The following is a 487,587-nucleotide window of genomic DNA, read 5'->3' as shown; positions in this document are numbered from 1 at the left end:
TGGTGGAGCCCTTCATATTATTTTACTCTCACCCCCCCCCTTTTCTTTTTTTAAATCACTTAGATTTTTAAAAGACAAAAGGAAGGCACCATGTAAAAACATCACTATGGAAACATCACAGGCTCACTTGTCCTTGCCTGCCAAGCAACTACCTAACTGAAGTTTTACATCCTATTGGATCACTCTTGGCCATCTGCTCTCCTTCAAACTTCTCTGAATTCCATATTTCCCTGAAAAGTTCATTTTTAGAAAGGAGGGAGGAGGAGGCAAAGGGAGAATCCAGTATTCTTGGCTAGTGCAAAGCTATTGTGAAAAAGGAAGATGAACCCCTTTGGGGCAGTCCCTTAAAAAGACAAAGATCCATGTTTTGCAAAGTAATTTCATAGAAAATACCTTGTCTCTAGATGCACTTTAATGATAAGAGTACATATTGGCAGTCACAAAGCAAAACAAACAGCTGCTTCTAGTACTCTTGCACTAATTCTCTTCCTCTCCCCTTCTCTCATTTAGCCTCAAATGTATTTTCTTCTAAAATGTAACAGTCACTGCCTACACTGGAGTTGTTGGCTGCAGGCTCCCGAGCCTTGCTCCAAATAAAACACAGAAATAGATTTCCTGCCAAGCACCGAGAAAGTTTGAAGACTTTAGTTTTTAAAAATATAATCTTTTTATCAGTGCCCTAAGCCTGCCAAAGGTAATTATGGGCCATGGTGCATTTACATTAATGCATAGGACCTACAGACATTTCAAAAGCTTAATGGAGAAACTCCATAAATGTACATATCGAAAAATAAATTAATTAAATTAAACTGTCATGTAAAGAGATCACTTAATTTTGCAGAGCGGAAGGCGCTCTTAATGGGAATGGAATGGATCAGTGAGCATTTCAAAACCCAAAGCTATAATTTAAATTCAGGCTCTCCTCTAATGTGCAAGTCACAAGACGTATTTATTATAGCCTTAGATTGTCAATTGTAATCGGTTTAGCAGAGACAAAGACATGTTGTTTTGCTTCCTGCCCTCCTAGCTAGTTCAATATATTTTGATGTCAAGCTATTGACAAGCAAGCCGAAGGCTGAAATAAAATCATGTTTACCTGTGATGAACTGGTAAAAATGCAGTCCAAGGTAAATGTAACCCGGAAGCCTAAGCGTTTATTTATCAAGCAGCAAGGGAAAAATGGTGAAGAATTTAAACTTCTTTAAATAAACCAGTTGAATACTGCTGCTCTTGAGGCCCTGCTATGTGGCAACCTAGAAACAAATAGATAAAAATAGGTAAAAGCACTGTGAAATGAAAAGCGTTATTTATAAGCTGCTGCTCTGACTTTTCCAGGTGTCAGGAACAATTAAAGTTGTTGCTCTTGACACTCTTCCAGGGCTAGAGCCAAAACCTGACACTAGGTCCCCAGCAAACAGACAGCAACACTTCTTCCAGGCTGTGTAACCCAGTTTGCTGCAGGATTTTACTTGGTAGCAGCAGTTACAAACCAAGCCTATGTTTCCACAGCCATGAGCAAGCATCTTCTCACTGAATAAGCTTCCAAGAATGGTTCAGTTCTTTTTCAGACATTCTTCTTTCTGTATTCTCTAATTCTCTTGATTTTTAAGTTCATTTTCTGACCTGGAGCACTGAAACCAGTTGACTCATCCATCAGGTTATAATTGTTGTGGCTGCCTCCTGCCTTCTTCCAGTCCCTGCATTGAGCTTAGTCATGGAGAGGTTTCTCTGAGACTGAACTTAGAACATTCTACCCAGAATCTCTGTAAGTTCTTGTGGAACACTCAGGTTTTTCAATCTGACTGTAAAAAACACTGACAAACTCAAAACTCATGGTTAGGAAGAGCTGTGGCACATCAGACTGCACCACCTGCTTGAGGCACATGTCTGAGGGCAGTGGCACAAGACTAGCCTCCGTGGGCTCCTGCTGCCAGAGCTGCTGCTACCGTGGTGGGATGGCCATTTGCAGGCAGGAAGGAGAGCACTGACTGGGGGGAGCGAGGAGGAGACAGCTGCACCCCTGATGGTTGTCAAGACATCATGCCATGGCTCTGATGAGCAGCTTGTGTTCACAAGAAGAGTTGATTTATTTCTTTTATAAAAATATCTGCATTTGTTCTTACTCGCATACATAATAGGATTTTCAGGTGAATGGGTCACATTTTTGTTTTCAGGGTAATCTTTCAGCAGTTTGTTCCCTAAGCTAATTATTATACTCAACAAAAAAAACCCAACCAAACAACCCCCCCCAAAAACAAACCCACCAAACAACAAAGAAACCCCCCAACCAACCAAACCAAAAAAAAACAGTTCTATACATCCAAATTTGCCTCTTAATATTAGACCATTGTGGTTTTTTGCTTACACATTGCAGTAAACAGAAGTATCTTTTATAACCTTTCTGTAAAACAACAGCTTTTATCTTGCTATGCTATTCATGTCATGCCTCTGTTCCAAGACGCACATTATTGTCTTTGATCACTCTTAAGAGAAATTTTTATTTTTGTCCCCCTCTTCAGTCTCTTTTCATTTTGTGCAAGACTTGAACTGTTTTTTAAGTGACAGGTTACCACTGACTACTATTACAAAAAAATTCTGTTCCAATTTAAGGGTTGAAAAATTGGACACAGCTTTTAAAGTGTGTTTTGTCCTACTACCAGTAATCTTTCTACTTACTTACATGGCTCCTACTGTCACACTATCCAAATGCTAACAACATCCTTCTTTGAAAGAAGGCACTGGGAAAGAAAAGTGTTCTTAGTCCCTCTGAAGAAGAAAAAGTGTTGAGATTTAGGTCCTAGTCCAAAACAGTATGAAGGCTCCAATTCCTACTGTCACTAATGTCAGTAACAAGCCACAAGCCTAATGCCTTCCTTTAATTTGGACTTCAATGACTTGAAGGTATAAGAAAATTAGTCCGGTTGAGAACTGAATGCTATCTTCTATCACAGCCAAATACCACATACTGCAAGCACAGGCATGCCCATTTCTTTTCAATAAAGCCATCATAGTCATTAAAAATGGTCTTTTCCTAAATAGTTTTTCCAGCTTAGCTGTCTGGTTCATGAGGCCTTGGAGCTGTGAAGCAGATGAAACCTACAAACACAGTCATAACTTATTTTGTTTATGGAAAGGGAAAGACTCAAAAGAGTGCTGTAACTAATGGTCAGGAGAATAGGATAGGCCGCTGATGTCAGTTAAAGGGCTTAAGTTAAAGGAATATTATTTTTAAACTCTGAGAATAGCTATTATGGTAAAAACATTTCTTTCCCCATGTCACTTTGTAAACAATAAGTAAATACACAAAATACAAATTGTAAGTTATTAGGAATAATAATGTGACAAGGTAATGCTTTTAATATTTAAAAAAAAAAAACTTTTGGAAGTATTTATTTGAAATATCTAAAAGGTTTAATTGTATTCACTTCTTATAATAATAAAATTTTAGCCACTCTTTTGCATTCAAAATAAAAGCTAGGGCATTTCTCAAATTTCTGAATAACAGCCAAATAAACTACAGTTTCATGCTTAATATAATTATCCACTAAGAGGTACAAAATCAAGATTGAACCATACTTATATTCTTAATTCATTAGTGGAACTTGAAGGCCCTCTTCTGGATTATAAATTACTGCACTGCTAAGGAATGTACATGGAAATGACAAAGCCAACCAACACCACGAAAAGATAATCATCTTAAATATTTTTTATTCATGCTATTACCAATTTCCTGGTTTTCATTTGTATCTGCCTGTCTCAATTACTATAATTTAGTAGTGGACAACAGCTTCAACTTCTTAGTGGATTGTTAAAAATAAAGCATTTCTTAAACTAATATTCACAAGCAGAGTGGACAGTCTAAAGAGAGTTGTAGAGAGTTTCTCCACAACTTTGTATGAAGATGCTGTGGAGCCAAGTGATGTTTGCTCACCTTATTAAGCAACAGCACATACAGAGACATGTGATCGTCCATATGTACCTGTCTGCACAGGTATGTGACTTTCAGAAATCATGTCTGAAAATCTGGCTTGTGCTAGAGGGGGTGTAAAAAACAATGAAGAAACATTTACAATGGTCTTATCTCAAGTCTTCAAGGACTGTACAATTCCTTTATATGCCTTTTGATTCAATACGCACACATGGACTATAAAGGACTTACAAATGTAACCTTCCAAGAGATTTAAAGAGATTTACTTACTTGCCTAAGCAAACATGTGCAGTACAAAATGCCATCATTTTAACGGATCCATCTGTCTGTAAACAACTTGAACCACAAATTTTCCTCTTTCTAAAAAACAGCCATTTATTCTTTTTTTTGGTCATTATGATAGCAAGAAATCACATACATAGAAACACAGGAAGAAGTAGTAAGTATCCTATTAGTAAAAACTCCGTACAGAAAATCAGACATAGTTTGATTGAACTGTACATTTTAAACAAGGACGCTGAAGAAACCTTCACATATAATTTTTTGGTAAGTTTCTTTCTCCCTCCCGAGTGCGGCTACTTACGACAATCCTTTTTCCTTACTTTTGATTTTGGTGCTGCCAAGAAGAAACAGAAAGGGAGAAAAATTATCAGAAGTGAATTACAGTAATACCAGTGCCATCATTCTTTTAAATTAGGTAGGGATCAAAATGGATACAACATTAATGTAAAACCTACCATTGGGATTTTCTTGTCTGTAGAAAGCTCTTAACAACTCCACCGCTTCTTCGGCACGATAGCCAGAAGTGCACTGTTCAAATTAGAATGATGTTAGTGAGCATATCTGAGAATAACATATTCCATACTTCACAATAATGCCTCAAGTACACAATAATTTTAAGCAATTGTATCGCCAACTTACGGGTCAGAAAAATCTCCTTTTCAGGTTAAATACCTCATATGTTTGAAAAATATGAAGTTGAGGCTTAGTAGAGTAAATAATTTCCCTAAAACAAACTTTCTTAGTAACTTCTGTAAAATTTTTATGCAACCTACAATTTCTTTCTTATTAATGTATTTCAAACATATACTCCTCAGGCACTTGCAAGTAAGAGATATACAGCTAGGTATTTGTAAATGAGATTCCTGCCAGAAAACATTCATCCACACACCTATTCTTTACCAAACAGTCATCTCTCAGACCCTTTTGGTCCTGCCAAAATACTTTTCCAGGCCACGAACACTAATGACAAAGCATTTGGATGTCATTCACACTAAACGAATCTTCACCGGCACAGAAAGTAATTAGTTACTCCCATAGATTCCACTGCAGTTGCCTACAGAAACAAAGGAAGGATTTGTAGCAGCCAGAACCTTCTCCTTTCTTTCTTCTGAACATATAAAAAAATTAAATACCACATGCCAATGTTAGCAAATGAACACTCTTCCAGTACTGACTATACAAACTAATTCAGATGCTAGTCTCACTAACACCCCGACGGAAAGACGCCTAATACGTGTACACTGGAGTGCCAAACAGTATTGTCTTGCTGAATTAAATTCTTTTGAGCCTTGAGTTTTCAGTGCTTACTTAAAATGCTGAAATATATTACTTGTTTTTACATTCATTAAATCATAAATATGAAGTGTGGAAAAGAACTCCAAGAACCCTAATCGGTATCATTGTATAAGGCAGGATCATCAACAACTGTAATAAAGATAATGCTATAAATACTCTCTATATGTATGTGTGGGTATATAGGTATAGTAGTACAATGTTGTAAAGCATCTAGATTTATGTATACTATACGTCCACTGAATGCTTGTCCAGCCTTTCTTACATGACAAAGATGCCTCCTTCTTCCCAGACTGTTCCAGTCCTCCAGTATCCTTACTGTTCAGAAAGTTTCCTGATACCTAAACTAAATCTCCTCTGCTACTTGTGCAGTCCAGATTTATTTTGGGATTTAAACTATACAAAGTAAGTCTAAGCTAATGCATTTTACCTCATATACAGACAAACTGTAAGCAAAAACACAATCACTTCCAATGGCTCAGCTAAAAACAGTAACTTGGTAAGTTGCTGTTACTTGATCTTTATTGATTAGGTGTTTATACATTCTGCATTTTAAAACAATTTTCCCTCGTCTCTTCCTGCAGCCTACACTTACTGTTCTAAGTATTACACATATTTTAGATTATTTAATTCTTACCTTGTTCCACGAATATAATTCCCTTCCCCTTTGATACATTCTTTTTAATAATTTAAGACTGTCATCTGGCTTTTCTTTTATTTAGGAACCTAATGTTTTTTACATTATTTTCTTATTAAGTCAAGTTTACTTGACTTTGATCATCTTCCATCTGAGTCCTCTTAACATGACGCATAACATTCTCAAAGCCTGGTAACAAAGCCAGACACAGCACCCTAGCTGAAAAACAAAAGGAAACATTTCACAGCTTACTTCAAATGGGTCTCCTGTGTCCACCATATCATCAGATGAGATGCTCAAAACTGAGCCACAGCCTCCAAATCGCTCATTTCGACAACCATATACAACCCGTGGAATTTATGGGAATGAGTCAAGGTATTAAGTTAAAGTGAAAAGCAAGTAGGAAGTACAGTAGCCTGATTTAAGTAGTCATTAAATTTCACTAAGATGTGCTTGTACTTTTCAAACTAAATTAGTTTGAGCTGCAATTCTTCCCTCATAAAATCAGAACTTACTTCTGAATAATGTAAGATGTATTGCTGAAGGTGCACATCCAGCCTTCCCCGGAAAAGGAGAAGCATGAATCACAAAGCTGAGGAATAAAAATACAGTTTACCAATTGTTACATTAAAAACTGAACACTGAACTGAGCATCGCTCATTTTACCTACTAATAGATATCTCTAAAACATATTTTTAATCTCCAAGAGAAACAGCTGTTTGTCATAATTGCACCATTTCTCTTTCATTCTTGAGTCTCCCACTATTCACCATGCAGTAAATGGAGGTGGGTGCAGACCCTCAGACCACCCCTTTTGGCTTTCCCTGATAGCGTCAAGCCCTCCTCTGTGGGCTCACTGCCAAAAGAGTAATGCCTTGACATACGGTTTCCCAGTGTGAATAAGCATGAAAGGATACTCATCAAGCGCACAGCAGCTGCACACATGATACAGGGCTCTACAGTTACATACAATACCAATTGTGGAAACACTTCTGTATAATCTCTGTTGTGTTGCTTGCACCAGTCAAGGACCTGATCGATCGCTACCATTTCTGCATGTCGAGTAGCCTAGGAGATAAAAATAAATCTTTTCTGAAAGTCTGCATTTATTCACTTTTGTTACAGAAGTAATGTAATGCTCTTTGCTGGTTCAAGTTGCAAAAGAAATTTCACGCTGCCCAAACTGCAGAAGAAATACTCAGCCCAAGAAAGAACATATCCAACCTCAACCTCAGTCGCTAGTGTGCAGCACACAAGATCCACAAGTGCAAACCGGTTTTTAATTCTACCTGTTCCTAGGCAGAGTAACCTGCTCAGAAGTTCTCCTCTCCCAGTCATGTCAGCATAGTAAGCTGAAAGCTCTACTTGAAGCTTAAGGGACATACAAAGCCCACTAGAACACCTGATCTAGTCCATAGTCCACTGTGCTTCCAAGAGCAAGAATGCAGACTGGGTTACTTTCTCTGGAAATGTTAGAAAAGTGCTCCTAGCTGGTACCTTTTCCTCCCTCTGACAATGTTACTGTGCCCTCACGGATTGAATGCACTGTGAATATGCAATAACTTCAGTATGTTTCTGGAAAAGCTTGGCATGCTGTGTAGACACAGCATTTTCAGTTTGCATCAGGTTTACTGCTGCCTGGGAATACATACAAGAACAGTAAGTCCCTCAAGAGAGGGACTGAGCATATGCCCGATTACAAAAAGGCAGAATAATATTAATTTCTCTTTTTTTAATCCAAGATAACTGAATGATTAGTATCTCAGTACCTATGGCACAAAAACCTAAACAGAAGTGTCGACTTTAATTGCAGAGAGACAAAACCAAATAGTAATCTCCCAGTATCGCTCTGAAATGTCTGCAGCACTGTGTTAGGCCAATCAAACATCACAGCAAAAATACCACAAAGTACTAGTTATAAAGGGACTCTCCAGTTACAGAGCCTAATGCTTATTTGAATTAAGACTGCTAGTGTTTTCCTTCTTTTTTTCTATTCTGAAAAAAGGATGTTTTCGACACAGGCATTAGACTAATATTTAATCAATCCCAACTATACTTGTACCTCTGCTTCATGTGACCTTAGATAACTTTCCCTCAATACGTGAACTTGGGTTAACGTTTTAGCACTGTGAAGATCCGTAGTGATAACAGTGAGATGCTCTACAATAAATGGCAGAGGACTTGTAACTTATTGCTAAGTTTAATACTGTTTTAAAATGTTTTAAAACTTCTACAGAGATCTATGTTGCCTATGCCTACATTAACAAACAGTGCAGTGCCAAGAGGAGTGTATCTGTACAGCAAAACATTGCTGAGGACTCAGCACCAATTCAGGGATGTTCACAGTGGCCTACATCCAGTTTAGTCCCACGGACGGTGTATTTGTGGCAACAGCTGGAGTGCATTTGGGATGCTCCCCCAGTGCATCTTCTCAGCATAATTTCATCTGCCAGGAAGACAGCTTGCCATCTCCGAGACACAAAACAAAGCAGGAAGCACAAACGGTAAGCAGACACAATCAAGAAATTTATTCTGGGAGTGCACTTGTAATTTGAACTAACATAGTAATGAACCCTCTCAGAGTAAGAACACGGATCTGAATCAATATGCAGACATGATCTTTCCAGACCTACTAGTGAAATGTTGCCATGAAGGTTCCCTAGCTGAATAAATGAGATCGCATCAGCTGGAATCTCAGTGTACACACTTTATGGAGACACAAAGCACAATGCCCTTCAGAAGATACCTCAGAACTACCACTGCTACTGTAACTCAAACGTGTAAGTGGTGGTTATTCTATTTTTATGCCCCTCAGATTAAAATAGACATGAACACCACATTGGCTTTTCACCAGATTGGCTTTTCACCTCTGTAAGCAATAAGCCTTCTTTACTAGAGGAAAACATGCCTCTATCCTCAAGACACTGCTTTATACTGCATAAACCTAGCAGCTTTCAGGCCTCTGCTGATCTTGGGAGCACAAGTTAAGAAAAGCCATGCTGCAGGTCATATCAGCTTCTGCAGTAATACAAGACAGCTCCACAAAAGAGATTACTCTAATATGGAATATTATTACATCACACTGCACCCAGATTTTAAGTAATACACCCTGGTTTGGTCATCTCACATCATGAAGACATGGGAACACCAGGACAAATTCACCTCACAGTGAGAAAGGATTATCCAAGTTACAGAACAGTAAAGAGACTGTTCAGAGACTAATTAGACTATGGCTCTTAACTCACCAGATACAGTAATTAGTTTTCCAAGTTAAGAGGACTACAGTAGAGGTTTTTAAAAAAATCAAGAAAAATGTGGAAAATCACAGTTATAATTGTGATTTATTACTTCTCATAACAAGTGGGCACCCAATGAAATTATCAGGCAGCAGATATAAAACAAACAAAAGGAAGTACTCTTTCACAAAGCGCATAATTAAATTGTGAAACTCAGTGCCACAGGATGCTATGGAAGCCAAAAACATAAATGAGTTCAAGAAAGGTTTAGACAAATTCATGGAGGATATGTGCACAGACAGCTATCAGAAACAATGATCCAGATATAGTCTTGGGCTCTGGAAGTCCCTAACCTATTCACTTTCAGTAGTGGAAAGCATATGCAAGGGGAAGGTTTACACTACTCTCTTCTTGTTTCTTGAGCTCCTTCCTTACATGTCTGTTGAAGATACCCCTTAAAGACAAAATATGGGGGAAAACCACCTTCTAGGTCTGTCTTAAGATTTTATTTTGTATTAAGCTATGACTAGATAGCCTTTTTTATTGACTAAGGAACTAAGACAGAGAGCATTCTACTGGGAAGTGAATGATTGCATCACACATGGGAATAAAGATGCCAAAAAAATGTTTGTAGCTGGGAAGGGTCACATATGCTATAAAGAAGAAAATTTTCAGGATGGTCTGAGGCAAGATTGTGAACAAGCAAGTGTGGGAGCTGCCAGAGGGAACACAGTACTGGCACAAGCTTGTGAACGAATAGCCAGGCTGTTGAAAACCACTGTCTTACGCAGGCATTTGTTACACTATTGCCCAATGAAGACAAGTAATGGCATGCCTAACTATTTTGAAATGCTGATGCCACAGCCATGCTCTTTAAAAATAAAATAAAACAAACACAGCTGTATATAAACTCCCTTCTTCCAAAAGCAACTTTTCCCAGAAGAATGGGATGATCAATAATTTTGCAAATAACTTCCACGGAGTAAGCGGCAGTACCTCTGACATTAACATGTCCTACTATGGACGTACAGGGCAGAAAGAAACTATGCAGGGTGACAGGAGACAGCCTGAAAATAATGGAGAGTTTTCAGTAACTAAATCTTCTTACCAAAATGAGCAGTTTAGGAACAGAATGAAAGAGGGCATAAAGAAGATGCTATCTGCTCCTAACTTCAGTCTGTTAGATCTGAGGATGCAGGGACCTATTTAAGGAGAAGGCAGAATTTATTTGACACAAGGGCTAGAGGCAAGTTGATTCCTGAGCAAGGGCAGAATTGTAGGGAAGGACTGCAGATCTAACTGGATAAATGATCATTTTTTAAAATCAGGAAGAAAGTTTTCAATAAGTTAAAAAAGTCAATATATTATAAAGCTACATTTTGGAGGTCAGAAAGAAAAGGCTAAAGGAAAAATCACTCGAGAGAAGTAAAAATACCTTGAGAGAAAACATGTCAAAAAGGAGTTAGCACTACTACAGTGACCTTGAGATGAGGCTCAAATATAATTATAGTACTACTCCAAAACAAAATGAATAATTTGTGTTTTCAATAAAAATGATGCAGAGAATGTGATCAGAAGGCAGAATAAGAGTATGAAAGCACAAATTACAGTGTATGAGACACAGAATTAGGTATTTAAAATTAAGAAATTGCCTAGGGCATAGAAGAGGGATGAGAAGCAAACCCCCAAGTTGATAAAGCACTGCCATCAAAAAATGCTCATGAAGTTGTGCATGAGGCTGCCAGTATCATAGCAACATTTTAATACATCAAGGGAGAGTATTGCATGGCTGAAACCTGTCAAAGGAAACAGAGTCACTGTATTGAAAAATAAGAAGGATGCACAGTCCTGACACCTGGAGATCCATGAGAGACTCAATAGCAAAACAGGCAAGATAACAAGCTTTGAAAAACAAGCTAACAAACTAATCCTTATAAAAGGCAAATGAAACAAAAAGGTCAGTAAGATACCTGACACTAAACTGACCTAGTACTTTCTTTGACAAATGTTTTTTGTAGGCAAAAGAAACAGCAGTCTCACCTCTCTGGACTTCTACAATGCATCTGGTACAACCTGTGAAATTATTGTGAGTTTGGGGAAAACGGCCTAGTGCAAGAAAGGTAGGGTGAGCAAGAAGAGATGTTGCATTGACAGGGAAAATATTTGTCCAGAGGGAACCAATTAGCAAAGACACTCAAAGATCATTTTGCTTAAATGTTTTCAGTTGTGACATCAGCATTAACTGGAGAAACACCTACAGCTGACTATGTGATGTCTTTCATATGATGAGAGACTTCATGAGAAGTGACAGGGTCAGATGTCACTCAAGAGCTGAATGGTCTTCTGGATAGGAGTAAAAAAAGATTCAAGGTAACAAATGAAGAATAACAAAACAGCAACATAAAAGATCAAAGAAGCTCTGGAAAAGATCAGTGGACTTTCTTCCAGGGAGAATGGGAGGTATTATTGTCATCAAACAAAGCACAAGAGAAACTCCATCTGGAATAAAGTATAGAGTTCTGGTTAAGTGAATTCAAGAAAGATGAATCAAAGCTGGAATGGCTATATAAAAGCATTATTAAAATGAACACAGAAAGAAAGCCTGCCTTCTGAAAGGAAATTAAACAGTTGGCTTGGGAAAAGCAAAAGCCAAAGGGGAATAAGACTTTAAATACATCCAAGCTATGTAAAATAATGGATGATGCTGGCACAAGAACAGAGAGCTATAAACAGAACACAAAACGTTTAAAACTGGAAATCAGATGTTTTTTACCCATCTGAGGAATGATGTTCTGGAGAAGTCCTTCAATACAAGGTGGGACAAGAAATTAGTTTTAAAACAAACCTTGACATTTATGATGTCTGCTGGAACTGCCTCGATGGTTCAAGAGGGTTGTTTTTTCCCAAGGATTGTCCCTAAATAATGCCAGAAACCGTTAGAAGAAAACTGAAAACAATTTTCTGCATTCACATTTCCTAGCAAGTACTTCTTGCAAGCTTATATTTTCTTTTAGACTATATGGAGCAATTAAGTATCTGATAAAATATTTAGAAGCACTAAGTACCCAGCATTTCCATTCACTGTAATATAAACATTTATGAAAATGAAGCCACAAAAGAACTGAAACTTGAGCTAAACAGCAGTTCAATAAAGGCTTGGCTTTCAAAGATATTAGCAGATTACTGTTTCCAAAATGCAGCTGAATCTTTTAAAATCAGGCTACTTGCATTTTAGTATGTATTCAGTATGTATTCAGACAATCCTGATATCAAAAAAGCCTGAAAGTTTCCTGGTATTTTTAAATTGATTATGATTTTGTTAGCAGTGTTGTCAGTTATGTTCTATTAACATATGATTTTTACACAGTATTAATATCTCAGGTATGATTTTTCCCACAAAGTGTCTGCTTCCCACAGTGTTTACAACAGTGTAACATGAGATACCTAGCTTCTCAGTTATCTGGCTTTCTTAAGTAGTATTAGAATCATCTTAATACAACTGTCCTGTATCACAAATTAGTATAATGATTCATCTTTACTGTAACATTTTTGAGCTTAAAAGACTAATTTTCACTTTACATTATATTTTAAGATTTGAGACATCTAATATAAACTACAGCCAGATCCTGCAATCAGATTCATTTATACAAAACTTCCAGTTGTACAAAATCCCTGTTGGCTTTAATGGGTCTCTCAGCAGGTATAAGATCTAATTTGATGTTTAAAGTTGCAACATGTCTAAAATTTACAGGCAATATCTTTTAGAAAGCAGAATTTGGTCAAAAGGAAGAATTTTTGTAAACTAAATGTGACATGTGGTCACTCTACGTATTCTGTAAGTCTACACAACTTCTCAACTGCTTGTCTTCCTCTGCATCTTCATTACTTATTCCTTTATTTGTATGGAATTTTTCCTAGAAAAGCAAGAGAGTTGGGTTTCCAATTTAGAGTTCGGTACTTTTCAACAGCCACACCACATCACATGAAAACATCAGTCTACTAACAAAATGAACTGTTTCGGGAGCGCCTATGGAAAGAAGTTCAGCAGAAAAGGCTGCACGAGTCACGCTTTTCTCACTCTTAACCCCCAGGTGACTTTAAAGGCCTCCAGAGAGCACGTCTGAGACTCAGTAAAGGGACAAGAGCATGGCAGGGCAGGGCGGGACAGCAATGCCCCAGACACGGCGTCCCCGGGGGGACCCCAACTCACGTTCTTCGTCTCGTTGACTTCGTTCCTACCCCTGCCTATGACCTCGCCGTCGTACACCAGCAGGCAGCCCACGGGAACCTCCCCTTTCTCCAGCGCCTCTTTAGCCTGCGGGACAGACAGACAGACAGACACGAGGGGGGCACGGGATCGCGTTACCGCGGCGGGGGGGCACGGACGGGCTTTTGCCGGCCCCCGCTCTCCCGCCCCCTCCCCGCTGCCCGGACAGAGGGAGCCCCCGCCCGCACTGACCACGTCGAGCGCCTGGTCCATCCAGGCCAGCGCGGCCGCCTCCTCCTCTCCCTGTCCCGGCCCCAGTCCCTGCCCCAGTCCCTCCTCCGCCATGCCGGGCCCGGGCGGTGTTTCCGGGGCACCGCAGGCGGTGCCGCTGCCGCCACCGCCCCTTCCGCCGCCGCCGCGGGAGCCGACGGGCTGCCGGGCCGGGCGCGCAGGATGCTCCGGTCCCTCTGGAGTTTCCTGAAGCGGCACAAGAAGAAATGCCTCGTCCTCGGCACCTTCCTCGGCGGTGAGTGCCCGGCAGCCGGGCCGAGGGGAGGCGGGCGCGGGGCTGGCCTTGCGGACGTGGGGCCTCGCGGCTGAGCGCTCCTGGATCCCGCCGGGGAGGCCCACTCGGAGCCTGCGCTGGGCCCGGCGAGCCCCCCGTGGCCAAGCGGGTTCCACGCTGGCTGGAAAGGCTCTGTGTCCCCGGGCCACGGGAGCAGGGAGCTCCGGGGGGCGCTGTGACACAGAAACGCTCCCACCGACAGCCGTGGGGAGAGCCCGGGGGGGAGCAGGACTTTCCCCCCAGGTAGAGAGGGGAATCAGCACGTCATCACTTAAACCCCAAAAGACGGGGCTCGGGCTGCCTGGGCGCTCTTACGGCGGGTGATCGCGTTGCTTTGAAACAGCGATTAACCACGCAAAGCGTGGGTGACATTTGTGTTGCTTACTGTGTTACTTGTGCTTTTAGGATGGAGGCTGAAAGCCTCAACTTTCATATGTGACCTGTGCGTTGAGATGAATTGTTAAAATGTCACAGATTCACAGAATCGATTAGGTTGGAAAAGACCTCTTGACACCACCATGTCAACTAGACTATGGCACTCAGTGCCATATCCAGTCTTTCCTTAAACACCTCCAGTGACAGTGACTCCACCACCTCCCTGGGCAGGCCGTTCCAATGTCTAACCACTCTTTCTGTGGAGAAATTCCTCCTAGTGTCTAACCTAGACCTCCCCGGCACAGCTTATGACCATGTCCTCTTGTCTTATTGCTGGTTGCTTGGGAGAAGAGGCCGATTCCCATCTGGCTACAACCTCCTTTCAGGTAGTTGTAGAGAGTGATAAGGTCTTCCCTGAGCCTCCTCTTCTTAGGCTAAACAACCCCAGCTCCCTCAACTGCTCCTTGTAGAACATACACTCCAAACCCTTCATCAGCTTTGTTGCCCCTCTCTGGACAAATGTAGACTGGCTGCAGACACAAAACTTTCATGGAGAGGATTTGTGTTAATTTTTCAAGCAGTTTTTTCTCCCTTAAGGCTTTTGTCTAACCCATAGTGTCGTCCTGATCTAGTAAGCTTCACCTTTCCTTGGAGTTATTATGGGATTGGTTTTAGTTGGATTTAAAAGAGCACATTGGGTCTTTCTGTTAATGATAAAGTGCATAGCTGTACAGCTGGAGATTAGATGCTTCTCAAAAGGTACAGCCACGTCTTTGCACACTCAGTTATCAGATGTACTTCTATCTGACGTAAATGACACAGAATTACATTTTACAGAGATGCTAAGGAAAGTTTGTGTTTGTTTATACCCACTAGAACTTGCCTGAACAGTTAAATATTCTGAGAGCTGTGGGGTTTTTGTAATATGTTTTGTCATATATTCAGGTGATGTCTGGCTTGCCTTGGTTCTTGTGTCCTCTGCATCCTTTCATCATTAATTCCTTCTGTGTTTTTCCAAAGACTGCCGATTAATACATGATAATAGGTTAGATGATGGTTACTACAGTACTGGTCAGACTGCTTCTCCAGTTCACCTCATCACCTGCAGGTTTTGTGACTCCTCAAGTACAGCACAGTGTCATGTTTACCACTGCACTTACAGCCCACCATGTTAGTAAACAGATTTACTTAAATACACCCGGCTGTAACCCAAAACCTGTTCCCCCTGTCTTTAACTGTCTGCGTGAGAGTGGTGGGTGGACAAATGGGAGTAGTGAAAACATCAGTTGTCCCAGTTTCAATTAGTAAACATGGATCAATGTCCAAGGGGTAAAGCAGGTATTGGTGAGCTTGTGGCTCTTGATAGTCCTGAAAATAGTAGCCTGAAATCCTAAATTCCTCATGTATAAACAGCCTTCTGCCAGCCTGCAAAACAGCCTAAAATCCCTGAATTTGCAGCTTTTTCCTGATGTTTGGTGTTGTTTATGTACAGTTCAGTGTCACTTTCACTAAAGTGCTGCTGATTGGATGAAGTGCACTTAAAAAAATAATAATCATGGACTAAAATAAAGTCACTTAAAGAATGACCAATCCATAAACCCCCAAGATGCTCCTCCTCTAACAAGCATTTCAGCTTCTGACTGAAAATAATGAACTATGCTGTCATTTTCTGCAGCATGGATCAAGTACCTATTTCCTCAGGCCATGTAGTATATGAGAACTCTGTAGAGAATTACTTTTCTTGTATTTGAGACTGAAGTAAATCGAGGCTTCTGCAAGCAGGTGAACATCATTAGCTGCCAGCAGCTGCAACTTGCACCATGGTATATTAAGGCATCCTGGGAGATGGAGTGATGTCCTGTGGAGTGCTGCGTTACAGTTGCTCAGCAGCTGAATCTAGAGTGCTTTGGCCACCTACCTATTAGTTATGGATCAGACCTTAAAATAACTCCAGGAGCTATGGTAATGTCACCACCAATAGTCAGAAGTCTGAGATCTGCAGTGGACTCTCCTCCAGAAAATATTGCCAAATCTTGAAAGGTAGAATGCAACTTTACATGCTGCTTTGACTTGAGGACAGAATACTGGGAAGTGGCTCACTGGTTTAAGAAAAGCATCCAGATCTGCTGATTTAATACCAGAGCCTGGAATCTACAGCTGTCTGGTGTTTGGGTTTTTTTGAGAGCTGCAAGGTGCATTATCTGGGAAGGAGGATGTAACAAGGAAAATGGGACATCAGAAGATTTAATGATTTTAAGTCTTTAGCTGGCATATGGTCAGAGATTAATGTGAATATTTAATGATTCATTGGACACTACAGCAGAGTCTCTGTGTTATTACTGATACAGGGTTGTATCAGTGTTGTATTACTGAAGCATTGTTGCACCAAAGTCTGAGTTGGTTGGAAGCTTTTCCTCTTTTTACCGAGGTGAATTCCTTATGTGTTATCAGTGGTTGTCATTCTTAGTGTAATCCCAACACAACAACTACAACTGTCAATCCCAACAGTACAACAGATTTTTCTGCTTATGAAGATGCAAACCTCACAAAATAAGAGCTCAAACTGAGGGGGAAAAGCAACTGAAAAATAGGTGTAACTTTTCCTTAATCATAGAGTGGGGTTGAAAAGACCTCAACTTAGCAAAGACTCTGTACAAACCCTTTCTTCAGAAGTTGTTCTTTTAACAATATAAAATAACTTGCACACTAAAAAGACTTTTATCTCTTCAGTCAAGCGAAATCTAGTGGTCTGGGATCAAACCCACTAGAAATATGTAAAGTAGAGAGCGAGCAAGCTAGCATGATGGAGCTGCAAGGACACATTTGTTACAGTAGTTCTTGTTGGATGGGTAGGTTAAAGTAGTTTTTATCTTGGTGCTCAGAATTCAAGGTAGATTTCAGTGGATATTACAAAACGATTCACCATTGAAATTCTATTGCTGTAGTAGAAGAACAAGTTCAGGGTGTGTCTGCAATGTATGGTTCAGATTTCAGTGGTGAATTAATTATCGCTGAATTTCATGTGTTGCAACCTTTGGGTTGCAGAAAGAGCATTTCAGTTCAGAAGTCTGTCTGCTTAGCAGAGAAAGTTGGCTTGGTTTGTGAGTGAGTACAGGGGCATTAAATATGTTTTGGTGGGACTCAGTGCTGCCAAGGGAATAAGGCTTTAGTGTCTGCATATTTTAAAGATGGTTTTCAACCATAAGGGGACAGTTGTATGTCAGTTGATTCACAGCTTCCTTGAACATAAGGATAAACCACAACTTATGGAGCTGTCCGTGTCCTGGAAGGATGCAGGCTTACATGTATCAGCACAATTTCTACATAATAAATTTCTTAAAACTAAAAATTTCCCCCTTTTTTTTTTTTTCCTGAGGTAAATATGGCGGTGAGGGCAAAGGTTACATAGGGCTGTAAATAGGTTTCCTGAACATTCGATGCCTCTTAGTTACCTTCCCACCCTTCTGCTGTGAAGAAAGGAAAGGGCTGACGGGGAGGGAAGTCATAACTTAGGTGATGTGAGAAATATCTTTGAGGCTACTAGCAGAAACATGTAAGAGCCTGCAGATTTTGTAAACTACTTGTGTTACTTACATTTAGATGGGAAGAGACTATACAGTGCTACAGCCAAAGAGGGCTACAGAGACAAATTAGGCCACATTTATCTAAGTGTTGCTTCCACAGGGTATAGGTACTGTAGACCCCAGGGTACTCCCAGTGTTGTAGGACAGTGTTGTGGTTTAACCCCAGCTGGCAACTAAAGCAGCACAGAGCCACTTGCTCACCCCCTCCGCAACCTTCCCAGTGGGATGAGGGAGAGAATCAGAACTGACCGATGCCCAGCAGTCCCTGGGCAGTGCCTTCCCTCTTAGCCTTCCCCTTGTTTTATTGCTGAACAGGACATCCTGTGATGTAGGGTATCCCTTTGGTCTGCTAGGATCAGTTGTGTCCCTCCCAACTCCTTGTGCACCCCCAGCCTGCACCCTGGTGGGGTGGTGTGAGAGGCAGAAAAGGCCTTGACACTGTGGAAGTGCTACTCATCAATAACGGAAATGTTCTCTATTATCAACACTGTTCCCAGCACAAATCCAAAACACAGCCCTGTACCAGCTACTGTGGAGAAAATTAATTTCATCCTAATCAAATCCAACACAGACAGCCAGTACAAATGTAAATAAATTTCACTTTGTAGATCAGTTTTAAAGCAGTATAAATTGTAGTTTGAGATCCTTACTGAGGTTCCTGTACTTAACATCAGGTGATGTAATCCTAGTTTGTACCACTCATCTGTTTCTGAACTCTCCAAATCAGAAGCATTGGGACTATAGTCTTTTGTATAGTTCCCATTTTGATGAAGGTAGAAAACGGTTTACGGAGGAATGATCTTTGGGCGGTCTCATTATTTCTGAATTTTCTTAATTCCTGGGTTTGTATGAAACATGTGGGTAAGAGTCAATATGACATTCCATGTATACAGCAATTTAGCTAATTATAAATCTTGTTGCTGCCACTTTTTGCAGACCTCCTATCCCATACCAAGAGGTAAAACCGAGTTATATTAGCTGTTGTAAAAAGTTGGTGTTCGCTTTGCTTGTTTATAACAAGAGAGACTTTCAAAATGTCAGTTTAGTTTCTGACAGGTTTGTTAGCTGATTTGACATTATGGCAGTTCTTGGTATGGGGCTTTCCCTGGTCCTGCTTGCAACTCCAGGTGATGGTGTTTTCATGTGATGTGTTCATTCTGGACTTCTTAGAAGTCTGTGTTATTTTGTTATTTTCAAGTCTTCTAAATAATTGCTACATGTATGAACATAGATGCAAATGGTTGTTTTAAAGTAAATTGTGAACAAACATGAGACCAACGGCCAGGTTGGCAGCTTCTTGAAATATCCCGTAAGTCAGAGATTTGCAGAGGCTCCACTGCTGTTTTCAGGCATTAGTGACTAGTGGGCAGAAGGTCATTGTCATAACTGAGACTTGAATTTCCCAAGTGAGGTGCTGTGTCCTCCAGGCAACTTAGAGGCACCTACAAGCCATGCAGGTAACAGAGTCTGTCAGTCTGCTGCTGATGACCAAACTCCAAACTTATTATTGTTTGTTGGTTTTGCTTCAGCTGTGTGCATGGTGCAACTTTTACCTTGGTTAACCTCTAATGCATTGCATTCCCAACGATGAGGATGATACCAGATAAGCAACATCTGTTAGCAGTGGGTTAAAGTTATGGCTTAGTTCAGGGGAGGGAGGGAGAAATAAGATGCTTAGTAGCTGGTGTTGCATTGTTTTAGACAAGTGTTTTTTTCTTGAAACTCCTTTAAGCCTGGATGACTGTTACTGCAACTTTGTACCCTTACGAGTCACAGCAGTTCTTAGTACAGAGTAGTCACTCAGCTTTAACAATCAAGTATTAAGAAATTAGCTGTCTAAATCTTAAAGCTACTGCTCCAGCATATCACTCAAGGGTATGCATATGATTCTTCTTGAACTGTTTGCATGTCTACCTATGTCCTGTCTATATTCAGGAAGGGTCTTTTTTTATACTTCTGACTTTTCTGCCACAAAACCTGGAGGTAAAAGGATTTGTTTTGGGGTGGGGGAAAGTAAGCAAAAGTAGTCATTTAGACAGATGACTCTGTGTTAATGTAATGTGAAAAATGTGGTGGGGTAAAATGATTGGAAAAATCGTGTGTTCAAAAATCATTTGCTAATGCTAAAAAATTGTTTCTATTTCAGTATGTTAGCTGAAAAAAAATCAGTACCCTGGCAGTTGTGTTCTAAATAGATATTCTTGGCAGGAATTGGTAATTTTTTAGAGAAAAATAATCTGATTGTTATTTATGAAGTCTCATATTGGTTAACAATTTACTGGTCAAATAGCATTTTTTGCAAATGGACCCATAATATTAAAGTTTGCATCTGATGGAGTGAATATCCCACGTGATAAATGGTCAGTCTGCCTAAACACTGAAGCAAGAGAGAGACTTATCAATTTCTATTTTATGAGGCTTTTGGGAAATAAATGGAAATGACTGTGGTTGTTCTAAACTGGTCTGGCTTGTAATTTCCTATTAGGAAACATAATGCCAGTATGAGTAGCTGGATTTTTTTGCAACCATGAACATTGGAGGACAAAGTTGAAAAGCCTTTTGAAATACTGATGATAGTTTTGGAGAACATTTTGAAAGGTTTTGATGACCTAAAAAATGTAGCTGAATTCAAAATCTTGGGGAGTTTGGGCTTGTGGTTTTTTGTTTGTTTGTTTGTTTTTGTTTTTGCTTTTGTTTGTTTGTTTGTTTGTTTTATTATTATTTTTTTAGGTTTGGTAGATTTGGTTTATAAAATTAATTTTGAACCTTTTAGTATTCAACTGTTTGAATGTTCAAATATTAACTTCTAAATGTGAAAATTGAAGAAAACTTTGTGACTGTGTGTTTAGAAAGTACTTTGTGGAAAAAAATAAGTAAAGACTGGATTTGTTATTCAGGTTTCTTCTGTGTATCATTACTGACCTGACAGATCTGGAGCTGACTCTCTGTAGAGGAGTTTCAGTACTTAAGAGAATTGCTATAAAGCAGACAGAAGATGATCAACTTGTACAATAGTCTTTTCTGCTTGTGTTGGTTCCTCCCTAGTCTCTGTCCCCCCTCCACTTCTCTCATGAGAGACCATGGGAAGCGCTTTTTACACCTACATAGGTAACTGCTGCTGTCAGTGCATACAGGAGGCAGCAGATGAACTGAATACACAGAAAGTGTTGTAAGAAGCCCCAGGTGGAGGTCAGAAATCAATGCAAAGCAGCTTACAGTGGGCAAAGGTGCTGAGGATAAGCCTGGAAGATCTAGTTGTATCTTGAGAAATAACTTGGAAAGTGGGGCAAAGATGAGGAAGGATGAGAAGAGGGCTGTGGGCAGCCTGGACAGATCTCCGAACCTCTGGTGGTGTGGGACAAGTAGTTGGGGAAAACTTCAAGGGGATGTATGTTGGGAGAGGAGATAATGTAGAGTGAAAATTTTTAGTTGGTTTTTGTGGAAGTGGAGATTTATAGTGAAAGTGATAAGGGATGGTCAGGTCCTCAAGAGTGAAGTTGGAAACTAGGAACCTGGTAAAAAAGAAGAGCAACAGTCAGGCCCCGTTGGAGCTAAGGTGCTTCCTACAGAAGTTTCAGGACCAAATGAAGGAAGTGTTGGTCTGTAGCGTTTTTCTCCTATGTGATTCTTAAGAGTTGAGTTTTATCTCTCCCTCGTGATAATTTTTAATCTCCGGACCTATGCATTCTTGTTTTTTCCTCTATTCTTTTTTTGTTACCCTACATTTTTTTTTCTTTTTTGTTTCAGTCTCTTCAGTATAGTTGTTCACTTTGCAGTAGTACCAGAAACGTCTTATGTGAATGGCAAGATATCTCTTCTTGGCAAAGTTTCTTATACTGCTTCAAGTCATTACCCCTGAAATTTTAATTAATTTTGAAAACATTATTTCTGATATTACTTTGTCGATCATTATTAAAATACCCAAGACCCACATATCCAAAAAAACCCCACTATGCACTCTTATGGTTTAAAATCAAAGAAAAGGGCTGAAGGGACCTTTCTCACTTTTTTGAAGCACCTTTTAATATGAGTATTTTTCTGTAGGAGTCTATTTACTGGGAAAATATGGGCAGAAGAAAATCAGAGAAATCCAAGAACGAGAGGCAGCTGAATACATTGCCCAAGCACGAAGGCAATATCATTTTGAAAGTAATCAGAGGACATGCAATATGACAGGTAAGAAAAGGAAATAGCTGCTGTTCTTGATAGGTAGGATTACTTGGGGGTACATACTACATATTGTCAGGATAGAAGAAAAATAGAAATGTAGGTGAATTCAAAATCTTCAGTAGTGCTGCATAAATAGAGTTGTTTTGCATAATAAAAAGACTTTGAAGAACAGAGGATTGAAGGGGTTTTGGGGGACATCTGAACCCTTATCCATCTATAATCATACAAGTATACATGCAGGTTACAATTTTTTTTCATGTCAAGATCCTTTTTCCTTAAACTGCATGTGGTACTGAGGTATGAAGCAACATCCAGATTCAAACAATACTGAATTTACAGCAGGATGATTGTATTCATTATAGCACATTGTTATAGCATGTTATAGCTGCATGGAGAACTTGTGGGTAAATGTTATTTACAAATAAGAGGCACATCAGCCCATTAGTTTCCTACACAGTTAAAAGGTACCTGACTAGGTGGGGAGCAAAAAACAAAAGCATTTTTCTTACAGCACCAATCTTAGGATTTTTGGAGAGGAGATGGCAGAGTGGAGTTTAGCAAGGTCCTTGTCGTTCTTGTAAGTGCAGGCTATTTTTATAAAACAAATTGGACAGCATTTTCTTTTTCTGTTGAAATTTTTAATGGCTTCTCGGGTGGCTGTAAGTGCTTTCTGTGCACTTTGTTTACCCTGACCAGTTGGTATTCCATTTTCATCTTTTCTGATTTGTACTGCTGGGATTGATTTTGCTGCAAGAGCTAAGTTTTTCTATGCCCTTCTTTGTGCGAAGTATCTTCTCTCTGGCAGCATGCATTCCTGACGAGATGTTTCATACTTTGTTCTTAGTGTCTATTATGTTTTCTGTTTCCTGTTCCCATCATGTGACAGCAGATCGGACATTGTTCTGAAAGTAAAGGATTTTTTTCACATCAGGTTTCTTTCATTTGAAACATACCTTTCTCTGGTTCTCTTGTTGGAAAAAAACAAACCTCAGATACTTTTCTTCTTGCTTGGAGAAATGCAGCAATGTAGATTTTCACCAGATTTTCTTTTGGGGAGTTGGAGGCAGGATGATGTATATGTAGGATGTGAGTGGACATTTGCAGCTAGAGCCAATAGTGTGAGGTGGGGATAGGTTTATGATGTTTGGAGTTTTTTTATGTTGATGGGTTTTGTTTGTTTGCTTTTTTTTTTCTTTTAACAACAGTACTGTCAATGCTTCCAACATTGAGGGATGCCTTAATGCATCAGTTAAATTCTGAGAGTCTCACATCTCTTCTTAAAAACAGGTAAGACTATTTTAATTGTGTTAAACTGCATTTGTTTTGATCACAAGTTTTTGTCAAATTATATTATGTAGAGAGCATGCAGGATTTTGGTTCTCTGCCCCATGAAATCACTAGTCTTAAAGTCTTTCAAAATCACTGTGAATATTCTACGTCGTGTTAGATGTGTTTTGATAGGTATGGCTGGCGTTTTGCAAACATTACAAGAATTTATTCTTCCTTTAAGATGTTGCAGTGAGAGGCATGGTTTTTGTTGGAATGCTTTTAAGATACATAGATAAAAGTACTTAGAGGATCTAGTCTTCTCTTGAACAGGACAGGATATCTTGAGTGAGTTGTCGATGTTGTGTTTGTAAAGATGTTTTTGTAATCTTATCAAGTTCAGAAGTGAGTAGAAGTGGAAAGTATCCAAGATGAGATTGGAAATGGATGTAAGCAAAGAGAAGTAATTTTCTTCCCCCCTTTTTTTTTTTTTGAAGTAGAACAAATAGGGGCACGTCGTACATTAAGAGAAATGCTGCCCTGTCAGAAAAAAACCCCTGGATTTCCTTATTGCTGCAGGAATAAATTGTCTGTTTTTAAATACATAAAGGGCATAATAGCATACCTTAAACATAAACTGCTTGTCATCTGGCACAGAGTAAAAGTGTTATGTAGGCAGTTAACACAGGGCTTCTGACTCACTCGAGACTGTCTTTCTAGTTTACCTTCCACTAGTTTTTCTATGTAGCTATAACTTCAGCTGTCCAGCATTTAATAGGTTACCAATTCAATCACTTTTTTCAGTCAAAAAACTTCCACAACAGGGCAACAGAATGAGATATTTAAAGGGGGAATTGCAGCCTGAACAATGTTTTTATAATAAATTATCTGAGAATTTGGAACTGTAATTGAATATTATTTACCCCAAACAACAAGAAATTAGGAAAAATTAATTTTAATGGAATAAATGTGTTTATCATAATAAGAGTCTTACTCAAGAAAAAAAATAGACTGAATGAACAAAAGAGCTTGTGGATCACCAGATATGTCATCTGGACTGTGCAGCAAAATAGTCTACAACAGTTTGTAATCCTTTATTCAGTGGTGAAGAAATATAATGCCTTAGTTTGTTCTCTGTAGCAAGCATTCTTTTATCAAAATATACCTAGTTTCTCTAACTTGTTTGACTAGCTGAAGCAGTTTATGGGTACATTGACACACCTCTGAATTCCAACAATCCCAGTGAAAATAGATATTAGACTTTTTTGTTATTATGCATTTTTGAAAACAAATATTTTTTTAAATGGTGGTTACATGAAATATTCTGTAAGCATGGATGTTCATTTAGAGTGCATCTTAGAGTGGAGTTTGTGTCTCAGTGCTTCCAATTTTGACTTACACTTCTAGTTTTAACTAGATGCTTGAACTTACCCATGAAAACATAGGGAAGGGGTTGGGAAGGCACAGATGGTGGAATCAGCCAGCAAGGCTCACTCCACTTTGAAGTGATTCTTTGAAGAAGCTCTGCATTCTTATGCTATGCAGGGAGGTATAGATTTCTTCTTTCCACTTCCATTTGAGAAGCTCAATCAAATGGCTCCAGAGCTCTGAGTGCCTTTGTTGTTGAATATACAAAAGAGCAGATATGGAGATTTACCTGTCTTAATGTCCCTGAAGATGTGTTATTTTTCTCACTGTTGTGGTTTTACTCAGGCCTAATTTTTCAAACCCTCACAAAATTTGCATATAATAGCTTGCAAAAAGAGAAGCGTGTAAATTGTTTTTTTGTGCCATGGATCATTGTGTCTCTTCCAGCTATCGTTTATATAACCTGTCTTATTATTTGGAGTTGTAGACTTAATAGTTTATTATACCAGTTCACCTGCATTATTTGATAGCAGTGAAATTAAAAATACATTGTTTATGTAAGTGATATAAGGTTTGAACTGATGCCACAGTGCAGATGTTGTGCCTGTAAAGAGAAATGATTTCTGGTGAAAAGCATATTTTTCTTTTTGTAAACTAGGTTACTGTAAAGTCTAGGTTAATTTGAACTCTCAGTCCTAAATATTTAAATGTTAATTCTGATGCTAAGAAATTATCAAATGTTTCCCTAAGTGACTTTTACAATATATATCTTCCACGATAGATACACAGTAACCATTCTTTACTGACAGTGCTTAACAGGTGAGAATGGCTGATGAAAGTTTTGGATGATTAGCTGGCTCTTATCCCTGCTACTGCTGCTTGCTAAGATTACCTCTGGATAGTAGTTACAAATATGACATGTACCTTAGGCAGTTCAGGTGTGTCTGCACAATCTACAGTCTTGCTATTTTGACTGCAGAATATATAAAATTTTAGGTATTGGTCAGGTCAAAAAGTGAACCTTAACCAAAGAAAAGAGATTAGCATACGTTTGTGTGGGTGGCGCAAGATTTCTTTTCCACGGATGGTCATGATCTCTTTGTTTTTTGATGATCAAATATAAACTTTAAACCCATGCCAGGCAATGGTAAATCTTGCAAGAAATTAGGGTGATCCTGCACTTATTATGCACAGGCAGATAGAGGAAGCCCTGCTGAACTGAGTTTGCTTTAAATATATAGAGAATCAAGGCCCCAGAAAAGACCACTTTGTGCCATCAGTGGGCTTTTTCTGGTTGCTTTTTGTAGTAGTTCAGAATTGATCATATAAGTGCGTAATTGACATGACTAAATGCTACATTTATACATTACATTTGGGATATCTTTTTTTGTGTGTTGTTTATATAGTGCCTTCTTGAATGAGGCAAATGGATATAGACCTGAATTTGATCTGAATAACTGTGGTAGCTAAATGAGCTTGCCTTAGAGCACTGTTATTTCATTTAGCATATTTATTAATTTCCAAGGAAAATATACTTCTTAGTGTTTAATATTTCCATTTATTTTTCCCACAGGCCAGCAAACAAGTTAGAAATATGGGAGGATTTAAAGATAATAAGTAAGTGGAAATGAGAGATTACATCTGCATAATTATTTAGCTTAAATCTAAAATGTCTTTCACACCATTTAAAAGGCACACTTTAAACTGGGTTGTTGTTTCAGTAGGTATGAAAACAGTGTAACACACTACATGGCAAACCTCCTCCCTGCCCCTCCTCCCAAAGGCTTCTCATGATGGAACTTTTCTTAGCCCCAAGGGAAGTTAGAAGCTTGGACACCAAGGTGAAGAATGTTATTGCCCTTCATGTTACTCTGCTCAAGAAAACTTTGTGAGACTTTTCTGTGTCATCACAGAAAACTCAAACTAGTTTTTCTGAAATTCTACGCTGAACCTAATGGAAAATGTTAATCAGAAATGTAGGCCAGCCCTTACATGGTCAGTGGTTTCCTCTTCTTGAGCCTGTTGGAGAGAACCACCATACCAGTGATCATGAACCTTTTGGTTCATCTTTTTTTTTTATTGTCTGATGGAAGCAGTGGAAGGGAAGAAAAAATAGTGGAGTCAGATAATTATGCTGTGAAATACCACAGCTTTTGGTTTTGTTTCTCCTTTTCACAAGGCCTTTACAGATCCTACAGATCCTACTTTTGATCTGACTCCTTTCTTTCTGTGTCTTTGCACTCATCCATATTTATTCATGTCACTTCTTCTGCACATCCTCCTAGCCTTCTGGCTGGTAGCTGATGTTATTTTAATTTTCTTTCACTAGATCCTAGCTGCTCCTGCCTTAGGTAACTTTTTCTCAAGCTGCTGTTGTGCCTTCTGTGTCTTAATTGCGTGATGAGGGCTACCATAGACTGTGTATTTCTAATGAAGAAAAAGCATTTGACAGTAAATATTTTTCTTCTGAAGCAAGTTGTATAATTTTTATTTTTCTCAAAATAACTTGAGTAGTGTGCAAAATTATATTAATACAGGACTTCATATGGGATACTCTAGATGTAGCTCCAGCACATTAGACTCATGACCATATTGGGTATGTATTGTGAAAATATGTGTTATGACAACCAGTGAGAGAAATGTGACTGTGTATTTAAAAATCATCAGCACTTCTTGAGTCTTGGAGAGCACGCTCTCTCCTTGACTCGCCCTTATTTCTTTGACCTTGAAGTTGTTTTCTCTTTTCAAGGTTTCACAAGGAGCATTGTAGCTGTGTATAGTACCTGTATGCTGGTAGTTCTCTTGCGAGTCCAGTTGAATATTATTGGTGGTTACATCTACCTGGATAATGCTGCACTCTGTAAAAATGGCACAGTAAGTTTCTTGGTTTGTTTCAAAGGTATAACTTCTAGGAAGTGAAAGGATTATTTGGTGAGAGATAAAAAGGGCATAGCTTAGGAGTATCAGAATGAAACTGAGAGTTCTTACAAGAGTGGGAAATGTGGAAGCATTACTGCAAGTAAGATATATTGATGTCTTTTTAATACCCTCTAAATTTGGATGATTTGGTGATGCTGTTGCTTAACTGAATACTAGCCATATTGAAGAATGCTTTTTGTCTGCATTTCTCTTGCTTAATCATGTCTAAACACCAACATGACATGGTTTCTATGCTTTAATTTTTTTGTGGAACGGTAATACTGTTTGAATGATCCAAGATATGTATGCAAATTTATATAAATGCTTAGGTATTTCTAGCACAGACATTAATTCCCGCAGTTTAATAGATGTCTTTGAAATTTTGACTATTTTGTTTAACTCCAAAAGGCCATCTAAATGTCTGTTGGTGGGGGCAAGCAAGGTAGAAGACTTGTTTTTTGTTTATGTAGGATATCTATCACTGCTCAATAAAAACAGATCGATCCCACAGTAAGCAAGTACCCATTGCAGAGAGTGAGATCTGCAAATTGTTGGACGGCTTGTCTAAAAATAATGGATACAAACTTTGATTAGTTCTCATATGCCCCCCTGTGATAGCTCCTGCTGAGAGTCAAAGAACAGCATGTCAAGGCAGGTCTGAGAAAACCTTTAATTAGGGAGGCCAGGGTTGACTAAGGTCATGCTTCATTTTGTAAAACCTGAAAAATCTTTTTTAGAAGGGCAAGATGAGTTTGGACTGGAAACATGTTTCCTTTCTGTTATTTTTTTCAATACAGAAGTGGGTTGACAGGGCCAATCTGAGGCACTCCACTGGAGTAAATTGAGATCCTGTCTCTCAGTTACTGAAGGCTTCTTTTCTGTCAGATAAGCTTTTATTAGGTTTCAGCATAAATAACATACTCCACTAGTTTTGATTTCTGGGATGGTGGAGGGTCTATTTGCACGTACAATGCAGGTTTTTAAGAGACTGACCTGTATATAAATGAAAATGAAAGAGTTTTCTGTGCCACTGAAGATGGAAGAGAGATCTGTATGGGACTGAAGAAAATAATGCAAGAGGACTTATGAAAGATCCAGGGGTTGACAGCAGGAACAGTCAGAAGCTAGTTGCACCAGAATGGGGGAATCCATCTGCTGCAGGGTATTATAAAGATTAAGGAAATTGATGGCACCTGGTTTGAAATGATTTCTGCATTGTTCTCTATTGTTGACATGTTACAGAACTGTTGTTTTTTTCCCTGCAGACACCATTAGCTCCCCCTGAAGTTCAGCAGCAATATTTATCGAGCATTCAGCACCTTTTAGGAGATGGTATGGTGCTTATTGTGAGCTAACTACACTTACAAAATTCTACTTTTTTCTAGACTTGAACAAATCATTAGAATAACTTTGACACTTTCTTCCTTCTAGGACTGACTGAGTTAATAACTATTGTTAAACAAGCTGTGCATAAAGTTTTTGGAAGGTAAGAGCCCGTGTTTCTCTGTGGTTAGCTTTTAAGTTTTATTGTGATGACTGTTCCCAAAGCAATGAGTTTTATGAGAATAAATAAAAAAGGGGATATATCGACTTTTTCAAAACCATGTATTTATTATAGCAGGCTGTGTGTGCCAGTGCAAACCAAGGCAGTAGACTGGGGTCCTGTTACTTCTGAACGTTATTGGTAGGAAGAGAAAGAATCAATATTCATTTTGCAATCAACACTCTAGCCTTTTTCCTTTCCAGTATTTCCCTTAAGCACACCCTGTCTCTTCTGGACCTGGAACAGAAACTTAAAGATATCAGGAAAGTAGTGGAACATAAAGATTCAGATCAGATTGCATCTTACTCTCCCTTATGTCATTATCTGATGCCAGATGAAGAAAATCCCTTGGCTAGCCAGGTACTTGTTTCAGTTTCTTTCATCTACCTTTTTTCATTCTGCATTTTTGTTTCTTTTTGGGGGTGAGGGAAAGGTGCGTAATAGTCCTCTAGTGTGCCACGGTGTCTGTGTCTTGATTTATGATGGAAGAGGCTCCACCATTTATTAAAGTGTCCTTATCTCTTTAATTTAGGCAAAGTTACATTTTCTTCAGATTTGACTGAAAACAAGTGTCATCCTCAGAACATCAGCTTTGTGTTCAGAAACACTGCCCAGTTACTGCTTTTAGCCTGTGGCCGAAGTTGTGACACAGTGCAGCTTAACTCAGCCCTAAGCTACATTGTATAGCTTGCACTGCTGTACCAGCAAAGTTCATGGCGCATTGTAGCATCTTGGCTGAAGCACGGGTTGATGGTGTGCTGCGGTCCTTTGTTGCTTTGGGCTGGAAAATGAACAGGAAGCCAAGAGAAGGGTGTATCTAATCGCAACTGTAATATTAATTTCCTAAATTTTGTGAAGGTGTTTGTCTCCACCCTCACCACAGGTTGGAGAAAACTCACTCTTCACTTGCTTTTACACTCATGTAAAGATGAGACACGGGCTTCAGCGTTTGACTGCTGTACTTACCACTTTAGCTTAAGCTGATATGCTGGGTTTATTTCAATTTTGAAGGTCAAAAGTGGAAAAATGCCTTGCCCAATTAGTCTGGTACTTCCTGCTAGTATTGTTTTTAGTTAAAAAAAAAATCCTACAGTGACGATTTAAAACACAAATTATAAAGAATCTGATTTATGACAATATTTTCTTTTAGATTTGACTTGTACATCTTGACTTCATTCTGTGATACGCAACTTTTTTATTTCTACTCTTATCCTCATGGTTGCTGATTAAACTTACTAAACAGTGTCCATCTTTGCTTTTTCTAGGCTTGTGGACTCACAGAAAGAGATATTGCTACAATTAAATTACTGAATGAAACTAGAGATATGCTAGAAAGGTATAGAGAAATAACTTGTATTCACATTAAACTCCTCACAACTATTGTTTATGTAAGACAATTACTTTCATATAAAAAGCTGTCAACTTTTCATTTGTGAAATGTGAGTGTTCTGCATTAAATTTTTATGTTCAGTAATTGTAGGCTGGGATTTTCAAAAATCTGGGAACTCTGAAACTTATTTGTAAGAAATAATCCTGCCTTAATGAGATAAACCAGGATGTCCTTCCCACTCAGATCTCTTATCTGTTCCTCACCTGTTCTGTAGTTGTGCAGGAACAGAAGAGTACTTCTTTTCTGCCAAAGCAGGATAAATTGAGAGTAATTTTATTGGATTTACTTGATTTGATAAAGTGAACACCAGTATTGGCTTACTGGAATTTATTTTTAGTGCATGGTTTTGAGAGTGGTTGTATGTGTACTTTTACCAGAGAAAGCTATCAAAGTGAGGCTTCTAGAATAAACACAGGATATGAGGGAATTGAGACAAATGCTGAACTATTCTTACCATTTAGCTGCTAGGGATCTGGGGCATTTTAAGGGTAAGTCCCTTCTATGTTATTACTTAGTAAGAAATAGAAGTGAGAAATGCTTTAGACTTAACTCTGTTTTAGGGTAGAGTCTGGGTTGTTGAAGGAGCTGGTCTTTGGTGAGGTGGCAATACTAATGGCATTTATCTGGGTTGTACATGCCCCCTTAGGGGAGGCACATCTGAGGCACTGAACACTTGCAAGGTTTTTTAGTTGCAAAACATAAACCCCAGGAGTCAATCCTTTTATTATTATTATTGTTATTATTATTATTATCATCATAATTATTATTATTTATTTTCAGTCCAGACTTCAGTACGGTTTTGAGCACGTGTTTAAACAGAGGATTCAGTCGACTGCTGGACAATATGGCAGAGTTTTTTAGACCTACTGAAAAGGACCTCTCTCAGAATGGCTCTGTAAATAGGTAAATATTTCCTTCTGTTGTGGTTCTCATGTCACTAGTGTTTTGCGTTCATAGTGAATTCCAGAAAGCCTATTGATTTTCCTGCCTTCTTGAAGTTCTCATGCTGGAAGTATTATTCTGCTTCTTGCTCTTCAAGAATCACTGCATTCTCCTTGTTTTGTTCAGGTAGACAGCTAGGAGGATTTCATGGGTGGAAAGAAACATGCAAGAGTATAGGTGAGGTATCTTTCCCACCATTACTTGCAGATCTAGAAGTAGAAATCAGATGACCTGTACCTTCCACTGTTTGCCTGAACACTGTACTGGCAGACTGCCTTTTGGCCTAGGGAGGGTTTACCCCACTGGTGGTGATTACTGGCAGATGTGCTGCAGTACCTACCTCCCTGTGAGGCCATGAGGAAGAGCCTTCCCCTGCAGCTCGCGAGCCCTGTGCGCCCCAGTCTCTGGCACTCTGGTTTTCAAGGAAGCTGGGTGGGCATTGCTGTGATCCTCCAAATACAGGGAGCCAAAGCATCCACAGAGCTCTAGGTTCTTTCCTGGTGTGCTGATAAAATATAGTAACACTCAGGATTTTCTACATATTCCTAGAAGACAGCTTAAAAATAGCTTTTATTTCGAAGTTAGCTTTGGTTTTAAACAGTGAGGTGAGACTGTTACAAATTCAAAAGCTGCGTTCAAATCCTTGAAATATTATTTCTCAAGTATTAAAATTAAAACCTTGAATGTTTTATGTATGTTTATTTTAGTAACTAATGGCTTTCAGAGGGTCTTATTTTTATTTAAATATATACTATTTACATCACTTAAAATACCCCAAAGAGTGTAGTTTGGTTGTCTGTCTTAAGCCTGGTTTAGTTTGAAATAGTGTGAGACTGCAGACTGGCACTTCTATCACCTGTCTACATATGCACACATGTAAAGGTTCTGGCTAAACCATAATTCGCTCGCATGAGAAGCAAGTATGAAACGCTGTGTAATAGGAAGACCAACTGAAATTAGCTTTGGTACTCCTCTATATTAAATGAAAGGCTTGACAGGGAAAAAAAACCCCCTTCATCTGTACGTTTTAGTTTGCTGTCTTGCAATTCTTACTTTTTAAGTAGTAATTACTTAGAATTCTAATAATCACAGTTTAGTGGTTTTACCAATGTCAGAGCAGTTCTAGGTCAATATTTCTTGGTTTTTTCTAGTCTTTCCAGTGTCAGTCTTCCTTTAGCCAAGATAATTCCAATAATAAATGGGCAGATCCATTCAGTATGCAGTGAAACGCCCAGTCACTTTGTTCAGGTAAGAATCTTCCTTATTTACAATATTCCAAGTAAAATTTCAAAATTAATGTTGTATATTTCTTTTTAATAAATTCATTCTTTTTACTTTCACTGGCTTTTAAAAAATGGGAAACAATTGGCATAAAAAGCTTTTTGTATATTTATATCTTCCAAAAATATGCTGTTTTTCTAGAACCTCTTCCTTCTGTTGAACTGCGCAGATGCACAGACAGGTCTTTTAACTTGGTTCGACTTGCAGTTCTGCCCACAAACCTTTCTAAAGCAAGAAATTTGAGTAATGTGTCTGTGGAGGCACCAGGTGTTTTTCTCATGATGAATTGTGTACTGCAGCAAAACCAGAATGGTGTTGGATGTGTTCAACAATTAAGCAAATTTATTTTTTACATTTCTTCCAGGACCTGTTGATGATGGAACAAGTGAAAGATTTTGCTGCTAATGTTTATGAAGCTTTTAGTACCCCTCAGCAACTGGAGAAATGACTCGCACACTTTTAGGAATAGATGGTGTATTTATAACAAATCCCTTGCAACTACTGGTGAGACTTGGGTTAATTTTTTAGTGGTGTAGGAGTGGCAGACCAGCAGAAAGAACACTCTGAGAAAAGTGGGAGTGAGCCCATATTTTTTCTAATAGAATTATGTTTCAAGCACCCATTAAAAGTATTCTTGTTGAAAGAATCATTGTATGTAAAGACTTTTCTATTAAAAAAGTCGTTAAATTCCTCTGTATTTAATTTGATTATTTTTATTGCATCTAAAAGGCATCTGGTGGCAGTATTACAGCAGGTTACTAAAAAACCCATTTGTTTGCCCTGGAGTGTGTAAGTTTTGAAAAGAACTAATGATAGTGATCTAAGAATAGCACAGAGTAGTAGAATGAAGTAATGCTTTTTGCTTCTTCTCCCCTCAAATTTTGCTTTTTATAAAGGAAATGTATTTCACTTAACTTTACAAACATTATTCCAAAGTCTCTTGTTCTTCAGAAGGCCTTTGCCAACAGATGCACGTTCCTCTTGAATGAGCTGGGGGCATGCTCTCTGTTACTTAATACTAAAGGAATGTGGGTTTTTAGATGTTCTCTTGTTTATACTGTTCAAACAGCTACACTGTACACATTACCTTGTAAATATTTTATCTTAATTTGTATTAATTTTGAGCCCAATTGTCTGTATTGTAATAAAATATTTTAATGTAAAATTTGTGCGTGTATTAACATTACTAGCAGGAAAGGGAATAACCAAATTTGGCGCACCACTCAAAATTCTGACATAGTTGAAAGAATAAATTTAACTTACATAGTAATAATTTTGCACTCAGCAACATTAGTCAGGAAAAATAAACCTTAAATCTCTACACTGAAGCAGAAACAACTAATGCCTTTTGTTGTGCTTTATCTCCTCCTCTTTGCAAAATTCACATTGTGTGTCTATCCCTAGAAATGGTGACACATGATGAATTTGGAAATTTTTCAAGTTGGATGCAGTCTATCCTCTGCTTAAAATGTTGTCCTTGCCAAAGCTGAAGATCCCTAGCAACTCCTGATTATTTCTCTTTTTTCAAGAGTTAAGTTATTGAAGTATATGCTTTGTTTAATAGTCTGCAGAAGGCACCCTGGTAACTGTGTAAAAACAATGGCTGTAAACAAAAGTCAAGCTTTACCCATGTAAAATTATACAAAACAGAAAAAAAACCCTTCCCAGTTTACCTATGTCCCAATAATGGATAGAATTACTCAAGAGTAGGAACATGTGAAATGGATGACTTCCATGATGAGAAATGATGATGTACATATGCATTACCTCCATGCATTTGTGAGGAATTGCTAACCATTACAGGCCTGTTCTTCCCCATGTTACCCTACTCAGTTGAAACTGCTAGCTACCAGTTGTTGTACACACCTGGAAAAAGTTTATTCTTTTCTCCAAAACTCAGCTTTTACTGTGCAGTTTTGTGGAAATTGGAGTTCTTGCATTAAAGAGGGTGTACAACTGACTTACGTGCACCTGAACAGTGGCTTGAGCTTTGTTTTTTGAGCTTTGCCTGTTTCTCCCTACACCACCCCCTTCCCCCCTCCCCATTCTTCACATAACTGGGCCAGAAACGGACTAAAACGAGTAGAGAGGTCAAGGTAGCTGCTCAGTTTTTCGCACAAGTTCAGAGAAGCAAAAATATATGCAGAGGATCAACTATCTCATGGTAGACTTCCTGTGAAGTTTGTTCCATTCCTTTATAACAGCCTACCTTTCATAAAAAAAGTGAATTTATTGGTGTTTTTACAGGCAAGTAAGTTCAAAAACAGTGATGAGAAACAGCAAAACATCAGCATTTCCTGCTAGCCAGGGCTCCAGCAGAGTATGGCTCATTTTATGGCAGTCAGTTGTAAAGTCCAGCCCCACTGGCATGGCAATTGCTTAGGAGTTAATTGAGGTAGAGCTATAATCAGTCCCTTTTCTCCCAGTGCAACCCATTTCAGCAGTTCCTTGTAGCCAGCCAGCTTTACCTAAGATAGAAACATAGACTATAATTAGAACAATGCCTTTTCAAAGTGCATATAATTGCAATATGGACAAAATAAATATTGATCTATAGCTACCTTTCTAACCAATTATCCTTAAATGCCACTTACCAACCAAATGAGTGATAATTATTAAAGGTAATGGAAAAATACTTGCAATGTAGAAATGGAAGTACAAGTAATAAACCTAGTCATGTTGGGTCTTGAGAAGTACTTAGGGCTGTAGAAAGTAAACAAGCACCTTTCAGAAGTATTTGGGATGGGATTTAGGTCTAAGCAGGGATCTAGGTGCTACAGTACACCCGTATCACCTGTTTCTGAAATGCCTACTTCCCATGGTGGAACTTGTAGTCTTGAATGAGTATCACTGTTTCTTACAGAGTGCAGCCAGGTACCTCAAAAAAGCTGACCTGCATAACGCCCTCCCACTAAAAACACACAAATAGGTTTATGGTGACACTCCTTCTTAGGCAGCTGGTGGCATGCTGGAGCAGCTGAAGACCAGTCTCTACCACTGAGGAACAGTACTCTCTTGTGCACATGGAGTCTAGCTGCATCTCCAAAAGTCAAGATGCATCTCCATTACTTTTGAAATTACTCTTTCTTCCTTATCACAGAGCTATCTTGGCACCTATTAAGACTATTTTCATATGGAACTAGACCAGAAGCAGCTCTAATGCATTTCAGCAGCTAATGGACATGAAGTGCATGAGACCAGAACAGAGCTAAGCCAAAGTGAATTTCCCTCTTAAATGCATAGAGTTGATACCAACTTCTGCTTCCATTGGGACACACTTCTTTCTAGAGTAGGTGTGGCATCAGTGTCCTTAATTTCTGACCTCCACTTGGTGTAAGATGAACATCTAGGGTCACACTGACTTATTTTTAGCCTCCCTGGCCAACAGAAACCTCTGTGTGCATTCCCTCTGTGCAAGGCTTTAACTTGAAACAACTGCACCACTACAGCAACTCCAATATCACCAAAGTCACCAAAGTGAGGACAGCTACTTATAAAGCAAAGTCATGCCAAGTTAGAGTCTACACAGAAAACAGGAAAAGCAGCACAGTTTTTTCCCTGCGACTTGGCCTCTTCATGATTCTTAGTTTGCAAGCTAAAACATATCCCGGCAACATCTCAGTCTAACTTGGTTAGTTGGAGAAGAAACATCCCACTGGAACACTACAACAAGGAGGTCTGAGAACTAAAACAAATATTTTGCTGGATCTCTTCCAATGTACTCTGTCCTAAGAGCTATGCATTCCTAAAGATGCCAGAAACTTAAATAAACATGATGGAACATGACAAATCCTAGACGGAAGGGTACATGTATGTGTGTGTGTCTGTGCTGTCTTTTACCTGTGTTTCTCCAAGCTTAGCCTGTGGCTCACCAAGTTCCAGAATTCCAGAGACTGGCCAGTTAAGGAAGACAGCATTGACTGTCCCTTCTTTAGGGCTGAAAGTGTACCTGGTTGGAAATGGGGAACAGAAATGCATGTCAGTTTTTACATGTAAATTTTCTGAAGTGCTACATAAGAGTGTTTCAAGATTAGAAAAAGAGATTTGAAAAGTCAGCATTAGTTACATTTTCACACACATAACCATCTTTTCAGATGATTTATACCCTTTAATAAAGTACTGCTCCTTGAAAATGTGTTCCAACAAACTAGAGGTAATTAAAACTATTAACTGAATTCAGAGGTAAACATCTGTAGTTACTTTAGTACACATGTAACTCTCTGCTGCTCAGCCATATAGGAAGGAGATACTTGCAGAAGGGGAATCCTTAACAGAGAATTGTAGGTTATATTCAGAAAAACGTGCTAATTCACATCTATATACCAACATACAGACTAAAAAAAATTAACAAGTATGTGCAACAATAGACCTTCCACCTTGTATAGCTAGTTTTTGAAAATATTATTTTCAGCATATACTATCTGCACTATTGCCATTGGAAATCTTGTGGCATATCTCCGAAACATACCCCCCTCCTTCCTTCATTTAGTTACAACTTTTTATTGCTCTTGAAAGCCATTTTACTAAACAGTCAGCAGTTCACCATCTCCCGGCTAGAGCCAGATGGCCAAATTTTACTGGGAACAGGAGTAAAAAGGCCCACTGAGACAGAGAAGAGGGACAAGACCAAAACCCTGATGGATCATTAAGGCATTACAGCAGCTACAAGTCACAAAGGCTGAGGAGTCCAGAGACCGGCTGTATTTAGGGACCAAACAATTGCTGTTATTTTCCCATGCATTTTTACCTTAAAAAAATGCAGAATATGCTAGACTTGTTTCTAGTTTCTTCCTCTCCCTTTTTTCTCTTTAAACATCAAGTGACATCAAGTATTCCTTTCTACAGATAGACACTTCATAGCAATTTTATATTTACAGATTTGTATATTCTTTGTTTCTGTTGCCAACTACACTAAGAAGCACAAGATCACTAAGGAAATGTTTGCAGTCTTCCCTTCAGCCTCAGCATCATTCCCAAACTACAGTCTCTACCTACAGCTTTATACATACTTCTGTGTGCAGTTACTTAAACTGACAAAGGGATTAATTTCTTCACCACATACAAACTAAGACGGTGACTTCTGTAGCATCAAGTCATTAAGAATTTCAAAGTTTCACATACATTGGTGCTGCTTTACATTTTGATTCAGTAACCTTACCACACTTCTGGTGTGACCGAGTCGTTCTGTGCTCTCCATGGTTTTGTTCCATAGATGGCCTCTCCATTGACCTCCAGCCAAGCACCCATCTGCCTCAGGCGCTCCTCGAATATAACAGCGATGCGACCATCGTGAGTGGGCCCGATATTCATCAAGAGATTTCCCCCACAAGACACTGTTTCTACAAGTTGCTGAAATGTTTTTCAACACACAGAGCATATGATTACGACTAATGAAATCACACATCTGAAGTACTTTCTAAAGTCTGCCATGCTGCTTCAGAACTATGAACCAAATGAGTTATGTTACTGCTGCATGTTGAGACTTACGGGGGTCATCCCAACAGTCAAAATAAAATTTAAGCTCCAGTAAAACAAAGCTCTGATGACAAGCTTTACATCAGAAAAAAGCCCAAAATCTGTTCTTGCACTAATATATCTCACTGAATCTACATTAGAATCAGATCCTACACATTTTTAACATTTTGACTGCTGCAAGAATGTCATGAGGGTTTTACTGATAGAACAGACAGATGATTTCTTTGCACCAAAGTAGAGTAAGGTTAACAATTGCCACTTCATCTTTACTGAAGCTTAGAGAAGCAACTTCTTCTGTTCTTCCTCTGTTTGATGCTCTCCCTATTTTACAGACATATCTGTAAAACACCAGGAAGCCTTCTACAGAGTCTGTAAAATTTGTGTTCACATCCACACTGCCCTCCAGAGATCATGGACTGAGATGCACAAGTCAGAGAAACACAGCTGGAGACAAGCTGCTGAATGAATTCAAACCTTTTGCTTCTGAAAAGAGGTTACTTCAGTTTGTAATTGTCTTTTGCAAGGACAGTACTACAAGGTAAAATGCCTATGGAGTCATAAACTATCTGTAAAGGGGAAAAGATGTAGCCTTCAATCAGGAGAGTTCCTAACCAGGAGCTGTGAAACTGCAACTGTTTGCTTCTCATCAACTTAAAGGTGCAGTTACCAGAAAAACTTAATGGAAAAGGTAATTATGAGACTGTCCAGATCAATCCTCGGCCAGTTACTCATAGGGGACCTGGCTTCTAAGAAACTCACTGAATTTCTACTAGAAAAACCTTTCCCTTAGTAAGTTCTACAAAATTAGTAAGAATTACAAGGACATTCCATCCTGTCAGCGTTAGGCTGCAAATGAACAAAATGGTTTATTATTTCATCAACTCATTATTCAATTAAAAGAATACTTTTTAGATAGAGACAAGTACACGACAGAAATGTCACACTGCTTAATATAAAAACTAGGAGAGAGAATCGGAAGTTGCAGGCAACTCCTCTGCCCCACTGTACCTTCACCAAGTCCTCGATGGTGAGGTAGTCACTGAGCTGCGCATCCCTGCGGTACCCCCAGGACCTCCTGTCGATGGTCATACAGTTCTCCCACTTGTGAGGCAGGAGGTGACCGGGGTTGTACCGGTCACTGCAGGTGTAGTAGCCGCCGTGGGTGCAGATGCTGCCAACTCCCCAGCGGTCATTGGTTACAACTGTGTCTCGGACTGGGCTGGAAACAGAGAAATTTTATTATTTTTGTTCTGTAAAACACAGTCACAGCCAGCATAAACCCTTCCCACACACGCCCCTCCCAGACACTAACATTCTGGATGACTTCTGTACTACTCATTTACAGATTAAGTGCAATGTCAGGAATTCTATTCTCATCCTTTCCTAGTAAAAGGTCCAGATCGGTATTTCTTAAGAAATATGCTCCAGACTTTTGTAGGAGCTCTACCAGAAAACAACCTGCATTTCACATCCAGTGCCAGATGTTCAGTCTACAATGAAAACAATGTACCCATATTCTCAAATTGTCCTTCCATTCTGTTCCTGTGCAGCAGAAAATATTTAGGAAAGGCTGTGATTAGGCAGAGTAGCCAATACCACCTTAACTGATTAATTTGCAAATGTGTTTCAAAAATATGTAACAGTCTTTTTCTAAAGCAAGCTTTGATAATTCTAGGGAAGATCTGAATTCTGTATTTCAGGAAAACGAATATTTTGTTAAGTCCTCTAAAGTAGAGGTAACAGGTTCCATAAAATAAAGTGAAACAAACTAGACAGAGAGCAGAATTTTAGATAGGGTGCTAAGGCAGTATCATTTTGTACCTGTCATTATACAGCCAAGCCAAGAAACCAGTGCTGTTCCAGTAAGTATCTGGAGCATTTCCATTCCCATCAGACCAAATTATTTCTGGCTGGTACTTGGTCACAATTTCATAGAGTTCTGGTAATGATTTACTGGTTGGAAACTTTCTTGTCTTAAAGACATTAGTGGCATCCTCAAGGAAGAGAGGATTAAACCATTCAAACAGGGAATGGTATAACCCAAAATGCAAGTCAGTCCTGTTTCTAACAGATGCTGCTAGTTCAGCAACAAGATCCCGCTTCGGTCCCACATCAACAGCATTCCAGTTCCAAGAATATTTGGACCCCCACAAAGTAAAGCCTGAAAAGAGAAAAATCGAAGGATAAGAAAGAGAAGAAGAAGAGGGGAAGTTATAGTTCCTCTTTCTGGAAAGTGGTTTGGAAGTGTGTTGCAAAAAATAATAAAAATTATATTTGTAATAATATTGTTATTGTGGTATAAACTCTGCCTATCATTGTGCATAAACAGATTATAATAGTCATAACATCAGAATACCATGCCAGATATGTTTATGTATTTTTCTATACATACACATATCCTAAGCAGTTCTGTACTGCTTAGGATAATTATTCCCTCTCTTTAGTTATTCACTTCATTCATATGTCCCAATTAAATTAACTAGATGATCTTTAAGGCCCCTTCCAACACAAACTATTCTATAATTCTATTAAATTAACCAAAAATACAGCAGCTTTTGAGGCATATACGTTTTTGAAGAAAGTATCAATGTGAACTGTAAATACACAACTACTGGAAGATAAAACTCTCAGCTGCAGCAAGCACAAGCTATCATTTGCATTCAAAGACTCTTCTCTCCTCTGTTTCCCTCTTATGCAAATGTTCACTTTTCATTTGTCTTGGTATTTATAGCAGCTCAATCAACTACTCAGTACATGTATATAAGCAGAGTGCAAAAACTCCTGAAACAGATTTTAAAATATCAACATTAAATATCAGGAGTCAGGAGGGATTTGACATTTCAGACATCCAGCAATCCTAGCACAAGCACTTAAAATACTACTGCACTGCAGACTCAGACCACTGCCAGACAAGCTCTCATCTTCAAACTGCTTTAGACTCACAGCCTAATAAATCTTGTGACATTTTTGTGAACTGAATATACACAATTGTATCGACTAGACAAACAAGCTAAAAATTCATGCCCAAGGCTACAGGACAGACTAAACAAATCACTATTCTTTTGAAGATTCTTGTGAATTTCACCACAGGCATCATCAAAATCAAAATTTATGTGTATCAGAGCTGAGATAAAAATTTACAAGTCACAAGTTGCCAGTCTTGAACCCACATCTCCCCAAAGACCAAGAACATTCATTAGCTGTACTTGTCATATTGCATCCTATTATACTTTATTTGATACCAGATTTCCTTCCAGCCACTTTCTTTTTCTTTATTTTTCTCTGCAAAGCATCTTACAACTACAGTGCTAAAAATCAATTGTCCCTGTAAAGTTACAGACCCGGTTCAAGGTTTTGGCTTCTATGAGCTACATCAGGAAAAGCTATATGTTGTGAACCTTCCTAACTCTGAAGTTGACTCCCAGAACATACCCCTAAATTCCTTACAGAAACCTACAGAGCTCGTTAAGTGCCTGCATACAGCAGCTCTCCATATGTTAAAGAGTGCAGAATTCACTTTTATGGTTCTTTCAGCAATAAATTGCACTATGGCTACTGCAGGAAGCTCAGCTGCCACCACCACTTCAGGCTGTCTTACCTACAGCAAGAAAACAGTGGCACAATTTATTGTTCCTCCTATGCAAGCTCCATGACCTCAGCTTCCGTGTAAGAGTCCGGAAAACGACTGCACATTTCTTGGGTAGTTTTTTTTCCTTTTTGGCTGCAGTAGGACAGGTAAGCCTGCCTGACTTTCTCTATCTATCTTAGCAAGCAGGAAAGTCACCTGCTTTTTTCTTCTGTTGACAGAAATGCAACAATTACTAACATCCACAAAGCTTCCACTTACCTTCATGATGTTTTGAAGTTAAGACAACATATTTTGCACCTGAAGCCTTCAGAATATCTGCCCACTGGTTAGGATCAAAGAATTCTGCTGTAAACAGTGGCCCAAAATCTTCATAACGGAAGCCAGGTGGGTAATTGGCCTCCATAAATTTCACATAGGGCTCTCTCTTTTCCTTCTGCCAGTACCACCTACAAAATACAGAACAAAACATGTCTGCTAATGTATTTTTAGACAAAGAAAAGAAAGTTGAAATCATCAGCTGCTATTTGAGTTAACACTGAAAGGCAGAGGCATTGGAAGTACACGACACTAGCAATAGGACAAAATTGCTCCAGAACAGTATTAATTACCAAAGATTTGCTTTTCTCTATCCTATTTGTTCATGCTCTACATCTTCGAAGCACTCCACTTTGAAAAGGTCCCAGGATTTCATTTGAAGCAATGAAAAAAGCGGCTGCACTTTGAGAATGGAAAAATGACAGTCTTGATCAGTACCCAAATCCCAAAACCATACTAGAGAGCATGCACAGACAGACTGTGTAAACAGCCCATGTGGCATGAGAAATGCCCTTTTTCTGAAAAAATACGACTCATCCTCCTCAGGTCTCACACCTCAGCCATCAGGCACCTCTGCTCTGCCACCCACATTGCAATTCCTCCCACCTACAAACATGTGGACCAGCAGCTTTACCTTTCTGACAGTCCCATGTGGACCAGCAGCTTTACCTTTCTGACAGTCCCAAGTCCTCTAAACCAAATGCAGTTGATTGACCAGATGCCCACAGTCCCAGGGCAGGAGAGAGCTGTGACCAGTGTGCTACAGCCACTGCACAGGTGAGGCTCTGAACCAAAGGCACCCTACTAGAAGCCATGTCCTGCAACAAAAACCTGACACACACTTAAAAATGCACCTCTGTCACAGTCTCTGACATGCAGGCACACGTCCACCTACCAGGGCACTTGGATTTAGCAACTAGAAGGAAAAATAAGCTGATGATCTCTTTTTGCCTTCCATCTGGCAAAACCAGGGACAGTTTCTATCCTGTGCTTCCCCAAGACAGTGACTGGTATTGTCTCTATTCCAACAGGGCTAGTCCACAGCAGGGCTTGGAGCTCTGCTCTGTGTTCAAGGTTGGTCTCTTGCCCTCATCATGAGCAGAGACCATATATCACCAATAGAGCAATATTTATTTTCAACTTGCTCCCTTCCCTACTGAGCAATGAAAGAGGAGCTTCAGAAACACCACACAACAGTCCTTACTGCATAAACAGCCTTACTGCCTTCTAACAACAACATACCATGTGACTGCTAATACATACAGAGAAAAGGGTCTGGAACCATTCACCTTTCTGTGAATGAAGCCAAGCAGCAAAGATCCTGTTCTAGCCAGAACATACATGAAAACAGATAGTAAGTGAAGGAATAAAACAGGCCAGAATCTAAATGTTTGAAGTATGTTTCTCTCTCCTATCATGAGCTGGACTCTGACCTCAGTTCTTTAAGACATAGTAACTGTCTAGATATTGTTGTAACCTTCCCAGACTTCATCATAAACTGACACAACCCCTGACAGCCAACAGGGAAAAAAAAACTCAGAAGAAAGAGGCCAAGACAGCTTTTCTCACTGAAAGAATGGAGGGGTAAAGGCAGGGGAAGAGGGGAAGGAATACGAGGCAAAGGGAAAATAACCAAACAAAAACAAATGAACACCCCCCAAAAAAAAAAACCCAACTGACCTCTGATTTCAAAGTATGTAATTGCATAAATAAACGGTAACATCCTTGCTTCTCTTCCTTTGTCACGTGGTTTGCTAACATGAGCACTTCGATGCTGACATGATTAGATTCTAGAAACATCCTTACCAAGGCCATGCAGCTGCTAACAAAGGACCTCAGTCGTCTGACTGCACATGCTGCTAGAAGGCCTGAAGCAGCTCTACACCCACACGTGCCTAAGGATCAGAGACTCCGGGAATATAAAAAGCAACTTCATCAACTACATTAGAGAGTTCTGAGGTCTTTTTAGAACAACAACGAAGACCAAATGCTTGATCCTGAATCTGTGCACCACTATCAGATCACTGCACTCAGACTGAGGCTTGAACCCAAACCTGGCTCTATCACCCCCCCCAAAAAGTAATTTATTAGTAAATGGAGTCTACCTTAAAAAACTGCTGAAATCCTTGAATATAACTCTGAACAAACCAAATATTGTCAGAAAACAGTTGTTTGTTTAGATCTATATTGGTTTGTTTTGTGAATATTGCATTTAAGGTTCACCACAGCTCTGCCACAGAGCTGCTATCTTCATATTTTAAATGATAATGTGACTCACTTGAAGTCACACAGGAAGTACTTGGTAGAGCATGGAAAGATGAGAGCAGAAATATGCTTACAGCCAAAGGACCTGAACCAGTGAACACTCACAAAACAAAGGTTTTACTGAGCCTCTGAACTAAAATTACTTAAAGGATCAGAGCCTTGGACTCTTTTAAGTGGAAAGCAGTCCTGAACAATAGTAATAATAAAGGAGAAGAAAACCATCAACAGCACAAAATGTGCACAAGAAAACGGCAGGCTCCTTGCTAAGTAAGGGCAGCAATGGGCTCCTGCACTCCCTGCAGTGCTCCAGCAGCTGTACCAGGCTGTTCCAGGGGATGGGAGATCCTCAACGCCTGTTCCCACAGGGTAGAACCCCTTCATCCATCCCTTCAAGGTGGTCCTGGAGAGATCTCCTGCCACTTAACCAACCACCTCTTTCACCAACAGCAAATCACATCTCTCAGCTCTGTGAGATCTCTCCTTAATTCAGTTTCGTCAGTCAAAGTGTTCAAGTTTCAGGTCGGAGCAGGCAGATGGTCAGACACACCAGAAACACATCAAACTGTGCTTCCTTCGAAAAGGCGCCATGGAGTTCTTGGCCTTGGCCGGACACAAACCTCTTCCCACACACCTGAGCTCCAGGGTCAGCCTGCAGAGGGGCTCTAACCCAAACCTCCGCTGTACCGGGGTGGACACACCCATCCCCGCCTGCCCTAGGAGCTGCTTTCCAAGCAAACCCCTCGGACCGCTGGTACGACCCGTCCGCGGCAGCTGTTCCGGTGCGACCGGACACCGCTGGCCGCAGCTCACCAGAACCACTCGCTGCCGAAGCTGGGCACCGAGAACACGCCCCAGTGGATGAAGACGCCGAACTTCGCCTCGTCAAACCAGGCGGGCAGCGGCCGGGCGTCCAGCGAGCCCCAGGTGGGCTCGTAGCGGGGCCGCGCCGGCAGGAGCGCGGGCAGCCCCAGCAGCAGCAGCGGCGGCAGCAGCGCGGCGGGGCCGGGCTCCCGCGACATGGCGGAGGCGCGGCCGCGGGAAAAAGGCGGCTCCGCAGGGCGGGGGTCGCGGCGCTGCTCGGCCGGGCCGGGCCGGGCCGGTGGAAGGGGGACACGGGCGGGGCTAGGCGGGCTGTCCCCGCCCCAGCGTCCGCCCCGCCGGGCCCGTGGCCCGCCGGCCGGAGTGCAGCCGGTCCGCACGGCCCCGGGTGCCGGGCCCTGGTTGCGCCCCGCCCGGCGCTCAGCCGGCACCGCCGCCCCTGTGCGCCTCCCTCTCCCTGCCCGCCGCCCGGGGTCTTGTCCCCATCGGTGCCGCTTTATCTGCCTGCTCGATCACAGACTGCCCTCTGGATTTAATAGTTTTAAGCAAATGAAGTAACTGGCTTCTGCCTCGGCCGACATCCCGCCGTACTTCCCTCGGGCCCCCGCGGCTCCTCCCCTGGGAGCACCGGCCTCCCCGCAGCGCTCGCTCGAAAGCTCCTGCCGGGGCCTGTTGGATCTACAGCCGGATCCAGGGCTGAGCCTTGGATCTGCAGCCAGAGTCTGCTCCAAAGGCGGCCTCGGCAGCTTGCTGGTTTTGCCCTTCCCGCCTGCTTCCGTCCACAGGCTCAGCTTCCCTGCCCTTCCCAGGAAGGACAGCGTGTAGCGTTCATCGCTCTGCAGCTCCTTCCAGCCGACTTGTACATGGTGGCTTCCAGGGTAGAGAGGTGCCTCAAAGCCTCTCAAGGAGATATTTCTTTGATCATTAGAATGGCCTGTGCTGAAGTGGTCTCGATTCAGTAGATGAAATTTGGCGTTTGTGATGTGGATAACGGGTGGCAGGCATGTACGTTAAAATTTCCAGCAAATTTGTTGCCAGGGCTGGTGCTCGTCCAGTCTTTCCTCATGCCCGAATTCTGTATTTTTGCTTCAACCCCTAGACATCATGGGACAGCCTTTGTAAAATAATTTGGTTTAATCAGCAAATACAAATGGAAATGTCTTTGGCAATGTCATCAGAATAGTTGAAAATGAATGACGAGGCAACTGAATTAATCTCTCTCCAGCTGAGAAGAATGTATACTTTACTGCTGTTCTATGGAAACAGAGCTTCAGTTTCCAGAGCTATTAACCACAGTTGTTATATCTAATTCAAAAAATGTTTAAAGGGCTGTGAAAATAGGATGTGTATGATTTTGTAATATTTTCATTTATATACATTGATGAATATATTAAGTTACAGGCAAGTAAAAACCATTGTGACTTCCATGGTATTATTCTTTCTGACTGACTGTTCACATTTCTCTGATTTACAAAAGCACTTTGATATTACAATAGGAGCCTCTTCATATCTCTTTTACATTCAACGTTGACCGACTTTATGTCTTCTTTTGCCTTCACCCTTTTAGATGTCACTTTGCTCCTCGAATCTTTAGATGCCTTGACCACTTGCTAGGGTACCTTTTCTAGTTTATCTTTCTGTTTCTTCATGTTCTCCTTTTTGATCACACCAAGGGATTGCAGACACTGAGCACCTCCTTAATGTGGGAATTTTCAAACATACATTCTGAATAGCACAATAAAGTTACAGGTGCTCAAAATGTTTGGAAGGAAAAATTATTTAAAAAAAAGCTCAAGTGTCTGACCCAAAGCTCACTGACCTGCCATCAACTTCGATGAGGTTTGGAGCAGGAACTGTATATTTCAATAGTGAAGTTAATCACATCTTTTAAACTTAAAAAAAAAATAAATGTGGAAAACAGTAAATAGCAGCCGTGAGTACACTTCTAATTAAGGCTTAAACAGGTTCAGAAAATGTCATTAGCCCACACATGCCCAGCCACTGAAATCTCCAGTTGAGGGAAAGTCCTCAGTGTACAATCACATCTGTAATGATGCAAGCTGCACAGGGTAAATAATAAAAATAGCACATTGTAAGATTTCGTGAATAACACAAGACTGGTGTCAGCAGCTGCAAAAAGCTCTCTAAGCCTGGGTACAGTGTGCCTGCCTGTGTGACGCTGGAGCCTCTGGGCTCCCATGGGAGCGTCTGTAAGCAGGGAGCTCACTGCTGTGCCCTTCCAGGAGAAGCCCCTGCCTCTCCCTCTCATAGCACAGTCCTGCTGGGAAAGGTCTGTGGCTGAGGAAGGAGCAGGCTGGTCTGTCAGCAGAGGGAAGGAGAGGGAATAATGAAGGCAATTCTCTGGGAGATGCTGAGCAGAAGAGACCTTTTGACCTGACTAATGGCTGACATACGAGACTCCTGTACTGGATCGATTGCTTGGACAAAGGGAAGGGTGCCTGCATCGTGTGACTGCTGGGAAGACTGCAAACCACTGTGCCTGGGGAGCTGTGTGAGACTCGTCATTGAGAGGAAGGCACTTGCTTGCCTGGGTGGAAGCAGAAACCAGAAACTGAATTTCACATGGACACGTTTCAGACTTGATAGATTTTGATTCAGACTTGGGGAGTGGCAGTTGGTAGTTGTGGAAGTTTAATACAGCCTGAATGCAACTTTCATGTTAGATAGCTGGATGATGCAGCACTGGATGCGTTAAAAATATGGGGTGCAGTCCTGTCTGTCTTTGCCATTGTGGCTTCAGGACAGCAAGGATTTTATTCAAGGTAGAATATAATATGATTTACCTGTAAAAAGCAGTATAAACATTAAATATCCTTTTAAAGATGCATCTTGTTGTAAAAGTGTTTCTGTAAAATACCAGAAAATGAAAGCACAGAACTTGATTTTGCTTCTGCTTAAGTCTGTGTGACTGATTTGAAAGGCAGGAGAGTACCTTCCTCCATGAGTTAGTGGAGTAAAGCCTCTTGCGTGCAACCCAATCTTTAAGAAAGACGGGGGAGATATTTGACTCATCGCTCTCCTCGCTCTTTTGCAGGGGTGCGATGCCTTGTGCAACCTCCTGGTTTTGCGGGGGGAGGGGGGAGGGCACCCTATTACACAAAACAGAACTGGCAATGTGGTTTGCTTGGCTCTTTTTAACTGACTCTCTTTTTTTTTTTTTTCCCCGAGAGTTGGAAATGACGGGAGCGAGGAGCATGAAGACACCCCGGGGAATGGGGGCATCTGCGCACCTACGCCTCCACTTCGCTTTGCTCCTGTGCAAACACAAATTTTATGTTCCCAGAGACCCAAAAGGTCGACGGCGTCCCTGCGGGGCGGTCAGAGGAGGGAGGCGGCTCTTCCTCTACAAACTTTCCCTGTCCCCTCCCTCGCCGCCTCTCTCTCTCCTCTTCTCTCCTCCCTGCAACTCTCCGCTCCCGGTCGGCGATGGCTGACAGGCCGGGGAGCAACGGGGCAGCACTGCTGCCCGTCTGGTCCTTGCCCGGTCCCCGCGGCCGCTCCCAAAGCGACATCTCCTCCTTCTCCTCCTCCCGGAGAACCTGTCTGCTGCGGTCCATCGTGGGCGGCTCAGGTAAGGGGGAGGGAGGGAGGGAGAGACCTCCGAGCCGAGCTGAACTAAAGAATTTGGGAAAAAACATCCTCCTCCACACCCTGCCCAGCTCTCCCAGACCCAGGACACGGTGGCCAAAGTGTGCGACTCTGGTTTACGTGCTTAATCTACTCCTTAAGATGATGTTCGGAAAGTTCCTGGCTTATCATACCCGTGTTCTCACACCTAAATGAATCCTGGTAACGCCTTGGGTACCCACCTGTTTGACAAAGCATCTTTGACTGCAAGGGCAGAAAAGTTCCAGGAAAGCTTCTGGGTATATTGCCAAGACATCAAAACTTCTCATCCCGCTGCTTCACACATTACATTTCAGCTGCATGTTAGAATTTTACCCCATGCACTTTTATCTGTTTCTTGATTTTCATTAGTAGGTGAGGCAAAAAAAAATGTGTCAGTATTCCACCGTCTTCCTTTGGGAGGTAACCAAGTGCCCATGGGATGATATGGGGGTGGAAGCTGGACCTTTGGGACAGAGTAGGCTTCCTGCAGGATTCAGAGTAGCTTTGCTGTGTTAAATGAGAGGAATTGAGGACCCTAGTTTACAGTGCAGATATTGGAAAGTGGTCAAAGTCCCTGGGCTGTTTTTTACTCAGTCTGTTTCCTGAGGTAAGGCATTAAGGAAAATGAAATTCTGGTCTCCATAGGGCTGAGTACATTTTGAAAATGTGTGCTTGCCTGGTTGCAAATCAACCCTGTATTGACTGGAACGAGGATGTAGGCATATACATCCCTGGTGATGTAGGTACTTTGGATGCACTCTCACACTACTGCACAGAACTACACCACCATCAGGGAAGCTCCAGAATGCACTGAGAGACTTCTGCTGCTGCAGCACAAATAAGGCACTGCAGTGCATGTTTGAGTCTAAAATGGACCACAATGTCCTCTTATGTTTGCTCCTCAGGGACTCTTAAGATAAAGCAGACCATGTGCTTGGGGAGGCTCAAGTATACAGGCTATGCCTGCCTGATGAGGAGAGTGGGAGTGAAAACTTGCTTAGTCACATAGGAGCAAGTAGATTCAACTTGTGGGGCCAGAGGCTGCAAGCAAAAACAACTCTGTGTGCCAGTTTCTGTATAATTTTTTGCTCTACCTTTTTCTGTGTCTACTTAAAAGTTAGTCCAGTGAAGGACATTTGGGACACAGGGAGGAGGGAGGAGATTCCAGTGACTTGTCCAAATCAGAAAGGGCTACTTTTTGGTGTAAGGTGTATTTCAGCACTGCCTGGAATAATATTGCGTGAACAACGCCCTATGACTTGATGTGTACACCCCTGGATCCAGAGGGATTGACACAGAAGGATTGTCACAGAGGTTGACAGGATTGAGACCATATCAATGTTATACTATGTTTTTTGTTGGCTTAACTACAAAGACTGCTAACAATGAGCTGGGTTCATTATGAGAAACTGGCAAATCCAATGGAAGTAAAATGATGGTGTTTTCAAAGATGTGTTGTTATTTGTAGTTTCTTACACACAACATTTAGGCCTCCCTGTTGCCCTTCTTGGTTTTTGAGGATTTGTCACTTCCTGCCAGTAAGTGACAAATGCTGCTTTCTCTGGTTTTTATTTTTTTAACGTATTTTCTTTCATTCTGTATTTTCTCCATTGCTGCTTCCTGTATCTTTTTCCAGCTGCTCATTGGATGCAGCAAAAACATATTCTGCCACACAAGTGTTGATTCCCTCTTTAAAAAGGAAAGTATGCATTAAAGATGCAAAGCTGTTTAATTTTTAATGTGGTGGTTAGAGAATTGGTTTTATACTGAGGTGCCATTAAAATAACCTGCTTTTTCATTCCCCCAGTAACCTAGAGAACAACTGTAATGGGGATGGAAATGTGAAGCATTTAGAGAAACAAAAAGAGGCAGTATTTTTTTTCTTCTACTTTTTTCTCTAACCATACCATTTGATTAAAGCAGATCACTCATTTACATCAGATGTTACCTGTGCTCCAGCTGCTGCATTTATAGAACAATTTGCATTTTAAATAACCTGCAAAATGTTTGCTTGCCGCCTGTTCCTGGGCTGAATCACTTGCAACTGTTGAAGTCACAAGTTGCAGTTTCTGTTGCATATTTGTCTTCATTTTCTAGATCCTGACACCAGTTCTGCTGAGAAGACGTTGTTTCCTCTCACACCATCAGTGATAGGTTGCTACCCCATAGGTGGTTCACACTGTCATTTATTTTACCACCTCCTAATTCACCATTCTCAATGCAGGATCTGTGAAGAGGCAATATTTTTAGAGACTCTTCTAGCTAACAGAAATATAATAGATTTTTTAAAGCAACTTTGGCAGCAGCTCATAAAATTCATCTGTTTGTTATTCTAGGTCAGTACTATATGTATCTTGATAGTGCAGTGAGGCTGGTCAGGTGGTCCCCACGTTTATGCTGTCTGTGCTTTCTTACCACCAGTTCTTCTTCTGCTATTCTTACACATTGACACAAGCAACTTCCTGGTATCACTTTACAGCATCTCATTTCATTAGCTGCCATCAAGTATGTGAGGAAATATATTTTCAGGATTTTCTTCTTAAATCTGGCCTTTTCTTTTAGTGTTAGTCGTAGAAGATTACTTAATTTCTCTCTCTGGGCTCTCACCTTAGCCGTTATTTTGTGAGAGCTTTACCTTCCAACTCTTTTTATTTCTCGTAACCCCTAGGAAGAATAAGGTGAACCTCATCATGAGTAAAAGTGGCATGACCTGGAATTTTGATTTAGACCCTGAAAAAGTGCAATGTCAGCAAAGTTCAGAGGCAGCATACCTCTAGTTTGTTGTGGTGGGCATAGCCTGTGCATCACTTCGACGTCGTGGTACGCCCCACCTGACAACTGGCTGGTTTGCTAGAGCATCTAAAGGAGACTGGTGAAGAAAAACTTACTCTCCTAAATTTCAGAGCAACACCAGAGGCACTTGAAGAAAGCTGCTTGAATTACATACCTTTAAGCAGCCTTCCATGTTTAGTGACTAGATTTAAACCCACTTTAAAGGTGGATCAAGTTAGTCAATTTTCTTGATTTGCCCAGCATAGATGGGGACTGAACTGCAGTTGAAACAAAGACCTTGCTCAGATGCTTTCCCAGAGCTCTTCCAAACTCTAGATTGTGTGGTTATGGGGCTGAAGGTAGCTCTCAGCATGAGTGGTGAGTTCTGGGGTGCAGGGTGGAGGAGGTGTGCTGTTTCATATCAGCCACCTCTGTGCTCCAGTTGTGAAGCGGAGACAGCGGTTCTCTTTGTGACAGCCCTCAGGCACCAACCTCAGCTGCTGCGGTGCCCATTCTTTATCTTCATGTCCGCCTAGACAGTTTTGAGTTTGCTCTCTTTTTAGTGTTGTGGGTTTTGCTATACAGCCTTGCATTTTGTTCCGAAGGCAGTGAGGTCTGTGTTGAGGTACATCTTGGTGAAAAGGGAACTTTACTGCTCAGACCAGAAGTCAAAAAACCACCCATCTCTACTCTGGGATTGACATTGTCATATTGTTGCAGTTCCTCCTGAGGTCTTGCTCTTTAGCAAGAAGGAGAAGTTTCAGATAATTTGTTCCATTAGTAAGAAATGCACCTTTCAGATAGAGAGGTGAGCTCCTCACGTATCTTTCCATTCCTTTCACTGTTTTTTTTGAGCCTTTTAATGTCAGACAAAAAAAACCTACCTGAGAATTCAGACAGCAATTCATCAATACCTCAGGCTATACCCCAGATGTTGGGTTGCAGAAGAGAGTGAGAGCCAGAGTGCAAATGACAGTCCTGCCTCAAAACTTGTACATGCCAGGATTATTTTGGGAATTTTTGCGGGTTAATTTATTCAAAATGATAATGAGTAACAGCTACGAAGCCATCTGCTGCTGACTCCAGAATAGAGTGAGCAAAAAGATGGCTTAAAATCCCCCAATTAAGTGAAGAACTGGGGAAGCTTTCATGTAGTGATCAGGGCATCAAACTGGCTGATATTAGATGAGAAAAAAATTGAGGATTTTTGGACTTATTTTAGCTTTTCATTGTTAGAGTGCTCCACGTTGCAAACTTTAAAAATGTCAGATACTCTTCTTAATGGACAAACTTTCTGGTTGATGCAGAGGAAGCATTTTTGACAGCGGAGGGTAATTGACAATCTAGAAATGGTGAAATCCAAAATACTCCTAATCTAGACATTGGCCTGATTATCTGGGGGCATGGAATCTAGGGAAAAAAGTAAATTTTGCATGAGTAGGTAGGTAGCTGTTAACCTTTGCCTGTATTTCCCACTGTACTTGTACTCATATTTCCCCAAATGGCTACAGATTCCAGTTTCCTTATTCATCAAGTCCTACCAAGGTCTATGGGAGTTGAATTCAGCGTTTGTGAAGAAGACATCAGATGTGCGTTGTGAGGGCGGTGAGAAAGATAGTGTTTCTCAGTTCTAAGATGGAATTGATGAGGGAGAAGATTGATGCTGTAAGAGAATACCATTACTGAAGCAGCTGAAAAAAATAAATTTCTAAATGTGATGATAATCTTCATGGTTGGCTAAGTAGAAATTGAGCTGCAGACATTTCCAGCATAGGCTTTAATGTGTGTTTTGCAGCAGCTAATCAGTAGCTGAATGGGGGGATCTGTTCAGTGTTTTGCTGCTGTGTGTGTTTTAGTTTCTCAAGGCCCTTTGGCATTTAGCACTTCCTGCTGCTGTGTGGTTTCTAGTAAGTAACCATTTAATATCAGACCACATGTCAGGTATGAAGGCTGAAGAATTGATCTTAAGAGTAGCTGAAGAAAAATTTTGCTCCTTCTCTTACTGAATGTAAGCAACTTGTTAAAAAAAAAAGCATTTGTTTCGGTTTTAAAACCTAAACATATCATTAGTCAAATCCATAATTTGCATAAATAATTTATCTTTCTTCCCTACCCCATTCCTTATGTCCTTCTCTTTTTGCCATTATTTCCTGAAAAAGCAGACACAGTTTAAGGTCAAAAGACTGGGGACAGTTGGCAGCTTTTTAAAGGTTGATGAAGAATTTAAATTTTTATTTGTTATTGGTTTTGAAGTCAGAATCTTTTCCGTGCCAGAAATCCTGTAGGATTTCAGTTTTCAATAAACCTAGTATTAGTCTTGTTTCTGAATTTTTAGTAGTTCTTATAGAATATGCTTTATCATAAGGCAAACCTATCTTCAGTTATAAACTTTTCTTTTCCTTTCTTTTCTTTCTTTTCCTTTTCTTTCCCCTAGCATTTTACCTGGCACGTTGCAGGTAAAATTAGTTTTTCTTAGGTACAATCAATTGGCACAAAAGGAAAGATATATAGAAGAAAATAGAAAATCTTGACTTCAGTGTTCCAAGTTCAACCGCTTCTCACTTTATTTTTGAGATTGTCATTTTTAAATCCCACCACAACAAGGGTCACTCTTACTCTTCATTCATGCGGAAAGCACTGTGATCTTTCTGAAATACAAGCAGAGGTTTTAGGCAGTTAACACTTCCCTTGGTGGTGAGCTGAGAAAACTTGTTGCCCATCATGCAGTTTTGATGCAGAATTGGACTTTTAAGATGTTGTGTATAAATTCTGTAAGTGCCTTTGATGTTGTTACATTTTTTGAACTTGAGAGGCTGAAGCAGTGAAATATTAGTAAATTTTATCAGTATCAAGTAGTATAAAGGGCTCAGAGGTGTTTGCACTGCTTTAATACAGCCTGAAGCTTTAAAGCCACTGCGCTTTGCACGTTGGCTGTGCTATCAGGTGGAGGGAGAGCTTTGTAGAGAAGAGGAGCTAAAGAGCAACTTAAACCACTGCACACTTAGGTGGCGAGACACTTTTCTACCCGCTCTCATCCCTCTCATGTTATTTATATATATCTGGCACATTCTGCATTGCCCTTCTCCTTTCTCATGTTGTTGTTAAAACCACTTGGGTGTATTCGGAGAAATACAGGGCCAAACAATATGGGGCTGGGAAGGAGATGTGGAAGAGTAAGCATTCTACCAGAGATGGGCAACGTGGCGACACTTCACATGCTAAAATACTGTGTGTAAATGGCTTCCTTTTAAAATAATGATCATATTTTTACCAAATGTCTTAATTTCTTTTTAGGAAATGTAGCATTTATTAGTTATTTTTAATTAAATATGTATTTTACAGCTTGATCTAATTTTTTAAATTTTTATGTGATTTGCAGTATCCAGAAGAAAAACTTGTTTAGAGAGAGTGGCTTCCTATTAAAAGGAGCTGCTTTTTGATTCCTTTCAACTTCAGACATGATTTCAGTCTCACACACAAATTGTGTTGGCTACTGCTTGGGGAATTTGCCCAGTTGCACAATACCACACACTATTTCCATTAGCTGGATGCATCAGTTGGTAGCTCAGTTTTGGCATCTTCACCCAAGTTGTTCCTATTCAAGCTATATTGGAAATAAGAGGCACTCATCTATCGCTTTCTTCCTGTCACCTCCTTCGCAGCCTTTCACTCCCCTCTTCTCTGCTAGCTTCTTTTCTGTATTCTCCATAACTTCCAGTAAATGTCATTTATATTGTGTTGATAGCCTAGACGTTTGGTGATTCTCTGTGTAGGTCTGGTTGGGTATATGTCAGGTTTCATCCTGCCCATTCGAGTCTGATGCACTGAGATGTGAAGGGACTAGAAACCTACAATTAATAACATTAAGTTTATAAACTAATAATGCAATTATCTACAATTAATAACATCAAGTAAATAAACATTAAGTTTATTTTCTGATTGTCACATGGAGATAAAGGTCAGAATTTGTACAGTTTGAGCAGAGATTCATTCAATTTTACGAATTCATTGCAAAAGGCTCAAATATCTCCTAAAAATGTTAAAAGAAAGAGTTACTAAATATTAGGAATGAAGGAGAAATGCTTCAGAGCCTTGCTAAGATAAAGGCTAAGATAAAGCTTGACACAGTGGCAAGGATCAGGAAACAGATGAACTCTGGCACAATCCTTACTTTATTTAAAGTTATCAAGTTATCTTCAGTTTCTTAGAATACAAATTTTTCCTCATAAAAGTTTTGTGAAAATAATTTTTTTTGTAGAAACAGTCCTGATTTCGGCACACTTTTGCATTTTCAGGAGAAATATCTGACAAAATCTAAAAATGGTAAATTGTCACTTCAAAAAATTAATCTGATGTTTTTCTAATTTTTCATCATACAGAAATCTGGTATAGGAGGTTTTTTCGTCTAGGTTAGGGAGCAGGAACAGAAATAAAGGCAGCAAAGAAGTGTCAGAATTTCCTTGCCACAGAAATGTTATTATCCTAAGGGACCCTGTCCACCTATACAAGGCAAGTGTAACCACTGCCACTTTCCTTTCTTATGGCTAAATCAAAGGTTAAAATGCCTTCTTGAAAGAATAAGGGTGTTCAGTATAGAATAGAACCTGAGCACAAAGAGCACATTGAGCAAAGTTCTAACTTCAGAGCATGTGTATTTGCTTTTCCTGTTTCTGGGGGGAGAATCACAGCTTTTAAGTTATATCTGTGACTAACATACACAGTACTGAAGAAAACTATAGGCACCAAGTAGAATTAGTATGGAGGTATTGTTTTGTGTCATCTACAAGCACAGTAAAGAGGGGGTTGTGGTGCATTTGCAGTTGAATGTGTCCTAATTGCAGGCCTTCTTTGTGTTCAAACACAAGCAGCTATATTTAAACTTTATGAGTGAAAAGATAATTAGCAGTCATCTGCTTGCCACTTTTTAATTTAATTTCTCTGTTGCCCTGTGTCAGGGCTGCCAGTAAATGTTAGTGGTTTAAACCACCAATGAAACTGTGACCTTTTTATCTGCAAAAAAGGTGAGTGCTACCAAAGCGTAGCACAAAAAGACAGCATCTGCAAGACATATTTCTGAATGTTATTCTGATTTAAAGCAGTTTGGGCTATCTCAGAATGGTTGGATTTGAAATAAGCTATTTCACTTACACACAGAGCCAGTGTAATTCATCAGGGACCAGTGGGCATCCCAAGCCATGATATGAACTGCCCAAGGATGAAGCATGGCAATGCTGCCTTTATTAATTAGGCTTATAGCCATGTCTGCCTGTGTTTCTCTGAGTAGGCTATTGACTCTGTGTCCTTAGAAGTGAGCCAAGAAGGGAGAGTTACACCTCCCCAGGGGCATGGCATCTTTCTTCCAGCCATTTGACTTCTGAGCCCTTAACATTTAAAAAAAAATAATGGTATCTTCCTGTTATGCCTTCCTGCAAACAAAACTGAACGGCATATTTCACAACAATTTATTTTAGTGAATAGCAAATCCAAAAAAAATAGGCTGCAACCCAGCTGTTTAAGTATTTGGAGGCACATCTGCTATGAATTTTGCCTTATTTTTTGGAAGTTGAGATAAACAATGGCTTTTGATCTACAAATAGCAAAAATCATTTTGGGGAAAGATTTCCAAAGAATCAATGCAGTAATTTTCAGAGCTTTCTCATATTTAGAAAGTCATCTTGGGATTTGTCTAATGGGATCTTCCTATGGTAAGTGGTGAATATATATGTAATTTTGTAGACGATTGTGGCTCACAAGCCAAGAGCTGCTCTGTGGTACAGATGTTTATCACTGCACACGTGGTAAATGAGTGCATTGTACATGCTTGTGCATTTAGTGGTCTATCTGAAATAGCCTCTGAAAGCTAAACCCTTGCACTGCAGGACCTGCCAGAGTGGGAGGGAAACAGCAGAGCAAATGACTTTCTTTCAGCTACAGGGGTGAAAGACTTCAGGGAGAGCTTCAGATGTGCTGCCTGCCCCTTTTTTGGCTCTGTGTTAAATAGCTCTCCTGATGATCAGCAGACCGTGCAAGAAAGTTCCTCCCCTTGCAATTTCCATGGGGAAAAATAAAGCCTTTCACTCAGTGCCTGCTGTGGAGGCAGTGCCAGGAAGCTTCACGGGTTTGTCTGTCCTTGGGTGAGGAAAGGTGGCACACTGTCTCAAATAGCAAGGTAATTGCCCAACAGCAACTTAGGCATTACTCTGAAATCACTTTTAATTCAAGCTGGGTTACGTAAAATGAAAACAAAAGCACTTCTTTTTTATAATGTCTAAAATAACTCAGTTGCCAGTCTTTTAAAAAGAGAAAGAAAACATCACCGACAAAATGAGTGCTAGCAAGATATCTGTAAGCAATCTGCTGAATTCAGGCAGAGAAAGACCCATGAGACTTTGCCTTGGTGTCAGCAGTTTAAAGATTTTCTATGCTTCTATGCTTCTTTTCTTATGTCTTCTATGAAGTTTGTAATAATATTGTCTGTTTTGGATGGCTTTGCACTTCGATAGAGATATTGTAATTTATTAAAATTAGAAATTATGTATTTCAGACAACACAGAAGTTGTTATCACGTAAATTCCTGGTGAGTGGAAGTAACTCAGCGGAGCACACAGCTTTTCCAACTTTCTTGCATTATTATGTAAACTCTGTGGGGAAAAAGATATTTGTTCCATTCATTCTAGGCCAAGATTGGAAAAGTGCTGCAAGCATGTGTAAAAGAGGTTTCTTGGGAGTGGGATTTATTGGACTGGGGAATAATCTGCCAGGAGGAATAGCAAAAGCTTCTCTGCTTTAAGTGCTGGAAGCACTTAAAGCCAGATATGGAAGTGCACTAAAAATTGTGTCAAAAGAAACTCTTTTTTGCAGCAATGAGCAGGGTCTTTTGCAGATGTGGGGTTTTTTGTTTTGTTTTGGGTTTTTTTTTGTTTTAATTGCTCTGTGTTTAGGTCAAGTCAAGAATGACAGGAGGGGGACAGAGGACTGAGCATGCAAGCCATCCACGTGCACCAGACTCACTGGGCTAAGGAGATGAAGATGCATTTTGCTTTTTGACTGGTTGGAAGAGCCACATCTATGACCTTCTATCTGTGGCAGGGTGTCCTCTTTATGTCCTTCAAAAGTAGAGGGAAGCAAAAGAGATGAGAAGGAATTCTCCTAAGCAGCAAATAAATAACTGACAGTAGGATAAGTGAAATGAAAGGGCAAACCCAAATTCTCCCTTAGTATCTTGAAGATGAGTTCTGTTACATGCACTTTTATCCTGTGCTTAAGATAAGTATATATTTGGATGATTTTAGGTGAATATTTAGAATATTTAGATGAATTCTAATCAGCTGGGTTTTGACAGTGAGAAGTGCATCGAATAAGGAAGTTTTGTCTGCCTTCTAAGACAATTGCCCTTTTAAAAGAATTATATCAAGGAGATTTTAATTCAGGCACTAATTAGTGAAGTGAATTCTAATATTTATTGGAAGTCCATATTTCTGCTTCAGTGAATTTGTTTCAGTTATACATACCCCACAGAGAAAATAAATCCCAGAAAACTAAACTTCATGCATATCACATCTGAAGTAAATGAGAATTGTTCCAAATTGTTTTCATACAAACATTGATTAGCATAATAATGGAAGAGAGGGAAAAAAATCCAGAAAGACCTCTACAAATGCCTGTATGCATCTCTCTCAAATTTAGGATTAGATGCCTCAAATTATGCACATTTGTAAGAAGAGCCCAAGTTTTAAAAATACATTCAAATGATTTCTGATTCTCATCCTTTTACTGTCAATGAAAACTATCAAAATATGTGCACTTTTCAGTAGCCCTAATCTCCATCTGTTAATGTGAGCTTAATCTTTCAGAAACAGAGTTATAAGAGTGACTTTTTTGCAGCAATTTGGGATGACTGTGAAAGTGATTCAGCCAGTGTAATCATTATACCAAGGAAAAATCAGAAGCCAAGTTCAGTGGCATCTGATAGATGCCACATGTCTGTGGGATTCACCTGATGTTGAAGACTCCTATAGTAAAGGCTGGTGTTTTTCAAGGAACCAAAATTCCTTCTTTGCAATAATATTCTAATGCAATACTTTCTCTCTGTGATGCTCTGAGGGATGTAATGTCCCAAAGTGGATTGCTCTGAGCCCTGGAATTTCTGTAAGCGCTGAACGTTGGCTGAATTGTGTGGATAGTGGGCATTGAAATAAATACTGCCATAAAACTGCAGGGCAGTTTTTAGAAAGGGTGCGTATTTTTTCTCTGTAAAATTGCAGTATGAGTTCTTCTGTTGAGAATTCATGGAACACAGGGAATAAGATGTACATGTCAAGTATGCCATGTACATAGGCACTGAAGGGCTCTTGGGTACAATGATGTGGGTATATATGAAAAAATAACTATCCACCTTCAATTCAGTCCAGTTCATTTAAATGACATTTTTCTAAACCACTGAAATATAAGCATCTAGCTATCAGACTGGTGGAGCCTTGCTTTCTCTCCTAAAAAATACAGGTACACAGCCACAGGGAAGGAAGGAACCAGTTGGCAGCTATTGGGTATCTTCAAGAGAAATGCTGAAGGTTGAAGGCTGGGCATATGGATCCTTGCTCTGAACAGAGAAACATACTTCAGTCACTGCACTTTGAGGTTGCCATGGATGGAGAAAGAGCTGGGCACCCCATTTCTTTCCCCTTCTGTCTGTGCTGTCATTTTTCCTCCCAATTCAATGATTTGGGATAATACAGATGTTATGATCTCTCAGGAAATGCACTGGCTTTAAGAAAAGGGAGGAGACCTAGCACTTCCAGTAGGTCAAGCATTTTTCGATGGAACAGGACACTCAGGCTAAGCCAGTGTGGTCCAGCCAAGCCATTGCTGTGACTGCATCCCACCAAAGTTTTACCTTCAGCTGCTGTGCAGCCCCCTTCTTTGAAATGTAGCAGTGCACTGCCAATTAAGTCTACTGCAGTGTCTCTGGGATTATGATTTCATTGATCATGACTTTCCACTGCTTAACATTGTTTTGGTTTGGCTCTTACAGTCACATTCTCAGCTGTGTTTTTTTATTTTCAATGGCTGCTGGACTTTGGTGTTGAAAACTTTGGGAGAAGACACGATTTTTTTCAGTTCCAGCCTCTTAATAAAATCCTAATGTAAGCAGGCATGAGATGCATTAACACGTTTTGTGATTGCCCAGGGTCAATAATGATCAAAATTAATGTGAGATTGTTTTCCAAAGGAAATTAAACAACGAGGAAGTAGAAAGCATCTAGAACAATGCCATAGTAGGCATTATAGAGCAACTTCTACCTTTATGCTGTAAAAGCCCTGTGTCTCCAGGCAGCCTAACTTCATGGAAGGGAATCTCCTTCTGGGATGAAAGCCCTGCCTGGGCTCCGTGTTACTTGGGTGAGGACAGGAAGAGGTGGGGATTACCTATGAGTTCTTCCAACCTCTGCTGCCTATGAGTGGGAGTGAGGAGTGTGTTAGGTCTTCTTCTCTGATATTAGGGATATTATCTCCCTCCACTAGTCCTTTTATTATAGTATCAAAAAGAGCAGGAAGGGCCAGGGAGGAGGAAGAAAATACTGACTTAGATAGCAAAGGAAAATGGAAAAATTTTGAAATGTGAAAGATCGCTGTCAGGAACAAAAGAAATTACTTCATTCAAATTTCTGATACTTCTTTTTGGTTAGTCCAACCATTACGTTCACAAACAGAGCAAATGATTTTTTGTCTGTAAAAATCCATTGATTCTGCTCTGCTTCTTTCAGTTTACGTCCAGCAAACTATGTTTTGGCTCAGCACATTTTTGATTCCTGTTCAGTAGAAAATCTTTATTCTCCAGATCTTTTGTACTACGATGGACACCAAGTGTGGGAGAAGTGGGGATGCTCTCCATCTAGTATCAATTACTGTAGGAGTCCATCTGCCTGTGGTGGCCAACAGAGCTGATGTGCTGGACTCTTACTAGCTCCAGGTCTACTCTGCCATGGATATGAGGAGAATTGTCCACAGACCAAGATTTTCCAACAGGTCTGTGAAGGAGCCTAAAAACACTGACTATACAACAGAAAACAGCAAATGAGTAGGTTGGTGGCTTTAAACAATTTGTTTGCACTATAGTAATTGCTTGAAGAAAGCCTCACTCATATGAGCAATCTTTTTTATTTTTTCTCTATATAATGAATGTATAAGGTAATGGAGCTTTCTTTTGCTGTTCATGATATTGCCTGTTTACAAGGACAAACAGCTTCAATAATCTTCCTGCTGCAGGAGGAAGGAAATGGAAAAAAGTTGGAAAAGCAAAGATTTTTGGGTTTTGTGAGGGTGCTTAGGTTGAAATGGAAATATATTGCCCAGTCATAAAGTAGGATTAGCCCTCTTGTAGCTCCTGTTTTGTTACCTCTTCAGTTATTTTTCATAAGACTTCAGAGCTAAGAGCATCCTTACAATTAGAGTGGCATCTGGCCTTGTCACCACCAAAACAGCTTTCCCTAAGCCCAGCTGTACACCTTCTACGCCTCAACACCATATTCTCACACCTGCCTCCTCCATCTCCTGACCCATTTGCCATGCCTCCCATAATCTATCGACTCCATACCCTTATTTAGGTGTCTTAATCTCCCAGCTGCCCAGCTGGCTGCCAGGGGAGTGCTGGGGGAAATCTCGTGTGGGTGAGAGGTTCTGTGCCTCAGCGAGATGCTGCCGTGTGAGGCTGATACACTAGATGGGGCGGTTGTTATGCTGATCAGCAAGCACCGTTTCTCTGGCGCTGGATTTCTGCTCCTGCTTGCAGGACGAGAAGACGGGAAATACAGGCTTGTTTATAGGGAGTGATCAGCCCTCCTGCAGCAGAGTTGGTAGATTGCTCTGAGCTGGTTTCGCCCGGTTTCTTCTCCTTCCCAGGTGAAGTCACAGCAGGGTCGTCATTACTTTCTGTGCCTTAAATGCAAACTCAGCTGTGTTTAAAGGCACAAAGCTGCAGTGGGATGGGATGGTGTGTCAGCCTTTTAAATTTCTTGAAGGTCGCCCCACCCCTTTTTTTCTAATCCATAAAATGTATATTTAAACAACACAAAATGTTATTATCAGCCATTGCTCTTCCCTCAGCCAAGCTTGGCATTATTGGTTGTGCTAGTGAAATTGGATCTCCTTGTCATATTGATTCTGATGTACTTAGGTCGGGGCTTGTGGGTTTTGTATTGATCTGTCAAACTGCTGAGGAGTCAGTGAGCAAGATCTGTTGTCTGTGTTGTTTGGGAACTAACAGAAGCTCTTATTATTTGCCGGCAGCCTGTTGCACACTTGGACATTGATCTGTTATGAGAGAAGCTGGCTTTAATTAGTACCAGGTTTTCCAGTATTTGCTCAGAGTGCTTTGACCCTGGTCCACAGCAAGTTCACAAAGCAGACTCTCAGGTTGAGCTGTACATTTATTATGTAGTCTTTTGAGAAAGAAATCATTAAAATAATTGGACTAAAATTTTTGTATGTGCTGAACTTGAAGTAGTCTTTTCTAAAATAAAACTCAATTGGATCTATAAAATGTGTTCAGAAATACACATCTAGACCTTGATTGGCATTATGCACTTAAGTAGTTGTTGTTTACCCTGATGTTTTGCTGGCCTGCTAGAGATTTAGATTTGATGTATGTAGCTCTAATGGCAGATACAGAATCCCTTGACTAGTCTGAACAGGCCTGAAGACAGTAATTCCTTCTCCCAGCTTGATTACTTCAGCATGGAAAAGGCTTTCCCCAGAAGCCTGAAAGAGAGAAATCACTCATTCATTCCAACTTGTAAACAATTTTATGGCAGGAAAAAGCTTTTGTTTTCTTTTTTTTTTTTCTTTTATTCTTGGAGGAAGAGGGCCTGGCTGGATTATTGCTTTTAGACTGTATTTCATGAAATAAACTGACAGTGGCTCATACGCAATTGATAAGAAACAAAGATATCACCAAAGTGGTCACGTATGCCAGTACGTCTGCAACAGGAATTTTATTCTACATGAAATAGTAAAATTATAGACACTAGATATATGACTAAAAGTAAGTTAGAGCAGTTTTCCCATGACGTATCACCAAATAAAACATGAAAAGAACACTCTTACTAACTTATCAAAGTATTTCTCTATTGTTTATTCAATACTTGCTGAAATGATCATGAAAAGTGACTCAGTGAAAAATGACTGTGTCATTTTATAGAATGTAATCCATGTCCAGGAAATTATATCTGTAAGTTCTGGCCATCTCCCACATATATGTGCAGATGAATGGGGGATGAGGAGGAGAAACTAAAAAAAAAATGTCCAAGCAGCCATTGCAGCATCTGCAAGGATAAGGAGCCAAAGCTCCCTTACTCCACAGCACCCACAAGAAATGCTTGGTGTGTTTCAGCCCCTGTGGCTCAAGAATATCTAGGACTGTTGCTGCAGGCTTTCTGAAAGCTTTGGGTCAGGCTGTGTTGCTAGAGCAGGGTGGTAAAAGATCTTCATGTCCTGGATTCTGGGGGAGGAAGCATGGTGTGATTCCCTCCAGGTCTTGAAATGTGTGATTGGTAATATGTCAGGGTGAAAAGCACAGTTGGTTGGTTGTTTTTTGTTGTTATTGGTTGGCTGGTTGGTCTTGTTTTGGTTTCGCTTGTTTTTTATGAATTTGAAAATTATGCACTAACCTTTTGTATTCAGATACAACATTGACCTAAATATGCAATAAATAGGGTGGCTTACTTCATTGCTTATTGAAGCCTTAGGACAATATAGTATCTGAATGCTTCCTTTAGTTTAACTGTTTAGCTTTCTTCCAAAGAGATTTAATTTTTGATTTGGACTTAAAAACCTGTGAGAGATGTATAGCAGAGATTTTGCAAGTTCTGACTAAGCATACGAAAAAGTTTATCTATTGCACTTGACTTTCATAAAATAGAAATGTGATCATTAAACCTGTCGTAGGAGGGTCTTTGTGGACTGGTCTAGCTCAGAAATTGATGTAATTTGCTTAGTTATCTTTGAACATCATCTTTTTCCTAAAGAGGCATGGCAAAATGGATACAAAGTCACTAAAAATGTTAAATTACTAGAATGTTATAGGACTTGTATAACTGTGCAGACAATCAGTGGGTTGCATGGCTGATTTCTAACAAAGATAGGCATTGACAGGCTTGTTCCTTTAATTTAATTGGGCTCATTGAAATGTGGGGCCAGCACAATCTTCTTTTTAGATCAACTTCATCTCTTTCATCTCATCTTGTAAACCATGTGTCAGCAGCTTGAGAGCAAGTACCTCCTTAACTGATTTATATTTCTGCTCTTTACAAATATTTCAGTGACATTGTTTTCTCCCCCTCTATTTGTTGGGCCTCTCTATGCATTCTTGAGCTTAGTTTGTGGCACACCACCATCCCTGGCAGCCCTTGCTCAGCCGAGCAACTGTCTTGGTCTGGATTGTCCTTGCTACATGTGGAAGAAGTTTTTCCTTTTGGTGTAGCAACACAACACTTTGTTTGGAGGTCTCTCTCCCCAGGACTGGCTGGCAGGTGGCAAATGAATGAGTGTACCATGCTGTCTCTTCTGCCCCCATCCCTGAAAGCTGAACAGGAAAATTAATTACCTGGGTCTGTGTTACTATTTCCATGTATGGCTTCCCAGAGCAAGCCACAGTCAATGCTGTGTCTGTTATGCTGGCAGAGTTTCAGCGAAGCACCCTGCTACAGTCTGGAGCAGCATGGGAGCTGACCTTGGCTCTTTGAGAGAGGGCTTTGCAAGACACTGTTGCATGGCAGTGTCCTGGTGTGATGTTTTATAACAACAGCCAGGGACCAGTTAGATTAAAAGTCATGCTACGAAGGTTCCAGAATGAGCTACATTGAACAATTGGCAAGTACTTAGAAAATAATTGAGTCAATAACTAAATGAGAGAAAATGTGTGATAAATGCATTTGATTTTCTGCTTTGGAGAGCTAAGTTGCCTGGTGAAGGAAAACACTAGATGTGTCTTGATTTGGTACATCTCAACATCAAAAAGATTTTGAGTCTGTTCCACAGGACTGTGTTTTACACGTAAGCCATAGAAACACGACCTAGATGTAATCTCCATGAAGTGGGTGTACAACAGTGTGATAAATTGCTCTCAAAAATATTTATCAGCAGTTTTCTGTCAGTCTAAAAGGACATCTCATACAGGATCTTGCACAGGGCAATCCCTGGCCCAGTTGTACTCAATGGTTCAGTTTTGATTTGAATGTAGGATTACAGAATATCCTTGCAAATTTTGCAACTATTACCAAGCCAGGAAAGTTGCAAGCACTGGAGAGGACTGCACTGCGAATCAAAATGGTCTTCACAAATTCAAGCAAAGACGTAATACAGCTTTCTGTCAATTTGCATACATCTCCTTTGGTCTGTTTTTCATATAACTATGTGTCGTAGTTTGAGACCCCCAAAATCCAATTCCCGAGTCCAAGCCCTCCTCCCACAACTCAGCCCACTGTGAAAGGGGTTTTCCAGACAAAACACAAGACTCAATATGGGGGGAAGGGAATTATATTACAATCACTACACAAATATTATAATACATTATATACATAATCCTAACTATCTCTCCTATGATAAAGCAATATTTACAATGGATCAAATCTCTTCTCCCTCCAATAAAAATTCAGAAGGGAAGAAGGAAAGATCCTTTCCACTTTCAGAACAGCAGTCTCTCTTCTTCCACACAGCAGTCGTAGTTGTAGTTGTAGCTGGATCTCTTTCCATTACACACAAGGGGTCTTCTCTCACCCCTCTCGGCTCTTTGACTCCAATCTCCAAGTCTCTCTCTCTCCCGTGGACTGCGAAAGCAGGGACAGGCTCACTTCACTCACTTCATCATGAAGCGCAGGGGTCTTCATGACGGTCCCTTTCCTCAGGGCGTTTACCCCTGAGTCAGAACGTCTCGGGCAGCTTTCAGTTGAAAGTCTTTGCCTCAAGCTCTGTCTCAGGCTGCCAGCCAGGCAGCAGCAGTGGGGGGGCAAGGTCACCCCCTCTGCATTTCATCTGGCTGTCCCAGTCCAGCTTCCAGGATGTCTTGGGCTTCTCAGCTCCTCTCTCTGGTACTGCTGCATTCCAAGACTCCCCTCAAGTAGGGGTCCACTGCTTCCTCCTAGGAGGGGTCTCACAAGGGTTTAAGGGGTTTGATTCAGTTCTTACCCCAAAACTCTCTCTGTAGAGCTTAGTCCTGCTCTGTTGCTCTCTCTCTCTCTCCTTCAGATATCTCTCTGTCTCTCTGCTTAGCTGCATGCTTATTTCTTATCTCCTTGGCTTTCTGCCATAGTCTCTCCTTTCACTGCTGCTCCGCCGCCGCTTTCAGTATCTCCTGCTGCTGCTCACAGTGGAGAAACTTCCCCCAGCTCTTAGCTACAGTACCTGGCCCAGTTTAACACTGTTACAAGTTCCTGCAGCCCCCCAGCCGGGGGCTGGGGGAGCCTAGGCCCCCCGGCGGGGCTCCCGCCCCTTCTCCTCATGGCTTCAGAACATGGCCACTTCTCCTCCAGCTACCTCATCTCCCTTCTTTTCCGGTCTGGTGTGATATGTTTTAATTTTGCAGGGGTGCTGATTGGGTCAACACCAAGAGAGACACCCCCCCCCTCCTCAGGGGTTACCATTTTTTTTTTAAGGGAGAAAAACACTTTTTTTCCCCCACCACACTATGGCACACAAAGAAAACATTATCACAATCCAGGTAAAATTCCAAAGCACTTGAGAGGTTAATCACTGTGAAGTAATTTATGCTCAATGCTAAGGTTTTGTAAGAATTTAAAGATATTTGAAAAACTGCTTTAGATAAATGCTGAAACTACCACAAGAAACACACCATTTCAAGACTTCACCAAAATGCTTGGTGTTTGGGGGTTTGTTAGACTTGAAGAATGTGACCTGAGAGGACAAGTAGAGAGCAGAAGGGTTGGGAGGTTACGACTGCATATGATTGTGCCATTTACCCGCACTGGTAGACTGAAAACAAATTAGAGGAAGGAAATTATGAAAAGACAGCATACCTGTGTTTCAAAACCAAGATGGAAAATGGGAAATCCAGGAGGGAACAATCTTCATTGTAATCCCATTGTCCAGGCTGACCTCAATGACAAAAGAAAAAGATACCAGCAGTAAAATAATTAGCTATTTCAAATTCATCACATTTTAATAATTCAAACCTATTAATAATGCAAATAAAAAGAATATTTCAAATATATTTTTGTCAGGGTCTTTCTATAATATTCTTTTTCTCATTGAAGGAAAGAAGCTTATACTTCTCACCACCCTGCAATGTAAAGAGAAGAACAACATAGTTCTGAAATACCCAACCACCTTTTGTAATAGCTTTAATGAGGTTTTTAATATGGCTCTCAAGAGGGCACCATTCCCTGTGTATCTAAATATGCTCTCCAGGCAAATTCAAGCAGCATGTTCTTGGTGAAATGTAGTTATTTTTAGAAGTAAATGAAGCAGGATACATCATTTCCCCTCCTACACCTTTGTTGATGCTTTAATAGAAAGACTGTTCAGAAGTTAATTACAGCATCCTAGATTGTGCACCAAACAGGCACTGCAACTGCAAGTGATTGCTATTGTAAGGGCAAAAGAAAAGGAGCAATGCCATACAAATGTTGCTCTGGAGTTCTTTTTGCGCCTGATTACCACCCCAGGAAAAGAATGCTGACTTGTTTGCCACAAAAGGGATTAAACTGCCTTGCATGACACCCTGGGAATGGATGCCCAGGTGAAAGGCATGTTACAATAAACGGATTACTTTGAGTAAGAGCTAAGGAAGGAAAGAAATAGCACAAACCAATTTGCCATCCGCATTTGGCCGCTTTTTGAACTTCCACACAACCTGATGTGCTGTTTCACTTATGAGGAGAAATTGATAATAGAAGCAGAAATGTCTTCGATTTCTTCATCTGGTTGTACACTAAGTTCTGTTTCCCTGAAGACAGTGGGAGTCAAACAAAAGGGCATCATTTCACTGCTTGCAGCTCAGTCTTTTTCACCTGGCATTTGGTCTTACATTTTCCTTAGGATGTCTTTCCAGAGTGTCCCTGGCTACTTTGTTTCCTCTTCAGTCAAATTCTCTGGTCTTTCTACCCTTCTTCCCAAGATATGCATAATTCTGTGCAAAGCAACCAAGCAGTTTGTACCAGATTTATAACATGTTGCTGAGTTCATCATAATACACCACTTGGCACTGGAAGTTTTTATGTTATATTAACAGTAGTTCACCCTCTGGCTCCATGCTGGAGTGGAGCACTGTTGGAGTTCTGACTCAGAAGAAAAAGTTCGGGCTGCTGAATTATTGGCATTATTACCTGAAATTACTCTGGGGTTTCATTTTTCTTCTGCTATACTGGCCAGCTGTGGCCTCATGAAAGTATAGCCTATGGTGACACAGTTTCATCCTGAGATGAAAAATATTTACCTTGTCTATTCATTCAGCAAAAGCAAACTCTTTCTAATGCATTTTTCCCAACCTCTGCATATGGCACATCTCCAGCTTGCCAATTTATGTGGTGTACTTTGCTGATATCAGTTGGGCTCTGTGTTTGTCACAAGCATTTTACAGTAATTCCTGGCAAGCATATTAGCTACCAAATTAGAATAAAAATGACTGCTGTTGTTAACAAGCCTCTGCAGGGAAAACTTATATATTTTATAATAATTAAAATATACCTGTCCTTTCACTACCTTTGAGGTGCATTTGAACATCTGTTCTGTTGCTGTTGTTAGAATATTATCAAGCTGTGCAAGGTAAAGTGATGCTTTATGTGGTACTTAAAGCAGTTAGGGACAAGAGTTTAGCAGAAGTCAAAGTGAACACACATTTCTGTGACTCATGAGGGTACAAAGAGTCAAATTACTCATACACTAACAGACAGTCAATTCACCACACTTTCTGCACTTAAATAAGCGAAGTCAATCTTTGACTAATAGTCATTAAAAAGAAATATCCTTTTGTGGAAGTATGAAGCACACTGTGCTAACAGTATACGGAGCTGCGATTCTAGTGTCTAGCTGGATCCCTTGAGCAGGTGATCATGAAGAGAAAGTTCTCATTCATAAATATTTCATTTTGGGTCAGGAAAGAGCAGGTTAAGTAGATACAGGAAAAAAAGACGAGTGTTTAATTTCAGGGGTCTCTACTAGCACAACATAGACAGATCCTGTTTAGGCACATTGGACTGTTACACAGCCCATTCAACTTGATATCCTGCCCATGAAGGAGGAAAGTAATCCTTGCAACTCCAAAGAAACTCAGGGACTGAAGTAGTAATAACCCTGAGCTTGAAGAGGTGAGACATAATTCCATCAGACCTTGTACAGATACCAGTTTTTCATATGGATAAAATAACTTGGACTATAGGTGCGTAAAGCAAATCCCTTCTATGCGGAACAGAAACTGAATTAATTGAGAATTCAGTCCCAGTATGGTAAATTAGGGAATAAATTTATAGATAAATAGGTATTTTTAAAAGTCATTTGGGAGAACACACTCAAGCAGTGTCTTTAACTCTGCTTTAGTTAGTCTCTCCTGCCATTCTCTTTTACAAATATTGCAGCACCTGGCAGCACCTAGAAGCGCTCCTTTATTTGATAGTCACTTCTGGTTGATGGATTTTACTTTATTATGTGCACTATGGGGTTCAAAAGCAATACAGGTTAGTGGAAAGATCTATATGATGACAGTACCTAGCAGTACCTAAGGGGAAGAGACAGTAAGATAGCGAGATGAAGTTGTTCCTCTCTTTAGTGGATCTTGTAAAGTGTCTCCTCTGGTCGTTTCTAGTTTATGTCTGGTCAGATTTCTGTTTCACGAATCAAGTTGCAAAACAGTAACCTCTAACGAGGTGGCCAAGAATGTCTGGCTAAGTGTACAGTGCATCATGTATCAGGCATGACTTCACACTAGCAGTAATTTGTCAGCCTTCAAAGTTTGAAAAGCTGCTTTTGCTTTTTCAATATTTATTTAATCATTTTTCTAAGGGTGGCATTTGTCATTTAAGTGAACATTATCTAGCTCTCACTTGTCTAAATTTTACTTCAACTGAGAGAGGGTTAAGACAAATGCACACTCTTCTACTGCGTAGCTGAAGACTTTCTTCATATATTTTCACTCATAGTACTTAAAACAAACTGAAGCATCCAGAATCTCCCCTATCCTTAACATAAGCCTGCCCGCATGTTTTATGTCTAGAGATGAAGTCCTGGCCAGACTGAAGCAGAAGTTTTGCTGTTGGTTTCACCATAAATTGGGTATCGCCTCAGATCCTCAGACCAGGATATATTGTCTTTCCTTGTTTTTTCTTTACTGAATTATCTGTTTGCAGATTTTAAGGAAAAACAGAAAAAGACCTTTGTTTATGCCTCTCTTTTTCCTGTACATAAGACTGCAAGAGAGGAATCTGCAGAACACACAAAAGAGTGGTGGGCAGAAGGTAAGAATAAGATCCCAAGATAAGGAATAGGGTAAAACGTTCTATAAATCTATTATATGCAGTCATTTAGGCATGATAAAGGTCTGGCATTTCCCTTCAGTAAGGATAATGAAGACTGGCCTTTTTACACAGATTCATGGCACTAATGCCAAAGGGGTTCTTAGGTCTGACTTGTGTGATACAAGCCATTAAATGATGCTCATTTACCCTTTTATTGAGCTCAGTAACTTATGTTTTATTGTTGTCATCGAGAACGACATCCAGTCCTGATGTGATGACCTCCAGAGACAGAAAATTCACTGATAGCCTTGGTAGCTTAATCACATTTGGTGTTGCAATAGATATGTTTTTCCTTGAAAATGCCTATTCTCAGTTTTCAACTATTGTTTCTTATTGTAACTTTCACTGACAGAGTAAAAGGCCTTTTGTTTCTTCTTGGTGCCTTGGCCCCTATGACTTACAATGTGTGTTCACTGCTTATGTGGCAATAGAAGTCTGAAGCATTTTTGCTTGTATTAGCCATTCTGATGGAGTCAAATACTGAGTGTGGAGGTGTTGCTGCAGTACAACTGAGCCAGAGATAAACTGAGGATCCAAAACTGTCTGTCCTTGTATACAGAGCTTTGATTTGGCCTCTTTATAGAAAACTGTTCTAATACAAATACTGCATCTAGCCAAATATCATGATGGTTTCAGAACGTTCAAAGATGTTAATAGATTTTCAAAGCCAGAACATTTTATAACAGGCTCGATAACTGTCTAGCTCAGGTGTGGGAAACCTGCAGCTCATAAAATGGAGCTTGAGTCTGGAACTTTATTTCAGTGTACACATGGATGCAAACTTTCTATTCCTTGTTATTATCATATAATACTGAGGATTATAGGAGCCGGCTACCTTAAAATTACACTCAAAAGTCTTATTTTGAACTGATTTTCTCTATTTCCTATATCTGATTTAGCCTGATGCTCTGGGTAGCAAAGGCCATGCTCTGAGGTAAGATTTTGGTTGGAGCTCATCTGTTTCCACAGGAATAGTAACGTGTTTCAAAGCACTTGTTTGTGATATTTAAAGAGAAAAGGAGAGAGGTTATTTCAGTTTGCCTGACAAAATTCACTTATGTGAGCAATATGTTACATTAATGCAGGAACACCCACGCCAGGGATTGTAAATGGCTGTCCAGGTCTTGTAGCCTTTCTCCCAAAACATTTACCCAGTTTTCTGTGACAGAGAGGAAAATATATCTTCTGCTCTTTCCCAAATGATAGCCCTAATCCCTTTAGTAGCCATTTGCTTTTCCAAGTAATTTTCAATTTTGGGAGACTGCAAAGAGCAAACAGAAGGGCATGGTTTTTTTCTGACAGCAAATCCTTAGCAGTTCAGTGGAAGATGTGTGGCAATTTCTGATCTATACACCTTCCTCCTGTTGCAGCCCCACTTGGCTCTGTAGAAGCTGGTACATGACAGGGTCTAAGAGTTTGACTCCCAGTAATAGCCGAACACGGAGGACTAACCACAGCCTAGTTTGTGTCTGTACATGTCCTCATGCGAGAGCAAGAGGAGGGGAGAAATGGAAACAATACAGAAGTAAAGGCTGTCTAAGAGGGAGGATGGAGTGCAGACATTGAGACTTATGGCATTTTTACCAGCATGTCGATTAGACCTGACTCTGAGTAGATTTAATTGTTCTCTGAAGGCAGACAGCCTGCTAATAGTTCTGAGCTGGTTTAAACAGTAGTAAAAATCCTTAAAACCATTAGATGTCTTGTTTCTGAGGCTCCCATCACCAGCTGTGCAGCTGTGCTCATGGGGACACAAGGAGACTGTTAGTATATATTTACTTTTGGTCATGTCAGGGCATGGCACAATTCGTTCAAGCACATCCAAATCCAAGAAATCCTCTAAAGATTTCCAGGGCTACGTAAGCAGTTGGGCACATGCAAAACCTCCATAAAGGGATCAGTGGGAAAGCTAAAGATGAAAACTTTGTGTTTATTTTTCCAGATACTTCAAACCAAACACATATGATGCCTCTTTGTAGATATGAGTTCACTAAAAGCCGAGATTCAGAAAAAAAGGTACAATTTGCCTAAATAATCAAGCATTTAGAGATATTTTTCTTGCCAATGCTTTTGTTTCCTGCTGAGTGCCTCTCTTCATGATATGCTGAAACCTCTTTCTTGACCTCTCCCCATGTCCCTGCTCTCCTCTCCCACTTCCTCTGTCCCTCCTCTCACTCAGCCCTGCCACACTTTTCTGCACTGAACTCAACATATGCCCAGCCCCTTCCTACTCCTTCTGAAAACCCATCTGTGCTGTGAAACTCCCAACCTACAACGACCACATATTGCTGTCTGGATCCCACTCTCGTCTTGTTTTCTATCAGTTTAAATCTGTTGACTTCAGAGGTGTTGCTTCTCCCCTCACGGCTTTTGGCAAGAGTCAGATCCACTGCATCTGTCCAGGCTGTTCAAGGATAAAGTCTTCCTGGGGAACAAAAGGCTCTTGTTGTTTGCTTGGCAAAATAAAGTATCCTGTGCACTTGTAGCAGTGTATTAACAATATTTCCAGGTTGAACTCTAGCTTCTTCACAGGAAAAGTGTATCCTTGTTACTGTCCTGCTCTCAAACTCTTCTGCCTCTGTAAGATGAGGAAAAGATACTTGGCAAAACCTTCTCCCAGTGATGCTGAGATGATAGTTGCTGAAGTTTAGGGAAGGTGTCTGTTAGAGGTTGGTCTTGCATTGTGCTGAACCCTCTACCCTTACCCAGGGAAGCCTATCCATGCATACTACTGAGCACTTCCTCAAGAGGCTCTCTCTTTTGCCTAGCAATTTTCAAGTATGTGCCAGAGGAGAGATGGTTTTCACATACCTAAAGCCTGAAGAATGTGCATCTAACAACTCTGTATTTATAGAGATGTTACTAATCAAGGATTTTGGTGCAGTTTGTAAAGCATCCTTTTGCAGTGACAATCTTTGTTACCCACTGAAAGATTGGGATTTGTCTGTAGCAGAGCCCAGATATTTGCAGCCATTCCCATGCCTTCAGTGTGTCCTTCCTTCCCTCCCTGTGAAACCACCCCACCACTGGTGAATGGAAGTGTACTTCACAGAAGGAAATACCTTTTGGAGGGCTACAGATCACTTGACTCAGCGTGGTTGTTGCCCTGGGAATTGGTGGACACTTAGAAGAATTGCATGAAGCTGTATATTTAGAGTGTTGACGTTAACTATTCAAACCCACAGCATCTAAAAACAAGTATAGCTTCTCCCGGAGACACCTGCATGATGAGTTCTGTGTGGGAAGAAACAGATACAGTGAAAGGGAAGTGAAACATTTTGCCCGAAATGGCATCTTATGGAGTCAGATCTTTGCAGTGACAAATATGCACCAAGCAGAGCCAGATTTCACATTTTCTAAATGTGTTATTAGACATCTTTGTCATGATCAGAAACACCACAGCTGATGCTGTACATTGGTTCTGCATGTTTGTCAACTCAAAGTGTTTTCGATGGCTGGGTGCTGAGGTCTCTGTTTGCCTCGATTTCTCTATTTGCTTCTTACCTGGGCAGATTTCTGTGCCTCTGTGAATCCTCATTGATTTTTGTGAGAGTGAAGTGTCATTGCTGCAGCAGGCAGTGTACATCAGGTATATTGGAGAATAGGATCATTAGGGTTCTGTGTCATTAGCAGTGCTTCTATTGTACCCTGTAACACTTTCTTCTCTGAGAGGTGGTACTGGTTATCTGAGTTAGCTACTTCATCGCCTCTTAACATCGCACAGCTTCCAGGGTGTTTATCCTCATACAGCTGAGGTGTGGGAAGCAAGCATGGTACAGGTCGTTTCTAGGTCAGATGTTGGAGGAGCTTGTGCAAAATTGTTCAGGAAGTCTCTGGATGAACATGACACTGAGCCCAGGTCTTAAGTGCCTATGACCAAAATGGACTGTTAGACAGGATCACCTCAAAGCTGAAGAAAACTGGGATACAGTGTGATGGAGTATGAGATCTTCGAAAGGTGGACGGAGAGCTTTGGACCTGTGCAGATCTGGTCTTAGTCCTTACCCAAAATTGTCCTTAAAAAGACTGACGCATTTTGGTGTCATGCAACTATGGATTGTGATGGGGTTGCTCTGTACTCACAAATTAAGTAAGTTTATGCCAGAAATATATGTATATTTTACTTTTAAATAACAATCACAATCTGCTGTTGAACCCCATCTATTATCTGTATCTTTCTTTTCATACGTGTTCAGTCAGGGAGACATTGCTTTAATCCTGTTATAATGGCATCTGATCATGCACGTTTCTTAATTTCTATTAATTCTAATTACCTACAATTAAAAATAAAAACCCAAGTAATGTATTTTGTAAAGCTTTCTCTTTTTTGGAAGGTTCCTGGTGAGATACTTTCTGTTCAAATGGTAGAGATTCACATCACATACCATAAGAAATTTCCATTTATAGTTAGCTTTCAAGAGTTAATAAATGTTTACCTGTCACACAGCCCTGATGAAGCATCCAAACTCAATGCTTATCAAGCTGCTGTAATTGGGACTTTCCATACTCTAGTTAGCACCTTAAAATCCTGATCCTCAGCCAACTTGAAGCTGTGACTATATCTGAAGTGGATGTCATGGTGGGACGTGGGTACACATTACCATCTTCCAGGACATCTTTGGAAGAAAACTTTTACATGTGGGTGTGGACAGGAAGGGAGCTCTGTTACTCTCCGATAGGTCTTCTCATCTGTGTGACTGGGGGACCAGCACCCCAAAGTACACCATGAAGCCCATCTGCCCTGCAGTTGAGGTTCAGCCATGGCATGCACACTAGGACCACTCTGCCACACAGAAATAGTCACTGTCTGAAGCTTTTCACTTGCCTGAGGTCTAAGTAGGTGTAGCTTTGCACCTTTCTTGGGCTCTCTGGCACAACCTGTTGCCCACCTGTATTCCCCAGCCACAAGGGTTAGTACTGGTTCCCTATAGCTGCACCATTGCCTAGTGGCTTCTCAGGCACAGAGCTCCCCCTTTCCTGGCCCCCAGTGAAACTCAAAGCAAACAAATTGGATTCAAAACCAATCTCTCTTAGTTTTAATCAGCACAAGATATTTGCATACTTGCTAAGATTTAAAATATACTTATATCCTTCTGCCCTGTGGTGGCTTTGGCACCATCCCTAAGTGTTGTTTGAGCTCAGGCACCTGTAGGTTTTGCAGTTCTTCAGAGCCCCATCTCAAAAACCAGGGAATCTCTTCCTTTCACACAGGCAGCTTGCTGTCCCCATGGTTTGGCTCCATAGTAGAGTAATAGCATCTTAGCACAAAGGCACAGTCTCTGCCCTTCTCTTCCAAGCAGTCTGCCAGTGCAGCAGTACATCCCCCAGCTCTCTCCAGGACAGGCTTTAAAGACACGCCAAGGGCCTGTGCTTTCCTTCCTTTTCTGCAGGAATCTGGCAATCTCCAGGCAGCTATCTCCCAAAGAGAAGCTGAAGAAAAATGGTGACCTCTATCAGGTGGCCATCTCACAGCCTCCAGTTTAGTGCTCCTCTGCAGCTAGATTTCATCAAATGCCATTAACCAATTACCCAAACTGGCACATTAATCAATTGTCATTAAGTGATGCAGAATCTAGCAAATGAATAAGTTCCTTATTGGTCATATTTAACCCTTTGTATTAGTGTGGTTGTAGCTATCTGTGACATGTACTAATGCAACATGCTTATGCTAACTTCTATTTTTTTATAAGCTGTTCATAAGCCACTTATAAATAGAAGCTTAATATGAAGTGTGACAGATCTCTAATCTTTAGTCTTTCCTTAGCCCTCCAAGCGCTTCCTTTCTGGAAATACAGAATATATCCAGTATGCCCTAGATATTCTCCATTCTTGCTGATGACTTTAGCTCTCAGCTATTGACGCTTTCCACTTCTTAATCAGTGTAAATGGATCAGTGCTGCAACTGTCTTTTTATTTAACATTTTAAAAAGACAAATAAGATAAAAGGGGCAGTAAAGGGGTGATGAATAGAAAAAATATTTTTTTGCTCATGTGATGCTGTGAGGTGGAGGGGTTTTCGTGTCAATATAATATAGACATAAAAATCTGTATTTCTTTTCAATTGCCATAAAGAGGATTGGAGTAACTAAGTGAATTGTCTGATAGAAGGGAAAAATATTAAGAAAATACTCTGTGGCATTTATGTAGTGTCAGTACTATATGACATTCTTTTTTACCACAGGGCATGTGTGTAATGGTTATTCTGTCACCACTGGGCAAACACTGTAACAGAAAACGCCGGGTTTAGTGTTACACAGCAAATCAGTGCCAAAATGGTGGATGGAACCCTTATATCCTGGTACCAGGAAAGGTTTATTAGTCTATACTGGGTTTGTTTGTTTGCTTGTTTACTTCTATGGGGGAAAAGCCTGTGCGTCAGAGACTCAGGTAGTATGGAAAATTCAGAAGTAATACCTGTTTATTTCAGCACGTGTCATTCAGATTTTGTTGAGTCTAATCCCTCCAGCATCCAGTGTTTTTACTTTGACTTTAAAAGAAGTAAAGCCCTGTAGTTACTTTTCAGTCTTTCCTTACATTCAGCTACGAATAGTATAATAATGCCTGTACCCAGGCTGCTAATATATTGATATTCATTCACAGATAAGCACATCTACTGTGTTTCTCACAAACAGGAGAACATTTGATGTAGGGAACATCAGGTGCAGAACTTGTAGGATTTAAAGCACAGCCAGAGGTAATGGCTCCAAACTGTAACCTAACCTAACACTTTCTCAGCCATAGATTCCTCCCCTTTTTTTTCTCCTTAAAACTTTTGCTGCTGCGTCATTGATAAATAACAGCCCTTTGCTCTGTAATATATCCCTTTTTTATTTAAAGTTTTGCCTTCTTACCCATTAAACCTCTCCTCATCAGCATTACTTTTACTTTTCAGAAGTGTATATTCAATATTATAGGCAGGAGTTCTTTTGTTTTCTCCCCGAGGATGTAAAACCCTGGGGGATTTAAGTATCTACTTGATAGGCTCACACAGTCTTAATCAGCCTATAATGGAGCTAATGGCTGTTTGTCATCCTTGGAGATATAAATTTCCTGGTGATGTCTACTGCAGTCAGTACATGAAGTATGCTCTGACTGCCAGCAAGGTCTAATAACCAGGAGAAGGGCAGCCAGCTTCATTAGTGAGAGCGAGACTGAGAGCATACCGGCTGCTTTTCTGGGGAACTGTGCTTTTTTGAATACCGAGAGGGAATAATGGATAATACTGGTAAGTGAAATAAAACAGATCTTCATTCTTAGTGGAGCTCTGGGGTTCGTTTGATTCCTGTCTCACTTGCTGCAGGAGATGTGTTTCTTTAGCTTGTGTGGCTTCTTCCTTTTAAATGTCCTTTATTAAAGCAAATTTTTATGTGTGTGTGTAAAACGTGACACACTTAAGTTTTTAACCCTTTAATAGTCTGATTTTTTCTGGTTTAAGTCTGTTTCCTGGAATTGTGAACCTAAACTGTAATGTGGGATCTGCCTTTTTGAGGTTTTCAGTGTTATTTTGGAATCTATATGCAGGAAATGTGGCAGGAAGGGAAAATGCATGTACTTTAGTAGGGAAATATCTCTCACAGTTTGCAATAGGTGTGGATAGGTAATTAATAAAGCTAACAAAAAGTAGATAATGCTTAGCTCCCATCTGTCTTATTTCAAGCTGCTTCTATTTTCCCTATATAATGCCTTACTTTCTTTTATATTTAGCACATAAAATACTGCATATATTTGCACTTTTTATTTTCTTTGATGTTCCAACTTTAGATCATGCATTTTCATCCAAAATAATGCACTTCACAGTTTCTAAGGAGGCACACACATCATTGCATCCGCGATGAAATGCATTATTTGCATTTCCCTTTTGCATTACCTTGTATCACAAGGCAGAGCAAAAAGAGAGCTCTTTGGGATGGATATTTTGCATGCTGCTTTGACTGCTATGAAACTTGAACATGTCAGTGTCTCTCTGATTTATTAGTACTAGTGCAATACCTACTAGGACACATAATCTGCAGTAGATTCAGTGCCCTTTGAAACCTGCTCAAATCTTCAGATTTGTCTAATGTTGACCTTAAAAGTGATGATCACCTCTACAATGTGTGAAAAGATTATTCTACAGTAGATTTCAGTCATGATACTACATGTAGTTTAAATTTGTGGGATTTTTTGGGTGTTTTGGATTTTTAATAATAAAAGCAAAACTCTTGCTTACGTCTACTAAGCTGTCCAGGTCATTCTCATTTCACGTGTATTGTTATCAACTTCCATGACAAACAGATGGAAGAGTCTTGCTGCTTTTATTTCTATGAAGTCCAAGACAAAAAAAAAAAAAAAAAAAGAAGAAAGTTTTCCCAGAATTTAAAATGTAGGCATCATGGAAAATTACACTGTCAGCACTTATGAACTTAAAAACTGACATAGTCCTAGTATAATGTTCATTTTTAGAAATAATTAAGATTAACAATACTCTTTGCGCTTGGTGCTTTGGCTAGCTTTAAGAAGCCTTAACATAAAAAATGATAACAACTTGTGTTTGATATTGCATGACAAGGCAGAATTTTCTGCTGGAGAAGTATTCCTGCTCTCCAGCACAGAATGCCTGTGGGTAAGAGATACCCTGGCAGGCAGAGCTGCTAATTCCTCCAGGTTTTTACACTCTTCAGCATCAACAACTAATACTATTGAAGTCTTGACAGAGATACCACTTTAATCCAGCTATAAGAATCCATTCAGGAATGAGTCACATTTTTTTTTAAAGGCCAGGGGTTTTTTTTTGGGGGGGGGAGGGAGCGAAGGGGAAAGCTAGTATCTGAAAACCATAGAAACAGATTTTCCTGTGTGTGGCATTTGGGGTTTTGTGGGTTTTTTGTTTGTTTTGGTTTGTTTTTTTTTTTTGCCAAAGGAAGATTCCAGTTTGGTTCCTTTCTGCAAAATTTGAAAGTTAAAGTAAGTAAGGTTTGCTCTCTGCACAATTTACCAACTACTCTGAAAGCCTCTTATAACACCAGTTTGCTGAATAATTCCAGATATTTCTTTTTTTTGTGCAGAAACAGCGACTGATACTTTCCATTTTTTAGAAAACAAACTATATGCCATTGAAATCGGTTAAAATAATAGTTTTGATTGAGAAGTAAAAACTAGTTGTAGAAAAAAGCCCCAAATCAACCCAACAACAGATGGAACTAAGCCTTATTGAAGATGTCATGGCGGAGGGCATGGCTTTGATCCAGCTTCTGCTGTCATTACCAGCGATCTTCTCACTGCCTGTGTTCAGCTTGGTCGGTGAGCTTCAGCCCCACGTGTGGCATGGGCACACTCCCTCTCCTGGCAGCTCTTCTACGACTCCAGTCACTTCCATACTTTGAGCACGGTAGGGATTACATCCATTTCCAAAGAGCCTACAGGGTGCTGAGTAAACACAGCCAAGGTCTGTAGAGTTACTTTTAGGTCTCATGATCTCTAATTGCAACCAAATGGAGTTGGGTGCCAGTGTGGGGACTGTGCAGCTGAATACCTCTGTATATCTTGCCTGTGCCCTCTGACTTCTACAGAGATGTGAGTGCACCTTTGAAAGCCCATGTGGTGTAATCTGGGCACTTACAAGACCAAACAGACAGGGGGAGGACATTTCCAGCCATAAACATAACTGCCTGATTAATTTGTTCTTCAGCAGTTTGCCAACTGAAATGTAAACATGCTGATGTATACAGGCTGGATACCTGCCTGAATTCTTCCTAAAGAGATGCCATTTCTGGCAATAAAGAACTGCAGAATATTAGCAAAGCTGTGGGTTTGAGCCAGTGAGTGCTAGAAATAACAATTTGGTGTCAGTGTCAGTGAATCAGGCCTCTGTTATTAAACTCATCATGCTGTCGAAGAGACTTTCAAAGTCAGACCATGGATAATTGTTGGGCAAAACTCCATCTTCTGCTCTGCATAACAGAAATATCTCTGTAATTCATCACTCTTCTTCTCTGCCATCATTAAAATAATTTTCTGGCCATAACTGTAATTTAAAAAGATCAGTGTAGCTTATGTGCACTTTTTAGCTGTTATGGTCTGAGCTATTTTGTGGGTTTTAGAAACAATGGTTTTATTAAGAAAGTCCTTTAAATGTTAGATTGCTTATATTTTTAATCCATGTACCGAGACAGCTCTGCATAATTGTTGTCTCATGTGTTCTTTTAAAAGCCTTTCTTGGAATAACAATAAAATATTCATCTGTCTGTGTATGGCACATCAGGACAGTTCTAGTTGTATTTTTTGCCTATTTTGGCATCAGCTGTTTGTGATGGGCTGGCTGCAGGTATTCAGCTGCAAGGCTGCCTGATGCTCTGGGCAGGAGAGGGCAGCCAGCAGTCCCTGTCTTGCCTCCACTGGCAGGTCCTGGGATCCGGCTTTGCTGCATGAATCTACTTTGGGCCAGACAGATCATGCCTGGCAACAGCAATGATGTAATAAAACTCATTTTAAAAAACCCAGGAAGGTCTGGAAATAACTCATGGGGAAAAAAAGCGAATATGAAAGTAGCAAGAAAGTTGCAGTAGCAGGAAGAGCGAAGCTGCGGAAACAGATGTGCTCCAAAGTGATGCTTTTTGAGGGGGATTTCCTGTAAGGAGTGAGATCAGCAACATCCCTTCACCCAGAGCTCCTAGTCAGCTGTGTCCTGCTCAGAGAGGTGTCTCTCCTTAAAACAGACAAGTCTTACACACTCATTCTTATCCAAGGAACATGCCAATGTGATGTGCCAAAATCTTAGGGGAAGGATCTCATCAGGGTGAATGGCAGCATAACAAGGTGCTGTGTCATACCAGTCATGAACAAAACCAGGAGTCCTTGTTTCATGTTTCTTGGGGATTTATATGACTTCTTTGCACTTGGAATATTATTTTAGCAGTAATGAGCTAGCGGTGGTTAATTGTTACCCTGAATTATGTAGACTCTGCAGCTCTGGCTGCAGGCTATGCCTCCAAGTAAAAAATCTGTTCTAAAGGGACTGGAGGTCTTGTATATTGAATATCTTATCTCTGAAGAATATCCAGTACCAACATCAAACTTCATATTTTACCTGAAGTGAAACTTAGAGCTTTCCATTGAAGCAAGACTTTAACTTGAGGCCTGAAACACTGCGGGATGGGAGGATAGCAAGTGTCAATTTAGCCTTCTTTTGCATGATATCCTGTGTCACAGGAAGGGCAAGAGACACAGGAAACTGTCTGTGGATGGAAATTCTCTTGCTTTTGAAGTAACTGGTCATTTTTTTGTTTCTGTAACTCAATAGGATTTATTTAGCGTTCTTTAAATATAAGACTACTGAAATTGAGTGCTGGTTGAGGATTTGACCTTACAGATGCTTTTTAGTGTCTTACCTTGTTTCAAGACAAATAGGGTATATCTTTCTAAAACATAGGGGAGAAAAAAAATCAGGTAGTTAGATGAGCAAAACTGGGAGATGGACTTCAGATTATGATCCAGGTTTCTCATGAACTCATAGTGTTCAAAAGCCTCTAATATAGCCCCAGCTGATCTGTGTGCAGATTTAGGCTAGATAGCAATCTCAGTGTGTTGTAAGGTTCACTTGTTACCCATAAAGGGCTCTGAAATACTTTAAACATCTAAGGCTTAAGCTTGACTGAATTGTCCCTATTGATTTGGAAAGTCATTGAGACAAAAACCCTTGCAATGGAGACAGTGACAGTGTAACTGCAGGTTTGTCAGCCCTTGAGACTACTCCAAACTCCAGCAGCAAAATCAGTCATGTCCTGTTGGCAGCTTCTGGTTTGATCTTTGATGGTACTTTGCTCATATTCTCCTGAAGTGTGAAGATGCTTTTAGAAAAGACGACAGCACCTCCTTTCTCTCTGTCCCACTCATGTATATGTAAATGGTGCTATCCATGATGCCATGTTGACTTTTATTGGGTTCTTGTGCCGTGTTCTATTAGATCACAAAGTGGTTTGCACATGGACAATAAAATACAAAGCAATAATCAACTCTTTTATACTACATTGCTTATCTTAATTTATCTCCTCTTTGCACCTATGCCCTCAGTTGAAGTGAACACTCTAGTGTATCACAGGTGACTGTCTGCTAGAAAGTTGACTTTCTTGTTGTATTTTTAGAATAATATTTATGGCTTATGCCCCTTTACCCAGAACAGTGTGCTTATAAAGACATGATCTTGGAAAACATTTCTGTGAGGATTAAACTTCTTTGTGATGCTGCTGCTCCCAGTGTTATTTTCAAGTGTTTAAACACATGTTTAAACAAGTATTTAAACAACCATATAGGAACTTGCACTAGAAGTAACCAAATACTGTGTAGTACAAAATGTAGAGATATACCACCCACCCTACTTCCAATGGCTCTTGTTAGCTAGAAGTGCTGTGGTCCCACTGTGGTGACACACATTCATATTTTAAGCAACAATTCCTGTTGCTGCAGTACTTCTTATAAAGAAGCGCCATGAACTCTAGCTGGTTTGGAGAGATGGTATAACACTGATTTTATTTTCTAATAATTTCTGATTCTTTTTTTCTGATGAAAGCTAACAAGCATCAAACCACCAGGTGCTGAGCTCATGCCTTATGTTTACATCTGCTGATTGTGTGGCACTTTTTGGCCAGCTGCCCTCAGACCCCTGTTCTGAGCTCTGGATTATCACTGCCACCTGTGGTGAAGAAGCAAATGTTGTGTACAGAAGTAGTAATCCAAATTTGAGAGGCAGCACTTCCCCATAGACTTCTAGCAAGGGTGAGACCATAACTGCAGGAGCCAACCATTCTGAAAGTCCAAAGTAGTCCAGATGAGGAAAGGTTGTATTGAGAGGCACAGGCACAAATCGTTCCAAGAAAAACTGCCTGTGTTCCAGCAGCTTTGAATCCCCAAATGGAAGTGAACTGCGAGGAGGAAAGCAAAATTGTATGGCCAAAGAGCAGGTGGCTGATAATAAGGATGTAGTCTGCTGCTGTTTAGTCATCATTCATTGTCTCTAACTGAGTCCTTAGGAAATTTGATGCTTAATTATGGGGTGACTTGCAGGGGTATTGCTTTGGGCTCAAAAAGTAGACTGGATGGAATATTACCAAAAAAATCCTCCCTTTCTCTTTTTTTCCCCTCTGTCTCACTGTTTAACCATTTTTTATATTTTCACATAAAACATTTATGAGACTTCTTCCTAAAGTATAATTGGAAAATATAAGTAGCTTAGGACTATAAGAATCCTAGCAACCTTCTCCCCACAGACAGGAGTAAATCCTGAATAAAGCTGCTGAATTTGTCTCTAATCGCTCTTTCTGGCAAGTGAGGCCCAGCAGCCCCTGGGTGAGTGTGGGGGGCCCAGGGCCAACGTGAGTGTCCCCCAGCAGTGCTCTGTGGAGATGCAGGATGTTGGAGGAGATTCATCACCCGGATTTGTTATCCCACACCTAAGGAAGCCATTTGTGCCTGGCTCTGGGCACAGCTCAGCACTAGAAGGGATGTCCCATTTGCTGCTGGAGATGAAAGATTACAGAAGTAGCCATATTCATTTGAACAAAACTACCACTTTTTCTGCAGATACTGGGAGACTGAAGCTAATGTGGTTTGTACTGATACCTGTACAAAAGCATCCTCTCCAAGCACCTCGTGGGGGCAGTGGTAGCAGTGGAAGGACTTCTTGCAAGGAACAGAAGAAGGGATGATGTTTATGGCTGTCTGCTTTCCTCCCAGAGGAGACAAACTCGACCCAGACTTGTCAGCAATGAGGTATTGAGTTGCTGGGAACATAGGGCTCAAATAATGGACTTGAGTGAAGAATTAGGTCCCTGTTAATAATCAGTTTTCAAATAAAGCAAAAGACACAGAAGAATATAAACGGGCCAGGGACAAATATTTGCTTAATCTTGGTTCGCTCAGCAGCACCTTTCCTGTAATGTAACTATCGAAGATTACTTATTTCAGAACTTATGGTATGGGAAAATCCCCTTAAATGTATTTTGGATAGCAACAGGATATTTCATAATGGTAAAGGCAACCCTGTGTCTCTATAGAAAGGCAGACACAGTGGGAGATGATCCAGAAACAATCTTTTCGTCCACGGCTTGACCATTGCTAGGAGAAGCCTTGCACAATGTAATTCCAATACAAATATGACAGCAGCTGGTATTTCCACAGGAAACAAAGTTGTGATTGATTCATCCTAGCTCCAGCTCCTGCTGACTCACAAGTCCCTTCTGTCTTTCTCTCTGGGACTTGAGTCAGTCCAAAAAACGAGGGGTATTTCATTATGAAGGCTTGCATGGAAACCATGTGAAGAGATGAACTGAAAATATGGTGATCTCAGACTGGCATAAAATTTGTGCTGCTGTGAGCTGGTTATTTAGACCATAATCCAGCAATACTTTTCTATGGCCTTACTGTCAAGGGAAATGGTTTGCTAATGGAGGAAGACTACGGAGTTTGTCTATGTGATTGTATCAGAAAAAAAGGCTATATATTTTAGCTGCTTTGTTTGTAGCTGCAGTTGTTATATGTCTCCTTTTTCTTCTCCTTTCTGTTTCTGTTTTTATTGTTTAATATTAGTAAAGTAACTAACATGACGCATTACTCTGTTTTAATTTCAAGTGAAATTTGGCATCTTCTAGTGTTGAGATAAGGTTTAATTGCTCTTGGCATTTTAAAAAGAAATGCAAATGACAAAGATATTAAACTAACAAATTATGACAGCTCACGTAACGCTTTTTTCAATGGATTTTTCCATGCATTTTTAATACCCAGAATAGTCAGCCTTAATACTGCCATATTTACAATAAATCATTATTCTAATGGAAACATTTTGCTTTGTCAGGCAACACACAATCAGCAGTTTTCAATAAAGAAGCTGAAAACTGTTTAACATTTATTCTGTGACACAAACTTATAAAAGCCAGACAATTTATAATTGGGGCCAATATGCTGCCCTTAAATTGGGATATTAAGAAATAATTAGAGCACAGTAAGGGCAGGTTGCCAAACGTAACTTTTAAATTCCCTAGCTTGTATCACACAGCACAGTGATTGTAATACATTATATGGCTTCTGTAAGGCATAAACTTGCGTTTCCTACACAACAGCTTAAGGCTCTGAGCGGTGTCCGCAAAAGGTTGAAGTAGTTGTTTACTTTGGCATGAGTGGCTTCAAGAGCCATAAAATATCACAGAACTTAGGAACAAAGATGGCTTTTGGGTTAAAAATGGAAATGGGAAGCAGTGGTAGAGTCTGCTTTTCTCACTTTTCCCACAAAACCCAGCAATGGGGTTTTTTGTTTGTTTGTTTTCTCCTTTCTTAGCCCATGAATGCCTTGCCTGCTCTGTGTAACAAGGGCTGTGCCAGAAGTCCGTGAGTGAGCTCTGAGCATATTTATGTGGTATAGTGCCTTTTGCTCAGCAGACATTAATCTGAACCACTAAACAGCATAGTCACATCAGCACTGGTGGCAGCACCCAGACTGGTTAGTCAGCTGGGGTTAGATGTGATGCAGTGTCTTACATCTACATGGCATCCAGTTCAGGGCACGGCTGTTTCTAGTTCTAGCTGGAGGATCTTTGAACACTGTGATATTAATTGATGCAAACAGGCCTCAGAGCCTAACCCTGCCTATGGTTTTGGAGGTGCCACCCGCCCTGATGAATTACCTGTCTTATTTAGAACTAAAGGTTACATATCACCAGGTGAGAGCATCTTTGTAATTTCCAAAGTTAGGTAGTCTAGATAGTGGGGAAAAAAAACCTTTTTTTTTTTTTTTTTTTTTTTTTTTATCTACATGTGGGAGGTTCTGGGGCCCAATTAAATTATGAAGTCTTGATCAAGATTCTGAGGTCCTTCAAGGTGAACAATTTACTTTCAACATCTGAAAGTAATGAGCACTGCATTCTATTATTTTCTTGTCCTCAAAATAATGTAATATCTATTAATGATCATTATTTTAGGTTGTTGATTCTTCAACATGAATACTAGAGGGGATGGAGTAGCTCTACACATAGCTCTTCATTTTCACACGTTTCTGTCATGTCTGCAAAACCTCAAGTTCTGTAGGTGTTGGGTATATTCTTTAATACTGTAGTTCAGAAAACTTGACTGCAAAGAAGAGTGGAAAAGCATAATACTGGCAAAGTAGAAGTACTCCTCAGCACCATTTAGAATCTTATATTGAATTGCTGAAGGAGCAATAGTGTTATTTCCCAGAAATGTTCTCTTCTCCCAGGGAGGAATAAGGATGATTGTGGGATCCCTTTTCTCTCTCAGGTGGTAGCCTGCCTAACTATTATTCTGCACTGCAGATGAAGAAGCTCATGATATGTCACTTGAACAGGGGGCAGTTTGTACAGCTACAGTTTAAGAGCACTTTGAGAGTAGTGTTATCACTTACTCTGAGATAAGTTCCCTCATCGTTGCTTGCAATCACAGCTAGATTTCTTTGGGTTTTTTTACGCAAAATTTGAAATTCTGAGGGCAGATCCAACTCTTTCTTCTTTCAGAGCAGATGGCTCCCAAGTGCTAAAGGTTGTATACATCTTCAGATTCAGATAGGTTGTGCAGCCATTTTAGAGGACTACTGTCAGGGAGAAGGCAGAGTTAGCATCCTTCCTAGATCAGCATTTAGCCACACTTTTGTGGCATTGTTACCTCTTGTGGTGATCTCCTCTTCCTCTGCTCTGCCTTTAAGCTTTTCCTCCAGACCAGTAAGTGCTATCTCAAGCAGTAGATCAGATTGCTAATGGAAAAAAGGGTTGACACCATGCGAAAGGCAGCCAATATGTTCTTGCCCGAAAAATGACACAAATAAACTTCTCAGAACATTGCTGATGGAGTGTGACCTCAGACTTTCCTTTTCTCTGCTTCCGGCATACCACACTTGTCTTTTACACCTTTGTCTTTACCTTTAGCTTATCAGGAAGCACCTAAGCCTCCATAGGATGCAAAAGTGATGCTTCCCACAGCAAAACATCTATTGCCTGCTATCATGTTGGATTGGTCCTGATGACTCCTGTGACCCCCTTCATTTTCACATTCCCATGCTAGTCTGCACTCTCAGTGTGAAACTACATCACTGGGGTTTATTTTATTTTATTTTTTTCCTTCTGCCCATTTTCACAGTCACGGTGTACTATGGGCAGAATGAAAAAGAAAAATACGTATTTTGATGATATTAGTAGCTTGGCAACCATAAAGCTTTCCCATGGCTTTGCAGAGGAATTTGGAGTACTTATGTTCCATGCTTCCCTTGATCCTGCTATGCACTGTGCACCAGAGCTCCAGTTCTGCAACTGATGTCATGAAAGTAGGTTGCTGTTCTCATATACAGGTTTTATCTGAGTCTTCTCAGCACAGTTTTAGGCCTGATAAGACAGTGTATGCGTTTCTGGTTCAGACTGCTTCCACCATGGATCATCCATTAGCTGTCTCATACTATTTGGAGAGGGGAGTGGGTGAGATCTTGACAGCAGCTTTGTTTCTAGAAACAGAAACAAAATGATAAGAAAACGCTTACCTGTATCAAACTGGGCTTCCTCTCAGCTGAGAGAAAAAGCAAAGAAGATTCTCACATGCCTCATGATTTCCCTCCTTGCCAACTCCCTGGTGACACTGGCTAGACCCAAATGTCAGAAATTAGAGGTTCTTTAGAACTGGTATAAAAGGACTTCCTACAGATGAGAAGCAGTCCCTAAGTTATTTCAGCTTTTTCTCTGTCAAAGGTGACTAGTCCAAGATATTTACCATCTTTAAGCATATCGACACTTCCACTTTGCTCCCAATTTTTTCCTCCTATTTAATTACATTAAATCAAATTCCATTATGTGTTCATTCATAGAACAAGTTGTCTTCTCGTAATATTTATGGACAGCTGCGTCATGTACTTTATGCAGTTCATGAGACATTGCAAACACACAAGAGCAAAAATGTTTTCCAAGAACAAAAGCGCGCTCCTTGGCACATAGAGGACTGACTTACATTCAGTCGCTGCACAGGCCCTGTGGAAAGTCTGGGAGTGCTTAGGGACACTGCTGGAAATGGAGTGCTGGGCTAGGTGGACCTTTGCTATATGTGTAGTAGGGATGCAGGTAGGGTAGGGAGGCAGGGAGGTCCCACCCTGTTGCAACATGTGTCAGTATATGGTAGTGGTGGAGAGAGCACTACAAAAGAGCCACAAATAGTTGGCCACACAAAGGCACAGAGCTGCAGTTTGTTTTGTAGCCCAGAGATGGAACTGGCAGAGCTTTCTGGCCTTCTGTTTGTGGGCTGGGAAGGCAATGAGTTACCTGGGCTCAGAATCATTCCTCTTCTGAGGATAGGAAGGGCACAAAACGTACCCCCCCTGGTCTCCATTCTGAGAGAATGTCATGCTTTTGAAGGAATTAATCTGTGTTGCAACAATTTTTAAAGGGAGTAAATGAGGTAGACTCATAAGCATAGCTAGTGAATCTCATATCGGTCCCAGGCAAAAACGTGAAACAGATGATACAGTGACTGAGCCAGAAAGAATTAGGAGATTGAATACAAATAATTCCAATTAACATGGGTTGGAGAAAAACAGGTTTGAGGGAATTATTTCATCTATCTAGCTACATTAGAAGATGATTATTTCATCTGTCTATCTTTAGAAGATGCTTGGCTTGATTCTGGTGTGTAGAACCTAAAATGATACAAACCCAATATGTTAGGTATCAAATGGTTTAATTGGTGTCCAAACCCCAGGCTTCAAAATACAGGTGTATTTGGGGAATCGTTGTCACACATCAGGTGTGATTCAGGAGGTATATAGCAAGAACTGGTTCTTGCTCCAGGCTGACTGGCAAGAAAATATAAAACTATTTTTATGCAAGAAACCAATGTGTTCAGTATGGACAAAGGAAAGGCCCTATGATCAGGGGAAAACTAATTAGATCTTAGTTACAGATGGAGAGGCTCAGTATTGAGAAGCAGTCATTTTCAAAGATAGTTGCATAATAATAGCATTATTCTGGAAGTACATGTTCAACTGATGAGATCTGTCTCAGGGAGCTGATGTACTCTTTAAATGTATTTGCAACATGGAAAGATGTTGTCTTGTTCTAGTTGGAGCACTAGAGTGACTGCTCCTGGGATATTGAGTAATCTTTGGTGTACCATGTCTTCCTTGAAACACAAAAATCTGAGGAGGATTCAGGAAAGCCTTGTAACTATGCACTTTGAGCTACTGTAAAAGCAAATTTCCTAATATTCTGAACCTACTTTGCACCTCAACCTAAAATCCCTTTGCAGCTTTCTAACTATAATAATCCTACAAAGAAAACTGTGTTAATGTTTCTTACTGGAAAATACTAATTTGGACCTCTTTGTTCCCACCTGTGACTAAATATCACCAACATCTATCTGTAGAGGTACATTGTTGGGAACCATAATACATTTATATATTAAATTGTGTGTATATATATGTTATATTTAAATATTGGTAATGGGTGATTCTGAATATATTTCAGATTTGAAAAAAGAAGGTGACTATTAGCTAGCACAAGGGAAAAACAATACTGCACAACTTACAGCAGACAGACTGCTAAAAAGGCTGGAAATGAGGTGCTAGAAAGCCTCCAGCAGAAAGAATTTCTTCTTCCAGTTTTATTAAAGGCTTTTTTTCCACTGGAGCTAGCTGCATCTGCCTTAATTGTCACCTGTTGGACACAATGGAACGGCATTGCTGACACGTACAAGCCTTGGCTACCCTGACTTCTTGGTAGGAGAAAAGTGTGTTGAAATAATGCCCATTATACCATTTTTCAGTGCACATGTAGTTAAATGAAAAGTGTTTGGTTCTTTCTCATCACCCCAGAGTCAGCACCAGCCAGAGTTCCTGTACAAAACATTAACTCATGTTTCTTTTAGGTGGTAAAGTACTAGCGAGAGGGGCAGGTGGGAGTAAGCCAGAAGCAATTAAGTAATTTATATCCACTCAGACCAATTGAGGGCAGATTTTGGCATTATTCCAGCATCTCTGAAATTAGGCACCATTCTCATTCCTCAGTGTTGCTGTTAGCCTGACACTGTAGCTGGAACTCATACAGGGCTGCAGTGAAGACCACAGTTAAACACTGCCTTGGTATTATGCCTAATAGGAAGGTTTCACTGGCTAAATCTGGCTGTTTAGGAGGTAAAGTACTGCTGCTCTTCATACTGCAAGGCAATACTTTATACAATCTTATTACCATTGCTTTATGCAGGTGGAGTGGTTTTCTCCTCTGTGCTCCAGTGTTTTCCTAAATTTTATTTTTTAAAAAATTATCAAGTCCTTTAAGTCCTGTCCTTCAGTTTATGATGTCATTCTTTGTGCGGCACCTAAGAATTCTGCATTACAGGGCACCCCCTGCCAGAAGAGGCCTCCTGGGACAAAAAAGCTGGAGGCAACAGATCATGTTATGGTGAGGGTGAACGCTGTTGTTGGAGCATGCAGACGGTGTCTTCAAACTCCACTGTGTCTAAAATAACAAGTTCTTTAGACCTTAAATAGACTACGTATATGATAATACAGCCTAATGATTAAGGCGCTCACCTGTCCTACTCTATACCTACTTAAAATGCAGAAGTACTTTCTTTTTTATGGAAGGAGGACTAGGAGGACTAGAAACAACAGCCCAGCCCCATGCCAAAGTGCTGTAGAGAGGTGCTAAAGCTGCTTTATTCCCCATGCCAAAGAATCACCAGTGTTTCCCCCCCTGCAGCTGGCAGGACAAAAGTCCCCAAATACTGGTATTACACCAGCAAAGAGATCAGGTTAATTCCACTATTGGAAGGTCAGAGAAGCAGGAATTAATCCCTTCAGGCAGTAAAGAGTCAAGAACCCCCAAACTGTTCTGCATCCTGTTCAAGCTACCGTGTGAACGGACAGAAAGAGTCCTCTCCATCTAAATGCTGGTCCTGTGTGGGATTTGTTCTGGAAACAGAGCCCCTGTAACACAGATGACAGGCAATTTCACTACCCAGCACTGCCTTGTCTAAGCTCATCTCTTGAGAATGGGGACCCCGAGGAGAGAGGATAAGGTTTTTCTCCAAACATGCTGTCTTTTGACAGCCCAATATCACTTGAAAAGACTCCTCAAAAAGCACAGCCTTCACACTGCTCTCCAGAACTCTTTAAAAGGGACTGGGCACCATTTCTCCAACAGTGTAGGTGCTAATAGTGCACTGCTGTGGTGACCCTAAGTGGTAGTTTAGTTACCAAGGATGAAAGCTCAATGTATGGGTAATTGAGTGCCTGTGTGGCTGAGCAGCAATGAAGGAGGGTGTTCAGGACTGTGGAACTCAGAATTTGTGGATCCAAGCACATTTCAGTTAAAGGAAATAATTTCTCACAGAACTATCCTGTTACCCCCTAGATTATGCCCATAGCAGATCTGTTTGCTGGGTACTGTGGGGTGCTCAAATCTTGCAAAGATGAGGAGCCTAAGGTTTGCTTTATGGCATATCTGGTCACCTCCCATGGAACACATTGTTCCAGCTACTCAGTGTTTTCAGGATAAATGTGCTCCTGCTGTACCTTCTTCTCTCCTGGGGTGCAACAAAAGGCAGAAAAGACTGACCATGATGGAAATAGCTACCACACACATGTGCACTCTTCACAGCAAAGGGAATGGGGAGTCAAGGAGTCAGGTCTGGGTTCAGTCTGTCGTTGTAACCTTTTGTTCACATTCACAAACAATGCCCTATTGTGATGTTGATTCCTGCAGATTATACTAATAACCAGTGAGCAGTGAAGCATGAACATGTGTTCAGATTTCTTAGATTGAGTTCTAACGTAATAAAATGTGCCAGCATTTTAAGGGCCAATCAAAACTGCATAAGAAGAAGAATTGGATAAAATGGAGCACCTGGAATTTTGTTGTAACTCTCGAAACTTGGAATCTTCCAGGAAGAAATGAATTTTATACCTAAGGACACATGATGTTTGCTTTCTTTTCTGCTATTATATGACTTGGCAATTATACTGATACATTTAATCTCTAAAAATGCATAGTCTGATGTTGGTAGTACAGCTTTCATAAAGGCTTGATTGCAATTATAATGGGGGTAGGATTTTTCATGTGTGTGAAAAATATACAGCCCAAGGCTGTGGTATGTGAGACAATACAAACAGTGATCAAGTACCTTGCCAGGGAAAACAAGGAGTCTCGGAGCTCCTACACAGCCACTTTACTGCACACGTGCTGAAGTGTTACAGTCATTTACTGCACCAGCGCATTTGTAATATACTGAGTATAAAACTGATTGTCAGTGAAATATGTTTTAGTGACTTCCGTGAAACAGCACCAAAGAGGAGCTGAAAGATGACTCATTTTAGCAGTTCAATACCAGGCTATTAGCAGCAGACTAATGACGTATGAACGTAAATGTTCTGCCTATGAAGAAGGTCACACTCCTCATATACTGGGTTGTCTTTTGTCCTTTAGACTGGCTTTAGGGAGCTCAACCTGGGAGGTATGTAATGTCATGTCACTTGGAACAGCTTGCAGTCAGAAAGGCTCTTCCAGTCAGACCAATTATGTTTGATGTAAAAATTAACACACAGACAAGCCTAAAATAACTTCAGAAAAGGTATGGATTTTCCTTTAATAGAGCGTTAACCAATGTTGCTAGACAACTTATACAAACAAAAAATGCCTTGCATGAATTGTGGATCCACTTATCTCATATTAGTTTAGTCAATTTGATGGGGCAAATTATTTATAAAACCAACTAATATTTATCATGACATAAGGAAATGCCAGATGTGTATAGGTTGCTATGACCATAATTTTTCACTTACTAGTTTAATAACAAAATATCTTAAAATTCAGATAATTAATTTTCTTTCTATTAGATTGGTAAATAGACCTCTTCCTTTCCATAACTCTTACAGTCCATGGATTTGAATTGCAGGAAGTCTCTCTGCTGGTACTCCTATTCAGACTTCTAAAAATTTTGTAGGATTAATAGGATGGTTCAACGCAAACATCTATGCACAAAGAAAGTTTTCAGTGAGGCTGGCCACACAAGAAAATTTGTAGCTTTTCAACTGACTTGCATCAGTTTAGCATATCTATACATGGATATATGCATGATTATACATACATTCATTTATTAATGATTTTACTTAAACTGGTCCAGCCCTTGTCCATAGACATGACCTGCCTTGTGAGGCCAGGAGTTAGTACTGAGTGCTAAGCAAGGGTTAAGTCTCCATACCTTTAAAAAAAATTGACTTTGATTAGCTTGAGCTGTAAGGATCTGAACCCTGACAATGTCATGTGATTTTAACCACAGTTTGTCTTTAATTGAATGGAAGTCTCCCTGGATCCAGGTGTAATATCCCATGCTAGGACATTTGGCTTTTGTGGAATTCAGCTGCACAAAATTAAAGTGGTCTTATTTCATCCGTTAACCAAAAGGTGATCTCTCTTAAAGGCTACTCTGAAAAGGAAGAAGTATTTTCTCTGTGTACATTACAAAAAAAAAAAAAGCTGCTCTGTGCTTTCCTCAGAGTTTAATTCTACATACTGCACTCTGATTTATGTTCAGCATGTCAGGATAATGGGGATGGAAAGCACAGGACACCCTTAGCCACGTAAATATGTTGTAAAACATTCTGAAAGTTTTCAGTCTGTCTTCAGCAATGGATCATTAAATAAGAGGAATAAACAAAGAAAGGACCATCGACCTGACCTCCACATAATTTACTTAATGACTGCCAGCTACATTCATAAATTTACAGGCACTGGGTTTTATCACCATGTCTGAATCATGGTTGTGGTTCATAATTACTGTGCAGTTCATGGGAAAACTAAGACTCTGACATCTTGCGTTGTATTTTAGTATTTTAAGTGAGTAGGATCTGTGCTTGAGAATGCTTAGGAGTACCTCTCGTCCTGCAACATCACCTGAGTCGGTGAGACTTTATATAGACTTTTAATTACTGTTTTGGGGGAAAACAATTATTTACTGTGGCACATAGCTAATATAAATGGAAATGTCTCAGCTTTTCTAGAAAGGGTAACTGTTTAAAATGAGAAATGAAGTGGGTATGTCTCATGTAGGGTATCTTTTTTTTTTTTCTCACCAGATAGCACAGTTCTCTAAGTGACTTTACAGAAAATACTGAAGCATAATGCCAAGCTGGATTTTATGGTTCATACTCCACAACCAAAGGCATTTGCCTTTCATCCAGAGAACCCAGTGGATACTATTTGCAGTGCCCATGAAGGCACTCCTGCATGGCATGGGGCTGTGCTTTGCACCCACACAGGGTTTTAGAGGGAGCTTGACATTGCAGCCTGGCTCCCAGTGATGCCAGGGACTGTGAAGGAGGCAGTGAGGGTTCCCTAAGCAAGTCGTGGTTTCGGAAATGTATATTTTCTTTGTTTCACAATGGTTCTTCTTGGGTTAATGTTTTCTACAGTTAAATACTTACAAAAAGTACTGTAAAATTAAGACCTTTTTCTCCGAGTAATTGACATACCAGTAAAGGTCTTATTACTGGCTCTCCCACATGCTTCTATATGGGAATATAATTCAGTGAGCCACAGAACCATGAAAATATCTGAAGTACTATTTCTTTTAAATGGATTTTCCTTACAGAGAAGCTATCTTCCTGAGCATTTCTGTGAAAGCTTCTATTGACTCAATTTAATTTGATTGTAGCTGAAAACAATAATATTTCATTTACATTAGCTTTAAAATTATCTGCATTTTTCTCCCTGCAGCCCATCTGGCTTTAATGTTGCTGAATTGTAATTTAATGAAATTTGTACATTTGAACTAACTAAACGTGCTGCATTAATGATCTGCTGTATTAAACAGGTAGTTAGAAAAAAAGTGTAATATTGATATTTAGTCTTGGTAAAAGCACTTTTGGCATTCCTGTCTTACTTCATATAATTGTTTTAGTTTCCTTATGTGTGGGGTTTGCAACTGAATGAACCTGAGCTAAACATGATCTGGATCAGCACAAAAAAGACCTCCAGGACTAGTGTAGTTAAAGCATCCTGGTTTCTCTCATCACCAGCAAGTCAATGAATTAACACACAAGAATTTAAAAAGCAAAATGAGACTCACAGATTGACGCTTGATTTATACAGTCACCATATGAAGACCAAATGCCACGCATATAGGAGAAGCTGGAGGCAAAGCTGACCAGGTTTTCTGCCTCGTTAAAATGCTAGCAGGTTACTAGATCAGAATTCTGCTACAGCATGCTGGCAAGGGTGAAAAACCTGACCCTTTATAGCCCTCCCCATACACAGCCATGCACACTTGGACATATGGAAGTTAAAATGGGATGATGTGTTTCCCAGCATCAAGGATAGCTTTAGAAATTAATGGCGTGTAAAACCTGTTACAAAGACAACTACCTTCAGTTTGGAGAACGAAAGCAGCTGACTCTGAGGGTGCGGAACAAAACCCCAATCACTTGCTTGGGGGGTGGGGGAGTGGTGGTGTGCTTGAAGGATGAAATTGGATCTATGTCTTTGAACCAATCACACCTTTTTGACATTACCACTTAAAGCACTTTTTGACAGCAACACTTAAAGGGTCCAGCCACCAAAGTCAACACCCACAGAACACATCCCCATTCCTGAGGTGTTAATGAACCCCATGGCTGCCTGCTCTTCCTGGCAGAGTAGGCTGTGTGCTTTGCCAGTCCCCCTTGCTTGCCTGTGACTGCTGTCCGTGAGCCCTGCAGATCCCCCTCTGGACTGACCCACCAGCCTTGTGGGGAGCTTGGGCCAGACCACGCAGAGAAGAAGCAGCCTCAGTCAGTGCTCTGCTAGTGTTGGTGTGTCTCTGCAGCCAGCCAGACCCTGACAGAGCCAGCTGGGTGGGCTTTTCTGTTAAACTTCTGTGAACTTAAAAGTGGCAAAAGGGCACGCTCCACCAGCCTCACTCCCGGGAAAACTGTCAGTTGGTGTTTGGATGTTATTGTGAGGCAAGAAGTGTGAGCAAAAGCCTCAAATCTGTAGGAAAGACAGTCTGCACAAAAGCAGAAGATTCATTTTACATGTTCGACTAGGACACTTATAACTGGCTGTGGGCGTTCTTACGGATTAGCAAAGATGCAGGCCAAGCTGTAATTCTGGTAGAAGCAAAAAGAATCACAGAATAGCTTGGGTAGGAAGGGAACTATGAAAGGTTATTAGTCCAACTCCCCTGCAATGAGCAAGGCCATCTTCAAGTAGATCAGGTTGCTCAGAGATCTGTCCAGCCTTAAATATTTCCAGGGATGGGACACCTAACAACTTTTTGGGCTGCCTGTTCAGTATCTCACCACCCCTATAGTGAAGGATTTCTTCCTGATATGTAGTCTAAAGCTACTCTATTTCAGCTTAAAGCCATTCCCCCTTGTCCTATCTCCACATGGCCTTGGAAAAAGTCCCTCTCCAGCTCTCTTCTAGGCTCCCTTTAGGTACTGGAAGGTGCTATAAGGTCTCCCCTGAGCCTTCTCTTCTCTAGGCTGAACAACCCCAGCTCCCTTAGCATGTCTTCATAGGAGAAGTTCTCCATCCCTCTAATCATCTATATGGCCTTCCTCTGGACTCGCTCCAACAGGTCCGTGTCTTTTCATGTGCTGAGGACTCCAGAGTGAGTCATAGTATTGGAGACAGTTCTCCAGGTGGGGTCTCACCAGAGCAGAGTTTTCCATGATAGAAAACTGCTCAGGGCCAGGCCAACTGCATTGGAGCAGCTGGAAGAAGCAGACAAATGCAGAAGAAAGAGTCTGCCAAGGAGGAGTGCAGCTGAGCAGGATGTCCTCACACTTTTAGTAGCATGCTCTCTCCTCCCATCACTGCAAATGAAATGTGGAAATCATATCTTGGGGATAATAACCCTTCCCTAGGACCAGTGAGAGGTGCTCACGTGCTGTAATAATAGATGCTGTGTAAGTGCTGCAGATGGAAAGTGGATGTTGGCTCAATATTTGCAAAATGGGAATAATAAGCCCAGTCTTCCAGAAGACCATTCAGCGAGTGTGGTGCAGGTCTGCCACCAGCCCTTTATTCTGTTACTCTGCAGACACTGATGAATTAAGTGTATAGTGTCTTGCTGTGAAGAATAAGTGGAACAGGCACAGGGAGATGTCTGACATATATTTTGAGGTGTATTTAATATTGTAGTGCTTGCGGATTCCACTAGCATGGTAGGGGTTTTGGCTTGAAACCAATGTTTTCAGCAGTACCATGTGTCTCTGGAACAGCAGTTCTTACTTTAGAGCTGGCTATGAAAATAGTTTCCATTATAACCCCTTGTTTTTACATGCTTCTTTTATTTTATTTTGAAAATCCTCTTTTGAGTAAAAAATTTCCATCTGTATCTTTGCCAAAAGGTGAAGTTTTCCCCCCTTCTTTTTCTTAAGCTCGGAGGAAGAATCTCTCAGTTGTTTTTGAATCATGGGAGAGTGGAAAAAATGCATTTTCCCAGTAGAGCAAAAAAAGTCCACATTTTCATAATAACAGAAATATGGAGGCAAATTAAACTGAAGGCTGAAACTTGTATTTTGGTCTAGATACTTCTGTAGTAAGCCAGCTTCATAGGGAAGGACCTCGATTTGCCAGAGGCAGAGATTATTCTGATTTTTGGAAGTTAATCAGGCAGGGGTCCACGTTTGAAACTTTGCTGTCATTCAGGATATTGTTCAAGGTAGTGTCTTTACAGCTGCCCATTTAAAAAGGAAAGAGCTGGTCCCCTGTGGACTTCTGCCCTTCAGAGCTAATTATAGTCCAGCAATACATTTGAATTCATTCTAAAATCTGATTGAATGGAGAGGAACTAGATGAACAGTGGTGCCAAACATTTTCAAAACTTTTTCTCAAAAGTTTTGAGCAGAAGTCTCACTCTAGTCAGCAAGAGCAAATGGCTGTTGTTGAAGTTGTGAACAGGCTCACGTGCTTTGAAAGGGCCAAAGTGCATGGCAGGGGATGTACACACAACTGGCTTGAGCAACTGAGGAACTTCATTCAGTATGCCTGCTAAATTTTTTGTTGATGTCTTTTCCCCTTCACACGGGCTAGGAAGCATCAGTGTAAAAATCTGCTGTGCTGTGTGTAGTTACACTGAATCAGTTATTAAACAGAAAAGAAAAACAGAAGCAGAAACAAAGAAAAGGAGGAGAAAGGAGAGGGAAGGGAAAGGGAAAGAAAAAGAAAAAGAAAAAGAAAAAGAAAAAGAAAAAGAAAAAGAAAAAGAAAAAGAAAAAGAAAAAGAAAAAGAAAAAGAAAAAGAAAAAGAAAAAGAAAAAGGGAGAGGAAAAGGAAAGGGGAAGGCATCTAACCATCACACTGATGAGTGATCCTGCACCCCTATGCTGCTTTCTATTACTCCATGTGTTCCAAAAAATATACAAGATCTGAACAGTTTTGGGGGCTAATGATACTGTTGTGGTCTTCAGTTTCATATTTTCTGGCTCTTTTGCAGCTTTTAGCTACACAGCCTACACATTTCATTAAACCTTTCGCTTTCTATCATTCAAAACCTGCTCCAAGTGTACATATGTTTGGCAAAGGCATCCAAAATGATGTGTTTATTTTGCTTTGGTGCCAAAAAGCAGTGATTCATTAAGGAGCTTGGAAATGTAGAGGTAAGGCCACAGCCAGCAACCACCACACATGCCCTGAAGAGCAGAAAGCTGTGTTTTTCCAAGGAAAATGGTCAGTGCAGCTGGACCAGTGTCATGGCAGACTGCTCTGAAGCAAGGAAGCACTGCTGGACAGACTGGAGAGCGCAGAAGTTCTCCCAGATAATTGTGCTTTGATGCAGCAGCCAGAGGCTGCTGTTAAGCCCAGACATGAGAGAGAAAAAATGCCTAAGGGGAGCCACTCCAGCCAGTAGGAGACTTTCCTTAAAATGATGAAATAGGGAACTCCAGTACCGTTACCACTTCTGTGGTGAACAAAATGCAAGGTGCAACAGGCCTTGAGAGAAGAGGTGGAGGAGGAAAGGTGATGTCCTGCAGTAAGAACGGGCCTCCAGCTGCCTTTTGCTGCACTACTTCATTTTCTCTGCTGGGGACATGCCAGCTTGTACCAGTAAAGGGGCATGTTCACTCTGTTTACTGTAGCTAGTGATACAAACTTGAAGCAGCTAAAGCCTTTGAAAACCTGGCAAGAACCTGACTGTTGAGGAACTCTACACTCCGGCATGTCATTGTTACACGATTGCTTCCTTTGTCCCCAGTGGCTTGAACTAGGACAGGCAGAATACTATTTATAATTTTTAATGTAGTCCTTTTTGTCTTTCATCATAAATCTGTAACCCTGGACAAAATTGATATCTGGTGACAAACCCACTGTTGATTGGAAAATGTCTGATGGTTATTTTCTGCCTGGAAAGGAAATGCTGTCCTGTGCTTTCACAGAGCTGCCACTGCACAGTGAGACACCATGCAACAGGAGGTGCTCGGATCCAGGAGTCAGTATGAGGCACAAAGGAAATGATCATGTGTGAGCAACATTAGTATCGAGAGTTTTTGTTATTAACAATCAGAAACATGTAGAAGAGTTTTAGAAAATTTAAGGTTTAAATTTTAAACCAGGACTATGGCATTTAAATTATTAAGTATTAGGGTGAGATCTTACAGACTTTGGGGGTGTTCTTCATGTTGTTTTCAGGAATATATGGTCTAGGATTAGGGACACTGTGATCTGGTATGTCAGTTCTCCTTGGTGCTTTAAACAAAGACAGGAGGTAGATTTTTCCAGCATAAGCTGCATGATGCTTAGCCCTTCTTGAAAGAAGACAAGATCCTTGCCCCGAATAACACACATTTCTTATGACATATTAATTTTCAGTAAATTCAAATTAAAAACCCATAACACCTAGTGTCAGAAGGGTCTGATTAATCAGGGTCTGAATCTCTCATTTATTCCCTTTTCATAATATTGCACAAGATGTTCTCCAAAATCTGCATTACACTGCTTCTACTGTTTACATCGGAAGTCTTCAGGCAGCTGATAACTTTTGAAACAGTAGATTTCAAAATCTGTGAAATCAGACATTTCAGAGATTTTGAATCTCCAAATAATTAGTGAAAACTCCAAATAATTAGTGAAATACTCCAAATAATTAGTGAAATACTCTGGATCTGTGAGAAAACAAAGGTTCCTGTGTAGGCCAGGCTTGATGAAGCAAAGCAAGGGAACTGACTTCAGATCATTACAAGCAAAGTAAGCAAACATTAGCAACAACCGCAGGATGAAGGAAAAAGTCAAAAAACTCAGAAGGATATAAAGTTTTAGAATTTGCCTTTAAGGAACAACAGGGAAAGAAAACATGTTTGAAAGATATTGTGGAATAGAACTGGAATGGGGATAAAGCATGTAGAAATTGAAATGTATGAAGGAAGTGCAGAGGGGGTTTAGGGCAGCTTCTGAAGCTGAGGAGCACGCACAGGAGATGAGTAGATCTGCTCTCCATGACTCCCAAAATGTTTGTGTTGGGACCATTTTCCTTCTATTTTCTGCCTTTCAACCGCACACATTATGTAAATTACTTCAAAAGTTCAGTGCATACAGTACCACAAGAAACTGCAAAGTATTATTCAAATGAAGATTTTTCAACATACTTGCAATGTTCAAGTCTGTAGAAGTCTTTCCTACAAAAATTTTCCAGGCAGTTACTTAATATAGGCAAGAGCAACGTTAAATTAAAGGGTACAGCAGAAGAAAGTCACAGATCAGATGATAAAACCACACAAGTAGATCCATAAGCATTCATTACTAACCATTTAAAATCATTTTGATGTACTGTTGTGCAAGTTTCTTCTAGGTACAGGTAAAACTCCTGAGTCAGAGAGCACAAAGAAAGGCCCACAGCTGAGGGCATCTAGCACACACCTAGATAATAAATTATTGAACTGCTGTTGCCATGAATTGTTTACCTGCTTCTTAGTGTCTAAAACTGACTTGCAAACTGTTATGGTGAATAATTTAGAGCAGCAAACAGCTTTGCAAGTGCAGAACCTATTTGCAGATAATTTGTGAGCAGAAAAAAAACCTGTCTGTGCCAAATCACCAGGAATGAGTTTGTCCAGCTGTGCTGTCTTTCCTGTGTTTGACAGCTAACAGCTGGTAAGGATGAATAAGAACAGACATTGAAACAGGAGTCAAGATCACCTGAATACTAAAATGAGTCTGAGCCCTTCAGATCTTCCATAAGTAAGGGCCTTGCTACCTGTCACCCAATGCAATCTTAATGTGAACAAGCATATCTCATTCAAAAAATCTCTGTTACATATTTTAATCAGAATAGCCCTCATTTGCATATTAACACCTCTGATCCAAGGCTTTGAACCTCTAGCTTCCAAATTTAGAGACTGAACCACAGAAGCTCCTCTCAGTGCTGTACAGTTGCCTTCCATTCTGCTATGTAGATATTATGTACCACAGGTTTTTATGAGGAAGGAAGACTGGTGATGATCACTGACAAAGACAAGAGCCTCTTTTTAAAAGAAGATTTCAAGTTCATTTTTTTGCCTAATACATGGGCATTGAAAATGGGAGATGACACTGATGAGAACATAGCATTGCTAAATAAAAGTAAAAAAAGGACACAGAAAAATATTTTAAAATATTTTCAAATGAGAGAATAATGTAGGGTTATTAAAAAAGTCCCTGGTTATTAAAAGGAAATGGCCTGAATTCCCAATACAATGCCAGCATAATACATGAATATGGCCTGTGATTTTATTTTGACAGTGCCAAACTGCATTCAGTTTCACAGAAAACAGAACTAGATTTTTAGCTCAACTACAGCTTATGTTTCAGTCTTAAGCACACAAACTGATTTTGGTGATACCCTCCCCAAACTCTTCCCTTTTGTAAATGCAGGTTTTCTACAAGTAGGTACAAATTCAGTGTCATCATTATAAACCTTAGCGTGACCCATGACAAAAAAATTACCTGGCTTCTTGCTTGTGTTTGCTCATGCCATAACCTTTGCTTTGTTCAGTGAATCATACAGCTTTGCAGCCTACTGGATGGACACTGTGCTGCTCATCTTCCAGCAGTTCTGCACACTGACAGGAGTTGTGGGTGGGCAGGGTGGGAGGACCACCTGTCTGTTCATTTTTGTTCTAGACTCAATGCTAAAATTTTTTCCTGTTATAAGGCTGAATGTGTTTGCCAGTCCTGCATTATGAATCCTGGGATTGAATGTGATAGCCTGTCCTTGTAGCTTCTGTTATATTTAATGCTATAAATTAATCTCAATGACTGAAAGAATAGTTATACAAATTCACCTTTCTAAAATGCCTCTTTACTTTTGTACAAGCCTACAGAACTTTAAAGACTGGGCAACAGCATCCTACAAGTTGTAGGTCATCTATTGCTATCCATCATCCCAGTATAGTAAACACACTGAAATAGAGCTGTCTTTGAAACTTTATTGATGGGAAGGAATTTGGTCTTTGATATGTGAGACAGATTATTGTGTGTATTATTTCATTCTAACTTTGGAACAAATTGGAAGTTTCACATCACCTTCCATGAAGAGATCTCATATCAGTCATTTAGATAAGTGCAATATGCTTGTTTTACAGACACTTCTGAAATTCATGAAGAAGCTATTCTTCCTCTTTTGATGGAATATTTCAGTTCTTGAGGGTCAGCAGAGTGTCTATTTTATTTATCAGTACTCAACACAATAACTTGGGTCAAGAAGGGAAGGACTGTGTGTGTAGCATGAGGCAATCAGATAAATGCAGTATTGTTACTGGAGCTGAAATTTCAAATCTAACTGGGACACTGGGTCCAGGAACCCGATTGATGCTGATGTATCAGAACAGTCTGGCATGACTTACTGGCAACTGTTGTACCCATCATCTTCCCCACCTTCCTTGGGATGTTTCAGCATCTTGTTATAGTATTAGTACAAGACTAGCCCTGGATAAAAAGGTCCTGAAATTCTCACTTTCATCTGCCCTGCCCATTTTTGCTTTTGCTTGCAACTGTGGATTTCCAGGAACTCCAGAAGACTACAATAGCTAAAAAATGCTGGGCAGTCCATTTGTGTGTTTTATCCTTTTAGCTGTTTAAAGGAAAAGTGGAATATACATCTTAACACATCATAGATAAAGCCATCTAAATCCTAAAAAAAAAAAAGAAATTATAGCAAATAAAGGTGTATTTTATCTACATAATTGTAATCTCAAATCTCTGCTAGAATCAGTTGTTATCAAACACTATTGTACCCTTAAACTTTTAACTGTCCTAAACACCAACTGCCAACATGGCAAGAAATGTAATGCACAGATGAGAACACCTCTATCATACTGCAGAATAAAAGTCCACAGACAACTGAATGTTTATGTATTTTGTGTGGATGCTCAAACGGGAATGTCAGCAGGGCGATAAAATCCCTTCCGTGTGGAGGCAATTACATAAATGTAGCTCTGCATATGAGAAATGTCATATCTTGGCTTTCAACAGCCCAATTTCTCTTACAGGTCACATTGGTAGACACCTTTTTGTACAGTCTTGAGGATTCATGGTTCACTCCCTCCCATCAGTGAGTCACAAGCTGAATTCTTTAATCAAATGGCTTAAAAGGCAGGATTTAAGCAGAAAAGTGCTATTGTTTTTTCTAATTTGATCTGTAATGACTGCGAGTACCTGAGATGTATACATTGCTCCTTTGCATCTATAGGCAGGAAATAAAGCAGAAAGAGACATAACTGTGGTATGCACCTGTACCATTTTATATATTCAACTAGTATTCCCAATTCAGGATCAAAATAAAGTATTTATTTTTGCCCACTTTACGAAAGATGAATAAAGAATCTATGGTGCTGGTATTGGATGCTGGCACTTATCTCGTCCATCATGAATAAAAATCCCCTTAATAAGAACTTTAAATTTTCAAATGCAAGTAAATTGTTTCTAGTTTACTGGTTGCTCTTTTGGGTAAATTTTTATAAGCAGAAGCTACATTTTCTGATTCTGTACTGCATAATGCCTATAATCTGTTAGTGCTATAAATCAACACTGATGTTCCCTAATAGAGCTTCCATCCCCTACTTTCTAAAGTTGTAACCATGTCTGATTAGTTCTACAACATACCACTGAGCATTGCTGAGGTATGAAGACAGAACCCTTAAAAAGGAGGTGTCTGTAGGGAAAACATAGAAGAAAGTCACTACCTTCAATTAACTTAGGAAGAAACAAACCCCAAACAGACAGAGTAATCAAACCAAAAGAAATTGGCAACTAATTCAACTAATTCAACTAAACTCATTTTATCAGCTCATGAATCAACCTTGGGGACTTTATTACTTCATGTGAATCATAGCAGACAGATGATATATACTTTTGCATTGTAAACTGGGCTTTTACGCAGCAGGAGAACATAATTTCCTTTGATAAAATTAATGAGATTCACCAGAGGCAAACAGGAACACTTTTAGGTTCCTGTTTACAAGTGTCTCCAAAGAGGTAACTCGAGTTTCTCAAAACAAACTCTTTAAAAATAATTTTTCAAGGTAAGAAAAATAAATGTGCCAAATTGCATGCAAAAAAAAAAAAATCCCAAGAAATAAATGACAGAAGTTGTCTGTTCAACAAGCTGCCCTTCTGAAAGCCTTTCCTTGGGTTGGACAAAGGCACCACTAAATCATCTACCTTGCCCTTGGCTCCCACTGCATAATTTAGCCTCGTGTCTCTGTATGAGTACCACTTAGTTGTCTTCAACTCCATGCTTTGTACAGGGCCTGGAGTTGGAGGTGTCAGGCAAAGAGTCTTTCCTTCAGTGTTTGAACATCCAGGACTGTTGCAATGCTCTTTTCTCCTTGCGAAGACACTGTTAGATTAAAACACAGCACATCAGTCTTTCCTGAATGCATTGGCACTAACTTTCTTCACACCTTTTGTTCAAGAGTGCTTTCTGCAATTTTCATCTCGTGTCTTTCAAGCTGTCTCCCATCATCCAGTGGTATTTTAAGGGGCAGAAGACACTGAACATAGGACACCACTTTTTGTCTGATAAAAAGCACAACTATCTAATGGGAATTCTACCTGCCCCTTTCCTATTTGCACATATGTATGTGGATATCAGATCCCTTTTGTATCAGCACTAGTTCACTAGGAGCTCGTGTTGAATTTTGCCAAGCTCCTGCATGGAGAACTTTCTAAGATACTCTCCTTGGCCCTGTAGGTAGTGTTGCTCCATCCTGCAAGTCTGGTGTTTTTTTGACCCTATTAAAACTTACTTGTTTGAAAGAGCTGAATTTATTAAATAATCCAGATAACTCTGTGACTGCCTTGTCCTCATTATCACTCTGGTAATATTTATTCTGTCTAAAATTGCTGTTGGTGATGATTTATGTAGTCTTTTAAAGCTGTTTGAAATAACACTTTTCTAGATTGCTGGTGAAAACACTGACGAGCCTCCCCATAGCTCCCCAACAGAAACACCCTCATTAAATGGTACTGCTCCTTGAACAATTGATCTGCTTTTCATTTAGTCTTCATCTGTTTGTGCTTTATTAATTTTGTGTTGTCTTCACGTTTTTCTCTCTTACTAAATCAAGTACCTAGCAGAAGCCTATTCCACTCAAGCCTCTGGCAATTTAGCACATAATCATATAAAACAAGGAAATAAAAGGTCTGTTTACCATGACCTATTTTCTATAAAATACCCATAAAGACTAGCATTAGTTGTGTTCTTTTCTATTCACCATATATTAGCTGACAATCTAATATATTAGCTGACAGTCTTCTGCCTACTACACAAACCACAGCTACTTGTGGTGCTCCATTTGTCTCCTTACTGTGGGCCCCACACTAACACAATTCTCCATCTCCTGAAGCATCACCACAGTGCCAACACATGCAAAGAACAGCAGGTCAGACATCTCTTTAACCCCTCTAGGATTTCCCTCTAGGATTTCCAGACCACTGAGAAATATAGTAATTTCACCATATGGCTTGCTGATAGGTGTTCTTTGGATGAGCCTTGAGTGTCCTTCTGTGATGCATGTGCATCTCCCTGCTTGTTTCTAGATACTGCATAGTAATACCTATTAAGCACTCGAGTTTTTTTTTAGGGGGGGGGGTTACATTTTCTTTTTTTTTTTTTTTTTTTGTCACTGGTAACAGTTGCTAGCTCTAGCTCTAGCATTAAGCTTGGTCTAGTGAGCTTAGCATTAAGCTTGCATCACTGCTTATATTATACTTATGCATTAAAGAAAACAAACCATTATTCCTTTTGCCCTAGTGCTATAGGTATAATTGCTATTTCCCTCCCATCTTCCCTATAAATGTATCCCATTGATTCTGACGCTTCTTGTCACTTGTTATTGCAGAGTTCTGTCTGGATGTTGCTGTCTTTGACTATCTTCTTTCTTTCAAAATTAAAAGTAGTTCTGTCTTTGATTACTCACCTGTGGGTGAGGTGAGGGTCGGGCACTTTTTCAGACCTGCGCTACAGCCAGACTAGGGCTGGTAACGACTCCGTGCCCTGCCCAGCCACTCGTTTTCCACTCCTGGCGGTAGCACAGCCCTGAAAACTGCCCCCAGCAGTGAAGCACCTCCGAGCAGGGCAATGGGGATTCGCTCCCTGAGATTGCCTCAAGTTTCCCCTGTACTTTGGCGATAAGGAAGGGTGGGAATAACTGTGTGTCTGGACTAACCCTGTGGGCTTCGGAGAGGGGAGGGTGGTAGGCAGACACCGGGACACGCTAACAGCGCGGGAAGCCTCGCCAGTTACGCACCGTCTTTTCCGATCTCCGTGTAACTAAGGTGGTTTTCCTTTCCTTTTTTTTTTTTTAATTTTTTTTTAACTTATTAAAAACTTCTGCGCTCCCCCCCGCGGGCAGTGACCCGGGCTGGGAGCGGAGCGCAGCCCCGGCCGGGTGGGGCCGAGGCGCCCGGGGGCGGGGTGGAGCGGGGCGGGGGTGGAGGCGGAGGGTCCCGGGTCCGCGGCCGGCGGCTGGGCGGCGATGACAGGCAGCCGCCGGCCCGCAGCCGCCGCGGGAACAGCCGCCCCCCGCCCGCCGGCGGGGAGCGCGGCCCCGGCCAGCACTGGGATGGCCCCTCGGGAACAGCCGCGGCGGAGGCTGTGCGCCCGGCGGGCGGCGTGACCGCCTCCCGGCCCAGCCATGGGACAGACCTCGGTCTCCACGCTGCCCGAGCCGGCCGGCGGTGAGTACCGAGGAGCGCCCGGCGGGGAGGAACGGGGAGCGCGGCCGTGGCGGCGGCGGGGGCAGCCCACGGTCCTGGGAGAGCAGTGCCCGCGGTCCCCGGGTCGCCGCCGCTCGCCCGCCCCTTCGGACCGCAGCGGGGACGCGAGGGACGGCCGCTTTCCAGGCTGCCCCGTCCTGCTCGGCAGGAGCGGCTCCGCCGTGCCCCCCCCCCCCCCCCTCCCCTCCCTGGAGGTTCGAGGTTACTTTTTGCCCCCGTTATTAAATAAATAAGTACGAAGGCGAAAAAAAAGAAAGGGGAAGGAAAGGAGCTCTGGCACCGCGCCCAGTAGCGCGGCTAGTAACCCGCCCAGCTGGTTGCTTTTGGCTCCAGGACGTTTTTTGTGTAAGCAGACTGCTGAAAATAAATAAATAGCGTGTGAGTAGAACTGTTTTTTGTTTTGTTTAGTTTTTCATTTTTCTCTTCAATAAAATAGTCCTAACTGTTTGCAACTTTTTGAAGATAGTACAGACTACTTGGGAATGCTGTTTGGAGGCATGTTAGGATAACCCAGTGTGTTTTAGTTACTGAAAAACAGAGCGTGTCTCTTGCCACAATAATAGGATGTATAATCTAAATTAACTCCAGCGAGGTTTGAAGTTTCCTGCGAAAATGTCACTTGCATGCATGTTTTTCCTCAACGCTTGTTTCCTTTGCATCCAGTTAAAAAAATGAGAAAATCCTGTTGTGGAATTTAATTCTGGAGGCTGAACTTTATCCTTAATTTGCTTATTGCTGTTAATGTGGGACTGTTTTGTCAAACAGGAGACAGTGCAACAAAGTTTCTTTTTTCCTCTTGTTTTTCCTTCATGGGTGTTTCGAAGGATAGTTTTAGTAATAGCACATACATTTTCAGAAGAGCTCCATTATGTTCTTAGTCACACCATCCCAGTCAAAACCTTGGATTATTTCCTCACCTGTCAAACACTGCATGAAAGAGAAATTGGACCATTTCCAACTAATGTCACCATCCTGTTGAAGGTTTCACCTAGTAGCCAGCATGATAGGATTATTTCAAGGTAGGCACTGGGAAACAGATGGACTGGTTAAAAATCTTTGATCACTTTTTTGTACAGGAAGTTGAGGAAATGGTTATGTACAAAAATCTGCTGTGAGAGTATTTTGCCCTAGGGGAGCCCATATCTTGACCAAGGATAGCTGTGCTGTCTGTGTCCCCTTGGCTCAGTGCTAATGAACAATAAGTTTTACCTAAAAGGAAAAAAAGTCACCCTTGAATTCTTTCCTAACTGAAACCAAACTTTTCAACCAGGAGCAGTAAGAGACTGCTATCTGAAGATGTAAGTTACTATGATGCTACCTCAGTATTGCCAAGTAAATTCTGGTTACCTCAGTTTTAACAGCACTTCCCTTTATGATGAGACAGTGGCAGTGGTAGTGCCTCCAGGAGGTTCCACAGAAGAGTAATCTCACTGCACTTTGAGCCCCGTTGAAATTGTTGGGAGGGTATATCCTCAACAAGAAGCCATAGGGGCAGGTGGGTTTCTGGGTGGCATGGAGTCTTGGGGGTGCAATCATTTGTTTTCTCTAGTCTGTTTTGCTGGTATGGTCTGGATACTTGATACGTTGCAAAATTTAGGAAGCCCTGTCCAACTGTGATCAAGGCAGGAGAATGACTTCCATTGGTTCCTGTTTCATAGGTTGCCCCTTAGGCAAGCAGGCCTAAAATCTTCGTTGATTTTGGCATGCTAGCCAGCTACAAGCCATTTAAGTCTTTGACAGCTGCTAGAGATTAGAGTTGAAGGAGATATCTGTCTTGCACACACAGGGATTACAAATCTGTTTTAGTGCTAAGGAATCAATAGTACATTCAGATCCTCAGTGAGCCACACAAAAGCAGCTATGAGAAGTTGCTTGCCTGTTCACTCCCTTTTTTCCCCCAGCCACGCCAGCCTGCAAGGGCTCAAACCCTGCCCTGTGATCCCTGCAGACCTCAGCTGGATGCAGGGGAAGGCACCACTATTAAATCACTGTGGGGACTTTGGATGGACTGGTAAGGTGAACATGGTTTGATGTACAAAACTAAAGTAAAAGATTTTTCCTGAAAGCCATAATGTCTTAGAAAAGATAAAATATATGCATAATACAATATTCAGGATGGAACCCAGGCAGTGTCCTGCAGGGTTTTTATTAAGATTTCCTTTAAATGAAAGGTTTTAGTCTTGGAAAGGGAAATATATACTGAAGTAGTTAAACAGATCAAGGTCCTAGTGTCACTTTCCCATTGGGTTAAGGGCAGGACTGAGGCCTAACCGTAAAATTCAGAAGTCCTTCTCAACTGGAGAAACATAGACTCATACCAGATAGATTAGCATGCCTATAAAGAGAGGAAAAATCAGTTTTTTGTAGCCCATTGGAACTTCCTTTAGCAATGCTGTCTCACTAGAGTTTGCCATCAGTTGCGTGTGAGTGGGTGTTGAAATGTTTTGGACAGGAGGATAAGGGCTTTAATCATCTCCCATAACTGTGAGCGGTAGATGAGCAGCAAAGAAGGTCTTGGATGTCCACAGGCAGCTTTTGCTCCTTCTCTTCAGTTACAGCTTTTCAGTAATTTAGTTAAATTTTTTAAAGCTTGTTTGTTATTTGCCGTGGTTAAAAATGTGAACAAACAGCAATTGCAAGAGGAGCTTGCAAAGACAGTATAGATACGTTGATAAGGAAGAGCACGTATTGTCCTTGTTCCTTTTCCTTCCTCTTCTCTGATTTTCCCATGCCTGGCAGGACGTGATTACTGTGCTCTCTCTCCATTCACTGACTGGAGTTCAGTGCTTTTGGGGGTTATCAGCAATCATGTGCAAAAGCTATCACTTCTGTTTTCTCATCTACAGTTTATCAAAGGGCAGCAGAGCTATACGCTTTTTTCAGTCTTTTTTTTTCCTTTTGGATTTGTTCTTGGGTAGTTCAGAACCAGCCACAGTATGGAGAAACAGCAAAGTCATCAAGTGGAGGCATGACCAGTGTGTTGGGAAGGTAACATTTCAAAGCAGAACTAGTTAGGTGATGAAAGATTTTTGTTGTTTCTTGAATAGCAATGCCTTGTCAAGAAAGAAATTTCCAGTAAAAACAGACCTAGTAGTGTTCCTGAGAAGAGGTCAGGCAGCTCAGCATGAAGTGTGAAGCACAAGCAGAGGGAAAGGACAAGTTGCAAAGGGGAAGGTCTCAGGAAACTCTTGCACTGATGATCGAGATGCTCATCAGGGCCAGTTGAAGACTGGGGTCAGATCCCTGTGCTGACCTCCTGTGCCAAGAACATAATCTGTGGGTGGGAGTTCCTTCTGTCATATACATTTTGCAGAAACAGAGCACAAACTGTAATCCTTCTACAGACCCAAAGATTTTTCATGGGCATGAAAATGTACTTCAACAGCACAGAAAAACCATTTCCCGCTCAGCTCCCCCCTTGAGATGAAAGCAGTCAGTGGAAGGATCCTGTTGTTTGTTGACCTTGGCACTCGGTGAAATGATTCTCATAGGTCAGAAGTGAACATGTTTCTCAGACTGCTCCTTTTCATCTCTCTTGGCTTTGTGGGATTTCCTGCTCATGGACAAGGAAAATAGCAGCTTCACCTGTGTCTGTGCAGAGGAATTGTCATTTCCTTAACTAGGCAACTTTGTCCTAATCCTGTAATGAAATGGAAAACTAATATTTGTTTCAGCAGTTCTAGGTGTTGGTAAACAAACTAATTGGTTAGCAGTTCAGCAATTCCAGGACTTGTCTAGTAAGAGAAGTTATTCCAGTAGTATTCTTCATTACTACCTACTTGTGAGCCTTACTGAGGGTGCTGTTATGGGGCAAGCCCTTCTGTTCCTGAAGAGCTGGACATGGAGATATTCAGCCATAGATTTGAATCCTCATTCTAACTCAGTCTATGAATCTGAACACTATGAATCTGAATGTGCAGAAAAGCCCTTACAGTAATAATTCTAAAGAGTTTTTAAAAGGAAATTGATTTTTCTCCTCCAGCTACTTTTATTTTCAAAGGTGGAAGAACTTTGATATCATTGCACTTTACAGGAGGACATTTCAAAGTGTTTACAGGTGCAGCGAGCTACTCCCAACACACCTGTCAGCTGGTCATTTCAAGTTTTGATGCACTTGAAAGAATGGAAAGCAGAGCTGTTGAGCTGAAATGTCAAGTCCCATTTGATGTGAAGCCCTAAATGACTTGTCCACAGCCACAAAGGACATTCTGGGCAGAGTTTCATCTTCCGTATTTTGGTTGGGGCCTTTGAGGCTGAACCCTCATAATATTTCACGGGGAATCCTATTCCTTTTTTCTCCCCTTTTTTATGCTTTTGTAAGTTATGCAAGAGTTATAAGTATAATGTAAAGGTGTATTGTTTTCATTTACTACTAAATTTACATCCAAGGCTTTTCAGTTTTTGGGAAACACTTTCTTCACCCTACCAGTATCGTCAGATGGGGCTTCAATTGTGACAGCTCCAGAATTCGGGTTAAGTAAGTATACAGTTTGCCTCAGACTTCAGGCTGATAGAGTGGATATTTTGGATACCTAGTCAAAGGCATAAAAAGACCATGTTTTCAGACAGAATGGGTAGCTGTGGATTTACCTGCTACTAGTGGGAACTGCAAGAGCTCTTAAAAAGTAGGTGCTTGTGTTTCTTGAGAAGTTTCTGTTAAAAGTAATGGCAACTGCTGAAGGTGTAGGTTTCAGCTCCCCACACCATAAATCTGATTTGTGCTGTCGATGGGGGTCTGAGTGTGAACGTGTAGAATGAATCACTATTTATAGAGAAAAAAATGTGCACGCTTTTAAGTATTGCATGTTTATAAAATATAAAATGGGTGTGATCTGCCAGAGCAGAGCGGGGCCCCCCACGGCTGCAGCAGTTGCTGCTGGCCCAGCCAGAGCTCCTCAGCTGCGGCAACAGCTCACTACAGGGGAAGCTGCAACCTGAGCCTGCACCAGGCATGGCCCAGAACACAGGTCTCATAAGGACACAGGGGACTAGCTACAACACAGGGACTGCATGTGTGTGAAAATAAGGGTGTGGTGCTCAACAGGTTCCAGGTCAATGTCTCACCTCTTCTCACTCTGATGGCACTTCAAGGATGACCAGAAATTCTCCTCGTTTAGCTGCCAGGGGGTGTGACCTTTCATGTCAGGCATGCCAGCTGAGGTATCTTTATGTGCTGATGTTTGGTAGCTGTTAATCACCTGTTCACAGTGTTAATCATCAGCTTCCTCATCTGCCATGAGGAGAACCAGAGTTGGCTCCTGGGGAGTCATCATGGGCCGGGCGGCAGAGTCCTGCCAGCTGCCTGGGTTTGTGTGGGGGTTCTCTTCTCAGATGACCACCCCGATACTTCCCGCAGATGAAAAGCTCATGGAATATCTTGTTTCCTGCTGAGCCCCGTGTGCTAAGCCCCACTGACAACTGATCCCACTCCACTGGGTCTGAGCCACCCTTTGGATCAGTTGTCCTTCCTTTCCAGATCCTCTTTCTTGGCTTTCTTACTGCTCCTGAGTAATATGGCCTTGTTCTTAGGTGGTGTTTTCTGCTACATATTTCAAAATGCTTTCCAGTCCTCTTTATCTTATTCCTTGTTTTAAATGGGAAAACTTATCACAAGGAGGTGGGACAGCGCCTAAGACACAGCCAGGAGGAAATCAAAGAGCTCCCAAGTCCTCATCAGTGTTTTAGCCATATCACAGTCCAGCCTGTTAAAAATAGAAAAGACTTAGACATTTATATCTTTCTTTATATGTTTTTCCTTAAAGTTGTCCTTATTCATTTTGGACACTTATGCTTTTTGAGATTTAAAAAAATGTAACATTGCTGAAAAATACTTGTGAATCAGTGCTAATATGAATTTGGTTTTCACTTTAGTTTATTGTTTTAAAACAAAACAACAAGTGAACTTAATGTCTTGGGTCAATCATTGGTAGATTTTTAAAAATACTTCAGCAAATAGCCTGCTTCCAGAACTTATTTCTGCCCATTGCATTTAAATTGTAACAGTGGCTTGAAAGATATTTCTGATATACAGAAATACCCCAACCAGCTGCCGTTCAGTCCCATATGGAGAAGTAATTTCTGAAGTGTCCATTCATTGCCTTCTGTAGTTGGCATAAGGGGAATTCCTGATCCTGTTGTTCTTCTGATATGAAAGGATTTTCATTCTAGTAGGGCCAGTGCTAGGCATAGGAAAAAAAGAGAGGAGTTAGTTTGCTGGTGATGATAGAATGTCTCTAGTAACAGGCAACAGTGGCTCTGGTCTGTTTTGCCCCCAGCAGATCCCAGAGAGTGAGGCTGGTTGCTGGTGCTCCTGCTGAGACAGCAGCCAGGATGTAGGTGTGTGTCAGGGAAGGAGGCAGTTTGGTTTTGATTGTGTCCCTGAGCCGCCAGTATTCAGTTTCGCCAGGGCTGATGAGAAGCTTTCAGTCAGACCTGGGTTCAAGCCACATGAAGATATTGATGTATAAAATATGTGCAAAATTGAAAAAGAAACTGTGAGTACAAACCATGAGGAGGGAACATAGGCAGATAAGTGAGGGGGTTGGTTTGTTATTTTGTTTCATGCCCCCAAAATAAAATCTAAGGCAAAGCATGACATGGAGTAATTTATATTGCCTTGTATGTGAACTCTACAACCCCTAGACTGTCAAGTGTATTTTTGGGTAAGTGTAAAATCACAGTGGGGTCCAGAGTGTGCCATTTCCTACAGTGTCTTATGATCAAAATGGTTCAGTAGGAATGAGGTGGGAAGGTCACGGTGAACATCCAGGTGATGCAGGGTGTGAAGATGGACTGTTTTTTCTTCTCATGGTCTTTGACCAGAATCACATGGGTGACAGTGCTGCATATCCTCTCTTCTCGGTTTTGGGGTTTTTTTCCCCTTTTTTTCTGGATTTAAATATTACAATATGTGAATCAATTTAACCATGCCTGTTTGTAGTCCACAGAGTAGTTTGGACTACCAGTCAGCACAGACCATACAATTACCTCTGTTACTCTTATGGTGGCTCATTATTAGGAAGTTTGATTTAAGACTTGAGTTTCTTGCAAGGCTTGATACAAGGTTGCTGCATAGGAATATAAATTTCTTCTGTCTTTGACTTGGTTTTTGGGTCCTTGGAAAGAAAGTCTCTGTCCAAAGGGAAAGTCTTATTTATCTTTGTGTTCTCTCAGTGCTTTGTACAGCTGTGATGATCAGTGTAAGTGGGGAAAAGCTAGGGAGAAATGAGGATCTGTGGTTGATCCATCATTGTATGGAAGTCTAGGGTATGCTGTCAGATGGCGTGCAAGTAAAATGAGACTGTATAATAAAATATAATAATAATAATAATATAAAACTGTGATAACACTTGTTAATTGATGGATCAGAGTGTTAATATCACACCTATATCAATGGTATCTTTGTGAAAATGAAGTTTTATATGAAAAGATAAGGGCTATGTTGCCTTTTTCTTCTCTCATTCCCGCATTGGTTTCGTATGAATTGTAGTGATGTTTTGCCTAGTGGAGTTAGATTGTGATACAGCTGTCCTAACATTTGAAACCATGTGAGCAAAACCAGTTCTATTTCCAAATCAGCCTGCATTCCTCGCCCCTGAGAATGTGCTTTTTTTATTAGTGTTCCAAGATGTCTTCACTCTGACTATCTGCCCAAACTGTCAGCAAATCCTCGTCAGGTAGATGGACCATCATAATTTCAGTGTTATTTAATTCTTTTTGTATTTTCTAAATCTGAATTTTTTAATGTATTGCCCAGTAAAAATCCAAGAATGGTGCAGAGGCCTTAGGTGTTGATTGGGCTTTAAAGCCTGGGCTATTACTCCTCATGCAAACAAATCACATAGTTTATAGTCTAGAGATAATTCATGAAAAATAGCGACAATCTCTAATTGATTTAAGATAGCTAGGTGGTTTGCACTATAAGAATAACTGTGATACACCATGAAACTTGATGTTGTCACTGCTATAATATAATTTACATTTGCAGCTTAAAACGTTGCTGACAAGACTTAGAGACCCATGGGGACTGTTTTTCAAGCTTAAGAATTTTTCTTTATTGCTTGAAGCCTCAGGTCAGAAAGTTAACTCTCGACTGGGGATTTATCACCCCGGTTTTATTTCTGGGGTTTGCAACATGGTTGATGCCCACTAAAATTATTGTTGTTTTGCTTGACCCTTTCTGATGAGGAAGACAGGGCTCTTCATGCCTTCTGCCTCCGTGGCTGTAGAGCAAGGACAGGCAACAGAAAGTAACAACTTCTGTTTAGTAGTCAGATGAACTAAGTAAAATAGCATTGTCTTGAGCGAAATTTGGTCTGAATACCCAGGAAACTTCATGAGAGGACAGCCTGGCACTGGAGAGGATGGTGTGCTGAAGAAACAAACTACAGCAGGGGGAGCCTGGAAGCCAGAATGTGGAAGGTTTCTTGCCCATGGCAGAGGGGTTAGAACTAGATGATCTTTAAGGTCCCTTCCAAACCAAAACATTCTGTGATTGTAGGAGCCAGGCTTTGCAGTTCAGCACAGCCTGCCGCAGTCAGGTGCCTCAGTGATCTTCCTTCTCAAACCAGGAGCTAGGAAGCCAGCACCACGTGCCAGTGTCTGTGTCTTCATCCTCAGCAGACTGCAGCTTCTGCTGATGTATCCCAGTTACCAATATAAGTCAGTGTGTGTTGTTGCACAGATGCCTAAAGGAATAGCAGTTCGTGGAAGAGCCCAATGATGTAGCCCTAGGTTACATCTGTCTGTGCCCCAAGTCAGCTTTTACAAATACTGTAGGGAGTGTGATGCCCACATACTCCTAGCCAGTGTTTGCCTATGAGGCCCTCCTGAACCTCAGCATGGCTTGGAGATCTCTCATCTCTACTGTTGAAGGGGCACACAGAGATTCCTACTGCTTGGGCACCAAGCCAGTGAAGTTCAGTCACACAGCAGCATCCTGAGTTAAAAATGTGGTGTGACTGAATAGCAAGGGAGAGTCCCATTTGTGACTCTTCTCCCAATTGCTCTCCTTGCTTATAACCCCCAGAGATCAACTTACCTGAAGCATTTATGTCACAACAAGCAAGATAAAGTCACCCAGGCTGAAAACTAACCTTCTGTGGGCTTTCTTTTCTGTCTTTTTTTTCCCCAAGATCCTGGATGAGTCAGCAAAGAAATGACACTTTTATTGTGTGCTTATGGAACAGATTTAGTGGGATACAATCAATTAATTTGAGTCACATTACAACCTAAAGTCACTGCAAGCTGGTGGGAAATGATTTTTAGATACTAGCAGTCCTTATGAGAAGAAAAAAAAAACCCCAACAGTTAATTGCCAAGAAATTTGGCATGTTTAAATTACACATTTATAATGTTTTATAATTTATTTCATTCTTAATAATTCAAAACTGGCTGTGCATTTCCTTCCCTGTAAATTCATTCAATGTGTCTGAGAATTACTGGTTTGTTTCTTGGAGTTTTATAGATCTATTGCTTTTCTGAAGGGAAGGAAGTGTTGTTTTTGGCACAGATGCTAAGAATATTCTTGTTCTGAAAATGTGAAGCAGTGTTCTAGTGCACTGCTAATCTGACCTCTTTTATGTTGAAAGGGTGTAGTGGTTTTCCTGCCCTACACATTATACCACCGTGCATAATTCTCCTATTCTCATGAATTGTTCAAGTGCTTGATAGAAGGAAAATGTTAGTATTGATAATTAGTGTTAACAATCCATATGTGATTTAAAACAATTGCACTAATTGCAGACTAGTTCCTGTGCTTACATTCTTGAAGAAAAGTTTTAGAAGGCTAGTCTGACTCTTGTAAGAAGACACCTAATTTAATTTCTTGGAAAAATGATGCTGTTATTGATTCTTACTTAAATATTGCTGCTTTTGACACGTAAAAATAGGGTATGGAAGAAATATGTAAGGCCTGATGGTGAGACATGAATGAGACTGTGTCTGTGCAAGGGAGTAAACAATAAAGTAGACAACTAAGACTGTGGATAAAGCCAGCTTCCCGAGAGCCAGAACAAGGACCAAGCAGAAATAGTGTATACTTTAGTTGGAGGAGAAAGTAATGAGCCAGCGGGAAAAAGAAAGAGATGTTAACTACAAAGCATTGCAGAAATTATGTGACTATGACGCTCTGCTTTTAAAACCTTTTGTTGGACAATACTGTCATGTAACTGTGTTGTGTTACAGAGTGAACATGATTCTGAAGAGAGGAAGAAAGTTTTTGTTGGAAAAGCACAGGGGAATTCACATAAACCTGAAACTGAAAACACAAGTATCTTGGACACTTACAGCAACACCTCTCTCTTAACTTCCCCCTGCACTTCTCCTCCTGCTACCAGAGGCAAGGGAGGAGAAGAGGAGGAGGGTATATTTCAGCCAGATCCAGCAAGACAAATGGCATGTTTCTGAAACATTTAATGCACCTGGAAACTCTGTAGCTTAGTTTGAAATGTATAATAAAAAATGTGTTGAAGAAAAAAAATATTTAATGTCAGTATTGGATCTCTAGGAGTGTGTATTTTTGAAGGAGAAGAAGAGGAAAAAAGAGTGTACTTTTGTAGTTGACATCCGTGAATGATGAAAAAAAATGTGAGAATACAGGTTTAGGCCACTAGAAGGTATCCAAAAGCTGAATGTTATTTTCAATACATTTTAAAACATTAACAGAAATTTGGGACTTAGCAGGTTTCTCTAGTTATCAGGAGAAGCTGGACACAAAATTTGGTATCTAGCACTGCATGCTGTATCTATTGCATAGATCAATTATTAGTTTGGAAATTACTGCAGTGGCTGAAAATGCACACCTTCCCTTGGACAGAAGTTACCCCACCTCAGCTCAGCCCTGCTAAGGTGTGAGCCTTTCCCAGCCTTTCAGCACAAAATCGTCAAAATCTGTTGGCATGTAAGAATAAAGGCCACAGATAATCACTCTGGCATGTTCTGGAAGGGGCTTGTGTCTCCCAACTCTGAATTATTCCATGAGCATTAATCAGCCCTGAAGATGGGTCTTGTGTGATAATTAAATATTGTTATTCCCCCACCTTGCTACAGATGGAGCATGTCAGACCTAAAAGCCACAGACCAAGGACTTAAGGGAGCACCAATGATCGAAGTCAAACTGAGAATCTTTGTGTTTGTACCTTTCCACCACCTGTCCTTAGGGGATCTGTTTGTAGAGAATACATATCTCTCTCTCTGTTGTTCAGCCTGCAGTGCATTCTGGGTTTCCTCAACCACAGAAGAGAAATATCACCAGAAGATGAGATGAACCAAAAAACCAATTAAAATATTTTGTTAAGTGAGTTCACCATGGTAAAGGAATCAGCTGAAGACAGCTAGTGAGTTATCCCACTGCCACAGCAGTTTTTTTTGTTTTTGCAGAGGAGCAGCCTCCTCAGCCCCTGTCTGCCTGTGGTTTAGCAGATAACATCGTTACTGGTTAGCATATTTGGCAACCTGTTTTTTTCCCTCAAGGCTTGTTTTGGGAATGTATACCAGCAGGGCAGAACTGAGACCAGTGTCCATTTGTCAGCAGGGAGGTGTCTGGTGGCACAGATGAGGTTTTTTTTAATCCCCTAAGAATTTATACATTCTCTGTATATATGGGCCCAGCAGTTTCTTCCTTTCAGTTTAATTTTTTTATTCTTTATGCAGGAAATTCCACATAAGATTGAGGGGAGAGGAAAGGAAGAACAGATGCAGCGCTGCTAATTAAATTAGGCATTTCCTAGAAGCAAAGACTAGGCAGTTCAATCTCATTAAAAAAATACCAGCATGGAGCCCATTCTTTCTGATTTGAGTGATTACTTGCACATTCAGATGTCAATGCAGGGGAAACTATAAATGTAGAGAGGTTTATTTTGTATTAGTTTGTGTATTTCTTTATAATTCAACCTTTGCAGCTACCATCTTTGGCTTTTTCTAATTTATTTTTTTAACATATAGAGTGGTAGAAGAAGCTTTGAGGCAAACCAAAAAATGTCCTTCTTTCAGGGTGAGATAGAAGGACCATGTTTCGGGTGAGAGAGAAGGGAGGGAAATTGAGATAATGCTGACACTCTGCAAGAGATGACCCTTCAAGGAGATGGGTAGCAAAGTGAAAAGTCTTCTACGAGGACTTCCAGTAGCCCTCTCTAGCCCAGTAGCTTGCTATGAGGTTAGGTGAGAAAGCCAACCATTAGTTTATCTCAATGCAATTATTGTTGGTATCATATTGGTGGCTTTTTTTCTGACAAATTTACAGGTATGGGTTTTTTTTTTCTAACCCAAGAATTATGGCTGAGGTCCCACTGAGACAAACACGTATGTGTGGAGTCACATATACTTGCAAAAATTTTTAGTGTCAGATTATAGTTTATGTTATATTTTGCTGTAAATTTCTGTAGCACAAGAAAACTGTGACAATTTTTCAAAATATTTGTTGTGTTAGTTAAAATAGAGAAGGCAGAGCTCTGGCAGTAGCAACTATTTGCAGTTAGAGTACATGAAGTCATTGGACATCAGAGAAGATGAGAGGTGGATCAATGCTCCCCAGAGCTCCCTGGTAGTAGAATAAAGTACATTTAGGGTCTGGGGTAGGTTGAGTCCCTTCAAGAGCAGGGACTTGCTCTGGGCCTCCCTAGTTCTGAGTAGGTGCCATAAGAAGTAAACAGGATCCTTCAGTTTTGTGGATATAGCCCTACACTTCCTCCAGTGGTTTGGTATTTGCCTGAAATGAGAGCCACCTGCATTCAAGTGCATGTCAGTGAAATTATTGATGAGAACTTTTCCTTGCAGAAAAATATACATAATGTTTTTTAGTTATAGTCCTTCCAGCATTTTCACTAATTACTCACCTGTTCCTACCAGCAGGTAGCTTTGTACTTATAAAAACAACATCCAGATACGCCCAAAAAAAGTACTATGACTTCATATAAAATCAAGATTACATTCTTTTCAACAGCTTGACCAAAGCACACCAAGGAGGACAGTATTCTAGCACTATACATTTAGCTCTGGTTTTTAAGCTCTGGCTTGTTTTAGTTGTGAAATAGGTGAGTTTATTAAAACATTATGTGGAGTCAAAGGTCCTTTCTAAATCCAGCATGTAGGGATGTGTACTCCAGAGTATTACAGTAATGAGGCACTTTTCCTCTGCACAAATAACAAGAGCCACTTAATATTTTGTATTTGTGTTTTTCTGTTCTCATTTGCCTCCCTGGGGAGCAGGTGCTCAGCCCAGGATGCTGCCACTGCTGAGGCAGGGAACTGTGCATCCGGGTGAGCTCTATGCTCCTGCCAGGGGACATTCCTAGCCACTGGCTCCTGTTCTTATGCTGGTCCTTGCTCCAGCACTGGTCTGTGTAGAAGTGTGTAGTATTAGTGATAAACCATGGTATTTCTAGCACACGAGCAAATTAAGATAAAGTCTTTTGTTTTGCTCTGAGCATGAAGAAAATGTACGTGCTATAGTAATCCTTTTTTTTATTTCCTTGCTATCCATTATTTTTTCTCCTTAGTTTTTCTCAAAGCTAAACTTCCCACAAAATTCAATTATACTTTAGAAGTCTGGGATGAGAGATAATTAAAAGTCCACTCAAACCTTTGCTTCCCAAGTGGTTTAAAAGACAGAAGTTTAAAGTTAGTGTAGAGGTTGACTGAAGTGGGAAGGCAGTGTTGGTAATGGAGCTGTTTGGATTGGAAGCTTTGAGGTGACATCAGAATGATCGTCATTCTCTTCAGAGCTGGTGTTACCAGAAATAGGATCACATTTCCCCTGGGACCTTGGCATAATCCATGGACCTGTCCCTTTAGTTGACTGGTCCAGCATTGCTGAACCGCTTTGACAGGTGCTAATTTGCAGTGGATCACCAGCTGGATGCTTGGCCAGGCTGCTCCTCTTCATACTGATGCCCATCCAAACGCTACAAGGCAACCTTGAAAATGCCAAGGCTGCTTACAGCCCTGTTGATAAGGGCTATATACATGTTCACAAACAGGACATTGAAGAGTTTTGGTTTAAGTGAAAATTCTTATACAACTGGTTCCCAGTGACCACTATGCCTAAATACATGAAATGTGCTTTATGAAACGTCATAAAGTTTATCAAAAAAACTGAGTTAGATACATCTTGCATACCTATGCTGTTCAAGTTTAGTATGTTATTCCTAATCCTATACAGGAGGTAAAAAAAAAAAAGAGCCAGTTAACACTTGATTTAGTTAAATTTTATTCCTTCTAGAACAAGAAAATACTCAGTGAAGGTTAGTGTTTCTCTTCTAGAAATTTTTTTTAAACCTGAGTCAGGCTGTGCTGTTGTGCTTACCTACATTCCTTGTATTATGCTTTTGTATTATTATGCAGAAAATCTCCTACCGATTATGGAAATCTTCTGTTTTGCTTATTGTGTCCTCTTTATGTTTCATCGTGATTTCAGGTTTTTCCCTCGTATGAGCACAGCCAGTGAAAGGCAATGCCTGCCCAGGGCAAGGAGCTGTGGTGTAATGCACCAGTCCCTTTTTGGGTCTCTCCTGGGGTGAGAATTACTGCTTTCTCCCAGACTTCAGCATCCAGCTGGAGTGAAAAGTGAGCATAGGGTCTAAAAATGTTTAATATGTGTGCCAAGTACTTGAATGTTAGCAAGAGTGGGAGGAAGGTTTAAGGGAAATTACAAACCTTTTTCAAGTCAAGAAAAATGACTGAACCCTTTATCACTTCTTTTCATTTACAAAATGTCAAAACCGCTCCCCTAAGCTTGGCAAAGTTGCCATCATTTGTTTGTGAGCTGCTTGAAGGCACTCTTTGAAAGAATAATTATTAACCTTTGTTCAGTATGACAAGGAGAATTTTTCAGGAGGTATTTTCTGGGGGAGGTAAATTGGTGGGGATTGCAGGAGGGCACTCTGCTTCTTTGGTCGAGATTGGAGCTGAACAGGCTTCGAACCGTGATGTCAGAGTAGCACTGGCCTGTGCCTTGCAGAAGGGCACGGGGACTGAGTTTGACTCCTGTTTGCCTACCCATGGCTCCAATATTCCCTCTGCGCCCACCAGCATGCGGACAAGATCATCCATTATCTGTGAGATCTCTGCTTTCCTTTTCCTCCTCGGATCCCTGCAGCAATGCCATTTTGGGGGGCGCTGAGTGGAAAGAGCAGAGACCCAAGCAAGCCCTGGCTGCCAGGATGGGCTGTCCACTTCTGGGCAAATCCTCAGAGAAAGACCCCTGTAGAAATATCACCAGTGGAAGCAGTGTTTGCTCGTTACTTTGTGGGAGACTATGTCCACACATTGATTCATTATTAAATAAGCATATAAATATCCCTTTGTCTCCCTTGTTGGGTGCATCAGTTGCTGTGCAAGTTGCAGAAGGCCTGGGATGAGAGGATGAGAAACAGTTGGGACAGGCAGAAACTGCCAGCAGGAATTTCTGAAGTATTCCTGTGGGCTTTCCTAAGAAATGCCTCGCTTTCCCAGGGACTGCTGGAAGCATGGGAGCACTCAGTCACATAATGTTCCCTCTCTAGGAAAACATTTGGTAGTAGTTTAAAAAAGAAAGCTTTACAGAGCTTAAATAATGCCAACGATGAATTTGGTGAAAACTGATGCTGTACACACTATACTTAGGAGAATTTTGAATTTCCAGTGCTGCTTGGAGTTGCTAGCAATAGTTCCAGGGCTTGCCAGTCATATTCAGGTTTTTTGCACCACCTTTTTTATTTTAATCAGGTTATTATATACTTTTAAGCACATGGCTAAATATTAAGCTTTTGTGTTCCATTTGCCTGTATCAACATGGTCATGGCACTCATAAAAATACCACAGAATTTAGTAATCATAAAATTAATGAAATCCTAATAATTGCGAGAATGGCTTCAATTTCATTCCGTTTTTAAAGTAATTCATGTCAGTGTTTACATTTGTAAACACATTTGTATGCTGGCTTGTAGTTACTCAAGAGTCATATAGCCTGGTTTACCTCTAAAGTAAAAAGGAATAATAAAAAGATTTTTTAAATGAAAACTAAATTTTTTAAGGGTTTAAAGACAGTCTTAAAGGAAACACAAAATACAGTGAAGTGTGTCGTTCCATACTGTGGAAGTGACCGATGTCAGCATTAATCCGGCTAAAATAGGCTAAAGTATTCTTGTTGTCTGTATTGGGTTTTGTACAAAGTAAACAAATCAATATATTGTCTGATTGACAATCAGCCTGAAAGCATCTTAATGGTAACTGGAAGGCTTAAAATTTCTCACTGATCTACAGCGACTGCTAACTCTTAACTGTCCTTAGAACCACAATGGACAGCAGTGCAGTGGTGTGTGCTGGCATAACTGGGTGGTCTTGGATTTCCCCCATCATGCAAACAGGCATCTCCTCTGGCACCTTCTGAAACTCTTATTGTATGTGAACTCTTAAATGTGTGCTGAAGTACTGAATGAATACTGTTAGGCCCTGTGATAGTGTAGCACTGAAACACGTTGGTGGGGAGGAGATGGAGTCTGGTATTTTTTCTGTTGTTTATTGCTTTCCAGCTTAAGGGGTGTTCATCCAACTTCAGCTAAAGCGATTCAATTTAAACTTGCACATAAAAGTTCAAGTTGGTGCTTTATTTTAGCCTACAGACAACAAAGATATATTTTATGATTGCTTAATGTCAGTGTCTGAATGAGAGAGGAAGTTAGGAAGGGACATGCAAACAAAATCAGAGAAACTTGTGGATAGCTAAAAAATTTAAAAAATGCAACAGCTGAGCAGGTGGCAATGAAAATCAGAAATCTGTTGTTCAAGCTGTTCTCTTCCATTTTATACTTAGAACTGAAGCAGGAATGGTCTTTCTGGTTTTTTTTTGGTACTGCTCTTGTTACAAAGAGGTCTTGATCTATGGCCAGCCCTCTTAAGCAGCAGGATAATACAGTCATTCATTATTAACAGAAAGCAAGGAGAAGTAGGAACCTCAAATACAGTATGAAACAAGCAAGTGGGGAAATGAAGGTATCAATTATGTACCTGTCATGTTGATGATGCTCTTACAGAGTTGATGTTTTCCTCTAAGGAAAGAATCTGCTGGGAGAGCAGAGTGTATTCTCAGTGCCTTGTCTGATAACAAGATGCCGACTCCCCATTGGAAGCCTCAACAAGCCCCTTTTTTATTAGCCCTTTTCCCTCCCAGGAGGACTTCAAGCTTTGGTTAGTCCTGGGCTGGTGCCTGGACCTAAAGGGAGAGCACTGCTGGCTCTCTCGCACGGAGGTGGGATCCTGGTTTTAAACCCTACCTCCACAAGCATCTGCACCCTCGGGGTGCGCTGTGAACAGGCAGGCTCCAACACGGCATCCCAGTGCAGTGAGCTGAAGGGCAACAATTTTCTCATTTGTAATTTGTTCCAACTAAAGTTTTTTGTTTACCAGTGCATCGCTTCCATAAACACTGATTCCATGGAAAAATTGAAGTCCAAAATATGTATGAATACAGCCTTCAAGCCTACATGAAGATGGTACTACAATTCCACTGGGTTTTGCTGTAGTGATTTGTGGTGCCATCAGCTTGCATGACAGAATTACTGTTTCTTGATTGTGTAGGAAAAGGACCACACTGGTTTTTAAAGTATAACTGAATCCCATCTTTGGGATTCACACAGACTTGTCCTTTTACTTGCCCCTGAGTGTCCAAGTTTAAATTGGCAAAGGAAGGGCAGCTAGGCTGACAAATATGTCAGCTTGTGCCTGATTTTTCCCACCTTGGCGCTAGTAAAGAACAAGATTCAGGGAATAAAACAGCTGTTTGCAGTGTGGCTGGGGATAGAGAGAGCGATGAAACATGATGCGGAATAAAAGTCAGCTGCAACTTGGCAACTCCCATTTCCTCATAGCAAAGAAGATGACTTAGGTTGTATTCAGAATTGTGATATTGTAGGCATAGAATGATATGAATGATTTTTACAGGCTGTGGTTTTAGAGTTGGCAAATTGGCATTTTGACTGAGAGGAACTGTATGTAATCATTAATAGGTTCTTCTGAGCATTTTGGAGTTTTATTATTATTGTTTATCCAAGCTGGTATCTAGCAACAAAGACAAACATTTTAAAGACAGCTAAAAACTGAACTTAAAAATAAACAGTTTTCTCTACAAAGGCGGCAGAGTTAAAAGCCTGTACAAACATTTGCAATGACAGCAACAATCAGAAATTTGCTAGTTGGGTTTAAAAAGCCTTGACCTCCCTGGTGGGTTTCTGAGGCCAGCAAGGTCATAAACAGAGACTGTTTGCTTTGGGTTTGCCTTACACGCATTTGGACAAGTGAAATATGCTGTTTCCTGTACTAGAAAAAAGGTGTTGAAGTGGTGCCAGTACAGAAGAAAACGTTGCTCTTCAAAGGCAGCACAGTGAGCTCTGGACTGTCCCGTCCCAGGGATTTAATTACATGACTGATCAAATTGCTCCTAAGGTTTTGGGTACATAAACATTCTGTTATTTGTAGATCAGAAGCTCCTTGTCATAGTACTTAAGAGCAGGGAAGCACTGGGATGGGAGTCCGCAAAACCAAACCTGCTTTCAGATGTGTAACCACAATGTTAATTGTGAAAGAGTTGGTTCAAGATAGTAATAATAAAGGTAAAAACGTGTAATGTTCATACAGAATTGTATTTAGCAAGGGTGCTGGGTAGTCTGGAATGAGATAGAGTGGAATAGGATGGAATGGGGAGATAGCTGATGTTAGCACTTCACGTGGTCGTTGCTTTAGGAGTGGATATGGTAAAGGGGTCGGAGCATCTTTTGCACCCACTGGTGGTGAGCTCGGGTAATCGCTTCCTAGCAGAAGTCTCCCTCTCAGGCTTCTCTCTCATTCACTCCTGTTCTCTTCCTGCCCCATCTCAGTGGCACACTATCCAGCCCAGTCTGGTCAGCAAATTCATTTGCCTGGCCCTCTGATGTCAGTAGTAGGACCTAACTCAGTTTTAAAAGCCCAGGCAAAAGGTGGTTTTTCTTTTGTCTCACTGTGGTGATAAGGTGCAGCCTTACAAATGGTTGCCAGCATGGTTGATGGTTCAGCTGATATTTCCACCATGGTGGTGTGAAAACACATGCTGAGATGACTGGAAGCCCACTTGTATGGGCAGCATCTCTATAAAACTATACTTGCATGCTGCCTCCGCCGGTAGTGGCAATGGCTTGTGGGGACATAGCCAGGGACCTTCAGGGAAATGCCTCCCATGTTTCCAGCTATATTGGAGAGGTGTCTGAAAGGCATCAGAGAAGGATCAGCAGCTGGGTCCTTTAGCCAGTGAATATATCATTACAGAACTTAATAAGATGCGTACATGCATCTTACTTTTACGTGAAATTACAAAATTATTAAAAAAAATTAAATAATTAAACTGTAAATGGAAATACATACTATTTGACCTCCAAGGAGATATATCCTTTAATATTACAATATCCTTTAATAACAGAAGAAGTGTTCATTTTCAATGTTCAACTGTTCAAAGTAGTTTGGTTGCTTTTTTATTTATACTGCTTTTAGTTGTTTTCTGTACCACATCTGTTACTGTGCCTGGATTTTTTTTTCCCCTGTTTTTGTGGAGGAGTTGCTTTGACCTTTGGCCTGATGTTTGATATATCTGGAAAATGTAACTGTCTGGAAACTTTCCATTTGCTGCTTTTTGCTCAAGTGTTGAGGTTGAGAAAAGAAGGAATAAACAGCCTGTATTAAACCCGTGATCCATTTCCCTCTGGTTGGGGCTGTGTTCAGGGTTACAGAGGAGGTAGCAAGAAGATTTTCAGCCAGATCACTTTCAAACTTCTGTAACAGAATGGCTGAGCATTTGCTTACTTCTGTAGAAAGCTAAAAGGATAGAAATTAACATTTCATTGAAGAGAAGGAAAAAGTTGTGTAGGTGTTCTAATAAGGACTGCATGATGCCAAAATCTAAATAATTAATTTACAAACACATGCTTTTGGGCATATTGCAGACATAAGGTAATGCCCTTAATTTTATTCAGACCTGAAGCGAATCCCTAATGTGTTCTGACTCAAAAAATAGATGAGAAGAGAGGTGGTATAACTGCAGTGCTTAATGTGCTGTAGAACCCACCCAGCTCATGTGCCAGTGTAGGTGTAGCAGAAAAGAGCTCTGCGCAGGTTCCTGCATGAGAAGTGTAATTTAGTAAGGCTGGATAGCCCTGACTGGCTGTATTGCTTGTGGCATTTCCAGTGTCTCTACAGAGTGCTCTACAACCATAACTTCCCTTTTTTATTTTCTTTAGAATTAACCCAGTGGGAGTGAAAACTGTGAAGTAACTGTACTGTGAAGTAATAGTGAAGCTGCAAGTTACAAGTGTGTTATCTGCATTTGGGTTGCATCAGCAAGAGGCAACACGTGGTAACTAATGTGATAGCCTGTAACTTGACAAACTGCCCAACTGCACTTAAGCTGATGTGGGTATTATATTAGGAAAAAAAAAAAAAGAGCAACACTTAACTCCAAAGCAAAGAGTTTCTTTGTGCTTTACCCCAGTGATGCAGCAAGCATGTCTCAAGCCCTAAAGTTAACACTGTTTTAGGTCGTGTGTCTTGTGAAAGGTAGTGGGAGGCCAAGGTAAGCTCCCCCCTTGCTTGCTGGGGATCAATATCTTGCAGGGCATCCTGCCTAAGAGACAGGTAGCTAAATAAGCTTTTCCAGGCCCTGAGCCAGTTAATCCCAGCTATGCAGGTGAGAGAGTGAGAACTAGAATAAATGCATCATTGTTTGGGATTCTGGTCATATTCCTCCTCTGCACACTGTAGAAGAGGACAGTGTGACTGAGCATCCCTCTGAGCCACGTGGCTTTTTGTCTGAAACATGGACCCCTGGGCATCCATGCTATTGCTTTCAGGAGAAGCACAGGTTTCCCTCATTCCCTTGTAAGTACCTTTTTTTTAATTTTTTTTCGAAGCTTAGGTAGTGGCTCATCACAAGGGCAGAACAGAATATGGCCTTTTGAGATGAATTTTTCACCCTTGCAGTGTTTGACTTTCTGGAGCGAGGTAACATTTTGCTTGTGGAGATATGGGAGTTACAGGGTTTGGGCTCCCAAAGCCCTTTCTGGAATATTTGGCACTGCTGATCCAAGTATGACTCCAACAACCCAAAAGGCATTTGTGTGTGTATCCTTGTAGAAACCTGGAGATATGCAGGCAGTCATATTCATCCCTGCTGTAGTTTTTCCAGGAGGATTCCCTCTGGCTGTTTCAGGGCAGCAGCAATCCTCCCTATGAAGTAGCCTCTATCCAGCCTGTTTAGCTCATTGCCAGCAGGAGGTCCAATTAACATTTTGCGATATTGTCAGTTCCATATGGAAACTACATTTCAGCTGCCTACATTTGAACTTCAGCTTTTTCCTTTCATTTAATTAAAACACAATCAAGTTAATTAGCTCATGACAGCTTCTCCAAAGTTAAACTCCAGATGTATGGCAAGGCACAAGCATGCAGATGCCAAGTCATTGTGCTGCTTGGAGGTAGATTATAGCTCTTCCATTTGCCAGTTTATCCACTGGGGATTAGCTGCACTTTTTCCCTTCCAAGTAGATTTAAAAAAAACCAAACCAAAACACAAAACCAAAAAAACCCCCAAACCACAAAACAAAAATGGGAAAAAGAAAAAAGACCCATCTTTCCATCTGTTTCTGGTCAGGAAAAATAGATAGAACATTACAGAATTTGAGATCCGTAATGAAAATGACATTTTTAGTGTCAGAATGACTTCTGATTTTTAATGACCACATCAAACATTTTACCATGCAGTATCTTGAATTTTGCCAATAAGTTCCAAGAATAAGCAGCTTATCGTACTCTCTAGCAAGTTGATGACTTATTGTTCTTGTTGCTAACTGGGGATAATATGCAGCTGCATAAACATGTTGATTTTGCTGGCATAAAACCCATGACTTCCAACTCTGTGCCCTTTGGCAAGACAGTATAGAATTTCATAGCACTGTAAGAAGAGGTTTTGAGGTCTCAATAAACCAAGATGACTTTTGCAGCGCATCCCTGGAAGGCAGCAAGGTGCATTGAAAGGAAGAGAAAAAAATAACTGTACTAGCTAACTCGTAGTTAATAAGCACAGAAATCAGATCCAAATCTACACATAAGGTAGCTTTTAACTGGGGCCATGGCATCTTCTGTTGCATTTCTCAATTCATTTATGGTTAAATGTGGCAATACCCTGAGTCACCTGTATTCTGACAGGACAAAAAGGTTTTTCTCACGCACTTTAAGGATAGTGTGGTGATACCATGGTACTACTGCAAGAGAACCAGTGCTAGTGAAAGTATTAGGTGCCAATGCTACCTTAGTGCCTTGATATCAGTGGAGCACTTGACTCTGTACCTTTTTCCCTCTTGGTTGTATTGTATTTGTTGTACTGGGGAGGAGGAGGGGCTGGAGGCAGACCTTTCCTTCATCTGGCCATTCTACACCTTGCTGTATGGCAAGGATCCAGAGCAGAATTGCAGTGCAGGCGGGTGAGCCTTGGGAGATGTGGGTGGGAGAAGGAAATGCAGCATGAAAGGTGCAGTACAGAGGGGAAAGAGAACTTGTAGCTCTGCTGGTACTGTCTTGTACTTAGCAACCCTGATGTGAGAAGAATAAACGTATATCCCAGTGCTCCAGCAGGGTTAGATCAGTTCTGTAGAAGGGTGCTGGTGAGTGGAAAGACAGAAGAGAGGAATACTTCTGAACAAATACTTCTGAGTAACTGTTCATAAGGTTTAATAGCATTACAATCCTGTAATACTTCTTTTTTAGTGTCAGATTCAAGTGAAGGGTAATACATTTCAACACTATTTATTCAGGAAGGGGGAAACCCCCAAGTCTTCCACCTACCCTGTGAATGCTCTAGGCAAAAGTGTGCTTTATTTTGTGGGCTCATCCAGGTTCAGGCACATGCCCGCCTGTGCAGCACTGTTGTGTCCATGGCTGGAATGTCCTGCTACCCTGGCTGCAACTGCAGAGCTTCTTTAGGCTGTCTGCCCAGTTCAGTCCCCAGCTCCTGCCCTGTGCAGCAGCTCTTCGCCCAACCATGACACTGCAAGTGTTTGCAGGACTATGCTGAAGACTCGATCACTAAAAAAGCTCAGATTTAAAATAACTTTTTAAAAAGGGAAAGGGGGAGGCCTTTTTGGTCTGGATCAGTCAGAGATCTACTTAGAATGAAGCCCAATGAACAGCTGTATTTTTACAGCTGAAGGGATGGCATATTTTTTTAGGATCAGGAAGGAAAGTGCAGAGGAAGAAACTTCCCATACTGCCTTCATCACCAGAACCACTCTGCTGTGAAATTTCAGTATAGGATGCTGTTTGCATACAGAAAAGCAGAGATTTCAGATAGTTTTAATGGCACCTGTACCTTCAGAGTCAGGGAGCATCTGATGAGAATTTTTCAGACTCCTAATAGCAAAACTTTTGACATACACACCTAAATTCTGCCTTATTTCTTTTCTTCTGTGTAGTCCTAAGTGTTTTTTACTGCAGGATCTGCAGAGTCTTTATGACAAGAATAATATAATTAAACTAATCATCTAACTTATGGCTCATGCAGCATGATTTGGCTTTTCGGTGTCTCCGTTACCATTGCTGTTGGTCTTTTACAACAAGATCTCCTCTTTGTGTTACATCAACATACATGATTCATGGACTTCTTCTTATCCTTATGTACGTGTTATGTCCTTCAGATGTAAAATCTTCACTTAGGGCAAAGGACTGGATAAACAATGTAGGTAGTATAGTCAAAAGTCCTAATGTCTAACTTAATAATGAAGTTTTAATGAAGGCAGTGAAGGACTCATTGGCTTTTTGGAGATGGTGGGAAGAAGGAATGACTTCAAGACACTGTAAAAATAAAAGAATAACACAAGTGACCAGGCTCCTTGTGGTGGGAAGTTAAGATGTTTCTTTTCATCTCTATGAATATGTGTAACATTTATAATGATTAATAGAATGTAGGTAAGCTCTCTGAGGTGAAAAATCTGAGGTGAAAAATACACTGCTTTATTCTTAAGTAGTACATGACCTATAAAGCAAATAGTGTAAATCTTAAACATTAGTTTCCTGCTGAATGTTTCAAAGAAGAAGAGCAATAGCTTTTGTAAAGATTTTTCCATAAATGCTCTGAAATGTTATTGTTGAAATGGTGCGGTTTTTTCTAAGTAGTTTATTAATTGGTAAAATGTACTACCTTATGAATATATTTGTAATACATGTAATATATGTACTTTTGAATATAAATAAGTTCTTTTTCCTGGAAATGTTACTTTATCTTACATTATTTCTGAAATCAGTCTGTGATACTTGGCTATGCTTATTCGTCCTTGCTAGATACATATTTGGGTCCTTTTTTCAAATGAAGGAACTGCTACAAGGTGCCAGTAGATTAGTAAATTCCCAATTGTGAGCATTTGTTGAACTTGCTTTATAAATCAGCTCCTCATCTTTTATTGTCAGAAGTAGTTAATGTTGAAGTCGGTTTTCAAAAGTTTCAGTCTTTCTGAGCAGAATTATTCCCCACAAGTTCCATATCTTAGCTCATTTGAAGCAGACAGATTTCTGTAGCTAGGGTCATTATTTTGGAGTTATGTTTTCAGCAGAAGGCAGAGCAGGGACTGATACAAATCCATATGTCTCTGTGGGGAGCTGTTGGAGCCCTAATCCTCCTCCATTTCTGCTGGTAGGCACAGAAGAAAGAAATCTAGATGAGGCTTTTGTGGAAGTGGTTGCCTGCAATACACTACACTCCATGACTCAGAAGGATTTGAAAATATTGGTGTTATAGTGTTGTAAGACTGTGCTGTCTATCACCAGGATGCAGGCTCTTCACACCAGTAGCCCAGCCTTTTTAAGCCATCGGAGGCAAGAACATGGGTTTCGTCCTGCTGCCTCAAGGGGTAGGTAGCCTCTCACTCTACTGAGCTGATAGACTGCTTCTACCAGTGAGATAATGCTTGGCTGCTGTCCCAGGACAGAACTCTACAGCCAGCTGATCCTAGTCTCTTTTCTTCACCACTTCACTTCTGATTGTTTGGGTTTACTAGTGCGGATTTCACAGAGAAACCATGTCTGTCCGCACCCTTAGCACCCACGGGAATCTTGACTGGGAGGGACCTCGGGAGGTCACTTGGTCCAGGCCCTCACTCAGAGCAGGACTGTTCCAAAGAGTAGGTGAAGTCAGCCCCAGAAAGAGCTTTTGAGGCTTGCCTGATTGAGCCTCCAAAGCCTCCCAGGACCTGTTCCAGTTCTGTACCACCCACCTCCTGGAAGTGTTTTTCTTACCTCTCACCTGACTCTTCCTGGTTGCAAGCTGTGGCCCTTGTTCCTTCTTATGTCAACTGGAATTGCTAGGATAAATTTTGCTCTCTTGTCTTTGTAAGTACCCTTCAAGTAAATGTACTTCTCCCTTAGATCGATAGTTTCCAGCAGAGGCTTCTGTATTCCACAGGGGACTGCACTCCATAGGCGGTGTCTGTAAGCCCAGACAAAAGTGCAATCCCTGATTTCAGGCAAGGCATCCCTGCAGGGCTCCTTCTGGTGTCTTATGCTTCTCTCTTTCTACAGAGCTGCTCACTACCTTTGGTGTTCTCCTCATCCCTCACCTCTCGCCTGGCTTCTCAGGGTGTGTAGGGGGCAGCTGGTTCATTTTAAGGGAGTTTTAGCTTAAACCGCCCTAAAGATTGACTTGTTGTCTAGGGCACACAAGTGAGGAAACTGGGATTTTGTACTCCTGCAAGGGGTAAACATAGCTGAGTCCTTAGCAAAATCTTGGTGGTTTACAGTCAAAATCCACTTGCATGCCTTCCTTCTATCTTATCTCCGTGTTATGGACCAGAAAATACCCAAAGCTAGGTAAGAAAAGCTTTAAACCCTGTTGTATCAGATCCCAGATCCTGGGAAAGTTTTCAATCTCTCAGGCAGTACAGAATTTGTTAAATTTTATGGCATAGCTTGTTCATATTTACTGATTTAAATGCTATTGTTCTCATACAAATTTATCTCTGATTTTAACTTCATAGACTTCAGTGAGGTTATGCAATGGATCTTTCTTCCCATACTTTGTTTCAAAACACTGGAAATAAAGTTCCTTGGACTCTGTTTGCATTACATCAGCTTTCTCATAGAAAAGATTTTTTTTTTTTTTTCTAGCATCCTGGATCAATCTAAAGCCTAGGACAAATATAGGACTCATTAAATGCCATTTGTCTGAGAAACAGAATTTGATTGCACCATGATGTTATGTGGCTGAATATATATCTTTTTAGCAGCTAGGACACAGGACCAGGATTCAGGAAGCCATTTGGCAAACACAGAATTAAGCACTTAGCAATTCTGTGCCTCATATTTTCCATCTGTAAAATGGGAACAGTGATACTTCTTTCTTTCAATAGAATTTCTGATTTAATGATCTATGATTATCATTACTACTGTTCAGAGTAGCATCAACTCTGTTCTGAATTGACTATAATTAGAATGTTTAGATGAATGAAAGCAATTACAGCGCCTGTATGCCACAAACAGTTAAACCCATTATTAATTTAATGTCTGTGAGTAATTGCAGTTACTTCAGTGCTCACATGAGTAAAATTCAGGACATTTGAAGTCTTTGCAGGACTACAAGTGGAACACTCTAAGAAACCCTAGTTCTTAAATAGAAATAAATGATAGTAGATGTCTCAAAAATATCTAGGAAATTTATTTTAACTGTATGCTATGGCATACTGTGCAATGAGTCTTAATTTGGTTCACAAAACTTGATGTTACAGCCATTGATGATAAATATTGGCTTTCATATCAATCAGTATGTTTTTGCAGAAAAGTAATCCTTCTTTAAATTCTATCTACAGTTCAAAAGCTTCTTGTTAAATACATTTTGTTAATAAGAAGCCTGACTCATGGCAGGCTGCACTGTGAATGACTGATTACCAGGGATATCGAACAGACCTGTTTCCATTCCACTGCCAGAACAGCTAACTTTAGAGCTTGTTTAAGAAAGGAATCGTTTCACTCAAAAAATAGCTTATGTTTTCACATTACAAAGGTTTTGTTTTCTGTGTGATGATAGCTAGTTATTCAACTTTACCAAGGATAGGTAGTCACCCAAATATATGTTGAAAGAAATTCTCCAGTAGTGATGGAAAACCACAGGACTGTGCAAATGTGCCAGATGCGTATCACAAGAAGCAAGTTCTGGACAGCTGCAGTTGAGATGCTGAGAAGCAGTGAAGCCCAGGGCAAGCTGGGGTGGGGACTGGCTGGTGACCACAGGCTGAGATCAGATGCCCCTTGGCTCACTTCTGGAGCAGGAAAAAAGCCACACAGATACACACAGAGCTTGTTGCAATCTGACAGTGGAGGTGTTTAGTTTTTGGGTACCATTTTGTTTTCCATCCTTCAATTACCCTTACTTTTCTTCTTTATACAGTTGATGGTTTGGACAAGGCTTCAATTGCTAACTCAGAAGGACCAGCCCCAGGATCCCAAACTCCCCCCTTCAAGAGGAAGGGCAAACTCTCCAACATTGGCAAAATCTTTAAACCTTGGAAATGGCGGAAGAAGAAGACAAGTGACAAATTCAGAGAAACGTCAGCAGGTATGTCTATGGCCCTTTGGTGGCAAATAGTAGGAAATGCTATGATGGTTTTGCAGAGCTCTTTGAGCTTGTTAGGTGGCAGGGATTATTTAGGCATGATATTTTACATGTAGAAGAACAGTTTGATCCTTGGCAGTCTTACAAGAATGACACATTAATTCTTATAATACCAAGGCAAAATATGTGTTCCTATTTCTTTTACAGAAGGAGGAAATTAAGCACAAAGAAATTAAGATCAGCTTTTTCAAAAGTGCCTCCTTAGTTACTTGCTAGTACTTAATTTGCTGGTCTTGTTTATGATGATGTGATCCCTCAAGATAGCAATTTGCTTTTAAACTGTGTGTGAGGTCACTTATGATTGTGTATGTGCTTCATGTGAGGCTGGAATTTAAAATGAAAAGTAGTTTGGATTGCATCCATCCTGCCTCAGATGGTAATTTCAGGGAGGAAAAAATTAGTTTTTCCTGTGTTTCTTGAGGAAATAGACCCAGGACCAATGGAGGTTGAGATGGTGCGTTTACATGGCAAGTTGCCCCTTGTTGCGTGCTTACTGACACAGGAGAAGAAACTTGCTTATTTGACTTGAGAGAGAAATGGGAAGACATCCATACAAAATAAAAATTCTACAGGATATCCTCTTTCTCAGACTACTCCATCAGAGATGTATTTACATTACCAAACGGGGGCTGTGTGTATGTGTGTGTGCATCTTATATGCAGGAAGCCCATTTCCTGGCCTGAGACTGTGGGAGAGAGCATGATGATCCTCATTTATTGCCTGTTCTCTTAACAGGGCTACAACTTGATAAGTCTGTATGCAGCTGAAAAATGAGTTTTCTTCTAAGACAGAATGTAGGCTGTTGGAAAGAACTCTTATAGCTTTCTCTGGGTTTTCAATAGGCTTTTTAAAATAGATTCTTGCTACAGCCTTGCCAGGCCATGTACCTTAGAGTGCTTTTTGTCTTATGAGCAACTGAAAGATGTTCATAAACAGCAAATACCACAAAAATAAAAAAAATAATGGAAGTTTAGATGTTAGTATCTGTGCTGATGTGGGAACGATGGTTTGAATTTTTTTCCTTTATCAACATATTTTCCATGCTCCATCTCAGAAAGTCTGTTCTCTGGGCACTGGTTGTATGCTTTTTGCCTAGAGGGCTTTCAAAATTAAGTAAAACTAAACAGAAAGTGGTATCATCTCAAGGGTTTCTCTTCTCTGCAATGTTTTGCTGTGAAAGAAAGGAAAGCAGCAGTTTGTGTCTTGGCACAAAGTAGATGCCACTTCAAAGCTTCACTGCAAGAGTATATGCAGACAGGGAGCAGAAGGCAATTTTAGCTATTACTAGGTCAGAGAAAAATTAATAAGTGGAATTATCTCAAGCTTCTCTTAGAAGAACAAAACTAAATACTGGAAAATATCCAGAATCTCACAGCATTCTTTGAGTCAGAGAACGGGTTTTAAGCCTGCCTGAGGTTTGTAGCTGCTGAGCATCACTAAGCAGACTCTTTTGAGGGGATGGGAAGGGAGGGAAGGAAATGTTTGAATGATGGTTGCTGGGTGTGCAGATGGTACAATACACTTAACTGTATAAATGTGAAATATATTGCCTAACCTAAAGTCTGTAATCATCAATAAATTATAACGATGAGTCCATGCTGGCTAAATAGCACCCAGTATAAGTTCCTAAGTTGACAGGCTACTCATTCCTCTTATACAGGAGCACATACTTTTGGCAACTTTGATTTAAATTAAAATTTTGCCTTTTTCTCCTTAGGAATTAAAATTATGATACTCATAGTGAATACTAGCATAATTTCTAATTTTTTTTCCCACGGGCCAAATAATATTTAAAATAAATTACCTTTTCAAGCTGAATTAATTGAGCTTAATCAGTTTAAATAAAAATACCACTCATGGCTAGCATTTTAGATGATGGAGGACTGGGGCTTAAGCTTCTTATCTGTTCACAAATTTTCTAATCCGTGAAGTGGAGATAGTTATGTCTCGGGGATGTTATGAAACCTACGTAATTTATAAAATGCTTTGAGGTCTTTCAGTAAAAGTATAAGGAGTTCATGTCTTTTAATGCCGATTGACGTTTTCCTTGATAATAAATTCAATACAGTTGTTAATTCAGTGTTGTAGAACCAAAAAAAATATCATGAAAACTAGAGAGACACATTGATGGGGGGGGGGGTCTGATTCGATGTTCTTAAGCTTCATGGAAGAAGAATTATTGTTTTCAAGAGTCATTCGACTGTCCCACAAATAGGTATATGAGAGATAACTTCATTGTCACCAAAAAACAGTTCTAAAAAGGAAGCAGAGAGAAAAAATAGTAGTAATTAAATTATACTTGTAATGCTGAAAGAATAATAAAAGAATTTTTATATTGCCAGCAAGAAAACAAGTGTAAAGTATATGCATAAAGTGTTCCTCCTTGGGGGCTCTGTCTAAGGAGATTTCATTCTGCTTGTGAATACATCTGCTTTCTAGAAAGACTAAGACACTCCATCCATACCTGTCCATGTAGTCCTCTGTCTTCATGACTTCCAATGTCTTTTAAAAGAGTCTTTGTGGGACTGAGCGTTCCCTGACATGAAAAAAACTCTTTGCAAGACTAGGGCATGCTCCTGTGCCAATGTGTGACACACAGTTGCAAAGCATAAACCTTAAAAAATAGTGGGGAAAAACTGGAAGAACTTGTGAGTAATTTAGGTTTGGGACCCAAGGCAGTCTAACATGATCAGAGTTCCTGCTACCACACTCTCCCCAAGTAGGCTGGCTTATACTGCAAAAGTTTATAGCCACACTCATGGGCTCCTTTATATTGTCAAATGCAGTTTGAATGCGGCAGAGGTTTGACCTTTAATGGGCAGATCTCACAAAGCACCTGAGTATATAGACACAGACTTAATGCCAACTTACATGTTCTTGAACCAGTACTGTTTGCATTTGTGAGCTCTTGATCTCACAGACATGAGTAGCTTGAACTGGGCTGGTCAAAATGTTTACTGCCTCCAGCTCTTCTGCCAGGAGTTGGTGCTATTTTGACACAGAAATGTTGAGCAGTTGCTGCATCCCTGAACTTTGTAGTGTGAGAAATAAACCCGGTGCTATAAATTTGGGAAGTGCAGAATCTGAGTAACTTTTTACAAGTGCACGTAATGGTAGGACAAGGGTAATGGCTTTAAACTGAAAGGCAGGTTTAGATTAGATATTAGGAAGAAAATCTTTACTGTGAGGGTGATGAGGTGCTGAAACAGATTGCCCAAAGTTGCAAATGCCCCATCCCTGCAGCTGTTCAAGGCCAGGTGGGATGGGGCTCTGAGCAGCCTGGTCTAGTGGAAGGTGGCCTCCCCCATGGTAGGAGGATTGGAAGTAGGTTCTTTCCAACCCAAACCATTCTGTGATTCTGTTCAACCATCCCCTTCCCTGGCAGAGAAGGGGAGTGGGAAGCTGCGAGCAGGGGTGCCTTTGGGTGCATGAGGTCAGCCAGCCTGGTTGTGTCAGCAGCCTGAGTTACCTGCTGCTGGGAAAGATGTTTTGCATTGCATGGAGGGTAGCTTTCTTAGAAGACCTGAACTGCCTCTCTCCTTGCTTTCTCAGGAGCCGTCACTTCACTGTATGGCTGATTCACTCCAACTGGGCTGGCACAAATGAGATTGATAATACTTCTTCCAGTATTTAATCTGCATACAGCAATTAGACTGACCCTAGAGAGTGTTTGAATTAGTTGATGAGATAAATAACCCTATCCCATAGCATTAATAGGGTGAAGTCCAGCATGGCTGAAGCTTCGCCACATGCCCTCAGCCTGAGCTGCAAACGTCACTTGGATTTTGATGTCCAAATGTAAACAGAATCAGGATGGGAGACTAGCTTTTCCTAACAGCAAAGATGAGATTTTACAAGTGATGCTCACATTTTGTGGACCATGCGCCGTGGTCCCATGGATCTTAACAATGATCTCCCAGATCACTGTATTGGTTTGGGGCTGGGCTGCAGTGTGGAGCTATTCTGTTTTGACATCTATAAATTCTTTTCCCTGTAAAACTATTTAGCATCTTTTGCCATGGGAAATAAACATAATAATTAAAATGCTTCGTCACAGTCTTTTGTGTGTGTGTGTTGTATGCTGCTTTTTCTTTTTTAACCTAAAAACAGGATGCTGCATTTTTTTTCCATGAAAGCCCACCAGCATTGATGAGGATGTTATTTCCTTTTAGAACACAACTTTCTGACTTCTGTTAAAGATTGTTTTTGTTGTTTGTTTTTTTTTTTCCTTTAAAACAGTTTGCATGTCACAAAGGCTGCTTGCTCTGAACAGGATTTGTCTCTCCCAACTCAAAACTTCTACAGAGCAGATGGAGGTATCTCTAGCTGAGCTGGTCTGCCCAGTCAGTGGGAAAGAGGTGCTTTTACATGTTAAATGGCTATTCTAGGATGAGTTCAATTTCACTCTGGAAGTACCTTTTTCCATTGACTGTAAAAGAAGCCTCAAGGAGCCTTGCTCAGTTGAAGATACTGGATCATACAAGTCCCCACTTTCTGTGCCTGAAATTGTGGGATGATATTTTCAGAGATCATCCATGAAAACCCAGGCTACTTCTCCTGCAGAATCAGAGGAAACAGATTTCTCAGGGTTTCTATAAAATAAAAATATTTTCCTAATTTTTTTTCACAAGCATCAGCAGTATGAGAATAAATCTATTCTTAACTGTGCTTTTTCTTTAGTGTTGGAAAGGAAGATTTCGACAAGACAAAGCAGAGAGGAGCTGATAAGAAGGGGAGTGCTGAAGGAAATGCCTGAGCAAGGTGATATGATAACACATTAACTAGAATTTAGCTACTAAGCACTAAACATGTATGATAAAGCCACTATTGCATTGTTTCCATATAGTATAAATAGGTATGAGGAGACAAACTGAGGAGTGTGAGAGGTGATTTGGGCCAGCTGACAAAGAACTACAGCAGCTGACTTCTGTCATATCCTGAAGTATTTTAATACTCCCTGTGAATAATGTGACTTTTGTGGTTCCTAGTTTGCCAGAATTCTTTTGAAGTGATGATAAACCTATTTTTTGAGTCAAAGTCTGCTGTCTAAAGCCACTGAAATATAAAATGAGAAATTTTGGCTGAAAAATTAGAGGCTTTGGGACCCCAAACAAATCAGTATAATCCATTTCAGGTATCAAAAAGTACCAGTGCTGGGATCATATGGATCCCACCACTATCACACAGACCACATTCACAAATGGCACAAGCATAAAACTGTGGGGAAAACATCACTCGTACCAAAATGCTCTAAGTTTAGTAACTGGTATTAGACAGAATCTGTATTTTGAAAAACATGAGTTAAGCCAAGGTTAATACCTCTGTGCTACATCCGATTGTGTTTCTAGTGGTATTCTTTCTAATATTCTTCATCTTCTATAAATCTAGATTAAATAAAAGTAAAGTGAGTAAAATAATCTTCTGTAGCTTAAAATTAAACCATTTGTCATTTTATCAAGGAGTCTAAGAACTCCATGTTTTCCCAAAATATTTTTCTCCTAGAAATTCTGTTATTCTGTCTGATCTGAAGAATCAGGAAAGTATCAATGTGTATGGTTTGTATTGTGCACATAGATACTTAGAAGTAAAGGGCTTGTTTGTTGACATGTGGCATCACTTGCCTGTACAGTGTTTGGCTAATTACCAGACTATGACATACAGCATAGCTGGCTTCTGCACTTGTCTCTGCTGTCTTTGTCTTAAAACAAGACATGTAAACTCTCCATACCTCAATTTGTCCATCTGAGAATTTGTTGTGGTTTTTGCTACACGCTTTACTGGGGAGCTGCGTGACTTTGTCCATTGAAGGTTGTAAATTGCATTTATTGGGAATAAACTACAAGGTTGTAAATTGCATTTCACTTAGTGAAATATCTTAACTTCTCAGATCGGTTACAGTCTGAATGTAAATCCTATCATTTGTGCCAAAAGTATGAGTACTTTTGTCACAGGTGTCCTTGGCTCTCTCTTCCATCCTTGAAAGGGGATGGGAGTCTGGATTTCCTTACAGGGACTGAGCAAAGTGAGAAAAGGATGTAAAGATGAACAATTTTATCCTCTTCCTCATATATCGGTCTGATCTGTGTTCCCTTCATTACACTGTGCTTCATGTCTGATGAAAATTATAATTTTTAAGGACCATTTTGAAAGAATATGGGATTGTTTTCAAGGTGGTAAAGATGGAGGGGTAGGAAGGAAGGTGGCTGAGAAGTGTGAAGGTAGTTAGAAGTAATGACTATGGAGATGAAAACTAAATGAGGAAATTACATGGAGTCTTGAAATGTGAGAGGTAAGAAGTGTGAAGAAGTGACAGTGTGTCACATGGGATGAAAAAGAAGAATTGGAAAGTGGCAAGTGCCACTTGGAGGCAGGTGTTTGCAGAACCAAAACATGAATAAGAGGTGGCAGTGTCACATGTGGAGACAGAGAGGAGAGAGTGAATTTAAGAATATTTGGAAGAGAGAAGCTGAAGAAACTGAATGTTGCAGCAAGGTAAGTGCAACTGTCAGATATAGTGAAAGAGACAAGGTTAAGAAGGAAGAACTTACCTTTTACACATCAGGTTGCTGTTGGTGTGTGGATTACAGTGAAACAATCATCTTAACCCATGGAGCACCCAGGGTGGTAGGAAAGGGGCTGCATAATTTTGTTCAAACCAGGGAAGTGCCAAATATCCAAGTCTGATAAGACCCAGCAAGGAAGAGGAGTGGAATCACCACAGTTAGTGAAGAATCAATGGAGAAATCAGAAGAGATGCTCTGTAGATTTGCAAAATTTTGGGATTGACAGCAAGAGAATCCTGTAGAAAGAAATTACCAGAGAAGAAAATCAGCAGCAACTTCAAAATGCATGGAACAGAGAAAGCTATAAGCCAGCAAGGGTACGTATGTAGCACTTTTCAGGAATATAAAGACAAATAGGGAAGAGAAAGAACTTTTTTTCAGGATTAAAAAAAACCCCTCAAACTGAGGTAGTCTGGGTAAGTGAGTAAAGTATCATCAAGGAAAGAACTTAACTTGCAGAATTTAATAATGGTATGATATGTGATACAGAAAGACTTCACCTGGATTCTTAAAAGTGGATAATGTCTTTGTGAACTGTTTTGTTAATTAACTGGGCATATACATTCTGAGAACTTCTGTCTGAATTCCTGGCTGATTTACCTATTGGGATGCACCATGGTAGTCCTGCAAATCTGCCCCCTAATTGTCCATTTTTGGGACATGTTGGAAGGGAGAGAACAGGATGCTTATGTGTACAGCTGTACGAAGCTGTACCTGAAAACCGACATGGACTTGCAAGCCCATTACTGCAGAGATGTCCACCCAAAGAATATGGAAGCTTATAGAGTTTCTTTACAGTTACTTTTTAGAGCAGATCTACAGCCTTTCACATTTCAGTAAGTCTTTCTGCTTTGCTTCCACGGGATCTTGAAAGCAGAGGGATGCCATGTGTTGTCAGTGGGTGCTAAGTAAGCAGTTAGGCAATAGCTTTTTAATTTTCATTTCAGATGGTGATGTAACAGTAAATTTTGAAACTTCAAATGGACACACCATAGCCATTGGTGAAGAAACCATACAGGAAGAAAATGTGGTAAAAGCTAGTGGAAATAATGGCACTTTATCAGAGAAAACAACATCATCGGAAGGAAAAAAAGATCAAAAAGGTAAATTAATGCATTCTTCACAGATTGTTTTTTTGGCTACTTTAAATATTAGTGTGTTCTTCCATTAGCACCAATACATGCTGTGAGTTCTGTTCTGCCTCAAGGATGCCAGCAGAATCCGCTGAGAGAATAAGACTTGGTAGGCATGTCTTTTACTGTGCCTATAGCAAGGTCATAAAGAGAAGCATGGTCTGAGCATGAAAATGTGTGCAGGGATGTTTGATTTCTAAATTCAGTGTGAGCCTTTCCTTGTAGCCATGGGCAAGCTTTGGTTTCAAATTTTCCTCTTATGAAAGAAAACACTAAGTGCATATGCATCACCTTGCAATATCATTGTAGAAGTGGCTCATGGGTTGAACGTTCAGAGGTGTTTAACCCATTTGAAAACCATGTATAATTTTGTAAGTAACTTCCACAACTCGTTCCTGTTGATTTTCATTGAATCTTAAACACCTGCAGTCCAGCAGAAACATTCAAGGGACCATATCACTACCTCACACTGAACCTAGGCTATTTATGGAAAATGTATTTTATAACTACAGGGTTTTCTATGGATGAATTGTGGTAAATACTGCTAAATATTTAGAAGTCCCAGGGTCCATGTTAATTTTGTTACCTTTACTCAGATCTACTTTGGTAACAAGAGTTTGACTCATAAAGGAAATGTAAAGATAAGTGTGGAATCATGGTTTTTGGACCACTTTTATTTTCTTTCTTTAACATCTTGAATAATGCACCACTTATTTTCCCTATCAAAAAGTGTTTTTAAATACTATTCCATTTATTGGATTTTCCTCGAGGAAAGAGCAAGGATGCAAAAGATCAAGACCTTCTTGGCTGGCTGTTAGACTGAGCAGCCTTTCCAATGTCTTCTGTTAAACTCTACCTAGTGATGAATGAGCCTCTGGAGGTTGAGAGGATTGGTTCGGCTAACACAAAAATTTGAATTCCTCTCTGAGCTACGTAAATCACTTGACTATGTAAAAAGTGGCTAGATGTCCAAGGAGAACAGCCTTTCTTATGAGATTTCTCGTACTTCCTGTCTCCCAAAAAGACAGAAATACAAGATTAGCCTTTGTCATGACATTTAAATACGTCTATCTTTTGGTGCCAACTAGAACCAGATGTGTATTGGGTCAGGGAAAAGAGTTATAAAAGCCATGGAAAACTCCTTTAAAATGGTTCAATTTAGCTTTGAGGTTAGATCAGACCACTTATTATTTTATGCACCATTAAATACAGCCTTTTGGAAATGTTCAGTTTTGGAAGTTTTTCTAAGGTACAGTTTATTTGAGAAATACATGTTTTTAACTATGTTGAAATCCCCTCTAGCTGACTTTACAGAATGCAGAACTCCAATGAAGCAGAAAAGGTTCAATATCTATTTCAAATTAGGCTCTGCACTCCTTATACGTTGTGTTGACCTTACAGAGAGAAATTAAAAATGATTGCTGTACAGGATTAGACTCAATACAGAAGAATGTGTAGCAATCACTCCAGTCCCTCTCAGAAAATGAAGAATATATGGAGGAGGGAGAAGGAAAACAAAAAATGAGCCAACCTGGTATTCTAGGCTTCATAGAATGTCAGTCTGAGCGTACAGAAGATGCAAAACACTTCAAGTATACTTTCGTGTTTAAGGAGCAATTCCACACATCAGAAACCGTGTTACACTGTGGAGACCCAGTACAACTCAGCAGGTAGTCATTGTGGATACACTTCAGTTATTCTTTACTTTATAGCACATTAAGCAAGAAGGTGAGCCAGCCTGTTAAACTCAGTGTAAGAGTAAGGCCCACTCCATCTCACAGATATGTCTCACCTGCAGATTAGTCCTGGGTGATTTTTTTATGGCAGATGCAGTAGGTATGCATTATACACACACCCAATGGCAGGTACAGGTTTGCTTATGCTCACAGAGCGTCAAAATCAGAGCTGAAACACACATACCTAACTCACTGTCTTCTGCTAAGACCATAAAACATGCTGGTGCTTCAGATCACAACCCTCCATCATGAGAACTGAGATAGGAGTGAATACTAGCTGACAATCAGGAGTAGTGGCTGCAAGGACTTCATCTTTAGTAAGCCTAATGTTAGGCTTCTTAAAGGCATCAACTCTAATGTGTAAATCTTGAAGGAAGATATATACACGTTTGTAAGACCTGAAAACAGGATTAATTCCTGCTGTTTAGTAGCACACTGTGCTGCTGTTCCAACTCTGACTGAATCAAAGGGTTCCAAAAATTCATCTCGGCCCCTGAAACTTAGGAAGTTATTTTATAATGCTCTTATGAAATGATGGTGCTCTTTACTTGCTCTCTTGTTCAAGTGGGTCTTGAAAATGCCCTGCTATATATGATGACTGCTGGAGCCAGAATCTTAAAAAGAAAAAGCAATATAGGCAAATTGTGATAATATGGTGAGAATTGGCAGCAACATGCTGTACAATGTGGAACATGTTAGGAATTAAAAGAAGTTAAAGGAACAAAGTTATTTCAGCATGAGCTATGGGAATACATTATCAACAGGGCAAACAATAGGCTCAGCCATGCAATATAAAAATGAGTTAAGCAGAAGCAAGTAAAGAAGACAACCCCTGAAAGCTGTTCCCTCTGCTGCTAGGCAGTTCCATAAACTGTGTACCCATCTGCTGCCTGTGTACCCATCAGCTCACAGGTGCCTTTTGTATTTGGTGAAAAATTCCCTTTGGGAATTTAATAGTGTAACTGTTGCTATTTATAGTAATGATGACAGTCATCCGAGGAGGGCGTTTAAAAGAAATTTTTTCCTTTATGGCAGAATGATAAGAAACTAGTGACAGTTTTACATAAAAGAGGTAATTGGTTGGTAAAGCTTTGTCGATGAGAAATCAGAGAATGTTTTTTTCTGAGATCATTTATTCACATTATGTTTGTGCTAGGCTGACTTCTAAATTCTTTTGTTTTGACTAAGAAAAATTGCTAGCATCTTTTGCAGAAAATAAAGAGCTAAACTGTAGCTATTCTCTGTGAGTCTTGCAAGGGATACAGAGCAGCAAGTAGACAGGTAGCATATCAAAGAACACCCTGCTTGTCTGGGCAGCAGTCTGAACTGTACCACTGTGTCAGGGCTCCTGACCCATGGCACCAGCCTGCAGCAGCCCCAGCAGTCCCCAGAGCTCCAGGTTCCAGGTGTGATATAAGCATCACAAAGGGGATCCAAGGAGTCTCTTTGCCTCCTGCCCCCTACAGCAGTGTTGGAGAAGACCAAAAGCCACATCAGTAGAATAGGTGTCAAAATATTCACTGTTTGCCTCCCTAGGTATAGGGGCATAGCACAGTGATACAGCATGCATGCTGCTCCTTGTAAAGCCTCCTGGCACTATGTCAGAGCTGCTTTTCTCCTTTCTGCCCTCCCAAGATGTCTCTGGAACACAGATGTACTAGAGAACCCTGGATTTGTAGCTGAGTTCAGTTTTTAAACTTGTGTCTTACTCATTTTTATCACAGCAAGCTAGCTCTTTTAACAATTCTGGTAGATGCTTCCACATTGCATTGTTAACTTGGGCTTGAAGAAGTGAAAGGTTCAGTAACCATTAGCAAGATGGTTGGAAAAAAGTAGTAAGTTTTGTTTTGCATACCATCAGTGAGGTGTATTAGGTACTGCTTTACTAAATAATTGCATTTCAGGAAGCCACAGCTGTGTTGCAGGTGTCGTGGGTGACATGGAGCATAAGCTTCTGGAATGTTCTGGACCGTTTATAGCAAATTGATCCTCTCAGGTTTTCTCATGTCTTTAGGGGAAGGAAACAGTTTGTAGTCCTGTTTCCAAATGAATTCATGGGCTACCTGCGCATAATTTTTTTTCCCTGCAGGAGAACTCTCATATGAGAGCTGGCAAATGTTCCAGTATGTTGGGCTCAGAGGTTCCTTTCGCTATATTTTTGTTTGCTCTCCTTAAATCTTAAACTTTTCTTTTCCTTATGGGTAACCAAAAAAGAAGGTTGGAGGTACAAACTCTGGTCTTATGAGCATGTATCATTGCTGACTAACACTTTAGTTTGTCTACCAGGAATGGTCTTGAAAGTCGAATTTTTTAGATTCCTTTTCTCAGAGGTCTTTTCTTTTTTTCCCCAAAGGAGAACAAAACTTGTTGAATTTAAGATAGTAACCCTTATCTCCCAGGGTCTCAGACAAGAGCCTGCTTTGTCTCAGATTAATCCTGCAAACCAGTCACTGTGAGAGATGAGGCAGACTTTCCTCCCTCGTGTGCCTAGCTGGCTTCCTACACTCCTGAGCTCTGTAGATCATTGATATAAGCAGCATACATAAAAGGTTGTAGGGTTTTTTGCCTGACTCCCTAAGAATCTCTCACTCCAGCAGAGTTATTTGCTGGCTAAAACCAGTTCTTCTAAGAATAGTATATCTTCGATTCATCACCTGAACTATGTAAATGAGGTTGAATCCAAGTCTTCTTAAAAGCAAAGCTACTCTATATAAAGCTGTATTTGGGCAGAGCCTGTCTATTAAATCAGCTGGGCTGGCTCATGCCAGTAGGCTGATGTGAGAGGCATGGGTTTTCACCCACAAAAGTTGAGTGCCAGAGGAAGCTCCTGACTCGTAAAGCAACTTTTTTTTTTTTTTTTATAAGAAAGATATCCTTATGTGGCTCCAGAATTAAGACTATATACATTATTTTAATGAACTAACTATTCAATTATTTGGGTATATCTTTACAGAAAGTATAAGGGAATATAGAAATATACATACCTCTCACCTTCCAAGTCTCCCATAGATCAAGAAATGGTAAAAGTATGCAGCTGACAGTGAATACATTTTAGGTGTTCTCTCTTTTTTTAACAGCTTACTTCTAACACATAGGTTGGGTAGTTAACACTGTAAAATGACAGTCAGTTGGGTTTTTTCCCTATTTTATTTAGAAACCAATGCAAAACACCTAAACATGGTGGCTTTAGGTCAGATGTTATACCTGTCCCTTTCTCCCCTCTCCTGTTTTCTGCACTGTATCAAGACCTGTTACAAGACCTCTTGCACAGTGCTGTTGAAAACTGTCAGTAAGTTCTAGAAGTTTGTAGGCGTGCAGATCTGCTCATCCATCTTCAAGAAAGATGAATTCAAAACTGCAGAGAGAACTGCAAACAGCATCATGAGACAGCTGTTCTTGTTCAGTCTAGCAAAACGGAGCCTGAGAGAGCCTGAGTGCATTTGATGAATGTAGCAAGCTGGTATATAGCCAGGAGAGAACATGGCTAAAGGACAATGCTGGCACAAGTAGAAAGGAATAAACTGTGGCTTGAAATACAGTTAGACTGGAAATTAAAGGAAGCTTTCTAACAATTAGAATGGATCTTTTCTTGAACAGAATTTTAGTAGCAGTAATAGGAACAAAAAATTGAGCTGGTTGAATCTAAGTTTATGAAAAGATTTGTCTGAGCTGACCACCTGCATCAGCACAATCAATGAGTCCAAAAAAGTGACAAAAGACACCTTGTCTTGCTCTGTGTCCTATGTTTCTGAATGACAGCTTCCGGGATTTTGGTGAATCAAAACACAGCTCTCTGCATAGTCTGGAAAGGAAAATCATGATTTGCAAAACTCTTACTGAGTTTCATTGTGCAGGGAGTCATCCTGTGAAAGACAACAAATCATACATTATTTCCAATTTTCATTCTACATAGTTTTGCTCCACTGAGTTCTGTTCCTCTTCCAGGAGAAGGGTGCTTTGCAGTTGATGTAGATCATATGCTTGTGCTTCAGCACTACGAGTTTGCTGTGAGGTAGCTTCATGACACTGCTCTAGCTGGAGAAACAAAAATACCAGTACTGTATGACAAAATCCTCAGGTTAGAAAAGCTTTGGCCTTCTGTTCCTTAGAAGTTCACAAAAGTAAAGAAAAAAGTCTTGTATTTTACAACCTAGCTTCTGAAACTATGCCCAGGATCTTCATTGGTCCACTTGGTCCAGAGTTTGCAAAAGGTCCCTCTTCTAGTTTGCAAAAATCTGATTTTCCAGTGCATATGATATCTCTCTGAAAGTCACTGAGACTTGGTGAGTCCCCACAAGAGCTGTTATATACTGAGAACTTTGTAACTCTGACCATCATTTAAGTGTTCACGTGAGAATAGAGCTTTCTTAAGAATCTGGCCCAAATCACAATTTCTGGGATCAAGAAAATATGGTCTCCAAATGAGTCTCTTGTAAATCTGACCTTTGAAAAATTTATTCTAAACATTAACATATTATTGATCCAAATGTTTAATGAGATACTAACAATTGCTTTGCTTTCCTGATAAAAGAGTAAATTATAGGTGGGTTGCTTTTACAGCAGATGTCTTGATCAAGACAGCAGTGCAGAAATCCTCTTTGATGTGTTTTGGAGACCTTTTCTTAAAAGGTCAGTTCTTAATGAACAGATGTCTACACTGAGAAATGAAACAGCAATAAAAATACATTGCAGCTGGTACTGAGGTATCTGGGGGATTGGATTGAACAAATAGAGAGGTCTGAACTGATTCAGATGCCTCCTTGTTTTGGCAAAAGAAAGAGCAGGCATGAAGACCAAGGGTCCATATTCAAGCAGAATCATGTTAGGGAGGTACAATTACAACAATAATTGTACAATTACAACATAATTGTGTCTGGAGCCATTTACAGACATCAGACCATCCCTGTCACTGTTCAAGATTCAACAATAACAACACTGTTATTGTTATTAGTTATTTGTATTACTATTACTATTTGTTTCTGTATATACCAGAAATTTATTATAGTGTCTTACATAGATGCAGGAAGCCACAAAAGTTTCCAATGGACTTGCAGTAAAAGAAAGGACACTATGGTTAGGCACTGAAAAACCAGAGGACACCAGACCAGGAAAATGAGCACAGTACTGGCAGCCTAAACATTGTCAGCTTTGACATCACAGTAGAGGGGAGTTTGAGGGAGGACAGTCAGTGAATATTCACAAAAGCCTGAGGGGCAAGAGAAGAAAAAGAGTGAAAAGTGTCTGCTTCAAAACTTGGCTTGTCATTGGCAAAAGCTGGTATAATGGACTGGTCAGGTAGGAACTGGAAATCTGTATCTCAAGTAAACGAGAAACAATAGTTTGGTCAAGATCAGAGTGACACTGAGAAAAAAAGATGAAGCTAACAAAGATAAAAACAGTAAAGCTAATAAGATGCCAAGAGGAATGATACAGTCAAAGGCAATCATCTTCACCACAGCTTTCATCCTGGCTATGAGCAAAAAGAAGATTCACTCGTCAAGGCCAAGACAGGGCATTAGTTAATCAAGGGACGGTCAAGACTCATGAGAGCTGTAACTATCTGAGGAGATAGGATGCTGCTGTGCCGGAGTCTGCCAGTCTTCAGTACAATGTACATAACAGTATGAAAAGAACTGTCCTAGGTAAAGATGATATCCCAGTGATGGCAATGCATTTCTGTTAAAATCAATGTTATATAAATTGCCCATTTTAATCACAACTGAAGTCTGCAAGCAAGAACTTTGATGAGAATGAACTGTTCTAATTTTTGTTTTCATTTGTAGTTCTTAGTTATTTCTTTAAAGAAAAATCCAAAATTATCAGATGGTTGTCACTAAGATGTGTGTATTTGCAACTAAGTAAAGCTTTAGCCTTATATTTTGTTATATTTTTGTACTTTTTTTCCTGAATCAGAAGATAAATTCTGATATACGTTATTTAATCAGTTATATAGTTTAGTGTAGATTGACTGTATTACTTTAGAATATAGTGCATAGAGTATTACTTTTTACTGGGTTATAATTCTGTTTTTCATATTTTCTCTACTACTGTGTCTGGACACAAAACATGGTAATGGTGTACAAGTACACAAGTTTTAAACTTTTTCATATTAGTAGGTAAAATTACAGCATTCTGGATCCATAAGTAAAAGGTATATCAAAGAATTGTTTACACTTAAAATTATTTTGGATCATCATGTCCTTCAAGATCTTCAAAATACAAAGATGTATCTTCTCTTGCCATGTTTGTTATTAATGGAATTCAAATTTTTAAAATGTCCTGCTTTTTCAGAATTAAATCAGCTTTTCAACTTCAAATGAAGGTAGGTAGAATTTCACAAGGAGACATTTTTGCTATAAAAGAAGAGACCAAAATGTAACAAATAAGCATGTTTCTTTCTCCATCCAGAATCTTTCTCTGAAAACCTGAGAGACAGTATAAGAATCTGTGCTTGAAAGAATTTGTTTGAAAGCTGTAAAAGGTCGCTGTGAAATGGTTCTTTCAAAACTTTAGCAAAAACATATTAGTCTATAACAGGCTGGAAATAAAGGAGGAAGACACTGGACAGTTAATGTTAATTCCTTCAGTTCATGAAGAGACATGCAAGTTGCTGATAATAATGCAGGCAATGCACTGAATTCGTGTTAACAAGCCTTAAGCTAGAGGTTGGAAAGGCTTTGTTTCTGAGATGAAGAAATGTCTTTGTTGTCCAACACATTATTTGTTTTTCATCTACTAATCTTAAAATTAAAATGTGCTGCTTATCTCTTGGGAATCTTTTACATGGGAAGGAAGAGAGATGGGAATGTCCATTTAGTTTGTCTCCTTTCTTCCCCAACCATTTTAGGTTTTAGTAACATACAAATAAATCGCGTATGATTCTGATGCTATGCTCTTGCTTTTATAACATCTTTTCATAAAGATTTGGGAAGGCTATCTTGAGACTGAATGGGCACAGAATTGGTGTAATTGAATAAATAAAGATTCCCATGTGGGGACACATAGTCTTACAACCACAATGATTATGTGCAAAATTTTATGTTTGACTATAAACGGCTTACCTACATTAACATTACAGCTGGCATTAGGCATGCATTTTGAAGTGAATTTCCTAGTCATCCCCACTTACCCTTCTTTGGTTTGCAGGGCACATAAACCAGGTTCCTTTTGGATGAAACTAAGCCAAAAGATGCACTCAGGAATTTTTGCTCCCACCACCACCAGTCATGCAATCTACAGAACTAGCCCGAAGACAGTACAGAGTCAAGTCTCCTGGAATGCACATTGTGGACATTGAGTCCTGAGTGCTACCTCTTTCACTCTACAGAGCCATTCCTATTGCACAACACAATGTAGATAAAGTCCAAATTCCTGTTGACTAATGAACTGTTGATTCTTGAAAGTGCAGTCATATAACAGTACCCAAAGAACTTGCAGGAGAGGAGAGCATTCCCATGCCAAATGATATCCTATCTGATTTAGCTTCATCTGTTTCTGAAGAGTTAGAAATACTCTGAAGAAGTTACCCAAAATAAGTTGCTAACAGCAAGCAATCTGCAGCTTAGAAGAATGGGTTGATTCAGGGGAAAATTTCAGCTGCGTAGCCATATTTGAACCCATGGCTGACAGAATGGCCATGTTCACATTCAGATTCCCAGGAATCTGAGTTTTATAGCCTGTTGATCTTGGGGTGGGTAGGGTTGGAAAGAAGCCAAGGAAATTTGTTAGAGGAGTAAATGGCATTTCCCATGTTTAGTTTGCAGCCAGCAATATGTTTTAGGATAATGGATGTAAGGATGATCCTTGGAGGTCTAGAATAAGTGAGGCTGAAAGAAGTTCCAGGTAAATATCTTCTGTGAGAAGGACTTGAACTGAGACAGACCGTATTTTTTTTTCTGAGGTAATACTTCCTTAAGAGGCAGAAGATTAAGTCTCTCCTGATTCCCAAGAGCTCAAGCAGCAAAAGTAGTCACTGTTTTGGGGCTTGCTGTTGAATTTACATGTTGTATGTCTGTGTCAGTTGGCTTCTGTTCACTTTCTTATCCATAGAGAGCACTACTGGTCACTGCCCAGAAATACCAACATCCCATGCTCCACCACTACCCAAGCCTAAGCCTAAATCTAAAAAAGCTCTACTGCCACCAAAAAATGCCATTGCTGCTTCCACAACCACCAGCCATAAGAGTAATGAAGCACCTCATGCAAAAAAAAAGGGAAAGGGTCCTGCTAAGCAGCCTCCTCTCCCACCGCCCAAGCCAACAGGTCACAGGGCAAATCAAGAAGCTGGTGAGTACTGCCCATGCAGTGCCAGTTATGGTGGGTGCATGTGCATGGGGATGCTTGGCTTGGTCTTATGATATCTCCTGCCTTTGTTATGTTACTAAAGAGCATGCCATGGATGTTTAGCTAGCTTCCCACTGAGCTCTGGTTCTGCTGTCTACAAACACCCCAGACAACCCCAGACAGATCACTGTGCTGTTTAATGAATGTATGCACAACACAAAGCGTATCAGGGACAATATTGAATTTTCAGTTCAAGTGTGAAAGCTGGCAACAAAATGACCCAGAGAACTGCTGAAGAGCAAGTAGGAAAAAAGGTGACTTCTTTGTCACATGAGTTGCTCCAAAGTAAAACTACTTTGGTGTTGCTATAACTTTCTGCTGGACATATCAGCTATTCCAATTAATTTGATAATATTACAAGATCACTAAGAGGTAAAGGACAAAACCATTAAGACATCTTAAAAGACTGTTAAGTAGCAGTTGGTTTAGCTCAAAAAAAAAATGGAAAAAGAAAAGAATTATAACCATTAGAAACGAACAGGTCTCCCTGAGCTAGCTGATGGCTTGCTGTGATTCTAAATATACACTGGAAATGGAAAATGTCAATCATCAGCCACATCCCACATGTATTTACCATCACACTTTTGAACTAAAAGTTGGCAGTGATGCTAGATTAAAGATTATAGGTAGGTGTTCTTAAGGTACTGATCTAGAGTTTGAACGGTTGCAATGTAGACAATAACCAAAATGAAAACATCCAGATGTAATTTGAACACAAGTGGTATTGTGATGAATGGACTCCATATACGCATTGGCAAACTTATACAAGCCTTGTGTTTTCAGTCCTCTGTTCGTCTTTGAAAGTCCTTCAGTCCCTCTAGTTTTCTCTGCAAATGTGCTGCTTCATAGCTTGTGCATTTTGGCACATTTTGTATTTGAAGCATACAGAAGAGGACTGTTTGGAAACATTGCAAGACTTCTAGAGTTACAATAATAACTTTTCCGTAAAATATCCATTAACTTGGTATTAACTGTCCCTTCTACATCAGATGACTACAAGAATAAACATTTTGAAAATCCAGAACTTGCTGCTTTTATTTCACATGCAGCTGGAAAACTCAGCTCTTCCTAAGTGAATGAACAGCAGACCTTTCAGAAATAAAACAATCCATCGCATAAAGCAATGTTTATACAAATGGGTGGTAACAAGCTGTCAGGTATCTGACTTTTTAAATTAAAATGCATACAGATTTCAGATTTGTCTTTTAGTAGCCCTGCTGAAATGTCATGCAATGCTTGAGACCGTACAGATGTAAAATATATCCACATATCCCTTATTCTACTGATAGTTTCTTCCGACATTAAAAATATATTGTGTTCATTCAAAATGGGGCAATACTTAATAAGTATACCTGATTTGGAACAGTATTAGTAGAAGAGGTTTGTCAGATCCCTGTGAAAGTGACCATATGATGCAGCCAGTGATCCAGTCCTGTGAAGGAGAGGAGGAATATGAGTAACAACCTGAGCCATGGCTCTCCTGAGGGCAACACAGTAGGTTTCTAAACTGAAATAGTGGAACTGGGAGAATGGGACTTAATGCAGGCATGGACATGTGCCAAAAGGCAAATAAAAGCCATGACATTTTTCATTTAATCAAAATTCAAATCTTCTACTTAAAAAGAAGCATGACAGAAAATTGTCAGCCAGCCCAGTCAAAAGCAACAATGGCAATAGCACTTTTGACCCTGGAAGCGTAGGAGGGTTTTCAGTGGGAGAAATCTTTCAAGTTTCTGTATCTAATTGCAGGTCCAGAAAGGTTCTGAGAATAATGTAAGGATTTTTACAATGGAAACATCTTTTGACATTTTCCCAGCAACAATTGTGTGGCTGTATATTTGTATTATGCTGCAGTTTTTAAGTATAAGCCTGTAAATGGTTCTGTTGACCTCCAGCCTGCACTGAAGTGCTTTGCTGGATCAGAACCAGAGCCTTTTCTTGCAACCATCCACTTTCTCAGTAAGGTTTCTGCTAAATAATATGCAGGTTAGAACCAACATCTCTTTCCACTGCAATTATGAACTACTGCCTATACAATTTCTCTGCTTCATTTTGTTTTGCTTGTATGTTAAGTCAGTGATTTGTACCTGATGTGGAAGATTAGTGCAGTATCAGTAGATTCGGGATGCTGCCCTTTACAGTCACCTTGCAGCAGGAAGAGGAACAGTGATTTGCCTGAAGTTTTTATGGATTTTTCCAGATGTACTGAAAGCCTTAAAACACGCTAAGTGTTTATAAACCATAACACTCAGCTACAAAAGAGAATGGTATAATGTGTCTTTTGAATTACTTTCCATCTTGGAGATTGAGAACAGTCTCACTGTGAAAGCTATTTTTATATCATGAACTTACTATGGCCAGTATCTGTATTTTGATTCTCTCCTAATCTGCCAGGGTTTTGTTTTTATTTAAATGCTTGTAAGTAAAGTAGGCCTTCCAGCAGATTTCTGTTACAGCTTTCTGTTTTACTCAGTAAGCTTAGCTGCAAGGCTGCTGTGTAGCTTTCATTTGTTCTCTGGAGGTTAACGCATTTTTACTACTGCAGAAGTGTTTGAGTTGGATGCATTTTGATTAAAAGGACTGAACCATAAGATGGTTGTCATTTTTATTGCTTTTTAAATGAAATTCAGAAGTTTGAAGCTCCCAGCTCAGAGGATGGAATGCACATGAGCAAGCAGGCTAGGTGAAATCTCTTGTGAACTTGGGCATTATACATATATGCTTCAGTATGGTAAGTATCACAGGGTTAAACAGCAGCATCACTGGCCAGCTTGTACAGCTAGTGTCAAAACCTTGTTTCACAACATTTTCAATACTGCCCAAGCTGATCACTGGTAAGACAAAGACCTCCAGTACCTACAGGAGGCCTTCAGTGCCTCCTCCCTTCTGAAGGTCATCTGTGCAGAGTGAGATTGGTGGTTTCTGCCTCTGTTTTATGGATATATCCAGCTGGACCTGAAAGTACATCGTTTTGCTGTCCCTCTGCTGTTTGCCATTAAGTAGGAGCACACCAGTTGCAGTAACATTGTGAAAGGTAATTAATCGATACCCGTAACAGTCCTCAGATGTCCATTGAAAAGCACAGGGTTTTCCCGCTGTTCAGACCCAAAGTTCATGTGCAGTTTTCTCTGTCAGGGAGCATTTTTTTTTAAATAGAACACTACACAATTTTGGAATAGGTAGTGGACTTTTTAGATGATGTCCAGGGAAGTTGTAGTGAGCCAACGCAGACTGCTCGAAACAAACTCTCACCGGTTTGTAAGGCTGATTTTTTCAGCTGTTCATCATTTCAGTTTTTCCCACTGCAAAGGTGAAATTGGAACTGCAACATTTACTTATCTCAAGCACTTAGATGAAGGACTGTAGAAGTATCAAGTGTAATTTTTTCATTTTTAAAATACCAGCACAAGTCAATCCATGCAGGAAATACAATGCAAAAATCATACAATTGCAAGACTGTAAAATCCTTTTTCTTTTCTTATTTAGCTGGTTCCTCTCATGCAAGAAAACCACCAGACTCCAAGTCTTCTTCATCACCATCTCCTTTGTCCGCATCATCTCACCCCAAAGCCTCTAAGGAGACCTCCAGCAAATTGGGCACATCAGGGACTCCCAGGGGCAAGAAAAAAACCGGGAAACAGTCAACCCCACGAACAGCACCAGATGGGGCTGCTTCTTCCCCCTCAGGTGCCACAGTCAACAGTTTGGAAGTGAAGACAGAAAAAAACAAGGCTGAGCAACCTTCCATAGTAACTTTTGAAATGGAGGACACAGACCAGTCGAGCAAGCTTGTTGTCCCCCCTCCTCCCACCGCTGCCCCTCCTCCACCTCCACTTCCACCTCCTTTCCCTGCTGCAGCTGGTCAGCCTGCTGTCTCCTCAGATGCCCAGGATGTGTCAGACAGCTGTGTGGCAGGGCCATGCAGCCCTGGATCAGATACTAAAACTCTTCTCCAGACTGAGCATGGCACAGATGAGAGTCTGAGCAGTACGGCCCTAGGCAGAGGTCCAGATGCTAGTGGAGAAGACACAGAAAGGTAAGACAGTATTGCTGTCCTGGGTGAGTGGTAAGACCCACAGCCAAGGAAGCCACGTTTCTTTGCAAGGGATGCTGTAGGCACACCGGAATCTCTTCTGTTTCTTCTGCTGACTAGTAATAGTTTGTGTTGCGTCCCAGCACAATTTGGTCCTTTCCCGTCCCTTTGAGCCATTCACCTGCAGTACCTCATGTTTCCCCAGAAGGTCATTGCTGTCAGCAGTTCAGCTAGTAGCTGGTGACACTTCTGTTTCTCTCTCATAAAGGCAAACAAGAAATTATGCTGAATTATAAGGGGGTTTACTTTTTTTTTTTTTTTTGTGGATGTCATTAAATATCTCAGTGGTAAAGCTCTAAATTCAATGGCTGAATTTACTTGCACACTTGAAAACGAGAGTTTCAGGCTCCAATTAGTGGGTCTTTGGTCTGTCACTGCCTAGTAGCTTGTATAAATCTCAGGTACTGTAAAAACTAGTCAAGAGAAAGGTCATAATTACACTTTTTCAGCAAAATAGTTGGCAGCAAAATGGAACTGGCTTAATGATTTATCTTTTCCCTGCCTCAAGAACCAGCATCTTTTATATAAACCCGATAGAGTTTAGTCTAGATGCCAGTAGCCTAGAGACCTTCCTTTAAATTCTTGCTGGTACATCTGTGTCAGCATTACATTCCTGTGCTACATCTCCCCTTGCTCTACCCTTCTTTTACACAAAGATTTTCCCAAGGCAAAGGGCAGTCTGCTGCCAATTTCCGTGGTTGTCAGTGATGGTCATGAACATTTTGGACTCAACTGCAGTGAAACTGTATTTACAATAAATAGGGTTAGGCTTCCAGAAAAGGAAGCTTTGCACTCCCATCTGCTCTCCAACTCGCTCCTCTTACCCCCAGCTTTATGAACTGGTTTTCTCTCTTTATTATGCACTGTTGGTCCCATCCCACAAGAAATAAAAAACAATTAGGATTTGTCTTTATATAGTCTTTGCAGCACATGATTCCAGATTGTTTGAATCCTTTTTCCTAACATACATACATAGATACATACACACATCTGCATATGTTATAAATGTTTTACATATGTACATTTTTTAGAAAGGTATTAGTTTGAATAACAGAACTTTTCATACTTGCTTATACAATCTGTCTCCCATTTGTGTTCTGTTCTGCTTGCGTTAATGTATCACCATGTCTGCTTACAAATTAACAGCTTGGCTATGAAAGGAGACCAAGAAGTGGAGGCTCCAGACCAGGCACACTCTGAACCAGTGGAGGAGGCTGCTGACACTGGTGCCGCTCATGAGAGTGAAAGTAGCAGAGAGAGCCATGGCAGTGACTCAGACTCAGATGGGCCAATACTATACACAGATGATGATGATGATGACGATGATGATGAGAATGCAAGCGCTGAAAGTAAGCATCCTGCTTAGCTTCCTAGCTGCAGGCTACCTTTTGCAGATTGCGTTATGTGAGCATGCCTGACCCATGCTAGTGTGAAGCAAAGAGAGAGATGACTGCAGGGGCTGGTTTTAGTATTTTGTCACTACTGAGAAATGAGTGTCCTGCTTCTCCCAGACAATTGTGATCAGAAACCTGCTGGGGCCTGTGCATGGATGAGAGCAGTGCACAGATGGGAGTAGAGGTGGGAGGAGCAGGTTCAGAAGAACATGAGGGTGGAACGAGGCCTCCATGTTAGGGCATCACAAGCCATTGATTTGGCTCACCTCTGTCACAAATTCCTTGTGTGAGTTACATGTGTGGTGGATGACAGAGGAAGCCCATCAGTTGTCACCTTCACTGTCTGAAAGTCATTTGTTCCTCTTTGATCAGGATGTTTTAAGCATTGGAGCGACCTTAGCCGACAGAGCAGATCACAGTAGTTTACATCTAAGTTGTAAAATTTCATCTGAGGTCATGACTCTATCATCACCCTAATTGTGCAGAAGCCCTGTAGCTGCTGAAGGGGTTGTCCTACCCCCATTCTCCCTAATCCCTGCTCCCAGCTGTTCGCTCTTCCCTTAGGCCAGCACTCAAATTCATTTTTGCAGCAGTGGCTGTTATTGAGCTGATTTTCAGTATAACTGGTGGTTCCCTGATCCAGCTCACCCAATGGCTGCTCCTTTGCTTGGGCAAAGAGGTGGCAGCAGCAGGCTGTTGGGATGGAGAGGCAGGCAACCCTACCTCTACTCCCTGCAGGGTGGCCATATGTCAGTATAAAATCACTACTGAACTATTGCTTGAGAGCCTTGCCCACAGGTGTTCCGGAGGAGGTGCTTCTCTGTGCTCAGGGAAGAAGTCCTGAACACCAAAGTGCTGTGTACCAAAGTGGGGTGAGCGAAAATGAACGTGTGTTTTTTATCTTGGCCATTGGTGCGGCAGAAGGTGAAGTGCCAGGTAGCTCAAGAGGCTGAAGTCTTCTGCGGTTCTGTGTTGGGTTTTAATAAAATCCAGTGTGATAGAAACCAAAAATTCATGTATTCAGGCAGCAGCATGATGTCTTATGAGAAGTGAGCTGAGAGCCTGTGGTCTTACCAAACTGCCTTACATGGTGAAAATCTGCCAGCCTAGGACATATGTAGTCCACCTTGGTCAGAATGTCAAGACACAAGGGAAAGACTATAAAGGGTGTGAAAAATACCCTTTCTTCCACAGCTGGCTGGAGCTAATGCTGACCAAGCTGCAAGGCCCTTGTCCCTACTGTGTCAGTTTTATGGATAAACAGATTGCTTCAATGTGTTGGGGTTTCTGCCTAGGTTACTTTACAAGCACTCAGAGCACTTCTCTAAGCTGTATTTTTTGTTTTAATTTATAAATAAGTTTAAGATGACAGTGGTAATTGATTGAAAAAAAAATTGAAGGAATGAGGGAAATGATGATAGAATGAGACTAAACCATTTAAGGCTGAAGAAAGAGCAGCAGGTTGCTGAATATACTAAGTAGATAAATAAGCCAATCTGTAATGTATTAAACTTCAAAGACACTTAAGTGTAGATTTGTCATTTTTATCCTATCATTTCACAGATGACAAGTGATGTTTGTATCAATTTGGCTGGTAGCTTTTTCCTCCAAGCCTTGTAGCTTTTTATTTTTGAGAACTGAGCTAAAATTTTTCTTTTGATGTTAATTAAAATTCCTCTTCTGCATGTGGGAACAAGGTCGCTTTGGGGAGGTATTAAAGTTTTTACTCAGAGTTTGCGTCTGTAACCTAAGCATGAATGAACTAAATCTACCCTACTCTTCCTTTCCTCAGGCTCTTTGGCAAGTAAAATCCGTCGTAGGGATACTCTTGCTATCAAACTTGGCAACAGACCATCTAAGAAAGAATTAGAGGACAAAAACATCTTGCAGCGTACATCTGAAGAGGAAAGGCAGGAAATCAGACATCAGATTGGAACGAAGCTAGTGAGGTATCAGTCTCAGGGTAAATGTGATTTGACTGGGTGGAGGTGGAGGAAGAGAATTAAGAACACTGGGTTCATGTTTTAAATGCAGCCCAATATGCACTGCAGGATCTTTGTGGTATAACTGTCTGGAAAACAGTAGCTTTATTTCTCACAAAACTTTAAAATGTCAATAATTCATTTTTTGTCCTGCAAGGAACAAATGTGAGAGGTTCTGGGTTTTTGGGTTGTTGGGTTAAAAAAAAGGAAAGAAGAAGAGGGTAACAATGAGTCCACAATAATCGGTGCTATGGTTCAGGTTTTTTCTCAAGTTGGTTGGCAGGAACTTTCACTTATATGTACACCCATCTCAGACAGAGTCATAGTTCCTGACATACAGAGCATGCCTGTGCATGTTTGTCCCTTCTGACTCTCCCTATCCTCCTCCTGCTCTCTAATTCCTTCATTATTCGTGTGTTGGTTCCAGCAAAAGAAGTGGAAGGAGGCTGACTTTGCAGGTCAGTGTTTGTTGTTTTACTGTGCCCACCTCTGAGGCATGCCTTTCTCATGCTGTTAAACTGCTATGGGATATATGTTACTTTCTCTTTCTAGACCTGAGAACATTGCATGAAAATATTTCACTTGCCTTTTTACAAGCTTTTTTTAAAAAAATCTTCATGTCTCTGAGAATAGACTACAGCATGTCTGTATTTTGCCAGATCTGTCCTTGTTTCTCTTGGGCTCAGGAATGTTGTCCAGACAGATCTGGAGGATGTCTTGTGTTGGTTGGACATTTACAGATATAGGATAGTCCAGTTGGTACTGCTCCAGTACAGAGTAAAGCAGCTCTGCATTAACATTTAGAAGCTGAGTTTGTGTGTGAACTGGGAGGCTGGATAAGGCACCTATTTAATTACTTAAGAGTAAGAGTGATACATCTATTGTGTAGAGCTGAGGGTCACTTTTCTTTTGCTAATAAAGTGGTGTGGTTGTTATCACCACTTTCCTAACCAAATCCCAGCTCTGGTGATCACATCCTGCTTGTCAGTGCTCCCTCGGGGGCTAGAACTGCAGAAGCTGCTTTGGTTCCTCCCCTGATCTCCTTGCACAGGGACATGGTGGGTTCTGCTGGAGAGCTGACATGCTCCCCATACAGCTCTGCTTTGGTGGCAGGAGACAATGTCTGTGTGTGTCAGGGCTGTGCTCATACCCAAAATCACAACGAAGTGTGACACCAAGTTCCTTAAAAATTCCCAGCGTGGTGATCAACACTTGGCAGCATCAGGGTCTGGTGGGAAATCTCTTTCCACAGCTCAGCCAGAGTCAGGGTCTGCCATTCCTTTGGGACACATCTGGAAGTCCAGGCATGATTTGAATTGGATGAGTTTCACGAGGCTGAAGACAGTTCGTAGTGAACTGTGTGAGTGTTGCTGGACAGAGGAGCACCTATCTTTGACAGATCTGCAAAATAAGTTTTACTGCTGGAATTTTTCATGCTCATTTTCTCAAGTGAGCAAGTGAACTTGTTTAGTAAACATAGAGACAACATCAACCATGTTCTTTACTATACAAACCAGAAAATTAAAATCTCAATTTGGTTTTTTTTGTAAGGGCAGTTGTTATATATAGGTAACTGAATAAAATTAAGTTTCAGTTAAAGCTCCCAATTGTACTGTACGTACAATTCAGTGACAAATGAACAGCTTATGGGTTTTGTTGTTGTTTCTTCTTTTTAAAAAGTAATAAGATTTGCATTTGGAATATCTGATAATAGTCTTACAATTGCACTACTTATCATAAAGATGGTGCTTGGGAACAAAAGAAGATTTATGAATTCTTTCATAAAATTACACCTGTGAGGAATTTTAATTTGTGGTGCAATTTCTGTAGTATTATGCAATTATCAGTTATTTATGTGTTCAAGTGGCAGCAGTACATCTTTTAAAACAAACAGCTACTCGCTACTATGGTTACATGTGCAGTTATTATAACTGTCTGGAAATTACCTGTGCTGGCAAAGAACAGCACAGCCATATGAGAAATACCTTTTGACGTTACAAAATGTGTTCCGTATTACAAATTGGAATTTATTATTTGAATCTGGTTTTAAATCAGTCATTTACTTTGTTCTCACAGGAGACTTAGCCAGAGGCCTACAACTGAAGAGCTAGAGCAAAGAAATATCCTGAAGCGTAAGTATTTTATTCAGGCTTCAGCTAGTATTTACTTAGGAAATGAGCATGTGTTGGATTCATATGGAAGCCCGTAATTATTGCTGCAGTATTAGATCCATAACCAGAGAGAAATTATGTTCTAGAAAATAATGTGTCAACACTAGATTTATATACTAACCTGTAACTGTGGCCGTGAAAAGAGCATATATTCAATATGCCAAATTTTGCTTGTCACAATCCCACTTCTTGAAGGTGGTCCCAAAAGACCAGGAATGATTTACATACCCCTTAGAAGTAGTTCTAGGCTAGTTGACTTTCCACCTAATTTTTATGAGGAGGAGGAGAGAATATCAGATGTAGGAGGCAAAGGTGGCATGTAAGGGCAGAGGTTGGAAGGAGGAGTAGAAAGAGGTAAGGCAAAGTGTTCAGAGGAAAGACAATAGGTATGTGCCGAGTACTTCAGCATGCTCGTCTTCATATTCACTTTTGACATAAATGTCGTCTGTACTGAAACCTTCATGAGACATTCTCACCAAATATCTTCCCATTTATTAAATCCTTCCTCAATATCCCTGCTGGAAAAAAAGTCTTTAATTCAAATAGTCAAGGGCAGAGGAATGAAGTACATTAGGTATTTATCCTCTATTCCTATTCTCCCATTTACTTATGTTGGTTTTGTTCTTAGGCTGGCAAACTCTTCAGAACAGGAAGTTTTTGTCTTCCTTTATGAATCTTTCCATAATATGGGTGTTACCTAAACACATAGTGTAGCAGTTGCCATGCCCAGCTCCATCTAGCCCTGTATTCATTCTACAGGAGTAGCTAGTATTTGATGGTTAAGTAGAAGAAATAAATGAAGAAAACGCACATGCAAGTCTTTCACACATACCAAAAAAATAAAAAAAATTCATCTATTCTTAGGACATGAGAACTTTTCACACCTCATGAAAGAGAAGGAATAATGCTGTTATTTCCAACAATCATTCAGAAGAGTTGTGCAACCCTGATGTGCAGCATGGTAATGGAGGGAAAGAAAATGGGCTGTTTGCCTGACAACATCCATGGACTGATGACTCTCACTTTATCAAGCCAGCAAATCAGAGGAGTCAGCAATTATTGGCTTTCAGGCAACCATCCGTGCTAATAAAATCTTACTGCTGTTGTACAAGCTCTCAGATGCCAAATAGCTCCATGTCTTATTGAAGAGGGAAGCTACAGTTCGTGTGCACAAAAAGGGGGTCATGGGACTCCTATCCAGCACCTAATGTGAATAGACTTCCTAAAACTGCAATTTCTGGACCTATAGATTGCATAGATAAATAAAGATAAAATTTGAAATATGAATATTTTTTTATATCACAGATTGCTCATGCTGGACTATGTGAGAAAGGTAATTCCAAAACATCTTTGGTGGGCCAAGATATGGCCACTGAGCTGGGAGTAGCAGCTGGGCTCCTTTATTGCCCTTTCGGTCTCGTTTATCTTGAGATAGCTAACCTAGTAGCGAACCTGCAATGTATTTAATATCACTTTTGCCAGTGTTTTTTCTATTCACTGATTTTGCAATAAGTAGCTCAAGACTTGAAAGCAGTTAATAGATTTCTTCTCCTGTTTCTACTTGTTTACTTTAAGCTTTTGGCAGTGTACCAAGCATTACATTCAGTGCCTCCCGCTGTCCTCCCCTGCTGCTGCTGAGGGGCTGTCTTAAATAGGCAAGGGAGAGCAAAAAATACAGGCTGGGGAGCAGAATGGTAAATCACAAAAAGTCACAGAGTCCCTGGCAAGCACATGGAGAATCCAAAACTGCTTTTTACTCATCTCTGAGATACAAAATATTTCAAGTTGAAAATGATCTGTAAAAAGCAAAGTGAACCAAAGCAAGCCAGGATTTGTGGTGACAGTCTGACTCAGAGCCCTTTCAGGGTGCAAGTTCTCTCTCAGCCCTAAGGCACTCATATTTTAAATCAAAATTATTGCATTCCCTTCCCATGGATCATTTGAAAATGTTTACATGTCTTAAATGCCTTTGTTGGTGTAGTCAGCTTTTGTGAGTAAGTTGGGATTTCTTTCATAAAGTTTCCTTCTTCCTATTTTTAAGCAGTGGATGGGGAGGAGGGGTTATATTATTGCATGTATATAAATTGCAGCTAAGGGGAAGTATTGTTTTGAATAATATTTATCATAGACTTTGAGGTTACATTAAGCGATAAAGGTCCAAATGTTTACTTCAGAATTAAGTTCAGCTCAAATCCTCTAAGAGGTTAAAAAAAATCCGTATTTTTTCTCTTTTTTTTGTATATCCAGTTAGTGAGGAAGTCTGTTTTGCAAGAAGTTTTGTTTTGATAATATCACCAGATAAACCAGTTACTGAAAATCCTGTTTCCAAGTATGATCGCAAGGCATTGCAGGCGGATTTCTATAAAAACTGTTTGAATAAAACTATCCAGACTTCTGAGACTTCCCATACTAAAACAAAGTTATGATAACTCAAGAGTCCACTTGAAGGAATACATAAAGCCCTGTGTTTTTCATAAAGACAGGTTTCTTGTGTACTGGCTTTGAACCAACAGTATTTATAGTACTGCAGTATGGCAAAGAAACTTTCTAGTCTTCCAAGAATTTCAGATTAAGATAACTGTATTTTTTTCCTGTATTGGTAAAGGACAGTGAACTTCATGTACAGTGCACCTGCATGCCTGCCAGTAATGGCTTTGTAGAAGACAGGGTTTGGCTTTATAGAAAACTGGCTTTAGCTGTCAGTGCTAGTTAAGGAATATTAATGTAAAATCAGGAAAGAGAAAGAAACCACTTTGTGTGTTTCAGAGCACTGCGAGGAACAAGTGCTTTGTTTGTCTTTTCTTTCTCTTTCCCTAGCAAGCCCACAGAGAAGTCTAAACATAGCTAATCCCATAGGGACACAATGGAAAGTTCAGTACTCCAGGAGTACTTTCTGGTCAAGAACAGAACAGTCCTCGGGCAGGAAAAATTCTCTTTTCTCTTTTCCCTTTCTGCTGCAAAACAAATGTCTCAAAGAACAGAAGGTGACCAAATTTAATATGGCAAAAGTTGCAGGAGCAATAAGGTATAGATGCCAGGGAGGCTGCTGGTTTGACTTTGGAGAGTGGATTGTTTAACTTGATGGCCACAATAAGTGATGATAAACAAAATTGTTTCAGTTAGGATTCAGAACCCAGTTTGACCTCTTAGGAGGTGCAGGCAGGGAAGGAGGGAAGCCATAGTTTTGCTGGGATCTAACCAGGGACTTCTGGAAGCAAAGGGCGCTTGCTAGGCTGGTCCTTTGCCAATAAGGCAGCAGCGGGACATCTGAGGAGGGGACTTGCAGCTGGGAATGCTGTGTTTATATTTTCTTTCTCCACGCTACACAGATTAGATCTGCTTTTAAGGTGGAAAGCAGAAGTGTGTTTCTGTGCATTAATGTGTTCCTGCTTGGGCAAGTGAGTCACCTGCAGCCAGATCTTGGCCCTCTGGCTGGAATTTTCCACAATACCTGAAGGAACCAGGAGCACTAGACCCATTATTTTTAGCATCACATATCTTCTTAACTCATTACAGCAACTTTCAAAACTTTTACCTTAAAAGACCAAAAATACACTGTAGATTTTACTGTTTGAAGGAATTTATATCCAGGCAGTGTTTCTGTAGCACCAGGCTTAAAGCAACGCTCTGCCCAGCGGGCCAGAGGTGGGAAATTGGTGCTTTAGGCATGAGTCAGTGCCAGAGACAGAGGCCTGTTTGCCAAACAACAGATTCAGTAGATTAGCAGCAACCATCAGATTTCAGTCCATTTCCTTTAGCTCTTGAGTTTTATTCCTAGAAGTAAACCAACTTGAATGTATAAAATACATCCTGTCCCCGGACCTCTCACACAGAAGACTATGTGTTCCCCATGGGTTTGATCCTTCCTGCTTTGCATCAGGAGTGAAGGAAGGGCCTAATGCCTCCTGCTGGTATTGTCCTCCAGAAGATGGGCTGCCAGCTCTCTTCGACAGCCTGTTCCAGGACCTGCCTGGACCTCTGCCCAGCAGCTATAATGACGGCCTTGCGTGTTGCCTATTTTTGGGTGTTTTCCCTCGTTCAGTTGTCCCTTTGTGCAGTCATCTGGTACCCACAGGGAGGTAGCTTTACAGCTTGGGATAGGCAGCTAACCTTCAACCTTCCTAAATGTCCAGACTAACTCTTTTACGGTATTGTATCCTCCCTCAAAATATAGAAAAACAGTATTTCAGGTGACCATGCTGTTGGTAGTTCCTTAAGGTACACACTAAGCAGTCTGAGCCCCTATTTCTTACGTGAAGCATCTTGTTGCTGCTTCTTAGGAGACACTGGTTTAGATAGCAAAGAAATGTCAAGATATGAATAATGCACAATTTATTTTATGAATTAAGTTAAGGAAAGGACAGTACAGTGATGTGTATATTCAGCTGCTTTTTTTTTTGCTATGTCTGCTACTGGAGAGTTTCCAAGGTAGACCATTCATGAAGGGACAAAATTTTTTATGTCAGATGATTCCCAGGTGAATGGAACCCCAAATTAATAGTTTGTGTTTAATTACCTCAGCTACAATGTCTACTGATTGCAAAGACAGGATGTTTAAACAAAAGCCTGCAAATGATTTATCTGTCCTAAAACAGCTAGAGAGCTTTCGATTTTTTTTTTTAGGTGAGGATTTTATGAAAAGAGTTCTCATTTAGAGTCCAAAGTCCTTAAATACACCTAATTTGTTTATTGATAGATATATTAATTAAAAAATTTAAATGTAGATTAATCTATAACTCTTCATACTTCAGTTTTAGTCCATTTGCAGTTCCTCTATGGAAACAGGCCATCAATTTCTTTTCCATTTAAGAGAAAAGCTATTAATAAACCATAAATTACATCCACATTTCAGTATCTCAGTAAAATCACCACCAATATGAGATCCAGCCTAATCCTGGCAGCAAGACTGTGAGATTGCATCTTGCTCTTGGAAACCTGGGGTTGGTGTTGGATGCTTCTCACAGAGCAGATCTTGGGCTGGCGTTACCTTTTTCCTACTGTATCTTTCTTCTTTTTCATTTCAATAATTTGTCCCGTTCTCCTTTCCCTTGTATTTTTCTTCTATGAAAGCCTTTGAGTTAGCAAAGGAAATCTGCAAGTACCACAAGGTATCCTGTTGTAGCATTGCCTCCAGTGTGTAAGTCATGATACGCAAACTCTTCTGTAGCCACGTTACCTATACTAACATAGCAAGCTGGACATAGGAAACAGGGCAAATACGACTATACTAGGATTTAAAACTGCCTTTTCATCTATACAGGTTGGCTGTATCCAGAGCAAATTAATTCCTTTAAATTTATAGTTACCCTTGAACTATAATGTGGTGTCCGTAATCCTAAACCATGAATAAAACAGGATCAAAATTTTATGGATATCTCTAGATAGGATATTTCAGAATATAACCATCAGAGGTGGACTGAAAGGGCAAATAATATTCTGCGAACTGTACATCAATCTAGAAACATGCTAAGCCCATATGAATATGTCTTTGTAAGTGTGCTTTTCACTGTCAATCAAGAAATCAAGTTTGGTTAGCACAGAAATTTGTTAAAACCACATTTTAGTCACATGCCCAAATACATTCCAAAAATGCACGTGTATATTTGTGCTGAACTCATTTGTCTGGTATAGCCAGTGGCCCTTAACCAAGAGGGCTGAATCTTATGCCCCCATTATAAAACCAGAAAAAAATTTAAGTAATAAAACCAATTTGCACTAACAAATGACAGTGAAACAAATTTCATTGATTCATTGTGTCCTGTAGCAGTAGAAGATGCTTGTCTGATTTAAATACTCAGAGCAAACTTTTTTCTTGACACTTATGAATAACTAGACTCTCACTCTAAAGTCAAGAGATGGCATGTTGGAAGTAAAAGCAACAGTGAGTTTTTTGTTAAAATAATTAACTGAAACATTAGGCAGCTCTTTCAGGGTACTTGCTTGCTGATGCACAGAAAGGAAATGACAGGCACCTCCTCTTTGCTGTGCTCGTGACCCACAGTTGACTTGAGATGTCTACAGAATCAGGGGAAATGCAGATAGGGAAAAGAATGAGAGCAAACAAAAGCCAAAAAGCAGACAACACATGCAGGACCATCCAGAAATATGAGGAAATTTGAGCCAGGACTTAAAGTTCTGAAGCTTTCAACCAACAGATATACATTATGTGCAGTTATAATACTTAAATATTCACTCCTTTTTATCTCTTCTGAAAACAGAGAAGAATGAAGAAGAGGAACAGGAAGCCAAAAGAGAAATAAAACGTAGACTCAGTAGAAAGGTGATGATGTGTTTTTTGTATTGTGTATTCGTGAAAATAGAATTATGTTTTATAAGAGTCTAAAAATCATTGTGTAGACATTACTTCAGATGTCCATCAGTCATGTCCCCAGATTAGAAATCTGCTTAAAAAGCAGTACAAGCCAAATCTATCTTGGGGGAAACTCCATCCCGTCCAGTTTCCCATACCTGGAAAAGCATACAGAGTCTGGCCATGCTTAATATTTGTCTGTGTAAGCAGGGGAGATAAGTGACACGTTTCCTCTGTGAAGGGGGCAGCAAAGCAATGTAAGCCCTACAAAATCCCTTCACCGATCTTCTAACCACATTGGTGGTCCTAGCTTCTGCAGGTGGGATCATGCTCATTGTCCCTGGAAATGGAGCAGTTATGGGTCTGCTGTTCTGGGACAGGATGTGGGGAGTTTTCATAAGTATCTCTAGTCTGCTTTTCTCTGCAAAAATACAGTTTCCTTAATATGATCATCCTTAGTTAATTAAAGTGAATATTGTTTAGGTGAGTGAAACAATTTGGCATCATAATGACCCCCAGATGGTCAAAACCAATTTTTTTAGTTAGGCAGGTAGTTCCAAATCCTGCTTATTTCAGTATTACAGTTTAACACAGCAAACTGTATAATCATTGATGCAAATGGCCTGGAGTAAATGCTGTGACAGTTGCAAAGTCACAATTAATATTTCAGGGATAACTGTCATGATTCCCTGTGACCTGCCTGACGAAGACTATTTTTATAATTGAAAAAATTAGGTTGTGCTGCCTCCCCATTCCTGTGCAGCACTCCCGGGATGGTGCTTTTTATAGACACCTGAAAGTGACCCTATTTAGAAATACCATTAAAATTCTCTTGAGATTACATCATACCCTCGGATTTTATTTTACTTTATTTCATCTTATTAAGTGTATTATTTTCTGCCTCCTGCTTACAGCTCAGTCTGAGGCCTACAGTGGCTGAACTTCAAGCAAGAAGAATCCTTCGATTTAACGAGTATGTGGAAGTCACGGATTCTCCGGATTATGACCGTCGTGCTGACAAGCCTTGGGCCAGGTTAACTCCTGCAGACAAGGCAAGGGACAAATGTAGATTATAAGAAAATGCTTGCATCTGTTATTTTTGTGAAGCTTTCCTCTGGTTTACATTCTCTTGATGCCAGCATCACAAATGACATCTGCTGGAGACAGCGAGATTGTCATGGTACTATTGCTTGCAGATAAGAAAACCCACTCAAGTGCCCACTAAGAGCATATTTGCCACCTCTGTTATGACAGTTCAGCCCAGAATTTCTAATCTTTTTTCCTAATTTTTCTAATTTTTAAATCCTTGCTAAGCCAGATACATGCTTAGCAAAGGTGGCCCTGGCCTGTGGAATTCAGGCGAATTCTGCCACTGAGAGTTACTTTTGCAACTCATTTGAGTGCAAAAAGGTAGAAGCTGCCTTATCCTCCTCAGGAATCTTGGCCACAACAACCAGTGCAGGAGCTGACTGTGTGCATGCAGTGCAGCTTCATGGGAAATTTGCCCCTAAAATGTACAGCTTATAGTTCCTCTACCTAACTACAAATGATGAGACAAAAGATTCTGTGACTCTCATTTGAAAAAGAGATCAAAGATTACCATAAAATACTCTTCCATATACCACTTAATAGGAAAGGAACTTAAAAAGGAAAGCTGTAGGATTTAGGTAGCAAATGGCCCTTTTAGCAGTGGATCTGAACCTACTTTTATGGAAGTCCGATGACATGTGCTTGACATGAAAAGCGATATGTGCAAGCACTCACTGTCTTTTAGCTCAACATGGTGAAGCACTAATTTTATTTCAGCTTGCATTTTTTAATATTAATATTAAAAAACTGCCAGCTCATCTTACAATCAAATGAGAATCTCATATCAAGTCAAGGTGGAAACATTAAAAATGTAGCCAGAAGTGTTTGTATGTGTTGTTTCTGGGAGGTGCTGAGCACTGTCTAATCCTCACATAGTGTGTGGGAGATTAGAGCACCCAGCTCCTCCACTTTGACCTGAGTCCAGCCAGGGTACACTGAACTATTAAAAACAATGGAGTTTTCTACCTACTTCAGTATAGCAGTTTTTAATTTCAATTAACTTTGTAATGAACAGGTGCCCAGGGCTGGTTCTGTGAGCCCCATGTTTGTTGGCCTTAGCAGAAAGGCATACCCAGGGTTGCCTGGAAACTCCCTCACTCGTTTTTTTTCCCAGGGAAGTCATTCTTCTAATTCCAGTGGGAGCAGAAAATTGTACTGTAACTGTATTAAGGAGCTGGAGCTCTAGTGTCTTTGCTGCTGATTTGGTGCTCAGAAATTGCTGCCCCTTTCCTAGCTATAACAGCAGTTTCATGTAAGCATGCTGTTGTGGCTAAACAGAACCATCCCCTGCTTAAAATGAAGTTTCTCATTTATGAGACTGCAGTCTGGTGATGCTATAATTCTATCATGCTGCTTGCCTGTTCTGCATTGAAAAGATACACACCAGATGACATTTCTTTAGGGCTTAATGAAATGATACTGTCTTTATTTAAAATAGTGAAAGAAAAGAGTAAGAATAAACTGCCATTTCCTTTCACAGTAAAGGTAGGAAGGCATGTGGCATAGAAATAAAACCCCTTGTAGTATATTAGAATATTTCAGAAATTATATTTATTACTTGATGAAGTAAATTGCTTATCAGTCTCTTAACATAAGCAACAAAGCATTTATAAATGCACTGAATTTTTGCTGTTCCTCAGTATCTGCCAACTGAAAACACAAACCTGAAATGTCCAAATATTTCATGTCACTTTACATAAAACTAATCAAACTAAATGACTAATTCCACTTTAAAAAAATTGCTGTTCATCTTGCATTCCTGAAGACCTGTCTCCAGTGGGGAGATAGAGACAAGGCCCCTGCTGTGTGCACAGTGCCTGTGCAGGTGGAGTGACTCACCAGCTCCTCAGGGGCTGTGCCTGGAGATACATCCCCCTCCTGGCTGCATATTCATCAAGTGATTGCAAAGTAACCCAATCCCTTGCTCATTTTTGTCTGTAGGAAGTGCCGTATTTCAGTGGGGGCTTGGTTCACCCGTTGAAGTAGATTTGGTGTTTCTTTGTTTATTGTTGGTGCTTGATGCTTTGGGTTTCTTTGTAATGTAAGACTGCTTCAAACAGCTGTAATTGAAAAAAGTAATTCATGTTGATGATCAGAAATGCGTGAGAGCTGTGGATTATAGTAAGGGAGACTTGAAATGGGAACTGTATGGAAAGTGCAAAAGGTTCCTTTCATATTCATTACTTTCCATAAAATTCATATTTCGTATTCATATTCATATTTCAAATTAATATTCAAATATCATATTTATTAGGCAGCAATACGGAAAGAACTGAATGAATTTAAAAGCACAGAAATGGAAGTACACGAGGAAAGTCGGCAATTTACCAGGTGGGTGAATCCCTCTTCTTGCTTAAGTGTGAGACATGGGCGTGACAGCAACCCTCTGCCTTTCTGCAAGTCCTCTGCAGTTGTGTCATGATTTGTATGGATTCCTACCATGAGTCCCCTTGAATTTCATCAGTGATTCTGTTAGAATTCCCAGTGATTCTGTTAGAATTCCCAGTGTTGTTGATGCCATCTCTAGTTGGTACAGCAGTGAAGGTGACTGCAATGGATTGGTTGCACAGAAAAAGATTGTTTGGGGCATCTAAAAAAATAGTCCTTTGAAAGAACTCGGTGGTTCTCACAGATAAAGTTAGTAGTCCTCAAGCGCACGAAAATAAAGGGATTTCCTTCTCTGGCAGCACTCCCTTGCTCATGAAAGTATACATTTTTGTAGATGCATTTGCTAAGTGAAAACTAGATGATGTGTTGAACTTCAGAAAAGCTTGCCAGTCTTTTGGCAAGCTTTCTAAGGGTCACCTAGGTGCCTGGCAGCAGTTTCTGGGGAACAAGATAGATTCCCTTTTTGCCGCTTCTTATCTGTTAATCTGGATTTGTTTTGTTCTCTGCTTTGGATAACACCAAATTGTTGTCTGAAGCATTATTGTTTTCAAGAGCTCTGAAGTGCCCATACTTTTTAGCAGGCCTTAAAATTTGGCAGTTATTCCTAGGGGAGGGAGACATTTCCTGTCATCCCCGTGGCACGTGTTCATGCTTCTTGGAAGTCACAAAGGCTGAAAACGGACACCAGCAAGCAAAACTTGATGTTAGGATCAGCCAATGTTGCGTACACAGTATTATTGTCTTTGCTTCTACAGAGAATTAAGTCAAATAAAAATAATTGCCGAAGACTGCATCCTTTCTGTTTCCGGTTACTGTTTCAACCAAACTCAGGATCCAAGCTAGGGATCCTAGTGTGAACCTTCTAATTTAAGAGTGTGTAACAGGAAAATTCAAAATGGGATATGGATGTTTCATGCCTCTTCTGCTTCATTGCCTGATTTCACAACTTCAGTGATTCCTTTCTCACCAAAACATGGATTTTTTTTTTTAATAATAATGTAAAGTTACTTCTGTGTAGATACAACATGAACAAATTCATTTTCAGAAAATCAAACCAGTTTCACAGGCACCAAACCTAAGCCAGGAGATGAACCAGGAGGCAAGGTTTTAATTTAGTGTCACATTCTGACAATTAGAAAATGTTCTTTTCAAACATGGAGATGTATATCTTCATTTGGCTTCTGATGTAATTGTCTCTTCAGCTACTAGGTAGTGTATCTTTTTCAGAATATATAAAAATACCGCTTTTTAAAAAAAGGACATCCCAAGGCAGAGAATAAAAATAGCAGGTATAGAAACCAACTCCCTGCTTACATTGTTGTGTTTCCTGAGTTGCACTGCAATATCGAAGCATAAGTAACAGATAGGCATGAGTCATACAAAAATAATCGGATATTTTTTCATGAGGTTCAAAAACAGTTGAGGCTTATTACAATTGGATTTTTGAAAGCTGAACCAGGAATCCAGGGGAGTGACAAACCAGTTAAAAAGTGAATTATTTTTTTCAAGGAGGGCCTTGGAAAATGGAGCAAAAAATAGGCACGGCCAAATAATGGTAAATACAGGCAATGGTTCCATAGGGTCCCGAAAGAATTTCAACATGAGAGAAATCAGGTTCTCTGTTCCCTCTCCACCCTCTTTTGTTTCACTGATCATTTTGTGGAGTCACTGCACGGAAGTCAGAAGAGTAACACTAGAAAAAGCTAATTAAGAGCAAAATAAGGTGCAGATGTTTTAAGTCAATTGCAATTTTGAAAATAAAAAGAGATCCCATTTCCTCTGGGACCTCTCATTAAAAATTATGTAGTTTCTGCTACATTTGGATTGATTAAAAAAAAGTGATTTAAGAAAACCATAGACAGAAGCCTCTAGCTAGAGAGATTGATTCTTTCCAAGGAGATCACTGAAATAATGCAAACCAAAAGGCACTTGCATTGGCAGCTGGTTAACAAAGCCTTATTCATAAAGTTCTGTGATAGAATGAGACAACAAAGCTGCTTACTAAACAAAAAATAGTTTATAGGATATGGTTTCCTATATTATTACAGATTAAATATAAGATGCTTTAATATTCTAATCAGTACTTACAACATATTTGAATTGTTAAAATTTTATTTTAAACATGGAAAATTAAAATCGTTCATCATTTACAGCAATGACTGTCAGTTTAACTGTTTTTCTACTCCTAGTAATTTAGACTGATTCTTTCTGTTATTTCATGAGAGAATCCAAGAAACCAAGTTTCTAAAAATAGAGAAATACATAGAAGTTTGGAAAGAGGATATTAGTTAATAAAGTGTTTCTAATGGAAATGCTATATATAGTCCACTATATCGTTCAACACAAATACAAAAACCCTATGTCTTTATTGCAGTCCACTGTACCTTCACTTAGCAGATGAGCTGCATACTTGTGAATGTCAGCTTTTGTGTACACCTCCTTTATTTGAGAAATGCATCCCTGTATTGTACTGAATCAGCTTGTAATGTGGGGGAATGTGTGGCTTGTTTTCTCTTCTCTGGAACTGTTAAGAGAAAATGTGTCAAACAAAAACTTAGGTAAATCCATTGTATTACGTGCATCATTACCTGTGCCTTTTTTCAAGCTGTTGCATATTTTACTACTTCATGGACAGATACAGTTTATAAGCCATTTAAAGAGATATTTATGTCTGGTGATAGATACATTGAGAACCTGATACTGGTGTCCTTCTTACCCTTTTTGCTTGGATTCATTACATTTAAGATGAGTTAGAATTTCAATTGCTAGAATAAGTTCTACAATAAGTTCCTAACTTATTGTAGAAAAGGTTGGTGACACCTTTTGGAGCAATCCATCTCTCTAGCCATCATACAGGCAATCTGGAGCAATGTACATGCTCTACCTAAAAGCCTAAAAAACAGTGAGATATATTTGGGCCTTCATGTGCCTCAGCTGATAATAGGAAGAAAGCATCTGCAGTGCTATAAAAGTTGTTGCTTACTTTAAAAAAAAGCAACCTTTTTTTAGCCTCATTTTGCACAAGGATTAAAACCCAGAAATTTAGGTCTTATAGTTTATCAAAGCTTTTCCCATAGTAGCTACTGTCATCCAAATAGTGGATGCAATTATGGCTAAATCTATACTGGCAAACAAAACAGACTGGACATTGTTCTCTGGCCCTGAGGCAGGCTTGGCATAGCTTGAATTCATACAATTAACCTATCCCTCTCACCCCAAAACAGGGCGACGTCCCCCCATACCCAGCTTGCTTGTTGTCCTATGCTGATGCCAAACACACCCAGGCAGTACCTGAAAGAGCTGGTTGACCCAAGCCAAACCATGCCAGGGACCACAGTGACAGGTTAATGGTATGGACAGACAGTGATACACCAGTGCTTGAGCCACACCAAATCCCTGTTTGCTTTTATAAGTAGAGAGAGATGGACAGTGAGTGATAATAGGTGTGCCTCTGAACCCACATAGACCAGGAAAATCAGGAATAATTCTGTTTGGGCCAAAAAAGTAAACAGCTATGAGAGCAGGATGAGGATCAGGTTCATTTTCAGTTGAAATAATATAATTCCAAGTTTTTTAATTTATCTTTTCAGGTTTCATCGTCCATAACAGTTTGACCACATCCCATATTTCATGTAACAGTTTTCTTTTGGGAAATCATTGCATCCTGAAGACCTGAGATTGCACTGGAACTTAAGTATGAGTGTGTGCTACAGTTTACCCTCACGTTAATGAAGAAAGTGGCCCTCGTCTTTATCAATGGACAAATGATTTGTCTAGGAGGAGAACTCACGTGAAGCATTTGTCCGTGTTCAGACAGACCACAGTCTGTGGCTACCCCACACAGACAAGTTGGTGGACTTCTTCATCAGAGCTCCACAAGTCAGGAAGTGCTGAAGACAATCGCTTGAGAGCCTGCTACCAGGAACTCATCAGATTTCATAGGGTTGTGACTGAGGGTAACTGCGAGGGAGGGGGTGTGTGAAAAGGACTGAGAGCTGAGGGAAGAGAGTCTTCGCTTGTCAGTCCACAGAGAAAAGTGGAATGGATGGAAGAATTATTTAAAGGAAAAAAAAAAAGAGTGTGTGAGCAACTGTGCATGTTTATTTGGTTTTTTTTAGTGGCTACAGCCTGTCTTAAAAAGACAGCAAGCCATAAGTCCTCATGTTATCACTACTTTAGTGAAGAACTGTCATTTTCTTTGGTGCCAGTAAATACAGTTGCCAGAAATTAACTCATCTGTCTTTTTTAAAATCCCAATGTGCATGCTTCAGGAAAATACATTGAACATTCATACAGAACAAGCCACATATTTTTTGGTTTTTAATGTTAACATACTCTGGATCCTCAGAAAGACATAAAGAGGATTTGAAGTTTGATAACGTTCAATGAAATGCTTCATGTTTAGAAACACTCCCTGCTGTCTGTCACTTGCCATTCAAACCAGAGGGATCATTATCTTTCTCATCATGGCAGGCAGTGGTGACTTCGACATCATGCCAGTGTGAATCCAAAAGTAGAATAAAATTAGGCACAGAAGTCTTTGCTAGTATGCTTGAGGAGTGATTACTAATGTGACTTTTTCCATTTAAGGACTCTTGCATTGCTTTGAGGAAGAACTCCCAGATGATCAGTATGTCTTCAGCCAGTGGTCCTGTAAAAGTGAAGGAAAATCCTTGGAGTGTCTGCAGCCTGCTTTTGTTCAGTGTGAAGAATGCTTCTTAGATTTGTAATTTTTTATACTATCTTGAAATAGTATATGTGAATACAGTACTATTAAAATTAAGTGGTATGGAGTGTGAAAGGCAATACATGATTTTTCTAAGTTGGCCCAAAGGCCCATTAAAAAGCCCGTGGCATTGTTTACACTAAGAAATTTTCTGTCTTATATTAGCACTTATTTATCCTTTGATTAATGTACACAACATTTGGGGGGTGGGTCTGGAATTCACATATGCATACTTTTAATGCAGTATTACAGTATATTTGCTATTTATCCTTTCTAATGTGTGTACATATTACAATTTATTTTTGTCTTTTATGTGCCCTGTTCAGTTTTTAATTATGAAGTGTAAGTATTTCCTTTTCTGGCAATAAAAGATCTGTGTAGATGTGATTTTTACCTCAGTAAATCTGCAATAGATTCTTGTGGAATGTTTTTAGTTTATAAAATTGAAGGTTGTTGTCTTAGATGTCAGCCTAAAGGCAGAAAGGCTATTTGGTGGCTAAAATTAGATATCCCTCTTCAGTGCTATTTACAACAAGACCAGGTTTGCATAAATGGGGTGGATTATTTTAGCAAAGAGCACTTCTAATAACAGGAGAGTGCATTCCAACAGCCATCACTCTATTATTTTTAAAGAGATTGGTAAACCATTTTTAAAGAAGATTTTTATGACGTTAGGATCCCTTACATTTTAGTAAAAAAATCTAATGAGGTACAAGGCCCAAAATATCAATAACGAAATAAAATAACCATCTACATGCTTGTAGCAAAGAAAAGCAAGCAGCACCTTCCTTTTTTAATGGAATCAATAAGAGCCATTAGGATTCCATTTGCAGAAAACAGTTTAGCTTCTGGGAGGCCCATCATTTTAAAAATATAGAAACACTACTTTGACATCAAGGAAGCAGTGAAAATGTATTCTTTGGCACTAAACCATGCAGGAATTATCAAGCCATTAGAGTTAAGGTTTGTCAGCAATTCTGGTACAATGCTAATTTTTATTTTTAGAATTTGATGAGTAAACTTAAAACTTACACTGGAAGAGTTCTGCTTAAACTTTTTTTTTTTTTGCTGATGTTGCCAAATTTAGAAATGTGTGTCCAAAATCATATAAAGGTCTACTATGTTGACTTTGAAGTATAAAACACAGTTTTTCACTTCAAAGGAAACAAGTGAAGCAATTAAATAGACCTCAGTGTTGCCTTAATCCCATCAAAACACTTGAAAGCAGCCAAGATACTAAAGGCAGAAGGATAGCTGTTGCACAGGCAGAATAACTTGGACAAAGGTAAGGTAAGAATATATATACTTTATATAAGACAGTAGCTCCTCTCACGTGCCAGGGTACATATGGGTTACACAAGCAAAGTAAAACTTGTTAAACTCTTAGGATGAAGTTAAATACTTGACTTTGCAAGAACATATTCCTCTATTCTAGGCCTAGAGCATGGATGGAAAGTTATTTGCTGCCTTTTCATTTTAATAGTTAAAATGCAAAGGTGAGGATACAAGTTCTAGCTCAGACTTCTTCAAGCTGCAATATGTCATAAGAAATGAGGATACTTAGGTGAGGTATCATTTAGGCTTTTCCTATCCTCCTTCTGGGGTTGGAGGTTTTTTTAAAGTATTCACTACAAGCCATTGCTAGAGGCAGAACACTAGCCTCGATGGAGATGCTGAGTTAATTTTTAATTTCTTTTTATTTTTTATGACCCACAATTCAGCAAACTGATTAAGCAAATTTATGTAACTGGACAAAAGGATTTGCCTTTATTGAAACTTATGTAAAAATGTAGCATGCTTGCAGAATTAGAACTATAAACTATCCATTTTGTATTATACCCACACACAGACATAGAATTGTATATACTATTTTTATATTCTAAAGATCAACTGGCAGAAAAACAACAGTTGGAAAGTGTTATCCATGCAATAAAAAATAATGAGAATTTGGTATGTCACTATGCGAAGTGAAGCAAGTTTGCTTTACCTTATTGAGCTGCCTGAAGTCTGTTTCTGCTGCATCTCCTAGCCCTCCGTATCGATGATTTGAAATGTCTTCAAGTTGCATCAACAGCCCATTGGAAATAATATGCCATATACTTGTCTATGGGGCCACATGCCTGTTAGAAGATAAAAATCAGGATAAGTCCTGAGAAATTAATAAGTGAGTAGTCCTTGAGGAAAAAAATAAAAATATGCTGAAAAGGCAAAACAAAAGTAACACTTTCCATGTGACACATAGTACAGTCCAGCTGGCTAATAGGGAGCAGTATATTAATTTTTATCAAACTGGACAAATAATTTAAATGTCATCCACAACATATGACAAACCTTACACATATTATACCTAATGTTCCACAGAGTCATATATGAACTCAGATGTCTGCAGCCATACAAAATTAGTAGCTTGAAGTAGTGGTTTCTGAAATTACCTCATATATCATGTTTATCAGTAGAATCATGCATCATACCACGTTGCTGTGGGTGCAAAAGAATGGATGCTTAATCAAATCCTAATTTCTTCTTCACATAAAAAATGTAAATGATTCTACAATGTCTCTTGTCTCTCTCAGGTAATACATATTAGTCTTTTTAGCTGAAATACAGTCTATATGAATTTTCTCAAATTGTAATATATATGTTGACTCAACAAGTACAAAAAAAAATTAAACTAAATGCTAATGATTACTTAAGCTAAATACCATTTCAGCTGGTGATTTGAAACATGTTAGGACCAGGAGCACCATCTCTTCAAAATCACTGAAAGTATTTGCAGCCATTTGTAGGTCTACAAGACTGCATTTATTTGTTGAATTATCATTTACCTACAGTTGTCCATGTCCCTTGCTGTGGTGGCCTTTCCTGACCTCTGATGTGGTGTGGGGCAGGGCATACCCACCACCTGTTCTGGCCATACTAAGTACCTCTTAGAGAATCACCATAGCCTCAGTGTTGATATGTAAAAACCTTATCAGGTGACCACTTCTTATTTTTTAACTTGAAAATGAAATGAAAGCTGTGAAACAAAGGCATTAAAGCACCTCTGATATTAAGAAATTAGACCATTAGACCACTCCTTCCAGGTGAGATTAGTGCTTTGTTTCCTGTAGAAATGCTTCAAACTCAGAGCTGTAACAAGTACTACTACAGCTACATCAGAGAATTTGTTTCAAAACAGCAATTAACCTGACTATAAATTTAATCTGAGCCCTAATTTTGTATCATCATAAAGTGGGAGGAAGATCCAGCCAGCACAGACTAAAAATGTCTAATCTAGTCTGGCAACCTGGGAATCAGCTGAAATCCCTTCATCAGCTGCAGCCGGCAGGGGTTGGAGCCAAGGTAGGAAGAGCCACACTGTCACCTGGCTACCTAGCAGGACAGGTCTGTGTGAGCACTGCTGGCATACTAAGCAGGGACTAGAATATCCACCCATGTCTTAATGTCTGTTAATGCTTTAATGATAAAGCAAACCAAGCTAAAAGCCTACGTTTGCATGAAACTGTCAGGCACACCTGAACTGCATCTTTTAATGCTTTCACATCATCTCTTTTTGGTAATTTCTTAAGGAGTTAAGACCTGTGCCACTGCTGCAAACTAAAATAAAAACATACTCAGGGTGAAAAAAAAGGATAGACTTGCCTCCTGCCTTTACAGGCCACATTTAGTTCCATTATTGTTTCTATCCGTATTCTTACTGTACAAAGCTCAGTGCAATGCTCACTGCTGGGACCTAGATTTTAATAGAAAAAGTGATTCTGAAAGCTTTTATTAGGTTGATGCAAAAATATTTTGAGGATCAAATTTAAAAAAAAGAAAAAAGTAAATTCTCCAGGATAGCTTAAAGCTTCTATTTAACAGAAATCTGGAAAAAAAACCCCACCAAAACTCATGGAAGTATATATATAGAGAGAAAGGGAGAAAAGGAGTGAAATGAACATATTTTGCTGTAATGTTTCTATTTATTAACTTTAATAAGATCTTGTTTCACTTTGTCAGTTCCCACCTTGTTTCAGGTTTTTAATGGCAATAGAGCTCATATGAACTAGATACAGCATATCACCAATATTTTCTAGGAGGTAAATATTGCATTGGATAGAACTGAAGAAAGTAATGGTATTCCCTGTATCTCCTTGTTCAATCATTAATTCTTTATATTAAAAAAGTCTTTCAATACTATGTCAAATTCAACAATATTTGAACATTGTTATGATATAGTAAAATGTTGCTGAACAAATCTCTTCTTTCACTACTTTGTGTGGTGGTATACTGATTTGTAAACTTGCATAAATTTTGGAATTAAAGAGATACTGTGTTTTGGATTATTATTTTAGCGGGTGTGATTTCAAACAAAAATATATAAATTACTTGTTTGAATGGGACTGTGTGCACAGGGTGGGAAGGGTGTGGAGATGGCACGTGCTTAATTGCCTGCAACCATTCAAATAGCTTTTAAGACTTTTTTTTTTCCCAAAAAGAGAAATAGAATTCCATTTACAACCAAACTGTAAATCTGAGAGAGGCACAAGAATGCTGTAGACCACATTGCTGTACGCTCAGGAGCTAATAAATTGCGTCCCCTCCCAGCATTTTACAGAATAGCTCAAACAGTAAATAAAAACGTTATTAGTATGCCATGCTTTGTAGACCCAAATGTACCTTAAACATGGACCACTCAAGAACATGTATGCCTTTGGTAGAGCTGCAATTTGGCAGGGCAAGGTACTACTCAGTAGTAGGAATCTTTGCACACATGCCTCTTCCAATCAAGTCCACACGGACACCTCTGAGAGACGACTCCAGTAAGGAAGGTTGATAACCCCTCCACATCAGTGTTCCAGTAGTGTCTTCGGAGGGTCTGGTAAAACCAGAAGATTCTTATGAGCTGAATATACTGTAAGGCAGCACAATCACCTAAAATGAAATTTTCGTGTGAATTCATTGGAATTTTGCAGCATGTAATGGAGAGTATCACCTATTGATATGCACTGGGCCAGTTCTTAGACTTTATTGTTTCTATTAGTTTGCTTGGAAATAGAAACAAACTATGCTCAAAGTAACTTGCTTGAATTTCATTAAATGTTCCTATTTACAAGTAAACTAAGGCAAACAAAATTCAAGCCTTGGTTCCCCATTGCCTGGCATGCTAGATAGTTACTGGTAACTACACAAAATGTATCTGAAACATTTTCAGTTTAGAATTCCCATCTCTTTAAAGTGTACTTTCCACATTTCATTACTTTCAAAACATGTAAAGCTGTGGAGAATCAATACCAATAACTTTTCAGCTTATGGAGGGCATATTTTACATAACAATTGTAAAAAGGATGCATCTACCTATACTTTGGCAACTTGACTCAGTGTGATTGATTATGGTAACTGTAAAGAACTGGCTGATCTGATACTGCATTTTACACAGGTGTATTGATATCTGAGAATATAAGTAACTGGAATATTGGAATTATTACAAATTAATGATAGCTGCTTCTTGAGGTTTTATCTGTAATGTAGTGTGTATATATATATGCACTACTATATATATATATATACACATATATATATACATGCACACAAATATATTCCAATATCATCATCTGAAAAATATAAAATACAGAAAATATTTTGTTCTTGAATCTTTAGCATGTACATGGACATATATAAAAGAGTTAAACTGAGAGACCAAATTAAAAACCCCTCTTCATGGAATTGAGATGAAGAAAGGTTCCTAAAATCTTCCTTTGAATTTCCAAGGTCCTTCAAACATATCTGGTAGCTCCCTCGTGAGTGGTGTATTGTGTAGTGGTGTGTTCAATGAAGTGATACTTGGTATAAAAATAAAGAGTGATAGCTCAGTGGTTCAGAGACCTAATCCATGTTCCCGGTTTCCCAATTTTTTTTTTATCATCAAGAAGTGGGTTTCACTAGTTCAAGTGTCATTGACAGCAGATTTGCAACAGAATTACACCCACTGCACATGGACAAAACTGATCTGCATAGCTGAGGATCAACCTAGTCTGCAGTGTGTCTGCCAATTTTTTAACATTACAAAGTGACTGACAATAACTTCTGTTTTTTAATTACTTTGCAATAATTTCTGCTTTGCAAGAACTAAGACAAAAATATTATCATAAATTTCCTCACACGGAAGGCAAGTTGATGATCATGTTAAGGATATCCTTCCAGCATATTATTTTTTAAGTGTCTGCCTTGACAGACCATTTCAATATTGACCATTCTTCTTCTGCAAGCATAAAAGAAATGGTTAGTAACCTGAGCACTTTTCCCTTTAGTCTCTGTAGATGCTCTTTGCTGAATTTAAAGTGTGAAGAGTCTCTGCAAAGAAGCCAGTGAGAGAGTACAGTCGGATGGATGACCTTGTAAGGCTTGGATGAAATGAGAAACTTAAGCAGAGTCTCCAAGAGACTCTCTCATATACATTTCAAATACATGTGATACTAAATTTTTAATTTTGATGTATCATAAATCAGTTGGAAGGAGACGAGTCACCCTTAGGTATCAACAAAGGAGGCAACATGATGCTTATTATTGTTAATCCTTAATCTTAAAACTGATTTCCAGATGTATTACTGTTTGTATACATTATCAATCTTCTGTGATATGGGAGGGAGCCTGTTGTTTTATTCTCTGTGTGAACATATAATACATATCCTTTCCCCTAAATGCTTAGAATCTAACCAGGAAATTCAGGGTGGGAATGTGAATGAAAGCAAGACAGAAAACCCTCAGACTTAATGAAACAGGTAAACTTAACTTACACATACGAAACAGCTGATTAGCCACACAGTTGAGAGCAAAAGCTCATTTTTCCCACTTCCAAACTGATACGATGCTTCTAGACCAGATTTGGGGTATATGGAATGACAGTACTGCCATTATTAGATAGGGAGGTCACCAGATTTATGGGACTGTGAAGTGTAATCCTGTCACCAAGTCTATGTACAAGTATTTTGCACTTCTGTGTATGGCAGAGCTATGTCAGGGACCTGGAAGCAATAAGGAGTAATCTAATCTACATCATTACCCCACAGATAAATGCTAAGCACTGTGTTTTCAACAGCTGAGTGATTCTGGTCCTAATTACCTTGTGAAAAGCCAGCTCTGCTATTCTACCTGTCACTGGGTTTACAGTACAGACACACTATAGGGAGGAGTTTCTGCTGCGAGGTGCAGTCCTGAAAAACCTGAAAATTTGCAGCATGCAGTCAAAGGACACCCTTTTGGATCTTGAGTGTCTACTACAACCTTCAGATGGCAACAAGATGCTCACCATGTACTTTTTGCAAGAGGAAACTCTAGCCTTTGCAGTGATAAATCCAGAGCTAATCTGAATCCTCTGAGTACAGGAGTAATGTCAACTGATGGAGCTGATCAGATTAGTTTGTGCACTTCCATAAGAGTGATGTGATGAAACATGACGGTAAAGATGCAAGACTTTAGAAAATAACAGCGAGAACAGTGAAAATTTGGGTTCTTTCGGAGCTTTAGTGACACCTACTGAGAGCCAATGAAATCCACTCAAATATGACTGAAGCTAATATTTTAAGGTACACATATGCATATATATATTTAGTTGCATACATATACGCACATAATTTGGATAATTTTTCTGAATTTTCAGTAACAACCTCTTCTTAGCTGTTGTTATTTGCTTGTATGAATATAGGAAAAAAACCTGTCCCTTCTGTTTTACATTTTCTTTTTGAAATGTAACTAAACAGGTTTACATCATATTCCTAAAATACCAAGCATACTTTTCTCTTTCTTAGCAAAGAGCCTGTATGTGCGCGCCTATGTCTGTGCACTGTGCAGCATAGGTAAAATTTCTACAGCGAATGTGTCATATCACAGAACCACAGAATGGGTCAGGTTGGAAGGGACCACAGTGGGTCACCTGGTCCAACCTCCCTGCTCAAGCAGGATCACCCTGGAGCACATGGCACACGATTTTGTCCAGACGGCTCTTGAGTATCTCCAGGGAGGGAGACTTCACTGGACAATCTGTTCCAGTGCTAAGTTATTCACACAGTAAGGAGGTTCTTCCTCATGCGCAGGTGGAACTTCCTGTCCATCAGTTTCTGCCCATTTTCTCGTGTCCTATTGCTCGGCACCACCGAAAAGAGCCTGGCTCCGTCCTCCTGACACCCTCCCTTGAGATGCCTATGGACATTGATGAGGTCCCCTCTGAGTCGTCTCTTCTCTGAACAGGCCCAGCTCCCTCAGCCTTTCCTCGTAAGAAATAAGAACTCAAATATGGCAAAACACTCTCAATATGACTACGTGTTATTTATTTCCCACCCTTCAAATTCAGACCCCACTCCCCACACCTCCCCCCAACCAAGCCCCGCCCTCCTCCGCCTCTTCCTGCGAGCGGCGGCACTGCCTCTGCGCATGCGCGTTGTCCCTTGGCTCCCGAACACCGCTCTACCAGAGAGGCCGCTGGTGGGCGGAACCACTAGTTTGGGGGGAGAAACGGGAAAATGTGTCCCTGGCGGGCGGGAAAAAGCAACCTCCCTTGCGTTCACAGAACCTCTGTTTTAATAAAATACTATTTCATTCTGGGAAAACGCTCGTTGTTTTTTTTTTTTACGGTGAAGAAGAAAAAGCCCCAAACCTGCCCGGAGCGGGGGCCTATCGCGTTCCCCCCCCGTTTGTGAGTGGTCTATTCCAAGATGGCGGCCAGGGCTCGGCGGTGCTGAGGCCTGGCCTGCGTGGAGCGAGCGGGGTTGGGGGCACTGCGAGTGGCGGGAGCGCTCCCCGCGACCGGGGGGTAGCGCCATGGTGAGTGGGTCGTGTTGTGTGCTCGGAGCTACCAGGTGAAGAAGGCAGGTTAGAGTAGCCCCTAGGTTGCATATATCTGCTATAACGCGTTTTGGTGGGTAAGTAAAGCCAGAAACCTTCATAAAAGCATTTCCCCGAGTCAGATGCTAGCCTGTAGAAAAGGCTTATATTTTTGATGTTAGAACCATGTCTGGTTTTAGTCCTCCTGGCTGGTGTTGAATTGCTGGCGTAGGAACACCGTCCAGACAATTTTCCAAAGTATTGGTGTGTCTCGATGAATTTCCTCGTGTTGGTTTCTTGTGTTTCGTGGATGAAATTTGTTGTAGTTACTTAAGAATTCCTTTCTGGGGTTATATGTTAAACTGTATAGGGTACTAGCAAATATTTATTGTACTTGCCTTTTGGCAGCTGAATAAGCGGCATGTGCTGTTGGAACCTATGAAATATCTGTTGTGCATTTGGTGAGATGAGTTAAGCCACCACTGGGCTCTTTTGCTTTGTCTCCAAACATATGTTTGTAAAGTATTGTTTTAAAAAGAATACACTAGCACACTCTAGACAAAATATTCTTTGTAGGTGCATTTAATTTTTCATTTTGTATTAATGGTTAACCAAATGCCCTTTTGCAGCCTCACAAGAAGAAGAAACCCTTCATAGAGAAGAAGAGGGCAGTAACGTTTCACTTAGTGCACAGAAGTCAGAGGGATCCACTTGCTGCTGATGATACTGCTCCCCAGAGAGTTCTGCTGCCTACACAGAAAGTAAATACTGACTTTTAATATTGAGGTTCATTCAGATAAGAAATGCTGTGGAGAAAAAAGTTGGTTTGCAGTCGTACAATATAAAAACATACTCGGACAGAAGGTAGTATTTAGTCCAGCTTATTAAAAAGAAGGGGATGTTGTAGGGAGTTTGATAGTTGTGAGTTACTACATGGTGGTTGAAGGATGACTAACTGGCATTAGGGATATAAATATATTTTAAAAACAACAACAAAACTTGCCTGACCCACTCTGGTAAAACAGGCTTTGTAAGTTATGTTGCTGGTGGAAAAAGTTGTCTAAGATCCTGCTCAGACAGCACCCAAACACTGAACCAGCTGATTACAGTGTTCTAATTAGTTTTTGTGCAGGTAATGAGTGGAGAAAGGACTACCAGGATTTTAGAATTCTGGCATTCTCAATTGATGTGTTACTCTTCTTTTTGCTAATAAGTTTTAAATGAACTTAGGTAATGTATTTATTTTTATTATTTTTATACATTTATTTATCAATTATACATTAACTAAATTTATTTCTTTCTTCTGTTTTCTTTTTGCCCCCCTTCCAAGGGGCATGAGGAGCAAAGGAGGGAAGAGCAGCGGAAGTACGGCGTCTTCTTTGATGATGACTATGACTATTTGCAGCATCTGAAAGAAGCCTCTGGTCCCTCTGAGCTGGTCCCTTCTGTGCGTGGGCAGCAAAGCAGAATCGTTGTTACAAATGAGGGGCACATAGAAGATGAAATTCAGAGAATTTCAGTAAGTAGTATTTTTGCTAATGATTATGCTGTTCTTTGGAGTTTAGTATCCTGTAGACACAATAACCGTATTCAGCAAATGTTACTGTGACTGTGATCTCCTTCTATATAAAAAGATCCTTTTGACCCACAATCAGACTTTCCTACAAATAAACCTAAAAGTTGACAAGCCAGAGTTTATTGATGAACATTATTTTGCTAGTGCAGTGTTAAACAGTTCATGTAGCCATGACAAACTTTTCTTTACAGAGATGGCTTACAAAGGTATTTGTTTGAACAAGTCAGGAGTTTTTCGGGGGTCGGTGTTTGTTTTTAAGGTTTTTAGAACTTTTGAATGCTCTGGGAGTTATGAATATGCCAGGTTGCATTACCAGCACACCATGTTTTTAAAGTGGAATGCAGCAAAACCCAGAGAGAATAAAAACAAACGTTTCAGTTGCTGGGATAACGTGTAGAATTTCATGATGCTGAATCACATTGGAATGGAAAATCAGTAATTACTTTGAAGCAATGATCTGTGCCATTGACAGTTTAATTGAGGAAGTTTAATTTAACCAAATACTGTAATTTTAGTCAAAACTAATGTTCTTAGTCAGAAATACCTTTCAGGTACAGTTTGGTGACACTACATAAGATTTAAAGTTAGATTAGATGGATATGTTGTGAAGCTTTTAATAAGCCTTTCAATAAAGGGGTGATTCCAAATGTTTGTTACTATTCTCCAAAACAGAAAAAAAAATACAAATTTCAATGTGCCTGATGTACAACCATTCTCTAAAAAGCTTCAGAGATGCAAAAAATACTGTCTCTATACCTGGAGAATATTGACGTGAAAATTAAAGCTACCAACACTTTACCTAGCTTTCATTGCATAACTTTGAAAATTTGCCACTGATCAAGTAATGCTTTCTCATTTAAGTAGTACTCACAGACTTTCTTTGGGTCACATGAGTATCCGCACCTTTTTTTTAACATGAGCTCAAAGGAGAAGCTGAGAACAAATATACTATGATGATGTTATTTTGTTTCCTTTTCTAAGGCTCCATCTATTAAGTTACCTTCCTCAGTATTTGCCACAGAGTTTGAAGAGGATGTGGGCTTGTTAAATAAAGCTGCTCCTGTTTCAGGTATCATTTACCTTTTTGTTATGTGAGTTGCCATGTAGGAAGTAGGTGATAATTCTGGCTTTGATTGTGGTGTCATACTTGTCAGTTTAGAGCAGGCTGAATAGGAGACATAAAGAATGATCTATGAGAGACCCGTGTTATAATTTGAGACTATTTCTGTGATACACTAGTAAGAACTTTTTAGCTTTGCTTGGAGAGGGCAGAATCTATGAGCACTTACTATTGTGTAGCAAAATATAAGCTAATAACAGGGAAAAACTGTAGATAATACTATTAATTTATTACTCCATCTGTTTGAATTCAAGTCTGGAACTAGATTTTCACTCAAAATTTCTTTTCAAATGCTGGGGACTGTTTACATTCCTTCATTAGTATTATTTCAATTAACAGACTGTGAATACACTTTTGTAGTCTACAACTGTCTTCATATTTTATAACAGAAAGGATTTGTGGCAGTTCTCTCTTGTCCTGGCAGAAGGGTGCTAAAGACACATCTGTTAATTGCAGTAGAGAAACACTTTCTAACCTTTTGTAATGTAGGGAATTTTAGGATTGGGAACTAGGGTTGCTAATTGATCATGTGGTACTTTAACTTGAATATTTTTCCTTCTACAATATTCTATATTAAAATGCGTTTATGGAAGCTTAAGACCTCTGAGGAATGTTTTTTCTGAATGATAAAAATTGACAAGAGGATGGTGACTTGCCCTGGCTTGTATCAAATCTACAAATATTATTGAGGAATTTTGTGATTCTTTCATTTGAACTTTCCTTACTGCAGATTAATAGTCTAGCTGGATTGGTTTTGTAATGGCAGAAAAACTTACATATTTATGTATTGTTTTGTTTTTTTAACTCTCTAGGACCACGACTAGATTTTGACCCAGATATTGTTGCAGCTCTTGATGATGATTTTGACTTTGACAATCCTGAAAATATCCTGGAAGATGATTTTGTTCTACAAGCAAATGAACCACAGAAACGGTAGATAGAACTTTGTTGAACTGTTTGTCATATGTAAATAGGAAAGAGCTATTTGCTATTTCATGTGGTGGTATAGGAAACCAGAATGGTTTCAGATTTCAAATTTGAATACTTTGGTGTATTAAAAGAATAAAAGCATTACTTTGTATTATGTGAATGGTAGCTTAAAAAACCAAATTTTCTTGTGTTATCCAGGAGATGGGTTTCATTCATTACTTTGAGCTCATTGTTTACATGCAATGTTTGTAATAATAGTATTCTTAAACTACTTAAACATTGCCATTTATCACATGTAAAATACATCAGTAATAGTATGGATAAAGGCTATCTGTTGTTTCTGGAACCTTTACAAATTTTGCATTTTATTTATTTAGGTTTAGATATCATCTCATTATTTTATGAACAATGAGAAATTTTTCTCATTTTAGTATTCAAGAGTGCAGCTAGTATTATTCTGCTTCGAAAACTACAGCTGAATGTAAACGTAACTTCACTCTTAGTGCACAAATCTGTGATCCAACAGTTACCAGAAATGTTTTCAGCTTTCAGAAAAAAGTAGTGTAATGCTGACTTTGACAACACGGTTTCTGCTAAACTTGTTTTACTGGCTTCAAGATAATCACTTTTTATCTTTCCTTCTCAACGTTTGAATTTGTTATTGCCAAATTGTTTCAGGTAACCCAGCATTGGTCAGAGCTATGGAAAGGTCCATGTATTATTCTAAAACTGTTTTGTACTTTTGTTCAAGGGGATCAGATGCTGAGGATGAAGATGAATGGGAAGATATGGAGGATGATAGTGATGAGAAGGATAGTTGCAGTAGTGATAAAGACTATGATTCAGAAGGTCCTTTATCAGATGATGGGGTTAATGGACAGGCAAAAGAATTTCTTTTTATGCAAGAAGAAACCAGGAGTCGTTTCACAGAATATTCTATGACATCTTCAGTAATAAGACGGAATGAGCAGTTAACCCTTTTGGATGACAGATTTGAGAAGGTGAGGCAGCTCAAGAGTGTAACTGTTAAGGGTGTTAAATGCTTCTTTGTCTGTTGATTCATTCCATCAGGTGGTGTCTCGTGCAAATTTTTACTGCCTTCAATAGTCAGGGCATCAAACATCTGTTCTTTATGTCTGTTCCACATTTAATACTGTGTACTGAGGCTTGTGTTACCTAGGTTATTGCTCTTGAAAGGTCTAACACTGATAGAATTAAACAAAATTACTCCAGTTGCTGTATGAGCATTCACAGTTAGTGTTACACTTTGTCTGAGAAGCTCAGTTCATAGAATCACAGAATATTTGAAGTTGGAAGGGACCCACAAGGATTACCGGGTCCAGCTCTTAAGTAAATGGCCCATAGGGGGTCACACTCCCAACCTTGGTGTTATTAGCACCATGCTCTAACAAGCTGAGCTAATCTCAGGACTCATCACAGCAAATCATGTACAGGTGCCTGGTAAAGTACACATTCATGAACTGAGCAGTGACAGGCTTCTTAAGGTACAGATTGAAATAATAGATAATAATAAGAACCATTTCCAGAATCTGATTTATAAATTATTATCATAAGAAAACTTTGTGACTCCCATGCTTTAAGGATACTGACAGTAAGGAGGAAATCCTACTGCAGATGGGTTTGGCAGGGGAGAGGAAAAATGGGCAAATAAAAAGAAATGTGTGGATCTTATTTAAACTGTCAAGAAGTTGCACAACAGATGTGATCTAATTACAGATATCCACTTTTTTATTTTAGTTTTATGAACAATTTGATGAAGATGAAATTGGAGCCTTAGATAATGTGGAGTTAGAAGGCTATATTAACACAGACAATGCTCGGTTGCAAGAAGTCCTGAATGATTACTACAAAGAAAAAGCAAAGAAGTATGTATTCCCAGAAGTACTGCTTCACATAAGTCGTTAAGTAATCCTGTGTTTATATTGACATTTTGGGTATGTTGTTCCAAGTTCAGGTACTCAAAGATTACATCCCACAACAAAAGCAGCTGCATATGAGTATTATCCATTTTTGTGATAAAATTAAGTGGAGGAATTTTGTTTGTTTTAGTGAGTTTATGCTTTTTTTTTTATAATTGTATTGAACTTAGTGTAAATAGTATCTTGAGGCATTCTTCCTTTCCCTTTTTAGTGTAACTTATTTTTCTCCTTATACCTTTACTTTTGTTTGTAACAGACTCTTTAGCCAAGTATATTCTGTCCTTCTGGTATGCAGCTGATTCTTCTTTATGCTTAGTTACATGATAATAAACTCATGGGCAACTGTTACATGGGTACCAGTATTTGTAGCCCTGCAAAAATCAGTGCTTATAAAGCAACTCTGTGTCAATGTAAGACTGCGTTTCCATGGTATGTTCACTTTGTCTTAAAGGAGGTGATATTGTCCCAAAGATAAATGTCTAAATGTTCTCACATTAGTCTTGTGTCTCCTGATTGAAAGACATGGTAATCCCTTCTGCTGCCTTGCTTACAAACTCTTCTCTTTCTGCCCTCCAGTCACAAGTATTGTGTGCCACATACTTTTGAAATGCAGAAGTATTTCTTTTGTGACTGTGTCTGTTGTCCTAATGTTTTTAGTTTATTTTGAGGCGACTTACATAGGAAACTTAATTTTTTGTGCTAGTTTTATTAGGTATAGCTTTCTTTGGTTTGGAGTTTTACTGAAGGGAGTCTGGTTTTACATAATTGCACATTTTCAAGAAAAGATAAACTGTATTTTTTTCTTCTCTGGACTTCTTCAAAGTTGTGTGAAATTGGATGCTCTTGAACCCTGTGAAGATTTGGACTCTCCTGCGAATGAAGAAAGTGAGGAAGAAAAGGAAGAAATAATATCTGTAGTTATTGAGGAACCAAAAGAGAAGTGGGATTGTGAATCCATCTTGAGTAAGTATTTTGGAGTTTGCTTGTTTGTTCCTAGGACTTCAAAGTAAATGATAGGTGATCTCAGAACTTTTCTAGCAGTGCTTTAGGTAATACAGTTTATGCTCTGAGCACAACAGCAGGAATTTCCAAAGCCTAAGTAGTAGTACAACTCATAATAAACTTACCTCATTTCTCTTTCCAAGCCCTTCTTCACTGCTTTCTTTTTCTTTTGTGCCCTAGGTACATATTCAAACTTATATAATCATCCGACCCTTATTAAGGAGCCATCAAAGGTAAAATTATTAAACTTATTCTAATGAATAACACTGGGAAAACTTGACACAAATGTGCATTTTTTTCTCAGTGGATATCTGCTTTAAAAGAAAGAGCAGAAAAGAGGGTTGGGGAGGGTGTTAGCCTCTGGTATTATTTCTTCACTAAAGAAGGGTTTGGATATATTTTTTTATATTAAAAGGAAATTTGAGTCAGTTCAAAATGTCTGTAATAGCTAGGCAGAAACATACAGAGCAAGGAATTCACTTTTTTGTTATCTATGATATAGCTTTGCATAATGCATGTCTCACAACTACCTATTAGTTTGGATTTTTTTCTACAGTGTGAAACAGTTTATTCTAGTTGTTTGGCCTTCCAGATGTTCCCCATCATTAGAGCACAGCTCGATATTCCAAAGTTTGAAAGGAAACCTTTTTCTTGCAAGCTTATAAAGGAATACTAAGTGCCTACTGAAGTTCTTTTTTTTTTTTTTCTTCAGTAATATTTAAATAAAAGGGAAAATTGTTTTTCATGTTCTGGGAGGCTAGATTCTGTTCACAGATGTATTTGGTTTCTTACTTTGGGATTAATGTGCATTTTTCTGGAGGAACGAAATAGTATGGGGAAACTCACATGTTAATTACTGTCAAATCTGAATCTAACATTTTTATACTGCTAATGCACTTCTTGCAGAGAAAAGTAGAGACCATTAATACATATGCACTCTCTATTTTAGCCCAAGCCAATAAAAATTTCTCAGAAGACTGGAATTCCTCTACATATCTTGCCTCAGAAAGGTCTTACCGCTAAGCAGGTTGAACGCATGCAAATGATTAATGGCAGTGACCTGCCAAAAGCATCAACACAACCTCGTTCCAAAGATGAGAGCAAAGAGGATCGCAAGGCTAGAAAACAGGCAATAAAAGAGGAGCGAAAGGTACTTTTTATTTTAAGTAAGACCTTGCAAAACCATGCTGTATTATTTGTCTTATGAACTTTATTTAAAGCTCACTTGTTTTCATGTCTGGAAGTAATGGGAAAAACTTGCTGGTCTCAAAGGACTAATTATTGTTCCTTAAAAAAAAAATCTATTAGAAAGAAAGTTAATTTTGTCATCCTGCTTTCCAATGTCAAAACTTTGGGTTTGTTATTGTGGCCACTACTGCAGATAAAACTTAGGAAGGAACTTCAGATTTCCTTACGATCTAGAGTAGCAAAGGAAACATTTATGATGTTTCAGATTACATAAAGTGAAAAGTATCTGAAAGAAACTATGGAATAGTGGAAAAAAAATGGAAAATCTAATTGCCCACAATTAAATACTAGCTGTTTTTCTTAGAAACAGAAATAGCCAGCATATTAGAAGCTTCAGGTAACTTAAGATGTTAATCCTGGTGGTACACATATTAATTTGACTTCTGCTAATTAGTGCCATAAATGATAATATTGTCCAGATTGCTCTTGTTCTCATGATCTAGAATAGTTAATTAGAATTGTTTGATTTTGCATGTTAATTCCTATTTTGTAAATTTCTAATTATTCATGTGCATAGGAACGCAGAATGGAGAAGAAAGCCAACAAACTTGCCTTCAAATTGGAGAAAACGAGGCAAGAAAAAGAGTTGCTCAATCTGAAACAAAACGTTCAAGGACTGAAGCTGTCTTGAAACTGAGAAGCTTATTATGGAAACATCCTTAAGTTCTGATTTGTATTGAGAAGGGAACTGCCAACTGGAGAACCTTGCCAGTCCTGCTTAAAGGGAGTTGTTCAGATCTCACTGTAACAAGACCACAGTAACTTGTTATTCTTTCTGAAATTAAATTCTACATAAAACAGTGTGTTAGGGATGTTTATTCTGTCATGAATGACAATGCAACTGTTGCAAAGTTTCATTACAGTATAAATGTATTAAAATAATTAAAAATATTTTTGTTACACGCTGAACAGTGTTTTTTATATATATATATATTTGTTGAATGTATTCAGAAAATCAGCAGAATCCTACAGATTTGATCTCATTAGATTCTTCTATTAAATTATTTCATTTTACATAGCAATATTTTCATTTATGTCTTCTCTCCCTTATACTGATGGTTGAATATAGTGCCTTGATATAGCACAGTTTTGTAAGTCAAGGAGTTTTCACCCACTCCTCCTTGGTTCTTTTCTGGGTAGGTTATTTGTTGTTTTGGTACTATTACAAAAGCTGTAGAATAACCTTTCCTAAGCAGAGGTGTCTGAAAAGCCCTTGTGTAGCTAGACATCCCTGTTACCTAACCTGACTTTTATGTTTCATGGCAAATAAAATCTGTTTCAACAAGTGTTGCAGTTAGAGTAGTCAGTGACCCCTTAGACTTGCTATTGGAATTGGCTTTGCTGAAAGTATTCACTCTGAGTAGTGTGACAAACAAAACAGGAGATAATTAGAAAAATGTTGTAGATAGTCATGGTCTTGATTTTCCTGAAATACTATTCCTCAGGTCTTGCATTCAGTTTGGTTTCATTGAAATACAAGCTCAAGACCCACCACAAATTTTTGAAGGTGAGCAGACGGCCAGAATTGAGGCTTGGTATGATCTGAAATGTTTGTACTGTGCACATTAGTTATCTTGATAGTGACCAGTCCATTATGTGTGAATGAAATTAATAGTATTAGTAGTCAGTCATAAATCCTTATGTATTAATAAGAAACCCTCAGGTCTAGGTCCTTAGGCTACAGACTGAGCAGTCTTCTGCCTTTAGGTGAAAAGTTAACCATTTTACTGTAAGGAACCAACGCATCAGTGGAGTGGCCTGACTACTGTTGAATTCGAAGCATCTGAAATATTCCTTAAATAGTTTTGTGAATACTAAATGGAGACAAGCTTGCAGAGGGACTGATGAGGCTGTTTAATGTACAGAAACAATTCAAAGTACTTGGTTTTACTGGAGGGAGACTTTTATAATAAATTGGTAAAGTAAGATAATTTTGGAGAAGGGAATAAAGAGGTATTTGAGTCTACAAGTCTCTTAATCACTGCTCAGAAAACTAAAGTGTCAATGCACACCTAGATTAAGCCTTTGTATGCACATGTAGATTAAGCCTTTGTTTTCTAGAATTGTCTGTGTTAACTGAATCAGTAGAAATCATCTATAAGATTAGGAAAAAGTTTCAGAGTTTTCCTTTAGCTAGTTTCCCTTACCTGTACTAGTTTTCATGTGTTTCACAAGCTTAAGCAGGGTCTGCCCATGTCGTAATAGCTAATGTAATAGCTGATTGTGTGGTAACTTGAATGGTGAGGTTTTGAGTAACAAATACTGACCACCTAGTACTCGTGACTCCTGACAACAACACAGAAAAGGAAATCTGAGAAGCAATTCTGTTGAGATGAGTCAGATACCAGGAAAGAAGTTAAATGGAACAAGTGAGTAACAGATGCTGTTCAGTTGTTTGGGTGGAATGTGATTTTCTGATTTACCAAAAAGGACGGTGCATGTGTTCTTTGCTAGATTTCTCATTGCTGATTCAATGATACTGTGCTTGTACCCAAAGTCCTTTTTTTCTAAAAAAAAAAAAAAAAGCTCCTCTATCAGTCAAAACCTTGAGGGGGTGAGAAAGAATAAAGAGGTGGGGGAGCCAGAGGAAGACAGACACAGCTGTTGATTGGGAACAAAAGGGGAAAGACATTTTTGACTTTTTCTATAGCCTTTGTTTGAAAGTTATAGAATTACTTTGTTCCTCTGCACTTGTAATCAATGAAACACTGTAGTAACATTAACTCTGTGCCTTGGAGTATGTTAAAGTCCTAAGGAAAAGGTAAGAAACAAAAGCAGTCACTCATCTGCTTTAGCAAGACAAGGATTTCTTTTGTTTTAGCAAGAGCAGGTAAGGAACAGTTAAATGAGAAGTCCTTACAGAAGTTAATTCAGAGAAGTACCTCTGTAGGGTTACCAATCTAATGAAAAGGACTGTGTTATTCAGGTTTTCCTAAGGGCTGTTTCTGTTTAATAAAAGTCACATCCCTGCTCTGAAATGAGAGTATGTGACTGCCTTTGGTGTCAGAGGGGCCTAGAACTACTTTCCATGTAACTTTAACATCTATTTTTTAAAAAAAATTACTGATTTAAAACCAAACATCCCCAAAAAATTGACATCTACAAAGTAAGATCATCTTGGAATGGTGTTTAGCATATCATGGAAATGTTCCGCCTTAATAATGAAGATAATGTCACACACTGCATGGCACTTTCTACCTTCCGAAATAGCAACAGTTCAGCCTGAGCCATTACAGGGTGTCATTAGCTCCTGCTGACTTCCAAACAAAATAGAATAAATCTGGGTGCAGATCGCCTGTTCTTGCTTCCCAGCCCCCTTCCCTGAATTTAGGGAGCAATGAACTTAGGTACTGTTCCATCATCTCCTCAGCCAACCGTGATGTCATTGTGAAAGCACATACCTAAGCAGTCATGTGGAAAACAGAATGCTGCCCATCGTAGTAAAGGAGAGCTTGTGCTTAGTAGGAATGGGATAACTAAGGAGTTCTGCAAAAGGGAACCCTGGCATGGAACTGGAGGGTTGGATTCGATAATCCTTGTGAGTCCTTTCCAATTCAGGATATTCTGTGATTCTATGGAGATGTCCCTTTCTGACAATGAAGTACTGTTTCAGCCAGGGCTCAGTCCAAGTGCCAACTCTGCTATAGTCAAGCTGTCCTGTACTGTGTAACAGACTCTTGCATGGTTTGCATTTTACACAGCTGCCTGAAGTCAAGATCTGGCTCCTACAACCTGTGGAAAACATTCTGAACAAGATGTTCTGGTAAAACGAAAATCTTTTATTTTAATGGGAATGTCAATGCATTTAGCTGAAAGGGGTAGTGAGTACTGGGGAAGGAGGAGGTGACTGCTAGTAGAGAAGAGGGTTGAACACATTTAAAACAGCAAATTATCTAGTAACTGCTTTCATTAGTGAACTTGATTAGAGAATTAATCAATGTGCACAGAAATATTGTGACTTCATCTTCAGCCTTGTGCTATCTTAATTTACCTTCTTGTCCAAAACCATGTCCAAAAATGTCCTGTATATTGAATTTAAAATGATGTATTTTCTCTTGGTGAGGCGTAAATTACTAACCTGAAGCTTCCTATTTGTTCCAGGTTTTTAGGGTGAATTTGTTATTTGAGGCTTCTTGGGAAAAATAGACTAATAAACCATCTGATAAGTAGTCCCTTTGACAGCATAATGTGGGCACCAGGCTCTGTTCCAAAGCCTGCTGAAGTGAATGAAAAGATTCCCCTTGACCTCCCTGATCCCTGGATTACAAACTGAATGGGTGTCTGCACAGTTTGCCTGGCACCACCCAACTGCACATTTTTTCTGTAAGGGGTGGGGCTCTGCATGCACCCCTCTGCTCCTCAGTTTGTGTTACTGATCCTGTGTCTCTGTGGTAGATCAGATCAGCCCTACAATAGTACTGAAAACTGATTTAAGAAAAAAAAATCCAAGAACAATACATTTGAATCTGAGTGACTGTGGAGCGCCAAGACAAATGTGCAACTATGCATTGGTCGTTTCATGTTTGGTATCTCAGATCAGGTACAGGAAGAACAGAATGGTTTTAATTTAGCAAAGCAGTTTGAAAAGAGATACATCTATGTTTTGGGAGGGATGAGAAGTTTCCTGTCACTGTGACTAGTGTGAAACACAAGTCTTATAGTGGCTCTCTGTGCCCCAGTGATGCAGGACTGCTATGCTCCTTCGTGGGCAAGGCATAGGTATTTGCTGCTCTTTTGGTCCTGCAGAGCAATATTCCTCTTAAGTTTGCTGTGAAAAATGACTAGAAACAGAGAAGGACCTGAAGCACATGAGTAAAAGGTTCAAAGGGAAATGAGAATTTCAAAATGTGTTGAAGTAGAATGAGTTGTTTTTTGGTCTAGCTGAGCTGCAACCAAAACGCCTTGCTCAGGCAGCTACTTAATAAGTAAAAAAAAAAAGAAAAGTGAAGTTGATGCTAAAATTTGGCACTAGATAGCTATCTACCTAAAATTTCCCAGCTTCCAGCTGCAGGTGCTATCCCTAGTTTTCCTTCTGTGCTGTCAGGTTATGGGTGCTGGTAAGCAGCTGCTCCGATTCAGCCTGGGGCTGTGGCTATTTCAGTGGTGGTCCAGTGCTCTAACAAGCACTGCTATTTGTCAGAGGAGCCCCCACTCTGAAATACTTATCTAAACTCAGAGAACTAATAATGTAAATCTTGGCCACTTGAATAGGGTCAGACTGTTCTCCCTCTTAACCAAGAAAAGAGAAAGAAAACCAGGTGTGGTGAAGGAGTCTAACAGGAGAGCTCCTGTTCACAGACCCAGTTTGTTCTTTTCTGCAAGTCATTATTTGTACTGGCCTCCAGCATGTCCCTGAGCAGAACCAACTGGAAATGGCTTCTATTTCTTATTTGTGTTGAACTGCAGCTGTACTTAGACATCTTTTTAAGTTTTGATGAACTCCTTCAGGAGTTAAACTGAACCCAAAATAAATACTGCTGCAGCTCCCTGCTCCTGAGTATAAGTAATTTCAAAGCCTGAATAAGGAAGCATCCTTAACAAAGCATGACTCCAACCCATTAAAAAATGTTTTTCTTTGGATCCCAGCTGAGACATGATCCAATGTGCAAGAAAACCTTCAATGGAAAGTGCAAGCCCTTCAGCATTTTGAAACAGAGACTGCAGGGAACAGAAATCATCACTGTTAAGAAGCAGGCCCCACAAAAGCTATAGTTAAAATTGAAGTGTGTGTGTTATCTCCATATGAAGTCTTTCATTCAGTAACACTATTGTTTCCTCCAAGGACAAAGCCTGGATGTTACGGATGAGTCTCACATATGTGCTTGACCGGGTGCCAAATTCTTTCCTCCCCCTCCCTGTGCTGCTAGTGTTTGGGAATATTTCTCTGTTGAGAAGCCAAATCAGTAGGTGTCATGACTACCATGGCTATGTAAGTGTCTCTGCTCTTCTAAAAAACGTTAAAATATGCCTTTTAAAGACAATGTGAGAGTCTAACAGCTTCATTTTCACCTAAATCTGAAAGAGAGCATGATCCAAGATGGTTGATGCATGAATGCCCCATGTTGAACCTGAGAGCTGTCAGTAGCCCCTTAAGTTACAGAGATTCACTGCTATTGAACTGAAGGGTTTAAAAATGTATTTAAATTGAACTTATTTACAGAGATGGAGGAAAAGATGCTTTAGCTTTTATTGGAAGAAGTATATTTGTTGGGGAGGAGAGGAATACACATGGATATGCATATGTATTATTTTACCCAGACATGCCAAATCATTGCTGATTTGGTATCCATGCAGACTGCTGTTGTAAAATGTCCTTTAAAATCAGTTGTGGAAAGAAACAGAAGTGTGCAAAGGTTTAAAGCAAGAAGAATGTGACAAGTGGAGAGGGGAAGGTGTTGATCATAATGTCTTTTCTATTCCCTCTTAAGTACTCTTTGGTTTGCCATGACCAGGGTGTTCTGTTGAAGTGCATTGTTCTTTTATCCATCTTCTGGTGCTGTCAATAGACAGTGAAGGTCTAAATCAGCTTTCCTATGCCTTTCAAAAAAAAGCAAATTTCTTTTTTTTGTAATGCTTTTTCTTTCCCTCAGAAAGGAAGAACCCTCGCTCAAGAGAAGTATGGTTTGTGTCTTCTCTTATTTCCATTACAGAAACAGCTAGGGAAAAAATCTAACTGGAAGCAGAGGATTTTGTTAATATTTTTCAATCAGCCAAGCAGGTCACAAAAGCTCTGAAGGAGGGCCACCCTCTTCCACCTCCTCCCCCGCCAAGAATGAATCCAGGTTTGTGGTCTACTTTATATTGTTGCTGTTCTTGGACTGATCTTTGGTAAAGCAGTTACCTCTTATTAACCACAGATGGGCTTCAGTTTTGCACCCCTGGTACAACACAGTGTGAACATTAATTCCCTCCATAATTGTGTAGGAGTGCAAAGCAGAGGCAGTGAGGAGGAAGAGAAAACTAACTGTACCTCTTAAGTTTAAAGGTAGCAAGCTTGGGATTTGATATTAACACTTTGGGAGGAGAGTCCGGATAGCTGTACTACAACTATAACAGAGGGTGAAATACATCCTCTCACCATTCAAAACAACTGTACTGCACACAGGCTTCCCCACTCCCACGTGGTGGCTTTTCCACTGTCTCCTTCCCCACCCAGCTGTGCAGTCAGGGGAAGTCATTTAGCAAAAGACAAGTCTGGTTTACTACAAATACCAGGTTTGGTCTCTGCACAAAGCTCACTGTATTACAAGTTACAGATCCAAAATGATGTACATACAGCCAATATATCATGATAATGTGATTTATAAAATGTGGGAGCAATCTTGGAAAGGGTCTCAGTGGAGTCCTGCCTGCATTAGAAAGGCAGAGAGCAGGAGGGGGACGGGGGGCTCTCTGGGCTCACTTCCAGAGTAGGAATTCATTACTGATAGCAAAAGCATCTGCCATGATTCCAGCCTCTCTACTCTCCTAGATGATGGTGATGCAGTATAAGCAGCAGGACTCCTCTTCCTTCCTTGATTGGGGTCAAACTTCTCTCTGAATTTCCACGGCTGAATTCTTTAAGGACTCTGTTATTTCTTGTCTAACTTTACCAACTCTAAGAACAGACTCTCCCTTTCGTTCTCCTTATTGGAGGAATCCAAGTTCTGCAAGAGCAGCAGTAGTTGTGGAGAAAGGAAGTAAATAACTGCTTTTTAGGGAGGGCAAGTTGCTGAGTGGCCTAGTGAGGATGTATATCCTATAGTACAGGACTATATATTCCCATATTACAGGACTGGAGAGAAAGTACATGGATTTTGGGAAGGAGAGAGATATTCCCTTTTCCTCTCATCCTTCTCCAAACAGAGCCCAAAACCTCCCCATTTTCCCCTGAAGTTCCAGGTGCCCCTACCAGCCCCCTGAAGCCAGGCATCTGTGTTCACAACCATTATGCCCATGATGCTGATCTGGAGCTGGCTTTTGATGGCTGCTTGCACCAATTTTTCTGTATTATTACAGAGAGAAAGGGTTTCTAAAGCTGCTATATCCTTAGTATTAGGATAAGGACACTTGAACTTCTTTTGTAAAAGGCACTGGACAGGGAGAAAGGGTCTGGGAATGGCAAGGGCAATGTGATGGCTGAATTGTGAGTGTGCTGACTCTGAACACTGTTCATTGAAATGAGTTGTACTGCACCAGCCATGTGTCCCTGAATAGCTTTTAGTAGAATCAGGACTGTAAAACTGTCAGAAAAGACTTTAGAAAACATGACTTCTTCACAATGCTGCTTCACACTCAGAAACCTGGCTCTTAGATGTGCCTTGGCTGGTGGGGCACAACTTCTTCAGCAGTGGTTTGCTAAATCACAGAATCACAGAATGAATTGGGTTTTAAAAGACTGAGATCAGAGAGTCCAACCTATGACCCAACACCACCATGTCAATTAGACCATGGCATTAAGTGCCACATCCAGTTAAATGCCTCCAGGTGACCCACCACCTCTCTGGGCAGTCCATTCCAGCATCTAATTACCCTTCCTGTGAAGAAATTCTTCCTAATGTCCAACCTAAACCTTCCCTGGTGCAGCTTAAATAATATCCTTTTGTCCTGTCCCTCGCTGCCTGGGAGAAGAGGCTGACCCCCACCTGGCTACAATCTCCTTTCATGTAGTTGTAGAGACCAATAAGGTCTTCCTTGAGCCCCTTTTCTTCAGGCTAAACAACCCCCTCACCCTCAGCTGCTCCTCACAGGACTTGTGCTCCATTCTGTTCACCAGCTCTGTTGCCCTTCTCTGGACACACTCCAACACCTCAATGTCCTTCCTGAAGTGAGAGGCCCAAAACTGAACACAGGATTTGAGGTGTGGCATCACCAGTGTTGAGTACAAGGGAAGAATCACTTCCCTGGTCCTGCTGGCCACAACATTGCTGATACAGGCCAGGATGTCATTGACCCTCTTGGCTGGCTGTTGACCAGCACCCCCAGGTCCTTTTCCACGTGGCCACTTTCCAACCACACTTCCTCCAGCCCGTAGTGCTGCATGGGGTTGTTGCAGCCAAAGTGCAGGACCTGGCACTTGGTCTTGTTGAAACTCATACCATTGGTCTCATCCCATTGATCCAGCCTATCCAGATCCCTGTGTAGAGCCTTCCTACCCTCCAGCAGATCAACACTCTGACCCAGCTTGGTGCCATCCACAAATTTACTATGGGTAAATTCTATCCCCTCATACAGATCATCAGTAAAGATATTATACAGGACTGAGCCCAACACTGATCCCCTGGGGACACCACTTGTGACTGAATGCCAGTGGGTCATTCACACATGGCACCATTCCCCAGCACTCTCTGGGCCCAGCCATGCAGCCAGTTCTTAACCTGGCAGAGAGTGCTCGTGTCCAAGCTGTGGGCTGTCAGCTTTTCCAGGAGTATGCTGTGGGAAATGGTGTCAAAGGCTTTGCTGAAGTCTAGGTAGACTACATCCTCAACCATTCCCTCATCCACCATGTGGGTCACCCGGCCATAAAAGTAGATCAGGTTGGTCAGGCAGGACCTGATTTTTCTACACCTGTGCGAGCTGGGTCTGATCCCTTGGTTGTCTTGTACGTGCTGTGTGATGGTACTGAAGATGATCTCCTCCATAACCTCCTCCAGCACCAAGGTCAGGCTGAAAGGTCTGTACTTCCCCACATCCTCCTTCTGGGCACTCTTGGGGATGGGCATCACATTAGCCAACCTCCAGTTTTCTGGGACCTCCCTGTTTAGCCAGGATTGATGATAAATGATGGAGACTGCTTCTTCCAGCTCCCTCACCCTAGGATGAATCTCATCTGGTCCTACAGACTCATGAGCATCTAAGTGGCTCAGCAGGTCACAAACTACTTCCTCCTGGATTATGGGGTATCCATTCTGCTTCCCGTCCCTGCTTACCAGCAGGGGGCCAGGGGATAACCGGTCTTACTGCTGAAGACTGAGGCAAAGAAGGTCTTAAGTACCTCCGCCTGTTCCTCATCTTTGATGGCTATATTCCACCCAGCTCCAATAAAGAATGAAAGTTTTCCTTGGCCCTCCCTTTGTTATTAATGTATTTATAAAAACACAAGTGGCCAGGTTAAGTTCTAACTGAGCTTTTGCCTTTCTAATCTTCTCTCTACATGACCTAACGACATCCTTAAACACTTTCTGAGTTGCCTGCCCCTTTTTCCAAAGGTAATACACCCTCTTTTTTTCCCTGTGTTCCTGCAAAAACTCTGTGCTCAGCCAGGCTGATCTTCCCTGCCGACTTGTCTTTTGGCACACAGGGACAGCCTGCTCCTGTGCCTTCAAGATTTCTTTCTTAAAGCATGTCCAGCCTTCCTGGACCCCTTTGTTTTTAATGATTGCTTCTCCAGAGACTCTCTAAACCAGTGTCCTCAATAGGCCAATGTCTGCCCTCCAGAAATCCTGGGCAGAGGTTTTGTTGACGCCCCTCCTTACTTCACCAGTTATTGAAAATTATGATATCGTGGTTGCCGTGCCCAAGATCGCCTCTGACCACCCACCACATGTCACACCAGCCCTTCACTGTTTGTAAACATCAGGTCTAGCAGGGCCTCACCCCCAGTAGGCTCACCCCCAGCTGCAACTGGAAGTTGTCTTCCACATACTCCAGGAACCTCCCAGACTGCCTCCTCTCTGCTGTGCTGAGTTTCCAGCAGGTTAAAGTCTCCCACAAGCTGGTGATTGTGAAATATCAGCCAGCTGCTTATAGAGCAGTTCATCCACCTCTTCATACTGGTTGGGTGGTTTATAACAGACTTCCACCAGGATACGTGCCTTGCTAGCCTTCCCCCTGATTCTCACCCATAGGAACTCAACCTCATTGTCCTTTCCTCAAGCTCTATCCAGTCAAAACACTTCCTAATGTACAGAGCCACCCCACAGTCTCTCCTTCTTCTCCTGTCCCTTGTGAAGATCTTATAACCATCCATTGCAGCACTCCAGTCATGCGAGTCATTCCACCACACTTCTGTGATGGCAACTATGTCGTATTTTTCCTGCTGCACCATGGCTACCAGTTTCTCCTGTTTGTTACCCATACTGCATTGATTCCTTTTTTCCCTTTTAGGCAGGTGAAACCCATCTGTCTCCAGCAGGCCTGGTGCCATACAAATAGCCCCATGATAAGAAAAAACAAAGTTCCACTGATGGCACCAGTCTTTAAGCTACTTGTTGATCGTGTGGGTTTTCCTGTTCCTTTTCAGCATTCATCCCTGCTACCTAAGAAACTGAGGAGAATGCCACATGTGTTCCTGTCCCTTCAACCAGGCAGCCCAGTGCCTTGAAGTCCTTTTTGATTACCCTAGTACCCTTCTTATCAACCTTATTGCTGCCAGCCTGGACAACCAGTAATAATCAGAGGGATGAATTATTCCAGGGAGTCTCCTTGTAATATCCCTTACCTGAACCCCAGGGAAACAGCAGACTTCTCTGTGGGATGGGTCTGATCAGCATACAGGACCAACAGTTCTCCTCAAAAGTGAGTCACCGCCTACAACTACCCTTCTTTTTTTCTTAATACCTGTAGCTGTAGTCTGTCTGGTTGACTGCACTGATCTAGGAGATCCCCCCAGAAAGACGTTCTTCTTCACTGTCATCTGCCTCAAATTCCAGGGCCTCATACCTATTCTGTAAGGGCTCCTGGAAAGGTGAGGGAGGCCGGGAAAGGATTTTTCTACCTCCCCAGGAAGGGACTTGTTTCCACTCTCCCCTTTTATGTCTTCTGCCTGATGGCAAGAGGGCAGGGCTCCTCTGACTTGCTGAGCTTCCGTTCGCTGCATTTCTCTCAGGGATGGAAGGATGCAACTCCGCTAGTTTATTTTTCTTTCACACTCTCTGATACTCCTCAGCGTCTCCACCTCCTCTTTAAGCTCTGCCACCAGGCAGAACAGATCATCCATGAATTCAGACTGTATGCAGGTGTCTTTTCCGCTGTCCTCCAGCACTTAACACCAGGCTCAGACACTCCATGCTGCCAGAGACCTGTAAAGCTGCGTGCTTCTTGTGGAGCTCTGCCTGGGTTGCCACGCTCCTACTAGCAATGGCTTTTGACTGTGTGTACACCATTTCTGGGTCTATTCTAGTTGGGCAGTTGAAGAACTACCAGGTGAGGTGGGTTTACCTCAGGAGCTGGGAGGGTGGCTGTGCCCTCCTACAAGCTCTGCCTGCACCAACTGCTGCACCGCACTCCCTGGAGCCATTTAAACCTCCTGGCAATGCCCTCTCCTTGCCTGATGAGTTTCCAAGAGCTTCCATGTCCTGCAGGACAGGGCTCTGGCCTGCTGCTCAGGAGTCCCTGGGCTCAGGAACTCTCTGTACAGGTCTATCTAACCCTCAACCACAAACTTACCTCAGTCGATGTTGTTGCCACCTCAACAAAATAGCAACCTTAATGACCAGTCTTCAAAAGTAGTCTTAAAATCTTTGGGTTTGTCTATGCTAGGAATTTTTGAATAATGCTGTTCCTGCAGACTTGTTAATTACGAGGTTGGGGGTGGCCAGGAATAGGACAAAGATAATAAAATCTGCTTTTATTAATCTCCAGGGATTTATTTTTGAAAGCAATTACTGTTTGCTGGGTTAATACCATAAGCACATATTTTAGGATACCAAGTGTTTATCTAGAGAAAGTTTTTGTAGTTCTCCAAGGTATGTACTTTGGGAGCTGATGGGAACTCATCATGGTTACCTGCTGGTGGAGCCAGGTTTTGAACTGCATCTTGAGTGCTCCAGGAAAGCAGGGCAATTTTTCTCCTGTACTGTATAAACTGTGACACAAGCTGTTCCTTTCTTATGGTCAGACTATATTCAGTGTCCACACTGCTCACAGAGGTTTCGTGAGGCTGCAGCACAGAGGCACATGGAGTTTTCTGAAGAACAAACTGTCTACCATGCTGCAAAGACCACTGGACAGGCTTCGGTAAGTACACAGTCACATTTGGGTGGTCCTGGAGGGAGATTTGCCAAACTTTAGTTCATGGTGAGTAAAGACCTATATTAATATAAAACTCTTTAAACAAGGTACATGCTGAATATCAACTGGGAGTTGCCCATAACTGGAGCCCTTCGTCTGATGAAAAAATGACAGAGTATGACAGTATGAAAAAGTTGGGACAGTAATTTCCTCAGGCTCTTCTGCAATTGGATTCCAGGGTAATTCCAGGTGGTTCTGCTGTAGGGAAGCAGAAAACTGGCAACTTTTGCAATACACGGAGAAAGCTCTTCCTGTCCATTAGGGCTCCCTGCTGTTGGAAGGTCTGCTGTTCCCTTGTCTTTAGACACAAGGCCAAAGGGCTGAGCCCCTTTGAGGGATCAGAAAAGTGAAGGTAATCATCAGTCTCTTGAAGTGAGATTTCGTTTTGTTATAGAAAAAAGAATAATGTAAACTGTTCCTTTAGGAGAGTACTGGGGTTTTGTTTGTTTGTTTGTTTTGTTAAAGATATTTGAAAATATTATTACTCTTTCACCTATTTTGGGCACGAAAAATGACTTTCAAGTGAGAGAGGGTGGACCTTTTTCCTGTTCCTTCTAGCACTGCTTCAACAGCGATTTGGAGAGTTTTCACTGGGCCCCGTAAGTTCCTTGCTAGTGTTGAGTGGTGATTGTGCATCTTCTTTTACTAGGACAAGCAGCCATTGACTCAGAGGAAAACTCCAACATTAACACCTGCTGTGTTATCGCTTCTGGAGAGAGTACAAAAAGGTGCCAACACAGACAAACCTAGCCTAGGTAGAGTTCATTTAGTCATATTTATGTCTTTCTTGTAATAAACTCTGATGTATTTGAGGTAAGCGAGGCATTTTTAAAGCAGATCATAGGCTTTGGAATCCAGTTTTCTGATAGAATAATGTTGAATTATAAATTTTGACTTTTTGTGGTTTTTTTTTTTAAAGTCTTGACATGAAAACCTAAACTCATTTCCATACAGGGTCAAAAATTTCCAAGTGGATGTTGTTGATATTGAATGGCTTTCCTGGTCATTATCCTGCTCCATTGTGTGGAGTGTATGCCCAGAGGTTTTCATTTGGGTGCTCAGGAGGGCCTTATTGTTTTCATTTAGAGGTCCTCAAACAGAAGTATTTCTATAGACCTAAAATATACAGTCTGTGTTTGAGGTTTATTCTGCCCCATAAAGGACTCCATAACCTTTAATCTTCAATTTTAAGATTTATTCCATCATTTTTACCTTTTCTTAGGTCCATTTAGCTGAAGTATGAAGTATGTTGTTTGTTCCATATGACTTTGCCCTTGTTGATTTAGCCTTAAAAGTAACACCACCACTTCCCTAAAACAGTTCCCTCTATATAATGTGTTTTCTAGACCCCATTGCTACTGGTTAATCATGACTCATACTAAGTCTATGTTTAGAAGATGTTTTATAAAGTGTTTTAAAGGTTATTTGTAGTATAACATGTGACTGATAATACAAACTGCTCTTTGTATCAGTATCTTTGATCCCTACATTTCTGGAGTTTGTGTTGAATTTATGTAGTTTATCATGTTTTATGGCCAATAACTTTTTTAAATAATGATCTGCAGAGATCTCTTTAGAAATACTGAAGAAAACTGCAAAATGTTGGGGTGTATCTACTGGGAAAAATTCTTCAGGAAAGTTTGGGTAAGAATTTTTTTTTGTATTTCGACATTATCACATAAAAGGACCCTGATTGCTTTTGCGATACACCATATCACAGAAGCACAGAATATGCTGAGTTGGAAGGGACCCACAAGGATCATCAAAGTCCAACTCCTGGCCTTGCACAGGACCATCCCCAACAGTCACACCACGTGCCTGAGAGCATTGTCCAAACACTTCCTGAATGCTGTCAGGCTTGGTGCTGTGACCACTTCCCTGGGGAGCCTGTTCCAGCACCCAACCACCCTCTGGGTGAAGAACATTTTTCTAATATCCAACCTAAACCTCCCCTGACACAACTTCAAGCCATTCCCTTGGGTCCTGTCACTGGTCACCACAGAGAAGAGATCAGTGCCTGCCCCTCCTCTTCCCCTCACAAGGAAGCTGTAGACTGCAACGAGGTCTCCCCTCAGTCTCTCTTCTCCAGCTGAACAGGCCAAGTGACCTCAGCTGCTCCTCATACAGCTTCCCCTCGAGGCCCTTCACCATCTTCATGCCCTCCTTTGGATGCTCTCTAACAGCTTAATATCTTTCTTATATTGTGCTGCCCAAAACTGCACCCAATATTCAAGGTGAGGCTGCACCACTGCAGAGCAGAGCGAGACAATCCCCTCCCTCACCTGGCTGGCAATGCTTTGCCTGATGCCCCCCAGGACACGTTTGGCCCTCCTGGCTGCCAGGGCACTGCTAACTCATATTCAACTTGCCATCGACCAGGACCCCCAGGTTCCTTTCCATGGCACTGCTTTCTAGTACCTCATTCCCCAGTCTGTACGTACATCCAGGGTTGCCCTGTCCCAGGTGCAGAATCCAGCACTTTCTCCTGTTAAACTTCATATGGTTGGTGATTGCCCAGTCCTCTGATTTGTCAAGGTCTCTCTGCAGGGCCTCCCTGCCTTTGACAGAGTCAACAGCTCCTCCCAGTTTTGTGTCATCTGCAAACTTGCTCAGTATCCCTTCCAGTCCTGCATCCAAATCATTTATGGAGACGTTGAAGAGCACAGGGCCCAAGACGGAGTCCTGTGTACCCCCACTAGTGACAGGTCACCAGTCTGGTGTCACCCCATTCATATTACCCTCTGTGCTCAACCCGTGAGCCAATTGCTTACCCACCACATGATGTGTTTATCCCGCTGTGTGCTGAACATTTAGACCAGAAGGATCCCATGAGAGACAGTATTGAAAGCTTTACTGAAATCCAAAAAAGATGACATCAACAGGCTTCCCTTGATCAAGTAGGTGCATTACCTTGTCATAAAAGGAAATTCAGGTTTGATAAGCAGGACTTTCCTCTCATGAAGCCATGCTGGCTGTGACCAATGACAGCATTGTCTTTCAGGTGTTTTTCAATATATCCTGTTGCAGTGTTGGCAGTATGAGCTTCTTTGTATTATTTGAAGCAATTAGTTGTACTGAAACTTTTATGGAGCTCCTCAGGCCCCCAGTGTAGGCTGCTGAGAAATTAATTTTGGAATTAAATGTTCTTTCTTTTGGAACAGCCCTATCTCAGGTAGGCAGTGGTTGTGCTCTGCTGTAACAGGCATCTTGAGAGGATTTGCTGCTCGATAATGCAAACCTCTCTGACAGATCTTGTGCTCTTACAATTTCCCAGAACATGATGTTTGGGCTTCTGCTCCTCAGACCATGCAGTCAGTGGGGTTCCTGTTTTGGGCCATGCAAAGCCATGTCAGAGCAGCAAGAAGGCCTCCAGCTCCTGTTTGAGGTGGTCGTGGTGCTATTGCTCCAGGGGATGGCTCAGGTGATCAGCATCTTGCACCCCTGTGACATGTATACAACTGCAGAATATGAGATCCCAGCAGAAAATGTAGCCAAGAATTATTCCTTATAGCTGGCAAGGTATTTTGAGCCTGGGAGATGAGCTTGTGAGAGTGCTTGGAGCATGGGATGAAGAGAAATGTGCACAAAACAGAGTCTCACATTCCAAGTCATTGCAGGGGTCTTCTATGTGCAGTTTTGCTGTCCTTGATTGCTGCTGGTCAGTGCCTGGTACCTTCAGTTGTGGGGAAGAGTGCAATGGGCATGGTGCTATTATGAGCTCCACCTACCTCCATGACTTTACCAGCTGCAGGAAAAACTGCTGTCAGTACCCAGTAGTCTCATCTGGTGTTCTCCACTCCCCAGATTACCTGTGACTATGTACCTGTGACTATGTTAACAGTATAATAACTCTTAAGGTTACCATGCAGGGTCTGGCAGACCAGCAACAGGGACTTATTGATGCCATCACCATTCTTAAAAGTTTAGCCACTGAACTCTGAAACCTGGGGCTTAGCAGGCTTGGGGAGGAGACACCTCTTTTCCCTAGGGATACTGGCGAGTCCAGGTATCACTGGGGTTGTAGTTGCAGCCAGTTTACAGAGGCTTGGGACAGCCATTGCCTCCAGCAGTCCCCAGGACAGGCATCCACACTGGCATCCAAAATAGAGCACAGCGGAACTGTGGAAAGGCCTGGCTTGGGTGAGCTTGCAGGTGCTGGACTGTTGGCAGCTGCTGCATTTTCTGTAGAATTTGAGCTTTGCCAGGTGCTTTACAGAGCACTTTGTGCAGGCAAAGGATCAGTTTCAGTGCTATTCAAGAGCACTTTTTAGCTGAGAAAGCAGATGTGAGAAACTGGCTTTGAATGGTGTAAATAAATCCTTAATCTGCCTGGAAATGGTTTTCAGGATGAGCTGCTCCATCACCTTCCCAGGGATAGAGGTTTAATTTTCTTAGATAAAATGGAGTAAAATATAAAAACTGTTTCTATAATAGGAAATAGCAAGTATATGTCTTGTTGCTGCTTTTAGACCACAAATGGACAACAGAAGATAGAGTGGCTGGTTGGCGAGGATGTGTTAAGGCTTTCTTCTAACACGTTATGGAAGATCTCAAGCAACACAATTTTCCAGTACCACTTCTGCCTGAAGTTCTACAGCTACCACGTTCAATAAACTAAGCAAACTGAAATTCACTGATTGTGAGAGTATTTGTATTAGTTGCCAAGATTTAATTAAATGATTGCCTGCAGGGGATTGCTATTACCATGGGTTCATTAAATGGTTTAACAAAATGTAGAAAGATCCAGTACCATGTTATTTTTCCTTTCCCCTAATGCTTTGATATATTGAACAAGACAAGTGAACATTCTGGAATTTCATGTAAATATTTAATAGAATCTTTCAGTAAACAATAAAATGATTAATGATAGTGATTGATATGTGATAAATGGTGGTGTATACTGTGCATCTTTTTCAAAGCACTTCAAGTTCAGACTAAACCCAAACCTCATTCTTGCATTAAACACTTAAACTGCTTCTAGAAATTGATTAATAAGACAGAAATATTGTGGAGGCCTACCCTTATTTTTTTGGCCACTTGATCCACTGTCAGCCTTGGATCACCTTGCACAAATTTTCAATGAGGCAACATGTAGGGTTTTTTTAGCTTAATAATTTTCATTAAGGCTTTCCATTAAAATCCATAAGGAATTTTCTTACCTATTAAATACTTCAAAAGTAAACAAAGATTAAAAGTAGTTGGACACAACAATAGGAAATATCAGACTTTACAGAGTTTAATTAAACTCTACTTAGGCTTTAGCCAATAATAATTAGATAAATACAGAAAGGATGATACTGAAGCAAACATAAGTCCTATGCTAGACTCTTAGAAACAGCAGGCATGACATTATCCACAATATACTAAAGCAGTGCTGCTTAGCCTTTCTTAAAATCCAGAAAGAAGAGGGGAAAAAAAACCCAAACACATTCCCCACTATCCTGTGCAATGTTACCACAGTTGCTTTCTTTAAAAAAAAATAAATGAATCCTCAAAAGTTAGAGCAAGTTTTACTGTATTTGTTGTTGTGTGTGTCCCCTAATTATTTTCTGTCTGAGTACAAAAGTGTTTGATTTCACAGCTTAGTTTCTAGTATCTTACAAAAAATATAAGGGCAGGAACGGTGTACTGAAGAACAGAATTTTAAAAATTCCATTAGCAAGAAATGAACCAATCATTAATTTATGGAATGTAACATCATAGTTCAGACCGGCAGTGCAAAATTCTCTGGAATTAACAGCAGCTCATTGATTAAGAAAATGGAAAGTCCCAAGAGAAAAAGCTGGTAAATAAAATAGAAGGAAAAAGAAATTAACATCGTTTCTGATAGAGGATGGAACTTAGCAATAAAACTACTTGTGTTTACATAGAGGGTGCAGTCTTTTGTTCAATGTAGTATAATTTTAGCTTCTTGACATTATTTCAGCAGGTTTACATGCCTTTTTTTCTTTCATAAAATGAGTACACGTTTTCGTATGACACCAAATGTTTACTAAATTTTGTTATTTGTTAGTATCATTTGATTGTAGTAATTCTGTTTTATCACCACATACTGCTCTGCTTCTACAGATTTTCAAGCAGAGTTTAGATAAAAAAGTATTTTTATCTCTATTAGGATGGGAGGTAAAATGTCCTAAGATCTCCCAGATCTTTCTGTTTCATCTCTTAGCTGGTATTCCATGGTCTACCTTACCTTCTCCATGCCAGCTCTCTGCTCTTGGATTCTCCTCTCATATTTAGAGGAGAAATTGGCTGTGCCAGAGAGGAGGGAGGATTGGACACTGCTTGGGCTGCTGCTTTCCTCCACTGTACCCCTAGTGTACGTGAGGTTGCCTCTCCTCACACTGCCACTGTCACAGCCCTGCATGAGCCAAAGGTAGTGCCACCAGAGAGATGTCCTGTAGCTCTTGCTGCCTTCTCCCCTGTCACTGCCTGAAGTCAGACCTGCCTGCCCGCCTGCTGCAGCCCCATCCCCTCAGACACCACAGGTAAGCCCAGGTGAGCTTGCTGCTGTCTCCACACCTTTCTCTTGGCACTGCCCCCTGCCAAAATGAAACTACTGCTCTTTAAGCAATGTGATATTCAAGCCCACAGCAGGCTGGTCTACTGAGCCCAAAATATTTGTTTGCCTAGAAACAAAGTATTCTTCAGCTTCAACTACTGGAGGCCTCTCAAAAATGGTCACAGAGGTCCCCCTAGCAAAAGTGGTGAGAAAGTCCAGCCCTACTTACAGTATTAGATGACTTGGGGGTATCTCTTCAGCTGTGAGAATTTTAAAACAATTTTATTTAAAATATAACTTTTTGAAATAGCTTGCCTTCCTTTGTGATGGGACATGCTCAGCTTTCACGACATTTATGATGTCAAGAATCTGGAAAAAGAAACTTGAATGGGCTGACAGGTTAAAGCTGCAGTACTACACATTTAAGGTTTGTTTCTCTGTTTTACTTGCCAACACCATCATTGTATGTTTTGTTAAGCATTTTAAAATGCATCAAAAGTGGTAATTTTCATTTTATTTGAATGAGACTTGGTCTTTAACCCATAGCTAGATATGCATTGGTGACAGCTGCTTATCATTCTGTATTTCAGAAGAGGCTGAGTTCAGGCAGCAGCACCTCTTCTGACAGCTCAGAGCTCAGGCACTCTGCTACAGAGTGCTGAAAGACAGCAGAAAGAACGCGGGTGCCACTTTAGCTCAGTGTTTGCATAATGATTCCTTCTTAACATCACATTTTAATTCAAGGACAAGGACTTCAGTAATTATTTACACCTCTTACAAAAGCACAAATCAAAATGACAAAATGTGTATATGATCAGGCAACACTACAAAATTGAGTAGTTTTTTTTGTTGTGGTTTAGTTGTTGTTTTTTTTTTTTTTACAGGTACATACAGAAGTTTGGATGAAGACAAGTGAATACAGTTTGCACAAACAAGGAAAACAATGCAGTAAGTGAATATAAACAGACCTTTCCAAGTTCAGAGGAAAATAAGAGCCTAGCTGTAGAATATGCATGTAACATTGATTACAACTTTTTCTCTGTTCTGGAACTCATAATTTAAATAACTCTTAACTGGGTGTGACTATGCAGCGCCTGCTCTTCGTCTTGCTGTTGTCATTACAAGAATGATCTTAAGATTCCTTTTGGTTTGCCTGATGCCAAAAATTTTCGTAACAAAAAACACCCCTCAGCATTGTATCTGCAGAACATATTCTTGCATGAACTGTAATAATACAACCTTTCCTTAATCCAAGTACCAATAAACTTCTAAGAATATTAGATCATTGAAGTTGTACAATGTCATTGTAGCTCAGTAACACCAAACCAGAAATAACTTAAAAACTACTTTTTATTTGAACCTGTCTGAAAATATTCCTGTGATTAATGAGGGAGAAGAGAACATGAATGTTTCATGCTACATTTGTAATGATCATTAGGTACTATGAACTCTTTTTGGATTTAATGAGAGAGTAGCTCTTGGGGTTTGAGAATTTACTCAGATTCAGAAATTTTGTGTCTGTTTTAGCAGCAACAGAATCCATTACTCACTGCATCATCCACTAATGCCAGGATTATTTTTTTTTAACTATGGTTTAGGTAAGAAACCGAATTGTGAAGAGTCTGATTGTTGGTTTTGGTTTGGTTTTTTTTTTAATAATGTCATCTATCAGGAAATGTGGTTTTTGCAATTTCTGCTCATTCATGCAGCAGGTGCTAGGACTGTCACACCAACAAACTGTCAACTGGAAATATTCATGGACAATTTACCCTAGGAAACAAAACGGAAGTCCCCATGGTTCTGGTTTGGAAGAAACAAAGGCTGGAAGTCCAACTGTAGCTGTCCCAGTGCTACTGAGGGAAAATCCCATGATTAAAATGGCCTGAACTGTTATCACACCCGCTAATTTCAGGTGACACTTGTGAGGCAGGTTCTGACCCTGTTTTTGACCCTGGCCCAGTGTCAGCTCACCACCACAGCCCTGATGTGCGTGGACATGCCCCTGGCCCCAGAGAGGTCCTGCTTGGGTGCAGGCACCCCTGGGCCAGGGTTTGCTTTCTGAAAGCCCACGTTTCAGATGGTTACAATTAATAATCATTTTCCAGACTAAAGAAAGGCCATTTTTATCAACAAAAGGTGAATAAAGGCTTCTTAGGTAGGAAGCATTATATTTTATTAAATGTTAAATTAATCAAGCTGTTGACCCTGTGGAAGAAAATGCTTAAGTTTAAGCAAATGTTTAAGTGCTTTACTAGAGAGAGAGAGAAAGCAGTGCCTGATACCTTGGCAGATCCGGCTCTAAATGAAAAGTAAAGTTTTGTTATAACCTTTGAGACAATTCACTTTCCATTCTGAAAACTGCACATATACAAGATAGCAGTTCTTACATAGTCGTTCAGAAGTGATAGTTACCTCCAGCCCAAGGGAAAAGGCATGAGATGCACACAGCTGAACTGCATGTCAGAAAATAAAATCTAGTTAAACATAATCATAATAGTGATGATCTTCATTTGAAAAAAGTGAAACAAGGAGGTAAGATTTACTCTTGGAATGATTCTGATTTAAATTAAAGATTAATAAACTTCATTAATTAAGTGCTTAACAGAAATCTATGTGATGTTGATAATCTGTTTGTTACATTTGCCATGTGTACAAATTTGCTGTGATTTATGGCTCATTAAAATGATTTTTCTGTGATTTCCCCCTTCTTCCCATTCACCCTAACCTTATTTCTGCTACTGCAGCAGCCACAGTTTTATTGTGCCTGTTGTGATACTTTTCTATTGTTGAAGATATTTATTCAGTTGTTTGCATGAAAGGTAACAACAAAAATATAGAGGGAGCTGAGGGAAATATGTTAGTTCTACTGTTGTCATATGCTAAAAAACTAATAGTAGTATGAAAAATAGAGCTTCTTATTTATTAACATCCTGAATTTAACTACCATGTTCATAATGTGCTTTGAAAACATTTGGAGCAGTTTTTCTTAAAAACAAAACAAAACCAAAACCACCCCATCCTAACAGATTTAAGTAAGAAGCACAGTCTTAAAAAAAAAAAAAAAAAAAAAGGGAAAAAACCCCACACAGGGTGATAGTTACTTGAAGGCATGGTGAAAATGAGGCAAGGTTACAGAATTTGTAGTGGATGGAAAGGAGCGAGGAAAATGATGCAGCTGGTTTAGGGCCATCCCACCAGTTGCTAGCTGAAGACCTTGCTGTTGGCCAAGGCCATTCAGCCTGTGTGATGGTTCCTCTGGGCCAAATGCCATTGTGAAGTCCCCAATAGTGTTCTGGTTGTCCCCTGGTGGGAGCTGCCAGAAACTCATCACATGAGTGAGATCCATGAAAGGCAGACTTGTAGTTTCAGTTGCTGCCTCTGTCTCTTTGTGCACTGGGTACTTGTTAGTATCCCCTACAGGCCCTGAGGAAGCTTCTTCCATACTGATTTTGTGAAGAGACTGAGGTTCTGGTAACGGCAGGTCCTCGAGAAGATGTACATTGTAACCTTTAACATCCACTTTTATTGGTAGATTCTTGAGGGATCCTGCTGCAAGTGAGGTAGAACTAAGGTCATATTTATTAGGCTGATGAAGGTTCAGGTTGGTAGGGACGGCTGTTGAACATGGTGTGGGATGGACAGCTGGAAGGCTGTCTGCACAGCCCATCCTTTGCAAGTGAGGAGAAGGTTCAAGAGGAAGAGCAGTTTGTAAGCTTGGTTGGGAATGAAGATGTGAACAGTTGTATTCCTCTGATTCTGAACTATTCACAATATCATTCTGCACAGGGACCCTTTCAGGAAGAGGGGACAGCATGCTGGCATCTTCCTTCAGTCTGTATGAAAAAAGCTGGTCAAGGAGACCCACTGAGTCACTGTTCTGCAACCTGCTCTTTAGCAGTTCCTGTGGATGAGTCTTCCTGGTATGGCGTGTCAAGTGGTCCTTCCGCCCAAACCTTTGGGCACAAAACTGACACAGAAAGTCTTTACAGCCTGTGTGAACCACCATGTGACGCCGCACATCTTTGCGGGTATAGAAGTGACGCTCACAGTGGTCACATTTATGTTTCTTTTCCTTCATATTGCCAGCTGGTTTCCCTGCATGACTTTTGAGATGTTCCAACAGAACCTCAGTACCGCCAAACTCTTGGGCACATACCCTACAGGTAAGGTCCCCACTGGTGGCAGCGTGAAGAGCCAAGTGTCTCTTATAGCCTAGCTTGGTGTTGTACTTCTTGCCACACTCTTCACACTTGAAGGCCATCTTGTTAGGGTCATGAGTCTGAAGGTGATTCTTTAGATGGTCTTTCCTGTGAAAGGTCTTTTCACAGTAGCCACATTGGTGAGATTTCTGTGGAGAATGAGTAGCAGAGTGCCTAGGACAAAAAAACAGAACACACACACAAAAAAGTTATTTGTGTTTACATTTATTCTAGTACATTTACTCTCGCAGATTCAAGACTTGAAAACACCGGCATCCTTGAAGGAAGGCCTTTTTTCAAGTTCCCAGGTTATTAGTAAAACCCTAAAATTTTTTTGGGGGGGAAAGTTTTTAATCATCAATCATAGAGTAGGTTAAAACTGCTCAACACAGTCTTTTTGAGTAGCCACCACAATTAAGGGAGACTAGTTTTCTCCAATTCTACCCAAACAAGAATAATAAAACCTGGAACTCAGGGATTAACTGTCACTAGAACACCCCTCACATCCAGCAGAAAAGGAATGCCTTCAGAGCTGTACCTGAGCAGTTTATATTTGGAAATGAAGGCTTTTGTGCATCCGTGCTGTGAACACTTGTAGGGGCGCTCCCCTTTGTGCGTGTAAGTGTGGACCGTGAGCTTGTCAAAGGAATCAAATATCTTCCCACAGAGTCGGCAAGGGTAACTGTCTGGCTGCTTCACTTCTTTTCCCTTCAGCAGTGAAGACCGACCATTTCTCCATTTAGGTATAAACCTCACAAGAGCATCACAAGTGCTTCCTGAGCTGGCACAGCTAAACTTCGCAGCAGAGGAACAGGAAATGGTCCCAAAGCACTGAGTAATGCTTTTGCCTAATGACGCTCCTCTCAGTTTCCCTTTGAGTTTGCTTTTTGCTTTTACAGGTCCCAATTTATTTGGTGGTCTGAACCTCGTAGGAAGGACTCGGTCTTTATGGATGCACTGGTGAGATTCCAGCAGAGCAAAAGTTGCAAAAGTGCTTCCACAACTGGAGCATATCCAAGGGTCTACAGGCTCTTTCTGCAATGAGAATAGAAACAGTTCTTTCTTATTGGCCATTCTAAGGAAAGGTCATATTCTTCTCACCGATCTTCGCCTGGGCTTTCCCATATCCATTACTGTCTTTGGCAATAGTTACTTCTATGTACTACCACACAGGTGTTCAACTGACAATAGATTCTCTCTAAGAATACAAACTCGAAGGAAAAAAAAGGTTGGCTAAATACTGATTTACATGGTTTTGTTTAGCATTTACTGTAACAGTCCTAAGTCCTTCATCTTTGTTTATCTGCACTTACTGAATTTCAAAGTCTCTACATTTGTTGCATTTATGAAATTACTTATAAAGGAAGCTGAAAATTGTACTTTAGACTGACATAATTTATCTGCTATTGCAACCTCACAAAAATGTCTGATTTTCTGCACACTAATGTAGTTTAGCCATACAGGATTTCCCTGTGTTTTGGACGGATTCCATGCTTTACCAGACAGCAATGGTCAATGTCTCCAGGAGAGGCTTCCTCACTTAGCTTGACATTTGGCATTAGATTTTCATTAACCGAATAAGAAACATTTTGGTTTTAGGGATCTCAAGCCTATCCTGAATTAGAGGTATTAAATTATTTCTGGTTTTTGGGGTTTTTTTATACAGTATATTATTTGGAAGTATTATTTCTGTGGAAATAAGAGCTCTATTGGATTCAGTTGAATTCACTTTAAATACTGACATTATAAAATTTCTAATGAAAAACAAATACAAAAAAACTCCAATTGCTGATGAAATGTACTTCCAATTAATACATGACAATGTACTTCCTCAGCTGTGTCTACCTTTTATGTAAGCTTCTCATAAACTGACTTTACTTTCCCTTGCTCCTGGGCTAGCTTGCTCTGGAGAGCATGGTAAGGCTGTGTCCACTCCATCTTTATTTCCAGACTGAGCCCTCCTCTCTGTTACTCGTATCTGATGCTATGGCTCTCTCACACCTTCCTTTGGGGCACACTCTGAAGGCCTCATATGCCTTCTTGAAGAATGAATTCCCAGTTCATTTGTATTCCCTGTTTCACATTTCCTTCTATCAATTTTCACAGCCATGTTTTCAACACTTAACAAGTTTTTCCTATCAGTTTAAGGACTTCTGCTATCAGAGGGGAAGGTATTGGGATTAGAAGAGAAGGGTTGTTGCACAGGAAAGACTGAAATAATCAGTGGATAATCTGACCAATTGGTCAGAGCATAACAAGGGGAAATGGTGAAAGAAGTCTGAGGCTGGACTGCTTGGTTATGCATGAATTAGTGCCAGTGTTTAGTCTTCCCAATACATCGAGCGGTGTCTCTTATTTCTGACTACATCTAATGGCTCCATTGGATTACAAACATAGGAGAGGAAGAGCAGCCTTTCTCTGAGTAGTTGTTTGGTTAAAACTGCTCTTGGCTTTGTGTTAGCCAACTACTCCATAGTCTAACCTTGCATGACCAGAGTTACATAAACAGAGAAAGCATGTAAATAAACTATAATTTACTATGTATAGTGATGGCCTGAATGCAGATTAGGGGTACTTACTGCTACTGGAGGCAAAGGACAGACATCTGATTCTTCTTTAATGAAGACTGCGGAAGCTTCCATAAACTTGGCATAATCGGCAGCATACCATACTTTCAGTTCTGTGTGGGGTTCAATTGGCTGTGAATGGAAAAAATATAGCACATATTTACTTGTGCCTATTTTCCCAAACCAAATAATATGGAAAATTGGGTGTGCCAGTTGTTGTCCTTACCCAAACTGCACTCTTTGACTCTGTCTAAATTATTGGTAACTTAGTTTCAAGATTCAAGCACTTTTTGAGCATTTTTACCCACTAGGGCTTAACACTTTCTGTTCCTAAAAGCAGAATTGTGCAGAGATTTGGGGGGTAGGGGCAATAGAAGGAGGGATGCCTCAATCCTCATGACCTTTGCTCAGTGAGATGTATTTGTCTGTGATGTTCAGATATCCAGCAGTCTTTCCAAGCAATATCCCATGCCCATTCCTTGATGTCTGGAAGCCCACTGGACACAACACTTAACTGCAGGGTACAGACAAAGGAAAAACCCATCATGAACACACAACAGCTTAGATGCCAAGCTGGATATGTCACACTGAGCATGGGTGCAGAGCCGATCAATATGTGGACTGCCACTCAAATTGGCATGTTTCCATGTGCTGGCTCTGATGTGTCAGGCTCACTAAGCGTGTGCTTTATTGTAACTCTCCCCTCCTTCCACTGAAGCCTTCCCCCAACAGGATTAAGGGAGCCCATAATCTGCAGTCTCCCATCCAGTCATGCTTGCCCAAATCTTTCCTTGGACTGGACTATGACCTCTTCTGACAAATACTTTCAGTCAATAGAACAGCAAATAAAAGAGAGGAGTGATTACACTCACTGGCTAAAGATCTGTTAGTTCTTTAAAAGCAAAGGAGAAAACTAAACTTTGGGGTCATGATTTATATGACTCCCTGACCCTGTACACAATTTTCTTCATCTATAATAAAACCCAACACTGCTGCTACAGGGGTAGAGCCAAACTGCACTGCAGTTTGTAGTTTTATTTTAACTAAGCTAAACTTGTGTCACTGAAAAAAAAACTAGCCCAAGAGGAGAGCAGCTGAGTCTTAATCTACAAAATGTGACATCATAAAATGCACTTATTTTATAACATCAGTGTGGGATAAGCATGGTAAAGACAATTTAGATTGTGAATGCTGAGAGGTGAGGGATAATTTTGTGTATAATGTTGAAAACTGAATTTTTGGACTCCCAAGCACAAGCCTGCTTGCTAACTACAGTCAGTATGGGTTGGTTGTGCGTTTTGATAACACCTGGCCTAAACAGAAATGGTACATGCTGAATTTTCCACTCAACTAAGGACATGAGGCAGAGCCATTAACTACGAGGCTGATCATGCACTGTGCTCCTCCACATAGTCTATTTCGATGGAGAAAACCAAGCTGTGGGGAGCTTCAGAGGTACAAATGTCTGAGGATGTCCTACGACCTCGGCCAGTGACACCTGAGACTGGTACCCACAAACAACTGCGCAGCATGACACTGTCATGACCTTCCGCCCAAAATTACAGGACCAGCAACTATCTTCCGTGCGGGAAGTTGAGACCTGGTCAATGTGACTTTGGAGGGCAAGTGCATCAGTGTGTGAAATTGTCAAGTAAGGTAAGAGCTCTAATCTCAGTAAAACTGACATTAAACATCAGTATCCAAATCCACTACAAGTTGTCTTTTATTCTGTGCCATCTGTGAGAATAAAAGAAAACTACTACAGTGCCCATGTGAAACTATCCTGGGATCAAACAACAACCATGGATGACTTTTACTTTCTCACAATGTATACCTTTTAAAAGTAAAGGCTGCAGCCATTAGGTCAACAAGGCAGCTAATGGTACTGTTAGTATGTCACTTACATGTATGCTTTAGTAGTTATAGTTTCATGTCACCAAAATCCTATTTTTTTTTTGTAAAAACAGTGGAGAAAGGAGCCGATCCTGTCCCCAACTTAACATACTTCATTACAAATATCTTAAGAAAATATCTTCATAGTCAGCCCTAAGTGAGTATATAGGATACAACTCTCCATTAATGCCAATAAGCAGGGTTCTGCTGAAGTCAGCAGAGAGCCGGTTCAATAGTACTTAAATTATACTGGAAATTGTAAGTTACCAGTTCATAACAACTACTTCTCGGAAAAGTTCATGCGTCCCAAATATAGTATTAGTAATCCTGTCAATCTTATAAGCAATCTTAAAATCATATTGAAATCTCAAATGGTATGGACTGCATGAGAATCTCAAACACAGCCTAAATATGTCTCAGAATAGCATATACTGCTTCACATTTTTCTTTTATCCCCCTAATAATTATTTTAATATTAATCAAACCCCAAATATTCTTCATACTGTTATAAATTACTTTGAGGGTGTGAAATGTTATCACTATTAACTTATTCTCTCAGCATCACAGTGCAGTAAATATTTTTCCTTAGTGAGCAGGTGGAAAAACAAAAATGGAGAAACAACAGTAAACACTGCTATGGCACAGAAATGTGTGCCAAATGAAATTGAAATGCTGGATTTTAATTCCACAGTAACTTCTTTTGACTAATATCCACTCGTTTTTTTTTTCCACATTTTAACGTTGTTCACAATGATACACAAGCATTATGTTCAACAGATAGACTTCAGTTTCCCAAGTATGCAAGAAAGTTATTTCTGATTAAAACAAACTTTGCCTGAGAAAGTGGACAAAACAACTAAAAAGACTGTATGTCCCAGTGTCATTTATAAATAGAGACCACTTTGTTCTCTCTCCACAGATAAAGATGCAGTCCAGAATCTCTAACATAAACTGATCATTTCATGGCAACATTGCATGGTGCTAAGTTATTGCTTAGTTATTCAGTTAAGTCTTCGGATTTAATGAGCATCGAAAATAGTACATAAAGATTCTGCTTAACACCCTGTTCCTGAGCACATGGTAATGTGCTCAGAAAACACTACATGTCCAAAACTGTAATAAAGCAAAGGAAATTTGTTTGTTATTTCCAGAATGAAGAACTGTCAAATATAACAAGGCTAGATAATCTTACCATGTACCTATCTGAAACTGAGAAACTTTACTAAATGCAGTTTAAACACCACCATCAGGAAAGATTTTTATGTTTCCCTCTGCTCAGTTTCTTCACTACCCACAACAGCAGGTACACACCAACTTAACTGAAAAACCCCATACACTGCTTGCTTTACAACGGATTAAGTGATATAAAAGGTAGTGTGCAATAAAGATCCAGCTGGCAGAATATAATCAATCTTTCATCTTTAAAAGAGTTGGTCTTTCAGAACCTTCCTTATACATTTCCATTTGGATGACAGGTGAAGCAATGTCAGTTTAACTACCTTAACTGTTGTGAAGTAAACTTCTCCACAGTGCTGATAAGCCACAAGGGTCTGTTCTTCTTGGTTCCGGGCTAGCCGGACAAACATCATCCAGTTTCCACAGTCTTCATTGGGAGTGTCCAGAAAGTACTTCCCTCCATCTTTCAATACCTGAAACAAAGGGGAAGAATGAGCATGATAAAACCAAGTCCCGCATAGAAGCACATTAGTTTTTTTAACTTGGAGTCACAGGTATCAGTTATTTACCCTGTCTTGCTCATATGTCCTTTGAAATTGCAGTTGTTTTGAAATAGATCACTCCTAAAGAATACTAACTGCAAAAGAAAGTGACGAACGAATACCTGCTGAGCACCCTGCTACTAAAATAACTGTAGGGCTTTGTATGTACTTCCAGTTTATATTTCATCATTTTTATGTTATATAGAGATAATATTATAAGAACTAAGTGCAGGCAGGTAGAAAGATAAGCTTTATGCCTTAATCTACTTCCTGAGTACTTGATAATCTCAAACTTCAGTGCTGCTACATTTTTCATGGAACAATTGTATAACTTGTGTAATAAGTTCAGAGAGGTAACATACAATATAATGGCATTTTAACAGTCTTGTCCTTTTCCCCTTAACAAGCAAAAGTAAATACAAATGAACAACTGTGCCAGAAAGATCTCTTTCTTTTTGCTTTACTTCATTCTTCCCAGATTCCCTTCCAAGAAGATGCCTCTGTGAGGGAAATAGTATTGTCTTCCAACAAGACAGTTGCTTTTCTGCAATAGTGTCTCAAACATTGACCAACGAAGCTGCACAACAGATGTGAGCACAGCATGTATCTGTTCTACTAGCCATATAACTGAGTAATTAATTGCAAAAAAAAGTTGCATTTCCATTGCTTCTGGGAACTATTTTATCTAACTGCATCACGTTTCCGATGAAAACACCTGCCTGTTGGACAAGTTTGGTCACATACTCATGCTAGGGAGAAGTCAAGGCAGCTATTGCTGTCATGTAGGAAATCTGGGACTCTAATCTCCTCTTCTGAAGAAACAGTCCATTCATCAGCCAGAGCTGTGCTTATCACTGTATACTTTTAAGCAAACGGTGCTGAGTGATAGAGGATAGGGTGTGGTTTACAATGGCTTGGTGAAGAGGAAGGAACTGGGTGCTTAGCTCATCCATCCATTGTTAGAGAAGTACGTTTTCTACATTTGTAAGAATTAAAGTGTCTCATAAAAAAACTGAAGAAACTTAGTTATGGAGAAGAGCAAATCCTTTCTGGTGACAATATGCCATGAAAATTGCACAGATTATTCTCCTGGCAGTGTTATTCTCCTGGCAGATCATTCCCATGACTTCCATGAGCAAATGAAGTTTACAGCAACTACTGAAGCTATTACTTTTGCTCTCAAACAGATTTATGGAAGTATTTTCTTCACAACACACTGTTTTCTAGCCCTGAGCTTCTGGAGAAAGCTTGTACAAAGACATAAAGCATGTCACAGGACAGCTGCTGCCGGTGTCTCTCTACTGGGGGGTGAGAGGGCCTGATATGAAATACAAACTGTGGAAGAACCATGACCTGTTGGGAAGCCCTGACAGAGGCTGTGACTTGACCATGGACTTGCTGTATGACACAAGATGTGTGCTCAGGCATGGCCCCATGCAGCAAAATGCAAAGACTGGAACCTAGAGGATTACAATCAGCTATCGCTCCCAAGGAATTCCTGTGGTAAAGGATGTGCATGTCTAAGCTAGGCCAGTCCTGTGAGGCCACTATTTTTGCTGCATAAAGTGTGAACAATAGTGTCATGGTCCAGATGAGATGATTAGAATCTGTGTGTGCAGCAACAGATGGTACCAGCACTAAAAAACAATCTGACTACATAAACTGAGTAGTGCACTGTGTGTCAAAGTTTATATATAATATAAACACATTATTAAGAAATGTTTCCCCATCCCTGCACTGTTCCTCCCTATTAAGCAAGTGCCTTAGTGCATATTTCTGCCATCATCTCTAATCCAGTGCACAAACTCAAACCTCCCAGTGGCAGGGTGTAAAGCACAAATCCTTTTGTGTTATCTGGGAAGACAGTTCAGTAGCCAGGCTCTGTGAAAAGTTTATTAAGAGCTGTTAGACTGAGAAGTCCAACATTCTGAAAATGGTAAAACTAGAAAGCAGAAAAACAAAATTCTAGAAAACACAACATACAGGAACATATTGGTACTTCAGGTTATGCTGTATTGCCTAATAATGTGATTTACATTCATACTTACAGATCAAAAGCACAGTTAATTAACTAGATCAGTTGGCAAATTGACTGACTAAAATACATAAATACACATGAACTGCTAAAGACATATACGCACTTCATAGAATGTCAGTGGGTTTTTACCTGCAGGACTAGCCTGCTCTCATCATAGCAGGTCAGTTTTGTAGACAGTTGACCAACATAAGGACCAAACTGTGTTCTCTTCTGTATTACTTTCTTTGCAAATACACCAAGGACTGTGAACAAAGAGAGACCAATCTAATATTAATATAGACATCACAATTTCCTACACATTTACAGCTGTGAAAATGGAGATAAACAAACAGTGCAGAACACATAGATTCTTCTTCTAGACAAGTAAACCCTAATGTGAAGAACCTAAAAAGGATGTAAATAGGTACCGATATTTTTTTTTTAAATGGGTACTGCATTGAATGCAAAAGTGCCTAAAGTCCATGACAGGACATTAAACTGAGTATGCAACACAATTGTGTTGCTACTCTTCAATCTACAAACTGACGTTATCATAGTGCTCTCCTTGTTGGCATAATCTGAGAGGTTGTTCTCTCCCGATATGAGTGGAGAGGATCTATAAAAACATAACATTATTCTGCAACACTCATATCAATGGAGTGGCAGAACAGACACCTTGTCATTCTCTTTCTGAAATGCAATCTAGGCAGGACTACTTTTACACAGGTACCTGTGGAAAATTTGTGCACTAAGGACATCTTTTCCTTGTTCGAGTCTGGGCATTTGAATTGCCTTGCCTTCAGAAGGAAACAACAGTCTTTCCAAAGTATGAACTGAAGATGCTGCAAAATGTAAATTACCCCACTGTGAACTTTTGCGTTTGCAGGGGGTGGATGAGTGATATCATTTACCATTTTGTTTCTTTCTTTTTATTGAGTACTCTTTCCTGTTTTACATGCTTGGGGTTAAAAAAAAAGTAATAGTGCATGGCTGTTACTATTAGATACAAATTCAACATTCATTAAACTTGAATTGACTGAACAGAGCTAGCTGGTTGCTCACAGCTAAATGTCACACCAGTTCTGGCTAATGTCCTGCCATCAGTCTGTGCTTCTAAGTTAGTAGAAATCAGTCATAAAAAACAGTAGCTGACTGTGAGCTCTAGCTGTGCCCAGCTGAAAATAAAGCAGTCTTCATACTGCTAATGCCCAATGATTATGCCTCATGAAAACAAGCCAGTGCTAGTAATTTTGCCTCCTCTTTCTCAAATGTGGGAAAAAGAGCTAAAATACTTACTCTGCTGGTTTCCAGCTTGCAGCTCCAACACTCGCAAAGTGAGGTAGTGAGGTAGGGTGAGACGGGCTCGGCTGGGAATAACCCTATCTTTAGCCCTGATGAGTGGTCCGTGGAGTTTGCATTCTCCTACAAGGCTTCTACCACAATCCTCACACCCTACAAATCCAGAAAAGGGAACCTGTTACTAAAAATGGCATACTACTTTCAAATTTAATCTCCTCTAATTTTGTCACCTTGAGAACACATCTGGAATTACTAATGCTTTTCTTCACACCAGTGTTCTACATAAGTTAGTGAAAAGATTATCTGCAAGAACTGAATTAGGAAGGTTTGAAATAACACCTCCAGTCTGTGCATTCTCTTGTGTGCAAATTGCTGAGTCCTGACCTCCAAAGATTTATACATGTGTTCAATTGGAGATGTCACAAACTGTGCCTCTGAAGACTGAGACGGCAGCAAAACTGGAGCTCATTGTGTGCTCACCTATAAATCAAGGTGCATATACGAAATGCACCAGAAATGAGAAGGACAAAGCTGTTAGTAACAACATGGCAAGGTTAGTCCCTTCCAACCTTACCCATTCTGTGATTATGTAATCCTGTAATTTGCACAGATCCAAGGAATTCAAGGAAGACTTTGTGTCTGATGCACAGACCATTCTCAGTAGAAGACAAGACCCACAGTGTACCATGAAAAATAAGTATGATGGGTCTTACAGTCACAACTCAGTTGACAATCGCACAAGGGCAGCCTTCTTGCAGGCCTCGCTGCCTATGGGAGTAAGGAAAAGGGGCACACCACATCTCCCAGTTGCTGGTTCCAATAATGACATCTGCAGGCTGAACACATGTACCATCCAGAGAAGTCATTAAAGAAAAATACATGTCTGCAAACTGACTTTCCCCCAGCACAGTGAGATATTTTTGGTTCAGCGCAGCTCAAACTGGTTGCCAGGGAAACCCATACTGAGCAGCGACACAACTGAGCAATGAGACTTTCCAGCAGAAGGTCATCTTGGCACTGCTGTCACGCAGGGCGATGGGAAAAAGGGGACTTCTTACACAGAACATTTTTATAGACAGCAGAAACCAAAACAGTAAGCCAACAGTGCTTTACGACTGAGTTAAAAGGAAAAGCTGGTATTGGTCATCCATGACTACCTCATTTTGTTTTCCTCATGAAAACTCTGCTGAGCAAGTCTATTCAGTAAGCAACAATACAGAGCAGAGGAGGGGAGCCAGCACAGTCAAGAGAGTCCAAGGGAGCCACAGGACACTGTAGCAGAGACTGGGGCAGAAGAGGTGAGGCTTCACCACAGACAGGGGCTTGTAATCAAGGAGAGGTCAAGAGAAGCATAGAAAGCTCATGAGACTTTGCCTGGGGAGACATCGGAGATGTCTTTGAGAAAGGACACTAGCATCATAAATGCCATTACATATTAAGGGTAGCTCAAAAAGGTTTTTGTTTGTAAACAGATGTAGGCACTTGACTAAATTACACACCTTGATAGTCTAGTCCAAAATCTCCCAAATAAGCTGGAAGTGTTCCTAGCCAGTTCTTTGGGTGCTCCATCAATTTTAAATGAGGAGGTAGACCTGTGTGTTCGTCAGGCTGCAGGCACTACAATAGTCTGTATTTTTCAGTAATTTGGGGACCGTGTAAGTTGTCTTTTGCCATGGCTCCCAGGCTGCACGCCTGCACTATGAGTAGCTGAAATACATTACTTTTTTTGCAAGTGCTACAGATAAAGAACATGCCCCTCTACAGCCCTCACTTAAAATGCACAAAAAACAACAATACAGCTGCAAAGCATATTTTTCTTGTTATACACTGGTTTGTGTACCTGAAAGTCCTTTACAGCTAGGCTTCGAGAAAAAACAATTTCCTTGGTGATTTAACTTAATTGGCTTTTAAATAGATTCCAGAAGTCACCCTTCTGAGGATAACAAAATTAGGAGGGCTTCCTGAGCTTACCTAGAATAATAGTAACTTTGTCTCAAGTCAAACAGCTCCTGCTTGGAGAGTCATTGTATGCAAACTGCCAAAACACATTACCAAAAGCAAAATGGAGACAAAGAACTGCTGTTAGAGGAAGGATGTGTCTAATCGTAAAGTACACGACCTTATCAATCCATGCCATACCTCTGTGATTCATCACTACCAAGCTCCTGAGCAAACCTCTCAGCCTCCCCGGGGCAGTGCCCACCGCAGAGGCCCCAGGGTGGGCAGCTCACAGGTAGGCGGGAAAAGGAAAGCAGGGGAAAAGGGTATTCTTTGAATCGGCCTCCAAACTCAGCAGTAATTCATTAGCTAACCCCCTTAGTCCTCCAGATCCAAGACATAAGGTCTGAAATGATTCACACAGGTGGGTACTGGGGAGGCACTCCTCTAAAATCAGGGACTGCTTTGCATCAGAAGAGGTGTTGAGCATGCCACTGAGCTTAGCAGTCCCACAGATGGCTCCCCAGGTAGCACACCTAAGCAGCATGACAAAGCCCTGAATGAAATTAGCTGCAGAGCTGGAAGTGCTTTTAAGCACCTTGGGACCTGGCATAGCTGCACAATGCCTTGAAATATCCAGAGCCGCCCAAGGCTTGTTCTAAGATTTTCTATGGTTTTTTTTACATGGGACCTGAAGATAACTAGATTACTTCAGTTATTTAAGAGGCATACTGGTATTACATTCACTGCACAGTATTTCTGACTCCACACCAACATGTTAGTACCCTGACTCAGAATTTATTGCGCTCTAAAAATTGCCAGGTGTACCAAAACCACAGGACTGGAGCACTACAAACAGAATAACTTCAGGGACTACCCTGGGGAACAGGGATCTTCGTAATTTCTCTCCCAAAACTAACAGTGCAAAATGGTCAAGTTCACAATCTTCCTCAGAGATAACTACAGATCAAGTCATGATCCTTTGTATATCAGTGCTAAATTACTGATGGTGAAGGAATGTATATATAGCTGCAGCACAGCACTGGTTTGCAAAGCTTACACAGATTTTATACCCCTTTTTACCTTGGCTAATTAAGTAAACTGCATTTTTTCAACAACAGCCTCAGAACTCACTCTGTTTTGAAATATCGAGCATCCAGTCACGGAAACAACACACATTTTGTTGTATTAGCACTAGAAATGAAATACACTTGGTTAGAAAAATCATTTTCTGTGAAGAAGATTTCTTCTGCTTTTTGTTGGGCACTTTAGTACCTCAATGCTTTTGCAGTTTCCTTGCTCCCTTAAACTGTATTTACACAAACAAAATTAATGGGCTCGAGGTCATGTGCAAGCATGCAAGAAAAAGTAAAACTGCCACCATTCCTCTGCTTTGCTGTGATTTAGATGAGTAGGGAACAAAAAGAAATAAATGAGATTCACAGGAGTTACAAGCTGTTAAAAAACAGATCGTGTCATTTACTATACCTTTAGAACAACAGTGCTATATTGTCCCCTAGAGGGTATTTCTTCATTCTTTCTGTGTCTTTGCAGTGATTCTGAAAAACTTCCAAATCATGCTTTTTTATCTATCTAGAGAAACAACTACACAAGCTAACAAATCTTGTAGCTGTTAAGATTTTTACTTTGCTGAACTTCACTGCAGCAGGGGAGAGACAGGCATACAGAAGAGCCTGGCACGGGTGCAGGTGCAGACTCTGACCAAGTTGCAGGTGTGCAGCCACCACCTTAATCACAAGGACAAGGTGCTAACCCCCTACAAACTGCCTCTGGAGGGGCTAACAGAAGGGCACATCTGTACACCCCAAGCCTGGTATCCCTGTGCCTGAATCTGCTCCCACTTCTCCCAGATATTGAGAGGCATGGTTGGCAGCAGCCACGGCTTTCCCTGGCTCTTTGGGTCATCAGAAAAGTGAGACCCACTGCCTGCAGGATGCACTCCGACCACATGAGCTGACCGAACGGTGGTAGCCATGTTCCCAAGGAGGTGAATGGGCTGCGAATGTGGCTCACCTGTACCGTCCTCACCATGCTGGTTCTTCCCCCCAGTCCAGGTCTAGGTGACAGTTCTCCTTTGCTTCAGACTATACAGCCTGGCAGCCTCAGTGACCAGCCTGCCTCGTCCTCCAGACGGCTCTGGGGCCAGCCACGCTGCACAGGGACAAGCTCCCGCAGCCAACAGTAGCCAAGCTGGCACAGTAGCTTGGGCAAGCTGGACTTGAGCACAGTCAACAAACTGGTTTCCAAAACAGCAGCACTGTCGAGTACTGTGCCACCCCCACAGGCACAAGCCCGGCCTCGGGGAGAGCTCATTAGCGTGGGCAAGGAGCCACAGGCTGCGGTTACACAGAGTCTGCTGCAGAGATAACAGGAGCTATACATAACCATACTAGGAACTACAATCACTGTCATGATAGCTCAGACATGCCACCAGCTCCTTAACCAATCAGCAGCAGAACATCACTTTTTAAAACCAGTTTGCTAAAAATTAGATGCCTATCAGGACGTCCTTCCTGCGTTTTCTCCAACCTCTATTTTCAAGAGAGACTTTACAGTACCTGAACACTTCAGTGGCCCACAAGATGCCTGCGGTACAATTATGTTCCCTGTGAAGGCAGAGGTAAATCATTCCTTCTAGAACGTCCACTTTGAGCAAGAAACGATCGGCGTCTGAGCAGCACTTGACATTTGCTGTGCTGTTTTGCAGCATTAGAATTAGCTCCCATGAGCAGAGGGAGCAAAGATCAGTGTACATAACAGTCCAAATCCTAGACTAATTACAATCATAAGATTTGCATAGCAAACAACAGTAATTTATCGCAGAGTAAAACTGTACTGCTCCATTAGCCTTGTTCAGCTTTCACATAGAGGAACGCTGCAAAAATACCATCTGGATGTTTTCTGTCCAAGATGCTTTGCACATACCAGTCTTGGTTCTTCTTACCCAGAGGTGTGTGAGGTGGTGCATGAGGGTTTCCTGCCCTATGGTTTGTTCTGCAGCACTCTGTGCTGGAAAAGCTTAAAAGCCTTGTTCTACAGTATAATTTATTTGGCAAAAAAGTCAAAGTACTCAATTAGCAAATAGTTAATCACAAGTTATTTTCCCATTATTGTGGGCCACTGACACAATTCCCACTGTAAAGAAATGTTTATGAAAGAAGCCTTATGTGTCCTAAGTTTGATGTGCAAAATGAAGCTCTTAATTAATAACTTATCCTATTTATATTAAAGTAAAATAGAACTTGCTATAACTACCATAATGCGGAATGTCATGCTAAATTTTCTACTGACTAATCTTCACTTTTTAACTATAATAACTGATCCCCAATCCAGCATCAAAATAGGTAAACATTTCTTCAATGTCTACTTTTCACGTCTATGTCATATATCAAAACCTTGCATTAACAGAGAGGTACGACTGCTCAGCTCTGCATGAGAAAAAAGAAAAAAAACAAATCAAGAAACCACACTCCAGGCTGACTTTGCAATCACAATTGCTCACCCGAGCAAAGACTGAAAACTTGCACTTTTGTGCTTGACACAGTGGGAAGCAGGTACTACATTTTCCATAACCCTGCACCCAAAACAACTCCACCTGCAAAAAGAAGGGGGGGAAAAAAGAGATTTACTCTTACGTGCTTAAGAGGGAAACTTTATAGATTTCAAGCAGTGAGTTCCCACGCCTTTGACACACGAAGACCATGAAGCCTCGCAGTCTGCCTGGTGGCACCAGCAGGGACACTGTGGATGTGCTGCTAGGGCAGTATCAGCTCCTTACCAAGGCCTTGTGCTGGTCACTGCCATGCCCAGGTCTTTCTGGTGAGTGGACAGGAGCTCCTGAGATGCAGATGGAGGGGGAGGAGGAGTCCTGCTCCTGTGCAGGAGTGAGCAGCACCCTGCACGTAAATGCCTACACCCATTGGGGCCCCCTCTCCCCGGGAAGGAGAACAGTAGGTGGTTTGCAAACATCCCAGAAATCATTCTTAACATTAAACATATTCATGGAACATGACCTCATGCTCCTAAAATGTAAAACTTTAAAAATGAGTTACTATATTTGGAGACAGAAACAGAGAAAGAGAACAGCAAACATGCCTTACTGCCACCCCACCCCATACATTCAGTCAGGCTGGCAGGTCGAGCTAATTCCCTAAAACGGGGACCCAGCACTGCAGGTGAACCCAGCCCTCAGGCATCCTGACCCAGCCACTGATCTGCAGTGACGCTTTCCCTCATCTCACCTCCAACCTCCCCGTGCCTCTGTTTTTGTTCCCCAGAAGAATGAAGATTCAGAGGGAGGGGACATCCCTGGGTTTCCAGCAGTGGAAGATCATCTGTCAAGGCATCTGCTTCTTCCTTACACCAGTACGATCTTGACAGCACAGCTGTTCTTATGGAAGAATGCCTCTAAGAAGGGAGGCTCAGCACTTATCTGACTATAAAGAAACCTTCTAACACAAAGCACAAATGCATTTTTCTGGCAGACACAAGTTCCAACATGTAAAATCTTCAGAACTCCAAAACTATTTGTTATACAAACATATAGAAGATAACAACAACAATGATTCATTACTAGTTCCTAATAGGGAGTAATCATGATGACAGTCAAGCACATCTGGGAACAGTTAAGTTTTTTGCCTGGTGGCCACGAAGGACTACAACAGGCATAGCCAGAATGAATTTAACCAGTTTCCCACAAAAAGTCAGTTTCACACCAATCCCAATGAGGCTACTGTGCTCCTTCTGTCTAGAAAATCTTAGCAAAACAGTTAGAGAAGCCTCAAGGATCACAGCTGGGCTGTGAAATTTAGCAGTTTCAGCAGGTTCCCATGAAGCCTGTGCAGGAAAAGTAACTCTGTGCTCTGCTTTATCTTACAAACTTCCCAGCTAGGAGGGAAAAAAGTTACCTCCACTGTTTGAACACCTGAAAGGGCAGTAACTTACAAATCTTTTCTATAAAATTAGAGAAAAAAACCCTCAAGAAACCCACAACACACAAAAAAACCCCCCAACAAACCAAACAGCGGGGAAAGTATGTAAGTGTGTTTATCATGTTTAACTTTACTGTAGTTTGATCAACTGATTTATCAAAGTTCTTGGTAGGTTCATTCATCTAAAAATGACCTGAGGTCAAAAAATTCATTGATTGATTGAAAGCTAATTTAAAAAATAATCTTTTGCTCGTTTTTCTTGGTATAAAACGTACGTGTCACATTTCCAGTACACCACATGGGGTTTGGTTGTTATCAGAACCCATATACATAACCACCACAGTTCAAGTGAAATCACCTCCTGTAGTTTACATTTAATAGCTTCTAATCAGCACAAACAAAGAGACTTCTCTCATTGCTAAATGCTGAACACATTTCAAACAAAGAAATTCAAAAATACAGTTGGATTTTTCAGGGTTTTTTTTCCCTTCTCTCCCTCTCCCTCCACTGTCTGAAGTCATATAAAATTAGATCCAGAAACAGGAAAGGAAGCTAACAGCAAATTCGCAGACACAACTACAATATTTTTACGAGAAAGAGCCTCAGTCAGCACAGCGTGGTCCTACAAAATGCCCAGCAAGAGCCTCCTAAGAGCAAAGCCTTCCTGATGCACTCTGCTCATCTTCTCCAGCAGTCGGATCTGGTGCAAGGCTGTGGCTCCTTGGCTGCAACACCTTCATCTCGCTTTAGGTCTTCCCTAGCACTGCTCAAACCACGCCGCTTCTGTACTGCAGATAGCAAAACTAAAACCCCCTGTTCACAGAAACACAGCCAGCTATCAAGAGAGTCATATTCAAACTGCTTATAATCACCCTGGGGCTCCTGAGCCACATATTGGACTCCCTAATCTACATCTCCCACAGCACAGGTTCGACCTACCACAGCCGAAGAGGCTTTCATTGGTCACAAGCAAAGAGGCCTTTTGGGGAGATTTTTGACAGGCTGGTTGATTTATTTTAGTGTCAGACCTTTTAGTGGAGAATGTAAATGCTATCGCGGCAATTTAACACAGACACCAGAATCTTCCATCTTTTTACTAGCAGGAAAAAAACCCAGGCACATACGTCTTCCTAAATGTATGTATGTATAAATACACATGTACGCAGCCACACACACACACACACACACACTATATCAAGTGCATTAATACAGTTGACAGTTTTATTGATGGCAGGTCAACACCATGGTTTCAATTCTGATAAATGAAGTGCAGCAATTGTAATGACTAAAGCTTAGTATTAATTAGTTGAAATATTTCCAACCCTTGCAACATTCCCTTAAAAGGGAACCTTAGACTGGGTCTCTCTCTCCATCACTGAACTTGGTTGTTACTGCCCACCAAGTCCAGATGCTGTGTGGAGGAGACTGGTGGAAGGCTTGGTGGCAAAAGCTACCTCTCCTTAGGAAACCAGTCCAAATCGATTCTTGATTTTCCACGGATGACACAACTTTCAACATAGACTTGCGGGAACTTTCCCAGCAAAGATACTAGCAGCTGGGATATATTTCCAGCTGTTTACTAAAAGAAAGAACCAGGCAGGTAGACACGCTTTGGAGATGGAAATATGATATGAGTTTACTGTAGGATGCAACAAGGAAGCCTGGCATGACAGACCGAAGAGATATTGTACTCATCCCATGGCTGGAGAACTTGAAGTCTTTAGAGGCAGTTATAACATGAAGCAAGCCACAGCTACAGGGAATAAAAGTGCAGTGCAAAAATGATGTGACCCACTTCTGTAGGTATTAGTCTGTGCACTTAGCTCTACTGATGTGCAAGTAGCCACATTATGAAAGAAGGAAGTCCATGGGGAGAAGTGAATATACGGACACATAAACCTGGTTGGAGCTGTGACCCTGGGGTCTGTCCTGAAAGAATACTCCAATGCATATTACATTCAGTGGAAACTATGCCTGAATAAAACTGGAAAATCAGTTAACTTTCTCAGTGAACCACCCAAACTTCCTACTGATATTCCAACTCATCCAAGAGAAAAAAAATTTTTTTTTACTAATGAACCCTAATGTATATATTTAAAATACTGAAATGAAGGAATCTTCTTTTAAAAGCATTGGCTTTTGTAAATGAAAGGTCATTAACAGCTTGGCAGAACAGCTTTAGCTCTTATTACGCATCCGCTTCATAACAGAGGATACTGCCAACAACTTCTGTTATTCCCTGCCTCATTTCCAACACGAAAAGCATGCCTGATTCCCAGTTCCTCTGGGAAAAAAAATGACCCTGTTAAATTACTCTCCTCTTTTAAGGCGTGATTTTTTTTTAAAAAAAAAATAGGCATTGGGAAGCTCTGCTGCGGAAAAAGACACAAAAATGTATCTCTGTGAAAAAAATACGCATGCAAGCGTCGTATCTACATTTCCATTTACTTGTTTTCTTTTTCCTAAGATCTAACATTTATTTGTATTTTTTCTACACTAAAGACTGTTAATGGGAACCACAAGATGATTACCTAATGTCTTGACTGATACTGTACTAAAGAAATTAGGTCCACCTGAGCTTCTTTAACAGACTGACTAAGAAAGGATAACAACAGAGTAGGCAGCAGTACAGCACATTTTCCTTACAATGACTATTCTCCTCAGGCATAAGGACAACTTTCACTCTGCTTTCTAAGAGTAATATAGAAATACAGAAATACAAAGAACATGATTATAGATTATTACAGAAGAACTGCATGAGAGTTGCAAAAATTTGTGGGTTTAGAAAAAATCGCAGACTTTTTCCTACAGATGAAGCTTTCTAAACTCAGATTATAAATATCTCCATAAAGCCCTATTTATTCTACTGCTGACAGTCATCTCAGTTTGAGATCAAATAAAATTCAAACACTTTTCCTATATTTCTGATTAATTTATAGTTTCTTTTAACTATTTCCAAAAGTCACACACACAAAAGTAACAGTAGTCTCTATTGCTGGAATCTAAGAAGCAATCTTGCAATGCAAAACTGCAAGGAATTTGTTCCTGTTTTCATACCTTCCTAGCTCGAAGAACAAGATCAAAGGATGGTAAATGCATCACCTTGGGGGACATGCACCCTTCCTCAGATATGTATATGTGTAACTCCAGTCATTTAGCGTATATATTTAGTTTGAGCTGTGTATGATTACATATCCCACGCTGTACTTGGTATATTTTGCTCTGTTGGTTGGAAATCAAGTATTTTATACTTCTTGCACTTCAACATTGCCAATAGGTTACAATGATATTAATATTTTGTAAAGATCCTTCAAGTTAGAAGAGGCAAATGGAAAACTGTGATAACAGAACATCCTTATGCACCTCCCCACACATCTGGCTAACCACCTTCCAGTCCAGTAAATTAAACATAACACACTCTGCCTTGTCTTATCGCCCAAGTAACAGAGAACAAGTGCCACTTTCCGTGTCACATATGAATCATCTACTTTCTTTTCCATTATACCAACTAAAAAAGCCCCAATCAACTGAGCTTTCCACAACCGTAATTCTTTTCTATTTGCACCATTAAAAGTACCCAGAAACCCTCCCCAGTCAACATTTTCATAACATATCTAGATTACAGCATTAAAAGAACCTACAAACGTATCTCCTGTGCAACTTAAATGTTAACTTTAAATTAGCTTTAAATTTTAATGGCTTCCAATGCCTATCATGCATAAATACACTTAAGTGAGGTCTAAAAACAGTCTTGATCCATTTGGATAACAACAGTGTCAACAGAGCCCACAAACATCGTATCTGCCTGCTTGAGTTCAGTGTTTTTACATCTTTGTCAAAATTGTAAATGCATTTGCTTTTTTTTTGCCTTTCCCTCTGAAAATCTTAGAAACTTAATGGCAAAGCCACAAGCAAACATGTTGAACAGTAAAACAATGTATTTTCATTTTAAGGATCACAAAGTAATCTAAAGAAAGCATGTTTGCATATGGAGCCCAAACTCTTCCAAGAAAAACAGGTAAGTTATCTGCTGGGAGAAGAGCAAAATGAGACAAAACCTAGTAAGATTACTAGCTCAAAATCACTCAAAGAAAAAATGCCAGACTGAGGAACACAAACTATTCCAACAGACCATGAAACTTCCCAAGCACTTCCCCTGAAATGAGGGGACTACTCAAGAGTTTTCAAACTACTGCACACATGCACAGACACTTTAAATCAGGTTTGCAACATAAACACAGCAATTCCTACTGCCACGTAAGAACAAGGCAGCGTGATGGCAATTATTCTGTTCAGAGCTTGCCCTTACACTTAAACTAACAAAGGAAGAAATAACATTACCTAATTTTTTTTCCTGCAATCATAAGTGGCCCACACCTGGAAGTTGTAGCTGCATGAGCCCAGAAATCTTTTTCTTCAGTCACCACAGAAACTAATATAGGAACTCCAGTGATTTGTTCTCTTTTTTTCAGTAAAAAATTTACATATGAATTACACACCAAATTCCTTCAGTCTAATAAACTGTTCTGAACTTGCATGAAGAAAATACTGCTTCTTCGTTATCATCCTCCTCTTGCTACTCTTTGCTGTCTTTCCATAAAAATTGTACATCTAAAGCCAGTAGCAAGCATAGTGGTAAGTCTATCTCTTGCCTTGATTCCATGCATGGAAACAGAGGTTTGGAAATATATCCTTACATTTCAAAGGATTTTAGATTCCCAGATTTCCTGCCAGACAGGCCTGCTTATTAGTCCCTGCCTTGTGTGCAAGTATTAACAAAGCAATCAGTCAAGAAATCATCTGATGCACTGGGCTGATTCTCAAAGGCATAAAAAAATTGCATATAATAGCCCACATAAATTACTGATGCTCAGGACCTGACTGGAAGACCGAAATACTGAATTACTTTCTATTATTTTTCATATTCATTAATTACCATTAGATAAAGAACAAACGAGCACATATAGAGGCTAGAAACAGCATATGAGTCTCTTAGGTGTTTCCTGTGACACAATACAATTCAAATATTGTTTTTGCACTTAAGAACAGAAATGCAAACATTTCATAATTTCGCTGTGTATGGGAAATCAAAACAAACCTTACCTTATTTAAAACATCAATTTTAGTAAAAAGTCAGGCTATGCTAGTACAGGGTGGCAGGAACCATGCCATCTTCCTTCAGCAGATTTTTCCAAATGCCCCTCTGTTCAACTAAGTCTAACTCCGCTCTGTTTTGTTTCCCCAGGAGGACCCATTCAGGACCATGTGCTCCTTTTCAGCTGTCAATAAACAGAAGCGGTGAATTCCCCAGTGCTTCACAAAGCTAGTTAGGCATAGCCATTCATTTCTTTGGGAAAACAGGGCATTGATTTCAGCAAATTCCCAGGGAGCAGCTACAACAAAGAGATCAAAGATCCACCTCCTTTCCTGCCTGGCTTTGGCCGGCTGGGCTGAGAGGAGCAGCAACAGGTTTCGGAAGAGCAGGCTCAAGCCCCACTGACCACTGCATGCTCCATTCACACCCGTCATCTTCCTACATTCCTGGAACAGCCCCTGGCACTAACCGTGACAAACCCCTACATTCACACAGCATAATATACTGCACACTAGTTCATCCAAGGATAAAAAGAAAAACAAGCTCCAAGGGAAGTCCGCTGCTTCCCCAACCAGTCGAGCCTCAGTAGCTGCCAGATTTTCCATAAACTTTTTTTTTCTTAGCTTCTCCATCTCAAACAGAGAAACACTTGCTACCTCAAATTTATTGTGGTGAAAGTTCACTGAAATGCTGGCTTTTTAGGTTTATTTCCATGAGCTTGAAGACTTAGCTGCTGGAGTTTGAGGTCTAGTTGCAGCAGTCCTTGTATTGTGCAGCCATGACATTTTCTTTGTGCAATTTGCCCCAGACTGCAGTGGTTTTTTTCCCTAGGAAACTAAGGGGGTTTGTTCTGGTTTGGTTAGATTTTTACTTTTTAATTATATATCTTGTCCTCATTAATGTGACCTGGAACAAGATTTTTGATGCTAGAATTTGACCTTGTATTGAACCAAGCATTAGTAAAAGATGATGCTGTGGACAAGCTTAAGAACTGGTGGTTAGGCTACATGTCTGCTACTAAACAGTAAGAGACAGAGACCGATTCTTATGGTGCGGAGACCACTTGGCATCAGCTCCACATGTCTAAATGCTCCTCAACTCCTTATCTGTTCCCCAACAAACAGTTTGGTTACATCCAAATTCCTTACCTGGAACACAGTCTGGTAGATATTATCCCCAAAACGCACCACAGTGTTGCTTGCTACTATAGGGCAGTACTGAGCTCATGGGCTGGCTCTGAAATATTTATTTATATAAATACAGACATAAAGATCTAGAGTCATTTCACATCTGTACAGATCTGCTGTTTTATTCTTTAGCATTCTCTTGTGCACTGACATTTTACCAAGGCACTGCTTGGCTGTCACAAGTCCCACATGGCCATGCACTCCCACCAGCTGGAACTTGTAAAGGCCCCTCAGCACTGGTACTGCCTCAGGGCCATTCACACATGTCCAAGTGAGAAGACAAATGTCTATCCCATTAGCATGACTGAGTATCACAGGACTTGGCACAGTGCAAGCAGTACAATACTGAGAAGACCAGGGACAGGTGGTAGGGATGACTGACCATTGCACAGAAGATACCTGAGGACACCAAGAAATACAGAACCGCAGAATTATCGAAGTTGCAAGAGACCTGTGAAGATCAACTAGACCAGCCTCTTGCTGAAAGCAGGCCCTTAAATAGCATTACCCAGGGCCTTGTCAAGCTGTATCTTGAACATGTCCAGTGAGGGACACTCCACCACTTCCCTGGGCAGCCTATTTGAGTGTTTAATCAATCCCACAGTGAAAATGCTCTGTGCATCCACAAGCATCTCCCCTGAAGCAATTTGTGACCATCATCTCTTGTCCTGTCAGCGCATACTTGGGGAAAGAGTGCTTCCAACTCCTTTTCCATAACCACCATTTTGTACTAGTAGACTAGTACTAGTACTAGACTAGTACTAGTAGACTAGTATTTTTAATAGTACTAGTAGACTAGTACTATGACTAGATCCCCTTGAACCTTCGCTTCTTTGAGCTGAACACACCCAGCTCCTTCAACCTCTACTCAGGTGACAACTTCTCTAACCTGCTGATCATCAGAAGAAACATGAGAGAGGTACTGAGCTGAAAAAAGAAAAATGAAACTGATAGGGCATAAAATTGCTATAACAGACAAACCAGCTTAAACATGTTAGCACAGTTGAGGAGTCTTGACCCCAGCTACTGTGCAGTCACCCTTCCCTCTCTCCATTCTTTAACTTTTCACTCCTGACAGCAGTTCTGCCTGTTGTATACAATACAGTCAGGCATATCACATTCCTTATTTTAGAGTTCTCCCTGTATCTAAATGGCATTTAAGCATGCCCCAAAATTGCCAGTTCGCATTTGAAGCTCAAAAAATGCACAAATAACTTAATCTTGAAGTACAGATATAACCCCCAGAGATAACTGCTGCCACTCAGCCACTGATGGCTTTATAGTTATTAACAGAATACAATTATTAATGAAAAAAAATATTGTTTTCTTTGTTCCTCTGGGGAAATATTAAGAAACAATAAAACAGGTTTCTGAAATTCCCCTCTTATACTGCACAGTGTGCAGCTGGGCAGCCCTTGGAAGCAATGATAAAAAATGGCAGCTGAGGCACTGGAGGGACTCCAAAAGAAAGCATGTAGATCAGATCAATAAGCATAGAAAATGTGCTTAATGCTTCGGATAGCTTAAGCTGGAGTGAGAGAGTGTGAGTATTGAGGAAACGTGGGCAGCAGTCTTTTGTGGTAGTTACGACAGCATAGTATAAGGATATGTCATTTGTATATTCTTTTCTGTTAAAAAGAAGGATGGATAATAGTGATGAGGCATGAGATTTGGATACGACTGGGATAATGATGCATTGGAAACACAGGAGTTAAATTCACAAAATGATTTAAAAACCCCGAGCACATCACTCTGTAGTAATCTGGGATGGTATTTGTGCCAAAGATAGATAAAACATTTTAGACAGAATTGTAATTTTAAGTCTCAATGAACCAGTCTGTTCTTATACTTGGGCCAGATTTTTACAATTTTACTCATATTAAGTCATGCTTTACTCCAAGAATAATCCTGTTGATTATAATGGTAATATTGTTCGACAGATGTCTCAGAAGAAACACAAATGTAAAAGCAGACTTTATACTTCAGATAAAAGACATCAATCATGAGTACATCTGGGAATCTGATAAAAACATATGGTGCAAAAAAAATCACTGTGAGATAATGGAAATGTACTTACAGAGCAGGTCTGTTGACATGTTTACAGATCAGGCAAAGGAAACCTACGAAAAATAAATGAAAAAAGAATTATCAATTTTCTGACCTAGCACTATTCATGTTTATATCTCATGCTAGTAATCATATGCATTGTCTTTTAGTTCTTTAGGAAATAAGGAGAATATATATACAGAAATCTAACAAGGAAGAATTTTAACTTGCAGAAAAAAAGAATAAATCCATCTAACTCTTTATTCCTTAATAACTGATTCCACTTCATTTCACAGACAATGTGAACTGACAATATTAATGTAATGCATTTTAATTAAGAGCAGTTTGTTGTAACTCACATCTTCATTAACATTTATTATTAAAACAGAATTTTCAGGCATCGTGTATTCTACCCCATTGCGTGCCATTCTGTGTTTAAGCCTGCTATTTCTGGTATTCATCCTAACAGTCCTGACCCTTGCAGAGTCAAAAAGAATATTAACCAAATATAGGACAAGACATTTAATTTGCTCTCTTGAAAGACTTCTGGAGACCTCTAGTTTTCTGCTGAACTAATTTATCTTGTTCTCTTCCCATTCATCTGCTGGTTTTTGACTGAAATTTTACTATAAGTATACAGGAACAGAGTCTGAGTCTTCTGTAGCTGTCTGACATAACGGGATTCCAATGAGTGAATAAGGCTACTTGGAGCAACAGAAATAATAATGCATGTAATAATAAGAGAACACACAAATAACAGTACAAATCACATCAATACATGCCATTTTATGTCATGTACGAAACTTGAAAGTTTCAGGCAGTGTTTGAAGGTGTGTGTATATGAATTAAGAGTGAATGAAAGAGGTTCAACTAGGTGGAGTGCTGGGTCCTGCACGTAGGTCACAACCCCACGCAGTGCCACAGGCTTGGGGAAGAGTGGCTGGAATGTGGCCTCGCAGAAAAGGACCTGGGGTTGCTGGTTAACAGTCAGCTGAACATGTGCCTGCAGTGTACCCATGGCATCCTGGCTGTATCAGCAATAGCGTGGTTAGCAGAACTAGGGTAGTAGCCGTCCTCCTGTCCTCAGGACCGGTGAGGTCACACCTCAAATCTTGTGTTCAGCTTTGGACTCCTCACTGCAAGAAAGACATTGAGGTGCTGGAGAGTGTCCAGAGAAGGGCAATGGAGCTGGTGAAGGGTCTGGAACACAAGTCTTATAAGAAGTACCTGAGGGAGCGGGGGGTGTTTAGGCTGAAGAAAAGGAGGTTCAGGGTGACCTTATCGCTCTCTACAACTACCTGAAAGTAGGCTGTAGAGAGGTGGGGGGCAAGAGGAAACGGCTTCAAGTTGCACCAGAGGAGGTTTAGATTGGATATTAGGAAAAATCTCTTCACCAAAAGGGTTGTCAAACATTGGGACAGGCTGCCCAGGGAAGTGGCTGAGTCCCTATCCCCAGAGGTATTTAAAAGACATGTAGATGTGGAGCTTAGGGATGTGGTTTAGTGGTGGACTTGACAGTGCTGGGTTTATGGCTGGACTCAATGGTCTGAAGAGTTTTTTCCTAAATGATTCTATGATTCTATGAAAACTTGACTCTGATGAAGACAACAGTATTTTGTTGCTGACTGAAATGCGTCAAAGAAAACATCTTCATTTTTAAAAATACAGCGTAAGATACTTACAAATTAATTGGAGCTGGTTGGGAGAGCTGAGGGAAGGGGAGTTTGGAAGAAGGCAATAAAGATGACAGGAAAAATGAATAGCAAGGAATAAAGAGAATTGAGAAGAAAACAGACTCACAGTAAGTAAGATGAACACAGAGGATGATGAGGCAAAGGGGAGTTAGTGGCCTGCTGATGAGAATTTGCCGAGGAAGAAGCTGTGACTGTCAGGTGCCAGGATGAGGAAGCTGAGATCCAGCTATCTGCTGAAATCTAGAAGCCCATTTTCATGTTTGAAAAGACTAAGAGAACACGTCCAGTGATCCACTGCAAGCACCTAAGTTGCCATCTTAGCTTGAGAACATGCTGTGTGTGCCTGCAACCATACTGCAGTCATGCTGAGCGCTCTCCCCAGCATTTACTCAACAGTGATGTACATCCAACACTACTGGGCAACATAAGAAGATGCTGATTACATTAGCAAATTGACAATCAATAAACTTACATATCCTCATTTAAGCACTTGCAGACCTAATCCCAAGAACAAGACATATAAAGTTAGTAAATCAGACTCATCATCTTACCATGTGTCTCATTGCAACATAGTCAAACCCCCAAGGAATCAAATTGTAAATTCTAGCATAAAATACAGTAGAGAACATATATTTTATAGATGCTTTGGACTCTGGAATTTAGAAGATTTCTGATGTCGAAATATAAAGAACGCCTAGTCTTTCCTTCCCACATCCTTAAACTTATCTTTCAAGTGTATGATGGCTTCATCAAACAGAAGACAAGTACAAGCTTTGTATTTTAAAAGATTATTTCCAGTGGTGGGTGGTTAGGGGTAGTTGAAAGGTATACTATAGACTTTACTGCAGAAAATTCCTATTTTCAACACAAACCAAAAAGATCCCTTCCACCTTTGTGCTGCACACATTCCCTAGTGGGATAAAACTAAGAGGGAGCAACTCATCAGAAAGTCTCGTCAGGGAAGATACTACAAGGAAAGATGCTTCAACTGCCCATGCACAAGCATCCTGTGTCATTTAAGGTGCCCAAGGACATCTGAAACACCCACATGAGTCTGATAGCAATACTAATGATTGTAAAGGAGAAAGAGTCCCTCCGGGACCAGGAGCTAAAAGCCAGGCAAGGCTACACAGGGTATCTCAAAGAGTATTAGACACTTACATTTCAGCAAATTAATCAAGTCCTACAGTATTGAAGTTTGTGTGTTTTTACAAGAAGCCAGGCAGATAATGGGCAGATTGCTGGTAAATCACTTGTGTCTGAGATCAAGGGGACTGCAGATGAGGCATGAAACACAAGTGCCAGCACATCAACTTCTCTTCTGTAACCTCTGTCCTCTACCAAAACAGCTGCCTCTGGTGAACATACAGCTTATAAACTAGCTTTGTCTCTGACTGGGACTGTGTGCAGCTGGGAGAAAGGAGCAGTAAAGGGGCTCACATGCTGAAAGGACATCAATGAGTCTCCTTTTTTCACGTGAAAATAGGCATGCTGAGTGCATGCTTCCTAAGCAGCAAGTGTCCTAGTCTGATTTCCATTATCCAGAAAACACTTCATTTCTGAAAAAGATCTACTCTGCAGTTTGATTCCATTCTGGCTGAGAGCAAGGCACTTGTCTGTGGTGTTAATTGCTAAAAATTTGGGCCTTGCAGAGGGAACAGTGGACTCTAAGGGCATCCATATGTGACTGTATACGTGCCAACCTTTGTCATCTCCAGAAACAGCAGGCTACATGTTGCCACTGTCAGTGCAGTGCCGTCAACTAATAAAGACTTCATCCCCACTGCAAGGAATTACTAGGCAAAAGGACTTCACTGTGCTGGCATTCAATCTGCAGGGCAATTACCTGGTAAACCACTGCAACACAACAAGCTCTTCCCTCCCGCATGGTCTGAGTCAGTAGTATACCTTCGTCCTCCCACATCTGATCTGCAGCAGTCTCCTGTCATAAGAAAGTCCAGCCTCAGTCTATGCCCTTCCTGTCCCCAACACATCTGCCATCCAATCATGTTGCAGTGACATGGTGGTCAGCATGAACACCCCAATTAAGGTTTGGTTGAATTATTCTGTGGTGTCACTTCCATGGTAAATCACCAAAGTGTTTTTCTCTACAGGCCATCAAAGCCTGAGAAGCTTTCTTTTCCCGCCCCCATAAAGGCATCTGACGAAGCACTACTAGCAGCAGCAACCTCACAGTGTCCAAGTCCAGCCCTTGGGAAAAGCACAGAGACTACAGACCAAAAGCGAGGACCTCTGTGAGGGCATCCCAGTCACTGCAATACAAGCCACTTGCAGAACAACAGAGCAGCAGCTGCACCAACACAAGGAACTGCTCTTCTTCCAGCAGCTCATCTGGACATTATCTGTGACAGGTTGAGGACAAGTACTGCAAGGAGTATTTGCAGAGGCAAGGGAACGTAAGCAGAACTACAAGGTCCTTCATAAGCTATGCCAGCTCTTCCCTGCAGTTATCCTCAAAATGGACCCAGAACTGCCTGTCCTCCTAGCTGCAGAAAACTACCACCATAATTCCCTCTCCTGCTTCAAGGGTACCCTTTGTGCAGCGTATTGACCCCTGACTAAGGGGTCTTCAACACATGCAAAGTCATGGCAGCCACATATGCTGTGCCAACTAGGCACAGTGCCTGGTGGTTTCTGGCCACACCAGTCACTTGTCCATCTAAACTCAAGTGGTTGGTCAGTGACCATGCTGGCCTCAGTTTAACACTGGCCAATGTTCTGTGTTTTCACTCCTTGTAAACCCCACTGATGTATGACATTGACCTTTAGACAAAGTGGGGTAGGTACACTGGCCAAATTTTCTGTGCTGCCCACACAGTCAAAAGAAGTTGTTTGTGGTTGCTCTTAACTATCATCACTTCTCATCAATGAATAGGCAGAAGAGAAGGAAAAGCAAAGTAGAGGACATTTCCCATACATGAAAATTGCAACCCTGAAAATGAGAGGCAAAGTCTAATGAAGTTCTTACAGGGTTTCAGGTATCAGGAAATTAACTCACGCATTTAGGTGAGTTAAGTATAACAGATGGTTAACAATCTATGGATAGCAAAGCAGTGATTACAGGCACATTGGATGATGAAAAGTTCTGTGCTTTGTAGTGGTGTAAAGTGGTTATGCACTGGCTAGAGGAAGTGAGGACGGGTTCTGCACTGCCTAGAAGAATATGTCACAATGCGTTTTGTCCAGGAGACAGAATTTTAGGGTTTTAGTTTTTTCACTTGTTCCACCATTGCCAACAATTCATAGACTATGCATTTTGTGTTTTATAAGTGACTGTAGTGGCTACATTGTGGCCATGTACGACTCAGGATAGATACACATGATGGCGGTGGATTGCCCTGTGATGTCCAGGGTCCACAGTGGGAAAGGCAGTACCTGTTACCCATGCTGTTCTGATGCAGAGGATGTGGGCGTAATGAAACCGGACTGCTAGTTTTGAGGTATGGTCCACAAGGAGGACCCATATGAGGATTGAGGTCACTGCTGCACCAGAGAAAAGGTGACTCCCACAAGGAAATGCATAGCAAGGGAAACAAGCCTGCACAGGAGCTCTGGGGCTGTTCATGATGCAGCCACTGCAGGTCACTGCAAATTTCTAGGACATGGTTTTACCAAACAGTACTTGCTTCACTGGCCTTGAAGCTCATCTTCATCAGAGACAACAAACTCCTTGGCAAGGGAAGCCAGGAAACTTCTCTGTGAGGGACCTTTGCAATGTCTGCAACATAAGACTACAACCAGTTGTTCAAGACAGCTACCCTGCATATAACACCCATGTGGGTTCATGTGACAGAGCTCTTCCACTGACCTCTCTTCTAGAAGACATACATCTACCTTCTCTACCATCTTGCCCCAGAAAGCCAGAGGAAAAGAAGGCACTGATGTGGGAAGAGATGTAAGTGGCAGCAACAGGAAAAGCTTTCACATTGCCACACTGACACTGTGGGTGATACCCTTGTGCTTTCATCATGATGCCATCTGAAGATGACAAGAGAACATGCTGCCTGCAAAAGAGACCTATACCATGCAGAGACAAAGACCTGGATCATAGCTTTTGAATCATGAATCCACTGCAAGCGGAAACACGGTTGTTCTGAAATAGTTAGCATCTGCCCCCACCAAGTCTTCAGAAGTTATTACAGGATTCCTTACACTGTTTTCCGCACAAAAACAATGTCAAAAAACAATTACAATTGTCAGCACAGGCATATTCTTTCTAATGACCTGACATTATACAGCCCAAAAATGCACCTCCGTTTCATGCTGCATGCCAAAGAGGTGCATTTTTAACCAGTCACCAGAAGACTCTTCTGATGCTGTGAAGTCATCTATCCACCTTACTTAGGCAGCTGAAAAGGGACACTGCTATACCTCAGATACTTGGAAGAATGTCCAGCACAACTCACTTATAGATTCACAACAGCCTCATGTAAATTTATATTGTTATCTAAGTACCTTTTACCATATTTTAAGTGTGTAAAGGTAAAAAACAAATAGAAGTGTTTTTTCAAGACATCTATGGTAAGTAACACGCTGCAGATGTCTTTAAAACACACAAGCAAAGATATGACAGGAAAACCGCACTTAACCTACTTACACTGAGATTAAATCAGGAAGGACTCTCTTCCCCCACTACAGAAATCAGTTGCTGGGGTTTAACTTTCAGCATACCTTATGACTCAGGTTGCATCCATCAGAAGAAAACACACCTTCAGGAGACAACGCATCTATCACAGAGCATTTGCATTCCACTGGTGTCCCTACTTGTGTTCTTTTGGCTACTGCTAGTGCTCGTGGTGGGCTAAATGCATTTCTGCTGACATAGTTTCTCTTCTCCTGAATTTATGAACAGGAAAGAAAATAATAATAATAATACAGAATAATACAGAAGTAATATAAATAATAGAGAAATTATTTAAGATTTATGGAGTACTAACAGGGAAAAATGAATATGCTGGACTAAATTCTCCATGTAAGAAACCTATGGAGATTTTCTGAAGTTTCTGTTAGCCCCACGTGTGTATCCACATCAGGATTTGATGAATGCTAAGTACAACTCATCAAACGTGTCCAACAGTGCTATTCTGTGCATTTTTTTATCTACCACATGTAGAGTCCCTCACTGGTGAAAATTATAAATCACTGTTTTTATAATATAAAATAAAATAATTTGTAATGGTTCAATTAGATTTGTTTTTCAAATCTCAGAATTATTTTAGAATTATAAAACAGAATAATTGTTTTGCCATCATGTTTTTCTTTATGTACAGGATTCTGCATCTTTCCCTTGATTAAGCAAAAAATTTGAGCAGTACAACACAAAAAAGCTTGTGTCCCTGATCCAGAAATCTGCCTCATTAATACTGCAGAAGTTCTTCCTATGTAAGTCTTATTTGTGAATGTAAAAAATAAGGAAAACCCAAAATCATATATGTAACATCTTTCTCTTTAACAAAGGATTATGCAAAGGTAAAAAAATTGTACAAAACCACAAGGCAGACTGTGGATGGACAAAAGTCATAAACTCAAGGATATATTTTCTCTAATGTGTTTACTAAGAATATTTTTAATACCTTCATAATAATGTTTTAAATTATGTATACACACGCATACACAGACACTATACAAATATATAAACTGGTCCTGCTGCTGAAGGAAATTTTATAACCATGTACACATCTCTACAGATTAAATGCCTTGGCATGCAAGCAGCCAAGAGCATGTCAGTTGCCAGTAACTTCAAGACATGATCCTATTGACTTTGATAAGTTTTGGATCTGTTGGCTCATATTTTGGCAAATCTGTATGTAAAAGAGCCCTGCCTTACCATTCCTTTCACCAACCAATCAATAGTCTAACCTGGTTATGATCCCCTCAACATATAGCATCATCAAATATGGTCCACATATGCACCTAATATATACAAGTCTGTTTTCAGTTTAAAGCAAAACCCCACAATTTTCATTAAAAGTAAATCCATTTTATATCCTGTGTTCTGATACCAAAACACAAAGACCAACAAATCCCACTCCATGTTTCTAAGCAAGTTTTTCTTGTTCTGAAATATGGCATTCTCTCTCATCATAGTTTTCCTAGCTTCTATCACTCCATGTTGATCTATTTTGGTCAGCAAAAGACCTATGGCAGAGAAGGCATCAAACACAAGCCTTTGCCCGTCTCCAGTGCCTTGATAATAAGAAATGCTATTAAACAGTATTTCTAAAAAGAGATAGTAACAAAAGGGAGAAAAACTCCTAGGGAATGATACCAAATGGCATCTCATGCCAGCCTGCCTTACTGAGGGCTGCTCTTGTTATTTGGCTTTGCAAAGCACTCAGCATTTTGACTTTGATCCAGCAAAGCAATTCTGCATTTCCCATGTCTTTCCACCACTGACTTGCAGAGAACTATTCGTACACATGAAGACAAACCTACACTTCATATTGTTTGGGTCAGGATCAAGGCACCAATCATCTTTCTAGATCCTTGTTTTGTTATGAGAATTGCTTAAAATAAGCTAAAAAAATAAATCTTAAAAGTGTGAGCTTTAGAAAGCCTCAAGACCCAGGAACATTCCTAAAATAATTTGCATTCCACAGCAGCAGGGCAAAACCATTTCCATTTCAATGAGCTTGTGGAGAGGACTCTGGTCCACTGGCTGAAACTCAGGACTGAGCCCTGGCATAAAATAAACACCAAACCCACTTGTACAAGGTCACATGAGAAACCACTTTTTCCTGTTCTCCCTCACTACTGTTGGCTAAACTCTTTTCATTACTTCAGACCTGCATCCCAACACTCACTTCAAGATAGGTACTTCCACTCCTCTCTCCTGGACAGGGGCTGGTTGGCAGGGAGTTTTCCTGTCCCTTTCCTGCATCATCCTCAAGCAGCTGTCCCCAAAGAGTTCAAAAATGTTTTACAAAAACCTTGGCTTTAACACTTGCTCCTTTCATAAGCTTTATACAAATAAAACACACTAGCAGCCACAAACTTTCCGAAGTGGTGAGCAAAACACACAGTGGAGACAGACGGACAGACAACTTTCACACGGTGCAACAGTCACTCCTGTGACCAGAGAGGGGGAAACACATTTAGCCAGTACTTTAGCAACATCAGTAAATTTCAGGAAATCATAAAAACAGATTTGTCACCTGGAAGCCAACACCTTACCTCACACATCTTGCTTAGTAATTGAAAATCTCCCAGCCTCAGATACTCACAAACTCGCACTTACCTACGGCATCACCCAGGCACATCCTAAGCACTATTGTAATAATGCGATGCAGTATGTAATGTTGCTGCTAAATACTTTTATTCAAATTATTCAGTCAAATTCCACTTCTCAGTTTTGCTCACTCTCACACACATTTAGCAGCTTTAAATTTAAATGCTGTGAAATGACTACTCCATTCAGAAACTTGTAAAGAATTTTTACCTAAAAAAGGATTTCCAGGTCAAGAACATTGGTATTTTTTCAGGCATTGTAGATGCAACAGGTGATCTTAATAGTGATTTCAACAGGTTTAGCAGCTTGGCATCTTTAGTTGCTTCAAAAAAGCTAGATGTCTCTATACATAAATTATGTATCAAAACATAATTAATGCTCTTCCACAATATGCCTCTCTGTTTGTTACCAGTGTCTTGGCTGGAAAAAATGTTTTCCTTTTTCTGTCCACTCCTACAGGCCTCAGAGATTTGCTTAAGCTGTCTGAAGGAAGCAATGATAGCACTAATACATCCTTATAACTCTAAAGCATAAGCAAAGAGTTTTCACTAAGAACTTAATATTCAAGGTAGAGAGACAGCAGTAACTAATTTGTTTAATTCAATGGCACAAGCCTTATACTGGATAACAGCTGCCTGTTACATCCCTCCATTTGTTAGCTTCAATCTGCACACTCAGATTTTCTGCCAACAGTAGCCCGATCTGTCAATGGCAAACTCTGCAGCAATATCATCTATATCCTTTCACTTCTGTTCACACATGAGGACTGACTGGAGCAGGATACTGCATGAAAAATGCAACCAACCACTTCATACGGTACAGAGGCAAGGGGCAATTATTAGAACTAATTTACTGAAACTGGCCATCACACTAATTGTCAGGGACTAATTCTGTTGGAACTAAACAGTAACTTTAGGAGTGATTCCTTATTGCATTTGCTGAAAGGGTATGTTCGTTTTAGTGGTTCTATTTTCATAGTAGTGCTTAGAATGCCTATGGTGCACAAATCTAAAAATATCCAAATCCTCCAAATACTGTATATATGCCTGATTAATGAAAGCTACACATTCTCAACTACTATTTAGCTGTTGTCTTAGTTCTTCCTTTGGTTATCAAGCCTATGATGACTCCAAAATTCCACAAATTGTGACCTGCAGGTTATTGATGAAAAAAAGTAGATATGCAGGCCATTATGCATGAATAAAAGCAGATGCAGACCATTCATGTTCAGCACAGTAACCTGTTTCTCAGATAAAGGAGAGATAAAATGTTGCTCCCCACTGTCAACTAAAGATCAGTTGAACCTCTTGTTCTCCTGTACTGACAGGAGAACCTCTTGTTCTCCTGTACACAGAGTTATAACTGGAGGTCTGGACTGGAAGCCTCCTCAACAACTATAAGGTATACAAACCTTTTTGGGATTCTATGTCACTTCTTGCACATTACTCAAACAAGAAGCCAAAAAAAATGCAGCATTACACGCACAGTGTTCCTGCTTGTGTAACATTTCAACCTGCACAGCAATGTTGTTCTACCATTTTCTCCAGCAAAACTGAAACTTGAGTAAATTAGACTGTCTCTTCTCTACGCAAGCTTCTTTTCTTCAGTGAAGGAGAATGCCAAAGGAATTACGAACCAGGATAACGAGGCCAGTGCTGAACAGCCCTGAGGAGACCAGTAAAGGAAGAGTTCAGCCACTACTTCCAGAGAACGAAAAAAACAATTTAAAAATAAGTAACCATTAACTCTCCTATCACTACCAAATAAATAGCTTGAAATATAGTCCACCATGGATTAATGAATGCAAAGTGCAGGCAGATATAAAATAGACCCTCTATTTCAGCAGTTCAGCAGACTTATACAGTCTAAAAAGTCAAAGTAAAAATTTTTACAGTAATATATCCTGCTAATAGTTTTACAAATCAAAAAAGACCCTCATTCTACATTGTTGTCAACTATTCTGTGAACTGCTTTTTTGATCTGGGTAAAAAAACATTTAAAATAATCTTATTTTTATTCTCTATTTTCTATTAGTTAATGAAGTCTATACTAATTTTTGTAATGTATTATTTTATAATTATTTTATAATGTTGAGATTTTTAATGTTGATAAAAGTGGTATGAAAAACAGCAAAAATCTGATAATTTTCTGTTTTTCTGAACCAAGTCACTTGGATGACTTCTAACATCCTCTTATACACTCTGTAACTCAGTATTTCATCTTTGCTAGAGGTCCAGAAATCTGTAAATATTTGCCTGTATTGTGGCTGAAGCCTGCAATGTTCTGAGATTCAGATTTCAACACTGACAAATTACTGAAACGGTAAGAACAATTTAGAGAAAAAAAAAATCACTTCAAGTCCTATCTTTTCTTTTAGAATAAGATAAAGAGGGAAAACCAATTTACTCTCCTATTTATCCTTGTTTTGTTTTCTTCCTTGCCAATCTCCCTGGTTTGGTCAGGGCAGCCTTTCTTCATTTTATTTAATAAATGCTTGAAAACTAGGATACATTTTCAGTAGCTAAAAAGCTCCACATACCTTAGTAGACTCAATGAAAAATCTGTACAGCAAATTCATGCATTAAAAAGGGAGATGACTCCTTCTATCACTTAACATTAAGAGTATTTTAGAGAAGAGCAGCATGTAAATGTGTACAGGTCAAGTATAGATGATTTCCAAGCCTAAAAATTGTTCTTGTCACTGGCAGCTGTTATGTGAGAAGTAATAAGGTCCAGAAGCCTGGGCATGACCAGTGATAAGAATATCATTACGATCCATCTGCAACCGCCAAGAGACACAAAACACCTCTGCAATCTTTTGTTCTAAGTAAAATTAAAATTCCAAAGCAACAGGTTTTCAAACCAGGACATAGTGCATGTCACCACACAAACACCTCCCCGACCCCCCCAAATGGATTCACATAAGGGCAAGCTGAGAATACCTTTCAGAACTACAGAATTTTAGTATCACAGATTTTATAGTACATATGTTTGCTTTACCTGTGTATTTACTTGCTTTGCGTGGAAAGGAGTGTTAGATTTGTAAAAACAAGTGAGTCATGAACAAGTCAAAATATTTCCAGTAAACTTATTTTTGCCTGAATATGTTAAGTTAACTGAAACCAAAACATTTTGCAGAAATGTATCAGTTTCACTGGCTTGTGATGAATCAGTGCTACAGACTGTGTTACATTTCACTGAAATTGTTAGTTACAGAATCACAAAGTCACAGAATCAATTGGGTTGGAAAAGACCTTTGAGATCAACAAGTCCAACATGAGTGAACACCACCATGTCAACTAGACCATGGCACTAAGTGCCACATCCAGTCTTTTCTTAAACACCTCCAGGGCCAGTGACTCCACCACCTCCCTGGGTAACCCATTCCAATGTCTAATCACCCTTTCTGTGAAGAAATTCTTCCTAATGTCCACCCTAAACCTCCTCTGGTGCAGCTTAAGACTGTGTCCTCTTGTCCTACTGTTAGTTGCCTGGGAGAAGAGACCAACCCCCACCTGGCTACAACCTCCTTTCAGGTAGTTGTAGAGAGTGATGAGGTCTCCCCCAGTCTCCTCTTCCCCAGGCTAAACAATACCAGCTTCCTCAGCCTCTCCTCATAGGACTTGTGCTCCAGACCCTTCATCAGCTATATTGCCCTTTTCTGGACAAGGGGAGTTTCATTCTCCTTCATTTGGGATCTAACAGCTTTCCCACAACTGTAGAAATCCTCACCTTATTTTCATTATTTGCATTAGCATCTACCACTGAAGCGATCACTGATGATCTCTTGATCTCCTTCAAGTGCCTAGCACCACTGGAATAAGGAAGGGCTACCTGGCTGCCACATTTACAAGAAGTAACTGATGCTTCTACTCAGGATACCTCATCTGCTAGTTTTCAAATGTCTCTTTCACTGAAAGAGGGAGGAGTGCATCATAGTGCATTTGGACTCATTCTGGCCAGTAGCCCTGGTCTTTTCTTGGATGAGCCCTTAAAATACAATAATATAGTGTTAAAACATAGTGTTTCAGCAGGCAAATCACCTGCTACTGTTTCACTAGGAGAGATAGTAAGTCACTTGTTTAATTAATATGTGTGATTGCTGAGATACCTAAGTGCAGTTGAAGCAGAAAACCATTATGTTACATCTTCTTAGTTTATCTTAATCACTTTAAAAGGGTTTAACGTCTTTTCCTTACTCAGTGAGGCTGGTGAGCCATGTCTCCCAGCATGGGAAAAAAAAAAAAATCAGAAGCCAGAAAGCATCCCAGACCATGTCCCAGAGCATTTCGAAGGTTGCCTCTGCACAGAAAGTTGAGCTGGTTGCTGAGACTAAGTGAAAATTTAATTAAAATAGAACTTATAATGACTAAAATCTCTGGGGGTTTTGTACTCTTCCTCCACCTAAGAGTTTCTCTTTTGTTACTTCAATCCAACTTCAGTTATGTTTTTAGTAACTTCTTTCTTTTAGCTAACACTTTCCATCATTTTACTATCTTTCCTTTGCCTTTTGTTCATCACCTCTTTCCACAACTTTGTTCAGCATCACTACTTCTCTTCCTTTCATATTCCTCTTGGTTCTTTGCACGGCATATCTGTGACAATGACTCTAGAGACAATTCCACCTGGCAATTCCACCTCTTTGCTATGTCTTTAACATGTGTATCACTGGCCCTTTCACTGCTTACTATTGCACTTGGTGTCTTCTTTGGGCGTCAATCTGTTAAGGCACTGTAAAAACAGAATTTTCATGCCATGTAAACCACTTTTTATAGCTTGTTTATTGCCCAGTCTTGCAGCACTTTTATTGCAATCTTCTAAAAAGCCATATTAATTCTAAAGTTACTTATTTCTGTAGGACAGGACAAACCAAGCTGTTAATCACATTATACAGGCTGTGGTAATTGAAATAACATTCCAGCTAAAGTAAACCAACAAAATTGCAGTAACAGTTTATGACCAAAAGAATAACATGGGACCCTTGGTATTGCATTTCTCTCTAAAAGATACAAGACACTCTTGCAGAAGATATCCTTGCTTATCCTCAAGAGTTCCTCAACACCATTCGCAGCAACAGGCAGAATGACTGACTGAAGGAGCAAAGTTTAATATTACTCAATGCACTACATTTGCTTGCTATTGTATATGTTAGCACAGGTTAGATATGCTATACTAGTATTTTCCTAAGTGCACTCTACCAGCTGCTATTCTGCATTTGCTGCCAATGTGTTTTCTGCTACAGTTCTTCAGACGATCATTTGATGATCTAAGTCTGACAAGGGACAGTGCCTCTCAACAGGATAAACCCAGCAAATTTACTAATCTGTGGATGAATCTTGCCATTCTGGAGTGACTAGAGCTCCTGAAGTGGCAGCACACGACCCTCCAACACAGTTAGCATCACTGTGAAGGCAAAGCACGGTGCCATCTGTGCAATGAACATGGTGAGAAGTTCCACAAGGTGTGTCTGGGTCATGTAGGTCATCTGCAACACCTCTCAGCACACAGAGCTGTCATTTAGCACTGAGACACCTCTAAGTGCAACACGCAGGTCTGGGCAGCCACCAACTGAACTACCTTAAGTACAAGCACAGGAGCTTTCCCGTCAGGACCCCCACTGTCCCATGTAAGGCAAAAGAAACAGTACCACTCAAGAGACCCAAGAGATGAATGCTCTCCTATTATATCCCAACATACAAAAGAGACAATTCCCCTGCTCCTCTCCAGGATACACAGAAAATAGGCAATGAAGAAGCATCCTCCTAGGACAGACTCTTTTCCATCTCCCTCAGAGCAGGGCAGAAGACAGAGGAGACAACAACTGGGACAGAGAATCCTACATTACACAGAGGACTGTCTCCCAGCAGTTGGACTGGGATGAACATCAGCACTTACTCTCTGATCCCTGTGGGTCAGACAGTTGGAATGTCTTTTTCCTCATTACTTAATCATTGGAGAGGCAGGACTAGGTGCCACTCAGCAGACCGTGGTAGTATTCCTGAGATACTCCTTATCTTCCTTTATACTCCTAAGTTAAGAATAACAAGATGAAATGCACACAGTTCTTCTACAGAGCTACTTTTTCAGGCTTTTCACTGATACTAACAAGAACTACAGTTTTCATTTATATTTGTTTATCTTCAAGAATTTGCTAGATGAATCTTTCTATACTTAAAAGCCGAGGCCCTCCAGAGGAAAAAATTACAACAAACAAGAATGTTTTGTTACCAACCCAGCACAATTGAGCTTAATTTAAACTCTTTAATGACCCACCACAAGGACTAGAAATGCATGCTTTTCTGTGCTTTATTCCAACTGCATTTTTTGGGGGTTTAAGCAAGGGAATATACAGTGTCAGTTTTCAGGGATGCACTCTGAAAAATCATGAAATCTGAAAAAACACTGTGAGGTAATCTCTCCAACTCCAACTCCAAGTTATCTCTCCAACTCATTAGAACTAAAAATCAGTGCCTTATGGTACAATCTCTATTGTATCATGATTCCAGCTTGCAATGATGAGTAGCTAATACTATTTGGGAAGCTTAAATTTTGCTATCTCAAGTTGTTTGTGAAACTGCTTCTCCTAAAATAGTGCTCTAGATGTAGGAAGGAGAAAGATAAAAACAGATCTACTCTGTCCTCTGAGACAGAACTAGTTTACAAAGGCATCCTTAATCCTGATTTAGCACTGCAACTCATACCATTGTACAAAAGATCAATCAGGACAAGCAGAAAAAGCAAGAAAAAAGAGGAAATATAAGACGCATACAGACAGTAAAGTCCACTGGAAAGAACTGTCACTTCTATATTGTCATGTTGGAGACATCTGAAACCCAAAACACACTTTCACATCAAACTGCAAATAGCCCACATACAGAAGAATGCAGTGGAAGATAGAGATAAGTCAGCAAAAAAGCAAAGCTAGAAGCAAAATATTTATTTGATTATCCTCAGGATATGTGCAGGATTACATTTTATGATCAACTTTCAAGACTTTCCCATATAGAATTCATGTCAACTGACCTTCTTTCTGTCCTAACTCTTGTTATTTCCTGCTAGTTATCACAAAATAGCAGTATCCTTGGCATCATTTAAAGAGATTTCCTACTTCTTTCCACACACGCAAGAGAAGAACAAACAGTTTCTTCTGGGTTTAGTGACAATTAAATGATGTGACCGCTTGTACGGTGGCACGGGCTTAAGTAGAAGTGTGTGACTGCTGTTCCCTTGGTGCTTGAAGCAGTCTTGTTTGCTTCCCGCTTATCTTTGAAAGCAGGAACATCTTAAAATAAAAGCGCAGCAGGGCCAGTAGGGAACTAGTTGGCAATACTCTAGTTTTGAAAACATCTTGTGTGTTGGATTGCTCTTACTGAAGAGGACTAGTTAGATTTGTAAAGTCAGGTGAAATTTATAACACCAGCACTGACTGTCTTAAGTACAGTGCACATATTGGCAGGGTGGGGGTTGATGTTTTTTTGAGTTTTAATCATCAGTCAAGAAATTAGGAGTCTGAGGGAGAAGGACAGCAGCTCAGGTCCCAGGCATGCAACACACTGCAGATTAAATGTATCTCAATAGTCATGGGGAGGGGAATTATCTTACGATGTTTACTTTCCACCAGACCCTGGCAGAAGGGCAGACAGAGAGGGAATACATGCACGTGCTCACAGAGCTTCACAACAAGGAGATTCTCTCTGCAGAGAAAATTACAGAATTGAAAGGAAATAAAAGTTATTGTCTTTAGTTAGAGAGCATCAATCTGTGACCTGCAAGTGTCCAGGTTAAAAGAAAGTCTACTCACAAGTAATGCAGTCAAAATAGTTTAACTCTTCATTTTTATCTTTGAAAAACTGAGCAATTTTAAATAAACTGGTTAAATTTAGAGAATAAACTAGATGATTAAATGGCCCTTTTCAAGAAATAATTATTTATTTTCCTGTGTTTATGTACCTTCTTCTATCCAACTCTCCAAACCTGCCACTACTGTTCTCACTCTGATGCACAGGTCCAGAGGAACTGGTACAGTCCTTCTAATGTTATTTCTACCTTTTATTCCCACTCTAACACAAATAATCCTATTATCAGTTTTTAGCATCTGCATGATCAGAACGATCAGGCCCTATTTCCATGTCAGAGCACTAAACAATTCAAAATGAGGTTAGGCAGTTCTACTACTCCAGGATCTATACCCACTCCCATTAGGTTTGCAAATGAGATTTTGACTGCTTTGACTTACAATTCAGGGCAAGTAAGTGCACACTAATGGTGGAAAATATACTGCACATACAATGGCACCACAGCAGCAAACATGCACAGTATCGAGTAATAGTCACACAATTTGTCACTGATCCTCTCACTGTACCTGTACCTCTGTCTAGCACAGGTTCCACCCAGAGCCACCTGCCCCCACAGCCCCATTTTGTCTCACACAGTATGATCACTCCCTATGCACAGAAGCAGAGCAGTGCTCTGTGCGCTGCTTCTTCAGACCAACAACAGGGACAGGAAGGACTGGTGAAGGGAAATGCCCAGTGACACCATCTTTGTTCCTCCTCAGTGAAGGGTCAGAGCACAACAGAAATGCTACACATTACAGGTTCAGTGGTGTACTGCAGATTGCGCGACAAAAAAAGAGATGCTCTTGCTGGAGAAGATGCCAAGTCAGGACGGGACTGATTGACACTTTGTGCTGCTGTACATGCTTAAGCATCTGAGACTTAAACAGACAGATTTTCTGCCAAGCACTGGGACAACCAATAATAAGGTGCACATGCTGATGTTAATTTTACAACTGCAATACCAAGATGTGAGTGCCCAGATTGGGAACCTCTTCCTCATCCTGTCAGAGCCAGATTTGCTGATCTTCCGGTAATAATGCCAAGCACATCCTCTCCTACTGCTTCTTGGAAAGCAAACATCTGTATCATTTGTATTTATTCAAGAAGATCCTCATCATCAAGGTGATATGAATAATCCTACATGTTGAACAAAGTAGCCACAAATACTTTGTGCTCTTCTTCATCAACTACTTCAAATACATTCTAAAAAAACAGTTAGCCTTACTGGCCCTCCTTTGTAAGGAAAAATATACTTGTTATGCTCAAGTCAGACAGGGAAAGCAACAGCCCTCAGAAAAGAGTTTGGCTGTACCAAATTCACCTTTCTATTAAATGAACTGTCATTTGACTAAGGGACACAGACTCTTAACAGGGAAATAAAAAACAACTGAACGTTAAATTTTAACCAAGTTACGTACTTTAAGGAAAAAAAAAACCAAACAAATCATATAATGTGGTAAATCCCTCTTCCTCACAGAAAACAAAACAAAACAAAAGTCGTGTGTCCCGTAGGAGTCAATGACAGCTCAAGGCTCGACCTCAGTAAGCTGTCAGCCTGCTGAAGAGAGATGAAAACCTGATGCAAACCGTTCTGCGGCTGCTTCTGTCGGCTGGGATTTTGATGAAGGCGTCGACACTCGTGTGCGAGCGGCGGGCGCACCTTTGGGCCCGCAGATGTTTTCCCACGCGGCAACAAACCTCCTGGACCACGACCCTAGTCTCTCGTCACGGGAGTGCCACGGCCAGACGCGGATCACAGCACCGCCCGCTGCCCCACGCTCTGCCTTGAGAGCCCCGTCAGGGGCTGGAGAGCGGCGCGAAAGAAAGATGGAGAGATGTCCGTCGTCCCCCCGCCCCAGTCCCCGGTCCTGCGGCCTTTCGGAGCCCGGACGCAAGAGGGGCCGGGGCGGGCGCGGGCCAGGCGCCCGGGGCTCCGGTGCGCGGCGCTGCGGGCGGACAAGCCTGCGCGGCGGCCGGGGCGTGGGGAAAGTCGAAGGGGGAGAAGCGGAAAATAAGTAAGTAAAGACGAAACTCTCCTCCTGAAGAGGGACACATTGCGGCACAGTTCGCTCTCCTGCGGCGGCAGGCGGCCCGCCCGGTCCGACGCCCCCGGTGCTCGGCGCCCGTCCGCCGGCGCCCCGCCCGGAGCGCGTCCCCCGCTTCCCGAGCGCCCCGGCCCCGCTGCGGGGCGGCGGAGCGCCCCCGGCCCGGCCCCGCTCGCCGGCCCCGCTCACCTCATGGCCCAGCTCCGCGGGCGCCGCCCGCTCCCCCAGCGCCGGGCCGGGGAGCGCAGCGGCGGCAGCTCCCCCCGTCCCCGCGGCGGTGTCCGGCCCCGGGAGGCGGCTGGCGGCGGGGCGGCGGCGGGCGGGGCAGGGGAGGGCCGGGCCGAGGGGCGGCCGCGCCGCGTCCCCTCCCCGCTCCGCCCCTGCGGGGCAGCGCGGGCCGTGGGGACGAGCACCGAGCGGAGCGCGGAGGCGAGTCCGGGTCCGAGATTGCCGGAGCGCTCCTTCGGCGGCGGCGGCGCTCCCGGGAAACTTGATGGAAACGGACTGTAAGTACCGCGGCTGTCCGGCCGCCGATATCGCCTCTGCTGTGGCCGCATGCAGTTATCCGTACTTGTGAGGATCTACACAACCCGCCACCTGCGCTGGTGGTGGTTATTTACTTCCCAGGAAGGCACCTCACAGCATTAAGAATGTCCTGCACACACGTACTGGTTTTGCTTCCTTTACTTGAGGTTCTGTTGCAGATCCGCATCCCAGCAGGCTGAGGAGCACGGGAAGGCAGCATGTGCACATCCCCTGAAGCAAACGGTGGCAGTTTCTTCTTGTCCTATCGCAGGTCATCCCTGGGGAGATGCTTCCACCTTCTCCATAACCACCATTTCAGTGCTGGGAAACCATGATCAGATCCAGCTGAGCCTTCTCTTCTCCAGGCTGAACACAGCCAGTTCCTTCAGTCTTGCTTCCTATGGCAAGTTCACATTTAAACATCTCTGTGGCCCTCCATAGGAACCTCTCCAATTTTTCAGTGCCTCTTTTGAACGGGGGAAGACCACAGCTGGGGTCAGTCCTCCAGAAATAGACCCACAAGGGCCAAATAGAGTGGAATAATGGCATTCCTTGATCTCCTGGATATGGTTCCCCCCCCCCCCCCCCCCCCCCCCCGCCCCGGCTTAAAGTAGATATCATTTCAATTTCCAAAGCATGATTGAATCACAATTGCTGTTAAGTCAAAATCCACTGTTAGGTCATTTTTAACAGCATGTGTTGTCTCCAAGACAGCAAGATCCAGCTAGGACTCTCACAGATAAAAGTAATCTATTGGGGCAGTTGCAAACATTGTACCAGCCTCTCAGCCAGACTTTTTGTCAGAAATCATGAACCCCATGGCAGTCAGCAGCATGGGATATGCCACTACCAGAGTTGCTACAGTTCACTGTTAGATTTATTAACTTAAACTGCCAGTGACAATACATTTGTGCTAATATTATCATATGCTAATAACCAAGGCCTGGGCAACTCGAGAGTGCCCAATGTCTGTGGTGCAGCTGAGGAGGAGAAGTAAGGCAACATAAGGCAGTTTATAATTATAATGATACTGCAATCAAGTAGCATAACAGCTAGACCACTGAAATGTACTCTGGGCCATGTCTAGCTCCTGGTTTGTACTAGTAAAGAAACCCTGGCAGAGAGAAACCACACTGAAATAGTTTCATTATTTCACTATGATAGATACTTTTATACTGGTCTAAAGATGTCTCCTGCAGGAGTGCAGGACAGGACTCCGTGGCTGTGTGAACACCACTGGGCTGTTGCTGTATATTTCTGTTGTTAATATAGCTTCCTCAGGCTCCTGAGAGTGTAGACATTAAAAATGGATAAAGTAAGGTTCATGTTTAACACATGCATATAAGCAAACAAACACTTTCACAGATGTATTCTTTTTATTCGTTCTCTTTGCAGCATTTTGAAACCCATGATTTCTGCCAACAGCAAACTTGTTGTGAACTTTACTCTCACCACAAAGCTCTCAGTCTATCAGTGTGCAGTGGAGAAATGTGGAGAGTCCAACGGTCCCGAAGTGGCCCATCAGTATCAAAAAGATTCCCAAACTGAATGAGGGTCAGGCAGTAAGTCTCAATGACTTCCCAAGTGGATGTTTAAGTAAACAAGGAGCTAAACTGCTGGGCTGGTTGTTGAAGTAATGCTTTGGCTTTTCGCAGAGAAATCAATAGATGCAAATCACATGGATACAGCCATATAGTAACCATCTGCTTTTAATAAAACACACAAAGATAGGAAGCGCACACACTTCTGTTTGAGGCATTTACTGACAGGCACCCAGCCTGGGCATGACCAGAAGAGGTACCACCTCAACTCTTCTGCTACAAGTGGTCCTTTGGACACAGTGCAAGGCCATGAACTTCATGTCTGGTTTCTGGGAGAAAGCACTTGGAAGTCTGCATTCTGGGTCCAGCACCCAGATGTGTTAAGAGTTGCTTATCTAGTTGCTTACTGTCTGAAAAGATGGCTGAATATAGGCAGGGAAATGTACTTTTCCTTCAATCTCATTCAAAGGACAGACTGAAACAGCTCTGCTGAACTTTTTGAAAGGGTCCAGATCAACCCTAGGGCTGAGACACGGCATGGAAAACTGAGCAGCGGCAGTTAAAAAGCCCTGAAACCCACAACACTCAGAGAAGGCAAGGCTGGATGGGTCTTTGAGCAATCTGATCTACTGAAAGATGTGTCTGCCTATGGCGGGGCGGGTTGTTGGATTAGATGATCTTTAAGGCCCCTTCCAACCCAAATGATTCTATGATCTAGAGTAGACTTCATTGGGTGGCTCAAGTGTTGGCTCCTCATGTTATAAATGAGTGGATTTTGCAAAAGGCCGATGCCTTTGGGGTTTAGCAGAGGAGGGAAGTCCAGAAGAGTGTCACTAGTGCAGGGTGTGCAATAGGTGATATCAGTAGTGTCTTTCTACCCGTTTCTACAGCTCGATTGCTGTGGGCTGTTCTGCCCTCTAGTGCCTGCAGCGACAGCTCCCTCTCTCTTCTCTCGGTTCCCCCTGTGCGTGCAGCACACACACACCCAGGAGCTGCAGACCCCCGTGCCCCCCCCCCCCCCCCCCTTGCCACTCTGGGTGCAGAGCTGGCCACCCTTCGGCCTTACCTGCCTGCCGAGGACAGCTCCTGCTAGGGACACTGACCCAGCAAGGAAACGGTGTTGCTGCAATGTAGCACAGATGTACTTTCGTGAGGTGGACTGTCCCACTTGAGGAGTTGGCCTGTGAACCGACAGATACACTAGGAAGTGCAGGCACATTTTGTCAGTCATGTCTGGTACCATTTCCAGTAAACCATCAGGAAAGGACGATTACAAAGAAAACCGAGACTGGACTTAGCATGTGGCTCCAGCCCCTCACCTGGGTTCCAGGAGTCAGGGACTTAATGAGGATTTTGCACTGGCAGAAATTCATAGTGGAACTCTTTGAACTTGAAAAGCCTGAGGAACAACTGCTTTTGCTCTATTACCCGCTGAGATGCCCATTCAAGTTTGTGAGGAAAGACTAATATGAGTGAAAAGCAATTTATCTAACTGCTGTAGTAGCAACCTTTCAAAATAGGGAAAGTAAGGAAATTTTGTTCCAAGAACATTATCAAAGCACTTGCAAACGTTATTATGATGCTCTCAATGTCCTTCAAGCACAGGGTGTGGGACAGCAGTATTTTTCAACAGTAAATCTCACAGTTTTTTGATGTATTGGATTGTGTAGAAGGGGATAGTATTTCCCTGCCATTCATTGCACTAGTAACTTATCTCGATTTTTACAGCCTGTAATCAACAATGCCACATATGGAAAACATGTTTTAATGCTTTACTGTTGCTTAGGTTCCCCTTTCAGCATGGGTACGGCACGATACTTGTAAATAGAGAGGAATTAATTTCTTCTTTCTGAGCCATTCATCTCCATTTACTTGATGACTTGCCTGTTTGTTACTCAGTTTCCAAATCCGGTGTTCCTGCTTGATCTGATTCTTCCAGCTGGGAAGAGATGGGATCTGAAGGCTGTTCCTCAGCAACAGGTTGGTCAGTCTCTTCTTTCTCTGTGACTGGTTGGTCAGCAGCATCTGCCTCACCAGACACCTGGGGTGCTGCATCTGGTGGCCTGGGCTCTTCAGCAAGTGCTTCTGTCTGATCAGGCAGAGGCTGACAGCTAAATTCATCTAAGCGTTTTTCAACCACTGTACGAATCAAGGCTGAAACAGAAAGCCACCATTAACAAACATGGAGGAAAACCCCTATAATTTAACATTTTTTATATATTACTGACCTGTAACTTCTTAAACAGAGAAAGAACCCTGAAGTAACACTAAAAATGAAAGAATATTTAAGTGAGACAAAACCCTCCCTGCTGCTGTAGCTAAATGATTCGTTTACACTCAATGCAGTGATTTGAAAAGGGTGCAATATTGGAAATTTTTGTTGATTTCTTCATATTTGCTTCTCACTCACAGAGCAGGTCACCCCATCAGGAACAAGGACTAGCCAGGTTACACATAAGGTGATGTTTTGGGCAGTCTTCATTCAAATAGGTTAAAAATGGATCCTTAGAGACTTTTCTCCCTGTTTCTGCTTAAGAGGGGAAAGAAGCCATGAACTGTCTCAGCTGAGGCTGTGTTTGCCTCTACAAAATTTGGGGGATATTCCTTTTGCAGAGATGATGTTTACTCAACAGCGGGTAACTGGGTAAAAGTCAGGAAATACAGAGGGTAAATAGCAAAATGGGCTGCTGACATTACTTATTGGCCTGTGCCAAGTGCTCTGTATATCTCAGAACTGGAGCAAGACTATGATATCTAGTTAAACAATTAAACAGATTTAACAGGAATGTGATAGATGTTCTCATCAACAGTGTATCCTGCAGCAACATTATCCTAAGGATGTTTTAATTCAGTAGTCACATACAATATATTTTTTATTAAAAGAAATTTCCTTCCCCTCCTGAAGAGCTATGTGAAGAAGTGATCCTTGAATGTACATACTGCCACATGTATCAGGATAAAATACCTAACAGACCAGCTGTAATTGTCCAAATCATACTATATCTTAACAAATAAAATTCAGGGTCCCAGTTAAACTGAAAATAAATCCAAAGGAAGCAAACACAATTTTAATTAAAATTCAAAATCCCAGCAAGAGGAAAACTATAGGAATGAGGAAGATGTAATGCAAGTGTAAAAAGTGGTTTGATCTAGGAGCACTCCAGTGGATACACATACATCATAATTTTGTGATTCTACACAAGAGAGAGTTCAGATTGTTCAGGTGTTTCAACTACAGCCTCTGAAGACGGAATAATAAAAGAACCCAAATACTTAGCTTGAGCTAGCCCCCAAAAAAGATTGATATTTCAATCTATTTCAAAAGCAAGGACAAGATTATTGACTATAGCAGGAGGTAAGCCCTTGTTTTGATGAAAAATGTTGGTCACCTCACTTCTCAGTCAATCATGGCCTATGACTATCCTCCTTTCATGTAGGAGTGCTGGGAGCTTACACAAATCAATTAAGAGACTTTCATGGTATACATGTGGCAGTACACTGGATGGGCTTTTCTGTTCCCACTGGCATAATCAGGCACACTACAGAGAACATAACAGCAATGGTAGCTGTGTAACACAGAGGAAGCAGAAGCTTTATAGCAGAAAAAAAGAATTGTGTTCTTTAACCATTCTCTTCCTGGCACATGTTGTATCTCCCAGCATTAACACATCTCAAACAGTATCAAGCCAGGAGAGAGTTAACAGTGCAGCATGACTGACACTCCTATTATTTCAGATGAAAATCAGTTACCTAGTTGTATGTAGTAGTAGTTTTCCAACATTAAAACATTTTAATATAGTAAAAACAAAAAAAAACAAAAAACCCCTAAACACAAAGGTACTTGGAGTTCTTGCTAAAATGACACCTCCTGCCTTTAATCCACAGTGACAATGTAAATGTGATATTTGTTCTAACCAGGAAAAAAGCAATCAAGAACCTCAAGCAGCCCAGATTACATTACAGGATTTGCTAACTTACAGTCAAGCATTGTCCTCCCCAGAACCTTCTTCTGTAGTGTTTCTTCCACTTCTGACATCAGCCATGGAAGGAATTTTGTCTCAATATCTGTAAGAATTTAGCAGGAAGAAAGAAAGAGAAAATGCCATTTTATTAAGGATGACTGACAGGACTTGGGGGCTGTTTTTTATTTGCTGCAAAAATTAAGGGATGAACCCCCCTGCCAGAAAACACCTGATTGTAAGAGTCAGATAAAATCTCTTGAGTGTTGTATGGTTTCTTATCTCCAGCCTCTCTTACTGGGGTTCATCATTATGGACTCTGACCAGAGTCCTCTCAACTGCAGTGATTTTCAAAGAGGTCTGGCACCCTTGAAGGGCTAGCACAGTTGAGATATACAGTCATGTTCTAGTGAGATCCAAATAACTATCCTGAACAAGTCAGCAGAATAACACTTCCTGCCTTGCTTTCAAAGACATTTGGCGTGTGGTCTGCTGAAAGCATTTGTTCCCTCTGACTAAAGAGCTCTTGCTTACCCATGTACTTCTCAAATCATACTCTTTGTATGCTGTGGTCCCAAAGCCTGCCTTGGTTGCAAAATACACTCAGTTTCTGCATTAACCCCATGACTTATTCTGGAGAGAGTGTAGCTGTTCCCAAGCTGTGGTCTGCGCCCATGTGGAGCCTGGTGAAGTGGGGTGCAGCAAGGTAGCCCATAAGAAATGCTGGTGATTCTAAAGGCTTGGAGATCACTGATGTACAAGTCCAAAATTATTTTCAGGGCCTAATTCTAACTGACTAATTTCTCCCTTGCTCTGATAATCATTAAAAAATATTCAGAATGACATACTGATTTCTTTGTCTGTTCTATCAAAACATATTTACTTCAATTTGGATATCTCTCTCTTTCTCTCTACTGTACCAATCCTAACCACTCATTTATATCTCTCCAATTCCAAAGCAGATCTTTTCACTATCACACAGTCAGCTCTTGCTTATTCTTGACTACTTGTACAGATGACCAATAATATTTGTTTGTGTTAAAACTACGAATTCAGCCACAAATGTAAATTAATAAAGTCGTAAGACATTATTCTAAATAATAGAAGAATATGCTATGTTTTATGGTTGTTTTGAGCTTTATATTACTTAGTTCATATATTTTTAAAAAACAAATACAAACCTCTTTCTATAGGGTCATAAAAAAATCCACTGTCATAAAGATTGCTGAAGACTGAGGGAATAAGGTCAGCCAGGTAACGCTTAGCAAATGCCCGAGCTGCAATTTTCTCCGTGGTCTCTTTCTGCTTCCGCAGCTTTTCCAAGTGCTCGAGTCTGCGACGTTCCTGTCAAGGTAATTATGCATGTGAAACTTAGAGGCCTTTAGCTGTTACTTCTTTGATCTAGACTTTGAAGAATTATCACAGTGCGAGTCTCTTAAATTGCAAAGATAATCAAAACTGCAGATAATCACAGTCTCTACCTGGTATTTGCAGCCTCTGCCTTTCACAAAAACTCCTCATATGAAAGAGTGCTTCAAAGCAAGCTTGTACTCAATCTATGAAGTATTAAAATGCCCAAAAATTACAGAGAAACACACTTCTGTGTTCTGCGGTCCACCTTTTCTGATTTTGGGAAGTCTGTAAAATAAGGGCTTCACAGCTGGCCAAATGAAACCCTTCTCTGATGCCTTAGTATACATTGATCTCATGCCTTCTTGCTTTATTATTGCAGATCAAGCTGATCATTGGCCTTAGAATGAGATGAAGTTGGATAGTGTTTCCTGAACTTTTCATCTTTCCAGTATTCTATCCTATTTGATGATTAAAAAGATTAAAACTCAAATTGGTCCAGGAAAACATTAAAAACCCCAATTATACAAGACTGATGAATAGTGAGTAAGACTTGCCTTTTCTGTTTATTCCTATTTACTAAATATTAATAATAAAGCATAATACTTGGAGATCTTGAGATGTATGTGTGCACATAGAGTAGTGCATGCATTGGGTGTGAAAGTCTAGGAGGTGTCTCTCTTACTTTTGAGCACTCTGACTATTAATTTAGCAGTTATTATAATGAAAAGATTTAAGAAACAGCTGCACCAGGTACAGAATAAAGAGCTGTTGGTCTGGTCTCTTGATCAGATGTCCAAGTATACCAGGTCACTCAAGCGTGACTGCTCCAAATAAACACAACAGTATGATGGTGGTGTATGAGAGCACGTGGCAGAGTGCAGCTCACCAAAATGCTAGGAGGAATATCAAAGTTAACAGTGCCCTTTGGGGTATATCCAGCTTATCTCACAGCTTGTCATTCAGTACTGGAAATGTTTTTCTCCCTTCTGATGAGCATTCAGACTGTTTTGCTGTTAGGCAGGAAGTCCTACCTTCTCCTCTCTGATACGCCTGTCCTGCTCTTCCAGGCGCTGTAATTCAGCAAACTCTGCGTTACGCAGCTCTATAAAGGCACGCTGATGTGCCCGCAGCTGGGCCAGCTCTTCTTCCTCCATGACTTCCAGCAAAGCCTGCTCAACTGTTTTCCCAATCAGCACTTCCAGGATTGGCTTAACTTCAATGTCAAAGTCAAACAACTGAGGATAAGAATCACGGAAACAGAGATAAATGTCCCTTCATCACAACTGCTCTTAACAAGTATTGGCAAGGAGAACAGGAGGCTGAACAAAGCCCTTGTGCTGAAGGCAGGCCAGAGAAGTGCAGGTGGGGCCAGTGTCAGCTGAGGCAGAAAGAAGCATGAGTGCAGCTGGGAGGTAAGTGATGAGTGGACTGGAGTGAGATACACACACCCTACCACAGCCACTGTTGGGACTGCCAGGGACAAGCTGAGCATTCACTTGGACCCTGTTTCTATGTTCCCCACCTGTTCTTGAGCTGGACACGTTTTACAGAAGAGCGCATTTCTCAGCACTGTAATTCTTAGCTGAAAGTAGCAGAACCAGTGCATATGGAGAAGTATCTTTCTTAATTTTGCACCTAACCTCAAAGCAGACATTGGAGAGTTGGGTTGGGTTTTAGGTTTTTTTACATGTTCTGTGAGGATTAGTTCCTTTCTGTTTCTACTTCAATTTTGCATCAGAAATGTGTTTTGCCTGGGAGACATACTTCAACAGCACTTTGTGGACTGACTTTGCTTCATACCTCTCCTTCTTCTATTTGCGTAGCTATATCTTTTCCCGTTTTGGCTGGTATGAAGAGTGGAGTAGGTGGTCTGTCCAAAAATTCATCTGTTTGACACTCTCCATCAACCTCTACTATACGATCACAAATCTCTTCCAGATACAGTTCTAGAAACAAAAGCACATTGAATACTCAAAGCTGGATTCTTTTTATTTTAACTCTAAACTATTTTGATGACTCTACACTGTGAATTATATCCAAAGAGTCAAATAAAATGTCTTATATAGAGTTAAAAAAAAAAAAAAAAAGGCAGCTCAACTTAAAACATAGATCAGTTTGCTGCACAGGCCATCTGATGCTATGCTCCCTGTAATGTCAGGTGCACTTCATGGAAGTGATCCCCAAAAAGGGTAGTTCACTTGAAGCAAAATTTTTTAAACCTCTCAATTTTAAGCATATATGAAACTTCTCTGATGATCCTGGAAAAGGAAAGAATAAATAAAGAAGTCTTGACTAGTGTTCAAGAATGTACACTGAAAACTGCAAAACAGACCTTCTGGGAGAATGTCACTAGTTAGACAAGTTTATAAAGGGTTATAATGGAAAGGATTATAGAACCTCTGAATCTAGCATTCTGTGATTTTAAGCTTATCCCTGTGTGATTCTACCAACTTCATCATCAGCTTAGCAAGTGAATATAGATCAGCAAGCTTTATTTTCAGATGCATATAAAAAAAAAAAAAGCCTTTTACCTGTTTGCACATAAACATGCTCTCTGCCTTCCACAGGCTCTGGTGTTCCTGGTCGAATTGACTCTTTTGCACGCTTTCTTGCCAGTGCTCTTTTCTGTGCACCCTTCTGCTTTTGAACCTCAGGGGGATTGGGTTGGGTACTCTGAGCAGGGGTGAGGAAGGAAAAAACCACAAAACTGTGTACTTGAAAATGATATTTCATTCTTTCTACAGGAAACTGAAGATTGCTGTTTGATTTGACTGCCAGCAATCTAGCATTTTGGATTTACTTTTCTGGGTCCTGACTCTAAATTTTTGGTTGACTTAAAGACTGTAGGGCATGAAACTAATAAAATAGGCTAGCTGCCTACAGGCACATACTAATGGCATCTCACAGTAAGAGCATCCATTTGTTATTTGAAAGTGAATATGATATGTTTTTTCTGACAAGTGAGTTTTCAAATTTTGAGATGTCAAATGGACTTAAGTCCAATTATCATGTTATGAACACAATTGTTTGCTGGATAAACATTACAGGACCAATTACTGCTGATGAAACAAAAGAAACTCATACTACCTTTTAAATTCAGTACTCTGCTTATGGATTGAAACGAACATCAGTTTTGAACTTCTTAAACAAAACTTACATGAAATTCACTCTAAGAAACAGATACTGAACAACACAAGTTATTTACATGAAGTAGCTTTTAAAAATACAGACTGCTTTAAATTTGTATATGATCAAATTATCTATGTTGAAATATTCTCTGAAAATAAAGTATTACATTTGGATGGGGTTCTGAGAAACCTGAACCAGTGGAAGGGAGTTGGAACCAGATGATCTTTAAGGTCCCTTCCAACCCAAACCATTCTAAGGTTCTATGACTTACTACTATATCAGGGTAAACAAATACTTTTGCCTCCTCACAAGTAGCTTTTGCATACTGCAGGACCATTTAGCTCTGCTTCTATGCTAGGATAAGCCAAAGTCTACCCCAAGACTCAATTTCCCAGGAGCTGCAATTCTGCCTGATGACACCTTGCATATGATCACAGATTATGCAGTGATGACTTGTGCTTAGGATCATTACAGATGATCCTAGAAAGAAATGGAGAGGCAAAAAAAAGGAATCACGTACTTAATACGGGGAAAACAATAAATGAGAACTACAGAAGTTCATGTGGAACTAAGTGCTTTAAAGAAGAGCTGGAAACAGACACATGCTAGTTTAACTGTGACTATGTGAAACATTTTAAGTAAAATTACAGCTTCAGTAGTTAAAATTATAAATGAAGAACAGCTTTCCTGGCCTACCTATGACTTTCCAACAAAGCTGTAGCATGATCCACATTAAAAAACAAAACAAAACAAAAACCCAAACCCACACACCTGCGGCAGGAGGCGAATGGCTAAAGCGGGTCCCCGCGCCACTCTGGGGTCGCGCATGATGTGGCCGTAGCACACCGGCTGCTTCTCCCTGCGAGCAGCACAGACAGCGCCGGCTGCAGCACCGCACGCCGCCCGGAGCGGCTCCGACAGGCCGCAGCGGGCAGCTCCCCCCGAGACACGGGAAGAAGGGCTCCCCGGGAAGGGCGGCGAGGGAGCCGGGATGAGGGGAAAGGCGCGGAGGGCGCGGGGGCAGCGGCTGAGACTCACGGCTCGGCGGCGTCGGGCGGCGCTCGGTACTTGGGGCGGGCGAGCAGGGAGCGGGGCTGGCTGCTGTAGCTGTAGGGCAGCGCAGGGGCCACCGTCAGCTCCGACGGTCGGGCGGGCAGCATGGTGGGCTCTGTCCGGCAGCCGTCGGGCGGTGCGGGGCGATGGACCGCCGCTCGGATCGGGGCGGGGCGGGGCGGGGCGGGCGCGGGCCGCGAGGGAGCTGTAACGGCGTCCGTCTCCTGGGCAACGCGCGGCGCATGCGCGGGGCAGGCGGCGGCGGGGCCGCTCACAGACCCACAGAACGGCTTGGGTTGGAAGGGACTTTAAAGATGGTCCAGTTCCACCCCCCCCGCCATGGGCAGGGACACCTTCCACTAGACCAGGTTGCTCAGAGCCCCATCCCGCTTAGCCTTGAACACTTCCAGGGCTGGGGCATGCACAGCTTCTCTGGGCAACCTGTTCCAGTGCCTCACCACCCTCGCAGCAAGCCATTTCTTCCTAGTAGCTAACCTAAACCTACCCTCTTTCAGTTTGAAGCCATTCCCCCTTGCCCTGTCACTACATGCCCTTGTAAAAAGCCCCTCTCCAGCTGTCCCTGCAGGAACTGGAAGGCCGCAATTAAGTCACCCTTTGCTGTGCGCGGGTGTGGCTCCGGCGGGCGCCGGTTCGTGCCGTCCCCTCTCACGGGCGTGTTCCTGCCAGGAAGAACCAAACCCTCAGGAGGGTTAAGGAGGACGTGCCGGCCCGCCAGGCACTGGGAAAGCACCACCGTAACCCATAAAGGGCCCCAGCGCTGCGGGGCCTCTGCTGGCCGAGGTAATGAGGGAGTTGAACCGCGAGGTGTCACCGTCGTGCTGGTGTCGCTGGACAAGCTCCTCAGGGACTCTGAGCTTTCCAGGGAAACCGGCGGTGACTTAACTTGATCTGCAGTGGCATTGGGGTGCAAAGATTGGCGGGGGGGGGTCGCGAAAACCTGTTGGATGGCGTACTGGTGGCTTAGGTACTGATGTCGTAAAAGTACCGGCTCGAACGGCTGCACTCCAAATTTTGTGTTTTCCACACAAGTAGGGGATTTGGATACTGTAAAGGTGTTGTATGATGGGAGATAGGAGTGTGAGGTGTGTCCTCAGTATGCCATCCCATCCATGGTGAGCTGCACTCCTTGTTAGGGCAAATCATGAGGACGTATTTTCAGATTATGTGAAAATTTTCCTTTAAGAGAAACAAAAAAGCAATGAAGGGTTACTGATAAAGTGATAGCCTTCTTTTTTAAACTTTGTGGTTAGTGATATGCCTTGATCGCTTTAGCAAGATAGAGTATATAAAACAGCCCATGACTTTTGTTTCTGAAACCTTTGGTTTAAATGTAATTCACGTGTGCAATTCTGTTTATTTCATCTCAGTTATGTTAGTGCTGCAGATGTCTGTGTTCCACCACAGCCCTGAGTAGACAGTCACAAACAAGAGAATTACAAATAGCAGAGTGTACTTCATAGGGGACCTGGAAGGCATGAAAGAAGCTGTAGAACAGGAGAAACTTTTTAAAAAAACAAGTTAAAATCTCTACCCTAAACAAAAAAAACAACTCTACCAAAAAAAGCCAAGTGTGGGAGGCAAAGGAAAAGAAGGAATGTTTCTGTAATTCATTAATGGGCAGCTTGCAGAGTCAATACAGGAATGGGAGTTGTGTTGACTAGACTCTTAGTCCTACCACTCTGTTAGCTGGGTGGTAGGACAGAAGGATATCGGCCTGCAGGAGTACTGTTCAAGTATCACTGGGGTAAGAGGGGAGAGCAGTCCTTCAGTATTTGTTTGTGTCTGGGCAAGCAAAGTTAATGATAAGCATCTCAGTTGAGCCAAGCCAGAGAACTGTGGCCCTTGAATTTGGCCAGAACCAATGCAACCCTTTGATTTTGGAGACCTGACTCATATTTCCTTGAGTTTGGCTGTACAGCTAACTATAGTGCTTTTAGACTGGGGACTTGAAATCCGGGTAGACCTTTCCAGGATTGTTAGGGATTTGGTGTTTCTATTCAAATGCAAAACAGCTGCAGCATAGCCTTAAAAAACATCTGTCTATACAGATCCGATAAGGAATGGAGCGTGCTTGCTGAACAAACCAAGAAATTTGGCTGGAATGGACTGGGTAGGGAGACAATGCGAAGAGGGCCCGTAACCAGGAGGAGCAAGGACCAGTGGAGCAAGGATTCCTGCAGTGCTGACTGTTACCTATTGCCCACAAGTCTTGTGATGATGAAGGTGTTGCATCACAAGTTCATGTTGTTAAGCTGGCCCCAGCCTGGTACCTCACCTTTTGGGTGAATTTCTAATCCACCGAATAAGTGCACTGGTTGAATGGCAGCAACTCTCCTCCTCGTGTCTGTGAAACACTGCTAACTCCTCAGTTACCAGTCTAGTGCAAAAGCATTGTATCGTTTCGGAGGGACGAAGGTCTCTGACTTGCAGGTTAGCAGAGCTTTATGAGTGACAAAGCCTCATCTCTTCTCTCTTGCCCCCTTTAATGTTGTTTTTTTCCTAAAAATAGCTAGTGAGCTTATTTTTTGTTATATGTTTGTTTTCATGAGAATTTCCTGGCATTGTACCATGCCTTATGGCATGCCTTTGGCTTTCTTTTTTTGGATGTGAAACAAGTTTAGTCACAGTAAAGCAAATGTGAAGTTGTGAGCGTGTAGTAACAGAAGATGTGCATCCACTATTTCCTGCACCGCTTGGAATGGATTCTGTAACTAATGAATGACACCTTGAAATACAATATAAGGAGTCTACAGCGCTAAGCCTGGGTCTTCCTAGGGCACTAGCTTGGGTGTTGCTAGCTTGGGAAACCTGGTACCACAGTGCGTTGCACAGTATGATGCTGAGCAGACTTGCTGTGTCCAGTTTTCAACATCTTAACTTTCTGCAACATTGCTTAATTAAGAAAGGAAGGAGGTTTCTGGATACAGACAATGCTTAGATGTCAAGGAAGGACATGGAGGGGCATAATGCCTTCTCAGAACATTGTCTTCTCTTTGGAGGAGAACCATGGTTGCTTTTAAAAATATTGGAATGCTTTCATGATGTAATATTGTGTAATTACATGACATTTGGGTTAGATTTGATTCCCCATGATCCTGAGAGGGAATTTTAAGCTGCAGTTCTTACCCCTTTGGGCCTGCACATTAAGAAATGGATCTCCCACTTTGGAAGTAACTCTACTGGAGGTGAAAATGCCATGGCTTTTGAGAAGATATCAAAGAATCACAGAGCAGTTTAGACTGAAAGGGACTCTAGAGGTCTCTAGTGTAGCCTCCTTGCCTAAGTTGGTACAAATGCAAAGATAGATCAGATTGGTCAGGGCCTTCTCCTGCCAGGTTTTGAAAATCTCCAGGGATGGAGATGCACAGAGTAGCCTTGAAAATCCCAGAAAGCATCAAGCTGCTGTTAATCAATGCTCTGAGATGTCTGACAGAAATACGAAAACCACAGTACTAACATGGAGAGCCATCAGTGTAACTGCAAAGATGAAAGAATTACAGAGCCCAAGAGAGGTGCATATATACTATTTGCCCTGATGTGGTTGGAAAACAATTAATAGAAGTGCCCTGAAACCTGCTTTTAACTTGCTGCAGTGATGTGACCAAAGAAAATCAGCAATCCTGTGTCAGTATTGTATCACTGGTGTCTGCCAGCCCGCAGATGGTGTCTTTGCTGCTGTTCGTAAGCGCTGGGCTCAGTGCATCTGAGATAAACAGATGCTGCCTACGTGTAGGCCTGGGCCTAATAGTGAGATACTTAGGTTTAAAAAATACAATGTGCCAGCCTGAGAGTTTTGACAGAGGAGAGACACAGAAGGAAAAATAAATACCAGAGCTAAACCTGAGTCCTACTGGTGACATCAGTATTTTTTAAGATTTGTTAATCTTCGTATGTAATTGTGAATGGAAAAAGATGCAGATCCTATCACTCATATCTTCAACCCAAAATTATTAAGCCTCCTTTTCTCTGTAGAAGCACAGCTTCCTCCTAACCCCAGTTCTAAGTTTTTGTGTTGGGCAGGACTGGGAGGTTTTGGTTTTGAAGACCTTAATTTCTCTGGCACTAGTTAAAAACTAGATTTTATTATTTATGGTTTCCAGACAAAATTTACAGTCCTGATTCCCTCTACCACTTCACCTCTGAGTCTCAGCAACATTTTCCCTAGGTTCCCTTCCCTCCATGTTCCCCACAAGCTTTGTTTTGCAGCGGGACAAACCTTCTTGTGGGGCTTGTATTCTTGCCCTATGCCACCATGGGACTTCCAAGACAATAACTAGAAAGAATTATTGAGGGGTGGAGCAATGCACACTTAATTTGAAATTATCATACATTATGCTGTCAAATGGAAAATCAATTGTTGGTGACCTTCTTATATAAACTCAAATAGACTGTGTGCTGCTATACCTCTCCAGCCCCTTCTTACCTCTCCCTGTCTTGAACAGCTCTCTCCCACTGTCTTTTTTTGCCCTAGGAAGATCTGCCTTATTTTCCATCTCCATGTATTGAGGGCAGTTGTTCAACTGCACTAAACTTGCAGAGTAAAAAACAAGACTCATCTGCTTCTGTTGCCCCTTCACTGTAGTCCTGGTGTTTGTCCATCTTGATACAAATTGCCCTTTATCACATTTCTGGGAGATAGAGCAGTAAAGTATTTGCTTTATTGGAGATAAACTGCACAGTCCAAAAACTGCACTGGGCGGGAGGCCTTTTGGAAAAAGCAGACCCTGATGTTGAGCGTGTTGATCTACAAGTCTCTGGTCTTCATCTCAAGATCATCCTCCCTTGATCACCTACGGAGAACTGGTGGCTGCTCTGCTCTTTCACACACCCAAAGACTTCTCAAATGCCATGTCTTCTGGTGTTTGTAGCTTTTAAGGTGGGTGTGCATCTCTGTGTTATATCATGTAACTTTGTGTACTCCTCAGAGTACGGTGCTCTGTGAAGTTCTTGCATGATACTGTGGTTACTATGTCACCTAGCCGCCAGTTGTGCTGGTGAATTGCAGGCACAGTTGCACAGGTGCACTTGCTGTGTGAAGTCACAGCTTTATTATGGAGAAAAAATTGCAAGACCCAAGACTGTGCAGCAAGCATGCAGAAAAACAGAAAAATCTCCAATCTGTATGATAAGAGCATCTTCTCTAATCATCTGTCTTGGAATCTGCCTGGATTTGGCCTTAAATTTTTTTTTTAAATATGGGTTTATGATTTTCGGCATGACCTGTGGGATATTGAAGGTGCGGGGTTTGAATTTGGACTGTAGCATCTGTTGAGGAAGTTGGTAGGAGGTTTGTGGGTTGTAGGAAGGAAGAGTGTCAAGCAGCCGTTGGATCAGTTCTGTAAATAGATTGTTGGCTAAAGAGCATGTTTTGTTTAGAAAGTGCGAAACCCTTCATAGAAACCTTTTCATATTATTACTTTGCAGAGGAAGCAGAGCTCAACGGAGTCAACTATGTTTGGAATTTATGAACAATTTGTTCAGACTTACATGATGACACCTCAGGTTAGAAACAGAAAATAATCTATGGTTTCCTCTCCCATTGCAGAAGAACATGTAGAATTTGGAATGGGCTTCACTCAGAGGTGAAATTTAAATTAATGTATTTATCACTGCAAATGGAAAAGACTGATTTAAAACAATAAAAGTGATGTATTTATAGAAAAATGTTATTAGATATTTAGCATTTCTGAGTCACAGAGAAGCAGAAAAAGCCATTGTTCACCTACCATCCACAGAGACTTGCAGGCAGCTATGGATATGATAGTCAGCTGACAATAGGAGGACTATATCACTTCTCCAACAGTGGTTGCCCTTTTCCCATGGATCTTTCTCTCTGTCATTGTCAGACTTTTTAAATAAAAATTGCTTCATCTTCAGAATTTTTAGCCTTCAGAAGCTCCTCTGAAGTTTTTACTCTCTTCTGATGGCACAGGTGATAAGGACTGACTGCTAACAAAATTCAGAGAAAAATGTAACCAGAGCGCTTAACCAAGATGGGTTTCCTTTTCCTGTAGTTAGAAATTGTCCTCGTGGAAACACGATAGCCACACTGACTCATGCAAGCAGAGTAGCAGCACGTTTTTATTTGTTCAGAGCTCACCCCTGTGACAGCCAAGTGCTGCAATCTCTTGGCCTTGCTGTGCTACAAAATGCTGTTCTCCAGCTTAAGAGACCTGCCTGTTGCGATGGAAAGTTGCAGTTGTCAAGTGCAGTTTATGAACGAAGAATGAGTCAACCTGGGAATAAGCAGTGCTGGTGTGGTGCTGATAAATCACTGAAGACCAGGTGGTTTGTTGCAGCACCACACCAGCACTGCTTATTCCCAGAACAGGCAGTAAAGAAATAAGAGCTCCTATTCCCAGACTAAAAATAACACAGGTGGGATTTTTGTCAGCTGCGATACTTCTTCCTGTTGTAATTGGAGACATTTGATAGCAATATTATCAGAGGGAGCATTATGGTAAAAATTGTCTGTGTGAAACTCTGTACAATATGTAACTGAGTTATGAGGCAGTAATTTTACTATTAGCTTTTAACATTAAAGTATATATACTCCAAGCAGTATCCCAAAACCATATATTTTGTCATTAGTGCTACAGGAAAATAGAGATCTAGTTCCAAACAAAAGGCTGAAGAGACACAATCCCATTATAAAAAACCTCCCAAGTTCTTGGCTTTATATTAAGTGTTGGAATTGTGGACCACAGTCACATTCTAGACAGTGGTTCAATCCCAAAAAGAACAGAGTTCTGGGTAACCAATGCCAAATACAAAGTGTGGACAGTTATGCTCCAAGCTACTAGTTAGTATAAAGTTGGTGTGATTGTGTTCGTTATATACTTTTACAATGGGTTCATACCAGCAATCTGTGTTGCCCGGGGTACCCAGGAAGCAATCATGGGAGGAAAATACAGAAGAAAGATTTTATGTTGAGTAGCGATTCTGTTCTGTGACTATGTCCAGTGAAGGGCTTTCTTGGGTTATGCTGTAGCAGTTATCACAGGAAGTGACCATGGTAGTATCATGGTGGTGGGTGGCATGGTCCATCATTGCTAAGTGACCAGAAGTTGTTCTTCCTGAGGTGTGAAGGATTCATTGTCTCTTTAGTTTTCACAGTTCTCGGAAACAACTGCCCTTCAGATAACAGCTTTGAGAAGAGGTCAGACAGGTGAGAAAGCTTCTTCCCCAAGACCTTGCTTGTAGAGGCAGAAAATAATCAGTGTACTGACAATGCAATTTCCAGAGAACAGGAGCATATTACCAGAAATATCCCTTACATCATAGCTTGTGAATTGCTTTGGTGAGGCACAGGGAAAATGGCTTATTTTTACTCATTATTTCACCTTAACCTAGCTCCAAATCTCCTTCCATCATAGCTGACAGTCCATATTTCCATACAACAAGAGATGTGCAGCCCCCTTGCTGAAATCTCGTAAATTCAAGGGCCTTTGTCCATGGAAGTTTCATCCTGAGGCTTTCCATAGTTACAGCTGTGAATTAAGGCCATCACTGGGCTCTATGAATTCTGTTTTTTTTTTTCTTGTAGCTTACAGAGATTTTCCTGCTCTTATTCCGATTCTCTGCATTTGCAGAGACTAAAAAGGGGGGGGGGAGGGGGCATGGGGACAATGTGTGTGGAATTGAGGCTAGATGAGTGTTGATGGAGCTTATTGCAATAACAACCAGTGCAGATATGAGAGAAAAACATGGAAGAATTGGAAAAGGAAAACTGAAACTGGCTGACTGAGAGAAGTAGGTCTAGGGATGGAGAGGACAGAAATGAAATTGAGACTTTGACAGCAAGTCCATAGGGATAGACTGGGTTTTGTTCAATTAAAAGAGACATAACTGGATGAGATGAGGAATGCAGGCAATGAAACTGAGAGGCAATGAAAATGAGGCAGAGGTGAGGAGTCAGGAGTGCAGAAAATAAAGGTCTGAGTCAGGGTTGTCTGTGATGGCATGGAACAGAATGCCAGAATTAAGATTTTCTCCTTTGCTGCACAACCTTGGTTCCTCCCCAGAGCAGGTGCATCCTGTGGGGAAGAACAGAATGCATCATGTGATTGAAAACAACAACCGGATGCAAACACAAGGAACTGAATTCAAGCTGCACCAACAGTCTTAATTCCAGCATTGCCTTACAAGACAATGGCTTGGATTTTCTGCTTTAATATTGCTTTCTTCCTTCTTCTAGTCCTATATGCTTTGTATGTTTAGAGTGTCTTCATGAAATTAGAAAATTGGGTGTGTGAAGCAAGTGATGCAATAGTGATGATGGGGTAACCTGTGGAGAATGGGAGGCTTATTGCCATCATTCAATTCTTGTGCCAAAATCTTTTGTTTGATCTTTCTGCCTGACGAGTTAAAGGCAGCTTTGGCAAAGGCAATTGTAAAACAGATAATTCACTCGTTGGATATAGCACTTAAAGTGCCTTACTCTTGGAGGCCAGGATAGCTGGGCTGGATCTTAAAATGTGATTGGACTGGTAGCACGATGAAACTATTTTCTGAGCCAAAGGCAGATGAATAAGTGCTAAAGCAAAGCTCTCTACTTTCTGTGTCATCCTAGGCTTTTGAGGTCTCTTACATGCTTATATAGAAGAGAAATCACTTCTGTGGAGAAACATGACGTGAAAATAATGCTGACTAAGCAGCCATGTCTGAAGGGGTGAAGGAAGTCAAGTTACCCATCAAAAAGGAGGTAAATCTCTTTTGAGGTCCTTTTACATTCAGATTTTGTTTAATTATGGTGTTTCCTGGACTGAAGAAATGCAAGAGCAGGTGAGGGTGACTGAGCCACTCTTTCATTTAACTCGTTCACCTTACCCCTTTTTTGTTAGTTATGTGTAGAGCTCCTCTCTCTTCCTTTTTCTGCGTCGACTGAAATGCCTTACAGGAAGTTCCAAACGGTCTTTCTTATTCAGGAGCTGGAAGATTTAAACTCATCTATATTGAATATTTAAGCCCAGGTAAGCTTTCTTAGTGTGATTGTCCTATCTGCCTTAGGACACCTTGAACCTAAAGAGAGACTTTCCTCATCTCTGGTGAAGTGACCATGCTTATTCACCCTGGATTTTCTGCTGGTTAGAGGGCAGGAATCTTGAGATCCTTATTCTTGTCACACTCAAAGAGAATGAGTCACTTACCAAAGAAGTAGCTGTATTATTGTTTGAGTATATTTTGAGGTTTGTGTTTTCTGTTCTGTGGCTTCTGAGCCTTTCCTCTGCACGTGGATTATCTCTTCACGCTCGTTCTGCCACAAGGGCAAGAGCTTTTGTTTTTTACAAAAGAAAACTGTAATTCCCACTTGACACAGGGCAAAATGTAGAGAGCACAAATAAAAATACATGGAATTCCATCTGAATGCAAGGAGACACTTTTTCACTGTAAGGGTGGTCAAACACAGGAATAGGTTGCCCAGATATGTTGCAGAGCCTGTGGAAATATTAAAAAACTGTCTGGACATGGTCCTGAGCAATCTGTTCTAGCTGGCACTGCTTGAGCAGGGAGCTTGGACAGGACAACCACCTATTCTGGACCACCAGGACCACCTGGCCTCACCTATTCTGTCATTCTGTGATCCAGGAGTTGCAGATTCCAGAAAATGGTAAAGGCCTTTAGTAGCTTGCAGCCAAGCCCTCTCATTCAGCTTGCTTGGAAGCAGAGTGCCACTGTTTAGGGGGCTGAGTGAAGTGGCATTTTCCTCTAGTTGCAGCCTACCAGTATAATCCATCTCACATCACTTCTGTCAGATCAGGCACTCTCCTTACCTTTTCTCTGTGTCCTGTGAACACCTACACTTGGAAAACCTTCCTGAGAAGCTGGTGTGCTGCTTTCTAATCGGCTCCACTTTTGGAACAGCATCACCTCTTTGCAGCTTCCTCTCCACCTCACTGAAAACTGTTGTTACATGGCAGTATAACTAGTTTTCCTGACAGAGGGATTCGTTCCCAAAATGTAGCCTGCGGCCTCTTACAACAACAGCAGTGATACTGCTAGTCATTTACTTTGCTTCCATCAACTTAGCTATGCCATGTCATTCAAGCAGACCTGCAGTGCCTGTAGAATAGTATAAAAGTAGGTACCATATGTGTAGGGCCTAGATGTTTCAAAAACAGACAATGGACAGTTTAGCATTTATGCAGAAAAGTGTTTTATTGTAGTGAAGTTACACAGGACAAAAAAAGTCTCTCTGCTTCCTGATTCAAGACTCTGCTGAGCCATAAAACACATTGCACTTCCAGTCATATTTACAAGATTATAAGGACATCACCTAGTATTTTGGGATTTGTCTTTTTTTTTTTTTTTTTTTTTTTTTAATGAGCTTGAACTATTTAAAGCTGAAATCCAGAATGTTTCCCTACAGGAGTTTTTGGTTTCATTTTTTTTTTGTCCTCCTTCTTTCTTTCTTTCTTTCTTTCTTCCTTTCTTTTCTTAGCCTATCCAGTTTATTTAAACTAAAACTACTTCAGACCACATGAGGGTTACTTGACACATTGTCCTAATGACCTCGTAGGGTTTTGGTACCTCTAACCCCAGGCTTAGTAGACAACACTAATGCTGGTTAGTGCTCAGATCATTCTCATCACCAGCAAGCAGGAAGACAGAATGGCAGCAGGTACAGGAGGTTTATGGAAAAGTACTGAAGTGTCCTTGATGACAGAACAGGTCTTCCCCCTTTAGGATAACTGCCAACCCAATTCTTAATGTAGAAAATCAGCAAAGCATTGCATTACCTGGCACATACATAACAAATGGTACGGAGTCTGTGACCATACAGAACACAAAAAGAAGGTGAGACAGGTTTTGGACCTGCCAACCTTTTAATTGTTCTTTCAGGATACAAATACAATATGGTTTATCATCTACTAACTAGTTTTCCCACACAACAGGTTATGTACAACACACTCGCTTACATTTTTACATAATGATATACAAGTCTTCACCACCACCACCTCTTGTGGTGAAAGAACATAACATGTCAAGCTGACAGACACTTCAGGAAGAAAACGTTCATGCAGACCTAGCTTATTCTTAGTCTCTTGAAAGTAAAATCTTACAAAGGATGAGAAGATATCTATTTTTACAGTATGTACAGTGCAAAGAGGAAGGATAGGCTTTTTACACGTATGATTCCTTAGCATACTGGATCTGGTCTGCCTCAAAAACTGGCTGGCTGCACCTCCGAGCAATGTACTCAAGTTTGTTCTTTTGACAGGATTCAGACATGGCTCTCAATCGGTAGAGTCCTGGGGTCACAGGTAAATTCACACGGGAGTTTACTCCCACAGTGACACTGAAGGTTTCAGTTTCCACATCAGAATCCTTCGTTGCAGAAACTCTGGCACTGGGTAGATCCCTTAGAGCCATATATGCTGTATCCTGTGCACTGTTGCTGCGTGGATGAGGCAGCGGAGCATCCTGGTTTGACACCGCTAATCTCATAGTTTGAACTGTGAGATTGTGGGAGGCAACTTTAGTGGCCAGGCAGTTTTTAACAGCCTCTTCATAAGAGGGTGGTCTTCCAGGATTCCTCTGGTCTACCTCTCTGAACACTTCATCAACTGACCTGAAACGGGGCCTTTGCTGATACTCCACAGGCAATGGTTTGTCATCATTAGGACTGTTCTCCTGGACAATTCTGCAGCAGAACTGATCTTCTTTCTTTGTGAAACTGTCTCTCTGAAAAAAAATGTTTTTTCCAGGCCCCCAACTCTGGGTTTTTATTAGTGTTTTCCTGTGGTTTGCAAAAGAGAATGACATGGAATGTCTTTTGATCTCTCTGATAGGTGTACTGCAGTCTTCGGTGGCCTTGGTGGAAAAGGACTGGGGCCTATTTAAAAAGGTTTTTTTGGGACTAGAGGGTGAAACTACTGGGGAGCTGGTGAAGACTGAGCCATCAGAGCTCTCCAGGGAGCAACTGGAGGATGTTTTGGGTAGAGAGTCAGTTGATAAATGTGAAGGTAAGACTGCAAGCCGTTTCTCCACTGCCTCCAACCCCAGCTGTTTCTGGGGAACTGGAAAATTGTCCTCACTTTTATTTAGCTTCTGTTTCCTTATTGTGGTATCAAGGCAATTCTGGAAGGACAAGTCTGACTCTGAGTACCTCCTATCCATCATGCTGATGTCATTTCTGAAATTAGTCAGTGAAGAGACAGAGATGTGTGTTGGATGTCTTCTGCTCACAGTAGCGTTCCTCCCTTTGTGCTGCTCCATCTCAGAGGTACAGGGGCTGCCTTCAGCTTCGGGATCTGGGCTGTCATAGGCAGAATCATTCTGACGAGCAGCACATAGCTGTTCTGTAGGGAGAAAGCAGGCATTAGTTTTCACTAACAGGCTGAGGATGAAAGAGAACTATACAGAAAAAAATCCTGCAGAAGAGCACTGCAACAGTCTTGAACCCTCTACAAATATCTGTGTTTCCACAGATATATTCACATATCAAATTAAAGAATTCAGCCCAGCAGCCCCAGTCTGTGACATCCCCAGTCCATTCTCATACCTGTGGAGCTGTCTGTGTGCTCTGGTGACTCCTCAGCTGAGGCACAGACAGGGAAAGCAATGTCCTCCTCAAATATTTCTGAGCAGTTGTTTATGAGGAACTCCACCAACACTGTCACCTGCACACAGAAAAAGTTCATTTCAGTCAAAAGGGAGGAACAGCTTTGGCCTCGCTGCCCAGAGGACCCATGGGTGACAGTGCTCACTGTGTGCCTCTTGCCCTCTGCATGCAAAGTATCCAGGAACTGTGCTGGGACTTAGGGGACTGTGGGGCAGCTGCTGCTTTTGCTCAGAGGAGGCAAAATGAGGGGCAGTCTGGCCCATCACATCGCAGGCTGAAGGGCACCGGAGCTGAGGGCCACCCCTGATATCCAGGGGTGCTGTTCTGTTAAACTTTTGCGATCACAGTGGGATCCCTATGGATGGTTCTGAGCTGCCCCAAAGGGAGTGGCTGCTTGGTCAGTTCAACATACCTTGTCATTCATCTCCTTCTGTACTTCCAGTGGGAGCGTGCTGTCCGTCTCTGGGCTCAGCATATTTGGGCCAACACAGATGGCCAGGTTGCTGGAGTCCATCCTGTTGGTCTCAGCATTTTGGCTGATGTGGTGGAGCAGAGAGAGCAAGTGCTTGAGCAAGACGAGGTTTGGTTTAGGCAGTTTGTCAGCCACTCTGCATGAACAGAAACAAAATGTGACATTGATTGATGGAGCAGTGGCTTCTGCTTCTCTATTTGAGCAAATCTCAATTAAACTCAGACAGACAACCTTCCTTTAGAAAGAGTCATGTGTGTGTTTTATTCACTGCTTAGGAGAAGTATCATTCATAAATCCCCAACCACAGCTGAGCATGTGATTAAGTACAAAATTTTTAATTATGAGGTCTTGACTGAAGGGCAGCATTGCAGCAGCCCATGTCCTTGAGTAGACTTTACTGCCAGAAGATGTGAAAGGTCCACGTCAGTGACTGTCCCACAGCACCATGACTGTTAGCTGAGACACTGCAGCCTCTGCCCTCTTCCTAAGCTGGTTGTTTCATAGAGCAATCTCAAGAAAGTTCAGGAAATGCTGCTGCTGGAGCCCTCTAAACCAAACCCCATGGAGCAATAGCAAGCTGATATAAATGATAGGCTTTTAAATGAGACTCTTAATTCCGAAAGACATCGTTGGCCTCTACCAGCCACTCCATCATATTGGTTCTGGTTGCAAAACTTCCTGGTTGAAAAACTTACTCTTTCAATTCTTCAATTTTTTCCTGCTTGCTTGGCTTCTCCAGAGCTTGCATCCACTTCTCATAGAGGTCAGCTGACAGGAGCTTGGAGGGAATATTTCGGAGAAAGTCCTGCAAGGCCAAGAAATTTATATGAAGCTTTGACACTGTCTCTGAGGACAGAGGGAGCATTACTGTCACATGGGCTCTCTGAGAGGCAGGTTGACTTGAGCAGTACAATACACAAGTGCACTTGCACTTGTGTGGTAACAGGAACCAGCTTTCAGCTGCTCTTTGTTCACCCAAAAATCTCACTATTCCTCCCTGGGAGGATGCTGAGGAGGAGGACAAAGTGAGTTTCCTCTGGGCATGCAGGAAATCAGCAGCACAAGTAGGTCTGAAAATCAGGTGGAAAAGGAAAATTCCAAACTTTCCTAAGCCTGAAACATTTAGTCTAGGTTTGTTCTGGCTTTAGTTTGGAGTCCCACCTAGGTCAGCTCTGGGCACTAGAGTGGGCCTGTGCAGATTAGCAATGTCCTCCCACCGATGTAGCTCAGAGTTGCTCACCTTCAAAACCACTGCCAGCAGGTGCACAGATTTGCTTTTCAAATCCACGTTGCTGCCTTTGTTGAGGTCCTCCTTCAGTTCTTTTCGTGCTTTCTCATTGGCAGCTTTTCTGAATATCCCTTCAGAGAAAGGTCCTTTCATATACAATATAGCTAGGAGATCCTTCAGGGAAAAAAATCAAACAGAAATGAGAGAACAGTTACTTGGGTGCAGGAAGGTCCTTTAGCAGGACATTTCTTTAGAAACAGAAGAAAAATTGTCCAGATGTACATTGTGCTCTGATTAGTTCAGTATCTAGTTCCTGCTCCAAGTAGATTACATAGGCAAGAGCCTGATTTTCCCGCAGTCCACCCTCTTTTTGAACTGGTGAATTCCACTAACTTCAGTAGAGTCGTCCTTGCTTCCTTCCATAAGGAAATAAAGGGATGGCTTAAGTCTTAGTTCAAATCCCTTCCCTCACAAGCCAGGCAAATATTGCTTGTAAGAGACCAATGCCTGTTATTGGGAGAGCCAGTTCAGTGGCAGAACTGTTACAAGACCGTTTTTATCCAGAAGACAGTGTTTAGGTATTTGTTGGTGGCAGTCCATAGCTGTACACTTTTTTCAGGGAAATACAGAAATCCTTGGAAGTTTATGCTGCTGAAAGATTTATTTAAATTACTGCTGTAGAATCACAGAAGTTTATACTAAGGAGCAGATCTTCATCTCCTATTCCTGGTCCTGGTTTGTCTCCGAGTTACTTCCAGTGAAATCTGAGTGGGCTCAGCAAAACCCATAGACCTGACCCTTTGTACATCTGGGATGGGTCCTGAGCTTATCAGGAGTGGGTGTGGAACGGAAACACCAAAATCACTCATTTCCTGGGTGCTGCAGCACAAGTACTGGTGATCCTGCCTCCTAATGAAGTCAGAGTTATGATAACTGTATTCCCATACTTCCTTACCTGGACTGGCTGGGGCAGTGTGTCATCTTCTCCACAGATAATTGCCAGAGGCTGGCCAAACAGAGTGATTTTGGCACCCAAGTCTAGCTGCCCTGGGGAATTTCCATTGGTAAAGCTTCGTCTCAAAGTAAATGATTGCGATATCAACTTCTTTCTTTTCTTTGTTCCATCTGCTGCAAGCAAAAGGAAAGCAAAAAATGGATTAAAAAACCCCAAACCCTGACAGAGCACTATATGGTCTTTCATCTGTGTGTAGTGCAGAGATGTATGTTGAAACAACTCAAACTAAATGGGGAGAAGCTTAAAGACCACTAAGTGGTTACTAGGGAAACAACTACCTAAACTGTAAAACTGTGCCCATCCCTCTAAGGCCACCACCTTTCCTGTTTTGGGTTGGGTGTTTTTTTCATTCTTGTCTCTGTTTCTTCTTAGAGAGTGGGAACATACAAGGCACAGAAATAGCATTTATAGAGATTTTTGATATTGCAGTGGCTTCTGTGATAACTTTGAGGCAGATATGCCACTTGGGCAGCTGGCAATGACAACAATTTTCACTACATGGTCTGACTGTGACTCAGCCGTAGGGCAAGAGTGGGAATAGGGGCTCCTGCTTTTTGGCCTCTTTTACAGCCTGAAATAAAAACACATTGCTCCATCTCTGCCAGCTTTGGAGCCAGCTCTAACAACAGTGTCCTTCTAGAGCTAGTCCTTGCCCCCTGCCAGCCTGCCAGTGGAAGGTGATACTTGCTCCAGAGGATGGGAGCATCACAGTAGTGCCTCACTGGCTTCAGGGTCAGAAATCTCTTAGCATGGGTTTTGCATCTGCTTCATTAAGAGGAGGGCATGATAAGAATTTAGAGATGGTAGTTGTATTGCAGTAGGGTGTGCCTTTTTTTCCCTTTTGGAAACAGTGAGAGAAAGATCCTTTTGATGGAAAGTTTTCTAAAAGATTTGCCTTCTGCAAATTTCCAATGATGTGCCTTCTACTCCAAAATGACATTGTCTTATGCAGATGAGAAATTCTCAGGACCTGTCTTTGTGGCTTAGCACAAGTAGGGAGGGGTTAAAAACTATGAGAAAGTCACTTAACGTTATAGTGTCATATAAACTGTTAGCTTCTGATACTTCTGAAAGCTGATCTGATATGATGGTGTGCTCCAAATCTGACCCTGCCCTGCTAATGGTCTCCTCTGGGTTGTTTACAGATTGATGAGGTTTTGCATGGTGAGAAAAAACAAGTGCTGTTGCTGCTGCCAGGAGGGTTTATTTGCTCTGGTGAGCAACAGCTGGTAGCCGTACTCTACTTGCTTCCAGTGCCACACCTCAGTGGGGGTGCTTGAGTGAGAAAGAAACACATGAATTCCCATCGCTACCAGGGAACACACTGAAACAGCTCTAAGGACCAGGGGACAGGGATACAAGACCTCTGGCACTCAGCACTGTCACCTCTGCCACTGAGCATAAGGCAAAGAAGTAATCTGCAAGCAAGTGGCACTCCAGGGCTTAAGCCCTCTCCTGGATGTGGGCTATGGATTACTCTCAGGGAGGGGAAGTGGGCAGTTTTGGGTGGTTTTGCACAAGTGCTGGCTTGCAAGCATTATGTAAGAAGGCAGTTCCTCAGTTTGTTTTTAAAACTCACCAGTTGAGAAGCAAAGTCTGTCTTCAGCATCTGCTGGGACCAACGGGGGACATTGCTTGGCATCAGCCTGCAAAAAGCATGTTAGGGTTAACAGACCTGCCACCAGTAGCAAGGGGCACCGGCGAATTGCTGAAGCTCCTCATAAATCTGCAGGAGGCTCCAGAGAATAACCAGAGCAAGCCCAACACCTGCTGAAGAGGTGCCTCAGTCCAGGATTGACAGTGCTTCACTGCCAAATAGAGGGGACTGAGGTAAACCCTGCAGCAGCCACCCGTCATGCCCGGCAGGTCACAACTCTGTGCTCTTTCAGGCTGCGCGTTTGATCCAGAGAAGCAACAGCTGGACACAGCCTGCTCTTTTGTGTTCTCCCCTGGCACTGGAAATTTCCTCCCAAACTCCTCCAGGGAGCCTTGATGGCTTTGAAGACTGAAAGATTCCTGAGCAAAGCTCCTCGGGAGCCAAGGGAATGCACTGACTGCCCCCAGCGATGCCCAGCTCCTGCTCAGTGCTGCACAGAGCTGCCTTTGAAGAGCTCTGCCGGCTCGTGGATGAGGGTAGGCAGCCGCCAGCTCTTAGAGAGGCCACCCCCACTTTGCTAAGATATCTCACACCAGTACCCAAGAAAGAGCCGGGAAAATGTAGGGGCTGCTTACCTCTGACTGGCACTCAATCAGACTCTCCATGTTCCCAGCATTTAGTGTCTTTGACTAGGCAAGAAAACAAAGACACTGTGAGTAATTGAATGGTATGGTTTAGAAATCAGAGCTTTTCAAAATCACTCTGTTGACAGAGCTGAAACAATTAAGACACTCACAGTATTACAGCTGCTAAACACTTTCATTAGGAGTTTGACTGGGGGAGCTCTGGACACTCTGGTTTCCTTCAATCTTTTTGTTTGCCTGTTTATTGAACAGAGAATGGACAAAGAAAGAGCTTTGTAAAACTGCACCCTTCTTGTCTTTCTCCCCTGAAAGCCAATCTAGCATGTATGATCCTGAACCAGCAAGATCTCCCACACAAGTAAACCATAAAGCCCTTCTCTGGAAGGATGCTCAGCCCTGCTGCCCTAGCTGCCTCTTGATTAAAACAAAATAAAAGCAGCTTTCCATTTTTAATTCATGCAAAAAAGGAGCAAATGGTGACAGCTACATATGGTCCTTAATCTGCAAACACGAGGCTAAGAGATGCGGTCAGCTCTGCCCACGAGCTACACTTAGCAGTGGGCACACCTCTCCCACGTCTGTATTTTTGTACAGCTCTGTACAGCTGCATCTGAAGCCCCTCTGCTGACTTCATCCACAGTGCCACAGATTTTATCTCAGTCAGTACTTACCCAAGGAGTGAGTCCAGCCAGAGCTCCTTTACCTCCCGTGAACTACAGAGGAAAGGAGAAACAACATCACTTCCCACTGCTGCTAATCCTTTGGACGGAGGCAGGCAACTAAACAGTCTATACCACGTGTGCTGCCTTATATATGCAGAAGGGGCAGGTGGAAATTCACAGACAGGAAGAAGCATCATTGGGCAGGACAGAGACGCTACAAAATTTCTGGCTTCCTCTTTCCTTTTAGAGGAGCTACGATTTTTTTCCTTAAAGAAAAAAAAAATGCAGCTCTGGTAGCTGTTATGGAAAAGATGAGACACTCACCAGGTAAAGGTTCCAAATCTCATCACCAGCTAGAGGTGGGATGTGCAGAGGGGGCTGCAGCGTGGGCAGGTTCTCCTTACCGTCAAAGAGCAGTGGGTACAGTCATTCCTTTGACTGCTGCTCAGAGACATTAGATTTGGCAGTTCAAAGCAGCACCACCAAGTCAAGTTACACTAAATTAAAGTCATAGAGGAGTGGAATAGACAAGATTCGGGGAAATGTTTTTGTATATTTTTCTAAAAGCTAATGGCAACAGTTTACTGTCTGCAAGATGTAGAAACAGACTTTGCCAGTGCTAAGTAGTTCTTCACAATCTAAGCACTGGACTTCTATAGAAGAAGTGGCACTATGTAATAATTTAGTAATGTATGACAATATGTAATATAAAGTCTTGCTTAAAATATGTCTTATTAAGAACTATGTGTCCACGTATTAAACTTTAATTCAGCTGAAGAGATAAAAATATCCAGGAAAGATCTCTCTGCTCTCCCTGTAGTTTTTCAGGATCTGTTGCTATCTGCCCCCAGCCTGGGCACATCAGGAATATAGTACTCGCTCTACCAGGCTATTATGAAAATTCATCAATGTTTGATGTTAAATGCATTATATTAGTTCTTTTGATTTATTGACCAAGGCAAATTACAAACCTCTTCTGAGTGCCAGTCTTTTAAACTTGTGAAAAAGAGGAGTTAAAGCTGAGTCAAATGGTAGGGAATTCTTCAGCAGTGGATTTGGGTGTAAAGCCCACTTGTGAAACTGGTTTTTCTGCTGCTTCCCCCATGGATGCTCCATTTCACATGTGCAGAGGGTGGGGCTGTGTCTTAACACAGTTCTTTGCAGATGCACGTAATGGCTACATCCGCTGCTGAATTTACCCTGAAAGCCATTCTTTGCTTAACCACATCAGACCTGGCCTGTGTAGTACTGACCCTGTCTCATGCAAAACACAAAGGTGATCTCAGCTTGACTCTGGCAGAAATCCAAAGTGCAAAATTTACTTTTGGTTACATAGAGATGTGTCCAGAAGGGCAAAAGGAGAGCCACTCTGCTTTTTTTTTTTTTTTTAGGGAGGGGAGTTACTGTAGAAGACCTTTCAAGTCCTCCTGAGGTCTGTCATTTCCATGCTTCTGTATAGACAGTGGTCTGTAGACTGGAAACTTAGTAGAATCTCAATCAATTACTCTGCAGCCCTGTGCATTTACCACTGATCTTTTACTCACTGCTGATTTTTTTGTTAATTATCTGTCCCATGGTATCTGTCATTTCCCTACTAAATTCCACGGGCTGATGCATGTGGTTGCAGAAATACTGTCATCCTGCATCGCTTTCTTCTGAGAATTTCTTATGAGGCTGCTTGGCAGCTGCAGCACTGCTGCTGCTATTCCCAGCGGGATTCCTGGGACAAGGAGCATCTATTTTTCACTACATCTGTTAAATGTATATCCAAACATACCTGTCTGTTAAGTATCTCAGAGGCTTAAGGGACCTATGGACTTCAGTTCTGCCTTGCCCTCAATTCCAGCACTGTACACAGATGTATTTCTGACCTCAGTCTGTTGCATGACTAAGACACAGGGTTTGATCTGGAAAATGTGTGACTTGTGAAGAAAATGTGAGTTTAATGGGTGGTGATTAGGAAGGCCAGAAGCTTAAATTACAGTTAGGCCACAGCTGTACACAGGGCATAATGCTTTGAGTTTCCCAGGAAAAGATACAGTAATGGGTGGTGTGTTGATAGCACATCACCAGACTGTGCATTGGCACACACACTGCTGTTTCTTTATCAAATTAGTTCTAATCCATTAACAATTGTGGGGATATAATGGCCATTGTATGTGGAAGATGTGTGTGTATAGGTCCACCCATATGGAAAACAATTTGATTTTTTTTACCCTTCTGAGAGCATTCTTTTTTTAATAGCTCTTTTATGGTATGTATCACAAACACTTAATTTGTGCCAAAATTATTTTAAAGCAGCTTATTTTATTACAAACAAGCATGCCCCATGTGACTAGCAGGCATCCTAAAAAGCAATGGTTTGGTGAAGTAATTGTATGGCAACACAGAGGGAATCTTGACTGTTTTTCTGAAAAGCAGTAAGCAAGTATATGCTGGCTCCTGCCAAGCACTGCAGAGCTGTGTGCAGGGTCCCAGGGTCAGAAGAGCTGCCCTCACACCTACCAGCCAGAGCAGCTTCACAGCTTCCTTCATCAGTGTGGAAAGGGTAACACAGATGTAGCACCCAAAGCCAATCTCCACACTGCATATTAACAGAAAAGGCCTGTCCTATGGGGCTTTTACAAATGAAATTCTCTTACATAAACAGCTTCTCCAAGATCTTTACCACCCTCTACCAAAGCTCTGCTTTGCTTTGCACTTGAAATCTTTGCTGTGGTCTGATCCTCCCTCAGTTTGGTACAGATCTTACACCATGATGCTTCAGAGCAATATGTTTCTTGTCCCACAGCCACTACCCTGGGCAAGCAGAATAGATGGCAGGTGGCTTGGGCACACCTGGAGCTGTTTGCAGGTTATGTATTACTCCCAATCCATCCCTGTCTAAGTGAATGCACTCTCCTTCAAAGACATGGGATGTTTACACAAAGATCAGGGCATGGCAGAGAGGGTGGACCTTCAAGGGTTTTGTAGGAACTGTGTAGAAGCCTTTGTAGAAGCTCTTTCTCTCCTGTATGTCAGGTTGCTTCCCTCAGTTCGGCTGAAGTGCTTTACATTCACTGGAGGGAAAGCAGGAACAGAGAGGTCCTGCAGAGCAGTCAACCCTGGATAGATTCAAACCTCTCAAGACTAGGTTTGCTCCTCAAGATGTGAAGGATTTTCCTTATAGAATCCAGGACATCAGTTTGATGCCTCTGCTTCCCCCTGGTCCCAGACAGCCCCTTTCTTCTCTGAGACCGTAGTTGATTTTGTGCTCCACTCCCAATCACTTTGCCCAACCAATTTTTGAAGAGAGGCCTTATATAGCACTTGCTGTCAACACAGACCAAATGGTGATTTTCCCCTTTGTGTGAGTTCCAGTCAAGCTAGGCATTTTCTCCTCTTACACTGTGGCTCAGTGAAGAGCAGCATCAGCTGGCATGAGAAAGGAATCAGTAGCTGACAGCAAACAAAGGAACAAAAGAATAAATCTACTGTGACTGGAGAGTGACTGTTTTCTTCCCTCCTCATCAAACCACAAATGGGAAAATCCCAGCCACAGCTCACTTTTATTTATTTCTATTACTCTTGGAAATGTTTGACACAGTAGCTTCTAGAAACGAAGGTTTGTGTGAATGAATCCTGAAACCCAGCTTTGCCATGTTGTACCAGCAAGGAGGCAGCAGGAGTGTAGATGTGAGAAGGGTACAGCAGGATGCGCCTGGAGCAGTGACTCTTTCAAGTCCATATAGAGCAGAAAGCCTTCAGCAGTGCCTCTCTACGTGAAAAAGGGATTGTATTCCAGTTTTGTCTTCATTGCCACAGCTGCAGTCTCCCCAGGGAACAAAAGGAACATTTACCAAAATAAGGAAAGCAATTATGCCCAAGTCAGAGGTTGTTGGGTTGGTTGTTTTTTTCAGAAAGGAAAGCTCTGTACAATCTGTCCATGGACTCCAGGAACAGGCTGGCAAGTGGGTTCCTGGTAACAGGTCACATTTATACATGCCGCCTTCTGAAGGCAGCTCTGATTTCCTACCACTCACTCTCCAGTGTGTTATGGATTGCATAGGCACAGTTCAGGGTTTGATTAAAGAAAAGAGGATGGATGGAGCTTTGATCAGACCAATCCCTACCTCCTACCTGTAACAGTTCAGAATGAGATCCATCAACCCAGCTGGTGCTGAACTCCTGCAGGAGTCAGGTGGAACCTGGGCTCATACTAACCCTGCCTTTGGAAAGTGAAACTCACTGTCAGTTTTTCCCAGCTCTGTTCAGCTGACTTCTATCCTGAGTTAGATATCAAGGTTAGATTGTAGTGTGGGTTAGACTGCACCACCCTTCTACGCACTGTGTTACTATTGCACAGGAAATAGTTAAAAATAAAAAATAGCACCATAAATACAGACAAAGGTGTATTCTGTGTCCTTCCCATGACACTCTTTTGGTTATATTTGCTTTGCAGGATGTTTTGTTTATTCTTTCATGGGTGCTTTCCCCAAGACTAAATTGGCAGCTCTAAAGATTTTTACTCATCTTCAGGTGACTGGTTCCAGTAGGTGTTTTTTTAGCTGTGGAGAACAGGTGCATATGGGACATTTTTCTGAAGGGTCTGTGCTGCTGTTCAGCTCTGTCTGAATGGGAATTACTCTTCCTTGGGCTCCCTGAGGTGGCCAGCATAAAGGGATCAGGGAATTGAAGCTGCCCATCATTTCTGACTGAGCAGATGTAGATCTAAACCTTTGCTTGCTTACAAAATGGTCATAGAGAATATGTATACATCAGTCTGATGCCTGTTCTTCTCAAGATTTCTGGTTGAAGGTACTCAAAAAATATTGGAAAAGTGAGACACTCACTTTTTTTGTTACTCCAGCAGGTTTCTCACTTATTTTGCTTCTTTATGTTGTTCATTCCCAAATCAGAAACTGAGATAGGACTTTTCTGCCAAGTTCATTTGCTCTCAGGGACAGATTATGCTTCTTAATGATACAGAGACGTGTGAGTCTTGATTTTGCTTTTCAGGATTAATACAAATGTTTCCTTTTTGATTCTTTTTTTTTTAACGTAGGCTTGTATTTCTCCTGTTTCTGCACCTTTTGTGTGGCTTTGAATTTCAGCATCAAAATTATCTCAGATCTCAACATGAGAATCAGGGGAAACCAGAGATAACCTGGTTTTCACATTGAATTCTAACTTGAGTGTGATTTTCAAGCAGAAGTCATCTCACTTTCACAAAAAATATGATCTGCAGACTGGCCTAGGAGTCAGTCTGGAATAAGACTGAGAAAACTTGGCCTGAGAGTAATTTTGGGTTTCATTGTGTATGTGCCCCATTGATAATAAAACTAGAAAAGAAAGCCAGCCTCAAGAGATGCAAGACCTTACCACTCCCCCAGCAGAGCAGGAGATGCTCTAGGCAAAGCAAGCGCACATCGCCATGAACACAGCTGTCACCACAGGTGCCTAGGAGGAACAACCAGAAGTAGTTGGATTTTCCCCATTGTTTGTCTCCACTTAGCCTCCTCCAAGCCCCAGTGGTATGATGGAAACATCCCCAAACTCTTCATCATAGTGTTGCCCTTGTGAGTTTACCATTCCTCTGTTGTACCTGCTTCCTAAGTAATAAGTAGAACTGCTAGTAACCAGGTTCTCATCACCACTAAGTTAACCAAGAATAAGAACTTTTATGACCACACGCCTAGATTCCATCCTCCAGGCAAAAGTAGTGTCAGGCAAAGCAAATCTTTCCAGGCACAACTCTGCTGACTACAGTTAAACTCCCCTGAGAACATTTGACCCCATACTTGGGGAGGGTTGCTTGCTGTCATGTGCTGTCCTTGTGCATGCACATCCACACACAGCAAAATAAAATGTTCTCCTGTGAAGCTTTGGCCACCCATCAAAATCAAGATGATAAATTCAAAACAAACATCTCCATATTAGCTGGTGATTGCCATATTGTTGCTACTAGCAACAGCAGCCCTGTTAGTGTTTTATATAAACACTCCACTTCTGTATCGCTGTCCTGTTTTAAAGCATGACTACCTTATGAGGATTTCTGAAAGCAAATGCTTCTTATGGCATGGGCTCTGCCTCCTGCTGCAGGGCATCACGAGGTCCCTGGGCAAACGGGACCGTGGCTGCTGCTGCAGAAGGGACATGCGGAGTACGGAGGGGCACCGTAGGGTAGGGCACCAGCTCCGACCGCCACAGCTGGAGGGCACCAAGGGCTGCCGCGCCTGGAACCAGGGCAGCCAGGTCCTCACTCTCACATTTGCAAAAGCACAGTGACACTTCCAGGCCAGGAATAAGAGAGGAATTCCCACCCTCCAGGGCATGCAGGACCTGGGATCACCTTCTAGTGAGAGTAGGGTCAAGGGAAGAAAAAATGCTTTTCAGGTTGAGTTCTGCTGTTTGACTCATTACTGGAGAGGGCTCAGCCAGAACCGCCAGGCTGTTCTCTTCAGGCTTGCATTCCTGCAAAGTTGGCCATTAATTTATGCTGCTGACATGCAGACCAGGTGCTGTTATGGCTGCCTTTGCTTATTCCTCTTGTGTGTGCCTGCTCTAAATCCTGCATTTGCTTTCAGAGATGCAGTCACTGCACAGAAATGACAGAAAAGAGTATGTAGAGAAGGTACCCTGCATGCCACAGTGCCCATTTCCCTGATCAGTGGTGGCTGAGGCTTGAAAGAAGAATTTGTTCTCCATTTCCACTTCCTTTTAAAGGTTTGTTTGGGCTTTGTTTGGGCTTTACCTTTTCTCCCATCTATCAGATGAGTATGTTTCTTTCAGATTTTTCAATCTGAAAACAGTTGCTGTGTGGGGTATTACAGTCATGAACTGTCTTAGAATGAGCAAAGAAAATTTGCTAGGGGAGGATATATCTTTGACCAGGCTAGCTGATACAGGTGCAAAACCCTTCCTCAGGTCTGAAAAGAAATGCCTGTCCTCACTCTAAAGACAAGTTGAGAAGAAATGCTATGAATTTTACTAGATCCTTTTATCAGTTATATGGTTACTTGTTGAGATAAGATTAGGTGCCCCAGAAGTACCTCAGGAAGTGTCTTTTCAAAGAGAGATGGAATTCTCTTACCTTTGGGCACCATAAGATCTAAAAATTCTAAGCCAAAAGATGTACAGTTCAGCAACTGCTGTAACATTTGTGTAAACCAAAGACCATATTTCTACAGAGTCTTAGTACTGCTTGTGCAACACTGTGAACCAATATTTTCCTCATATAACTTAATTGAATTTAGTATTCAGAGAGTAAAAATGAACACTCATTATCCTCTTAAGTTATGCCAAAACTAAGATGCTAGTACATTTTTAAGGGTGTCCTACTTCCATTTAGTATGTAGCAAGGCAAAGTGGCTATTCCTACTGCATTATACACAGATCCTCAGAGTGAATCTTTCAAACTTAACCCCCTGGAATTATTATAGCTCTAAATCAGTCCTATCCAATGCTATACTCAGCACAAAAATGTTTCCTATTTCAGGCACTGAAATACGGCATATCTCTGTAATTTACTCCCATCCGCGCTATCTTAGGAGAGCCCGACTGTTGGAAGAGAGAGTTTGGGGGGCTTTTGTTACACCCCAGTGGTTGTCCCTTCTCCCTGCAACATTTCTGGTTGCTTCCAGAACGAAGCATTCCCACAGTTTTCTTGGATGAGAGTGTGCTGCAATGTAAACTTGTCATAACTGTGAGACTGACATGAATAAACAATGCAGATAATACTTCTGTTCTGACCTTAAAGGAAAAGTCCTAATGAACGTCACAAGTATGGAAAAAAATCATTGTTTTAACAATTGAACAGGCTTCCTCAGCGCTCAGTAATCAAACGGTAGACAACCTATGACACAGGAATATTAGGGAATTTTCAGACTAACCAAAGACTCTAATTGTATTTTTGTGTTAGGATTTTGTGTGTGAACTCCAGGAGATGCTTCAGTTTGCCCTTCGATTTTCCACACAACATCTGAAATATAGCCTACCTTCTTTCTGCCTCAGTTTCTCATGAATAACATGCTGAAAATAATAGGTTACTGCCAGGCATAACATGCTTTGGTATCTTTTGGTGAAAACTGGAACATACAGGACAACCCCCTAAAGAGTTGCCTCTTCTATCTCCTATGTGCCATGTAGCAAAGAGAAGTCCTTAATTTTAGCCTTAATGACAAACCTTTGACAAATTAACGCATTTTTTAAGTGCATCGCCCATGAGGAAAATATGCTACTTTCCTGGGCATTATTTGTGTACCTCCAAGGTCTTTACAGTTCTACTTACAGTAGAATCAAAATGCAGCACATTTCTGGCCACATCCGATACTCACTTATTTTAAGCATGCAGCTTGTCAGGATAATATATGATAACGTGACAATTAAATAACCATTCAATATGGCAACTGAACTATCCATTTTATCTAGATTCTGTAAAAAAAGTGGTTTTGAGCATGAACTCCTCTCCCTTTTCCTGACCTCTGGGAAGGGATTTGACATGGAGACTCCAGCATGGTCACAGCAGAGGCTATGCTTCAAACAAGCGGGGCTGACAGTGGGAAATGGTGTCACCCAATATCTACATGCTCTTCAAGGGGTTACTTCCTTCACCGTGAGCTTGGGAAGGGCCACACAGCACTGAAGTAATTGCAACTGCTGTGTACCTTCAGGCTCCTAAGGAGGTTCTTGCCTTGTATTTTCAACATAGAATAAGTGCTGGAAGTAAGAGGTAGCTGCCAATTTCATAAACTTTGTATTTAATCTTCCAAAAAACCACTGGGATAGTGACTGGAGGGATGTGTGTATGGAGGTTGACTTCTTGCTCTATAGCCCAACAACAAGCCAGAGAACATTCCTTTCCACCACTGTGACACAATCTGTGTGAACGCTGAGATGTTTGGTGTGTCAAAGTACTTGATTCAGTTCATCACTTTTCACCAAAATGTTTAGACAAATATTTAGTTGAATGCGCTGAAGTGTGAACTGAATACTTTTGGTTCCAAAAGAGAAATCACTGCTTTATCCTTGTAATTTATAGGTTCGCCCCTTTCCTCTACTCTCATCTCAAGCAAGTGAAAATCAATGGAATTTGGATTTATGTATCACTTCAGAGCTTGAAATTCCCCTCTTTCATTTTCAGTACACTGGAGTACCTGATCCAGAGGCAAAGGCCCATTTTATGCCCCAAAGATTACTTGTTTTAACTAATGGCAACAATATCCTTTCTTTAGTCAACCAGCAATTTTTGCTTAGCTTACCTTAGAGAATTTTGGCTGAGGTTTGGCCAGTATTCTGTGTAGATAAGGTGATTTTAATGAAAATAAGGGAAAAAGATGCTCGTATTTTCCAGTTTCATTTCTAAATGCTGAATTATGTTGTACTGATTAAAAAAAAATCCACACGTTTCATCAGTTGACAGTAGTTTGCTTAATTTCTGATACAGAGCTAATTCTAAAAAAGGGAATTACAGTCAGAGACTGTGGTTGTTCTTTCATCTTCCTTCTCTTTTTTCCTTCTTTATTATTATTGCTTAGCAGGTCCTAGTTTTAGTTCCTCAAAATTCAGGTTTTGTTCGTTCTCCTTTTCTCAATGTGCAAGATAACACTAGTTTTGCAGAATTAATTTTCCCGCCAAAAATGCCTTCCCTCACAGTGGTTTGTGTGGCTGTTTCTGTATCCGTGTAGGTATAACTGAATAGGGCCTGATTCCTGCAGCCTGGCTCTCCATGCACCCCAAATTTAAAACACCACCATCCTGTTTAGGTGGTGTTCAAAATTAAACAGTGATAAGTTGCTACAAAAAATGGGAAAAAAATCCCAGGCCTTTGTTTTTGGATTGTGTCTTATGAGAGAACACCTATAAAAGCCTACTGTCATGAAATATTCTGTTACGTTTAATATAAAATGTCTGTCCTCAAAATGGGAATTTCCACTAGAAACCACAGACATGGTGATTTCATAATAATACATATGTATGAGGGATCCACTTTATGTGGTCAAGATATCACCCTCCTCCCTGTTCCTTGGAAGAGAAGAAGGGATGGAAACAGCATATGCCTACTGGTGGGATTTTATCTCCTTTGCCGTGACTTGTGCACCATCTGAGCAGGAGGAGGCTGGAGCTGCTCTTGTCAGCTGTGGGCATCCTTGTGTTGGGGAGTTACCACTGAGGGCTCTGGTGAGGAAGTGTAGCCAAGGACCAGATCGTCAAAGATACTTAGGGACCTGTTGCCTTTTTAATCACCACCCTTATTTAAAACAGGAGGTGGGAACATAACTGCTTTGGCAAATTCTGTCTGAGATCAGTGTCAGGGAGAGGACAGGCAGACTCTTGCAACATGAGGTGTAACTCCTTCCAGTTTTCTCTTCTTCGTGATCGCTTTGCACTGACCATGGCTGAGATAAAACTAACCCGTGCTTGTGCAGCGCTTTTCATTGTGATCCCCTTTATTTTCAATATCAGTGAAAGGAGCTACAGAGAGTCTACGTGATGCATTCTCCAAATCATTTCTATAGAAAACATGGTAAAAGCATAAAATCATGACCCAGACTGCACCTGATAATACAGAGGATGGATTTAATAACAGGGTGCTTGCCTGAAATTCCAGATCTGGGGGCACAGAGAGAAAAGGGGTGGATATCAGCATCTAAGTTTTTATTTGAGTTGTCACAGAAATATTGCACAGGAACATTGCAAGGATGAGATTCAGAGACAGGTTGCTCTAAATAGTACTTGAAGTTTTAGTTGATGACTTGTCTCTAAAAAATGAGTATGATTCAAAGATCTACTCACCAAAATCTTATGAATTAAGAGATTTCATTGTGTCCCTAGTGGAACTCTGCTCTGAATGAACTCTGCCTTGGACTAACTTATAGGGCCACAGTGAGATACTCCTTTAGTGCAATATCCTTTACTGTAAGTGGGTGCTGGATCACTACTATCCTTTGGAATATCTTCACTGTGGTACCATGTGTATAAACCTTCAACAGGACTTTGACCTGCTAATAATCTTGTGCACAGGCAGAAACCGTTCCTTCTCCACAGACTTGGTGCATTAAAAGGGACACACTTGGCTACAGGAAAATGAGGAAGGTACCATTTTCCTTCATGAGCAGTGCTATAATGCAAAGTGTAAAATATGAATCCTTTAAAGGTCTTGCAAGAATTCAGGAGGTGTTTGGATCTTCCCATATAATATGCAACAATAACAAAGGTGTAAAGAAAACCAAGCAATCGTCCTATTGTGTTGGCTGATTATGGATAACACCACTTGCACATGTCATAGCTGATTTGGACTACAGACTCCCCAACTTCCACTGGGCCTCACGCCATTAATGCTGGCTAACCTGATTCCTACTAACCAGCTGTCCTATGGCAGAGTGTGTGTATGCTCACAGTTCTCTCAAAACCTCCAGGGATGGTTACAGTTCAATTTAAGAGCAGCTAGTAACAAATCTTCAATATACCTACTGACTGAGTTCTCTGTAGATGGGGGCTAAATTTATTTTAAGGGGGATTTGATTGTGGTCCCTGTTTTTGCTATGTATGAATCTTAAAATCTTTCATCTGAGCGACCCACAAACCTTCACAGTGTCTTTGCTGTTCAACATAAATACATAGTTTTTATATATGTTACAGAGTGATAAAAATACCTTTGCATTATTTTCTTTAAAGTCCACTCAGCTTTTGGGGAGGTAGAAAGTACCAAACATTGTCAAAGACATTTGCAAGCTTGGATTGCCTTGGGAACACTTTGTTTGCCCATCAACAACCAAGTGCAGGAACACTAAAGGCAAAGTTCCCATCAGTACCAATCCAGCAACAACAGCAGCCACCATGCTGAGAACATCTGACAGCTGTCAAATTGGCTGCAACAGAGCAGGGAGGAGGGAGATGGTTTAGTCAGTTGAACAGCTTCCACCTCTGCTGTGGCACATATTGCTCGTGGGCCCATGAGACAGAGAGGCAGCAGTTGATAGAGATGCTGAATGAAGAGATTCTCCTCAGATGCAAATATGCATCTTTATCTTTGAGACAGCAGCTCTCACCTGGTGCAAGCCACCATGACTTAAAATAACAGTGTTCAAGCCCCTCAGCTGGTGCATAGAGGGAGGGCTTGTGGCAAGAACACCTGGGTGACATCTTCGAGAATACAAACATAACAAATAATTATTAGCAAAGACAAAGAATTATTTAACACCTATGCAGGTATAATATTCTTCTACTTTTCTCTCTCATTTCTCTTTTCAGACTGATGGTAGGGTGGAGTAAGAAATCCACATACTAGTGGATGTTACATATAATGAAATGGAGAAGTTGGGTAGGTGGAAGAGAGTGCTCAATGAGGAGCAAGCAGCTCTCATCATGCCCATGTCACCCAGCTTGTGCAGTGCCCATAGTTGAGGGCAGGAGTAGCACGGAGGTCAGGGACAGACAGGAAAAGTGACAAGCAGAAGGAACCTGTACTCCAGCTCCTCGGCTCCTATCTGTTTTTCCACTTGTTTTGCCTTTGGGATACAGATCCAAAGTCACAGTAGAGATTGTCAAAAGGGAAAACAGACTAGAAGGGGTCTGCCAGGTTTCTGTAGAGCCACCTGAAGTTACTGAGAAAAAGCTACGCATCATGCTTGCTCTGAATGAGAATGAGAGGGAGAAAAATGGTCTCTGGAAGTCGGCTGTCTTTACTAACCCTCACTGTTCTTTTTTTTTTTTCCCCTCTCCAGTTGATGGACCCTTTTATACCAAACAAAAGTGGAATGGGAATCTATGACTTTGGTGTGAATGGCTGTCCAGTCATAGCCACCTCCCTGGACTTGGCTTAAGCTGGGTTGCAACTTTTCTTCCATTCAGGTTTATAAACACAGCTAATTTTCCTTGTCAGAGGCTTGGGAGCCCCAGCTTTCAAACTCAGGCTCACAAACAAGGAAATCTGAAATTAAAGGATGCATATGCCTGCACAACAAGAAATAATTTTAAAAAGGGAGGGAGGTTTCCCTCTAATAAATATGTGGGATATTACATTAAAGAATTGAAGAAAGAAAGGAGAATTGAAGAAAGATCTCGATTGCCAGGTCAAACTGGGAAGTAACTGGGAAGTGTCCACTTCATGGTTGTATGGGCAAACCTATTTTAGCTGCCTTGACTCTGTGTGCTCCCCTAATGTCTCTCATATGGCTACATAGAATTTTTTTTTTTAAAAATCCCTTTCTTATTCTGGATTTGAAATAAATGCATAAGGAGTGGGCTTAAGATAAATATAAATAATATTCTTATCTTTCTTATTTAAAAATTTTAATACATCTCATTGCAACCCATGTGGTGTTTTCTAGCCCATTTTTATTTCTGCAATGAGATATGCAGCTACCTCATAGTAGCTGTGATTATGTTTCCCCTCCACACTGTTCAGTTTCTCTTGTCTTTGTCCCATCCAGCCTGAAGTTTGGTTTTTTTTTTTTTTTCCTGGAAATGGATTCCTCACTATACTATTAATTCTCTCATCATTTCCTGGAATAAGTTTTGCAAGAGGGGCAGAAGGGAAGTTACTTCTGCAGATTATGAAGATGTTTTTCTTAGAGGCTCAAGATATCCAAAACCGGACATCACAGAGAATGATGTTGCAATTAAAATTCACTCACTGAATTTAACTTTCGTTTTGCTAGTTTGCAACGAAAGACAGCCAAGTGGCCCAGTGTTGCTAGGTCTGTGACTGACATTGTTTGTCTAGCCTGATTTTCACACTGCTGTTTATTTAAGTGCAACTCTCTTCCCTTCCGGTTTCTTTGGAAATACCTTGGGAAATTAGAGTTTTGTGCAAACTGAACAGAATTTTCTTCTGAAAACTTGTAAGACTCAGAAACATTTCATGGGATGAGTAAAGTGTTCCTCATCCAGCTCATCATCCTGTGTCTGAAAAGATCATGAATTCCTCATGTAAGAGAGATCAAGGAGGCCAGGGAGGCTTGGATATCAGTCAGCAAAGCCTAAATCCCACCTTTCGTTTGACTCTGAGCATAGAGCGTAAGTTTCTCCTGAAGCAGAGTTGGTCCTTCGTGTGCCTGTGCCAGCCCTGTGCTATCCCGGAATGAAGGAGCTCTGCTCCTATGTGTGATATCCACATGGCTGGCCTTTCCCTTCTGTTTTCCCATTCTTACTTCTGCGTGTGTCAACAAGGGGCTCCTGCAAAGGCTACATAATAGCAGGTGCCAGTGAGAGGATGTTCCAGCCCACTGTGCATTCAGAAAGCAATTGCTGGTGACATTTCTTCACGCCAACCTCCTCCTCAGAGAGGAACTTGCTGGTTCTGAAGTGTTACACTTCTTGTTTGGATGTGGGAGGCTGATAAACTAGAAGCAGGGTCTGTTTCCATGTGATGAATTAACAGGCAAGCCAGGAAAAAAACAGTCCCTTTAATCTGATGAGCTATAATGATTTTTAGACTTGCAACAACCTACGACGGAGTACAGAAAGGTAAAAGTTTGCTTTTTCACCTTGCTGAGACTGGGGGCCTTTGCCCATCTCTCTCATTAATGCTGCTAGGGACTCCTGTTCTTAAATCATATAATGGAACATAATCGGTGAGATAGAAAGCCTTCCCATGGCAGCTGATCTGCTGAGTAACTGTCTAAAAGGCACATCAGAGATATTTTTCTCTGCAACACTGGTTCATGTGACCGACAGCATCGTAAGATCCGTGGCAGCTGATTGGTGTCTTGCCTCAATGCCTAGTGGCTTGTTGTGAAAGCATGCAAGTTTTCTACAACTCAGATACACTCGATTTCTTTTAAATGAGTTCTTCATTTTGTTGCCAACCAAGTGAATTAGCTTGGCTTGCGTTATTCTTTTGAAAGCAACAACATGCCTTTTGTTGTTTGAAAAATTTGCTGAATTGCTCGTTCCCATGACCAGAATTCTCTGTTGTCTGGGACATGTTCATCATCATTGCCCCAGTGGGTCTTTCCCCAGTGCTGAAATGACCATTGCTTGTGTCATCCTCACAGAAGCTGACTGACTTAGTGATTACAAACCACAGTATATTTGAAAAAGACAAAGGTGGGGTTTCAGACTATTCAGTAACACAGAGAAGGCTCTGTTGTCACATTCATGCTTTATCAACTAGCATTCAGCCAGCCCAAAATGAGGCAAAAGTTCTCTTGGACCCCTGAGAAACTGCTATTTGTCAACACCACCTGTGTGTGACTTCAAGCTATTTTTTTTATTTTTCACTTGAGGGTTTTAACCTTTCACAGATGACTTCAAGCCTTCGCTGACCTTCAGAAACCAGCAGACATACACATGCACACACACAAAAAACCCTGTATCCATCAGCCCCAATACAAAGAATTCTTCTGTGACATAACACTGACACTCATCTAGGCTGCATTTTAAGTATGCTGAACACCATTTATCAGTCCAAGTCACTGGGGCATATTCTGTATCTTGTCATGTTCCTGAGGTACCTCAGTGACCCATCGGATGAGAGCCGCAGTTGATTGCAAGGTTAGCACAACGGTGCCTCTGCCATCCTCCCCACCTTCAGGACAAAAACAGATGGTGAAGATGGGGTTTGCAAGGTGAGAAAAAGACATGACCAAGATAGACTCATTCTTCTCCAGGTCTCCTCAAATCCTGGCTGGTCTCTGGGACCGCTGCCAGCCAGCTCCCAGACCTCTCCATGCTTCTTTTCTTTGCAATATGAGGCAAGAGTGAAAGCAATCAGCCAAACAAATCTTTCCAGAGTACGAAACTTTACAGGTCTAAGTCTCTTTTGCAAATATTTTCTAACGTGGAAGCTATGGCAGTCAGACTCCCAAACCCCAGGGCCAGGAGGAAGGTCTGGAAGCTCTGACTGGTTCTCCAGACACAAATTGCCATCAGCCTATGTACTCTGTTCTGGGAAGGAGCTGAAATCAGTGCAGACGGTGCTCCCAGCCTTAAGGAGGTCTTCAAGGGCTATCAGGCAACACTGGATACACAGCCACTGTAAAAGACAACCTCCTGGCCACTGGTCTGAGCTGATGGTGATAAAGCAGGATTCTGCTTTTGGAGTGGGTGACTATATTTCATGAAACAAGCTATTTTTATTCTATCTATTTATTCCGAATTGAACAAGAAAACTTGGATTTTGAGGAGGCTAGCCAGTCTCAGAGCTCTCTGAGCATTATCTTTGTCTTGTTACAAAAGTGCATTCTGTAAGGAAAAGAAAACAGGATCAACCCCACTAAATGCACAGTTACATATGCAGACATCCATATATGCAGTTATGCCCACATGATTCTGTCATTTTTACATGGGAAAAAAAATACAGACATACAGGACAGATTTGCAGACTGCATTTATAGTTCATATCCATAATAGTTCTGAGCCACATAGTGCCCATTTAAGGGGACAACCCTGCCCTTTCTTCATGCTGATTGTGTTGAGGTGTCTACAGAGCAAATCCCCAAGCAACATTTAAACAACCTGAAGGCTTCTGTGTTGTGGTCTGATCCTCAGGGGTTGTGGTTTTCTGAACAGCCAAGCACAGTCTCCTTATATTGTATTTAAAATATACTCAAGGAAGGGGAGGCCCAAAAATCTGAGTTGCAGAAGCACTCAACAGGAATGGAATACCCTGTGAATGAGGCTAGCATTTGTATTAGCTCTGTATTACCGGCTTCCTTCTACTTCCTGATTTTAAAAACATTTTGGGGAATTTCCTTTCTATTTTGGAACTTCTGCTTGTAGTTGCAATTGAAACCAAGACCTGTGAAGATATGTAGTGGTGGTAAGCCCCTACAAATGACCACAGCAAACCTCTATACCCAAATACTTAGCAGCAGTAGGTTGTTCTCTGTAAAACAGCATATAGGCATGTTAAAGAATGACTAACAAAAGTGAATTAATACGTTCCGCTATTGTCTGAGTGTTCTCATGCAACATAAGCAAGATGAAAATGTTTGAATGGGCTTATACTCAAAAATCTGTTTAATTACTCTTTTTTTTTTTCCTTGAAGGCACCTTAAAATGACACCTTTTTAATGCTGTCTGCATGCAGCGCTACAGGCTGGGCACACAGTAGCTGGAGAACAGCCAGGCAGAAAGGGACCTGGGAGTTTGGATTGATAGGAAGCTGAACATGAGCCAGCAGTGTGCCCAGGTGGCCAAGAAGGCCAATGGCATCCTGGCCTGGATCAGGAACAGTGTGGCCAGCAGGACCAGGGAAGTGATTCTTCCCCTGTACTCAGTGCTGGTGAGGCCACACCTGGAGTACTGTGTCCAGTTCTGGGCCCCTCAGTTCAGGAAGGATATTGAGGTGCTGGAGCAGGTCCAGAGAAGAGCAACAAGGCTGGTGAAGGGACTTGAGTACAAGTCCTATGATGAGAGGCTGAGGGAGCTGGGGTTGTTCAGCCTGGAGAAGAGGAGGCTCAGGGGAGACCTCATAACTCTCTACAACTACCTGAAAGGAGGTTGTAGCCAGGTGGGGGTTGGCCTCTTCTCCCAAGCAGTTATCAATAAGACAAGAGGGCATGGTCTTAAGGTCTGCCAGGGGAGGTTTAGGTTAGATATTAGGAAGAAATTCTTTACAGAGAGCATAATCAGGCATTGGAATGGGCTGCCCAGGGAAGTGGTGGATTCTCCATCCTGGAGGTCTTTAAGATGAGACTGGATGTGGCACTTAGTGCCATGGTCTAGTAACCACGGCAGTAGTGGATCAAGAGTTGGACTTGATGATCTCAGAGGTCCTTTCCAACTTGGCTGATTCTATGATTCTGTGATTCTAAAGAAGGTAGAGGAAAACATTTCCATTAAAGGCACAGCCTTTCTTCTTTAAGTGTCAGCTAAGTTCCCCCTCACCTTCTTCTGTCACCCAAGAAGAAGCCAAAAAAAACCAAAGGCAAGATTTATAATTGCCAGTAGCACTACAATGAAAAAATTAAGGAAAACAAACAAACAAACAAACCCCCAAAACAACTCCCCCCAACAACAACCAACCAAAAAACCCAGAAACAAACAAACAAACAAACAAACCAAAACAAAACAAAACCAAAAAAACCCCACCCGCCAAACAAACCTCAAAGAACCAGGAAAGACTGTTGCTCTTCCTTGTGCTTCTCAGCAGAAAAATTAAAAAAAAAAAAAAAAGCCTAAATCTGTATCATGGTATCACAAAAGTGACATTGCAAATCAATTTTAAGAATTCTGCCTATAGATACCATCTAGGGGAATTTCTGATAGGAAGTGTATCTAATAAAATAACTGAACAATAACTGAAACTTTTTTAAGTACCCCAAACAATGGAAATGAAAAACTACATCTGAACCAGCTGTGAGAAGAAATTAATAAGAATACATTTAGATCTTTTGTTCTTTTTCAGTCATCTCTCTGATAAGTCACTTCTCAGCAGGCCTGAATAGCATTGATGGGAAACAGAAGATGCTCATTGTCCATTAGTAAGACAAATACTGCAATTGAGGTTGAATGAGGAGGTGCAGACTCTGTTATTTCCCACACCTTCAGGCTGATAAATTAGTTCATCCCCTGAGTAATTTAAGAAATATGGGCTTTATGAAGAAATACCAACTTGTTTGAATGTAGGAGGAAAGCAAAACGTCAATGAAGTGTGCTGAGCTGTCTGACCTGTGTGCAGGCTGGATGTTTTGCCTGTTTGAAGAGAAAGGGTGGTATGGAGTGTTTGCAGTTTAAGACTATGGCAGAGAGTCTTTCAGAAAAGCTGGTATTTTTTCTTCCCCAAGGATTTAGAGCTTAGGCTGATAATTTTAGCCAAGGAAAGGGTCTTTCTAAGAACACAACCAAATCCTTTGGGCCCTGGAGAACAATGAAAGTCCCTTTCTCCATTGCTGCCAGGAAAGGAAAATTAGTGTGATTTGTGGTGCTTTTCCTAATATGCAGCACAATTACCCGGACAGGACACAGGAAAAGGATTCAATCACTTTTACTACATTTTTACTACATGTATGAACTACACAGAATTTAGATGCATGCATGCAGAACAGTTACAGGAAAAAACAAAACAACCCCAAAACTCAACCAAAAAAACCCAGATGCTAGGAACATTATACTTCATAACCCATTCTGTGTCTGCTAGGGTACAGTAAACTTTTCCTTCTATTGCTGCAAAAGAGCTGTCCTGGTCCACTGGGCAAAACCTTTGCTAAGAGTCACTAGCCATCTTGATTTACATACTAGATTGCAACACATCCAGCTGGCACCTGTTTAGAGTGGCAGCATTTTCTGAGTAATGTGTACAGTGTCCTAGATTCCTGATGCATTTTTTGTGAGGATAAAAGACTTCAAAAGCATCGCTCCCGTCAGGGTGCCTGCTCTCCTATACTTTTCCATATCTGTGAAACTTACAAAAAACAAGAGCTGGGATCCTGAAATGAGCACTTTACCCAGCAAAGAGGCTAGAGAAACATTTATGATATGCAAAGCAGATGAAATGCATTTAAAGGCTGAACCTGATCTTTTTTGTGCTGTGGACTTCCCTGTAGCTTAGCCCTCAGACTAAGTCTGTCGAGGGAAATTCCCTTTCTGCCTTCAGTATCCTCCCGAATAATTATATTTCAAAGTTTCTTTAAAATAAAGAGAGCTGCTGGCTCTCCCACTTCCATTTGTTTTGAAGGATCTGCTCATTAGACAGCATTTGAACCAGAGACTGTATTACCAGGGTCTGAATGGAGAAGTCCAACTAGAAAAGTAGAGCCGGAGGAGGAGGAGAGTTGCCTGTGGCTGAAGCCAGTGTGGAAGAGTGGTGGATAACGATGATTTCCTCAAGGTTAGCACAGACTTTATGCAAGTCACTCTCCTGAAGTGAAAGCTTGCACCCTTCACATATAAATCGGGAAACATCAGATGGCTGATTTGAAAACCAGTGGTTAATGCTTAACTGATTCACTGAAAGGGTTGTCAAGTTGCCCAGGGCAATGGTGGAGTCATCCTCCCTGGAGGCATTTAAAAGACGCGTAGATGTGGCACTTTGGGACATGGTTTAATGGTGGACTTGGAAGTGTCAGGTTAACGGTTGGACTCAAAGATCTCAGAGGTATTTTCCAAAATAAATAATTCTTTGATTCTATAGATTCAGTTGACTGCTTTGATAAGAAAAAGTTACTGTGTCAGTCTGTTATATGTATAAAAAGGCTGGGTTTCTGGTCTGAGGGTGGGCATGCTCTGTTGCCTCTGATGTTGTTGGTCTAGACATCAGCATGATTATTATTAACCTTGCTTACTATAGCACAGAGCCTGGGGCTCAATCAAATCAGGGTACCACAGGGTGGAACAGGGACCAGATTTCTGTCTAAGCAGGTTATAACCTGGACACAGCAGGTTCTGGGGTCTGCATGAGGAGAAGGTTACCGGTTTGAAGGGATCTGGTAATCCTTTTCAAATAAAGAACCAGTTACCACTTTTCTGGGAAATATTTTTATAATCTAAGCATAATAGCCTGGAGATTTCTGCCATGAGCCAGCTCTCTGAAGTTAGGATACCTTCAGATTTCCCTGGGGTGAGGAGGGAGGCAGTGATATGCCCATTTGCAGGGTCCAGGTTCATGAGCGGGGTGCTGATGGGGCAGCTGCGGCTGCTTGACTGTGCTGCTACCCCCAGCCACTCTATGGTGAGCATCTGGCAGGGTCGAAGTGGTTAAGTTTTCTGAGGAAAAATAGGTTAGATTTGTCTCTTTGCAAAATGAAGGGAAGATTGAAACTGTTTTGGAAATGACTTCTGCATCATAAAAAGTTTAACTGAATATAAAATGCTTTCACTGAAAAAAAATGTTTTCTCAGCTGAAAATCAACTATTTGAAATGTGAGATAACTTCTTGCATTTCTTCCACTTTCAACAAGAAAGTTCCCAGTAGCCTGCCAAAATAAGAGTTTGGGTAGCTATTCTTAAGAAATCAAGCTCCTTTCAAATTTCTTCTTCAGGCCAGCACCAAAAAGATCTGTTTGTTTGGTTTGGTGTGGATCAGTAAAAGCAGAGTTGCAGATTTACCCAGCTCACCTGTGGTTTGCTCAGCATGGCTCCAAGCAGAGACTGACTTTTGCTTTCAGTTTGGCTCTGAGCTCTCTCGTGCAGAAGTTGAACTTTGAGAAATCCCCAAAGACGAAGCCCCGCCACAATACTACAGTTAGTCAAGTGTAGGATTTTCCCGTCATCTGTTTATAACTGACTAGAGAGTTTCTTGGGTTTTTTTGTTATTTTTCAAGAAACACTTAAGGCAGGGGGGTTTCAGGGATTATTTTTAGATATATTATATGAAAAAATAGAAACATAAGAAGTAAGAAAATCCATTTTACTTGATATTTGTGAGACATAATCAGTGTAAACATTTACTTGGGTAGAAGTAGGGCTACTGTTAGCCAAGAGGAGATGAATGCTCATTACTGGGTTTCTGGGAAGCTGTGATCCAAGGCCACCATGGGTCCAACCTTACAACTGTGGATAAGAGCAAAGTGTGGCTGGCTGTAGTTAAATATTCCTTCTTGCCCAAGAAAGTGAGGAATTGTCTTTCTAGATGTGACTGGGTGAGTTTGGACCCTTTAGATGCTTGTTTATTCTTTTCCTCTCCTGTAACTGGTCCCTTATTTTTGCAATGAAGCTGTGGAAGGGGTACATCAGAGTCCTGGGATGAAGGGCCAAGAGTAAGATCTGACCTTGGCCTTGCAGGAGTATGTGAACATCACTTTGATGAGGTTGATGGAAACTATGCTTAAGTGAGGACTGAAGGATAAGGAAATGTCAATCAGAAGAGATATTTTTTTTCCTTAGGAAAACAGGTAGCATGAATGCATAGGTTCATCTACAAAGCCAGGAAAGAGTACACAAAATCATCTAGTCTGGCTGCATGTCCACACTGAAATTAGGTCTGATTAGTCTTGGAGGAAGCCCAGCCAGCAATGTGTGCTGATTAAAATGCTTCTGCTTTTAGTTAACATATACACCTCCCCTCCACACCCCAAAAGGCTCTTACATTATGGTCTCATCAGAGACCACCATTTACCTTGATTTTTTTTTTGCCATGGTTCAGACTTTCACAATGGCTCTTAATGGTTGTTTATTTCCATATTTTATTTTTCCCAGCTTGTACAGCTACCACTTCTCCTAACGCCAATTTCTCCACCTTTCAAGAGACTCTTCTGGCAGTTTTTTCCCCTACATGAATGAACACATACCCTGAGTCATTTGATCTTCCTTGTAGTAAGTTATCTGGGCTGACATCCTCCAGATTTGTTCTGAAGAGTTTTTTCAAACTCTGCAGCAGTTTTTGAGGGATCTTTCTGCAGTTTCATCAGGTTTTCAAATCCTTAAAAAAAATAGAGATGCCAGCATGTCAAAAGTCCTTCAGTTCCAGTGTTTCAAACACTTTCCTAAAGTAAAATTAATATCCTTATTTCTGGTAATTGCTTTTGATATACCCAAAGGTCACATCCAGTTTTCAGTATCTAAAGCTTCCATACAAATGGTTGTCTTGCTAATAAGCATCTGAAAGACGATTTAAAACAAGCAACCTGTTCCAGTTTCCATCATCTATCTGAATTAAAGCAAGATATGGATTACCAACACACAGAGGGTAAAAGCACTAGAAAAGCTGAGGCCAGGTGCCAGGGGCCATGCAGACACCAGTAGACAGGTCTGTCCATAGATGCCATGGACCACTGTGCAGCCAACATCTTTGGCTGCCAGAGAGGTGGGGACAGCTGTCCCATGACTCTGGTGACACCAGGTCCTACAGCAGCTTCACACCTGCAGTTTTGTGGGAACCCAAATTCATACCCAGGCAGAATAATATTGATAAAACTCCTGTGTATGGATACGCGGTGTAGAAATTGACTCTCAGAGGAGATGAGTCTTTTTGATCAAGAGCATTTCTGAGAAGGGCTTGCATGCAGTTGATATGCAGTGAGGTCAGGGATAAGGCATCCTCCTGGATGAGTTTTGTGGGGCCAGACTGAATACAAGAGGCTCAGAAAAACAATAGTTGACAATATGCATATTATCTTCTCTCGATTATTGTTCAGTAAGAAATAGATGCAATGAGTTTGGCTAAAATCCCTCCTCCTGCCCAGAGCTGAGCAACTTAGTGGGACATTCATTTTGACACTCAAATAAATGGCATTTTCCTTTTTTGGCTAAGTCTGATTTAAAATTAAATGGTCCATCCACTGATGGATAGGTGATGCACAGAAAGCACCAAAGACAGACTTTATCCTCCAGTGGGAGCTCCTCAAGTCCCTTGCTTTTCACTGGACGCTCGAAATCTCAGCAACTGCTAATTCTTTCATATGCCAAAAATAGCAGTATTGCCTCATGCTGCACTTTTATGGGGCTGATTTCCACAACCAGGTCTCTTCTCATTAATCCAGTAATCCATGTGGAGCAGGGAACCACTGTGACTGCACCTCAGCCCTAGTTCATTCTATGCCTGTGTTTTAAAAGATCTAATCAGAGGCTAGGGTCCTGCCGCTTAGCTTCCCAGTAAGGGACAAAAGGATGTGACTGCTGCCTGGGACAAGAAAAGAGGTTAGTGTTTGGGACTGTGACAGGTCCAGGAGCTGGGTTGTATTTCCACACAAAACCCAAGTACACAAGGCCTATCGGCAGTACACCAGGGTCCATTGGCTTGGGTGGCCTACAGACACTTGCACTTGCCTTGAAGGACATTTGCTTCTGGCAAACTGTGAGTTGGTCCGTGGTCACAATCCTCCAGTGCACTGGGCTGAGACCGACGCGGGATCCTGCGCCTTCCAGTTTGCCCTCTCTCATGGAGGATTAAAAAGTGCAGATGTATTTTCTATCACATTTACACCTGGTTCCCATGTCAGGTAACAATCAAATCTTCAGGGATCTCAAAGAGAGCAGAGTCAGAGCAATACATTGTGAACCATGCCTTCAAGGCATATGAAGATTCTCCTACGTCAGCCAGCTGCAGCTTCACCTGTTTGTTCCCTGCGTAGCTCCCTTTTTCTTGACAGAGCAGGTGCAGGGTCACGTGTGGAATGAGAAATACGAGTGATGCTCCAATAATGCCCTTCTCTTGTGCAAAGAGAGGAGCACACCCACATATGTGCTGCTTCCTCCCAAGCCCTTGCTTGCTGTGCCAGCTGAGTGCAAACAGGGAGCTCCAGGGCTGCTGAGAACTGTAAAGGTTTTGTTGACATTTAACTATTAACCAATTTTGTGGAGACTGAAGTAAAGGGGTTCTTTGTGGGAGGTGATATGTGGATGAGAGAAAGAGTAGGAGTAGTAGGTGTCATGCAGTAAGAGCTGTCTGAGTGTGTTTACCCGTTTTGACCTTGGCTGCAGGCACCCGTGCTTGGCTAAACCTGGGAGCTAAGTACTCCTGGGCCTGGCTAGCAGGAGATTGCCTGGAAGTAGAGGCACTGGATAACTGCATGACTGTACTTAAAAGCCCTGCCAAATGTGAGAGCACAGGCAAGGAGTGGGACAAAACCTTCTGGCTCCATTCATGCTGGTGGCTGAAATAGCCCATCCAGGCTGACACCATGGCACGATCTGAAGCTGATCTCCGAACAAACCTGGAGCCAGCTCACTCTGATGAGATGAGACTTGCACAGCTCTCTTAGCTTCAGTCAGCACTGAAGACTTCCTGTCAGGGAATGGGCACTGCTTCAGGCAGACCTTAGCAAGGGAAGGATGAGCATTAATTGGCTCAACTCAGCCCTGGGGCTTATCACTGGGGTGGCCCCACAGCCCTCTATGGCTCATCTTCCCTGATCTCAAAGGTGCCTCTCACCACTGTCACAAGTGGGCTGCACAAGGACATGCCACGTACATTTGCACTGGGGTAACAACAGGACCCAGCTCTCATCTGCTTTTTGTTCACCCATAAATCTCACTATTCCCCCCTGGGAGGATGCTGAGGAGGACAAAGTGAGTTTCCTCTGGGTATGCAGGAAATCATGTGGGACTGAAAGTAAGGTGGAAAAAGAAAATGCCAAATTTTCCTAAGTCTGAAACATTTAATCAAGCTTTGCTCTGGCTTTAGCTTGGAGTCCCACCTAGTTCAGCTCTGGGCACTGGAGTGGGTCTGTGCAGATAAGCAATGTCCACCTGTGGCTGCAGGGCAGAGGAGCTCACCTTCAAGACCACTGCCAGCAGGTGCACACTCACACAGCTTTGCTTTTCCGGTCGACCCTGGGACTCACCCAGGGCTGGTGAGGATCCTGCAGCCCAGGCATCGAAGGGTCTGCCCTGGATACAATGGAGTGCGAGAAGTGGGAAAAGAGTCTCCCTGGGAAGGTTACAAAGGACTTGGAGACACATAGCTGAAGCAGGGCTAGATGAACCTAGGGAACAGGAATATGGAGATGGACAGGGACATCCTCTCCAAAAAGCCTATGGGCTGCCATCACTAAGCCCCGAGTGCAAAAGTCATTCAGACTCTCAAGATGCTTTAGAGAAAGAATCTTCTGTGTTTGTGATTATTTGACCCTTCACCCCAGAGCTGAGAAGACACAGAAATGAAGGTGGGTGGTTGGGTGTGGGTCTGGGCTTCCAGAGGGGCTGCTGCTCCCCAGGGCAGGGGGGTTGGCACACAGCTGCTGTCTGCACATGGGTCTGCACAGCCAGGCTTGAGATACAGGCACCTTCAACTATTGCAAAAGACTAATTATCTGTCCCATCTTTGCCTCAGATTCCTGCAGCTGGAAATTGCATTTATCCACCTGAACTGAGTGGACTCATAGGAAACTCCTCAAGGAATGCCACAAGAGAGATGTATGCTTTTTCCCTGCTTCTTGCTAGTGCAATTTCTTACTTTTTCCAGGTGCAATTTGCAGTTTTGAAATGCTCCTCCCTGGGCTGGATAGCCAGTTTCTGTGCTGGCGTTAGCAGTCCCCCTGCTCTCCCAGTCACAGTAACAACCCATCGTGAGTACAGGGCTGGGGACTTCCTGTCAGGCTGAGGAGGGGAGACATTTTCTAGCTTGTTCCTACTTCTTCTGCCTGGTTTCATTACCAAAGGTCTTCTGCCCAGTGTTCAGCACTTTCCCCTGATCTTCTCTCCATGGACCAGCCAAGGTGATGGGAGCTGTCTCCAGGACAGCCAGCAGGGCAGGGCAGAGCAGGGTGCCTGGCTGCCATGGAAAGTGTCTGCTGCCAGTGCTTTGCACACAGGGGAAACATACAAAGGTCCTGTGCTCTGCCTTCTGAGAGGAAACAGCTTCACCTCCATGCTTGGTAAGAAACTTTCCACCCCTACAGGGGAGAGCACTGCAGGTAGCCAAGGTGAAAATCTTCAGGATCTGTGAGGAAGCCGAGGTTGTTCCCTGTGCCCCAAAAACAGCCATGTACCAGGGCTACTCAAGGAGCATCCTATGAGACCTGCTCAAGGGCCGAGGTGCTGCACAGGGCAGCCCCAGTTAGAGGAAGTAGACACTGCTGTTATGGTGGACATAGCCTCTGGAGCACTTTCACAGCACCAGGGAATCTCACACTCAGGTCTTATCTATGAAATGAGTGGGGGGAAAGTGTGTTTGCCCACGTCCTGGACTCAGAGCAGCGAGTGGTCCTTCATAGTGTCCTCATCCGGTGACTGGGGAGATGCCAAACACTGGCCATGGCAATGCTGGCACATTGCACGAGCTGGCTCTGGGATGACCTGGCACAGGGCAGTCCACATCTTTGCTGCCAAGCAAGGAGACCTCATCCAAGACGTCTGCTGGGGACAGCCAGCTTGTGCCAGTTTCCGGATGGTGTCAAGGAGCTGCTGGCAAGGGCTGGCTGTCCTGGACAGAGCTGTGTTAGCAACACCTGAACAACTTCTGAGAGGAATGATCCTGTGCCAGCGATGGGGAAAGTCCATGACAGCATCTTGTTTGCTAGCAGAGCAGGTGCCCTGGCAAGCACAGGGCTGATGATGTGCTGGCAGGAGACCTCTGTGGGTTGCCTCATGCTGCTGAACATGGAGAGGTCCTGGATGGAGGCTCTGAAGGCATCACCAGCAATGTCCAGGGTTACCAGCCCTCCTGAGAGGTTCAGGAGCACAGGACCTCCTGAATGTTAGTGGGCTGTATGTGCCTTTGCAAGAATTCCGAGTGCAGCCCCAAATGCCATGCAGAAAACTGCTGAGGCAGAAGGGATGGTAGTTTACTAGGTCTGCAAGGCAGCACACTGCCAGCTGTGCTGCCCACCCTGCGACAGCAACAGGGGGAAAATGACAGGCATGAATGTCAGCCTTGGGACGCCCACAGCGTGTTTCCTTTCCACCAGCAGACAGGATGTTAGCTGTCATGGGTGCTAATTAGTCCACAATGCAATGCTTCTGATTTTCCTCAGTGAATCTCTCAGTTTGAGGCTATCTCTTCTCAGACCTGTCTTTTAACAGGGCCACAGCACTGAAGCCCCCATCCTTTTGATGTCTTCTCTAGGTGCAACATTTTTTAAAAAATGCAGAATCCTGTATTCTAAAAGCATCCCATGAGCACCACTGGCAATTTCTGAATAAAGTTTGCCCAGATGTCTGCAGTGCTGATAGATTCAGGTGTGTCCAAAAGCAACATCGTATGTGCTGCTGCACATTTCTTTTGGCACATAGATGAGAATAGCTGTGTATATGCAGAAAGATCATGAAAACCTTTTCTGGCTTGCCTCAGAGTTTCATTTACAAGTAAAGTGAAATTATTAGCTGTTTAGAGATAAGCTGGTTACAACTGATGCGTGGACACCTAATAAAAGTTTTACTGTTTTAAACAAGATGTGCTGGTGGAAGCACAGATTCTGCCCTGTGTGGAATAACCATTCGGTTCAGCATCTATGAGGGCAGCAGCTGCTTCCCAGCAGCTGGATGCTGCTTGTCACTGGCCACATGATGAGCATTCTGGTCCCACCAGTCTGCAGGTGAAACAGAGCAATAGAACAACTCCGAGGTTTTCTCCAGTGGGAAATCTCCAGCTTACTTTGAACCCCATCATGCAGCATCATAATACAGAAGTAGCAGAATTGTACCAGAGCTGTGAGTTACCACCCCCCAGCTTTTGCTGATGTCTATAACTTCCAGACAGAGAACGGTGACAATTAGGAACAAGGCAGTAACACCTGAAGTCCCTCCAGTCATTTTAAAGCTTCATGTATGCCTTGATGGGCTGATCCACTGCAACCTGGACACCTCTTGTCATGGAGCGGTGTGGCTCTGCAGGCTGATCCCTGTATGGGAGATGCCTCAGCTCCCAGTTTACCACATTGAACTTATCTGATCATAGCTCACAACGACTGGTCTTGGAGTCACAGATTTGTGTGTGGTGGCATCAACCAGTGTCAGGTCGGTAATGTTTCAAAACATGCTTAACTTTCCTGGTGTCAAAACCATGTTTTTGGTGTTCATTGAATACATTCACATTGCAGCTTTCATAAGACTGTAATTTATCAAAAGCACAAAGAGGAATCACACAGGCCAAGTTTCTAGAGCTCACATGAAAGTTAGAGAATAGGTAGAATGAAAGTTTTAAGGTCTCTAAAAACAACGATGACATATTTTTCCCAGAGAGAACCTTTTTAGTTTGGGTGATATTTTTAGTGTTGCTTTCTTTCAACACAAATGTTACATTTCCAAAGAAAGCAGACACCTCCTATAATAATGACAGCCAGCCTCTGAGTTTCTCATCGGAACAATTTCTGTGAATTGTTTTGAACCAACCTGCACGAGAATCTGGGGACATTATTATGTGTTTATAAATAGGTCTGTTTTCACAAAACTCTTTCCCAAGGAAATTGCTCCCAATTAATATGAAGTATTTTCACTCATTACTTTTCTTATAAAAAAGAGGGATCCCGCATAGATCAGAGTCCTGTTATGCTAAGAGTTAATAAAGGGATAAGTCTTACTCTGAAAAACCTCATCTTTTGGATTTGCTCCAGACCTCTGCAGTTCCTGATTGTCTTATGTCTACCTCCAAATGAATCAGCCCCATCACTGTGTTGAGTTCGTAACTACTCCTTTTGTCACCATATTCCTGTGAGGAAAGGTAGCATTAGTAACCCCATGTTACAGATGGGGACTTGTGGTGCAGAGAGGTGAAATGTCATGCTGATGGTAATCTGAACCAGAGCAGGGGGTGGATGCCTACTCTTCCCCTAAAAGCAACACCCTGCCCACTAGGCTTCCACACGGCTGGTGCTATGATAGTATTACTTCTTTATTCATTAATTTCCCATCAGCCTGCCTATGAAAGAAAACTCGCAGTACTATTGTCAGGTGGTTAAACAAGGGAGCTAAAGCATTTAGCTAGTATAAGCACACAAAGGGTGAAAAATGGAAGTGAGTAAAAGTGAATGAAGAGAAAAAGTGAAGGGCAGGAGTAGCATGGCTGTCAAGAAGTAGTAGGAGGGTATGGAAAGGAAACTGAAGCTTCAAGTTGACCCATAAAACTCCGCAGTGTTACCAGCAACCTCACTGACTTCACCTTCAGAGATTGTGTTTTGCAATAACCTTCTCTTGTCTCATTGACACCTGCCCACTCCAGTCCTGTGGCCAGCAAGAAACCTCCCACCTCCTTTAATCGCAGCCTTCCACACAAGGGTCTCTGCTGTCAGCCACCAGACTCTGCATGACTCACCCCCTCTGCATCTCTGCAGATACTTCCCTGAACTTTCTAGCTTGGCATGGCAAGAATAAAAGGCAAATAAATGTGGTTGCATGATGACAGGAATCAGATCTCCAGTTTTGGGATGAGATCCAGCATCTCTGTAGGAGAGTTCAGTACATGTTGTGCCTCCCTGCTCAGACCTGGCTGCCTGGGCAAGAGAAGGAGCCAGGGCAACACAGAAAACACCACACTGAGCCCAAGCTCCCTCACTCTTTGTTCTATCAGTTCAAAGAATCCCCCAAATGCATTTCCCTCCACAAGGACACACAGTGCTAGCTTCATTATCAGGTTGGAAATCAAGATAGTTGTTAAATGACTTTCCCAAATGTCACAATAAGAGCTGCAGATCAGACTTGCTTCACTCTCCTGAAAGCCAGTTGAGTGTTGTCTTCAGTACACTGCTCCTCTCACCTCCTGCAATTGCACCCGCAGTCATGGCAAGAGTTGGTCTGGGTCCACTGACCTCTTCAACTGACCTCTTTCCAATTAGTGGAAAATTCAGTAAAAAACCTGTGGGTGTAGGAATCCTGTCCCCATAAATATTAGACGAGGATGCACCTTGTTTAACATCTTCACTGCCAGGAGTGGTCAATGAAGTTAGAATCTAATGAGAAATATGTAAACTCAGCCTCAGGGTACAGAAGATGCCTGGTACAAAAATAAACATCAGCTGTCAGAAATTGTTCTCTAGACAACATCCCAAGGAATATGTTTCTTCAGGGTCTCAGTTTGCTATGAAGGCTGTGTGCTTTAAAGCAAAAGGTTTGCCCCACTTCCTGAAGTTTGTCACTTCCTGATAGTTCTCCAACATAAATCCAAAGGATTTCTGATTGGCCTGTTGGTTAACAATTAGAAAGTAACCATGTGATTATCCTTATCTTTTCCTAATGCTACTGATAGTTGCTCGGTAGGTTCAGAAAGCAGCCACTTCAGTGACTTTTTCTCATGAGCCAACTCTTCACTCAATGTCTAGATCTGCAGTAGTTGATTAGAGTGTATCCTGCATGCTGCTGCAAGCAGGAATTGGTTTGAGGGCTGGAGAGAACTAGTTTCTAGATAGCCGAATCTGCAGGATAATAAATTCATTAATTTTCTGGAAATGACTTATGGTTCAGTTACTACAATCACCTGCATTAGCCCAGTCTGGTTGTTTGTGAACTTCTGTAGGGAAGAGGAAAAAAAAATCACCATTTAGATTGGGAACAGTCAGGACCAGATGGTTCACAGGTGTGGCAACCAAATCACAAAGGCTATCTCCCCCCATGTGAAATTCATCCTCGCTTGTAGTGGCTATGAAGAGTAATGCTCCAGTAAGTGCTCTGTGGTATTTGTATAGGTTACTGCCTGCACAGAAAAAAACCCAGAGAATATTCCCTCTGTGACTCCTCTCAATCCTGAAAGGTGACAGCTTTATGAAGGTGGATTACTCATAACGATTCCACCTTGTGACAATTTTCCTTCTATTAAGTGTAATGGAGGCTTTTCTATTTATGCTTCTATAGATTCAGGGGCTCTAGGCTGTGTCTGCAGGTAGCAAGTCTGGAGTGTTCCCCAAGATGCCAACATTTTTTGAAATACAAAAGACATTTTTCATTTAAAGGCTGATTAATTTGTGCTGATCACAGACACACAAAAATCTCTTTCCATTGGGCTTTGTGGGCCTTTTCCATTGCTTCATGTCATGGTGAAGCCACCAGTGGCTTGGTCACAAGGTATGAGGTCTCGGGGAGGGACTGTGGGTGCAGCACAAAGGAAGCTCGGTTTAACCTGACTTTCACATGAGCCTCTTCTGCACCTCAGAGCTTTTGTCTATTCATTGATTTCAGTGTATTCAGTGGAAATGATACATCATTTTGTGAGATGAGCTGATTCAAGGTCTTTATGGCCATTAGTGCTGTCAGGCACATGCCAATGAAGCAACTGGGGCTCTACCCAGGCTATTAGGATTAACACCAACTCAAGGGATAGGCTAAGCAGGGAGCCTCCCAGGGGAGCAAGCTGCCAAGAGTGTGAAAACCATCACAGCCCTCCTGCCCACACTGCCCAGAGAGCACTATGAAGGCAAGGCTTGGGGCAAAGGGAGGCAGCCACTACTGCTGAACAGCTGCGTGGAGGAGCAGCAGCTCCTGCTCTGCCCTGCCCCAGCTCACTGCCTGAAGGACAAACAGGAAAACCTGGGTCCCACTGGCTATTTGGATATTTCTCCTGGTTCTGCTGCTTGCCCTCTCCCTCTGTTTTCTACAATAGGTGCAGCACAGTGCTGGCATCTGACATTTGCTTGTCAGATGCTGAGATATCTTAAACTGGCTTTGTCTGGAGAGGCCGCAATAAAATCTGAGGTTGCCAGAGCACACCTCCCTCTTCCATACACCCAGGGCAAAGACAAATTAGGTGCTGGCACTAGCTGCAAATTATCTGATGGCTCCAGCAACAACATGGATTACACCACAGGGTTTGCTCTGTGCTCTTGGTAAATGCTATCTCCTTGCAGAAATGGACCATACTGAGCACAAAGGGGGGATGAGGCACTGGGACCACTTTCCTGCCCAGCATGGTCTGTTCCACACAGACAGCTCTGAAAGCCAAAGCCAGAGGTTGGAGGAGGCAGGGACTCAGGGGTGGACAAGGGACACAACTGCCCCTCCAGCTGATCTCCCATCACGAGCTAACACAGGGATGCTGCTGTCTCCTTCTTATAGAGACATCAACAGCCTTTCTTTTCCTGCAGGCTGCTGGAGTTTGTAGCACTTGTGGAGTAGGGTGTGTGATAGTATTTTTCACTTGTAACACCTAGCAAATTATGGCATCAAAGAAAACAGAGCAGTGAGTGCTTGTTCGGTGTTTGAGTTCCACCTGTCCTCCTGGCTGTTGGATGATTCTGGGCTCTGAGATGGAGCTGTATGGAAAGCCAGGAGGTGTCACACAGAGCCACTGTACAGACTTCAATCAGGAATGTTTCCAGCAAAAGAAAAATGTGTTAAACTCAGCCTTTCTCACAGTCTGACAGCTCCTGATGTTCATGTCAAGAAACGAATGCAAAAAAATGTGCTCTCTCTGAAGAGAGATATAACCGAAGAATAATTAATGAGTAAGGGCTTGTACAGCACAACTTGCCCCATTTCCCATGCAAAGAGTGCTCAAGGCCTTGGACTTTCAGCACCTGAAGATCCAAGATGCTGATGCCCTTCCTACCTTTCCTCTGAAAGAGTTTGTTTTAAATACATAATAAGCCTACTTGCAACACCACCATGCCCAGCTAGCAGTGCTGTTTGACTAATTGCACTGTGTCTATTAGAAGGGAAGTCAGGGCTTTGCAGTGAAGTAGCTGCAGCTCAAATAGCAGTGTTCTGCTTATTGGAAATCAGTTCAATAAAGGAAGGAGTCACTGCCACTAACATCAGCAGGTACTTCCCATTGGTTTTTGTAAGTACGCTGTGACCTGTAGCAAAATAAGGCTATCACAGCCAACTCTTCTGCTTGTTTTAAAGGCTTTGCTACTCAAAAGAAAAACAGCAGGAAAATAAAGAATCAAAATGCATTTCGGGGGAAACTGCCAATGGAAGCTTCTCAACAAAACAAGCTGAAACTAATATGAACAAGGAGCCAGCACTAGCAGTCCTTGGCATGAGATGGGAGAGATGGAGGAAAGAGGCTCAGGTACTGCTGGGCTCACACAGGCCTGGTGGGAGGGAGAGAAAATCAGCTGGGACCAATGCCAGGAAGGGCAGTTCCCACCAGCTCTCTCCTCCATCCCCTCTACAACAGCAGCCCCCACTGAACTCACGATTCTGCCAGCTCAGCTGCCCCAGGCACCACATGTGCACTCCCACATCTGCGACTGGCCTGAGGTCCTCTAGTGCAGGACACTGACAGCGGTGCCATATGATATATGCATGGGTGAGCCAAGGTGTACCGCCTTGCCCCTTGGCATCAAACATCTGTGCAGGCACTCAATGTACGTACCTGGCTGAAGGCAACCATGGCTTGCTCAAACCTTTGCTGAATAAGAGCGATGGTGCTGAACACCGGCGGGAAGGAACAGTCTTGAGGGGCTGAAAGCAAGAATGAGTTTGTTATCAGTTCCCATTTTCCAGCAAAGCTCCCACAAAGGTGAGGGATTTGAGTATTTATAGAAGTCATTGCTACAAAGTGTATATGGGAGGAGGATAAAGTCTGTTTGTGCTCCTAAGTCCTGGATGCTGCCAAATTTCCCCTCAAGTGGCAAGGCTCTGACTCCCAGTGGTTGGCACAACAGCTGCTGCCCCATGGAGCCAGCCAGGCTCAGCAGCACTGGCCAAGGCAGGTGCACAGTTGCAGCACTGTAGGCAAAACCCTGGGGCCACCAGCTGAGACACCCTGGTAGGTGTCTGACTAAATAAGAGCAACCTCAGCACCACAGTGGCTGCTCAACCCAAGCTCCTTTTACGGGCAGTGGGGAGACATGGACACTTGTAGGACACCATTCTTCCCTCCCCACTTCTGCAGCCAGCCTGGGAGAACAGGAGCTATGTCCTTTTCCAGAAGTGCCCATTTCTCTGCACTGACTCTGAAAGGCCCGTGGAGCAGATGGGTTGGATACAGACCCCCACACTCTGTTATGCAAGGTGAGAGGAGGCTGCTGTTAGTGAGCCCAGCATGCAGAGGCAACCAAGCTTGTTTCAATTAGAAGTGGGTAAGCTGCCTCCTGCAAATCCATGGGGGAGCTCCCTGCCTCTTAAAGACCTAAAATCCCTGAAATCTGTGCTTTGGGACAGCAGGTTCTATGTGGCTGCCCGCCATCTGAACACAAGCATGAGTGCTAAGGAACAAGGCTATTTTAGGAACAAGTGACACAACAGAGGAGCATCAGAGTCAAGAAATGGCTCCTTGCTGCCAAGTGTTGACATGAGGCCAATAAAGGGCAGGTTATCACCCTTTGGGGGATGCCTGTCGTATTAAAGTCACATTTCAGTATTTCTTTGAGAGACTTGAAAAGCAGGGTGATATATTTACAGAGAACTTTCTGAACATTTGGCCTCATTTACTGAGCAGGAAAAGAATGATTAAAAACACCATCTGCTTTTTATTGAACTTTGTTTCAGATATTCATCAGAATTTCAGCAGCTTTTACCTCTAACTCTCAATGTTTACTCCTGAAAATTTGTTAGCAGCATACCATTCCACGTGGTTTAAAATGGCAAACAAGCCTTGCTGCTGGGGTCTGCAAATCTTCTCTACCAAGATCTCACCAAGTCAGTGCAAACCAGCCCAGCACAAAGGGCAGGCACAGTGTCCTCCCTGAAGGTGTCAGAGACCAAGCCCTGTGAAGGATTATGGGGAGTCCATCTGGCTGAGACCATCCCCGTGATGTCCCAGCCCATGTAACCCAAAATAGCAAATGCAGTTTCCCAGAGGACATGAGTGATGTTCCCAATTGTTATTACCAGAAAAAAGTAAAGCAGCAGCAGGAGAAGTCACCTTGCTCTGGCTGCAGGGAAAGGTGCTGGCAGGCATGACCACGAAGCTGCCGCAGCACTGCTTTGAGATATTAGAAAACTACTTTCTGCTAGGAAGAATGAAAGACAGGAGTGGCCTTGTAAATTTACTCCTGGTTTATATCAGTTTGACAGTGGTATATTTAATCCTGTGGCCTCTCTGGATGTGGGAATTTGTGTGACAGAAGTAGGTGAGACTGCTTCATACCTGCAGAGGATATGGTTTCTGAAGGCAATGCTTATTCCTGCCTGTACTATCATGGCCCTTTTTGCTGCCTACCTTTTACAAATACCTAAATTTACACAATCAGAAGTCAAAGAAATGAACACTGAAATTGCTTACTATGTACATGAGTCTGTTATCAGAGCAGCAGGTCTTTTCTTTGAAGTGTTGACTCATTATTACCAGAAGGTCTTCTACACTCAGTTGCTCAACAAAAGGTCAGTACGTGACAAAGCCTGCGCTGCTCTCACGGCAGTCACTTCATAGCTCATGGAGTTAAAAGTGTTTTGGGAAAAGGTTATTCTCTTAAGATGCTGTAGGGTGTTGTCCTCATGCTTGAGCCCATTAGGACTCTGGCTGGGGGTAGTCCTCCAGCTCCAGTTTAAAATAGCATTTGTGTGGAAGGCACGGTCTAGCCATCACAGGTTTTGCAGTGTCAGAATAAAACACTAGCTTAGTGATACAGCAAGGGAAATATCTGCACCCTGCAGGGGAAGAGAATCAATCCTGACCCAGGCAGAGGCCCATTTTCTCCCCAGCTTACTCCCTTGTATCATGAGCACTGACCACATCAGCTCATAGAACTCTCAGCGTTGTCCATCACCCTGCCTCCATTTAAACCCACAAGGACTGTGCAGTGCAGACTTCTAAACAGGATGCACATGGGAGGGCAGACACTAGTTTCTTAATCTGGTGCAACATTTGCCATCACATGGCTCCTAAAGGTTGGCTGGGAACCTTTTCTGAATCCGCCTAGGACCATCCAGGCACACTCTCTGCAGAGCAGGCAGGAGATGCTCAGGGAAACACAACCTTCCCAACTGCCACCCAGGGTGGGATGGAGGTTACAGGTGGTGGCAGCATGATGCTCATGGTGCCTGGATCGATATGCCACCAGGATGGCGAGGAAATAGTGCTGCACTGCAGGGAAGAATGGGTCTGTTCCTCTCCCCAAACCAGTGTAAAGCAAATTCTTCCTATTGCTGTTATTCCTGTTGTTCTGGAGTTGCCACAATTTCATCTATTAAGCACATATAGAGAAGATTAAATGAGCTATATATTTCAAGTTACATATATACACACACACACATTTTGACACCACTGAAAATATCAGACCTGATGTACCTCCTCTCACTCCAAATACAAGGGATTTATTATTTGATTTATTGAACCAAATAATGTTATGTCATGAAGAAGCACTTTATTGCCAAGTGTTGCCACTACTTTGGTGGAAAAAAACTAAGTGTGATTTTTATTGAAAGACTGCAGCAGGTGCAGAGAAGACAAATTAACTTTGCCCTGTGCTCCAAGAGCTGGGAGAATTTGATCACATTTATGTCAGTGTTGACTATCAGGTACATCATACTTTCTCTCTTCAGGGTTTTTTCCTCCACTTAACAGAAATCTCTGCTTGCTTCATGGAGGATATCACAGTTTCTGCCGCAAGTTTAACTCCAGCCCTTCTTACTCTAGCCTGTGACCTGCTCTCATTCTGAGGCACACAGCAGATAACACAAGGATGGCACCTGCAGATGGCAGAATTTCAGAAGCACTCCCTGGGAGCCATTTGCTTAAGGAAATCACCTACATGCACCACACAAGGGCTTCATCCCAGACACCCACAAGGAGAGCTCCCCAAAGACTCAACCATAACCAGAAAAACAGGAGGGAAAGTCTAAAAAATATCCCATTGCTCTGCAGGCTGTGGTGGGATATAGGTTACTGAGAGTGCTGAACAATGCTGGCACCAAATTACTTCCTTTTTGAAACTGGCAGAGAAGTCAAATCTCCTTTCTTATCTCAAAGCACTCCACCAAAAAAAACCTGAAAATCCAGAATTCAGTCAGTCTTCCTCAGATGAGCTAACTACTTCCTGCTGGTTTATAGGAGCAAATGCATTGCTTGTTTTTACTCATTCAGAAAGCCTTTCAAAGTGTGTATACAGGGACATGATTTTGCCATCTGAAGAGACTTCTGGGTGGCCAGATTCTTCAGCAAGCAAGGGCCAGCACTAGCTGAAAACTAATCCCATTTCTAAAACCTTGGACTTTTGTTTCTTCACAACTTTAAGAAATGCCCCCCCATCTCAAAACATACTTCTACAATCCTTAAGGACAAACTAAAAGCCTTTTTGCTCCCTTCACTACACTAGGTGAGAGTCCTTGTGAAAACAGCAAACTTCTGTTCTTCCTTCTTCTCCTGAAAAAAATCCATCACTGGCAGAAACACAGATATTTCACACAGTTCACGTTAAATAGTCACTTAAACCAAACTGCATGAGACACCAGAAGCAGAAGCAGGGAGGGAGGCCCAGGAAGCTTCCAGGAGCTGTGCTGGCAGGTAAACCTGCCTTTCCTCAACCAGCTTTTCCCAGGGTATACAATGAAATTCCCAGGGACTTTCATTTCCCTGGCCACATCTTGCATGTGCACATGCAGAGGAGGCTGGGGCAGGGGCAGTTGTGACCACCCCAGCACATCAGACCACCAAAAAGGGAAGAAAAAGAGGCTCCTGAGGGCACCGAGTCATTTAAATGAGCTTTTGCCTGATTCTCTTCCCAATTTTGTCTCTTGCCTGAGGTCAGCAGCAAGGGGGGATAAGAAGCATGGAGGTGCTGCACTGCCAAACCACACCACCTGCAGATGCTGCTGGTTTCATGGCTCAGCTGTGCCTGTGGTAGCCAGTGCTGCTAATCCTGAGGCAGGGCTCTGCTCCCCACTGGGAACAGCCCAGGATGTTGCTGCTTCAAAGAGGGCAGTGGTGAAGCAGGGCAGTGCTACTTGGCATGGCCCAAAGCAAGTGTCAGGGTTGGCTTTAACAGTTTATGTGTGATATTCTAATTTATAATGATTATAGATAATTATGCTGCAGTGCCAGGGAGAATTCTCAAGTGCTTCTTAATCTATTAGTGCAGGCAAACTCTGACTGGCTGTTTCTACAGTCAGTTCCACTAGCTGACATTCCAGATGGGCAATCCTCTGTAAGTATTTCCCAGTGGCACACAGACAGGTGGCATTGACCATCTCCTTTGTCCTTCATGGACCAGGGCATGAACCTCCTGGGATCTGTTGGGTGCTCTGCTGCCCCACTGCACCCAGCAAGAGCTGCCCTGCAGATATTCCCTTAGGTGAGGGGCTGGTTTGGCTCAATCAGGCAGGCTGGGAAAGAAATTACAAATTTACACAATAGGAGGATTTCTGGTCTCAGTTATATCAACGTGGGCAGAGAGTGGTCTCTCTGAAATCAGCAGCAGCACTCAATTTAAACTAGCCATCCCAAGGTGTGGGTCCAGGCTTATATAGAATAAATAAAAGTAGAATTTGCCTTTGTCTGGTCTATATTAAAACTCTTTTCCTACATTGTGGCACTAACATCCCTCGAGTCAATGCACTTATTCTGGACTTCTAACAACACAATAATAAACAGATCTTTATCTAAATAGGTTTAAAAGCTGACAGCCTGGTTATTGGGACTGATGAGATTTTCTTTATTGACTGTGCAATCAGTGTGATTTAGAGCCTCCACAGGGGCCTTGCTGAAGGCTCTCCAAGACCCAGCTGTGACAAATCCCCCCCTTCCCCCCCAAGTTCTGCTGGGCATTGCTGCTGGAGACAGCAGCGATGGTAGTGGGATGTTGTTCTCCCCCTCATCTTCCCACCCTCCTGATCCTACCTTCCTGGTGTCCTGACCTCCCACAGGCCCAGTTATTTGTCTGGCATCACACCCCTGCTTTCCAAGGTAATAAATTACTGCAGGAAGCAGCTTTGCAGTGGACCTCATTAACCGCAAACACTGTCGTCCCTTTTCCTGCCACATCATGCAAGCCAGACATCCATGAGTGTCTGCTGTAGATACGCATTTCTCAAGCTCCCAGGAGGACCCAGAGGTCTGTGGCAGATGGTGCACTGGACTGATGTATACACAGGGCTGCGGAATAGAGTCACCCTTCTTGCCTCAGGGGATCATGTCCCAGCACAGCCTGAACTTCCTTGTGATGCTCCATTCCTGTGCCATTGCAAGAGGTTTGTGGACATTGTTAATATGAAAAACAGTGGGATGTAAGGTGAAGAGCCTTATTGGTACTAACTTGTTCCATTTTCAGAGACTGAAATGCTATGGATGCTATGGATGGGAGTACTGGGGCTGTATTATGTCTAAAGAAAATGGCAATTTTTTTCAATGTGTATTGAAAAGTTACTTTTGAAAAAGGTAAGTAAAAATTGATCTTGGGGCAGCCAGCATCCCAATTTTCTCTGCTAAATAATCACCTACTATTTTCTTTTTTTTTTTATCTCTCAGAAACAGAAAAATAAAGAGAGGTTAAAAAGAAAGAAATGGGAAGAAGAGAGAGAAAAATATGCATATCTGAAATTTTCAATTTTTTAAAGTGTTTCTACAGACAACTTTGAAGAAAATGTAACTGTTAATTGTTTCTCTTTTTTCCTCTTAACTCTCTTTTTTTTTTAAGTAAGCACTTTCTCATTGGAAAATAATCCATTTCTGCCATCAGCCTTAGTTTTGAAGAGTAGGAGGTAAAATGGAAAACCAGATCAGTTATCACATAAAATATCTTCCAGGCTTTATATTTGGAAGCTCTGAAGCTTCTACTTATCATCCATGCATCTCTGTGTAAGGGATCCATGCAGAAAGCCCCTGCCAATAATCTCATTTTTAGCAGAAAAATCTATTTATCAAAGCTGATAATGCCATGAAGAAATGCCATGGCTCAGTGCAGAGATTCAGTCCTCTGCAGTTTTCTTTTTGTTTCCCAGCCAGCCCAGCCAGCACCTTGCTCCTGTCTGAGGTCAGACTAAATGATGTAAGGGTCCCTTCTGGCCTCGAAATCGATGGGCTGGTGGCCGGGGCCTTTCTCCCTATTGACAGGAGCAATCGCTGCAGCTGAGACACCCCAGGGGACAAGGCTTTGGTCCTGGGCTCATACCAGACTACCAGGTGCTGTGGGACAGAGTTCACAGCATGCACTAATGTGAAATGTGTCTCTTGCAATGATGTTAAACCTCTCCTTAAGAAAGAGAAGAAGAACAACAACACAAACCCACAACCCTTTTTAACTCTCTCTCACACAGATATAACCAAGAACCTTCCCGGTTTTATTTTAACCAATGTCCATTTACTCGTGGGTGAGGGTTTTATTTTGTTCTGTTTTTCAGGACTCTGCTGCCCTAACACGGTACCAGAGCAATCTGACAGTGCAGTGATATCGTCAAGCAGTCTCTAAATTCCATCTCTGGCAAGCAGCTAGGCACTGCTCGTCTGATCCTGATACCACCGGCTCCCGCGGTCCCATTCTCGGGATAAGGAGAGCTCTGCCCTACGGGGCTGAGAGCACGAACCCGCGGAGCCCAGCAGTCCGGCACCGGCCCAGTGCCGTGGGAGGCGCATCGCCAGAGTGGTACGAGGTAAGTCTCGGGAGTTCGCTTGTTACCAGATTCAGGACCAGGCTCAGATCCCTGGCAGTTCCTCAGCTGCCTCTATCCGTAAATCACGGGCGCCGGCAGCAGCCAGCATCGTCCCTAACACCCGTGAAGGAGGGGGGCTGCCCCGCGCCGCACCCCCGCCCCGCCCCGCACTCACCGCCTCGGGCGCGGGGCCGCCGCCTGCCCGCGGCGCTGGCATCGCTCCGGGAGGGGCTGCAGGAGCCCTGGGCGGCGGGTCCGGGTCCGCCTCGGGCACGGAGCCGGAGAGAGTGAGCGGAGACCCCGGCGCCGGCCGCCCCCAGCCCTCCCCGCCGAGGGAGGAGCCGCTCCCTCCCGCAGCAGACCCTGGGGGTCCGCCGGCATTTCGACCGGGCCGCTGGCAGGGACGGGCCTGCCGGGAGAGGAGAGCCCAAAAATCGATAGGTGCAGCAAGAAATGAAGTGAAAAGCGAAAAGTGACTCTCGAACAAAAAAGCCTTCACGGCTTCTTCACAGCCAAGCGCTCTCCTGCCAGGATCATTACCGAGGCGACGTGGTAGGTATGAATGTAACACCGTAGGGTGTCGGAAATAACGAGCACCAGTGCAGGAGAACTTGAAGCCTAAATTTGTGCCCATCGGGCATGCAGGAACGAGGGATGGGGCCAAGCCACTTAAGGGCTAGCCAATGTATCACCAGTGGCCTGGAGGTATAGACTCTGTAATGCATTCATCATCCATTCAAGTGTCCACTTCGGTCTGGAAAACACATCCTCAGCTAGTCCTGGGCACAGGTTTGGGGAATCACCCTTTAAAGTCTAGTAAGAATTGCACAGAGCTCGTAAATAACTGGGATTGACTTTCTACTACCCAACACTTTCCATCTTCTTATTGAAATCTAAGTTATCCAAGCACTAGAAAGCTTTATCAGTTCAAAGCGGATTATTTCCCTACAGACTTGCCTGTACTTAACCAGCATGTTTTACAAGTGACCTGCTCTCACTGAGTTGTGCTGCTTGGCAGCTAGAGATAAAATTAAAGGATTTGTTTCAAGTAATGATGAATTGCCTACAGATGGGACATCAGCTCTTGCAGTCTGGATTATGGTATTTTTGCTAGGAAAAAAAAGCATAGGAACTGCTTTTTCCCATGAGAAGGACAAATGTCCAGTCAAATGTGGGATGGTTACTAAGAGCTCCAGTTTGTCCTTGAGGAGTGGGAGGGATGAATTTTCACATCCCTTACTGTCCGCAATGCACTCCTAAGGGGAAAAACATCCCAAACAGCAAAATATAGCACCTTTCAGAACCACTCAGACCCCTTGAAAGGACAGGTGGATACAGACTCCCACATAAGTTGCATTGAATGACAGCAGTTCTGCCCCTGCTTGTGTACAGTCAGCAACTGCAAACTGGGTACCTAGCTCTGCCAGCATTATTCTCCCTTTTCTGGCTCTGAGTGATCCAGGGATTTCTGGAGGGCTTTTTCTTTTGTTTGGGTTTTTTCCTCTTGCATTTTTTCAGCTTTATTGCTGAGTGCATCACTTGTATAAAATACTAACAAAACTTCTCTCTGAGCTGCTGGGTTTTCTCTGTGACATCCTCTGGCAGCCTGCAGAAATCAACAGGGAAGTTACACGAGGTTTGGCATCATCAGTGCAACTATTGTGAAGGCTCAGTTAAGCCCTCCAGGACATGAATGCCGGCCAGCTTTTCTGGAAGTTGCAATATGTTCCCAGACAGCATGATCAGGAATGATTGATTTCTACATTTACAAATGTGTTTATTATTTGATATTAGCTCAAACTGGACAGTTTTGAGACAGACTGTTGCTTTGCTGTTTAGGTCACAAATGTTTTCTGGATTGCTGCAAAGGGAAGAAATTTTTTCTAAGCTCACACAGTGTCTTGGCCAGGACCTTTCTGCATGTAAAATACTGGATAATTTCAAAAGGGGACAACTGAAGACTGCAGTGAAAGAAAGAAAATGAAAATCAGAATTGCAAACAGGGTCATCTTATTTCTTACAATTCATACTTCTTTTGGATGCTTATGCTAAAAAGAAAAAAAAACCAAACATGTTTTGATCTACACAAAGCCTCACACCTGTTAGCAGTGTCAGGTTAACTGGGATACCTAATTAAAACAATCAGTCACCAATTAACATGATAAAAAATTGCTATTTGAAATTCATAAGAGACTGAGAAGTTAAAGAGACACTTATCCAAGAGCTTAGCAGGTTTTCATTTGCAGATACTTAAGAAAAAAAAAAAAGGTGAAGACGCACTCTGGAACGTAGCCCAGTAAAATCAGAGAGGAGTCTGCGAGCTCCTGTGACACTTCATTACTAACGTGCCTGCTGCTAGCCAGCCCATTTGCTTTTGCACTCCATCTGCCACGTCTTGTACATACTGAGATCCAGGCTCTGGTACCATCGCTTCTGTTGACAATTACTCCTCAGGTGTCGCTAACGGCACTGCTTGGACCACCTGAACAGTGCAGGACCTGTGCCAGCACCTGGGTTTTCCTTGGGACAGGGACAGCATTTCACTGACATTCAGTCAACAGTGCTCGCTCTTACTCCCTGGAAGCTGTGTGGATACGGTAATAATAATTAGTTCAAGGAATTGATGTCAACTCTCCAACCTGAAGTTTTCTTTCGCATTCATTTGCACCATCTGTAAAGCTGACTTGGTCTTCTTTGCCTGCTGTTCTAAGTGAATAAGCTCAGAGGAGAACATATGTATGTTCAGGCATATAAACACGTATAAAGTCTGTGAGTATGTATGTGCACAGGAGTGTGGTGGGTTAACCTTGGCTGGCTGCCAGATGTCACCCAGATGCTTTTTCACTTCCCCTCCTCAGCAGGACAGGGGGAGAAAACAAGATTTAAAAGAAAACCTCATGAGTCTTTCTAATCATTCCTTGGCCCTCCAACTGATGAATCATGGATGGGAACTGGGGAGTCTTGGTTGCTGTATATTGCCAATGGTGCACCATCGTTGTACCCATGGGCACCTGCTGTTCTTTGACATGCAGCAGCCCCATAACAGAGGCATCCTCCAGGAGGCTGGGCAAGGCAGGAAGCTACTTAAAAGATGGCAACTACATCAAAAGCCCATCACTGCCATTTTGGGTCCTTGAAGTACCCTCTCCTGAGACAGTCTGTGCCAAGGATATATGGAGCCTCTGGGCTGGTCACAATGGGGTACTTTTGCCATTTGTCTCCTGTTAAGCTCACCCCAGCCTCCAATACAGACAGCTGTTGGGATTTCCCTGTCAATCAAGAAATTCAGATGGGTTCCTACCTGATGTATTGTAATGGCATTAGGCTACACTGTGCACCAGTGTCTACCAAAGCTTTAGAATTCTGCGGATCCAGTATGCCAGGTCATCAAATCCACACAGTCCAGTAAAGCCAGTCATTCACTTTCCTCCTGCTGACCAAAGGCAGTGACCCTCTGTTCCAGGTTGGAGACCCTTTCAGACCAGAAGTCCCTTCACCAAAACCAAGAAGACAGCCTTAGTCCTCTTCCATACCTGGTAGATTGCTGGTTGCCTTCCACCATCTCAACAGCGGCTGAACTGACAGCTGTCTTGGATGGCCCTCTTGATCGGCTGCCTTCCCTCTTCCCCCTCAATTTCTGTACATGGGCTCCTAACTCATAGGGGGCTCACCATCTCAATTCCTCATGTCCCCTGCCCAGTCACACAGGAGAAACCAGAGAGTGGCATGCAGTGCGTGTCTGGGCACCCCTGACAGTCAAGGTGCTGGCCTGTGGGTACAAGGAGAGAAACAGGTTTTCTTCAAAAGTCAGATCCAATGGATCACTCTCTGCAGCTGGTATATCAGAGTCTAGTCAGTCCATCATCTCCAGGTGGCTGGAATAAAATGCTGGTGAATTTCGGACAACCTTCTAGTACTTGCTCATGTACACTGGACATCAGGATCTTTGGAGACATGGTTGTCATCCAGGTCACTGTAGAAGACTTTCCAGCACTACTAATTCTCTCAGATGTTGGATGCCTTCTTCAGTGGTAGTGGCAGCAATCTGCTTGCCTGTCTGGTGGCTATAACATTGCAGCATATCTTGAAGTCTGCCAAAGGTTAGGGACCCATTATCACCTCTCAGTGATTTCTTTTACTTCCTCTTCTTGATTCCTTGCTGAAGGAGCAGCTTCCTGATCAGACCGTTCCTCCTTCTGCTCCTGTACTAATTGATGATATGGACCCATTGACCTCTGTATCCAGTGCTTCTTTTTGACTACTAAGGCAATTACTGTAGTTAGGGTTTTGATCCCTGTCTTATCCATAGTGTTCCCAGATGTGGTTTGGGTCCCTGTCTCAACCATGTTCCCTTGATGGTGCTGAAGGGAGGCTCAAGAAGCACAAGAAAAGCCCTAGGGAAGTGCTAAGAGCTTCTGGGTTTCACTGGGGCAGGCAAGGCACCCCTCCACCAAGTAGTGCACCAATTGAATGGGATTACATGCCTGTAGAGGTGCAAGATCACAGGTTATGGGAGGTGATAACCCAGGCACCCGCCCAAGTCCTCCCACATACCCTGCAACCCAGGGATTGATGGCCTAAGGGCACATTTCCTTGTCACCTCACTGGCAAACTGTTTCCTCATGACATCAGACTAAAATCAGTTTCTATGCAAATGACAAAAAGATTACATTAATCAAGCAGCTTAGATAGGGATTTGGTGAGGACCTCTGAAGATGAAGGCAGACACATCAGCCCTAGAGGGGAAGAGAGAGATGCAATCCCTCAGCTCTCTGCAGGACAGGCCTCCTGGCACAGGGAGGGTACCTGTGCTAGGGCCAAGCACATGGCTGCTGCTTTTATCAGAATGTTTCCAGGCACAGCAAAACATAGAGATAAGCACTGCAGCAAAGGCAGGAGCTGAAAGCAGCCACTGCAGAGCCTTAGGCTCTGTTATGCTGTAAATCAAACGAGCCCTGTGAGCCTGCAGAAGCCTGCCAATTATCAGTTGCCACAGCTATAGTATGCCCAGATCAAAACTGGCGTTATCTCGTGCCCCATGTTGGGTGGCAAGAAAAAGGACTAGTGGGTTGATCTTGGCTGGCTGCCAGACATCTCCCTGGATGCTTTCTCGTTCCTTCTCCTCAATAGGACGGGGGGAGAAAATAAGATTAAAAAAAACCTCAAGGGTCAAGATAAAGACAGCTTAATAAGAAAAGCAAAAGCTGTGCATGTGACCAAAGCAAAAAGAGGAATTCATTCCTTGCTTCCCATCATCAGGCAGATGTCAAACCACTCCCTGGGAAGCAGAGCATCAGCATGTGTAACGGTGGCTTGGGAAGACAAACACCATAATCCTTCTTTCCTTGAGATTTTATTTAAAAAGATGTGCAGCCTCTCATTTGTGTGCTGGTTGCTCTGTGGGTTGGATCAGAGGCCTGGGAAGTGTGATGATCTGAATCCTTGACAGGGACCATGCAGTGAATGAGTCTTACTTCATGTGTGTGCTGGGGGCTGGGTGGTGTGCCTCTGCAGCTCAGGGGTTCTCTGCTCAGAAGGAGATTTAGCAATGGCGACCACCTGGCTCTTGCATTGGGCCACACAATCACTTTGCACCCAGGACAAATGCTGACTGCAGTGCTGGTAGTTGGCACGTGCAGTGTGTTTGAGGCAACCTGTGCCCAGGTGGGTTTGTTCAGTCATCCAGATGTTCTTGAGGGACTCTCCTGGTGTTTATTTCCAAGCTCAGAGTTCATGTCATCCCCGAATGGACATTTCTGTTCATGTCAGCTAACAGGGTGGAGGGATGTCATGGATCACACATACCCAGAGCCACTGCGCATAGGTCAAGCATTGCAAATGCGGTGGATCTGAGTATGCTAGGACATTCTACAACAACTGTTCAGGATCTGTACCTTCAAGGGTTGGTACACTTTGGAAAAGAGGCACATCTGCACCCTTTTCTTATCCCCAGCCCTGACTAGCAAGAGCTGCTTGCAAGAGAGTCCAGGTCCATGATCTGAAGGAAAACAGGTATCAGGCAGTGTGGGATGAGGTAGTATTTTTCCCTTTAGGCCAAAGAGCACCGGAGGAATTACTGATCCTGAGCAGAGAGACAGCGGGAATGCATTCCTTCTGAAAACATTGCTCTAAGTGCATTGCATAATGTTTGCTGAGCACTCCCTCCAGGTTTCCATGAAGAGAAAATGCTAGTGTTTTATGCAGGCAGCTATTTAGCTGGGGAGCAGGGTAGTAGCGGTGTCGGGGTCTGTGCCGGGAGCTCTGCTCTTGGGAAAGCAGCCAGAGGGGCTGGAGGGCATGGATCGCCAATCACAGCTCTGGGACTGCAGACTAAGTGAGTTTAATGCAGTGTGCAAACAGAATAAGGTTGCTCCCTACACAGGGTTTGGTAATGAGCCCACGATAATCTATGCTTTTTGAGGCACAGCATGCATTTTCCAGGTGGCTGTTGAGTGTTTCATTTGGTTTTACACATCCTGCTCTATGTGTAATTGGCATTTGTGTCTCTGTATTCAATTTCAGAAGTGAAGCAGTAGCAAGAAAGGGGTGTCCTGTCATTTCCACTGAGGTGTGGGACTAGATTTACACATGGACAATGTCCCTGGACATGTTTTCAAAGCAGCCAGGAGCTTAAGTACTTCCGAAAATTTCCCCAGGTTTTTTGGAGCCCATGTGGGATACAAATTTTTTGGAAGATTTGCTCCAGAGAATAACTTCTGGCTTTCAATGGTTTGACTCTGCTACATCCTTTTTCCTCACAAATATTGCAGGAAGATTTCTGTACGAACCACAAACAGAAAGCAGTTCAGCATCTTGCCTATCTGTGTGCTAAAGCCTCTGCTTCACTCTCACAAAGTGTGCGGGAGCTGTGCTGCACAATTTCTCCCACTTCCAGCTGAGGCATCTCCTAATGGCAGTGGAAAGCTAAAACACCAAATCTTGGCAAGGAGGTGACAAGGGTTACTTACTGGGACATCCAAAAATGTGGTTGAATACAGACAGGGAAATGTATTTTTTCCTCCAATCTCATTCAAATGACAGACTGAAACAGCTCTGCTGAACTTTTTGAAAGCTGAGGCATGCTGTGGAAACACTCAGCAGCTGCAGTTAGAAAGCCCTGAAATCCAGGATCCTGGTTTGGACTGAGTAGAGGACATGTGTTCATGTCAAGGGCATTGGACTAGATAATCTTTAAAGGTCCCTTCCAACTCAAACCATTCTGAGTCTCTGGTGCTCTTACTGTGGATTGTGTAGGGTGACCCTAGATTTTGGATCCTCACATTATAAATATGACCAGATTTTGCAAAAGGCCGATGCCTTTGGGGTTTAGCAGAGGAGGGAAGTCACTAGTGCAGGGTGTGCAATGTGCAATAGGTGACATCAGTAGTGTCTTTCTACCTGTTTCTGCAGCCCGATTGCTGTGGGCTGTCCTGCCCTCTAGCGCCTGCTGTGTCAGCTTACCGTCCCCTTGCACCCACGTGTACGCACACACTCAGGGGATGATGCTGGGGCTCTGAGTAGGACCGGGAGCTGGAAACCCCCGGGGCCTCCTCTGTGCAACCATGAGTGCAGAGCCAAACTGGAGAGCCCTGTGGGGAGGTGAAAGGCTTCTTAACAAAGCCACAGGCGGGGCAGGCTTCTTATCAAACACAAAGTCAAAATTATTTCCTTCCAGCTGACACATTCAGAACTGCAGTTTTCCTCAGTTCTCAAAAACCCTGCAGTTGACAACTTCTGCAGCAGCCAAGGACCCTGCAGTGCCCAAGCCCCAGCTGTGCAGACCCATGTGCAGACAGCAGCTGTGTGCCAGTCCCCATGCCCTGGGGAGCAGCAGCCCTTCTGGAAGCTGCAACTGACCCACACCCAACTACCCACCTTCATTCTGGGTCTCCTCAGCTATGGGGTGATGGATGAAGTAACCATAGTAACTTTTTCTAAAGTATCTTGAGGGTCTGAATGACTTTTGCACTTGGGACTTAGTGGTGGCAGCCCATAAGCTTTTTGAAGAGATGTCCTTATCCCTCTCCATATTCCTGTTCCCTGGGTTCATACAGCCCTAGCTTGCACAGTCCTGCTTCAGCTACATGTCTCGGAGTCCTTTGTGACCTTCCCAGTGAGACTCTTTTCCCACCCTTGCCACTTACACTTGATTTTGTCTGGGACAAACCCCAATGGTGGTTGCCCTACAAAATGGCTATTATACAAAAAGGGCAGAGGCTGCAGAGGCTGCAGTGTCTCAGCTAGCATCATGGTACTGTGGGACTGTCACTGAAAGGGAGCCTTCATATCTGCTGGCAGTGAAGTTAGGCACGTGGAGACCACCGCCGTGTTTTGCTCTTTAGAAAGAGCAGAAGCAGAGGCTGACTGGTACTGCTTTGAAACCTGCACAGCACAACCACAGGCTTTCACCTGCTTTTGGGAAACTTCCAGTGGTAGCTCCTGATGTCATCCCATCTACTCAAGGACATGGGCTGCTGCAATGCTGCCTTTCAATCAAGACCTTGTAATTCAAGATCTTAGAATTAACCACACACTCAGCTGTGGTTGGGGATTTCTGAATGATACAGTGAGCACACACATGCCTCTTTCTGGAGGAAGCATTGTCTGTCTGAATTTAATTGAGTCATGCTCAAATAGAGAAGCAGAAGCCACTGCACCATCAATTAATGTCACATTTTGTTTCTGTTCATGCAGGGTGGCTGATAAACTGCCTAAACCAAACCTCGTCTTGCTCAAGCACTTGCTCTCTCTGCTCCGCCACATCAGCCAAAATGCTGAGACCAACAGGATGGACTCCAGCAACCTGGCCATCTGTGTTGGCCCAAATATGCTGAGCCCAGAGACGGACAGCACGCTCCCACTGGAAGTACAGGAGGAGATGAATGACAAGGTATCTTGAACTGACCAAGCAGCCACTCCCTTTGGGGCAGCTCAGAACCATCCATAGGGATCCCACTGTGATCACAAAAGCTTAACAGAACAGCACCCCTGGATATCAGGGGTGGCCCTCAGCTCTGGTGCCCTTCAGCCTGCGATGTGATGGGCCAGACTGCCCCTCATTTTGCCTCCTCTGAGCAAAAGCAGCAGCTGCCCCACAGTCCCCTAAGTCCCAGCACAGTTCTGGATACTTTGCATGCAGAGGGCAAGAGGCACACAGTGAGCACTGTCACCCATGGGTCCCCTGGGCAGCGAGGCCAAAGCTGTGGCTGATGGCATTTTGTTTGTATTGGGGCAGATCCATCTGTCTGCAGCACCAGGCAGGAAAGACTGCTCAATATGTGTTCTTCCCTTTTGACTGAAATGAGCTGTTTTCTGTGTGCAGGTGACAGTGTTGGTGGAGTTCCTCATAAACAACTGCTCAGAAATATTTGAGGAGGACATTGCTTTCCCTGTCTGTGCCTCAGCTGAGGAGTCACCAGAGCACACAGACAGCTCCACAGGTATGAGAATGGACTGGGGATGTGGCAGACTGGGGCTGCTGGGCCAAATTCTTTAATTTGATATGTTAATACGTCAGTGGAAACCCAGAGATTTGCTGACAGTTCAATACGTTAGTGCAGTATTTTTCTACAGGAACACTTTCCAGAAGTTCAAATGACAACACTCACAAAACAGAATTAAATCCTAATGTTAAAAATCTGCCGTAAGCACATTTTGCTACAGATGTGCAGATACCTCAAGGATCTTTCTGGCAGGCTTGAAACAGCATCATTCTCCCAACCTAATAGGTCCAAGCATCTCTATTTTGTCACTGCTTCTCAGGAGGAACAAGAAAAGAAAGACACATTTTCAGCATAGCTGATATGTTATCCATGTCCTTTTTTACACTTTCCTTATCAAAGTTAACTGCTCCAAGAACTGTTTGTTCTTCAAGGTGAGCTGAAACTGTAAAGTCTAGATGCTGGGTTCAGAAATCTGTGCCATGAAACATCCTATCAGGACCCATTTTCAAAAAGAGTCACAGACATTACAGAGAAGATGGCATTAGAGCATTCATAGATGCCTGGTGTATGTTTTAAGCTAGGTTTCACATTTCGTTTCATTTTACTGTTCATTTGTTGGATAATATTTACATTTAAAAATTACAGCGAAGTCCTTGCAGCTTTTGCTTTCTAGAGCTGCATTCAGAAAAGCAGCAAGAGAGGTGCACATAGGGAGTCAGAAATGTGATTTTCTGGGCAGACAACTTTCTCCATTTTTCACCCAAGAAGAAAAGAGAGTACATGCAAGCAACAAAAGCTCCCCAAGCACTGTCAAAACATCTCTCCTGTATGAAACAAGCTTCTGATTCTAAACTTGGGCAAAATCAGAAAGGAACTTCCCCTCAGTGAAGATATTAAAACAAAAAAAGTCTTCATTGTACACCATGAAGTTAAGTGCAGAATTAAGGAAGGGGCTTCTCCATGTGCATTGGTTCTGCTGTTTTCAGCTGAGACCTACAGAGTCCCCTGTAAAAGGTGTCCAGCCCAAGAAGTTGTTGGGAACGCAGAAACAGGGTCCAGGTGAGTGCTTGGCTTCTCCTTGGCAGCCCCTACACCGGCTGTGGTAGGGTGTGTGGTGTCTCACTCCAGCCCACTCATCACTAGCCCCCAGCTGCACTCATGCTTCTTTCTGCCTTAGCTGACACTGGTCCCCCATCTGCACCTATTGAATTGTTGCCATACTCATTGATTTGGAAGGACTATAAGATTTGAAACACAAGGCTATATGTAGCAAACAGTAACAAAGAATGGATGTTTATCAACTGCTTTTCAGGCACACTAAATATTTTGGTGGGTTACTTGGTTCCAGTGTTTCCCACCACCAAAAAATACTATGCTATATACAGATGTGGTTAGTCTTTGCTCCTGGCATGTCACACGGTTTTGTCAGAAAGAAATACACTTTAGGAAATACAACCTTGTAAAATACTTCAATTGGAATGAGCCACTTAAAATCACACATAACCTTTAAAAATATTTAAACTGAATTTACCGTCTATTACCACCAGATGTCACTGATAATACTAAGCAAAGCACTTTTACCTGTGGTTAAAGCCTTTCCTCAAAGGCAGGTTTGCATACCCACCTATTTATTGACAACAGTTTGCACCATGGCCACGAGTGACTGACTTTGCAGGCGTCACTTTAGCATTTGTCATGCGGACCTTATTCAGTGTAATAGCATTGTTCCTGCTTAGCATGCATTTTGGGTTGTGTAATATTTTTTTTCCAGAATCTCTCTAGGTTGTATGGACATAGGCTTAGGGACTGGGCTTCCCCAAATGTACAGCTGTGGGAGTGACCAGGAGACCAGTGTCAGGCTTACTGATGCAACCTGGCAAGGTATCGAAAAACACACTTTCCATAGCTTCAGGTAAAAATAAAAAAACTGAAAACTGAAATGGTAATAAAATTCTACCATCTGACTTGTACCGAAATTGTTGTAGCAGGCAACAGAGAATTAGGATCATCTTTATAGAGACAGTCATGGAGCTTGATGTGGCTGATATAGAGGGGATGCCAGCAGCCACGCTCACCCCATTGTCCTGGGGAGATGGAGCAGACAGACCCACCCAAGATGGGCCTGGGGGCCCAGCTGGTAAATGACTAACAGGAAAGCTAGCATCACATTTGCCTCTTCTGCCCTGACAGAGTCTCGTGTGGGCATCTCAGTGGAGCAAAGGTTGCTGTCCCTGAAGGTCTTCAGGTTCAGACTGTTGTCTGCCATGTGTGCTGACCCAGGAGGGCAGATCCCAGTCTGAGAGTGGGATGTCAGGAATGACACCTGAAGATTCAAGGACCTGCTCCACATTCCATACCCTCAAAAGGGTCCACTGGACCTCACTGGAACACTTATATTTGTGGCTTCAAAAGCAGACCCTGCCTTCTGTCCATCCTGGGCTAGGACATCTGGTGATAATCAGGACAGCTATTGCTTACATGGAAATACGCCCTTGGAAGGTGACAGGTATTTGCCTCTCTATAGGTGGCTGAAAATCTGAAGTAATGAGATGCAAGCACCAACAAATCCACTCAGTTGTTTGAAGATTTGAATGTGTTAAACTGTCTATATTCAGATGCTTTGAGGTCAAAATTAGGCTAGCACACCACAGACACGTTCTAAAGATGTAATGTTCCTCTGTGAACTCTAGGGTTTATGTCACAGTAATTCAAGGGCTATATTTTTTATTTACCACTCATTCCTAAAAGTATCAAAAGATATGTTATCTCTCTGAAACTAAAATTGTCGATGCTCACTCCACCTGCCTGTTAGTATTTGAGAACAATTGCTCTGTTTCTTTTGGTGACATGCAAGATGGAAGTCAAAGGCTGGCAGTGAAAATTTGGTTTAATTATTGAAGTCAGTAGGAGCTGGACTTTACACCAGTTTTGTTTTCATGAGAATGGAAACTCCTGTCATGACTTCATACAAATCAGTCTTATTATGGTTCATTTTATCTGGCTTAAAATAATTTAAAAGGACATTAAGGTGTGGCATGTGAGAACTGTAAATGTTTTAGCTTCTTTGGTGGAATATTAAATGTCAATTTTAAGGATTACTCATTAGTGGATATCTTGTCATACCTTTACAAGGGACTCAGCATTACTAAGAGATTTGCTATGGTTATTTGCAAAAAGATGCGAGCAACCGAATGCTGACTTTAATATTTACTTTGGAAATTGCCCAAGGGGAAAGTAGTACACTGGAAGATTTTTATTTCTGCCACTTCTACTTTGTGTTTTATTAGCTGGAAAATTTAGTTAGATGGTGTTGAATTGTATTTAAATTGTCTGTGACATTATTTTTGTTCTTAAATTGCTGTAAGAAAAAATAATTAATTATATCCATTGCAATAATTCAGTAATATTGGTTTATGAAAGGTCAAGAACACATTCAAGAGAAATTCCAAGGCTTCTGCATCACAGCTAATCTTCACATAACACTAAAAGTGTTGTTCAGAAAGTCCTATCCTCACTTACCTGAAGTGATACCTGAAGTGTACAAGTGGAAAAAAGAAAGCACGTTTGGTCATATCTAGAAAGACAGGCTCCTGACTTCATACAATTTTTTTTAAGTATAATGTGAAGAGTTTGTTTGGATTTTTATGCTGTAAAATTGTTAAGAGACTACAAGGTCAGCCTAATGTGTTTTAGCTAATGTTGCTTGGGATTTCACCCTCCACCTGCTGTAGTACAGATACAGGGCACTTATGGAAAGTTACGTGACAAGTTACATGTAGATATTTTTCCTGTAGCATCATTCATGTGAGAGTGCCATTATTACTTCATTAGACTTTACAAATACATCCGAGCCTGTAAATCATACCCACACTTTAAAATCTGCCCTCAAAAAAATGTAGCATGAAAATATTACTATTGTGTAGAAATTGTCTTACAATAAATTTGCAGAATATATTAGAACAGGGGAGCCAATTCTATTAGCCCCAATATATGGGGCAATCTGTGTTCTTTAATCAACAGCTAATGATTGTGTTTGATAAAAAACCTTATAAACCTATTTCCATGCCCCCTAAATAAAATATTTGTTTAATGATAACAGCAGCATGGGCACCTGGAATGCTTATTTATTGAAAAATATTTCTTTGCATGGATAAGGTGTACCCAAGTTTAAAAGAAAATTATTATAATGACCATTCCCAAAACACCTTTTGCAAGTGACTCTTAGCTGGTGGAAGGACATGACTGCTCTGCAGTCAGCCCAGCAGTCACATTCCTTTGGCTGAATGGGAATTATTTAAGTTTGCTCTAACTTAAAGATAGCAGTAGCAACAGAATTTACTTAGGAGCCAGACAGGCTCCTATGCCAATAAAATTGCACTGCACTGACCCAGAAAGGGCATCTTGCTAGTAGACAGATCAGTGGTTGGGCAGGTTCTGCTGCATTTCCTTCCACATGCACTAAAACATTTGCACAAAGCAGCATTAGAAATGTGTAGCAGGGACAAACTGACACATGGGAAGGGAGCTGGTCGGAAATGAGAGGTAGAAGAGTTGTGTACCTGACAGAGTGACAACTGACCCGTGGGTCTCTGCTGTGTAGCAGTGGCAAGTGAATGTCTTGAGGCTGGAGAAGTGAGGTTACTCCAGGGTGACCAACCTTCATGCTCCTGTAAGTTGCCTGCCAAAACCCTCATATGGCCAAAGGTTAAGGAAGAAGAGAAAGCTCCAGCTTGGGTTTACCTGATCCCCATGGGACCATGTTTTCCATGGGGCTGGGGAGTCATATCTGCCAACATACTTCTTCTCAGAGGTGGTGCCTGAGGTCACCTGGCAGACTCTATGCCTGCACAACTCACTGCTCATCGTGTGAGTCCACTCCAGCCTGGGAACCACACTTGTCCTGCCCAAGGATCCACTGTTGGACATCCCTGCTCTGTACTCCTTAATGCCTTCACCCATCCCAATAAAAATATCCTTCTGAAGGGTATTTTACTGATGTGGCAAAGCCAAACCCACAAACATTAGGATTTGCCAGAGCAGCCCTCAAAAGCTTTTACACTGGACACTCCACAGGTGCCTATGGAAAGTCTGATGGGTTCTTGCTACATGCAGTGTCAAAGATGGACTTGCCTTGGGATCCACATGGGACCACAGTGCTACAGGGGCTTCTTGGGGACAGTGTTGGGGTTGTGGCAGAGGGTTGCAGGCAGAGACAGAGCAGGCTGGCAGTGACACTAGTTCTGGGCTTCCCCAAAGCTTGTCTCTTCCACTGAGGTTACATGTAATGCTGGGTGACCATGAGTGAAATAGCTGAGAAATGTATTTTTCTGTTCCACACAAGTATAAAAATCTACTAAATTAAAAAATCTTAAGAACATGGGTTTTGTAAGTGATCAGCTCACTAATACTGGAATTCACAAATCCAGTACATTACCATTGTTAATAAACATTGATTCAGCATATTATTCTGGCAAGCATGCCCAGATTATTTCCAACAAACACTCTAAAAACTGTGGCTTTCTGAATTTTGAATTGCAATTTCCCTTCAACACTAGCTTGACACACCAAACGAAGAAAAAAATTATCATTAATTAAAATGTATAAATTACAAATCTTAATTAATGTATTTTCATGTGTATAACTGTCCAAATGACAGGCACTGTCTAGTTCCAGTTAGTGAAAAAGACAGACTGAACGAAAATGTCAGCGCTGTCTGAAGACATACTAGCCAATAAAAATAAGCCTTTCTCTCAGAAAATAAAATATATATATATATAAATTTAAAATTTTTATTTGCTTTCCTTATCCCTGTGTGGCAGACTACTACCTCAGTTCCTTTAGACAATTTATCAAAGATTTCCTCTTCCAAAGTCTCTGAGCTACTGCCCCAGTCCTTTGTATCAGGACTGGCTTCCATGGTTAATCTCTGTAAGCAGATGCTGTCTGTTGTTCTGTATGCATGCAGCCTCTCCCTGATCCCCTGCAAAATCAGCAGAGTAACAGAAACACAGGTGAGACAAACAGAAAGAACAATAGGTCTGCCATTTGGCTTTTGCTGGTTTACCCATATCCATCCTGAGCTGGATCCTTGTATGCTTTGGAGGTTATGCCTCCAATCCAAAAGCTGCACACAGCTATAAAATCCAATCCGTATGGCAAGGATACTCCTCAGAAGAAACACATCCTCTTTTCACTTCTCCTTAGGGAAAAGGTCTTCCCTCAGGTTATTCCCCCCTGCCCTGGGACTGATACACTGGATTTCCGTTATCTTCAAAAAAAACATGAGCGTCTATAGCAGTTCTCCAGCCTTGACAGAAAAGGAATCTTTTTCAGAAGACCTCTGCTGGATATTGTTCAGTACAATGGGACGATCATGCTCCTGTTCTCCATATGATCTCAGGGCACTTCTACCTCTGAGCACTAAAATTTTGCTTCTCTTTGGAAAAAAAATCCGATGCATATGGACAACTGACTCTTTAATGGAAAGTGTATGCATCAACCCGTCTCCTTCTGGCAGCAAGGCTGGAACAGGAGCTATCTGTGTCGCACAAGGCAACTGTATCTCCCTGCTACAAGGAAAAATCTGAGGACCCAGCCTCTGAAGCCCAGCTGACCCCATTTCCAATTTCCAAGCCTCATGTCAGCATGTGGCCCTCAGTGGGTGCCTTCCCAACCCCTTGCAAGGCCCTCCACGCCCCCTTGGAGACACCTGATCCTCTCTGCCAAAGGAAGGCATTGTCACAGGCAGATGTGGGGCTGCAGAGCACCTCTGGTGTGCATGGACCCACCGTGGGCCCTCAGCCAGCCTCTGGCTTCACTGGGGAAAGCACAGCAGGCAGTTCCAGGCAGAGATGGGGGCTGGCACTGCCTGTTCTCCTATGCTGGCCTCTTGTCCTTGATCTCACCCTTCAGTGTCAGCAGGGTCACAAGGTCTGTTCCTGCACTCCTAGATAATAAATACAAGCCCTTGCAGACATGGAGCATGGAATTTGTAATTCTTTAGGCAGGTATTGCTGGTATTTTATCACTTTCTCAAATGGCCCATCTGTCTAATTCCACCAGCAAATGAGGACTGGAGCTCCACAGTTTCTTACTTTGGGTGTTTATGCAATCAGCAAACCTTTTGGCTTGTGGCCATCTTCAAAAATAAAGATTAATAATATTTATTTATATCAAATAATTAACTAGGAAATACAGGCATGGAGCCGTGCTCAGCTTGATAATGAGGCATTATACAAACACACAGCAAAGCAACCTTCCATCTCTCAATCAAAGTAACAGGCAGAAAAGAATAAGAGAGGTACCACAGCATAAGGAAACAGCATTTCTGTATCACAAAGGTTTATTGAAAAAATTGTTGCTTTTTGTTTATTAAAGACTGTGAAAAAAACCCCCAATGTTTAATGAAATGACAGTCAATCATAGGGGTGACCGTGCTGGGTCAGAACAGCAGCATTTCAAGTCCAGTCCAGGACTCTGACTCCTAGAGCAGCCAACAGTAATTGCCTAATGACAGCATGAGGACAGGGGAGGCTGCTCCCCAAAATGCTTCCGCAGGATGCGGATTTGCACCTCAAAGAGTTCCTGAATCAGAGGTGTTTGTGTGGAACATCTCTGCACAGATTTTTCTTCCATGATTATGCTTAATTGCTTTTTGAACTGATTCCTGACATCCTGTAGCAGTAAGTTCCAAGATTTGTTTCGTGTGAAGAGGTATCTTCTTTGAACTTGCCACCTCATAATTTCATTTGATGATCTCTCTTCTACCCCAGTTGCTATGCTACACATTTCAGTAAATAGCTCTCCTTGAATCCAGTGGTAACTTCAGGGGGGAAAAAAGAGAATAAACTTCATATTTTGAGAATTCAGCTGTATGAAAGCATATATATATATAATTATATAAAATACACTGCACGATATATTCCTAAATAGCAAGTCCATATTCTTTATCTTACCAAGGTCTCACAAAAAAAGCCACCAAAAAACCAAACCAAACAAAAAACAAACAAAACCCAAAACAAAACACCCTTAAAAAAACAAACCCAGTGATCCTACACCTGACACCTCCTCCGATATGAAAGGAGCAATGGACTATATGCAATTAGTAGGATGAAAACAGGTGTAATGCAATTGCACTGTGCAGACCAAGAACATATGTGTTGTGGGCATGTCCACAAAACCAGCATACTTTAAGCAAGTAGGAACACATCTTGAAGTGATCCCCTGAGCACTTAAAATCTTGAGCATAGTCAGGAACTTGGTGTATTTTTAACATTTACCTTATCACTTTTTTAAAAAGGTAAGAATCTTCAAACAGGAGACTATTTGCTGTCATTCTGAGTCATGTCAGTTTTAATACAGTTCTCCTCTACTCAAGCAGAGGGAATGGGGATAAAAAGAAAACCCCACCTCAGGTGTCTCCATGGTGGATATGGGTTTATGCGTTCATTGTGTATGTCTGCTTAGGATCAGAAGGTCTGAGCTGTAAGCCCCAAGGAGGGCAGGCCTGCATCTTTTCGTCAGCATCTTACCCAGAAAGGGCCTGGCCCTGTAATATCTCTGCAACCTTCTCCCATGGCACCATGGCTCAGACTAATGGAGTAGAGATGGAAGAGCTAAGGCCAAGGCGATAAACTTTATCAGTCCACTTCCTTCACTGGAACAGCCAGTCTCAGGTCTTAAACAGATGCTGTTTTAAAAGCACACACATAGCACAGCTGCCAGAACAGGGTAGTTGTTTTTTTTTCCTGATGGCATGGCACCGGCTTCCCTCTGCTGCTTTAGAGAGAGGAAGGGCGCACGGTTTGAAGGAAGGAAGGAACGAACACCTGCAGGAAGAGTCACCGAGTCCTTGAGGGAGGACTAAGTGACAAAGCCAGTCACCGAGGCCTCGAGGTCGTCACACCCTGCCCTGGGGCTTCTCCCAAGGGACAGGGACGCGCCCAGCCGGTTCCCCGGGGCGCGGGTGAGCCGGGACCTGGAGCAGGACGGGCGGGGCGGGCGATGGCGGCGGGGCCCGGGGCGGTGGCCCCTACGCTGCTCGCCCGCCACACCTGGCCCCGGCCAGGCGGCACCGCCAGCGGGCCGCTATTTATAGTGCGCTATTTTAATCGCGAGGGGCCATTGGGCGCCGCCTGGGTGACGGCACCGCCGCTCCCGGGGCAAAGTCCCGCCGCCCCCGCCTCCCGGGCTGGCACGGGCGGCGCCGGGAGCGGCCGGCTGTGCGCATGCCCTGGGGAGCGGGAGCTGTGTCAGCAGGGAAGGGGAGCAGCAGTGGGAGCAACGTCTGCAGTCACGGACTCGCCGGGCTGGGGTGGAGTAGGGGGAGACTATGGCTTCCTGCCCTGCTGCAAGTGGGGGAGAGACAGGTCGTCCCTGCCCCGAGGCCCTGTGTCATCTCCGGGCGCTTCAGCTTCCGCGCAGAATGGCGGGGCTTGGGGGGCTCCCTCCTCCTGCTTCTGACAGCCAGGATGGAGAGGGCAGCAGCACCCGAGGGTGGGGTTGCCACAGGTCTACGGGTAGGGCGGACAGAGGCATATTTCAGGGGGTTCATCCTTAGCCTGGCCTGCAGAGGGGGAGAACATCCTGTGGTGCAGCAGTCGCTTGTCCCTGTTGCTGCAGCAACGCAGGGATGAAAGGCTGGCAGGGGCAGCTGGGCTCACGAACCTGAGGGGAGGGCGGGTGTGAGGGACAAGTGACAGCAGGCACAGCTGCCTTAGGTGTTGTTCTGACTGTGAAGGTGTGCTACCTCCCTTGGGATATCCCTGACACCAGTGAAACCTGCAGGAAGCAGCCATGTTGAGTCCATTTGTAGATATACAAACTACCTTCACAGAATCAATTAGGTTGGAAAAGACCTCTGAGTTCAACCTATGACTCAACACCACCAAGTCAACTAGGCCATGGCACTAAGTGCCACATCCAGAACACCTCTAGGGACAGGGACTCTACCACCTCCATGGACAGCCCATTCCAATGTTTAATCACCCTATCTGTGAAGAAATTCTTCCTAATGTCCAGCCTAAACTTGCCCTGGCACAGCTTGAGACTATGTCCTCTTGTCTGTTGATAGTTGTCTGGGAGAAGAGACCAACCCCTACCTGGCTACAACCTCCTTTCAGGTAGTTGTAGAGAGTGATAAGGTCACCCTGAGCATCCTCTTCTTCTGCTAAACACCCCCAGCCCCCTCAGCCCTTCCTCATAGGACATCTGCTCCAGACCCTTCATCAGCTTCATTGCCCTTGTCTGGACAATATGTTAATTCAGCTTTGCTGATTTGGGGGTCTAGACAGGAGTATCCTCACATCCCCAGTCTTCCATGACAGGATGGCACAGAGTCCGATGGCTCAGGTCACTGCAGATTTTCTTTTTTTTTTCCTTTTTTTTTTTTTGCATATAGCTCAAGTGCTTTTAACAAATGGGCTAAATATTACTCAGTGCCATTCAAAAATAGCCTCTAGAACACTGCACCCATAAAAGCCATGTGTGACTTTCATGCTCGGTTTATAGAAAGTTTGTGATTATAGTTGGGATATATGCTTTTGGCAGCTGCAGTCCCTCAAGTCCCCAGTAGATCTGCATACGTTGGTATGCATCTGAGAGTAAGGTCAGAAAACTCCACCAGGAAAGGTGAAAGACCAGATTGCCATTTCATGAGGTCAAAGAACTCAACAGTAAGTAGTGTCAAGATCCAATTGCTTGGTATTCTTACATGAGTGTGAAAGTTTTTCCCATTCACCAAACTCTGTTCAACTAGAACAGCACTTTAAGAAAGCTACAATTATTAGCTTGGCAAATGTAGCATGAGACTGAACAAGCTGTGCAAATTACCTCCCTTAAATCTTTCAGGAATCGTGATCCCTGGAGTTCTTGGATGTAGCTCCCAGGAGGATGCAGAAATCAAGCCACGTGAGCTGGGTGTCGGAAATCCCCAGTTTTCTACAGCCAGTAGAAAAGATGCTCCCGGCATCTTCTGGGAGCAATACAGGTTGGAAAAGCAACAACATATTGGTGTGGCCCTGAAGTACTCATTTGTGTAAGTCCTTCATCTTCCACAGGATTTTGCCTGCGCAGACAATATCTGTGTTCATCTGGAGCCTAAACCCAATGGCTCCTGGACAGTTTCTGGCAAATCAAAGGCCCATCACACACTAAACACACAGATGGGGATGGGTTTTTTACTATAACTGTTTGCTAACAGTTAAAGTAAAATATTAATTAGTTGGACTTTGAATAGTTTAGTTCACACCATTTCCTGATTTAGACTAGGTTTTTGGCAAGTGGAATGCAATACATAAACTTTGCAGAAGCTGTTTCTCTTTGTCCAACTTCTGTTCTAGGATTTCAGAACCTATTTATGTTAAGGCTTAAAAGTTATTCCCAGAAGTACTGAATTGTTTAAACAAGAGATTATGCTACTGTTCACCTGGCACTACTTTGTAATTTCTGAAGAGCAATCCTGGCTATATGTCTTTTATACATACATTTAGAGGTGTATCATGCTATATGTGTGTTTACATATGAAACAGTGTTGAAAGAAAGGGAAATGCATCCCTTCCAGCAGCTGCTGCTCATTAATTCATTAAAAGCCATTCACTCAGGAATTAACATATACTATTCTATAAGGGTTCCCAAGCTGTCACACTGGGACTACTACCAAGCCATATACAACAGTATACTATAAAATTTTACACATTTCACAAAGCTGGGCACTTCCACCACTGTTGATCACATCTAGAAGATGAAGTTGGGGAGTCTTTTGCCACTCACATTCAGAGCTTGATTACAATTCAATTGAAGCCTATGAGAGTCTTTTCAGGAATTTCACAGTGCTTGAGGGCATGCCCTCAGCGCTTAAAGGTTCATGGAATTTTTTATAAAGCCCACTGGTAAATTTTCCAGGGAAAAAGTTTAGGAGGGAGCAGAAAGTTAAGTCTGCAGATTTAGCATAGATCTGCTTCATATCTGGTTAGCTCTGTCCTTGTCCAAGTGTCTTGAGTTGTTTTGTCCAAACAATATAAAACTAGATTCCAGTTTTGTAATAGTCTTTATTTAAAGACAGTTTACAATAATTGGAAAGTCAAGGTTCACTGACATTAAAGTTCCTGAGTAGGCATCACAGTTTTGGTATTGTTCCTCGAGGAGCTATTTTGGAAAGATTCACACTTCTCAAATGCTTCGCTTTACTGAAGTTTAAGAAGAAATTCAAGATTGTATTATCAATTTATAAATCCATCTGTCAGCTAAGATCTAACAAAAGATATATTTGGATGCAAGGATTTTATTGTCTTTGACCTAACAGTATTGACTGTCTGATAAGCAGAGAATTTCTGCTAATATTTGAAGAATAAACCTTGACTGCTGGGCTTATCCCCTATCACCAAAGCAAAGGGAAAGATTCTCTAGGCTTTCATTGACTTAACAGGGAATCAGATCAGAACTTGGGCCACAAGGAAAATGCAACTAATTCCCCAACATTAAAATAGTGAAACTGCATTGTTAGTGGAGTGGCTGATTTGAGTGGACTTTTTCACTTACATGTAGTAATTGTAGTTGACTGGTATGAGCAGTTTTACCACCACCACACCTCAAGGGCATCATCAAGGAATGTCAGTGAGGTTTTATGCTTATTGAATCTCATCTTATGTGGGGGAAAAGTTCTGAGTAGTGCTTAATGATTAGGCAGATCCAGTTTCTGCCTTGCCAGTGGCTTGGTCACCAGTGCAGTACACTGCTCGGAGTTTTCTGAGACTCCCAGAATGACGAAGAACAAATTGTAACCAGTAAGGAATAGCATGTAATGGAGAGAAGTTTGGGAATGATGTTATAGTCATGAAAGGTGCTAATTTTGTGTTAAAGTTGTTAACATATTTTTATAATTGATTGCATAAAGTCAGATTCTACCTGCCTCATTAATAAAAAAATTCGTAATGCACAGGGAAGGGTAGACTGAGGAGTAAAGTCTGCCTTTGCATTCAGAAGGCTCTTTTAAAAGGCTAATGCAATGGAGTGCTTAAATAAAATTAGTTTGCCACATGCAAAAATATCTTACCAGGCTGACCAAATTCTTGTCAACCTAATGAGAGGCTGAAAAATCTGTTTGGAAAGCCAGTCTTGTTGCAAATGTTGCTGCACAGAAAAAAAATTGCAACTTCGGTCATGAAAATATTAGCTCCAGCATTCAGGGAAACAGTGCACCATTTTGCAGAAGGGAACATAGAGGTCATTTTGGGTGCATGCTCATTAAGGAAAGGAATTGCATTGGAATGTGGTAGGGTAGAGAATAAAATTCAAAGCTCCTGTGTCTGCAAGAAAACAGGGCAGTACATATGCCACAGTGACTTCTGATGTACAGGCACGATACTGAAATTCTAAAAATGTTAAAGATGTAAATTAGGTTTACTGAAGATCACAGTCCCTGTAAGCTGTCCATCAGCTCTCCCTGAACTCATTAGTCAACTAGTATCCTTGATACAGAAATGCCTGCTGGATCCATGCTTTATTCAAGCTCAAGTTCAGCAAGACTCTTAAGTGTATGCACAGGGTTAAACAAGTCTTGTAATTTCACTGAATTCTGGACGATGCCAGCAAGGCAGAGCTGAAGTCACAGAGCCTGACAATGAGACACAACATGCCACAGGGTCCCAACAACAGTTCATATATGTGCTTTAAGGCACGGAAACATTGCAAATCTGAGGAGGGTCTTGCAGATCCCAGCCTCCTTCTGGGTCAGTTCCATTTGTTGCACAGCAGTGAAGTGTTATGTCTGTGGAGAAAGAAACGATTGAATAATGACATTTGAAACCTAATCTGTGACTTAGGGATCAAGAATAGAGGAATATCTATCTCTCACACAGAGGTAGATGTAACAGGACAGTACAGGGGTTGTAAAATTATATCTTTATTAGTACTTCTAATGTTTGAAGAGTATTTTAAGGTGTTTATAAGAAATCACTCTGATGCTGGGAAGTAATGGTGGTCTCTTGCACTTTCTTTCTCACCGTTTCAGTTCAAGTACCCATCCTGGGCCTGATGCTGACTGACTGACTGAAATCCATGAGCATTTGGAGTAAGACCAGGGTTTCTCTAATGCTATTTCAAGCTGCACGAAGCAGAAGTCCTGTGGAACTAACAGAAACATTGAATTTTAAAGAGATGGGATAATTTTCACTTCCTCGTTTTTTTCATTAACATTGATTTATTTTTACATAGTTGCAGGCTGGTAGCAGCGTGGGCTGGGGCTGGACCAGAAGTGCTTGGTTTTCTGTAAAGTGTTTTGTTTGCTCACCTGAATGTGCCACTACTCCCACAGAAATGCAGTACTTAATGCAACTCAAGTGTTTACACAGCACTGGTGTAAAGCAGGCAGTAGATTGCTTCCTTTATGGATAAACCTGTGGGTACATTCTGCTCACTGCTGTATTAACTGAATATTAATGATTAATGAAAAAAAAAAGACATGAAGAATAGTTAAACCAACTTATTATGGTCTTAGGATAATATAAAGTTTACTGACTGCTGTAGCAGGCCCTTCCCATCCTGCATGTACTGCCCTGTACACATGTTCCAGTGAAGGTCCTGGTGTACACCACAGGAGTCTGTTTCTCTCCCAGAACACCTGGAGCCAGCCTGAGGATCATTAAATTACAGATCTGATTAAAAGGAATCTGTTATTTTAAAGAATTTCTCTTCTTTCTCTTTCTAGGACAAACAACTGGCATAGGCATTGAGTTGAAAACAAACAGGACAACTGTAGTGACCAGGACCATTTCAGTTTTAGCTGGTTACCTCAGACTTTTATATCTGCTGAACCTCTAGTTCGTTCTATTCATGCCAGCTCAAGTTTTCTAAGAAACATAGAACTTACCTCTTCCATATCTATTCGTGTTTAAATAAGATTGTATAATAAATCAGGTAATAGCACCATGGCTAAAAGTAGCAGAATCAGGCTGGTAAGATCTAATTCCAGACGACTGGCACACACAGACTCTTAATCTGATGTTTGATAAGGCCCATAAATAGCTGGATTGCTGTGATCCTGTGATCAGGTTGACAGAATCATCCTGATTTTGACCTCACACAAGTGCAAAAGAATTTCTGACTTTGTCCCTGTACACTTCATGCAGGTCTTTAGATTATACTTAAACTGTGAACACAGTTCAAGGTTATCATTTCACATTAACAAGCGTTGGCGGAGAGACTAATCTAAAGTAACCAATTAAGAATGATCGTGGGAGCCTGTCGTAGTGAAGTCATGGAATTTTCTCCACTAAACCTCTCGGTTACAGGCCTTGTCCCACCATCTTGACTCCGAAGGGCTTTGACAGGATTGCAAGTTTGAACCCTTGAAAGGGGCTCACTTACAAGCATCACTAGCTTGCATTGAAACAACTTGCAGATTTCTTTCCCTTCTCTGCAAACAGGGTTTCACTGCAGCTGAGTTTCCTGTAAATGGGTTCCACAGAATTAATTACTGTCTAAAAATTATTCACTTATCTTTTTCCTAATGTTCTTACAGGATGTACCTTTGAATCCATCTGGGGACTGGATACGTAGCATTGCATTTCTTGTCAAGGGAGTAATAAGCAGGTTACCAGAAGAACAAGAAAATAACCTAAATCCACATTTAAATCCTGCAATGTACTTGTCAGTGTGAGTTTTACAGTTTGGTTTTTTAAGGATATTCATTACAAAGTAAACCTTTTAACTACACAAAATTTCTGCAATCATTTTTCCTGTGCACTAACAATTTAAACAAAAATGTTATAAATGAAGTTAAAAAACTCAATCTCAGAAATTTACAGCCATGGTAAAAATCAGTGCCTAGAGACTTTAGAGCCAGGAGAAATAATTTTGATTATCTTTCTTGTCTAACATGAAACTCAGGTTGTCAGTCAGGAATTCCAGTAACATTTGTTTAGGGCTTTGTTTGAGTTAGATTGTCCTGCTGAAATTTAACACCTGCAAAAGCAAACAAATCTTTTTCTTACTTCTTATTTAAGCCATTATTTACTCACCATTGATGTGTTGTGGCATTTGAAACACAATACTTAATTGCTGCTTGAAGCACTGAAAAAGAGACCCTTTCAAATACAACACGTTGGAAACCATGGGGAAAATGGTGGCCATAATCTTGCTTGAAACCACACAGTATATTGCATGCTGCATTTTAAGGCAATTTCTGTAAAGAGGCGTTCATTTTTTGGTTTTACATTCTTTTTTTTTTTAACTAAGGGTGCAGACTGAACTCTGAGACAAGAGAGAACATTGTGCAAGACTCAGTGCTGTTATCTAAAGAATATTGTTTCTTATCTCTCTGGATTTGTACAGCACAGCATGGCTAAACTACAGTGATGAGTGAGCAGTTATTTCAGGCGACAGGGGTGGAGGATACTGAGAGGAATGTAGGGAAGGAGTACATTTAGATATCTGGAAAGATAATACATTAAAAAAGTATTCCTTGCTGTCCCATTTCTTGCTTATGAGAAAGCCTCCTAAAGGGATCAGGAGAGTTCCAATCACTTTGGACACCAATGTTAAAAATGGTGTGTTGTGCCCTGAGAGAAATAGTGTGGGTGAATTACTTCCATTAGTCCTGTCCACATGGCTTTCTGGGAACACCTTAGGTGCCGTTCTCCAGAATGCCCTTGAACCTTCCCAGGTACATCTGCTCTGTGAAGGGTCTTCACCTACGAGACCGATGTCTTGCTTTGCCAGTGCATCCAGCTGTTACTCCACCCTGTGAATCACCTGCACATGCACACCCTGTTTTGTTGTTGTCTCTAAGGACCTTTTAGTGTTTTCCTGCCTCACCATGTCACACAAGTAAAGGATAACCAGGCCAGTAGCCAGGACTCTCAGTTTTCCCACTCTGTGCTGCTGTCCTGCCTGGCAGACCAGCCATGGAGGGCTAGGCAGGGAAACCACCCTGAAGGTCTGGATTGCTGTGTTGGTGTGAAGAGGGCTGAGCACTTCTTGCAGGCTTTCACAAACAAGCCTCAAAGACCAGATTCCTCATGGGTAGCAGGCAAGAAACCACTCATTGTCCCTGGGCCCAGAGCACTTGGACACTCTGAAGTGAGTCTGTGCCCAGGTGACAGCATTTCAACACACTGTGTCAGAAACAGGTCATGTTACCCACTATGGCCCACTGTGAAGCCCTTACTCTGACAACATCCCAAGTGCTCACAGCACATGGCCCTAAATCTGAGCTCTGTAAAAGAAGGCCATAGCTGACTTTGTACTTTCCCCTTCCTCTCTATCTGCCCTGGCAGGCATACCACAGCCAGGGAGAACAACACAGGGCAATCTCTTTCCCATAGGAAAATGCCGCACATGACAGCCTAGCATGCCTTAGGGACAATATGGTTCACTCAGAACTACAAGGGTGTTCCCAGCTCTTGTGTTCCTGGTCTCTCTCAGATCTAGAATCGAACTGGGGCTGTCTTTGGAGATGATCCGAGGCAAGATTATGATGATCTCTAATGCATATATGTTTGTACTAAGCTACCCAAAGCAAAGTCTGTAAGGCCAAATGACATGGGTGGGAAAACCAAGACAAACTTCTTGGATACAGAAACTCTACTTCATGTCTGATTGCTGCAGTGACAATGTTTTTACTGTTCCAAGATAATTAAACATACTGAACAATTAGCTCATGAACCACTACCTCTGGAGTCACTTTATCCTTACCCTCAACTGATACCAGGTGGAGGGACACAACACCCTGCTTCTGGAGTCCAGCAGCACCTCGCCCTTCTCCTCCCACACCATAAGTGCTTGAAGGTCAAAACAGAGCAGTGAACCAACAAATCTAGCTCCAAAGGTGTTGCTAGTAATTGCTGAGAGGTCACACAGATGAAACTGTGGCACAGAAGGTGATCATAGGTTACATATTACAGATTTTCCCTTCTCATCTTCACATCTGTCTTTTATTAAAGAGACCAAAGAATTCATCGTGTCACCCTTAAAAGATAATCGGCTTGTTAAGTAAGTGAAACACTGAGCTGAGCTGTGTTCTGCCTAGGAGCAAATCAAGTCCGTGCGAAATCCTGGTTACCTCTGAGGCAGCACGTCAGCTCTATTTTGAAGACTCGGGTGGTACTCAGTTAATAGCCAGGTTCTGAATTACCTGCTGCAAACAGGTGAAAATCAGCCGGTATTTTTAAGGTAGCACAGTGATACTATTTTCTGAAGTGTTTTGAGGAGTTGCTAGCCAACATGCTACAAGACTCGGTGTTTATCTTTTGTGTCATGCATCAGCGGTAATTACTTCACAGGCTAGGTGTGTCATTGGGAAGCACTGAAAACTCCCTTTGTTTCAGGTTACCTGCATGCCTCAGTGTGGCAGGTGAGCAGTAATCAGCCCGATCCCCTTCTCCTCCAGCAAGGCCTCGCAGAAGTTATTTGGTTTGGTAGCCTCTTTGTTTCTGTGTTACTGGCTTTAAGGCAGCTGGGGCTGATTAGATAAGGTTACTGTGTATCTGCAGCCTTGACATAAAATAGATTTAGTTTGCCCTCAATGTTTAGCAGGGTTTTGAAAACCAATTAAGGATATATGTAGCCATTTGTACATTGTGTATGAGCTGTTTGCTGTGAAACACAAATAGTTTTTTCTCATGAATATTTAGTTGAGGTACAGTTCCAGGTAGGCCCTAGCAAAATATCAGAGTTAAAATTCAGGTCTGGTGAAAGTAGGCAGTGTTATGCTTTGTTTAGCAATGTCACCCTGCTTATACCTGCCTTGTACTTGGTCTTACGTCTTAATCAGTGCCTGCCTGTTTTCAGTATTATTGTGTTATCACAGAGCAAACAGAGGATTTCCCAAGAGATAGGTGGATTCTTGTACTTCAGACTCTAGCTTGGTGTCTTACTTATGATATACTAAGGTCAAAATTACTCTCCTTTATCTGCGAGAAAAATCTCCATTAGTATATTTTGTCCTTATTCAGCACTGAGAGCTCCCTGTGCAGCTTGCACTGCTGCTGGGCAGCTGCAGCCTGAGGGGAGCAGAAATAACTTCAGCTCCTAATGGCACTTGGAAATGTTCATGTCTACACAGATGCAAGTGTTGCAGAGTAGGAGAGCTGATGTAAGGACCAGTGAAAAACAGCATCCTCAATATTACATGTTTTCTGTTTCACTGTTGGATGCAGCCTTTAAGGTTAACTAGCCTTACACTACAAAATAAACCTAATCTCTAATGTTCAGAAGGAGGAGAGGCCTTGTTGCATAGAGCACTTAAATAAGGCTAGGCAAAATATGAGAAGATATCTGAAAGAGACAGTCCTGAGTTGAAAAATAGGCCAGAGTGATATCTGAGACTTTTGAGCTTTACCTACTAACCTGTGCATCCAGAAACTTTTTCTGTTTCAATTAGGGAAAAATGTGAGAAAATGGTCTTTTGATAGCTGGCACCAAACTGCACAGTAATGTACAGCTTATATTACTGTCTTAGCAGTAAAGAGGCAAGAGCCACGCTAGATGTTTTATCTTGGTTGAGTATTTAACTGCAAATTGCATTATAGCTCATGGATCTTCTGAAATTGAATGAGAAATACAAGTACCAGTCAATATAAACAACTTTCACAATTTACACTGAAAAAGGACTTGGCAGCGGAGAGAACTGGCCAGGAGGAAGAATCACTGCCATTCAGTCTTGAGACTGGGGTTTAAGGCCTTTCTAATGTTACAGGCTGGATTTGAGAATCACCAGGTGAAACTCAAGAGCTTAGTTTATGCTGAAAGTCAAACAACATGGTCGTTCTGATCTTAAGAGGTGTGAGTCAGCATCATATCATAGGAAAAGAAAAGGGACTCTATGTGCATTAATTGTACATTGAACTCTGCATACTTAGCCCTGAAAGAGTTCTGGCACTCTTAGTTAAATTGAAATAGCTTATTACTTGTGGTTTTGAACTCTTACAACCTCATTCCTACAGTGAGAGCAACAAAACTGTCTGCAGTGAATAGAATTATAAAGCAACTTGAAAGAACTCCTGTACATAGATTGATGAACTATTTTTCTCTCTATCAACCAGTGGGCATTTATTTTGCCTCCACCTTACCACTCACACCTGCTCTAAGCACAGATATATGCTCTACTGATGAAGTACATGAACTAAGTTGGTTAATATGATTTGACATGCAGTTTTTGTCAGCACTGTCTTAACACATCTCTACTTTGATATTAAAAAAAAACTCAAAAATAAACAAACTATCAAACCAAACCAAACAAAATCCACAAAACAAAAACCAACCAAACAAAAACCTAAAATGGCTGGTCCCCATAGAAAGAGTTCAGATGTGCAGGGAGTATGTTCAGTATATGGCACTCAGCTCTGCTTTTAATCAGATTTCAAATAAAAAGCACAAAGGAAGATATCAAGGTGGAATAGAGATTACTTAAGAGGGGAACTCCCTTCCTCTTTCCTTTCTTATCATAGGCATTAAGATCATTACTTCATTTCAAGACGTAAAAGCTGTGTTGCCCCTAGTTTCCATTTGCTTTGAACCTTGGACAAACATGGCTGGATTTACACATGTGGTAAAATCTCCACAAATTCAGTATGTAATGAACTTGATTTGTCATTTTACACTTTTACATAATACTTTGTGACATGATTGTTCTCATTCAGTCATTCATTTCAGAAAACTCTCAGTGCTTTTTCTATTTGTTTATTTGTTGGTAAGATCAATAATTCATTGTGGATTTCAGTTACAGAGATGATTACCATAGAATTTTCTTGCCCGATCACATACATGTTTAAACCTGCCTTTACTTTAAGTAGTACTTTATCTGTATTTTACCTATCACTAAGTCTTGCCTTCCCCATCCACTGTAAATAATTTTTCATTCTCAGTGTACACAAAATGTAAATGCCAAACTGTGTTTTGTTTCAGTTGAAAAGAAGACTTTATTGCACATTTTGCATCACTCCCTGTGAAATTTTCCTGTGGCAGAAGAGTGAAGAATGTGAAACTAGAGTGGTTGCTAAGGCAACTCTCATGGGAACTGAAAGCAAACTGTCTTTGGGACTTCTCAGAACTGTTGCAGAGAAGAAACATTCATAATCTTCCTTTAAGCTTTTCTCTCCTTTTATGATGGGTGAGAACAAACCAGATAAAAGCCTGAAGTCATCTACTTCTTTTTCCTTCTTACAACATTTTAAAACAATCCTTCATAAACTTAATTATATATACATTTCCTCATAATCTACCATGTCCTCATAAGGCTCCATGATAGTCAATCAGAGAGCCAGATAATCCCAAGGACTGCTTGGGGGTCCTGCTGGAAAACAGAATGATTGTAAAGATAAGGGTCTCCCAGCATGTAACCATTGGATCGTGTAATGAGGTTTATTTCCAGGCCTGACTGCACCTAGCCATTTGTTGGTACAGAAAAAAACCCAACTTTGTGGGAATCCATGCTTACTGAAAGAAAAAACTAAAAAACCCCCAAACCAACAACAAACAACTGAACTTGGCAGTAGTTTCTCATTTAGGAACAAGGAAAATGAGGCACAAGCTTTGCGCTCTTTTACCCCTTCATAGGAAACCCAGAGAATGTTTCGAGAGTGCTTTGTCAACAGATGCTGGTCCCCCATGACCTGAATTCATTGGGTTCAATAAGCTCAGTGTGGGTAGTGAGGAAGCAGCTCTCAGTACAGACAGAAATACAACTCACCAGGTCCTTGGTCACTCTTCCTGAAGTCTGACATTTTGGGAATTATGTTGCCAAAATTTCAGAAAGTGCAGTGGGGAATAAGCTGTTTATCTAGTTATGCACAATGAAAAGGAAGCTCTTGTCTGTAATACTGTATGGTTCTTTTTCCTTCTACAACTCTTCCAATTGACAAAGAAAATCAGGCAAAAGACTCTTGACCTAGATGAGAGCAAATCTCCTTAAATCTATACATCTCAGAACATGGCATCCTTTCCATTAACTACTATAATGAATGTCCTTTCGTTTAACTGCTATACTAAATGCACAGTCCATGAGTTGTGAAGAGGACAGAGTTAGCTACTGTAGATTTTCAGTTAGTAAAAAAATCCTTGGAGTAAATCCGCAAACAAACCACCAAAGATGCTGCAAAACTCTTCCAGCTATGCCTCGCCAAACCTGGATGAAGCTTTCTGTATGGAGAAACAGGGAGTTCAGGTCTATCTCTTATTGAGACTATTGATTTGTGTGAGCGACAAGAATGGGAATTTAAGGCACAAGATTCCATGTTTCCCAGTTCCAGGATGATCCAGCTTAGGAAGTTTTATGGTGACTAAAAATTGGCTGGCACAAAGCCTGTTAAGCGAAAGCCACTTTATAGTGATAGGACTTGCTTGAGAAAATTCAGGCAAATACTTGGTCTTCATAAATTATTCACATCAAGTTGAAATGTTATTACAGATTAAAGTAGAACAGGAAAATTAAATGGGTCTTCTCTCTAAAACAAGGAAGGCAGGCTTGGTGAGGATGACACAGCTTGATTAGGGGTCAGTAAGGTACAGGAACTGTTACAGGGAGGAAGACAGAAACTGGGTTCTGCTGCTGACCTGCTGAGCAATCGGGATTCTTTCATCACCTCCTCTGCCTTATTAATTCCTGTAAAAGGTTAGTAATGCTATCCTCTTAATAAAGCAGGTTAAGAGTAAGTGCTGGATCAGAGCAGATCTTAATCCTGTAACTTAAAGGCTTCATTTTGATTTGGGTCTTATGCTTAATTCTGAGGTCTGACTGAAGATGATGTAGCTCGGGTAGACATAAAAGCTGTCTCTTGCTTAGCTAATGCCTAAATCTAGAAGTAACCAAGTTCCATAAAGTTTTCATGTGGAAATTTCCCCAGATTGCACATTTGTATCTGGGTTTTTTATGTTTATATTTCTGCCTCAGGATGTCTTGATGTGGGTTGGTTGTTTTGCACTTGCTTCATGGCTTCTCCAATATTCCCTTATACAGACTCCAAAAGGGATTCAGTCTGTAGGCATTCTTAGACAATGCTTATTGGTATTACACATGGTGCCCATGCTCCCAAAATTCACTATATTGATTTTCAGGACACTCTCAGAAAAAACAGAGAACTGAGGCATTTTACCCCCACTCTGGAGGAGAGGGCAACTGTATTGGTTTGCATCTGCAAAGGATGAGTGTGCTTCTCTATAAAAGGGAAGAAGGGGTTTGCATAATATACCTTCCTGTCTTTCTAGGGCAGACGTGGAAAGAGAAATATAAAGGAAGGCGCCAAGAAGGAAAGCCCAAGAAGGAGGCGATAGGTGTCTAACACATATTCCAAGCTGGCAGTTGTTCTGGTTCCTTCCACTGAAGACAATTCTTCCTGTGCAAGATCAATATGTTCACAGTGGCTGGTTTTGGGTGGAGCGGTGTTGGGTAAGCTGATAGTTATGGATGCCATTGAGGTATCTACCTTTTCCCAGGTATTGCAGGTGACTGTGGGAGAATGGCACAAGGTAATGTGCTGTGGCAAACAGGAACCTAGAGATTGTATGTTGCCATACTTAATTATTAGTCTCCTGAATTCCTTTTGCCCCTAGGTCTGTGTGGTTATGAAGCAATGGTGTTTTAAAAAAAACAACGAACCAAACCAAAACCAGGGGTTTAAGCTTGGACATGTAACTAACATATGGAAACAAATACTTACCTTACTGATTGAAGAAATTATGATTTATTAAATGAGACATCTCTCTGACATGGAGTTTCTTCAACATGAAGCCTCAGGGTGATGGTCTCTGATCCCATGTTGAGCTATGGACTCAGAAGAGGATTTTGGGAATGGAAATCTCACAGAATGGAAATTGGCTTGCCGTTAGATCTGTGTAATGCTTTGTTTCAGGGGTATGCAGACACACACACTTGTTTTGTCTTTTCTTTTTCCAGTCATGGCCAAAATCTGTATTTTAAGACTATGGAATGAAAATATCTCATCTCTATCCTTTTCCACCCCCCAAAAAAATCCATGAGTGCCACTTGGGGTTCTGAGTGCAATCTGCAAAAGCTGGGTTCTTACAGCATTTCTTACTTGAACAGTTGTTCCTTGTGCTTGGCAGCCTATCCAAAACACTCTGATAATCTGGTCTGGTTTGTTTCCAGGGTCATCCTACTGAATAAGGCATGATTCCCACCATAAAATTATTGCTTAACAGAAGAGCATAGAAAGCCTCCTCACAAATCACACTTTTGTTAAATTAACCTGATCCAGACAAATGTCAACATATTTTGTTAAATTAACTTGATCCAAGTAATTCTCAGTGATATTGTTTCATCTGAAAATGGAGGCCATACCTGTTTCCCAAGGATGTTTGATCCCATGGCCCTTTTCTTGGAAGCTATTCAGCTTAGACTATTTCTTCTCACCTGCTGTTGCAAGCTGCCACCCCCATGGGTCTGTTTTGATGGTAAAGCCTCCTCTAATCCCAAAGGATCATGCAACAGGAAAGGAATATAACCGTGAATTCTCTCAGCCTTCAACTCAACTCCCCTCCCCTTTCTCTCACAGACCTGACACAGTAATGCTTCTTTTAATGTGGCACAACCAATTGCTGTTTGGTGGATTCTGTGAGGGAAGACTTCATTTGGATCTCTGCCAAAGCAGGACCTGTATTGTAAGGGCTGTCCTTTTTGTTCTCATCCCTTGATATTTCCCAGGCTCTCTCCTGCCCTATGTATTTTCCATCAAGTGGGTTGTTGTTCTCCTTGTTCTGTGCCTCCCTGTTCCTGTCCTATGCCTTTTCTGACCAGACAGACAGACACTGGTTGAAGTGGGGAGTTGCAGACAGCAGCTTGGGTACAGGCTGTGTGATTTCCTCAGTCTTACAGCTCAACTACATGCCATTGCCGGCACAGCGGAAGAGCTGTGTCCTACAGGCCGTTGCCCATGACTATGTAAATACAATGTGCTCTTGTGACCAGCCAAGCGAGGAGATGCTGTGGGAGGCCAGCAGCTCCTGGCAGACACCATCTGCAGGAGTGCATTGCATTCATGGGGGAGGAGGGAGAAGGAACGAGGGGCAGACACACGGACTTTGTCATCTTTGTAGTGCCTATAGATTGTTAGGCTACTTACATGAACTTTTTTTGGCTTTATGAAAAGTCAGAACCAACTGAAGGACCAACTCTTTGCTTTATTATTTCTGAGCTTAGATGGATTTTTGGTTTTCTGTTTTGCTGAAAATGCACTTACACAGAAAGCAACCCTGTGTTTTGTCAACTAATCATGTTTTCCGACCTCGCACATCAAGAAACACAGCGACTATTACAGACCAGCGTCTGTGCCCACAATTACAGAAACATGGAACTCATTCTCCCTTTCCCGGGCTGGATGGAGGCCGGGGCAGCGGGGGACTCGGTGAGCCCATGCAAAGCAGCCGTCCCTCCGGGTCCTCTCCTAAGCGGACACTCTCCCGGCCTGGGAAGCGCCGGCCACGCCGCTGGCCCCGGCGCGGTTGGCGGCAGGTGCGGGCGCGGCCAAAGCGCAGTGGGCACGGTGTGCAGTGGGCAGGGCGGCGGGGCGAGGGTCTCCCCGCGGGGTCCGGAGGCAGACGGAGAAGGAGCGGCGCAGGAAGGCCCCGCCGCGCCTCGGCCGTGCCCGGCGGGCTGTCGGGGCGGTGCCGCCCCCGCCCCCCAGCACCTGTTGCCCGCCGGTTCGCGGGCGGCCCCGCCCGCCTCTCACCCCGCGGGGTCCGGGGGTGGCCGGAGGTTCCCGACCGCGGTGCCCCCTGTGCCCTGGGGGGGTCGCGGCGAGGCCGGCGGGGGTGTCCGGCGGCGGGGCGAGGCCGGTGCCGCGCTCGGAAGGCGCCGGGGGGAGCGGCGGGCAATGGCCGGCGGCGGTGAGTCACCGCCGGGCCCCACCTGCCGTACTTAACCCGCCGCCGGGCGGCCGCCGCCGCACTCGCGGGTTGCGCTGCTGCCGTGGCCGGGAGCGGCTTCTTCCACCTCCGCCTCCTCTTCCTCCTCCGCGCGGGGTGCTCGGCTGAGGCGAGGCAGTCGCTGCATGAACGTTTGTCTCGGGAGCAGGAGCAGCACAAGCAGCCCCCAAAATGCCGAAGCCGGTGAGTGGGGCGCGGGTGGGAGGCGCCCCGCGGGGCCGTCCCGGGGCCCGCCCGCCCGGCCGGCCCTGGGCGTTCGGGGCTGCCCGATATTTATTTTAATATCCTGGAGGGCTGAGCACCTCTGGGTGCCGCGGCGCGAGCTTTTGCCGGGCTGGAAGAGCTGAGTCCAGGTCCCCGCTCCCGGTGCCGGGACGGGGCGTTTCGGCTGGAGCGCCCGCGGAAGTTCTCCTTGGCGCCGGGAGGGAGCGGCGGGCACCGCGCTCCGGAGCCACATCAGCGACTGCTCTCAGCAGGAGGAGTCGCCAGCGCGGCTGCCATGGGGCGCTGCGGGCAGTGGGCCGTAGGTAGGACGGAGGGGTGCCTGGCCGTCCTGCCGCCGGGAACTGGGGGGGATGGAGCTTCGGAAGCTGTGCTCCACAGATCAGGCGGTGGATTGCTCCGTCTTCTGTAACGCTGCCGTAACGCTTCTGTAACGCACAGAGCTCCCTAGCAACTCTCAAAAGAGGACCTTTCATCACACTCCCGCTTAACGAGAGGGTGGCAAAACTTCGCTGGCTTCCATTTACTATGCGCGTGGCTTGTGCATTTCTCTACAGGAAACGTGTCTCCGCCTGTACATATAGGAGAAACCTTGTTTCCTCCATGTTTTGTTATCTAAAAACTAAACACCAGGGGCTCCTAATACAGTTCTTCACAGAGGTCTTTACCAGTCATTATCAAATATCTATTTCTTCTTTTATGTCTGTTTCTCTCTCGCCCCCCTTTTTTTTTAATTGTACGGAGTTGTCTTTTTCGTTGCCCCTTCTTTCTGTTGACACCACCACCTGCTCGCCGCCTCCCCCCTCCGGCCTTCTAGTCGGTTTTTTGCTTGTTTTATTTTAAAGTCTGCTGCTACTGTGCCAGTTAGAAACGATAATTCCCTTGGGGAACCAACTGCCTAACGCAGAGCTTTGAGCAGTCATTGGACCAGACGCACTTTTGAACTTTGAAGAGCATAATCAGAGCAGATTGTTCTTACCATCACTATCTGTTTTCAGTAGAGGCAATATTTCTTAAAATGCAATGCAGTGGAAGACTTATGTATGAGCTCACATAAATGAAATATGAAATAAGAGTAAACAAGCTTATCTTTAAGGTAATAAGCAATTCATGGTTTACCACTGTAACACTGAAGTTAGTTGAACTTTTTTTTCCTTTTTTTTCCTTTTTTTTTTCTTTTTTTTTTCTTTTTTTCTTTTTTTTTCTTTTTTTTTCTTTTTTTTTCTTTTTTTTTCTTTTTTTTCTTTTTTTTCTTTTTTTTCTTTTTTTTCTTTTTTTTCTTTTTTTTTCTTTTTTTTTCTTTTTTTTTCTTTTTTTTTCTTTTTTTTCTTTTTTTTCTTTTTTTTTTCCTTTTTTTTCTTTTTTTTTCTTTTTTTTTCTTTTTTTTTCTTTTTTTTTCTTTTTTTTTTCTTTTTTTTTCTTTTTTTTTCTTTTTTTCCTAAAGTCCTTAGGTTAACTTACATTGCAGTTTCTGTAAACCTACAGAAAAACCTCCACACCAAATGGTGTTCAGTCCTTCTGAGAACTGAAAGATCTTCAGTCTCCCTGTATTTCATCAGTAGGAGGTGATATATTGCTGCATATAATAATGCATACTGAAAGGACCCTTCTGTAACTGGGGAAGCAAATACATAATTTACAAAGCATTGATATAAAAGGTTGTGTGTGAATAATCTCTCTCTACCTTATTAGTTGTTTGCTAATTACAGAGTGCTTTCTCGAAATATCCTGGTTAGAATAATCTGAAATCCTGGTTTAGGACTAAGTCGCACTGGAAGCCGTGGATAGGTGTAGAAAAACTCTTTAATCTCTTAAAAAAATAATACAGCTGTGTTTATCTTTTTGCTTGGAATGGCTTTGTTTGTATTCCCTCATAGATGGTGATTTTTCTTTGTGTCTTGGCTGACTAGCCACTGAATAACAAAGGTGGATGGTGTAGATCACCTTCCACTGGGGAAGGCAATGGTAGTCTAATGATTTCTGAGGCGTGACCTACTGGCTGGGATTTATGGACAAGACTGTGTCAATACTTTGCACAATATAAGGGGTTTTTTATTATTGTTTAATCTGTTGTTCACTAGGGCTAACTGATACCGTACTGTAAACGAAAAAGAGGAATTTCGTAGAGGTTATTTTAGTAAAACACTGTTTGGTCTGACTGCTTCAGACTGAGACTGGATTTGGATGCTTCCCAACTCAGCTCATTTGATCTTAATACAGCTAAATAGGATTTGTGTCAGTTTGCATGGAGAGAGGATGTAAAGCTGTCACTCCAGAGACAGAACTGTGCTCAGGACAAATGTGACAACAGCCTTTGGCATGTGTGAGGAATGATAGCATGACCTCTTGGGAACCAGTTTTAGTTTTTGATGGGTATTTGACATAGGTGCTAAATATTTATTACCTGTGCTTGTTTGCATGTGTCTTGTCTGCATGGCATACGTAAATAAGATGTTGCTTGGCAGACTTCATGCTGCTATGTGTGAAGTCTGACACACTGGTCATCAGTTGTTTACAAGTAAAGGTTAAGATGACAGAAAGCAGAATTTTGGCAACACCTCCTCCTCTCTGCTCCCCCCCAACCCACTAAGCTAAACCTTTATGTGAAACTATTTTTTTAACAAAAATTATGCATGCACACACAGAGCTTACGGATCATGTTTGTAAGTTATTATTTCACCATAAACAAATAGTAAGTCCATTAACACTAGAACGATAGTGATTTTATATTTTAATTATATACCAAAGTGAAGTGCCAGAAGGCCAGCTGTATTCCCAACTCTGTGGTAACATTTGATCACAATTAGTTGTATCTGATGCATGCTTACCATGCTCAAAATAAATTTTAGTAACAGTCCTGAAAATAATTCTGAAATGAGTATATTTGTTAATATAGACACATGTTAATATATAATTTAACACAGACATTCTGCCATGTGTAACAGTTACAAAGTAACAAAATCTCTCCAAGATAAGCTGTAAATATATAACTTGTACCCAGTTCATAAGGGTTTATGGCTAGGAGTTCATAAGCAGTTCAGATACATGATTTCTACCTAGTCTGCACAGAGGTTCATTAGATTTTACAGGTAGTGAATTATTATGTAAGGAAATGCAAAAAATGCTGTCTAATCCAAATCTTGCGGTGTTATTGGGAAACAAATGAAATGCTGAATAAACTTACTTGCTCAGCCTTGCATCTTTTCATTACTGGAGTGTCTGTGTGCTGTCTGCATTTTTCCTAGATTCGTGGTGCTAGTTTATTTCTGTTTGACTCATTGAATGGATGGTGTTTTAAGTGAAATATATCCTTTTGTAAAACAAACCAATCCAATAAATTGTGGTTAGAACAGCATGGCTGCGGGCTAATGAACAGTACTTACCGAAGGAGGAGGAAATGTGATCTCTGGTCTATAGAGCTGTTAATTTGATCTGACCTCTGAGCATTCTTGATTACTTTATTGAGGGTGGATTTTTTCTTTTTTTTTTTTTTTTCCTATTTTTTTTGTTTGTTTGTTGTTTTGTTTTGTTTCCTCTTGGGGGAAAAAAACCTTAAAGCTTCACAAGAAATTGAGTGAGCTTTGCAGCAGACCATTTGATTGACGTAGTGTCACACAAGAACTTTTAATACTTGTATGCATGTATATAAAACTGCGTTAGGAGAAGACAGCAGGAAATGCAGTCTAACACCTTCTGGTGCTAAAGACAAAATATAAGTGAATAATATTTTGAGGCACCTTTTTTTTTTAACACCTATATTAAGGGCCTGTGTTCAGAAAGCAGAGCTTAGTAATGAAATCTGGTAATGCCATGCTGTTGAGGGGGAGGTGTTATTGATGCCGAGGGCCAATACGTAAAGGCGATTGAAGGACGGGGTAATAAAGTCCCACTGCAACAGTTAAACTTGGAGGGGTGGGGAAAGAAGGTCCCTCACTAAATAGCATAGAAGGAGATGGATTAGTCAGTGGTAGAATGACTGTTCTATTGTCCGTGTCATCTGCAATGCATAGGGTGTCTCTAACAGAAAGCATTAATAGAATGTACTAGTGAGATCTTTCCTTGAATGTAGGTTACACTTGTTTGTGTCCAGGAGAGAAAAATTCAAAGCAGAACCTAGGGAAGGGTTTTAGGATGATCAGAGGCAGAAAGCCTCTCACAATAACAGGGTATTTAGCTAGTTTAGCCTGGTAGAATTCAAGGAGTTACCTCTTCCTTCACTTGTATAAAATGCAAGGGGTTCAAGTGCCAAAGAGGAGGAAGAATTGCTTTAAGTGGAATTTGTGATTTAAGGGACTTTAAAACTTTAAAGCAGTTAAGTGTGTGTGGTGGTTTTTTTTGTGGGTGGATAAAATTTTTTTTTTCTCCTTCCTTGTTGATCATATTCAAAGACTATTCCAAGACCTAACATCCCTTAAGATAAAATTTGACAAGGGCACAGTTTAATGCTGCTGCCTGTAGGAGTGGGGAACTGGCACTGATGTCTCAAAAGGGTTTTCCCAACTGTGTTGTTAATCATGTGCTAGTGTGTGCTAGGCATGAAGTGGTTAGACAAGCCCTCCATACCTATTTGATGTTGAATATGCATGTATTCTGAAAAAAGAACTTCAAGGCAGCATGCAAGCCTTCTGCCAAACCTCTGTCTGTGAACAGATATGACATTAAATTCAACAAGTTTTCAATAAGCCAGCCTAAAAAAATATATAAGTGTAGTGACAGGAATTTATTTCTAAATATAAACGATTAATAATTGTTCTCAATTTATTCTTGACTGTGTCTTCTAACTATATCTAGTGGTTTGATCTTAGTGCTCTTCACAGCAGATTGCTATAACTGGACTGAAGTAAAAATACTTTTCATATCCTTAAGTGCTCATAATTAATTAAAATACTCTTAACTTATGGACAGCTATAGATTTAGACAAGAATAAAATATTACCCTTGTAAGCATGAATTGCAGTACATTGGGTGATACACTGTGTGGTGTACTTAATGCCAAGAGATGTATGCTCACTTTGGTGCAAAATGGAAACCTGAGGAAGCTTCCATTTGCCAAATCTAACTCCCCCTCACTGCTGCAAAAGAAAGGTGGAGGATTCTGAGTAGTAAATTTAGGGAGTAGTTGACAGATGACTAAACTTTTAAAAGAATGAGTTCACAGTTTTGCCAAAAACCTTATTTACTGCATGATCTGAGTAAGCATTTCCGAGGGCTGTTTGTTCTGGGGTGTTAGCTGCTGCAGAGAAATCAAGGGTGTTAAGTGTTATGTTAGTCACTACTTAAAGAATTTCTTAGCCTTCTTAAAGGGCAAAGGGGGGAGATAAGCCTTCCTGTTCTGCTCCCTCCCTCCACCCACATGAGCATCTTCCTCTGTCCCTGAAAAAAGCCGTAGTTATGTCAGGACTTTTTGAGAATAAGACTTCTTGATGACCACTGAAGATTCCCACATCAGTGTAGTTCTTGTTTGGCACACTGTGCCCAAAGAGCTTTTTGCGCACTGTAAATCCCATAATCACTCGATTGACCTTGATGGAAGGCAATGCTGCCCAAGATCACTGAACCACACTGCACACTGTGTTAAGTAATGTACTTCAGCTGCGTTGTGTGCTTGCTTTGAAGCCTGGTTTCTGCCACGGATAACATTTAGCCTGTAAGCCAAGAAGTACCCTCTTTGCAGAAGCAACAGAAATCTCTGGCTTTTACTGAGCAGCGTATGAGATCCTTCCCCTTAGGAGAGGCGAAAATTGTTGCTACGTGAGGCTGGAAACAAGGCGTAGCTCAGTGTAACAAGCTAACCATATTGCCTCCATATTGCTCATCTGTTCAGATCCAGATTTTGTTTCCTTTCTAGTTTCTTCTTCATTGTGGTGGAAATTTTTCCTGCCTTCCCTGCAGCTCCTCTCATTCTGTGAGAGTGTGAGTAGCAGCCATGTGCTCAGCTGGGGCTGATGAGCACCTGATACTAACAGCCGTCAATGAAAGTAGAAATCCAGAGTCTAAGAATTAATGTGCAGGACTTCTAGTCGAGTAAGCAAGAGAAACTGTTGCTTGAAGACCACGGAATTGTGTTCGGCTACCTACTATGTAGGCTCAGTAGAAGAGGTACTGGCAGCCCTATACAAGGCCTTTGGGAAGGGAGGGTGGGATTGCCCTGTTTGAGAGAGGGTTTGTGTGCATTTAATTCTCCCTCTCTGTCATGAACAAGTGCTGTAGCTGTGTAAAACTCAAGTGTCACTATCACCATCTCTTCCTCCCTTGTTCTTGCATGAAAATGTCCGTGTTCTAACCTCGGTGTGAAATGTGTGTGAGAAAAGGATTTTCTGGGGGTGTGAGTGGATGGCAGTCCAGTTGATGAATTTGAGCAGGGTTATGAAATGGCCCTAGAGCAGCTCAGTTCTACCAAGAGACCACTGCTCTGCAGATGCAAGGAGCAGATCTGTGAGCTGCCTGCTACCTGAAGAATTAGGGATTTAAGAATTTCACCCTTTGTACCCAGGCACCTGAATGTAGCCTGTGTAGCCCAGTAGGTGACTTCAAAATCTGTACTGTAAGATCTGGGCTTCAGAGTTATTTGAGGGAGCTAAAGTTATTCTTTAATATCTAGTTTGAATGCACTTAGCTTGCTTAACTTTTTGTTTTTGTAGAGATAAGCAATTGTGCACAGTGGTGTTAATTGGTCCGTGGATTTGCGTAATTGATATTAGGTGATCTCAGTGTGGGAGAGAATAGTTTTTCCTCCTTAACAACTGACACAGCTGTGCAGGCAAACTCTTGAAAAGTACTTTTTCTACCCCCACTATGCTCAGGGACTTTGGGAACCACTGGGGTATATTTGTTTGCCATCACACTTCTAGGTTGAGGGGCCTGTGAAGAGTTGCATCTCAGAAGCCCTTAAACTATTTTGGGGGCTAGAAAGGGATATTTTGCTGATCCTTGCAATTGCTTTTCCTTCATGATCTGTAACTTCTCAAGAGCAATATCTTGGTGCTTAGGTGACATTCCAGGACTTGCGATGCCCTGCCTTTATCTGGGAGCAAATAGTACCTGTTGCATACTGTTTGAAATACCTCATTGGGAAGTGGAAGCATTGTAGTGTATTTCACATAGATCAGGTTATCAAACTATCAGAGGTGATCACATCACATAATCCCACTCATAAATTTCACAAATGCCATGTGGTATGCTCCACTGAAGTCCATGAGGTAAAATGAAAGAGGCTGATCTGGATTAGGTGAAACAGAAGGGTGGGATATCAAACCAAAAAAAATCCCTCTCTGACAAATGGAGTTGTATCTAGAATGCAAAACGAACATACATCATTACTGGGCCTTGTGTGACTTGTTACACTGCTATTTCTCCTTAAGTAAGTGGAGTTCATTTTCCTTCTGCGCTTTGATGTTTATAAGAACATGGCTGCCCTTGTAGGTCAGGCAGAAAGCCCTTGTAGCCTAGTATTACACCTCTGATGTTGGCCAAAAGCTGATGCCTGAGGAAGAGTATTTCAAAGATACGCACTATTGCTTTCCTCTGAAGTATTGGAGGTTGAAAGGTCCTATATAATGAGTTACTAAATGGATTTCTGTGAACTTGTCCAGTCTCCCCTTGAAACCATGTGAACTCCAGCATTCACAGTATGCTTTAACAAAGGCTGTCCCAGATAACCTTCACGTTGTTTGGAAAGTTATCTACAAAACTCCTTGCTAGAGTGCTATTTGATTTTAGTTTTTTTTTTCTTGTTCATGGGGTTGATGCCCTGTAGTTATTCTGTTGGTAGAGCAATGAATATACATTCCTTCTCTACCCTGTTTGTGGAATTCATGAATTTATATGCTTCTATGTCCTAACCTCAGTTATTTTTCTTCCAAACTGAGAAGTCCTAGTTAGCTTAGTCGATGCTTGCATGGTAATTATTTGAACGTCCTTGAGCTTCTTCCAGAGCACATCTGATGAAAATACTGCTTTGCATCCTGTAATGTCTCCATTGGTAAAAAGTATGGTTATTGAGAACATTTCTTCAACAGTTGTATCTTGTATGCCTTAAAGTCTCAGGTCATAGTCCTGTGAGAGAGTAAGTCATAGATGTTCCCTGTGTTCAGACAGCCCACCCTGCTCCAATGTAACGTGCTGCTCTTCCACCCCAGAAGAACAGCCTTGTGCTAGGACTGTTCATACAGGATCTATTGAAAGTGTTGAGTGCTGTGTGCTGACAGTGTGTGTTGTTGCCTGGGCTCCAGGTGAGTAGCCATCAGACATTTGGCTCTTTGTAATGGCTTAGGGTTTTCCATGCACATTGTCCTCTAGAACACATCTCTGCATAAGCATTGGAATAAAAGACACCAGTATTGGTGCTTGGATTCAGGGAAAGCTCTGAGGTTATTATAGCTTTTATTTGCATTATTCATGCCTTCAGACCCTGCCCCTGCTTGTTGTGACTTGGTACTGTGGAGTTCAGCTTTTGCAGAAATTGTTGTATGCCTCTCGCTTCCAAGTGAAAAAGCCAAGCAGAGGTAGGAAATGGTGTTTGTGTTTTGGATCAAGACTATAAGACATTCAAGTTGGTTTTTATTTTCCCTTGAGGGGGTTGCCTTAATAGCTGATGTGTGAATATTAGAGATGTTAAATCATTTAGAAGGCTCTGAAATTATATTAAAATTTGAGATCTCAAACCTCTATATTATCTGCTCCATGCTATGGTTTCTGATGGAAGACAGCAAAAGATCTGATTCATTCTGGATTCTGAGCAACATCTTGAGATAAACCTTATTTGCGGATTGGTTGTGGGGCTTGCTTTAAACTTCATGTGTAAAGCCTTAGTCTTGCAACTTCATTATGTTTAATTAGATGCAACAGCTGTTATGATAAAACAGGCTGTGTATGAAGGAGTTTGATCCAGTGGCCTCTAGCTTCCCCCTGTATTTATCCTTTATGTACAAAGGACCTATTGTTGCTGCAGTCTGTGTTCCTAAATCCATCCTAACATCCATTGAGGGCAAATGGCACATCCAGGCAGTGGTGCTACGTTGAGCCTGTTGTCACTAGCTGTGGGTTCCTCCTCTAAAGAACAACTCCTGCTTGTACACATATATTCTGAAAATGCTAATAGAGTATTATGCAGCATCAGAGAGTCTTTAAAGTGAATCTTAATGTATTTCAATGAAACATCGTAAATACTGCTGCTTCTTCCTAGCATCCTCTGGGTTCAAAGTAAACCATTCTTACATCTCATGTAGAGTGAGGGCAAGTGTTTTGCATGAATAACATCTGGGCTTACAAAGAGGATGGGGCTTTGTTCAAGGGCAATATCCTGGGGCCTTTCAGACTTACACTGCATTGCTTTGTCTTGCCAGAACATAGGGCTGTCCCTAGGTAATTTTACCTTTAAAAAAAAATGTGAATTTAAAAATTTTTAAAAGGCCTCTGTCAGTTTTTCAGCTTCTTCTGAACTCTAGACAGAATAGTGCATCTTGCTTGTTAGGAAGGAACTTAAGTTGGGAGAAACTTAAGTGGGTGAAGATTTTTCTCTGTCAAGAGTACTCGCTTGGTTTTACTGTTTAACTGAGCAACTACTGTTAACTGTACAGAGCTGACCAGAGCTGGAGAATGCTGGAAGTCTGACTGTGGCCTAGACGTTGAGGAGCCAGGGCTGTCATAGATGCAGTGTCACCTGTGCTAGCCACACCTGCATGAAATATTCATGATCTTCTAACATGCAGAGCATTATTGCTTGACCTAAGATAACAAACTGAATTACAGCCATGGCTGCTTCTTGACTTTTCACACAGATGCCTACTATGCAGTTACTACATGCTGACAGAAGAGATATCAGGCTTTCATTAAGGGAACTGAGATAGGCATGTAATTTAGTATGGCATCTTCTGCACAGTTAAACATTAAAAAAGTTTGAATTTGCATTCTAGTATTATCTTCATGTTTAATTATAAGGAAGGTTTCATGCTGTCTTACAAAGGAGAGTAAAGTGACCTGGCTGCAAAACCAAACTCTTCTTCTGGGTTTCTTGTGACCTGTTTGTGTGTGCCAGCAGGGAGGGGGATGTTTATTCTGAAAATTCAACCCGCTTTGTGAAAACTGGAATTTCTGGATGACTCCCCAGATCTGGGTATTCAAGGTTTTCCTGCCCATATCAGTCCCTCCACTCCACTTAATCCAGGAGATAGCTTTCAGATTTCATTTAAAAAATATTCTTGGCTTCCCCTCAAAGTACTTTATTTCTCTTCAGAAAAACTGCTATGGAAGATGTTGTAAATCTCTTTCACTATACATGAGAGCAACAAATACTTGGGCTGCTATTGCCTTGAGTAAACTTAAAAAATTTCAGTTAAGTATAGCTGATATAGTTATTGCTCTTTAAATACTGAGGATTAGTATCCCCCAAAAATATGGTTGTATGAGCTGTTGCTTTAAAGTTGACTAGTAGTTAAGGCTAACAATCGTGCTGGACAATTTTAAGGTAACTACTAGCTTATAGATTATTATTTACAACTGTATTTACCCTCAGTGGTATTTGTTCCTCTCCTGGGAAGGTGAGCAAGGTTTTAAGGAACAAAGACCAGCCTACTCAGCTCTAATTTTACGGGTTGCAAATGCAGCAATACCTAACTGCTTCTTAGACTTGGAGGAATTCCACTGGAACGTGACTTAATGTTCCCATTTATTTGCAATGAGGAAGCAATGTTTAACACAATGAGAGCTGAAATGGAATTCATCTTTCAGTTCACAGCCGGGTCTTTTTGATTTAACACGGTATGCTGACAAACTGGGTCAGTCAAATGGGTGCAATGAGCTTGCCTTGTCAGCCAAGGGAATGCCAATGAGGCCATCCCCTATTCATGTTTTGTGAACTGATGAGGCTGTTTTCTTCCTTGTCAGCACACTATGTTCTGCAGTGTGCAAGGCGAGGCTCATGACTGTTGCCCTGTGCTGCTGCTGCCCTCTCTGAAATGCAAGGTGTTGGGCAGGTAGTGTGTAAAAGCTTCTGTCATGGGAGCAGGGGAGGAGCGTGTGAAAGGCTTTCTTCGGTGTTTTGCTGTACATCGCTTTCCCACTCTCATAGTAAACAGATTCTCCTTCCCGCAGAAGGTAAATGGTGGGTCTGTCATTTGCCTTCTTGTTTTAGCTTCTTGAAGTTCCTTTAAATCATAAAAATCTAGCACCAGAGAGGACTTGAACCTGTGTTGTCTGAAGGCTTCATGGAGGTGGTTATATAGTATCCTAATATCTTACCACTCTAGCAATTATTGTTTCTCCTCGTGTTACCAAGTTTGCAATAAGAGGCTGGGGTTCTTTGATGGGTTTTAGGTTTTTTTGGATTTTTTCCCCGTTTTTGTCCATGTGGGCTTAAAAGTTACTGTCTTGTCTATAAACACATCTTGCTTTAGACAGGTCCCATTTGGAAGAGATCAGTGACATGCTTAAAAAATCAAATCGGTTTGAAACGAACAAAACCCCCACAAACAAACAAACAAAAACCCCAAACATGAGAAACCTCAACCCACAACCAACCCAGAAACACCTGACCTGCAGATTAGTGCAGACTTTCCTTGGTTAACTTGCCCCCTTCCAAAAGAAGCATTCAAATTTGGGTGACAACATTCCAACTAGCAAGTCATCAGGCAAGCAGAACAGAATAGTCACCTTTTGTAATGCTTCCGGTGACAAATACATTCAAGAATGTAATTTTCCCTTCTGTGTAATAGCATCACACCAGGAAATGTGGTATTTTTCTGGGGATTATGATAGACCACATCCTTGTCTACAGTCCTGCTATGGAGCTATTGTTTGCAAGCTTGTACTTTGTTCATCTCCTCCTCTAGTCCATTCTCACCTCTCCAAGGGTAACACCTGTAACTATTTTTCAGACCTACCAAGATCTTTGAATTCCAGCCCTGTACTCCAAAAGAGTTTCTTATTTGTTTTTAACTAGGTGCTGTTTGTGAATGTGTAAGTGCTCTCTGTCTTCCAGGGACTGTGAGAATACTTAACTTCGTTTTCTTACTCCCTCAATCCCACCACACTCACATCCCATTTTCAAGACCTTGGCCCGACATGAGAAGGTCCGAATACATGTCCCTGCAGTAGTTCCAGCAAGATGAAGGTGCTGAGCCCAACTAGGAGGGAAGTTGTGCTTTGGCAATCCTGCAGCACTGAATAGAATAGAATTGATCATTTGCTTTACACTGTTTTCTGTTTCGAATGAAGCTGTGGAGAATGTAGATGCACAACTTGTTTGGTTGTAATTTCACATGGCTCAGATTTGTGGTCCCATATGACATAGACTAGGCATACAGTATCAAATATGTTACTAGGTGATGCTTGATCCATTAGGCAGATTTCTCTGTCAGAGAAGAAACAGAATTGGTTCCAAGTGTGTTCTTGACATGTTGGTGTTCATAAGTACTAAAGAACAATATAATAAATTGAACTAATATTTCTGCAGTTCATGCTAGTTACCCTCTCAGAGTTGTCTTCTCCTCTCTGCAGTGTCTGAACTGTTGACTTGAATCTGTTGATTTAAGTAACCTGTGGAGGACAAGAATGCAGACACTGAAGTGTTAGCAGGTCAGCTCTGAACTCTGGAGCCTTTAGGAATTTTTTCCCTATACAAAGGTGAAAATTTTCTGAAAATAGTTTCCAGGAGCTGGGACTACAGTTACTCCATTAATATGTTTTGCTGTTGGACCTGGAACCAATGAACACTACTGAATGGAATGTGGAAGAATAGAGAGCAGTTTCAGTGCCCTTCTGATGCTGCTACATGAAGTTGTTTTTCCTATTACCAGATACTTAATCGCTATGCGCTTCTCTGAACAGCTCTGGTTGCTAAGGTCAAAATGAGATTACTTTGTCCATGCAGATGCATTGCGGTCTGGGCCAAGAAGCTTGTCTGTTATTTATTCCAATAATAGTTTTTGCTTGTGTGGCAGAAGAGTAGACCTGCAGAAGTGAGGATGCAAGCTTAATACTACTGCTTTCTTAATACTATCATTAATAACACTGCTTTCTCTTATTTGTTGAGACTTCCGTATTCCCGAAGCACAAGTGCATCCATATGCATATACTCTGTTTGTGTATGTGTAAGAAAGCTTAACAGCCCTGCGTGCTGTTTCTCATAGTACGTGCTGTGCAGGTACAACACTTAAAATGTGGTTGATCTGCTTACTTGTAGCTAGCAACTTGCCTGGAATTTCCAGATGTCCAGTGACTGAAGAAAGAAGGCACGTCTACCTAGTGTGCTCCACTGTGATACTGCTAATTGCCACCACTTGGAAAGATATGTCACTAGCATTTGCACTTGTAAGCCTACTATTTAAGAGACTGGTCTTTATCCCTCCTTGGAAAGAGGAAGAAAACATTCTTGAGAATTGTCTGAGGCATTTAGAACTGCCTAATGATAATAAGCAACATAGTTAAGGACCGGTTTATCCTGTGTATAAGGGTAAAAGTTGGTATTTACTGCCCTTTATCTTATGTATTCACTGAAAATCAATGGTATGTTCTTTTAAATGACTCACACAACTTCATGGTTTCACTGAACTATTTTAGTATGCAAGTGAACTTAAGGGTTATTACATTACATGCATTAGGGTGCGAAATATTCACGATGGCTTGGTGTGTGTGAGAGCTGTGGAGTTTTTTTTGTGTTCTGCCTTCCCTTTCCCCTTCAGTGTAGGATGTTTTTCAGTGGAGCTGCAATATTAGGAGAGGGATGGTTAACTTCAAAAATACCATACTGCCTGCAACCAGAGACAGATTCTGAACCAACGAGCTCAGGAGTCAGACATTAGGAAAAAAATGTGCATGCGTGGTGTCCAACACACCTGGAAATTGGGTGTTTGTGAGAGGAAGAGATTGAAGAGGCAACATCATCTTGGGTTCCTGTCTAGGTCTTGGATCTTCCACAAAGATGTTGCCACTCGGCTGGTTGGCGGTGTGTTGCCTTCTTAAGAGACAGTGTTTTCTGAATTTTTTTTCAGATGGCACTTTAATTTTCCAAGTTAGATACTCTAGTAATGTGCATGGACTCTGAAAGGGTACCCTGTCCCATAGATTGGTCTACTGACTTAGTATTAGAAGAGATGTTGTCTTAGCAACAACAAAAAAAGTAAGAACAAATGCATGACTTAAGGGCATTCCTAAAGCACAGAAGGTTCTGTTCTAACTACTGTAACTTCTGATACAAGAACTTTCCTTAGTATTATGATCATTTAAAATACATTTTGTAGTACCCTCTAGTTCTTTCATCTTACTTCTGTTCTCTTGTTCCAGCTGGTAGTGTAGCTAACATGTTACAGTCTATCCCAAACAGTCCGAAGTCATGGAACTGGTGTTCAGTCTTTAGTGTTCTAAGTTTTGCGGCTTCTGTTGAGTCTTACTATTTATGGAGAGTTTTTCATTTTAATGCAAATGACATTGCCTCTTCAACAGCATGCTTTTTCCCCTCTGGATCCAATTCGTTACCAATTTTATGCATCATAACACAGGGGAAGAGGAAAAACTGATGTTCTGTAGTGTTTTTGTATGCACAAGCAAACCTTTTAAGGCCCCATTTGTCATTTTAATTATGTTAGTCTTGGACATAAAAGGTTAATCATAAAATCATAGAATGGTTAAAGTTGGAAGGGACCTTAAAGATCATCCAGTTTCAACTTCCAGAATTATAAAGTGTTATGACACTGGCCTATCGAGAAGAAAGTTACATCTTACTAAGATTTTTAGCATACTATGTGCTTAAATGGACATAGTTTTTAATATAAACCCTTATTTCATATGTAACAGCCATGTGCTCTTCTCTCCCCTTCACACTTACGCTTTTAAAAAATTAGAAACTGTTTTTATTTTGATTATGGCTTCAACTTTTTCCTGGGTTACTGCCAGGATTTGGTAGGGATCTTAACAAATGATCTGCCTTGCCTACGCAGGTTAAGCAGGACTTCACTTGTGAAAGTTGTCTTAACTGTGTCTTGCTCTTTTTGTTGGTCATGGAAATTAGGTTGAGTTGTTCCCTGTTTTCCTCCCCAACCATACCTTGAACTGGTTAGCACCTTGGGTGTTGATTTAATCGTCTTGGAGCCATGGGAAGTTTCATGTGGTCTGAGCCGAATGAATTCCAAACTGATCATCTCTCAGTGTAACAGGCATCACAGTTTCTTCAGACCGTCTAAACCAGGGTTTCGAGTGGGTTAGGCTCTGTTTGCCTGCTTTACTACCAGCTTCTGTGGCTAAAAGGTTGTGTGGAGTGGTTGTAGGTCATCCATTCAGAAACCCTGTTAAAGCCATTATGTTCTTCTTGAAATTAAGGCTAAGGTTTGGAGATGAGAAGCAAGAGAACTTAATATGGCAGGAAGGAGACTCAAAGGATTTTCCCAGGCAGTCATCAACTCATTGAAGGGATGGATACTTGAGGCCCTGTCTCTTCTTGCTCTGCCTGTCATGTGGCTAACAGTTTGTCTGAGAGCATACCATGGAATTCCTCTTTGTCCTGCTGGTTATGCAGTCCTTTAAGAACAGAGAAGTTAATCTTTACCACATATCCCAAGTGTCCTTGAAAGCTTTTTGGATAACCAAGTAGTCATGTTCCTGCATCCTTCTGGCTTTACATGATTGAAGTGGAAAAGCAGATTACTACAATTTTGGGTCTTAATACTAAAATAATTCTTAAAATATGTAGCAGCGAAATGGCTTTAGCACTAAATAGCTCACTGTGTAGCTAATCCTTCAGGAAGGGATGTGTATCCAGATGAGTCTTTTAGGGTTGCAGTAATACAAGATATTCCCCTAGACTAGGGAGGTTAATTTTTTTTACTACCAGATAACTACAGAGGAGAGATAGAGGAAAAGACACATACTAGTACCACCTGGAATTCTGTGCTCAGCCAGCATCTTGCAGGTTTTCTGGTAAGTAGGAAGCATACCCTTTTAAGTTCTTCAGCTTATAAAGTGATACTTATTTTACATCCACTGTGGTGTTTCATCCAGAAGTACAAATAATTTGCACAGTACAAGACTGGAGATTGCAAGCATATGTTGTCTTGAAGTGGGTAGAAAGGGATTAGAATATGATTAGGGATTTATTGTTGAGAGGGATTAAGCAACAGGTGTTTTTTAAGGTCACATCTTTGAATTGCAGCCTTGCTGTTCCAGAGAATTTGATATCTGAACTCCCTCTCCTTTCCTACACTGGAAACACTGCTTGGGAACCCCTTGGTTCTTAACGCACAGGAAGAAAACCTTAAACGTAATTTCATGTTCCATTATGGATCACAAATGCTACAGTGAGGTTTTCCAAGAACTCCCTTTCCCATCTTGCTTGTTCTTTGATATTGCATTTAGAGAATTATTTTTTTTAATTTCTAATTTAAGGGACACTGCTCTAAAAATATAGCTTGAAAGAGAAAGGGCACTAAGTCATCTTTTCTGGTTCAATTCTGGGGTTCCATGACTTGGAAACTGCCTTCAGTCATCTTTCTGTAAGAGGGTCCTCTGTCATCTGAGAGAGAACAGGAGGAGGAAACAACTCTATAAAGGCTAGAAGATACTTGATGCCTTCATAAAATCATTTAGTTTGGAAAAGTTGTCTAAGATCATCAAGTTCAGCCATAAACCTAACATTGACAGGTCTACCACTAAACGGAAAAAGGTTGGTTAGACGTATAGCATCTTGCTGAAAAAGGAGTGCAAAATTTTCTGATGTGTTTGACTAAAACTAGCTTAGGCAACTTGTTTTATTCACAGTTCTGTATTAAATGTGACATTGTTTCACCTGACATTTATCCTAGAGTTTAAATATGCATAATTAAGTGGCTGGGAACTGCTGAAGGTCAAAGCTTTGTAGTGTGAGTGATTCTATTCCTCTCCTGCCTCTTACCTCTCATTTCTTCAGATGAAGCAGCCTCTCCTGATCTCCTAGCTCTGGCTTTCTGTAAGGTGACGTTTACAAAATGTTGGGAAATTGAAATGAAATGTCATCTGCCTGTAGCTTACCTGTTGTCCACCTTGTGTTTACATGTCCACTTTTTCTTCTTTCCTTTAAAATACTAAGCTACAAATCCAGGTGTTAGTAGAACTATACTACACAATCATCCAAGTTTGGGTTTTTTTGGTTTGTTTTGCGGGGGGGGGTTGTTTGTTTTTTGAGTAGTAGTATAATATTGCAATCAATATAGCCTACTGTAGTCAAGACAGTTGGAGATAATCCTTTCCTGATTTGCCATTTTACTTGTCCTTATGCTATTCCCTGCAAGCTTAGTTGCTGCTTTTGCCTCCTGATTAACTGCTAATAGACTTTTTCTAGTCATTAAACACTCTTGCCTTCTGCATTCAGTAGTAGCCTCTGCCTTGCAGTCTACTGCTGTTGCAGTAAATCTGGTTATGTTGTTTCTTCACTGACAGCAAGAGCTTAGTGAACTCTTGCCCTTTAGTATCATTTAGTACCTGTTACTGCTGGGTTTATGTGCTGAGTAGATTTTTATGAGGGAAAGAATGAATGGTTATCAGGTTAATGCTGATTGCTTTGTAAGAATAATCTGCAGCCTTTTGCCTTTAAAACCTCAGATTAATTCCATCTCTAATATAAATGGAAGTTAAATTATAAGTCTTAAATTTAATTTAGTCATTAGGGCCTTTCGTAATCCAAGGGATGGCCTGGAGGCAGCTATACTATGCACTCAGAGTAGCTCTTAGTCCAAGAGGGTTTAGGCCTGGAAAGGGTCAAGTCTAAAATGCCCTCTTGTTTAACCAGAAGATCAGTCCAATCCTGTATTGAGTAGAAAAACCTGCAGAGCAATCTGGATAAGATGGCAAAATGAGTGCCCCAATTAAGTTTGCTGGTGTGATAACATAATTCTAATTGAGGCTTAAGTGTGTATATTATAGATGTGAGGGTAGTGCATCTAAGCATGGAGACTACTGTACACAAAGTACTCTGTTAACACCTAGAAATAACAATGCTTTTTGTTTTTCTCCTTAGATCAATGTTCGAGTTGTTACTATGGATGCAGAGCTGGAGTTTGCCATTCAGCCAAACACTACAGGCAAACAGCTGTTTGACCAGGTCAGTGAAGTTTCGGTGTGGGCTCTTACTGTTTAAGTTTGGAGTACGTTTCAGACTATAGTGTTTACTTAAGACTGGATTCCAAATCTATTTTCACTCTACCTCCTAATCAAAGGCCCTCGGTCTGAACTGAGATCTCTAAACTCCACCACAGTAAAAGAAAAAAGCAAAAACCCTCGGAGGTATGTTATACTCCAGTGAAAACTGTCTTCCATGTTGGGTGATGAAATGTCACAAGGGATCTAAAATGTTTGGACAATATAGGTAGCATGTAAAAATGCACTTCTTGCTTTGAAATACAGCTTAGTTCTTACACTGTTCTTCAATTCTAAGGTTGAAATGTTGCCTTTGTGCGTGGAAGTCTTTAGAATCAGATCATCAGATGGCTGAAGAAGGTGTTGGCATGGCTACATTAATTCAGAAGCTGGGTTGGAGGTAGCCACTTGCCACAGGTGTTTGAGTTTGTCACACTGCTGAAAAAACAGAAGAGTTTGTGACCTCCATGCAGCCTTTGTAGGCAACATGCCTTATAAGAAGCCCCTGTGCAGCAGGACAGAGCACAGATTTGCACAGTCTGCCTTCAGGAATTCCCAGGAGAGTGGAGGGCATGAGTGGCCAAGAGTCTCCTCCCCTTGCTGTTATTCTTCCTGCTACTGCATTAACAAGTTTAAAGATGGACCTACAAAGATCAGATAAAGGCAACAATGTGCACTTTGTAAAACTTTATTATTGTCTTAAGTAGCTTGTTGTTCTAAAGCTGAAGCAAGGCCTAGATTCAGCAGAAAAATTTTACGTAGTGCTCTGAATTAAAAAAAAAAAAAAAGAAAATACTTGCTTCTAGCCATTTCTGCTGTAGACCTGAAAACTAAGAACTGATTTATGCAAACTTCAATTACATATTTTAAGCTGTTTACAAGCTGTTACAGCAGCTCCTTTGTACTTCTCCCCCTGTATCCGCTAGCCTTGATAGCAAAGGGTGGTTGAGCTTTAACTCAAGTAGGCAGTACTGGCTAAACAATGTCCATTGGTTGGTCCTAAGGTTTTGTTGGTACAATTTCTTGTTTCAGTGAGTTAACTAGAACTTGCTAGGCCTTAAGGCAATTGTGCATTAAGAAGTACTTAAAAAGAAAACCTAAAAAAGCCACAAAGCAAACAAACAGCCCACAAACCCAACTAAGAAAAAAAAGCCCCCCAAAAAACACCAACAAAATTCAAAACTCATAACAAACAAACAAACAAAAAAATGCTTCTAGTGGGTTCTTGAAAGGAGTGAAAGGAGGAAATCAAGTTCTAATCACTGCAGATCTTCACAGTACAAAACAGAGTTTAGCATTAAATCTAACTTTAATGCCTCTTGATTGCTACTGTTGTGGGCTAAACATCAACTATTCATTGACTGGAAATCTGCTGAACATATGAAACCTGCATTTTTATGGAACCAGTGTTTGGCATCTGACCTACCAGAGAAGGGCCAAGATGATTAGAGAGATGGAGCCTTTCCTATGAGGAAAGGCTAGAGGATTTGGAATTATTCAGTCTGGAGAAGAGAAGGCTTCAGTGTGACTTAATTGACCTTCTAGTACCTGGAGGGAGCCTACCAGAGAGTTGGAGAGACACTTTGCAAGGGCATTTAGTGACAGCACAAGGGGGAATGATTTAAACTGAAAGAGAGTAGGTTTAGATTAGATATTAGGAAGAAATTTTTTACTGTGAGGGTGGTGAGGCACTGGCATTGGTTGCCCAGAGAAGTTATAGATGCCCCATCCCTGCAAGTGTTCAAGGCCAGGTTGGATGGGGCTCTGAGCAACCTGGTCTAGTGGAAGGTGTCCCTTTCCACGGCAAGAGGGTGGAACTAGGTGATTTTTAAGGTCCCTTCCCACTCAGTCCATTTTATGATTCCATTCCCTGCTGATCACTCTTGCATCATGGTAACTTCTTCCCCCAGTCCCTTTCATGTTAATCCAAACCAGAGAGCTCAGATCTCATCTCTGAGGGTACAAAAATCCAAGTGACTAAATGACAGGTTTTTAAAAGCAATGCCTTAGATTAGACTGTAAGTATGTTCTATGTTCCTTGTGACAAGTATTCAAGAAGGACTTTTCCCCCTCATATATATTAATTAATGTTTATATCTGTTAAGAGTTAGGGTCATATCTCTGGCAGAAGAGAAAATACTTTCTAGACCTTCAGCTGAGAAGTTAAAATTCCTGAGAACATGGAAAAAGGCGAGATGTTTCAAATTCAAGGTACTTCTATTTTAGCTTGCTGTCTAGGTACTTCAGGATTTCTGAAGATTGCTTGTTGCAGCACTGTTGAGATAGACTATCACCTCATGGAGATTTCATCCTTACATCCAATGACTTGTTTTTAAAGCCTGTGACTGAAAATTCTTATCCATATTTCACATCTTGTTGTGGTGCACTTCTGCATATCAAGAGAGATTAAGGTAAAAGTGTGCAGCACAAAACCAGTAAAGGTGAATACCATATCTTTAGCTGCAACTCTTCTGGCATCCTCTCTTCACTTCTGCTGTACCAGCCTTTTATTAGGCCCTTATCTCTGGTGGAGTTTACACTCAGATTAAGCCTGTGGAGGCAACAGGTTTTCACAGGTATGGGGAGTGGCCCAACTTGAACTGCAGAACTACTGTGGGGGTGTTGAAGCAGGCTATTTTTAAAAACTACAAGATGATTTCTTGGCCTAGCTGTCAGCTAGCAAAACTACTCTGGCAGTATCCTTGTTTTTCAGGCTTTGCTAGCATAACTGTATCCTGCATGTAAGAGGGATTATAGTTCCTTTTCATAGGAGCGGGAAAATAGTGGAAACCTGTGAATATTGAGTTCAGCTCCACTCAAGCCAGACCTGTGCAGAGTTTATCCTGCAGTGAGGACTGAGGTGTCCCAAGAAACAACACAGTGGACTCTGCAGCTGGCTGGAGAACCTCCCACATAGTTATGTGCTTTCTTGACCATGAGTAAAAGAAATTCTAATGGAGGAGAGTGTGCCACTGGCATTTTCTGGAAGTCAGTGCATTACTGAGTGGAATAGTCAGACTTGAGATTTGCTGCTTCATGTGTTTGAGGAAGTGGAGGTGGTGTCTCCCATCTTGAATATAATGCCTTGGTTCTTATTTCTTCCTTTTTTTGCTATGGATGAAGTTTACAGAGCATTTTCCAGAATACAGTATGAAAAACTCTTTGTTCTTTGTATTGGAACTCAAACTGTGAAGTTTAGCTTAATACTTTCTCCATTCTTGCCTTTAGGTTTCGGGAAGAACTTGAGCGGTCATAACTTCTGCAAGCTTTCTAGCTCGATTTATAGAAAAAGTGTAGTTTTTCTCTTGTAACAGACATTCAGAGACTATGACCTGAAAAATGCTTCATTTACGCAACTCTTCATTTTAACAAAGTTGCAACACTCTTTTGTGCAACAGGAAGTACTATGCTTAACATACCCCTGCTTTTCTGCTAGACTTCATACAAATACATCTAGCTGTCAGAAAACTTGTCTCTTCTGTGAGGAAATAAGCCACTTGGAGGGAGGAGGGAAAATGAATTTTAGTCAAGTAAAAGCTGAAGTATTTTCAGACCCCAGCTCTTTTTAAAAAGTTGTGGAAATTGGGGTTTTTTGTTTCTTTGGATTGGTGGGTTTTGTTGTCTTTCTGCTTGTTTTTTTAACATAAACTAGTTAGTCTTAACTACCACAACACCGTTTCTTTCAAGTCTGCTCTCAAACCATAGTGTCTCCAGCAACACTCTAAATGTGGTGGGTGAAACAGATCCTTGGTTGAGATCTTAGACTTGTTGAAGCACACGCTCTCAAGTCTGTCACACTTTCCTAACTTGCAAAGTGGTTTTAGAAAGTTCTTGCCTTCCAGTCGGTTCAACTCCCTATGATTTCTACATCACTCTTTGTGGGGCTACTCTGCAAATAACAACAAGGAATGATCCTGATATATCTTTCCAGATTTCAACTCTGACTAGAGCACAGCTTTACAGATAGATGAGCTGGCAGGCAGCCACTTGTCTATAAGAACAAGCTGTCGAGAGTAGGAGGAGGTCAGGGGCTTGCTAGGCTATAACCTCCACTGAGGAAAAGTAACATGTCCAAACAGCACTGTTTTCACTAGTAAGCATGCCATCCAGTCAATGGATGGTGTTTCTGGATGTTTCAGGATGTGCTGTTTGTCTCACCTGGTTTCCCCAGAATCATCCTCTTCTAGAAACCGGGTGGGATAAGTAGCTTACCTATGCCATTGCTGTCATCTACTGTGGCAGCTGTATATCTTTGTCTACAAGGTGAAATTAAGAGATGCCGGATGAGTAGGTTTAGCCTGTTGCCTGCACTCGTCACAGGTGATGTGGGACTTGAAAGGATACCTGGACCTCAAGTGAAGTGTTATCTACAATAACTTTTTTTTTTTTTTTACCTTTCCGTTGCAGGTGGTTAAAACCATAGGTTTGCGAGAGGTGTGGTACTTTGGTCTTCAGTATGTGGACAACAAAGGATTCCAGACTTGGCTGAAGCTTGATAAAAAGGTAACAGACTGTGGGTTAATTGCTGAGCAAAGGTTAAAGCCTATGTGATTCCTGATGTGTTATTGGCTGCAACTTTATAAACCTTGTACCTGTTGTTGATTCTTCCTTAATTTTCATAACTCTAGGATTATTTTTTCGACATAACTTTGTGATATCCATGGGAATTGTTTGGCATGGTGGAAGTTTGCCCTTTCACTCTGCGTGAATTGTAGAAAGTGTTTTTCAGATATGCAGCAGCAGCTCAAGACTGTATTTTGTTGAGTAGAAGTAGCTATGCTTTTTGTGACTGAAGAAACATCTTGGCTAATGATGGCTTTAGGCCCTGCTTGTGCAGGATCAGTTGTTGCACTAATTGGAAAGACGAGTCACTTCAAGGTTGGGCAGTTGTAGCAGAGTGCTGACACCTCTGATGTGCTTCTGTTTGTGGACTTTCAGCTCTTATGAGAGTATAAACTTTTTCTTGGTGAAGCAGTCAGTGACACATGTTTTAATGTTAGGGGGCTGTTCTTTGTCAAACACATACAGTACTGGATGGGTTTGCCATCTGATAGAGCACAGTAAATCATTCTCCAGTGACCAAGACTTGTTGTACAAACAGAATTTTTCTGACATAGTTGAAAAACATAATACAGCCCCCCCATGTTCTCATACCAATGAGCAGCCAGAATTAAGAAATTCCAGTAATGAGCTGCCAGTCAAGCTCCTCTGAAGGCAAATACGTTTTTCTGTGTAAAAGCAATCTATTCTGTTGTTTACAACTCTGCTCAGTTGTGGTGTCACCTCTGTCCTCAGGTTTCTGCTCAGGAAATTAGAAAGGAGAATCCTCTCCAATTCAAATTCCGTGCCAAGTTCTTCCCAGAGGATGTATCTGAAGAGCTGATCCAAGACATCACGCAGAAGCTCTTCTTCCTGCAGGTGAAGGAAGGGATTCTCAGCGATGAGATCTACTGTCCTCCTGAAACAGCAGTACTTCTTGGTTCCTATGCTGTGCAGGCCAAATTTGGAGATTATAACAAAGAGGTGCACAAGCCTGGATACCTCAGTTCAGAGCGTCTGATCCCCCAAAGGTGAAGAAGTTGGTTGATGCAGCCTCCCTTTTTTTTCTTTTTCTCATGGGGCTTTTGTTGTTGGGTTTTGGTTTTGGTTGGTTTGTTTGTTTTTTAATTTGAATTCTAGTTAAATACAAGGAGTTTCATTGAAAGCATGTTTGGTGGGTGTTTTTTAATTGAATTGTATACATTTGGGTTTTCCTTTATTTTATTTCTATCTGTCATATCAGAGTATGTTTTTGCCTCTCCTTGGGTTGGTTAGAGAGAGGAAGTATACTTTGGTATTCAGCTTTTATTTCCTAAACATTGCTGCCATGCTGGTAACTGTCCATATGAATATCTCCTCTTTAAGAAAAAAAGCATAGGATTAGATTAGGAATGTGTTATTCCTGAAGTTGGGTTGCGTGCCCTTAATCCCAATTTACAGTCCTAAAATCTCATATGCAGAAAGCATGTCTTGAGGCTATGCAGTCCATACCCACACAAGATCAGTGGATGTTATCAGACCAATCGCTTCTGTTTATGCTTCCTGACAATGCTGCAGGAATGTCTAATTCCAGGAATGGCACTAACTTTCTCTTTGCTTTAGTCCACCGGTGTCTACAGCGTGTATGGGACTTGTTTGCAGTGTTTTGCTTATGCCTCTCATGTCTCTGGTCAGTGAATAGAAAGGCTTTGCAGAGGGTTTTGATTCATTCTAAATTGCTCTGCTTCACCGAGTACATCTTTGGGCTGAGTTAGGGTCTTCTTTTTGGCTACAATAAGACTCCCACCAGGGTGAGAGTAAGGCTGTGGCAAAGATCAGCATCAATAGATATTGCAGAACATCTAACCTTGCTAATATCTGTTTCCTTGTATAGGGTCATGGATCAGCATAAACTCTCCAGAGAGCAGTGGGAAGAACGGATTCAGGTGTGGCATGCTGAACACAGTGGCATGCTCAAGTGAGTGTTTTGTTTTGGTCCTAGGGCTGGTCACTATGTTGCTTGTTGATTACCTTAAGCTTGCAGTTCTACACCATGGTTTTGAAATAGACTCTATGAGTTGCCTGTCTGGGCCAACTTCTGGTATGTATTTTCTAGTTCATTGTTGAATTATATGGTAAAATGCAATAGGACATTTTGTACTGGTGAGAACAGTGTGACTTCCAGGACCTGTGTATATTGTATCAGTGATGACTTTGAGCAGGGAAAAAAAGTAAAGGTGTATGTCAAACCTTAGTCATTGAAGCATTTGCACTGACAGATGGGGAAAGTTCAGATGGTATACCTTTCCTACTGATTGTACCATGAGACAAGAATGAATGCTGAGAGAGATGAACATTGATAATTTTCTGTCTGGAAATACTGGGGTTTGGTGAAGGGGAGTGTTCTGTGTATGTGTGTTCATACATGTAATATCCTAACTTCTAAAGTGAATCCCAAATGGTGAACATTCAGTTTTAACTCCTGTGTTTGATGTGGGGGTTTAGGAAAAGTTACCTTTTTCTTCTGAGGGCTTTTTGCTTTGACATAGTCAAATAAATAAGAAACCAACATTTGCGCTCCTTGCTGTCTGAACCAGAGAGAATGCCATGCTGGAATACCTGAAGATTGCCCAAGACCTGGAGATGTATGGAATCAACTACTTTGAAATCAAGAATAAGAAAGGAACTGACCTTTGGCTGGGGGTTGATGCCTTGGGGCTCAACATCTATGAAAAGGATGATAAGTAAGGCTTTTGTTTTTACCTCTGATCTCCCAGAGAGGGTTGGTATGGGAGGCAAGAAACATTTTTCATTTACAGGATCAGGGCAAAGTTAAGAACATGCTTGTGTTCCAGTTTTGGATCAGTAGGTGAAGCTAGGAAATGGGCTTTCACATCATCTGTGCTTTCATGGCTTTCCTGACCTCTGTGGCCTGACCCGCTAATGCTACCTGCCGTATAAAGAGAAATGTCAGTGCTACAAGGCCATCTGCTTAATTGTGCACAGCTGTGGCACTGAATCCTGAACTGAGGAGTTTACCAGGCTTCTCCTTGAGTCAGGTCGCCAGGTTTGCCATTAGTGGATACAACATGAGAACCTAGATAGGCCAGCATATCCTGAAGTTAATGATAGATGTGTGTACAACTGCCTGGTTTTGGAAAAGACAGATTATGGGGTGGGCACAAAAGCAAAGCTGGATAACACCCAGAACCCAGGGAGGAGCTAACCTATATAGTTACTGTGAACAAGGAATGAAATGAGGTCTTGCTGCGGTATGCATAGTTTTAATCAGCCCTTCTGGTAAAGGCAGAGCCATTATTAATTGGATAGTAGGTGGGAAATGATAGACTACATCTATAAATAAACATAAGAGGAAGGTGAGAACAGCTGTGTCTAAGCCTGCTAGTCTCTTCTAATACTCCACAACTGAAGGATTGAAGGGGAGCTAAAATACTTATTTTTCAGATGTAGCATTGCTGTCTAGACTGTTTTTTCAAATCCCCCATCTCTTATGTTCCGAATCTTTGTTTCATGTCACTAATCTGTAACAGACTATCATTGTAATAGAGAAGGGATTTCACTTGTTCTACATCTTTGCCTCCAAAAATCTTTGAATGCAACCCAAATATTAATTGGAACTCGCTGGAGCTTCTGTTAACATGGCAAAAAGAGAGGCAGTCTTTTCTGCAATGTTAATATGTGCTGTCACCCAGAAAACAAGGAGTGTCACTTGAAAGAAAAGTAGTTTCGCTCATGTAATACTTCAGTCTTGAATGACTAGTCTTGCTATGTAACCATGGTCACACAAACAGGTTTTTCAAGCTGGAGAAGCAGACAGAGTGTAGCCATTGACTGTAAAGAGCTATCAAGAGCATTTGCAAAACAAATACAGTGCTGGAATAAACTGCTTATTTCTGCCTGTAACTCTTGCCACTATGTAATTAAGTCTTTCAGCAGATATGGGGACTAGAAAAATAGTAATGTGTAGAGTGCCTCTGGCTTGTATGTGCAAAATTTGGGGACTGGGGACAAAGGTGAAAAAGAAGAGATTTCATTGTTGAAGTTCAGCCTGAGGAAAATGAGACTGTGCTGTAGGTGTGTGAGCCTCTATACTGCAGTGTATGTCAGTGTGCCACTTCTAGGTGTATTCAAGCTTTTATTTTTTTTCCCTCTCATTAAAGAAGAGAATTGGCAACAGAACTTACTAATAAGTGAATTATTTTAGTTGTCCATCTTACTGATTATATAGGATTGAAACACTAAAGCTAATGTGATGGAGGCTGGAGTAATTAGTTAATCTTAGTCTAATCGAATCATTTTCTTTACAGTCTTTACTTAATGTTACACACTCACACTGTTGCGTAATTTTGCAGTTGAGTTAAAGGTTAGGGAGTGAAAAGTTCTGAAGAGGATGGATTTTATTCTTGATGTTTCAATTTAAATGAAGTAAGGGGTTTTTTATGGTTGGACCCAGCAAAATCTTGCTATGTAATGGCTTTCCATCTCTTTGACAAAGAATGAAATTCCTCCAAAATTGCCATCTTTTTTTCCTTAACCAATGAGCTCCATAAGAAGGATTCTTACAGAATTTGAATGGTTCACTGTGATGAGACATTTCTCTAAGTGCTAAACATTAAATACATGTCTTCAAACCATTTGCAAGAAATAATTGTGACAGAGACACCTACATTGGAGGGGTTAGGAGATTGCTTGTTGGTATTATCTTTTATGTAAAACACAATTCTTAATCATTAACAACTGTCTCTAGAGAATATACCCTCCCTTGATAAGAGGCAAATGGAAGAATAATGATGTGATATTAAACATAAAAATGGGAATATTTGGTTGGGGAAATTAGAGGACTTTATTACAGTCAAATGCAGAAGTCCTTGTAATATTAGAACTTGCAGAGCTGGACAGATGTGTAAGGGTAAAGTACTGGAATGCTCAGAAATATCTGGTCTTATGAAAAACTAGACGCTTTTTATATGCAAGAATCTGGAGAAATTAAGGTAGAGGAAAAAACGTCAAATGATTAGTGAAGCTTTTAGAAATAATTTTAAACTAATAACAGACCTGAACTCCTCAGCAATGAGGAAGAGCTGGGAATCTGAATCTTGTCCTTTGCTTCCTTGGGGTGCTTTTCAATAAGGGAAAGTCACATGATGCAGCTTGTTGAATGACCAGCCAGTAAAGTTCCACTTGGTGACTCATGGGATGGGCTGAAAGAGCAGTTTGTACAGAAGGAAAGAACAGGGCTCTTTGTTCCTAAGCTTGCCTGTAAATCTAGGGAAGAAGATATCTAAAGGGAGGGTGTCAAGAGGACGGACCCAGGCTCTTCTCAGTAGTGCCAAGCAATAGAACAAGAGGCAATGGGCAGAAACTGATGCACAGGAAATTCCACCTAAGGAAGAACTTCTTTACTGTGTGGGTGACCAAGCACTGGAACAGATTGCCCAGAGAGGTTGTGGAGTCTCCCTCGCTGGAGATATTCAGGAATCATCTGGACACAATCCTGTGCTAGGATGACCTAGCTTGAGCAGGGAAGTTGGACCAGATGACCTGCTCTGGTCCCTTCCAGCCTGACCCATTTTATGATTCTGTGATACAAAAGACATAATTGCTCCTACCAATTGTGCCTGTTCAGCACTCCAGAAGTGAAGGCTGCATGGAGGTGACTGGTCTAGCTGTAACATAGCAGGGTACATTTCTCTGTGGATGCTATAGGGTGTGGGGATCAGCTCAGTTACTTTGGCTTATGCCTGTAATGATGTATGAGAAGCACGTGCTCTGGGAAGCACGGCACATAAAATCTGCATTATGTGAATTTTAGGCCTGGATTTCAAAGAAACAAACTTAAAACAGGTGTTTGATAAAGCTGAGCATGTGGCTTCAGTAGAGTCCATCATAGTCAAAGGTCAGTAGGGTGGCTGACCAAAATGGGAAGAGACTCAATAAGAGAGGTGACTGGGCTTCTTCTCCTACTCCCTGTGGGGTTCTGGTTCACTTACTGTTTTCTATCTGTTGGGAGAGCTGTGTGAAGGGTTGCATTACACGGCGTCTGTGTGTTAGAAGGAATGTGAGGAAAAAAAAGGTTTATTGCATCATCTCTTAAAAATATTTTTCTTCTTTCCAGACTAACTCCAAAGATTGGGTTCCCCTGGAGCGAAATCAGAAACATCTCCTTCAATGACAAGAAGTTTGTTATAAAGCCTATTGACAAGAAGGCACCAGTAAGTATGTCTTGAACAGATTTCTGGATACTGCATATGAACAAATGATACAGCTTCATCTCAAAATAGTCATTGGAGAGGAGAAAGCTGCAGATATTCTAGATGCAAAATGAGCCTTAGTATTTAGAGTGTATGTAGAGCTGTCTGTTTTTCTGTACAGCATAAGTACAGAAGGGCTTATAGCAATGTCCAACATGGAAAAGATAAGGACTTTACAACTGCAGAGTCCTTTTATTTTCTAGCAAACTAGGTAGCTTTATGCCTAAATTAGAGATTCTTTGCTAGTTCCATGAGTCCTCTCCCCATTTCTTTCAGTGCATGGAAGCTGGTAGATAACTTTTATTTTTGGCTTTTAATCTGAAGAAAAAAACCAAAAATGTTCATTAAAAAAAATTACAGAAGTAATTAAAATGCTACTGCAAAATCACATGGATACATATGGCTTCCCATCCATCACTGCTCACTTCCACACTACTGAGTAAAAGCCAGTAAAGGCCCGTGGTGTTGTTCACTGACTTTCTTGAATACTAATGTAAATGCCAGGGATATGACTTCTGTGGAGAACTGAAATGTAGCTACCTGTGAATGTTGCTTTTCGATACTTACAAGTATGTTTTCAGAGTTATTTTAGTGAGGAATTAGAAGCTTACTTTGACCTGTTGAGAACATAACGTGGAATAACTGGTATAGGTGGATGTCATTCTGTCAGTCTTGTGAAACTATTTGAATAGTTGAGAAAGATCTCCTCTTGTCTTCTCCCACCCCAGTACTTGACCTTGGTGGGTAAGTGCAGCCCTGAGAAATAATAAGCAGTTAGGCTTTGTCAAAGGACAATAGCTTATAAATATCTCTAATAGAAAAAGCTCCTCCCAATAATTTAAAGGATACTAATGCACAGCGTGCTGCAGGGATTTCTTCCAGATAACAGCCTGAGGGAGTGGAGCTTCTTTCTGTGATGCTGTTAGTGAAAACCAATAAAACTCCACAGAGTCAGAAAGCTGATCTGTCAGGCATGCTTTCCTCAATAGAATAGCCTCTGTCCTGTGTTGTACATAATTACAAAATATGGATCACAGCTTTCCACCCACTTCCCAGCAGTAAATCAGACTGAGTTTGAAATGGAGGACTCGCAAGAGGCTGTTACAGAAAGGTGTTAACACTGAAAACTTCAATTACGTTTTCTCCCTCTGTGTTAATTGTCCTTTTCCCTCTGAGTGATGGTATGTTGAAACCTTTACTTGAAAGAAGAATTTATCTGGACACTAATTCTGAGCATTCAGGAAGTTGTCTGGGTCTTTTCATGTGTTTGTGTCTCCTTTTAAAATGGCAGGTGTTATAACTACAGCAGAATACTCAGTCCACCCAAGATGTGGGCTGGAAGCTCCCCTTTAATTTGGAGGATTCTACATGTCTGTGTTTAAATGGACAGTAGTGTAAAGGGTAGAGTCCTGTGGCACCTTGCCCTGCTTAACTAAGCTTTTAAATTTTTAGGCTTGCCTGCCCACATACTGCAACACCTTTAGCACATTATCTTTCAAATATCGAGGTGCAATGCTCCTAGTTTTGTGAGACCTGGGGGAGGCTGGGGATAAGAAAAGAAGGGTATTCTTTTATGTTCTTATTTAAATGTTTTGTCCCTTGGTTATGGCTTAAATGACAAATGCAACCACCATTCATTCCCTCAGTATTTAATTCCATGTAAGTGAGCCTTGCCTCAGGATAGGGCTTGTTCATCACAATATACACAGACTGTTTGTTTTTAAAATTACTTGTTAGAAGGAGGAGGTCAGATGAATAGCTTACAGGTACAGTTCAGTTAGCAGTATCAGACCTGTACGGCTCAGAATGGCTCTGGCAGAATCTGGTGGGAGAGCACAACACAATTCCCAGACTGCCTCTCCTGCAGTCATTGTGTGCATTAGAGAAGTGCATTGGAGAAAATGAGTCTTTGTTGCCATATTCATCTTAAGTAGCACTTAGGGAGCTTTTAATTGCTTCTAGTGTGTCTTCTAGTTTTTCCAAAGATAGCCACAATTGTGCTTCTGAGCTCAGGCAATTAAAAACATGATCACTGCTTCTATGCAAAAGTGTAAAGCCCGTGTGGCCCTTCCCAGTTCCACCTCTTGCTAACAGTGAGGCAATCCATGGGAGAGTGATTCTAAGGAATGGGTACTGGCTTATGGTGGTAATGTGGCAGCTTGCCCACTGCCCTTATCACCATCCACACAGCACAAAAAAAGGACGAAAATGCTGAGTTTGTTCACTGTGTAAGTTCAGACTTCATTGTAAATGCATGAGGTTGTGGACTCAGTAAAATCATCAGGCAGGTAATGAACTTGGCCCTGTGTATCCCTTTCTTAGATTTTCTTCTAGAAAATCCAGTCTGATTATAACACAGATAATAAGAAATTTGCAGCTGTTCTTCTTGCTGAACCAGAAATTTTAGAGTATCTTGTGCTTTGCTACTGCCTGCAACCTGATATTCCAAATAACCATATATTTTTAGTTTTGTGCTTTATCTTTCATTCACAAAAATGTGCAAACTGAAAAACTACTCAATGCCAGAAGTCTATGTGCTGCCCAGATGTTTACTTGCCAACCCAGAATCTTCTCCAATATTTAACAATATTCATTTAAAGGAGACTTCATTGAGTTTGGAATTTTCTCTAGAAGATAATTTTTCTAGAAGAATAACTTATCAATTCTATGTAGACTTTAAAAGGAGAATATAAATAATAATTTTTGCTAGAGATGATTTTGACAGTCCCTGCTGCTATATTTGAATAGCCTTGCATGTATGTCTGAATTAGAGTGAAATCAGTGGCAAGGTTTTCTGTCTGCAGTTAGCTGGGAGAAGAGAAAGCATGCTTATAAAAAACCGACTGTGTTGTCTCTCTTCTAGGACTTTGTGTTTTATGCCCCTCGTCTGAGAATTAACAAGAGGATCTTGCAGCTCTGCATGGGCAACCATGAGCTGTATATGCGGCGCAGGAAGCCTGACACCATTGAGGTGCAACAGATGAAAGCCCAGGCCCGGGAAGAGAAGCACCAGAAGCAACTGGAAAGGTGAGCTTGAATACAGGCAGCAGGCATGGAGTGGCAGAAATAAATGACACTGAACTCCCAGGGTCAGCAAGCAGCTGTACCTGCGGGTCAGCAGTCAGTAACAGGGGTTTTGCCTGGGCAAGGCTAAGAGCCATTCCAGGTTCATGAGGCACACGCATGGTCCTAGGAGGGGACTCGGGGTGTCCTGCAGCAGGACTGTAAGCATTGCTCTTCTTGTGACCATGCAGGTCTGCTGTCCTGTGCAGTCTCAAGAGCTGTGAGGACATGTGCAAGTAAAGGCACAATGGGCTCTGGTGGTGCCCACCTAGAGGAGGGTTCTACTGACTCTTGGGTGTTAAAACCTGAATTATGTGCTGGACCATGGGATGGTTGGGAGTAAAGGGGAAACCTTCGTGGGGAGCATATGTGTACAGTGTAAAGAGAGAAGAGGGGACTGGGAGATTTCTTACATGCAAGGAAAAAGCAGTAGCAATTCTACCACTGGCTTCAGGTTGCTGACGGTTCAAGAAATCATACTGCTTTTCTCCTGTGTTTGTGGATTGTTTGTCTTCATTCCCTCACTGCCGTTGACGTTTTTACGCCTCCCTCACTTTCCTTACAGCAGAAGTAACAAAGTTAAATCTCCTCTGCTGTGCAGTCCAAGTCCTGCTTTTTCTCTCTGCATCTAGTAGCTATTTGGTGTTCTAAACTTCTGTAGTGGCCAACAAAAATACAATTTAAATGAAATGGGGCATCCAAAACTGAGCAAAAATTCTGAAGTGATGAAGGCACAGCCTATTTCTGTCTCCTGACTCTTGTTTCATGGCAGCCACTTTCCATTGAGCTGCCTGGAGAGATGCCCAGCCAACTTTCTTGTCTGGTGGTAGCTTGAGTCTGAAAGTGAGCTTCAAACCTGAAATGTGTTTCTAACAGGAAACAACTGGAAGATGAAAAGAGGAGGAGGGAGACAATTGAGAGGGAGAAAGAGCAAATGCTGAGGGAGAAGGAGGAGCTCCTGGTGAGGCTACAGGAGTATGAAGTGAAGACTCAGAAAGCAGAGAAAGGTAAAGTACTTGTCATGGCTGACCAGACCGTGTGTATTGTGCTCCATAGAGGGGTTACATGGATCGCTGCCTATACCTTGACTAAATCTGGTGACACTGAGATCTCTTAGCAAGGCTTACTAATATCTTCCTGTATGGGTAAATACACACATGTGCACACAGTACTCATAATAATCCAAAGTATTAAAGTAGCATAAAATCTGCAGACTGTATTTGGGAACCAAAGGGCAAGAACTCTGTTTTCCCCAGTTGCCAAGAGGGTTTAAGTAGCAGAGCCTCTTCCAGCAGTGAGCAAGAGTTCAGCCCTCAAGTACTTTTTACTTAATGCCCAGCAGAAAAAAGTGCTTTGGGAACAAGTCTTTCCAATGAAATGGAAACATTCTGTTTCAATGCATAGATGATTAGATTGGAGACAGCAACATCTGGTCTATTAAGGGCAGCAGAGTTTTGTCAGTGTTACAGACTTTTTAGTGCAAACATCTTGCAGAAAATCTAATTATAATGTGCATCTGACTCATCTGAATCCAGTTACTTGGTGTACTATGCAAATAATTACTTTGAGGAGCATGGTGAAGGGAGTATTGCATGCTGGAGTAAAGTGCTATTGTGACTTACTGCAGTTACCTGAGAGACTGTTTGTAGTTCCTTGGCTTTGGCCAGGCTTGTGGACTAACCGTGCTGATCTTTTTCCAGAGCTCTCAGATCAGATCCAAAGAGCCATTCAGCTGGAGGAGGAAAGGAGACGAGCCCAGGAGGAAGCAGAACGTTTGGAAGCTGACCGTTTAGCTGCTCTGCAGGCCAAGGAAGAGCTGGAAAGACAAACTATGGACCAGATAAAGAGCCAGGAACAACTGGTAAGACCTAGGCATTTTGAGGATCAGATATGCTACTATGTCCTTGAGTAAGGCAAAGCCGTCTTGTCCAGGGAAAAACCTAGTGCAGTAAAGTACTAGACCACGTCATAGGATAATTATGGCACTGATTTCTATCATAAGGAATTGACTTATTTGTTCCTTAATTCTTTATTACAGTTAACAGTGTTTCTTTGTTGTGCTTGGTGGTTGGGTTGGGGTTTTTTTAAGAGTCCTTATAATTCCAGTTTTATTATTCAACAGGCTACAGAGCTTGCAGAGTATACAGCCAAGATTGCACTTCTTGAAGAGGCAAGGAGGCGTAAAGAGAGCGAGGTTGAAGAGTGGCAAATCAGAGTGAGTATCTGCCTTATAAAGTTGCTCTAAAGTTCTATGCTTGAGCAGAGCACACTGTGGTGCTTAGCTTGGTGTGACTTCTCTACACATATGGAGACAAACATCTGTACAGCAGTGAAGAAGGGCAAACTTGTGGTGAATGTGCAATATGCCTGCAAAACACCTTTCTTCCAACAAACCATCAAAATTCAAAATGGAAGCCTGTATAAAACCTAAAAATATGATCATCATCTTGGAGCCATGGAGGGGGAGGGGCACATGGATAAATGATGCCTGATGCATGATATAATGTCTGAAAACATCAGTCAAGAGAAGATTCTGCAAATGCAGCCACACTGCAGGTATCCATTTTGAGGAGTGTGTGCTGTTGTTGGTGGCTTCCTAGTCAGCATAGTTTAGCAACACATGATGCACTAAAACCAAAGACAAACCACAGAAGGTTCAGAGTGCCTGATGCTCCCAGTGCCCTGTAACTAGGGCTATGGGCTGCATGGCAGGGCAAAACCACTGAAGCAGTAAGGAAGGCACCTACCTAGTGCATAACTACATTCAAAATTCCAACTTGGAAATCTTAGTTCTTGCTCTGTAGAACTCTTGTCTCTTCAGCCTACAGCTCTTCAAATGGAGAACAGGAGGAAGATAACTGTAGCTTCCCACAGAACAGTTTTTCCTAGGCTGTTTTAGTGGAAGAAGATTCTTTGCTTAGATCTCCTGCACATTACACAATGAATGATGATAACATACCTAGCAAAAAAAATAAAGTTCTGTATATGACTAATAGAGTACTGTCAGCTGCAGAGATTTAATTCTCTCTTCCTTGCTTTTCATAGTGGATTGAAAAAACTGGGAAGATAAGCATTTGAGTGTTCATTAAGCTGGTTTAAAGCAAGAAATGCATTTAAAATACTTTTTATTCTTTTCCCGAAGGCCAGGGAAGCCCAGGAGGATCTGGTAAAGACAAAGGAGGAGTTACACCTGGTAATGACTGCTCCACCTCCACCTCCACCACCTGTCTATGAGCCAGTGAACTACCATGTCCACGATAACTTGCAAGACGAAGGCTCTGAGTACTCTGCCTACAGTGCAGAGTTCTCCAGTGAGGGGATCAGGAATGACCGCAATGAGGAGAAGCGCATTACTGAAGCAGAGAAGAATGCACGTGTACAGAGTCAACTGAGGGTAAGATGATGTCTGGGGGAGGCAGAGTAATTGAAACAATCTTTCCTGGAAAACATCATTTAACCACTTGGTTATACGCACCGAGTATGATAGTTTCTCTTTGTTTACAGTTCCTGTAGGCAGTTTGAAATAAAGACAAGGTATATAAAGATTACTCTCATTGCTGAAGCTTTGAGGTTGCTTAAATCATCCACAGTGTTTATGGAAAGCCTATGTTGTATCCATGTCACTGATCTGTCCAGTCATCTGTCAGCTGTCAGCTCTCACCAAAGAACTGTCATGAGCTGGAATCTTCTTACAAATAACCTGTATTTAATGTTCTTCATATTGCAGGCACTGACAGATGAGCTGGCCCAGGCTAGAGATGAAAATAAGAGGACCCAAAACGACATTATCCACTCAGAGAACATGCGACAGGGACGTGACAAGTACAAGACGCTGCGGCAGATCCGGCAAGGCAACACCAAGCAGAGAATCGATGAGTTTGAGGCGATGTAACAATGCTTGTAAGAAGACAGGACTGTGGGAAAGGCAGATCTTAATGCTGTGTTCTTATTTTGGGGTTTTTTTGTTGTGTTGGTTTTTTGGTTTGTTTTTTTTTTCCTGAGGAGGCATCACTGTATGACACTTAACAAATGTTCTCTAAACCCAGAGGTGTTTAAATCTCCCATTTATCCTGTACCTTCTCTGAAATTTGATATAGTCAAAAACTTATTGTACCACTGATCCTGGTAACTTGCTCATGCCTTTGCTTAGTGCCAAAAGGCCTTATGTCACATCTCTCGTTAAGCAAGACAAATTTTAACAGGCTGTGCTTCTAGTTGAAGATACATGTCCTGTGCAGGTGCTGGATTCATCCTGGTCTAAAAAATAAGCATCTGTGGGTGAATTTTGTGCCATACGTCTTTGTATTATTAGTTACAGTGTGAAGTCCAGCAGTTGAGAAGACAGGTTCTGGAACTCAGGATTTGCAAGCACCTGAGTGTGTACAACCTTGCACATGTGCTTGTACGCCCTGTTTTTTCCTTGGTCTTGATGCCCATGTTCCCCCTCCCCAGCCCACCCCCACACACAAAAGAACTGACAACACCTCAGAACTACTTTGTGTAGAAATTAGGCGTTTTCTGGTTACTGTTCTCAACTGGAGAATTTCTGCAGTGATGGCTCAGAAGTGTGGCATAGGGACACTCATATCCTCTTCACGTAACAAGTAGCAAATACTCTGTTGGAATCCAAATACACTACTGTGTTTGCATTCCAACTTCATTACTGATCAGTTATAGTGTAGTATTTATATATATATATATATAAAAACATGCAACATGTGGATTGCAGTACTAGTTTAAAGGGAAATAGTTTTGCTCTGTATATTTTGTTACTTTTCAGATTTAATAAGACTTGTGTCTGTAAAAATGCCTAAACAGCACTGTAGTCTGATACAGTGCAGCTGATTATTTACTATAAAGCATTATTTGTAAAGATCATTTTTTTACTTAATGAAAACTGTTATATGTACACATGATCCAGTATATACAATTTTACTGCACCTATTTTTCTAACAAATTTTCTAATTTTTTTAAATGTTTGATTTAAAGTTTCAGACTCCAAAGATGAAGGGACTGCTTGTTTATATCACAGTTGAATTCTCTCTAGTAGAGAGCATTTCTGTGACCATTCTTCCCCCACTCTCCCCCTTTCCTTGAAAATCTGTTAGAAAGTGAGATACAGTATGTTGTCACCTCTTCTCTTCCATTTACAATATCTATGCTGCATTATACGTGAGTAGAATCTTGTGTGGGGTTTTTTTTATTTGCAGCAGCAAACATCTAAATAAAAGATCTGCAAAGTAACAAAGGATGTGGAGTCAAGTGTTTCTTGTGTGGGGTGTATTCTGTATAAGGTGTACTACTGCTCTTTTAGTTCCTCAGCTTAGCCTGTTAGTCCTTGTGTCTTTAAATCTTAAATCCTTAAAAGCCACACTGACCTATAAAGGAAGAAAGGGCAATACTTGCAGTAACAAAAGTATAACACAGCAGCACTAGTTACAGTTGTATATATGAAGTTTCTGCTAACTGTAACACTACATCCGAGGCAAGGCAAATTACTGCAGTAGTTTGGCCTAAGTTTGCATTTCCACCAGTACACATGAATAAATGATAAAGTCATTTAGTCAGGAGCTAAATTCTTGTCACATGCTGTACGCCCTATGGATCAGACTTGTTAAAGCTGTCTTACAGCGGCAGATAAGAAGGAACTTATTACACCCACACTTAGTCTATCAGCTGTTGTCCCACTGAGGGACACTGTTGTCCCTCCTACTGAGGGAGAATTTGTACCTTAACTTTCTAAGACCTATGATGCAGCACACATTTGAGAGATGTAGCTACAGGCCAATGCTTTTTAGTGGCATGTGAAATAATAGTGGCAGTGTAGGTAATTCTGAAGCAGAGTTATTAGCATCTCCCCTTTGCAGCAAGCAGACAAAGATAAGCTAGTTTTCAGTTCTGTGTATAAAACATTAACCTCAGAGTGAAAGCACATAACTTTACTCCTGTAACAGTTATTTTCTCTGAGAAATATTCCTAGCTGTGACTAAACAATGAGAGTTTGGCTATGCCCAGAAATGGAAAACTGCATATTGTCTGGCTACTGTTGCTTTGTCAGCATAATGCATCTCAAACTGAGACTGTAACTCCTGAAGAAACAATATTAACCTTATACTCCAGCTAGAAACACAAGTTAAAGCCTTTACTTTTTAAGAAATAAGACATTCAGAATGTCACACACTTTCAAATACATAAGTCTATTCCCCAAAAGCCAGAGTGGATGCATTTGCATCATACCTTTCCCCAGACCTGAAGTCTGGGGAAGTCTAAAATATCACAAATGGGGAAGGAAAAGTTGTGTGATAATTTCTCATGATTTAAAGTTTTCCTTATTTGAATGCAGTACAAGTGTAAAGTCCATCCACATGTTTGGGTTGCAGAGCACTTCTTGCCATTGGAGCACTGACTGAGAAACAAGGTCTGTAGAGCCAAACAGTTCCTCTGCAAGAAAGCAAAAGGAAAGGTCAGTTACTTTTCACTAAGCCTTACCCAGCTTCAGGCCCACATGGACTGGTTAACAAAATAACCTGTTCACCCACTTCTACAGTAATTTCAGCTCCTAAGGCACTAATTGCAATAAATTGTATTTATACTTTTGAAGTATTACTTACATCCTGTAAACTAGGATTTCTCTCTGAAGATCTCTGCTTGCAGCAAATAAAAAGTTTTTGGTTGTATGACTAGAAGCAGAGGAGCAAGTGTGTGCACTATTAATAGCTGAATGGTACAAAATCTCCTGCTTCAGTTCATCTCCAGTACCTTCAGTGCATTACTAAGGTTAGGGCTTGGATCACTTACAAGCAGGTAGCCCCTGCTCTATCAGAAAGGAAAATGCTGGGTCAGATAATCAGAAAAAGTTCATGAGGAAGCCTGCAAAACATTGACTTACCACTAGTGATAATACTCCTCTAAAGTGCACACTGATACCCAAACAACATGACAGCCTCAATCTTTTTTGAACCTGTCATCTCAAATACTGAAACCACAGCACTTACTCTCGGGGAGGATGGGGCTAGGAGACTCTGTTGGTCAGCCTTCAAGTGATAAGGGTTGGACTTGATCTCAGAGGTCCCTTCCAACCCAGCTGTTTCTATGATCCTGTGATTCTATGATAATGCTTCCCTGCTCAACTACCAGGGAAACAGGGCCTATTTAGCAAGCAGAGGGTTTTTCAGATGTTTCTCAAACGTTTCTCAGCCTTCAGAAAGAAAGTTTGCTCTTATGTTAGAACAGAGCCCAAAACTCGCACATGCAATAGCCCCTTCTGAGCAAGTTTCACCTTCTGTATTTCATTGATTGGATTGATTTGTGGATGTAAAATGATAATCACAAACATAAGCAAGGTTGGAGTCTACTAGATCATTAGTTCTTGTGCTTTCTTTTGATGAGAAATCATTTAAAATTAGCCAATTCATAAAAAACAGTTAAGGGAATAAGTCTTTAAAAATACAGAGAGCTCTAGGTGGAGTTAGAGCCAGGCCGTTTCTGTGCTTGTCTTGGCATGGCTCTGACCTCAAAAGTCACCATGTTAACAAATAGCTTTCCTGAAAATTTCCACTGAAAACCTTGAGCTTCCCCACAGACCTGAACTAAAGCACATGCATCAGTTCTTGCAGGATCAAAGCCCAAGACTGCAAGTTGCTTATGACAGAGGCTGGGACTGCATGTATAGGCACATGATAGCAGGTAATAAATAGCATAGTATAATTATTGTTGTTTAGGATGTAAACTAAAAGACCTTTTCCCCAAATTACCTTCAACTTTTAGTGGTAAAGTACTTACTTGTACCGAGCTTGGCTCCTCCTAGGAATCGATCACTTGAGCTGAAAGTTGACTTGTCCCAGACAGTCAAGTGTAGACATGATTGCTGTAGCTGAGCTGGGGTCACACCATCAAAGACAAACAAGTGTTTCCACTGAGGATAGGCTTCTTTCTTCAGGACAGGAGACTTTTGCCTTACCTCTGCTTGGTTTGGAAGGATAAGACAACTTTCCCAAAAAAATAAGAGTTCAGCGAAGTTACTGATTTCTCAACAAGAAAACAGAGCATTTGCAATAATCAACTAAGGCTCTTTGTTTTACCTTAAAGAGCAAAAAAGTTTAGCTTAAGTACAAGATAGAACATGGTGCTAGTGTGTTTATTTTGGGATTTGCACCTTCTCCTGCTTGTCATTAATGTGAGTGCAAGTAGGTTCTTCTGGTCTGCTTTAACTTTGCAGTCACTGACTGCTGAAGGAGTCTTTACTCCACGTGCTGTTATTCAATACTGCCTAAAACCTGTCTTTCAGTAGCTAAAATGCTCACCCATTTCACCAAAGATAGGTGCCACAGCAGGTAAAATAGTGTTATGAGATGTAAGTTTACCCCAGTATCATATTTCTAATGGCATCTGATGCCTGACAATAGGAAAGTAAAATGATCCCCCATACAAGCTACTCAGCATACTGAAAAAAAATTCAGTCCCTTCTCTTTCAAAACATCTGGAAGGAAGAGGATAAAAGTTTTCAATGTATCCCAAGCTTTACTTAATTCTGCAAAAACCGAAACTAGGAATAACGATACTGTATTTGTTTGCAAATTTTTTTCCTCTCCTAATATCTAAAAGCACATACTTAAACTAGTGAACTCTAAATTTTAATGACATCATTAAATTCTAAATTTCAAGACCAAGAGGGCAGGTGGGACCTGTCACCACTCTGCAAACTGCTGCTGTTCTGCAGGCACTCAAATGAAGCCATTACAAGGAAGTGTAAGTGTAGACGATGGCAGTTTCAAATGCAGCCTGCTGATGAAAACATGTTAATACATACGTTTGCATGGAACACGTGACATTTCCTATTTGTAGTGTTAGGTCTCATACATACCCTTTAACAAAGGAGTTCAACACTCCAGCAGGTCTCAGCATGGGCAAGTTCTTAGCCCCAAATATCATAATCTGAAGCTGGCAGTTGGGAACTCCTTGGTCTTTGTTTCCTGAAAAAGGGAACCCTTATCACATGAAATGCCCAGTCAGTTCAGCTCATAGCTTAAGATGCTGCTATAAGTAGGGGAATGCCTAAGTGGTACTACTCAGATAAGGAGTCATAAGGCTGCACTAGGAATATTTGAAAGATTTTAACATGTTTGTACAGTGTATGATTCACACAAAGAAAACCAAGCAATGAGTAGCAGGCTGCTTTGTGATTTCTGTCCCAAAGATAAAGCTTTCTGCTGTGTTTGTGAAATGTCAACACAGGACAGTACCCACAGAAACATTTCTCTGGAACAGTCAGAAGCAGGAGAAACAGCCAAACCCATGTGTGATACTGCTCCTCTCACAGCTCTAGGTACAAAGCAGAGACCCAATATACAGGCCTGCACAGGGAGGAAGAATTGAAGAAAGCAAGCTGATAACTTTGGGGTCATTTGGAAAAGAAAAAATTAATACACCACAAAGCACCATTTGCTGTAGCTGTTAAAAATCCCACACAGGAATATTACATGGACACATTGCCAGTCCTTCATTGATATCAATTCTTTTCTAGCCAAGGGATTCACAGAATCATAGAACCATTTACACTGGAAAAGACCTCTATGAATGCTGAAACATTTTATACCTTCAAACTGGAAATTTTTATACTGGGCTGGTACCAAGAGTCTTGCAGACAAGAGGAGTTCACCGCTGTACTGGGTAAGATCATCTTCAGGCTTTTCAAGCTTAAGAAAGGGACATACAGAAGTTTGCATTACTGCAATCATTCTCTTACACATCTTTGTCAGAGCTTATTTGTGTTTGTGACACATCTTACTAATGGGCTGGATTGACAGCATTTTTCCCTCAATGATCTCAGAAGGGTGATCTTTTTCATAGCCTTTACAGCATCTTGCTCTTAAAATAAAATTAAGAACAAAAACTAAGAATCACCTTGGGTTTGAGTTGATACCAGTCAAATAACTGCATTGAGTCCTCTTCAAAATTCCATGCTGCCAGTGGAATCACTACTTCCCCCAAAAACACCCTGTATTTGAGTGCTCCCGCATGCCACACAGAGATCTGAAGTTGCCGACTTCGCAGCTGGGAGTATTCAATCTTGTACTAGAAAGATAAACAGCATTTACAGAGCAATACACAGGATGAATGCAGCCCACGTTCATGACCTGCCTACAGGAAGCCCAGGCACAGCATGGCTGAAGGCAGATATGAACCATGATGTCTGGGTATGCTTTGCAATCTGCATATTACCCCACAATTTAAAAGCTAAATAATGCTCATTCAAATATATATCAACATTCCAGGAATACCTTGACCTGCCTTGCTAAAGATTTTGATTATTAATTCAGAACTTTAAATAATTCTTGACCATTTTTACTGGGTTAGGTTTTTTTTTCATTTGTTTGGTTTTTTGGTTTGTTTGTTTCTTTTTTTGGTTTGGTTTTTGTTGGGGGTTGTTTTTTTTTTTTTATATTTCTGTTTACGCTCCCAGCAGAATTTGGCTGCTCTGGAGGCCAGTTCAAGATTAAGACATCTAATGATGGTGCTGAAACTCCCATCCTGTTCAGTGGACATCTACTTAATGCAGTCAGTCATCAGGGGCAAGGAAGTAACTCAGGTGATCACTAATTAAAGCCTTGATCCACTCCCCAAACATAGTTAGAGCCCTTTGAGACATTGTTGGGTATCTAATATACCACATGGTATATGGTATGTGGGTATCTAATATACCCACATGAGACTGGCAAACATGATACCCAGCCCATAGGTGACCTGCACTGAAAGCTGAAGGCAATGGAGAGGCAAGGAAATCACTATCCATATTTAGGCTGTTGAATCAGAAGCCAGGTGTAGGCTCTGTGGCTAATCACCCTGAATCACCCTGGGCTCCAGTGATTCCCAGGAGCACTTGCCCAGCTCTCACACATGCAACTCCCTCTAAATGCAGGTGCCTTAACTTGCAGCTGAATCCCACCAAGCTGGATCTCAGTGGCATGATGTAGTTCACCTGTAACAGTGCTATGCACTTTTGACCATTTTCACTGAATTCAGTTCCTGAACGTACAAAAACCCATGTCTGTGGAAGACACTTTGCTTTTGCCACAAGATAACTCAGAACAACACTGTTATTCATTAAAAGTTCTCTCTTGGACAAAGGCAGACTCTTCTAATGGTTTGCCATTTACTGTTGCAACTCCAAAAGCATTTTCTCTTATTTGGACAGAAAAAAACATAATTTTTAAAGTTATTATTGTCAGTGACTCCTAAATTTGGCCTATCAGGTCGATTCAGAACTTGCAGGATTGTACCATAGAAAAGCACACTTAGCAGCAACACAGTTGCAAACTGTACCTTCAAAGTCTCATTGAACTCTGGATCCACTGTGCTCTTTTTGACAGCTGTCTTTCGCTTACTCCAAGGAGATTTATCAGGAAGTAAATAAACTTTAACATACCTTATATAGAGAGAGAAAGATACATTGAAAATGATCAGAAGGGGAAGGGAGAAAACAATTAGATGAGAGGAGTTTTTCTTATTTCTTAAACAATTTTATTGACTTTGTAAGTTTCCATCAACAAAATGTGATTTATATCTTTTCTCAGTAAAAGCAGATAGACTATAAGGAACCCTGTGTATCATTCTGCTAATGTGTTTAAATTCCATTGTAACTCGGAAAGGATTAGGATCTGAATAGGAATCTTCTGTTTTTGTACTCTTGGCCTCTGATAAAATAGCCCCTAAAGAAATCACCTTCCAGGTTTAGTGTCAGTTTTATGATGAAAACAAACAGCATATTATGTGCTCAAAGGAAAAAAAAAAACCTCAATCAACTTTAGGATCACTGCTGCTTGTTCATAAAGAAAATATCTTGTCTTCACAACACCGGGTACCATGTAGCAAAAAAGGTATTATCACATAAATAATACATAATAATTCATAAGTCTTAAAAATGCTAATTGTTCTAACAGCCACTAGAATGAAAATGGGAGATTGTCTAAAAGTGGTCAAAATTGCCCTAACATTGATTCAAGGAAAACCAGTAAAAAAGTTTCTGGAAGCTGAGTTGCACCAAAATCCAGCAGTAATGATTCCTACCCAAAGTTTCTCATGTGTAGGTCAAGTGAACACTAATACCTAAATATTCTCCTTACTATCAGTTCAGTGGGCTGTAATTGGGTTATGGCTTCAAAACTTAGGTGTTTTAGCCATAGAGAGTGCTCACAGCTTGTCAGGGAAAGGAGTGATTGTTTACTTAATACTAAATATTTTTAAACTGTATTTGTTGTATATATTTCACGTATTATGATTTAAACCAATTCTAAAACAGCCTTTTGATTAACTTGCTGGGTAAATAAAAATCAGCTGTACCTCATATCATAGCTGCAAAACTTACACATTTTCCCTATTTTTTCTGAACTTATCCATAGATAAAACTACTTTCTAAAATACACAAGTCCTAGAAGTTTTAGCCTCTTTTTCTATGACCCCAAATCAATTTAATTAAAATGTAGCCAGTCAGACTTCAAAACAGCAAATAAGCTAAGTAATTCAACAGGTTTTAAACATCAGTTAAAAGTCTGCTTTTCAGCAAGCATGTTAAGAGAGTATACTATAATTTTTCTGTTGGCTTGGAAACCAACAGAAATATATAAATATGTGCCAATAGAGAACATAATGTTTACTACACAACACTTCCCACATTGCCTTTCAGCCTTCCTGTAATTGTTTGCCTGGCTTAATTACCAGGGGACTTAAAGAACCTTGACCCACTTCTGAAGTGCTCCCAAACTGTCCTGCTCCACAAGCTGCTGTTCCAGCAAGGCACTGCTCATCACCAAGCTTGTCTTTATGACTATTCTCTGCAAGATGCGCAAAAGCCCTCGACCTTCTGGGTGAAGGTGACTGCAAATCCTCAGTTCCAACATGGTCACTCAAATGCTCGAACACGGTGTGACAGCAGGGACAAGAACAGGGACAAGGTAGTTAGGTATTCTACCTGTTGATTTTCTATCGGTGGTTGCTGCATGGTCAGAGAGCATTGTTAAGCAATAAAGAGATAAATCACCAAGGCTTAACTGTCCAGCAAAAATTTCTATGGCATATTTTATCCACAGAAGTGGATTTCCTCTTCTTACTATGATACGTAATTATTAAGCAGCCTTAGACTTTAAGATCCATTGCAGCATCTGAAATTTCTACTCTTATTACAGAAGATAAAAGCACCTAAGTAGTATAGCAATCACCCAGTGAGCCACAGTGAGTCAGCAGACATATTAGGAACAGGTCATTTCATGTTTCAGCCACTTACATATTAATTTTCTGGGCACAACTTAAGAACTAAAATCTGAACAGCTATTCTTGAGGTCCAAAGGTACTCATCAGCAACATAGATACTGAACTGCCTGCTCACAAGAAGGGAAAGGGACAATTCCTAGCAGAAAATTGTAAGAATGGAATAAGCATTGGTATGAAACGTATTTGTCTTGCAGTGTGTATATGTACAAAGGCCTGGTACGTATGTTGGAGGTTTTGAAAGTGCCAATATGGCATACCATCATATATCAATCCATTTCAATCACAACATGCACAAGTATCTCAAAAAACCAGAATATTTGCCTTATGTTTTTTCTCCTCCTCTGCAAAATACTTACGGGTTACACTTTTTCTTCTTCTCTTCTCCATAAGCCAGGTTCTTGCATCCCTTGATGCAAATTTCCAAGATGTAAGCTCTGAAGATGTATCTTAAGGCAAACTCTATTTCTCCTGTGACATTAGCTTTGCCAAAATTGCCAGATTCAGTGCAAGTGCTGTTAAGACTAAACAAACTTCCCTAAGAAAAGACAAACATTTGGGAAAACGAGTTTCAGATCAAACAGAACAAAACATTTATTTCCTTTAATAGTATCTTCATAGACATTATTGTAAAGCTACTGCAAATCACAAAATTTGAGGTAACCTGTATAAAACATTCCATTGCTTCCATAGCAGCCGTGAAAATTATGACTGTAATTGCAATAACTACTGCTTTGCCCTGTTCTAGGGCAAAGCTTTCTAGGCTAGGAAATTGCTTTGTTAAGTAACTTCTAGATCTAGAAATTGTCTTAGAATAAAACTGCTATGTCGCTTCCCATGAGAAAATTGGGTGTCTGAAAGGGATTGAAAAATACCTCTGAAATCTAAGAATGTACAAAACATTGAATTAGACTCCTTTTAGTACATAGCGCACAGTAGAGTACACCACTGAGACATTAGTTTCTGTCATGTATTAAAGGAAACATAAGTGGCCTGCACATTCTGTAAATACTTTACAAGATGCCTCAATTCCACATAAAAATTGCACACTTCGTACTGCAGACCAGTAGGATTCAGGAAAGATTAAAATAGGAAGACTTCCTGTTGTTGTATTCTGGTGCAAAGAGAAGATGTCTCCTAGTTCACCTTGTTCTCCTTTCAATCTACTTTCACCTTTGGGGCAAAGGTTTGGATGCTGTCCATCCACATATATAAAAACCACTTGCATCCAGCACTACAGAAGCCATGACAGGGCAAAGAAGGAAGAGACTATAATGCTTTCTGTGGCCCAGCCCAGACACGTAACTTTATGGTGCTATGTAGCCTTCACTGTAACAACGTATCAACTAAAAATAGTTTGGTCTCCATTCATTTATAATGATATTCTTTAAGGTGAGCCCTAGGAATTTTTTACATTGCATTTGTCACGAAGACTCAATTGTTGTGATTAGTCTCACAGCAACATTGCCCTAGATTGCTAAGATATCTGTGTTAGATCACTCCTCCCTCTGAAAATAAACACCAACCCACACAGGACTGGTTAACCAAGGAGTTCTGGATTGCACAACCCAGCAGCTAAGATTGCAGAGTAGTTTATAAGATCATATCTCTCTTCCATGTAGATACTTTTCTTCATTTGTGCAGCATGCCAAATACTCAATTCACACCAACAGATCCATTAGATTAAAGCACCTATCTGCTCTATCTTATAAACTTTAAGTAACAGACATACACGACAAAAGAAGGGCCAAGTGCTTGCTGAGGAAGTCAAAAGAAGTGTCAGGACTTTTTTGACCTGATGCTTGTTGCATGTAATCTTGCTCCCTCCATAAGATGTTTATCAGTGTAATCAATCTCCTTTGCAGCTTTGTTTTGCTCTGCTCTTTCACTCACTGACATATTTTTATTCACTTGACCAGAAAATTATTATTTTCCACCAAAATCCTTTATGGTAATGGAATACAAAGAGTTTTGTCTTAGCTCATGTCCTAAAAAAAGGTTCTGCAAAAGTCCCTAATATTTATTCCACAGAACACCTTATTTATTTAGAAAGGCTGGATAGGTGTTCTGGACTGAATATCACCACACCTCTCCTACCTGCTCAGGTGTCACATACATTCAATGTAGAAGTCACCATCCTTTTTGTTCAGCGAACAGGGATTTAGCAATGACTTCATGTATTGTACTTCTGGTGGCATGACTGGAAGCAATGCCAGCTGATATTTTGGAAGATACATTTTTATGGAGTGGCCTTCAACATCCAGTACTTATCCATAAAGAGAAGGTTAATGGAATTTGTCCCCTCTTACAAGATAGTAAAAATATTACAGTTTTAAGCCTGAGCCCTTTATAGACCAGTTCAAATGGTCTATAGCATCAGAAATGTAATCCACAAGTTATTACCCATTTGTCAGCTTAACACCTCAGACTCCACAGTGCAGTAAACTGTCAGAGAGCACCAAGGTCCCTGTGTGTGTTTATACTTCTCTGTAAAGCCAGCAGGCTGGTTTAATTTTGATTCCCTAAATCATTTTACAAGGTCGGTCATGAATTCTTTGGATACTTCACCCTGCTTAACCTTGTCACTAATACATAGAAATTAGCTTCCACAGTTAATCATAGGGGCTTTAAAGCATGTGCTGAATTCATTTATAACCAGCTTCCCCCTCTCTCATCTGCAGTATTCAAAATGCCATCCATCAGAGGATGATTCAATATCATGCCCTAAGCCTATGAACTGCTCCTCTGGCTTCCATCACTGTCAGTTTCCTCTTCATTCACTGACATTCTGACATTTGAATTTCCACTGACATTTCCAATACCACAGTTCTTGCAGACTGACAAAACCCTTCTGTTAAATGAAGCTTGAAGAGAAAAAGCTAACTATTAGATTAGAAAGTACTATGCTCATAATCCCAACCTTAATATAAATTGGGAAGAATGTTAGTTGTATTTGCAAAATTCAGAAGAAGCCGCTTCATAAATTATTCACTATTAATTGATGTATCCATCTATCAATTATCCATTATTAATTTGATTTGGCTTATGCTTCAGAAAGTTCACAGTGTTACTATGAGGACCATGCCAAAGGCAGTCAGTCTTTCATCAGATACAAACTCAAGTAAAATTCTTCCTTCATTTTGTAATATAATCTAAAATACACCAACATTTTGCACAAGCTTTTATATTTGTTCCCTTTAAGCATCTGTTCTATGTCTTTCATCCTTTAACTTACATGTTTTCTGCCATCACAGAAAACCGTATCGCTCGTGGAACTGGTTGTTATGTCTTCTTCCTCCTTGCAACTACTTTTTGTCAGAATTTCACTGTCATTTTGGGCCCCAGTGATGAGCTGTTGCAGACTGGGTGTACTTTTCATCTGTAAGAAATTCAGAAAGTAGTTTTTTTTAAGATAAAGAAAATGTCCTGGTTCCTTCAGGAAAGCTATCAAAAGAAAATGCAGTAAATAGCTACAGTTGACTCTGATCAAGGTCATGCAGGTGGCACACTTTCAAAGATAATGTAGTAACTTAAATGTTGATTTATAAGTCTCTCCTTCCAGCTAGTAGTACATTCACTATATTAATAATTTTCTAAAATCAGCATACCACTAGCTAATGTAATGATCACTACCACAGCAATTATTAACAACAGTCTACTAATAATACACCAAAAGTAGTAATATACTAATAAAAGGCCTTATTAGCCCTTTACAAAACAGTAATTTTGGAAGAAAAACAATAATTTTGCCTCCAGGAAATGAAAAATAGTATTTTGCAATATGTATGACACATGCCCATGTTTACCTATGCAAGAATGAATGTACGTTGAAAGGGACTTGAAAATAGAAAAAGACAAGTTCATATTTAACTTTGTTTATAGAAAAAGCTTAAATTTCCAAGGTGTTCTTGACTTTGCTTTGACTATGTCCATTCACCTTTCCAATTTTTCCATGAAAACTCTGATAATTTGAGAAAAATTGAGATAGACAGATAGATATAGCAAAACTCCTTGAGATTTTTCTTCAGCCACCTCTGTTATGCAGAACAACAGTTAATAGAAAGAAGTGCCAAAAGATTAATACATATGGCTAGAAATATGCTGAAATTAAATTTTAGCTCTAGAAATATGCTGAAATTAAATTTTAGCTCATTCCGGCACTTTCCCTGGATAATACAATCTATGAAAAACATGTTCACAGCTCAGTGGGTCCAAAAAGAGTGAGGTGAGAAATTTTATATGGTTAGGATATAAAAAAATAATTTCTTTTTCAAATTGTGTAACAGAGGTTACCTGAAAGACTAGAAAGAATACAATCTGACTAAAATCAACAAAAAGAATTGGTACTTTTTTGTATGAAAGAAACAGGTAATATATACTTAACAAACCTGAGAGCCCCTACTGCACAGTCAGCAGAAAGCACTAAAGAATGAGGGCAACAGATGAGATAATATATTGAGATTACTTCTGAAAAAAACAGGATGTGCAAAATCCTAACCATAATGCTGTTATGATGACACAGAGATACTGTTATGTGTAATAACTGCCTGACCTTAAGAAGAGATGTAAGAATTATGTTGCCTTGTGAGAGGGAAAGAGACAGAAAATGCATTGAGAATACAGTCTCAAAAACCCCAAACAAAACAAAAATAGTGTATTTCCCAGCACAGAAATTGCCTCCTGCCTTATAAAACCTAAACCACCACAGATTTAATTTGCTGAACACGACAGCCTACTACACACTGAATTTTAGCTTCTACTTGTATCAGGAAGACTTTGGTTGTGTAATACAGACAATAAGTGACTGACAAGGCACCATAACTACCAGTGCTAAACTTAGCATCAGGTTGCACAAGCAAGACTCCCCCGTAGCCCAGCTCTAATATCACAGGAGAGGTATCCCACAGCTACCAATGCACCACAAACAGCTTCCACACATTGCACATGCTTGCTTGTTCCCCCAGGAAGGCAGGTATAATTGCAGTTCCCTTAATAAACTTAGAGATTCTGATGACAAGAGGCCCTTGAAAACACTATTCAATTAACTTCCCAAATCCAGATTTCACACTGGCTGGTGGTTTTTGCTATTGCATTGGGGTTTTCTCACTAATATTGAGGTTAAATATAATGTCTTTAAACTTTAATCTGGAGGAATCAAGCTCTGAACACATCACAAATTTAGAAAACTTATCTAAGAAACAGATAATGTTCTTGAGACTGAAGTGGTGCCCCAGTTTTATATACTGCACATTCAGCTATTACTTTACAGTCATTCCCAAGAGAAAAATACACACTTTCCAGGGGGAAAAAATCTACTGTTTTGATTCAGTCTCTGATAATGAAAAGTTCTCTCTGGTGTGGAAAGCACAACAAGTAAGATTTCTACATCATATTTCATTATAAATGTAATTAGTTGTTTTGCAAGTGTAATTTAAAATATGTTCTGTCCCATAACTTAAGGTATAGTTCTAGTAGGGATATAAACAGCTACGCTTACTAAAGGAAAACAAAGATGGGAAAGAAAAAAAATAAATTGAAGAATAATAAATAGTGCCATTGACAGAAATTAAAAGTAGTTTTTAAACGCACAGTAACAACACAAAAAGTCATCATATAAGTGTGGGAAGAGAAGAGTAAAATTTCCTTTAACATGAAAAAAACTAAAATGTCAAAAATTATGTTTACAAAAAAAAAATCAACAGTAATTCCAGTAAAATTAAAATTCTAGCTTAAGGATAGTCTAAGTGGTTTAAATGAAACAAAAGGTTCCTGGCTCAGAGAAATAGTGCTCTGGCACACAAACAACATTGAAATCTATCTTTCAAAACCTGCAATGCAAAGTGTGGACATAAATTAAGTCCTAAATCTTTAAAGGGGTGATTAAAACCCCACATAAATAATTTGGAATCTTCTACTAATACATTTCTCAAGCCAAAGAGTCCATATCCATCTTTTTAACATGACAGATTTTTTGTGATCAGTGTGAGATGTAGCATAGTTGAAATCCACATTATCTCCAACTCCAATGCTTTAAAAGAGCAATGCTCTGCCTGTGGAATAAAGTTAACACTGAAATGTGGCTTGCCACAATTAAAGCAGCACTCCAGTAACCAATAATTGTCACCAATTCTGTTCATAATTTAATTTCATACAAAAATACCAGAACTAATTTCACAGAGTTCACAGACCTTGCTGGGCCAATTCAGACTGCCAGGCCATGCAGTTTGATATCCTGTCTCTTCCATTTAACAGCACCTGACACTTCAGAGGAAAGTGAACAATGTGCACCAAGGGAGCTGTGAGTAATGTGTGCCAGGAGGTCTGGCCCAAAGCAAGAGCTTTTCTCAGCATCTAATTCAGGCACTTAGCAGACCACATTTACCTCATTCAGATGAACAAGGCAATTCAGTAAGTACCCACTATGTGGAAAACTGAGTGTGGACAACATTCAGTCACTTGAGAGCTGAAAGCATACAAAACAAAATCTTCAGTGTAACTTTAAAGCAGAAGTGTGACATCATCTTCAGCCCTGCACAATTTGTGGGAAAACAGATGACTGGATTTTTCTCAAACTTCTCAAGAAAACACTGAAAGTTAGAGACTGTAACCAAAGCAAAAGGAAAGGGGAAGTTGCACAGCAACTAACAGCAATGTTTTCTCCCTGCCAAGTCAAAAATGCTCAAAGATTGCCAGGATGGTTTTGGGATGGTCATAGCTTGGTCCTGTTCAGCAGCAAAAGGGGCAGGAAGAGGGTAAGACAGAGTACATCCCTGCAGCCCAACAATCACATAGAGCAGACATCAAATCTGCCTCAAGAGAGTCTGTGAACACCTGAGAGCAAAATGACCCATCCCCTCCCTCTCTATATGAAGGTCTTTGTAAAAATTTCAGTCTAACGTTTCAACTCTGGACTGAAATCAATTGTGCAGACTGTCAAAAACCCTGTGGAGAATCAGAGTTCTGATCATGGTCAGTGAACATCAGCTAAGCTCTGTTCATACAATAAAAGTAAAATTCCACTGTATAAGTCATTGCTCTCACAAAGATATTTCATTCATGAAACAGCTCTTACAGTTCGAGACAGTGTATAATAATATGGATACCTTGCTTGTAATGTTGATGGCAGTGTCAGACTGGCTCCTTCTTTGCCACCTTCTTTCCACATTCTTCCCAAAGTCTGTGGTTAGGACACATCTGTCAGTCATATCATTCTGAGACTTTGAGATTTCTGAAGTGAAAATAAAGAGAAAAGTCACTATAACAAACTTTGCAAGCAATCCTGTAGATTTATAGGCTAATTCTGTAGCTTTCAAACTTTTATCCTGCAACTTTAGTGTTGATCTCCTAAGAGTAAGAAACAGATGGGAAGACAAGTGCTTGTCACATTTTATGTAATTATACTTTGCCTGCCTAAATCTTCCCTGCTATTTCAATTGGAAATTATATTCTTTGTTGCCTATCATCAGAACTACTGCCATCAAATACAGTTTCCTTGCAGAAATAGCTACTACAGTCCGTATGTATAGCTTAATTTGTAAAGTGGTTTGGTTTGGTTCAGGATAAAAGCAAGATCATTATAACAACATAAAGCAATATGACAATGAAAATCAGAAAGCAGAGCATATTGGAAAATATTTGGAAATTTATCCAAAATATGTATGAAAGGAGAGATATTACATACTCTGTTCCCAAACCACATATAATTTTAAGAACATGACTAGCCCTCATTGACTTCAATAACATTACTCATACAGATAAGCTTAGCCATACTTAAGTACCTTATTGAATTAGTGCTTCAGTAGCATCTAGTTTATTGTCAAATAAATCTACAGGACAATTGGACATTTAATGCACCACTTTTCACTTCTTATTCCTCAGTGTACATTCAGAATTTCACTTAAAGGGAAGGGCAGCACTCATCCATGATTTCTGAAGTTGAAATCAGCAGGTTTAGCTGCAGACACTTTGTTGCTAATCCCAGATAGCTATTTCATGTACCACTTAAAAGTTATTAATTCTTCATGAGAGACTATCATATGTTTAATTCATACAGAAGAAATAAATACTTTTCTCACAACATGAACCTCTGTGGAGAAACCTCCCACACAGTAGACAATATGACAGTGATGGTATTGAAAAACAATGGGACTCAAGTGTGATTTTTAAAAGACACTCTGGGGTAGTTTTGTTCTTAGCAGCAATCAGTCCTCAGATGTTTACTGTACTCTTTGTACATCATTAAGGAACCATGTGACCTATTCAAATGCAGGCTCAATTAAGCCACCCCCATAAATGAAACCCAATTTTTAAAATACACAGTGAAATCAGAGATCATAAAAGAGAGTGAGAGTTCTAATGGAATAGATACAATCTGAATATCTTGAGCAGTAGTCAAAGCAGAAACACCAGTTTGCCTTACACTGTCCTAAAATGAACAGCTTACAGAACAGGTTATTGTGAGAAACATGAATGTTCAGTTTTCATATCTATTCCTCCTTTGGCTTCTCTACCCAAACGTCAGCAAAGATGGACACTATCTCTAGAGCCAAGGATGGCTTTTTACTGCAAATAAAACTACAGTCAGTAACTCATTTTACATTCACCAAATGGCAACCATTGGATTATAATCTCCTGTTGCTGCCAAGCTACGCTGGAACAGGAGGTAACAGCATAAAGAGCAGACTGTACAATGGCCGTTCTGTGCTGCACTCGCTAATCCTTTGTTCCCACTGCTCTCACACACACCCCGGCTCCAGTGATAGAATCAGAGGCATAACGAAGCTCTCCGTGTTTATTTACTTCAGTGCACAGGAGCGGGATGTATTAAATACCTCTGCAATCCAGGACATTTTTATCTAGATAAGATACAGAGTACTAACTTTAGACACATGTGACCAAATGCTTTTATCAGCACAGCACCAGGCTTCACGGGAGGCCATATTGTCTGAAAAAGCTGGTTTCTTAAGAAATCCAATTCTTTCTCTTCGTAAGACTTCCAATGCTTTTTAATTACTGACTTCAGTGATTGCAACAGCTTGTTATTTTGTCACAAATCAAACCGCTCTACCCTAACTGAGGATGGTATCACCTGCATGGGGTTTCTCACACAGCTGAGCCGATCTAACAAGTAGCTGCCATCTCCCTCTTCAACCACTGCTCTTCCCTCCTCAATCCCTGGCTCCTGACCACATGGTACCCTCCACTGTACATGTTCCAACACATATGTCCTACCTTGAGCCTATTGACTCACTAAACCAGCAGAAAAGTATCTATATGTTTTGTCCAGGTTAATGTTATGCCCTTAAAATTAGCTAAACCAGTTTCCAGAGGGGTCCAGAAACACCAGTGCTAATTCAAGTCACAGCAGCATAAGGATAGAAACAGGGAAAGAAGAAAAAGATGTGAGTGGAGGAGGATCTTCCATTTGGTAGTAGTGAACTAATAAATTAGCTTGCTGCAGTCCTGACAGTCTTTACCAGTAACTGTGGGATATGACCAGGCTTCAAACTATCAGAAAGCTGGATAAATTACTTTGCACCCAGTTCAGTGCTGCCTCATCTATCTGCTTCCAGTAATAGTGTCCTATGCTACTCTATATTTTTCTGTGTGGAGCAACAGTCACTGTGTCTCTGCATGGCTTTAATACGTGTTCACGCAGACGCAACATTGAATTTGCATAGTTAAAGAAAACAGACCATTAGGGTGGGTAGAAGAAGCTAAAGGAAAGACCAAACAAGAGGTAAGGCAAGAGGTTAGGGGGAAAGGCAGAAAGGCACTAAAGCCAGTTTTATTCAGGTCTGGTCTCACATGTGGGGTTGTGTAAGTTGAAGCCAGTAAGAAAATATTAAGGTTTGTTCAAATACATGCAAATTTGCAAGCCTCTGTAATCTTCCTAAGGCTCAGAAGTAGTTTTCCTCTGGTCATTGATGCCTTTGTTTTTCACACTGCCTGGCTGTCCTTAGTGTAGTGCACACACAGTCTGCAGCCCAAGGAACAAGCAGCATAAGAGAATGGAAGGAACCAAAAGTATCAGAATGAAAGAGGAGTTGTTAAGACTGGACGGCACCTAGAAATATGCACTGCAAAAAACCCACTCAACTAGTCTGACTGAGAAAGAGGAAGGAAGTCCTCATGAAAACTGCCAGTAAACGAAAATATTAAACTCTACTTCCATTAAATAACAGACTCTTTGACAGTCAGTTGTGGTTCAGTCAGACAGAAAACATGAAGATCAATACAGCAGAAATTGGTTATTACTTGGTGCTAACATGAGTTAAATACACTGCATCTGAAAACCTGGTAAACTTAAAGATTGTATACTACAGTCTTTTCCATCTTTACAGGAAAGCTATTCTGGGTTGATATAATCAGCAAATTTAAAAACTAGCAGAATACTGAAGGAGAATTAGATTTACTATATTATTTTTCAGGTTGGCATAGCCTTAGCATTAATCATTTCAGCCATTACTCAATATCCTTGTTTTATAACTATTTCTTGGCCAACACTGTGGCCAAAAAATTGAAACATTTGACTTCATTACTATAGAATGACAAAACAGTGAAAGCTACTTACTTTTTATGTGTGTTGTGAGAGACAAAAACAAGTTTTCCACAGATTTATTAAACCTTTTAGACTCTCCAAGTTCCTGCAAATGGGAGATGCCATGAGTAAGAAAACACAACATTTGTCATTTTAAAGTTTCCATGATTATATCAGATGGTAAGGCTGCAGCCCTTTGCTCACTTCTGTAGAAAAATATATCTGAGGACATACATACGCATAGTTGAAAACTGTCAGCTGTTGAAGATGGAAAGTAATCTTTTCAGTTCCATAGTCTTTGACATATAAGTGGAACTCCTTGTAGGAAGATCACACAGCAATTTCATAAATACAGCTAATTACATCACCAGTTTGTTGTAATGTGGTTAATACTTTTATCTATTACAGATGTTCCTGTGCCTCTGAATCAAAGTTCTGTCAAACTCCAGCTATGCACATAAGACTGTTTACAGAACTGCAATGGGCTTAAAAAAACAGACCTGAGGATCCAGTCCAAAATGAACCGAAATAGTGATTCAGTGCAACTTTTATGCGTTCTGAGCCATGTCCTACTATTCTGTCCACTAGAAACTGTAATGCAAAGGCAACCATCAAATTCACTGTTCTTCACTCAATAATGAAAGTGACACATGAAATGGTCATTTTATAAATAACTATTGAATATCTTAGGAACATGGGATCCCCTTCAGGTTTGAGGGTAGCTCAGGAGATCCCAGTCCAGTCTTCCAATAGTGAGGCACCAAAAACCATATGCAGTATTCCAGCGTCAAGAAGAGTGGTGGAACACTTCCCTCAAAAACTGAAAACTAATTGAAAACAGCCCTCATAGCCTCTAATCTTTCTCTCCTGGTACCAACACAGCATAAAAATAATGACAAAGAACATAAGGCATCATTTATATGGCAGTGTGATGTTATAGCAGTTGTTGTTTACTACGTTTCTGTGGCTGGCCTTTACACATGAATGAAACTCTACGAGGTGAGTATATATATATATGTATATTTTGCAGATACGTACATTGACCATCACATTGATTCCTGCTGTTGATTCTGTGAAAGGAGGTGGAGTTGGAGGTACGACAGAAATTTTACTAGAAATTTAAGAGATTAACAGTTAACAACATTTAATATATTATGCCAATAGATGGATAAATAAACCATGTCCATGCACAGTATCTTTATTATATGGTCTTTCCTGTACTCAAAAAAAATCTGGGTTGACATCCTCTGTCTTTAAGGGTTGCAGCACAGGTTTGTTGCCTGTTCTTAAAAATTAGGTCTACCCTTCTATCTTCTTAATTGTGGGCTGATCTAGGTAAAATTATTGAATTAGAACCACCAGGAAGACCTAATTTAGGACAGACTCCCTAAACTTCTATACAGCTAGCAGTATTACAATCTGTGTTCTGAGTTCTAAAACACAGTTCCTGTATAACACATCCCATTTCTATTTCAGAAATTTTTTCAGAAAATAGTCATCTTTATTTACAATAATGAAAGCATCCTTCCTTGCCTGAGTCCAGAGCTGTTAGAGGACCTTTACAACATTCCTGCCATTCCATCTGTGGTAAATAGTGCTGCTCTGTGAAAAAGAATCTAACTGTTATCTGACTGATTCTGTTATCACAGCACAATCACAGATCTCAAGGCAGCTGGTAAACTTCCTTTTTGATTCTCTTTTAGTTTTACCACATTTACGTAAAAGCAAGCTCTGGTTAGGATCTTATCTAGCTGACTATAAGTTTCTGTCTTATGCAGCTATGCCTAGCCAGATAATTATAATAAATTGAGACCATCTCTATATATCTTACTTTAAGTGGGATTTTGGGGGGAGGAGGGGGTTTAGTTCATTAGTTTTATTTTTGGTGGTTCTTTTTGTTGTTGTGGTTGGGTATTGTGTTTTAAGGAAGAGGGTTACTTTAATACCATATAGTTTAAGCAGACTGTTCATTATATATCACTGGTAATAACTTAACAATGGGCATGCTTTAGCCTCTAGTCAAAGTACTCACTCTAAATTAGACTTTTTACTTTTTTTAAAGTTTGGTTAGTGGAAATGTCTAATTGAATACAGAGCTTCCTGTCTACTATTTATTCTAAAACTGTCATATCAGCAATATCTTCCATTGAATCAATAATGATGCTATTATGACAATTAGTAAATAGTGTTCATCTATGATCATTTAAAAGTATTGTGCAAATTTAACAGATAATGGTATAAACAGTTATGCAAAAAATATAAGCACATAAAAATAATGGATATACCTTTATTTCAAGGAAGACACTATTACTCTAAACATAGTACTCTGTTGTACTTGAGATCTTTTCTATGGATTGCTGACAGATAAAAGTGACAATTTTTCTACGTTCTTGTAATTTGTACTCCAAAAGTGTTGAATTTTGTTTTTCATAATAAAAAAATACAAACTGTTGGCTAGTTTATAACATAAAATATATCACCTATACAAATTCTCAGTGTCCTAGGACCGTTTGTCCTTTTGAGTATTACCTCAGTTTCTGACAAGATTTCAAGAGCTTTGCACCAACTGTTTCATGTCTGCCTGTGAAGGAGGAAAAAAAATCCAAAGGTCATTTAGCAACAACAGCAGTTACTAATGCCAGTATAACACTTTTTAAAATCAGTACCTTTCAGGAACTGGCCTGTATTTACAGAAACTCATGCACATATAAGTGAGGAGTGAAGTCGATTCCCACCTAATGCACTAGCATACATGCCAAGCAACACAAGTTTCTCCTGTGTCACAAACTATGGTGACTTCACCTCTCACAGGCGACACATTCAGACTAACTCTTCCCAAATGCTAAGGACAATCACATACAGATGCTAACAGGCCCATTCCTACAGGTTGCTAAGTGCTCTTAGCCTCCTGATGTCCAGGAGGCAGGTAGTGCACCGGCCCACTGCACTAAAACACACTTCAGCCACAAAACTCAAACACTAAGGAAAGCTTAAAAATGTCTATAAGAGCAGGCACATGGTCATCTCTTGCATCTCATGAAAAATTCCTCTCACTTTTCCTACAAGAGACCTGACCACCCATAAAAATGCTTGACTAGCTCACAAACATGAGCAAAACCCTCTGTTAAGACTATTCCTGCAGGGAAATAACAACCATGTCACATTCCTCAGGTGAGCAGTCACAAGGTGTAAAGAACACCAAGGAGCAAGCACTTCATCAGGCACAAAGAATGAAGACTCATAAAACTCTAGTTTGTTCCCAGGTGATCACAAACACAAAGAATGGCTAAAAGCATGTTACAAATGACCAACTGAAATTATCTGGAGTATCTTTAATTACTAATAATTCCTAATACAGAAAGCAGCACATAATCCACGTTTTGCTAAAGATGGCATTAACTATAACATTAACTATAACATTGCTTACATAAAAGTAGTAGACCTTGGTGGTGATAGAAATAATAGTAAGCTCATCAATATTACAGCTTTCAATCAAGACTCCATTATTCATGCTCTATTATTAATAAGTAATATTTACTATCTTAGATTTTAAATTTATTAGCCATTAAAGGCAATATACCACTTTAATGAAAATATTGATCTTATTCTTTAGATAGAAGCTACCAAAAAATTAATAAAAAGCATACTGATGTCACCCTTTGGGTTATTTTAGTCTGTAACGTGAGAAAATTTCACTGTAACATGTATTTTTTTTTCAGTTAAACTTACTTTCCAGTGAATACTTCGGTTACGCTGTATTTTCAAACCAAAAGAGGGCACTGTCTCTCCAGGATTGAAGGATGCACAACGGCTGTTGTGTTTCAGTTTGCCATTTTTAAAACCTCTTTAATTATATCAGTTGGTCTAATCAAAGGAACTAAACAAAACATATTTCTCCCTGCAGGTTTATCTTCTGTATATCTTTAGATCCTTGTGACTTCAACAGTATAACTAAGCAAAATGCTTCAAGCACCCACAAAGCTTTGATAATTCAAAGTGAGAACTCATTTATTTTGCTGGAAAAAGAGACAGTCAGTACCTTCAATAACAGAGAGATTGATAAAATTACCAGCTTTAGACTCACTGAAAAGATCGAGGGGAAATTATTAATAACGGTAATTGGATAAAATTGTGGTTTTAAAGATCAGTCAGTTAAAGATCAGTTTAATACATTAAAATCAGAAATTGTCTTACCTAGAATGGACTACAGTGAAATCTTTCAAATTTGAAATTAATTTTATTAGCAGGAGCTGTAGTTTAGTTTCTTAATATGCTACTTGTTGTCTTTCATGAACACCTACTACCCAAAATTTGACTGATTACCTTCTTACACTTATAAAATTCTTCCTATTCAAGTTTCCCAAGACATATTTAAAGCCCAGTTCCTTCCTTTTCTCCAACTACTCTTAAATCTAGATGTAATGCAGATACTGGAAGTGAAACTCTATCATTTGACTATGTTCAGGCACAAAATAAAACAGCTGCCTATCTGAAGTGGCACTTCAAGGGAAAGAGGAAAGAAATCCTCTCCACCAGTTATTGTAGGTGAAACAAAAACTAACACCCCCTTGGCTGACAAAACACATTCCCCACAGAGCGATCCATCCACATCCTCTATAATTTCTTTTAAGGCTTTGTACTTTTGATGGCACTGAAAAGACTGAACACAAGGCAATGGCACAGCTGTCTGAAAGTAACAAAATAGTAAGTGTTTAGCTCTCTGTTGATTTATAGCTATTTATGTTTTTCTTTCTTCCATTCCATCATTTCTTTCAGCTTTAGAACTTTCTCAGTGAAAACAACTGAAGTTTTAGCTTTGACAAATGATGGATGCAAGATCATTTCCTTCCTGAATTTATACTTTAACATTTCTATATTTGTTTTATGTCATTCTATTTCTTAGAAGTCTTACACACTCAATAATTCAAAGTAATATGGTCAGCAGTTTTCTTATTACTCAAACAAAATAAATTATACTTTAAAATGCATCCTGCTGGTTTGTGTTCATGTTTATTTAGTGCACAGACAGATGCACTGAATGGCAATTTTTGACACATCTCTCATCAAATGGAAGAAACATTAAATACAGTGGCAGACTACATTCTGTGTTTCACTTAGATGATGATTACATATTACGTAGCAGCTTATGGTCTATTCCAGTGATTACCTTCACCTGGATATTTCTTTGCTCGTTCCTCAAAGAACCATTCACCAGCCTTTACTTTAACATCTCTGAAAAACAATGAAAAGATATTTGAATCATCATGTTCCCAGGTGCCTTTCTTCAAATGTTTGGTAACTATTTAATAATACAAAAACCTTTTTCAATCCTACCATAAAACTAAGATTTCTTGACTGCTCAATCCATTGACCAGTTTTGTTGTGTGTCTGAAAAAAACAGAGGGGAGATATCCCTGGGAGGGAGTTGTTTTAGTTTTGAGGTTCTTCTGTTTGTTTTCCTTTCTGCTATGTAGGACTGCCCATGGAAAGTGATACATACTGCTCTAGGCATTGCTCTGAAGCCAGGAGTCCCAGTTCCATTCCAGTCTATACAATCAACTTGCAACACAGCCCAGGCACTTGTGCTGCCTGGCATCCTGACTGCTTACAGCTGCAGCCTACTCTGAGAAGCAGGGAACGTCAATGGTAGAGGACATGGTCCCAAGCAGAACTTGGGGCAGCTATCAGGGAGCGCTGAGCTGTCTTTTTATAAACTATAACTCTCTTCCAAACTGTAGAAAATTACTTCAAACTAGTACAAATTTGTTTAGTTTAAGACCAGTACCTTGCCTTATATTTCCCACTATTCTAATCTCATTTTTCCACCTTCAGAGAGAGTGAGGTGGTGGATTAATCTTGTGTTGGCATAAAGTAAATTTTCATCCAAATCCTCACCCTTTGTACAGGAATATATATCATCCAGCACAGCTTTTGACTAATTTCCAAAACTATCATTCTTTGCCTACATATTATTTTTCATCAAAAGTGGAAATATTCTAAAATATTTGGTTTAGAAAGATTCTAAGAGATAGAATGGACTACGAAGGAATATCTTGATATAAAAATTGTACCAATATAGTAAAAGAAAGATTGTTTTCTGTGTCCTGCAAAACAAAACAAAGATGATATAGTAACAGAAAATCCTAATAGTGTTTTTTTGCTTTTTAAATTTTTATAAAACATGACTACTTAGTATTTATCAATCCAGGTTCCTCACTCCTGTAGTAAAAGGCATAAAATAATGATTAGGAAATTATCGAGAAATTGGCTATACTACAAAGCACAGCACTTTCAGCAGCTTGTTAGGATGCACTGGTTCAATATTGAGTCAGGGGAAGGAGTTCTCTCTATGGTTTAGACTGTTGCTATGCTTTGCTGCTATCGTCTTTGCCCCACTACCTCTGGCTTACCTTGAAGATCCATTTTGCTAAACACAGGAAAGGAAATCCTGACTGTGTGAAGTATAGCACAAAGTTCCCACCGATTTCACTGCTACCAGGACTCCAGCCAACATTTTCATTACGCCAGAGGCTTTGTTTCACTAATTATTTAAGCAACAGATGCAAAAAACCAGTGGGCATCCATTGGATGACCAGTGTAAAACAGCACTTATCCAAACCAGTAAGGTTTCTTACCCATGAGCATAACAAATGGTGCATTTCCAAAGGCAGGGATTTAGGCAGACACGGCATTCAGAGCATACTCGATGACTGCAGCCATTGCACACTGCCCCTCTGTTCATCAACAACCCGAGAGATTTCTGACAGCGAGCACAAGATCTCTCCTGATATTCATGGCTTACATTTTTTGCTCCTTTCCACCGAAGCTGCTGTAGATGCAGTTTCAGTTTCCTAACCCCCCAGGTAAAAAGAAAGAAAAAAGAAAAATGTTAAAAATTAAATAGACCAAAATCCTCATGAAAGTGAGCTAATACCCTGATTGTGCAATACCATTACTAGTGGGAGATAGGCCCTCAAGTGTGACCTCAGTTAAGCACTGTCTGAAGGCATCCACACACAGCATTTTTGCAGTGTGACTGTATGTGACCAGAATTGTGCAACTAACAGAGAAATAATTTAGTATAAATGGGGTTGTGATCATGTTAGGCGTTCTCAAAGCAGGGCATTGAAATCATGTATGCAGGTGATTACGCATTGATCTACGAAAACTGAGACTAAATGGTGCTCCCTTTCATTTGATTTTTTTTTTATTATATTTATTCAAGAATCAGATCTTCTATCAAGTAAAAATACTCATAACAAATGCATCATCTGAAAGCTAAATAAAAAACTACACTGGCCCAAAAGATCAAAACCTCTCCTTATCATTAACTTTGCTTCCATTACATGTACGAATAATCAAGATCTATATTTTTATCTGTTACCAACACCATCAACAATTGAAAGGGATTTTCTGATCAATTTAGATTTTCTATATACCCCTTTACTTACTTTTCACTTAATTGTTTTCATCTAATATGCCCAGTAATACTTACATAACTGTTCGCTGTAAGCAAAGTTTAAGTTTCCACATTTAAGACACTAAAAATTTATACCTTATCCACACAAATACCTTCTTTACATGGGAATGCAATGTCACAAAGAAAGGTACAAGATGCAAGGAAATCTTTGTCCTAGCCATGGTATAAAGCAAAAAAAGTGCTGGAGAAATATCCTTTATCCTCTCCAGCTGAGATACTTGCACAATGTGAAGTTATTTAATAAAATCCTTTTCCTAACAAATGGTACCTATTGACACTAGTAACTAGTAACTATTGACTCTGAAACAGCATTGTGTGCTTGCCACCTGTTGTGTGTGAGAAGGGACAGTGATGGATTTAGCACAGTGAGCAGGAATCCAATGATTCTTAACTCCAGTATTGGCACAACTTAAGTTAAATAATCCAGCCAAAGATCTGAACGTGTTCTGTGTTACTAGGACTATATATGCATACATAGGAACATGATAAGAATGCCATAAGGCCTTCATAGAAAAAGTACAGGCAGCAACTGAACTTTCTATGAAGGCTGAAAGTAAAATTAATCCAGTATGTTATTCACAGAACAGTATTTGCTCATCTTTAATGTAGAGTCAATGGAATGGTAAATTCAAGAGGGTCTGGATAATCCTTGGTTTTCTCAAAGAATAAAAAAGCATTAGGTAACAAGAAGTTATAAAAAGGAGTACATTTGGAAGGACAAAGTAGAATAATAGTACTTCAGAAAAAAAAAAGGAACAGAATACAGGAATAGGGGAGGAGCACATACCTTATTCTTTCCTCTTCTGTTTTTCTCACCATCTCATCACGGTACAAGACTTCCAAAACAGCCTCTCGTTCCAATTCCTTAAGGAAGTTCAAATTAAATTCACAGGCCATTTTCTCCAAATTTCACTTGTTCTGTAGACTCCTATCCTATGTGTTCTAGTATATCCAGAACAATGTTCTGGGTGTTAACTAAGTGCCTGTGCTCTTACTCAATTGGTGATGTGTTTCACTGTGTCATGCCCTTGAAGAGAAAAATGACTGTGTCTGTCTTCACACAAACCATCACTTAGGTGTCTCTGCAAACCAGGGAATATGAACAGTTATCAAGATCACAGCAATCTTGACTTTTTCATGTCCTTAAACTTCCTGTTCTTTTCTTTTTTTATTTTTTTTTCCACTGAAAGTAGTTCCAAAGGAGATGAGAGCTTGCAGCAATGTCCCAGACAGGGCTTTAACTGCCTCCAGATGGAGGGACAATATGTCAAGAAATAGTGTAAAGGAGTGAGGGGACTCGTTTGAGGTTTTTTATTTGGTTTTGTAGATATGGGATTTCTGGACCTAGGAAAAAAATGAAGAATATATGTTATTATCTCTTCTTTCCAAGACATTTAAAATAGTATGTGAAGAACACATTTTGCTACACTCAAACCTTTCATACACTAATTCAGATACAGGAGAGGTTTTAAGACAGTCCTGTTCTTCAAAGAGTCTCACCATAACGTCCATTAACACTCAGGTACATATCTTTGCATTTTTTGTACAGTTAAAATAAAATAACCAATAAAAAAGTTTAAGTTAGTTCTGACCACAGGCCTGCAGGTCCCGTGACTGGAAAATTCATAGTCCTTGTGACAAAATTTTTGAAGAAAAAAATGCCCCTTTCTAATCTCATTTTATTGAAAAGACAAAACATCACAAAACTAAGAGGAAAGACATTTCTAAGAGTCATTTTTATCAATTACCTATGTCTTTTAAGTCTAGATAAACAGTTTAATAACAAATAATGCTATTCTCTTTGTTAATACACCGAAACAGTAAAAAGTTATTCTTTTCATCTCAGTGCACTAACAATTTTGGCCCCAAACCAAAGAAGTTCATGTACAAGCACATGAGAAGTGTAAAATTAAAACAGAATCCCAACTGTAGTTTGAATGTATTCTGTGATCTTCATTTTTGCAGAACCTCCACCAAAATATAAAACAATTTTAATATACTTCACAGCAAAGCCAAGAGAGAGAATGGTTATTCAATTCAAACCAGCTTGCACACCACATTCATTTTCAGTACTACTGTCTGGCATCTAGTGCCTATTACAAGAAATGTAAGATAATTCTACTTACGGTACACAAAATGTTAAAGATGTGTACATGAAAGCTGGTTAAGCATTTCAAACTTAATCTGGAGTAAATACACACAGTCAGGCTCTAGGAAAAGGGTCTAGATGCTAGGTCAGAAGGGTAAAGCTTTCCCAAGGCAGTTACTGATGTTTCACTGATGGACCTCAGCTGAGAATCTGAACAACCATCTGTACTGCTGACACAATGTTGATTGCATTATTTTAAAATACTGAGTTTAATTTAAAAAAAGAAACAACTGAAAACCTAAACAAACAAACCCTCACCCACTAACACTTCATATATATATAGTGACAATGTATTTTTGTCAGTGCAGGTAATTACTTCACATGCAGCTTGCTCCAAATACTTAATTTATAGTTAACTTATTTCCCACCAAAAAAAGCAGAAGGTGATAACATGTATTTATAAACAGCAAGCATTCCATTCCTGTATGTTGTGTTCTTTTTTTTTTTGTAAAACCCTTCAGACACCAAAAGGAGAAAGCATTTCACAGAAGCAGTGTTAAAAGGGAAAAAAAAAAAAGATATTGGTTTCCTGTGCAAACAAAAGAGACAGAGATAGGCATAATCATATTTTATTTCCTTACCAACTGCAATTTCACAGGAAATTACTCATTTGAAACATAGAAAGCTTGAGCAATTTTTTAACACAATATACGTCACTTTCAAAAGCCCCTACATCCTTCAACTGCTTTCAGGGCACAAAGTTTTCCATATGTCAAGACTGTTTTGAGAAATGAGTTTCAGAGGACACACAGAATTTTATTTAGAGATGCACAAAACAAACAAACAAACCATTCGTTTCAGCTATTCAAACTTGCACAGATTTTAACACTGTGATGGAAGGAAGAGCTTAGACCCTCCCCTTATTTCTGATTTGTCTTGCTCACAGTTATTCCCCCTGGGAGACACAGTTTCTACCTTAGCCAGGGCAGGATTTTCCAGAAGTGCATTCAATCTCAGCCTCTTGTTGATACTGCAAACATCAAAACCAGCTGATTTAATATGTTACACTCCATACCCTATTCATAGTGATAAATCACAAGCACTGAATCTAATGCTAACAGGGAGCAGGATGGAAAGACTAGAATCATCTTCTGGTACTAAACAATGGAACAAATTTACTGCAGAGCAAAGTGCCAGGGCCCTCCATCCTGCAGCATTTGCCCTGTGCAGAGAGGAAAAAAGCCACCATGGCTCTCTCATGGCTGGGCAAGGTCAGCACACACTGCAGACAAAGCTTAAAATTCATCATGCAGCCAGCAGCTCTAGCAATATTGCACCTGCACACTTCTACAGTTGTTGGGTTTTTAATCTTCATGAAGATTTCAACTCTGGCAATCATTGTGTTCTGACAATTTTTCTTGCACATCCAAAGGTAACTTAAAATCTGACTTTATGATGAGGTAGCTCTCAGAATAAACAAAGTATTATAAAAGCATTGTAACCCCTGAAATGGGAGATAATTCTTGGCCCCAAAACAGACTTGAACTTGTAATCATTCCACAGAAGTGTTCAAATTGGACTGTAAAGCTCTCTACCACTGCAAAAGAGCTTTTCTCTTACACCAAAGCTGTCTGCATTAGATTAGGTTTTTGGCAGTAATAAAGAAGTGTCTTCAGTAATGGCCCTCTTTGACAGGAAGAAACAACATTATAAACCTTCGCAGATCCCCTCCTTTCTTGTTGACTCGTTGAATCCAGTTAACTAGTTGTTTTATGTGGTCAGTTAACCTCAAAGCTGAGTGTCTTCTACATAAAACCAAAAATAGCAGCAACCTCTTTAGTAAATACCATGACAATTTTTCCTTTTCAGCACAAAGTTCACATTAAAATAATACTTGAAGGGAATATGTTAATTACGTGTTTATTATTATTACATTTTATTTTAAATTATAGATGGATCAGTAGCTTTTTGAAAATATCATATGAAATCTCAAAGCCAATATAAGGGAGAAGGAATAACCAACATGGCTCTGCCTTAGGAGAAGACATGAATGCACTGAGTGCAATCTCAAAAAAATATACTTTTTTCTTTTATATCAGCCTAAAATAGTACATAGTTATGTAACTGAAGATCAATCAAGAGGTCTATCTAACACAAGATTAAGTTTGCAAAAGGTAACTTATTTTTTAAGTTTTTAAACTTAGAAACGCCTGACTTAGCAAGCCTTTCCTCAAAGCAATTTTACACTTAATGTATTATTGATCTCCTTTCAGATCCTTAAGCATTAGCAAAATAATGACAATTAAATAAGTATAAATAAACTAATCTTCTAAAGTGACAGTCTTCATTGACTTGAGATAATTGGATTACTTCATCCATTAACCCAGAAAATAGATGTAACACATCAGTAGCTAGGACACAGGTTAAGAAGGTTCAGGGTAAAAACGATCACAAAAGCCACTGTAATTTTTGGCTATTTTCTATTCATCTGAGGCCAATCTCATAAATTTATTCTTAGTTAAGAAAATTGCAGATGTTATTCTGTACTACATGGCTGCAACAGTTTAATTTTCACCCCCCTGCATGTGCACATGCAAATTACTTATAAGTCCTTTGATAATGCCTTACCAAAATTATATCTGTGATATAACACCCAACCCCAGAACTTAAAAGTGAAAATAAAAACAAACAACAAAACCCAACACAAACAATTAAGTTCCAGTTGTGGCTTTTCCGTTATACCTTTGCAGTTTGAAAAACATCATGCAAGTAGGTAAAAATGCATCCCTCTGTGCAATATCATATAGAATAGATTAAAATGATGTTCTTACCTCTTCAGCACCCCCCAAAGAAAGACACATGAAAGTAAACTGCTTTTAAAAGATGAGTAGCACTCTTATTGTTTAATTATCTTTTCTTAAAGAAAAATGGTGGCTGTTCTCCACTCCCTTTCCTTCCTTTGGGCTCTGATATTACTGATGTATGTTCAGAGAAGCATCCCCAAAACAGCTAAAAGTAAATGCACTCAGCAAAGAGCTAAAATGTTACAAAAGCTTTTGTCAAGTCTCTGGTTTTGTTACCAGCAACAAGCAAGGAGAAGATATTAATTTTTCTAACATTAAAAAGAAACTCAGCACATGAGACTATAAAAGCTGACTGATAAAATGTGCTCAGTCTTCAAGCCATACACAGGAAGAGAAGTGGCTTTGAGTTCTACATAGTTTCTTTTTCTGATACTATAGATGTGAAAATGCTTCTAACCACAATGGCTCTAGGACTTGCACAGAAAACTTGTAACTTTGTATCATAAGCAGTTCTTTCCTGGAAACAAAAGTAGTTTTCTATTTAGGTCTCTATAAAAAAGCAATTAGAATAGATAAAAGTTCAAAACAATTCATTTTTATGCACCTGCAAAAAGAAGAAAGTTATTTTACCTCACAGCTGGAAATCTGATCTCAGGTAACAATTGCAAGTTAAAATATTATTTGGATTGGATATCCCAATTCAGTGTATTACAGAACTAAGTGTGGGTAATGAAGTTCAAAATTACATCCCAATTATTTCAAAGTCTGGCAAATAAAAGAGGCTATTCTTACAGGACAATCTCCTTTCTTGTTCTTGGCTCTAACAAACTGTATGTACAACACAGAAGCACTCTTAGTGTTTCAGGTATTTTAAGATTCCTTATTTCTAGTAAAAATTAAACAAAGCACAGCAATTCTATTCATATGGCAAAGTTTAAGAGCCTGCATTTTTATAATCTCATGAAGTTAAATGGGTTCAAACATTCCCACCTGTGTTTGTCAAGTTTAATCACCTTCTTCAGCTGTATCATAGAAGGAAAGCAACCGTTAGTGGGGCATAGAACTATGCATATATGCATCATATTTGGTTAATTTGGGCCTTAACTTCAGTAAAAAGTTTAACTGAATGAAAGACCAGAACCAACCTGAGGATTCTAGCTACCCACAGTAACATAACAGTAGCATGCCAAATCCAGGGTGAGGAATATTATCCCTACCACCAGCTTTCCCCTAATGTTTCAACAAAGCCTTAATTGCCACACATGTAACTCACTGTATTTTTCCTTCTCATCCCTGGATGTGGAAAACTGTCACAGTGTTTTATACATGCTAAGAATGTAACCAAATTATAGCCTTTTGTGCTTTCGTTCAAACAAGCACCACTTATTCAGCCTTTCCATAGCCCTCGCCTTTCTGTCTCTGCTTCCAGCACAAGGCTTGGAGCGGGTCTGAGGGCGTGCTCAGTAGCCAGCCACAGTCCCACAGTATCCCTGCAAGATGGGCAGAGCTGGTGCTGCCTGCAGGGTGCCCACAGAGCCCCAAAGTGGGGTGACTGGTCAGGGGCTCCTTTTTCAGGAGGAACAGGAGGCAGGGCCTGACACAGGGTTGGAGACAAGGTCAAAACTGATTAGGGTAGCTGAGGCCCCATCAACAGGGCTGTAGCTCCAACAGCCTTCTTGATACAATGCCCAAAACTGGACACAGTAGTCCTTCTGCAGCCTTACTGTAGAGAGGGTAACAGGAATGCTGCTTCCCACGTCCTGCAGGCTATGTGTCTGTTTAGATGTCCCAGGATGGCATCTTTTTTTTTTTTTTCCACAGGACCTTATGACAAATTGAGATAAACTGTACCTAAACAACCCCCTACTCTATTGTCTATGAACATATACTGAGTGAGCTGACCCTGCCCCGTCTGTAATTGTAGAGCTGGTTATTCCTGCCTCACTATTGCCCTTTGCACTCACACCCCGTAAGTTATTTCTTCCTTCATCTAGACCATTTCTGCAGTTCATCCAGGCCATTCTGAGCCTGAACAGCATCTTCCACTGCTTAGAGCAGCTCTAAGAGGCTGGTAGCATCAGTAATTTGGACAATCTGTAAACACTGCACACACATGGAATCCACAAACTGTGACAAGTGTGCCCTTTAATTTCATTGTCCTGATTCTTACTCTGTCTGTTAAAAAAATGTGATCTGCTTAGAATTGTAGGAATTCAGATATTCTTCTGTGGTAGGTTGACCTTGGCTGGACATAGTGTCCACCAAAGCTGCTCTGTCACTCTCGTCCTCATCTGGGCAGGGGAGAGAAAATATAATGAAAGGCTCATGAGTTGAGATAATGACAGGGAGAGGTTTTCGGTATGTTTGGGCATTTTTTTTGCAGTTCCTTGGCATACATGAATTCATTTTTCTGAAACGAAGGCCTCGTTTTGAAGGTCTGCTTCCAGAAACAAGGTGCAGACCCATCTCCTCTCCCAGGGAAAGAGGAAAGGACATCCCAGGGAGGGACCTCTTGCATCACTGAACACAAACGGCAAGCTATCCGTATGAAAAGCACAGCCGTGACAAGCGACCTCCCTGTCTCTCAGCCCCAGCCTTTGGGATGCTTGACAGCGCCACAGCGGTCCCACAGCAGCCCCGAGCGCCATCTCCCCGCCCGGCTCCCGGTCGCTGTTGCTATGGCAACCGCGCCATCTTGGAGGGCGCTGGGTGGGAGCCCGAGCCCTGTCGGGCGCTCGGCGCGCAGGCGCAGTGCGAGCGGCGGGTGACGGGGTGCGCGTCGGTGGCGGCGCGAGCGGCTCCAGCGGGAACATGGACGAGTTCCAGTCGGGAGAGGAGGTAACGGGATGGGGGGGCAGAAGTAGGACAGCTTCCCGCCTGGCACCTTCTTTCAGGGTCGGCGGAGGGTCTCAGGCGGTGCCTGCCCGTCCTGGATCCCACCCCTCAGTGTCCTCCGCCGCCATCGCCCCGATCCCTGCCACCTTTCCTCGGGATGGAGCCGCGTGTCCCGGACAGCGGCGGGAGACGGGCCCGGCCTTTGTTCTGCTGCCCCCTGGGGAGCCGGCCCCTTGTCCGGGTGTGCGCTGGGCTCCTGTCCCCGGGCGGCGCCCGCCGCCCTCGCAGAGCTGCCGCTGCGGGGGCTCGGGGGGAACGCGGGAGGGGAGTCGTGGCTTTCTGGCTTCCCCAGCGGGATGAGGCGGTGTGCCGTGGCGGCAGGGTTGCCGGTGCGGTGTAGGTGTAGGGACGCTCGAGCAAGCTGTTTCTGTGCGGAAGGAGGGGTTCAAGCCCATGGTGTGCGCGTTAGAAACGCACCGATGAGGCGTGGTACCCCATTAGCAGGATTCGAAGTGGGATAAATCAAGGGTCTAATTGAGCACCCAGACAGTACTGCTCTTGCAGGAAGACAGTTTTTCCTGAGCTGTGACACTTACTTCACCGGCGTGTTGTGGCTGTGTTAGACAATGGGGAAGCAGCGAGAGGAGCGAAGGTGTGTCAGGCTTGTGCTGGTCTAAAAGCCTTCTCGCGGTTGCCAGGCTGGGCCAGTCTTAGACATAAATAACATACATACATTAACATACTCGAAAATCATTCTTATAGATGTTTTCGAATACGTTTTCAATAATTATTAAAGGATAGTACTGCTTTGCAGTTTGCGTTTGTTGCCTCGGAAGCGCGCCTTTTAAACAAGGCATTTGAAATGTCGTGTCTGCTTTCTTTGTGCCATAGAGGTACTGCAGGGAAATTGTAAAGCTTACAAATTTTTTAATACAAAATAGTGTTTATGCCGCCTTATTAAAAGGTGAACTGGTAGTGCTGCATTATTTGGCAACTCAGTTATAACACGTAAATCGCAAAGCTGGATATCAGAAATTTGTTCTCTTTTGTCGTCTCAGAAACGGAAGAAGATTGAAAAGTAACAGCAGCTCTAGAAGCATATTCTCAAATCTCTTTATTGTTTCAGTACAAATTAGATATTGAAATACCTTCAAGAAATTGGGTTGAATTTAAGTCATTTTACTTTGGTGAGCTGTGTTTGTGCTCAATATCATGTCTGAGCAGAGTTCGAGACTTTGTGAAGAAAAAAAAATGTATATGGTTTATCATCTTGCCTGACAGCAGTCTTCATGTCTGCCAGTGTGTCTGGCATGCATATTCTTAACTTATGCTCTTTGGGACAGAGTGTTTTAATAATTGTAGTTCTTACTTGGTTAAATACACTAGTGCACCTGTAAAATTTAGTACCAGGAAAATAAACAAGGCATATTAAAATTAAATCAAAGTCAAGAAGCTGAAAATAAAAGCCAAAATAAAGATAAAATAAAAAAATTTGCCACAGCACATAAAAGCTTTTTAAAATGTTAAAGTGTGCAAGCAAGCTGGTGCCTCCGAAGAGCTATAGAAAAGGAATTGCCTGCATGTCTCCTGGGATATGCTGTTTCTTCTGTCATGGAGAATGATCATCAGCTCACATCTTTCTGAGTGTCACATGTCATTGAAGCCAGCTAGGCTGTTCACCTTCTGATCAAAGATTTATGAAAGTAATGCTGAAATTCTCCTGTGCAGGTATAACTGCATCCTGCTTGCATATGTGAGTTTTGCTGTTGTTCATGTTTGTCAGCTGGAGAAGCTGACTGACCTCCCAGTGAAAACCCGGTCAACATGTGCTTGATTAGGTTCATTTTTACATCCTTAATCAGTCTTCTGAAATTAATTAGTGTGCTTTTATGTGCTCTTCTTTGGCCCTGGTTTGTGAGGTGTGGCTGTGAGGTCCCCCCAGCACTGACAGTGTGGTGTGTGTCTCACCTACACACCACATGGGGTGTGTGGGGAGCACCCATTAGTGCTCCCTGGCCCTGTGAGAAGGTGCCCCAGCAGTGGTGTTGGGTTGTTCAAGCCTCCTGACATGGGGGGCAAAAAGAGATGAGGGACTAAAACAAGAAAACCTACTAACCATACATGTAAATGGGTAGTAGATTTAAGATTAATAAAATGTTGGGGCCTTCTCTCTCCTGATTCCATGTGCTTAATCTTCTCCCCAGAGCCTGAGAGAAGGCTGAAGGTCCAGCGAGCTACATTTCCCCCTTGGTTTCCAAGGGGCAGTTTTGTTCTTATCCTCAGCTGAGATTGTTATGACAGTTTTTCCTTCAGCTGAGAATTGATGTTTTGTCGCATGGGTGCCCTGGAGATGTAGGTTTCATTTAACTGCAGGCTGTGTCTGCACACTGAGGTTTTCTCTGCGAGCCCACCCTGATGTGCAGACATGGATGCTTATTGTGAAAGGAGAATATATATGTACAGAAGTACTATACATGTGATTTTAAAATGCTTCCAAGTTAAAATTTGAAAACTTTCTTGACTTAAAAGGCCAACCAATATTAGTTCATCTCTTACTTTTCATTACTTTGCTAAGAATGTTCACTTGACTGGATTAAAGGAGCCAGAGTACATATGAGCAAATAAAGGAAGACTTGGTATCTGCTGACTTAGCAGAAACCTGACAAGCATAAATTAAACTTCTAGTGCATGTTCTTAACAGATCTCGAGCTCTCTAAACAGAAGAATATGTCAACTGATTATTTAAAATTCTACTTTTTTTGTAGGCTTCCTTTGTTGTCGATGAAGTCAGTAGCATCATTAAAGAGGTAAATTAACATTTTTGTTTTGTTGTTGTGAAACTATAGTATGTTTTATGCTGTGTGCTAAAAGATATTCAGTAAAATCTGATAACGGATATGTAATAAATTTCTAGATAGGTTGCTCTCAAAATATAGGTAACTGTTGATATAATCAATGTAGAGACTTTAAGGAGAAATGATACCCAGCCTTAGCTGTGATATGTATCACAAATCCAAAAGATAATTAAAATAATTTCATACATACCTCTCTGGTTGAAGTGCATCCCTATTAGAATTTCTAGGGGGATATTTTATGTTAAGCCCTATAGAAATAGATTTTATGTTTCAGTAAAATACAGCAGTTTTTTGTAGACTGTCTGCATATGCGTGTTACTGTGTTCTTTCAAGATGCTTTTCTCCAAAGTGAGATCATCTTTGGAATGACTGAACTATTCTTGTTGCTAAGAAACATGAATATTCTGTCTAGAAAATTTCCAGAGGGATTTGGAATTTCTCTTGTAAACTAGTGCAGTCTTTTTCTTGTTGCAAAATAACTCTTTTGGTCAGACTGTAAATTGAATACATATGCTTTAATACATGCTCCTGTCTCTTCTGAATTTGAAATAATTGTGGTTATTTTTAAAACAATTTCTGTGATGAAAAATGTGTCAGTGAAAAACATGTAGCTTTAACATACTTTTATTTCTATCTTAAAGGGGAAACTATCCTCATAAGTAAAATGGATTATTTGGCTGAAGGCTTATGCTCTGTTAGTAACCAGCAACTACATGGGTCTTTTGTTTTAATTTGGGGGTTTGTTTCCCAAAAATGATTCTGCTGAGAAATCTGAATTTCATTTCCATAGAAGAATATGTGTGAATGAGCCATTGTCATGTGCATTTTTTCATTCTCTTCAGGACTGTTCAAATGCCTTCAGACCATTTTCATAACTGGCTGCAGGACATTATGGTAGAAATTACAAATAGTCTGAATGTCACAAAATGACAGAGGATGGAATCTGTGATGCCTGGCTCAGATTCCTGGCTCAGACTCTGACCTGCAAGTTTATAACAATTAAAAACAGTTCCAACAGCCAGTGTGGACCAGCAGTGTTTAGGATTTTTCTGTGGGTATGGGGTCCATGTTGGAATGGGTTTGTGGGTGCCTTGTAGATGAACCCGGTGCAGCTTCTTTATGTGTGTGTCCCCAACAGGCCATAGAGGGTGCGATAGGTGGCAACGCCTACCAGCACAGCAAGGTGAACCAGTGGACAACAGGTGTGGTGGAACAGACACTGAGCCAACTCACAAAGCTGGGAAAGCCCTTCAAGTACATCGGTGAGCTCAACTTTCTGTTTTCAGTGAAAGCTGGTGCAGTCAAGTGCACTACTATGTGGGAGAAGATCTTTGGCAAAAACCATGTCTGTACACTGCTCCTAGGCATGCATATGTGTGTGTGTGTGTGTATGCTTTGCTGAGCAAAAGGTAGCTGAATGTTAATTAATGTTAGTGATAAATTAATAAAAGCTTCTCTACTGTCTAACAGTGACCTGTGTGATTATGCAAAAGAATGGTGCTGGGCTCCATACAGCAAGCTCTTGCTTCTGGGACAACTCCAGTGATGGTAAGGAGCGTGACTGTTGGATTTTTCAACTTGCAGCTTTAATGCCAGTCTCTTTAAGACTAGGCAGCATACTTTTCTTTTTTTCTAAGTGCTGGAGCTTTGGAGGAATAGCATACTTTTTGGTATTTTTTCCATTTGGCTGTGATGCTAATTGGGCTAGATATGAATAGAATCTCTAAAAACGCTTAGCTGTTGCAAAAGCTTCATTTTAAAGATTCTTAAAGTAAACAGTTATAAAGATGCATATAGGGGCATGCATTTAATCACTGTAACTTTCTTCTGTTTCTAAAACTCTTTTTTGTATTTGTAGGAACCTGCACTGTGAGATGGGAGAATAAGACCATGTACTGTATTGTCAGTGCCTTTGGACTTGCAATATAATTGCCTTGAAATCGTTCATCCTTCTCTTTTCTATTCCAGCACTTGATTCCACCTCCACTGAAACTGTGAATACCTGAACAACTTGTTTTTAATGTATTTTTAAAGTAACTTTTCTTCAAACGTAGAAATATGAGAACATGCTGTTACATGGTTTATGTTTGTACCTAGTATCCTACCAGTTTCTATACTTTCTTATCACTTCAAAACTTCTCTTCAAGGTGCTAATACTGAAATCTGCTGCAGTGTAAACACTTTCTCTAGATTTCTTTTTTAAGACCAGTATAAATGAGACACTCATTTTCACACTTTGTATTCTTGGTTAGCATTAAATTATTGAAATTCATAACCATTGGTGTGACTCATTTAAACTTTGTTATTGAAAAAAGTTCCAGTTATTTTAATTCTCTTCAAGGTACTTGAGGTACATATCAGAATACAAAGCACTTTCATAAATTTGAGAAGTCACTACAAAGTTGCAGGAAAATTAGAGTATCAGAAAGTAACTTGACTGCATTTTTGGGACCTATTTAATCTGACTGTATGGTGTTTAGGGTATGGAACGATAACAGAAATAACTATCTTCACTGAACAAAGACAGATAAGAAATTTTTCACATTCTAGAAGTGCTCGGTTCCCTGGTTCACTTCTGCAGCCAGTTACATGTGTCAAGTAGGTCTTGAACTTACTTGCTACCATCCATGTCGATTTTGCTGAGAGTGAGTGTGACTGAGTTCTGGTATTTAGTGAAACATGATACTTTCTGAAAGGGGAAGAAACTGCCCTGAGGCGAGGTGACTAAAAAACATGTGAATAAGTCTCCTGCCTTCTAAAGTTGCAGAGGAATAACAAGTGAAACAAGTTTTCAGGCTTGGATAAGGTTTTGTCAGCCAATTAAAGAAATGGGAGCATGCTATGAATTTCAGGAAGCCTCTGTGAACTGCTATGCTGCTTCTGTAAGCAGTAGCTCACTGCTAGTGAAGGTGAAAGAATTACAAAGCATGTGTGGGAGAGTATTCTTGGGCTACAGTCAGTTTGAGCCACCTGGATTTGCTTCTGCTTAGGAAGCCCTTTCCAACGTTTTCAGACTCTGGCTCTCACCTAAAGTGGTTTAGAGTGAGATGACAGCTGATACAACAGTATGTTTCAATGATCTGGAAAGATGTAATACTGAAAATTCAAATTACAATGGAGGATATAACATATCAGTTTCAAAACATTTCTGTAAACACATCTCCTTCATGATATCATTATTCTCACGTATGTCCTAGTGAGTGCTGCAGGGCTATATAGAATGTATATACCTCAACCTGAGGAGTATGCACCTACATTTCCATAGCAGAGAGCGCTTAGCATGGGTTTGACTAGAAACAGAACTCAGTGTCAATATTTGTTTCTTGGTGAAGCCATTCAAACATTTATCCTTTGTTCATGTTAATAAGAAGAAATCCCTTGATTTTTTTTGCTTTTTGTTCGTTCATGCATGTGCTGAGCTGCAGAAAAAAACCCACTTGAGATGGTTGTCAGTGTAAAGGTTGTATGGGAGGCAAACACTGTTGTATTAAAATAGAAGTTGTGCTACAGAAAGGTAGACAGTTTTATAGATAGTTTTATATGTGAGCAATAACCAATACTTCCATTATAACAGTTTTAGGACTACAGAAGGGGGTGTAGAGGTTGTTTTTTGGGTGGTGTTGTCCCCCTCCCATGAATTAAGATAGGGCTTTTCTGTAAAATTGTATAGCCACTGTTTCAGTTACAGTTTCAGTGTTCTGTAGTAACTGATTTTTAAATTTTAAATATCTTCAAACACCTTAGTTTCAATCACTTTTTTCAGAGACTGCTGGCCAACTTATCTCCGTGCCAAAGTAAAGTATTCGCGTAATGAGCTTGCAGAGTCCTTGCTCTAGGTAACTAATTGGCCTTAAGAAAAATTATTACTTACTGTGGACTGGAGTGTTCAGGAAGGTACTTATAAAGTCTCTCTGGTTCCTGTCTCTCTCTTACTGCTGTGGCTCTTCATATTCCTACACTTATAGAAATCGGGGACATGGCAGCCCTGTTCTGGAGGGGAGGAGGAGGAAGGGGGCAGCCATTTACTGTCACTGCCACAAATGAGTATGACCTGTCTTCCACCACTATGTTAACTAAAACCTAAAGGAAATGGCTTCAGGATTAAATGCTGCTAGTAAATGAGTACTACCATAGCTGATACTAAAGAAGGACGAGGTTGCATATCCGTTTGTGCAGGGAACTTTGTGGCTGTTTTATTCAGCACACGGTGAGATATCAGTATCTAAAGAATGGCACCACCCCAAACAGAGAGTGATGTGCTGCTGATCACTTGCAGTCCATCAGCTATGAGCATCCTCTTGGAAGATACAGAGCTGTAAGAAGTTGAAGAATGACATCAGCATCTTCACCATCTCTAAACCTTTTTTTATCGCTGGCACCAATACTCACCAGGGGGATTCTCGCTGCCAGCGTGACCTCAGCAGGCTCTGCAAAGCCACTGTGAAGCCATTTGAAAATGCCAGGTCCCCTTTGTAAACCTGGCTAACGTATTTAGGGAAATTAGCAACCTGTCCTTCCACCTTCAAGTCCAGGCATGGACTTGAAAAATATGAAAAACCCCAACAAACAACAGAAAACATCTGTGCTGAGACATCCTCTTGGATCCCATCCTTATGCAATTAACCAAATTTAAATACGCGTAAGAAAATGCACGTAAACTGAAAATATGTCTAAGTCATGAAAATGGTACAGTTCACGAGAAGGAAAGTAAAATTCACTAGAAGAAAAATAAAACCAAAATACAATATAAAGGTATAAAACTTTATTATGAACATATTTAACAATGATTATGCACATGAATTCTTCCAAGAAACTTTAAGTAAAATATTCAGTTTTCCTTCATTTTCCTTATTAGCATGAAGTTTTACAACATAAATGGATATTTGCTGTTACCAGTACAACTTCTGGATACACAGAATATTTAACACATCCTCATGCACACTTTCTCAAAGCAGCATTTAATTACAGCTTCTCATTAAACAGAGCATTTATCTTACACATTTTTATACCATTTTGGTACACAATTTTTCCATATTTTCATTTTACATATTTACAAACTTCTAAAAAAAGTTTTACAGTAATGCAAAGGTTATTACTGGCATAAGCAAAAGGAAATAGGTGGGGAAACTATGGAAAAAAGTTGTCATTTGGCTCAGAGACAACAGATCAAAGTCTTTCCTAGATGGAACCATTCTCCCCAATATTGGAATGAGAGGTTCAATGCACTAGCTGTGTCTCACTGGTGTTAAACCTTAGGCTTCCTCTTTGCCACTTGCAGGAAAGTTTCCAACCAATTCCAATTTCAACATCAACTATTTTTAAAGCAAATCAAGTATTTTTAAAGCAAATACTACAGAAAATAGTTGCTATGAATGACTCACACTCGACTGATTCTTAAAAGTCCCTTGTGATCATTGTGTAGGTGAAAGTCTTGCAGTTATTTAATAAATAGCCTCTCCTCAGAGCAGGATCACTGGATGCTGTGGGCCTTTTTGTGTACTTTTCTTGTGTTATACAGTTCCACTCGTGATGGAGATAATTACTTTAGCAGTAGTGAAAGGAAAACCTGGCTAGTTTCTTACCCAGATTTCTTCTGTTTCACCCTTAGGTTACAATACTCAGAGGTGAATTTATACCACCTCTTTCCAAGCTGTTTTCAATCCATATTGTAGCATTCTTCAAATACCGTCTCTGCTTTCCAATCATGGAAATACAAGGGGTCAAATTGAGATTTCTTGCTACCAAAACTAGTTCTTTAAAACTGCTTCACTGCTTTTGTCATCTTACTGTAAACTGAATTTGATGCGACGTTGCTTCAACCAAGCTTACCATAACACTAGCACTTTCAAAATATAAAGCTAACTGGCATGGCAAACATTGCTTAAATAGAATCTCAAAAAATCAACACAGAAACTATTTTCTCACTATTTTCATAGTGAGAAACTTGCTTTAAGCACAATTTCCCATTCTTCACTTTTCTATTGCCACTTTGAATGTAGTGATGTAGTAAAGTTAATGCAAACAAAACAGCAAGAGAAATGGGCTGAGAACAACTTAGGAAAAAAAAAACTCAAACGTAGATTATAAATACATTCTTTAGTTAATGAAATCCCAAAGCATGACACTATTTCAGAGTTAACTGTAACAACCAGTTCAGACTGTATAAGAAACATTAGTGCACTTTGCAAATTGGTCAAATTTTCTCTCTTCAGAACAATTAAACAGTAATTAAACAGAGTGAATTAAACAGTATCAGAGAAAAAATATCTGTACATATAAGTATCATGTAAATATCAGTTTTTGAAGACCTACTTTCTGTACCCACTGTTACTCTAATGGAACTCAAAAGGATTTGGGGTATGCAAACAATCCAAGTTGGCTCCCAAACCTGACTCTGCAAATTCAAATAGCTGTAGGCCTCAGGAAGAGTAAAAATGAGAATGGGCTCTCTAATTTTAGGATACAGAGCATCTCTCATACTTGTTAAAAGAAGTCTAAAAGGAAGTGCTGGAGGAAGAGCTTACAATAGTTCACTGGAAAGAAAACCACCCATAACTTGAAATGCTTCTTGAATGTTTTCCTATATGTTGTTCTGAAGTAACACCAATTAAGAAATTAAAGGGAAAAACCTTCTCCCCCAGCAGTTTCCTTGCTTTTGCCATACAGCAGTGCTTTGGCTTCTAACAAATAAATGATCCCTGGCACAGAAAGTTTTAAATTTCAGATACTCTCAAAAATTTCATAGCTCTCCATAATTGTAGAAAGTTTTCTCTCTCTCTCTCTCTCTCACACACACACACACACACAATGTCTCAGTACACATCTTTAGCAGAGCACTGATTTAATCTGAACTATTCTATGATAACAAGGATGCAACCACATGAAGCAGTTCCTTTGGTCCCCCCTAACTGAATTGCTGCCCTGTGAAGTCTCCCCTTCATGATCTTGAACCAAAAATCTATTTTCTCCCCAATATGATTCAGCAAGTCTAGCAGGACTTCATTGCACTATTCTGCTTTAAATACTTCAGCGATGAGCACAATTTTCTAGTGCAACTCAGCACCATATTCTAATACATGAACAGTGCTTTTGAGAGCCTTCTGTAGCAGCAGGGCAGAGAAATTTTACAGGAGTAAATCTCAGTTACAAATCCATAAGAAAAAGAGATACTTTTAGACAGGCCAAGTATCTGAGAACAAAAGCATTTATAAAAAACAAACAGCACCCACTTAAATAAAGAACTGAACAGTAGTGTAGGAGAAAACCAACTTCTAAATAGAGCAGCAGCATTGTACATGGAATACTTAATTCCCATATAACTTTGTTCCAGCACAGACTGGAATACAGATAATCACAAAATGTGCTAAAAAAGTTCCCCTCAGTACAGGCGGTGACTGTGGTATGACAAAGCAGCTGAACTATGCACAGAACATGCTCACAAGCTAACTCTCAGGCCCATTCAGTACATGAGCAACCACAGTTGTTCCTAGGATGTAGATTAACTATTCCCTAATACAACTTAAGGAAAAATTCTGATGTAGAAAAAAAAATCTGTAAAAGTGAAATGTTTGGAAATTTGAAATTGCAATTACTTATGAAACTTTCATACTGTACTCTCTGTAAGTGCAACAGTCTCCTCCAGTATACAAAAAGAGCAAGAAGAAAAGTACAGGCGTCCTTCTGAGATTTGCTGTTGCTGAAATATTTCAATTTGAAAGGGCTGTTCTAAGAAAAAACAATAGACACTTCTGTTGTGGCAGTAAAGGATGTCAGGAAACATACATTATACAAATAATTTTGCACCACTGAGACTATTTTGGCTCACAAGAACTTGACTAGCTTGCGCCTACAAATCCAGTAAACTTATTAAAAAATGGTCTTAAGTCTGTATCACTTATTCAAAGGAAGAAAAGAAAGCTTGTGTTTTCTTGTATTAATTAAAAAAAAAAGACTAGTTCATTCCCTGCCTCCAGCTCAAAAGACTAAGGTAGAAAACTGAAAGGAAAATGAGGAACTTCATACAGCAGTGGACAATATACAGAGCAGCTAATGCAAATATAACAGATGAATGGCAGTATGCTGTACATCATCCTAAGAAAAAACAAAACAAAACAAAAACCAACCAAACAAAACCCACCAAAACCAAGCAGCAAGGAAGCAATTTGCAACTCAGTATATAATTCGCGAGACTTTGAAATGGAAATAGACTTAAAGATTTTAGTTCACAGACATCCTGCTATCAAGCATTTTATAAGACATGTAAAAATTTTGGTTTCTTAAGTTTTCACCCCAACCATTTCAAGCATTCGTTTTCTTAGTTTTAACTCTGTAAACAGAAACAGAAGCAGGATGTCCTTCCCGGGAGTTGGTGTTAAAATGACAGCAGACTGTAAGGAAGCCAAGGAAGATGTCCATCTAGGAAAACTTCAAAATTGGCTTAATTCCAGCTGAACAAGTCTGTCTGCATCAAAATCAATCAATCAATCACTGTCTGATTCCTCTTTATACTTGGCTCTAATAGCTTGGCCGTTCTGAAGTGGCATTTCTTCATAGTCACTCCTGTGAAACAGATACTTGTTGAAACTTCTGAATATGGTGTTCAGATAGGAAGTTGAAAATAAACAGGAAGTTCTAAACTACATTGAGGCATCAAATGTTACTTGGGTAAGAAGCTGGTATCTGGTTTTCTTCCTTGTGGGAGATATGAACAACATATATGAATTTTCTCCAGAGGACAATGTGTAATAAAAGTTATTCCAGTAACTACAAGCCACTTTTCACACAGATTTGTATAGAAGCAAGCTGGTACTATCACTACTCATCTAACTAACCAAAGGCAAGCTAGCCCAGGCAATGGATGAACTTGTTCAGGTTAGTGCAGTGTTGGTCCCATTCACGGTTCCAGCCACTTCAATGTCTTTGGTAAGAGGTGAAAAATCAAGGGCAGATAACAAGTGTGTTTCAGTGTCCAGCACAGAGCCACCTGACTGGGATGGGTTTCAAGTGCTACTATAATTCTCATATTATATAAACTCACAGAAGTCAAGGAATTTTGCTAGACTTGGCTATTCTTAATTCAGAAAGCGCTGGACACTTAAGAAGCACCATTCTCCTTCCCTGAAGCATTTACATATGACATGCCTCTTTGCTAACTCCACTTGACTCCTGCTGTCCTTCCCAGTGTAAAAAGGAAGCCCTTTCCTTTCACAGCTCTTGCTGCCTTCACTCCATGACCTACCAGCATCATAATACTTTCTTACCTGTTTGTATCAGTGCCATGGCAATCCCTTTTAGAAACCAAAGAAAAGAAAAAACAACATGCATTCTCACTGCATTTCTGTTTCAGAAAAAGGCTATATTTCCGTTCTTAAGCAGAATACTTTCACTAACAAACCATTCACTTATTTAATGAATATGGAAAAGAACATTACAAAAACAATATAGTATTTTATAATCTTACCCATAAATCACATCGTCATCTGAATCATTCAGCATAGAAAAAGCAGGATTGTCTTTCAACTGTGATTCTGGAAAATACAAATAAGGGTTAATTTAGTGTGTTAAATGTAGAAATGTGACTAGTTATAACACAACACTGTAGCAACAGACACAACAACTTCCAAGGCAGTCACAATTACAATTCAACAAAACTATATTCAAACAGGAATTCTCTCCTTTAAATTCTCCACCCTTCAGCCACATTGTCATGGTATTAAGAGTGAAGGAAATGACAAATTATCTCAGTTTTAGATAGATATTCTTCATGTTGTATAAGTTGATTTCCTTCCTTATGCAGCTTCCTATGTCATATTATTTCGATTTGCACATAAGTTAATTCAGAGTTCATTATTCTTTATCAAAAGTCTGTATGTATTTAAAAAGCACAGACTTGTGGTTTTGGTTATTTCTAAGCTACAAATATAGTAGACCAAAATTGGAATCCCTTGACTGTAAGTCAGTGATTATCTAGTTACTTTTCATCCTTGTAAGAGATGAAGGAAGGACTTGTACCTTTATAGTGAAATGAAAAGAAACACATACTTTCCACCAGCTATGATAATTCCCTCTACCTTATTTTAAGGCCTTCATTTCTTGCACAATCTGTGCTGCTTAGCTGCGGTTCACAGTAGAATTCAATTTAGCAATTTGCCATAATATTTTTTTCCTGGCAGCCTTTTACTTTCTACCATCTACAAAGAAATATTTCTTGCAACCCTCATCCAGCCAGTTCTTTTTCCATTCTTAATGGAAAAATAGCATTTTTTGGTAATGGTTCCATCCATCTCAACTCTAAAAATTTAGAGAAAGGACCAGCTCCACTATTTAGTGCCTTCCCCCTGCATGCTCTCAGCATGCAAGGTATGACTGGCCACTAGATAATCTCATCTAGGCTTCCTTTCCCATGAAAGGCTGGACTGCATGATCTTTCCAGGTCCCTTCCAGCCTCGGCTGTTCCATAGTTCTATATCATGAACTCAATGCTTAAAGCAGAGAATGGACTCAGTACAAATATTTACTTTAAAGATCTTTATCTGTTAGAGAGAGAACTGCTTTATAATCGTCCTGTAAGTCAGACTGTATCTTCTACACAGGAATGCAAAAGCAGAAGTGCTACTGGTTCAATCCTTTGTCTCCTTTAACATGGATCCTGTGCAGCCCTCCCCATAGCAAGTTCTCCAAAATTCCTCTCACATTAGAGATCAGCTTCACTCCTACTGTTCCAACAGCATGTTACTGATTTCAAAGTCCAGTTTGCCAGCATGCCAATATATAAACTTTCATTAGAACAAAGTAGAAGTGAAGTAATGTTGTGCCTTAAGGGCTGTGTGTGAGTCAGTTCAAAAGTTGGTGCATAACATGCAAACGTCATACTGACTATACACTTGATCTAAGTGCATAAGAATTCAAGCCTAACTCATCAGTTATTACATTTTATGTGTTCCTAATTTGCTCAGGAGCAGTGCAGCTTCTGCTTATGTTAACTCAAAGGAAATTGGAATAGTAACGAGACAATCAAAATATAAAGAAATTGCACAGTATCTGCTAATATGGCAGTTCTTGTCATACAAGTTTGCCAGACAACAGCTTACACTTACCATATAGTGCATTCTTCGAGGGGGAATACACGAAGGCTAATGTGTAGAGATAAAAGTTCAGTAAACCATAAAATGATAAGAATTCTGCTGGTAGTAAGTGTCAAGGATATTGCTCAATATAGTTCCATACACATTAACTTTGGAAACAAGACCCAATCCATACACAAGCTGTTTCAATGGAAAGAACGTTTACCTTACTGATGTTTGAGAGCATGAATGGCTAAACAAAACTGCATGTTTTATTTTCAGTGACAACTTATGTACTCAAGCTATTTCAAGCTAAAGCTCCCACTGAAAACAACGCTCTAACACAAGTAACATTTGCTGATGTATGGTCTACTCAAGCAGTGGAGTGCATGGTCAGTCAAATGGTTCTGCCTGGAAGCAAATGGAACAGCCCTCTGCTGAGTAAGTGGGGGTGTTCAGGTGTTCAGGTGTTTTAAAAGTTTAAAAGTTTCTCCTTGGCACAGTAATTAGGAAGGAAGGAGAAAGGACTATCTGTAGATAGAACTCTGAAGATGGTTTCTTGCCATGCTTTTAGGAAAATACTAAAGGCTTTACATATTGTTTTCTACTACCTCTCAACACATATCTAAGCTTATCAATAACCAGAGCAGCTGCAGTCGCACAGGCAGTTTCAGAAAGTACAATGAACTGGGATCTCATGGTTCAGGTCAGGAATACAGGTTGTAATCCTTTGTCAACAGACATCAGAAATAGTCTCTCTCAAGTCACTTAAATTCTCTGCTATGACCTGTACCACATGTAGACTTGGACCAATATGCAAACAGTGACTTCTAAACTATTAATTTCTCATATTTTAGTATGCCCCATGCTGACTGATAGGTACACAGAAAACAACTGAGGCAGCAAACGCAGCCAAATTTGTCATAATATCTACTTAAAATGACTTCGATATGCACCAGGCATGCATATCTAAGCCTTCATTCCTTTTGAAGAGTATCAAAAGCAGTTGTGATTCATGATGTGAACAAATTAGACTGAGACTGTCTAGCTCATAATCTTTACAAGGAGTCATTACAAAATGCTGACATAAAACCTTGATCAAAACAGACTTAACTGCAAAAGTCCACCTAAAAGTCAAAGGTCTCAGTCTTAGGTACATCATTTTGAAGTACCTTCTGTATGAAAACAGCTTAACATTCCTACTTGAGCAGTATCACAACACAAGGATATAATTCTGATAATGAGTCGACAGCTCAGCAACAAAGTTATCCTGTAGAACCTGTGCTCCAAAGCGTAGGTAGAGTATAACGATGCTGTGGGGAAAAAAAAAATAAAACACATAGGTGCACTCTGTCTTTAAAATGCAAATTTGAAATAGTAGGTTGATAGAAGAGTGTATGAGAAAATAATTATGTTAACGTGCTGATCGGTTATTTTAAAATAGACTTGCTTTCATAGTTCTAAATTAAGAAGGATTATTTTGTGATTAAAAGTCAGCAGTCAGCTGAGTAAAGTAGAGAAACTCCTCAGATTTCATCCACTACATACTATCTAAGTAACAGCTTGGAGTGGGGGAGAAAGATATTAACAATAATCTAAGAAACTAATTGTAGACTTCTGCTTTGACTAAGTGAAGTTTACGAAACTCCAGAAGAGGGGAATGGTGCATTTGCAGACCACTCAACAGTAAACATCTCTGCTAAGTGAACCTCTAAATCTTGCAGTGCATTGCCATGGTAATACCAATAATATAAACTTAGCTCAAAAAGCCTTAAGAAAGGCTAAAAAATTAAAAATGCTTGCCACAACAGCCATATTAAAGACATTCTTCAGTTTCATTGACAATTTTATTATCTAGAAAACGTACTCAAAGCTCTGAAAAAAAGGTTATAAAAGTTACAATTCTGAGAAAGGTACTTTGAAAAGCCTTACCTAATAACAAGCACTACAAATGTTAATGCAGTCAAGAATTTTAACCTGAGATCTGAAAAAAATGGAGAAAAGTTGTTATTAGTGAATTTACACCTACATCTAGGAGAAAAAAGCCTGTTTGGGGAAGAATCAACAAAAATATTCCTTACCAACATAAGGCATGTTTCGAAGTTCTGAGCATGCCCTCACTATCAGGAACAAAAGGTAGAGAATGTATGTGGTTGCCACCACAAGGAAGAAGATCTTCATTCCCTATAAGAAAAGTGTTAGGTTTTATTATTTAACGACATTTGGTCTATTCCTCCTTCCCTCAGTAGAAATCATTATTTCCCAAAGCACAACATAGAACAGTCCATTTATGCAGGAAAAGTTGGCTCATGAAATGAGGATGGTGATACATCCAGGCTGAATTTTAGGGAATGTAAAGGATAGAAACCAGCATTTTTCACCAAATTCACAGTGAGCTGATCACCATGATTTTCTAAAAACACGGCTCCCAAGAACAATACAAGGACCCCCGAACGTCAGATCTTCCTTTACAAAAAGAAAGCCTGAAATTTACCAGGACAGTCAATCTTGGCAGGAGTAAAGATATACAAAGCTGACTTAATAAGAGGCTTAAAAATTTTCAGTCATGAGTCTTGTGGTGTTGAGTCTCCAGATCTGCAGGACAAATTACCCTTCTCAATATGGAGCTCAATATGGTCTATGCATCTATCTAATGCAAAATTAAAAATACTCTAGTCAGAGTAAGACCATTTGACCGGCATTTTCTATTTTGTAAATTGTGTTATAGATTTTTATAGAAGAACAAACCCCATCTCCTTGTATTGCCTAACTCTACCTGACAATTTAATAGCAAGAAAACATTTTTGACTTACCTGAAAATTGCCTGTGTCAACCCTGTATTGATATGTAGGATCATGTACTTCATTAACGCTAGAAAATATTCAAAATTAAAAACTGGTATGTGCACCATTCCAGACAAGGTCAAAAAGGCATACTGACCAAAAAACCCACTTAAAAGAAAAGGTTTAGAGTTACTATAAAGGTTTTCACCATATAAGTTGGTGCAATGCCATTAATTCAAATGCAGTCGTGACAATTTACTGTATATAACATTCTTGTTTCCTAACCCAATTTGGAAGAAATATGGAGGATTTAAATTGTAATCATGTCTCATCTCCCCATTTGTTTTTTAGAAAATGCATTTCTCTACCACTAGTTATAAACAACCTTCTCATTCTTGAACACTCTCAGCTCATACTTCTGCACTACATTTTAAATTACTTACGTTTGCCATATTCCCAGTGTAACAGAGGCCAGCCACAATAGTCCAACAATAAAGAATTTGGGTAGATAGAAAGTTAAGCACTTCCTTTCCCCCTGTAGAGAAAACAATACTGCGGTGAAGAAGTGAACTACATTTAAGATTTTATTCATTCTTGACAAAATAAAATAACTGTCTTCTTTGTTTCACTCGACATGAACTAGATTAAAACACTCATCTTCTGCATTTTTATCCTGCACAGGTGATTTAGAGAAGACATAAAATTGTATCATCATTTGTGTTAATAAGATGCAGTAGAGTTGGAGCATCCTATTTATAAGGTCCCATATATTTCACTGATAATGCAAATAAAGGAACATGCTCCAGAATTCATATTTCTCTTAAGCAGAATTTTAAACTAGTTTAAAAAACCAATCAACTACCACATAGAATAACAAAACCCTTCAAGCAAGAAAAAGCATAATGGCATCATGGTTCTGAAGACTGTCTCACCTATTTCATTTAGACTTGGTGGAATCAAGATAATCTACTTCACCATAAATCATTTTAACTCCAAAGCTTCATATGTCACATTGTACTTTAAGAGTAAAATAAACATCTCGCTTTAAAATATTTCATTTCATTTTTGTCACCTTTTGAGAGAACTGAAAAAAAACAAGTACTGTCTTCTCAGTTAGTAGTAGATACTGGTGCACCCTTACCTGTACTCTTATACCATGGTAGACACAAAGCCAGAACAACAACAATGCACACAGAAACAGTGACTGGAATAGATCATCCAGCATTCCAGGAAACCAGCTGTTGACCAGAAAAGAAAGGGGGAAAAATGGATCTGTAAAATAAATAAGAAAAAAAAAAAAAAGTTAAACAGAGAGAAGAAAACTTTTCATTATAAAAAGTAAAGCAGAACGTATCTTCAGAGGAACAAAAAGCCCTAGATTTTTCAAATTACACCAGTAAACGAAATTGAAGTTCACTTTATCTTAAAGAAACTAATAAAGAAAATGGTGCCTCCAGCAGCAATCCTCTGTGCTGTAGAAATAATCTCAAATGGTTGCAAACATTTCTAAAAGATTTCAAGTTTTATTAGACTTTCTACTAAACCACTGTTAATAGTGATGACCTAAAAATTATCACACAATGATTAAAATGCAAATATTCTTTTAGTACTGCTAGAAAGTGCTAGAATTTGATGTGTTTTCCTGGATTAAAAGTAGCCTCCATTTTTAACTGAAGTGTGAGTATCTGAAAAATGAAGAAGTAAGACTTAGCAGATGAACAGAAACTGAAAGGTTCAGTATGGTAGGCACCTATTCCAATCAGAGCATTAAACAAATAGTTGACATTGATGTGACTGAAAAGAATTAAATCCACCTACTCGTTATGCCCTTGAATTTGCTACACTTGAAAAGGGTTGTTAAGATTTTTTTATTTAGCTTTCTGAAGCCTTATAAACAGTTGCCTTTAAGTTCAAGAAGGAATTCCATTTTGCCTTTTTCTCTCTCTTTTGTCTTTTTTTCTATTTCTTTTTTAAAAAGGAGCTTTTTGAAAAATTCCAGGATACAAGTACCATTGTAAAGTAGCAAGAGAGGAAGTAGGATGGACATCCATTTCTGTTCAATACCCCAGTCTCTCATGGAGAATTTCCGCAGAGAATGTGCAAACAGACACTATAAAACAACAAAAACAACAATTTGTAAGGAAAGGATACAGCCTTAACGGTTTAACCAGAGTTAAGAGCACATTGCAAAGGCTGCTTCATGAGGTCTTTGCCTCTGAGAACACAGTAAAACATGAGCCAGGTCTGTTAGGCTCTACTTCAAGTTTGCTGGCTGACCCCAATGCAAATTACATTGATGTCCACTGAGTGACATCATCTATGTGAGAAAAATGTTATGCAAGTGTGCAGTACTTTGGTGTCCCTACTCTGAAAATTCAACATTTTAGATCTTATTTTGTTTTTGTTTTTTTTTTCCCAAATACTTCTTTTCCAGGGCCAAACCAGGTTGGAAAGGAGAGATAATCTAAATCATAGCATAATTTAGATTGTAAGGCATCTCTGGAGGTCATCTGGCTCATCCTCACACTCAAGGCAATGATAACTTTAAAGTTAGATCAAGGTTCATATTGATGTTTTGCTCATTTTCAGACACAAACAGCCCACACTCTGGCCATCCTATTCCAAAGTCTGAGCCTACCTGTACTGCAAAAAAAACCTTTTTCTAGCATCTAATCACAATTTCCTCTGTTTAAGCAAAATTCTTTCAGTTTAATCCAAAATTAGAGTTTGGAAAAGCAAGTTTTCCCATTTATCCTATTTTCTTAATGTCCCTTCAATACCACTTTGTAAAAACATAAAAGCAGGAACTACATGAGTATTTCATTAACATTTTTTACATCCATTCAGTGATACGTCAACTCAGCTGCCTGGGCTTACACAGCACTACAGAGCAGTGTTATCAGCTGTCTGTATAATATACTCCAGAAAAACTGAAACAAAATCTTACCGTGACCATAAAAGTAAGAACTACAAAGACAAATCGGAACCATATTTCCACTTGTGAAAAAGTTGGATTGTAGGTCTTCCACTAGAAGAAAATAAAAGAGCCCAATGAACGATGTTTTGACACGGTACATGTGACATTGATAATTAGCACTTTATGCACATACTGGAAAGTGCTCAGGCTTTTTGAAATGTAAAGGTGTAGCCAAATTTCACAAAGACAAATTCGTACCCACAGGACTATCCGATGAAAAGATAAGCAAAGCAGCCTAATAGCCTTGCTTCTCTTTTATCCTTCCACTTTGTAACATACTCAGTGCTGTCATACGTTAAAGCAATTCTCAGGACAAAAAGGATATTTTCTTCATTGATTTAAATTGCATTTTCATTCAAAGTTTTAATACCAATAAATGAGTAAATCCAGTATGTTCTTCTTTATTACCAAGGTCAGTTGCATAAATTGACTATGAAGAGATCAATAAGGTGCAGGGGTGCTTCCCATAAGGGGTTTGTTTTCTTAAAGCTTGCTCACTTGTCTCAAAGGTGGAAAAAAAGAAAATCACATAAAAGAAGAATAAATGAGCTTACTAGAAATACAGAAATCTTTTCATAGGTTGGGGGAAAAGCTCCTTCTCCTCTAATTACTAGAAGGGCACAAACATTCATTATAACATGTCAGTTTGCAAAAACTCTACTCTGTCAACAATTTATCTCATACCTGGCATGCTTCTGTTTTGAAGCCATTTTTGAAATGTAAACTCCCTGGTACAACACATGCTCTGCTCATGTGAACAAGAAGCTTTACCTTTCATTTTAAACTGTAAATGTAGAATGAAAATTATATGTAGAGAACCCTATTATACAAAAGGCAATCTACAATTTCAACTGAGGTCATCATAAACAATTGTAATAATGAAATAAATTTGATAATTTCAGTTGCTGCAGGAAAGTGGGGCTTTGGGTTAGAGGTTTTTTTGGGGTTGCACACAGGTCTGCCTTAAAGGCAGCCTGCAAAGCAAGATAATAAACTTTACAACTACAAATGCCCCAACACTTTGTCCTGTTTGAAATCTGGAAGTAAACAAACGGTTTGTGAGCTTAGGGGTTTTTCCCCTTAGAGCTTATTTTTAATGATGTGCTTTATGCACTAGAATATTACAAATATTAATATTTACAAAGTTAATTTAGTATATAAAAAACATTTTTGCTTTACAGTAAGATTTTTGCTTGCTACCTGCTCTGACATTCCAAATGCTGTATACAGGTAGAATACAGCATAGTAACATGTATTATAAACTTGGTTTAGTTCCATTTTCTCCCAGTGCAAATTTCTTTCTGGAGCCAATCAACACACACTGATGATGTGTTTTATAAGCAGTCTTTAGAACTATGTACTGAGATAATTATTTCATCAGGGATTATTTTAGTGAATTAGTTTAGTAGCCTGATTATTTTTGCTGAAAATAAACACCATTTTTCCCTTCCTCATAAGCACAATCATTAAAAAAAAAAAACACCTTCATTTTTCTTATTTTTCTTTGAGTTTGTTAAGTCTTTCTAGCCCACGCTTTTGTGAAGTCTGGAAAATTTGCTAATTCAGATAAATCTCCTGGAAAAGCTGAAAAAGATACCATGCTTCAGAAAGGCAACATCTCTATAAGCAAATGCAGAAAACTGAATGTTCTAGTCTAGTTTGTCTATTATTAAAAATATCTGCCAGGAATTAAGACTAAATTTCTCTGTTACAAAAAACAGCATCAGCAGTTCTGAGAGAAAAATCTTTCCCTATAGAGGTGAAAAAATTGGTCTAGACTCTTATGAACAGTAAATGCTACAATAATTCTGACATCAGTAGTGACAGAAAAATTAAGTATAATGCATTTTTATATTTCTCTTCAAAAATCAGACACTTTTTTGTTACAGTCAAAGCACACCTCTACAGCATTAAAGAGACTTGTTTTACTAGTATAAAACTTTATACTTACTGTGAAAGTAATATTCTGGATAGTGTATGTTAACTTGTTTAGATCTTCAAAGCTAACAAATATGTTGTACTGAGTGTAGTTCAGGTAGCCAAGGTGAGCAACAATGATTTCACTGCATTTCTGTGAACACATACAGTAGAGAATAGTATGTTGAAGTCTTCAAATTATTCCAGAATATGCACTGTCAGTATAGGATGGAGAATTTGTTTCTAAATGGTTGAATATTGATGATATTTATTATATGTCTCACCTATCTCAATCAGTCCAATCAAGAGCTTCTTGAAAGATAAAAAGGCAAAACAGAAGAAACTGATCAAGTCAGTCACTGATAAAGTCAATGGTTGAACAATAAACAAGGCTAGCTTTTCACTTTAGCTGGTGAAAGCACCTGCTTGCAGCACCAGGATGGATATGAATAACTGTCAGTCAAACTCTAGGTCATCAGATTGTGAGATGGGGCTATCTTGTACTAACTCATTTTTAAAAGCTAACAGGAGGAAAGAGAAAACCCAAGCATATTGTTCTCTTGGCCTCTATTCAGTATTGCTAAACCTGTTTAAGTGACTGAACAGGACACACTGTTTTGCTGACAAAGAGCAATTCTAACAAGAAAGAAGGGTCTTTAATGGGTAATAGACACAAGTCAGAAGTAAGCAAAAAAACGATGGATATGAAGATACTTGGTCAGCATTACTATGTTGCCATTATAAATAAAACCATACTCTAGAGTCTTTCCTGAGACATGTTTAACAGATACATTCTTCTTATTTGCAATGTAAAGCAACATGCACACAAACAGATTTAAAGAAAGTGCACTTCATCAAAGTTTTGTTTAAGCAAGTACATACTTGTGCACAACTGAGTAATCTTGTTCGATTGTGAACTTGATTATTAACATATGGTGTGCTTCCATCCTTCACCACTCCAAGTATTTTGACTGTCATAGTAACATTCTTTTTGAGGGATACTGTAAATAAAACAGAAAACATCAACCTATTGCTACATTCAGAGATGAAATCCCAAATAGAGTTTCAGATGCAGTTCAAAACGTGTGTTATCCAAATATTACTCAGAGTTATTCAGTTATACTTTACTGAAGTAGGGGTACAGTATTTTAATACTTACACAGTAAATCTCAAGCCCTGTAGTGAATCTTGACAGATTAACAATTACTAATACAGTATTTCTCATATATATACAGGGAAGCTTTATTGAAAAATTAATATCATTACAGACTACACATCTAATTCCCCCAAAAATGAAGGAGGAAAGACACAGATTATCTGGATATTACTGTGTTCACAGAAATAACAAACAATATGCCCCTATACTTGTTTCTTACAATTCAGTCAGTGCTGTCCATGTCTTTACCGAGGGAGGGGGGTGGAGGGGAAGAAAAAGCATCAGAGGAAAAATCTACCAACCATAGACAAAAAGCAACAGGCTCATCTGTGTGACAGATGAAATTGAAGATACAATAGACAGGTTGCTATAGCAAGTTTTCTACTCTCAAGTTTCCTGAGAATTATGTAAGATTCTCACCATCATGCTGATCCAACTCAACTACGCAGGTCAGCCACAGCTGCTGATTGTAAGTTGACAGCGGTGGAGAACTTAAATTAAATGGCTTCAGCTGTAAAAAAACCCATAAGATTAGCACCAGCCATTACACTGTTACATGGTGTATCTGTAGTTACAATGATGAAAGGCATGTTAATTATGTCTGTGAAAATGTTTTTGGGAAAAGATTTAATATATGGTACTCTGTGGACAGTATGATAAGCAGCTCAAACAGAAGTCTTTCAGAGGATTAGCTTAAACAGCCCACGTGTTTTGCACAGCACAGAAGCAAGGACAGGTATGACTACCTAAAGCCCATAAGAGCAGCAGCATTAAAGCAGATAAGTTCAGACATGAAAAACAAAATCCTGAGACCTAGCCTGAACATAAGTAATAATTTTTAACACTTCACATCAAAAGTCAGGTTTGCGTCCCTTTATCTGCCACAGTTTTAAACCTGTTCTACTATAATTATGAAAACAAAACTATTTTCCACTAGGCTTTCTAAAAATCCCACATTCAGTTCAAAAGAATGGAAGATATCATTAACAGATAAAACCTACATGCAGGGAAGACTTCTCTTATTTGAAATCAAAATGTGCTTTAAAAAAAAGAAAATCCACCCATAATACAGTATCAGTGCAAACAAATATAGGTGACTAATAGATGAAAAACAAAGAAATGTTCCAGTGTATTTAAAAAAAATTTCCTTAAAAAAAAAACCAAAACAAAACCTTTTTAGCACTTTCACAAAAAATACTTCAGATATTATGTTGACAGTGAAGAGCTACCTAGAAAAAAATTGCAAGAACTAAGAACCAAAATATGAAAGTTTTAAGAATGTGAAGATTCATGTTAGGAAGCCAGATCCCATGTCTTGGTCACGTGACAGTGAACAATTAACAAGAAACAGAAATATTCCTTCCCAAATGGTAGAAAGGAAAATCACAAGAGGGATATCATTAATTGCCACTGAGTGCATAATTTTTCAGTTTATGTTCTCAATTTCTGTTTCTGAACCCCCTACAAGAATCTCCAACCTTAATTCACCAGGGGAAAACTCAAATGCTACTTTATCAGAAACTGCTGTGTGGAAACATCCTAGAATTCTCTACCTGGCCTGCTCACAACAGCAACAGACTAGAAATTGCTGCTGGGCCATTCATAAATAACACAATAATAGGACAATATTGCATGTTCAGTTTCAAACTGAACTGATAAGACGTTTTCCAGTAAAAGTTCAAATAGTTAAAATAATTAGGGGGAAGAAAGGTAATGTTTAATATTACTAACATCAAATAAAGCCATTCATATAATCCAACTATACTTAACTCTTACCTTTAGGCTGTTATTTAAGTCTGTTCTTGCTACAGAAGTTTCAATTACATTAGGACCTGCACAATATATAAGAAGGAAAAAAGAAAACAACATTGAAGTATACATATTGCTGGTAAGTAATGATGTAAATATGGGTTTTCAAAAGACTGTACGAAGACCCTGCCTGCAAAGCAGGTAAATAGTATCCCACTTTTCAGACGTTTAAATTGAAGGGTAAATCACTTGGACATTTCAATATAATTTATAAACTTGGCCTGAATATTCCTTTAAGCAGTTCTGACATAGTATTTCTAGGTATGATTAAATAGGAAGTAAATTATAAATCAAGAATTCCATGTCAGAAGCCCTGAATGTGTACTCTACTACAACAAACCACATGGTATTTATATAAATATATCCCAAGCTTTTCATGGGAGTGCAGTCACGAAAGTACTCAGCTACAGAAAAAGCTGGCTAAGCACCAGTGGCACTTCTGTTATAGAGACTCGAAGTTTAACAAGGGCTGCAGAAACCACCTGAAAAAACAGCATGTTTAATTGAACTATAAAGTTTGCATGGCCAAATTGTTACCATTACCTAGTTTAAATGGAGCACAGCGTCCGTAACACATTGCACTCAAGGCTTGGGCACCAGGGCAAACACATCCCATTGTATTTGTGTGCAAGAAGCCAATGCCTTTTTATGCATGTGTAATGTACTTGCCCATACAATCACAGTAACAGTACTTTCTGCATAAAGATGGATTTTCATTGCATTGGTCTGTTCAAGCCAAGATACCCACATTTTGTTTAGAAACAGTTCTCAATTTACTCAGACTGGGCCCTTCCTTTTCTACAGAAATCTGGTGCTATGATACACGATGAATGTCATCACATAAATAAAGATAACTGCATAGAAGTTGTATAAACAATTTCTCCCAAAGCAGACAATCCATTTAATAGAGTTGCACGTCCAATTGTAGTGGGAGATGTTCAACTCAATACCAGACCTTTTATGCAACCATTCCTCCAGTCATTCTGGATACAGACATGCACGCACTTATCCATCCACTCGCATCCTACCTCTAGTTCTATATGCAGTAAATGGGAAGCAATCAAATCATAATTTATGTTAGAAGAGACCTCCAGAGAATATCTAGTCCATTCTTGTTTAATTAGGTTGCTCAGGGCTATGTCCAAATAAGTCTTTAACATCTCTAAGGACAGAGACTCTCATAACCTCTCTGGGAAACTTGTTTCAGTATTTAATCACCCTTATGGTAAGAAAAAATTCCTAATATCTAACTGGAACTTTTTGTTCCCATTTTATGTCTGTTGCCTCTCCCCCTATCATCATGCACCTCTGAGAAAAGTCTAGGCCCATCTTCTGTGTATCCTCTGATAAGGTGGTTGTAGAGAGTGCTACAATTTTCCCTTAGCCTTCCTAGGTATGGAAGAACACACGCTACTGGGAAGAAGAAGAATGCACACGTGTTTGTACATACACAAAACACGAAAGGACTAAACCAGAAAAGTGAAAGGGAAGAGTAGAAACAGACCTGTGTCTATACACTGGGGCGTGAACAAACACAGAGGAGACATAAAGCAGGTAGGAACAAAAGCAGGACATACATATTTGTATTTGGTCACCAGAGGCTTCCCAATCACAGTAAGATTTCGCTGTCCAAATGGTCTCTCCCTCTATATATTTGGTCTGGCAATTTAATGTAATTTATTAATCCTCACAATATGCTCTTTCAGTCATAAGCTCAGTATTAAAAAAATTATGCAAGAAAAGCAGTTTTTCACAAAGACCATGGACTTCAAAGTTACTACAGAGAAACAATGGAAAAGAAGGAAGTTTATAAATAAGCAACATAGGATCACTCTGTGCAAGAAGTATTTTAGGTTACCTGTCATGACAGCTCTAAACATGTAATACTGCTTGGGCTCCTACAACCACTCTAATAACAGTACTAACCATCTTACAGACTTTAAATGGAAAAATTATGAACTTCACCCATCATAGTCAAAATTTCATATTAGGATTGCAGTTCAACATCACTAACAGCCACCCACTATAAAGTCAGTTCTGCATCACTGAATTTTTCAGTTCTCAAGTACACATAAACAGGGCAAATTTTTGAAAGGCATTTTTTGTTTTAAAAAGCATAACTCAATTTCAGTAAGCGTTCACGGACGATGTCATCATATGTCAGTAATGAGTTCTTGACAAAACTAAAAGAATTGGCCTTTTTTATAAGTTTTTTTTTTAATTGGAAGATATGAACCAATATTGGGACAGAGAAATCACAGTCACAATTTTTAAGAGCAGCAACCAAACAAATAATGAAGTTCTAGAGCCATTAACTGCTACTTCTGAAGCAAGCAATATATAAAAGCTTTTTTAAGCAACTGACCATAATGATGCTGTGGAGACCAATTTAAATTGTTATTGGGGTTTTTTCAGTCTTGCTCACTTATCAGAATCACAGCGGAAAGCAAAGAACCACCCTGAGGTGGTGAACAGGAAAACTGCACAGGTACAGAAAAATGAGTTCTGCACCTTGGATTTTCATTACACTTGTCTCACCCCAAAGATAACATAGACCCACTGGGACAAGGGAAAGAAAGTGAGTGCAACTTGGGAAAAAGATCAAACAAGTCTGCATCTGTCTTGGTTTACGAGAACTGAGGAGCAACTGCCACCATAGATTAAACTGCCACCATAGATTAAACTGCCACCATAGATTAAACTGTCTTGTTTTCTCAGATGAAAAGCAAGACTTCTGCTAGGCTTCCCAAACTGCAGGTAGAGATGTTGAGTATGGGTGGTGGCATATTCAGGCAGCATGGAAAATATGGATGTATCTCCCATGCCTTCATTTACTTAGTGGGTTTGGTGAGTTTTTCTCAGACTGCACCCTTTAATGACAGAGCATTCTACTGTTACTGCCCCTCCTTCTATTCACAGGAAGCAAGCAGCTGTCAACAAAAGCCACAAAAAACATCACAGTAAGTGTTCATCAGATCTCCTCCCAAGGTAAACACCATTCTTTTAAAAATAATTAAGTTATAATAATAAATGGTGTTCATGCTTTGTCAACAAAACTATCCAGCAAACCAATCTGACAAGGACAAGAATCCCACAGCCATGGCAGTTCCTGAAGGGGATCACAGGCAAGGCCTGGGACCCCAGCAGGGTACAGACGACCAAGTGTTGCTTACAGCAGCCAAGTCCCCTGGGCCAAAGGTAACCACATCATCAGATTGCTCTGCACACAGACACAATGCAACACACCAACACAGCTCTCTCTCAGGTTCTGATATCCATTAAGAATGAAATGCTCAGTTTTCTCTTCCAGGAGCGCTGCTTTTTGCCTATCTTACGTAAAACAACTTTCACTTCTTGCAACCCGGCAGTATAAATATACAACTACAAATATGGTTCAATTTTATAGCCAAATAGCCAAATTACAATAAATTAGGTAATTCCATCTTTTGCTCTTTATCATTCATATAAAATGCACTTTTGTAAATGTATTTCTACAGTATTTTAGTGGCCAAATAATGTTCTTCAGCATCCTTAGGCAAGTTGCAGGAATATCAGTGGTTAACCTTTATGAACTGAAAGTCTATTTGGACCTTAGGCTGCTACAATAAATCAAACTGCAGGAAAGAAGGTTTTATTTCACAGACAAATTTTATTATTTAATGCTATTATGAAAAATGTACTGCCTACAAGGCACAGATGGGCATAAAAAGCCTAGACAGCTGCCTCCAATTAATCCCCTCTTCTTTCCAAGGCAGGCAGGAGCAGATGACTCCCAGGCCTGAGCAGCCCTTCTCATTCTAAAGGAAATGAAGGACAGGGTAGAGGTAGAAACAATCCAACAAACAGGTCAAAAAGTGTCAGAGAGGGACACAGGAGAACACACTGGACATGCTTGGTGACGTGGAAGTAAGCAGTAAAGTGGGGGAAGATGGTAACAACCTTAAGTAATTCTTATATACAGGATGGGTTGCTTAATGAGTACAAGGCCCTCCCTTCTCCTCTCCCTGTCTGTCACTTCTGTATTGACAAAGCTCTCCCGACAGCAGAGTACTAGTATATCAACACTGCTGTGACAGCACACTGACTTATTTTTCAAGTATGTTTTATACCTGGAAAAGCTCTCTGGCATAAAATAAAGAGGGCTCCCATGCTTTTCAACTCCCTAGTGACACTGCATCTTTGTGGATCAAATCTCTGATCTCCAGGATAAGTACTCAGACACTAAGTGCTTAGCCTCTCAGATCACATCAGGACTCCAACAAAGGTCTTTGAAACCAGAGACCAAAGCTCATATATGTTTGACAACTGAAGTTCATATTTTTATACTACTAAAATATTTATTATTTCTGTGGCATTTATTACCCACACATTTAGAAGACTTTACAAAAAGTTAGCAGTTTCCTCACAGGAAATCAAGTATTAGCACCACCATTTTACAGACAGAAATACAAAGAAAAACAATTAATGTAGCAGTCTGCTGAAAAATTATGTTACTGGTTTTGAAAATTACGAAACTGATTTTGTTTTATTTTACTGACTCCTCCCTGCAAAGCACTTTTAAATACCAAGTCGTTGTAGGTAGTACTCCTATGACAAAATGAAATGGAAGAAACACTTCCCCCTCCCTGTCAGGAGTAATGCTTCCTCAGACATCCCAGGGGCACTAAGCTCATTAGCATTTAAATACATGTGTAAATACCACCAAGTTTAGACAAAGCATACAAGAACTGTAATCTTCTAAAAAGACAACGTCCTTACCTGCTATTCCTATGAAGACTGTCAGACCAAAACAAACAAAGAATACTACAAAGACCAGAACAAAATGCCTTTTGGACAGTGTATATAATCGCATCGGTGCCAGCCTACAGGAAGCAAAAGAAAGCATAGAATTAGTTGTCAGTCACATTTCTAAAGGGGCAGAAAATAGACCCCATTCATTTTTCCACAAAGAAAATGAAACCGAATTCTGAGATAACATGTAACACTAAGAAAAAAATATTAACGCTGCTTCATAGAGCAAGGATAACTACTAGGCATTATTAGACATATGTACGTGCACACGTATCCGTGCTCCAAAACGTAAAAATTTTGCAGATTCTTCTTATGCTAGGGCTTTCTATTGTCCTAAGACTTCAGCAAGAGAAAGCATTTCTTAGAGGGATAAAAAGTTGCATTTTAGTTCATACATTAATAATTTAAACATCCCAGACACCACGTCTCCTGTAATGACAGCTTAATCTAAAGGGACTGACATCACTAACAACTCAGTTATCTGCACGGGATCCTGATGAGTTTTATGCACTCTGCATATATACATCATCCCTTCAGGATCATCTCTAACAAGGAGTAATGCAGAACTCCAGATCTGCTAGATGTGCATGCTCAGGCTTTGAATTCTCATCTGAACTCCACCAAAGCTTGGGAAACAGAAAACTGAACTTAAGTTTATTATTAGACACTTAAATACAAATACACATACAAGCAAGGACATCTCTTCCACAACTATTTGGTGCTTATCATTAGGTTAAAGACAAAACAGAGAGGGGAAAAGTACTGAAAAGACCAATTGCATTCTCTTGGAAACGAGTAACTTCTAGTTCTGTTGGCAGGGAAATAAGATCAAATAATTAATCCTACATAACACATCTTCCTTTTTGTTAAATGCGTAATTTCTAAAAAACACAAATCCAGCATTTTCCAAAATAAAGCCAACATTTCGAGTTATGTCAGAACTGAGCCACCACATAACTGATTTTCTAGTGCTGTTCCAGAAGGTTCGATCATAGAAAGCTGTACAGTTTATATGGAAAAGCTGCTAGGACTGGGAGGGTGATGGAATGGTGCTGGTGTTTTTCAATAAAGTTGTATGAGCATCATCCTGGAAAGAAACGAAACCATAAGACTTTAATGGTAGTGCTCCCTTTTGGCTTGGAATAAAACTTCTTTTCACCAGCTGAACAGTGCTCTTACTGGTTCATCACATTAATGAAGAATTGCAGAAAAGGAGCTGAAATCCCTTCCACAAGCCCAGCCTGAACTCTGAGACCAGGTACCATGTGTCTGCATGCATAGCAGCCCTTATAAGCAAGGCAAACAAATCACCAATACAAGGATCTAATAATAACAACCTCCATTTTCTTTAAAAATCATTCTCTCCAAACAAAGCACTACAAAAAAATTACATTATTCCTTTCTTGTAAAGTTTGAGAGATCCAAACCTTAATTTAACTCACAAAGGAGGTGAGGAAAAGAGGAAAACCCTACAGAAATAATGAGAACTACAAGTAAGTAACTGTAAATGTTACAAGTCCTGCACAAACCGGCAGTGCAGGACTCCAGGCACAGCACCTGCAAACACAGAGTAACTTGCCTTGCCACATGCCCTTATGCGCGGCAGAAACTCTCCATTAGTCTAGAATTCAGAATAGCTGATTGTACAGACAAAAAAGGCAAATCGTACATGAAATCATCACAGACATAAATAAGATCAGATCTCTGTCAGAGATCATCACACAGAAGTCTCACAGATAAATATGATTATAAGATGACATTTAATAGAAGCAATTAATAGAAGCATTTCAAACCAGAACTTGTCTGCACAACTTTTGCAGGGATATAACTACAGTATGTTTCTTAAATCAGTGTCTTAAAACTTCAGCCTTTATGTACTTAAACCACGTTAAAGCTATTCCATCTGTACTAGTACTTAAATAACTAACTAACCAAGGTGCATCTTTCTACCAGTTTCAAGTGCTTCTTCAGTTCCACAAATGACCTGGTATTCCCTATCTAACTAAGTATATCAAGTATGAGATACTATCTTGAGATGCTAAAGTACTAATCTTAACAGGAAAATTCTTGATATACAAAAATTGTGCCTAAAATGCTGACATGCTTAAACTAACTATAAGGGTTCATCTGGATACCAAGTATTTCATGGCAGAGTACATAGTGAGGATGTCTCAATACACAGAAATCGGGTCTGGATGGGAAAGTCCATGGATCGAGAATAGCTGACAACTGGATGAGTATTGTATGTTTGCAGGGAAGTTCAACATATGCTTGTGCAGTTCTGAACAGCTTACATCTGGGCATCCACTTAACAGCTACAGCTTGATGCAGGATACTTCTGACATGCTGTACATATTCTCAGTTCTTTTCATAAGCTTCCTAATTTCCAAGTTTTTGCAGACACTTCAAAATGCATAATGTGAACATGAAAAGCAGCTCCCTTTCCATAGTCCTCCCTCTCCAGGAAGGTCACCAGAGTTCCCCCCCCCAGCCAACACAGGATTACAACTATTGGCAATTATCACCCTCGTTTGCTCATATACCAGAGCACAGATGGGCTCGCGAGCTTTTGAAGAAACATGTTCCAGACATTCTTTATTCCAGCTCCTCTCCAGCTGGTGCAACACCTAGTAGTCAAAATGGGAAGGTGTGCGCCTACCTAAGTGATGATGGTACCTAACAAAGACCAGAGACGAGGGAGAGTAGGGACATGCTCTGTGTTTTCCTTTCTTTCATACTGGTACTCCTCAAGTCTCATCTAAGCCACTGACTGAATGTGCTGCTTTACAGGTCAATAAGGCAACGTGGATACTTATTATTAAGAGGAAGTGTAAGAACTCAGCCAAATCTTAACTACATTTCTCGTGAGTGCAAACAACAATTTACAGCATTCCTATCAGGTGATGCATGTTTCACTGCCCCTCGCTGCAATAACAGAACTTCCTTGTGTGGTTTCGAGTGCCTCATTTCACCTATCACCAGTTGACACACAAAGCAGATTAAATGGTCTTCCCATATGTTCATTGCTAAACATCTGCCTTTTGGAAAGACATTACATAAAGTTTCTGAATACACAGAAGTGCAAGTTGATGATCCTCCACTAACAGCTTCTTTCTCACATCTGATAGGCCCAATAAAGAACACAATGTTTGAAACACACTCATGGGAAAATCAGAAAAGGTTCCTTACTCTGGAAGCATCTGTTCAAATGAGTAAAGAACTGTGCTTTGCTTTACCAGCAGAAGATGCTCCCTAGCCATGGCAGTCAAAAGCTCAGGACTAGCCATCCAAGTGTCTGCAGATCTTTCAGGCAGCTTTTACTGCCTACATTGAGCTTTATCTTAACTCAAGGGTACTTTATAATTAAATTATGTCTGAAATTAACTGCAAAGGAGCAGAAAGCACTGAGATACAAACAGAGAAATATTACGTAGACATCTCAAATAGTAGTAAAAAACTAAACTGCATTAATGCAATCCGTGGTAAGAGTGAACTTTGGAAACACACACTCCTAACATCTGCAGTCTTTCAGTACCCATTTATATGTGAGATGTAAAGGTGGGTTAAATCTTGTTCTTTGAGTAAAGTTTTGGCTCAAAGTTTTGGCAAAATGTTTCTCAGGCTATTCCTCATCTTCACCTCTCATGCCTGCACAACAAAGTCTTTGGTAAAGGCCATTTTGAAAAACGGAGCCTGTTATACAGTAGTTTTCACTTCAGACTCTCACTTTACAGAAGAGAAGGCTGTGGCAAAACTGAGATTAACCAGTACATAGGTACAGAGTTGATATTAAAATCAGAAATAACTCGCTTTTATGCACAGCAGTTTTTCTGACATATTAGCCTCAACATCTCTGCCTCCAACTGCTCTTTTCTATTTTAGGCTTACTTCCAAATAAAACCATCAAAACCACTTTGATTTAAATGATTATATATGCTACCTACATTCACAATACTGGGTCTATCCATACACCCTGCACTTCCTCATGGTTTAAAGACATTGCTCGCTTCGGTGTCCCTCAGAAGACCTTGAATTTCTTCTTGCAGATGTATTCCACAACGTTTAATAGCTAATGAGGCAGCACATGACTACATAAAAAGAGGCATAAAATTAACATTAACAGTATTATACAGAACTGCTATATGACAACTCACAGCTGACCATGGCTATGTTAAAAATATTTGTGCACTGGGTGGGTTTGGGTGTGGGGTTTTTTTTTGGTTTTGTTTTTGGGTTTTTTTTAGTTCTTGCTTGCTGTATTCATTTAAGTCTGAATAATTAGTTACGGCTATGGCTCTGTTCGTGCAAAGAGTTATCCAGGAAAACAAGTTTTCCTTTTTATTTTAACAGACAATCTCAGAGTGGAGATACCAGGGGTGGGGGTTGTTCTCCACAGAAAAGAAAAAATCAGAACGTTCCTCTAAAGAGGCGGGTAGTCACTGAGTGGCGAACCACAGCCTCGGAAACATAAATTTAACCCTCGGCGTGCTGATTTCCTTAACGAGAGTTAACGTGTATAACCTGAATTCGATTCAGATTGCCCAAAGAGGTTGTGGAGTCTCCCTCTCTGGAGATACTCAAGAACCGCCTGGACATAATCCTGTGCCATGCGGGATGACCCTGCTTGAGCAGGGAGGTTGGACCAGGTGTGGTCCCTTCCAACCTGACCCGTTCTGTGATTCTGTGAATGACAACATTCAGGTCTTTACAGGGGGAAGAGCCTAAACTACCGCACCTGGCCGGAGCGAGGATTTTCTTTTCTTCTCCCCATCCCGAACCCGGACCCGGACTCGAACCCGGACCCGAGCCCCCCCGCCCCCCGCCCATCCCGATCCCGCGCGCGCTGCTCCTCCCCGCCCGCCACTCACGGCTCCATCCCGGCCCGCGCGCGCACTGCCGGCACCTCCTCCCGGCGCCGCCGCTGCCGTGGCACCACCGCCGGCGGCGCCTCGCGCCCGCTTCCGCGTGCGTCACTGCCCGCCCGCCGCGACCTCGACACGTCACGGCCCCGCCAAGCCCCGGCCGGGGCCCAAGGGCGGTGCTGCCGCCGGCAGGGGGGGAAGAGGGGGCGCTACGGCGAGCCCGAAGGGACATCTGCCCGCGCCCCGCCGGGGCCGCGGGAGGGAGGGGAGGAAGGAAGGAAGGTGGAGAGGAGCTAGCTTTGGTGAGCCGTCCTGGAGCGCAGTCACGCGGCTGGTCCTACCCTGCCGAGCGGGTTCAAAATCACAGTATCACAGAATCAGTTAGGTTGGAAAAGACCTGAGATCATCGAGTCCAACCTATGACACAACACCACCACGTCAACTAGTGCCACGTCCAGCTAAACACGTCCAGGGACGGTGACTCCACCACCTCCTTGGGCAGTCCATTCGCATGTATGATCACCATTTCTGTGAAGAAATTCCTCCTAATATCCAACCTAAACCTTCCCTGGCACAGCTTACTACTATGTCACTATATCTCTGGTCTTATCGCTGGTTGCCTGGGAGAAGAGACCGACCCCCACCTGGCTACAACCTCCTTTCTGGTAGTTGTAGAGGGTCAGGAGGTCTCCCATGAGCTCCTTTTCTCCAGGCTGCTTATTCACACCCCCAGCTCCTTCAGCTGCTCCTCATAGGACTTGTGCTCCATTCCCTTCACCAGCTCCGTTGTCCATCTCTGGACACACTCCAGCACCTCAATGTCCTTCCTGAAGTGAGAGGCCCAAAACTGAACACAGGATTTGAGGTGTGGCATCACCAGTGCCAAGTACAGAGGGACAATCACTTCCCTGGTCCTGCTGGGCCACACTATTTCTGATACAAGCCAGGATGCCATTGGCCTTCTTGGCCACCTGGGATACACACAGTGCTGGTTCATGTTCAGCCAGCTGTCGACCACCACCTCCAGATCCTTTTCCACAAGGCTGCTTTCCAACCACTCTGCCCCCAGCCTGTAGCGCTGCATGGGGTTGTTGTGGCCAAAGTGCAGGACCCGGCACTTGGCCTTGTTGAACCTCATACCATTGGTTATGAGGTCAAATGTGTAATTGCAGCAGGGTAGCAGTAATATTTTCCACATTTCCAGTGCCCTTTTCAAGCTTGAATTGAATCCAGTTTTAACCTATCCATTTTAGGTGAAAAGACCAATGTGATGTATCCATGCTGTACACATGCATGTTTAGTGCCTGTTAGAGACAGCCATCCAGTTTGCAAATGATTTTGTTTACTAGCTCTTTCAGTGGAATTAAAATGCTGTCGCTGTAGTCACCTGCATGCAGCTTTGTTGTATTCAAGGGATGTGATTGATGTATCATGTTTGCAGAGAATTCGGTCAGCCTGCAAGCACCAGAAATTAAATCCTAGGAGTAAGCGACTGCTTTAAACACACTGCTTAATAAAAATCTCTAGACAACACCTCAAACTACTTTGTTCCTGCACAAATGCTAGGATAAAGTTGGATTTTTGTTCTGATATTCTGTTAAATGTTCTAAGACTGGGCAACAATGATTGTCAACTGATTCACTGGGTAGCAGTGGAGAAGAGTAGGCAGTTTTAGGGATTTAACCAAGCTATATTTTGTACTCATTTTTGATAGCTCTAATATTTGCTCATAGAAAGCCAGCACTGCAGTTACTTAAATGTGGGCAAACCTGGTGTGTAGTCTAGAATTAAATTCAGAGTAACTGCCTGGCTTTGGTGTTTGTCATGTACATAAGGGAGAGCCCCCTTAGGATGATCCCAGAAATGTTTAGATAGATCAGTCAATATATAATTTTATAATTATCTCTTCAACAATCAAATACTTCTATTAAAAGCTTACTTAGATGGTAAGATGGGGGACCCCTGGTGGTCTAGTGGTTAGGATGCAGCACTCTCACCGCTGCAGCCCGGGTTCAATTCCCAGTCAGGGAAACTCCCTCAGGCAGATGGAGCTCATCAGCCCTGTAAGGCCATCCATCTAAGAGAAGGTCACTCTAAAACAAACCTTAGGATTAAAGGGTGAGCTCAGTTCAGCACACACTGTGTCTCACCTAAAAAAAAAAAATCCATTGCACAGGCTTGAAGGGTAAAGACCTTTCCCAAATCTTAGCTCGCGAAGACTGGCCATACTCTACTATTATAGATGGTAAGATGGTTTTATTTCATTTACTTTTTAAAAGTACTTAACTTCAATAATATTAATTTCATTCCATTGCCTTATGGACAGTTATGTCCATTACTGATGACCTGTGGGACCCAGTATGTCTCCTGTGTAACACCACTGAACCTAAAAGAAACATGCTGGAAATTAATTCAGTTGTTGATACTGGATTTATCCCATCACTTAGATCTGTGGTTTATGGCACTGATGATTATTTAGTAATCTCATTAAAAGGCTGTCTTGAAAATATATAATACCAATTCATGAAGAAAAGGTGTTCATACATTTTAAATCAACAAGAATTTTAACTGTAGGGAAGAAAATAAAGCTTCAGGCAATCAGGACAACTTAACAAGCAGTATATGCTCAGAACCAGTTAGCACTGCTACGCCACACTTTGAAGTCATTAGGTCACAGGGGACTATGACATGCACCGTGTAGCTTTCAGCACACTTCGGGCTTCTCCAACAAGTTCTCCGTGGCCAGAAAATGATGGAATGGTTCCTACAGCATCTGTGACCATTTCCAGTGTTCTGGGAAGCGCAGTTGCAGAGTTATGACTCTCTGAAGTTACACTGCCATTTATGTGCACACAACTGAGCTGTTTGGATGACTGCTCCAAACCCTCTGGCACTCAGGTGTCTTCACAGATGTGAATTTATTCTCCTCAATACAAAAATACATTCTTCTTGTTGAACTGGCAGAAAACTTGAAGCACAGAGAGACTGAGCCTTGCCAAAAGTCACTTGAGAACAGTGTGGGTGGCATAGCTTGTCATCCAGTTCACTTCAATTAGCCACGGAACCACATTTCTCTTTACCATCTACTAGCTTTCAAAGGCTTGTGAATACACTGTAAACATGTACGTTGCACACTATTTTTTTTTGGTGAAAATTGTATCACTGAGTTTACAATCTATACACTTGAAAGGAAGGCACTGCAAAACACTTTCTCCCCACAGAAGCAGTCAGAGTCTCACTCTACTTTGTTTCTTGCAAGAAGGTGCCACTCAGTGCCTTGTCTGACCTGCTCTGGAATGAAATAGTGCAAGAAGCTACTGTCTGCCTCATCTGTTGTAGGAACTGGGCAGTGTATGATGAATGAGGCTAGCAAGAGGAGGTTGGCTGATCTATGAATAAGCAGGCTCGATGCTAGCTCAGCGGGGATGCTGCTTACACTAACCACCTTAACACTAACGCTATACTTTCTTGACCAGTTTATACTTTCATGACTCACACGTACAGCTCCAGGTAACAAAAGGTGAAATCCAGCTTCGCTGGAGCTGGAGCTCTTTGATTTTTGCCAGCACAAATGTTAGTGCAGTAGAGTGGTGAATCAAATAATGGAAATTATCTGAGCGCAAAGTCACTCAGGAATCAGTTGCTCAGTCACTGTGCAAATACAGGACTAATTGTGGGCAGATGAGGAAGAGAGCAGAAATGTGTGACCAGGGAAATGAGAGCTAGGATGGCTTCTTCCAGCCACAGAGCCAGTTGGTGGGATCTTAAAGCAATCATGAAGCTACAGTGTTAGTTTCCTCCTTCTGTTTCAAGCCTTCTGGCCACAGCTCTGTAGTTCACATGAGGGTCATTCAGGTTCTTCCCCCAGTTGCCAGGACCCAGCAGGGAGCCTTGGAAGAACAAGAGAGGGGTACTAGCTATGGTTCGAAGCAGCCACTGAAGATCATGCCTGGGTCTAGGCTGGAATTTGACTACAGTTCTCCAGCAAGGTCTTGTTGACCCCATGGCTTCTCACAGACTCACACTTTGAGCACTTGGGAAAGAAATTAAGAATGTGGGAAGAAGTGTATACTTATCACAACAGCCCTCTCTGGCAACTTCAAGTTTCTTCTCTGAAGCACATGGGTACTGGTTTCTCTAGGGAAAAATTAACAGTTTCTCTTTATTGCCGAGCCAAACGGACTGTTCTCTGGTCTTTTTGCCAAAGGAGCAGAACCACAGAGAATGAAATTTTCCCACATATTTTGAAGATTGTCTATGTTTTAATGAACTGGAAACACTAATAGGAGATGCTGAGGAATTAAGAGTATCGGTATCATCTGTAATTACCTCTTCTGTTACCTGTATAGCAACATCAATCATTACTTAAAGCTGCAAGTCAAATAGTATGTTTCATCATGTCCTATATATAGTCTTTTCTTTTTGATGTACAAAATGCATATTATTGCATGATAGGAATTTAAAATGTATCCCTTATTTAAAGCAGGGCAGATGGTAGGTCTTTATCTCAAACACTGAGTGTTATTACTAAATTCAGGATCAACACTATGCTTCCCTGTGTAAGCTGATTGGCCAGGGGGACATGTTCATTAACCTAGAAATTGATTTTTCAGGAATACCATGTCATTATTTGTAGTTATGCAACTCTGATATCAGACCACAATTTGGCCACCCTCCTGCTCTTTCCCCTCTATCAGGTAGGCACTTCAATTGCTTCCCTTCCTATCAAAATGGTTCCAGCAAGTTGTACTCTTTGACATTAGATAGGAGATAGAATTATGAAATTCCCATTGAAAAATAACTGCCAGCTGATTGGCCTGTGTCTTCTGGTAAGCTTTGGTATCTCACTGCTAACATGTCGAACAGATAAAAATGTGTTTTGGTAACATTGGTACTAAGCTCTTTTCTTACCAATAGTCTACTTAAAACAGTCTAGTGCAGTGGGGGAGCTGTCATCTGCCAGCCCTCCGTCAGCTCTCCCTGCCCTGCCATCCCAGCCAGGAGGCATGCTAAGAGAGGAAGAAATATGTTGGAGTGGGAGGGAGAGACACCAGACAAATGAATAAACTGTTCATTCAAGTGGCTTGTTTGGAGCACTTTCTCAGTGGCGTAAATTAGAAAAACCCTAAAGTTGCTGCAATAAATCTGATGTGCTTTATGGCAGTCCCCATGACTGACAGAAGAGTGTAACACTTCTGCCTTCTTGGAGTTTATCTACATCCCATGGTGTAATACAGGCTAGTCTTCAGTGCACTTGAGTCCAGACCAACCCTGTATTTGGGTTACCAATGAGGTTATTTAATATCACACCCATTAGTCTGTAAGTATACAGTCTCTTTGACAAGCACAACATGCAGTACCATGTCTGCTGAAGGGAACTATTAACCTAGACAGATGGCATTCATCAGTGTGCTGAGCTATGGCTAGCCCTGCTTTCTCCATCTCTCCCAGATGACTGAGTAAACTAGCACTTGCTCGTGGGGAAATACACCAGGAGGCACAAGGTAAAGAATATTTTGGGCTGTTGGGAAGAACAAACTCACTGACATAGACAACTTTTCCTCTCTATAGTATGAATGAGACTCCTGGGGCTCTGCTGAGTGAGGTTGACGTAGCCTGGGATGGCTGAGGACTCTGCCAAACTTAGCTGTCCCCTGTGCCCAATGAACACGCTGCTCACAGACAGCTGCTGAGCCACATGTTCAAGAACACTGTGCTCTAAAGGAAAACATCACCAAAAGATGTCACTAAACTGGGACAGCCTCAGAGCTGAATCAGAAATGACTCAGCCATCCATGCAGCAAGAGGACAGTTACTTGGGATAACAGCTTCATCAGCTCTCTCTGAGCTAGATCATCCCCTTGTACTGAGTCCCCTGTCACTGAGAATGAGCATGAACAGCACAGCATACAACAAGCACTCCTGAGTCAAGAGTCACAAAGGGGACTGACTGCTTGGTGCTTTTCCATTTCTGTATCAGCTCTGCTCCAAAGCTTTCCAGTTTTGAGTTTTCCAGTTGGCATTCAGAGAAGGCTGTCCTCATAGAAATCAAGAATAAGATTGCAGCAGCCAATTTTTTTTTCTAGGAAATACTGATTACAAGTACCTCATGGCCCCCAACCCCTTTCCCTACAGCTTAACAGAGTAGATCACTCCATTTCTGAAGAGGCAGTGGAAACCATTAATTGATAACTCAATAGCTTTGTTCCACCAGCCAGAGAGAAGAGTTAAGGAGACAGTGGTTGAGAGGCTGACATCTGTAAATACTGTGTGTGAAAGGGAAAAATCACATGCTTTTATATGGTTTTACCATCTTTTCATTTTATTGGTCTGGTTTAAGGTATTATTTTCTTTTAGTAACCTGATTATTTTAGAGAACTTCCTTGGCTTGAAGTAAAGAAAAGCCACACAGAATTTCCTTGGTCAAATTTCCAAAATTCCCTCTGCTGTCAGAGCAGTAAGTCTCCACATTACATCTCCGTACTCATTTATAACCTGATCAAACATACTGAGTAAAATAAAGAGGGAGAAGAGGATCAAGTATCTAATTCTCCTTCCTATAAGTGAGAGTTGGCTGTAAGAAGAATGCATGGTTGCATCAAGAAACCTTCCTCCTTACCAGGAATCTGAAAAGCAGGTGCTGTGGTTACATCCATTCATAATACTGAAGGGAGACACTCAACAGAACAGGAGGTATGCAGTGGCAGTAACAGAAACTTATTTTATACCAGTCACTTAGGTTAAGATCTTGAGAATGCAAAGAAATACTAGCATGACTTTTAAGTCAGGAAATGTTTCCTTGCAAAGAGTCCATTTCACTCTAGGTGACCTGTAGCTGATACCTCTTGGGTATATTGTCCCTGGAGAAATGGCAATCTAGCACTAACTGTACAAGCTCATTTGATTTGGTGAGGTAGCATCTTTTCAATACAGAAAGTCCCTCTCTACACCCTAAAGTCATAAAAATGTTTCAAGAACAAAATGTTGGAGAGCTTGAGTTTTGTCTGGAAATAAAGATGAACCAGATGCCTCTCTCGGGACCTTTTAGTTGTTAATTCAACAGGCTTATGTCTCCTTTCTTCATTCTAGTGCCAGTATTCACTATTGCGCTGCCAGATGCACACAGGTACATTTCCATCACTCCTTATCACCTCCCATGGCTTCTTACACCATACTCAGGTACAAGAAGCTGCTGTTTTGCCAGGAAGGACCATGGTTTTGTTAAACTCTGCCAAGCTGTTAGGCAGTGTTTGCAAAGTCTATGACCCTCTGTGGTCTTTGCTGTTGTGAACAATGAGACGAATTCAATCTAATGGACCACCTACCCCTTCACTGGGAAAAACAGACACAGCATACTGAAGTAAAATGATTTAAACAGAACAGCTAGGGCACTGTGCACAAACGGACTGCCCAGATGCATAGAAAAATAGAGCTGGAAGAGAGCTCACAAGGAACCTCATCTTTTCTTTTGCCTCGGGAGAGCATCTGCCAGATGTAAGACTTTCTTGGCATGCATTTTTCAAAAGTTTTAAAAGGTCTCAGTGATGGAGATGCTACAGCCTCCCTGGACAACCCTTTCTATAGTCTTTTACCATCCATCCCTTTCAGAAATTTTTTCTTAATATCTAATATGAACTTTCATTTCTTCAATTAATATTACTCTGTAATGTTTTGTCCAAGGTGAAATGAAGTTTCTCTTTACAGAAATTCCTCTTCCTCCAACTTCAGTGTTTGTGCTTTTGGGGGACTAACCCCAAATTTTCCTCACAGCTATGTTTTCTACGCTTTCAATTATCCATTTCTCTGTCCTTATCCTCTCTTCCACTGGCAGACCCTTGAAGTGTGATGCCTAGAACTGGATATAGCTCCAACTAATGTCTGGAATGTTGACTAAAGTAGATGGTTTAATTCTCACATCTTATGAACTGTGCTTCTGCTGTACACCCCAAATTATTACCTTTTTCACATGTATAAGATAATGTCATTGTTGAAAGAGTTTATTTTATAAAAGATTATAATTTCCATACTTTTTTTTTACAAAAGTGTTATATAACTGTTCATTCCTCAACCTGTATTTTTGTGGCTGAAGAGCATTCATTCTCTGCGTAGTTCCTGGCATCTGTTTCTCCTGAATTTCATTGTACTTTTTCAGAACCTTTCACCAATTCAAAAATTCTTTTCATCTATAACCCAGGCCTCCAACAACTTAGGAGTCCTTCCTATCCTTTTGTAATCTCAAACCATCGATATTCTCCAGCCATCACTGGTCAGTCATGGAAACAGCAGACAGGGCAAGGCACAGAAAAACGTGGGTGTAGCCCATGCAGTACATCTGTTCCTTCTAATCTCAACCTTTGCCAACTAGTCTGATTTCCTGACCTATTCCTATCCTATTCCAGTATTGTTTCACGGCTGCTCAACAGAACAGAATCACATTCCCCTGTAGAAGAAATCCCCCTCGCTTGCTACGATAGCATAGAGGAATGCAGATGGAAATTGCCTGTGTAAGGTGAGGGTAGGAAGAGAGGCGTCGGGCTTTCTGCCAGGGAGGCACTGCCAGACCACATCCCCCGGGCAGAGCAGGCCTGAAGCAGCCCCGGGACCGGGCGGCCGCTCCCGGGCACTCAGCCGGGGGCTCCTCGCGTGATGCCCGGCACCCAAACCCCGCCCGCCTCCCGAGACGGCCCCTGCTCCCCTCCGGAGTCCCGGCCGGAGCCGCGCCCGGCAGTACCGGTAGTATCGGTCATCCTTGTAGGGGGTGAGGTCCTCCTGGATCTCCCGGTAGGTCTCCCGCACCCGCCTGCAGAAGCGCTTAACCTCGCCGCACAGCGGGCTCCCGAAGGCGGCGAAATCCGCCTCCATGCCGCCGCCTCAGGGCCCGCGCTCCGCCATGGAGCCCCGCCGGAGCCCGCCCGGCGCTGCGCGGCCGCGGGGCGGGGGCAGCGCAGGAGCCGCAGCGGCAGCGGCCGGGGTGGATGAGGGGGCGGGGGATGCAGGGACGGGAGATGCAGGAACGGGGGATATAGGGGCGGGGGATGCGGGGGGGGGGGGATGCAGGGGCGGCGGCAGCGGGGGCGGCGGCAGCGGGCCGGGCCCTCAGCTCACGGCCCGCTCCCGCGGGGGCGGCGGGAGCCGCTTCAGCACCACGGAGAGGGGCGGCCGGTGCCGGGAAGTGAGCAGAGAGCTCCCATTACCTCTGCTGAAAACATCGCTCTCTCTTTTTTTTTTTTTAATAAAACTGTTTTGTTCTTAAAAGCATGCCAGCTCCATGTAAAATAAATGTCCTGATGTTTATGGTTTCTCTTCCCCAACCTAGGAGATACGTAAAAGAAATTCTACGCTAAATCCACTTTTCATGGTCATGACGCTGTAAATACTCCAAAACTAAGAATGACGCTGTTTACATTGTCTAAATCTAGAAAATCTGAACTGAGCTCTAGTCAATTTGCAGAGCGCCATGTTAGCTTCATTCACATTAAACTTTTCTTCATAAACCATTTCACATTTAAACTCTTTTAAATTATTCTATCAATTGAAGCCTTAATTTCCATTAAATAGTGACAATGATGGTATATCTATATTAAAGACAAAATCCCCTCTACTATGATATGCAATAATTGTTTCTAGAGGATATAAAGACAGGAGTCTGCTGTACTGCTCCTCCCATGTAAATATCTCCCCTGTTGGCATTCAGGAATGGGGGCTGGGTTATTTCCCAGCCTTGCCGCTAGTCTGTATTACATACTAAGACTGAAATATGCATTTTTACTTAAATCGATCTTTCACCAATATGTGATGACAAGAGGTTATTCCTGGTGGTGCAGTGGGGGAGGGACAATATGTCTTCGCCAGCAGGTGGGAGAGAGAGGAAGGTTCACCTCTGACTGAGAATATCTGTTTCCTACTTATGAATATTTCTAAGCCTGAGAACACACAGCAGGAGGATAAAAGCCATGTGCACATTTAGGCTGGAGACTAGAAGGTTCCTTACAACTTTAGGACTGTTGCTCTGGAGCAGTCACCAAAGAGGAGCCAAGAGCTCAAGGGTAGAGACTGACCAGCTTCTGAACACTGCTTTGAAACCCTGGGACAGGCTCAGCAGGTCCCTTGCACTTCTGTGACTATGTTACAATTTGCCAGCACAATGCTCGTTATAGTACATGTGGCTGATGTGGGCACTTAGATTTTCCTTGAACTGTTTATTTCAGAGGCCATGTTTCATTTGGGATCAAGATTTAGCCATGTTTTCCCTCAAAGCACTAAAAAATTCCCTAAAAGAATTAAAATTCTTTGTTATGTGTGATGAATGTGCTGCTTCCAGCTCTCATGCTCAGACATAGGCATTATCAATGGGATCTTTAAATATTTACCAAAAGGAAAAAAATAAAACATTTAGGGCTTCAGCTGAGTAAAAATGTGTTCACTGCCGGGAAATAAGCAGTCAGCATGGCAAAGTAATAAAAAATAGGCTTGAAGACTAAAAACTAATTACTATTTAATTATTTAGAGCTAAGTGACCTCTATTGCATTTATTTCTCAAAAAAACCCCACCAAAAACCAACCACCAACACAAACAAACAAACAAACAAACCCCTCAACCCCCCAACCAAAAACCAACAATCCCCCCCCAAACCAAAATCAAAACAAAAAACCAGTTCTGGGGGCTTTTTTTGTTTGGTTGGTTTTGGGGGGTTTTTTTGAGGGCCCAGAGCACCATTTCACAGGTGCAATCTAGTTTCCTCCTTGTAGTGCTGAACATAGGCAGCTATCAGTAAGACAAGAGGGCATGGTCTTAAGCTCTGCCAGGGGAGGTTTAGGTTAGATATTAGGAAGAAATTCTTTACAGAGAGGGTAATCAGGCATTGGAATGGGCTGCCCAGGGAAGTGATGGATTCTTTGTCCCTGGAGGTTTTTTAAGATGAGACTGGATGTGGCACTTAGTGCCATGGTCTAGTAACCACGGCAGTAGTGGATCAAGGGTTGGACTTGATGATCTCAGCCCTGCCAACCTGGCTGATTCTATGATTCTATGATTATCCAGGCTGGCTTCCAATTGTGTCTCTCTCCCTACACCTTGAATGCCATGGGACGGTCCCACACCTGCTGTGGAAGGCTGTCAGTCAGGCCTGCAGGTTACTCCCAGAGAAGGTTTTAGCATGACCACATATTAACCCACCAACCTCTGATATCAAAAAAACCAGACAGTGTTTCAACTAACAATTTCTAGACATTACAGGATTAAAATTACTAGACTTGTGAATAGTGAAGCTTGTGTGAAGACACAAGCTAACTGCATATTCCCATTGTGGTCCATATTAAATGCTCAAGGATTCTAAGAAGGTCAAGAATTCATTTTGAGTCTCCAAAACACTTCAATACATTGATAAAACAAGCAATACATGGGGTTGCATGCACGTACCAGTGTATAAATCAGATGTTTTCAATGTGTGGCCTTCTCTACATGGGAAATGACCAGGCACCGAGAGCATACAGAGCTGCACTGCCCACACCTTCGGCAGCCAAGAAATGGGCTCAGGATGTTGGTGGTCTGTGAAGCGCAGCCACCAGAAAGTGACTTTGAGAAAATGATAGTCTATTAAAAGCCCGGCCTGCTGCTTTTATTAAAAGTTCTTTCCTTCAGTAGCAATTCCTTGCTATACAGTAGCAATTCCTAAGTAACATTTTTAAGGAGAAAAAATTAGCTTCCATGCAAATGTTTTCTTCATAGAAATATCAGGTTTCCTTTTTTTAGTAAATAAGCTAAGTATTAAAACATACTTTTTATTCTAAACAGGCAGAATAAAACTAATAAAACTGTCTATTTTCTTTTGTCAAAACCTTATGAATGGAATATTTCAACTAGCCATTTGCTCACCCCTAGCCCTGCAGACACAAACAGATCATGCTTCTACCTTTATTGGTTGTCTGTCTTTCCTGTCCAGTGCAGTCACAGCACAGACTGGGCTGGCACAGAAAAGCATTTGGTTCTGCAGGAGGCACGACTTAAGTAAAAGGAGACCAAGGTTTCATAGACAGCTTTGCGAAGTAACTAACAAATTACCTGCACTGGGGTATGACTTGCCCGGTTCATTTCTGGGCACCCTACCTCATTTATCCAAACACAGCACCTTCTATGCCAGACTGGTTTTGCTGATTTTCACAGCACATATTAAAAGAGAGGCAGCATCATACCACATCTAAGAACAAACCAATCTAAGTAGTACTGAGAGTCCTACAAATCTCATTTAGAATTTAAGCATCTGGAACTCAATTAATCTCTCGAGTGCTTCTGGGCTGCATGAGGGAAAGAAAAGCCCAAGGAATCTAAGACTAAAATGTGATCAAACTCAACATCTGATGAACGCACTGCATCATATCACGTAACATGGACAGAGTTTATTTTGAGAGTGGAGCTTAACAGAAGTCCCTGCCATAATTTTTCTTCCTGGTTCTCCCCCTGTGTATAGTTAGACTTTTGCAGCATCGGCCATGTGTACTAAATTGTGGTAATAGCTAAACACAAAGCTTAGCAATCCATGTAAAATCACCAGGATTATTACTCTGGGCTCTTTCAGAAGCAATGGCAGCTGGTGCTGAGAAGTTAAGGGAGTAAATGCTGCCAACACAAGTACCCCCCTTTATTTTTTCAGCAAAAGAACAAATCCCACAAACAAGCAGAAGTCCAGCTGCTTAGTAAACACTTTCTCCTTCCAAACTGTTTTGAGATAGAGAAAGGCAGCAGTGGCAGCTGCTGGCTGAAAAGAGCAACTGTCTTTTTCCTTCCTAGTGGAATTAAGGACTGGCATGCCAGATGACACAGAAACAAGCACATGTCCATACTGACTCTCCCAAGATAAGAGCCTGTGCTGCTGTTACACAGCTGAATATATGCTCCTGAGTCTTACCACATACAGGAATTGCCACTGAGTATTCCCAAACTGCATGAGTAGAAACTGTGCTGAGCTCCACATAAACCTCGTGACTGGTCCACCTGCCCTGATCTTCAGTGCTGCCTTAAATCTGGAAGCAAATAACTCTTGCCTTGCCCCAAGCCATCATGGCTTGACTGCCTCCTCCTGTCAGAAAACTCTTTGTCACAGTGGTGTGACAACAAACGTTGCCATGCAGCCCTTGCTGTGCATGTAGAGGATCACAGCAGCATACTGGAGACAGAAAGGTGAGTGTGCTCGGTAGGAGCACGGTGCTCACCACGAAGTAAAACTTCTCATTTATTTGAAGAGGTGACATGGAGACATCAGCTGGGACAACCCCTGACAGATCATCCATAACAAATCATCTCTGAGCTGACAGGGGCTTTGGAGTCACAGCTGCTCTTGTCATCACTGGGAGGAATAAAGCTCTACACAGTTGGCTGCAGCTGGCAGTCCCGACCCTCACAGCAGTAGCAAGAAAGACTCATCACTCTCTCTGTGTCTTTGGAGATGAATCTTCCCTGAGTCTATCCTGCTTTGAAGAGATGTGAGGACAAGAAGATAAAATAAGATTAAAAATATCTTTTGAACAAAATTTAAGAAGAATCTCTTGTGAGGTGATTTCAAGGATGACAAAGAGGAAGCGCTAATCACACCTGATTCATGCTCTGTGTACCTCTCAGTATGGCTGCGTTGCTCTTCTCTCAACTGTCATGTTGAAAGCAATAGGAAGATTGAAATGGTATAATTGGGAGGATGACTAGGTTGCCTGTCCTATATATGAATTAACATTTTATATGGTGTTTCACTGTGATTACTAGCTTTCAAATGTCAACTACACTTGGAATAATAATTACCAGTGGCATATATTAACTTAAATATCCCACTGGTATTAAAAGGAATACTTGTAAGGGAAATAAAAACTCAGCAACTAGTGGTATTTAGGTAAAAACTAGTGAAGACTTTACACTTACTGAATATTTTTAACTGCTGCTTATTTCTTGTAGTTTGGTTACCTTAGTCAATTAAATAGATCACAATCTTTACTTTTCAGTTCTCACACAACTTGCATATTGTTGCAAGTGTACTTCAGAGAAAATTTTAAACACTATGTTCAAACCACACAGATGTATTTTTCTAAAAAGTTTTGTTATGTTTGAGAATATACATGTAATGACATATCCTGCCAGTTTTACTGTGCCTATTTTAAACAAAACACCTTCTTTTTGATTTTGAGATGGTTATTACTCTTCCTTTGAAATTCATGTCTCTTGTGAGACAAAGCTTTATTTCTCAAGAATATTTAGGATTAATTGACTAATAATCATGCAAATTATACCACTTCAAGCTGAAAATGTGTGGTGGGTTGACCCTGGGTGGGCAGCCAAACTCCCACCCAATTACTTGCTCACTCCCACTCCCTGCCCTGCAACCAGCTGGATAGAGGAGAAAATAAAAAGGAGTAAAAAAGCTCCTCAGTGGAGACAAAGACAGGGAAATCC

The 487,587-nt window shown here is 41.0% G+C and overlaps 14 protein-coding genes across 28 annotated transcripts; 7 read left to right on the top strand and 7 right to left on the bottom strand.

Moving 5' to 3' along the window:
* Positions 1–3,688: 3,688 nt before the first annotated feature.
* On the bottom strand, positions 3,689–13,968 carry ADAT2 (adenosine deaminase tRNA specific 2). Its single transcript, XM_064649287.1, has 6 exons — positions 13,836–13,968; positions 13,587–13,691; positions 7,058–7,208; positions 6,393–6,499; positions 4,666–4,738; positions 3,689–4,544 (listed from the first exon to the last, which is right to left on the bottom strand). Exons 1-6 carry the CDS (start codon positions 13,926–13,928, stop codon positions 4,504–4,506), a joined length of 570 nt encoding a protein of 189 aa, XP_064505357.1. The 5' UTR covers positions 13,929–13,968; the 3' UTR covers positions 3,689–4,503.
* Positions 13,969–34,151, top strand: PEX3 (peroxisomal biogenesis factor 3). The gene is made up of 12 exons (XM_064649286.1): positions 13,969–14,109; positions 22,152–22,283; positions 23,483–23,564; positions 26,485–26,528; positions 27,661–27,785; positions 29,096–29,162; positions 29,262–29,316; positions 29,577–29,733; positions 30,639–30,709; positions 31,544–31,666; positions 32,857–32,953; positions 33,351–34,151. Exons 1-12 carry the CDS (start codon positions 14,037–14,039, stop codon positions 33,432–33,434), a joined length of 1,110 nt encoding a protein of 369 aa, XP_064505356.1. The 5' UTR covers positions 13,969–14,036; the 3' UTR covers positions 33,435–34,151.
* A 1,045-nt stretch (positions 34,152–35,196) lies between these two features.
* FUCA2 (alpha-L-fucosidase 2) lies at positions 35,197–46,449 on the bottom strand. 2 transcript variants are annotated; one of them, XM_064649284.1, is made up of 7 exons: positions 45,441–46,449; positions 42,309–42,496; positions 40,283–40,622; positions 39,470–39,680; positions 38,145–38,335; positions 36,827–36,935; positions 35,197–35,454 (listed from the first exon to the last, which is right to left on the bottom strand). In XM_064649284.1, exons 1-7 carry the CDS (start codon positions 45,647–45,649, stop codon positions 35,314–35,316), a joined length of 1,389 nt encoding a protein of 462 aa, XP_064505354.1. In that variant the 5' UTR covers positions 45,650–46,449; the 3' UTR covers positions 35,197–35,313. The 2 variants fall into 2 exon arrangements, with proteins under 2 accessions (XP_064505354.1, XP_064505355.1); XM_064649285.1 differs by having other exon boundaries at positions 45,262–45,548.
* A 2,331-nt stretch (positions 46,450–48,780) lies between these two features.
* PHACTR2 (phosphatase and actin regulator 2) lies at positions 48,781–182,454 on the top strand. Of its 5 annotated transcripts, none has more exons than XM_064649280.1 (13): positions 48,799–49,041; positions 135,977–136,144; positions 140,882–140,962; positions 143,712–143,867; positions 153,683–153,919; positions 157,463–158,012; positions 159,216–159,418; positions 161,256–161,412; positions 163,522–163,577; positions 169,835–169,896; positions 170,841–170,978; positions 173,270–173,346; positions 176,994–182,454. In XM_064649280.1, exons 1-13 carry the CDS (start codon positions 48,897–48,899, stop codon positions 177,007–177,009), a joined length of 2,046 nt encoding a protein of 681 aa, XP_064505350.1. In that variant the 5' UTR covers positions 48,799–48,896; the 3' UTR covers positions 177,010–182,454. The 5 variants fall into 5 exon arrangements, 4 of the variants coding, with proteins under 4 accessions (XP_064505350.1, XP_064505351.1, XP_064505353.1 ...); XM_064649283.1 differs by lacking the exon at positions 48,799–49,041 and adding an exon at positions 78,164–78,596; XM_064649282.1 differs by lacking the exon at positions 48,799–49,041 and adding an exon at positions 108,308–108,516.
* A 4,329-nt stretch (positions 182,455–186,783) lies between these two features.
* LTV1 (LTV1 ribosome biogenesis factor) lies at positions 186,784–195,653 on the top strand. Its single transcript, XM_064649275.1, has 11 exons — positions 186,784–186,928; positions 187,558–187,689; positions 188,259–188,447; positions 189,486–189,573; positions 190,437–190,557; positions 191,306–191,555; positions 192,313–192,440; positions 193,318–193,457; positions 193,677–193,729; positions 194,446–194,646; positions 195,262–195,653. Exons 1-11 carry the CDS (start codon positions 186,926–186,928, stop codon positions 195,373–195,375), a joined length of 1,419 nt encoding a protein of 472 aa, XP_064505345.1. The 5' UTR covers positions 186,784–186,925; the 3' UTR covers positions 195,376–195,653.
* Positions 195,654–195,783: 130 nt separating this feature from the next.
* Positions 195,784–212,363, top strand: ZC2HC1B (zinc finger C2HC-type containing 1B). 2 transcript variants are annotated; one of them, XM_064649277.1, is made up of 7 exons: positions 195,784–198,282; positions 198,446–198,507; positions 201,395–201,526; positions 207,562–207,680; positions 208,384–208,489; positions 209,300–209,378; positions 212,204–212,363. In XM_064649277.1, the coding sequence occupies exons 3-7, from the start codon at positions 201,517–201,519 to the stop codon at positions 212,226–212,228; spliced, it is 339 nt and encodes a 112-aa protein (XP_064505347.1). In that variant the 5' UTR covers positions 195,784–198,282; positions 198,446–198,507; positions 201,395–201,516; the 3' UTR covers positions 212,229–212,363. The 2 variants fall into 2 exon arrangements, with proteins under 2 accessions (XP_064505347.1, XP_064505349.1); XM_064649279.1 differs by having other exon boundaries at positions 212,169–212,363.
* Positions 212,364–212,540: 177 nt separating this feature from the next.
* On the bottom strand, positions 212,541–262,295 carry PLAGL1 (PLAG1 like zinc finger 1). 4 transcript variants are annotated; one of them, XM_064649271.1, is made up of 8 exons: positions 262,163–262,295; positions 243,179–243,221; positions 227,927–228,082; positions 226,781–226,893; positions 224,395–224,544; positions 221,015–221,134; positions 218,974–219,470; positions 212,541–218,609 (listed from the first exon to the last, which is right to left on the bottom strand). In XM_064649271.1, exons 2-8 carry the CDS (start codon positions 243,195–243,197, stop codon positions 217,334–217,336), a joined length of 2,331 nt encoding a protein of 776 aa, XP_064505341.1. In that variant the 5' UTR covers positions 243,198–243,221; positions 262,163–262,295; the 3' UTR covers positions 212,541–217,333. The 4 variants fall into 4 exon arrangements, with proteins under 4 accessions (XP_064505341.1, XP_064505342.1, XP_064505343.1 ...); XM_064649272.1 differs by lacking the exon at positions 262,163–262,295 and adding an exon at positions 239,923–240,098; XM_064649273.1 differs by lacking the exons at positions 243,179–243,221; positions 262,163–262,295 and adding an exon at positions 231,902–232,076.
* A 3,493-nt stretch (positions 262,296–265,788) lies between these two features.
* RSPH3 (radial spoke head 3) lies at positions 265,789–273,695 on the bottom strand. Its single transcript, XM_064649276.1, has 8 exons — positions 273,519–273,695; positions 273,252–273,339; positions 271,883–272,024; positions 271,152–271,297; positions 270,383–270,586; positions 269,180–269,342; positions 268,018–268,104; positions 265,789–266,193 (listed from the first exon to the last, which is right to left on the bottom strand). The coding sequence occupies exons 1-8, from the start codon at positions 273,638–273,640 to the stop codon at positions 265,931–265,933; spliced, it is 1,215 nt and encodes a 404-aa protein (XP_064505346.1). The 5' UTR covers positions 273,641–273,695; the 3' UTR covers positions 265,789–265,930.
* A 9,998-nt stretch (positions 273,696–283,693) lies between these two features.
* LOC135411556 (T-cell activation Rho GTPase-activating protein-like) lies at positions 283,694–333,293 on the bottom strand. Of its 3 annotated transcripts, none has more exons than XM_064649268.1 (12): positions 332,614–333,293; positions 325,285–325,373; positions 291,747–291,788; positions 291,228–291,312; positions 291,067–291,120; positions 290,414–290,480; positions 288,775–288,944; positions 287,832–287,993; positions 287,287–287,396; positions 286,532–286,727; positions 286,060–286,177; positions 283,694–285,856 (listed from the first exon to the last, which is right to left on the bottom strand). In XM_064649268.1, the coding sequence occupies exons 1-12, from the start codon at positions 333,070–333,072 to the stop codon at positions 284,679–284,681; spliced, it is 2,730 nt and encodes a 909-aa protein (XP_064505338.1). In that variant the 5' UTR covers positions 333,073–333,293; the 3' UTR covers positions 283,694–284,678. The 3 variants fall into 3 exon arrangements, with proteins under 3 accessions (XP_064505338.1, XP_064505337.1, XP_064505339.1); XM_064649267.1 differs by having other exon boundaries at positions 288,775–288,947; positions 332,614–333,292; XM_064649269.1 differs by lacking the exon at positions 291,228–291,312 and having other exon boundaries at positions 288,775–288,947; positions 332,614–332,696.
* LOC135411557 (T-cell activation Rho GTPase-activating protein-like) lies at positions 332,898–358,293 on the top strand. The gene is made up of 5 exons (XM_064649270.1): positions 332,898–332,990; positions 341,133–341,328; positions 341,761–341,878; positions 352,730–352,916; positions 357,399–358,293. The coding sequence occupies exons 2-5, from the start codon at positions 341,227–341,229 to the stop codon at positions 357,409–357,411; spliced, it is 420 nt and encodes a 139-aa protein (XP_064505340.1). The 5' UTR covers positions 332,898–332,990; positions 341,133–341,226; the 3' UTR covers positions 357,412–358,293.
* Positions 358,294–367,631: 9,338 nt separating this feature from the next.
* Positions 367,632–405,177, top strand: EZR (ezrin). The gene is made up of 13 exons (XM_064649258.1): positions 367,632–367,939; positions 385,958–386,041; positions 390,484–390,579; positions 391,372–391,646; positions 392,489–392,572; positions 393,192–393,338; positions 396,731–396,827; positions 399,730–399,893; positions 400,806–400,936; positions 401,630–401,790; positions 402,052–402,144; positions 403,072–403,323; positions 403,657–405,177. The coding sequence occupies exons 1-13, from the start codon at positions 367,928–367,930 to the stop codon at positions 403,819–403,821; spliced, it is 1,761 nt and encodes a 586-aa protein (XP_064505328.1). The 5' UTR covers positions 367,632–367,927; the 3' UTR covers positions 403,822–405,177.
* Positions 403,866–438,760, bottom strand: SYTL3 (synaptotagmin like 3). 2 transcript variants are annotated; one of them, XM_064649257.1, is made up of 16 exons: positions 438,502–438,760; positions 432,000–438,396; positions 430,368–430,583; positions 428,900–428,964; positions 426,262–426,313; positions 424,771–424,843; positions 423,766–423,838; positions 420,296–420,420; positions 416,428–416,571; positions 413,552–413,730; positions 411,252–411,354; positions 409,833–410,003; positions 409,525–409,624; positions 408,793–408,901; positions 407,712–407,917; positions 403,866–406,370 (listed from the first exon to the last, which is right to left on the bottom strand). In XM_064649257.1, the coding sequence occupies exons 2-16, from the start codon at positions 432,107–432,109 to the stop codon at positions 406,240–406,242; spliced, it is 1,857 nt and encodes a 618-aa protein (XP_064505327.1). In that variant the 5' UTR covers positions 432,110–438,396; positions 438,502–438,760; the 3' UTR covers positions 403,866–406,239. The 2 variants fall into 2 exon arrangements, with proteins under 2 accessions (XP_064505327.1, XP_064505326.1); XM_064649256.1 differs by lacking the exon at positions 438,502–438,760 and having other exon boundaries at positions 432,000–432,556; positions 436,133–438,113.
* A 58-nt stretch (positions 438,761–438,818) lies between these two features.
* Positions 438,819–444,070, top strand: DYNLT1 (dynein light chain Tctex-type 1). Its single transcript, XM_064649266.1, has 5 exons — positions 438,819–438,943; positions 441,706–441,747; positions 442,934–443,057; positions 443,266–443,343; positions 443,654–444,070. Exons 1-5 carry the CDS (start codon positions 438,917–438,919, stop codon positions 443,722–443,724), a joined length of 342 nt encoding a protein of 113 aa, XP_064505336.1. The 5' UTR covers positions 438,819–438,916; the 3' UTR covers positions 443,725–444,070.
* Positions 444,071–446,542: 2,472 nt separating this feature from the next.
* Positions 446,543–482,179, bottom strand: TMEM181 (transmembrane protein 181). 3 transcript variants are annotated; one of them, XM_064649261.1, is made up of 18 exons: positions 473,160–473,231; positions 472,236–472,379; positions 468,259–468,362; positions 463,468–463,523; positions 462,112–462,202; positions 461,418–461,536; positions 460,570–460,689; positions 458,589–458,669; positions 457,652–457,751; positions 456,783–456,913; positions 456,085–456,176; positions 455,672–455,729; positions 454,940–455,042; positions 454,791–454,842; positions 454,089–454,171; positions 452,892–452,981; positions 451,256–451,322; positions 446,543–450,354 (listed from the first exon to the last, which is right to left on the bottom strand). In XM_064649261.1, coding segments are annotated over exons 2-18 (1,428 nt in total). In that variant the 5' UTR covers positions 472,238–472,379; positions 473,160–473,231; the 3' UTR covers positions 446,543–450,275. The 3 variants fall into 3 exon arrangements, with proteins under 3 accessions (XP_064505331.1, XP_064505329.1, XP_064505330.1); XM_064649259.1 differs by lacking the exons at positions 472,236–472,379; positions 473,160–473,231 and adding an exon at positions 481,885–482,179; XM_064649260.1 differs by lacking the exon at positions 472,236–472,379 and having other exon boundaries at positions 473,160–473,264.
* Positions 482,180–487,587: the final 5,408 nt, after the last annotated feature.

Source organism: Pseudopipra pipra, chromosome 3 (assembly GCF_036250125.1).
Source record: "Pseudopipra pipra isolate bDixPip1 chromosome 3, bDixPip1.hap1, whole genome shotgun sequence".
Taxonomy (NCBI): domain Eukaryota; kingdom Metazoa; phylum Chordata; class Aves; order Passeriformes; family Pipridae; genus Pseudopipra; species Pseudopipra pipra.
This window is presented reverse-complemented; position numbering and strand designations above follow the sequence as displayed.

Coding starts and splice junctions, on each gene's coding strand:
- ADAT2 (XM_064649287.1), bottom strand. CDS start 13,928: ATGGCGGAGGAGGGACTGGGGCAGGGACTGGGGCCGGGACAGGGAGAG. Junction 7,209..13,586: donor AAGTCAACGAGACGAAGAAC/GTGAGTTGGGGT, acceptor TTTATCTCCTAG/GCTACTCGACATGCAGAAAT. Junction 4,739..6,392: donor ACACAGGAGACCCATTTGAA/GTAAGCTGTGAA, acceptor TAATTTGAACAG/TGCACTTCTGGCTATCGTGC.
- PEX3 (XM_064649286.1), top strand. CDS start 14,037: ATGCTCCGGTCCCTCTGGAGTTTCCTGAAGCGGCACAAGAAGAAATGC. Junction 14,110..22,151: donor CCTCGGCACCTTCCTCGGCG/GTGAGTGCCCGG, acceptor ATTTTTCTGTAG/GAGTCTATTTACTGGGAAAA. Junction 29,317..29,576: donor GTGCATAAAGTTTTTGGAAG/GTAAGAGCCCGT, acceptor TTTCCTTTCCAG/TATTTCCCTTAAGCACACCC.
- FUCA2 (XM_064649284.1), bottom strand. CDS start 45,649: ATGTCGCGGGAGCCCGGCCCCGCCGCGCTGCTGCCGCCGCTGCTGCTG. Junction 39,681..40,282: donor GCTTGGCTGTATAATGACAG/GTACAAAATGAT, acceptor CTCTGTTTCCAG/CCCAGTCCGAGACACAGTTG. Junction 36,936..38,144: donor TCGGTCACACCAGAAGTGTG/GTAAGGTTACTG, acceptor ATTTCCAACCAG/GTACACTTTCAGCCCTAAAG.
- PHACTR2 (XM_064649280.1), top strand. CDS start 48,897: ATGGCTGACAGGCCGGGGAGCAACGGGGCAGCACTGCTGCCCGTCTGG. Junction 140,963..143,711: donor GAAGGAAATGCCTGAGCAAG/GTGATATGATAA, acceptor TTTTCATTTCAG/ATGGTGATGTAACAGTAAAT. Junction 161,413..163,521: donor ATTGGAACGAAGCTAGTGAG/GTATCAGTCTCA, acceptor TTGTTCTCACAG/GAGACTTAGCCAGAGGCCTA.
- LTV1 (XM_064649275.1), top strand. Junction 193,458..193,676: donor GGATTGTGAATCCATCTTGA/GTAAGTATTTTG, acceptor TTTGTGCCCTAG/GTACATATTCAAACTTATAT. Junction 194,647..195,261: donor CAATAAAAGAGGAGCGAAAG/GTACTTTTTATT, acceptor TCATGTGCATAG/GAACGCAGAATGGAGAAGAA.
- ZC2HC1B (XM_064649277.1), top strand. Junction 207,681..208,383: donor AGACCACTGGACAGGCTTCG/GTAAGTACACAG, acceptor TTCTTTTACTAG/GACAAGCAGCCATTGACTCA. Junction 209,379..212,203: donor AATTCTTCAGGAAAGTTTGG/GTAAGAATTTTT, acceptor TGCTGCTTTTAG/ACCACAAATGGACAACAGAA.
- PLAGL1 (XM_064649271.1), bottom strand. Junction 226,894..227,926: donor GCAAGCTGGAAACCAGCAGA/GTAAGTATTTTA, acceptor CTTTGTTCACAG/TCCTTGGTGTATTTGCAAAG. Junction 221,135..224,394: donor TTTACTTCACAACAGTTAAG/GTAGTTAAACTG, acceptor TTCCATTCACAG/CCAATTGAACCCCACACAGA.
- RSPH3 (XM_064649276.1), bottom strand. CDS start 273,640: ATGCTGCCCGCCCGACCGTCGGAGCTGACGGTGGCCCCTGCGCTGCCC. Junction 272,025..273,251: donor CCATTCGCCTCCTGCCGCAG/GTGTGTGGGTTT, acceptor ACCCCTGCTCAG/AGTACCCAACCCAATCCCCC. Junction 266,194..268,017: donor GGGGAGGACAATGCTTGACT/GTAAGTTAGCAA, acceptor TTTCTGTTTCAG/CCTTGATTCGTACAGTGGTT.
- LOC135411556 (XM_064649267.1), bottom strand. CDS start 333,072: ATGGGCACAAATTTAGGCTTCAAGTTCTCCTGCACTGGTGCTCGTTAT. Junction 287,397..287,831: donor TGCTGGCAGTGGTTTTGAAG/GTGAGCAACTCT, acceptor TTGGCCTTGCAG/GACTTTCTCCGAAATATTCC. Junction 285,857..286,059: donor GCACACAGACAGCTCCACAG/GTATGAGAATGG, acceptor TTCTCCCTACAG/AACAGCTATGTGCTGCTCGT.
- LOC135411557 (XM_064649270.1), top strand. CDS start 341,227: ATGGACTCCAGCAACCTGGCCATCTGTGTTGGCCCAAATATGCTGAGC. Junction 341,329..341,760: donor AGGAGGAGATGAATGACAAG/GTATCTTGAACT, acceptor TTCTGTGTGCAG/GTGACAGTGTTGGTGGAGTT. Junction 341,879..352,729: donor GCACACAGACAGCTCCACAG/GTATGAGAATGG, acceptor TAAATCTTTCAG/GAATCGTGATCCCTGGAGTT.
- EZR (XM_064649258.1), top strand. Junction 399,894..400,805: donor CACCAGAAGCAACTGGAAAG/GTGAGCTTGAAT, acceptor TGTTTCTAACAG/GAAACAACTGGAAGATGAAA. Junction 401,791..402,051: donor TAAAGAGCCAGGAACAACTG/GTAAGACCTAGG, acceptor ATTATTCAACAG/GCTACAGAGCTTGCAGAGTA.
- SYTL3 (XM_064649257.1), bottom strand. CDS start 432,109: ATGGCCTGTGAATTTAATTTGAACTTCCTTAAGGAATTGGAACGAGAG. Junction 430,584..431,999: donor ACAGAAGAGGAAAGAATAAG/GTATGTGCTCCT, acceptor CTGGGGGGTTAG/GAAACTGAAACTGCATCTAC. Junction 408,902..409,524: donor TAAAAATTTCCAGTTTGAAG/GTATAAAATGTT, acceptor TCCCTTTTTCAG/GAAACAAAGACCAAGGAGTT.
- DYNLT1 (XM_064649266.1), top strand. CDS start 438,917: ATGGACGAGTTCCAGTCGGGAGAGGAG. Junction 438,944..441,705: donor AGTTCCAGTCGGGAGAGGAG/GTAACGGGATGG, acceptor CTTTTTTTGTAG/GCTTCCTTTGTTGTCGATGA. Junction 443,058..443,265: donor AAAGCCCTTCAAGTACATCG/GTGAGCTCAACT, acceptor ACTGTCTAACAG/TGACCTGTGTGATTATGCAA.
- TMEM181 (XM_064649259.1), bottom strand. CDS start 482,015: ATGGAGGCGGATTTCGCCGCCTTCGGGAGCCCGCTGTGCGGCGAGGTT. Junction 462,203..463,467: donor ACTTAAATAACAGCCTAAAG/GTAAGAGTTAAG, acceptor GTTTTTTTACAG/CTGAAGCCATTTAATTTAAG. Junction 460,690..461,417: donor GATTACTCAGTTGTGCACAA/GTATGTACTTGC, acceptor ATGTGTTCACAG/AAATGCAGTGAAATCATTGT.